Genomic DNA, 530,851 nt, shown 5'->3' on the forward strand with positions numbered 1-530,851 from the left:
CACCCAATATTCAGCTCGATAGCCAGTCCATTGTGGTGGGACTGCCATGTACCCTGTTGGTTGTAGCCCCCTGACCACACAGGGATCGCTCTGCTGATGCCTGTGCTGTTAACTCCCCATGTATGGTAAGGGGTAGATGCCCATCCCCCTGGGGCATCGGGACCCCCGTCAATGGCCATTCTGCCAGGTGGCTTTTGCTACGGCTTGGTGGTGCCCACGGGGAGAGCCCCTGGCCCGAGTGGGTGGCATTGGGGCAGATGACACGCAATGAGGCATAGTCCATCTCTTGCTGGTGGTGAAACACCAGCAGTCTCTAAGCGATCACGAGCTCAATTCAACGCACAGAAATAAGACTCCAAGTCATTCCCCTCCCTGGCCACACCATGCGAGGAAAGTCAGGCTAAGCATGGCAGTGGATCTTATTCGCGCTAATGGGGAATCTTTCAGGACGAAGCCTCAGTTTTTTATTGAGCATTTAGAGGACACGTTCAGGGAGATGGAGGCCTTGTCCAAAATGAGATCTAGGTCAGTCTTGATCAAAACATCCTCTGCCCATTCACGGGAGTTACTCGGTTGTGACAAGCTGGGGGATGTTTCTGTAACCATCACTCCCCATAAGAGCTTAAATATGGTCCAGGGTATCATATTTTACAGAGACCTTCTTTCGCAGTCTGACGATGAGCTGTGCGCCAATTTAGAGCGGCGAGGTGTACATTTTGTCCGGCGTGTCCACCGGGGTCCGAAGGATAATCAGGTTGTCACTGGTGCCTTTATCTTGGCCTTTGAGGATGATACATTGCCCGAGAAAGTCAAGGTGATGGTCTACTAGTGTGATGTAAAGCCCTATATCCCTCCCCCAATGCGGTGCTTTAAGTGCTGGATGTTCGGCCATATGTCTTCCCGCTGTACTTCCAGCGTCACATGCCGAGATTGGGGACGCCCATCACATCCCAATACTCCATGTGCCCCACCTCCCATCTGTGTCAGAAAATTTGAACGCCTGGATCCTGTGTGTATGACATCTTTTGCCACTGCTACAACAGTTCTGGCACCATCAGCTCCGCCAACCCAGGTCACATCTCAGAGCTGGAAGACTACACCTGCCCTCTTGATGGTGGGGGCATTTCCCTCCCTGTAGTTCCTGCACCACCTACTTCAGGAGCAACACCCGGCCAACCATCAGGGACGTCCATCCCCACTTCTAAGCCGGAAAAGCATAACTCTTCTTTGGATTCTCTTGCTAGGGAGGGGTCCCTTGGATCACTCCCTTCCCAGGTTTCTTCTAGTGGGAAAGGTGACACCCGCCAGTGGCTGAAGAGCCCAAAAGCAGATGGTCATAGGGCATTACACTCGTCCTCAGTCCCGGAGACTGAGCCAGTGAAGTTCTCCCAGTCAGGGAAACACAAGGAGCAGCAAGAAAAATCCAAAAAGAAAACCCCTAAGACCAAGGAAAGTTTGGTGGTACCCACACCACCGCTACCTACAAGCTCTGCAGCTGAGGATGGGGTGGAGATTTTGGTGTCCACTGAGGGCTTAGATCTCGCCAGACTGTCAGAGACAACAGATATAGAATGCACAGGCAACAAATCAGTGGCAGCAGGTGACTTTGAGGTGTAAACTGCCTTATTGAATGTTCCATGCCTTCCCAGTCTCAAGATGTCATCGTCCAGTGGAATTGTGGCGGTTTTTTTTTTCTCTCCACCACCTGCACCACCTGGCTGAGCTGTGGCAGCTGTTACGCTTTACACCTGCTATCTGCATTGTCCTCGAGGAAACCTGGTTCCCAGCAATGCGTATCCCTGCCCTCCGCGGCTATAAGGGATATTACAGGAACCGTAGCGACTGTAATCGAGTGTCAGGTGGAGTTTGCGTTTATGTCCTAAACTCGGTCTGTAGTGAACTTGTGCCCCTTCAAACCCCTCTTGAAGCTGTGGCTGTCAGAATAAGGACGCCACAGGAAATAACTGTCTGCAGTGTATATCTTCCTCCAAGTACCCCTGAATGTATTAGTTGCACTGATTGATCACCTCCCTAAACCTTTCCTACTTTAATGCCCATAACCCCTTGGGGGTGCCCGAGGCGTAAGGCAGTCCCTTGGTGGTCACCGGAAGTCCCTGAAGCAATTAAGGTATGTCGGTGAGCTTTACAGTGGCATAAGTGGCAAACTTCCTTGGAGCACCTCATAGCCTTTAAACAGCTCCGTGCCCGTCTTTGCTACCTTATCAAACAATGGAAGGAGGAGTGTTGGGAGAGATACGTCTCCACCATTGGGTGCCACACGTCACCCTCCCAAATCTGGGCAAAGATCAAACGTCTTTTTGGTTACCAGGCTCCAACAGCTGTCCCCGGTGTTGCCGTAGTGGCAAGTTAAGTACCGATGCAAACGCGATTGCCGAGCACTTTTCAGAGCACTTTGCTCGAGACTCTGCGTCAGAAAATTACCCCCCCAGCCTTTCGCACACTCAAACGGCGGCTGGAAGGGAATGTCCTATCATTGACTACACGCTGCAGTGAATCCTATAACGCCATATTTACAGAGTGGGAGCTCCTCAGTGCCATTACACATTGCCCCGACCCATCTCCTGGACCTGATCGCATCCACAACGAGATGATTAAACATCTCTCATCCGACAACAAGCGACATCTTCTCATCATCTTCAACCGGATCTGGTGCGATGGCGTCTTTCCATCGCAATGGTGGGAGAGCACCATCATTCCGGTGCTCAAACCCGGTAAAAGCGTGCTTGATGTGGATAGCTATCGGCCCATCAGCCTCACCAACGTTCTTTGTAAGCTCCTGGAATGTATGTTATGCCGGAGGTTGGATTGGGTCCTGGAGTCACATGGCTTGCTGTCTCCATGTCAGGGTGGCTTCCGCCAGGGTCGATCTACCACTGATAATCTTGTGTCCGTTGAGTCTGCCATCCGAACAGCCTTTTGCAGATGGCAACACCTGATTGCCATCTTTTTTGACTTTACGTAAAGCATCATATCCTTTCCACATTGTATGAATGGGGTCTCCGGGGACCACTCCTGATTTTTATCCAAAACTTCCTGTCGCTCCGTACTTTCCGTGTCCAAGTTGGTGACTCCCATAGTTCCAGCCATATCCAGGAGAATGGAGTCCCGCAGGGCTCTGTATTGTGTCACTATTGTTAGTGGCCATTAACAGTCTAGCAGCAGCTGTGGGGCCCTCTGTCTCACCTTCTCTGTATGCAGTTGACTTCTGCATTTCTTACTGCTGCTCCAGTACTGTTGTTGCTGAGCGGCGCCTCAAGGGAGGCATCCACAAAGCGCAGTCATGGGCTCTAGCCCACATCTTCCAGTTTTCAGCTGCAAAGTCATGTGTCATGTATTTCTGCCAGTGCCGTACCATTCATCCGGAACCTGCACTTCACCTTAATGACGATCCACTCACTGTAGTGGAGACATATCAATTCCTAGGACTGGTTTTCGTTGCTCGATTGACTTGGCACCCTCATCTTCGTCAGCTTAAGCAGAAGTGCTGGGAGCACCTCAATGACCTCCATTGCCTGAGCAACACCAATTGGAGTACAGATCGCTGTATGCTGCTGCAGCTCTACAGAGCCCTTGTCCAATCCTGAATTGACTATGGGAATTTGGTTTATGGTTCGGCAGCACCTTCAGCATTGCATTTACTCGACCCTGCGCACCACTGTGGAGTTCGATTAGCGACAGGAGCTTTCAGGAAGAGTCCGGTGACCAGCGTACTGGTGGAGGCTGGTGTCCCTCCACTGCAGATCAGACGTGTGCAACTGCTCGCCAGTTATGCAGCACACATTCATAGTTCCCCTGAGCATCCGAATTACCATCTCCTTTTCCCGCTTGCAGTAGTCCCTCCTGCATCGGTGGCCCAGATTGGGGCTAACGATTGCAGTTTACATGTGGTCCCTTCTCTCCGAACTGGAGTCCTTCCCTTTACCACCTCTACTTGCGGTCCGTTCATGTATGCCTCCATGGTGTACACCTCAGCCGCAGCTTCGTCTGGAACTTTTGCATGGCCCTAAGGACTCCGTTAACCCCGCCGCTCTCCACTGCCGCTTCCTCTTGATTCTTGATGTGTTCCGGGGCTCTGAAGTGGTTTACGCCAACGGCTCAATGGCTGATGGTCAAGTAGGCTTCGCATATGTTCGTGGAGGATATATTGAGCAATACTCCTTGCCAGTTGGCTGCAGTGTTTTCACTGCAGAGCTAGCGGCCATATCTCGTGCTCTTGAGTACATCCGCTTATGCCCTGGCGAGTCATTTCTCCTGTGTACTGACTCATTGAGCAGCCTACTAGCTATCGACCAGTACTACCCTCGCCACACTCTGGTAGCATCCATTCAGGAGTCCATCTATGCCCTGGAACAGTCCCGCCGTTCCGTGGCGTTTGTGTGGACCCAAGGACATGTTGGAATTGGAATCCCTGGCAACAAACTTGCCGACAGGCTGGCCAGACAGGAGATGCGGAAACTGCTTCTGGAGATAGGCATCTCCGAAGCTGACCTGCGTTCTGTCTTACACCACAGGGTTTTCCGGCTTTGCGAGACGGAATGGCATAACAGCACGCACAACAAACTGCGTGTCATTAAGGAGACTATGAATGTGTGGAAGTCTTCCATGCAGGCCTCTCGCAGGGAATCAGTTGTCCTCTGCCAGCTCCGCATTGGCCATACATGGCTAACGCATGGTTACCTACTCTGTTGCGAGGATCCACCTCAGTGTCCTTGTGGCTCCCAAATGACAGTCGTCCACCTCTTGCTGGACTGCCCACTTTTAGCCGCTCTGCGGCAGACTTTTAACTTTCCCAGCACCCTGCCTTTGGTGTTGGGCGACAATGCCTCCACAGCAGCTTTAGTTTTACGTTTTATCCATGATAGTGGGTTTTATACTTCTATGTAGTTTTTAGCGCATGTTCTTTGTCCCTCTGTGTCCTCCACCCTAGTGCTTTTAGGGTGGAGGTTTTAATGTGTTGCAGGGTGGCTTGCTTTCCCTTTTTATTCTCGTGGTTGGCCAGCCACTGTAATCTGCTTTCATGTTTTACTCTCTTCTGTTTCTAGTGTCTCTGTTGTTTTCTTGTACTCTTTTGTTCCTTTTAGTGTTAGTTGCCTTCCCTTCGTTCTTGTGGCTTTTCCTTTCTTTCCGTTTTGTGTTATATGTTTCGTCCATTTTATTCTCACACTTGTGACATTATTTTATTAAGAACAAGAGACCAATGACCTCGTAGTTTGGTACCTTCTCCCACCTTTAAACCAACCAACCTTTACAGGAATGGTGATCAGCCTGCACAACACAGGATTTGCGTTGTTAGCAGTGTTAGTGCCATGACTTGTCATTAAGTGCCGGTACTCCTATGGTAACACAGGATTGAAACGAGCATCAGTGTGCATTACAGATGCAGTCAACATGGGTTTGAACAAGATGAGCTGGACTTTACTTGTAAAGCTGTTTCATCAAAACAAAAGCAATAGTGTTGTTGCTGTTCACAAATATCATTGCATTAAAGGAATACAGAGAGGTCAGAGGGAAGAACACGGTTCGGAAGTTCAAATTAACGGGTGATTTGGGACCTGCTCCTGGAGAAAGGCCTAAGACCATTTGCACCCCAAACAGTTGAAGTTACTGTTGCCATTCCTGAGAATACTGAACACACTATGCATTTTTCAAACAGTGCAGGAGCTGTGTAGCAACAGCGAAACATTCTTCGGTCAACCATTCGAAAAGTGCTGTGAACGATTGTGAAATGGTATCTGGTGCAGTTTTAGGCTTTGGTCAGTGCTGATGGTCGTCTCTTGGAGCAACATTTGTAACTTGAAACTTAAACATGGTAGGCAATTAACAAATATTACCCTTTCATTTGGAAATTAAAATGTATTTCTTCCCATAGTTTATTCGTTATGCTTATTATATGTGTCCTTACAAATGGTTTCCACAAAGTTTCATTGTTATATGATTACTTGTTTTTCATGGGGGCCATCTTGAGTAATGAAGGTTTAATTATAACCACTCTGTAGATTCAAAGAATTCATTACACAGAAACTTACTGTAAAATTAATATCTAGTGTCCATCTTGGGACATCATGCAGACAACTGTTAAAAATATGTGGCATACGAGCAATAGGCTCACAATGCATTTACTTTTGAGATGTTTGCTTTTACAGCTGGGAAAAAAATTTGAGAATAAATATAAATCTAGAAACAAAAAGTTTCCAATGTCTACATCTTGCACGTAAGAGATGTATGCAGCCAAAAATGTATCATCTGTATTGTGAAGTTGACTGCAATGAGGCCACTGACGGACATAGGAGTTAATGTCTGATGCTGTGTGCCTGTCGGCGGTCACACCTACCACTCTTTTTACTACAGTATGTCGGGCAAGACTGTGTATTAATATTTATTTCTTGACCCAGTGGACACATGTATGGCAGATCAGTACAATATTTTGTTGAATGTTTTGAATTTTGTTTTTCGTAACTTTAACTTCGACGGCAGATTTATTAATTCTCATGAAATTTCAGCATCGTTTTACATCCATTACAAAGCTTATTGCTAATTTATATTTCAGTATGATCTGTAGACTTTCATTAACATGTAACATGAGCATAAGGGGCTTCAGCTCAAATGGATGCACTACAGTCAACCAGTGGGGTGCCATGATAATGTAAACAACTGGATTCACTGAGGATCTTAGAAGACTTGGCTTTTGATTTTGTTGATTCACCATTATCAGTTTTGTGACTGAGATGACACATTTGTGGATACAACCAATAGAGATTGCAGTGACAGTGACTATGTTGGTAATGCTGATGGCAATGGACTGTGAGGAATCTACAGCAAGTAGAACTGTAAGAAACCGCAACTCTGATAGAATGTATTTGGTAACACAAGGGCTATCCACGTAGATTATGTTTCTTTGTTAAAAAAAAGTATAGGAGAAAAATGTTTCATTCATTTGGAAGCAACACACACATAATACTTTTTGCCAAAGCATCCACACAAATTTAGGCACTTCTCGTAGCGACGTAGAAGCTTTTAAATTCTATTCTCATAAAATTCTGCTGCCTGAGACTTCAACCAGTTAGTCATTCCCTCCCACAGTTCCGTATTGTCGGCTAACAGTTGTGTTGTGAGCCAAGTCTTGACTGTTGCAAACAGATGGTAGTTACTGGTGCAAGATCTGGACTGTGTAACTGATGCGGAAAAGCCTCTCACCTGAAAGCATAAAGTTCTTCTGTAGTGCAATTTGCTGTGTTTGTTCACAAACTCACTCGTCAATCATGAAATTGGATTTAAAAAAACAGGTCTCACAGTAAAAATAAAGTAAAAAATCCAAAAATTGTTAATTTGTAGTTATATCCTACAAATAAATATTTCTTTGCCATTTATCGTCAGTCTCTCTCTCTCTCTCTCTCTCTCTCTCTCTCTCTCTCTCTCTCTCTCTCTCTCTCTCTCTCTCTCTCTCTCTCTCTCTGTTTTTTTTTTTTTTTTTTTTTTTTTTTTTTTTTTTTTTTTTTTTTTTTTTTTTTTTTTAAAAAAAAAGATCCCTTTCTCTCAGGAAGGAGTATAGGTATCAACTTGAAATTTATCATGTACTGAGTCCTATGGTCCCCTTGTGGTGTAGAAATTTTGAGTTTCTAAGTCAATGTAATCAAAAGATATGGTCATATATGTTGCATATTTTGATACTTGCAAGCTCCCTCAAGACTTATAAATGAACTATATACATTCAGGGTGGACCCGGAGGTTTAGTGGCAAAGCTCATGCCTGGAAAATGAGAGGTCTCGGTATTGAATCTGTCGGACACGTAATTTTCAGTCTTCGTTTTAACCTAGCCTTCCCCTCTCAGTGATGTAAGGAGTCTCAAGAAACATGGTTCACATTTCTCATTAAACTATAGGTGTCATTTCCCTGATTGGATAGCTGGGGCAGGTTAGGGACATGCAAGTTGCTGAAGTGATATCCAACAGAAAGACTTGCACCAGGCTACTGACCCACATCAGATCATCATCATCGTCGTCGTTGTCGTCGTCATTATTATTATTATTATTTCTTTACTTTCTCAGACGTTAAGTCTGGTTAAAAATGGGACGTGACGCGGACCTTGATCAAGCGTCACTTCCTTTTAACTGTACGGTATATGTTATATTGCATTTACGAACTTTCGGGTAATTGAACATGTATCAATAATTACGGATTTCTGTAATTGTATATATAAGTTTGGATGTAGCTGTATTGTATTGATGTAATGGTGGATATTGTGTGGTATGACTCCTGTAGTTGATAGTATGATTGGTATGATGTCAACTTTATTCTGATGCCACATGTCCTTGATTTCCTCAGCCAGTTGGATGTATTTTTCAATTTTTTCTCCTGTTTTCTTTTGTATATTTGTTGTATTGGGTATGGATATTTCGATTAGTTGTGTTAATTTCTTCTTTTTATTGGTGAGTATGATGTCAGGTTTGTTATGTGGTGTTGTTTTATCTGTTATAATGGTTCTGTTCCAGTATAATTTGTATTCATCATTCTCCAGTACATTTTGTGGTGCATACTTGTACGTGGGAACATGTTGTTTTATTAGTTCATGTTGTATGGCAAGTTGTTGATGTATTATTTTTGCTACATTGTCATGTCTTCTGGGGTATTCTGTATTTGCTAGTATTGTACATCCGCTTGTTATGTGATCTACTGTTTCTATTTGTTGTTTGCAAAGTCTGCATTTATCTGTTGTGGTATTGGGATCTTTAATAATATGCTTGCTGTAATATCTGGTGTTTATTGTTTGATCCTGTATTGCAATCATGAATCCTTCCGTCTCACTGTATATATTGCCTTTTCTTAGCCATGTGTTGGATGCGTCTTGATCGATGTGTGGCTGTGTTAGATGATACGGGTGCTTGCCATGTAGTGTTTTCTTTTTCCAATTTACTTTCTTCGTATCTACTGATGTTACATGATCTAAAGGGTTGTAAAGGTGGTTATGAAATTGCAGTGGTGTAGCCGATGTATTTATATGAGTGATTGCTTTGTGTATTTTGCTAGTTTCTGCTCGTTCTAGAAAGAATTTTCTTAAATTGTCTACCTGTCCATAATGTAGGTTTTTTATGTCGATGAATCCCCGTCCTCCTTCCTTTCTGCTTAATGTGAATCTTTCTGTTGCTGAATGTATGTGATGTATTCTATATTTGTGGCATTGTGAACGTGTAAGTGTATTGAGTGCTTCTAGGTCTGTGTTACTCCATTTCACTACTCCAAATGAGTAGGTCAATATTGGTATAGCATAAGTATTTATAGCTTTTGTCTTGTTTCTTGCTGTCAATTCTGTTTTCAGTATTTTTGTTAGCCTTTGTCTATATTTTTCTTTTAGTTCTTCTTTAATGTTTGTATTATCTATTCCTATTTTTTGTCTGTATCCTAGATATTTATAGGCATCTGTTTTTTCCATCGCTTCTATGGAGTCACTGTGGTTATTCAATATGTAATCTTCTTGTTTAGTGTATTTTCCCTTGACTATGCAATTTTTCTTGCATTTGTCTGTTCCAAAAGCCATATTTATATCATTGCTGAATACTTCTGTTATCTTTAGTAATTGGTTGAGTTGTTGATTGGTTGCTGCCAGTAGTTTTAGATCATCCATATATAGCAAATGTGTGATTTTGTGTGGGTATGTTCCAGTAATATTATATCCATAATTTGTATTATTTAGCGTGTTGGATAGTGGGTTCAGAGCAAGACAGAACCAGAAAGGACTTAATGAGTCTCCTTGGTATATTCCACGCTTAATCTGTATTGGCTGCGATGTGATGTTATCTGAATTTGTTTGAATATTAAGTGTGGTTTTCCAGTTTTTCATTACTATGTTTAGAAACTGTATCAATTTAGGATCTACTTTGTATATTTCCAATATCTGTAGTAACCATGAGTGGGGTACACTATCTAAGGCTTTTTGGTAATCAATGTATGCGTAGTGTAGCGACCTTTGTTTAGTTTTAGCTTGATATGTCACCTCTGTATCTATTATCAGTTGCTCTTTACATCCTCGTGCTCCTTTGCAGCAGCCTTTTTGTTCTTCATTTATAATTTTGTTCTGTGTTGTATGTGTCATTAATTTCTGTGTAATGACTGAAGTTAATATTTTGTAGATTGTTGGTAGGCATGTTATGGGGCGATATTTAGCTGGGTTTGCTGTATCTGCTTGATCTTTAGGTTTCAGATAGGTTATTCCATGTGCAAGTGTATCAGGGAATGTGTATGGGTCTGCAATGTAACTGTTAAATAATTTAGTTAGATGTGAATGTGTTGAGGTGAACTTCTTTAGCCAGTAATTTGCTATTTTATCATTTCCAGGGGATTTCCAATTGTGTGTAGAATTAATTGCTCGGGTGACTTCATGTTGCAAAATTATCACTTCAGGCATTTGTGGTATCATCTTGTATGTGTCCGTTTCTGCTTGTATCCACCGTGCATGCCTGTTATGTTGTACCGGGTTTGACCATATGTTGCTGCAGAAGTGTTCCATGTCTGTTATGTTTGGTGGATTGTCTGTTTTAATGTGTGTGTTATCTATTGTTTGGTAAAATCTCTTTTGGTTTGTGTTGAATGTTTGGTTTTGTTTCCTTCTATTTTCACTTTTTTTGTATCTTCTAAGTCGTTTGGCCAATGCTTGTAATTTCTGCTTCTTTTCATCTAATTGCTCTATTGCTTCTTGTTGTGAGATTTTACCTAACCTTTTTCGTTTTTTGTCTGATATTTCATTTCTTATAAATTGTGTTAGCTGTCCGATGTCTCTTCTCAGTTTTTCTATTCTGATCTGTAGCCTGTGTTGCCATCCTGGTTTTGTGGGTTTCTTCTGTGTATTGGTTTGTTCTGATCTCTGCCTAGTGTGTATATTTAGTGTAGTGAGTGCTCCTATATAAACCAGTAGTTGTAACTCTTCCATAGTTGTATTTTCATTTATTTTGTTGTGTATGATTGTGTTGATAGTTTTTATTGTTGTTTCGACTTGTGGGTTATTTGGCGGTCTATGCAAGAATGGTCTGATGTCTGTATTTGTGTCTTTGTATTCTATATATGTCAGCTGAAATTTCTCTTCTATATCTAACACGTGTGTCTCTTCGTGTTCTATTTGTGCTTGTTCTGGTGGCTGCCTTAAGATTTCGTTTTCCTCTGATTGTTTAATTGATGCGTGTTGGTCTTTGTTTGTTTGCTCTGGGATGTTTGAGTCCATTACTGTATTTTCTTCTTCTTCTGATTGCACATTATTTTGTTCCAGTATTTGTTGTACTTGTTGTTTGATGTTTTCTAATTCTGACTGGGGTATCCTGTTATTTTTTATTATTACACGGATCTGATCAGCTAGTCGTTGTTCTGTTAAAAATTTTAATTCTGGGTATCTGGTAATAAATGTTGTGTATACTTGTGATCTGTATCCAGTTGTGTTGGTTCCTAGGTTTGTTGCTTGGTAATAACAGAACATGAGGTGTCAATTAACTACATCTGACCATCTCATCCTCTGTCTTTGTTTTCCTTCTAGGGTGGTTGCAGGAAGCATATCCTGCAAAAACACCTCTATTTGGATTTAAATCATTTTCCAGTTGGCTAGCAGTGTTGTTACTATTGTGGGTGGGCATAGGGTTCAAGCGTCGTCCCCGACCATGACGGCGCTTGTCCGAGGCTTCTTTAGTTCTGTCCTGAACCAAGTAATCACACTAAAAGGGGGGTTAGCCCTATTAGTGGTTTGTTCTTTTCGTCGCCTTTTACGACTGGCAGAACATACCGGAGGTCTATTCTTTTCCCGGGCCTCCACGGGGTTTATTATTATTATTATTATTATTATTTTATATTATTATTATTATTATTATTTTTTTTTTTTATCTACAATATAGTGTATAAAACTCTGAGTGTGAGTCCTACTCACACTTGTTCAGTCTTTTCTCTAGGATCCAATGCCGGGGATTTGAAAATTCATGAATTACTAAAAGTAGGTTTTTAAGGGTACAAAATTGTTTATTGTTAATTGACGTGGGTTAAGAATAAGTATTAAACGTATCATGTGTAAGTGTAATAGGACATGTTAAGGTATAAATATTGTTCTAACAGGCTGGAAAGTAGAAGTGTGCGGGAAGGCAGGTCACCAGAATGTGGTCAGGCACCTTCCTCCTTTGTGCTTCTCCAAACTGAAGAATGAGTTGGTCTCCATTCCTCTACCCCACTATACCACAAGAAGCAACTATATGGTGTTTCTTAAGATTGTACAGGTCCAGGGACACTTGCAATTATTTATTGTACAAAAACCAAACATTGTACAGGTATCATACATGTCATTTTGAAGAGAAACCCTGAAGTAGTTGTTGTTGTTTTTTGTTTCCCCGTGTGTACCACCACATGGTATGTTGGTAATTTGCCGATAGTCAGCACTAGTTGCAAACACTGCGAGTTCAGGTGCGGAGCGAGCTTTCTGTGTGTTGGAGTTCAACAAAAACAAGTGTGCTACCGCTGTTCAACGGATGTTTAGAACCAAGTACGGTAAGAAGCCACCAACAAGGAAGGCCATTTACCACTGGCACAACAAATTCGCTACGACGGGTTGCATGTGCGCGGCAGAGAGAAGCGGACGTCCCAGTGTGAGTGAAGTGAATGTGGAGCACGTACGAGAGACATTCATTACTGTATTGACGTCTGCCAGGTCACTCATGGCTCGTATATTGAATGTTTGTAAAATAAACTTTAAGAGTTTCTCTTCAAAATGCAATGTGTATGACATCTGTATAATGTTTAGTTCTTGTGCAATAAATAGTTGAAAGTGTTCACGAACTTTATGTACACCCTGTACTGACCCTTTCGCAGTGTACCTTATAAATTTGTGGCAGTGCTGTGCACAAACGCTAGGAGGATGTTTATTCTCTACAAATTGTATGAAACTAGAAGGAACACAGATATGAGTTACTAATAATACTAATAAGAGACGCATGTAGATAGAATTTACATAAAATTTCTGTACATTGCTGGAGAGGAAATTGATTCTTAGTCATCCTGTATGACAACTGTAGCATTCTTCAGAGTAAGGCCACTTTGTCCACCACCAATACTACTCGCTAAACAACAGTGTTCCCCATACAGTCTGTTATGTGAACAGAAATCACTTCACTGTGCTTGTGATGTTACAGAGTTTTCTTCTGTTTGTTTAGTGTGTACTTAATTTCAGCTATTAAATGAATTTTTGTTTAAAATATGTTCGTGTAAACAAAGACAGAACTGTTTACTCTGTGATACTGTCAGTGATCTATGTAATGTTGATGGGAAGGTGTCTAGACTGGTAAGTGCAAGTTATTTGGGAAAAAGAAAATGGTGAACATTTCAGAACAGAAAACATGGTGTCACTCATAGAGCTTACAGAAAAAAGTAAACCAGAGTTGACACTATCTACACGTTGACTGCCATGCACCTGATGCCATGTGGCCACCACCGACCACAGCAGAGCCTTTACACCTGGTGCCCTGGCCCGGCATGGCGATGAAACATCCATCACTCTGCGTGTGACGGCCAACATATTAAAAGATTTATGATAAGCTCTTTCAGACAAACTGGCTTAAACGTGACATGGAGTCCCACTTTTGTATTCAGCTGACATGAAGTTCTTGTTCTAACGTGAACTGTCTGCTTTGTGCAGAACCTGTTGACAATGAATTTCTTGTATAAAATCTTCTTGGTTTTAAAGTCATGTCAATTCAAATAGCTTTTGATGGCTAGCTCTGCCATTGTCGTCAGAGTAAAACTACTGGCTTATGGGACTGGCTCTGTTTCCCACTTATATACCTATGATTATGGTCGTTGGCACCAATTAGAGAGGATCGAAATTATGCGTGTGCGGATAGAGAGTTGGACAGCTCATAGCAGCTCTGGCCCACCATGAGACCGAATCATGTCAGGTGGCATGAGGAGCTGGCACCACGTTTGAAACTGCCCTCCCGCCTCCCTCTAAGTGTTAAGCTTCTGCTGTTGCTTCCTTTCGACAACTAAAACCCGAACTCAAGCCCTACTCAGTGTGTATTCCTGGTCTCTGTTGAAATTGTTGCTGTTCATTTTAATCTCAGCCACCTCCTTTATAACTGAGTCCCAGTATGTGGGTGCATGAGCCAAGACTCTTGTGTTCTCAAACTGTATTTTGTGTCCATTTTTGAGGCAATGCTCAGCTACGGCCGATTGTCGAGCTCCCTTTACTTAATGTCTCTTGTGCCCGGTACAATGCTCCACAACTGTGCAAATTGTCTGGCCTACGTAGGTGCTACTGCACTCGCAAGGGACACCAATACACACTGGGCACACAATGGGCTATTTCGCCTTTTAACAGACCACAACATAACTCATATCTTGGGGATGGGCCAGAACACTGGTCTCAATCCATGTGTCTGCGGTACACATCCTAACTTGCTGCTCATTGCCCCACAGTATGGTAGGAAAGCCATTGGCTTGGCATCTGCTGATTCACAAGGCATCCGTCTTCGGTGACACCTGAAAGCATTTGGCTACAGCAAAAGAAAAATTGCAAATGCTTTCAGGTATCACCGAAGTAAGACGCCATGTGAATTGACAGAAGAAGCCAAGCTGGCAACTTCCTTGCTATACTGTGGGGCAATGAGCAGCACGTTAGGATGTGTGCTGCAGAGACATGGATTGAGAACAGTATTTTGGCCCATCCTCAAGATACGAGATATTTTGTGCCCTGTTAGACGAGATAGCTCAGTGTGTGCCCGGTGTGTATGATCTCCCTTGCGAGCGTGGCAGCATCTATATAGGCCAGACAATTCGCACTGTGGTGGATCATAGAAGCACAAGAGACACATTAAACAAAGGGAGCTCGGCAAGTCGGCCGTAGCTGAGCATTGCCTCAAAAATGGACAACACGAAATACAGTTTCAGAACACAAGATTCTTGGCTCATGTGTCAACATCCTGCAGACTACACCGGAAAAGATTTGAAAGCTGAAAGTTTAAGATGGAATGTCGGGTGACAGCAGAGATTACTGACGAAACATCAAAAAGTTATTCCAGGTGTGTTGGGCAAAATGTCAGGCAATAGACCTCATTTTAGGGCATGATTTTAGGAAATTATAAGCCTAATGATTTAGAGTCCATGTGTAGGTCCAGTGTGTCTAGGCTGCAGACAGGTTGGTTGTGGGCACTGACCTGGCCACCTCCTAGTCCACAAACAGCCATCAATGCACCCAGGCAGAACCATCTTTCATCAGAAAACACAATAGATGTCCTCTCTGTGCTCCAATGAGCTCTCACTCGACATCACTCTAGTTGCAAAACGATGGTTTCAGTGGAATGCACAATACAGGGCGTCAGACTTGGAGCTATTCTTGAAGTAGCTGATTGTAAAGCGCATGCTGGATGCTGGAAAAGTCTCGCTGTCAGAGTGTTAATTAATATAGTTCGTATGCAAGTGTGTGTAGTGATATAACAACTGGACACCAAAATGGAGACAGATAGATGGACACTAACTGAAAAAAGCCGCCTGTACCGTCGCAAGTCAGCACCCAGCATTATGCTAGCACTAATGATCTTTCTGAAACCATCTGAAGATGAACCTGAAAAGGTTCGAAAACCAGTTCATGGAATAAAACATAATTATTCAAAATAGTGACTGGTTGCAGTTTTGTATAGCTTATCTACATTCAATATACTGTCACAGTTCTAAAATATCTGTAATGGATAAGCATAATTAGTAACTGATTTTTAACAGTTCGTTGTGTCTCTGGTGCCAACTGCTGCTCAAATTGCTGCTGCAGACACAATCCAGTGCACCACAGTCATACACCAAGCAAGATAGTATTCTCTCTCAGTAGTGCCACAGAGCCTCAATCCTCTCGTGAGTGTATTTTCTTGTGACCATCGCTGTCAGCAATCGTGTACAGTGGCTACATTCCTGCCAAGTCTTTCTACAATACCGTGGAAGGAAAATCCAGCGTCTCATAGTCCTATTACATGGCCTCATTCAAATTTACTGAGCTGTTGATAATGGTGTTTCTGTTGTCTAAAAGGCATCCTTGTCCTACATCAATTCATTGCATCCAGTCTCAAAGATAACAAACACTCACAATAGTTAAAGTACATATTTAAAGCAAACTTGATTGGCTTTCATCTGACAAACATTTGCCTCATATGCTAAGGCTCCTAGGTAGGGAATATTTGACATGGAAAAAATTGCAACTGCTAAAATGTAAGTATTGTCTGCACAGTACCTCAATTTAATTTCTTTCTGTCTGACAGGTAGGGGTATCTTCACTCTTGGTGTCTCTTTATCCCAGTTGTAAAATTTACCGCACGATACTCTTTATACAAAATTTCTTTTACCTACATGTTTATTGATGTACAAAAGCACATCTCTGCCAGCGTAAAACCTTGGGTACCGATATTCCCATGTTCAGTTCCTTTTCTCGGGATCATTTAGATCTGCTATGATGTACTTAAAATTATTCCAAGCTAACACACAAAGCTCATTTTATTATTAAAAATTCCACAAGGTATACAAAGCAAGGGCTGAAATTGTCCCTTCATCCTTTGAAGAATTGATGGATTTTATAATGACAAACCCGCTAGGGTATTTCAGATAATTGTTTTCTTTCCTCTGATGTCACTCATTTAATAAAACATTTATATTTTAATATATATCCAGGTGATTTAACTTTTGACATTAGTGGAACATTGTTCATAAATACAATCTAATTTTCATGTCTGTTACTCATGTTATTTGCCTAGCACCATTTATCTGTTTAGACCTGATGAAACAATATTGTTTTATTGATTATGTATCTGCACTAGAAATTAATCAATTTCTTACTAGATGGCAATGTTATCTCTGCTCGTTATGCTAGTGTTAGCACATAATACTTCAGACTGTTGCACTGCACATGAGCAGTATTTCCTGTTATCTTCCCCCAAAAAGCGTGACATGCCTGTCATGCTGAGCATGTGTATGGTGTGCGAAAATTACATCCCTCTGTCCAAGTTATATTGTGACACAAGTGTTGCTCTCCTTGGCTTGTGATTGAAACATATGGGAAAGAGAAGGATTTCACCAATAGAAACTTATGAATATGGACAGAGGGAACAATAGAACTGGTGCTCCTGGCAGAGAAGGAAGAAAGGAAAGTAAAAATAGATTGGTTAAGATGGAAGAAAGAAAGAAGATAGCCCCAAAAGACAGAATCCCTTACCTATAAATTTCTTATGTGTTATCTCTACTGGTGATAATCCAGTGGTCATATGGAGGGGGGATTCTGGTATCATTTGTGCCCATGCGGTATTGGTCAGAGCAACATGTTCTACATCATCAGCCAATCTCTTTCATAACTCTCACACAGATTGGATTATAGATATATTTTGATGTGGTTACATGTCATACCTCTTCCCATGCTAAAAACTCTAAAACTGTGACTGGTAAGCTGAGGCCCATTGTCAGTTAAGTCTCTCAGGTTTTCCTGTATCTTTAAAATAGTTGTTTAGACAATCAACTACTGTGGTTGTATTAGTTTACTTTACTTGGAAGGATAAAGCTTTACATATTTCAACCAACACTCCACAAGCACAAAAAATAAGTCACACTCCCTCTATTCTTACATAGTTGTCAAAGAAGAAGAAGAAGGTTGGCTGCCATAAGGTCATGTAACCCTTCGGATACTGCTTGTAATTTATACCACTATTGTTTTCTTTAACCTTCTGATGTATGGGACAACTCCATAATAGTTTAATTATTTTTTGACTAAGGTTCTTAAAATAATAAAATTTATTTGTATGTTTTATGCATTTGCGTATTCCAAAAGTCTGTAACAGTTGTGTATGAACCGTATTAATCCATCCTCAGCACAATGAGTTATGCATAATTTCCAAGATGGAGTGTGTACATGTGGTTCCTAAAACGAACCATCATTTATTATTCTCCATGAATGTTGTTCTGATGGCACCAGGTAACCTTGTTTACGCTGTTGATATTTATCACTGAAGCAGTCATCTTTTATTCCTTGCTTGAGCTTAAGAGTCAAATTGTGTACCTTGTTATTGGTTTAGCTAATACCTAAGGAATTAATTGTATCACCTCAGGGCCATTAGTACATTCCACATTGTTCATATCCAATGGTAGTCTGGATAATGCAACGGGAACATAGTTCTCCAACACTTTTATGTAGTTAATCTGTAGTGGAAATTGCTATAAAAATAAAACTTATCTCATCAAGTGATCATGCAGTAGTCTGCTCTCCATGAGAAAGGCTAATACTTGATGGTCAGTATATTTACTTATATAACTATGAGGGTCGTACAATAAGTAATGCCCTAATTTTTTTTTCTCAGAAAATATTTATTGTTAAGAGTCAGAATTAGGTGACAATATACGTCAACATGTCGTGTCCATATCTTGTTTTTCTTTGAAGTCTCCATCACGTTCTATGGCTGTATCCCAACGTTGTGGAAGAGCATGTATTCCCTGCTGGTAAAAGCTCTTGTTCTGTAGGTGTAGCCATGTTTTCACTGCATGACTGTCACTCTCGTCATCTTCAAAGTATGTTCCCCATAGAGAATCTTTAAGCGGCCCAAAGAGACGGAAGTCTGATGATGCCAGGTCTGGACTGTGTGGTGGATGAGGCAATGATGTCCAACCCAAATTAGTGATGTGTTCCCAGAGTCTCAATCATTGCAGACACACTTCCAATGCTGACTGACAACTGTAGAGCCAGTTGTTGAGTTGTGATGTACCGGCCGGCATGAATAATGTTATCCGCATGATCCAACATGTGTGGAACAGCAACTGTGACAGGTCGTCCTGAGCATGGCTGATCATGGGTCTCCGTTTCTGCATCTCCTGAGGCTGTAACTTTTTTCCCTTTAGCCCAACTGTACTCCTGTCAAGGATCGCCATGCACTGCCTACAAACATTTATGTTCACCATGGTTTCTTTTTCTGCACACAAGAATTCCATAACAGTACACTGCTTGTAATGTGAGTTGTATGTAGACGCCATTTTGATGCTTTACTAAGATTATGCCATCTGCCAGAACAGTTCAAAACTTCACTGGCACACAGAACAAACATCAAGTGTGAAGCATCAACAAGGACATTTGCCTATGTATAGTAATGGCTTCTTTTTTTTTTTAAAAAAAAAAAAAAAAAGAAATGAGGGGCTTTACTTATTGAATGGCCCTCATATAAAAACCTCAAATCAAAGTTTGAAATTTATTTGTACTTCAGAGTAGGTGGCAAGTAAAGCCTTCTCTGTGGGCCACTTGTAGGGGGCTTTCCTGGGATCCATAAGTCTTCAGCCCCTGGCTTGGTTTAGATACATTGATGACCTCTTCACCATATGAACTTGTGGTGAGGCTGACCTTTTAAAATTACTGGAATCTCTAAATACATTCTCCCAATTAAATTTCACACTGTCCTATTCCGAATCCCATGCCACTTACCTTGTTGACCTCGTCCTCACTTCAATGCTTTCGTGTAGAATAGACTGACATTTTTTATTGTGTACCAGTTTATGTAAGTAAAATGTACTCTTGCACCGTATTGTGTCATATATCTATTATACCATACCTATGCCATGCAGAACAACAGAGGTAGCTCCCAGGGACAAGCAGGTTTCAAGAAACATTGTAGAACCTTAGTTTAAACTGTTCAAAAGCAGGTTTTTGAAAGGACCAAAAATAATATTTGATGGGATTTATTGTGGCAAGAGAGAAGGATTTGAAGTGTTACAGATATTGGAAATGGCGAAAAAGATGCAAGGGGGGGGGAGGGGGAGGGGGAGGGGGAGTGGAGATAGGAAAAAAGGAACACAAACATGAAAAATCGAAAAAATAGAAAAATTTAACAAAAATCATGAGAACAAACAAGGGTTAACAAGAGGTAATGAGTGGGTGATAATTTCTCAAGAGAAAAGTGGACTATATTTTAGGAATCAATTACAATTGCAACTAGAAATGTCTGTGGAGAAGACGTGAAAGCACACAAAAGCTTAAAAACAGGGCAGAGACAGGAAGTCATTGAAGAAAATGGAATACACTGTGTTTGAGAAATAAAAAAAATTGTAGGAAATGGCACTAATGAGTCAATGAGTGAGGTTTGGCAAAAAACAAATGCACAAAAAGTGAAAGCACTGCATAGAAACAGTGTGTAAAGATGAAAAGAAAAGAAAGGTGGTATCAAATTTACAAAGAAATTGGTGAAAGACAATCAACAGAAGATGCTGCAGTGTATACCTATATGCGAATTAATAAATAAGAATGGATCCGCCTAAGTGCACAAAAATCAGTATTAGAAAAGTATAGGGGCAAGATGTTGGTTAAGAAAAGGTCATACAGATAAATAAATGAGCAAACTAGCATAAAGAGTTTAAAATAGACAACAACTTGGCCGAGATAGACAATGATGAAGACTGACAAGGGGGTTGTATAAGGAATGGAGGCCACAAGAGCTGATACATTAATGAAAATAATGGATTTTTTTAAAAATGTAATGCAATTAGACACTGACAGATAAAAAAAACCTTCTCACCAAGCAGTGGCAGGTGAAAACAGATCTAAAAGTTATGGAAATGTGCAAGCTTTCAGAGCTAGCAGTTCCTTCTTCTAGCTGAAGGGTTGAAGGCAAAGGAAGAAGGATGAAGGAAAAGGTCTTGCAAGGTTTAGGAAATACGAAGGGTTACTAGATGGGATGTGAAGGAAAGACTGACTGACTGAAGGCTGCACCAGACAAGATTTGAAAATCTAAATGTGGAACACAATGTAATAAGCAAGACAGAGATTACAGACAAAACATCATGCAGGATGTAATAAGAATTAAAAGCGTAGTGAATTCTATGTGGTAGAAGGTGGGGAGAAATGGACAGGTTAGAGATAAAAAAAATTTCTAGTATGAGGATTTCACTCTGCAGCGGAATGTGTGCTGATATGAAACTTCCTGGCAGATTAAAACTGTGTGCTGGACTGAGACTCGAACTTGGGACCTTTGCCTTTCACGGACAAGTGCTATACCAGCTGAGCTATCCAAGCATGACTCACATCCCATTCCTCCCAGCTTTACTTCTGCCAGTACCTCATCTCCTACCTTCCAAACTTTACAGAAGCTCTTCTGCGAACCTTGCAGAACTAGTACTCCTGAAAGAAAGGATATTGCAGAGACATGGTTTAGCCACAGCCTGAGGGATGTTTCCAGAATGAAGATTTCACTCTGCAGCAGAGTGTGTGCTGATATGAAACTTCCTGGCAGATTAAAACTGTGTGCTGGACTGAGACCCAAACTCAGGACCTTTGCCTTTTGCAGGCAAGTGCTCTACCAACTGAGCTACCCAAGCACGACTCATGCCCCGTCCTCACAGCTTTACTTCTGCCAGGAGAGCTTCTGTAAAGTTCGGAAGGTAGGAGACAAGGTACTGGCAGAAGTAAAGCTGTGAGTACAGGTCGTTAGTCGTGCTTGGGTAGCTCAGTTGGTAGAGCACTTGCCCGCGAAAGGCAAAGGTCCCGAGTTCGAGTCTTGGTCTGGCACACAGTTTTAATCTGCCAGGAAGTTTCAAAAAAATTTCTATTTTCTTTCTAATTTTTTATATCACATAGTACAATTTTCTCATGAGAAATTCTCAAGCTCTCATTACCACTTGTTCACCCTTGTCTTTTCTCGTGATATGAATTTGCATTTTTCTACAGTTTTTGAATTTTATGATCTTTTTCCTTGTTTGTCTTCCTGGTTTGTCTCCCTTCTTCGTCTCACTTTTTCCCCTCCTCTGCTTCTTTTTTGCCACTCCCACCATCTCTAAAATTCCAAAGCCTTCTCTCTTGCCATAATGAAACCCATCACATATTACTTCATCCTGTTCAAAAACATCGTTTAGCACTCTCTGAACTAAGGTCACACAATCTCTTTCTTGAAACCTGCTTATCGCTGAGTGTTACCTCCAAAGGGTGAACAATGAAAGTCCCCTTTTCTGAATGTAATCCCACTCTTCACCAACCCCTTTCTATAGTTTCATATACGGCAATCTCTTGCACTTACACAGCTAATCTGTTGTGTAAATACCTTATTAGTCAATTTCCACTCCACCAGACTTCTCTGCTTCTACAAAATCCTGCTGTTTCCACCCCCTCATGTTTCCTTGGATGGTATCATCCGCAGAGTCAACTTCAAACCACAACAATATACCACACTACACCTCAAAAAGCTATGCCACCTTCTCCTATACTACAACAGTGTTGTTTCCATTTCTAGACCTCTCCAGCTCCCTAAACAGCCATACTATTTACCATCACAATCTGCTACAAACCGAGCTCGGCCAATATTCTTACATCCTACAGTCTTCACCACTGCCTCCCAGAGCAATGGTAATTCATGATCACGATAAGCAGCACAACAGTATAGTGTTCTCAACTTCTCATCTAAAGCTCTCTCCATCCTGAATTATATGTGTTATCCAAGGATCTCACCTGCAGTCCTAAACCTGGATTAATCATGGTGCTTTGGTTAAGGAACTACTTTCCTTCACACGTAATGCCAGCTGGAACTGTCATTTTGCAACCCATTACAAAACCCTTTCCAACAGCAAACTTGACATTGAACCCTGCCTTGAACAGTTCCAACTGTGGTCCCAACTTGATCTACCACCAATACCTTAAAATAATCCCTTGCAAGCCTTCCAAGAATTCCTATCATCCAACATTGCTTCACAATCCTTACTCAGGTCCCTACATGACCTCAACCTGTCATCTGCAGAACTCCAGGCTCTTCATTCCATAAAAGCTGATGGGTACATTACCATCCTCCCTGCAGACAAGGATGTACCATGGGAGTTTCTAACCCTTTTACCAACACATCTTTCTTCAACTCCAATTTAATTATTTTTTCTATTTTTTATGTGTTTGTTTATCTGACAATATTTGGTGGTCAATGAATTCATCACTACAATAAATGAATACATATGAAAACTAAACAATAATTAAATAATATTTGTATAATACTTGGAGCAATCCATTTAGGGTCATGAAATAGCTTAAGATTATTCCTAGTTTGGTAAACTCACATTGACAAACTGGCTCCTATAGTAGAAAGATTTGTCCAATAAAAAAATAGTGTGGTTTAATTTCAGAAAGAGACTTATTAAGCTCTGTGAGAACTGAGCTGTGAATTATAATATCAGCAAACTTAGCACATGTCTACATTCATAACAGATTTTCAATTCATAGTGTAAGCTAATCCTGTGACTGGTGTTATGTCTGTGGAATTTCAGAGGGAACAGGTATTTTGTGACAAAGTGTATGAGAAAAAATGTGTTGGAAGCCGAGGTATATGTTCCCAAACCCAATGAGAGAGTGGAGCCCAGACTGCTGCAAGGGACCTGGACGTCATACAAGGGACCTATATTACACATTTAGTAAACATAATGCCAAATGGAAGAATGGCAAGATAAATTTACAGAAGTTGTAGTGTCTCAATTAAACAATATTTAAAAAACTGCACTACAGGAGAAAATAAATTATGTCTCTGGTCTAGCAGTGTATGTTGCAGTACCAGAGACACAGTGCAGGTAATTTCAGAATCTCTCTCATCACATATACTTTCTCTTGCTGACTGCAGTCTCATACAGGGACATGAAAAGTATCACAATATTGTGCAACTTTCACCTAAAAGACATGATCAATTGTTACATGTGATAGGCCATCCTTCTCTGTACGGAGATTAGAAACAATAAAAACTCTTATATCCTGGTGAGCTTTAAAAAAAAGGACTGATCTTATTACCCAAAGAACTGAGCTTATTACCCAAAGAACTGACCTTACTATTTTATTATCCTTGACATTTATTACAAATTATTTATTGAGATTTATGTCATAGAGAAGTATTCGTTTATCAGTTTCAGTGAAGCCAATAAAAGAGTGAATGAATAAAGAAAGACACTCACTCTGTCTTCAGGCCACGAGTGGCCTACCGGGACCATCCAACCACCGTGTCATCCTCAGTGAAGGATGCGGATAGGAGGGGCGAGGGGTCAGCACACCGCTCTCCCCGTCATTATGATGGTATTCTTGACCGAAGCTGCTACTATTCGGTCGAGTAGCTCCTCAATTGGCATCACGAGGCTGAGTGCACCCCGAAACAAGAAAGAACCCAATTCTAATATGTGACCTCCTTTTAAGCATATTGTAAGCATAACTAACAGACTTTCAGTAACTTTTCTTTCAATGACAGTTGTGATTTATATTGTTTTTCAATTTGTAAAAGAGAAAATGTCACAATTTCAGAGCATTATGTATTCAGGCCATAGTTTATATAGAAAGTGTTGTCAATATTAGAAAGTTTCAGTTTATGACAAGAACAATACAATCGTCTCTGTTGGACAGCAGTGCTCCTTCATTTTCTATTAATTTTCCTTCCATATCACTGAGCTTGTTGTTGTACCCTGGAACAAACAAAAGAACAAAAGAGCCTCTCTTTTGTGCTGTGTGAATTTCTTTATTGCTTTCTATGAGATACTGTTGTCCAGTTGGCTATGAGGTAAATCACGCATCGGAAAGAATAGTCTGTGATTCATGATGACGCAAAATAGATTAGCAGATTATGATACTTGCTGTTGAGATTCTCTTCAGTCCTGACACATCAACCAACAAAAAAGCTGTTTTATGAGCATAACAATTTAAATCTCTGTTACATTAATATATGGCAGTGTGTAGTGATTTTTTTATGTCTACTGTGATAAACTCACTCTTTGTCACATTAAATGTCATAATCTACAATCCAACCACCTCAACCTGTTCATGTAACAGTTGCTGAACTTCATCTTTCCTATTACCCCCAGATTATTAAATCATCACAAAGGCCATCCTCTTGGAAGAAAGCACCTTAACAGGGCAATGTCTGTGCAGGTGAGGAGTTTCCATGCTCTCGTGATGCAGAACACAATGCCAGTGTTAGCCTAGCTAGTGCAGGGCCACCCATGCCAGTAGGACCTCAGTGAAGGAGTCAGATGAGATGTGATTCACAATGCCCTTTTCTGCTTTGCTATATCCTGAATTTTCCCCTTGTTTGGGAGGTACAGACTTTGCCATTACTGATATACAATCTGTATTTGGAAAGGACACCTCCAAACCAAATTGACAAATTGGCGTTTATGTTACACACGTGTATGATGCAATGGAAATGGGTGGCAACTGCCTGCAGCTGATATTAGTTCACACATCATGCATTGTCACTCTTGTGGAACCTGTGATCAAGGGCAAGAGCATAGCATGAGCAGTGGGCTAGTTCATTGGCAACTGAAACTTGCCTCTGGCACAGTATCATCCACAGAGTGGACATTCTGTCCTCTTGCAACCATGAGGAATTAACATGGATATTTGCAGTTTACCAGAAGTCCACAAAAATGGACATAAGTACAGATGCCACAGGTCACTACTGACAGTGGATGAGACCAACATAGATCCACTGGTCAGTCAATGCTTACTTCAAGTTAGGTAACACCCGGCAATTAGGTACTGGCTGTTCCTGACACCAAGTTCTGCTTGGGTGCATGGATCACTAGCTTTGCTAGAAGTCAATGCTTACCTGTCAACACTCACAAAAATAAAAAAGAAGTACAAAAATATGTCACAATAAAATTTCCTGGCAGATTAATACTGTGTGCCAGACCGAGACTGAAGCTCGGGACCTTTGCCTTTCGCGGGCAAGTGCTCTACCAACTGAGCTACCCAAGAACAACTCACGACCTGTCCTCACAGCTTTATTTCCGCCAGTACCTCGTCTCCTACCTTCCAAACTTCACAGTAGCTCTCCCGCGAACCTTGCAAGACGAGCACTTCTGGAAGAAAGCATATTGCGTAGACATGGTTTAGCCACAGCCTGGGGGATGTTTCCAGAATGAAATTTTTACTCTGCAGCAGAGTGTGCGCTGATATGAAACTTCCTGGCAGATTAAAACTGTGTGACATACCGAGACTCGAACTTGGTGCCTTTGCCTTTGCCTATCGCAGTGCAAGCCTCCGCAATATCCTTTATCCAGAAGTGCTGGTCCTGCAAGGTTCACAGGAGAGCTTCTGTGAAGTTTGGAAGGCAGGAGACCAGGTTCTGGTGGAAATAAAGCTGTGAGAAAGGGTCGTGAGTCGTGCTTGGGTAGCTCAGTTGGTAGAGCACTTGGCCACGAAAGGCAAAGGTCCCAAATTCGAGTCTCAGTGCGGCTTACAGTTTTAATGTACTAGGAAGTTTCATATCAGCACACACTCTGCTGTAGAATGAAAATTTCGTTCTATGTCACTATACTTTGCAACACTGAACACCTACTCTATGATTAATGCTTCATGGGTAACTGTGGGCACTCCCAAGATCTACACCAACCAGCCAGCATTGACAAGGAATTAATCTAGCTTAATATTGCTATAATAATCCTTCAGGAAGCCAGGCTTCCAGAGAAGGAAAATTACACATTTTTCTGCAAGGAAAAGTACGTAGCTGTTCGCAGTGACCTACTACACACAACTGATGGCACCACTGGGATCTTGGAATGGTTTATGGTTTTGTGTTTGTCAACTAGCAGCAAACCTATGACACTGATAGCTGTTGGTATATGTGCCAATGATGACCTGGGCTACTGACTTAAAGGATCACTTTCAAGAACATCTCAGTGAAGTGGTGCACCCTGGTGATCATCTGTGCATGCTAGGCGATTCCAGTGCTTGTGCTGGATGTATTCTGCCATCTGGTCAGACTGCCTAAGCATACATGAAGTGGTCAAGACGAATGACAATAGTTTATAGCTGGTTTAATTTTGTACCAGGAACCAGCTGTGCATTACTAACACATACTTCAATGGCAAAACAAAACACAAGATTTTCAGGATGCACTGAGGCCCCAAACAATGGCGTCAACTGGATCTTATTTTAACTAAGAGAAAAGGTCTCCTCCATTTTTCTTCGTAAATGTAGCTTCCATAGTGCTGGTTCTGACACTGATCAAATGCTAATAGCAACAATAATGCCTCCTGTCCAAAACGATTAACTTTGCTGAAACACCTTGTAGAACCAAGATTAATCTTTGCAAAACTAAGGACCCTGTAACAGTAAAAATATTTTGAGACAGCATGTGGAAAGAAACTGGTACCTGGGATGTAAATGCATCCATTACAGAAGGTGGGCACGAGGTCAAGTCACTTCTTATCATTAGATGGCACTAAATTTGGTAACATGAAAGGTAAATACAAGAATTCTTCCCTTGAGAATGCAGATGTCTTGAAACCCCTTCTTGATCTCGGCATAAGGCAACTGTCAATTGGCACTCGAACCCTTGCAACACTGTCCACAGGGACCTAAGCAAAGCAAAGGCTGTCATTCAGTGCACCATCTGTAACTAAATTGACACAAACTTTGCACAGGTATAAAAAAGGCCATTGGGCCCATCCTTAAGAAGAATGCCTCACTCAAGGAGATCAGAGGAACAGCTATCATAAATTGTAACTGACAATTACACTGCGGGTGGAACACTATCCTAGCCTCTACTGATGTCCAGCCAACTTGCATCTGATAGCAATAAGGAGCACCATCACAGAGCTGTTGCACAGCTCTAGTGTGAGAAATGCCCTGGTAAGGATGGCATCCACAAAGAAACTCTTAAATTATCTCAGCTCCTGGTACTCTACAAACTTTTATTGCAATGTTGCGGTGAGGATACTGTGTTGCAGACTGGGTGAGATGGTGTAGTGGCTAGCACACTGGACCCACATTTGAGGGATGACTGTTCAAGCCCGTGTCAGGTCATCTTGATTTAGGTCTTCCGTGAGTTCCCTACCTGCTTCGGGCAAATGCTGGAATGGTTCCTTTGGAAGGCCACAGCCTGCTTCCTTCCCCCATCCTTCCCTAATCCGATGGGACTGCTGACCTCCAGGTTATCAAAAGTATTTCGGTGTAAAATTTTGGTGTCTATGGAATTATTTTCTTTAACAGCTTAATAGCTTATATAGTCAATTTGTACTATTTTCTTTTCTATACATTGGTTATTCATTATTTTAGTTTTGATCTTCAGGCCTGCATCAAACTGGCTGTATTAAGTTTTAGCATACGAGGGGGTACCCAAAAAATACTGGAATTATTTTTTAGAAGCTGTAGGGTATATTTTCCAAATGTTTACAAAACAATCATATCCCCTTCAAAATGCTCTCGATTACAATTAAAACATATGTGCCTACGTTGCTTCCACTGTTTGAAACATTTTTTGTAGTCACCTTTGGAAATGGCTGGCAGCTCCTATCTCTTTTTTTTTTGTTTCTTTTTTTCTCTTATTCTTATTCTTCATCAACATCAAAACAAGATCTGAATGAACTGCGCCCTTGGCATAAAAAAAGCAAAGCAGCATTGTTCTGATGATTGATTTGACATGACGACATTTTTTGAATGAGGTGACGGTGACGCCTTCCATTGGCTTGACTATTGCTTTGTTTTTGGGCTGTAACTGTAGCACCACGACTCATCACTAGTAATGACCATTGGCAGATAATCTGGATCAGTTTCAAGTTGTTGTTTCAAAACACGACATGTGTCAACTCGACGTTCCTTTTGTCAGTCAGAACCCGAGGAGCAAACTTGGCAGCAACCCCTTTCATACCTAAATCTTCCGTTAAACTTCGCTGAACCGAACTCCAAGGCAACCCACTAATCTCTGACAGTTGGTCAAATGTCTGTGGACGACTGTGAGTGCAAGCCCTAGAATTCATTTTCAATATTTTCGTCGATTCGGGCAGTTGATAGACGTCCAGAACGAGGTTTGTCATCAATCGACATGTCGACGCCATTTTTAAATCGAGGAAACCACATGTACACTTGAGGAGTTTTTTCCCCTAAAGCCACCTTGATAAGTTGTTTTCAACATTAAAACAGTTTCAGCAGCATGTTTACAGAGTAAAAATCAAAATTCCACAGCTGCACGTTGTTCAGTTAAAATTGCCACCATAAAAAGCGAAACAAGAACACAACAGCGGAAGCAAAAACAATCACTGCAGATGAACGGAGCAAGCCAGATCGCAAAGCAGGCGGCATTGGACGAGCAAGGAGTTGCGTTATACACGCCTAGCGGCAGAAATTCGTACACACTATTTCATTGAATTCTGTACCTGCCTTCTTCCAAGGCTCTTTCCAATGCCACAGGAAAAAGTGTATAGTGCCAATGAAAATAGTATGCTATCATAATTCGGCAGCAATAAACGTGAGGTGTGAATAGAGAAATTACTGTTATTATCAATCAAAATTGTGGCAGAAGTAACGTTTAACAGAAAGTTTGAAAGAATAATAACCTTAAAAACAATTTAAATATGTCTCCCAGCATACACACGAAAATAAAATTGCAGTTAAACTGCACAAAAGCTATCGAAAGCAGAAAAAAATCAGTAGTGCAAAATCATTTCCTACAACCTGAAATTACTGATACAGGTAGCTGATTCATAATACCAGACATTAAGGAAGCCCAGTTTATACTGTTGACAAAGATGACTTTCGTCAACGGAACATTTTGTCTTTGTGAAAATTTCCAAGCTGCGCAATAGTTTAGATAACACGATATATTGTGGATCTCCCAAATGATAAACACTGCAACTTGATTCACAGGTCTGAGGAAAGCGAGGACATACTAGATCCAGCAGAGTAATGCAAACTAGAGAAGCAGAACTAAGTGTCCTGGGAACTATCCTGGAAGAGAGGATCTTGTAATGACAAAGTTTTTACTTTAAGACAACTATTGACAAAGGGATTGGAAAGGAATCAGAATTGTCAGTGTTCATAGATCTCGAGGAGGCATATGACGCAGTGCTGCCAGAGAAACTGGAGTCCTGAGGGGGAGTGAGATTGAAAAGACATGTGTTAGAAGTATCTGCAACCTACGAATACACAAGTTTGCAAGCTTGTAATCAAAAGTAGGGAATAAAATTTTGTCACAGGCTTTCAAAATTACGAAAGGATTGAAGCAGGAATGTTGCTTGTCTCCTACTTTGTTTGATATAGGCTTATACACCTAGAAAGCCTCAGACTTGTCGAGCAGGAAATGTGTAGGAATCCAGATAACAAACTATCAGAGTTTGTACACCTTGTTCTTCGTAGATGATCAAGTAGTGGTGGCCAGTGAAGAGGATGATACCTGCGTTATGCTACGAAAATTGTTAGAATAATATGGTAGATGGGGATTGAAAGTAAATTTTCAAAAGAATGAATATCTATGCAGTGGAGAAAAAGTGGGAAACATAACAGTAAAGAACCACCACGTCCAGACACGTAAAAAATTTAAATACTTGGGTATCATCTTATTGGAAGATGAAGCAAGTAATTGGGAAACATACCCTATGGTAAAGCAGCAATCCAGAAGCTAAACATTTTATTGTCTTCTAAGATAACCTGGAAAGTAAAGAAAATGCTCTGTAGAAGTATTGTAGATCCTATATCGGTAAAGACCTATGGATGCGAACGCTGGGACGTTATTGGAAAAAATAACAACAGATTCAGAGTTGTAGAAATGAACTATATCAGGAGGCCGTGTAAACTATCTAGACGAGACCGCTTATGAAATACAATGAGTAGGGAAATGACCCAGACTCAAGAAAGTACCACAGGTAGGCTAGAAGACTGACAGCTTGTCTGGACATACAATGCTAATGACAGACAGCAGATGGCCAAAAAAGATCTTGATGTAACGTCCTCCGGGAAGAAGGGAGAAGAGGAACACCGAAGGTTACCTGGTTAGATGGGATAAGGGAGGCAAAGATAAAAAGAGAAATAGAAGGATTTGGATTGTTTGGGGGAAGAGACCAAACAGCGAGGTCATTGGCCTCATCGGATTAGGGAAGAAAGGGGAAGGAAATCGGCCGTGCCCTTTCAAACGAACCATCCCAGCATTTGCCTGGAGCGATTTAGGGAAAGCACGGATAATCCAAATCAGGCTGCTGGACGCGGGATTGAACCGTCGTCCTCCCGAATGCGAGTCCAGTGTGGAGAAATAGAAGACGAGGAAGCGCGGGAAGATAGAAACAGTTGGTGTTAGATATGTGGGATACTGCGACAGCTGTAGGAATCCCACACGAGAGAGAGAGAGAGAGAGAGAGAGAGAGAGAGAGAGAGAGAGAGGAAACTATCATCGAGACAAGGATGGATTACTTATTTAAAATTGGTATAACTGATTTATAACACAATTTCTTATTAACACTGTGCAAAGATTTCCTGCCTGCGTCGTACATTCAAGGAGATCGTGCACTGAAGATGTCTTTGAAAGATCGGAAAAGAAGACGGTGCATTATGAACAAGTGCTCGATCGTGTTGAAAGATGCAATCGCCATTCCCGAATTGCTCTTCAACAGTGGGAAGCAAGAAGGTGCTTAAAACATCAATGAAGGCATGTGCTGCGATAGTGCCACGAAAAAAACAAGCGGTGCAAGCCCCCTCCATGAAAAACACGACCACACCATAACATCACCGCCTTCGAATTTTACTGTTGGCACTACACACGCTGGCAGATGACGTTCCCCGAGAATTCGCCATACCCGCACCCTGCCATCGGATCGCCACATTGTGTACCGTGATTCGTCACTACACACAACGTTTTTCCACTGTTCAATCGTCCAATGTTTATGCTCCTTACACCAAGCGAGGCGTCTTTTGGCATTTACCGGCGTGGTGTGTGGCTTTTGAGCATCCGCTCGAGCATGAAATCCAAGTTTTCTCACCTCCCGCCTAACTGTCATAGTACTTGCAGTGGATCCTTATTTGTAATTCCTGTGTGATGGTCTGGGTAGATGTCTGGCTATTACACATTACGACCCTCTTCAACTGTCGGTGGTCTCTGACAGTCAACGGACAAGGTGTGCGCTTTTGTGCTGTACGTGTCCCTTCACGTTTCCACTTCACTATCACATCGGAAACAGTGGACCTAGGGATGTTTAGAAGTGTGGAAATCTCGCGTACAGACGTATGACATAAGCGACACCCAATTACTTGACCACGTTGAAGTCCTTGAGTTCCGCAGAGTGACCCATTCTGCTCTCTCACGATGTCTAATGACTACTGAGGTCGCTGATATGGAGTACCTGGCAGCAGGTGGCAGCACAATGCACCTAATATGAAAAACGTATGTTTTTGGGGGTGTCCGAATACTTTTGATCACATAGGGTATGTATCACTTGACGAGCTTCAAAGTTCCAAGTTGTTGCGTTGTGGTCTTCTTTTCATGCACCACTCCACGATATCATCTGCTGTGCTCGTTTCTCTCTACATGACTATCCCAACCTACATCCACTTGAGTCCTTTTTACAATATTCAAGCTTTGATCTCCCCAAACATTTCTCTCCAATTGCTCTGGAATTGCTCCAGAGTGGCTCCAGGAACACTCTTCTGAGTTTAAACACTTCCGTTGGCCATGAAAATCCCCAGACATGAACATTATTGAGCTTATCTGGGATGCCTTGCAACGTGCTGTTCAGAAGAAATCTCCACCCTCTCGTACCGTTACGGATTTATGGACAGACATGCAGTATTCATGGTGTCAGTTCCATCCAGCACTACTTCAGACATTAGGAGAGTCCATGCCACGTCGTGTTGTGGCACATCTGCATGCTCGCGGGGGTCCTACACGATACTAGGCAGTTGTACCAGATTCTTTGGCCCTTCAGAGTATAAAAATTGTTGATCTCGTGGAATTACATTTTCCAGGAGATGTATTGAGTTTCAACTTTAACTATTCGTTGATGCATCAAGATGAGCCCTATCAACCTATCCCTTCTTTTAGTGAGGTTCAGCCACAATTTTTTTTTTTCTCACAAACTCGATTCAGAATCTCTTAATTACCTGAGCTACACATCTCATTTTGAGTATACTTCTGTAGCACCATATTTCCAAAACGTCTTTTCTTCTCTTGTCCATACTGTTTATTGTCTCCGCTTCATTTCCTTATAAGGCTACACTGAAGATAAATGTCGTTCGGAAATATTTCCCAGCATTCAAACTTATATTATTTTCCTGTTTTTCAGGAAAGCTTTTCTTGCTTTGTGAGTTTGCATTTTATAGCCTCTTGACTTCGGCCAATATCAGTTATTTTTTGCTTTCCAAATAGCAAAGCTCGTCTGCTATTTTTAAGATCTTATTTCCTAATCTAAATCCTCGGCATTGCCTAAGTTAATTGGTCTACATTCCACCACCCTTGTTTTACTTTAATTGATGCTCATCGTATAGCTTCTTTTCAAGACATAATCCATTCTGTTCAACTGTTCTCCCAATTCCTGAGCCGTCTCTGACAAAATTACAAGGTAGGCGGCAAGCCTAAAAGTTTTTACTCCTTCTCCTTAACCTTTAATTCTTTTTACAAATCTGTCCTTGGCTTCCAGAAAAGATGTTAGCAGCAGCAGCAGCAGCAATAATTCAGAACCGACTCTCGCGTGTACATTGCTACGACTTTAAGAGCGCGAAGCAAGGCTGCTAATAACGAGTCTTGTATAACGCCGACCACCGAAGAAATTCGTAATTTCCCTTTTCTGCCTTCACAGACAGGGAATTCTCACGCTAGGGAAGTCGCAGCTGTGAAACGAAGCATTTAGCCTGACAGTGAAAAACATGTTCCGATCCATACTGGAATAATTAGCGTCTGCATATTTTACACTTTCTGTCGTTGCAGAGTGACTTTCATTTGAAGTAAGATAGCGAAACGAGTCTCTTCAATTGCTCATCTTAGAGCAGAAGGCGTTAATAATTCATGTCTTGTGTCTTTTCAGCCGAGTTTGAATCCAGGTTGAGAGCTGTGCCAGAAGAATTGAAACTACGTGAGTGGTGTAGTACATAACATTGCTCCCAAAGGCATACGGTCCCCATTTATCGTCAGACGTCAGGCCGCCACAATGAGAAAAGCTTCGGCGCTGTACTCCCAGGTAGTAATCATGAAATTTGCATTCGGATATACCCTCGTTTATTACTTACGAACTGATGCCAGAATTTTTAAGTTACATCGCTAAATGTCATCTGCCTAGTTGTACCGGATGAAATAACACTCACCGGTGCAATGGCGAGTTCTTAGCTTCGCTCCGGTAGGGGCCGAGGTGATAGTGCAACGTACACTGGAGCGCCAAAGAAACTGGTATAGGCATGCATATTCAAATACAGAGATATGTAAACAGGCAGAAGGCGGCACTGCGGTCGGCAACGCCTATGTAAGACAACAAGTGTCTGGCGCAGTTGTTAGATCGGTTACTATTACAATGGTAGATTGTCAAGATTTAAGTGAGTTTGAACGTGGTGTTACAGTCGGTGCACGAGAGATGGGACACAGCATCTCCGAGATAGCAATGAGGTGGGGATTTTCCCGTACAACCATTTCACGAGTGTACTGCGAATATCAGAAATCCGGTAAAACATCAAATCTCCGACATCGCTGCGGCCGGAAAAAGATGCTGTTAGAACGGGACCAACGACGACTGAAGAGAATCGTTCGACTTAACAGAAGTGCAGCTTTTCCGCAAATTGCCATAGATTTCAATGCCGAGCCATCAACAAGTGTCAGCGTGCGAACCATTCAACGAAACATCGATATGGGCTTTCGAGCCGAAGGCCCACTCGTGTACCCTTGATGACTGGACGACACATAGCTTTACGCCTCGCCTGGACCTGTCAACACCGTCATTGGATAGTTGATGATTGGAAACATGTTGCCTGGTTGCACGAGTCTTGTTTCAAATTGTATCAACTGGATGGACGTGTACGGGTACGTAGAAAACTTCATGAATCAATGGTTCCTGCATGTCAGCAGGGGACTGTTCAAGCTGGTGGAGGCTCTATGGTGTGGTGCGTATGCAGTAGGAGTGATATGGGACCCCTGATATGTCTAGATACAACTCCGACAGGTGACACATACGTAAGTACCCTGTGAGATCACCTGCATCCATTCACCTACATCTACATCTACATCTACATCTACATGATTACTCTGCAATTGTGTATTCTGACGGACTTGGGATATTCCAATGGACAATGGCTCACACATCTGGAATTGCTCCAGAGTGGCTCCAGGAACACTCTTCTGGGTTTAAACACTTCCGCTGGCCATCAAAATCCCCAGACATGAACATTATTGAGCTTATCTGGGATGTCTTCCAACATCCAGTTCAGAAGAAATCTCCACCCTCTCGTACTGTTACGGATTTATGGACAGACATGCAGTATTCATGGTGTCAATTCCATCCAGCATTACTTCAGACATTAGGAGAGTCCATGCCACATCGCGTTGTGGCACTTCTGCATGCTCGCGGGGTCCTACATGATACTAGGCAGTTGTACCAGTTTCTTTGGCTCTTCAGTGTAATCTCATAGAATTACATTTTCCAGGAGATATATTGAGTTTCAACTTTATCTTCGATAAGGATAGAAGCCGTAGCAATGGGTTAAAAGAACTGGATGGGGAAAATCAAGGTGCGCTGAGGTGTGAACTGAAGTTTGTGTTACGGAGGGCATTGGACTAGGGCAGTCCGCGAGCTGTGTAAGCCACAATGGCGGTGTAGTGGATAACACACCTGCCTAGTAAGCAGGAGGCCCATATTCAAGTCCCGGCATGAATTTTAATTCATTACTTCAGCTTTATCCTCACCGAACATAAAAATCAGATCACTTTATTACGATTTGAACAAGATGAAATACTTAACATTGTAGCAATCCATGCCCACGTGGATGCCATGAGTATTCATTACTGTCAGTCATCATTACATCGCTTGACACAGAACAAGATACAAGTCTCTTCTCACAGAGTAGAACTGACTATAAACCTTTACGCAGCATTCTGTCTAACACAATTATCGCGCTGCTGTCTTGGTGGAGAGACGAAGCTGTCGTCTTCAGTGATGATTGCTGACTGGGGTTGAGCAGCATTTCGCGCGGATGTAAGTAGGCGAGTGAGCTGATGCGGTGGTGAGTGGAAACTCTTCTGGGCTTGTCTACGCTGCCGTCTCTCATCCGTCATTACTTCTGGCGGCGACTACGTTTACTTATGGTTTAGTTGAGAGGTACCAACCTTGTCTTGGCACCTCGTTCTGTGGACAACACTATAGGTCTTACGAGGTGCGACAATAAAGTAATGAGACTGATTTTCTTTGCAAGATGTGGCAACCCTGCAGGCTTTCATAGGCACAATATCTTTGACCTTGGTCTATAAGCTGCTTCTAGTCCAAGCAGCACATCGATTCAAATGCTCAGTTGTGAATTGTGCTGCAATAAGTTAACCCATATTTGTGTCTCTTGTCATGGAAATGGAACCGCATAATATTGTGCAATGGTGTGCCATTTCTTTTTGCATTAAATTGGGTGAAAACGCGATGTCAACTTACGGCAAGCTTCAGAAGGCTTTTGGAGAGGAGGTTATGTCAAGAGCTCAAGTTTTTCGTTGGCATAAAATGTTTAGTGAAGGCAGAACGAATGTTCAAGTCAAAAGTGAAATGTATGCTTGTGTGCTTCTTTGATTCCAAGGGAATTGTTCATAAAGAGTGGGTACCTGCTGGACAAACAGTTAACCAATATTAGTACAAAGAAATGTTAGAAAGACTTCATAAAAGAGTTCTTCGCGTCCGTGCCAACATTGCTGATAATTGGATTCTGCATCACGATAATGCGCCATCCCATACTGCTCCGTCAGTACAGCAATTTTTAACCTCAAAACAAATTTCAGTTCTATCACAGCCACCTTATTCACCAGATATCGCTCCGAGCGACGATTTTTTGTTTCCAAGAGCCAAAATGGCGGCCAAGGGACACCATTTTCAAACAATACAAGATGTCCAAAAAGCTGAGACGAGGGTCTTGGAAGATATTACAGAAGATGAGTTCCAGAAATGTTACCATCAATGGCAGAAGCGCTGGAAAAAGTGTGTGCAATCAGAAGACAACTACTTTGAAGGAGACAACACTAAACTTGACTAAAACGGTTAGCAAGATTTTTTTTCATATCAGTCTCATTACTTTATTGTCGCACCTCGTATATCAAGTCGTACGTCCAATAGTATACTGGTCATACATGAGAAAACACCCACAACTCATGATATACTGAGCAGGACAGTTAGCTGGTCATTATTCCTCGGGGAGTTTCTGTACAGAAGTACATAGTTTTCCCCCTACGCAGTGTCGAAATTAGAGAGTGGTGGAGTCAGAGTTTCTTGGGATTGTGTTCGTATTAATTATACAATCCAATTTGAAGAATGAGTATTTTCTGAGTTACGATGGATGGATAGAGGAAACAGAGGACAATCTCTTGCAAAATAATACTATGTTTACTAATTATGACATATATTTTATACTATGTACCTTCTAACTACGATGTGGGTAAATGCGAGATTACAAGGTTAGTGGTCAACAGGCCACGGCGTGCCAAACCACACGCGAGTACGACGTGTGGGTGGAATACGGACCAAGGCTCGACCTATCTCGGTTTTGGTCGATCCTTGTCGGAAGTACTTGGTACAGAGTGTCATTTCATTTACCACTGCGGCGCGGAATTTTTTTGTCGGAACGACTTTCTTCAGTTCAGCAGAATTGTGGTGTCAGCACTGTTTACCCTCCGTTATACGTTCATGGCAAGAAAGAAGTTCACAGGTCCTGTGACTGTTTGCACAAGAAGAGGCAGTCCAGCAATCTCTCATCACAAGCCTTTAGAAGGATAAGTTTTCTCAATACCGCATAACAGATATATAGTCACATAAACGACGGGCACTCAAGAGTTGCTATGGATCGACGTTACAACACAACGCAGAAAGAATTTAAAAATTTTGTTGACGATGAAAAAGCAAAAAATTAGTTCGATCGACAGGTGGTATTCATTATTCCGTACATCAATAAATACTTTGTGCCAAATTTGCAGGGTTGGAGACATGATGAATTTGGAGTTATGAATAGTAGATTTTCTAAAGTGAACTGCATTATTCGACTGTCGATTGCAACAGTTTCCGATGGAACTGTACGACGAATATGGACATTGATAGAACCGACAAACTGCAGGGACGGATTCCTGACTGGAAACGGAGGAGAAAAATTCCTATGATTACGTGTCCCCAAATGCATCGTTGCCTCGGTAGATGGCGTTGACGAATGAAACTTCCTCTGATCACGTGCCTTGTGTTCTGGTGTTTTTAGGCTGTTGTACTGATGCAAAGTACCAAAAAGACTGAATGGTCCGGTATTCATGTCGGGAACAAAAATACACTACTGGCCATTAAAATTGCTACACCACGAAGATGACGCGCTACAGACGCGAAATTTAACCGACAGGAAGAAGATGCTGTGATATGTAAATGATTAGCTTTTCAGAGCATTCACACAAGGTTGGCGCCGGTGGCGACACCTACAGCGTGCTGACATGAGGAAAGTTTCCAACCGATTTCTTATACAGAAACAGCAGTTGACCGGCTTTGCCTGGTGAAACGTTGTTGTGATGCCTCGTATAAGGAGGAGAAATGCGTACCATTACGTTTCCGACTTTGATAAAGGTCGGATTGTAGACTATCGCGATTGCGGTTTATCGTATCGTGACATTGCTGCTCGCGTCGGTCGAGATCCAATGACTGTTAGCAGAATATGGAATCGGTCGGTTCAGGAGGGTAATACGGAACGCCGTACTGGATCCCAAGGGCCTCGTATCACTAGCAGTCGAGATGACAGGCATCTTATCCGCATAGCTGTAATGGATCGTGCAGCCACGTGTCAATCCCTGAATCAACAGATGGGGACGTTTGCAAGACAACAACCATCTGCACGAACAGTTCGACGACGTTTGCAGCAGCATGGACTATCAGCTGGGAGACCATGGCTGCGGTTACCCTTGACGCTGCATCACAGACAGGAGCGTCTGCGATGGTGTACTCAACGACGAACCTGGGTGCACGAATGGCAAAATGTCATTTTTTCGGATGAATCCAGCTTCTGTTTAGAGCATCATGATGGTCGCATCCGTATTTGGCGACATCGCGGTGAACCCACATTGGAAGCGTGTATTCATGATCGCCATACTGGCATATCACCCAGCGTGATGGTATGGGGTGCCATTGGTTACACGTCTCGGTCACCTCTTGTTCGCATTGACGGCACTTTGAACAGTGAACGTTACATTTCACATGTTTTACGACCCGTGGCTCTACCCTTCATTCGATCCCTGCGAAGCCCTACATTTCAGCGGCATAATGCACTACCGCATGTTGCAGGTCCTGTACGGGCCTTTCTGGATACAGAAAATGTTCGACTGCTGCCCCGGCCAGCACATTCTCCAGGTCTCTCACCAACTGAAAACGTCTGGTCAATAGCGGCCGAGCAACTGGCTCGTCACAATACGCCAGTCACTACTCTTGATGAACTGTGATATTGTGCTGAAGCTGCATGGACAGCTGTCTGTACCTGTACACGCCATCCAAGCTCTGTTTGACTCAATGCCCAGGCGTATCAAGGCCATTATTACGGCCAGAGGTGGTTGTTCTTGGTACTGATTTCTCAGGATCTATGCACCCAAATTACCTGAAAATGTAATCACATATCAGTTCTAGTATAATATATTTGTCCAATGAATTCCCATTTATCATCTGCATTTCTTCTTGGCGTAGCAATTTTAATGGCCAGTAGTGTAGATGGTGTTTGCATACGGCCAAGCAGATGGAAATGGTCGAGAGGCAGCACGGCTGTACCGAAACAAGTAGCCTCACGGACAGCAAACACACCACACAACATTTCAAGCCCTCTTTGGGCTGCTGTGTCATCAATGAATCTTTCAGTCAGACGAAAGTGCAGGGAGGCGCCACAGTGTCCGTACATCAGTTTGGAGGATCGGTTCTACAATATCCTGTGATAGCAGAATGTGTTACAGCAACAACAAATTTCGTTGCCCGCTGCCGTAGTGCCAGTGCGTGAAAGTAGCAACAATTTCCGTTGCATGTTGATGTGCCTACTGTTGTCTATGAAATGTTAGAACTTTTGCCATTTTAGATACCGACTAGCACAGTACGTAGTAGGTTAAAGGATTCTATTCTATTTATACATCTATAAAGACAGTCGCCAAACAATTTCGTTGTTGTTAAACGAGAACGTGATAATATGTAACTTTATTTCTTAGTCACTAAGAACCCCTCTTACATAGTTTGCTCTTAAACTAATGATCACAGATATTTTTTTATTCAGCCTGAAAATTAGAGGTGGTAGTTACTGGTGGTGCTCATAATTCGTCAATGAGTTCTACCGGGACCCATACTAGGACGACTACCATTGTACAAGTATATTGCAACATACTGAATATGTCTTATAAGCATTTTTTATTTTTTATTTTTTTTTTTGATCGGTTTGATGCTGCCCGCCACGATTTCCTCTCCTGTGCCAACCTTTTCATCTCAGAGCAGCACTTGCAACCTACGTCCTCAGTTATTTGCTGGATGTACTCCAATCTCTGTCTTCCTCTACAGTTTTTGTCCTCTGCGGCTCCCTCGAGTACCGTGGAAGTTATTCCCTGTCATCTCAACACATGGCCTATTATCCCGTTCCTTCTTCTAGCTAGTGCCCTCCACCTGTTTCTTTCCTCGTCGATTCTGCGGAGAACCTCCTCATTTCTTAGCCCATCAGTTTCATAATTTTCAACATTCTTCTGTAGCACCACATCTTCAACGCTTCGGTTCTCTTCTGTTCCGGTGTCCCCACAGTCCATTATGCACTTCCACACAATTCTGTGCTCCAAACGCACATTCTCAGAAATTTCTTTTTCACATTAAGGCAGATATTTGATACTAATAGACTGTTCTTGGCCAGGCCCTCTTTGCCTGTGCTAGCCTGCTTTTTTTATGTCTCCCTGCATCGTCCGTCACGTGTTACTTTGCTTCCAACGTGGCAGAATTCCTTAACTCACTGCCTTCCTTGTCACCGATTCTGATGCTACATTTATCGCTAATCTCTACCGCTGCTCATTACTTTCGTCTTTCATCGGCTTACGCTCAGTCCATAGCATGTGTTCATTAGACTGTTAGCGATAGCTGTTTGTGAGACACTGCAATCCTCGTGCATACATCTGCTTGACAGATGTGCTGTTTACGGAGGTAGTGGTGCAATGACGTGTAATTCCACATGGCGGACACCGCTGCTATGTTTTTATCTGTTTCCCTGTAAGAGGTGCTAACCGTTACTAACTACCATTTTAAATAGGACTGATATGGGCGTAGATAATTTCTGAGTCGTGATTTGATGTGAACAGTGGACGCTATGGTGGTGGTTGTGGTGGTGGTTAGTGTTTAACGTCCCGTCGACAACGAGGTCATTAGAGACGGAGCGCAATCTCGGGTTAGGGAAGGATTGGGAAGGAAATCGGCCGTGCCCTTTCAAAGGAACCATCCCGGCATTTGCCTGAAACGATTTAGGGAAATCACGGAAAACCTAAATCAGGATGGCCGGAGACGGGATTGAACCGTCGTCCTCCCGAATGCGAGTCCTGTGTGCTAACCACTGCGCCACCTCGCTCGGTGTGTGGACGCCATGCGTCTCTGGAAAAGTACTTTGCACACGATTCACACAGAATCGATATTTTATGGAAGTAGTTTTTTCGTTTTACAGTTTGTTACCATAATTTATCGTAGAGAAACCTGCAAGAAGGATGTATGTCATGCACTGGAAATATATTTCTTACATTGGAATATTAACAGCGCTGAATTCCATACTACTAATAGGTCGGAAACTGCAGCGATCTAACATCACAGCCTGTTTTAAGGGCAGAATCGTGTAACCTTACGAGTGCGTGTGTTTATGTTGTCTCTTGCCAGTACCCTCCTGGTACTGATCCCAGACACTAGAACAATACTTGAAAATTGATAGCGTAGTTGATCTACATAAAATGCCTCGAACTCCATCTGTCTCTAGCTCCATCATGCATAAAAACCACCTGTTTCTTGTTCTTCTTAACCGTCTGCTATTACATCACAACGTTTCAAATCTACTACTATACAGGGTGTTATCCTCCTCGACATGGGCGCATCTGGAGAAATCTTGACCACTTGGATAGGCGAAGACTTGGCAAGTTCCATTCATTCACGAGATGTGGAATGTAGCGGTCTACTTCTGGTCAGCTGAAGATTAAATCGGCAATGGTGCTGTACGGCAGGTTGGTCAAAGACTGTGTGAAGGGGTCCTTCTGTCTCTAACTTTATCCTAAGACTGTGAGAATGTCCTGTTACTTCTATCTCCACAGAGATAGATCATAAATTATGCACTATGCTTAAAGTGCTGGAAATATGTAGATTGCTGTCTGGTCTACTTTGATGATGTATATGTTCGAGAATTAACAATGAATGGATGTACTGTACAGTCATCTATCTACATTCGCAATTATACTCGCAAAGTAGAGAAAGGGAGTTTTAGCGATGATACTGAAATCAGGAAATATTCTGCCGTGTCATTGGTTGGCGTTGAAATTACTGTAAAATTGCTAAAATTGTTCACCCTATCAAATGTGATGCTTATTATTACAGTACATCAACAGCGTCTCTTCCATCCCATCCATCCACTGGTACACTGTTGGCTACCACATAATGATTGACTGACATCGCTTGTTTGAGATATAGAAAGAGTTTTGGTGGAGGGGCAATACATTATGGGGATGGCTAGAACCAAAACAGTGATCACGTACAAGACTGCAAGATAAGGAATCAGTCGAAATGGAACGCAGAGCCATCAGCCATTCCGTCACTGTGACAGATGAATTTAAGTGTAGAGGTCGTCAATCACATTCGAACAGCAGATTGGAAACGCTCCACAACACCCTCAAACTCTTCCAGTTTTCTTATGTTGCAACTGTCTTTTATTTAAAATCATCCTGTGTGTGTGGTGTGTTATGGTAGCAGCAGTAACAACATCATTTATACCATGCGACATCTAGTTTCCTGTGAGAAGCAATGGATCAGAACGTGTTAATGTCAACTTAGAACCTGACACAGACCTCGAAGTAGTGGTGGAAAAAACAAAATGTATGGCAATGCACAAAGCGTGTTACAGCAGGAAAAAAAACATGTTTCAAACAACGACACAGGGTCACAGGGAGAGTGTCTTGCGACTTCCAGTATGGTTTGTGGGATACGGATATCCTCCTACTGTAACGGCGGTGCAACTTTACACTGGTCTGTACAATGGATCGTCACATGTGCTCAATGCCGGCATGCAGACTGTATTTGTTTTCGATATATGGGAGGAGAGAGGTGGGTAAAAATCTTATCGAGTTCTCTGTCAGATGAAGTTAGTGGAGCTTTTATAGTTCGTAATTTTTTTCTGTTGGATGGTACAGAATAATGCTGATGGCATGTTGGACTGATAGGCGTGAATCGGTCCAGAGAAACGCGGATCTGCTTCGGATTGCAGTACCTGTATGTAGTTTGGGGACGCACCACAATGCAGTAGCAAAATCCTCGTCCTTCTCCCAGTTCCTGTGCTGTCTTTTATACTACCTCATGTTGCAGGAGCAGGCTTCATTTGGCGCTGTCTTTACACATCGTACACTGTTGGCAGACTATGACAACATGTTCTATTTCTACCCATTGGTCAAAACACGATCCTGTCGCACCAACTCTGGTCACTCTGTTTCTACACGGGTTGCAGAAGGTGGTAGATATAGCTCTCTCCGACTTAAATTGGAACGATACATGAGCAAAGCTGCAGAAACAGCAGCAGTTGCAAGAGGCATAGTGACTAACTAAAATTTTACTGTAGCAGATAGCTTCGAAAAAGGAGACTCGTTTCGAGATATGAGAGTGCCAGAAATATGATTCACTAGTGGCTGTAATCATTAAAAGACTCCTCCACAGGTTACGACGCAGGAATGTGGGTGAATGGAAAGACTTGATTCCAAATCATAGACATCATTTCTACCGGAAAGTGTAGCACTAGAGATCTGAAAAGCTAGTGTACATTTCTTACGACCTCAATCAGCACACCATCTACTGTTTGTTATGCTTCTCAATCAACCATCGCCTATAACCCGGTAGATATATCACCGACCTCTGATGTGGCAATGAAACACAATGCATTACAAATACTGGAGAAATATTATCGGCAGCATGAGGGAGTTGCAAATACCGGTTTCATACCACGTTCCTTAGCCGAATCACTTTCTAAATTCGGTAATTTTATTGCGAGGTTGCACCGTCAGCGACGTTGAACCACATTGTTGGTCTGATAATATACACTCTGGCGATCACTGTCTCTATTCAGTCGCGGTATTTGTCTGGAGAAACCACTTCATTTCGAGGTAATGCAATACCTCGATTTATAAAGCCAGTATAGCTTTTAACATGGATACTTGTGAGCACCTGTAGAACCAAGACCGCTTGTAACAGTAACATGCAGTAGTTGTTACGATTGTGTTTTTTAATATCTGGCGGTTTGTAAGACGATTACATTTCTCTTTCTAAGACACAGTGATGCTACTCCAAGAAAAACTTATGAGACATGCCCACCCATCGCTGATTTTCGGTTAGTATTATTTCTTATAGCCAGCAATCAGTTATTGGCGAAGTATTACACTTAGTAGTAGGAGATGCGTGATAGGTTCTCCTTGAGCATCAGACTTATAGAGTATGTGTGTATGTGTTCCGACATGTGCTAAGAAAATTTTTATGTCCGGTCGTAAGGAAGGTATTGATTTGACATGGTATATTGCCTCCCCCCATGAATCATGGACCTTGCCGTTGGTGGGGAGGCTTGCGTGCCTCAGCGATACAGACGGCCGTACCGTAGGTGCAACCACAACGGAGGGGTATCTGTTGAGAGGCCAGACAAACATGTGGTTCCTGAAGAGGGGCAGCAGCCTTTTCAATAGTTGCAGGGGCAACAGTCTGGATGATTGACTGATCTGGCCTTGTAACATTTGTAAGTAGGCTGTTTATGTTTTCTTATTGGTAACGCCACGTAGCGCTCTATATGAAAAATCACTGGCTGTGCTGTGTGCAGTCTGTGGCTAGTTTGCATTGTTGTCTGCCATTGTAGTGTTGGGCAGCGGCAGCTGGATGTGAACAGCGCGTAGCGTTGCGCAGTTGGAGGTGAGCCGCCAGCAGTGGTGGATGTGGGGAGAGAGATGGCGGAGTTTTGAAATTTGTCATGAACTGCTATATTTATATATGATGATATCAAGGTAAATACATTGTTTGTTCTCTATTAATATCTTTCATTTGCTAACTATCCCTATCAGTAGTGCGCTCGCTGTATTGCAGTAGCTTGAGCAGCGAAGATTTTTGTGAGGTAAGTGATTTGTGAAGGGTATAGTTTAATGTTAGTCAGGGCCATTCTTTTGTAGGGAATTTTGAAAGTCAGATTGCGTTGCGCTAACAAAATATTGTGTGTCAGTTTAAGCACAGTCGTGTATAATTGTTCAAAGGGGACGTTTCACATTAACCGAAACGGCCTTGCTGTGCTGGTACTGCGAACGGCTGAAAGCAAGGGGAAACTACAGCCGTAATTTTTCCCGAGGACATGCAGCTTTACTGTATGATTAAATGATGACGGCGTCCTCTTGGGTAAAATATTCCGGAGGTAAAATAGTCCCCCATTCGGATCTCCGGGCGGGGACTACTCAAGAGGACGTCGTTATCAGGAGAAAGAAAACTGGCATTCTACGGATCGGAGCGTGGAATGTCAGATCCCTTAATCGGGCAGGTAGGTTAGAAAATTTTAAAAGGGAAATGGATAGGTTAAAGTGAGATATAGTGGGAATTAGTGAAGTTCGGTGGCAGGAGGAACAAGACTTTTGGTCAGGTGATTACAGGGTTATAAATACAAAATCAAATAGGGGTAATGCAGGAGTAGGTTTAATATTGAATAAAAAAATAGGAATGTGGGTTAGCTACTACAAACAGTATAGTGAACGCATTGTTGTGGCCAAGATAGACACAAAGCCCATGCCTACTACAGTAGTACAAGTTTATATGCCAACTAGCTCTGCAGATGATGAAGAAATTGATGAAATGTATGACGAGATAAAAGAAATTATTCAGGTAGTGAAGGGAGACGAAAATTTAATAGTCATTGGTGACTGGAATTCGTCAGTAGGAAAAGGGAGAGAAGGAAACATAGTAGGTGAATATGGATTGGGGGGAAGAAATGAAAGAGGAAGCCGCCTTGTAGAATTTTGCACAGAGCATAACTTAATCATAGCTAACACTTGGTTCAAGAATCATAAAAGAAGGTTGTATACCTGGAAGAATCCTGGAGATACTAAAAGGTATCAGATAGATTACATAATGGTAAGACAGAGATTTAGGAACCAGGTTTTAAATTGTAGGACATTTCCAGGGCCAGATGTGGACTCTGACCTCAATCTATTGGTTATGAACTATAGATTAAAACTGAAGAAACTGGAAAAAGGTGGGAATTTAAGGAGATGGGACCTGGATAAACTGAAAGAACCAGAGGTTGTAGAGAGTTTCAGGGAGAGCATAAGGGAACAATTGACAGGACTGGGGGAAAGAAATACAGTAGAAGAAGAATGGGTAGCTTTGAGGGATGAAATAGTGAAGGCAGCAGAGGATCAAATGGGTAAAAAGACGAGGGCTAGTAGAAACCCTTGGGTAACAGAAGAAATATTGAATTTAATTGATGAAAGGAGAAAATATAAAACTGCAGTATATGAAGCAGGCAAAAAGGAATACAAACGTCTCAAAAATGAGATCGACAGGAAGTGCAAAATGGCTAAGCAGGGATGGCTAGAGGACAAATGTAAGGATGTAGAGGCTTGTCTCACTAGGGGTAAGATAGATACTGCCTACAGGAAAATTAAAGAGACCTTTGGAGAGAAGAGAACCACTTGTATGAATATCAAGAGCTCAGATGGCAACCCAGTTCTAAGCAAAGAAGGGAAGGCAGAAAGGTGGAAGGAGTATGTAGAGGGTTTATACAAGGGCGATGTACTTGAAGACAATATTATGGAAATGGAAGAGGATGTAGATGAAGATGAAGTGGGAGATAAAATACTGCGTGAAGAGTTTGACAGAGCATTGAAAGACCTGAGTCGAAACAAGGCCCCGGGAGTGGACAACATTCCATTAGAACTACTGATGGCCTTGGGAGAGCCAGTCATGACAAAACTCTACCATCTGGTGAGCAAGATGTATGAGACAGGCGAAATACCCTCAGACTTCAAGAAGAATATAATAATTCCAATCCCAAAGAAAGCAGGTGTTGACAGATGTGAAAATTACCGAACTATCAGTTTAATAAGTCACAGCTGCAAAATACTAACGCGAATTCTTTACAGACGAATGGAAAAACTGGTAGAAGCGGACCTCGGGGAAGATCAGTTTGGATTCCGTAGAAATGTTGGAACACGTGAGGCAATACTAACCTTACGACTTATCTTAGAAGAAAGATTAAGAAAAGGCAAACCTACGTTTCTAGCATTTCTAGACTTAGAGAAAGCTTTTGACAACGTTAACTGGAATACTCTCTTTCAAATTCTGAAGGTGGCAGGGGTAAAATACAGGGAGCGAAAGGCTATTTACAATTTGTACAGAAACCAGAAGTCAGTTATAAGAGTCGAGGGACACGAAAGGGAAGCAGTGGTTGGGAAGGGAGTGAGACAGGGTTGTAGTCTCTCCCCGATGTTATTCAATCTGTGTACTGAGCAAGCAGTAAAGGAAACAAAAGAAAAATTCGGAGTAGGTATTAAAATCCATGGAGAAGAAGTAAAAACTTTGAGGTTCGCTGATGACATTGCAATTCTGTCAGAGACAGCAAAGGACTTGGAAGAGCAGTTGAACGGAATGGACAGTGTCTTGAAAGGAGGATATAAGATGAACATCAACAAAAGCAAAACGAGGATAATGGAATGTAGTCAAATTAAATCGGGTGATGCTGAGGGGATTAGATTAGGAAATGAGACACTTAAAATAGTAAAGGAGTTTTGCTATTTAGGGAGTATAATAACTGATGATGGTCGAAGTAGAGAGGATATAAAATGTAGACTGGCAATGGCAAGGAAATCGTTTCTGAAGAAGAGAAATTTGTTAACATCGAGTATAGATTTAAGTGTCAGGAAGTCGTTTCTGAAAGTATTTGTATGGAGTGTAGCCATGTATGGAAGTGAAACATGGACGATAACCAGTTTGGACAAGAAGAGAATAGAAGCTTTCGAAATGTGGTGCTACAGTAGAATGCTGATGATTAGATGGGTAGATCACATAACTAATGAGGAGGTATTGAATAGAATTGGGGAGAAGAGACATTTGTGGCACAATTTGGCTAGAAGAAGGGATTGGTTGGTAGGACATGTTCTGAGGCATCAGGGGATCACAAATTTAGCATTGAAGGGCAGCGTGGAGGGTAAAAATCGTAGAAGGAGACCAAGAGATCAATACACTAAGCAGATTCAGAAGGATGTAGGTTGCAGTAGGTACTGGGAGATGAAGAAGCTTGCACAGGATAGAGTAGCATGGAGAGCTGCATCAAACCAGTCTCAGGACTGAAGACCAGAACAACAACAACATGGTATATTGCGATAGGGAAAAGTATGTCAGATCTTAAGAATGGTACAGATTTTTCTATTTCCAGAGTCACTGCCGTCAGCAGGGGGTAGTTCCGATATTTCACTCATTGTCGAATGTCGTTCAACTGAGACCGTGATCGTAATATTTAATTGTAAGTGCAGTAATCAAATATATATGTAGCCAGTTTCCTAGGACGTTGTGGCTAGGGGTGTGTGGCATGTGGCGGCAGTAGCCTGTTGTGAGAATGATTGATGTTTCATGCTAACGGCAGGAGCCGTCCGAATAGAAAGACCGGTTGTGGTACAGGAATGTAGCTGACCTAACCATGGGATCCACAATCCACAGACCCTCAGTTTGAGATCTCACTGCAGCCCGCTCTCTCTCTCCACACCCTACCCTCCCTGACCAACAAAGAGAAGAAGAAGAAACAAACGTCCCAGGTGCCAAGTGCCACTTTGCAAGCTGAGTCTGACCTCCCATTTACGAATGATATCTCTATTTCCAGAGCCACAGCCGTCAGCAGGGTGTATTAACTGTACTTCACTTGTTGTTGAATGTCATCCAATTGAGACTGTGATCATAATATTTAATTGTAAGTATAGCCATCAAAATTAGTGTGTGGCCGGTTTCTTAGGACGACTCTGTCTGGGGGTGTATGGCGCGCATCGGCGGTGGCCTGTGGCTGGAATGATTCACGTTTCCTGTCTGAATGGAGAGGCCTGTTGGCTTACAGGAATGTACCTGACCTAACTGTGTTGTCCTCTAGACGGCTGAATGGCGAACTAATACTCACTATGTGTTGGACAGCCTTCGTGATCGTGTGGAAATTTGAGAAGATTCAATATGGACGTGTGTTTGCGCTTTACCATTATTCCCTCTCATGTAAATTGTCCGGTTGAGTCCTTCTGCACATTTCCCATCTTTATTTGTTTGAGAGAACATCAACTGTGGTGTGTGCATCCAGCAGGTGAAAGACATGTGGAAGACACGTTTGCTGGTTCTCTAGACACGAGAAACACCTTAGTTGATGTTGTAAATTGTAAGTGATCGGGATCTGTTATGTCACCGAAATTGGAATTAGTGAGTGGAAATATCAGTTTCCTTTATTTTTTCGAGTTTTCATGTAAAGGTCTTTGCAGACGAGAAAGATTTCTAGTTACCCAGTGGTTTACAGCATGCTCTACCTCACTAAAGTTTCGGGTTTCTAGAGAAATAACTTGCAGTCTCTCCTCGGAATTATGTTATGCGAGCGATACTGCTATGCAAGCGATATTGCTATGTGCTTGATATCGAAAATATCTCTTAAACTGTATGATATTCCGGGGAACCGTGAGAAATTACATATGTCCTTGTAATCCCAGAGTCTGGAGATGGATGTTGAAAGCAAGCAAGCAGGTCAGGGCCAGAAACAGTAATGCTTTCGTGTCGAGAGGAACTGACCCTGACTTTGTACAACAGTTTCAAGCGTGACTTTGTTCCTCTGAGAGCTCTCTCATCACGCATTGAGGGGAGATGACTTATGACCATTGGCTGCGGTGGATAATTGCCCAACCTCGCAAGAAATATCTTGTGCTGTGAGGAGTATATACGGTGCAGGTGCTTATGCTGTCTGTCTTCACGGTATATGTACGAATGACTGTTGGTAGACAGCTATATGCAGGAAGCAAAAACTGTGATTTTGTATGGCGAAGGATACGAATTGTATGTTTACTACATCGACAAAGTACGCGGTGATATATTGCCGGGTTGGAGATTGGTTTCACGCTGTAATATTTAAGCTTCCATCCTCAGTGGCAGAGCAGTATAATTGGGCAAGTGTCTTTCTGTATTTGACGATCTGTAGACCACTTTTGCAGGGTTTAACTGTCACTACAATATGGCGATCCATACAAAATAGTTTTGCCTCTGAATGCCTTGTCTGCAGAAAGAAAAAGGCAGACAGTGCATCCACACCGGTAGCATCAGTGATTTGGCAGGTAAATTCAGTAAGAGCCGATCAGAATGCTCCATTCATTCGCAAGACATCCTTTGTACTGGGACATAGGAGCCTCTACATAGCGGTGAGAATGTCTGCATTTTGGAGATGTTTTCTGAAAGCAAGACTTAAAGTGCACCCTGTGCTATTCTGGGAAGCATTTCAACAGATTTCTATAGCGCGTTCAGAGAGAGAGAGACTTAGCTGTTATTTACATAGATCTGTGATGTCACCATAACGCTGACAATTTTTTATCTGCACCTATGATTGTGAGTCGCTCAGCAATTAGGTCTTCACTGGGCTGCAGGTAGAGAGGCATCGCGCCAGCAATGGTAAACATGTGTGCGCAGCCCAGAGACGTCTCGCGTATGGGACCGGTGTGAGCGCTATGCCTGGCTTGCGTACGTTTGAGCTCTGTAGGGAATAATTCGCTGATACGTCGCAGATGACGATAATTCGGAAGTGTTTTGTACGTGCATAGAATGTCTGTTTGGGCAGTGCATTATTTTCGGCTGTTTAAGCGTTGTGAGCACGCTGGAAAAGTGTTAAATATGCATTACGTTTTGACAATTTCACGAGTAGTGGGTGTATCTGTTGCACTATTTTGTGAACGAGTCTGTAGGCTGTGCAATACTTTATTTCCGCAGTGAGCGTGTTTGCAGAGCCTTTTACATGCAGCCGGCAGTGGTGGCCGAGCGGTTCTAGGCACTTCATGCCTTGGGCATGGATGTGTGTGATGTCCTTAGGTTAGTTAGGTTTAAGTAGTTCTAAGTTCTAGGGGACTGATGAACTCAGATGTTAAGTCCCATAGTGCTCAGAGCCATTCTTTTTACATGCATTATTTTGACAATTTACGAGTTGTTTGTGTGTCTGCACATCAGTATACTGCATTATTTTGGCGATTTATAAGTAGTTTGCAGGTCTGTAGACCATTTACTGTGACCCCAAGCACGTCAAAGCGAGTGTTTTGTATCACTATAATAAATAAAGTACATGAAATCCATCCCTAAATAAATTGTTCCAATAAAAATAAAGTACAGTCCTTCCTCTCTCCAGCAGCACAGCACAGCAGGCTGAGTCTTTACCCACCTTTTTCCCCCCAGACTGCCATGGGATGATAGTGCCCTCTGATTATAGTACTATGTGCTAGGCCAGTTGGACTGCGGACCTCATGGTGAACACACTGGATGGTCCTACTGCCTATGACAAATCAAATTGTTTAAATAAAGACTGGCTGCAAAATAAAGACTTACATCCATCCCATCCAGCAGCCTAGTACAGGCTGAGCCTTTTCCCCGCCAATTCTAAGGAAGAGGTGGCAGTAGGATGATTTAGGTTAGTGGAGGTAGCCCAAGTGACCTTTTTTCTCCACCAAAATTTGAACTTCCTGTCATTTTGTGGGGCACAGGAGGGTGAAGCGGAGGGGATTAGGTAAGTGGAGATAGCCCAATCGACCTATTTTCCCGCCAAAATTTGAATTTCCCGCCATGACGTCATTGGGACGTTGCCGTGTCTATCGCCACCATATTGGATCCTTCATCTTGATTAAATTTGGGAACAATGCAACGTGGGGTGATGCCGGCTTTGTCCTACTACCTCCATGATGAAACGCGCCACTCTTTGTTGGATATCATCTATCTCTTCTATCAATCCTACCTGGTAAGGAACCTAGATTGATGAACGACACTCAACAGCAAATTTCCCACTAGTCTTTTTCGCTGATCTTCATTAATTTTGGCTTCTATGGTTAACTTTCAATCTGTATTCTGTACTCATCAGACTGTTCATTCCATTCAGCATGACCTATAATACATCTTTACGTTCACTGAGTGTAGCAATGTCATCAGCGACTATTATCATGATATCCTTTTATCCTGAATTTAAACCCCATGTTGAACTTTTACCCTATTTCTGTCGTAGTTTCTTCGATATGCGGATTACATAGTAGGGAAGACACGCTGCATCCTTGTCTTACATCTTTTTTAATTGGAGCACTTCATTCTTGGTCTTACAGTCTGATTGTTCTCTCTTGGTTCTAGTATGTATTACATATTATCGGTCTCTCCCTATAGCTGACTCCTATTTTTTTCTCACAATTTCTAGCATATAGAGCCATTTTACATTGTAGAACAAATTCTATGAATGCATATTGATTTTTACTAAGTGTTGCTTCCATTATCAAGTGAAACATCAGAAGTGCTTTTCTAGTGTCTTTACGTTTCCGAAAGCCAAATTGATCGTCATGTAACAAATTCTCAATTTTCTTTACCATTCTTCTATATACTATTGTTGTGAGCAACTTGGATGCATGCTGTGCGTAATTTCTCAGACGCATCTGCCTTGCTATCTCCGACATTGTGTGGATGGTATTTTTTCAGAAGTCTGATGGTATGTCTTCAGTTTCATAGTTCTTACCACCAGCTTGAATAGTTGCTACTGCCCCTAATGATTTAGGAATTCCGAAGGAATGTTATCTACTCCTGCTGCCTTATTTGATCACAGGTCTTCCAAAGCCCTGTTAAACTGCCTAATGATGGATCCCCCATGTCTTTCATATAGACTCGCGTTTCTTCTATTACGTCGTCAGACAAGTTCTTTCCATCGTAGAGGCCTTTGATGTATCCTTTCCACTTATTCGCTCTCTCGTCTGCGTTTTGTAGTGGAATTCCCGTAACTCCATTGCTATCATTGTTTATGTTGAATCAGTCTTTCCGACGACCGTTTCTTTTTCGATTTCTTCACATTCTTCCTGCATCCATTTCGCCTTGACTTTCTTCCCCTCCCTTGTTTGTTTTGTTCCTAAGTGGTTTATGTTGCTATAATCCTGTCTTTTCCTGAATATTTTTGTACTTCCTTCTTTCGTTGATCAATTGAAGTATTTCTTCTCTTGTCCAAGGTTCCTCGCCGTTACGTTCCTCGTAGCAATGTTTCTGTATCCAACTTCTGTTATTTCCCCTTTTACACATGTCCACACCTCTTCGACTGAACTGTCTACAGTGGTATCCACTATTGCACTATGTACAGCCTCAGACGACTCAAACGCATCTCGTCACTTCTTAGTATTTCTGTATCCCACTTCTTTCCACACTGGTTCTTTCTAACTAGTCTCTTAAACTTCAACATACTCCTTATCAGTGTTAAATTGTGACCAGTGTCTACGTCTACTCCTGCGCATGCCTTACAATCCACTACCTTATTTAGAAACTTATGTCTGACTATGATGTAACCCAACAGGAATCCTACCGTGTCTCCGGACCTTTTCAAAGTATACCTCCTCCTCTTGTTATTTTTGAACAGTATTTTCGCTATAACTAGCTGAAACGTATCTCAGCTCTCAATCAGTCTTTCTCCTCTCTCATTCCTACTACGAAGCCTCTATTCTCCCGTAACTCTTAGAAAGAATCACGAAATTTTGAGTAAACCACAGCAAATAAATAAGTTATTTCTAGATTCGGTCGCCAGTCCTGTTGCACAAACCCAGTTCATTAACCAGTTGGTTATCAGAATAGAACATTATTACGTAACTTATCTGAACAAACGTGTAGAAACGAAAACGTTTGTACACGAAACCACCAAAAAACACTTCATAAAACAACAAAGAGAAATGTTAGTTATTGTATGAAATTACTGATTGAAATTAAATATAATAATTTCGGAAAAGGTGCAATTATTTGATAGGTAAATGAGCAGACGATGAGCTACCGTTATAAGAAACAAAATTGTATTACCTCTAACGTTTAATGACGAAATACCTTCCCAAATAAAAATTACAGCCTTCCTAACTTTCACTATTTTAAATCATTTGGATGTCTTTAGATGAAATGGAAGTAATCAAAATTCAACGCAGCTGCAAAGCCGAAATACGAACCACCAAGCAAGCAAGAGAAATCCCTTGTGCAAAACAAATCATGGTGTGAAGAGTTCAAGAAACTTAGTTTAAGTTTGCCAGTACTATCGCATTTAAATTATTTCACTATTACTTTCATTTAAATTATAATTATTTGTATTGCCTCTGATTGTTGTATTGAATATATTGGCTGACTTTTTGAGGCATTATTATTTAATAATTTAGATCATTTTCCAACAAAACAAAACTGGCAGAAATTTTGAAATGTATTCTTCATTTGAAAGAGTAACGACACTCGTTCTATTGCAACAGGAACGGTACAGCAAGAGATCCTGGATAGGTAACAAAGACGAAGGTTAATGACAAGATCAAGGAGCTAGAATTTTACGTATCTAGTGCTATTACTCCGTTCTCAATAAAATTCACTGGAAATACCTTACAAAACTTCTAAGCTAATCTGATGCGAACAGTCTTACGGGTGTCCATGATGCTGAGACGACAGCGACGGCGTCTATGACAGCGCTCCATTTGCTCCAGTTATTATTGGAACAGTGGTTAATTGCAGACGATTTTGGGGGCAGGATCTTGATCTTACCTGGAGCTTAATTCAGCCCCCATCCCCCCCCCCCCCCCAATTCGTTGCTCCCTCTGTTTCCCGTAAAATAACATTTGGCCTCACAGTGACCAGCTTCTCGTCTTGCTTGAGAAGCACACATCCAGTTTATGTAGTCGTTATAACACGGAAAGCGCTCACTCTGACGTCACAAAGCGACGCCAAGAGGCGGTGCTATAATCACAGTTTACTCTCTGAAAAATATAGACACTTAACTTCACCTAACATTTCCTTACTGACAGTGACTCAGTGTACTAATAATTTACATACAATTACAAAGATGGTTAAAAATTCGTTTTAAAAGATGCATATCAATTGCGAAAAACATGTTTGTTTCACTCAAAGGCGAAATTTCGAAACTTACAGAAAAATCATATTTTTGATAGTACAAAATTAGATAATATTTGCGGAAAATATTGAAAACAGTTACACTCATGTATAGTGCTTCTGATTCCATGCCCTAATTTCTTATTCTTAACGAATCCTACTCTCGTTATACCATTCTCTGTTGCTGTTGACATTACTCTACATTTATCTGACCAAAAATCCTTATCTTCCTTCTCTTTCACTTCATCGACCGCCACTATATCTAGATTGAGCCTTTACATTTCACTTGCCAGATTTTCTAGCTTCCCTGCCACGTTCAGACTTCTGATATTCCACGCCCCAACTCATAGAATGTTACCCTTTCGAAGGTTATGCAGTATTTTTCTTGTTGTTGCCTCCCTTTTGCAGGCTTGTCGCGGAGGACCAAATGCGGGACTAATCCGGAATCTTTTGCCAATGGAGAGATCATCATGACCACGAGCGTCCGCGAATATTTATCCGTGGGAAAGTGGCGGCAACACTCCAACAATTGTCAGTTTTAACATAAATGATCTGTTCAATTTTGAGACGTTTCATACCACAAGTAATAAAAATATTATAATTATCTGACGTTGACAGTGTTGTAAATGGTGACCTTTAAGTATAGTGCTGTAATCTTCTTTTGGAAAACTTTATTTGCCAAGATTATCGTTGTACCCCTCCTTGCTATCTTGACAAATAAAAGGTTTTACAAAGGAAGATTACTACAATATAAAAAAATTGTTACATTCCGAGGAAGAAATATTAACCCAGTCGCTTTTAGAAACGTATGAAAGTTTTTAACTGAATAATGACTCACGCCTTGCTGCGAATTCCAGAGGGAGAGGTGGGGGTAGGCACTCCACTTGCCCTTTCTCTCCCCTCCTGATGCCTATGATCATGGACTTTTTTGGAGACTAGAAATCTACTCTGTAGGAATCAGCATGGTCTTCGAAAAAGACGATCGTGTGAAACCCAGCTCGCGCTATCCGTCCACGAGACTCAGAGGGCCATAGACATGGGTTCCCAGGTAGATGCCGTTTTTCTTGACTTCCGCAAGGCGTTCGATGCAGTTCCCCAGAGTCGTTTAATGAACAAAGTAAGAGCATATGGATTATCAGACCAATTGTGTGATTGGATTGAAGAGTTCCTAGATAACAGAACGCAGCATGTCATTCTCAATGGAGAGAAGTCTTACGAAGTAAGAGTGATTTCAGGTGTGCCGCAGGGGAGTGTCGTAGGACCGTTGCTATTCACAATATACATAAATGAGCTTGTGGATAACATCGGAAGTTCACTGAGGCTCTTTGCGGATGGTGCTGTGGTATATCGAGAGGTTGTAACAATGGAAAATTGTACTGAAATGCAGGAGGATCTGCAACGAATTGACGCATGGTGCAGGGAATGGGAATTGAATCTCAATGCAGACAAGTGTAATGTGCTGTGAATACATAGAAAGAAAGATCCTTTATCATTTAGCTACAATATAGCAGGTCAGCAACTGAAAGCAGTTAATTCCATAAATTATCTGGGAGTAGGCATTAGGAGTGATTTAAAATGGAGTGATCATATAAAGTTGATCGTCGGTAAAGCGGATCCCGGACTGAGATTCATTGGAAGAATCCTTAGGAAATGCAATCCGAAAACAAAGGAAGTAGGTTACAGTACACTTGTTCGCCCACTGCTTGAATATTGCTTACCAGTGTGGGATCCGTACCAGATAGGGTTGATAGAAGAGATAGAGAAGATCCAACGGAGAGCAGCGCGCTTCGTTGCAGGATCATTTAGTAATCGCGAAAGCGTTACAGAGATGATAGATGAACTCCAGTGGAAGACTTTGCAGGAGAGACGCTGAGTAGCTCGGTACGGGCTTTTGTTGAAGTTTCGAGGACATACCTTCACCGAGGAGTCAAGCAACATATTGTTCCCTCCTACGTATCTCTCGCGAAGAGACCATGAGGATAAAATCAGAGAGATTAAAGCCCACAGAGAGGTATACCGACAATCTTTCTTTCCACGAACAATACGAGACTGGAATAGAAGGGAGAACCGATGGAGGTACTCAAAGTACCCTCCGCCACACACCGTCAGGTGGCTTGCGGAGTATGGATGTAGATGTAGATAGATGTAGATGACACATTTTCAGTTTTAGGCCACGTGTCTTGTGAATACACACTGTGAGGCTTTAATGCAGTGGTTTCCACTTCAACTGAGTTCTGCATCCTTACGCCATCGACCATTGTTGATTCTACTGCCTTTTAGAAGGATTTCCCACCACAACGGCAAGAGGAAATCCTCTTTAACGAGGCCACTAACAGTACGAAAAAGACCCATGCCTAAAGTCTTCGGCACATCATAGCCTATGATTTTCATTCAAAGTTTACGCAATGGCTGTAATTGAACCTAGGACTCAGGAAATTTTGATTACTAATCAAAGACAACTTTTTTTTTTTTTTTGCTGGAACTGTAGAAGCTATAGGCTTGGGAAATAGCGTGAATGTTTTTGAAACATCATGTCTAAGGCAGTATATTGATGATGTAGGATGTACCCGTTTTCGCAACTGCTTAAGTCAAGTTCTTGCTTGTACCTGACTGTCTTTCATCAGACTGTGTACATGATCCTTTCATAATGTGGCCCTTGACAGGGAGCGATTTTTGTGCAGGCGAGTGTACAGGTCCGTCGTGGCCTCGATCTGTCTACGTGCAAGCGCATCCTGTGCTGGTTCTCCTGCTGGCGGGACGGTTCTGTGTGGTACGGCCTCTATGTGGTGCTGGCGCGGATCAGCGTGGCAGGTGTGGTCGCCTCCCAGCTGGGACTCATGCTGCACGTCTGGGGAGACCTCTACAGCACCTCGCTCTGCGTCTATCTCACACTGGCTGTCCTCAGTGCGTGGTTCAAGGTAAGATGCCACATGATGGCAGCAAGTCTCAACATGGTCGACTCACATCTGAGGCTCGCGCTACAGGTCTTGGGATACCACTGCAGGAATTCTCTATGCGCTTAACTCTCGTTAGCTGTCCTCAACACATGGTTCAAGGTAAGCACCTACTTGGTGGCGGTATGTCTCAACTTGCTGGGTGTGGCCGCCTACAGCTGGGTCTCATGCTGCACGTCTGGAGAAACCTCTCGCTCTCCACTACTTCTCTCAGGATGTCTTCAGCACATTGTTCAAGGTAAGCTGCTGCATGATAGTTGCCTTTCCCAGCACGGAAAGACTGTTTGTTCGACGGCTGGTGCTTATGCAACACATCTGGGGAGACCTTGAGAACATCTATTTTTCTATCTTTTGCACGCTGTCCTCAGTGTATGTTTCATGGTTAGCAGCTATCTAGTGGAAGCTCGTTTCAATATGGCAAGGTTGGTTGTCTTGCAGCTGGGACTCATGTTGCACGTCTGGGGAGACATCTACATCACCCCACTCTGTGGCTACGTTCTGCTCATTGTCCTCAAGTGCATGGTCCTACGTGAGCAGCTACATAGTGGTAGTGCATTCCAGAATGGCAAGTGTGATGGCCGTCCAATTAGGACTCATAAAACACAAATGTGAATGCCCCTATAGCATCATGCCCTGTGTCTCTCTCAAATTCACTGTTCTCAACATATGTTTCGAGGTAAGTTGCTACATGGTGTAGCACGTCTCAGCATGACATGTGTGATGGTCTCCCAACTGGGGCTCACTTATCTCACATGGGAAGATCTGGAGAACACATTGCTTTGCGTCTTTCCACACTTATTGGCCTTAGCGCATGGTTCAAGATAAGGGGCTACATGCTAGCGGCTCACCCCATTATGACAGATGTGATAACCTCAATTGGGGCTCATGCCACTTGTGTGAGAAGACTCCTACAGAGAACACTGACATCGTAGCTATTGTAAGACACTGAGAAGTTTTGACTAACAATACGTGAAGATGAATTTTTTTAGGAAATCAACTGTATCATAAACGTATATGAAATGAAACACCATGAATTAAGGACTGTTAAATGCGTTGGTGTAAAATATTCAATCATTTTCAACTTCCTTGCATCGCAAGACATCCGCTGCACGTATTTGTAGATCGTTACTGCATTTGTGGTTGCTCTGCTTGGCACTAATGCTGCTGCAGAAAGTGTGTTCCCTTTCACAAATGCTCTATGGACTGCTGAAAAGATATAGTGTGGAAACTGTTAAAGAAGTCCACTAGGACTCATTTTCAGGATACTTCTATTTGAGAATATCAAACTCTTGAATGACGCACATTCTTCTACCAAATATAACAAAAAAGTTTTTTCAGAAACTACAAGATGGCGAAATTCCAATCTAGCTGAAAAGGAGAAATAAGTAACCTATGTAAATTACATTCTCTACCCTAGTTAAATACCTCGTTATTTAAATAATATACTGGGTTTGCATGTGACAACAGTAAAACAATAAATATTTACTAGATTGGTAATGCACGGGATTTTGATGCTTTTTAGTGCAAATTTTAACAAAAAGGTACGATGACCTACGTAGTTGTTGGGTAAACTGATTTAAAAACAAATCTACTATACAGATATTGCGTTAACGAAAGATTTCTTTCAATTAGGAAATCTAGCCACCCTACTATTGTAGATTTGCTTGGGAAAGCGGGTAAGTAAGATCATTTCTTGTAGCTAATTGGAAATTTATCTGTTTTATTTCATTCTGAGCACTGTAAAAGGAGTAATTCTCTACATAAATCATGTAAATAACAAGCTCTGTTTTTACTCTACTCTAAACACCGTTTCTCCCCAAGCTTTATTCTTTCTATTGGGCTTCCTCCATTTACCTCTTCCGTATTTTTTTCTAATGTAATGTCGAATATTTGACCTTGTTACTCAAAATGTGTTATTACGTTACAAGTCCTACTTATTGAAATAACGAATTGCGGTACTTCAAGCTGATAAAATTAAGATCAAAAAATCGAAATGCTGAAGGGCAAGTAGGAACATTAGTTACGATATGAATGTTTCCATAGGCGAAATTTTGGACACAAGGTCGCGAGCCTTATTAGGCATACAGTTCAAATGGTACAGTTGTCCACAAATTATGATACGTTAAGTTTCCTTTACAAATTATTATATCGTTGCATTCTAAGTTTAACGCACTTTCATATAGTATAAACAGGAAGAGACTGAGTCACATACACGTGGCGGTGTCCCCATCCAGAACTGAGGTAAGCGATGAACAAAGATGAAAGGAAACTTTCTACACGATTTCTGTCTTGTCTGTTACTGATAAGAAGAAAGCCTCGCTAGCCATCTGTATAATGGAACTCCAAAGCTCGAATCTCAATGCGATAAATCAAAGATTGCGTGCACATTCTCTTTCAGATATCTGTCAACGAAATTAGGCTCCAAGAGGGTAGCGGAAGTGATACACCAATATCACTGATATACCTCCCCCTCTCTTAGGACATGCTCTGAGCTCAAACTTAATGGAGTTTATCGATCAGGAGGACTTCCTCCATGCAACCATCATGGATTCCGGAAACATCTCCCACGTGAACCCCTGCTCATGATTTTCTCACTCGATATCCGAAAAGTCATCGATAATGCTAGTCTAGTTATGTATTATGAGGTACTTTGAAAACTGCTGCATAAATTTTCAGTCGAATATTGATAAAATTTAAAAGTGATACAAAGATTAACAAATTGCATTAAATACTCAGAAACGTCAAATTGTGTACTCCACAATACACTCAAAACATAGTATCCTACGATTACAAAATCAATGAGACATCATCAGTCAGGTCTTACAAAATGCAACAATTTGTGGGGATATGAAACCGAATCAGAATGAAATTTTCACTCTGCAGTGGAGTGTGTGGTGATATAGAATTTCCTGCCAGATTAAAACAGTGTGCCAGGCCGCGACTCGAACTCTGGATCTTTGCCTTTCGCAGGCAAATGCTCTACTAACAGAGCTACCCAAGCATGATTCACGACCCCTCCTCACAGCCTTACTTCTGTCAGTACCTCATCTCCTACCATCTAAACTTCACAGAAACTCTCCTGAGAAACTTGCTGGACTAGAGGTGCTGGAAGAAAGAACGTAGTGGAGACATGACTTACCTAAAAAGTGGAACAAGGGGGGGGGGGCGGCAGGTGCGGCCCCACTCTCCATTGTTGCCACATGTATCCAAGATGGCGGCCATGATGTCATCCAATATAATGGCATGTACACTTGGCAACAGCGCATGACATCATCCAAGACGGCAGTCATGACATCATTCAAGATGGCCGATTTTGGCAGGAAGATAGGGCAATTGGGCTACCTCCACTAACCTAACCACCTCCCCTCCCCCCTCCTCACCCCTACACCAGAATATGGCGGTAAGTTAAGATGCCACCAGGACAATGCAACACACCTCTACTAACGTAAGGAAATGGCGGGAAAATAGGTTAATTGCGCTACCTCCACCTATGTAAGTCATTCAACCAGCACCTCTTCCTAGGGATTGGCGGGAAGTTTGAATTTTGGAGGGAAGATAGGTCAATTGGGCTATATCTACTAACATAAGAAAATGGCAGGAAGGAAAGGGCAATTGGGCTACCTCCTCTAACCTAAGTCATCTGGTCACCTCCTCATCCTAGGAAATGGCGGGAAAAGGACTCAACCTGTGCTGGACGTAAGTCTTCATTTTGCATGCACTATTTATTTAAACAATTAGAGGCAGTACCACTATCAAGTGTAGTCACCATGGGGTCCGGAGTCCAACTGACCTAGTACACACTACTGCCAACAGAGGGAGCTGTCGTCCATTCTGTGACTAACCCAAGATGGCTATCTGGAGGAGAAAATGACTCAGCCTGCATTGGGCTGCTGGAGAGAGGAAGGAGTGTACTTTATTTATTTTGGAACAATTTATTTAGGGATGGATTTTAGATAGTATATTTATCACACTGATACAAAACACACACTCTGACAGGCTTGGGGTCACGCCACACAGTCTACAGACATTTAAACTACTTATAAATTACTGAAATAACACTCTGCAGACACACAAACTACTCCTAAATTACCGAAATAATTCCAGTACATAGTATACAGACGTGAAAATTCCTTCTAAATAATGTAGTACACTGACGTGCAGACACGAAATCAACTCATAAACTGTCCAAATAAAGCATAGCACAATCTACAGACCTGCTCGCAAAATAATGCAACATACACGCAAGCAACATGGGCGGGCACCGCCTGCCACCCCCTGTCCACTGGACCACACAGGCTACCAAACACGCTCCCGGAAGTCGGGATGCACCGGCAACTGCCAAGCCACGTACAGGTGCCTGTTCAGGTACTTGAAGCATGAGGTGGTGGCATCCCTCTCAAAATATGTGATCACCTAGGCACAGTTGTTGATGCGGCAAGACGGGAGTGAAGACCTGTTTGCACAGTGCAGACGCTCCAAGGGCTTGTGTATGTCAGTGTTGTCGCAAGCCACCGCCAGATGCAGGCCATCGCTATCACGCCACTGCTGCCTACAGCGAGCAGGTGAAAGTTGGGTCTATTTTCGGGTATACGGTTAGAGTTCTTCAAGTGTTATACTGACGTCACAGAACTCCAAGGCGCACTCATGCCAGTCCCATATGCAAGACGCCCTTTGGGCAGCTCGTGTGTTTACCGCTGCTGACACGATACCTGTGGATACTGACGTCACACAATAGCACAGGGTGCATTGTTCCTAGCGATCCTAACAGGAGATGTGAGCTGTGTCTAATCTTGTGCATATATCCAGCATGGCTGATGCATCGTGCAAAATATTCATCCTGCTATCATTATATGTATCATAAACATCAAACGTTCTCACAGCTAAAAGCCTGTGAACGTTCATGAAAAAGCGTTAATCATAAAAGCATTCTTGTTGTTTGGAACGAGAGCATTCTCAGTGCACAGACAGGGGGAAATCAGAACAATTATCCAAACAGAATTCGATGCACTGTCTTACAGAAAAAAAAATGGCCAGAATTTTCGGTATCCTACAGATACAGTTCTGGAGATGTCCTAATGCCACAGCCGGCCGGAGTGGCCGAGCGGTTAAAGGCGCTACAGTCCGGAACCGCACGACCGTTACGGTCACAGGTTTGAATCCTGCCTCGGGCATGGATGTGTGTGATGTCCTTAGGTTAGTTAGGTTTAAGTAGTTCTAAGTTCTAGGGGACTTATGACCACAGCAGTTGAGTCCCATAGTGCTCAGAGCCATTTGAACCATTTGAGCCTAATGCCACAGTGGCGGATGAATGACGGTGTCCATGCCAGAGATGGATGGTCTGCTTCAACTTGTCTTTGAACACCTGCTTTCTCAGAACTTTCTGTACATACCTTGCCTCCATCTTGTTCAAATCAGTTTGTATATGCTCCTATGTCCCGACACAAAGGATGTCTTTTGAATGAACAGAGCATTATAACTGTATTTTGTACAGATCACCATATTGCACCAACAATTAAATCATGGAAAGTGGCCTATAGATTGTCAAATACAGAAAGACTCTTATTGAACTACACTGCTCTTCCACTGAGGACAGAAGCTTGAATATTAGAGAGCGAAACAGATCTCCAACCCAACAATATATCACCGTGTACAGTGTAGATGTAGCAAACATGCATTTCGTATCCTGCGCCATACAAAATCAGTCCTTTTGCATCATTCATACATATACCACGAAGACAGACAGCACCATATACAGTCCTCGCAGCACTAGATATTTCCCTGTGAGGACAGCGGTCAGGTGACCAGAGCGCCCTCAGCAGACCGCAGTCACTCTCAGAACTGTACTACAAATTCGGGCTTGTTCCCCCTCGGCAGAAACACTTTACTGTTTCTGGTCCGGACTTGCTTGCTTGCTTTTTCTACACGCATCTCCAGACACTGGGATTACAAGAACACATGTATTTTTGCATGATTTGCCGTAATCTTATATGTTTTTCGCTGTACTTCTTGATATCAATCACACAGCAATATCCTACCGATCGCTCGCTCGCGCAACAGACTGAAAATTATTTCTCTACAAACCCGAATCTTTAGCTAGGTGGGGCGTCTGTGAAGACATTTTCGTGGAAACTCGAAAAAAATAGAGAAACTGATATTCCCACTTGCAAATACCGATGTCGGTAATGTATCAGATTCCAATGTCTAGAGAACTGTCAACCAGGTCTTCCACATGCTAGATCCACACACCACAATCGATCTTCTCTCGTCTAAATAAAGACGCGAAGTGTGCAGAAGTAGTCAACTAAACAATTTATATGGGAGGTAATAATGGTCCAGCACAAACACACCTCCATATTCAATCTTCTCAAATTTACACATGATCACGAGAGCTATCCAACACATACTTAATATTAGTTCGTTATTCGGTCGTCTAGAGGACAATGCGGTTATGTCATCTACATTCCAACATTCCAACAGGCCTCGCCATTCAGACAGCTCCTACTGTTAATGGGAAACGTGAATCATTCCCGCACAGGTCACCGGTGCTGCACGCCAAGCACGCACAGGTAGAATCATCATCCTAAGAAATCGGTCACATGTGTGTTTTATCCCTGTACTTACAACTAAATGTCACGATCGCAGTCTCAGTTGAATGACATTCGACGTATGGGAAATACACCCAGTTGATGACTGTGGCTCTGGTAATAGAAATATCAGTACCATTCTTATGACTTGACATACTCTTCCTTTTGCTATCACAGTACTTGATGTCAAATCCATACCTTCCTTATGAATGGACATAGTCATTTCCTTTGCACATGTCAGAACACAAACACATACTTTATAAGATTGATGCTCAAGGCGAACCTATCACGCACGCCCCACTACTAAGTATAATACTTCGTTAATAACTAATCACTGGCGATACGAAATGATACTGACCGAAAATCAACGATGGGTGAACATGTCTCATAAGTTTTTCTTGCAAGTGCTACCACTGTGTCTTAGAACAAGAGATTTAATCGTCTTTCAAACAGCCAGATGTTAAAAAAAAACCTGATCCCAACAACTATTGTATGTTACTGTCACAAGCAGTCTTGGTTCTACATGTTCACACATGTATCCACGTTAAAAGCTATATCGGCTTTATAAATCCACGTATGGCATTACCTATGAATCACATGGTGTTTCCAGACAAATACCGAAATGGTGATCGCCTGAGTATATATTATCAGACCAGCAGTCCGGTTAGACGTAGCCCACGATGCAACCTCGTCATAAAATCGCTGAATTTTGAAAGTGATTCGGCTAAGGAACATGGTATGAAACTGGTGTATGAAACCCCCTCACACCGCCGCCACTAGATATTTCCCCAGTATTTGTAACGTATTCTGTCTCGATACCATGTCAGAGGTTCTGCAATATATCCACTGAGTTATAGGCGATGACTAATTGAGAAGGATCACAAACAGTAGTAGATGGTGTGCTGTTTGAGGTCGTAAGAAATGTACACTAGCTTTTCAGATCTCTAGTGCTACGCTATCCGCAAGAAATGATGTCTATGATTTGGAATCAAGTCGTTCCATTCAACCACATACATGCATTGGATCCTATGGATAAGTCTTTTAATGATTACAGCCACAAGTGGTTCATAATTCTGGCACTCTCATATCTCGAAACAATTCACCTTTCTCGAACCTATCTGCTACAGTAAAATTCCCCCCTCGTTTTAGGTAGCCCCTGTGCATCCTGCAACTGCCTCTTCAGACTGTGCGCTACCATCCCTGCAGCTTTACGCACGTGATCGTTCGAATATAAGTCAGAACTGAGTAGGGGTCGGAGGAAAACTATATCTACCACCAGCTTTCAAAAAACTCGTGTTTCCCACTCTAGATTGTTGCTCAAATGTCTGAGACCCATAACTGATTGTATTAACAAGGGGTGTTGAACATATGAAAAGAAGGGTAGCATCAATGGTCACAGGTTGGTGTTACACTGAAGAGATTCGCAGAAATGCTTGAACTAGCAGGTACTTCAGGCCAGATGGCAACTATCCCATTACATCCTCTTACAAAGTTGCATGAGATGGTATTAAGTGACGAATCCTACAAACCACTATGCATCACTCCCATAGGGACTGCGAAGACAGTATTAGACTGATTATCACGTTCATAGAGACATTTAAGTCGTCAGTCTTCCTGTGCTCCATGGAAATGAAAGAAACCCTAATATATTGCACAAACTACGGATTTACACTCCTGGAAATTGAAATAAGAACACCGTGAATTCATTGTCCCAGGAAGGGGAAACTTTATTGACACATTCCTGGGGTCAGATACATCACATGATCACACTGACAGAACCACAGGCACATAGACACAGGCAACAGAGCATCCACAATGTCGGCACTAGTACAGTGTGTATCCACCTTTCGCAGCAATGCAGGCTGCTATTCTCCCATGGAGACGATCGTAGAGATGCTGGATGTAGTCCTGTGGAACGGCTTGCCATGCCATTTCCACCTGGCGCCTCAGTTGGACCAGCGTTCGTGCTGGACGTGCAGACCGCGTGAGACGACGCTTCATCCAGTCCCAAACATGCTCAATGGGGGACAGATCCGGAGATCTTGCTGGCCAGGGTAGTTGACTTACACCTTCTAGAGCACGTTGGATGGCACGGGATACATGCGGACGTGCATTGTCCTGTTGGAACAGCAAGTTCCCTTGCCGGTCTAGGAATGGTAGAACGATGGGTTCGATGACGGTTTGGATGTACCGTGCACTATTCAGTGTCCCCTCGACGATCACCAGTGGTGTACGGCCAGTGTAGGAGATCGCTCCCCACACCATGATGCCGGGTGTTGGCCCTGTGTGCCTCGGTCGTATGCAGTCCTGATTGTGGCGCTCACCTGCACGGCGCCAAACACGCATACGACCATCATTGGCACCAAGGCAGAAGCGACTCTCATCGCTGAAGACGACACGTCTCCATTCGTCCCTCCATTCACGCCTGTCGCGACACCACTGGAGGCGGGCTGCACGATGTTGGGGCGTGAGCGGAAGACGGCCTAACGGTGTGCGGGACCGTAGCCCAGCTTCATGGAGACGGTTGCGAATGGTCCTCGCCGATACCCCAGGAGCAACAGTGTCCCTAATTTGCTGGGAAGTGGCGGTGCGGTCCCCTACGGCACCGCGTAGGATCCTACGGTCTTGGCGTGCATCCGTGCGTCGCTGCGGTCCGGTCCCAGGTCGACGGGCACGTGCACCTTCCGCCGACCACTGGCGACAACATCGATGTACTGTGGAGACCTCACGCCCCACGTGTTGAGCAATTCGGCGGTACGTCCACCCGGCCTCCCGCATGCCCACTATACGCCCTCGCTCAAAGTCCGTCAACTGCACATACGGTTCACGTCCACGCTGTCGCGGCATGCTACCAGTGTTAAAGACTGCGATGGAGCTCCGTATGCCACGGCAAACTGGCTGACACTGACGGCGGCGGTGCACAAATGCTGCGCAGCTAGCGCCATTCGACGGCCAACACCGCGGTTCCTGGTGTGTCCGCTGTGCCGTGCGTGTGATCATTGCTTGTACAGCCCTCTCGCAGTGTCCGGAGCAAGTATGGTGGGTCTGACACACCGGTGTCAATGTGTTCTTTTTTCCATTTCCAGGAGTGTAGATGTAGAGGTGGTATTTGGGAGAGTCTGCATAATCGTCTCCTAATTATTCCCCTATTGTACGCAGTACACAACTGCGTAAAATGTGTTCATTTAGCGTCGTCTTATGCAGATTAAGGGGACCACACCCTCACCATGGAAGACACCCGCTTACCGTAACAGCTTCTCCTCCATATTTCGTTATTGGCGCATACATGATGGCAGGCAAACCTTCCCAGGCATCCATCAGATTGCCACAGACTATAATGTGATTCATCATTCCAGTTCAACCGTTTCCAATCATCCACTTCCAGTGGTGTCGCCCTTTGCACCGCCTCAAGCCTCACATGACACTGACAACGGAAATATATAAGGGGCGTACAAAATGAAACGAGCCGGTGGCATACTTACAGGAACCGGTACCTGTATGTGAAGATAGTATCTGTTTCTGAAAGAACAGATACCATTGATGACCGTGCAGCTACTATAGAATGAAATAATAACTGAAAATGTGTGCCCCAACCGGGACTCAAACCCAGGATCTCCTGCTTACATGGCAGACACTCTATCCATCTGAGCCACCGAGGGCACAGAGGATTGTGTGAATGCAGGGACTTAGCCCTTGTAGCCTTCCCGTGAGACCCACACTGGCAGACTAAGCTGCTGAGTCCATGCAGTCCTCAGTGGCTCAGATGGATAGAGCATCTGCCATGTAAGAAGGAGGTCCTGGCTTCGTGTCCCGGTGGGGTACACATTTTCAACTGTCCCCATTGATGTATATCAACACCTGTCGGCAGGTAAGGGTGTCGATATAATTATCATTTCATTCTAGAGAAGCTGTACAGTCATCAATGGTATCTCTTCTTTCGGGAACAGATACTATCTTTATATACTTAAAGGCTACTCAGCCATTGACCTTGTTCTGTGGGAATGCACACGCCTTGCCCGATTTCTTACGGAACTCAGCAGCTTAGTGTGCCACGTGTAATGAGTGAAGGGGCAAATATCTATTAGGAACACTATGAATGTACACCACTGGCCATTAAAATTGCAACGCCAAGAAGAAATGCAGATGATAAACGAGTATTCATTGGACAAATATATTATGCTAGATCTTACATGTGATTACATTTTCACGCAATTTGGGTGCATAGATCCTGAGAAATCAGTACCCAGAACAACCACCTCTAGCCGTAATAACGGCCGTGATACGCCTAGGCATTGAGTCAAACAGAGCTTGGATGGCGTGTACAGGTACAGCTGCCCATGCAGCTTCAACACGATACCACAGTTCATCAAGAGTAGTGACTGGCGCATTGTGACGCGCCAGTTGCTCGGCCCCCATTGACCAGACGTTTTCAGTTGGTGAGAGATCTGGAGAATGTGCTGGCCAGGGCAGCAGTCGAACATTTTCTATATCCAGAAAGGCCCATACAGGACCTGCAACATGCGGTCGTGCGTTATCCTGCTGAAATGTAGGGTTTAGCAGGGATCGAATGATGGGTAGAGCCACGGGTCGTAACACATCTAAAATGTAACGTCCACTGTTCAAAGTGCCATCAATGCGAACAAGAGGTGACCAAGACGTCTAACCAATGGCACCCCATACCATCACACCTGGTGATGCGCCAGTATGGTGATGACGAATACACGCTTCCAATGTGCGTTCACTGCGATAACGCCAAACACGGATGAGACCATCATGGTGCTGTAAACAGAACCTGGATTCATCCGAAGAAATGGCATTTTGCCATTCGTGCTCCCAGGTTTGTCATTGAGTACACCATCGCAGGCAATCCTGTCTGTGATGCAGCGTCAAGGGTAACGGCAGCCATGGTCTCCGAGCTGATACTCCATACTGCTGCAAACGTCGTCGAACTGTTCGCGCAGATGGTTGTTGTCTTACAAACGTCCCCATCTGTTGACTCAGGGATCGAGACGTGGGTGCACGATCCATTACAGTCATGCGGATAAGATGCCTGTCATCTCGACTGCTAGTGATACGAGGCCGTTGGGATCCAGCACAGCGTTCCGTATTACCCTCTTGAACCCACAGATTCCATATTCTGCTAACAGTCATTGGATCTCGAACAACGCGAGCAGCAATATCTCGATACGATAAATCGCAATCGCGGTAGGCTACAATCCGACCTTTATGAAAGTCGGAAACGTGATGGTACGCATTTCTCCTCCTTACACGAGGCATCACAACAACGTTTCACCAGGCAACGCTGGTCAACTGCTGTTTGTGTATGAGAAGAAATCGGTTGGAAACTTTCCTCATGTCAGCACGTTGTAGGTGTCGCCACCGGCGCCAACCTTGTGTGAATGCTCTGAAAAGCTAATCATTTGCATATCACAGTATCTTCTTTCTGTCGGTTAAATTTTGCGTATGTAGCACGTCATCTTCGTGGTGTAGCAATTTTAATGGCTAATAGTGTAGGTTGTGGACAGTTGGGAATATGGGTCTCACGGAAAGCGTGCAAGGGATAAATCCCTGCAGTCGCTCTGTCCTCTGTGTGCTATGTAGCACAGATGTATAGAGCATCTGCCATGTAAGCAGGAGATCCTGGGTTCGAGTCCCAGTTGGGGCATACTTTTTTAACTGTCCCCACTTATGTATATCAACACCTGTCGGCAGCTTAAGGGTTTCGACTTAATTATCATTTCACTTTAGTTCCTGTATGTTAGAAGTCTTGATCCTGGCTGTTGAGACGCTTGTCACACAGTGACAATGGCTGTCTCATAAAATTCACGGGGCTGCGATGTTAACCAGTTCCGCACGTACAGCTGGACGTCGTCGTCCGCACGAGTGCAGGGATGGTTATGCTGACGTTCTTCTTTGACCAAGATTCACTTCGTGCAGCACGGGACAACAGTGAATTCCCAGCGTTACTCGCAAACCTTGACCACTCTTCGCCAAGCGATCAAATCAAAACGACCAGGCTATTTCACCCGTCGGGTCGTTCTGCTCCATGACAATGGAAAGCCTCATACGGCCACAACAGTCACGGAATTCCTGCAGAAATTCAAATGTGAGGTTCTCGGTCACCCACTATACAGTCCAGACCTCTCTCCCTGTGATTACACCATTTTTGGTCCCCTTAAAAAGGCTCTGAGGGGCAAACGATTCACGTCGGAGGACGACGTCCAGCTGTACGTGCGGAACTGGTTAACATCGCAGCCACGGGAATTTTATGAGACAGCCATTCACCACCTCGTGTCACAGTGGGACAAGTGTCTCAACAGCTAGCGTCAAGATTTCTAACATACAGGTACTGGTTTCTGTAATTATGCCTCCAGCTCGTTTCTTGTTGAAGGCCCCTTATATGTCTTATGAGGAGCTGCTCGATAATTTTAGCCCATTATTTTTAACTACCTAAGTACAGTGATTGTGACAGCTGAACCGATGGAAGCACCCTGGAACTCACGAGTGATTCCTTCCACTGGTTTCATGCTATTTTTTGGAACCACCCTTCACAGTGCTCGACGGTCCGTGTCCGTCAGTACACGAGGTCTGCCTAGTCTTTGTTCAGCTGGTGCTTCGCGATTCCGCTTCACGATCACATCAGCAACAGTCGACTTTGGTAGCTTCAGAGGGCTTGAAATGTCCCTGATGGATTTGTCACTCAGGTGACATCCACATTCGGAGTCACTGAGTTCTCCTGGCCGACCCATTCTGTTGTTACTGCTTCTCTACTGACCGTACCTCCCCACATTCTTCTGTACCAGCACGTCCGCCAGGCGTGACATCTAGTGGTAAATTTGGTATCAGATAGGGACGTCCAGATATGGTTGATCAAATAGTATATCTATGAGGAGCTTTCAGTGAGTAATGCAACACTTTCTTCCTGAAAGTGGGGTGGTTTTATTCAGTATTGCAATACAGCACATTATTCCTAAGTCTTTTGTCTACAAAATCCTGTTTTTCAACATAAGCTCCGTTAAACGCCACCTTACTGGGGGGAGCCTGTGTGCCCACATGGTCCCATCGTATTGGTCGACGTGGGAGCCAAAGTCTTGCTTCTTCAGTTCTCTCACTGTACCTTCTTGTTGACTCCCAGTTGATTGTTGGTGTTGTTGATGCTATGGCCAAGTTTCGTGGGGTCGACCCCTGCCAACTCGCCCCACCCCAACGTACTGCTTACTGCGGAGTGCATCCTTCATTGAGCCATAAACATGGAAGTCGGAAGGTGCGAGATCCAGACTGTAGGGTTGATGAGAAGAACAGTCCAATGAAATTTTGTGAGCTCCTCTCGTTGGCATGGAAAAGAGGAAATTCGTTTGCATTTTTGTGGCAACGAAGACGGCGAAGTCGTTTCTCCAGTTTCTTGAGGGCAGCACTATATGCTTGAAGAGTTGATCGCTGCACCATGGGATGACATCATACAGAATAATTCCTTCAGTTCCAGAAGACTGTGGCCATTTCTTTACAGCTGATGGTGCGGCTTTGAACTTTTTCTTCAGAGGAGAGATGGTGTGGCACCACCCCATGAGCTGCCGTTTTGTTTCCGGTTAGAAGTGACAAACACATGTTTACTCGCCTCTGTCCGCCCCAATAGCTTAACGGTCAGCGCATTGGAATGCCACACACGGGGGCCCAGGTTCGATTCTCGGCTGGGGATGGAGATTTTCTCCCCTCAGGGACTGTGTGTTGTGCTGTCATCATCATCATTTCATCCCCACTGTCGACGCGCAAGTCGCCCAATGAGGCGTCGCATTCAATAAGGCTTGCACTTGGCGGCCGAACTTCCCATCTGGGACCTCCCGGCCAACGTCGCCATATGCTCATTTCCATTTTACTCCCCTCTGACGATGATCGACAAAAAATTGTCACAACCAGCGTCATAACGCGCCAGAAACTCCGCACGGTTGATCCTTCGTTGCTTTTAATGGTCTTCTGTTAGGCAGCGAGGAAACCATCGGATACACACATTTGGGTACTCTAACTGGTGGAAGACTGTTTCAGTAATACCAACAGAAACATCTAGGAGTACAGCGAGGTTTCTGATTATGTTTCACCAGTCAGCTCGAATGAGAGTGTCCGCAATTTTCAATGTTCATAGCTCTGTGAGGCAGGCCACCACGCGGGAGATCGGACAAGAGTGCGGGACCTCGTTGTGATGATGACAGACTACTCGACCAACGACTCACCGTGTTTTTGTTTACCTCCAGGTCTCTGTAGACATTCTGCAAGAGTCTATGAATATCTGCGATGCTATGGTTATCTGTCAAAAGAAACTCAATAACAGCTCTCTGGTCGGCCGGTGTGGCCGGGAGGTTCTAGGCACTTCAGTCCGGAACCGCGCTGCTGCTACGGTCGCAGGTTCGAATCCTGCCTCGGGCATGGATGTGTGTGATGTCCTTAGGTTAGTTAAGTTTAAGTAGTTCTAAGTTCTAGGGGACTGATGACCTTAGATGTTAAGTCCCATAGTGCTCAGAGGCCATTTGAACCATTTGAACAGCTCTCTGCTTGGAACTCACCTCCTTTACAGAAGCCACGATGTCCCAAAGGATTCCGCATTATTTCAACCGAAATTTTCCGAGAAAAAAAAGTGTTGCTGTACTTATTGAGCGCCTCTCGTAGTTAACAATGCATCGTCTATGATGACAGCGCTCCAAGCAGGTAGGATGCTGGAGACATTCTCTTTGCTAAATAGTAGGTGTGCGGATGTGTGTGTGTTGACAGATGGTGCAATTCTACTTGGCCAGACCCAAAGTGGACGCGCTACTGCGGGAGCTGAGCGGGGAGGTGCTGCTTCACGCGGAGGACCTCAGCGAGGGCACTGAGGATGTCTTCCGGTGAGTCTCGCTGTCCGGCGCTGCGCCTCACCTTTACCTGCCCAGGAGTTCCTCCAAAGGGATTTCTTCGCTTTTCTTCAAATTTATAACATTTGGATCTGTGTCGGTAATAAATCTCCTAAAACAGAACGACGCAATTCTCAAAAAACTCACACAAAATCGCCTTTGAAGATTAGAAGATATCCAAATGCTGATAAGTACGAAACAATTCGAACTAAATGACATAGTCGCTCATAGCTGTGTGACGGGGTCAAATCGCGGCTCGGTCTTTGGACCCTCCTACAGATTGCACATGTGGTGATTGAACGACGTCCACGCTAACGCTCCTATTTCTCGAATTACTTCCGTGAGGTGTGCCTGGCGCGGTTAGCCCGACTGCTGTCGAAGGTCACTTCTACCACTCTCTCCGTTACCTACTACTGCTGTGCTACATGATGGAATTTCACGATCGTAACTATCTCCTTCCATGACTGTCCGTTCTTGTCGGCTTCCGGTTGGAGACGCTATGGCCAGGTATCGTGTAGTCGACTCCTGCCAATTCCGGCCCCCTCCCTCCCCACCACACCCCTCGCCATGCCCTGTCACCAAGCCGTAGGCGCTGCCCCGCATGCGTTCATCTCCCATCATTCCTATCTTCCGTCCGCTTACAAGGAACGGTCAGTTTTCCCCATTTACATTTTCTGACGTTTTCTGCTGACTTGCTGTGTTTTTTGGAGATAAAGTTTATGCTTGTGTTTTTGTATCAGAAAAGGACTTTAGATGTGGGACGGAGGACCTGTGTTTGACTCGTAGTTGCATTCTGCAGCTTTTTTATTAATATATTTTTTCATAAGGACAGCGATCAGGAAAAAGAAGTATCGTAAACATTCAAGCAAAAGGTAGCAGGTTCACATCTATCTAACTCCAACTCTCTTTTTTCCATTCTTGTTTTCTAAGACATTCTGGGTCTTTGTTATTAATTTAATAAAAGTATTATCGGCAAGAGTCGATGTCATTTATTATAAGTAATATGTATGCTGCAATTCTTAATATGACTGCTAGTCTACGTCAGAAAGTAGACGAAGGCCACACACTGGGAAAAAGGTGGGTAGCGTACAAGTCTTGTAATTGTATGCCAATGATTCGAATCTCTCCTGCAACAAACTTTTCTCGCTTTTATTTCAGTTTCATATCTACTAACAAATGGAAATGGAAAATAATATATTGAATCTTAACATTTAATAAAAAATTACATCTTTTTATTTTTAGTTACTACATATATTCTCGAGTCAGAAACATACAAATATACAGTAGCCATACACACATATATACATACAAATTGTATTTATATTACATGTGCCCAGTACTTTGCAACCTCCAAGGCGCTTGGAGTGGCTTGCAGGCGGTGGTGGTGGTTTTTGGGGGAAGGAGACCAGACAGCGAGGTCATCGGTCTCATCGGATTAGGGAAGGACGGGGAAGGAAGTCGGCCGTGCCCTTTGAAAGGAACCATCCCGGCATTTGCCTGGAGCGATTTAGGGAAATCACGGAAAACCTAAATCAGGATGGCCGGACGCGGGATTGAACCGTCGTCCTCCCGAATGCGAGTCCAGTGTCTAACCACTGCGCCACCTCGCTCGGTAGGCTTGCAGGAGATCATTCTTCGTGCAGGACATAGGACACAAAGGGCACTGAAGCATGTGGCTTGTGGTTTGTCCTTGTCCACAATCACAGAACGTATCTTCTGTTATGAAGCCCCATCTCTTCAGGTTTTCTCTAGATCGTTCAACTCCTGATCGTAATCTGTTACCGAGCGAGGTGGCGCAGTGGTTAGACACTGGACTCGCATTCGGGAGGACGACGGTTCAATCTCGGGTCCGGCTATCCTGATTTAGGTTTTCTGTGATTTCCCTAAATCACTCCAGGCAAATGCCGGGATGGTTCCTCTGAAAGGGCACGGCCGACTTCCTTCCCCATTCTTCCCTAACCCGATGAGACCGATGAGCACGCTGTCTGGCCTCCTTCCCCAAACAACCACCCAACCAACCGTAATCTGTTTACAGATTTCCACACCATCCAGATTTCATTGTGTCGAGATGGTAGTTCTTCAGCTCCTGGCATCCATCCGCGCAGGTGAGGCATCAACTTCTTCCGTAACTCCAGCCTTGCCTTCTCTGGTGAAATGGTGAGCTTCTCGGATGTTCTCAGGAAGCTCTTTCGCGAGCTCAGCCGTTGCTGTGGTGGATTATGTCCGTGCAGTGGATGGGCACTGTTCTGTTCCACTTTCAGTCTCTGCTTGTTGGCAGCCACTGCAGCCACTGCTCAGGTCCTAAACAACCTGTGATCAACCTGAAGGTTTCGTTGAGAGCAGTGTCTACTTGTCTGGCGTGGGATGGCCTGTACCAGACTGGGGAAGCATATTCGGCAGTAGAAAAGCACAGTGCCGTTGCAGAAGAGCGAATAGTTTGTGGATATGAGCCCCACTCGTCTACATCTACATCCATACTCCGCAAGTCACCTGACGGTGTGTGACGGAGGGTACCTTGAGTACCTCTATCGGTTCTCCCTTCTATTCCAATCTTGTATTGTTCGTGGAAAGAAAGATTGTCGGTATGCCTCTGTGTGAGCTCTAATCTCTCTGATTTTACCCTCGTGGTCTCTTCGCGAGATATACTTAGGAGGAGCAATATACTGCTTGACTCCTCGGTGAAGGTATGTTCTCGAGCCCGCATCTCGTGGTCGTGCGGTAGCGTTCTCGCTTCCCACGCCCGGGTTCCCGGGTTCGATTCCCGGCGGGGTCAGGGATTTTCTCTGCCTCGTGATGGCTGGGTGTTGTGTGCTGTCCTTAGGTTAGTTAGGTTTAAGTAGTTCTAAGTTCTAGGGGACTGATGACCATAGATGTTAAGTCCCATAGTGCTCCGAGCCATATGTTCTCGAAACTTCAACAAAAGCCCATACCGAGCTACTGAGCGTCTCTCCTGCAGAGTTTTCCACTGGAGTTTATCTGTCATCTTCGTAACGCTTTCGCGATTACTAAATGATCCTGTAACGAAGCGCGCTGCTCTCTGTTGGATCTTCTCTATCTCTTCTATCAACCCTATCTGGTACGGATCCCACACTGGTGAGCAATATTCAAGCAGTGGGCGAACAAGTGTACTGTAACCTACTTCCTTTGTTTTCGGATTGCATTTCCTAAGGATTCTTCCAATGAATCTCAGTCCGGGATCCGCTTTACCGACGATCAACTTTATATGATCACTCCATTTTAAATCACTCCTAATGCCTACTCCCAGATAATTCAAGGAATTAACTGCTTCCAGTTGCTGACCTGCTATATTGTAGCTAAATGATAAAGGATCTTTCTTTCTATGTATTCACAGCACATTACACTTGTCTGCATTGAGATTCAATTCCCATTCCCTGCACCATGCGTCAATTCGTTGCAGGTCCTCCAGCATTTCAGTACAATTTTCCGTTCTTACAACTTCTCGATATATGTCACAGCATCATTCGCAAAAAGCCTCAGTGAACTTCCGATGTTGTCCATAAGGTCATTTATGTATACTGTGAATAGCAACGGTCCTACGACACTCCCCTGCGGCACACCTGAAATCACTCTTACTTTGAAAGACTTCTCTCCATTGAGAATGACATGCTGCGTTCTGTTATCTAGGAACTCTTCAATCCAATCACACAATTGGTCTGATGGTCCATATGCTCTTTTTTGTTTATTAAACGACTGTGGGGAACTGTATCGAACGCCTTACGGAAGTCAAGAAACACGGCATTTACCTGGGAACCCCGCTAGTTTGCGAATTAGGTTGTTTCGAGTGGAGATTTTCATTTTGGTGTTCTTGCAGTGAGTTTCGAATGTCAGAGTTCTGTCGTGAGTGACTCCCAAATATTTAGGGGCGTGATGATGCTGCAATTGGATGCCTGACCATCAACATGTAGCTCAAGATTAGCTTCCCTGTTCCTAGAATGAAAGGCACACACTTGTGTCTTCGAAGGGTTTGGTCTGAGTTGGTTCCGATTGTAGTGACTTGACAATGTTCTAAGTGCAGTTGTTAGGTTTCTTTCCACTGTTTCAAAGCATGAGGTCTGCGTAGCAAGGGCTAAGTCATCTGCATATAAGAATCTCCTTGTGCCCGGGGTCAATGGCTGGTCGTTGGTATAAATGTTGAAGAGAAGTAGAGCCAAGACGCTTCCCTGAGATACACCATTTTTCTGCTCTCTCCAGCGGCTGCGTTGTCCTGAGTTACTAATCACATTACAAGAAACTGAAATTGCTACAAAAATACGAAACACAAAGTAGAAAATGAAATACTTTTTGTTTGCAGGTATGGAAAGTATTATTGATTTAGGCTATATATTTTTTTCATTTAACAGTAAGACATATCGTATGTCTGTACCAAATTTTAATCTATTTTCATACGAATAATAACAAAAATTTTTAAAAAAATGTAAATTTTTTAAAAATTTTTGATAGAGTATTTGTCGCTTAATATTTTCATTTGATAATGAATACAGAATATAATTGACAAGGCAGAAAAACGAGGGAACTGGTGAGATTCGTACCGTTGATATCTTGGTTCCAAGATTTTCACACTACGCACTACCAATGAGATTGGAAGAAAGACTTTATGATTACTAGATGTTTACGTTAAGCTCTCAGCTTCCGGAAAATGCACTCAGTCACCGGCCAAAATATCAACTGTGTCGAAATGTTTTAAAATAAATTTTCTGATCTTGAAAGACAATTTATTTAAAGAATTGTGTCTTAGTGCTTTATGTAACTGATACCCAGGCGTCGAGCTTGAAATCCTATAAGTATGAAAAAAATTGAAGAAGGCAGAGCAGCTGTAAGGTTATCCGTTTAGTTTAGCTCCTTGGCTCACAATCTTAGTTTATTTTGGCTTAATTTAGTTCCAAGGTCTCTCACTGTAACACGGAACGAGTCAGTCTCAAAATTACAGTGCACCCCCTCTAAGTATAAGACATGATTACGTAATGACCATTCTCATGACAGTTTCTATACATTCATTTTCTGATTGCAATACGGACAGCAGATGTATATTTATGTGCAGTAATGGTAATACCTTAAGCTATGCGTTTTAGTTTTTCGCCGGCCGCTGTGGCCAAGCGGTTCTAGGCGCTTCAGTCCGGAGCTGCGCGCCTGCTACGGTCGCAGGTTCGAATCCTGCCTCGGGAATGGATGTGTGTGATGTCCTTAGGTTAGTTAAGTTTAAGTAGTTCTAAGTCTAGAGGACTGATGACCTCAGATGTTATGTCCCATAGTGCTTAGAGCCATTTGAACCTTTTTTTACTTTTTCCTTATTTGCGAGCGATTTCGATGATACCTTCACTATCTTCATGGTCCTTTACAATTCATATTGGTTACATATTCAGCGGGAAAACACCGTCATACATCTAGTAAAAGGTCACTGCCATCGATGTCCTCGAAACTTTCGTCTGCGGAGTACGGCTATACCATACAGTGGTTCATACTTTTAATAAGTTCAGTCTCTCTCTCTCTCTCTCTCTCTCTCTCTCTCTCTCTCTCTCTCTCTCACACACACACACACACACACACACACCAGTTCATCACACATTCAGGAATTCTATGAAGTAAAAGGAGTTGTCACGTAGACATGATTTCAGTTTGCGTTTTTTAATTAATTATTAATTAAAGTTAATTTTATTATTTGTTAACTTATTTATTCACTTCTTTCTATGCCAGACTAAGACTGAGTCGTGAATAATCACGTTCTTTCTTCTTCCGTTATCATATTTAAGAATGATACTGTTGTTTTTGAAAGTGTGATTATTCGTTGACAAACTTCCTAGTGGAGTAAATGTACTGGTGATGCTGTTAACAGTATGTTGAACTGTTTAAAGAGCAGTTTGGAAAGGATTTCACAGTGAACTCTAAATATTATCCTTGTTATTGTTTACTCGGTGACGACGTACCTCAGTACGGTACCCACATTAGTGAATGAAAAGTGGAAAAGCAAGTCAACGTACCGAGCGAGGTGGCGCAGTGGTTAGGACACTGGACTCGCATTCGGGAGGACGGCGGTTCAATCCCGCGTCTGGCCATCCTCATTTAGGTTTTCCGTGATTTCCCTAAATCGCTCCAGGCAAATGCCAGGATGGTTCCTTTGAAAGGGCACGGCCGACTTCCTTCCCCGTCCTTACTTAATCCAATGGGACCGATGACCTCGCTGTTTGGTCTCTTCCCCCAAACAATCCAATCCAATCCAATCCAAGTCAACGTTTTCACATTTTCATCCAAAATAATCTGATATTATTCGTGATGCAAGAGATGCAGAGTTTAGACATTTAAGAAAATATCTAACGCATGACTTCAAGTTCCTATCAATATGTACACCGAAGAATTTAGAGCCGCGCTGGGTAGTCGCGAGGTCCAAGGTGCCTTGTCACGGTTCGCGCGGCTCCTCCCGTCGGAGGTTCGAGTTGGCCCTCGGGCATGGGTTTGTGTGTTGTCCTTAGCGTAAGTTAGTTTAAGTTAGATTAAATAGTTTGGTCCCATATTACCGTACCACAAGAATTACGAATATTCTGTTTCATTTACTGATTTATCCTCAAATTTCTTTTGTAGTAGTATGGTTAGGCATCGTGCGCACACAGCTAATAACCGGCAAAATGTCCATACTTTTCTCTAGCACATACATACAGGGTGTTTATAAATGAATATCGGGGTTTTAACGCTTTATAATATTTATTACATTAAACTTACAGTTATAAATGTTATGTCAAATGAAAGAGCAACTCGAACAGTTTTACCAAGAACCTTATAAATGTTCAGTGTGAGCACGATTTGTCACACGGCACATATTCACTGTACCCAAGCGCTGGATAGGCCTCAAGGGGTCCAATGACAGGGCTTGCTTTGCATGGCCTCTACGTTCACCTGACCTAACGCCATGCGATTTTTTCCTTTGGGGCTTCATCATGGATCGTGTGTACGTGCCTCCGCTACCAGCAGACCTCCCCGAATTAAGAAACCGGATTGAAGCAGCTGTTGCTACAATCACTGAAGACACACTTATCAACGTTTGGGAAGAACTCGGCTATAGACTTGATGTGTGCCATGCGACAAATGGTGCTCACATTGAACATTTATAAGGTTCTTAGTAAAACTGTTTGAGTTACTCTTTCATTTTACATATCATTTATAACTGTAAGTTTAATACAATAAATATTATAAAGCATTAAAACCCCGATATTCATTTATAAACACCCTGTACAATGATATTTTGAATAGCAGTGACAAACTACAGAATGTGATCACTAAAAATGACCAAAACAAACGAAAGATCAGCTGTGGAAGAAGCGTTCAGTGAATTCAAGAGGATGATCTTATCTGCTGAGTTGGCAGAGGAGCTTCGGTGCAACGTACGAAGGCGTTCTGAAAAGTAGTGCCTCCGAATATGTTAAAACTCTTAAAGCTTTTTAAATAAAAGAAAACATTATTAATATTCTGCATCTTTATTATTCATGTTTACAAGTTTATTTCTCAATATAGTCGTCCTGGCGACGCATGTCCCCCAAGTAGTGGCCATTTTTTTTATATCGTCACTGTAGAATGCTTGATGGAGTCACAACATCATCTCTGCTTGCACCGCTTCATCACTATCAAAGTGAAGTCCTCGAAAGCGTTCTATAAGTTTTGGAAACTGATCGATGACAGTGAACTCAAGGCGTCGGATTGTTGGAGATGTCGCAGCGCTCGTGTGTGGTATGGCGTAATCCAAGCTGAAGGGGAGGGTACTCGATGTGTGGACGAATTCTTCGAATTCGAAACTCGATTACAGCACGCTGTTTCTCACGCACGTTACACACTGCCATGTTAGAGACTCTCTAGCGGCAGCGGGCTGCAGATGTGTAGGCATGAAGAATAAAGATGTAGAATGTTAATAACGTTTGTTTTGTGTTGCTTGAGGCTTTCCCGACGGACATGTTGTATATATGGTTCTCGGGCGAGACGTCGGATGTCATAGTGCAAACTCCACAATATTTCGTCAGCGCAACTGGCCGACATCTTCAGGTGCGACGAACACACTGCTAAGGCAGGACCAGTGCCCCCTATTTATGCCAGTTTTAGACAGGAAGTGCGCATGCGTGGAGGCGCCAAATTCGATGGCCAATAGCGACGATATCAGCTAGTAGTTGGAAGGACAGTAACGCCACCAACAGGATGAAGAACCAAATACTTCGGCGCACGCGCGGAGGCTGCCGCCGCTGCTCTGCGCTGCCATCGGCCGCCCCAGCGACCTCTGTCGGAGGCCGCAAGCGCGGAGGCTGCCGCTGTTACTCTGCGCTGCCATCGGCCGCCCCAGCGACCTCTGACGGAAGCCGCAAGCAAAACTGCGCGTCCACGTAGGCGCCTTGATTATTCTCCCGTTGTCAACAGAATATTTATGTTGCTGGCGAATCGTCGTCAGTCTCATGACCAATAGTATTCCTCTCTGCTCGAAGCGACTTCAATATGGCCAGTGCTGGATCCCAAGCTGTACTAAGCTGAAAGCCCGTGTCTCTGTTTACAAGATTCGTCGAGTTACGAGTTTACAGATATAAAAGCATGTCAGTGTGAACTAAAAAACAACTAGAATTACCTGACAGAGAAAAGGCCACACATACTCCAGGAATGCCCATTAGGTTTTTGTAAATTAAGTACGTATTTGGAGTAACTGGCCCCTTGTATGCTTCAGCATACCGAAGGTCGCTGAAAGAAGTCATGTGACTGGAAAATGGCGCGCAGAACTAAAGATATAGCTCATTGACGTGAATTGCTTGTAGAGTTGTGGAACATACATTGAGCTCGCATATGAACACTTACCTGGAAATTGAAGAACTCCCATGTAGGAATCAATGTGGTTTCCAATAAAACCTATCGTGTGAAACCCAGCTTGCTCACTTTCGCACTGTTGTCTAGTAAACCAAATTCGTGCTGAAAATACGAAAAGATAAGCGACTGGATTGAAGATTTCCTAACTAAAAGAACTTAGTATATCATTCTCAACAGAAAGAAGTCATGTGCAGCGAAGTAACATCCAGTGTACCTCAAGGAATTATTGTAAGTCCGCTGTTGTTACTCTCCACTCTTTTCTTATATAGTACCTCTAACTACCCTTAATACTAAAATTCATCAGCCAGTCATATTTTATTTTATTTTATTATTTATTTATTTATTTAACCTGATCATATTAGGGCCATCAGGCCCTCTCTTACATCGGACCAGTGTTCCACACATGCAGCATTTCACACATCAGAGTTACATCATGACAATAGTTTAAATAAGAAAATTAGATTACTCTAGTGACAATATGAATATAGAGTAGTGACTAAGACCTAATAAAGTAAATGCGGCAGTCTTTTTACAACAGGTGCTATGCATACAGATTATGATAAAAGCAATAATAATAACAGTAAACAAAAATCAAAAAATAATGATAAATATGACTAAGACCTAATAAAGTAAATTCTGGCAGTAGTTTTACAACAGGTGCTATACATACAGATTATGATAAAAGCAATAATAATAACAGTAAAAAATCAATTAATAACGATAAACATGAGAAAAATTGGCAATAGTAATGAAGATTTGTGCAGATGTACATTAATATCTTGGTGTGTAAAGTAGATGTTTATTAGTATAGCGAGTTTTGGGGAAGGGAGATTTAAGGAGGGGGAAAGAGGGAAGTAATGACTACCTTCTCAATTCTCCGCTGTTGTTCGTGAATGTATTGCTTTAAAAATGTTTTCGCCACACTCATGTCTTCCACAGTTCGTCCTTTCTGAATCGGAAGCCGTTTTTTCTAAGTAATCTTCCTCTACACTGTTGAAAGTAGCCGGCCGTTGTGACCGTGCGGTTCTAGGCGCTTCAGTCCGGAACCGCGTGACTGCAACGGTCGCAGGTTCGAATCCTGCCTCGGGCATGGATGTTTGTGATGTTCTTAGGTTAATTAGGTTTAATTAGTTCTAAGTTGAAAGTAGTTTTCATGATACGGGGTCTCCTTAGTCTGACTCCTCTATCAAATCTGAAATTTCTGGTAATCTGGCGAATTTTGTTCCAAGATATAGCAATGTTGTACATATTCTTCAGTATATTCACGTTGAATTAGTGCCTTGTTGTGTAAGAGCCTTTGGTACAGGATTTGTAGAAACTGAATCAAGAGCCTTCCCGAAATCTATTAATCTTAGGCAAAATAATAATTTGTGTTCAATACCCATTGCAAGTGGTCCATGTGCTCCATACACTTATAAAGGCAACTCGTCCCTTTGCCTGGTTGAATTTCAAAGCTTTTGCTCCTTATCTTACCCTACACTTACTGGATTAAGCCCTGAATATCTTGGCACTGTATCACATAGGATGCGGTACAGCTGATGGCGTCAATGGGGGACATTACGCTCGATGATCCCCTTGGTACCAGGAAGGAAGGATTTCATTTTTAATTTTAAGGGCTTCTCCACTGTTCAGCAGTTTTTCTGTATTCCCATTCGCCAGCCTTCACGATCATGGCAGTCTTTCTCTTTCAGATCTCTCTTCCTTATCAATGTAATTACTCCCGCTCTCCATATTAGTCTCGGCCGTCCACACATCCTCCTTCCTGGCGACGACCATTCCAGGATTACTTTTGGCCATCGTCCTTGCTCCATTTTCCGTAGCCAAGGCCATACCACTGAAGAGCTCTGTTCTCAATTTTTTTCGCTACTGGTTGTTCCATATTCGTTGTCAGCCTAATTTACTCATTTCTTCTCTATCCTGTTCTACGTATCCTGGCTCCATCCATCTCTGCTGCCTGTACTCTGCTTCTTTGCCGCTCCCCCAGGGTCCAGCCTTCTGCACCGTACGTAAGTATACTTTCCACTATTGTTTGCACAATCCTCTTCTTTGTTTCTTTTGATACTTCCTGGTTCCACAGAACTCATTTAGCATTTTAATTGCTCCTCTTGGCTGCTGTACCCCGCTTTCCACATTACTTCATAGCTTTCCGAGCTAAGTATTTAAACTGATTTACAGCTTTAATAGTTCCTTATGGCAGCACTATACCCCTTCCATCTCTTCCCACTAACAGATGTTACGGTTTTTATCATATTTATTCTAAGCCCGCCTAGTTCAAGTGCTTCCATTAACTTCTTTTTCATAAATTTGACATCCTCTCTACTTCATGATATCAGTACTTGATCATCGGCAAATAGTAATGAGTGGATAGTATCACGCTGGAAAGGAATTCCCATACCTTCGGAAAACTGATTCCACTGTTCCAATATATACTGCATATATATTTTAAACAGGGTCGGCGACATACTGCAGCCCAATCTAAGTCCTTTCGATGTTTGGAATGTCTCACTCAGCTTTCTCCCTACTTGCACTGCTGAATACGATTGGTGGTATATTCTATATATTCTACGAATCAGAGATATTTGTTGTGCTTCTACACCTATATACTCCATGGCTTCCCATGGTGTGGTGATGGGAGAGGAATCATGTGCTTTTCTAAACCTACAAATATAAACTGTACTCGCTGACCCTTAGAATAAGAGCACTCCGTCTTCAGGCCAGAAGTGGCCCATCGGGACCATCCGACCGCCGTGTCATCCTCATCTGAGGATGAGGATAGGAATGGCATGTGGTCAGCACACCTCTCTCCTGGTCGTTATGATAGTTTTCTGTGATCGCAGCAGCTACTATTCGGTCGAGTTGCTCCTCAATTGGCATCACGAGGCTGAGTGCACACCGAAGAATGGCAACAGCGCATGGCGGCCCAGACGGTCACCCATCCAACTGCTGGCCATCCCCTACAGCATTTAACTTCGGTGATCTGACGGGAACCGGTGTATCCACTGCGGCAAGGCTGTTGGACCCTTGGAATAAGCCTTCCCACTTATTTGTCTAAGGCTAGACTTATCATCCCTACAAGATCATTCAACTGTGAAACCTGCTTCTCCGTCTTGTATCTTTCCCCTTGATCTCACTGTTTTGTGTCAGCCACTGTGGTAGTCAGCGCCGACACAAACAAGGAAGGAGAGAAGTTGCAATAGCCGGTGGCAGGAATCTAAAATGATCTGTTCATAACACTTTCAAATTATTAGAATTTCTTATTTCTAAGAAGGAAAAAAAACGTAACTTAACTTCTCGTTATGATGTGGCTTGAGATGCTTCTTGTGTCTCCTAGCAGCAGTTAATATACACACTGTTACTCGCTGGTTGCGTTGACAGGGGGCGCCGATCTCTGTCTTCCTAGTGTGGAGCTACCCGCTCCATCCATTGGCGCGCGAGTCAGCGCCTTCTTGATGCCATTTCGCGGCGCTGCGCTGGTCGCCGTGCAGTCGATCCTTTAGGACTGCACACATTCTCCAACCCGTTTTTCAGTTTAGCGCCGTAAAGGCTGCTATAAACGCCATAACACTAATCCCCCTATAATTATTTGGGTGCTTCCTGCTTACTTTTTTAGATAGCAGTTATGTGTGATACACACCACTGTCTTGGTATTTCCTCTCTCTCACAATCTGATTGAACAATTTACATAGAAGTCTCACCATCTGGAGGAAGGATCCCCATCCCTTCCTCTGTCCTATCCCCAGGCTCCCTCTCACCCCCCTTCCAACCTGTTTTTTTCCCACCTACCCTCTCTCTGCCCCCCCCTCTCCCCCCAGAGTCCTTTTGCTCTCCCCTCCCCTGCCTTTTCCGACTCATTGTCGTGTCCGCCCAGCCCCCCTTTTCTATGTCCCCTCCCTCCATCGGCTCCCCCTTTTTTCTTTTCTCTCTTCCCCCTGCTTTCCCCCCTCATAGGTGCGGTCCCCCCCCCCTCCCATCTGCCGCCGTGTCACCTGTATAGTGCTGTTACAAATGAATGTTCAGTCTTGTGCGTCGGCTGTCAGTGTTGCGACCAGCCACCATACTGTCGCTAGTTATGTTTCTTATCTCGTGTGAACAGAAACCAGACTGTCGCCGTGTTTTTTAATTATGCCTGTCTCCTTATGTATCTTCATCCGCATCGTCACCACAGTGTTTTTATATTTTAAATTCCACAACTTTCCGTCATTTTACAGTTTTTTACAATGTCACGATTTTATTGCTTGTTTTTCTTGTTTGTTTATATTATCATTATGTTTTTTAACTTTTCTTTAGGCTGTAGAGCGGCATATTACGCTGCTGCCAGCCCCCCCCCCCCCCTCTGGGGGGGGGGGGGGATTGAAATCCAATAAAGAAAAAAAATGAAGGAAGGATGGAAGGTGAAATCGACGATGAGTTCATTAGAGCCGCAGCACAAGCCCAGAGGACCACATGATGCCGTTTTCTGTTCAACGTTTCTCATGTGCCTGACAGTTTGAGCACCACAAGGAAGGCTTGTTTGGGGGGAGACGAAGAAAAGAACTAGCCCAGAAAATATGTCATCCACCATAAGATAGAAAAACCAACTCATATCATCCATGCCTGCAGCAGATTATGTAATTTGGGTTGCCTAACTTCAGGTGCATGAGATATTTTCCAGGCCAGTTTTATTTTGATCTGTAGTTCACGCAGGCTTGCTTTTTTTTACGAAAATGTATGACAGTGTTCAAATCTGCAGCTTCCCGTCTCTGGTGGTAATTACATGCACAGTTTAACCGATTAGAGCTCAGCTCCAGCAGTCTGTTTACGAAGTGGACTTGTATTTCGTAGTGTATAGTGGTGTATTTCTGTCTGCATTGTCTATCGGCTGTAAAGTAATCACGCTATGGTTACAGGTCTCAGATGGATGAAGTCTTACTCTGGGAGTCAAGTTCATGAGATTATATAAGAGGGGACATCTTATTAGTCTACAAACTAAGACATCTGAAGTCACTCAAAGTGAGAAAGGTGCATGAACAAGAACTTTCTGTGTAAAATCTTTAACACAATTTCGTTGTGTGTTTCCGTGGAGAAAGCCGTCTACGAAATTCCAGAACATTTTGCATACACCAAACACATACGTGATGACAGTGAGTGTATTCCAGGGTGCCCTCCTCCAACTACAATGCATGGGAAAGGAGGCGTCTTTCTGCTGGGTACCAGGGGACATCGGCATTGCGGGGAACGAAAGGGAACATATCTAGCAGCCAGGGAGGCGTATGGTGATCCTCTGTTTTTTCAGTGTGCCATCCCACTCAAGCTATCACCTCGCTGTTGAGGTACACAGTCATGCTTCGATGGGAAGACGAGCGTCTGGAAATGACCGACAATAAGCTCCGGGTAGTAAAGTCCACAACTGGACCGTGGCGTACCTCCATCCAGCCACGTCGACGGGACAGGGCCCTTCTTAATCGTCTTCGCATCGGCCACAGTCCTATGAAGCATGGCTTCTTACTCCGCCGTCACAAACATCCAGTGTGTGGTGCTTGTGCCGCGCAGATCACTGTGCACCACATTTCATTGTACTGTGCCTTTCCTCGACCAGCGGGCTGCGGCAGACGTGATTCGAGTTTTAAAGTTGTGTGAATTGTCCAATATTTTCCAAAAATTTTAAGGGAATGGTTTCAATGTGTTCACAGGGCGACTGACTCACCCATGTTTTTTGTATGTGGTCAGTCAGTCACATTCCCTGTCCTTTCTTTAGCTCTTCTGTCGTTTTACTTGTGTTTTAATCTTCTGCATAGCACATTTCAGTATTTCTTCGTTATCTCAGCGCGTATGTTAACATTTCACTATTTTATCCAGATTCGTTTCTTTTATTGTGTGTAAGGGCGCTGATAACCTCGCCGTTGGACTCTCGTAAACGCCCCTCCCACCCTCACACAAACACAACATTGAGTAGCTTTTTACAATTATAATTTCGCTTGAAGGTGGAACATGTATAGGCCTAAACCTGAAAGAGAGTGACAGTAATAAAAACACTGTTGTGCATCAAGTTACTTACAAAAAGAGTTTAAGAAACCGCAGTTAAACTTTTAATTAGCTCTTAATTTCGATAAACAGAATAAATTTACGCAATCTACGCGAAACTAGCAATAAATTGTTGGACATGAGAACGGCCTCAAATTCAGAAATCCTTTAATCACAATTACTAAGAATTTTCCTAGTGTCTTTTGAGGTTCGAAGAGCAATCACACAGATGTTTTATTTTCAACAATGAAACTAACAACTCAGTCCTGGATATATTAACTTACATTTCACTTAATGATGTATTTAGAATGTTCCATTTTAGCTGGAGCTAAGGTTGTGGATTGTAAAATACTACGAGGGGTGTTCAATAAGTAATGCAACATATTTTCTTGGTAAGTTTTTAATTGAAAAAATGCGGAATTTGTTGTGGGAATCGTGGAACATTCCCGCATCAGTTCCTGTAGTAATATACACTAGTGGCCATTAAAATTGCTACACCACGAAGATGACCTGCTACAGACGCGAAATTTAACCGATAGGAAGAAGATGCTGTGATACGCAAATTATTAGCTTTTCGGAGCATTCACACAAGGTTGGCGCCTGTGGCGACACCTACAACGTGCTGACATGAGGGAAGTTTCCTACCGATTTCTCGTACACAAACAGCAGTTGACCAGCGTTGCCTGGTGAAACGTTGTTGTGATGCCTCATATATGGAGGAGAAATGCGTACCGTCACGTTTCCGACTTTGATAAAGATCGGATTGTAGCCTATCCCGATTGCGATTTATCGTATCGCGACATTGCTACTCGTTTTGGTCGAGATCCAAAGTCTGTTAGCAGAATATGGAATGGTGGGTTCAGGAGGGTAATAACGCAAGCCGTGCTGGATCCCAAGGGCCTCGTATCACTAGCAGTCGAGATGACAGGCATCTTATCCGTATGGCTGTAACGGATCGTGCAGCCACGTCTCGATCCCTGAGTCAACAGATGGGGACGTTGACAGGACAACAACCATCTGCACGAACAGTTCGACGACGTTTGCAGAAGCATGGACTATCAGCTGGGAGACCATGGCTGCGGTTACCCTTGACGCTGCATCACAGACAGGAGCGCCTGCGATGATGTACTCAACGACGAACCTAGGTGCACGAATGGCAAAGCGTCTTTTTTGCGGATGAGTCCAAGTTCTATTTACAGCATCATGATGGTCGCATCCGTGTTTGGCGACATCGGTGAACGCATATTGGAAGCGTGTATTCGTCATCGCCATACTGGCGTATCACCCAGCGTGATGGTATGGGGTGCCATTGGTTATAAGTCTCGGTCACCTCTTGTTCGCACTGACATCACTTTGAACAGTGGACATTACATTTCACATGTGTGACGACCCGTAGCTCTACCCTTCATTCGATCCATGCAAAACCCTACATTTCAGCAGGATAATGCACGACCGCATGTTGCAGGTCCTGTACGGACCTTTCTGGATACAGAAAATGTTCGACAGATGCCCTGGTCAGCACATTCTCCAGATCTCTCACCAATTGAAAACGTCTGGTCAATGGTAGCCGAGCAACTGGCTCATCACAATACGCCAGTCACTACTCTTGATGAACTGTGGTATTGTGTTAAAGCTGCATGGGCAGCTGTACCTGTACACACCATTCAAGCTCTGTTTGACTTAATGCCGAGGCGTATCAAGGCCGTTATTACGGCCAGAGGTGGTTGTTCTGGATACTGATTTCTCAGGATCTATGCACGCAAATTGCGTGAAAATGTAATCACATGTCATTTCTAGTGTAATATATTTGTCCAATGAAGACCCGTTTATCATCTGCATTTCTTCTTGGTGTAGCAATTTTAATGGCCAGTAGTGTAGATTTCAGACAGGTGGTCTCGCTATACGTAGCCTTCAAATTGACGTCTGTAACGTAGGTGAGCTTCAAGTGGAGAGCTTAGTTTCTTTTGGTGGAAAACCAGAGCATCTCGGATATTCGTAGGCGCTCACAGACTGTCTAGGGAGACATGGCAGTGAACAAAACCACGGTCAGTCGGGCGAGGTTTTATCATCATACCAACGAGGTCGCACAAACCTGTCTGACCTCTGACGTACTGGCCGGCCGCACACAGCTGTGGCTCCTGCAGTGTTGGGATGTGCAGGCACTCTCATTTGAGGTGATCGACAGATCACAGTCAAACTCCTCGTTACTCAGCTGGATGTCTCTATTGGTAGTGCTGAGACTCTTCCACCAGCTGGGGTACTTAAAGGTATGCGCTCGCTGGGTTCCTCGCCACCTAACAAAACACCATAACGAGCAACGATGGACCAGCTGTACCGAACTGTTTTCGGGTTATGAGACTGAGCGTGATAATTTTGTGTTAGACATAGTCACAGGTAATGAAAAATAATTTCATCACTTCGAACCGGAAACAAAACAGCAGTCCATGGAGTGGCGCGACACCACCTCTCCTCCGAAGAAAAAGTTCAAAGCTGCACTCTGAGTTGGTCAAGACATGGCGACGGTTCAAAAATGGTTCAAATGGCTGTAAGCACTATGGGACTTAACACTGAGGTCGTCAGTCCCCTAGACTTCGAACTACCTAAACCTAACTAACCTAAGGACATCACACACATCCATGCCCGAGGCAGGATTCGAAGCTGCGACCGTCGCAGCAGCGCGGATTCGGACTGAAACGCATAGAACCTCTCGGCCACAGCGGCCGGCCATGGCGACGGTCTTTTGGTATTCTGTTTGATGTCCTCTATGACGCAACGACGAACTCTAAAGCTACGCTCAAGAAATTGAAAAAAAAAACAACTTCAGCGTGTTCATCGCCACAAAAATGCGAACGAACTTCTCCTTCCCCATGACAACGTAACGGCTCACACAAGTATGCACACTCAAGACGGGTTACAAAACTTCATTGGACTGTTCTTCCTCATCCACATTACAGTGTGGATCTCGCGCCTTATGACTTCCATCTGTTTGGCCCAATGAAGGATGCACTCCTCGGGAAGCTGTACGTGGATGATGGTGCAGCAAGAGGTCGGTTCCAACGTCGATCAGTAGGCTTGTATCATGCGGGCATACAGAGCCTGCTAGTAAGATCGTTGAAGACCGTCGCGCTGAACGGAGTTTATGTTGAACCGTAGGGTTTTGTAGCTAGAAGACTGGGGAATAATATGTTCTTGGAATCAAGAATAAAATCAACCTGCTTTTAGAAAAAAAAGTAAAATATCAGTCACTCACATAAAATTGTGATAAGGTCACAGGTTGTATGATGAGTTTCGAAAGCATTTTCTCATCTTCAGGCAAAATGCACAAGAATCTTTAAAATAATGTAATTCTTTAACACTGTGAACAAACACTAAAACTCTCAGAGTAAATAGCCTCTGTCTTTCTTTACAAAATGGCTCTGAGCACTATGGGACTTAACATCTGAGGTCATCAGTCCCCCAGAACTTAGAACAACTTAAACCTAACTAACCTAAGGACATCACATATATCCATCCCCGAGGCAGGATTCGAACCTGCGAGCGTAGTGGTCGCGCGGTTCCAGACTGAAGCGCCTAGAACCGCTCGGCTACATCGGCCGGCCTTACTTCACATTCAGCGCTCTAATATGTTATGCTGGCTCCACTGATTCTTCTCATCTTGTTTCTTTCTGCTTGTTATATTCTCCCCTAAGCTAACACAAGTCTTGTATCGCATGTCATGCTATCAACTTAAATAACAGGTACCTTGCGACATTACGAGGGTGGTTCAGAAAGTAACCTCCGATTGGTCACAGTGCGGGTTGTGGGGGGAGTAGCGACGCCATCTGTGCGTTCACACACTCAACAGGTCAGTCGGCATCAAGCCGTGGTCGAGTGAACGTCGTACCTGCGCTAGTTTAGTTTTTGTGGCAGTTTGAAATGTGTGCTGCAATAGAAAACCCCGCCAAATGTGAAGTGCATGCTGTCATAAGGTTTTTTACAGCCAAAGGATATTCTGCAGCAGCTATTCATCGTGAGCTTTGTGCCGTGTATGGACCAAGAGTTATGAGTGAAGGAGTTGTCCGTGAATGGGTACGTTTATTTAAAAGTGGACGAGAAAACGTTCATGATGAAGAGATGAGTGGTAGACCATTATTGGTGACTGACGAACTCGTTCAGACAGTTGATGCAAAAGTTCGTGAAAATCGACGTTTCTCAATGTCGGAGTTGTCTACTGGTTTTCCACAGATTTCTAAGACTCTCTTGTACGAGATAGTGACAGCAAGATTGGGTTACCGTAAGTTCTGTGCACGATGGGTGCCCAAAATTCTTACCGACCACCACAAAACTCAAAGAATGGCCTCTGCATTAGACTTTCTGTCACGTTATGAGGACGAAGGAGAACCATTCTTAAACAGAATCGTGACCGGTGACGAAACCTGGATTAAGTACGTGAACCCTGAGACAAAAGAACAATCAAAGATGTGGGCACATTCAAATTCGCCTACCAAACCAAGAAAAGCCTCGCAAGATTTTTCTGCCAGAAAACTGATGGCAACGGTGTTTTGGGATGCCAAAGGGGTGTTGTTGGTTGAATTCATGGAACGTGGTACGACCATTAATCAAGATGTGTACTGTAAAACAATAAAAAAGTTACGACGGGCTATACAGAACAAACGCCGTGGTATGCTGACTTCCAGTATCGTTTTTTTGCACGATAACGTCCGTCCTCACTCTGCTCGCAGAACAACGGCCCTTCTTGAGTCCTTCAAGTGGGACGTTATCAACCATCCACCTTACAGCCCAGACCTGGCGCCAAGTGATTATCACCTCTTCGTGCATTTGAAGAAATGGCTCGGGTCACAGCGGTTTGATGACGACGAAGAGCTCAAAGATGCGGTCACAGGCTGGCTCCAGGCATAAGCGGGTGATTTTTATGCAGAAGGAATTTCAAAGCTTGTGAAGAGATACGATAAGTGCCTCAATCGCTATGGAGACTATGTAGAAAAATAGTGCAAAGATGTAGTTGTAAGATGTATATACTAAAATATTTTTATTTAACTTGGTGTATTTTTTTTAAATCAACCGGAGGTTACTTTCTGAACGGCCCTCGTACTATTGTATATTTTCTGCCTCTATTTAGTGGTTACTTTACAGAGAGTACAGTATGTGAGAGCTTGAGAGGAACGATTGCGCTTTTTTTCTTGGAAAGTACACTCCCAGTGTTGTTTCAGGGCCCTGTTGTCAGTAGAAAGCAGTCCATGAATTTCATTAGGAGAGACGAGCCTCCCCAGGGAGACATACAGTTTCCGAGGATGCTTCATTCTTTTGTGGGCAGAGCTGGTGCCGGACCTAGCTGAGGGCAGGGGGGACAGTTCCACCACTATCGCCCTCAGGGAATAATTGAGTACGATATTTTGCAATTTCTGCATGAACATCAAAGGCTAAGACGTTGTGGGACCACCTGGTTCTTTCGCTCCAAAATTTTGGTCATACAAACGAATTGAGTAGCCCTATCACTGTGACTGGCATAAATAAGCCGAACAATCGAGGGGACACTACAGTGTTTCTTAAGGTGCGCTCTGTACAGCAAGAGTGATAAATTCTTGCGTTTTCCCCATGCAGTCTTCCAAATAATTCGGTACCTTCCCACAATGTTAGCGTCGTTCTGCGTAAATTCAATCAAGATTTTTAGAAAACATCGTTTTGTGTTAACTACTTGTTTATTCTGTACACTAATTAGAGGAAATTAAAGCCTGGCGTCCTCACACTTAATTTAAATTACAAAATGCTGTAACGTCCCCTTAGAAAAACCTCTATGTTATTTGATTTTCAAGCAGCTGAGCAAAACTGAACATACTCAGACATTTCTCTCTTTCTTTATTCTGATCAACACTAGACTGACACACAATATTTTTTTTTTTAGCGCGATGCAATCTGACTTTCAATAATCCCTACAAAAGAATAGCCCTGACTAACAATAACCTATACCTTTCATGAATCACTTACCTTACAAAAACCTCCGTTACTCAAACTACTGCAATACAGCGAGCGCCAATACTGCCAGCTAAATAAAAGATTCTAACTACTGATGGCACTAACTACTGATAGGCATAGTTAGCAAATCAAAGATTTTGGTAGAGAACAAACAATGTAGTTACCTTAATAATGTTCACACACACCACTGCTGGCGGCTCACCTCCAACTGCACAACGCTACACGCTGTTCACATCCAACTGCCAAACACAACAATAGCAAAATATTCCAACAATGCAAACCAGCCACAGACTCACACAGCACAGTCAGTGATTTTCATACAGAGTGCTACGTGGCGTTACCAACATAAAAACCTAAACAGCTTTCTTAATGCTTTAAACTGTCTTACAACTTTACCATGGTCAGGCGATCCTTGCGTGCCTAAGCTTGTTGTTCTCAGTGTGCTGGTGTTACGGTGCACAGTAGCCAAACTCTATCATCATTCTTTTATTATTCAGTGAAGGTAACGAGCACTGCACTTGCTCGTCTTGTCTGATTATAAGTCTGTTTACTGCCTAGCGAAAGTTGTGTCGATTTGGCCGAGGATTATCAGTTTTCTGTGCACTGTTTCATGACTATTTGGCTAACAAGCTTGCAATATTCAGACGTAATAAAAAACAACATGTTGTAAGAACGTCGTAGCATAATGCAAGTCTGAGTCACTACACACGCAAACAGCTTACAAACTTTCACATTTATCAAAAAATGGCTCTGAGCACTATGGGACTTAACATCTATGGTCATCAGTCCCCTAGAACTTAGAACTACTTTAACCTAACTAACCTAAGGACATCACACACATCCACGCCCGAGGCAGGATTCGAACCTACGACCGTAGCAGTCGCGAGGCTCCGTACTGAGCGCCTAGAACCGCTAGTCCACCGCGGCCGGCTCACATTTATCTCTACGTGGACTGTGCTTATGCTTGTTATATCCTCCCGAGTCGAGAGGGAGTTTATTGCAGCATTCTCGCATAGCTTCTGCAGGAAATATTCGAGCCAGTTATGACTTGGTCATTTTAAATATTTTCTCCCTTACTATAATGCAGAAATATTTCCAGTTCATAAAATAACTCCAGTTTCTTCTGTTTCTGCAGTGTAACGTCAAGATTTTGATCTATTTCGCTTAGTGAATGGCTAGTGTCATGAAGATGGTTGGCCATCGATGACACATCGCAGTTGTTCAGTCTGAAGATACGTTTATACTCACTAAGTTTCATTTTGAAATTCTACGTCGTACTTTTTTTGAGAGGAGGAAATAATAAACTATTTCACGGCCTGGGACAGTATACAAGCAGAAATGCAATTCAGGAACAAATAAAGGTGACTGTCGTATAAACCTGTAGTACAGTCGCCAGATGGTAATCGATATACCATAACCCATCGATCGAGTTAAGCGAACATGAATATGGGTTTCATATTTTTATTCCGCTGCCACAATAACAGCAATCCGTCCAGTGAATAGGTGACTGGTGCCAACGTAAACATTTCCCAGGAATCACGCCGTACACACTCATTGTGCCAGCCGATGAAAGAAGAAAATACGCCGAAGCAAACTAGTGCGTGGGTTCAGCGTTGCCAGCAGGAGATGAGGAGGACTGAATGAAAGGTAAGACAGAGACTGTTTACGCCGACTGTTTTCCTGTTCTTTTAGGTCGTTTAAGTATTAATCCCTTTTAAACTTTCTTTTATATTTTTTCTGAAGATGAGTCTGTTCCGGAATTGCGTCATGTGACATGTGAACTTATCGTGAATTTCATTTAGCTAAGGCAAATTTGAAGGGAGGATATAAGATGAACATCAACAAAAGCAAAAAGAGGGTAATGGAATGTAGTCGAATTAAGTCGGGTGATGCTGAGGGAATTAGATTAGGAAATGAGACACTTAAAGTAGTAAAGGAGTTTTGCTATTTGGGGAGCAAAATAAATGATGATGGTCGAAGTAGAGAGGATATAAAATGTAGACTGGCAATGGCAAGGAAAGCATTTCTGAAGAAGAGAAATTTGTTAACATCGAGTATAGATTTAAATGTCAGGAAGTCGTTCTGAAAGTATTTGTATGGAGTGTAGCCATGTATGGAAGTGAAACATGGACGATAAATAGTTTGGACAAGAAGAGAATAGAAGCCTTTGAAATGTGGTGCTACAGAAGAATGCTGAAGATTAGATGGGTAGATCATGTAACTAATGAGGAAGTATTGAGTAGGATTGGGGAGAAGAGGAGTTTGTGGCACAACTTGACAAGACGATGGGATCGGTTGGTAGGACATGTTCTGAGGCATCAAGGGATCACCAATTTAGTATTGGAGGGCAGCGTGGAGGGTAAAAATCGTAGAGGGAGACCAAGAGATGAATACACTAAACAGATTCAGAAGGATGTAGGCTGCAGTACGTATTGGTAGATGAAGAAGATTGCACAGGATAGAGTAGCATGGAGAGCTGCATCAAACCAGTCTCAGGACTGAAGACCACAACAACAACAACAACAACAACAAGGCAAATTTTACTATTTTACTAATCATATCTTGCCTAGAGATGCTACTCAATTGGAACCAGTTGACTCGCGGAGAAAATTAATCCGAAAACGAATATAAGGGTTTCAGTAGCTCCTCATCGATAGCGTATTTGAGCATCGCTACTACAGTTAGTAAACCTGCACTGAAGACTCTCAGACAATAGCGTAGACATGCTGAAATGGTACGCAGCACAGATAGCAGTGCGCTCCACAGATGACTTTGTTAGCATCCAGCCATGGGACCCGCAGCACGATGTCGCGTTCCAGGCGGTTCCAGAAGCGGTCGGGCATGTTCCGGCGGACGTTCCTGGTGCTGGGTCACCTCACCATCCTGTCGTGGGCCGCAAAGCCGTTCCTGGATCGCCTGCTGGGATCGGGTGGGCCACTGTCTCTACCGCAGGACGCCTGGTATCCGTTTGACACGACGCGCAGCCCGTACTACGAAATCGCCTACCTGCACCAGGCGAGTATTTTCATTTTCTTTCCGAGTGTCTACGATGTTCTTGTTGTCGAAGACTCGACATTTTGCATGCAGTCACCAATCAGCTACACCCCATATTTGGAAGGTGGGGCATTTTATGTAGCGTGCAATTTTGTTGCTAGACACAAGTTGAACAGCTAGTTATGTAGTAACGCTTTTGTTACGTCCGGTCTGGAAATTAACTTCTGTGGAGATGGATACATTATAACATTCAGCTTGAGAAGATACGAAGGTGGGTCAAATGAAAACCTTAAATTTCGGCCGGCCGGAGTGACCGAGCGGTTCTAGGCGCTTCAGTCTGGAACCGCGCGACCGCTACGGTCGCAGGTTCGAATCCTGCCTCGGGCATGGATGTGTGTGATGTCCTTAGGTTAGTAAGGTTTAAGTAGTTCTAAGTTCTAGGGGACTGATGACCTCAGCTGTTAAGTCCCATAGTACTCAGAGCCATTTGAACCATTTGAACCTTAAATTTGCAATAACAAATCGAAATTTCTCGCCGTTATCCTGTAAGTTGGTAAGCGCGCTACAAACAGCGTGCAGAATGGCCTGTAGGTGGTAGCATAATGCAGATGCACACATACCATACCGTCGCAGTATCAGTATAAACATGGCCGCCGCACTCGCGACTTGCACCAGGGAAGAGCAGCGTTCTGTTATTCGGTTTTAGTGTAGTGAAGGTGTGAAACATCTTGAAATACATCGACGAATGAATGTTCAGTACGGTAATGCATGTTTGTCACAGCAGCAAGCCTACGAATGGAGTAGGAAGTTCGCGAATGGTGTGACTTCGGTGGAAGATGCTCCTCGTCCAGGTCAGGCACAACGAGTTGTGTCTCCACAGAACATTGCAACAATTGAAGCCATAGTGAAGGAAAAACGCCGAGTGACACTGAATGACATTGCAGCATGTTTACAGATAAGTCATGGGTCAGCATACCACATTGTGCATGATGTGCTCCAGTTTCACAAAATGTCTGCAAGATGGGTGCCACGGCAGCTGACTCCTGAAATGAGAGAACGACGTGTTGATGCTTATGAAGGACTTCTTTGTCACTTTGAATGAGAAGGTGATGGCTTCCTTGCAAGAATCGTTACTGGGGACGAAACCTGCGTTCACTTCCACCAACCACTTCCTCATCCACCATACCCACCAGACCTTGTCCCAATTGATTTCCATATGTTTGGACCACTCAAAGACGCAATGGGAGGAAAGAAGTTCCGCTCTGATGAAGAGGTACGCCACGCGGTGCATGAGTGGTTGCGCGGACTACCAAAAGAATTTTTTTCTAAAGGAATTTATGCACTTTGTAAGCGCTGGAGGACTTGCATTGAGCCTGGGGGAGATAATGTTGAAAAGTGATACAGCTTTGTACCACTTCTGCACAATAAATAATATTTAAAAAAATATTTAAGGTTTTCATTTGACTCACCCTCGTAATTTATGTTACTCACGTTTCTTCTTCTTGCGCTCAGACCTACAATTTTTAACTCTTTATTGTTACTTCCTTTTCTTCCAGTATTCCCTCATTGTTTCTCTATGCTTCTTTTTCCTGCCTTCAGACGACTTCGTGTCAGTTTTCATTTCTCTCCTGCTTTGGAATCCTCCCAGTTGTAAAATATTTTCCATAAAGATCTCTCTCCTCAATACTTCCTCCTAGCGTACATTATTCCATTTCATGTCTTTCCTAACCTTTTAAACTCCGGTGGCTGTTAATTTCCTTTCTCTAATATGCCTGAAGATCTGCTTGGTGAGTCTGTTGCCACCCATTCTGTAAATATGTCCAAAAATAGTAATATCCTCTTCCTTATTTTTTCTGATATGTCTTCTATGTTATGATAAATTTAACTGCTACTTCTTAGTTTCCAAAATTATTCTGTGGACGTAAGATTTGCTGTATAGTTCTTCCTATTTCTAATTTTCCAAGACAATACTAAGCATTCTCTAACATGCAGGTATTCTGGTTTCTCTTCTGTATTATAGTGCTATATTTTAAGCTGTTTAGATAAGTCCTTTTTTTACATGTTCTATTTGTCCAGTGTGTATTATTAAATATTCTGGAGCACTTTTTATATTTGTAATAAATTTTGTTTTCTCCGTAGAGATTTTTATCACTGTCATGTTGTCTGTCTCTTCAAGACGACTCACTCACACTGCTACACTTGTCAAGCGTTAAGAAAGTATGGCAAAATCATCCACAACTGTAAGAAAATTTTTTGCAATACCTTTACTCTTTCCCCTTAGCACGGGTGATGGTGTTTTCATTCTTTCAGTTTCTCAGTCTCCACGATGCACATGAAAAGGAGTGTACATAAACCACTGTTTTGCCGAATATATGGATTTATTCTGTTAGGTCGAAATTTCTCACCCATAGATTTTGCTTTTGAGTTTGTGTCTGACAGAGTTTCACGGGTTAGGTTTACCAACTTGGTTCTGACTCAAAATTCACAGATTGCTTTATCTAACAACAGAGTTCAAACTTTTTTAAAACCGACAAACGTTACAACTTGTCTTTCAAGTTTATTAATCTGTAACGAATTACAGATTTCAGATTGAAAATCTATTTTCAGCAGCATCTTCTCTTTATAAACGCATCTTGATATTCACCCAATTGACAAACAAGCGTAGGTTGTATTCTGTGAAGATGTTTAGAATATCTTACAAGCAGTTGGTGAAAGTGATGTATCTCTATAACTCTGAACATATTACTTGTTAATCCTTTGGTGCCATCGGTGTATTAGGACAGCTTTTTTTTCCTTTGGGATTTTTTTCTGTTTTCCAAACTTCTTCGAAGATTATTTGTAGGGCTTCTACGGCCTTTGATGCAGACGATTTCATAAGCTTAATTTCCCTACTACCTTCTTTATTTCCTAGAGTTTTTATTATTCCTTGTCCGGTTACGTAGCTGAGTGGTCAATGGGGCTGATTGCCATATGGGGGACCCAGGTTCGATTCCGGTACTGCCAAAGATTTTTCTTTGGTGGGAGGAATGGTACTGGCTGCATTATTATTTTCTTAATTTCTTCAACGCTAGGTGGTGAACTAACTTCTAGGATTTCGTAAATCCACGGAAATTCTAATTTATGGTTCGGCTCTGGGCGTTTCAAAACGTGTTTATGCTTATTAATTATAAAATTTTGTATCTGAGCGCACCATTTGGGTAATTAACAAATAAAATGATTAGCTGCAACAATTTTTATCTTCATAATGTTTATCTGTTTTGGACCATGTGTAAATGAATTAGAGCTACCCTATAAAATTTACTAGCTGACAGTTAACATATTTCCATCAGAATTACGATTAAAAGTGGAGACAGTATTATAGTCATTATGTTAATGAAAATTTCTGAGTTGGTTACCTGGTATTAGATACCACTTTGAGACAAATGAAACATTAGTGTACAGACTTTTACTGGAGTGGCTACCAGAGGCGAATGCAGGGTGGGGAGGGAGGGGTTATGAGGTTGAACCCCCCCCCCCCCCCCTCCCACCAGAATTACACCTGATTATTCTAAACCTTTAAAAAATTCTCGCTAATGAAGATAATCTGATATGCAATACACTTCCGAAAGAAAATTAGTACATCTGGAAAGACGGCATCGCTTTTGTTCCAGCCACGGCATGTTCCAACTGGGGGATAGTTGCTGTACTGGTAATGGTTCCAACGTCGTCCACCAACAGGTAGAATATTGGCATAGCTATCAGAGCGTCATCTGTGTCTACCCTTCAATAGGGAATGCTCATAGCCAGAAGGCTGAGTGCGGTGCAAACGTGTGGAGCAAGTAAGCAGCCATGCCACGGAGACACATTCGTGCTTCGTACAGCCAAATGAGTGAGTTTGATAGGGGGTCAAATTGTGGCCTTCTCGGTGGCGGGATGGTCCTTTCGGAGAACTACCCCACAAGCTGGACGCGCTGCGTCAATTGTGCACCAATGCTGGTATCAGTGACCACCCTTAGATGAGGTTCTGGATGTCCACAGACCACAGTCACCCGCAAGGATCGTCCTATTGAAAGGGTAGCACTGGCAGATCGAACAGCTACCACAGCACAAATAAGTGTCAACATGAACTGTTGTGAAGCAGAATGAAACTTTCACTGTGTAGTGGAGTGTATGCTGATAAAAAAAACTTCCTGGTGGATTAAAACTGTATGCTGGACAGAGACTCGAACTCGGGATCTTTTGCCTGCCTTTTGCAGGCAAGTGCTCTGCCGACTGGGCTACCGAAGCACGACTCATGACTCTCAACCCCCCACAGCTTAATTCCGCCAGTACCTCGTCCCTACCTTCCAAACTTCTGAGAAGCTCTCCTGCGAAACATGCAAGATTAGCACTCCTGGAAGAAAGGATATAGCGGAGACATGTCTTAGCCACGCCTAAGGGATGTTTCCAGAATGAAATTTTCACTATGCAGCGGAATGTGCGCCGATATGGAAGATGAGAGACGAGGCACTGGCGGGAGTTAACTGCGAGGTGGGTCGCGAGTCATGTTTGGGTAGCTCAGTAGGTAAAGCACTTTCCCACAAGCCCGCATCTCGTGGTCGTGCGGTAGCGTTCTCGCTTCCCACGCCCGGGTTCCCGGGTTCGATTCCCGGCGGGGGCAGGGATTTTCTCTGCCTCGTGATGGCTGGGTGTTGTGTGATGTCCTTAGGTTACTTAGGTTTAAGTAGTTCTAAGTTCTAGGGGACTGATGACCATAGATGTTAAGTCCCATAGTGCTCAGAGCCACTTTCCCACAAAAGGCAAAAGGTCACGAGTTCGATTCTCGGTCCGGCACACAGTTTTAATCTGCCAGGAATGTTGTGAACCAGTTATTAAGAGTGGGAATACAGGCACGCACACTTTAGCCTGTCTTCATCTCACGCAACAGCATCGATGTGCACGGCACGGCTGGTGCCGTCAGAGGATCAACTGTAAGAGGGAATGGCGGACCGTCGTCTTCAGCGATGAAAGCAGATTCTGCCTGCACGCAAGTGATGGTCGTTGGTGTGTCTGACGTAGAGCTGGTGAGCGCTCTCGTAAAGTGCATTCGTCCAAGTCACTGTCCGCACCCCACGCCTTATGTTTAGGGGTGCAATAAATTACAATTGTCGTTCACCTTTAATGTTTCTGGAGGGAACACTAACCAGCGCTCGGTATGTGCAGACTGTTGTTAGACCCGTTCTTTTGTCGTACTTGCAACAGGAAGCTGATGTGTTGTGCCAACAGGATAACGCTCGCCCACACACTGCCCGTGAAACTCAACGTGCTCTGCAAAACGTGCAGCAATTTCCCTGTCCAGCAAGATCTTCGGACTTATCTCCAATCGAGTACATGTGGGGTATGATGGGATGTGCGTCTCGTCAGTCAACAACTTGTGCTGAACTACGTGTACATGTCGGTCAGGCGTGGCATGGCGTATCGCGGGACAATATTCGCCATATGTACGATTGACCGGATAGACTGGATATCACTCAGCGCCTGCATTGTGGCCCTTGGAGGCTACACCACATACTAAAATGGTATTTCAGCATGGGTACCTCAGAAACACTTGTACTATTGATCTATAAATGAAATGAAATTCATGTACTGCATGCGCACCGTTTCAACAATAAATCTTGAGTGAAATGGTAACATGTAAAAGGATGTACTAATTTCTCCAGTCAGTGTAGATTAACAAAACATCTCTTTCTATAGAGAATTTGGAGATACAAAATTTCTGTGTGGTCACCCTGCCCCCCAACACAAAACTCCTAGATTCGTCTCTTGTAGCAATCAGCCTGTAGAATGTGTCAGCTATTGTGTGATGTGTGTGCTGCGTCCCAGAGACGAGCAGTCTCTGCAACCTCTAGTGGGCGAGAAAGCGTGCATGCGTGCGTTCTGTGTCTATTAGCATATGACTTTAACTGACGAACATTACTTACACCCATGACAAAGGTATCTAGTAGCCTTCCAGCATATGTTTAAGTGCCTCGCAACACTCCAACCAGCGAAGTCTTTTACGATAGGATGATCTCTCTCCTAGTACTCTGCACAAAACTCATATTCTTTGCTTCTTCACGCGAATTATTTGTTAGGAACCTTCTTGACTGTTTTTAATACTGTCCTTCTCTATGCTAAAATATATATTTGCCAAAAATATTTATTTCTAATTTCTGTAACATTCAATATCTTATTTCCTATGTAGTTAACACACATGAAACAAAATTAAATCTTTAACTTCAGAGTCCGCAGCTCGTGGTCGTGCGGTAGCGTTCTCGCTTCCCGCGCCCGGGTTCTCGGGTTCGATTCCCGGTGGGGTCAGGGATTTTCTCTGCCTCGTGATGACTGTGTGTTGTGAGATGTCCTTAGGTTAGTTAGGTTTAAGTAGTTCTATTTTCTAGGGGACTGATGACCATAGATGTTAAGTCCCATAGTGCTCAGAGCCATTTGAACCATTTTTTAACTTCACAAACAGTATCAGAAATTCACAAAGGAGTATATAACAATTAAAAAAACAAAACATATGTAAAGTGTCATGATTATACGCATGTGACACAAATATCTACAAGAAATGTGAAGACAGTTCCATGCAAATACGATGATCAAGATAGGACTACGACAAGCAGGTCCAAATGGTTGTAGGTAACTATGATAGATCTTCCACAGGACGGACTAGTGTGGACAGCTTCATCAAAACAGTCTTCGGATTGAAGATCATAACAACAACATGATCACACTTTCCTATGGGCCAAAATCTATGTACAATAAAATCAAAATAACTTCTTTCGGTACGGTTTCTCCCCAGATATTTTATAAATCGAACGAAAAGGTACCACTGCGCTAAAAAAACGGAAAGAAAGGACAAAGACGCGTAATAAAACCAATAAACAATATCACTAGTCTTTATTGTAGAATTATAAGAATACGTTTCTGATACCGTTCTTTCGCTGCTACCAGCGCATACAAATGCCTTTCGGCACTCAAAAGGGCTTTTTGCACTATTTACTCAAATTGTTTATCAGAACAAAGGGGCAACGATAACTACGATAGATGATGAATGGGTAGCTTTGAGAGACGAAATAGTGAAAGGCGAAGAGGTTGAATTGAGAAAAAGAAACAAGACCCAAAAGAAACAATCCTGGGCTTACATTTCAGCAAGATAACGCCAGTCTGCAGACGGCGAGAATTCCGCTGCCTGTCTTCGTGCTTGCCAAACATTATCTTGTCCAGCAAGATCGCCGGATCTCTCCCCAATTAAGAACATGTGCATTATGGGCAGGGCCCTACAACCGTCTCGGGATTTTGACGATCTACTCGGCAGTTGGACAGAATTCGGCACGATATCTCGCTGGAGGACGTACAAGTCTGTCAATCAATGCCAAGCCGAATAACTGGTCGCGTAAGGCAGGACGTGAAACAACGAGTTGTGGACTTGCTCAATTTGTGAAGCTCTTTCTCTTGAATAAATCATCCAATTTTTCTGAGACTGAATCATTAATTAGACTATACATCTATCGATTCCCGTCCCATTCGGATAATTCTGTCGTCGTGCGTCGCTTTTTTTTTTTTTTTTTTTTGTCTTAGAGTGCATTTTTTTATGTTTGCAACCTCAGTATGGAAATGTGCAAACTCTTCCTGAGGAAAATAACGTAGACCTCTTGGACAGTTTTAAAGTAAACGAACTTGTCTTTTAAACGGGAATTACACTGCAGAGCCGCGCGGAGTGACCACGCGGTTTGAGGCGCCATGTTGCGGATTACGCGGCCCCTCCCGCCGGAGGTTCGAGTCCACCCTCGGGCATGGGTGTGTGTTTATTGTTCTTAGCATAAGTTAGTTTAAGTAGTGTGTAAGTCTAGGGACCGATGACTTCACCAGTTTGGCCCCCCAGTGATTCACACACATTTGAACATTTTGAACGCTGTAGATCAATCCGTTCCATCCGCACATGCGCATGGGCGCTTCCAACTGAAACGGCGAACGTTCTCGAAAACAGGTCGAAATCTTACGTAAGATTGACTATGTCCTCAAAACGTTTAGAAAACTGCCCTTGTAATTTTTTAAGGCCACAATGTTTTCTTCAAAACTCGAGCCTCCTTTTGACGACAGTGAGCATTTTGTAATTTCCACAAGACGTTTTTCTTGTTAAATGCATCCCTATCAAATCAGAAATATGTTTTATGCCATCTGAGGCTTTCCCAGCGTATACGATGCTTCCAAGGTTCTCGTGTGTATTGCCAGATGAAATCATCGAAGGTCCACGATATTTTGGCGAACAACCGTTCCGCCATCATCAGGTGGAACTGATGGAAACCTGATGATGATGGAGCAGTTGTTCGCCGAAATGTTGAGGACCATCGGCAACTTCATCCGGCACCTAGAACTTTGGAATAGAAATATGTTGTTTCTCACCTTGCAGAGTCTTACTGTTTGCAGTATGCAATCAAGTCCACTTATAATGCAAAGTGCGCAATTAATTCTAGATGTCCCGATGTTCATTCCAGCTTCCCTTCTTACTTCATAAAGTCAACAATAGCGCGCTTTAACTGGAAAAGTCGTTCCATACGTGTCCCTTGACTTAACCAATGTAGTTCGCAGTAGTATATAATGTCTCCACACTCTTCGTTCAGGTCCATCGAAAATCCTTTAACTAACAGTGTAATAATACGTGCGACTTCAGAAAATTTACTATTCGTACTACCAGTTTTATCACGTGAAAATTTAGCACAAAGTACTTCTTGATGTACAGAACAATGAATCTCATCTGTCGATCTGTGTAATACTTTTCCTTTTAATCTCCAATTAAGTATTCAGATTCTTTCTGCATGACGTTTTTATGTCGTTCCATAGCAAATTTGCAGTATCCATCGATTATGCGACTACATAATATGTATTGAGAATTTCTCCTTTCTCCCTTCTTTCATTCCCTTTCTTTTTCAAAGGCTTGTGACAATATAGCGCTAGGCTACTTCTTTTTGTGCAAACAGCAACTGGACCTACGAATTTCCATTATATAACGAACGAACAGGGGAGGGTAACCAGCACTGACACTACCATCCATCCGAGCTGAAGAGTATCTTGCCGACCGCAGCATGCCACATCGCAATATTAAACGAAATGTCGCACCACTACTGAGTACTTGCGGGGAGTACCGAACAAAGCAGAGGTGGGCCGAGCCTCGGACCCCACGCTGAATGCATGTCGAGCTCGGCCGAAGTTTCGCACACCTTTTCCGACCCTGGTCTAAAGTGCTCTTTCGAAGTTTATAATTATGGTTTGGATAAGACAACGAACATTATAAAATGATTTCTATTATCACTCTTTGGGTAAACTGTTTGTCTGTTAGCTACTTAATATGTAACGTGAACAACAAGGTTCCGAATAGACTTTCCTCGGCCTCCATTGAAGTTCTTCCTCATTCAGGATGCATCTTCCTTACCAAGAAATCCGTAGTCAATTCAGAAATTTCGTTTGATACCCCATAGGGCCGTAATTCTGTTAGTAAGCTTCGGTCTGGTATTGAGTCAAACGTTGTTGGAAATTGTACCAAAAGTGCATTAAAATCATATTCTTGTCGCGTAAGGTGGGCGTTTTCCTTGTGTAACGCGTCGTTTTGGTGGTCAAGGTTTGATTATGCCAACGTAAGTGTCAAGATTTTATCCCTCACAACTAGCGACATGTTCAACTATTTTTTCAATCTTTAATTCTGCAGCTATTTCGCTTAAGATGTTCTCGAATGCGGTTATTTTTTTTCCGATTTCTGAGTAAGCGAAAGGAAAGTAACAAATGTATAAATTGTTTTCAAATTAGACCTGTAACTCATTAAATTCTTGCGAGTATGTATTTGTGCATAAATTAATAATGCTTGATTGTTCTATTGAGTTGACAATTCTAATATCACTACTTGGGAGTAGCGGGTAGCATTCATCGCACGCTAGGTGAGGAGAGCCCTACGTCATAGTGACGTAACGCTATGTCATCGTGACGGAAATAAACATAAATCGACTTCATGAGTACGTATGTCGATCTTTGCCGTTGTACCACAGAGGTTGCACGGTAAAGCGTAGTTGAAGTCACGGAGCAAAGGTATCGGATCCCTGTTCGGACGCAACCACTTTAGCCGCAGTGTAAATGAATTAGGTCCTGTGACTCTGCCATGCAGTTAATAAAACAGCTACATTGCGCGCCAAAACGCCCACCAGATAGCCGTTCTCCCATCAGCCGCAGCACATCTAGCGAGCATTTTGGACGCAGTATAGCAGTTTTACTAACGGTTTGGCAGAGTCGCAGGACCTAATTCATTTACATTGTGGCTAAACCTCCATTGCTCGCCGAGCAACCGTCGGCTTTTAAATGGTTTTCGCATTCAGACGCCTTGTCACTGCCGTAAGCCAAAACTGGTAGTACACACTGTCACATACGTTCCTTTCCACGTACGATGGACGCTTTAATTTTGACTATGCGTAGTTTACCATAAACAATCCAGGTAAATTTTATTTTTAATAAGACACTGCATTGCCTGTGTTGTTAAGAAGAATGGAAAACATGAAATGTATTTACAGTTGCGAGTACGAACAACCATCAGCTGTATAAGGGAATGATGACAGTGCCGATCTGTGTCGGACCAGGACTCGAACCCGGATATCCCGCTTTATGCCAGCAATACCTTAACCGCTCTGAATATCCGTTAACGACGCACGGCCAGACCCACAATTTCCATATGTCGTCGTTTCTGCGTCACAACCTGTACTCGCACATACAATATGTAATTTCTGTACTGGCGAGGACACTTTAATTGATCGTCGTTGCCTGGTATCTGCGGATAAATACAATATTGCAGTGTCTATGTTGTTAAGAAGAATGATGCAATTTTCCTTCCGAAATACAACCATGAATAACAACATGTGAAAGTTTGTGTTGGCCCGTGACTTGTGCACAGATAGCCAAAGCAGTGAAGGCGACCGCTCGCCTAAAGCGGGAAATACGGGTTCGAGGAGGAGGAGGAGGTTAGTGTTTAACGTCCCGTCGACAACGTGGTCATTAGAGACGGAGCGCAAGCTCGGGTTAGGGAAGGATGGGGAAGGAAATCGGCCGTGCCCTTTCAAAGGAACCATCCCGGCATTTGCCTGAAGCGATTTAGGGAAATCACGGAAAACCTAAATCAGGATGGCCGGAGACGGGATTGAACCGTCGTCCTCCCGAATGCGAGTCCAGTGTGCTAACCACTGCGCCACCTCGCCCGGTTACGGGTTCGAATTCCAATCCGCCACAAATTTTCACTGTCATCATTACCTTATACAGCTGATGCTTGTTCGTATACGCAACTGCGAATACATTACATGCATTTTACTCTTAAGTTAATTTCTTTTGCTGTCTATTCAGGTGTAGCACTCAGCAGTTGTTATAGGTGAGCAATTCTTTTAGCAACAAGTAAATCACTGCTCTCTCAGTAAATTTTCAGTCAGTGAAAGAATATTTTCAGTCAGTAAAATTCGAGCAAAGTAAAATTTATTGGAATGTGAGAAGACAACGCACTAGAAATAGATTTTCATAAGACAGGTGACATATAGGTAGAAGCTTTGTGGCGGACATTGGTTATTGTCGAAAAAAGCCTTGAGGATACATTCGCAACTCCACGCAGGTGGGAAAGTGGATTTCCGACTGTGGCAGCTATGGAAGTGAATGAACAGAACAGTATTGAACCGTGGCACTACTCAATTCTTTAGAAAATTAAAATTACAATCTCACCACAGTTATTCAAAGGAAATAGGAAGCCCGGGATCACTGGTGATGGACAAGCCTGTGATTGTTTCACAATTTTAATTTGACTCAAAACAGACTGTGTTATAAACTTCATTTCGGACATTTGCCCTCTTACTGAGGCAATACACAAATCTTCATTTTGATTGAATTACATAAACACGAATAAGACTCATATTATTTTGCGTCCGCAACCAAAATCATTGATAGTAGGCGCGGTGAATAATCAATCACAAATAATCGTTCTTGTTTAACCATATCTCAAGAAACTAATAACACTATACATTTCTAACCAAAGTTACACAGCCACATAATACCACAAGGAACAAAGACATCTTAAAGCTTAATAAAACTGAACTGCCCACATAAAGGAACACAGTGAAACATGCTTATACTAAAAATACAAAGTGGGCTAACCAAGGTCGCAAAACTTGCACACAGGAATAATAACAAGTTGCACGTTCATTAAAGATACACAAATTATTAACATAAGTGTTAAGTAAGAATAGCTAGTAATAACTCATCCAGTAAAATGACTTACAGGAACGCTAATATTAACAAAGTGGCCTCACTTAACTAATGGACATAATGACTCAGAATGATTCCCAAATTGCACTTAACTTTAGAGAACAGCGTTTAGAGAACAGCGTTAAGGCCCATAGCAGTGTTTGGAAGCAGTAACTCTACGACTGGCAGGATAGCAGGCGGTATATGTTTATATATAATCTGACCGGCCCCACAATGAGCGGTCCTGACAAGAATCCATAACTGCGCCGACGCCAGGGAACGAGTAGTCTTAACAAATGGCCTTGCAGCACAAATAGGTTGCAATGAAGACAAGGTCAAATCACAGCCACACTGGAATATATTATAAGCACGCTCCCAAATTATTATGGAGCAATACTCTAACATTACCCGTCTCCCAGTAAATTAGCAGGAAACGTAGAGATCACTCCCTGTTGCCTTAAGACACTTTCAACATTAAATAAACATACCAAATGCGGCCGTGGCAAATGATTAAACCATTAACTCTACAGCTGCCGGGCACGTACACAACCTCAGCCAGTCCCAAAGTGGACAATATGTCCTAAAACAAGTTAAAATTTGCATGAAAACCACTTAAAACACACTCTCCACGGATGATCAGAGACGGAATGAGGAACATCAGCCTCCTTAAGACAGCCACTGTGGAACCCAGCAGCTACCCATGCCACAATAAGTTTCAACAATCTTCTTAGTTAAACACAGAATAAAAGTCATACGTAACTTGGAGCTTGCAAATTACAAGCTGGGGCGGCGAAACCACCGCAATTTTGCACGTCAAGGTGCCCAATGATCGGCACGGCACATCTGGCGCGCGCCAAAAGACAAGGGCGGCGAGCACGGTGAAGCCCATGCACCACGGTTAGGGACGCGGGCTTGTTTTCAACACAAGTTGGCTCGTAGAACGCCGACCGGAGACTCACTCGTCACACGTTCACCCGCAAAACCGCTGGGGGAGCAGTCAAAGATAGCAGGTCAGCCGAATATCGATATCAGCGACGCAAGCGGAACTCCCTAGCGCCAGCCGCCACGGCTCAAGTATGAACATGGATACAACCGTGGATATCCACATCCACACAGGCCTCTGCTTATCTCCTTCAGGGTAACAATTTCAGATAGTTTAGTATCGACTAGTGTAGAGGAATGAACCAGTAAGTGAACTGTGGTGCCTCGGCAGGTTCTGTCGCTGTACGTGGCTGCGACGTGCGTGGTGACAGTGGACGTGTTCTTCACGACGCTCGTCATGTACCTCGCGGCGCAGCTGCAGGTCCTCAACCTGCACCTGCAGGCCATGAACTGCGGACCCCGTCTGCCAGCAGCCACCGACGACGTAAGTCGCTTCTGAACGCTAGGCCACTGCATGCGCTTGCCCCATCCGGATGAAGTTCGCTCGGTTGCTGCTTGCTGCAGTGTCAGAGAGAGAGAGAGAGAGAGAGAAAGAGAGAGAGAGAGAGAGAGAGAGAGAGAGAGAGAGAGAGAAGGAATAGGCCTCGTAGAACTCACTCGTTTGTGCGTACGAGGTGTGTGAGAAAAGTAATGAGACTGGCAACACTGCGAGAGATCTGGCAACGCTGTGTTGCTCTACTTGTGCAGACCGGTGTGTTCATTCCTTACAGATACTCAATCCGAGTTTCAGCTCCGTACAGCCACTACCTTATTTCTGAGAGCACCATTAGTGAGGCTGTGTTTTTGTGCCGCGCGGGATTAGCCAAGCGGTCTCAGGCGCTGCACTCACGGACTGTGCGGCTGGTCCCGGCGAAGGTTCGAGTCCTCCCTCAGGCATGGGTGTGTGTGTTTGTCCTTAGGATAATTTAGGTTAAGTAGCATGTAAGCTTAGGGACTGATGACCTTAGCAGTTAAGTCCCATAATATTTCACACATATTTACGAGGGTTATTCCAAAAGTAAGGTCCGATCGGTCGCGAAATGGAAACGACTATGAAAATCCGATAAAGCTTTGCACAGATGTGTTGGGTAGTGTCTCTAGTATAACCCCAGTTAGCATCACGTCGCTCTTCTCATTTCTGAGCTCGCAGTGAGTGCGTAAAGATGTCTAGAAAATAGTGTCTGCCGCCAAGTACGAGGGCCTGGTGAGAAATTTCGCCTGAAGCTATGCAGCCAACATTACATAACTGTCGTGCTGTTTCGTCTTCACGACAATTCTCAGCCGCATTCTGCAGGGGCAATGAAGATGCTCCTGCATCGTTTTCAAATGGAAATGTGAGATTACCCACAATACAGTCCGCAATTGTCTCCCCCTGAGTTTCATCTCTGGTCACATGAACCGCTGTCTTTGAAAACAACATTTTGACACAGACAACGAGGTGTAGGCCAGCGTGGAGAATTGGCGGAAAGCACTGGCGGCTGCCTTCTATGATGAGGCTATTGAAAAGTTGGTACAACGCTATGACAAAAGTCTAAGTCAGAACGGCGACTACGTAGAGAAGTAGCTGAAAGGTGTAGCTAATTGTTACAAGTAAAACATTTCTGATGTTCACTGTGGTTTCAATTTGGCAATCAATCGGACCTTACTTTTGGAATAACCCTCGTAGATATTTTGTGTTTTTGTTGTGTGTTACGAAAATAGAAAAGCGGAATTTATAGCAACGTTATGCAATCAAGTTTCGTGTTAGATTTGGAGAATCCGCGAGTGTGAACTTTGAAAACTTGAAACAGGTCCACGGGAAAAATTACTTACCAAGAACACAAGTTTTTCCCTTGCACAAATCATTTTTGGAAGTTCGAGAACACGTTGGAGATGAATCTCGCACAGAGACCTTCAACTTAAAAAGCCGACGAAAACGTCGAATGTGTGCTTGATCTTGTGAGGTCAGACTCATATTTACCAATAAGGATGATGGGTGACCTGTTAAACTTTAGCACTTTCACCGTACATCAAATTTTGACCGAAGTTTTGCACATGCAAAAAATTAGTGCTAAAATTGTGCCGTAAAATCTCACATCTGAGCCGAAGGACACACGAAGAAATGTGTGCGTTGATCTTCTTCAGAGGATTGTCAGTAACCACGAGTGGCTCAGTCATGTGTTCACAGGTGATGAAACTTGGAATTTTTAATAGGATCCTGAGACAAATCGGCAGAGTGAGGAGTGGCACACTGAGACATCTCTTCGACCGAAAGAAGGTCGAATGAACAAATCAAAGATCGAAACAATACTGATTTACTTTTTTGATAGTAGGGGTATCTCACATGCAGAATTTGTTCCTCCAGGACAAGCTCATAATCTAGTGTTTTAGAAAGATGTCATTGAAAGGCTCACGAAAAGGGTGAATTGGGTGAGTCCCGTCATTACAGACAGTAGAACCTGCGTCACGACAATGCACCATATCACACTGCCACTTCCATCACCGAATTTTTGACCTCAAAAGGCATTCCTGTGTTTCCACAGCGCCCTGTTCACGTGATCTGAGTACTTGTGACATTTTTCTCTTTCCCGAAATTGAAAGAGTCTTAAAAGGACTTTTTTTTGGGACACTGGAGAACATTACAAAGAATGTGACCGACATGTTAAAGGCCCTACCCGTTGAAGCATTTCAGCGATGCTAACAAGACTGGGAACGACGACTCTTTCAGTGTACAGCTACTGTAGGGAACTACTTTGTACTTTGGAGGGGACAATATTGTTGTAGAAAAAAGTAAAAAGGTGGTTAATAAAAAATCAGTCTCATTATTTTTCTCACACACCTCGTACGCCGTAAAAGCTGCAGTGTGCACGGGCTAGATGCTCTTCCTCAGCGCCTCGTGCTGCATTGTGACACAATGAACCACAACATCTCCTTTAAAAAAAAAAAAAAAAAAAAAAAGGAATTTGGCTTACGTTTATTGAACCATACTACCAACAGACAGAATACCAAATTTCATATGTACACGTGAACATTTCGTATGAAATAAAATAGGACCTTTTATACGAGGGTAATCCCAAAAGTAAGGTCTTCTATTTTTTTATAAGTACATAGACCTATTTATTTCTGCAGTGGTTTACATCAGTTTACAGCTTGAACATTTAGCTATTTTTCGACATAATCACCATTTCTGTCGATGCATTTTTGTAGACGCTGTGGCAGTTTTTGTATGCCCATGTCATACCAGCTCGCCGCCATGCTGTTCAGAAAGTTATGAACCTCTTCTTTCACCTTGCCGGATCGCGCCCAAGCCGAGAACGTTTGGAGAATTACGGGCGTTATGGGTAGTGCCTTCCAACCATTTCGGATTTTGACAATCCATCTCGCCAGTTGGGCAGAATTTGGCACAATATCCCAATAACTCCATCAATCAATGACAAGCCGAATAATTGCTTGCATGAGGGCCAGAAGTGGACCGACACGTTATGGACTTGTTCAATTTGTGAAGCTCTTTCTATTGAATAAATCATCCAACTCCAAATCCTACGTGATACGTCGTTTTTTTGTCTTAGGCTGCTTGCACATTACACGATTTCGCCCGTATGGGAAAAAACCGAAAGGGAAAATTTTCTTAGTCAACTGTTGAAGAGCATGAGACCTTTCACATTTTACGGCTACAACACGGGCACGATTTTTTGTCGCGTTGCAACCATCCAGTGCCACTGCCGCCACACGGCACCGTGCCGTACTCTCGGCTCAGTGGTCCATGTGACCAAGTGCATACTTTCACACTACATAATTTCAGTCGTACGGGAGCTGTCCCCAGTGTACGCCTCAGCCATTTGCAGTTATCCAACCGCAACCATTTTTAAACATTCAACAACCTCCATTCCCACCTCAACAATATGCAGGGCCTAATTTTTCCAGTCAGATTACATCTAGCGTAGAAGAACATTCCTTGTATCAGCATAGGCCTATATGTGGACTGCAAAATCATTCAAAGGAAGCATACCATTCAACACCTCTTCAAAAAAGTACACAATCCAAACCAGAAACACAGACAACATCACATGACGTGCACGAAATTGTTCACAGTGACTCTTCACAAAGTGAAAATTTTGCAAGTCCGTCTTTTTCTCCTTCAGGTAATTCCATATTCTGGTTTCTTCAATTGATATCATCAATTTGTTTTTGGAACGTCACAAATAATCTACCAAAACAAGAAACACAATGAAATCCATAATTTGATCAAAAACCTACAATGTTTGTATTTTCCGAATTTCATATTTGTTCATAATTGTATTTTTATCGATAACATAATCTCACTTCCAGCGTAATAAATAAAATCGATAATTTTACATGTGTTTTATTGTTTTGCCTACTACTACAATATCACCTTACTGCACAACCATCCTTCCTGTTCGTATGGTAAATAGAAATATAATAAAAGAATTTTACACATAGAATTTGAAAAAACACAGCAATAATAGTTTATACATGTATTATTTAGCTTCATATTTGTTCAAACAACAGTAATAACAAAGTTGTATTTACAAACTTACCTTAAAGTCATAGCCAGCATTTCAATAGGCTGTATACATGGACATGTCCGAAAGAACAGATACCATCTTCATATATATATATATCGTTAAGGCTCACCGGCCATTTGACCATCTTCTTCCGTGCGGATGCACAAACAGTGCCCGAACTCTTACGGGAATCGGCAGTAAAGCCGCAAGTAATGAGTATGATGGGCAGGGGCGCTATGAATATAGTGCGGGACAGTAAGTTGGAAATATGGGTCTCACGGGAGGCGTGCCAGTGATAAGTACCTGGAGTCGCACTATCCTCTGTGTCCTCGGTGGCTCAGATGGGTAGAGCGTCTGCCATGTAAGCAGGAGATCCCGGGTTCGAGTCCCGGTCGGGACACACATTTCCAACAGTCCCCGTTGACTTAATATCAACGCCTGTACGCAGCTAAGGGTATTCATTTCATTGTTAAGTGTATAATTGTGTTGGAACATCAGCCCTAAAGAGTTTATTTTTTATTTATTTATTGCTATGCAGTTTTCAAACTGCATAAGGTGCTGTCCATAGTTTTAGTCGTATAATGTGTTGTAACTGTTTAAATACAGGTTGTGTTCGTTAACACATAATTGCATAGTTACGTACTGACATAGGTAAAGACATTTTTGAATTAAAAAGCAAAAATCCGTGTCAGAAACTGTTTACTTTGCGTATGTAGCAATTCAGTGTTAACATTTTCTCCAAAATGAGATACTGATGTCACCGACTACCCTATTTACCCTCTGTTGAGCATGTCCCGCGGTTGCGGGCCAGTGGATCCTGTAATGCAGCGGATATGAAACGAGTGATTGATGATGTAAATTTTATATTCTACAAAAAATAATCGATAGTAAAGCTTTTTATCTCTAAAATTTAATTCACTATGAGAGAAATAGCATCATACTGCAGACTGTATATTGGTACAACTTGTTTCACGTCGAACTAAATGCTAGCTACTCTTATTGTGTTCATACGTTGTGGAAACATAACCACATCAAATTATTAATGGTATAAACACCGCCGAACCTTGTGCACTGAGCGCACTTTTCGTTTTTGATACCAGACGATGGACGCCTGCAACAACCCAGTCGTCGCCAAGAAGTCAGAGGAAGCAGACGGACTTCCGTCAGCTAACCCTCGCGACGCCCACGCGCAATTGGTTCGCAATGTGCTGCACCACCAGGTCATCATAAGGTACGTCAGCACAGCGGCACACTCAGATATACTCTTTGGTTTGTCAGCGGTTGTCACTGAACATCTTACTTTACTGTTGACTGATTATAAGACGTACACTGCCTTACAAAAAAGTGAAGCACCCAGATGATGTGGTCAGATGTCACAGTAACTTCGTACAAGTACACACCATCAGCGGGTATGTAAATGATTAGGGTTGCAATCCTGTGTGATAGGTACAACGGCCACCAGAGTGCGTTAGTGTTGTTCGTGTTTACTGTTGTTACCAAGCTAGGTAGGATATGTAAGAGGCGTGAACAGCGCCGGATGTTGAGTGAACACTGTGATGGACAGGGGACCAAACAGCGAGGTCATCGATCCCATCGGAATAGGGGAGCGGGGCGAAGGAAGTCGGCCGTGCCCTTTCACAGGAACAATCCCGGATTTACCTGAAGTGATTTATGAAAAATCACGGAAAACCTAAATTAGGATGGCTGGACATGGGTTTGAACCTTCGTCCTCCCGAATGCGAGTCCAGTTTGCCAACCACTGCGTCGTCTCATTTTGTCCACTTACTCGTCTGAGACAGCGGGAAGGGTCCTGTTGTGGTCCTTCATTTGGATGGTTGATTGAATAGTTCAGTATCATGAATTGTTGAGCAGTCGGACGTGAAGCTGGACCGATGTTGAACAGCATGAGAACGTAAGGGCAAGCACATTCATCGTCAAAATCCGGTCGACTATGTCTGACCACACCAAGCGAGGTGGTGTTGTGGGTAGCACACTGGAATTGCGGTCGGGGGAACGACGGTTCACAATCGCAGTCGGGGGGACGACGGTTCACATCCACGTCCAACCATCCAGATTTAGGTTTTCTGTGATTTTCCCGAATCACTCCAGGCAAATGCCAGGTTGGTTCCTTTGAAAGGATACGACTGATTTCCCTGTTCTTGAAACAGGCCCAGCTTGTGCTCCGTCCATAATGACCTCGATGTCGACGGGATGTAAACGCCAACCTTTCTTTCTTCATTATGTCCAAGCACTATAAGGGAGAACTGCCGTATCCTGCACCGAGCACACTGTAACCCCTCCACATCTGCGCCTGCCATTCGAGAACAAAAACATTCTGTGTAATCAGCACTATCAGTCGGAGACCAGGAGCAGCTGGACTGTGGATAACACTCGTTTTCAGAAAAGAAAATACCCTGAACGAGTGGAGATAGGATGTTCATATTCACAGGACATGTACACTCGACAGCAAAAAAAGTGGATCACTGCGGAATACAACCAACATAACGTAGCTGTGTTGCAGGTCCTGTAAACACCAAAACCCTGTGGGGTACAGTCGTTTGACTACACACAATGGGTACCGCAAGAGACTACTAGAGACCAAAGGTCTTTATGGCAGTCACTCTAAGAGTCAACTAATATCGTCATATCGGATTATTTTACATATATCGTACAGCAATCCTTAGTCAAAATTAAATACTTGAGAAAATATATGGAGTTACACTGCTGTATGGCAATTGGAAAAAAGATTTTCGCTCTCAAAAAGGTTTTCCATACATGTGCTGAACGTCGCTCAACGGCGAGTAGCTCTGGAAACTGGATATTGGACGAACCAGTAAAAAAACGCGATTAATGGCAACAAGCACTCTATGAAAATCTCAACATTAACAGCGAATCACCAGTAATATCATTGTTCTCGTAACACATCAACAGCTACGTGTACACAAATTTGAACTTTAAATGACATGACCAACGTCGTCGGTCTGAACCTGGATTCAAACCCAGCACCTATAGCCATTGCTAACCAAGCTAAGCTTTGTTTGTGCCTTATTGAGACCCGATCACTAGGCATAAAGAGACGTGAAGTATAGACGTTTGCACCAGTATCAGTTATCAATTCAGATACTGAAAATAAATGACGAAAATGTTTGTACTGAACTGGGAATCCTGTCATAACAGTTACCTTCCTGGGAACTACCCCCAACGACGTTTAGTATGGTGTCATTCACAAGGAACAAAGTATGCTCATCTTTAAAATTGAAATGCTATCATGTAAAGCTTGTGACAGGGATGTGAACCCAGCGCCTAATCGGATTGTTAACGAAGTGTGTAAAATCAGAAGTTAAATATCAAATGTTTTCACCAATAGCGAGATGTTGGAACCTTAAATGACGATAGAATTGTTTTTGCCTGACTGGGATTCGAACCCAGCATCTAGCGCCGTCGTTTTCTAGCCAGGAACAGATGATAAATAGCTATTGTTCGTTCACGAGTAGCGAGATGTGTGCACGTTTGCCGGCTGGCGTGGCCGTGCGGTTCTAGGCGCTTCAGTCTGGAACCGCGCGACCGCTACGGTCGCAGGTTCGAATCCTGTCTCGGGCATGGATGTGTGTGATTTCCTTAGGTTAGTTAGGTTTAAGTAGTTCTAAGTTCTAGGGGACTGATGACCTCAAATGTTAAGTCCCATAGTGCTCAGAGCCATTTGAACCATTTTTTGCGCATGTTTAGCTATACATCGGTCGACGAAAATTTCTGTGCTGAATGGAATTAAAACTCCGCACACGTGGTCATGAAGACACTTTAACAATCAAATTCTTTTCCAATAATAGCTAGGAGTGGCATGTTTGTACTTTCAATGATGTGATGGAAGATACTCTGCTGGCTAGAAGTTGAATCCACAACATGTCGTTGGTGATCACAACGAACACAACGTCAAACCCAAATCCGTTTTCGCCAATAGGATGGAGACGAATGTTTGAACTTGAAAAGATGTAAGGAAACGTTTGATCTTGTAATGCTGTGATAAAAAGCTCATCATGTGGCTGTGAGTTGAAACGAACACGTTACAGCTGACAACGCACGAAGAGACGTTGAAACTGCAAACTATTTTTCACTAGTAGTTCGGAGTGCACATGCTAGGGCTTGAAATGAAATAATGAATATTTTGTGCTCATCAGGATTCGAAACCAGATAGGTGCCTTTCGAGGAGGCCTAGAAGAGTTTACAATCTTGGGGAACACGGTGAAATCGAATTCGAATCCCAGTCCAGCACCACAATTTTCAACGTCTCAGTTTCAAATAAAGTAAGAGCCTTGTGAATTTATATGGCCATTAGGTCATTAAATGAAATACGTTTTCTAGTTTACGACGGCTTGATGGTGACAGAGTCTCTGCCTTCCGGGGTTTCTCCATGTCACAGCTCAAACGAATGCCATTCTGCCCCAGTCGGCAGCGAAGGGATGTTATCTTTACTGCGGATATTGAACTACGGAGCTTACTGGCGTTCTGCACTTGGCGTTACTACGGGTGAAGGGGAGTTACTTGTGTGTGTTAAAAATATACGCCTGACGTGAGATGTGAACCTACACGTTTTACACATCAATACCAGATTAATCCACCAGATCACAGAACCCCCTGCCAAGCACATAATTATGAATTGCAGAGTATTAATTTAGATGTAGATGCAGATGTCAAGGTCCGGGTAACAGGAAGGAGTGCAGAAGTGCAAAATATAAGGGTGAAATGCTTGAAAAGTATTGCTTACTTAGGTGTGCCACAGTTCGTTTTATGTTAGGACCGAGAGATAAGGAAGGACTGTTTTCAGAAAGAAGAATGGGTTATAGGGAAGGGGAGATCAAAGAATACGGTTTCATAGGTGTTGAGAGGAATGATAGAGAGTAATGACAGCAGTAATTAAAAGAGAGAATGTTGCGTCAATGGAAACCGCTAGATTTGTTCATAAAGTTTTGGGGGAATGGAATAGAAGGGCACTTGCGACGATAGTGTCACTGAGAGAGTGTGTGAGAGAGAATAGAGGAGATATTAACAACGAGTAAGCCGGCTGAAGTGGCCGTGCGGTTCTAGGCGCTGCAGTCTGGAACCGCGAGATCGCTACGGTCGCAGGTTCGAATCCTGCCTCGGTCATGGATGTGTGTTTATGTCCTTGGTTAGTTAGGTTTAACTAGTTCTAAGTTCTAGGGGACTAATGACCTCAGAAGTGGAGTCCCATAGTGCTCAGAGCCATTTTTTGAACAACGAGTAAACATAATATGAAATCGGTCGCGTATTGTGTGGAGGACGGAGGGTGTATTCATGGATGGAGGGGAAGAGAGAGATATATTTGAAATAGCAAAAACTACTGTGACAGAGTCCATCTACGCTGATTAGTTTCTAAGTATCTAGACAGGCTATAAATGAAATCAAAATAGAATATTTAACAAACTGTATATTCAAAAGAAACCCACTTGAATTAAAAAGGCAACTTAAAGGAAAACTAATCCATATTGTATATTTTCTGTTGCCACGCGATCTTCCACTAGCTCCCAATGAGGAAGAATGACGAAAAAGAAGACATAACAAAACATTTTAAAGACTCTAATATTTTATCCAGAACCCTTCATTATTTTGTACTTCTACCATGCGTCTTGGCATAGAATGTATAAGCCGTCGGACGTAACAACCTGAAGAAGCAACTTCCTCCCAGGCTTCCAGGACGAAGTCCCAAAGAACGTACGCAGTAGTTGGTTGGTTTCGTGGCCAGTTCTCTGTTAATGTTCTGGCGACCTCAGCCCACACGTTTTCCATGGGGTTCATACCAGCCGCCCGTGACGGTCAGTCCATGACGTTGACGCAAATCGTGGAGAGCCGCTGCTGAACAAATGCAGACTTTTGAATGGGAGAATTGTCCTCTTGCAATGTGACGTCCCCTTCTACGTACAGCATTCGCACTGACGGAAGCATCTCATTTTCCAATATGTGGGCATACTGCACTCTGCCCAGAGTTCCTTCTATCCTGTGAAGAATTCCCGCCCATCTCGCAGAAATCCAACCCCAGCAGGTAACAGATAGCGGGCCACTTCTTCTCGTAGTGGTTACATATTCGCGTCGATGGCGAGTCCCTTGCGGCCTGTAAACGATGCGTGGACCGTCGTTACTAGTGGAAAAGACCTTCTTATCAGTGAAAATGACGTTGTCCCACGACGCCCTCAGATGGAGCTCCGCAAATGCTAGCCGGTATAAAACGTTGTCTTCGCTGAGCTCTTGTTTCACGGCAGATCGTCGTGCATGCAGTCCAGCGTCCCTCAGCCTTCGGCGAATCGTGTCACTGGAGCCGGGGAAGTCGGTCTCCCGCCGCAACTGCTTCATATTCAGAAAGGGATTATCTCTGCTCCGACACTAGGCCCCTGTCTTCCTGCTGGAGCTCACTCTCTTCCTGCCTGAGCCAGGAGCCCTGTTGGTGGTGCCACTTTCAAGGGAGATCCTCCACCATCTCGTTGCAGTGGGATGTGGTACGCCATACCGTCTGTCAGCTTCTCTGATGGAACATCCTCCTTCTTCAATGAGAGCGACGACTCTATCTCGAATAGACCTCCCCAGTGAGCCATTACGGCAGACAGCTTGATGTGTATTTCTGCTTGCCGCTCTTATACTGATGCCAGGAGATCAGGTAAACATATTTACGTCAAACGGAGCGGCAGAGGCATGCGGCGCAGCCGTGCTGGCTCGTCCCGGGCTGTTGGCCCACCAACGCCACCGCCAGCTCGCTCACTTCCGTCTCGCCTCGGCCAGCCTGGCTGGCCCGTAGCTCGCGAGCCGCGGCTAGTACAGACCCGGGCCGCAGGGCCACGATCACCCCTTGAAGGATCAAAAGTTACGTCTAACCTACCCAAGCCTGTAGTATAAACTAACGCAGATACAGCTATTATGCTATAACATGTGCAGGCACACCTACAGTTGACGATTCATTCAAATATTTGACGAACAATACGTTCAAAAATACATTCATTTTGAACATAGCTACCACAAAATATTTCACCTAGCAAGCAATAGCATGACGCAGGAAACTATTCTTTCTTGTAAGCGCTCTGCATTAGATGTAGCCTTAAGAAAACGTGTACAACCACGACAACTAAGCGGAATATAAAGGTAAACAGGTTTGGAGGCAGCTTCTCCAAATAATGGTATATACGTAGTATATAATACACGTTTTGTGCACTTATAACATGTACTCAGTGTCTCTGAAACAATACGTGCTGCACGACGGAAATTACTTTCTGCTGAGACACTTCATTTACATCTCAATGATACACCACTACTAGAGAACATTGCTCTTTACGGCAGTCAGTCCACTTGTAAATTAACACCATGATATCGCAGATATTAGGCAACACGTTACTAGGGATGAGAAAGGCCGTAAGGTTTGCAACTAAACATGCTACTCCTAGCTACTGCTGTATAAGAATTTGATTATTAACGTGTCTTCATAAGCATGTGTGCGGCGTTCGACTCTCAGTCAGCATAGACGTTTTCGTCACCTTATTTCTAGTTAAACGTGCGCACATCTCGCTAATGGTGGACCAACAATGGACATTTCTCGTCTGTTCTTGGTTAGACTACGACGGCGGTAGGCGCCGAATTCGAATCCCGGTCATGCAATACAACTCCAGTCGTCATTTAAGGTTCCAACCTCACTACTGGTGATAAACTGTGATATCTACATTCTCATTTTACATACTTATTCAACAATCTGATTAGTGCCGTGTTCGCATCCTTGTCACCAGCATTACATGATGGCATTTCAATTTAAACATGTGCATCCCTTGTTCCTTGACAATGCAACAATATACAACATCTTTCGAGGTTAATTACCAAGAAGGTAATTGTCATGTTAGGGTTCCTGGTTTCGTACAGACATTATGGTCATTTACGTTCAAGTTGAGAATTGATAACTGGTACTAGTGCAAACGTCAATATTTGACGTTTCTTTCTGCCTAGTGATGGAGTCTCGATAAGGCCCAAAGCTTTGCTTGGTTAACAATGGCTTTTCGTTCTGGGTTTGCATCCGGATCCAGAACGAAGACGTTGGTCATGTCATTTGAAGTACAACTTCGTGTACAAGTAACTGTTGATGAGTAATGTGAACAATGATATTACTTGTGATTTGCTGTTAATGTTGGGATTCCCGTAGAGTGGTTGCCGCCGTTAATCACGTTTTCTTTTAACTGCTTAGTATTACATAAAGTTGATGCGAAACCACTCCCCGTTGAACGTTGAACGACGTTCAGCATGTGTTGGGTAAACCTTTTACACAGCAAAGAACTTGTTTCCAACTCCCACACAACTTTATAAATTCATATACTGTCTCAAATATTTAATTGTGCCTGAGGATTACTGAACGATTTATGTGACAAAATTAGTTGTCCCATAACGTTTGAAATGTCACTTATTGTAATTAAGTTTAGTTTACAAACGTTAAGGACTGGCTGATCTCTTCTGTACTATCGTGATGTTACTTTACATCTGAACGGACTGTCATAAAGATCGGTGTTCTCTAGTAGTCTGTAGCGGTACCCATTGTGTATCTTACAACGACTGTACTGTGCAGGGTTGCGACGATGTGCAACACAGATATGCTGTGTTGGTTGCACACATTCAGGTGCAGCCTACACGTTGGAATTCAGGCGTGACCTACTTTTTTTGCTGTCGAGTGTACGTTAGTATTTTCTGCAGAAATGTTAGCATTTCAGTCATCTCGGTTCAGCATGTGCCCTGTTGCATAGCAGGCACAGGATATAAGGCGCAAATGGCGTCCTGTAGTATAGTCATCCATGTCGCATTCACCTGGTTCCAAAGTTCACCTGTGGTGGTTGGCATTAGTTCACAGTGCTGCACCCATTGTTTCACCATATCCCACAGATTTTCGATTGGCGACAAGTCTGGTGATCTGCCTGGCCAGGGGAAAAGGCTGACGTCCTGTGACACCAAGAAGACACGTGTTCGTGCAGCAACATGTGGTCGTGCAGTGTCTTGCTGGAAAATGGCGCCTGGGGTGTCGTGCGGAAAGGATATAGCTACGAGTCGCAGGATGTGATTCACGTAGGTCCCAGTGTTCACAGTGCCCTGGATATGCACCAGCTGTGATTTGTGGTTGCACCCAATAGCACCCCACACCATAACACCTTGGGTTTCATCTCCCCCCTGTATGTGGCGAAACAAAAGGCACCCATCATTTTCAAACAAACAGAATCTGGATTCGTCGGAAAATACTGTCTGACCTCATTCCTGTCCCCAGTGACGTCATTCCCTGCACAATTGCCGTCTAGCATGTTCCTGCACATTCTTCAAAGGTAGGTGGAGAAAAGGACGAAGCGCACGTAACTCATGCCATAATAAACGCCGATGGCCTGTCACCTCTGATAGTGTACGATGTGTTACACTGCTCCACTGTTGCGCCAGAGCTGAGGAGGACGCAGATCTATCCTGCAATGCCATTCGGATGAGGTGTCAGTCTTCTTGGGGGGTGGTCTGGGTGGTGTGAACTCATCCATCTTGTCGCGTTCCACGGCCTTCCATGAACCATTTTGCACGCACCCATTCCACTACTGAAACACTTTACCCCACAGCAATTTTCCGGATGGATGCATCACTCTCCCTCATGCCAAAAATGTGTCCTGTTTCAAATTCACTGATTTGACGGTACGGGAGGTGCATACGTCTACGAGACATCGTGCACGTCTGCTCAGATCCATTACCTTTGGTTTACAGCGATAACAAGAGCCACACGCACATTTTACCGGTAGGTGGTGTCACGCCGCTATATCGTTGTTGACCCTGAAACCATGGGCCGACATGCTTCAAATGCTAATCATTTCTGCAGAACATATTAATGTGCATGGCCTGTGAATATAAGCATCCTGTCTCTGGTCGTTCAAGGTGTTCTGCTTTTTTACCATGCGGGCATATACGCCCTCCCAGTAAGTTAGCATAAGGCCATCGCACTGAACGGAGATTATGTTGAAAAATAGGGTTTTCTAGCCAAAAGGGTGCTGAATAATAATGTATAATAGAATCCTGAATAAAACCAACCTGATTTCAGAAAAAAGTGTAGCATTACTTACTGAACACCTCTCATACATACACTACTGGCCATTACAATTGCTACACCACGAAGATGACGTGCTACAGACGCGAAATTTAACCGACAGGAAGAAGATGCTGTGATATGCAAATGATTAGCTTTTCCGAGCATTCACACAAGGCTGGCGCGGGTGGCGACACCTACAACGTGCTGACATGAGGAAAGTTTCCAACCGATTTCTCATACACAAACAGCAGTTGACCGGCGTTGCCTGGTGAAACGTTGTTGTGATGCCTCGTATAAGGAGGAGAAATGCGTACCATTACGTTTCCAACTTTAATAAAGGTCGGATTGTAGTCTATCGCGATTGCGGTTTATCGTATCGCGACATTGCTGCTCGCGTTGGTCGAGATCCAATGAGTATTAGCAGAATATGGAATCGGTGGGTTCAGGAGGGTAATACGGAACGCCGTGCTGGATCCCAACGGCCTCGTATCACTAGCAGTCGAGATGACAGACATCTTATCCGCATGGTTGTAACGCATCGTGCAGCCACGTCTCGATCCCTGAGACAACAACCATCAGCACGAACCGTTCGACGACGTTTGCAGCAGCACGGAGACCATGGCTGCGGTTACCCTTGACGCTGCATCACAGACAGGAAAGCCTGCGATGGTGTACTCAACGACGAACCTGGGTGCACGAATGGCAAAATGTCATTTTTTCGGATGAATCCAGCTTCTGTTTAGAGCATCATGATGGTCGCATCCGTATTTGGCGACATCGCGGTGAACCCACATTGGAAGCGTGTATTCATGATCGCCATACTGGCATATCACCCAGCGTGATGGTATGGGGTGCCATTGGTTACACGTCTCGGTCACCTCTTGTTCGCATTGACGGCACTTTGAACAGTGAACGTTACATTTCACATGTTTTACGACCCGTGGCTCTACCCTTCATTCGATCCCTGCGAAGCCCTACATTTCAGCAGCATAATGCACTACCGCTTCTTGCAGGTCCTGTACGGGCCTTTCTGGATACAGAAAATGTTCGACTACTGCCCTGGCCAGCACGTTCTCCAGATGTCTCACCAATTGTAAACGTCTGGTCAATAGTGGCCGAGCAACTGGCTCGTCACAATACGCCAGTCACTACTCTTGATGAACTGTGGTATCGTGTTGAAGCTGCATGGGCAGCTGTACCTGTACACACCATCCAAGCTCTGTTTGACTCAATGCCCAGGCGTATCAAGGCCATTATTACGGCCAGAGGTGGTTGTTCTGGGTAGTGATTTCTCAGGATCTATGCACCCAAATTGCGTGAAAATGTAATCACATGTGAGTTCTAGTATAATATATTTGTCCAGTGAATACCAGTTTATAATCTGTATTTCTTCTTGGTGTAGCAATTTTAATGGCCAGTAGTGTACTTGGATTCGCAGTTAGTAATCATTTCAGCGTAACTGTACAAAATTGTATATTATGCACATATGGAAAGATTAAGCAGCTGGTTTCTCATTAAGAAATAGCATTCGAGTGTCGGTTATTTGTGAGCAGATTGTGTTAGGCCTAAAAGGAGAAACGTGTCGGACTTCTACAGTGGCAGGTCCGTGGTCTATCGATTATCTTTGCGTCGTACTACTGCTCGCGTTGGACGGAATCCCATGGCTGTCATGCGAATATTGAATTGATGGGGTCAGTAAGCCATACTCAACGCATTTCAGCATCTCATCGGCCATACATGACTCATGCCCGAGAGGATCGATATATTGTGGAGTCGCCAGCAGCGGTAGCAGAAGCAGCAGGTGTCTGATACACACTGCTTTTGTTTCAATTTTTTATTCACGTGCTTCTGCAAAGAAGTGAAGTATACTTGTATCTTTGACTGTGCAAACTAGTGATTAGCAAATTACTCTAAGTTTTTGTTTTTGCGTAAATCTTGGTGCATGTCCTTGTGTAAGGGGCTTCCTAGTGTAATTTTCCCGTCACCAGAAGCTCCACGTCATGCCACTAAGTTATAGTTTAGACCAGTGCGTTCTAGTGTGCTCACTTATATCGTGCAGTGGCGTTTGGGTAAGCCGAATTTTTAGTCACAGGTGATGTAGTTACATCCACTTCAGTAGAGAAATTTATTTCTGTTTAAGAGCTGGCCGTCTCAGGGTATAGTGACAAATCCCAAGGGCAGTTTTTAGTGTTTCTTTACTCTCCTCATTACATTTCACGTACATTTCAAACTCAGTAGCACCATTTGAGATGTCATACCTGTTTTTTACAGTCTGCGATATGGCTAGGGACAGTGCTTATTGTGAGTGGACACAAGCAGAATTGGCTGCCGTCCGTAAACAGCTGGAAACTATCGTCGACATGCTTGGCTATTGGTCTAAGTTGCGGCGACATTGGGGCGCTAGCGACGAGACCTGCGATATGTTTCGTACCGTTGAAATCCCCTTGTGACCCGGGTGCCACTGCATCTTCTGACGCGCAACATCTGACTGGTCCATCCTCATTCGAGAGTGGGTGGCAGACAGTGGTAGTCTCGCGTGTCACTGGGCGGAATGTGGAAGAGGGAGCAGGTCGCGCGGCTGGTTCCCTGCGCCTTAGGAACAGGTACGATGTGCTACCCAGTGTTGCTCATAACTCTGAGACAGCACGGGATGCCTCTCCTGTTGGGCCAGCGGCAGATTTTCTTAGCCAATGTGGAGAAATTCAGAGGAAATGTGTGTGAAATCTTATGGGACTTAACTGCTAAGCTCATCAGTCCCTAAGCTTACACACTACTTAACATAAATTATCCTAAGGACAAACACACACACCCATGCCCGAGGGAGGACTCGAACCTCCGCCAGGACCAGCCGCACAGTCCATGACTGCAGCGCCCTAGACTGCTTGGCTAATCCCGCGCGGAAATTCAGAGGGTGGGTACGCTTGTCATTGAGATCTCCAATGTTAGGCGGGTGATGGAGCCCCTCAGGGAAATAGCATGCAACGCGGGAAAGAATTCTAGTGTGCACCCGGGATCTCGTCCGTGATGTGGAGGAGGCCCTGCCGGCGGCTATCGAGCGCACTGGGTGCAACATTCTTCGTATAGTGGCACATGTGGTATGAATGATGCCTGTCGCTTGGGTTCTGAGGGCATCCTCGGTGTCTTTCGTCGGACGGCTGATTTGGTGAAGGCAACTAGCATCGCACAAGACGTACAGGCTAAGTTATCTGTTGCATCGTAATTAACCTAAGGACATCACAAACATCCATGCCCGAGGCAGGATTCGAACCTGCGACCGTAGCGGTCTTGCGGTTCCAGACTGCAGCGCCTTTAACCGCACGGCCACTTCGGCCGGCAAACGCCTACAGTGTTTGACCAAATTTCCGGGTTCTCATGCAGTATGTATGGCTCCATAAACGATTTCGCCGATTTTCAAGTAAAGGCAATACACAAAGACGAACATGTTGTCCTCCAAAAATATTGTTTGACTGAACCCCGTACAACATTTTATTTGACTATGAAAGGCGGTAACGATTTACCGAGTACTTTGCAAATGAGCAGTTCAATACCTATTCACATATTAGAACTTTACCAGATTTTAAGCAGTTTGAAAACAAGACGCCAACATTCAAATGAAACAAATAACTAACCAAGAATTAAATTCAGAACATTGACACTTCACTTCAACCAGATTAATTCAGAATCGGAATCCGTGATAACCTCGCTAGATTTTATCGAATTCTTTACTGCTATACACACGCCGCCGGCATTGTAGACTACCCTATCCTGACAATAAATACTCCATCTGAACTTAGGATTTCGTTGTTATTAACTTCCGGTTTCAACCAAGTTTTTGTTCCTAATACTATCTGTGCATTATAGCCTTCATTAAGCGATTCTAATTCCCTAACCTTTTCTTGTATGCTAACTAAAATCATATTAACCTTTTCTATCACTGATCTGCAAACTATGAAAATTCTCTGAGAAAATTGTGGCTAATTGATCAGGCAAATCATCTTTGATCCCAAGGAAAAGTTCCTCTAACCTAAAAAATCCCCATGTGCACGCCACACGTACACCGCTACCCTAGTAGCCGTTTTCTGCGTGTGATGCGCGCATGGCCTATTAAGGGAAACCCTATAATTCTGCACCCTATAGCGGAGATCGAGAAATTCTCATCCGATACCATCGCAGAGTCGTCTGGGGCTCCGGTTTGGGCCTTCCACTCTGCTCCAAACCAGAGGACCGCGATCAACCCTGGGTAGGGCTGTGTTTGAACACGGATGGAACTGTTCGAACAGTTCACGCCACAGTTCGGGAAATCTCGGGTTCTGTTCGATCTTTTGATCGGCCTGCGATGTGGCGACTTTTGTTTGTACTCTCACAACGACCCGTCTTGACGTTGTTAATCCACTGTCGATTTTAACAATAAAAATAACTGTGAAACACGGACTGAAATATGTTCTAGGGTGCGGGTCAGGCATAACAACGGCTCTCGCTCGTCCCGCGGTCTAGTGAGGTCTGGTGCCATGACTTTATACAATATGAGGTCATGGTTTATATATTTTAACAGTGTTGTTTTCCTTCTACAGATGATTTTTATGCTGTTGACAGAACCTACATTTTTAGAAAGTAACATTTGATCTAACCATATGAGCATTCTATTTTATTACCATTATTGGCTTGTAGCGTATTACCACGTTACTGTAAACCTTCACAAGGTAGGCTCCGCCTGTTTCTCTTCTATTGCGAATAATTTTACATATGACCTAATGTTGTTCTTGTTTTAGGTACAGATGTAGACAATCGGCATTGTTCCGTATTCATGCACATGGCCCATTCTTTTCTGGGTGTAATTTTTGTGCGTTTGACTCCTCATTTCATGACATGATTATTTACCCATACTTCAGTAAGTGTTAAATTTTATATTTCATACTATGGGAGCTAGTACACTCTTTAGTTACCATCCCCTCCTTGCTAAACAATTTAGGACCTATAACCTTTATGTTGTACGGTTAAAAATAGTTACGTGCTTTTGTTGTTTTAGAATTTTTGTATATGACCACTATATTTGTACTGGGATTTTTAATTCTCCTAGATTATCTGAAAAGGCCTTTCAATACAGGCGAAACGCGTCGCAAATGAAGAACTAATAAATCTATCTTTATTGCAACCACGACTGAATTCTCTCTATAACATTACCACGGTTGCTGTACCAGTGCCACAGAGTTTGGGAAAGGAATGGAATGACATAAGTATTTCTGGATGATTTTAGTTTCAGTGTAACCTCTTTTAGTTTACTTTTCAATTTATAGCCACTAACTTTCACGTCGATGGCGGTGGCCATTATGTAAATGTAAATATCGTATGGCACTGTTGGCTCGAATGTCACCAAGGGGGCCGCAGGTTTTAACGTCCCCATATGACGGACGGATCACCATCAACAGTGTCACGTGGATTCACTGCGAAGTGGTTTGGATTTTAATCCAGAACATTGCTGCAAAGACTAGTGATTAGGAACATTGCGTCATCACCTCTCTCCCATTGCCGGTGAAATATTGGGAGCGAAAATGTCATCCGTCACCAAGATTCGAAACCACTTATCCCCGAGTTGAGCGTCACCGCACAGGCGTGCGTTAGCGGGCTCGGTTACGGAAGCGGGTGAGCATGAGGCTATCGTTAGGAAAGAGGACCCCACGATTGCAGGGATACCTCTTGCTGGGAGATGGTTGATGGCCAGGATCAGACAGGTCTGTAGGGTTCCCTCAGCCTACTTATTTTAGGAACATGCGTTTAGTATGGCAATAGGAAATAATGCCAACTGCGAAAGTTCGAGTTTTCCATGTTGGAACAGAGCCGTAAGGTAAGACGCAGCTGAATCACTTGGCCTCTGCAGCAGCTAACAAGTCTGGCAGTTAGTGTCCACCACAAAGGACCTCGTACCTGGCGCCATGTTGGTCAGAGTCTTCTGCCGAGAGATCGTGCCATCAAATATAGATCGTGACATTTACCGTTCGCGGGACGCAAATTATGTTCATAAGTTATGCAGTCGGCCACTCTAGGTAACAAGCCGTCATGTTCCTCTGTCTTTATTCATTGCTCTCTCTCTCATTCTCTCTCTCTCTCCTTCCCTCCCCCTCCCCCCCCCCCCCCCTCTCTCTCTCTTTGTCGACCCAATAGTGCTTTTCTGTCAGAAGATATTCATTTCGTAATTTTTGTAGACTGCTTTCTTTGCTAACCTTTGAAAACTGATGATAAACAGAAGTTTTTTTGGCTTAAGTTGTTATTTGGTTCACAATGTATTTCAGTTATCAAGACACATTTCTGTTCTTCTCGTTAAATAGTAACGAGAAGAACAGAAATGTGTCTTGATAACTATGGTAGTTCCCTTTCAATTCACCCACATCCCTATGATTAATACTGATCAATAAATGTAACGTCCGCAGCTCGTGGTCGTGCGGTAGCGTTCCCGCGCCCGGGTTCCCGGGTTCGATTCCCGGCGGGGTCAGGGTTTTTTTCTGTCTCGTGATGGCTGGGTGTTGTGTGATGTCCTTAGGTTAGTTAGGTTTAAGTAGTTCTAAGTTCTAGGGGATTGATGACCGTAGATGTTAAGTCCCATAGTGCTCAGAGCCAATAAATGTAACAGTTCACTGCCTGATACACGAGTTAGATTGGGTACATTATGACGCTTTCGAGATTAACGCGAATGACGTTTGCTTGGGTCTTTAACAAATAAAAATAAAATAAAATAATAATAATAATAATTCGTAATAATAATTATTATTGTTGTTTGGGTAAGTAATTGAGATATTAAAGTTTGTTTCGCCTTTAAGATTGGAATTGAATTTATTAATGTTTCATAAAATCTTACGTAGCATTCATAACATGTAAGCTTTCACGGGCCGACTCACCTCAGAAGATGTTGCCTGCAGTAGGCAACGAAACGTCAGGAAGGAGAAGAAGTTTTATATATGGACCACGGCAATTCAGCCCGGAAGTATTAATTAATGATCTTACGTAGGATTGTTCATTGAGGTCACACAATAAAGTAAATGCAATTTACGCCGTGAATTTATCGAGCTTCGCACGTCCGAAGATGTACGGAACGTAGCCAGGGCTCATTATATTTTTTGTTGACAAAGTCTGATATCTGACCTCAGCTTCAATCATGACAATGGGGGTGACTAAAACTACTAAAACAGAGAAAAGCATACGATTAAAAACATGCATTCATTTCAACATATACATTACGATAAGAATGACACTTACGTAAAATTCTAGGTAAATAATTGCGGATTATTCACAAATGAGTACGACTTATTAATTCTGCGCCTCTTTTCTGAAAATAAGTATCAATATGGGTAACTGTGGAGCCACACAAAATATTACTTCCTTCTAGGACAACGAATGACATAAGAGCGTGCTGATGCCCACTGGCTGTGACAAGAGAGCGGTATTAATTCCTTTGTTTTGCTTTCTCTTGTCTTAAAAAATCGATACATATAATCTAAGTTCAGTAAATTAAATATCGTCTGTGCTCGAGTGCAAATGGTTCCTTAAAGGTCCCACTTGTTAGATGAATGGCGGGCAGGTTAGACGTGCTGAAGGAGGATGAGATTAGTGTTTAGCGTCCCGTCGTTAGAGACGGAGCACATACTCGGATTAGGGAAGGATGGGGAGGGAAATCGGCCGTACCCTTTCAAAGGAACCATCCCGGCATTTGCCTGAAGCGATTTAGGGAGATCACAGAAAATCTAAATCAGGATGGCAAGGCGCCGTTTTGGACCGTCATCCTGCCAAATGCGAGTCCTGAATGCTAACCACTGCGCCACCTCGCTCGGTGTTGAGAAGTACTGTCAAAGCTTAATAACCAGTTCGTTGCTTTTCGTCAAAGAGAAGGCATCGTACTTCGCTTTCTCCTTTGCCCCAACTCTACCTCTAGAACACTATACTCTAACAGTGCTTAAATCTTCTGCTCCAATCAGCAACTCCCAAGTCTGATGACACGGTGCACCTCTGTTTCGGCAGGTGAACAGCAGCAACTGACTCCATATATCCATGCCAATACCAGCCGACCTCTTGTAACATTCTACTACCCTTGCAAGGGTGCCTCCTCTTTCACCATAATAAATGCATTTAGACTGATTACCGAGACTACGTTCAGCGTGGCGTTGGAGACAACTACACAAACAAACAATCCAGTCATCATAAATGTATTTCTTAGAACACTCAAACTGAACACAGAACTCTGCTATAAATGAACACAAATAGTTTCATACAACAGGTGATTTCCAATAGTTAATTAAGTCCGTAATTTGACACTACAAGCCTTGTCTGATTGTTCCTCTTACAAGTCCGTATATACGTCGCTGTATTCCGAGATGGCTTCCTGGAGGTCCACTGCACTGCCGGTGGTACCGCTAATTAATGACTGCTACAGCATGCACCTCGATGGCTTCTTGGTGAGGACTCCAATGGTGAACTTCTGTGAACTCACTGTAATCACTGTGGGCTGAGCGTATACTAACACTAGAGTCCAGGCGGCGCTGGTTATACACTACTGGCCATTACAAATGCTACACCACGAAGATGACGTGCTACAGACGCGAAATTTAACCGACAGGAAGAAGATGCTGTGATATGCAAATGATTAGCTTTTCAGAGCACTCACACAAGGTTGGCGCCGGTGGTGACACCTACAACGTGCTGACATGAGGAAAGTTTACAACCGATTTCTCATATACAAACAGCAGTTCACCGGCTTTGCCTGGTGAAACGTTGTTGTGATGCCTCGTGTAAGGAGGAGAATTGCGTACCATCACGTTTCCGACTTTGATAAAGGTCGGATTGTAGCCCATCGCGATTGCGGTTTATCGTATCGCGACATTGCTGCTCGCGTTGGTCGAGATCCAATGACTGTTAGCAGAATATGGAATCGGTGGGTTCAGGAGGGTAATACGGAACACCGTGCTGGATCCCAACGGCCTCGTATCACTAGCAGTCGAGATGACAGACATCTTATCTGCATGGCTGTAACGGATCGTGCAGCCACGTCTCGATCCCTGAGTCAATAGATGGAGACGTTTGCAAGACAACAACCATCTACACGAACAGTTCGACGACGTTTGCAGCAGCACGGAATATCAGCTCGGAGAGCATGGCTGCGGTTACCCTTGACGCTGCATCGCAGACAGGAACGCCTGCAATGGTGTACTCAACGACGAACCTGGGCGCATGAATGGCAAAATGTCATTTTTTCGTATGAATCCAGGTTCTGTTTACAGCATCATGACGGTCGCATCCGTGTTTGGCGACATCGCGGTGAACGCACATTGGAAGCGTGTATTCGTCATCGCCATATTGGCGTACCACCCGGTGTAATGGTATGGGGTGCCATTGGTTACACGTCTCGGTCACCTCTTGTTCGCATTGATTGCACTTTGAACAGTGGACGTTACATTTCAGATGTGTTACGACCCGTGGCTCTACCCTTCATCCGATCCCTGTGAAAACCTACATTTCAGCAGGATAATGCACGACCGCTTCTTGCAGGTCCTGTACGGACCTTTCTGGATACAGAAAATGTTCGATTGCTGCCCTGGCCAGCACGTTCTCCAGATATCTCACCAATTGTAAACGTCTGGTCAATAGTGGCCGAGCAACTGGCTCGTCACAATACGCCAGTCACTACTCTTGATGAACTGTGGCATGGTGTTGAAGCTGCATGGGCAGCTGTACCTGTACACGCCATCCAAGCTCTGTTTGACTCAATGCCCAGGCGTATCAAGGCCGTTATTACGGCCGGAGGTGGTTGTTCTGGGCAGTGATTTCTCAGGATGTATGCACCCAAATTGCGTTAAAATGTAATCACATGTGAGTTCTAGTATAATATATTTGTCCAATGAATATCCGTTTATCATCTGTATTTCTTCTTGGTGCAGCAATTTTAATGGACAGTAGTGTAGCTGCCACCCATGATGACAGTCTGCCTGCTCATTGGCTCTTTGCCCAACGAGACGTCATCCGGCAGATGATTCGCATCTATGGAAAGCATGGCAATGTACAGGCTGGTTACAAATAGCTTTCGCTACTTGAGCCAGTGTAAAGGCAAAACTATTTACCCTATGGGTACCCGACTATATAGGTACGGCAACGTATGGTTGAAACACAAACATCAGTGTGCATTACAGTTGCAGACAGTCAACGTTGGTCTGGACATGGTGAGCAGGGCTTTAATCATAAAGCTGTTTCATCAAAACAACAGCTCTAGGGCTGCTGCTCTTAGCGAGTATCGTCGCATTAAAAGCGTCCGAAGAGGTCCTCTCTTCACGCTGGGGTTGAGGAACATGATTAGGAAGTTTCAGTCAACTGGCCAGTTGGGAATTCCTCCTGGCGACGGCCAATTGCGCAATGAATTGTTGAAGAAGTTGCTGTTGCCATGGCTAAGAATGCTGGAAGCAATGTGCGATATCCAAGCAGTGTATGGGCTGTGTCGCGGCAACTGAACATTCCATGGTGCACAGTTCGAAAATTGCTGCAAACAATTGTGAAATGGTATCTGTACATACTTCACACTCCTGGCTGTGGGGTTACCTGAAGGACAGGTTTTATCACAACCAGCACGCAATGGAGGCTGAAAATGAGCATAGTGAGTCAGGTAACCAACATCTCACCTGGGCTGTTTCAGGCAGCCGTAGAGCAGTCCATTGTGCGGTTCCAGGCTGTTGTGGATGCAGATGGTCGTCACACTGAGCAGTGTTTGTAACCTGGAATGTAAACATGAAACGCAATTTACAAATTTTAGTCTCTATATGGAAATTAAAAAGTGTTTCTATCGACGATTATTTGTTATTCTCTTCCGCATGTCCTTACAAAGGTTTCTGCGAAGTTTAGTTGTCCTACGATCACTCGGTTTTCACGGGGGTCCTCTCAAAATAGCGGAAGTTTAATTATAACCGTCCTGTAGGTCCATCGGCTGCGGTGCCTTCTTGAGGCGGCGGTCGCTTTCAGTCTTGTAGAATGGTCACGCCTGCAGATTATGCAACCGGTGACACTGCGCCATTCAAAGGAATGTCGTTAGGTGGTCGCCAGAGGATGCAACAGATTTTTATGGTGAAAGGTATGCATTTTTTATCTCTTTGACGTAATCATAAATCGCACCTCTTGGTTTTTATACTTTTCTGTAGTATGTAGTATTACCATGCACTTGTGTAACTATACTTCTCGACGTATCTGCTAGACTCTTCTGGAGAGGTAGGCCATCCCTTTGACTTTTGGAAAGACTCAAAATTAATTCGCTGAATGTGAATTCTTTGATATCAGCTATATTAGGAATAGATCTACTGCCCAATAGTGACATATGAAAATCTTTGCCAGACAGGGACTTGAACCCCGTGTGGTGGTGCCGAGCGGAGACAACTCTGCGTTGTCAGGTATGTGATTTGGAACCTGTACGGCGTTTTCATGCGCTAAAAACTTTTTTTTTTGGTCATCAGTCTTCCGATTGGTTTGATGCAGTCCGCTACGAATTCCTCTCCTATGCCAGCCTCTTCATCTCAGAGTAACTCCTGCAACATACGTCCTCAATTATTTGCTGGATGCATACCAATCTCTGTCTTCCTCTACAGTTTTTGCCCTCTACAGCTCACTCTAGTACCACGGAAGTCATTCCCTCATGTCTTAGCAGATGTCCTGTCATCTTGTCCCTTCTCCGTATTAGTGTTTTCTACATATTCCTTTCCTCTCAGATTCTGTGCAGAACCTCCTCATTCCTTATCTTATCAGTCCACCTAATTTTCGACATTCGTCGGTAGCACCACATCTCAAATGGTTCGATTCTCTACTGTTCCGATTTTCCCACAGTCCATGTTTCACTATCATACAATGCTGTACTCCAGACGTATATTCTCAGAAATTTCTTCCTCAAATTAAGGCCTATGTTTGATACTAGTGGACTCCTCTTTGCCAGCAGGAATGCCCTTCTTACCATTGCTAATCTGCTTTTGATGTCCTCCTTGCTCCGTCCGCCATTGGTTATTTTACTGCCTAGGTAGCAGAATTCCGTCACTTCATCTACTTCGTGACCATAATCTTGATGTGAAATTTCTGGCTGTTCTCTTTTCTGCTACTTCTCATTACTTTCGTCTTTCTTCAATTTACTCCTATTCCATATTCTGTACTCATTAAATTGTTCATACCATTCAGCAGATCATGTCATTCTTCTTCACTTTAACTGAGGATAGCGATTTCATCAGCGAATCGTATCATTTATATCCTTTCACCTTGTATTTTAATTGATCTCCTGAAACATTTTTTTATTTCCATCATTGCTTCTTCGATGTACAGCTTGAACAGTAGGGGCTAAAGACTACATCCGTGCCTTACACCCTTTTTAATCCGAGCACTTCATTCTTCGTCCTACACTCTTATTATTCCTTCTTGGTTCTTGTACATATTGTATATTACCCGTCTCTCCCTATAACTTACCCCTATATTTCTCAGAATTTCCTACATCTTGCACCATTTTACATTGTCGAACGCTTTGTACAGGTCAACAGATCCTATAATCGTGTCTTCATATTTCTTTGGTCTTGTTTCCATTATCAACCGCAGACGTCACAGTTGCCTCTGTTGTACCTTTACCTTTTCTAAAGCAAAACTGATCGTCATCTACCATATCCTCAATTTTCTTTTCCATTCTTCTGTGTATTATTCTTGTCAGCAACTTGGATGCATGAGCTCTTAAGCTGATTGTGCGATAATTCTCGCACTTGTCAGCTCTTGCTGTCTTCGGAATAGTGTGGATGGTATTTTTCCGAAAGTCAGTTGATATGTCGCCAGATTCACATTATACAAACCAACGTGCATAGTCGTTTCGTTGCCACTTCTCCCAATGATTTTAGAAATTCTGATGGAATGTTATCTATCCCTTCTGCCTTATTTGATCTTAAGTCCTCCAAAGCTCTTTTAAATTCTGATTCTAATACTGGATCCGCTGTCTCTTGTAAATCGGCTCCTGTTTCTTCTTCTATCACATCAGACTAATCTTCCCCTTCATAGAGGCTCTCTGAATTTAACAGTGCAATTCGCGTTGCGCTCTTAATGTTACTATCCTTGCTTTTAATGTCAACGAACTTTGTTTTTGACTTTCCTAAATGCTGAGTCTGTGCTTCCGGCAATTATTTCTTTTTCGATTTCTTCACATTTTTCATGCAGCTATCTCGTCTTAGCGTACCTGCACATCCCATTTATTTCATTCCTCTGAGTCCTGTATTTCTGTATTCCTGAGTTTCCCGGAACATTTTTGTACTTCCTCCTTTCATCGACCAGCTGAAGTATTTCTTCTGTTACCCATGGTTTCTTCGCGGTTATCTTCTTTGTACCTAGGTTTTTCTTTCCAACTTCTGTGATGGCCCTTTTTAGAGATACCCATTCCTCTTCAATTGTACTGCCTACTGAGCTATTCCGTATTGCTGTACCTATAGCCTTAGAGAACTTCAAGCGTATCTCGTCATTCCTTCGTACTTCCATATCCCACCTCATTGCGTATTGATTATTCCTGACTAATCTCTTGAACTTCATCATTACTACATTGTTATCTGTGTCTATATCTGCTCCTGGGTACGCCTTACAATCCAGTATCTGATTTTGGAATCTCTGTCTGACCAATGTGTAATCTAACTGAAATCTTCCCGCATCACCCGGCCTCCTCCTGTGATTCTTGAACAGAGTATTTGTTATTACTAGCTGAAACTGAGAACTCAATTAGTCTTTCTCCTCTCTCATTCCTTGTCCAAAGCCCATATTCTCCTATAACCTTTTCTTCTACTCCTTCCCCTACAACTGCATTCCAGTCCGCCATGACGATTTTCATCTCCCTTTACGTACTATATTACCCCTTCAGTACCCTCATATTCTTTCTCTGTCTCTTCATCTTCAGCTTGCGACGTCGGCATGTACACCTGGACTATCGTTGGCGGTTTTGGTTTGCTGTCGATTCTGATCAGAACATCCCTGTCACTGAAATCTTCGCAGTACCACACTCTTTGCCCTACCTTACTATTCATAACGATTCCTACTTCCGTTCTACCATTTTCTGCTGCTGTTGATATTACCCTGTACTCATCTGATCAGAAATTCTTGTCTTCTTTCCATTTCACTTCACTGACCCCTACTATATCTAGATTGAGCCTTTGCATTTCCCTTTTCAGATTTCTAGTTTCCGTAGCACGTTCAAGCTTATGACAAGCCACGCACCGGCTCTTAGAACGTTATCCTTTCGTTGGTTATTCAATCTTTTTCTCATGGTCACCTCCCCTTGGCAGTCCCCTCCTGGAGATCCGAATGGGGGACTATTCCGAAATCTTTTGCCAATGGAGAAATCATAATGACACTTTCTCAGACACAGGCCACATGTCCTGTGGATACACGTTATGTGTCTTTAATGCAGTGGTTTCCATTGTGTACTGCATCCTCATGCCGTTGATCATTGTTGACTCTTCAGCCTTTAGGGGCAGTTTCCCACCCCTAGGACAAGAGAGTGCCTTGAACGTCAGTCCACTCCTCCGCCCTCTGTGACAAGACCGATGGCAGACTGCCGAAAGTCTAGACCATGGATCCCTCAACATTTGGTCAGCAAGTTAATACTTATTCATTCATATTTACAGTACTGTGTCTTCTCGCCAGCCTCGAATGCTGCCGTGTGCCAGTGACACACTGAAATTCTGCTGACTCCTGTTGTTGACTTGGCTGGTGAGACTGCTACTCCAGCCGAAGTCTAGGAGGCTGACGTCTGCAGTCTGCTGGCGAAGCCGTAGTGTGAGACGGACTGCAGGCACTTTCAGGTCCCAGTGATGATGACGTTAGTGCGATAAGCACCGTGAGATGTACTGGTGTTGGAGCACCCTCAGTCACCCCATGAGCAAATGGTAGGTGGCCTATGTGGAGTCCAATGTGTGGCACGTCACGGTTACTTGGACGTTGTCATCTCGGGAACGGCAAGCAACACGTTCACGAGAGATGCTGGAACAATAAAACACGGATACAACTATACCACAATAATCACTGAATTCAGTGCTTTGGCACAGACGCTATTGATGGTAATGACCAACGGAATTCACAGCTGGATAACCACAGTATTTATGGAGATGATCGGGAGGCAATGACGTGACGTTCTGTTCATTACGACCAAATGTGGCCTGCTTCTTTACCATCGGTCAGCGCTCCTCCTTTCATTGTGTTTGTTTGACAATTTGTTACAAACTCTTAACTGCACTGTTAAGTCTTGTATAGGTATTATTTCTTCCTAGGTACAGCTTGTTGCTCCATGTAACAATACATCTATGTCTCTCTCTTTCTCAGTCTGTCTCTCAGTGGACGTGTCGCTGTCCATGTAACTTGTGCCTGGCAACTGGCGCCAATGTAGCAACGTGTGCTCGTGTCAACGATCGAGTTATAGTGTTGATTTTTTTTCTGCTGCACAGCTATGCCACCAACTCTGCCTGGTACTACCTGTGGCAGTGAGTGCTAGGAAGGACTTCAGAAAAAATTTTATGTCTTCCCATTTCTACTCTATGGTGTTATACCACATTTCCTGGGAAATTTTGTAGACATGCATGTAAGTACTTCCAAGATGTTTACAGCTATTTGAGAATGCAGGACACACACTTCAGTTTGAAGTGTTGTCAGAGCATAATGCAAAATAACTGTAATAACTTTGACTACAAGCACCACCTGATATTAGTGATAGCTACCATACTCTTAATTTTTGATCTTCTTTTTATTTTTGATAGAATCACGTTTATGATACATTCGTAATCGGATTTGGCCTATGCTGGTCATCTTCACACACTACAATAGGAAAAAAGAGAAATGTCTGTATTAATATATCTTAACATCTTTAAATATTTTATCAATTCTGCTTGGGAGTTAAGCAAAGGAAAACTGAAATTTATGTGGTTCAAGTTGGTCATAGACGGTATTTGATGAATAAAATTTTCGTTACATGTGTTGTCAAAATAAACTTAGCAACAAAAATTCTGGGAGTTGTATAGTGCCTATTCCTTATACTTAGATGTGCACATCCTCTAGACAGCAAATTCTGAAATGTAAAACTGTAAATTGTATCCAAGTCGCAATAAAACTTCTGATAGTGATTCGTTAGACATAAATATTTAGTGTCGATAAGGTGTTAAATCCATATAAAATCAGGATAAAAGGTTTATAATAAAAGGAAAGTAGGAGCAACCCGGCTACAACACATATTTCCGACGGCTGATGGCGCTGAACTTTGGGTTGATAAGTGATTACTTCATTGGCAATAAAGCCCATTTTACACGATCGACTTGCTGGTCAAAAACGACTAATCGTTGTGAGTGTGTGTCACAGGCTTGCGTGTAAATATGCCGCCAAAGGCTTCACGAGTGGGACAGTGATGTCAATGATGAACTGACTGTGCCGAGTGAGGAGTTGTAAAATCTCGAGTGTGCTACAGGCTACGCATGCGTGGGATCAGGGGCCTGCGGCATCACATGCTGACATCGGAAGTAAAGCTGTTCTCGCCGAGCTCACTCAATTTATAGCAATGGATTTAGTGCTTTTGTGTCTTATTAATCTTTATTTTTTTTTGTTTTGTTTATTTTGTTCTCCTGACAAACTGCAAACCCCAAGCAATACCCAACCAAACATTTGCAGAGGAGAGTTCTGGAAAATGTGTCTGCACAAGGGCAAGTGGTTTTTCATTGTACCACCGACGTGAGATACGAGTAATATTGGAACTGTCGCGACTGGAAGTGGCTTGGTCAGTAAACAGTATTAATGGGATTAGTCGGTAGTTTTCAGTTAGACAACGACAAAAGTCCCATCCTTTGCCGTTGTATCCTCCTCGAGTGTGTTCACTCTATTGTAAATAATAAAGATGGAGGCCATGCATTCGCAATGTCGCCATGTTCTTGTATGAGGAACACATATTCTTGTATGAGGAACACAGATACGTGTACAAATTTTACGTTTGCTTGTGGAAGGACTGCGTTCTACAAACACAGTAATACGAGCGGCATTCAATAAGTAATGCAAAACATTTTTTTTCTCAGCCAGTTTCGGTTGAAAAATTGCGGAATTTGTTGGGGAACGTCGTGGAATATTCTCGCTTCAGCCGCTATAGTTTCATGAAGTACAGATAGGTGGCAGCGCTATATGTAGCCTTCAAAATGGCGTCTGTAACAGAGGTGCGTTCCAAGCCGAGAGCAGTCACTGAGTTTCTTTTGGCAGAAGACCAGAGCATTTCAGATATTCATAGGCCCTTGCAGAATCTCTACAGAGATATGGCAGTGAACAAAAGTATGGTCGGCCTGTCAGCATCGCAACAAGGTCGTGAAAACCTGTCTGATCTCCCACGTGCCGGCCGGCGCACACAGCTGTGACACCTGCGACGTTGGAACATGTCGACATTCTCATTCGAGGTGATCAACATATTGCAATTAAACACCTCGCTGCACACTGTAGCTGCTGGTACTGCTGACACACTCCTCCAACAGTTTGGGTACTCAATGGAGTGCCCCCACAGGGTTCCCTGCTGCCTGAAAGAAGATCGTAAGGAGCAACAGAGGACCCTCCTTGCATGCTACGAGGCTGATCGTGATAAGTTTTTATCGAGCATCGTCACAGTCAAAGAAACATGGGTTTATCACTTCGAACCACAAAGAAAACGCCAATTCATGATGTGGCGCCTCACCATCTCTCCCCTGAAGAAAAAGTTCCAAACCCCGGCATCAGCCGGTAAAGTCATAGCGACAGTCTTCTGATACTCTGGTTGATGTTCTCCATAATGGTGTAATGATCAACTCTATAGCGTATTGTGCTACCCTCAGGAAACTGAAGAAACAGCTTCATTGTGTTCGTCGCCATAGAATCGCAAATTAACTTTTCCTCCTCCACGACAACGCAAGGCCTCACGCGAGTCTGCGCACCAGAGAGGAGCCCACAAAACCTGATTGGACTTTCTCATCCACTCTACAGCCCGGATCCCACACTTTTCGACTCTCATCTGTTTGATCTGGCCGGCCGCTGTGGCCGAGCGGTTCTAGGAGCTCCAGTCCAGAACCGCGCTGCTGCTACGGTCGCAGGTTCGAATCCTGCCTCGGGCATGGACGTCCTTAGGTTAGTTAGGTTTAAGTAGTTCTAAGTCTAGGGGACTGATGACCTCAGATGTTAAGTCCCGTAGTGCTTGGAGCCATTTGAACCATTTGTTTGATGCGACGAAGGATGCACTCCACTGGAAGCAGTAAGTGGGTGATGGGAAAGTTATTGATGCCACAAGACGTCGGGTCCAACGTCGACCCATAGAGTGGTACCATGCCGACATACGGGCTCTCCCAGTAAGATGCACTGAACGGAGATTATGTTGGAAAATAGAGTTTTGTAGCCGAAAGAGTTTGGAATAATATGGTGCACTGGAAAACCGAATAAAGCCAGTCCGCTCTCTGAAACAAATATGTTGCATTACGTATTGAATGCCTGTCATATCTTTACTTCATACACACACAGATCATTTGCACGTTCAGATAAAATATGACATGAGGGCACTGCACCCCTCTCACCCAGTTCAGCGAAAACACGAAAAACGTTCTTGAATGTGTTACTCTGCGGTTAGGAAATCGTCTGCCCATATTCTCTACAAGCAGCACCGAGTCCATTAAAAATCCCGACACGTATATCATATCGCCACACTCAGCATCTGTTAATACGTGTGGCATGCTTAAACGGGACGTTAGTATTGGCCAACAAATCACGATCAAAATCACGGTTGAAATATCAAATTATGTAAACTCAAGCACAACTTCAGAAGTCGAAATTCTAAACAATAAGAACAGTCGATGAATAAGGCCATAAATAAAAGTCGTGTGACTAGGGCCACCTGTCGGGTAGACCGCTCGCCGGGTGCTCAAATGGTTCAAACGGCTCTAAGCACTATGGGACTTAACATCTGAGGTCATCAGTCCCCATAGACTTAGAACTACTTAAACCTAACTAACCTAAGGACATCACACACATCCATGTCCGAGGCAGCATTCAAACCTGCGACAGTAGCAGCAGCGCGGTTCCGGACTGAAGCGCCCAGAACCGCTAGGTCACAGCGGCCGTTTTCGCCGGGTGCAAGTCTTTCTATTTGTCATAATCATCATCATGAAATGATGGTGATATGACCACGCAACACCCAGTCCCTGAGCAGAGAAAATCTCCGACCTAGCCGGGAATCGAACACAGGCCCTTATCTAGGCTACTCAGCTACCGCCGGCCGACAGTGAGGCCATAGTAACTGGACTATCAGCGTGTGGAATGAAAACTTATATCTATCACCAGCTGTTCCTCTGTAATCAGTGAAAACTGGCGGATGTTATACGGAATGTTTTATTAGTATTAGTGCATACTACCACCTCATAAAATTTTTGCTGTTTCTCCTGAAGCACCCTACATGTTTTCCGCTATGATCAATCATTCCGTCTAGGAAAAAAAAATCGTCACACTCTGAAAGCTGATTAACTGGCACCCAGGGGAAACTGACTTTTACTATTTGTACCAGTATACTTGTATAATCAATATTTCCCTCCACTGCTATGTGATGATGTTATTCATAAGTTTGATATAATCTAATATTTATCGTGTAACATCATAGTGCGCCTTATTGTTTTTCCAGGTCCGTGAGAATTATGGAAGAAGCAATGGGACCATGTGTTTTCGTGCAGTTTCTCTTCAACGTGATAGTAATGTGCATCTACGCCTTCGTATTGGCCGGGGTAAGTCGAGAAAAGCACCATTGTACAATAGATTATAGGAAATTGAAACTTTTGTACATGCTTAGGGTTCCTTGCCTGTGATAAATGTAAGTGATTTGAAAGTGTTAAAACGATGTGAATTTATTCGTCATTCCTGTTTAAGGTTCGCAATATGAATGTAGGAAGCCTCGCGATATGTTTAACAAACCTAATTTCCACTTGCGTCGAGAACTTCGGCTACTGCTGGTTTGGGAACGAAATAATATCACAGGTGGGTTCTGTTTTATTTATTTATCAATCTGCAGACAATAAATATTATATAGATGTTATCCAAATGTAAAAGCAAATTCATCACAAGGAAAATAGAATATCCGAAAAATTATATATGTACGAAATACCACTCAAAAGTTCCCAAAATTTGTATGACTTACGCATATAAACAATAGCACAACGAAACACTTCTAGGAGCAGCGTAATACATTTTTCGTGCGTCAGTATGCCTAGCGGCTTCGACCTAAGGCACTATTCCATTGTAACGTTTGCTAGTGTTTGCGATTTTGCAATGACTGACTTGGGAGAATAGCGTTGCTGCATCCAGTTCTCATTTGAACTTGGTAAAACAGCCGCTGGAACCCACAAAATGTTAGTGCAAGTATTCGTTAATGACGTTTTTGGACATACGCAAACGTATGACTGGTTTAAACGTTTTGAAAATGGCCGGACATTCGTTGATGATATTGATGAATGTTCAGAACGACTTTCTACCGGAATTACAGCAGAAAATATCAATGCTGTTCGGAAAGCGATTGTGAAAGATCGTAGACATACCATCTATGAAATCTGGTGATGTCATACGGCGACTAAGGAGGAATGTCAGCAGGAGACATCCGGAGAAGTGGCGCAGGAATCACTGGGTCCTTAACCACGACAGTCTGGAGCCAGGGGCAAAGTTGATTAATGTGTTTGCGGATCCTACATTGGACTTGGAGAAGAATTTCCACTATGGACCAGCCAGGACACGGACGACTCAAGCCGGGACCAACTGACGCTTTACTCTCGTAAATAGTGTTCCCTAAAACGTCCTCGTGCAGCCTATAACGATGGGGATGAGCCGCAGACGGTGGATCGTTGTGGCAACTGGTTTCACTATCGATAGTTTTGTTCTCTCAGTGTGAGCATGTAGTTTTTCCGCTGGACTCTCCCCTTCTTGAGAAGTGGTCCGGTATGGCGCGAGGAACAGTGTGAGCACATTGTCTATGTTATATTCTTGCAGCAGCTTTGCAATTTGTGCTTTAAATGTGCGTACAAAATGTTCAGTCCTGGCGTTAGAAGCAGAATGAAAAGGAGCCGTCCACACATTTTGAACGCCCTTGGTCTCACAAAACTGTTGGAAAGCCCTAGAGGCAACCCGACTACCATTGACCATGACGACCATAGTTGGGAGACCCTCAGTGGATGAAATTCGGGCCAGAGATTGCATAGTCTCGGTTGTAGTTATTGACTGACACAAAAGACACAAGGAAACATGTTATAGGCAGCCTCAAAAATGAGCTACTTTCTGTCCCCAGGAATGACTCTGAAAATTCCAAATTAATTCTGGACCATGACTTTGTTGGCTGAGACCACAAGAAGTACTTCCGCACAGGAGCTATTTGGTTTTGTTGGCACAGTCACCAGTGGGCGTGAGTGCACTCAATATCTTTGTCGCAACCTCGCCAGTTTATGTGTTCTCAGGCCAATAGTTTCGTCAAGTCTACAATCCAGTGGATTAATTCCAGGACTTTTGGAGTGATCACAGTTGTTTTTCCGTTGTCCCTCTGTAGGAGGATCTTCTTAAATGGTGGGTGCGGGGGCGAGCGGCTCGCGGTGGTGGGGAGCTCGCGGTGGTGGGAACAGTAGGTCACATCTGGATTGCTGATTATTTACCTGGGTCACCCGAAATCGACTTGGCAATAGATTTGAATCGGAAACTATGTGAACAATTCTGTAAATCCGAAATCCGTATGGAAACATACCTATGGCGCCATGTCAAACCTTGCGTCCTGATCTGCGGAAGGGTGGGAGAGCACATCCGCGTTTGTGTGTTGTGTCGTGACTGGTACTGAATGTTATAGATATATGTGGACTAAAACATGGCTCAGTGTTGGTGGCGTGGTGCCGTTTTCTAAGGGATTTAAAATGGGCAGCAACAGTTTGTGATCAGTCAAGAGTGCATACTGTTGGCCGTAGATATAATCATGAAATTTCTTGATAGCAGAAATTACTGTCAGGGCCTCTTCCTCAATCTGGCTGTAATTGCATTGCACCTGCAAAATATTTTTGACACCAAGGCGAAGGAGCATTCTACCCCGTTTATGTTGCGGGATAGAACTGCTCTAATTGTAAGCCCATAATGCAGCGTATCTGTAGCTAGTATGAGCAATATTTTTGGGTTATAAGCTATCAGACAAGTAGACTGGAGGAGGTCTGGAAGGGTTTTTGGCATATAGGTGACGAATGCCACTTAACATCTTTCTTCGGAAGCTGGAATGGCTCCACAATGGCTGCAGCATGTGGCATAAATTTCTGGTAATGGTTGAGTTGTCCTTGGTCTTACTTCAATAAAGTAATTGAAGTAAGTGGGTGCTGGCAACTTTTTTGTAATGGCTTCCCCATGTCGAGGTGTTGGTTAGATCCCCGAAGTGCTAAATTTATGTCCCACGTATTCGACCTGTTAAACAAAGAGAAGCATTTTTCTTTGTTGCGTTAGGGGCTACTTTGTCTCCAAATTTTTCGAAAAGTCTCTTAGATCTAGCCCAATGACTATAACGTTATGTAAGTAATTTGCTGTTCCTGCGACCTCCTGGGTCAGTTGCTTCAGGTAGTATTGGAATATGGTGGGTGCATTTCAAGTCCCAAATGGCAAGCGATTCATTAAGTCGCAATCGCAGGTAAGTCCCACAGAAGTTCATTTTCGCAAAAAATCGAATCGTTTGCCTGTTTAGACGCAACGTCTTCCACCATTGAGATAGGTTATGTATCCATGACTGCCTGGGCATTCGCAGTTGACTTAAAATCAGCAAAAATCCGTAGGGATCTGTCCACTTTTCTGTCCAAGATGTTGGGAGTGGCCCACTAACTATTACCTACTGGCAAGAGGATCTCTTCATCATGTAGCTGTTGGAGTTATAAACATAACAACGTCCATTAAGGTGAATGCAACGTCCTTTGCTTTGAAAACTTGGGAATCATAGATGGTAGCATGTGATGTGGGCCTCAGAGTTTCAAATACAAGTCGTCTGGACATTAAAAATGGAGGCATATTGTGTACTGAGCTCGGGGAGGTACATGCTAAACAAGAAGATCCTTATGTGCTTTGTGAAGTCTTGCACCTCATGGCCCCATTTGTCAAACAGGTCCAGCCCCAAAACGCTGGTGGTTCTGTGCGTCTGGACAACCAATAATTTAGCCGCTAAAGTTGACCCCTTATAGCGGACGGTAGGACTAAAGTGGCCCATCATTGCAATGTCATTATTGCTGTAACTCTTCATTTGCTTCGGAAAAGGCCAACGTGTTTGTGATCAAAGCCACAGGTATGTGAGCATGTTGATGATCATTGTGAAGGAGCCTGTATCTATCTGGAACATGTCTGGTGCATCAGTTATGAACACATTCAATGTTAACATGTGGGTCGAAGGGGGCAATACTGCATGAACTTGGAGCACGTCCGGCCCTACCTCTGAAATGTCGTTCACACTATCTGAGTTCTTGTCCAGATTGTGCATGCTGTCTACATTAATTTTGTTTGCAGAGACTCAGCATTGTGGCCTGACTTTCGAATTAACGTACATATCACGTTTCTGAAGTGACACTGTGTCTCTGATGAGTAATTAGCACATCGTGGAGGAACGTCTACCTAAAGCCTCCTAAGGGTGAGTGACTGATTCGTTAGGAGCTACGTCCACAGAATGGCAGGAACAAACTTGGTCCCTGCGATGTGATCAAGAGGGGTCTTGTAGAGGAGCTGATGACCACATCATTTGATCGAATGCTCGAATGAGCGGGAAACATGCCGCCATTGAGGGGTCATTATGCTTCAGTGAGTCACTTCTAAGAGCATCGTTTGGTACTCAAGGTACCCTCCGCCACACACCGTCAGGTGGCTTGTGGAGTATAGATGTAGATGTAGAAGGATCATGTCGTGCACCAAGGAATCTGAAACGATTGATTAGACTTAGAATTTACATGTTGGAACCTATAGTCTTAGTAAGACCTCGTAATGTGCTATCCAGTCGCGATAGCTTTGACCATTCATTTTGTGACAGCTAAAGAACATGTGACAAGCAACGGCCGCATGGATGTTAAGTCGAAATAGTCTGCCGATTTAGTCTTGAGTTGCTAATAAGTCAAGACATGGAATTTCATCTCAGGATTTAACTGCTGGAGCAGTCTGCAAACATCAGCAATGGAGTAAGTTAGTAAAAATGGCCGTTTATGGGTAACTTCTGTGATGTACTGGATGATACAATGCTGCTCCAGGCATGCCATGTAGTTCTCCTAACGTCCATCTTTCTGGCCGAAAGAGGGAAGGGCAGCCGCATTGGCCGCATACATTTAACAATAGCGTCGATCCGTGAGAGACAATAGAAGACTTCTGGCGTTGTGGTGATGCTGACCATCTTCCGCCAACAGCAGGTCCTGTGCCTGCTGCAGATTAGATTAGATTGGATTAGGTTAATACTTGTTCCATACATCATGAATACGACACTTCGTAATGATGTGGAATGTATCAGTTTAACAAAAGGTTTCTTTGCATTCCCTAATTCAAGTTTTTAATTTTTTTTTTACTTGTAAGATTACTAATTTAGATCTAAAAATTCATGTGTTGAGTAGAAGGAGCTGTTATTCAGAAATTCTTTTAATTTGTTTTTAAATGTTGATTGGCTATTTGTCAGACGTTTGATACTATTTGGTAAGCGACGAAATATTTTTAGGGCAGCATAATTTACCCCTTTCTGAGCCAAAGTTAAAGTTAACCCAAAAGTAGTGAAGATCAGGCTTTCTCCTTGTGTTTTAGCTATGTACATTGGTATTGCTTTTGAGTGGGATGCATATTTTGCAGCCATAAAAGAACTATGGTTGACATGTCTGCATTGGTTGTGGCTATACTGAAATGAGAACGACGTATTAGTAGAATGGCCAATGGGCACGAAAATGCTAAAGAATGTCTTGGTAAGTATTAACTACACTGGGAATGTCAGTAAATTCTGAATTTTTATAACTTCATCGCCATTTACTTTTGCAAGTTTGTGGTAAGTTCCCAAGGGACCAAATTGCTGAGGTCATCGGTCCCTAGACTTACACACTACTTAATCGAACTTAAACTAACTTACGCTAAGGACAACACACACATCAGTGCCCGAGAGAGGACTCGAACTTCCGACGGGGGAGCCGCGCGAACCGTGGCAAGGCGCGAAAGACCGCGCGGCTACCCCGCGCGACGCCATTAACTGTGAGCGAGTCTGCACATGCTGCAACAAGATTCCCAGTCCATACATATTATAAAAATTGATGTATGTATGTGTGTGGGTATGTATGTTTGAGATCCTCCTAAAATAGTGGACCGATTTCAACTAAGCTTACTGTCAGGCAGCAATCACTGTGGGAGTAAGAACTACCTACCTATGAAAGGAAGGGGGTTGAAAAAGAAGCCTAGCCTGCGACGTGTGAATTCTCAGACTTTATACACAAATTATCTGAAAATTAGAGCACTTACCGACTTGCAACAAGCTTTAAATATAATTTCAAAGCTTTAAAAAAATTTTTAAATAGAATTTCAAAGCTTTAAGAAATTTTTATTGCTGACAGACCCTACAAACTGATGAAAGGAAAAAAAAGTTTATCGCTTACTACTTTTCCATTGGTCATGCAGTAAAAGTACCACGTGAGACATTATTACTTCTTTAAGATTAACTGTATTATCGTCATATTTTGCAGACAGAATGCAGATATACCGCCGAATGTACCTAAAAAATCATATCATTGTCGACAGATAGTTCAGGAGATATGATGCACTAAAAATTAAGCGCAAGGCCAGGCACTGCATGGCACGGGTATGGATGCATAACTATAAATAAATACCTGGACAACGCCAAGTTTCTCTTCTAGTTAGTGATGCAATAAAACGTTTTCTTCCGACAACACATAAAATTAAAAGATTCACAAAACAGTGGCCTCTGTGGTGCTCCGTAATTAAATTTGATATCATATAAATAATAGTCTTCCTGATTTGAATGTAGATGAGGAATAATGGTTCTAAGATGATTAATTCGTTGGCAGGGAACACCAACACTATGAGTTTTTTTTTTTTTTTTAAATAAGTCCAGTCGGATGTTAATCACTGCTGTTAGTTAACTGAAACAATTGTAAGTAAGGTCGGACGCCTGTCAATGACTATAGTTAATCGGCAAGCTCACAGTATTCAAGTCAGCCAGTGTATATGGTACCAATCCTGGAGCACAGAGCTCTCGTGGAGGGCTGCTTTGATGAACATCCGTAGTTGGTGCTGCAACTGGAACTCTGGGTGGGTGGGGTGGGGGTAGGAATGGTGGGAGAGGAACCGTATGTTGTGGTCGGCCATAATGTTTACACACAATCCTGCCTATGTAGAATCGCCGATGGGGGCCGGATCTTCGGCTACCCGCCGGTCACGTCTGTGTTGCTGGTACATGGATTTGTCCAGTACAGCACACAATTCTGAACATTTAAAGCAAGATACTAATCTTTCCACCGTTTTTTAATCTTATCAAACACTGAATGTGTACGAGGTATGTGAGAAAAGTAATGAGACTGACAGCACTGTGAGTGATCTGGGAACGCTGTGTTGTTCTACTTGTGTAGAGTGATGTGTTCATCCCTTCCAGATGCTAAGTCCGAGTTTCAGCTACGTACAACCATCATGTGATTTTTGAGAGCGCCATCAGTGAAGTAGCGTTTTCGTTGTGTGTTACGAATATGGAACAGCGGAATGTAGAGCAACATTATGCCATCAGGTTTTGTGTTAAACTTGGAGAATCTGCAAGTGTGACGTTTGAAAAGTTGAAACAGGTTATTGGGAACATTTGTTACCAAGAGCACAAGTTTTGCCCTGGCATAAATCATTTTTGGAAGGTCGATAACACGTTGAAGACGAACTTAGCTTGAAGGTTCAACTTCAAAAATCGACGAAAACGTCGAAGGGGTGCGTGCTCTTGTGAGATCAGACCAACGTTTGACAACAAGGATGATCGGTGACCGGTTAAACGCTATCACCGTCCATTAAGTTTTAACTGAAGTTTTGCACATGTGAAAGGTTTTCACCAAAAGGGTGCCGAAAAACCTCACAACAGAGCAGAAGGACAATCTGGAGAGGACTACCAATGACCTCAAATGGTTCAGTCGTGTGTTCACAGGTGACGAATCCTGGATTTTTTAGTAAAGAGAGGAGTGACACACTGAGACGAAAAAAGTTCGAATGAGCGAATCAAAGATCAAAACAATGCTGATTCGCTTTTTTCACAGTAGGGGTAGCGTGCATTCAGAATTTGTTCTTTCAGGAGAAACTGTCAACCAAGTGTTTTACAAAGATGTCCTTGAAAGGCTCAAGAGAAGGGTGAATCGAGTGAAACTGGACACAGTAGACAAGTGGATACTGCATCATGACAATATCCAATGTCACACGACCACATCCATCACGGAATTTTTTTACCTCAAAAGGCATACCTGTTGTTCACAGCTCCCCTATTCACCTGATCTCATTCTCTGTTAGCTTTTTCTTTCCCGAAATTAAAAAAAAATCTTAAAAGGACGTAATTTTGCGACTCTGGAAAACATTGAAAAGAATATGATCAACATGTTGAAGGCCCTACATTTGAAGCATTTCAGCGCTGCTACCTAAACAGTGAACGACGACTCCGGCGGTGCATAGCTGCCGAAGGGAACTGCATTGAAGCGGACAATATCGTGGTTTGGAAAAAAAAAAAATCTGGTAGGTACTTTTCTCACAACCCTCGTATTTCTACAAACATTTCCAGATAGTACTTAATTATAGTTTATTGCATAATTTTTAAAATGTTTGAAATTATTATTAATGTTGTCTGCTGGGTCATTAATACAGAACATGAACAGCTAGGGTCCCAGTGCACTTCTCCTGGACTGCTATTTGTGTCAGTTACTTTGCATCTAAGAAAACGTACTATGTCGCCTCTAACTGGCAATACTAAATGTAATCATAAATTTTGTTTGATAGTCCTTTTGATCATACGAAGGTAATCCCAAAAGTAAGGTCTCCTATTTTTTTATAAGTACAGAACTCTGTTTTGTTTGTGTGGCAGTTGGTCACACTGTTATGAAGAGTGCTTCACGCGCTGTGTGTAGACATGCGCAGGCCGCGCTGAGGCGCTCAGTTTTGGCTAGGCAGCCGTTGAGAATGGAGTTCACGTTGGATGTTAAACGCGAAGTGGGCATTGCTCGCAGTTATCCGGATTTTGAACGCAAAGGGCAGTGCGCCGATCGAAATCCATCGCTAATTGACGGGAGTGTATGGTGAGTCGTGCATGGATGTCAAGAATGTTCGTAAGTGGTGTAAAGAGTTTGCAGCTGGTCGGAACGAAATTCACGACGAACAAAGGAGCGGGAGACCGCCAATTTCTGAGGAGACAGTGTTGAAGATTGAGCCACTGGGACCACAGTTAACGCTGACAGGTACTGTGAGACTCTGAAAAACTCAAACGGGCAATTCAGAACCGGAGAAGAGGAATGTTGAGCAAGGGCGTACACGTTCTCCATGACAACGCTCGGCAAACCGTTGCTCTCCTGCCACAGTTTCAGTGGAACATAAGCACCCACCTACCCTATAGTCCTGACTTAGCGCCCAGTGACTATCAACTGTTCCCTCGGTTAAAAGAACATGTGGCCGGAAAGCGATTCAGCTCCGATGGTGAGGTGAAAGAAGAGGTTCATAACTTTCTGAACAGCGTGGCGGCGAGCTGGTATGACATGGACATACAAAAACTGTCCCAGCGTCTACAAAAATGCATCGACAGAAACGTTGATTATGTCGAAAAATAGCTAAACATTCAAGCTGCAAACTGATGTAAACCATTGTAGAAATAAACAGGTCTATGTACTTATAAAAAATAGGAGACCTTATTTTTGGGATTACCCTCGTGCTTTAGATTAAAAGTATTGCTGTTATCTTGAGTCAAATGCTTTTGGGAGGTCAAGAAACACTGTATCCTCCTGACTGCATTGATCCTTGTATTGTGAGGAAGTCATATGAGTGAAGCTCATTAATTTCCTCATGAGCTATGTTTTTTGAAACCACAGTATTTGGTATGGAGGAGGTCATCCTTTTCGACATACCTCATTACGTTTGAGATTAGTGTATTTTGTACGATTCTAAAACAGCTGGACGTCCAGCTAAACTTGGGAGATCCCATCACGTTTCACGAAACCGAAGATTGTTACTTTCATCACAAATAAAAACAGTGGTTGCCTGGTAGCGCCACACTAAATGAAGTGTGAGGCTAAAGCGTTTACATGTGGTGGTGTGCTATAGAGCGAGCAGCTGGCCTTCTCGGCGTACAGCAGCGGTTGGGTGGGCAGCGGCAGCCGCTACCAGAAATCCCTGATGGTACTGACGATGCGAGCCCAGCGCCCGCTGTGCCTCACCGTGGGCAGCCTCTACACACTCTCCAGGGAGACCTTCCTCACGGTAAGCCTAAAGCTGCCCGCACCTGACAGAGCATTAGCCACCCTCAGGGTGCACCACACTAATACTGTGTCACACCACCTCATGTCTTGATAATGGTCTCACTTCCACGAGAAGTCAGTCTACAATTTTGTTCAGGTATGCCATGTCCATCTGAAGCCACTCATTGACTATTAGGTCCTCCTAGAACTGCCAAATTGAGGGGATGCTGAAGGCTAAGTTTCACATGCTGATCCAGAAATAGCTAGACACTGTCTATCTGGTGAAGGTCGTGTGATTTCACCATCCAGTCGTGTTGCGAAATGGTGCTTGAGGGGTCGTCAAGCCAGGATATACGTGGGCAGCACTGTGAACACAACTACCGTCATTCTGGAAGATGGGAGAGTTTGTAGCATACCAGCATAGCATACATATGGCCAACACTTGGTTAGCGATATCTCTATATATAAAAGGCAATGTCCCAACTGACTCACACGTTCACTGACTCATCATCGCCCAACCCAAACCGCTGAGGATATGAACTTGATATTTGCATATGGTGTTGATCTTATACTGTAGGCATAGTTTAAGAAAGGATGTTTCGATATTCCACCCATAAGAGAGAGAAATAGGTGATTAAAGGGTTTTTGAAAATATGTCGCTATTAAGGAAATTTTGAAGATAAACCAGCGAAAATTGGTACTTGGTTTCTCGGTCAGAAATAAAGAAACACATGTTTCACCACTTTTGTGAATTTAACAACCCCCATGGGGGTGGAAAGAGGGTGAAAGTTCTTTTGAAAATAAATCGTTATTAAAGGACCATAAAGCATTTTTAAAGCTGCATTATGAAAATTAGTATTTGATTTATCACTTACAAATAAAAAATACATGTTTCAATGATTTTGGAAATTCAATCCCTAAGGAGTGAAATAAGGACTGAAATACTTTATGAAAATATTTCATTACAAAAGTAGTTTTAAAGCTACTGAATGTAGCCTGTTGGCTGTAAATAAAAATACGTGTTTCAGTGTTTTGGAAATTCGCCCCCTATGGGATTGAAATAGGGGATGAAAGTTTTTATGGAAATATTTCATTATGCGAGCCTTTTAGAAGCTAAATACATAAACATTTGTATTTGGCTTCTCTGTTAGAAATAAAAAAAATCGCATTACACTGTTTTTGGAAATTCAACCCCTTAGGAGGTGAAATAGTGGTGATATATTTTCTGAATATATTTCATTGTGAAAGTATTTCTAAAGCCAAATTTTTTAAAACTGGTATTTGGTGTTCCAGTTAGAAATGAAAACAGTACACATTTCGCTGTTTAGAAAGAGCATGCGGTGGTGTACCTCTCACACCCTCTCGCGAACTGTGTCACTGCCCAGGGCAGCAGATTTTTGGGGGCGCCGAAATATTAAATATTAAATTATAATGTGGTCCAAACGGATGTATTAAACAAGTCAATGAAAGTTTTGCATAAATGAAGAAGTGTTGAGAAGCACACATCATTCGTAAAATCTAGCATCCTGGGATTTATCACGAAACAAGTGACAAATGAAGCACTGAAGTTGGTCACCTTGGGTGCTTAAAAATTTCCGTGCCCCATTTCACCTCCTTATGGGTCGATTTTCTGTCAAGTTCCCACGTCGTCCTGGCATTGACTTTAGCAGTGTGTTTAAGGAAAAAGAACAAGAAAACAAGACTCTGGTCCAGGGAATGGCTGAAAATGAGAGATTTGCCCTTGAATGTCTGCTAAAGGGAATATTACCCACAGAACCCAATGATTACACCAAATTTCTTCGAATGTATAATAATTTTTTTAAAAAACTTGTTAAGGCCCTCCTAAAGGAGCAAATTTGTCTGTCGAGTTCGCTCTTATCCAGCCACGGATGTGTCAAACAAACTTGTACACGTACCAAATTGGTGCAAATGGCTCTAAGCACTATGGGACTTAACATCTGAGGTCATCAGTCCCCTAGACTTTGAACTACTTAAACCTAACTAACCTAAGGACATCACACAAATCCATGTCCGAGGCAAGATTCGAACCTGCGACCGTAGTAGCAGCGCGGTTCCGTACAGAAGCGCCTAGAACCGCTCGGCCACAGCGGCCGGCGTGCACGTACCGAGAAAGCTTATCAGTTTAACCTTACTTTTGAAGGAGAGTCAGTTTCGCATGTGCTATATTTTCGCACTAGTGGGGACGGCTACAAATGTAGATAAAGCATTTTTAGAAGTATGGAAAGCTGTGTGAAACCACTCTTTGGACTAAAGACCACAAAAACAACAACACTGACTGGCACTGCGTTTAAAGAAGACGAAAACAAGACGCTGGTCCGGTTTCAAATGAGAGATAAATATACAACTGAAAACCTGTTAATGGAAATGTTACATTCAGAAACTGATGACTACATCAACTTTTAGTGGATGGACAGTGAAACGTTCAATAACTTGTTTAGCGCTACTTCGCCTTCGCATTGAACAAGAAGACACAAGTATGCGAAAATTTATTCTCTTCTAGTTACTCCTTGACTGACAGTTCATTAAAATACCACGACGTAGGAACATATAGCCCACATCATCCTTGGAAGAAACGGAGAACTCCGATTTCTTTTATTTCATTCCACTTCCGCTTTTAAGTGACTGTAGGTGTAAAATATTGATTTTGTTCATAACCTTTTCATGCGTAATATCTTATATATACCTCTACCACTTTGGCAATTGTCAGTGCTATTTTGTTTTTATACTTGACCGTAGTTTCCATGGTTATGGAAACTCACAATATAATGAGATAAATTGTAAGAAAACAATTTTTCACCAAACGTATGTGGCGAAACATAGTCACAAATAACGTCCGGCATCTTCTCTAGCTTTCCGTCAATTAAAATTTCTGGCAAACACGTCAAACACGAGCCATGCTTGACAAACATGTCAAACAGACCGCACATTGTCAAATATTTGGTAAGCAGAGTTGAGTTTGACAAAATGTTTGATCATTTATGGGGGCTGTTAAGGGTCCCATGACCGCCTGGTACAGTTCTTGACTATCTACAGCCCCCAATGCGACCAGTGAGCTCTTTTAAGGGGATCGACTAATATTTTTACCAGTGAGCGTACTATCTGCACCGCTTCCATTTAATGGCAACCTGCAAGACTATGCTTGGTAGACTCAATTTCCGTACCATATTGTTGTTAGTGTGTTAGAAGGAGCCATTCCACCTTTCCCTGTCAACGCAAGCATCCAGCAGGTACGTATGCTATTGTTTATTCACATCATGCCTGCTCTGCAATAGTTGCAATGATAAAAAAAACATTACTTTGGACGATGATATTTGTAAATAAAACACAGAAGTGTATATGATTTGATGTACAGTAATGGAGAGTCCTTTTGAATGAAAACGGCATGCAGCTTGGCACAAAGAAGACAGAGATGACGACCAATGGGGTCCTGCTATGAAAAGAAATGGCACCCCAGACCATCAGTCATGGCTGTCAGGTCGTATGGCAGCCAACAGTCAGGCTGGTATCGCTCCATTGTGTGGGACGTCTCCAGACACATCTTCGGCCTGGGAGCTCATTGACTGGAAAAGAATTATCTTCAGCGATGAGTTCTGCATTGAAATGAGGCCCCATGACCAGCACAAAAGTGTCTGGAGATGCCCTAAACGATGGTGAATACCAAACTGACTATCACCTGCCATGCCGCGCGCTATGGGTGAGCGGTTCTAGGCACTTCATTCCAGAACTGCACTGCTGCTACAGTCGCAGGTTCGAATCCTGCCTCAGGCATGGATGTGTGTGATATCCTAAGGTTAGTTAGGTTTAAGTAGTTCTAAGTCTAGCGGACTGATGACCTCAGATGATAAGTCCCATTGTGCTCAGAGTCATTTGAACCATTTGAACCCCACCAACAGAAAAGCAGTACTACACTATAGTCATACAAACATTCTTTTGGCAAAGTCAGATTATGACAAAAGTGAAGCAGAACAGTTTGCAAACAATCAAACGTATTAGTCAGACACTATATTGTGGCAGTCACCTGCCAGTGTAAACAAAGGAGGGCATGGCAGTGGAGGGGAGAAGAGAAGTGAGAGGGCACATGCCCCGCCTCCCTCTCGCAGGGCAGGCAGCCTACATCCGTGTTTCGCCCTTCAGTGAAAGCAAATGTGAAGCTTCGTGACAGTGAATGCAGAAACCAATGAAGATATCTGTCGCTACAAAGTGCATTAAAGTTATCAGAAATGATATACAGTATCTCACAAAAGTATTCAGCCATCAGTGTTATGTTTTATTTTTACTTCATTATATACAGCCATCACAATTACAGGAGTAGTCTCGGCACAAAATGGTATAGGATTGTATAATAAATAACAGAACAGCATTTTCTTATTTGCAGACTTAACGTAAACAACATAAACAATAATACATAAAGAATGCCCACTATCACAGCCACAAAAGTTTTCGGGCGGCAAGTATAACAACCACAACCTTGTACCTTTCAGTACCCTGTATACAGTTCTTTTTGCTTAATCAATTGTTCTAAGCGTTTAGGCATGCTGTGAACGAGCTTTCGTGTATAATCAGGACTTATTTGTTGCCATTTTTCCAGTATTCGTTCCTTTAAGTTTTGTTTTGATGTCACTGGCGTTTGTCGTACTTTTTGCTTCAATTCACTCCAAAGTTTTTCTATTGGGTTCAAGTCTGGACTCTGAGGAGGAGTATCCAAAACCTTAGGGCAATTATACAGCGTCCATAGTCTCACAATATCCGCTTTATGCTTCGGATCATTGTCTTGATACAGAATGAACATCTTTGAAAGCACAAAACTTGTAGCACTTTGTGGTACATTCTCTTTTAGGATGTTCAGATACAAACACTTGCCCACAGTACCTTCACTGAATGCTAATTCACCTGCCCCAGATGACGACATGGAAGCCCAAATCATGACACCTCCACCATCGTGTTTAGCTGTGGGTTGCAGGTGCTTCAGTTGAAATCGTGGTTTTCTCCAAGTCATAGGTCTTCCGTTTGAGGAGAACATCTGCACTTGACAGAAAAATTACTTCGTCCCACCAACTGACACTTTTATTTACATGCTGCTTCGCGAAGTCCATTCGTTTCTTTTTATTCTTCCCATTTATCGTAGGATTCTTCCTGCTTACTCGACCATTATAGCCCTCTCGTCTAATAATTCGTCAGAATCTTTCAGGGTGCACACCCTTCCCATATTCCAGCTGCACTGCGGCAGCAATTTTCGTTGCCGACAGCCTTGGATTTGTTTTAATTTTTCTCATTACTCTGGTTTCCTCTCTTCTGGTCAGCTTCTTTGGTCGCCCTGTTTTTGGTTTATCTTCAATTCTATCTTCTCTGATGAAGCTTCGTATAATTTCACCTACAGTACTCTTACTGATTTGTAACAATGCGGCAATCTGTCTTTTGGAATTTCCTTTAGCGTGATGGAAAATAACAAGTTATCTCTTTTCAAATGACGTATTGTTCCCTTTCTGCCCCATCGTACTGTGCACCATGCATGTTAACAACACGGAAACGCAGCACAGAATGAGCCTGCTCAGTCTACAGCTAGCACCACCACCGCCTATATGACATGTCCCCTAATAACAAAGTGACTGCATGTTGTGGTGTCTTGAAATGCAAATATACATTGCACGTAGTTAATTATATCATACAGCTACCTGCTTGTGGTAGATCATCAAACAATATTCACACTACAGAATGGACATGCAATTGCTTCTCGTGGGCCTGAAAAGTTCGAAGAGAACTTCACATTTCAAGTACAATGAGGGTGGTCGAATATTTTTGTGATGCACTGTAAATTACAGACACACACAATTTCTGATAGAAAACAAATATAATTCAATGTATACAACATTTACATACTGCATGAAACAGTTTAACAAATTGTTTTAGTCACTTTCACGGTCACTCTCGGTATGTGAAGACATTATCTGCTGTGTCCGTGTGGGATGAGCTCTCATGTTACGCTGTGTCTGTACTAGATGAATCCTCACTAGAATCATTAGCATGTATAATGATGTCGTCAAACGCTGTTTCTATATTGCCATCGCGCCTCCTGCAGTCATGCTCCACCTCTTGCACTTTTCTGCAGTAACCCTGAATGACTTCATCGTCAAAGCAGGTCTGTGTTGACGATTCACACGAATCTGGCACTGATACATGGAGAGCTGAACTGGCTGCTTCTGTCATAGGACTGTTTTACTGCTTTAGATGGATTGTCGAATCTTTGTGGCAGTTTCCTCTTCATCGTCAGTTGAGGTGGCTTATTTGGGATGTCAAACAGTGTGGGTACTGCATTCCACACGAGTTTATTATTGTCTGCGTTCATGAACTGGTTTTGTTCGAAATGTAGTGAACAAAACCTAATATTATTATACAGTTAAACTGGGTCTTCTTTCAAAGGTCTTCTCGTCTGCTATTAATCATTAATACACATGTAGTTTGCAAGTGAATCCTGACGATACAGTTTGGTAACATGATGGTATATACCTCTAAGGATCCTTAGAAAACCTAAAAAAAGACAGCTGTGGTGTCTTCTTCCTGTTGTTGCTGCAATTAATTGCGCTACAAACGCTCCCGCTTGTAAAAACCATTGTAGAAATAAAAATAAACAACCGCTATTCGCTTTCACGATCGCGTCGAGCTCACAGTTTACGTTACTGGCCGCATGGAGCGCTGCTGGCGCGGTAGGCATCAAAATCGAGGCGAAGTGTCGCGACTGTTATGTTAGACTGTGGCACAACTCAAAGCAAAACAAAGCGGTGAATGCACGAGGCATACGGTAATGGTTGGCAGTGCTGTAAAAACGGTGGGACAGGCCCGACCTCTAACTCTAACTTCAGCAACCATAGACCAAAACAATCCCCACCTAAAACTGCCGCTGACGGGGTAGCCGAGAGGTTCTAGGCGCTAAAGTCTGGAAACGCGCGGCGCTACGGTCGCAGGTTCGAATCCTGCCTCGGGCATGGATGTGTGTGATGTCCTTAGGTTAGTCAGGTTTAAGTAGTTCTAGCGGACTGATGACCTCAGAAGTTAAGTCCCATAGTGCTCAGAGCCATTTTGAACCTAAAACTGCCACAGTACAGTGTCCGAGCAATATGTTACAGTGCTGTCATATGCAACATTGCTGCCGCTGAAAAGACGTAGGACGGCGCCACAATCTCATGACATAATGTATGGCCTATCGTCAGTCATAATAGACGACGGTCTAATATAATATAGACAGTTCCCAGTCTTCTCACAATAACCCAAGACAACACACTTAGTTGTCTTTGTGAGAGCTTTTAGATTAGGTTAGTACTTATTCCATAGATCATGAATGCAACACTTCATAATGATGTGGAATGTGTCAGGTTAATAAATGGTGTCAATACAAGATATTACATTACACAAAATATTACATGACACTTTATACAAATATATGGGTGGGGGGAGGAGGGGGGGGGGGGGGGATTACCCACTTACTATAACCAAAAATTCATCTAATGAGTAGAAGGAGTTTCCATTCAGAAATACTTTTAATTTCCTTTTAAATGCTGTATGGCTATCTGTCAGACTTTTGATGCTATTAGGTAGGTGTCCAAAGACTTTTATGGCAGCATAATTTACCCCCTTCTAAGCCAAAGTTAAATTTAATCTTGAGTAGTGAAGATCTCCTTTCTCCTAGTGTTGTAGAAATATTTCACCTTGGCATTGGCCCGAACTGCAAAAGATTCAGTTTGTTGTCGGTTTCATACAAGGTGATGCGCAGTTGTGGGCAGCCGAAGAGGCAAATCATTGTCGAAAGTATGAAGAATTTAAACAGGCCTTCCTAGAGAAATGCTGGTCGCAGGGAACTCATGAAAGACTAAAATTGGAAGTTTTTGAGCAACAGCCATTTAACGTAAAAGAAGGCGGCCAACACCGGTATTTCGAAAGAAACTTGAACAAGACGAGATACTGGAGAAATGCAATACCACATGTCAATGTTTTGAGAATATTAAAGAGTCGTTTGCCGCATAAGATTCATGAGAAACTGGTAACTGTGCCCAACCTATGACCTGCAATGCTTTCTCATGGTTGTGGATTCGACTGACCTCATTTATGAGTGTAGTCAAAATTAAAATGACTGTAATTGAAGCCAGTTGGTTCCCCTGGAGAATGAAGGATTTAATAAACGTGGTAATGACAACAATAGCAAAAATCAGTACAGCAACAGCAGTGCCGTTGGCATCCACACACACTGTCACAGTGATGTAACGGTAATGGAGGGTTCAGAAGTTGTCAAAGTGTCGTTTTCCAAGAGAGAAATAATAGAAATTACAATTCTGCGAACCGTGGTTCACCATCAACAAATAACCGTAATGGTTGGAATAGCTGACGCAGTCCCGAAAATAGTAGACAACAAGGATATGCAAACAAATAACAATTATGGTTCAAATGGCTCTGAGCACTATGCGACTTATCTTCTGAGGTCATCAGTCGCCTAGAACTTAGAACTAATTATACCTAACTAACCTAAGGACATCACACACATCCATGCCCGTGGCAGGATTCGAACCTGCGACCGCAGCGGTAACAGTTATGGAAACAACAGCAATGGGAGCAGCAGAAACGAAAATCAGCTAAACATCGCCGCTATTAATGCATGGAATAGAACATGGCAAAATACCAGTCACGTTGTAAACACTGCAGAAGTGACAGCAACCCGTGTTCGCAGAGAGTAAAGGACAATCGGTCGGCATAGACCCCCGCAGCCAACCGAAAACTGATGTGGGACATGACGCTGTTATGCAATTATTTCTTAGGTATGACAAAGGAACTGATACATGAGATGACCTAGACACAGATAAGACAAATGATATAAAAGGAATAAACGTTGAAGTAGAATCGATGGTTAATGTCAAGATAGAAAGAATAGATGTAAATGTGATACTAGACGGAGGGGCAGCTACAAATCTTGTTTTGTACAGCTTGTTCAATGAAAGGGAAACTAAACCTACCTATTTTACCAGTGCAGAATTGCCATATTTTAACAACTATATAGCAAATAGGGCAAAAGGCTTCAAATTACAAACCAGTATCCCAATAACTTCTGGTGGAACCACAATTACTTGTACATTCCTAATGGTAGAAAAACTAATAGTTAACTGTCTGCAAGGAATGGATTTTTCGAGAAACACCAAGTAAAAGTTGACCTAGGCAATGGAAATTGTTATCTTTACTCAGGCAATAATGTAATTTCAGTTGACTTAATGAAAATGAAGTCTTGTGTGAATAATCAGTTAGCAGATAAAGTGAGTACCCATCTTATGTATTTAGATCTGTTATGTAAATGAGCAATGTAATGAACAGGTCACAGTGGAAACGACAGTTTTACAACCTGTTCAGAGTAAGGTAGAAGAACTGGATAGTTTATCAGCTGTACAGAAACAAGAACTAGGCACATTGTTGTTGCAATATTTGCATCTCTTTGAAAAGAAACCAGGAGTAATTCAAGTATATGTCTATCATATGGAAGTATACACCCATGAAACTTTCTGTCATACATCATATGCAATTCCTTGGACAAAGCAAAGAGATCAAATGTATGATTAACCAGAATGTTACTGAACCATCTCACTCACCATATTACAGCCCCACCTTAGTGGTGGCCAAACCTGATGTAACTGTACAACTCATTTTGGATGCAATGAAAATTAACAAAATCAAAGTACCTGTAAGAACCAAACCAGAAAACCTAGAGGAGTAACTAGTAAAATTGCATGGAGTAAAATTTCTTATGACAGTAGATCGAAAAGAATCATACTGTCAAATCTTGTTGCACCCAGATAGTCGACAAGATACAGCATTTGTCTGAATTGGTAGAAGTTATTAATTTTGCGTTTTACCATTCACACTTACTGTAAGTGCTGGAGTGTTTATTGCAGCTTGATGGTAAGGTGCTAGACCCTGAATTATTGAGTCAAGTTACAATCTATGAGCATTGAATGAAATGAGTATTGAAATATGTAATAGCCTTATATGATATGTTTTCTAAGTATGTGCACATGTATACCACTAAAACTCCAACAGTGTGACTACAATCAAGTGAATCATGGGAGACTATTTTGTGAGAGTGGGTAAACCAAAAGCTATTCTGACTGATCATGCATTAATTTCACAAGTGTGAAATGGAAAGAATTTGTCAAGTCATATAACATAAAACATATTCATGTATCTAAATCTTGTTGCACCCAGATAGTCGACAAGATACAGCATTTGTCTGTAATGGTAGAAGTTATTAATTTTGCGTTTTACCATTCACACTTACTGTAAGTGCTGGAGTGTTTATTGCAGCTTGATGGTAAGGTGCTAGACCCTGAATTATCAAGTCAAGTTACAATCTATGAGCATTGAATGAAATGAGTATTGAAATATGTAATAGCCTTATACACTCCTGGAAATTGAAATAAGAACACCGTGAATTCATTGTCCCAGGAAGGGGAAACTGTATTGACACATTCCTGGGGTCAGATACATCACATGATCACACTGACAGAACCACAGGCACATAGACACAGGCAACAGAGCATGCACAATGTCGGCACTAGTACAGTGTATATCCACCTTTCGCAGCAATGCAGGCTGCTATTCTCCCATGGAGACGAACGTAGAGATGCTGGATGTAGTCCTGTGGAACGGCTTGCCATGCCATTTCCACCTGGCGCCTCAGTTGGACCAACGTTCGTGCTGGACGTGCAGACCGCGTGAGACGACGCTTCATCCAGTCCCAAACATGCTCAATGGGGGACAGATTCGGAGATCTTGCTGGCCAGGGTAGTTGACTTACACCTTCTAGAGCACGTTGGGTGGCATGGGATACATGCGGACGTGCATTGTCCTGTTGGAACAGCAAGTTCCCTTGCCGGTCTAGGAATGGTAGAACGATGGGTTCGATGACGGTTTGGATGTACCGTGAACTATTCAGTGTCCCCTCGACGATCACCAGTGGTGTACGGCCAGTGTAGGAGATCGCTCCCCACACCATGATGCCGGGTGTTGGCCCTGTGTGCCTCGGTCGTATGCAGTCCTGATTGTGGCGCTCACCTGCACGGCGCCAAACACGCATACGACCATCATTGGCACCAAGGCAGAAGCGACTCTCATCGCTGAAGACGACACGTCTCCATTCGTCCCTCCATTCACGCCTGTCGTGACACCACTGGAGGTGGGCTGCACGATGTTGGGGCGTGAGCGGAAGACGGCCTAACGGTGTGCGGGACCGTAGCCCAGCTTCATGGAGACGGTTGCGAATGGTCCTCGCCGATACCCCAGGAGCAACAGTGTCCCTAATTTGCTGGGAAGTGGCGGTGCGGTCCCCTACGGCACTGCGTAGGATCCTACGGTCTTGGCGTGCATCCGTGCGTCGCTGCTGTCCGGTCCCAGGTCGACGGGCACGTGCACCTTCCGCCGACCACTGGCGACAACATCGATGTACTGTGGAGACCTCACGCCCCACGTGTTGAGCAATTCGGCGGTACGTCCACCCGGCCTCCCGCATGCCCACTATACGCCCTCGCTCAAAGTCCGTCAACTGCACATACGGTTCACGTCCATGCTGTCGCGGCATGCTACCAGTGTTAAAGACTGCGATGGAGCTCCGTATGCCACGGCAAACTGGCTGACACTGACGGCGGCGGTGCACAAATGCTGCGCATCTAGCGCCATTCGACGGCCAACACCGCGGTTCCTGGTGTGTCCGCTGTGCCGTGCATGTGATCATTGCTTGTACAGCCCTCTCGCAGTGTCCGGAGCAAGTATGGTGGGTCTGACACACCGGTGTCAATGTGTTCTTTTTTCCATTTCCAGGAGTGTATGATATGTTTTCTAAGTATGTGCACATGTATACCACTAAAACTCCAACAGTGTGACTACTATCAAGTGAATCATGGGAGACTATTTTGTGAGAGTGGGTAAACCAAAAGCTATTCTGACTGATAATGCATTAATTTCACAAGTGTGAAATGGAAAGAATTTGTCAAGTCATATAACATAAAACATATTCACGTATCTAAATTTCATCCCAAAGCCAGCCCAATAGAACAGGCATTTCAGGAGTTTAACATGTTTATCAGAATGTAAACACTACACAGAATGTATAGACCATACAGGCACACTAAGTGGATTTAATAGTAAATAATTTGTCACACTCATCAACAGGTTTTACACCATTCGAATTAACGTATGATGACTTGGCTAAGCTCTTACCTAAATTTTCTAAGAAAGAGATACTGTTAGAAGGAAAGGTTAGGCAAGCATTAATAATGCTTGCAGCAAAGGCACAACCTAGGAAAAACAATATGATAAAAGAATAAGTTCCACAGCTGCTTTTATGTTGGAAAGGCAGTGCTACTGCACATGCATCCTCAATCTACCAAACACAAAAAGCTTAACAAACGTGGTAGTAGTTTACACAGGACCATACATTGTACACAGAATACCACACTCAGGATGCTATTTGTTGATCAACCCAAAAACAGGGGAAATACATGGATTATATCCACATAAAGATATCAAAGAATTTATACAATAAACAAAAGAGGTCAGTGCAGCTCAGCCATTTCCAAACCTACTACCCAACAGAAAATACAGAACTCTATTATATGCAAAACCAAAACAAAAGAAGTCAATGCACCTCAACCACTTTAGCGCCTACAGTCCTTATGGAAAGTACAACAATCTATAATTCTTACAGAAATCTGGATCTGATGATACAGAATGCAATCACTTCTAGGACGTGACACATTACACATTTTTCACCTAACTACATGCAAAATATCCATGTTACCTTTGACACAAATTGGAGACTCTCATAATGAATGTCACATTAGGTCTAATCCAAGACAAGTACAAAGAATCTTTGAAATCTATTATGAAAATTTTGTTACTGTATTTTGAGTGAAATGTCAATATAAAAACTGTATGCTAAATACATTTTTGGAAACAGTGAATATGAACTATAACAATAAAGTCTGGCAGCCTGCACTTGGCACAGCATTGAAGGGAGGAGTTGACTGAGTTGCGGGTGGTAAACATTCCCTACCTCTCCTCTTCTCACTTTTGACATAGTCTGCAGTGACCAGATCCGCACATGAGCACTGCACCCAACACACTAGTGGGCTGCTTAATAAACAATGATTTACTGTAAGAGATGTAGCATGTTCTTCAAACATTAAATAGTGAAAGTGACAAAATGAGACTTAATTATTCAAAGGTGATACTATGAATAAGCCACATTAAGTAAATGCTGACACATACGTAAGGCCAAATGATAGGAAATTCAAACAAGTGAAGTAGCGATTTTTCTATGTTACGTATACAACTAGTTACAGGAACAAAGAATACACATTTCCAGTATGAAGTATTTTATCTAATGATGTGTCTATCTTGCCATGTCATTACATGATAAACTTCAAAACCAACTTCACACATATGACCAGTTGTAGATGTAGGACTATGTACAAGAAGGAGGGTATATCAGGGTAGGAAGCTATACAGAAAAGATATTATTTGCACAGAAAAGTAATAAATAAAACAGATGTTAATAAGTAATCTACAAAGAGGAGCAGGCTAATGAATATAGTGATAGTACTAAAATTAAGTGTGATTTATTACACTACGTACAGTTACAGCAAGAAAGAACTATGCTATGTATATAAAACCAATTGGCTATGATGATTGTACAGTACTTTAGTATATTGAAAGCTACCTCCACATTACAGTGAGTACAAAAAACTAATATACTGTACAGGAAAGTATAAAAAAGGAAAAGAAAATTAAGAAGAAAATGAAATTAGGTACACATGATTAAAATGGCAAAAACTTTGTATAGCTAGTAACTACAAGCCTCAAGGTTAGCTAAGGCTCATTACAGCAAATAAGTGTTATTTACATAAACACCGTGCAGCCAGTAAACCATTGCCAAAGAGGAAGTATGAAATATTGATAAAAATATAATCTAGGATGTATGAAGACAAAACATTATTAGCAAAAATATTAAACATACCAAGTTATACTACATGTGTGCATTTGTGTGAATGAACATCATTTCTAAAATAATAGAAGTACTAGTCAAAAAGAGACTGCTAAATTACCTGAATAAATACAATCTTCTTTCCAATGACCAATTTGGTTTTAGGCCCGGAAAAGGCACACAATCTGCTATAGCATAGTTCACTAAAGTAATTTTAGAAGCACTGGACAAAGGTGAAAATGTAAGTGGTATCTTTTTAGACTTGTCCAAGGCCTTTGATACAGTTGACCACAAAATCTTACTTCATAAATTAGGGCAAATAGGAATAAGAGGTGTGACAAAGAAGTGGTTCAAATCATACTTGGAAAACAGAGTTCAACGAGTTGAGATATCACAAGTTTCAAACAATTCCATTATAAAACAAAAAACACAATGCCACTAGAATAAAAATTAATAATAATGAATTAGAATGTGTAACAAGTACCAAATCCTTAGGGATGAATGTAGACAGCCAACTGAAATGGACAAACCATGTCAAAATTTTGGCAAAGAAATTATCCACAGCAAGCTATGCTCTTAGAATCCTTGCACCAGTATGCAATAATACCTGTCTTAAAATAACATATTACGGATATCTACACTCAGTCCTCAGCTATGGGATCATGTTTTGGGGAACAAGTGCCAGTAACATACAAACTGTGTTCAAAGTACAAAAAAGAGCCATAAGGATAATAACAAACAGCAACAACAGGGCCCACTGTCTATAATTATTTAGAAAGCTAGGAATTCTAACTGTTTCTTGTGAGTAAATCTTTCAGAACATATTGTTCATTAAGAAAAATCTCAACATGTACAACACAAACAGCCTAATACATGACCATGAAACAAGAGCTTGTCACCACCTCCATCTAGATAGAAAGAACAAGGCAAAGACGCAAAAAAGTATATTTTATAATGGGATAAAACTGTATAACAAATAACCACAAGAAATTAAAGAAATAAATGAGCCCCTCACTTTCAGACAAAAGCTTAAAACCTTTTTAGTAAGTAAAAGTTGTTATACTGTAAAAGAATATTTAACATAGATGTAGATTATTAGCAACATATGACATTATCACCAAAATATTATGTAATTATAAATGTGTGTATGACTAATTATAAAAACTACACAAAATATGAGAAACCTGTTTCATTGTAAATGTAAATGTGTGCTCATGTGTTGTAAACTGACGATATCCATACAGTATTTATTGTTCCCCGGATGAATAAATGAATAAATAAATAAACACACTGGCTGACCTACAGGCTGTTATGAATTATTAAGAAGTTATATAGTAATAAGAATTTTGTAGGGAATGATGCAAAATAGCATGTCCCACTTGGCAGATAGATTGAACTGGAGGTGGAAGATACCAAATAAAAGCCCCTCCCCCATTAGTTTATAAGTTATGACTGCATGTGAATTTATGGGAAGGGGGATAAGTATAACTATATTCAATACTTTGAAACATCTAAACATGAGTGTAGCTCTACCAGCTGAAGAGTAATAACGAGTGCAGTAGATCTCACAGTAACTTAACCTGTGTGTTAAGTGATTACATAAACCTTTGAGAGCTATGTCTGATGACATACATACGGGATTATGCAAGCTACAGCTGAGGGTAAATTCACACTTATGTTCATATTGTTCAAACAGTAACACAAAATTAGCATTGTAGAAACACTTGAACACTATATTCAAACACAGACTTACCAGTAAACCTGAACATAAAATGCAATGAAAACATGTGTAAATATATATCAGTTTGTAGTAAGTATACGATGATGGTTTCAACAGCGATTAGCTGAGTGAAAAATATAAATATCAAACAGAAGATTTTGAGACATAGATAGGATTATAAGCAACACTCTGCTGTTGGAAGAACATGGATTTACAACTAGTAGTTCACCTGTTCTCATGGTTTGTGAAAACAAATACTAGTAAAAGAAGATGCCTGATGTTTATCTTAAACAGAAGATGCTTTCTGAAATTCCCACAATTTCCCTTTCCTCGTGTAGTGGTGAAATTGATCTAGTTGCATTGATGATATCAGTTTTCAGGTTGTTACAAGGGATATAAAGATCCCGAGAAGTAAGTTCTTCACTCACTGAAATAAAAAGGAGAAAATTTTCTTAGAGCTAAAAATTCCTTTCTTTATAAATATGTTCATGTATATTTTGTACACATGAGAAAACAAATCTTACATGACAACAGACATATTAGAAAGTGCAAATACACGTGAAAGAGCGCTACACAAGTTGTGCAATGTACCTCAGTTGCCACATAGTGGTTAAAAAATAGTGCTGTGTTACGATTCAAGTTCGCAGTTGCCAAGTGATTCATCATCTGTAATGCAGAAAGTTTAAAAAATCCACAGTGCTGAGCTAAATAATTGGAACAGTGGCATCTGTGTGCTAATGGAAAGGTCAACACTCACCATAATGTTGATGAAGATTTCACCCAGACATAGCTAGTCCATCATGGTTCTTTGGCCTCAGGATGCAGTGTAGACCATCATAGCTTACGTAATCCGTAGGCAGGTGTAATTAGTTACCCTAAGTGGGCACTATCAACAGTTCACACTTCACCAAGCATGCAAATAATGCTCTGCATGGTCGGAAAACCATAGTGTGAGGAACTTCAAACAATGGAGTCAGCTCACACCGATGACTTAACAACAACAGAAAAACAAGGGAAAGAGAAGGTTTAAATTTTTGTTGCATACTAAAGGAGAAGCATGCAGTTGTCATAAATATAAATAAAGAAAGATACAACACGAGAGAAGGAAAATTGCTACTCACCATGTAGCAGAGATACTGAGTCGCGATAGGCACAATAAAAAGTTTCACACAATCATAGCTTTTGGCCATTAAGGCCTTTGTCAGCAGTAGACACACATACACACATGCACACACACACTCATGCAAGCGCAACTTGCACATACGTCCGCTTTCTCAGAGAGCTGAATGTATACTGCGAGCAGCAGCACCAGTGCATCATGGGAGTGGCGACTGGATGGGGGTAAGGAGGAGGCTGGGGTGGGGAGGGGGAGGGATAGTATGGTGGGAGTGGCGGGCAGTGAAGTGTTGCAGTTTGGATGGAGTGTAGGAGAGAAGGTGCGGAGGGGGGAGGGGGTAAGTAGCGGAAACAAGAGAAATAAAAAGAAATTAAAAGACTGGGTGTGGCGGTGAAATGACGGCTGTGTAGTGCTGGAATGGGAACAGGGAGAGGGCTGGATGGGTGAGGACAGTGACTAACGAAGGTTGAGGCCAGGAGGGTTATGGGAATGTAGGATGTATTGCAGGGAAAGTTCCCACCTGCGCATTTCAGAAAAGCTGGTGTTGGTGGGAAGGATCCATATGGCACAGGCTGTGAAGCAGTCATTGAGATGAAGGGTATCATATTTGGCAGCGTGTTCAGCTACTGGATGGTCCACTTGTTTTTTGGCCACAGTTTGTCAGTGGCCATTCATGTGGACTGACAGCTTGTTGGTTGTCATGCCTACATAGAATGCAGCACAGTGGTTCCAGCTTAGTTTGTAAATCACATGAATGGTTTCACAGGTAGCTCTGCCTTTGATGGGATAGGTGATGTTAGTGACTGGACTGAAGTAGTTGGTGGTAGGAGGATGTATAGGACAGGTCTTGCATCTAGGTCTATTACAGGGGTATGAGCCATGGGGTAAGGGATTGGGAGCAGGGGTTGTGTAAGGATGGATGAGTATATTGTGTAGGTTCGGTGGACAGCAGAATACCACAGTAGGAGGGGTGGGAAGGTTAGTGGGTAGGACATTTGTCATTTCAGGGCAGGATGAGAGGTAATTGAAACCCTGGTGGAGAATGTAATTCAATTGCTCCAGTCCTGGATGGTACTGAGTTACGAGGGGAATGCTCCTCTGTGGCCGGACTGTGGGACTTTGGGAGGTGGTGGGAGACTGGAAAGATAAAGCATGGGAGATTTGTTTTTGCACAAGGATGGGAGGATAATTACAGTCAGTGAAGGCTTCAGTGAGACCCTCGGTATATTTAGAGAGGGACTGCTCGTCACTGCAGATGCGATGTGCCACCCATGGACCATCCGGTAGCTGAACACTCTGCCAAACGTGATACCTCTCATCTCAATGACTGCTTCACAGCCTGTGCCATATGGATCCTTCCCATGAACACCAGTTTTTCTGAATTGCGCAGGTGGGAACTTTCCCTGCAGTACATCCTACATTCCCATATTCCCATAACCCTCCTGGCCTCAACCTTCATTAGTCACTGTCCTCACCGATCCAGCCCTCTCCCTGTTCCCATTCCAGCACTACACAGCCATCATTTCACTGCCACACCCAGTCTTTTAATATATTTTTATTTATCTCCTTTCTGCTACTTACCCCCTCCCCCCTCCACACTTTCTCTCCTACCCTCCGTCCAAACTGCAACACTTCACTGTCCACCACTCCCACCATACTATCCCTCCCCGTCCATGCTCCAGCCTCCTCCTTACCCCCACCCAGTCGCCACTCCCATCATGCACTGGTGCTGCTGCTCGCAGTGTAGTTTCAGCTCTCCGAGACTGCAGACGTGTGTGCAAGTTGTACTTGCGTGAGTGTGTGTGTGCGTTTGTGTATGTGTGTCTACTGCTGACAAAGGCCTTAATGGCCAAAAGCTATGATTGTGTGAATCTTTTTATTATGCCTATCGCGACTCAGTATCTCCGCTATATGGTGAGTAGCAACTTTCCTTCTCTCGTATTGTTACATTCCATCCTGGATTTTCCATTGTTTGATTTACTAAAGAAAGATAAATATTTAATTGAATGTGAAAAAGGACTACATGATATGAAGCAAAATTTTTAATACTTTTGTTATATATGTAAAGTACTTGATTTATTTGTAATTTTAATATACTGTAACAAAATTTTTGCTAAACTATATGATACATAAAGAATCTGATAAATCAGGGTTCCCACTTATCTGACACTTATTAGTCAAATGCTATATTAAAGAAAAATAGAGATGTGGCATCTGTGGTGCAGAGCACCCTATCTTTGTGACTTTTGTTTCTTTGGACTGTTTTGTTCTAGACTTCGCTTTTGTACTACTGCCATTTTTTTATGTATCATTGATTAATAAATGCATATTCGATACTTAATGTATGTTATCTCCAACCAATCCTACGTGATAACCACAGTGGTGACCCCAACACCATCGTCATCTCACCACGAGTTATTTTGTGCTTGTTTTCATCACTTATGAACTTCGTGTGCCAGCCCCCATTGTTTCTGCCACACTGGATCTACCAGGGTCTTTCAGTGTTACTATGCTTGCGACCACAAGTGGACAAGTGTACCTACTTCGAATTTGGTTAAAAGTGAACAATTATTTACAACCACCTAACCTTAACCGACACAACACAGGCACTGCCTAGCGTGTCAGCACAACAACAGCCACAATATGGACAGTGCACACCACCGAACGACAACATGGACGACCTTCCAGTTATAGACAATGTGATTTATCCTTCATCTATGTTGTTACCTTTGGGATGGTTTGACATGTCAACGAAGTTCCAGAACTGTGAATCAAACATTTCTATGCACAGGGTAGCACATTCTAATATGCACAGTGTCACAACACCCCCTCCACTACCCCCCGTCATGGCAACATTGGTCGCCTCAACTGTGCTGGCTTCCGCGACTGTCGCACCGTGGTTGCATCATGACCGCCTTCCGCTCACTTTTGTAACGGCGTCGGCCGTTCCGCCCGCGCTGGTTGTTGGGTCAGCCCACCCACCATGGCTTCACCATGACCATCTCCCAACCGCTGTTGCAACGGCACCGGCCATTACATCCACGACATGTTCTTCGTCGGGCTTGCATGTTGGACACACCATGCCGACTTATACGCCTGCTCCCTCCGCACTCTGTGCTGCATGCGGCTACTGCCCCATGCAGATCTTGAGCGACGCACCATTCACTGCTACCGCACTTCGAAAGCACTGCTTATCAAGTGCCTTTCTTGCCCTCCGGCAGAGGCTATCTACCACATTATTCATGATGAGCACCTCAACGACTGCACCCCTTCGCAGCTTTGGCAGCACCTACGAGCATTAATCGATGATCAAGCATTACCTGATGATGCGCTTTGGACATTGTGGATGGTCAAGATGCCTTCGGATCTGCAACTTCATTTGCTGTTTCACGTCGTCCGACCCACTAGAGGTTCATTTATGCATGGCGGATCAAGCTTACGCTATCATTCGTCACTGACACTGCCTGTCACGAATGACATCTCCATCACCCTCAGTTGGCACGCTTGCACCTCCAGTTCCATGCACTGCCGGCACAGGGCAGCACGCTTGCCATGGCACCTCACCTACCAGTCAGGAGCTGCCACCTAGCAGCATACAGGAGGTACTGCCAGCAGGCTCCCGACAGCAGTCGACCTCGCCCGAGCAGCAACCCGATCAGCTACCGGCCCCGACACACTCAGCTGTGACCCCCTCCCGCACCACACCACCTTGCTGTGCTGATTCCATGCTACTTAAGGGGATGCCACCTGTAGCTGCCGCGTGTTTGTGGCTACCCAAACGAGACCAGTAAACACATTTAGGCGCCACATCCCACCACGTTCCTTCACTGTGTCTATCGTCGGATGCTGCACCACTCGCTTCAGCGACGCGATAACTCTATGCCACAGACATGTCAACAGGCATCCACTTTCTCGTCGACCAACATTAGTATAATCCTGGCCAAGTACACTGCCAACACATTATCACCTAATATCTTCACCTTGAACGCTGCCAATCATTCTCCTATTGTGGCCATGGCTTCATCAAGATGTTGCTTCCCCTATCAACAGTTCACACCTATCCTTGGACCTTCCACGTTGCCGACGTGGATGAACACGTGATTGGGTCGGATTTTCTACACCATTATGAATTTTCACTGGACCTGCAGACTGCCGCACTCCACCACGCATCTGGCTCTACAATTCCATGTTCACACGAGTTCAGTACGACTTCCCTCTCTGACTACTTGGCTACGCTTTCCACATGTGGATCCCTGGTCGAGTGCATTACTACACGGCTCTCTGACCTGTCGGACATGCGCTCACAAATCGACGAACTCTGCACCGAGAACGATGCCATATGCACCGGCAATGCCTCTACCTCCGCTGAATTGTCACATGCACAGTGTACCATACATTGCCTGTCTGCAGACCCTCACCGAGGTGATCCATCAGACGCCTCTACAGAATCTTCTCATCAATCTGCTCCTTTGTTGAGCAGTCCACCACCCGCTGTTGTTTTCTCCCTACCACGGACGAGTCTACAAGACGCGTCTGCATGTTCTGCTTCTGCACTGCATCTTCCATCGCTGACTTCAGCTGACTTCCCGCCTATGCCGGCCCAGTACACCAATGTCAGGGAACCGATGTTGCCTGCAGATAACTTCTTGATCCCTATTGGTGACCCTCCTACACAAGTATCAACCATCAGTAATGGCACTTGCATAGGATTCCCACTACTGATGACCCACCTGTTCGTAATAAGGTCAGGTGCCTTAACGCTTCGAAACATCTGTGTGCTAAGGAGATCGATCACGATCTGTTAGCTCGGGCATCCTCCGCCCCTCCAATAGCAACTGGTCTTCACCTCTTCCCCTTGTTCCCAAAAAGAATGGCACCTTACACATGTGCGGGGACTACAGGTCCCTTAATGCTCGCACCATTATCGGTAACTACCCCATCTCACATATCCAGGATTTCACGCAATTACTCCATGGTTCTAACTTTTTCTTCATTTTAGATTTTTCCAAGGCTTATCATCAGATCCGTATGCATTCACTGGACATTCTGATATTCTGAAGATGGCCATCATCACACCCTTCGGCCTATTTCAATACTGTTACATGCCTTATGGATTGAAAAACGCCGTGCAGACGTGGCAGCGGCACATTGGTTCCATTTTGATCCCCCTGCCATTTGCTTTTGCTTTCTTAGTTGATATACTGATCTTTTCCTCCTCCGCTGAGGAGCATCGAGTTCACCTTGATGCAGTCCGTTCGGCCCTCGCTGCCAACAGTGTTGTGATCAACCATGATAAATCTCAACTGCGTTCCACATCAGTTACCTTCCAGGGCCATACTGTCTCTGCTGATGGCCTCTGACCAACGAATTCTCATGTCAAAACCATACTTGATCTTCCTCTCCCTGAGGACAGCTCCATCGTTTCCTGGGTATGACAGACTTTTACCAAAGCCATATTCCTCAAGCTGCCTATGTTGAAATGGCTCTCACCGATGCTCTCTCCGGTTAAAACACCACTGGGAAACGGAAGCTGGAGTGGACCAAACCCATGCTTGACGCTTTTAGTAACCTTAAAACTGCCCTCTCAGAGCCATCTCACATGCCTACCCTGACCCTGAGGCCTGTGTCTCGATCACGACCGCCACCAGTGACTCAGCTGTGGGTGATGTTTTACAACAGCACACCGCTGACTCCACCCAACCCCTCCGCTTCTTCTCCAAGAAACTGACTAAGAGCCAGTGCAAGTGGTCAGCTTTCAACCATGAGCTCCTCAATGTGTACGAGGCGATTAAACACCTCTGTAGTGACCTCGAGGGGCGACCTTTGACAATCTAAACAGATCACAAGCCACTCGTGGACGCTATTCGTAATCCGACTAAGGACCTTCCACCGAGGCGTTTCCGCCATGTGGACTCCATCTGTCAGCGCTCTTCTGACGTGTGCTATATCTGCAGCACGGAGAACGTTGTGGCGGACTACCTTTCTCGCATCTGCATGCTAACCGCACTGCTGAATATGGAGGAGCTCGCCCGACTACAAGCCGATGATGATGATATACAGCAGATAATATCAGACAGCGAATCATCACTCTCTGTCCAGCCCCATATACTACCTGGGTTGACGATGCCTGTCCTTTGTGACACCTCTATGGGCACACTCCACCCCCTGGTCCCTACCGCCCTTCGTCATAGGATCTTTACTGCCTTACATGGCTTAGCCCACCCTGAGACGTGAGCTACAACATGGCTGGTTACGAAGCACTTCATCTGGCCTGGCATGAAGAATGATTGTCACCCTTGGAGCCGTTTGTGCGTCGTGTGCCAGCATAGCAAAGTTGGCACACACGCTCATTCACCATTGGGAAGTTTGACATTCCAAAGGGGCGTTTTCGGCACGTCCATATTGACGTCGTTGGTCCCCTCCCCCTCCCAAGCGTTACAGATATATCTTATCGATCATCGACTGTGTGACCTGCGGGGTTGAGGCGGTCCAACTTATTGACATCATGGCCGAGATGGCGGCCCGTTCTTTCATCTCGGCACGGGTTGCTCACTTCTTCTGTCCCCTGACTCTCGCGACTGGCCAGGGACACCAGTTTGAGTCTGCCCTGTTTGCATGTCTCTGTGAATTCTGCGGCATAGCCACATTTCACATCACGGCCTACCACCCACAGGCGAGCAGCCTGGTCGAGCAGTGGCACTGCACACTCAAGGCCACGCTAATATGCCACGGGAGCCTATGGTCAGAGGACCTCCTGTGGGTCCCGTCGGGTGTTTACTTGGCCCATACAGAAGGTCTAAACGCCTTGCTCAATGACATTCTATACGGCAAACCCCTCCTTCTTTCCACTGAGTTCGTCGAGGATTCACCATTAGCCGCAATCGAGGATCTTCCCGCCCTGATCGAGTGGGTTCATATGCACGTCGCACACCTCTGCACCCCTCCTTCCCCGCCCCCACACCACCCTGCCTGTGTTCATCCACAAGGAACTTGCTTTGTGCGACTTTGTGATGCTGCGGCAGCCCTGTAGCTGCTTTATTAGGGGCCTCACTGCGTTCTGCATCGCGGTATGAACACATTTGCCACCCACTTACATGGATGGCCACAGACAGTGTCTGTTAGTCGACTGAAACAGGCGTGGTCACTCACCGATCTGCCTCCCGACACTGCCGATCTTCCTTCAGCTGATGCGTCTCTGCCTGTGCAGCCCTTGGAACCACGGGACTCCTGCACCGCTGACACTGACACCCCCCACTTCCCACACTGGCTCACACCTACAACCACCGTGCAGGCACCAAGATTATGAATTTGTGTAATGAAGCTTCCGTCCGCTGTGCTCTGCACTACTGGGGGGAGGGGCTCCGTGGCATCTCTGGTGCAGAGCACCCTACCTTTGTGACTTTTGCTTCTTTGGACTATTTTGTTCTAGACTTATCTTTTGGCGCATTATTTGTACTACTGCAATGTTTGTTATGTATCAGTAATCAATAAATGTGTATTCGATACTTAGTGTGTGCTACCTCCAACTGATCCTACATGATAACCACAGATATATCTATATGCTGACATCTGAATGGTCAAAATAAATGTATCTGTCTCTTTGGCCATGAAAGCAGGTGATGCACCTTACCTTTTAGGGGAAAAAACATAAAATCTATAAATTTGTACAAATTAATAAGAAAAGGAAATTTTGTATGTGTGCTATGCATATGAACCACAATCCACAGTAGGGGGCAGATGTAATGGCGCTTGGTAGATGTTTCCAAAGAGGTATACATAAGATAAAAAAGAAAGTGATGCACTGTAGAAGAGATTCTATTTGGTGAGAGAGATGTGACTGTCACTTTTTTTTTAAGTCAGCCGAAATAGAGAAGATTGTGGTGGGTCTTGATGACGAGAGGCACGAACATTTTGTTGTTACTCCTATTGTAATAGTTTTGTTAATAATATTGGATTTTGGGTTAATATAAATTGCATCAAGTAAAATACAGTGCCTGTCTATTTCTTTGACAAACATCTCACTTCATCAAAAGATGAGTTTCTTTCATTAGGTGACATGTTCAACAGTTAGCAACTGCAAGGGTAGCTTTATTCAAGATGACCTTCCCAGTAGAAAGAAGAGGTAAAGTTTCCCACTGAGAAGAAAATATAATTAACAACATTCACTATTAAATTTCCTGGAAAGTTTATTTCAGGTATATTTGATAGTGTCTGTTTGGCATTCGGCCATAAAAGCATTTTGTTAACTTCCATTTATGACTTCACAATTAAAAATCAGAAAACACTTCCAGTCCAAAAACTCTTAATTCATCATGCAGCCAGGAGTAAAAATAGAAAATAATACAAGCAAAAGTTGCAGCAAGGATCAGGTGAAGTTAGTATTGGGTGCACTCCTTCCTCATCCGAGTCCATTGGAAGCTAGCTTAATAAAGTCTTTCTGTGGCGAAACAACTCAAGATGTAACCATGTTCATTAATGATGTTATGCCTACCATCACAATGAGTGGTTGGTGAGACAAGAATTGTCTTCATGTGGCTAAATTACGATTGACAGACAAAGCTGAAGCATATGTTTTACATGCATTGCTAAGTTCTTAGCACGGCACAAACTCTTCAACAGTAGGCTGACAGTTGATGTCAGTACTGTCATAAGTAGAACAGCACAAGATTCTTCAGAGAAAGTTGTGAACCTTAATTCAAAAACACAATAAATCAGTAAAAACCTTTTGAGATGGAATTCGTTAGATGAATCCACAGATGTATGAACACCTGCAAAACACAGAAGCTGATAAGTCTTGCAGTGAAATGTCAAATATAGAGCTTTAGGTATTTTTCTGTGTCATATCCCTGCCGATATATCAGTGGACTTTGGATGGTGACTTAGCCGAGGTTCTTCAAGTCACTATGCAACTGGAGGAAATTGCCTTTGCCACAAAAATACATACGAATCACTGTGTTTACATTTCAGAGTTAAAGTTCTATAAATGTGGGCATAAAGGTTATGTACAAAAGCAATGTGGGCAGCCTCAACGATTTAGTTGTGGATAAGTTGGACACCAAGCACAGGAATGTAGAAATTGAAAGCAGGGAAAACAATTGTAGCAGAGGCAGCCATCAAACACAAATAGTATTGCTTCATCTGCCAAAAGTGTTCCTAGTAGTGCGTAACTCTGCGGAAATAAATGCACAGTTGCTGCTTGGCAGACTTGATGGAGGTTAACAAGCATAAATTTATGGCAGACATGAATGCACATACACTATATGATCAAAAGAATCTGGACACCTGCCTGAAAATCACTTACAAATTCGTGGCGTCCTTCATCGGTAATGCTGGAATTGAAAATGGTGTTGACCCATCCTTAGCCTCGATGACAGCATCCGCTCTCACAGGCAGACGTTCAATCAGGTGCTCGAAGGTTTCCTGCGGAATGGCAGTCCATTCTTCACAGAGTGATGCACTGAGGACAGGTATCGATGTCAGTCAGTGAGGGCTGGTACGAGGTCGACATTCCAAAACATTCCAAAGGTGTTCTGTAGGATTCAGGTCAGGACTCTGTGCAGGCCAGTCCATTACAGGGATGTTATTGTCATGTAACCATTCTGCTACAGGCCGCGCATTATGAACAGGTGCTTGATCGCGTTGAAAGATGTAATCGGCATCCTCGAATTGTTCTTCAGCAGTGGGAAGCAAGAAGTGCCTGTGCTGTGATAGTGCCACACAAAACAACAAGGGTGCAAGCCTTCTCTACGAAAAAAATGACCACACCATAACACCACCCTCTTCGAATTTTACTGTCGGCTCTATACATGTTGGCAGGTGATGTTCACCAGGCATTCAACATACCCACACCCTGCCATCGGATCGCCACATTGTGTGCCGTGATTCATCACTCGACACAACGTTTTTCCAGTGTTCAACCATCCAATGTTTATGCTCCTTACACCAAGCGAGGCATCATTTAGAATTTACCAGTGTGATGTGTAGCTTATGAGCAGCTACTCGTCCACGAAATCCAAGTTTTCTGACCTCCTGCCTAACTGTCATAGTACCTGCAGTGGATCCTGATGCAGTTTGGAATTCATGTTTGATGTTCTGGATAGATGTCTGCCTATTACACATTATGATCCTCTTCAACTGTCGGCGGCTCTGTCAGTCAACAGACGAGGTTGACCTGTACGCTTTTGTGTTGTACGTGTCCCTTCACATTTCCACTTCACTATCATATTGGAAACAGCGGGCCTAGATATGTTTAGGAGTGTCGAAATCCCATGTACAGACGTATGACACAAATGACACCCAATCCCCTGCCACGTTCAAAGTCCGCGAGTTCTGTGGAGTGCTGCATTCTGCTCTCTCATGATGTCTAATGACTACTGAGGCTGCTAATATGGTGTACCTGGCAGTAGGGGGCAGCATAATGCACCTAATATGAAAAACATGTGTTTTTGAGGGTGTCTGGATACTTTGTATCACATAGCGTATGTCAGTCATCACTGTGGACCTTGTAGGCAGAAAGACACTTAAGTCTCTGCATAACAAATTACATAGGTTTAGTGAGCATGATGTAGAGTTGTTAGGAATGATACTGCTCAGTTTTAGTACTGCAACTAAAAATTTTCATTTCATAGCAAAGTGTTACTGTATATAGGTGATGGATATTCAGAGATTCTTGGGCTGGACTTTCCCAACAAACACCACACAAAGCTCAATCTTTTGTGGTATACAATATAACTCAGTGGGGATTTGTTTCCATTGTAGGATATAGCCACAAGGGAGTTAATGTCGCAAGCACACCCACCACGGAGGTAGAAACCATACTGCACACTGAAGCCTCTCCAGCCCATAATGAAGGAGTTCACGGATCAGCAATTGGCAGAAGGTGTAATAGAGCATAGCTATAGACCATGTAGTGCAGAAGTGGTCACTGTACCAAAGAGAGACTGGGTGGTACAAGGAAATAGAGATTTTATTGTGACTATTGATTTCTCAACAGATGTCCAATTCCAAGCATTGTGGAAACATTGGACAGCTTAGGACAGTGCCAGTATTTTACAATGTGGCTCTAAGAAGTGGATTTCACCAGTTAGAGATAGTCCCAGAAGATAGACCAAAGACAGCTTTCACTGTACCATGGCATCGTTACCAGTACCGTAGAAGCTGTTTGGGCTTAAAAATGCACGTTAGAGAGGTTATTAGCTGGAGTGCTACTTGGACTGAAGCCCGAAACACGCATTGTATATTTGGATGATATCATTATATTCTCAAAAGGAGTGCCAGATCACATGAAATGCTTGGAAGACATGTTCAGCAGACCATCAGTACATCTGCCTCTTGACATAGATAAATGGCATTCTGCGCAGGCCAAGTTGAAGTATCTAAGACATATGATTAGCAGGCAATGTGTTCAAACCGATCCTTGCATATAGAGGCAAGCTAGAACTTTGCAATAGCACAGGCCATGAAACAATTACAGTCATTGGTTCAAATGATTCTGAGCACTATGGGACTTAACATCTGAGGTCATCAGTCCCCTAAAACTTAGAACTACTTAAACCTAACGAACGTAAGGACATCACACACATCCATGCCTGAGGCAGGATTCGAACCTGTGACCGTAGTGGTCGCGCGGTTCCAGACTGAAGCACCTAGAACCGCTCAGCCACACCGGCTGGCTACAGTCATTTCTGAACTTATGTAAATGTTGTCTAAAATTTTTAAAAAGTTTTGCACAGATAACAGAACTATTAAATTAGTTATTAAGGAAATGTAGCAAATTCAAGTGGTCAGTGGAATGTCAAATGAAATTTGAAACAATGAAGACAGCATTAGTTTCTGATGTACTGATCTTTCCAATTTTGAGAAGGAGTTTACCTTCTCATGGAATGTCAGGAGTGGGGCAGTTGGTTGTATTTTGATCCAGATTCTTGATGGAAAGAAACATCCAGTAGCATATGCTTCAAGATAGCTGAATATAACAACTCCACTATGGAAAAGGAAATGCTAGCCATTATATTTGTGATCACAGATGTGTGCTGTTATTTAAATGGCCAGAAATTTAACATAATAACAGATCACACATAGCTGGTAGGGCTGAAAGTTCCTTCAGTTAAATTAACAAGGTGCGCACTCAAACTCTATGAGTTCGATTATGAGGTTATTCATAAACCAGACAGAAAGCACATGAAAGTGCACACATTGAGTAGAAAGTTGCAGTATTGAATGCACTAGGTGAAAGTGTAATGGAGTGGCAGAGAGTGCAGGCACCTACAAACACTCTCAGACATCCAGGTCACAACCAAAGTTTGTGATGCATGATGGCTTACTTTGCAGAATAACTAAATGCGGACCGTACATAGTGGCTACAACAGCACTCCAGGACATGATGTCACAACGGGCACATGGCCATATTTTGTTAGGTCATGGAGGATTCAGAATGATGGACAGATGATGCATGGAAAGATTATGGTAGAATACAAGAAAGCATCATGTTGAGAAGTATCGGAAGGACTGTGTACCTTGTGCAACAGAGCAGAGTTTAGTCATCAAAAAACCCCTTTTCGAAGATTAACAGAGGCTTCTAAGCCTTTTCAAATTACTGAGTTTGATATTCTGGAACTGTTTAACAGAACATGTGCAGGAAATAAATATGTAATGACAATTATAGATCAATTTTCAAGGTTTATAACAATAAAAGTGATTCTAGACAGCAGGATAGTACAGTAGCTCACACTGTAGTTAACAGCTAGATACTTAAATTTGGTGTGCGATACCTTAATTATGGATCAGGATACAAATTTTATATCAGACTTGAAGAAGGAGTTATGTCATGTGCTTCAAATTGAGAAATTACATACAAGCTCGTTCCATTCATAGACTAATCGCAGAACAGAGAGAGTGCACAGGAACATTCCTAAAATGTTATTATGTTAATAGTCAGCACAATGATTGGGATACGCACCTCCAACACACAGATTCTGTACATAATTTTGAAGTATGTACTAGCACAGATATGTCACTATTTAAGATAGTGTATGTTAGGAAAATACTGTCCCCTCGGACATGACTCCTAAACTAGGATCTAACTGTGAATCAGTCAAAACGTTTCTAAAAAGGATAAGTGAGGTGTGGCCGAAAATGAAGCAAGCCAACACCAAAGCCTGGGAACAACAAGAACAGTTGGGACAGCATATAGGAATGCCACCTCAGTATTGAGTGGCTCAGAGGCTTTTAGGTACTAATCCTCACAAAGGAAAGTCGAAGCAGTTCTTTACTAACTATCAGGATCCTTAGTAAGTCACAGAGAAGACTTCATCAGTGAACATTAAGGCGTGATTTCCAAGTAAAATATATCAACGGAAGCTCTGATAGCAGCTGTTTTTACTTGGCATCCTTTATGGGACCACTGAAACAACTGTCATCACAACTGATTCATTTTGGACAAGTTATGTGATGGTGTGGTGGCAGAATTACAGACTGTAAGTACACAATGCACTTCATTAATCTCTTATCTCTCTCATTGTCTTAACATGAGAGGCAATAATAAACCTGAAGTAGCATAGCTGAAAAACAAAGTTTTCAAAGCTATCTCATTTGGGCAGCTTCATTAATTCATCCTGTCTGAGAAGTGCCTTGCATAGAATGCTTGTGTCTACTGTATGTTGTCCAACACTCAGGGGTCCTTGTAGGTCAATAGTAGTGCTGTGAAGAACATGCACATTTCGCAATATCATCAGCAAATTGTGGTGAAACTTCGATTGGCTTCCAAAATATGCTCCACTTCAAACCCACTACTCCAAAAGCAAAGGTCTGGGAAAGCGTTTGTTGAAATATTCATTCCACAGATCTAAAACACATTGACTATAATATTTGATAAAATGCCTCAGTAATGGATGTCTAATCTCCAATGACTGCGAAAGGCAATTCAACTGATGTATGAGGTCTGTTCAAAAAATTCTGGAACATTTGTAATTTCACACCACTGGTGTGTTGGATCAAAATACCGTTGACATTCTTGTACATGGCTGTGTTTAATCTGTAACTGCCGGAAGTTTTTGTTGTATCTCTGCTAGTTCTTGTTCAGTGCTGTATTGAGTAGAACATTGTGTTCCACTGTTTGCGAATTTTGAAATGGCAGGGTTACAGCAGCAACACATCTCCATTAAATTTTGTGTGAAACTCAAGAAAACCTTTACAGAGATATACCAAATGACACAGGAAGCCTATGGTGATGAGTGCTTAAGTCGTACTTGGTGTTACAGATGGTTCGTAGTTTAAAAATAGCTGGACCGAAGTTAAAGATAACACTCATTCAGTGTGCCCTTCGCCATCCAGCAACGACACTCTTGTCAGGAACGTCAATGGAATTGTGCATGTCAATTGAAATCAGACTGCTCGAGACAATGCAGAAGACTGTAACATTTCAGTTGGATCATGTCACAAAATCCTAACACAACATCTTGGAACAGATCGTGTTGCCATCAAGTTCATCCCAAGACTCATGAGTCAAGACTAGAAAGGCCGTCACCTCAAAATCTGTGAAGAGCTATTTGATCGTGAAAATGAGAACGAGATGTTCCTTAAGAGAATCACAACTGGTGATGAGACGTGGGTCTACGGCTATAATGTTGAGACCAATGTTCAGTCTTCACAATGAGTGGAAAAGATGAAGATTTGCAATGGTAGATGAGATAAAAGAAAATTCACAGACGGCGCTTCGTGTGATCCAGCAAGAGGCATACCAATACTGCTTCCAGAAATGGAAACAGCATTGGGAGTGGTGTATCAATTGTGGGGGAGAGTATTTCGAAGGAGACCATGCACAATAAGTAAAGGGCAAACATAGAAAAATTTTGTGTACAAAAATTCCAGAATTATTTGAACAGACCTCGTATTTAGTTGTGGAGAGTCTGGCAGTATACACTCCTGGAAATTGAAATAAGAACACCGTGAATTCATTGTCCCAGGAAGGGGAAACTTTATTGACACATTCCTGGGGTCAGATACATCACATGATCACACTGACAGAACCACAGGTACATAGACACAGGCAACAGAGCATGCACAATGTCGGCACTAGTACAGTGTATATCCACCTTTTGCAGCAATGCAGGCTGCTATTCTCCCATGGAGACGATCGTAGAGATGCTGGATGTAGTCCTGTGGAACGGCTTGCCATGCCATTTCCACCTGGCGCCTCAGTTGGACCAGCGTTCGTGCTGGACGTGCAGACCGCGTGAGACGACGTTTCATCCAGTCCCAAACATGCTCAATGGGGGACAGATCCGGAGATCTTGCTGGCCAGGGTAGTTGACTTACACCTTCTACAGCACGTTGGGTGGCACGGGATACATGCGGACGTGCATTGTCCTGTTGGAACAGCAAGTTCCCTTGCCGGTCTAGGAATGGTAGAACGATGGGTTCGATGACGGTTTGTATGTACCGTGCACTATTCAGTGTCCCCTCGACGATCACCAGTGGTGTACGGCCAGTGTAGGAGATCGCTCCCCACACCATGATGCCGGGTGTTGGCCCTGTGTGTCTCGGTCGTATGCAGTCCTGATTGTGGCGCTCACCTGCACGGCGCCAAACACGCATACGACCATCATTGGCACCAAGGCAGAAGCGACTCTCATCGCTGAAGACGACACGTCTCCATTCGTCCCTCCATTCACGCCTGTCGCGACACCACTGGAGGCGGGCTGCACGATGTTGGGGCGTGAGCGGAAGACGGCCTAACGGTGTGCGGGACCGTAGCCCAGCTTCATGGAGACGGTTGCGAATGGTCCTCGCCGATACCCCAGGAGCAACAGTGTCCCTAATTTGCTGGGAAGTGGCGGTGCGGTCCCCTACGGCACTGCGTAGGATCCTACGGTCTTGGCGTGCATCCGTGCGTCGCTGCGGTCCGGTCCCAGGTTGACGGGCACGTGCACCTTCCGCCGACCACTGGCGACAACATCGATGTACTGTGGAGACCTCACGCCCCACGTGTTGGGCAATTCGGCGGTACGTCCACCCGGCCTCCCGCATGCCCACTATACGCCCTCGCTCAAAGTCCGTCAACTGCACATACGGTTCACGTCCACGCTGTCGCGGCATGCTACCAGTGTTAAAGACTGCGATGGAGCTCCGTATGCCACGGCAAACTGGCTGACACTGACGGCGGCGGTGCACAAATGCTGCGCAGCTAGCGCCATTCGATGGCCAACACCGCGGTTCCTGGTGTGTCCGCTGTGCCGTGCGTGTGATCATTGCTTGTACAGCCCTCTCGCAGTGTCCGGAGCAAGTATGGTGGGTCTGACACACCAGTGTCAATGTGTTCTTTTTTCCATTTCCAGGAGTGTATTATCCTTCTCACGTTGCATAAAGCGAAACACACTAGAAGAATAAAATATACCACCTTCCGCTTCCTTTCTATTTCCCCCAACATCGATTATAACGAATTTCCCCTGGCGATCTGCAACTGCTTATAGTTAGATTGAAAGAACAATTTTATGGCTGTAAAACTTTGTACCAGAATTTTCTGGGCATTCTAGACGAATGTGTTTTTTGCCAACGTCACCGACTGCAGGTGTAAATTTCAGTATGTTATATAAATCATTTACAGTATTTACAAAAACACTTTTGCATGTGGTGTGGCTCGAGGAAATCCCAAAACATTTTGGTAGTTGACTCCACAATACTTATGACGGTTGTGAATCCTATTGTGGATGTCAGAGCCATGTCTCAAAAACTACTTCTGGTTTCTAGGGACCTGTAACAATTCTTGTTTCGTCAGCAAATGATGTTATTTCATTGGAAAACACTATAGTAGCTTGAATATCTGTTAGATGTGGAAGTTTTACCTATTAATCATATGGCAAAACATTCTCCTCTTTGCGTAATATCATTTGCCAAAATATTGTATCGATATCTGAAACTTTTTATGAGATATGAGGAATGTTACAAATATTTCATTCTAGCTTTTTCGCTCTCACACGAGTTGAGACGAAGTGCTTTACAAAGCGATGGAAATTCTTGAGACTGGTAACAGTTAGCGATATCCTTCTAAGTTTAAAGAATAATTCAGTATTTTAGCTATGGAGAAACACATGACCTAACACACACCAAACGCAAATTCATAGTGACCCCTAGTTTTCTAAGAAAACTTTTCGAAATTATTGCTATAGGTTGCTTAATTTTGAAATATTATGTCCATTAAAGAAATGATCGGCAGTTCATCATGAAGCTGACAAGTAAAGCTATGAGATGCACGAGAATCAAATTTTTTACCAAGTGGTTTCTTTAAAACTGGTTGAGAAAGATAGCACATCGGCCGGCTTGTGCGTTTGCCGTCCACGCAGTGAGTGAAGCGAGCCTCCCGGCCACGGCGCCGCTCCTTGCCCTGGTATTCCCAGACACAAAGCAGCAGTGTGGCAGCTGCCTGACATACACCTCCGCTCTGTGCTGTAGCTCCGCTCCACTATAATCTGGGACTAAGACAGTTGGGAAGCTACCAGAAAATAAGCATGATACGCACAGTGTGCGTTAGGCACTGTGGTCATGCGACAAGTAGTAATATTTGGGTTTTGTTATGTTATATCCAGTGCTATTCAACACATTTAATATTTTATTCTTGTTCAAGTGTTAATGTGATTTTATATTAGTTGCCATGGATCGTTACAGGTTGTGTTTTGAATATGGGTTATTTCGTAGCTGATTTGTTTTGTATACGTGATTTGAAAGAGGGAGGGAATGATGGAAGTTCCTGTACTCAGGTGGCAGATCAGCAGGGACAACCAGATGAGTAGTTCTAGTCCTTACAATATGTGATCAAAAGTATCTGGACGCCCCCTAAAAATAACTTTTTCATATTAGGCGCACTGTGCTGCCACCTACTGCCAGGTACTCCATATCACCGACCTCAGTAGTCATTAGACATTGTGAGAGAGCACAATGCGGCGCTCCGCGGAACTCACGGACTTCGAATGTGGTCAGGTGATTGGGTGTCACTTGTGTCACATGTCTGTACGCTAGATTTCCATACTCCTAAACGGCCCTAGGTCCACTGTGAAGGGACACATACAGCACAAAAGCATACAGGCCAACCTCATCTGTTGACTGACAGAGACCGCTGACAATTGAAGAGGGTCGTAATATGTAATAGGCAGACATCTATCCAGAACATCACCCAGAAATTCCAAACTGCATCAGAATCCACTGCAAGTACTATGACAGTTAGACAGGAGGTCAGAAAACTTGGATTTCATGAGCGAGTGGCTGCTCATAAGCCACACATCACGCCGGTAAACGCCAAACGACGCCTCGCTTGGTGTAATGAGCATAAACATTAGATGATTGAACAGTGGAAAAACTTTGTGTGGAGTGACGAATCACAGTACACAATGTGGTGATCTGATGGCAGGGTGTGGGGATGGCGGATGCCTGGTGAACGTCATCTGCTAGCGGGTGTAGTGCCACCAGTAAAATTCGGAGGCAGTGGTGTTATGGTGTGGCCATGTTTTTCATGGAGGGGGCTTGCACCCTTGTTGTGTTGCGTGGTACTATCACAGCACAGGCCTACATTGGCATTTTAAGCACCTTCTTGCTTCCCACTGTTGAAGAGCAATTTGGGATGCCGATTGCTTCTTTCAACATGATCGAGCACCTGTTCATAATGGACAGCCTGTGGCGGAGTGGTTACACGACAATAACATCCCTGTAATGGACTGGCCTGCACAGAGTCCCTACCTGAATCCCACAGAACACCTTTGGGATGTTTAGGAAAGCCAAAAAAGGAGAGGAGCTGTAGAAGATGGGTGGGTGTGTTGGTAGAGGGCTGCACACAAAGAGGGTGGGAGACAAGAATTTGGAGGAGATGTTACATAAAAACACGGGAGAACTGCCGGATATCAGTAATGTTATGCCACAATATTTCGGCGCAGAGTCTTCTGGCCATCTTCAGGTGAATGCCACTGTAGTAGTACTGGCGAGTACGCACTAAGCTCCGCTATTTAAAGCCTTCTGAGGTGACATTGCGCATGCGCTGCTCAGCGTGCGCGTTCATAACGGCTCCGTGCGCTGCGCCTCGCGCCCTCCACTGTGAAAGCCTGGCGTATCGGTATCAGGTTGATTTCCATCTTTATGCAGATAACTACGTCGACTACGAAGTTTCTCTATAACAGGATTCCAAGCAGAGTTTAGCTGATAACCACTATCTCGATTGATGAGAGTCTCGTTGTCAGACAATCTTATTTCCACAGAGTCATTGATAATCAAGCTCCAAAAGTTTGATGTATGGGCCAAAATTTTTGTGTCGTCGTAATTCATGGAATGGTCTGTGGAAATACAATGTTCGGCGATTGCAGACTTGGTGGGTTAGAGAAGGCGAGTATGCCGCTGGTGTTCCACAATGCGTTCCTGCACAGTTCGTGTCGTTTGCCCTATATATGATTTGCCGCATTCACCCGGAATTTTGTAAACACCTGGTTTACGCAGGCCCAGGTCATCTTTAACGGATCCCACCAGTGATGAAATTTTGGAAGGAGGACGAAAGATGACTCTCACTTGACCCTTTCTCAATATTCTGCCTATCTGTGAAGAAATATTCCCAATAAATGGTAGATAAACAGTCGACCTGAAAGCCTCTTCCTCTTCCTCTTCCTTGCTCTGTCGTTTGTAGGTCTTCATCACTCTGTTCACTTGCCTAGGTGAAAAGCCATTCTTCAAAAATACTTTTTGCAGGTGTTCCAGTTCCGCTTGAAGACTGTTGGCGTCAGAGATAGTATGGGCACGGTGGACCAAGGTTTTGAGAACGCCCATTGTTTGTGCTGGATGGTGGCAACTAGTAGCTTGTAGATATGAGTGGGCTTTCTGTACACCGAGTGACCAAGTGTGCCATCACTCTTCCGTCGCACCAATACGTCTAAAAATGGCAGACAACCATCTTTCTCTATCTCCATAGTAAACTTTATGTTTTCATGCATGGAGTTCATGTGACGCAAAAATTCTTGGAGACGGTCCAGACCATGAGGCCACACTATAAAAGTGTCGTCAACGTACCGCCAAAATACTGTCGGTTTAAAAGTGGCAAAGTCGAGTGCTCTCTCCTCAAAATCCTCCATAAAAAGATTGGCCACCAGGGGAGACAAAGGACTCCCCATGGCGACACCATCAGATTGTTCGTAAAATTCGTTGTTAAATATAAAACATGTAGGGGAGAGAGTGTGCTCAAACAACGCTGTAATGTCTGCACCAAATATATTGCCAATGAGGTGTAGTGAGTCCACCAGAGGCACCTTTGTGAACAGTGAAACCACATCATGACTGACCAATAAGTCACTACTTTGCAGTTGTAGTGACTGAAGTCGACTGATAAAATCACCAGAATTCTTTATGTGATGTGCACACTTGCCTATCATTGGTTTGAGCAAAGATGCCAAGAATTTTGCTAGGTCGCAGGTGGCTGCTCCAATGTTACTCACAATTGGACGTAATGGCACATTTTCCTTGTGGATCTTAGGCAGTCCATGTAGCCTAGGTGGAACTGAAAGAGATGCAGCAGGAAGTTCCAACTCGACGATCTGTTGTTAATTTGACAGAGAAAACTTTAGATGACGCGATTGTGTCTGTGCTAGCAAAAGGACTGAATTTTGCTCCCACACCTGTTTCACCGCCACTTGTGGATTTCATCAGTGCCATCGAAGAAGCTGTACGCCGTCTTGATACAGATGAAGCGGAGGAAGTTCGTCGAGAGTCTTGCCGTGTATTGATCAGGGGTGCACCAATGAAGAATAACATCTCGCCCATGGAGAAGATAGCCCTCCGTAACTTACGAGCAGATGTGGATACAGTAGTCTTAAAATCTGACAAAGGAAACGCTACTGTCCTCGTGCCAAGGGATGACTATATTAATAAGATCAATGTTTTATTGTGTGATTCAATGTATCGCAACATCGATAAGGATCCCACGAGCCGAGTAGTGCGAAAAACAGCAGAACTTTTATCAAATAGTTCTCTACCGAAGGAGGTTATCAAGAGACTGAAACCAAACAGTTCAGTTCCACCTAGGCTATATGGACTGCCTAAGATCCACAAGGAAAATGTGCCATTACGTCCAATTGTGAGTAACATTGGAGCAGCCACCTACGACCTAGCAAAATTCTTGGCATCTTTGCTCAAACCAATGATAGGCAAGTGTGCACTTCACATAAAGAATTCTGGTGATTTTATCAGTCGACTTCAGTCACTACAACTGCAAAGTAGTGACTTATTGGTCAGTCTTGATGTGGTTTCACTGTTCACAAAGGTGCCTCTGGTGGACTCACTACACCTCATAGGCAATATATTTGGTGCAGACATTACAGCGTTGTTTGAGCACACTCTCTCCTCTACATATTTTATATTTAACAACGAATTTTACGAACAATCTGATGGTGTCGCCATGGGGAGTCCTTTGACTTCCCTGGTGGCCAATCTTTTTATGGAGGATTTTGATGAGAGAGCACTCGACTTTGTCACTTTTAAACCGACAGTATTTTGGCGGTACGTTGACGACACTTTTATAGTGTGGCCTCATGGTCTGGACCGTCTCCAAGAATTTTTGCGTCACATGAACTCCATGCATGAAAACATAAAGTTTACCATGGAGATAGAGAAAGATGGTTGTCTGCCATTTTTAGATGTATTGGTGCGATGGAAGAGTGATGGCACACTTGGTCACTCGGTGTACAGAAAGCCCACTCATACAGACCTATATCTACAAGCTACTAGTTGCCACCATCCAGCACAAACAATGGGCGTTCTCAAAACCTTGGTCTACCGTGCCCATACTATCTCTGACGCCAACAGTCTTCAAGCGGAACTGGAACACCTGCAAAAAGTATTTTTGAAGAATGGCTTTTCACCTAGGCAAGTGAACAGAGTGATGAAGACCTACAAACGACAGAGCAAGGAAGAGGAAGAGGAAGAGGCTTTCAGGTCGACTGTTTATCTACCATTTATTGGGAATATTTCTTCACAGATAGGCAGAATATTGAGAAAGTATCAAGTGAGAGTCATCTTTCGTCCTCCTTCCAAAATTTCATCACTGGTGGGATCCATTAAAGACGACCTGGGCCTGCGTAAACCAGGTGTTTACAAAATTCTGTGTGAATGCAGCAAATCATATATAGGGCAAACGACACAAACTGTGCAGGAACGCATTGTGGAACACCAACGGCATACTCGCCTTCTCCAACCCACCAAGTCTGCAATCGCCGAACATTGTATTTCCACAGACCATTCCATGAATTACGACGACACAAAAATTTTGGCCCATACATCAAACTTTTGGAGCTCGATTATCAATGAATCTGTGGAAATAAGATTGTCTGACAACGAGACTCTCATCAATCGAGATAGCGGTTATCAGCTAAACTCTGCTTGGAATCCTGTTATAGAGAAACTTCGTAGTCGACGTAGTTATCTGCATAAAGATGGAAATCAACCTGATACCGATACGCCAGGCTTTCACAGTGGAGAGCGCGAGGTGCAGCACACGGAGCCGTTATGAACGCGCACGCTGAGCAGCGCATGCGGGACAGTGGTGGTAGAAACTATTGTATGGAGAGTGTGGGTACAGTAGGTTAATGTAGGTTCAGGAGCAGTGAATGTGTTGTAAGGATTATCCCTTCTGTGTAGCTTAGAAAAGATGGTGGTGGAGGGGAGGGTCCAGATGGCTTGAGTAGTGAAGCAGCAATTGGAATCAAGCATGTAATGTTCAGTTGTATCTTGTGCCACAGGGTGGTCTACTTTATTCTTGGCTGCAGTTTGGCAGTGGCCATTCATCCTGGTTGACAGCTAGTTGATGGTCATACCAATATAAAATGCTGTAAAATGATTGCAGCAGATCTGGTATATGACATGGCTGCTTTTCAAGGTGGCCCAACCTTTGTTATGGTATGATAAGCCTGCAATAGGACAGGAAGTGCTGAATGAGTGGCTTGAGCAGGTCTTTCAACTGGGTCTTCCACAGGGATATCATCGATGTGGCAGGATGCTGGGACTGTGAGTGGCATAGGAAAGAACTAGGATGTTGTGGAGGTTGGATGGGCGACAGAACGCCACTTTAGGAGAGATGGGAAGGATCTTGGATATGATGTCCCTCATTTCAGGGCACGATGATAAGTAATCAAAGCCCTGACGAAGGATGTAGTTCAGTTGTTCCCATCCGGGAAGGTGGAAGGTTTGGGGGTGTCTGGGGAAATGGCAAAAATACTGTTTTTCCTTTCATTTCATTATATAGGCCTCATTCAATTATAACTGACTGTTTTTGAACGAGATAACTTTTGTTTGTGTAGTGACAATGTTATAGCGCAATAAAATACTTTTCTGCCATTACTCATGCCAAATAAATCCACTACCAACTGAAAGATTGTTGGGTCGTCACACTGCTTATCTAAGTATGGTGCTATACGACAGGGTCCTGTGTCCTTGTCTTCCTGCAACCTGTGAAAGATCCATCCAGGTAATGAAATGGAGACTAATAGTTTATTGTGAAGTCCAAATCACAGCACAATTTGACTTTTGCAAATACACAAAGAATTAACACAGGCATAAGGCACATTAAATGACAGAAAATATTGTACAGCCGACTGGAAATTGAGTCTCTAACTTATGGGTTTGGAGTGTGATACTTTAAGATTTATCAGGTTAAATATAAAAAGAATTACAGCATGTTTTTCTTTTTGTTTTCAGCTTCTAAATGGGTCGTACAGCTTCCTTGCTGTTCTGCTTCAGATGAACAACTCCAACTGAGAACTGGACTCGACTAAGATTGGGTTCTGCAGATATTCCTCAAATGGCACTGCCGTTACATTAAAGAGGAACAAACCATGCAACCTTAATGCAGAATCTTTTAGCTCAGGCTTGTAGGTTTTACGTTTGTTTCATGCAGACAGTCCACTACCACTACCGGCCGTGATACCAGTCCCTACACTTGCACTTGTGGTGGACTTGCAAAGGCTAATATTCGCACCAAAATTAAAGTTATTCATTGATCTATATTTGTTTTAAAACAAAACCATGGAATTGTTCACAGTACCTTCCTAATATCTACATGAGGGAAAATATTGTGTGTCTTCTGGAATGCAGTTAGAAATCACTTCTCAAAAGCAGTCAATTAATCTCTTATGTATCTGTATACATACAAAGTAAAATACCTGCTCCTGTTTCCTGAATGTCATATTTGGTAGTATTCCCCCTTACAGTTAATTAGGGAACCTATAGGCGTAAAAAGTTAACAAAATAGAAGAAAAAAAAATTCATGTTTCAGTATTGTGTCTTTTATGATGTAACGAATTTCAGTCACTGAAAGCTATACAGCTTGCACTATTGAATGTTGGTACATAAGTTTAAGTGCGATTATTATTCTTTAAAATTTTTTACTCATTGAAATAAATACATTTTATCTTAACTCAGCTGAACACTAAAACTGACAAGTAACAAATTGTACTATCTTATGGAAATTCACTGAAACTTAATTACATTTTCCTTAGTAAAAGAGTGTACAGGAGAAAGGGAATTTTGTTCTACACTCATGCTCATAAATTAAGGATAATGCTGATACATGGTGAAACAACACTCTGGTGGGCGGTTTGAGGGTTTAAATCACCTCAGGGTATGACCATGCGGTGCATTTGACTTGCGGTCATCGCACAGTGGTGCTGGCAGCAGTCCACATATGCAGAGGTGTGTTGGTGTATGTCAGAGTACGGTGCAGCAAGTAAGTGTGCAGATGTTTTCGGACGTGCTAATGGTGACAATGGCTCAATGAACACACATTGATGACATTATGAGGGGTAGAATACTAGGGCGACTGGAGGCTGGTCAAACACAGCAGGTCATAGCATCGGCTCTCCGTGTACCACAAAGTGTGATCTCAAGATTATGGCAACAATTCCAGTAGACTGGAAAGGTGTACAGGCACTACAGTACAGGGCGTCCACAGTGTACAACACCACAAGAAGACTGATATCTCACCATCAGTGCCCGCAGACGGCCATAGAGTACTGCAGGTAGCCTTGCTCGGGACCTTACTGCAGGCACTGGAACGGTTGTCTCCAGACACAGTCTACAGATGACTGAACAGACATGGTTTATTTGCCCAGAGACCTGCAAGGTGTATTCCATTGATCCCAGGTCACAGAAGAGCCCATAAAGCCTGGTGTCAAGAAAACAGTACATGGTCACTGAAACAGTGGCCCAGGTTATGTTCATGGATGAGTCCAGGTATAGTCTGAACAGTGATTCCCACTGGGTTTTCATCTGACATGAACCAGGAATCAGATGCCAACCCCTTAATGTCCTTGAAAGGGACCTGTACGGAGGTCGTGGTTTGATGGTGTGGGGTGGGATTATGATTGGTGCATGTACATCCCTGCGTGTCTTTGACAGAGGAACTGTAACAGGTCAGGTGTATCGGGATGTCATTTTGCACCAGTATGTCCGCATTTTCAGGGGTGCAGTGGGTCCCACCTTCCTCCTGATGGACGATAATGCATTGCCCCACATAGCTGCCATCGTGCAGAAGTACCTTGAAACAGAAGATACCAGGTGAATGGAGTGGCCTGCCTGTTCTCCAGACCTAAACCCCATCAAGCACATCTGGGATGCTCTCGGTCGCCGTATCACTGCACGTCTTCAAACCCCTATGACACTTCAGGAGCTCCGGCAGGCACTGGTGCAAGAATGGAAGGCTATACCCCAGCAGCTGCTCGACCACCTGATCCAGAATATGCCAGCCCGTTGTGCGGCCTGTGTACTTGTGCATGGTGATCATGTCCCATACTGATGTCGGGGTACGTGGCAGGAAACAGTGGTGTTTTGTAGCACGTGTTTCGGGACGGTTTTTTCAACTTATTACCAATACCATGGATTTACAGATCTGTGTCGTGTGTGTTCCCTATGTGACTATGCTATTAGTGCCAGTTTTGTGTAGTGCAGTGTTGTATGGCACCACATTCTGCAATTATCCTTAATTTATGAGCATGAGTGTAGGTAATGCTTGATGCTAATGTGAATTCTTGACAGTAATGTGAAAGACTGGTTTCATTCACGGATGAGAAAAGCAGTGTTTTCAGTGGTTTGGGGAAATAACCAAGCACTAGATACTGATAATTATTATGGATCTGTAGTTTTTCTCCTAGCAAAAATAGTTTTCTTTAATTTCTTAAAACACTTACTATCCATACAGAAAATCTTAAGAGTGTAAGAACTGGGGAAAATCAAACAAAACTTTTGTTGTTTAATGCCTATTACCCATCTTCCACTTGACTAAATTCATTCTTGTTTGTGTGAACCTAGTGCACAATTTGGTTCCCCTGGGAAACATGTAATTTGTAACATAAATCTTTTACCTCACCCTTTCTGACAGTTCTTTCCATACAATGTCATTGGATTTAACAAATTGGTAAAATCTCTTTCGCCATACACAGTATCCATTGAAAATTCTTAGTTAATCCAGTGATATAGCTTAGTCTGTCAGAAAGACATTGAGTCTTAAAGAATGGCACTTTATTTTACCAAAGCTTAGATATTGATGTTTTCTGCATTTATAACTTTTAGAAAGTTCTTTTTCTTAAAGAAGTCCAAGCTGAATTTCCACAGAATGTTTCGTTCTTCAAACAACCCACTGACAGCCACCATGCCACATTCTGTTATTTTGAATAGTGTGCTAGTCGAGCCTCCACAGTATTTGCAGTAACTCATATCCTTAAGTTTCTCAAAATAATTTACTATTTTCTACTACATCTTCTGCAATTCCCAAGTCCAAACTCCTTTTGCTGTGCTTAACAGCATCTTTAAAGAAAATCTTATTAGTGAAACTAAGGCATTATAGCATCCTCATGTCATGGATGGAGTCATATATAACCAATAAGAAAAAAAGATCATACTAACGAATGATATCATGAGAATTAAATAATATTTACATTTGGGAAACATTAAATATGGTAACCTGCAAAGATCGGCATTTGGCCACTGCTGTCCTTGACCTATATAAATGGTTTACCAAATACTTTGTTTTTGATGACTCAAGTACACTGGTAAAGAGCACCATACCACACATTCAGTCGAATAGTAGAAAGTTTTTCTTTTAATCTTACAAAACTCATATTAAAATATCTAAAAAGAAAGATGATGAAACTTACCAAACAAAAGCGCTGGCAGGTCGATAGACACACAAACAAACACAAACATACACACAAAATTCTAGCTTTCGCAACCAATGGTTGCCTCGTCAGGAAAGAGGGAAGGAGAAGGAAAGACAAAAGGATATGGGTTTTAAGGGAGAGGGTCAGGAGTCATTCCAATCCCGGGAGCGGAAAGACTTACCTTAGGGGGAAAAAAGGACAGGTATACACTCGCACACACACACATATCCATCCACACATACACAGACACAAGCAGACATGCTTTATTTTACCAAAGCTTAGATATTGATGTTTTCTGCATTTATAACTTTTAGAAAGTTCTTTTTCTTAAAGAAGTTAAATCCAATGACATTGTATGGAAAGAACTGTCAGAAAGGGTGAGGTAAAAGATTTATGTTACAAATTACATGTTTCCCAGGGGAACCAAATTGTGCACTAGGTTCACACAAGCTGAAATGTCTGCTTGTGTCTGTGTATGTGTGGATGGATATGTGTGTGTGTGCGAGTGTATACCTGTCCTTTTTTCCCCCTAAGGTAAGTCTTTCCGCTCCTGGGATTGGAATGACTCCTTACCCTCTCCCTTAAAACCCATATCCTTTTGTCTTTCCTTCTCCTTCCCTCTTTCCTGACGAGGCAACCATTGGTTGCGAAAGCTAGAATTTTGTGTGTATGTTTGTGTTTGTTTGTGTGTCTATCGACCTGCCAGCGCTTTTGTTTGGTAAGTTTCATCATCTTTCTTTTTAGATATATTTTTCCCACGTGGAATGTTTCCCTCTATTATATTCATATCAAAACTCATATTAAGCAATTCGAGGAAAAAACATAACATTTAGAAATTTCCTGGCAGATTAAAACAATGTGCCAGACCAGAACTCAAACCCAGAACCTTGGCTTTTGCAGGAAGTGCACTTACTCCCCGGGCATCCAAGCATGATTCATGACCCGTCCTCACACCTTCACTTCTGCCAGTATCTCTTTTCCTACCTTCCAAATTTCATGTAATTTCTCCTGCATACTTTGTGGAACTAGCACTCCAGGAAAAAAAGATATTGTGGGGAAATGGCTTAGCGGCAGCCTAAGCTGCATCAGGAAGTTTAAAAGCAGTGTGCACTCCGCTTCAAAGTGAAAGATACATTCTAGAAACAATCACCCTGGGTGTGGCTAGGCCATTTCTGTCCAATATCCTTTTGCCAAGAGTGTTAGTGCCCACAAGATATGCAGGAGAACTTCAATGAAGTTTGGAAGGCGAGAGAGAGGTACTGGCAGAAGTGAAGCTCTCAGGGAGATCATGAATTGGACTTGGATAAACCAGTCAGTACAGTACTTGGCTGCAGATCACGATTCTGGGTTCAAGTCCATTCTAGCACACAGTTTTAATCTTTCACTCTGCTACAGAGCGAAACATTCAGTCTGAATATATGTATGGTGTATACATTCTTACTGGCACCAGATCTAGAGATAAATGGACATACTCTAAATGAAATGTCCTTTATAATATTACGAGGATTCAGGTATCACATAAACTTAGGTGGCAATAGCACATAGAAATTGCTCTCACTGTGTTAATTCCATGCAAACTAGGTATGCTAATGCCTGAAGCAGAGGTGTTCGTCAATCACAACATACTGTTATCCAGTGAAAAAGTACACTTCTGGAAGGGAATATTAGAGCAAGATGTTATTTGTTCTTGACATGAATTTACATGAACTTCATTTGATAAATACTTAAAGAATTTGGATCTGGTCAGGAGATGTACTTCAACAGCCTAATGGTAAGGTGACTGCTTAAGTAAAACAGGATACCCTGACACAAATTTTCAATTATCGCTTCAGATTCCTGCCCTATCTTCAGCTTATCCTGTCCTATTTTGATAATTTTTTTATCCCTATATTATTTCTGCAATGATCCGACATTTTTGATACTATTGTACTAATGGTCTATGGACAAATAAATAAATATTCATTCTCCAAAATAAAAATTCACTCTAAAAATAAAAACATTTGTTCTTCTAATTGCAAGCCATTTTTCTTAGCCAATTTATATAGAACACCAGTCTTCTGGTCATGTTCTGTGTATCCCCTTCTCAGCATGAACCTCTGACTTCAGTTTTGGTCATTGTTCTTACAACTGAGAAGTTTTCATCCTCAAAAAAGCATTACAATTTGTTAACCATTCAGAAAGGAAAAAAATCCAGGTCTACACACACATAATTTACAAAAATAAAATACATTTATTCATATTAACCGCACATTAAAATCACAATCAGTGCAGCTGCACATACACAGACAAAACACTACTATCAAAGATATCACAGATAATTAAAAGTTACAATAAACCTATCAGTTTCAACTTTACTTAAAAGTTTTCTGGTTTCAAAAATCACACAAATGTTATTCAATACAGCACAATAGTATCTCTGGATTAGTGTTTCACAGCTACAACAAAGATTTTTTACATTCCTGATTATAATAAAGGACAATAAAACTTAATTAGAAGCACCATCCACAACTGCAGAAAAAAAATAATGATATCAGGAACATTGTGTTTCCGTAAGCAGCGTCTAACAAATCCTTCATACAAAAATGTGTTTGTTTACTTGAACAGTTAAGTAGAGTTGGGTTGAAACTTCAGCAGCTCGTACAGATGTTAACACACCATGAACTTTAAAAAGCTACAGACTTTTATATGATAAGGGAACAGAAAAAAATGTCTAGCTGCTTGAAGAGCTTTGTCCAACATGGTCCCTCATAAAGAAGTCATCTTCAGTTCTATGTGATTCTCAAATAATGGTACATACATTTTTGTACTTTTCTGTGCATCAACGATGCTATTAAAATAAACTTCTAACACTATACATAAAACAATAATATATCAATCTGCCATACTCATCTTCTTGGATACCAAGAAATATGGAAATATACATAATTTTATGGTAGCACTATTTCAGCAGCATGAAAAAGAATTTACTTGCTTGTTATATGACTGTGATAAAAGATTACATTTTGTTTCTTTAAAACAGTATCTTATCTTCTACTATAACAAAAATTATGTTCTTTTCAACATGAGGTCCCTGAAAAATAAATGAACTTTTGCAATGGCACTGAACACTGCCTTATACAAAAAAACACACTATCACATAATTCTTTTAATCAAAGACTACTTAAGTATCATCGGAGTCAAGGCTCATTGGAGGACTATCATCACAAGATAACTCTGCTGTCTGATCAGTCTTCAGAGGCACATGGAAATTCTTTTTGAGCACACGACTTCGTGGGGTCAGAGCCAATGGTGAGAGACTGGGAGGTTCGCCATACTGTTCCAGCTTGAACAGCTTACGCTGAACTTTTTCACTCAGTTCTGGTGTAACAGCTGGTTTACTAAGCCGTGATAATTCTGCTGTTGAAGGATTTGTTTGTCTCACGTTAAGAGATGCATTTCTCACTGGAGTCACAAAATTCTCATTTAGGAATGACAAAACAATTCCTTCACAAGTATATGAAAAATTGTCAATATCCTGAAAAAGATGGTGCACTGTCAATTAATTGATTTAACAACAACACTGCTACAAAATAAAAGCTAAAATAACACAAAAAGTGTCACAAGACATCTTAATGAGTCTTCCTCTGCTTTGCACATTACCATCCTTAAATGAAATATTTTGTTACCATGAGAGATTTTTAAAAAGAAGTATTAAGTATGTGTAAATAATATATTACACATTTTTTGGCCAAAGACAGTATACTATAGAGAAGCTTCTTTTCAACACAAAATAGAACTGATTACAATGTAATCCATGTAAAGTAATTAAAGTTTAATCCATTAAGCAGACAGCTTACTGGAAATTAAGTAAAATGAACAATAATGTAGAGAATATTCAAGCTTCACTGAAATGTCCTTTTATTGACAACGAAGCAGTTGTTACAAATACGTCTTCAGCTTGATGAAACTACTCTCAAACTTCTAGTAGCTGAATGAGCAGAACAACAATTTCAAAGTTGTAATAGCATGTCACATTTCAACTTTCTGCCAGTTGTCTCTTGAATGGCTAATTAAACTTTGTCCCTTATGTCTGTGATTAAATGACTAGTAAGTATGAATGGAAAAATGTGTTTACACTGGCATCCAAAAGTGAGTAGTAGTTTGGCTTGTTACAGCTGTAACTTAGGAAACATTTCAATTACCTGAAGGCAAAAACTTTTAGAATAATTTTCCTTATTTCCATGTTATTTACCAAGAAAGTTTTATAAGGAGGATAAAAATTGGTTTGAATTATTACCTCCACCTTTACATTGTCTAACACTGTGCTACTTATACACAATGAAACATGAAAATAGAGATATTACAGGTGGCTTACGTAATGAAATTATTTCATAAATAACACAGCTGGTGTATAAAACATCAGGGCATTATGAAGGTACTACCAGAAAACATAAAACACATGTTAAGTATGACCAATTGCGATACAAATATATGATTAAAATTTCAGATTAATGGCATTTTACTGCTTCTAAAAGGGATATGGTTTGTGATAACATGTCAATTTGCAGTATGACATTTTCTTTGTGCAGCATCAATCAGAAACATTATGAATTAATCTGTTCTGATCTTTTAATTGAAGACTACAGTCCATTTATATTAAAAGCACAAAGATATTTTGAAGTCAGAAAGTCAGCTTCTAAATGACTCTCCACTCCCCCCCACATTTCTTGTCAGTCATACCTATTTCTCTAGTTTCTTTGAAGCAACTGTTCAACATGATCAGACGGAGACTGCTGGCAAGAACAACTTATTACAATTACTAATTGCCTTCAGTAAACAGCAGCCACTACCTGAACATGTCGCAGTTGTCTTGAAGAAATGTTGTGCAATTTACAAAACACGTCCAGTGACTAACTGAGAGCAATATACTGAACAGATCTGTCAGAGAAAGCCTGAAGAACCACTCCTCTCTTCTCTGCAGAGACAATTCCAAACTCCTGAGCATGTGAGTAAGGTCTTGTAATGCTTAAAAGGCTGGAAAACTAGCACCACAACTAAATGAGCAGCCAGTTTATTGAGCTCTTCATGCAGCCTACTCCTCTCCATTTCAGATACAGCACATATCCATCCAAACTTTGGGCCAACAGGAAAGTAGACAGTGGTGAATGCTGACATATTCTAACTGTCCCCATGATTGCAGTATGATTAACTTATCATCTCTGTCCCAACTATTTGGATGTCACAGATGTTTACTGTGTGGTCTACTTTAGTTAATCTGTTGAGTAAATCTTAATACCGGCTGTCTGAATTTCAATTATTTTCGTGAAACATTCTACAATTTCCCAGTCAGCAAAATCATTTTCCAGCAATGTACATTCAGCAGTGAATATATCTCTATAACTGTAAAGCCCACGTTCAAAACTACAAGTGACAGATTAAAGAAACACTCCATTCCTCAATCCCCTTAAATACTAATAAACAAGTGTGATGATAATTTGAACAAATTTTTTAATATATACAGTCCTTAGAATATCATACGATTAAAAATGGGCATACCTTTGGTGAACAACAGAGCTTGTGCCACTAACAGTAAAGGGTCATTTTGGAAAGAATGAAATTTCAGTTGTACTGGAGATGCTGGTGACTGCTCAAATACTTCTTATTCGGACAATACTTAAAAAAAATTTTGGCATAGTCGCACTCCGTTTCAATGGGAAATTACAATGTTTCTTCAATGGCTGGAAATGACTACAACATCTGTCGTATGATCTAACCACAGCTGGTGATAGCCATATGTGACAAATTGTCGTAGTATTGAAATGTCATTTTCAAGTGTTTCCCTAGTTATTATTTCCTGTCCTTTACTTTTCTTGGTACATATATAACAATATTTGCTACAGAAATAATTGAGCTAATGACTCAGATAAACCAAAACAATATCAAACATGATGATTTGAGTTAGCAGGTTTCTTTTACATTAACAGAAATGTTTAGTTTGCACATCACACTAATGTAAGTAAATACCAACTAAGAAAAATAGGTAAATTTTAAAAGTATCCTGATACTGAAAATATTTATACTTAATATAACACTGGAAAATTCTATGTGGACAACAAATAATGGAATAAGTAAAGAGAACTGTTTATTCAACAGTGGAGGCAAACTCCAGTTGTTGTATATGTCCTTATCTGCGGCACACCTCCCTGTACACTGAGTGATTATTTTTACACATTAGAACACTAATGCTCCAAGCAGACGAAGACACAAAATTCAGTGAAGCCGCAGGGTAAACCAAAGACACATGATGGAATGGCACCTTACAGGTATAATGTGTGTGAAGGTCTATGAACATGGAACACTTCAGAGATATTAAGCTAATAGCTGAGTGTATGCTTTTTGATCTGAATATGCCAAATAATGTTACAAGTAGTACAATAGTTGCTTTAAGGATGGCCAGTGTATGTTTTAAAATGTGCCTTAGAGTGCAAAAAGTGCAAATGATCTATCACACTAATTACACCATTATAGGTGTTTGACTGTATTTATTTGTGTTCAGATATGATGGGCAGAGGTAATGCCCCTTTACTAACTGGTCTCTGTGCCCCAAGTCCTTACAATAGCCACAATCAGACAAACTTCTTCTTTTTCTTCTTCTTCTTCTTCTTTTAAGAAAAGCTTGTGGGTATCAATGGTTTCCTTTCTTTCCACTTCACTCAATGGAGTTCTTCTTGCACCCAATGCAAATGGTGGTGGAGTGTCAAGTCATGACCAGATGAAAGAGATCTGCTTGCAGTGATTGTTTTCATATCACCTAAGTTTCAGAACAAATGTTCGAGCAGGTATCAAGTATCTCATTTTTATCCTTATACGTGCAGCCTGACAGAGGTGTATTTGTCTGCCAGAGCTTAGTATTGTGAACTTAATAATTTCAACAAGAACTTTGAAGTCAAATGCAAGTGACAACTTATAATGGATTTTTTCTGCGGAGTCAATGGATTTTTTTTATGTACACTACAATATGAGTATCATCTCTAAATTCAAAATGGCTGCACAACTAAATTAGGTACATTTGTCCACCTGTTTGCTGTTCCCTTAGGCTATCATATATCAGAACAGGAACCATTCCTCATTCCGCTCCCACTTCTATATGTAGCTAGATGCAGCTACAGATATAATCTGCTGGAAGTAATTTTTCTGAATTTTGAAATTTATGTCATACGCAAATGTGTCATGCAATGACAAGGCAGTTATCAAGTGTGCCAACTGCAGTGTACTAGAAGGCACCATTTCCCAATGCAACACATGATATCAAACACTATTGTTAGAGGTGTCATCCTAAAATTTACTCCATTTTCTGTAAATAATCTCATGTTCAGTATTAACTGAATTCTCTGTTGGTGCTTGGCACTACATGACAATAATATTCAAAAGGAAACACTTTCCTAATGTTCTGCAAATACTATAGAATATTGGGAAAGTGTTTACCTTTTAATATTAATCTCATGTTTATTCATCAGAATCTTTCAAACGCCATTTCAAGTTAGGACTAGACTCATTAAAATAATAATGACAAGTGTTCATACTGAAGAAGAATCCATACGTCCATAAAAATGGATGTACGTATGTTCCACATCTCCTAAACCCCTGGATGGATTTCAACCAAACTTAGTACACATACCACTTTCTGTCTGGAAAGAATTGCTGTGGTATAAGAACCACCTATCTCTCAGAGGGGGGTGAAAAAGCACTTTAGCCCATGACATGTCAATACCCATCATTAGTCATCCAGTATTTGATAATGAGAGCACGTAGACTTGCTACAAACTTTACACATAATTTCACCTTTTCTGATTAACAACCCCAGCAAAATGATGAAAGGAAAAAAAAGTTGCTTGCTTATTACAGAATCACTGTTCACACCGTGAAACTTATACATGAGTAATGATGTTTTAATTTATTACTTCTTTACTACTAATCATATGACTACTGTTTCTGGCAAGCAACTGCACATGATGGGAGAAGCTATCCGTATGGTGGGAGTAAGGCGGAGGCTGTGGTGGCAAGCGGAAGGGATACCAGGGTATGGGTGGGGGCAACGGTAAAGTGCTGCTTTTGGGAACATACAGGGATGAGATGGAGAGAGGGTAGGATAGCTAGGTGGAGTCATGTGGTTAGATGGAGGGTCCGGGGGGGGGGGGGGGGGGGGGGGGTAGGAATGGAAACAGAGGGAAGTAAAAAGACTGTGGGAGCCTTTGTGGAATAGAAGGCTTTGTAGTGCCAGAATGGGAACAGGGAAGGGGATCGGTGGGTGAAGGACAATGACTAACAAAGGATGAGGCCAGGAGGTTTATGGGAATGTAGGATATATTGCAGGGTGAGTTCCCACTTGCGAAATTCAGAAAAGCTGGTGCTGGTGGCACAGACCGTGAAGCAATCACTGCAATGAAGAACATCGTGTTGGACATTGTGCTCTGCAACTGGATGGTCCAGCTGTTTCTTGGCTGCAATTTGTCAGTGGCTATTCATATGGACAGCCAGCTTGTTGGTTGTCATGCTCACATAGAATGCAGTATAACGGTTGCAGGTTAGCTTGTAGATCACATGACTGGTTTCAAAGGTAGCCCTGTCTTTGATGGATTAGGTGATGTTTGTGACCAAATTGGAGTAGGTGTTGGTGAGAGGATGTATGGACAGGTCTTGCATCTAGGTCTATTATGACAATACGAGCCATGAGGCAATGGGCTGGTGGCAGGGGTTGTGTAGGGATGGACCAGGATATTGGGTAGGTATGGTGGGTGGTGGAACGACACTGTGGGAGGGACGGGAAAGATAGTGGATAGGATATTCCTCATTTCAGGGCACAATGAGAGGTCATCAAAATCTTGGCAGAGAATGTGATTCAGTTGGTCCAGTCCTGGGTGGCACTGAGTCACGAGAGGAATACTCCTCTGTGGCCGAACAGTAATATTTTGGGTGGTGGCGGGTGGCTGGAGAGATAAGACACTAAAGATCTGTTTCTGTACAAGGCTGGGAGGGTAATAACAGTCTGTGATAGTGTTGCCAGATTTTTTTTACCCTGTAAGGGACAAATGTTCAGTTAGGCAAGAAAAACCAGGATTTCATTTTTTTACATGAGACAAACGAAAAACAAAATTATTTTTTGTGATTTATTAGTCTTTATTATATTTTAATGAAGAATGTGTAAATTTTAACATGCTTTTGTTTGATTTTAAATATCTAAAAAAATCAATGCAGTCGTTTTTATAGTTGAAAGTGGCTATTAATTCACTTTCTATGAAAGTTGAGGTACATTTCGTTTGTACATCAGCCCATTTCTATGAAGCATTTGTAACTGGGGATACTAAAGATGAATGTTAAGGTGTGAAAGATGTTAGGGATTACATTCTTGGAAAATCCTTCCACGATTTTCTTGCATTTCTCAATCAATCTCTTATTTTTGTCATCAAAAGACTGTGCCATGTCCAGGCTTCTTTGAATTATTTGAAATTCTTCGTATAAGGGGTCCATGTTCAGTTGATTGATCCTTAAAAGTTCTGCAGTTTTTTGAGAATGGTTGTAAATAATTGGTGATTTTAAGTTTAAAAACAGCATCTTGAAAAGGATGTTGTTTTCTGAGAAATCATATTGTGGTGACAAATATCCTACAAAATTGGTGCAGAAATGTAGAAAATCATTCCAAATAGTTTCTTGTGCGTTAGTGCTTAATTCATTCATTATCTCTGTTGTCTTACCTTCAAAAAAGTTGTCTTGTATTCTTTGCCCAATCTCCTTGTGAATCCCATGTATTTCAGCATGCATCTCAACAACTGACAAAGACTCTGATTAATCTTCTTCAGTGTTGTTTTTATAGAAAACATTATGCAAAAACAACAAATACACTAAAGGTTTTTCTCTTCTTCTTCACATATGTTATTATTATTCACGTTTGGGCCCTACTGGACCACGCGAAGTACAATCACGGGGCATTCAGTTATTTTCTTTTAGACTTTCTCTCTGCCCAAATTGTTTTCATTCTCTCGGAATGAGCTCTTTTCCTTTCATCAGACCATGTGGTTCCAGTTTTCTTTGGTTTTTCAGCTTGACCAACTACCCAGTCATGAATTTTTTGCCCAAATAATTTTCTGTCTTGAATTTCATCTTGTTTTATATCTGCCTCTTTCATGTCCTCTTTTATAGCAGCAATCCATTTTATTGTCTCAAATTTAGCTTTACTTCGATTTTCGTAGAATTCCACTACTTGTTTAGTTAGTCTGGTAGCATCCATTCTTTTAATATGCCCATAAAATTTTAATCTGCATTTTTTCATATCCGAATATATGCTGGTGTATTGTTGAATTTCACTATTTGCTCTTAGCCTGTATGTTCCTTCTTCAGTATATTTTGGACCTAGAATTTTTCTGATTACTTTTCTTTCTCTTTTTTGGATTTCTTGAATGTCCTTTTTTCTGTTTAAAATTAGCGTTTCAGCCCCATAAAGGCACTCTGGTTTTATGACCGTGTTGTAATGTCTCAATTTAGAGTACCTCAAGAGACATTTTTTGTTGTAGATGTCTTTTGTAAGTCTAAAAGCTGTCTCCATCTTTTGACAACGAATTTCATTTCCAATTTTTTCTAGACCAGTCTCTGAGATTGTTTCACCTAAACATTTGAATTGCGAAACTCTTTTGATTTTTCCATACTTAGTTTCCAAAAGTTTGGGTGCCAGTTTGTTGCTAGTCATATACTGTGTTTTTTCAAATGAGATTTGGAGACCTACTCTTTCTGCTGTTTCTTTAAGAATTTCTATTTGTTTCTGAGCAATTTGGATGTCCTGTGTTAGAATAACCAAGTCGTCTGCAAAGGCCAAACAGTCTATTCGAATATTTGTTCGTCCTAATTTCACTGGTTGGTCAATTTTGAACTCCAATTTTCGTTCGCGCCACTCTTGTATTACTTTTTCTAGAACGCAGTTAAATAGCAACGGAGAGAGTCCATCACCTTGCCTCACGCCTGTTTTTATTTCAAAGGATTCTGAAATTTCTCCTCTGAACTTTACTTTTGATTTTGTACCAGTTAGCGTGTCTCTGATAATTGCCGTGGTTTTAGGATCCAGGCCTTGTTCTTTCACAATTTGGAAAAGAGATTCACGATCCACTGAGTCATAAGCCTTTCTAAAATATACAAAGGTACAAACTAGTTTTTTATTGCAAATTTTTTGATGTCTGAGAATTAGTTTGAGGACTAAAATCTGTTCTGGGCAAGATCTATTTGGCCTGAAACCTGCTTGATATTCGCCAATTTTCCATTCAAGTTGTTGTTGTGCTCGGTTCAGAAGACATTGAGAGAGGATTTTGTATGTGACTGGAAGAAGAGAAATTCCTCTGTAATTATTAACATCAGTTTTGTCTCCCTTCTTATGAAGTGGGTGAATCAAGGCGGTTTTCCATTCATCAGGAATTTTTTCAGTTTGCCAAATGTTTTGCATGATTGAAGTAATTTCTTTAACGGTTTTTGGACCAGCTGCCTTTAAAAGTTCTGCAACAATTCCATCTTCACCAGATGCCTTGTTGTTTTTCAACCTATGAATTTCTTTAATGATTTCCTCTTCATTTGGTGCAAGTGAAACTGGATTGCATTGTTGGGGAATTTTTGGTGGAAATCTTTCTGTGGGCTCGGGGCAATTTAGAAGATTCTTAAAGTATTTAGAAAGTTCTTTGCAATTTTCTTGGTTGTTAAGAGCCAACTGTCCATTTTCCTTCTTGAAGCAAAGATTCTGGGGTTGGTACCCCTTTATTTTGGTTTTAAACGTTTTATAAAAATTTCTGGTATTGTATTTCTGAAAATCTTCTTCAATTTCTAAGAGTTGACTATTCTCATATTGTCTTTTTGTTTGTCTAATTAGTTTTGAAGTGTCTTTTCTAGTTGTCAGGAATGTATCATATGTGTCTTCTGTCTTGTTGCTATTCCATGCTTTAAATGTCTCTTGTCTGGCTTTGATTGCATGATCACAGTTTTCATTCCACCAAGCATGTTTCTTGTGTTTTCGTAAAGGAATTTGATCTTGAGCTGTTTTGATAATCTTGTGTTTGAGTTGTTCCCAATTTTGTGCACTTGTTTTGTCAAATTCGTCTGCTAATAATGATGGTTGGATTTTACTGGTGTCAAATTTGGGGATTAATGGTGTCCTTTTGTTGAAATTTTGGGGTTTTAGCTTTAGTTTCACACGGGTTAAGTAATGGTCTGAGTCAATATTGGCGCCTTTACGAACTTGAACATTTAAAATTTCTTTGTGACATGGATACGAGATTGCAATATGGTCAATTTGGAATTCACCTATGTCCTTGTTAGGTGATCGCCATGTCTTTTGTTTTGAAGGTTTTTTCTTAAAATGACTTGACATAATTTTGAGATTGAAATTTCTGCAAAATTCTACCAGCCTCTTTCCATTTTTATTGGTCCATTTATGTGCAGGGAATTCACCGACCGTTTTTCTAAATTTTCTCTCTTTCCCTAACTGTGCATTAAAATCACCCATTAAAATCTTTACATAATTTTGAGGAATTTTGGAGACTGTATTCTCTAACACTTCCCATGACTTATTTACTTTTTCTGGATTTGTTTTATTCTCCTGGTTGATAGGCATGTGTGCGTTAATTAAACAGTACATTTTATTTGCACATTTCATGGAAATTGTCATTAGTCTGTTGTTTACTGGATTTACTTCGATTACGGAGCCAAGAATGTCTTGCGAAATTGCGAATGCAACACCCAGATGCGGAGTGTTTTTAAGAATTCTTTTGTCTGTTTTACTTTTAAACAATCGGTAGTTTCCAAAATCCATGGTATTCTCATCAGGCAACCTTGTTTCTTGCAGGGCTAAAATTTTGATATTTTGTTCTTTTAGTGTGTCCCCTAATTTATAGAGTTTTCCTGGTGTCAAGAGAGAGTTAATATTGATAGTTCCAAAAAATGTTTCGACCTTGGGCATGAGTCGGTCAAAAGACTTCGATTTCCTCTGGTTTGGGATATAGCGTTTCAGCCTAGTCTCCCCAGAATCCGATAGACTAGTTGCGCCACTGATGGCGGAGGATTTGTTACCACCTGGGGTAATTTTGTAATTACTAAAACGCTCCATAATAGTACTTAAAATCAAAGGGTTGAGCTCAGAAAAGCTCAGTGGTTAAGACTGGAGTGGTTAGTTCCAGAATTTGTATTACGGCCGCACCTCTGGTGAACAGACGCCGACCACAGTGCCGCTTGTTACAAGTCAGACACAAGGTGGATTTATTGTATTATGTGCCTCTTCCGCTAGTTCCACCGTACCGAGATTCGTTCTCTCCGCCTTCACTACCGTTGAGGTCTTCACATATGATTATATTTTCTAACAGATGAGGACATTCACTGTGGAATTCCAGAAAATGAGATTTTAGTGCAGATCATATTTTTAATACTCTTTCGGCAGAAGGACCAAGAGATAAAAATCTCATGGCAACATGTTTCACTGTTTCTTCCCATTGCACCACATTCATTTTAAATTTGAGTTGCAAGTTCGCTCTTTGTTTCACAGATCTACTGAAGTGACTGCATATTTTCAGTATCAAACTTTCTACATCCACTTCCAGTTTATCAGTACTGTATTTTCCAGCAGTGTGGAGAAAATGGGTGGGGCACCAGCTTTGAAAATTTTATCACTTATCAGCTGAAAGAAGTGTATAAATGGAATGGTTTCTGCCAAAGTTTACATTAGTAAATCCTAGGATCTGACAAGAAACTGGACACCCTGCAGTATTTCTGGGATAGGGTCACTGTGACAGGGTTTGTAGGTGGGTGAATCTGACAGCTGACAGAGTCCTTCTGCCAGATGATTCTTGCTGTAGGACTACCTTTGTAGTAGACCTAAATGCAAGACCTGTCCATACATCTTCTCACCACCACCTATTCCAATCTAGTAACAAACAACAGCTATCCCATCGAAGACTATGTATGAAACCAGTCATGTGGTCTACAAACTAAGCTACAACAACTGTGCTGCATTCTATGTAGGCATGACAACCAACTGCCTCACGAATGGCCATCGACAAACTGAGAGCAAGAAACAGCTGGACCACTCAGCTGCTGAGGACGCTGCCCAGTACAACATTCTTCATTTCAGTGATTACTTCACAGCCTGTGTCATCAGGATCCTTCCTACCAACACCAGTTTTTATGAATTGTGCAGGTTGGAACTCTCCCTGCAATGTATGCTACATCCCTGTAATCTTCTTGGTCTCAACCTTTGTTAATCACTGTCCTTTACCCAATTTTTCCCTTTCCTGTTCCCATTCCAACACTACATAGCCTTCTAATCCACCAATGCACCCACAGTCTTTTTTCTCCTTTTCCACTCCCGTCCCCCATCCCCCACCAACACCCCTGCACCCTCTATCTAATCTCCTGACTACACCTAGCTGCCCATCTTCTCCCCCCCCCCCCCCCCCCCCCCCCCAGCCTCCTCCTTACTCCCATCACCCAGACTACTTCACCCATCACGTGCAGTTGCCATGTAAGAGAGAGCTGCATTTGTGTGAATGTGTGTGTGTGTGTTTGTTTTGCCTATTCCAGAAGAAGGCTTTCTGGCTGAAACCTTACTTGTTGAGCAGTCTTTTTGTTGTGCCTGTCTGCAACTCAATGTTTCCACTATATGGTGAGTAGCAATAAATCCTTTTCATAAAGTAAAATATGTGAAACATATTTGTCGTGTGTGTGCGCGTGGGCGATTCCATCTGTAAAAAAATTCATTCTAAGCCCCTGGAATGATTTGAAACAAATATGGTACACATATTAGTTATGATCCAGAAAGAAATACTGTGGAAGTCAGAAGCACCAGCCTCCTGTTGGAATGAGCGTTATAAAGAGGAGAGAAAAAGGGGAAGGAGGAGATGGACAACAGCGAGGGGCAAGGAGGACATGGACACCGATAGTGGGAAGGAGAGGATGGACAGAGAGAGGGGAGGGGGAATTGGACAGAGGGAGTGGAGAGTAGGAGGTGGACAGAGAAAGGAAAGAGAAGAAGATAGACAGAGAGTGGGAGGAGGAAGAGATGGGCAAAGAGACAGGGGGAAGAGGAGATGGAGAGAGGGAGGGGGAGGAGAAGATGGACATAGAGACAGTGTGGAGGAGATGGACAGAAGGGGAGGGGGGGGGGGGGAGGTGGGCAGAGAGAGGTGAAGGAAGAGAGAGACTAATAGAAGATTGGCATAAATATACGAGGTGTGATCACAAAGTAATGATAATTTATGTTTTTCACACATGATCTTTGCTTATTCATCAACAACAACTTTGTCCCCTTCAAAGTAATCCAACCCAGATGCAATACACTTGTGCCAGCACTTTTTCTAATCTTGAAAGCACTTCTCGAACTTAATTTCCATTACAGTGGTCAGCTCCTTCAGTGATTCTGTTTTTATTTCATCAATGGTGGCAATACAACGTCCTTTCATGGTTCCCTTCAGCCTCGGGAATAGATAGAAGTTGCAGGGGACCACATCAGGCAAATATGGTGGCTGAGGCAACATAACGGTTTTGTTTTTGCCAAAAAATCATTGAGGTGCGAGTGGGAGCATTATCATGATGCAATTGCCACGAGTGGTTTTTTCCACAGTTCTGGTTGTTTTCTTCAGGTTGCTTCACACAAATGGCACATAACTTCCAGGTAGTGTTCCTTATTGACCTTACAACCACAAGGCAGAAAATCTTGATGTACTATCTCACTGTAATCGAAGAAAACAGAGAGAAGAACCTTCAGATGTGATCAAACTTGTCGAAATATTTTTTTTGTCTTGTTTCTTCATGCAGTTTCCATTGGGACGATTGGGTTTTGGTTTTGACGTCATACGTGTATGTCCCTGTTTCGTCACCTATTACAACTTTCTTTAGAAGTTCTGGATCGACGAAGATTTCATTCAGAAATCCCTGACCTAACAACATTGCTTGGCATGACCCAAAGAATATGCCACGCAGTCAACATTTCGAATTTGGTGCTGTGCTTTAATCCATTTTTCAAGCAAAATTTAATGCAAATCCATTGTTTCCAAAAGTACGATTGGCCAAGCACTCAAAAACATGTATAATCTTTTCGACTGCCAACAATAAACTAAATATTCAAAACATCTGAAAATGAAGAAATATGTCGGGAACACGTGTACCAACCAAATAAAAAAAAGTTTTTGAGAATTGGATGTATAAGGTCCACAAAATTAAAAATTTCTCATTACTTTTTGGTCACACCTCCTATACCTGGGCAATGCTGGGTAATCTGCTAGTATCAGAAAAATTTGTGTATGTAGGTATGTATGTACATTTTACATCTCCACCTAAATGGCTGGACTGATTTCAACCAATTTTGGTACATACATCACTTACTGTATGGAAAGAATCACTGGGTGTAAGAACCACATACCTATCAAAGGGGCAGGGGTGGAGGTGAAAAAGAAGCGTGGCTCATGATGTTTCATCCAATATTTGAGTGTCAGAGTACTTAGACACGCCCAAGAAACATTACACATAATTTCAAACCATTATGAAATTTTTCTCGCTGAAAGGAAAATAAGTTAATCATGTACTATATTTTCACTGTCCATGCAGTACAACTAACACATCAGGCATAGCATTTTAATTTATTATTCCTTACTAATAACTGTATTCACAACACATTTTGCAGACACTATTCACGTATATCACTGAATGTATCAGCAAAATCCGTATGACACACAGTTTGGGAGATATGATGTCATAAATACTAAGATGTGTGAAAAACTGCCACATCACGCATGGTGCTTTAATTTACTATGTCTTTGCTGCTAACTTTATTTGCAACACATTTCCCAAACAGTAACCAAATATACTAGTGGATGTCCCTCCAAAATTAAAGTATTGCATGATACACTCTTCAAGAGATATTATGTCATAAAAATAGAGATATGTGAAAACAAAATTACAAGGGTGAAAATCACTTGAGATACAGATGAAATGTGTACAAAAATGTGTGAAATATGTTAATATATGGGGAATATCTTGCATGCATGTGAAATGTAAATGACATTTGTGCACCCTGGCAAAGTCAGATGTAAAAAGCTCCTTGTAAACCTCTGGATTGATTTCAACCAAACTTGTTACACATATTACTCACTATCTGAAAAGAAATACTGTGGAAGTAAGAACTATCAGCCTGCTATTGAAGTGAGGGTGATAACTCTATGACAGTGAAAAAAGGTGGGGAGGAGGAGGTTGACAGAGAGAGGGAGGAGGAGGTTGACAGAGAAATGAAGAGGATGAGATGGGCAGAGAGAGATTGTCAGATAGAGGAGTAGGATGAGATGGACGGAAAGGGGGGGAGTGTAGGAAACAAGATTCCAGAGGGTGATATGAACTTAATACATTTTTGCAATTAAATAAGAACTATTCATACCATATTAAGATTCCTTCTCAGTGAGTCAAGAGCTTCAACGAGGTGCTTTTGGCGAGGATGTTGCGAGAAAATTGAAAATTCTGTGGCATATGTTGTGGGTATCCAGTGAACAGCAGCACCCACACGACTTTGTAAATTACTACAAGCCACTAAAGCCTTCTGCTGAAGTATATCCTCCCAACCTGAACCCTGCAAGAATAAAACCACACATCACTGCAAAGAAAATGTCCCTGCAGAAGCATTGACAATAGCTACACAATAATTTTATTCTCTGATGAAATTTGCAGCCAGTGATCCATTTGAAAACGAGAATTATGGCACACTGAAAATAATAAATAAATTAAAAAAAACTTTAGAAAAAGACAATCATTATCACTTAAAGAAATTCATGTTGCCACATAAAGTTTTAGATAACAGTGGAGGAAAGAGTCTTTTATAATTTACTGAGGGAAATTAATGAGCTGTATATCTGTAAGTGGCCAAAATTTAGCCATACATGAATTCCAACAAAATTGGGTGTGGTTGTTACTGTAGTGATGATTTGCTCTAAATCTCAACATTTGAATAGGAGTTATGCAAAAAGAGTTTGTTCTCTAAGAATCTTCAAATTGTAGGCAAGTTACAGTTGGCATTTTATTCTAGTATTTGAGAGCAGACGCTGACTATCCTTCAGGTGGACGAATGGATATTCGATCAAGTTTATAACATTCTGAATTGCTTTAAACGGTGCACGAAAGTTAAGTATGACACAGGAAAACATTGACTGAAATAAAAACAATGGAATGAGTAAATCAATCACTGTGTGGTGAAAGCATTAAGTAACAGACAGGCACAGAAACAAGAAATAGTAGCTCAATCTATATTTTTCTTCAGAGCACATGCAAAACACATCTATACGTACAATTATTAGTTACATTTATGTGCCAGATCGTAGTTAGGTGCCAACTGCATGACACCGCGACAATACAGTAACTGGTTACCATTACTCATTTCTCAATTTACATCAAACATAAATATGGATCTGTCACACACAACTTGTAATACAGAGGTAACCAAACAAAACAGTATAGGTTATAAATATAACAGCAAAACAGTAACTTAGAAACAAGAGAATATATTTCACTGATAACTGCCATTTCTAACACATGACTAATAATTACCAGTAATAAATACCTTAAGACCATTCCAGAAAGAAATGCCCACAATATCCATGTCTGCATCAGCTAGGTAGACTGTCTGGTAATTTCCAGAGAGAGGAGCGACATGTACAACAACTCCAACACAGTCCATTTCCCCAAAGGGCGCATGAAGGTTGCCACTTGACACCTGAGACAATGGTGTTGCATATCTGGCTGGGAAATCTTCTGGAAGGTGACTAGGTTGAGGCTGATAACGAGACTGGCGGCACGCAGAAAGTTGCAAGTCTCCATTCCTGCAACAGCAAGACTTGCTACATTTGATTGGTAAACTGACTCATATATATATATATATATATATATATATATATATATATATATATATATATATATATATATTTCTCAATTTACATCAAACATAAATATGGATCTGTCACACACAACTTGTAATACAGAGGTAACCAAACAAAACAGTATAGGTTATAAATATAACAGCAAAACAGTAACTTAGAAACAAGAGAATATATTTCACTGATAACTGCCATTTCTAACACATGACTAATAATTACAAGTAATAAATACCTTAAGACCATTCCAGAAAGAAATGCCAACAATATCCATGTCTGCATCAGCTAGGTAGACTGTCTGGTAATATATATATATATATATATGTGTGTGTGTGTGTGTGTGTGTATACCCGTCCTTTTGAATTTTGTGTGTTTGTTTGTGTTTGTCTGTGTGTCTATCGACCTGCCAGCACTTTCGTTCGGTAAGTCACATCATCTGTGTTTTTAGATATATTTTTCCCACGTGGAATGTTTCCCTCTATTATATATATATATATATATATATATATATATATATATATATATATATATCAACCTGCCAGCGCTTTTGTTCGGTAAGTCACCTCATCTTTGTTTTATATATATATATATATATATATATATATATATATATATATATATATATATATATATATATATTGTTTTGTTTTTTTACGATGGCAAGTTTAATTGAAAAACATGCAGCTGTGAAATTTTGTTTTCTACTCAATAAAAATACTGTTGAAACTATTTTAATGTTGGAAACAGCTTTCCAAGATGACGTTATAGGAAAAAACTCAAGTGTTGGCTGAATTTAAAAATGGCGACATGTCGATTGATCACAGACCTCTTTCTGGATGTCCATCAATTGCCTGAATCGACAAGAAGATTGGAAAAACTGGTCTCCTCAGGTCATATCATCAATCAAACCTTTTATTTGGAAGTTTTAAGAAGACTGTGCAACAGTGTTTGTAAAAAAAGACCCCATTTGTGGCAGACAAAGACTGACTCTTCCACCAAGACAATGGATCTGCACACACAGCCATCTCTGTTAGACAGTTTCTGGATAAAAATGGCATGGTTCCCTTGGCCCATGCACCTTACTTGCCTGACCTGGCTCCATGTGACTTTTTCTTATTTCCAAAGAATGCTGATTTGACACCGCTGAAGAAGTCAAGGAAAAAACAAGGGAGGAGCTGTCAGTCATTTCTGAAGATGACTACAAAAAATATTTCAAACAGTGGAAGCACTGGTGCAACAAACATATGGAACATGCATTATTTGATTTATTCAATAATACTATATACATTTTATAAAATTTGAGGGTCACTTCATTTCTATTAAAGCTGTTATCAGTTCTTTGGATTTTGATGAACCTTGTACTGATGCCTCGTTTAGGCAAACTGATCAGTTCACTGAAGCAAGTGAATGTTCTGCTACTCTTCATTTATCATTCTTACAAAATACAAATTATTCTTGCTTTTATTTAGATGCTCAGTAAACATTTCTGTATATGCATGCAAAGTAAATACCATGCAAGCGATTGAAGAGGAAGGCAAAATTCAATACCCTACATTTTCAAGAACATTATACAGAAACCTGGGAACTTATAACCCAAGTGAATTCCTAGCTTAAGAAATAAAGTTTCAAACTCTGAAGATGGCAATTCCACCTCTGCTGTGTATCTGACCCTTCCATTCACCTCTTTTCAGTACAACCAATTTCACCTTAATTTACTTTTCACTGCCCTTTTTTTTCTCCTTATATCTAAAATTCATCATTTTTTATCACTGTTTTTGTGTACCAATTGTTTGTGAATAATGCGATTCATTTCCAATCTCGGCTTTCACTTCGACCAGTGAACTGCATTATAAATATTTATTCTGAAATTTAAATATCAGATAATGTAGTTTTGGGAGGGGTTATAGTGGAGGTGGTATAGAAAGAGGGCATGAAGAACCTCTCTGTGTGCCTTTCTCTCTCTCTCAATGAAGAGCCTCCTTAACGAGCCCTAAAATAACGACTGAATGTCTGTTTTCTTCTTTTTCATTTTTTGTGCATATTTCAGCAATACTTTGCCTAATATGAAGCCATATGACCCTAGATCACTTAAATATGCTAGTACATAAATTGCACTTAGAATTACTACTTCTTACCCACCCATTTCAAGTACCTTTCTTCCAAGATGTCATAGACGAAGCTCTACAAGACAATTACAGCAAGATTAAAGCAACACATTTGAAGAAACTATGTTAACTCAGACCATCAAATGATAGCCTTATCCACGGCACAAAGAACCATAGCACTCACAAATTTTTCACAAGAGTAGTCAATTCCACAAACATTCACTTCAATAACAATGCACTTTCTAGATTACACAAAGGCTTAACCATAACTTAATACCAGAACTTAATCAGCATAACATTAAAGATATCATCTGCTCACTTAAAATGGAAGCTGATACACCCAAACTAACTAAAAATGAACAAACAGTAATACGTCACAAAACTAATAAATTAATAGAAAAATACCTAAACAAAAATCCAATAAAAGAAGCTGAAGAAGGGTACCAGTTACACATACGCATCAACATGAAACTCAATGAGGGCAATGCACTGGCAGTGAAATCTGATAAAGACTCTACAGTAGTTATCACGGACAGATGTGAATATGTAAATAAAGCGCTCGAGTTCTTTCACAATAATCATATGCGAGAAATCTCACATGACACCACATAGAAGTTCAACAGTAAAATAAAGATGCAGTTTGATAAAACATGTTTCTTATTCACAGGCGCTGACTTCATGGGGCCTGACCGCCTCAAAAATTTGTATGTGGGGGGGATCTCCGCCCCCCCAATAATTTAAGAAAATTTTTAGTTATATTATGCTTTGTAAAATCACAAAATTATGTTGAAATTTTTTATTTTCCCTGTTTGACGGTAGTTACCTTTTAAAATACATTCAGTAATGAGTTAAAACAAATAATTATTACGGTATTAAGCAGGTTAACTGAAAACGAGTGGTGTGAATTATGATAGTGTTACGGTGCTGCGAGCACACTTAGAATTTGTCCCGGTGCACGAACTTTCGGGTAAAATCTGACGCTGGCAGGCCAGTGCTGCGGCCATGGCGACATCAAAAGGACTGAAGCAGAACTGCCTGGAACCCTCTGCCTCGCGTCGCCTTGATGCTTTGAGACATTACGATGCCGCAGCTATATAAACCCCACTCTTCTGTCTCAGTCATTCAGTGTGGATAGTTTCATTCAGTGCATGCTACAGACATGTTTAGTGTTCCGACTTTAGTGGACTACTTTATATGATTATATTTTATTCGTTTACTTTAGTCTCTTAGTGTATTGTGAATTAAGTTTGCAATGGATAAATTTGTTACAAAAAAGGCGCACTTGGAAGTTGATGATACTGCACGTCAATCTCCAACAGTTATTGTGTCGTCAACTGCTTCGTCGTCTTCAGGTGAGAACCGTTCACAGCTGAAACCTGGACAATCCGGTAAGGGAAGATCATTTCAGAAGTCTTGGTTGATCAAATATACATGGCTAGAATATGAAGCATCTACCAAAAAAGTTGTTTGCAAAACTTGTAAATAGACAGATGCTAAAAATCCATTAAAATTTTCTTCAAAAAAATAAGATGCATTTACTTCCGTAGGGTTTCCTAACTGGAAAAAGGCTTTGGAAAAATTGCGTCTTCATGAAAGTACGTTTATGCATAAAGGTGTTCTGAAACTAAATTCTATCACTAACTGAAGTGTGGCCTCCCAATTGAATGAACAGTTAGATAGTGATATGAAGAAGGCCATTTCGCTCTTGAGACAATTTTTACTACTGTGCAATTTCTACGCCAACAAGGACTAACAATTAGAGGGCACAAAGACGTAAACTCAAATTTTTTCAGTTGTTGGAACTCCGAAAGAATGACACACCTGAGTTTAAAGATTGGTTAGGGCGTTCGGAGTATAAGTGGATGTCTGACGATATTCAAAACGAGATAATTGATCTACTAGTAAAGTCTGTGTTGAGAAAGGTATTGGCTTCAATCAAGAAGACTGAACATTTTTCTATTATGGTTGACAAAACAAGTGATTCTTCGATTCATGAACAAGTGTCATTTTGTATTCGTACCGTCGATGATTCCTTAATCATCAACGAAGTCTTTATTGGCTTATATGAGACCCCCAACACTGAATCACAACCTCTGTTTAGTATTTTAAAAGATGTTTTTGCTCGTCTTGATTTGTCAATGGATAACTTAAGAGGACAGGTTATAATGGTGCCTCAAATATGTGAGGTCAGTTCAAAGGACTAAAAAATTTTTGGATATACGACCAAAAGCACATTATGTGCACTGTACTGCACACAGTTCAGACTTCGCAGATGTAGACAGTCTTGACCATCTTATGTCTATGAAGGATATTATGGCTTTAGCCAAGGACTTAATAAACCCCATAAGGGAATCCAACAAAAGGATGAGACTTTTCAGAAGCATATGCTGTGAGAGTGCTAACGACCAAGCTAGTCTACGACCCCTTTCCCCGACTCAATGGACTATGCGAGCTTCTGGTATCTTCAGAATATTGAAAAACTTTGAAGAACTTCTGGAGTTTTTTTTAAACATTTTCTGCAGAGGACAAAACAGAGGAAGGTTACAAACGTGCAGGCTACCTTGAGTCAACGTTACAATTCAAGACTTATTTCCTTTTACGTCTTTATGACCATGCAATGAACCCAGTAGAGGATGTCAATGAAAAAATTCAACGCCCTCATCTAAGTGTTGCTGATCTGGAAAAAAAAAAATATGAGGGCTTGATTTGTTTATTGAATGGAAGGCATGATAGTTTTGAACACTTTTGGGAATTGTGTTAAAAAGAAAAATCTTCACAAGCTGTTGATCCTTCACTTCCTCGGAATCGAAGTATACCAAAGAAGTACGAAAACAACGAAGCCAGCTCACCGCACACTTTCAAAACCCGAAAGGAATACTACAAAGCTATTTACATTGAAGTTTGTCAAATGGTGCAATCTTGCCTTACTGAGTGGTTTGCTTCAATTCGGACTCACACAGGTCATTGCAGTTGAACAAGAGTGCTTGCTTTTAGTAAACAGAGGTGAAACAAATTTGGAAAAATTAATGAGTTTTTCAAAAATGACCTAGACATTGAGAGACTGAACTTACACTTGAATATGTTAGCTGACATCACTAATAAAAAAACAACTGGTCTTAAAAAACATGTGTGATGTAAGAAAGTACATTACACAAGAGGCTGGAGATGGAGAAATGTTGTGTGAAGTAGTGAAGTGCAATAAGCTTCTCCAAGTAGTTATCAATCACGACAGCAACAGCAGAATGGTCATTTAGCACCCTTAGACGTCTGAAGTCATATCTCCGATCAACAATGGGACAGAAGCAATTGAACAACTTGGCTGTTCTTCATGCCCACCAAGACATTTTGGATGAATTGGATATCCGACCAGTCATCAACGACTTCATATTCAGTAATCCAGTCAGGTGGTCGACATTTGCACCTTTTTAAAGACACTCTAGCCCTAACAACGACATTTAGAGCAATATTAAAAATCTTTATGAAATAGAGAATTAAATACATAATAATGTTAAATTTTCAGTTTCAAAATATTAGTACTAGAATAGTAATATATTACTATAGTACTGTATTAGTTATTTTCAAATACTTGAATATTTTTAGGGTGTAACACCCAATTGAAACCCACCATTTACATACTTTTTGACTGAAGGTATTAGGCATACTGTATTAACTTTATTAACTGTATTAAAGCATTAACTTTGAGATATTGTTTTTATTTAATGAACCCTGAGCCTTATTCAAAGTAAGCTTAAATTAGCTAAATCTCTTATTAATCAAAGTGCTATTACTGAGCGACAGCAATATTTTATGTTTTATTCTTGTAAAGATAGTTTAAGATTTATTTAAATATAATTTCAGTCTTTCAGGGCTATACATTCACTGCTATGTAATAGTCTATAAGAATGATTATTACTGTACATTAAATTAGCTTTTTAAGAAAATGCTGTGCGTGTTTATGTTTTGTTTCTTTTTTTAAAGCCAAAGAATGTGTCAGGCTTGTTGAGTTTTGTGGAGTGTCATATTATCGAGAGTCCACTTTTCGGGGTACTAATGTTGATCATTTGACTAAAAAAAAAACTTTAAAACTAACTATTTTTCATTTAAAATTTAGAAAATTTTCTGGGACAAGACCCCAGTATGAGGCCCCCCCCCCCCCCCCCCAATATCTTTTATAAGTCGGCACCTCTGTTCTTATTAACAAAGGAGGAAACCTAGAGACTAACAATCATGAACCAAATGGGTCCAAAGCTACAGGCCCAACCAAAGATCCATAAAGATAATCTTCCTGTCAGACCTATTGTTAATGCTATGAGTCAGCTATGCTACAAAGTTACGAAAAAGCTGCATTCAATTTTGCAAAGCCAATAAAGATTTCAAAACTATTTTTCAGTGAAAAGTAGCTACCAAGCAATTCAAGGTTTCAAATATCTTCAGATTCCATTCAATGAGAAGCTCATTTCCCCTGACATTGTAAACTTATACAGCAGTATACCCATCAAAGAATCCATAGATAAAATCAAGCAAAATTTATTAAAATATCAAACTATGTTCACAGGGGAAGTAGTCGAACTAAAGAATTGCTCGAGCTTGTCTTCTTACACAATTATTTTACATTCAATGGCAAATGTACAAATTTGATGTGAGCCTAGCAATGGGAAATCCTCTCAGTGAGATCACTGCAGACATCTTCATTAATCACGTCAAAAATAAACTTCAGAAGAACAAGGACACAATTACCCAGAAAACTACGCACTGCTGCAGATATGTGGATGACACATTCATTGTATATAATTGAACTAATGAAGAAACAGAAACTCTGTAAAACAGGTTCAATAACTTATGCAATAACATCCATTTCACCACACAACACCAGAAATATAACAAAATAATTTTTTTAGACATGACCATAACCAACACAAAACAGACCCTGAACATCGAAGTTCACAGAAAAACCAACAAACATAGACACTGTCATTAATAAATCTTCCACACACCCAAACTCGCATAAACAAGCTGCATTCAGATCGTTCTTAAACAGAGCACAGGAATTCCTACTTAATTCTGCTGATTATGAGACAGAAATAAAAACTAACAAAAACATTGCACCCAGCAATGGCTATCATGAATGTGAAATAGGTGCATAACTAAAAACAAAAGCAAGCAAACTAACATGGCTTCCCCGCACAGTATCCAAATATCTAAGTATATAACTATGCTATATTTAATAATATTATGAAAGTAAAATTAAAAATCCACCCTGGATTTCCTGTTGTTTGATGATGCCATATTTAGGAGTCATCTCAGACAAAACAGCCAAGATGTTGAAAAACACAGACATCAGGATCACTTTTGCCACCGACGACAGTTTAAGAGAGAAACTGGTTCATGCCATCGTACAATCTACAGACAAACTGAACAAACCAGGAATTTATAAAATTACAACTAGTCATTGCAGCAAATACTGTATTGGCCAATCAGGAAGAAACTTTAAAACCCACTTTAAAGAACACATTGACTGTTTCATACTGGATAAAGCTAATAAGTCAGCTATATCAAAACATATAAACAAAGCTGTACACAGTGTTGCAATAGATACCGACCTAAAAGTACTACATACTTTGGAAAAGAGCTGCAGAATGGACATCTTGGAAGAAATGGAAATACTTATCTCAGCTCAGTACAGCCGACAGATAACACAAAACAGAACAGAAAATTTACATTCCTAGCTTTGGGAACTTTGTTCCTTCATCAGGGAGGGGAGAGAGGAAAAAAGGGAAGAAGGGAAAGTGGCTTCAGTTACTCACAATCCAGGTTATGAAGCAACAGGGAAAGGTAAACAGGGAGGGTAGCAAGGATGGAGGCATCCTTGCTACCCTCCCTGTTTACCTTTCCCTGTTGCTTTATCTTTCCATGTGATCTCTGATTTCCCCTATTTTATTATGATGATAGTTTCTTCCTATGTAGGTCAGCATCAACAAAATATTTTCACATTTGGAGGAGAAAGTTGGTGATCGAAATTTCGTGAGAATATCCTGCCACAATGAGAAATGCCTTTGGTTTAATGATGTCCACCCCGAATCCTGTATCATGTCTGTGACACGCTCTCACCTATTTCGCGATAATACAAAACATGCTGCCCTTCTCTGAACTTTCTTGATGTACTCAGTTAACCCTATTGGGCAAGGATCCCACACCATGCAGCAGTACTTAAAAAGAGGACAGACAAGTGTAGTGTAGGCAGTCTCTTCAGTAGATATGTTGCATCTTCTAAGTGTTCTGCCAGTAATTTTCAGTCTTCGGTTTGCCTTCCCCACTACATTTTCTATGTATTATTTCCAATTTAAGTTGTTTGTAATTGTAATTCCGGGATATTTAATTGAATTTATGGCCTTTAGATTTGACTGATTTAGAGCGTAGTTGAAATTTAACGGATTCCTTTTAGTGCTCATGTGGGTCATCCCACACTTTTCATTATTTATGGTAAACTGCCAATTTTCGCAGCATACAGATATCCTTTCTAAGTCATTTTACATTTGTTTTGATCTTCTGATGCCTTTACAATGCGGTAAATGTCAGCGTCATCTGCAGACAACCTCAGGCTGCTGTTCAGATTGTCTCCTAAATCATTTAAATAGATAAAGAACAGAAGAGGGTCTATAACACTACCTTGGGGAATGCCAGAAATCACTTCTGTTTTACTCGATGAGTTCCTGTCAATTACTGCAAACAATGAAGTCTCTGACAGGAAATCATGAATCCAGTTGCATAACTGAGACGATACTCCATAAGCATGCAATTTGATTATAAATCTAGAAATACGGAATCAATTTGAAATCCCTTGCCGAAAGCATTCAACACTTTGTGTGAGTAAAGAGCTAGTTATGTTTGAAAAGAACAATGTTCTCTAAATCCATGTTAACTTTGTGTCAATAGACCGTTCTCTTTGTGTTAATTCATAATATTTGAACACAATATATGTTCCAAAATGGTACTGCATTATCAACGTTAATAATATGTGCCTATATGTGTTCCCTACTCTAGTGTCACTGTTAGAGTGATATTACTAGCGGAGATAAAAGCCTGCCTTTTTCATCATCTGCAATGCAAAAATTTCACTTCAAAAAGTGCTTCAGCGATGATTTTAATAAATGTATTTGGAATAAAAATCCATTCAAAAATGCTCCTGGTCCATCATGTCTAAATACAGTATAAAAGAGCAAGAACAAATTTATTGATGTCCCTTGTTATACTTCAATGAAGAGTACATTTAATGAAGAGTTTTTGTTGGAGTCGCGGATATATATTAGCAAGGAATTCCTGTCACTGAGCCAAACTGCAATGAAGAGCCTGAATCCCTTTGCAGCAACATACTTCTGCAACACTGGCTTTTCAGCTCTGATAACAACAAAGTTGAACTACCATTCACAGCTAAATTTAAGCAAAGAACTTGGAGTGGCTGTTTCTGCTATTACACCACATCCTGAGAAACTTGCTTCCCAAAGCAAGCTCATCCATCACACTGAACTTTGTGCTATAAATTTTTAATGCTCTTGGAATACTTGTTTACTGAATTGTAAATATTGTTCATCTCATGGTTTCTGAATATCTGAAAATGTGATTAAGGTAAACAATTTGTTCTACATTTTACTTACAATAATTCATGTAGTTTTGGTTTCTGTTGTGTAAAATCCTTCTAAACTGAATTTGGTAAAACAGAGAATATGGTAATGGGAATAAAATAGTAACACTGAGAAATGAACACTTGCAAATATCACCAAAAATGTTGAAACATTACATTTATTGTAGCAATATGTATACTACCAAATCTACTCTTACAATATCTTGATCAGCTATTGTTTCATGTCCAGAATTTCCTTTTAACAAAGGTATCCTTCTTAGAAAATTTTGGCTGCGGGTATTGGCAGCTGCTACGCTTCCCATGCACATGATTAACAACTTCACTGACAGTCATATACTGCTCATTAGAATTGTCACATACACTATTTTGTTGTGTGATAAATTTCCTGAGTTTTTCAATTATCATAATTTGAATTTCTCATTCCATCTGTACACACTTCATCACGGTAGAATGGTATCACAATATGGTGATTTTGGTAGTACAGCCACCAGCAAGAATGATCAACTATCGTCACCATAAAATTGAGAGAAAAATGAAACTGGATAATAGAGATACAGACCTATTTTATGGACTAAATGTCATTTCTAGCAGTTACCTTAATCCATTGGCAGTGATGCTAAATATCTTCAATGCACTTCCCTCCTGGAACAGTGTTAAGAGATCTTCTGAAGGGCGCCAAATGGAAAGAACTGCTGACCTAGCAGAAAAGTCTTTAGCATCCAGACAGCGAACCTGAGCACACAAAATGAGGGCTGTATATACACTGCATTTTCCAATTATATAAAATATAAATAGTGAAGATCATTACATCTAGCAACATTATATAATGAATACAATGTTCATTGCAGGATTAAACTGTGCAAGAGCTACAACATTTCCTTGAGATACCTGTCTGTTGTCTTCAAATAGAGAACAATGGTAGACAATTACCATCTAACAGTGTCCTCTTACAGATTGTGATTGGCACCTGTTCCAATGCTAAAATGAATCACACAGTGCTACAATGATGGCACTGGACAAAAATAGCAACAAATGAGTTAATATTTGGGAAAGTTGAAAGGGACAAAGCATTTGAGCTCATCAGTTCATTTGTCCTTTAATGATCAAAGCCTAAAGGTTACTAGGAGATGGAAAAGGACTGGTCATCAGGGCAAAACTCGAAGTGGGGTTCCTCACTGAAGACAAATCTACTCCAGTCAATGAGGTTCCAGATGTGTCAGGAGACATCCTGGACAGTAGTGGGATACTAACCTGACTGTCAACCACCAACAGCCTGACAACCAGGAGGTTTAGTCTGGGTGCCATTTCTTTTCATAGCAGGATGCCTTTGGTTGTCATCTGTGGCACCCTTACAGCGTAGCCATATATTGACAATATTCTATGTCCGATTTTATTGCCCTTCGTGGCAACCAATCCTGGGCTTACATTTCAGCAAAATAATGCCTGCCTGCACACTGCGAGAGGTTTTACTGCTTGTCTTCATGCTGGCCAAATCCTACCTTGGCCAGCAAGATCGCCAGATTTCTATCCAACTGAGAATGTTTGGAGCATTATTGGCAGGTGCTCCAACTGGCTCAGGATTTTGACACATCTAATGGACCAAGTGGACAGAATTTGGCATGATATCCCTCAGAAGGGAGCCCAACAACCTTATCAATCAATTCCAAGATGAATAACTGCTTGCATAAGTGCCAGGGGTAGACCAACGTGTTATTAACTTGCTCAATTTGTGAAGCTCATTAACTTGAATAAATCATCCAATTTATCTGAAATTGTAATCATTTGTTTGTCTGTACATGTACATCACATCTACTGATTTTCATCCCATTCGGAAATTCCTTCTTGGTGCTTTTTTGTGTGTTCTGAAATATGATAAATGTGGTCAGTCATGAGTTCTGCTCAATTATACTGAAAATATGCACATAAGCATGTTCAGAGAGCTGATCTCATAACTGTTCAACATGCACCTTTCTGAACTTTCTTAGAAGGTAATACATTTGTTGGTCACCAAATCATCAATCATCTACACACAAATGAAATACTTGGCAAACACATTTGAATTTCTCAATACTGATGCAAATGATGTTACTATTTACACACTTAGCATCAAGAGCACACTGTGCTCTTCTCAAAACATCTGAATTTGTGAATCTCATTGGTTCCAAGGTTGGTTCATTATCTGTTTCAGTACATAGATTTAGAATGTTATATTAACACTTTTAACAGTGTACAGACAGAAAAATCCTTTTATTTGTAGAGAGATCAGTAGCAGAATCTAACAAGGCTGAATGCAGGGGGCCTGATTTGAAATGGCCACTAGTAAAAAGTAAGTGAAACAGGAATCCTACTTTTTAGATGTAACTACAAATGACAATTTAAAACTGTAAATATACATGTTCTTGAAATTTTATTTTAGTTTCAATAGTTATCAAGAAAAAAGTACACTGTCCAGGCACGATAAAATACACTGTCCAGTCAGATTAATGTGCCCACCTGTCAAACGCCTGAATAACCACCTTTTACAGCACAGACCACTGCAAAATGTGCAGGAAGAGAGCCAATGAAGTTCTGAAAGGTACCAACAGAGATGAGGAGTCATGCCAATTCCAGTGCCGTGGCCAGCTGTGCTAGGTTTCCTGGTTGAAATGCATAGCATTATCAGCCCAATCAGGGAGGTCCCGCAGATTCTTGACTGGGTTCAAATTCTGGGGAGTTTGGTGGCCAGGGGATACAGTACTTACCCTGGTGTTCTTCAAACCACAGATATATACTGCAAGCTGTGACACAATGCATTATCATGCTGGTAGATGCCATCGTCCTGAGGAACAAAAAAAAAGCTACCTGAACCCTTGCAACAATTGTTGCAGGGGGTTTGCTTTCAGACGTTTCATACTGTAAAAGCCAACAGCCACCTGTTCGATGGGGCATAAAATGTGATTCATCTGAAAATGCCACCTGTCGCTACTCAGTGGACGTCCAGTTGTGGCACTGGCACGAAAATTCCAGCCTTCATAAAGAATATACAGCCATCAGCACGAGTTCTGGAACCAGGCACATGCTGCGGAGGCCGATAAGCAGCAACATTCGCTGAATTGTCACTGAGGAGATGCTGTGTTTAGCCACTTGGTCCAAGGGAGGTCAGTTGCGCATGTCTATTTGCATGTACACATCTCCCCAACCATTGTTCATCATTGTCATCTATGGCCCATGGTGCACCACAGTTGCCTCAGCACTGGTTTTGGATAGCATACTTCAACCATGGTGGTGTGCAAACAGTTTGCAAACTTAGTCATTTGCTTCTACCACTGGGCCAAAAGCCAACAATAACACCCTTTTGGATGTCACATAGATCACATCGTTTCCACCTTACGATAGCAATTGTGCTGTTTTCTGCATATCGCACAATAGGTTTTATATACCGTCCACTGCTAGTGCTGCCACCTGCTGTCTGTGAGAGGTTATTGGATGTTTAGCATAAACATAGATAGTGGTCACATTAATATTACTGGACCGTGTAACTACCCTTTCTAGAAATGGAAGACAGGATTTTTTTGTTACATTGTGTTTGCATTATTCATTAATGTCTTACAACACAATATTCGACAGTGGCCTACAAGTTCACTTTTATTTGTACAGTCTTCAGTAGAAGATAGAAGTTGCTTATTTTGTTCATTCAGAGATTGCACCAGGGTTCAAATCAGGCAGTGAGGCAGAAAATATGAGTTTTGGCAAGTCAAGGTCACTTAGCCTCTCCTACTCAATTCTGTCAGTCATCTCCAAGTTAGTGAACTCCAGGAACCTGAGAAACCCTCTGGAAGATTGGATATGCAACCCCAGTGAGAAACAGGATCAGGACAGAAGAGAGTGGGAGAAATCGTCCTCCAAAGAATGTGGAGTGGACTATGGGTTAATAACACTTATCTAGAAAAAAAAGGCCTTAATACAAAAGATCAAAGAAATATCGCCAGGTGGACCTTAAGATGCAGACATGGCAAACTAACAAGGAATATGAGAATTGGATCATGAAATGTATAGACATTATACAGAATTGAGGCCCTTGGAAGCCTGATTGGAATACTGAAATCATGCAAGGTGGATATCATGGCCTTGCAACAGATAAAATGGATTGGACAGGGTACCTTCCACAAACGACAGCATACTATGTACTACAGAAGCTACAACGGTGAACACAGATTTGGTGTGGGATTTATAGTGAACCAAAGCACTGAACAACTAGTGATAGGATTCAAAACAATATGTCCACGGATATGTTGTATACAAATAATGGGGAAATCCTGAAACTACAGTCTCTTAAATGCACATATCCAACCGAGGAGAAGGCAGCAGAGGAGAAAGATACTTTCTGCGAAGAACTGGAGCATACAAATAATGGGGAAATCCTGAAACTACAGTCTCTTAAATGCACATATCCAACCGAGGAGAAGGCAGCAGAGGAGAAAGATACTTCCTGCGAAGAACTGGAGCAAGATTACCAGCAGCATCACTTAACATGACAGTATCTAGGACATGGTTCCAGTATAAAAATATAAGCTCAATGGACAACGGATTACTCACCACTAGATAAACCATTAGAAGCATCATTTAACACTGTATTTCCACCCCTGTACTTGATGAACTTCTGGATTCAGTTAAGAAGTGAGTCCACAACATTGTGCAGATATGTCGCATCCAGATTAAGCCAGTCACTAAGGCTTTGATCAAGCAGTTTCTAATGTTACTCCAAATGCAGTTCTGGCTAAAACACTTCTCATTATGAGAGATTCATCATAGTATGAGTGTGACGTAGATTTTGCAGTGGAGTACGAATCTCCTCCACCAATACAGCCCATTAGGGGATGTATTTTGCAGATTTGCTTGGATTTTGGACATCATGAAAACTTGGATGTTAAAATAATATGTTCCAACACACTGATGAATCCTTTTCACAGCAGATGTATTTTTTGTCTGGATTTACAATAGATGCTACGACATAAACTGTTTTCTACCAACATGACTAAAGGAAAAAAAAAAAAAAAAAAAAAAGCAAGTTACATTCATTATGTTGGCTAAACTGCAACTGACTAAGTGCTTTTCACCACTCAATATATACCCTATCTTAACAATGTATGTTGTTTGGCCTGTTGCCAAAAACAATTACATTTACTAATATGTAATGAAAAGTTAATGGTTTACAACAAAATGTTAATACAGCTTTCAAGATAAACAATGATGATTCATTCTGAATACATTTATAAATATTGTTCTTTTGACTTCTGCAAATTATGCAAATTTGGTTATGAAGTTACAATAACAATATCTATCATAAAATCATTAATTACATCTTGATTTCATGTTGGATTTTATTCCTAACATTAACTGAGGTACAGTACAAAATGCCAAAACAGAAGTTCATGTTAAAGTTCTGTATGATAATTTGATAGTATCAAAATGACTGAAAATCAATAGTGTTCACATCAGAATGTTCAAGAATCAAAAATGAAAAAGTTAATTACAACCAGTGTAACTGACTTTTCATTACTGACATGACAAAGTGCACAAGTTACATTAAATACATCAGATGACTAATAAATGTTTCAAAATTCTGTTTTTAGGTAAGTTGAAATTTACAAATTTTGCTAATTAATTATTGGTTTCATTACAACATAGATATTTCTTCTAACAATTCTATGGGATTGTGGTAGTGCACATACAAGAGTCAAATTATAAATTTTGCTGAAATTTACCACAGTAGGTTAATTCACATCAGGTTTTCTAACTAATTATAACTTTTTGTTAATTACAGTTAAATGATCAAAAATAATGTTAATGATGTTGATTCAATATAAAAGGGAACCATACAGTTTAATTTGCTGATAGAAATTAAGAAAAACCATTCTTTCTAACTTTTGTCCATTACATATTGTGGATTGGGTAACATATAATCTGCTAAATTTTTAGTGGTATCGAGGCATTCATTAACTACCCTATAACTAGTCCTATTTGACTCGCAAGTAACCCAAGGCGTGTCATCTAAAAAGCACTTGCAATATGGCAGCTGAACTCCCCCCACATGGGGCCTCCCAGCCAACAATGCCACACAATCATTTCATTTCAACTGGTCCTATTACAAATTCCACCAAATTGTGGGGATGCTGATGTCATGTTTTACCCGCTGTTCCAACATATCCCACAAATTTTCTATGGGGTTCAAGTCAGAGGATTTTGTAGGCTAATCAAGATGTAACGGTGTGGGGGAGTGTTCAGAAAATCAGGCACATATTTTTCCATTCCAATGAACTACTCTTTAGTGGTCTTTATGTGCTTGTGTGAGCAATGGCCTCTGGGGAGATGACTGACTCCAAATGTTCATTGCTTGCAGTTCACCTCACAATGTTCTCTTGCTTACAAGATGGGATGGACCTTCATTCACTGCCTGCATTAATCCCTGTCAGGTTTGGTACAGATTGTGATTCACAAGCCGTGAAACGAGTCTTCCGTCTCTCTGACAGGATCTTTTCCTGACTGCCATTCTGATATTGTGTTTTACAGCCATGTTTACTACAGCACTGTTTGCAGGCACACTGAACAGTCTGCTGTGAAACACCAACAAATCCAGGAACTTCACACACCATATAGCCATGGACATCGCAAAAACTATTGCCCTTCATGGCCTCTCTGTCATGTTCTTGCATTTACCCATGTTTATGTACAATGTAAGCTTGAAACATAAATGTCTCACTGAAAGCTACTACCCTGAGGCAGTGTGTGCATGGCTGAGCGTGACTTGATCGCTGCATCATTTGCAAAGGCTTAATGATTCCTCTGTGTGAGCACTCAGGTGACTAACGTTTTGTCCAGTGAGCTTACTTGTACATAAAGTGTCTTGGGTATTACCAGACAACAACACTAGGAAACAAATTGATCATACATTAATAGATATCAAGCATGGCTCTGTTGTACTAGATTGCCAAAGTTTCAGAGGTTCTAATATGGACTCTGATAATTAACTCCTCTGAGACAGACTAAATATAACTCCTCAGAACTTAAGGAGTCAAGGACATTAATCTGGAAAACATATTGACAGGAATCTTCCAGAACTATACTCACAACACAAATGAGTAACGGAATAAACTCAGAAATGAAATACAGACTGCTGAAGAGTAAGTGATTGTTATGGAACAACAGACTAGATCAAATGAAAGGTATGATGAGGAGTGTGAGGAGGCAACAAAAACAAAGAATGAATCATACTAAAAGATGTGTGCCATAAGAACAAGAATGCTAGTGGATGACTATAGAGAAAAAAAGTGTGCAGAAAACTGAATTCTTAAAACAAAGAAAAGGAGCTTTTTCAAAAGGCTGTTGCAGGATGTTGAATTACTGAATAACACTAATGAAAGCAGGAAATTCTATAGAAAGGTCAATAACTTTATAAGGGGCTTTCAACCAAAAACAGTACAATGTAAAGGGGAAAATGGTGAATTTATATCATCACAGGAGAGAGTGTTACTTCGTTAGGCAAGGTACTTTAAGGAACTACCATACTCAGAGAATGCTGAAGCATGGGAACTAACTGAAAAGCAACAGGTGGAAGAAGAGGAAAATGTAAGAGATCTGGCAAGCAATAAAGAAACTATCCAAAAATAAACTATGTAGCTATGAGAACCTGCCAGCACAGCTTATTATGTGTGCTGGAGATCATCTAGTTAGATGCCTGCATGTAATGGTCTCAAGTATATGGACACAAAAAGTCTAGCCAGATGATTGGTAAATGGGAGTAAAATATGGTACATATGAGGGGCTATACTGGACCCGCCAGGTTAGCCGAAAGCACTAATATGCTGCTTCCTGGACTCAGGTAGGTGCACCGACCACGGATCGAATCCACCTGGCAGATAAATGACGTAGGCCGGTGTGCCTGCCAGCCTGGATGTGGTTTTTAGGCGGTTTTCCACATCCAACTCGGTGAATACTGGGCTGGTCCCCAAATCCTGCCTCAGGTACACAACTTGCAGACATTTGAAACATGTTCGCACTATTTCATGATTTACACTAGACGCAGACAGCTGGGGTACACGGATTCCATCCCAGGGGGTATGGGGTGGTGGCAGGAAGGGCATCTGGCCACCCCTTTAAATTAACCGTGCCAAATCCGATTGTAACAATGCCGACCCTGCAAAATCTGTGGGTCGAAAGCACAAGCAAAAGAAGAAAAGAATGAGGGGTATACTGGAATGTACAAACTGTAGAGTAATTACATTATTGAGCAGCACAAACAAAATACCCTCCTCCTCACTTTCTAGTGATGTAAAACCTTTTGCAATAAAATAAATCTGGAGCTATCAGGCAGGCTTTAGATCTGACAAAACAAATACTGACCAAATATCCAACCTGTCATAAATATTGGAAAAACAAGAGTATACAATATTGAAACACATCATATATTTGTAGTTTTTAAAGACGCATATGACACCATAAACAGAAATAAGCTTATTGAAGCCTTGATGAACTTGGCACACCACAATACTTAATACGCCTTGTAAGTCTGACAATGGAAAAAATATTATGTAATGTACAGATACAAGGAAATTTAACACCAACCTTTGACACTAGTTGTTGGCTGAGGCAAGGGGATGCTTTCTCATGTAAGCTTTTTAATATAGCACTAGAGAAAGCAATAAGTTCAGCTCAAATTGACATAACGGGCACAATATTCAATACAATGATGCAGGTTCTGGCCTATGCAGATGATGTGGATATTATTGCAAGAAAAGAACTGGATGCTAAAGAAACATATAGGGCACTTGTGGCCATAGCAATAGAAATGGCACTGCAAGTGAAACCATCAAGAAAACCAAATGCACACAGAAATAGGTATGATGCTAGAAATTGACAAAGCATGAGTATAATATGTTACTGTCTGCTCAAACCAAGTTCGCATTTGACTAAAGGGACTTCTTTTTTGATAGGTTGTGGTACAGCATCACCGGTGTATAGTGGTGTAACTGTCTTGTAGGAGGAGTAAACTTTTCCTATCTAATGATGATGTCATTGTACTGCGCGTTGATGGTGTGGCAGTGGGACTAGAAGTTCCGTACAACCCTCTGACAGTGTGTGTGTGTGCGTGTGGGGGGGGGGGGAGGGGGGTGTCACCAGGTTTCTGGTAGTGAATAGTGAAACAATTACATAGGCAGTAGTAGTGGTGGTCATATCATGGATTTCACGTAATAAGTGGATGTATCAAAACTAACACATTATTAGTGGCCATACCAGGGCTATCATTAGCCGTGATCCAAATCTGAGCCCTTGAGGATGGTAAGAGGAAGAGGGTGGCAGTGCCACTGCTGGGGAGTCATGGTGCCTAATGTGTTGCAATCTGCTGACCGTGTCATGCAGGATGGCCACTTTGTAGTAGAGGAACCCCTTGCCCTCTCTCGAATGGACATCTTTCTTTTTTTGAGTCATCAGCCTTCCGACTGGTTTTATGCGGCCCATCACAAATTCGTCTCCTGTTCCAAACTTTATCTCAGAGCTGCAGTTGCATCCTACATCTCAATTATTTGCTGGATGTATTCCAACTTCTGCCTTCCTCTGAATTTTTTACTCTCTACAGCTTCCTCTAGTAACATGGAAGTCATTCTCTCATATCTCAACAGATGTTATCATGCTGTCTCTTCTCCTTGTCAGTGTTTTCCATATATTCCTTTCCTCGCCGATTCTCTGTTGAACCTCCTCATTCCTGACCTTATCAGTCCACCTAATTTTTAACATTCTTCTGCAGCACCACATCTCAAATGCTTCAATTCTCTTCTGTTCTGGATATGTTTCACTACCATACAATGCTGTGCTGCAAATGTACATTCTCAGAAATTTCTTCCTTGAATAAAGGCCTATGTTTGATACTAGTAGACTTCTCTTGGCCAGAAATGCCCTTTTTGCCAAAGGTAGTCTGCTTTTGATGTCCTTGCTCCATCCATCATTGGTTATTTTGCTGCCTAAGTAGCAGAATTCCTTAACTTCATGACCATCAATCCTGATGTTTCGATTTACTCTCAATCCATATTCTGTACACATTACTGTTCATTCCATTCAGCAGATCATGTAATTCTTCTTCACTTTCACTCAAGATAGCAATGTCATCAGCAAATCTTATGGTTTATATCCTTTCACACTGAATTTTAACCCGACTATTGAACTTTTCTTTTATTTTCCTCATTGCTTCTTTGATGTACAGATTGAATAGTAGGAGCGAAAGACTACATCCCTGTCTTACACACTTTTTAATTCGAGCACTTCGCTACTGCTCCTCCAGTCTTATTGTTCCCTCTTGGTTTTGTACATATTGTACAATACCTGCCTTTCCCTATAGCTTACTCCCATTTTTTCAGAATTTTGAACACCATTTCACATTGTCGAACAGCCCTGCGCCTGCTATACAGACGTCTGAGTCACAGCTCTCGTACAAGATAAGTAATTTAAGTAGTAATATACTGTTTTTAACACTTTAAACTAATTTATTACTTTAATTATAGCGCTCTTCAAGCGTACCATTAAAGGTTTTTGTCTTACTCGCGTATTTTCACAGTAATCACGTAAAGTTCGTTTTGTTTACATATCGCGGCCAGGTCGAACTTTTGAGCTTTCGGATTAAACTTCATACCGCAATTTTAAGTGCATTTACTGACAGTTTAGTGTGCTAAACACCTTTGCTGCCCCTTTATATTTGTAGAGTATCGTCATCTCTTAAGTAATTTCCAGTAAAAAACCTCTGAACCACTGTTTACATAGTCGCGAGTAGGCCTAATTTTTCGTACACGTATTTTCATTGTTTTCCGGAAACTTAATTGTCTTTCTGTCACTAAAATCAATTTGTACCATGAGTGTAAAGTACCTGATGTGCCGTAGAATCGTTATCTCCGGGGTCTGGTGTGATGGATGTAGTAACTTTTTTCATTGGGGCGATTATAGTGGCGTGGGAATTGGGAAAATGAGCGAGACTCATCAGTGGTTCTGTAGGCTACGCAGTAGAGATAGAAAGATTGTGGAACAGGAGGGGAAAATTGCTGCCCTTCAGGCTGAGTTAGATGAGGCTAGGTGAAAACTGGGCAGGTTAAGGGGGGAGAAGGGTAAACAGGGGTGAGAAGTGGCAACAGGCATAAGGAACAGGCCAAGAAATTCTTCTGACAGCTTTGTTATTAATGTACAAAATAGGTTTGACCTGTTGCCTCAGTCAAAATAGGTTTGACCTGTTGCCTCAGTCAGAAACTGATGAGCCTCTCACAGAAGTAGATGTAGACAGGGCTCAACAAGCTTTCAGCAGCAAATTGAATAAGAATGTAGGGAAGTCTGCAAAGAGAAAGAAAGTCTTGTTGCTAGGTAGTTCGCATGCTAGGGGTGTGGGCCAACTTCTGCAAGATGAATTAGGGTCAGAATACCAGGTCACAAGTTTTTTCAAACCTAGTGCTGGACTGGGGCAGGTTACAGAGGATTTAGGTTCACTATGTAGAGGCTTTACTAAGGAAGATACCGTGGTTATTGTGGGTGGGCCGGGCAACAGTATTGACAGAGATCTGGGGTACAGCAGAGAGTGTGACCTGGCAAAGATTGCATCAACATCGAGTCATACCAGTGTTGGGTTTGTGTTGGTTCTGGTGCGCCACGACCGACCTCATTTGAGCTCTTCTGTCAGGAGAGTTAATTTGGAGTTGGAACGGCTACTTGGATCTGGTGCAGGGTCACACATTGGTGTGGTTTCTGTTGATTCACTCTGTAGGTGGGACTATACTAGACATGGCCTACACCTCAACAAGAAAGGGAAGAGTAAACTGGCTGGGCTGATAGCAGGAAATTTAAAGGGGGGAGGAACTACACCTCATGGTGTAAACTCTTTTTTAGCGTAAGATCAGTGTCCAGTGGGAAACTCAGCCAGGCAACTACTAAAGATGTTAAAAAAGTTCAAGATACTCACAAAAGTAAAGTGAAAAATAATGTTAGTATATTTCATCAAAATATTGGGGGATTGAAGAATAAAATTGATGAGCTTCTGCTTTGTTTAGAAGATATAGAAACTGAGAATTTAATAGATGTGCTATGCCTGTCTGAGCATCACATTGTCACTGATATACAAAAGGTTTGCATCAATGGGTACAAATTAGCTGCACATGTAAGTAGAGATAATATGATGAGAGGAGGAGTTGCCATATATGTCTAAAGCTTACACAGTGTAAAAAATTTAGAAACTAAAAATTTTTGTGTAGAGCAACATATGGAAGCATGTGCCACTGAACTTAAACTAAATGATGGCACTTTCATAACTGTAACAGTGTATAGGTCTGCCTCAGAGAATTTCCAGCTATTTCTAGAAAACTTGGATGCTTTGTTGTGCTATCTGTCGGACAGGGGGAAGCAAATTATCATTTGTGGGGATTTCAATGTTGATTCCCTGAAAGAGTATAATAGGAAAAATGACCTTCTAGTATTACTCAGTTCTTTCAATTTGAGCCCCCGTCATTGATTTTCCTACTTGGATAACAAAGAACAGCAGTACATTGATAGATAACTTTTTTATAGACGAAGATAAGTTTAAGGACATAAATGCTTATCCTGTCGAGAATGGTCTTTCAGATCATGGTGCATGGCTAGTTACAGTACATGACATAGCTCCATGCAGTATATCAAATCAGACTTTCAAAGCAGTGCGTTCAATTAACAATATAAATATTGCAAACTTTAGGGAAAGCCTACATCAGCTAGACTGGGATGAAGTGAATAAGGAACCCGATGCAAACTTGAAATATAACTTATTTCACGATACATTTTTAAGGGTATTTGAAAATTGTTTTCCCAAGAAAATAGCTAAACATAATTCCAAGAAAACATATAAAAAATCTTGGCTAACTAAAGGAATAAGAACTGTATCTAACAGCAAGAGGGAGTACTGACCTCGAAATTGTTCAATATTATAAAAACTATTGTGCGGTACTAAGAAAAGTTATTAAAAAGTCCAAAAGCATTTGTATCATGTCTGAGATCAGTAACTCTGATAATAAAATTAAAGCAATTTGGAATATTATTGAAAAGGAAACAGGGCAACCAAGAGCACAGGAAGACTTTAGTGCCATAAAACTGAATGACAAGTGTACTGACAAACAATCAGAAATTGAAAATATTGTCAATAATCATTTTTTAAATGTTGTGGAGAAAATAGGATCCAGATCTTCACTAGAAGAGGCAAGGCTACTAATAGAAGAGGCCATACCTGTGCAGTTTGAAACAACTGTAATTCCACCAACCTCTCCCACTGAAATCAGTAAAATAATAAACTTACTGAAAAGTAAAAGCTCTTACGGAATTGATAGCATTTCCAGCAAGGTACTTAAAGCTTGTTCCCCACAGATAAGTAGGATTCTCAGCCACGTATGTAATAGCTCTTTGGAGCAGGGTGTTTTCCCCGATAGACTGAAATATGCCATTGTAAAACCATTGCATAAGAAGGGGGATACATCGGATGTCAACAGCTACCGCCCAATCTCTCTTCTGACAGCTCTATCAAAATTTTTTGAGAAAGTAATGTATTCAAGAGTAGCCTCCCATATTTGTAAAAATAAAGTACTAACAAAATGTCAGTTTGGTTTTCGGAAAGGCTTTTCAACAGAAAATGCTATATTCGCTTTCACTGACCAAATATTAAATGCTCTGAATAACCAGACATCACCCATTGGTATTTTTTTGTGATCTCTCAAAGGCCTTTGATTGTGTAAATCATGGAATTCTTTTAGATAAGCTAAATCATTATGGTTTGAGGGGGGCTGTGCACAAATGGTTTAATTCATACTTAACTGGAAGAATGCAGAAAGTTGAAAAAAGTGGTTCATGTAATGTTAAAACAACAGCTGATTCCTCAAACTGGGGGGCTATCAAGTACGGGACCCCACAGGGTTCGGTCTTAGGTCCTTTACTGTTCTTGATATACATTAATGACTTACCATTCCACATTGATGAAGATGCAAAGTTAGTTCTTTTTGCTGATGATACAAGTATAGTAATAACATCCAAAAACCAAGAACTAAGTGATGTAATTGTAAATGATGTTTTTCACAAAATTATTAAGTAGTTCTCAGCAAACGGACTCTCTTTAAATTTTGATAAAACACAGTATATTCAGTTCCGTACAGTGAATGGCACAACTCCAGTAATAAAATAGACTTTGAACAGAAGTCTGTAGCTAAGGTAGAATTTTCAAAATTTTTAGGTGTGTCCATTGATGAGAGGCTAAACTGGAAGCAACATGCCTACTTTCATTCACTGCTTTCGTATGGCATCATATTCTGGGGTAATTCATCGTTGAGTAGAAAAGTATTCATTGCTCAAAAACATGTAATCAGAATAATTGCTGGAGCCCACCCACAGTCATCCTGCAGGCATCTATTTAAGGATCTAGGGACCCTCACAGTAACCTCACAGTATATATATTCACTTATGAAATTTGTTGTTAATAATCCAACCCAGTTCAAAAGTAATAGCAGTGTGCATAGCTATAGCACCCGGAGAAAGGATGATCTTCACTATGCAGGGTTAAATCTGACTTTGGCACAGGAAGGGGTAAATTATGCTGCCACAAAAGTCTTTGGTCACCTACCAAACAGCATCAAAAGCCTGGCAGATAGCCAATTAACATTTAAAAATAAATTAAAAGAATTTCTAGATGACAACTCCTTCTACTCATTGGCTGAATTTTTAGATATAAATTGGGGGGGGGGGGGGGGGGGGGGGAGAACAATAACTTAAACATTAGTGTCATGCAATATTTTGTGTAATGCAATATCTTGTACAGACATCTCTTATTAACCTGACACGTTCCACATCATTACGAAGTGTCGTATTCATGATCTATGGAACAAGTATTAATCTAATCTAATCTAACAGTTTTTCCAAGTTGACATATCTTACGAATGTGTTTCCATTTTTCTTCAGTCTTGTCTCCATTATCAACTGCAATGTCAGAGCTGCTTCTTTGGTGCCTTACCTTTCCTAACGTCAAACTGATTGTCATGTAACAGATCCTTAATTTTCTTTTTCATTCTTCTGTATGTTGTTCTTGTCAGCAACCTGGATGCATGGGCTGTGAAGCTGATTGTGTGGCAATTCTTGCACTTGTCGGCTCTTGATAGCTTTGGAATTGCGTGGATGACATTTTTCCAAAAGTCTGATGTATATCGCCACTCACATACATTCTACACACGAAAGTGAAGAGTAATTTTGTTGTCACTTCCCCCAATAGTTTTAGAAATTTTGATGGAATGTTATCTATCCCTTCTGCCTTATTAGATCTTAAGTCTTCCAAAGCTTTTTAAAATTGTGATTCTAATATTGGATCCCCTATTTCTTCCCTGTCAACTCATGTTTCTTCCTCTACTATCATGGGATCATACAAGTCTTCCCCCTCATAAAGGCATTCAAAGTACTCTTTCCAGCTATCTGCTCTCTCCTCTGAATTTAACAGTGGAGTTCCCTTTGAACTCTTAATGTTGCTTGTCTTTAATTTCACCATGGGATGTTTTGGCCTGCTGCTGTGGCCGAGCGGTTCTAGGTGCTTCAGTCCAGAACCGCGCTGCTGCTGCTGCTGCTACGGTCACAGGTTCGAATCCTGCTCGGGCATGGATGTGTGTGATGTCTTTAGGTTGGTTAGGTTTAAGTAGTTCTAAGTGTAGGGGACTGATGACCTCAGATGTTAAGTCCTATAGTGCTTAGAGCCATTTGAACCATTTTGAGGTTGTTTTGACTTTCTTATATGCTGAATTCGTCCTTCCGACAAACATTTATTTTTCAATTTCTTCACATATTTCATGCAGCCCTTTTGCCTTAGCTTTCCTGAGCTTCCAACTTACTTTGTTCCTAAGTGACTTGTATTTCTGTATTCCTGAACATCTTTGTACTTCCTTTTTTCATTGATTAACTGAAGTATTTAATCTATTATCCATGGTTTCTTCACAGTTGTCTTCCTTGTAACTGTGGTTTTCTTTCCAACTTCTGTGATTGCCCTCTTTATAGATGTCCATTCCTCTTCATCTGTGCTGCCTACTGAGCTATCCATTAATCCATTATCACTGTGCATATAGCCTCAGAGAACTTCAAACACATCTCTTCATTTTGTAGGACTTCCGTATCCCATTTCTTTGTATACTTATCTTTCCTAACTAGTCTCAAACTTCAGCCTACTCTTCATCATTACTAAATCGTGATCTGAGTCTATATCTGCTGCTGGGTATGCCTTACAATCCAGTATCTGATTTTGGAATTTCTGCCTGCCCATGACGTAATCTAACCGAAATCTTCGCGTATCTCCCGGTCTTTTCCAATTATATCTCCATCTCTTGTGATTCTTGAACCAGGGTGAATAAACGGACAAGAAAAGAATCCTGGATTTAAATACACTTCTTCCAAGGTGAATACACTTTTCCATGATAAGTGACAGTACACTTTCCCTTGGAACTGTAAAAATATCAATCCTTTGAATGGTAAAAGATTTATACATCAGTGTGGAACTTCAGAGAAGAAGAAGAAGAAGAAGAAGAAAAAACGAATTGGAAAGATCTGTGGTGTACAGCAAAATTTATGCTGTGATTTTCATATTACGAAAGTATAATTCAAAACAACACATTATTTTCCAAAGCACTGAAATCAAGATTAAAATGCGCTTCTGTAAGCCAGTCATAGCTCATGTTACGTGAACTCGCCAGCCTATGACAGCAGGTGCTCAGGGCATAGGACACATGTTGTAGTCAGCCAATAGCAACATAGCTGTTAAGTAGTGTGAACACACAAATAGGAAAAGTTAATGGTTTAAATTAATGTACATAGTGTAGCTACAAGAAAAGCTAAGCTTTCACATATAATATTGGTCTTGAAGCGAAATTCTTCTAAGAGACTAGCCCTCAATATGTTAAGTTTTAAATGGGAGTCAAACGCTCTGTGATTTAAGAAATTCACCGCACATTTGCACATGTAACATAATTCATCTTACATAAAAGGAAATTTATTTTGAAACTAATGCTTTTAAAAACACCATTCACAATATCTGCTCACAATCTGTTAGAATAGCTTCATTTCAGCAGTTGCCAGAGAGCGCCAGAAAACAGATGTTTATGCACATGGGCAGCTATGATGAAGTACGAAGCCCGTATGTTCGTACATATATTAACAGATCTTACATGATGAAATAAAAGAAATAGCATACTCCAAGAGTGGTGGAATTTTGTACACCATATGCATAATGCATAATTCAGCTTAACGTGCCCCAATCTGATATTAAGATTTGAGTGCAGTTTTCTGGACGCACATTTTCTTGGAGTACCAGCACTATATTATCTCGTGTTTGGTTCTTTATTATGCCATAATGCCATATATGCCAGAAGATGAAAATGTGTCCCTGAAATTCAGTGAACAGTTGAAACTAACCAATAGTGCGGAACAAAACACTTCATTTCTAATAAATTGACTGCCTCTGGGAAAAAGATTAATAAAAGCCATATTTTTTGGCAAACTGACAAAAATAACTTCATTATTCTGCAAGACAACTGACTGCAAAAACGTGGAAATAAAATCAGAAAACTCAAACCAAAAACAAATGTTAGCCTTCCTTAATTATGTGAATGCATTTTAATTCACTTGATAGCTCCCAACCACAGAAATCCGTTTTGTTTTCATTTTATGTGAGATATGTAAATGAAAACAGCAAAATCACTAAATGTAAACACGGCTTACATGGAGACTAACCCACTCTCCACTACAACCCAGACTGCTATGCGCATGTGGTAATCTGCAGGTTGGGCATGCCAGAAACATTTTTCTGGGTAGCATCTGGCTGCTTGTTGCTACTGTTGCTGCAGCTAACAGTCACACTTCAAGTAGCAGGAAGCAGGAGAAGGTACTGCCCATACAGAACTCAACTGCGCAAGCCCGTGTGCCAGCAGGCAACTGCTCAAATGAACTTAATGTAAACAGTTGTGACGTCATGCTCGTCAGCAGCAGTTTATTGTTATGAAGTATTCCATAGTCTTCGTCCTAAAGCCTTTGACAAATTTTGCTATATATCAGTTCTTGCCAGTCAAAATTACAAAAAATTAACTGAAGTCAATGAAAAATTCCTGAAATTCTAAAAAGTTCCTGGGTTTTTCCCAGTTTTCTTCCGGATGAAAAAATTCCCTCATTTTTCCTGAATTTCTCAGAGTGTGCACACCCTGTGAATAGAGTATTTGCTATTACTAACTGATATTTACTGCAGAACTCGTTTAGTTTTTCTCCTCTCTCATTTCTGCTAACAAGTCCATATTCTCCCATAACCCTTTCTTCTCCTCTACAACTGCATTCCAATCCCCCATTATTATTAGATTTTCATCTCTCTTTACATACTGAATTACATGTTCAATATCCTCATATAATTTATCTATCTGTTCACCTATGGCATGCAAAGTTGGCATGCATACCTGGACTATTGTTGTCATTGGCTTGCTGTCAATTCTGACGAGAATAACCCTATCATTGAAATGTTCACAGTAATTTACTCTCTGCCTTACCTTCCTATCCCTAATGAATCCCACTCCTGTTATACCATTTTCTGCAGCTGCTGATATTACCTTATTCTCGTCTGACCAGAAATCCTTGTCTTCCTTCCATTTCACTTCACTAACCCCCACTACATGTAGATTGAGCCTTAGAATTTGCTTTTCAGATTTTCTAACTCCCCTACCAAGTTCAAACTACTGACATAACATGTTCTGTGGATACACAGTGCATCTTCAATGCAGTGGTTTCCATTGCCTTCTGCATCTTCATGCTGTTGATCATTGCTGATTCTCCCATCTTTCAGGGCAATTTCCCACCCATCCCAAGGGCAAAAGAGTGCCCTGAACCTCTATATGCTCCTCCACTCTCTTTGATAAGGGCATTGGCTGAATGAGGGTGACTTCTTATGGTGGAAGTCTTCGGCCGCCATTGCTGATGATTCTTTTTTTTTTTTTCTTTCAAAATTTAAGCGGCGGTGCGTTTCGAATCCAGAACTGAGGATGTTTTGGTTACCAATCAAAGACGCTACCCCTAAACTAAGAGTTCTTAGAGGGAGCATATTTGTCACCTCATGTAGGGTAACAATCATGAGTGGAGGGGCCTGCAGGCTCCACTGAAGCACCTTACTCAAAGTGCTGGAGGGTCTACATCCAGGAGGCACTTATCATGCGCCACAAGTGGAGCTATAGGTGAGGGAAGGGTGGATAACGATAAGGTACAGTCGGAGCTTGATGTTAAGTGCAGTTTTCCACTGTTGAAGAGTGAGTACAATGTTTTTATCAGTTTCTACTCCTTTTGGGCGATGTACTCCGCATGTCAGGGGAAGAGCAATTTGTTATCCATCCGGACACCTAGATATTTGGTATCCGGGATCATGGGATCCGGAGGCTGCAATAGTGATGTTGTGGCAAAGGAAAGGATGCTGTTTGGTGAAGGACTGCCACAGTCATTCACCTGGCTGTGGAGCTGTTCGATGGATGTTGCGACCAGTTGTTTAGAGTGCCGTATTATCGGTGTACTGTGCCAGTTGGCAGTGTGGGATGACTGACATATCATTAAAATAAATTTTAAAGAAGGTGGGAGACAATACAGAGCTTTGAGGGGTACACAACAACATACGATAACACTCGACTGTTTTCCTTGCTGAGTAGCCAAAATGGTTCTATCACAGGACTAATCATCCACAATCTCGATACAGATGTCCACGATAGTTGTCCATGTCAGCATTTTGTATACAAGATTGTCCTGCCAAGTCCTGTCATAAGCATTTTGCAGGCCCAGAAAATTTCCTGGGATTCACACTGTGTAGTTAAGGCCCTTGCTGACATGTTCTGCGACCCTAAGGACTTATAGTACAGATGACAGGTGGGAAGTGAAACTGAACTGTTCTGGGTGGGTTGTCCCAGCTACTGTCAGAGGCTGGCAAATGCAGTGGAAGATCAAAGGTTCCACAACCTTCACCATGGTATTCAGAAGCTAATGGTCCTGTTGCTTGTAGGGATGTAGGATCCTTTGAGGCTTGAGAATGCCAACCATTTTGGACTGCTTCCACTGTGGGGGAAAAGGCCAGCTATGAGTCAGTGGTTCAGGATGCTGGCGAATAAGACCGGTTGCTTGCATGGGAGCAGACTGAGTTGTTCATTTAAGATGCCATCCAATCTGGGGTCCGACTGCTCATTCTTCCGCCAGAGGATCCACTGAATTTCTGCCAGGGACATAAAGTGTGAGGGGCAGTAAGAAGTAGTCCATTTTTGAAAGTGGTAATGGCTGCCAGAATGCGTGTTCATCCTGGAGTTCATCACATGTAAGGTCCTGGATGAGCAGTTGATGCTGTGCCTCAAATGCAATGCCAGAGTCTCCACCAAACTGACAGCATCACAAGTTAAAGCCATCTGTTGTGCAGCTGGGATGGTTGGTCATCATTATGGAACACCTCAGGGCTCGGACAACAGCTTATTCTGACATGATGGAGGAGAAAGGTGGACATCTTGTTCTTGGCTAATGGGAGCAAAACATTTTCCATTCATGGCCACTCCCTTCAGCCACCTCACCTAATGTCAACCATGTTTGGGGCAGACGGCAGTGAATTTATTTGTCTGGAAACACTGGTAATATCACAGAATGATATTAATGTGGAAATAAAGCAAAGCACTTAGATAAGAAATGCTAATATGAGCTGGCCACACACCACAGAGTACAACTTTATAAAACTTTAATATATCCAGTATTAACATGTGGCGCAGAAACATAATAGAATGTTTTGAATGGAAGGTGCGACACAAAATCTATGAAGGTGGAGTATGGCATAGTTGATACAACTTTGAACTCTTTAGAATATGTAAAGATCTCAAAATCATAAAGTTGATTAAAATAAACTGCCTGAATTGGGTCAGTCATGTCTCTTGTATGGAACATGAGAACCCAACAAAAACAGCACTGCTGCAAAACCCAGTGGGATGAAGAAGTGGGGGAAAACCAAGAGTTTGATACTTGGGTGATGTAAAAGAAGACCTAGGAATTATTGGTGTCATAGGATGGAGACACAAGATGCTGGACAGGTACGAAAAGAGCGATGTCCTATAGCAGGCTAAGCCACATTAAGGACTGTGGAACCAGGAATAAGAAGAAGAAGAAGAAGAAGAAAAAGAAGAAGAGGCTGCATCTTCAGTTAATGATTTACCCACTTATTTTAATTCTACATAAACCAATGGACACACTGAGCAAGTCTACTTAAGCTGTAATTCACATCCTCTGAATTTATTGATAAAATGTGGTTAATATCTTAGGTATGTTCACTGTATGTAGTAGCTTATAAATTGTGTTCTTAAATTTGATGTTACAGTAATAACAAAATACAGATTGAAACAGACAAATCAGTTCATGTGTTTTCCTGCCATTATAATGTAATTATAGATTTTCTGTAAATAAATATTTGTACAACTGTCACAACAAACTCATGCAACAAATTTATGTCTGTATGGAATTTACTCCATAAATAAAGATGTAAACAGCTGAATGTTTGATGTGATCCAATCCAGAAATCTTACAAAATGGAAGCTTTTGGCACAATTCCTTAAAAATGGTTTTGCAATGTCATTCTTGTACATTTGTTGCAGTACTTCATTAGAAACAAACTACTGACTTGGAATGTGTTCATGAGTGGAATAGGTAAAAATTAAATGCAATTCGTAGTGCCTGTGTTGCTCAGAGGAACAGGCACTGTGGCAACTACAGCCATCATGAAATACATGAAAGGCATTCGCAGTGACAAATCTGTACAACCGTCAGCCATACAATGGAATGAAGACAATTAAAATTTGTGCCAGATTGGGACTCCAGCTTGGATTTCACACTTATCGCAAGTCGTTGCTTTACCATTAGGCTATGGGAGCATGACTCACAGCCAGACCCAAACTCTCATATGTCATCAGCCATGTGTCTACAACCTGCACTCGTACATTCATTACGTGTATTCCCATACAGAGGAGACATTTTAATTGTAAGTCACTTCCTGGTGTCGGCAGATAAATACAATATGCATGCATGTCCAAAGGAATTTTGCCTCATACTTCTGAACAACACACGCACAGCAATATTGTATTTAGCCACTGACACCAATCAAGTGACTTTCAATTAAAATGTCTCCTCTGTACAGGAATATACATAATGAATGTACATGTGCAGGTTGTAGACACATGGTTAACAACATACAGAAGTTTTGCTCTGGACGTGATTCGTGCTTGGATAGACTAATGGTAAGGCAACTGGTCGTGATAAGCAGGAAATCTGGGTTTGAGTCCCAATGTGGCACAAAATTTTGGTTGGCGATCTTCCATTATACAGCTGATGGTTGTCTATATTCAGAGCTGTGAGTGCATTTCATACAAATTATGTGTGTTACAACTTTTCAACTCTAATTTTTAGTCATCGCAATTGTTGACTGAATATCAATGTGCTTTAAGCAAACACATTTCCTATAGCAGCTAGTTTAGTTTTTCAGGAACATCAGTTTAATTAGAAAAACTTAATGAGTCATTCAACTCACCTTCAGTAGCGCTAATGATGAAGTCACACTTCTTTCTTCTTCTATTCTCTTGCGAACTCTTGACTCCAGTTCTTGTAACAACTGCTGTTGGCGCATCTGCTGATAGTTAGCAACAGCATTTTGCTGCTCCTCAGTCAGCAAAGACTGTATGTAAAACATTAGTCGAAAATCACACTAACACAAAATTGGAAGCGTTCTAAGTCTAACATGCTATCCACACATTAAATAATATTGTTTCTCATCTGATGCATCTACTATGTTAACTAATTCACTTATATCAGGATTACTATCAGAAAACTATATGTCTGTTTCTTCTTCATACTATCTTACTTTTCAGAATCTATGGGTATCACTCTAACAAATTTTATGATAAATTGGGTAATGAGAGAGATGAGTATATATTTGAATAAACTTTCCATCTACAAGACAACAAAGAAATGTGGAACAAAAATGGATTTAAGACAAGAGTGGGAAATAGTGTGATAACAACAATTGTTAGGAAAATATTTTTGTATCACAATACACATAGCAAATAATCATAGCAAAGTAGTCAGAGTGTATACGCGGACAAGGAAAAAAAATTCCCGGATTTCACGGTTAAAAATACACTATCTCCCGGGTGGAGACATAGTTTTTCCCTGTTAACTTACAGTATATTTTCTCTCGGAACTGTATAACTTATCAATCCTTTGAATGGTTATGGTTCTATACACGGGCGTAGAATTTCCCGGTGCTTTAGAAAACGAAACTCAGGGGAAAAAAAACATCTTTTGGAAAGATGTTTGATGTGCAGCAACAAGTACACTGCATATTTGCGTATTACGAAAGTATAAATTCGAATTCCACCAAACACCGCATGTTACTTTCCGAAGCACTGAAATCTAGATTGCGATACATATTTGTAAGCCAGTCATAGCTCATGTAACATGATCTTGCCAGCCGATGACAGCGATATTCAGAGCTTCGGACACGTGGTGTAGTCAGCCAATAGCAACATCACTGTTAAGTAGTGCGAACACACGAACAGGAAAAGTTAATGGTTTAAATTTATATATCTAATGTTGCTACAAGAAAAGCAAAGTTTCCACATTTAATATTGGTCTTTTACGCACGTATCACATTTTTATATATATCACACAAATGTGGCAGTAAATTTTCTAATAACGACATAAATGTGTGATCTTCTGGGCTCTAAATTCTTCTAAATGGCTCGTCATCAAAGAGCTGATTTTTAAATGAGTCACAGATTCCCAGCGAAGTAGGCCTCAACCTGATATTAAGCTTTTCAATGTGGTTTTTGGGATGTAAATTTCCTTGAGTACCAGTACTTTGTTATCTCATGTTTGGTTCTTTGTTACGGTATAATGACATACGTGCTAGAAGATGATGGCTTCAAATGGCTCTGAGCACTATGGGACTTAACATCTTAGGTCATCAGTCCCCTAGAACTTAGAACTAATTAAACCTAACTAACCTAAGGACATCACACACATCCATGCCCGAGGCAGGATTTGAACCTGCGACCGTAGCAGTCGCACGGTTCCGGACTGCGCGCCTAGAACCGCGAGACCACCGTGGCCGGCGCTAGAAGATGAAAACGTACACTTGAAATGCACAGAACCCTTGAAACTAGCCAATAGTGTGGAATTAAACACTTTGTTTCAAATATATTGACTGCCTCAGCAGAAAATATTAATAAAAGAAAATTTATTCAGCAAACCGATAAAAATAACTTCATTGTTCTGCATGGCAATTATTGCTCGACTGTCAGAAAGGTGGAAATAAAATAAAATCTGAAACTAATAACATATTTTAGCCTTCTGTAATTATGTGACTGTATTTTAATTCACATGATAGCTCCCGGCCACAGAAATCACTTTTTTTTTTTTTTTTTTTTTTAAGTGAGTGCAGTGGACAAAGAGGAAACAGCAAAATCACTACTAAATGTAAACACGGATCACATGGAGACTACCCGCTTCCCTATTATAATTCAGACTGCTCTGCGCATCAGCCCCGTATCTACGATATTTCCGAACCAGGGCAATAGTAGATAGTGGCGTCCCTCGAGCGTTTGAGGTAGGACGTCAAAAATTAAGGGGGGGAAAAAAAAAAAAAAAAACGAACTTTCAAAAATATGTTCATTTTGTAGTGCACATCTTTCTGAAGAGTCTGATACATAAAACATATGTGTCCAAGGAATTGTAAGTGTGCCAAAGTGTAGTGCCACACCTCTTCACACAGCATTCTTCTATAGCACGTCACTGTATTTCGGTCTGTGGAATTGAAACATATTTTGTAATGGATACCATCAAACTATGTTCAGGACAGTGGAAATTAAAATGCTCTATAGTGCCTCTCCTGCTTCCAGTTGGCCGGTTTGACATCCTGCCCCTCTTTTATTTTTATATAAAAAGAGAGAAACTCTTCAGAAAAATTGCGCTCTTTATTCCCTATTAGCTAACAACTTGCTGCTTTGTGTGACATAAAATTAAGTATAGGACACATAAAACCAGTAAAGACAAGAGACAAGCAAGACAGTACACATTTCTTCAATCCTTAGCTCCTAGAATTTTTTTCTCTCTAATCTTGCTATAGCTTTACATGGCGTGCTTTCCTTTCTGCAAAAGAACCTGTTACCTCATCAAAGTTCGTCAAACATTTTGCTACATGAAAAAGCGAAATGTCGTTGTTTAATACTGAAAAAGCTGTTAATACAAATAGGACCCAAGACTGGTGTGGTTTCTTGACCTGATTACGTGTATTTTGCCACTGCTAGATAAAACAAAATAGGCCTTTCTAGTACTGCAGCAATTGTAACACAGGCCTAATAAATGAGATTGTTTTGGCACAAATGGTCATTTTTATAACACGGCAGAATATAATTAACAAAGTACCAATAGCAAATGCCTATTAGGCCTACTACAAGCAGAAAGCTTTACGTTAGGAAATAGCTTTACACTTCATTCATATGTTCCAGTTTCTCAAGCATGAGATCGAAAAGTAGTAGAGCAAAATTTTTATATAAATTTGGAATCATCATATTCTTCCATAATTTAAGTGATGTCCCCATTTCTTCTCCTTCCTCGTTCTAACAAACAGTCTTGTCATCACTAATTCTGTATCTATTCCAGCCAATGTCAAAGCTTAATCGCCGGTTAACTTCACAAACTCTGCCGGAATTACCAGTTTAGTTATCGTGCGATTATTCTCCGGTTAGGCATTGTTACATGTTCGTACAACGCATTTTCCGCACTACTTCCAGAATACACCTTAAGGCAGCTGCTAGCTGGAGACTGTACAACTGGCCCTTACTACTATAGCGATCTGGCCAAAAATGGACTTGGCGCCAAAAAAAATTTTCCCGTTAGCACCTAGCTGGTTTTTTTTTTGCATGAGCCCACTTGTAACTGCTAAAACAAATATAATGTTAACAGTTGTGATGTCATGCTCATCGGAGGCAATTTGTTGTTACGACCTAAAGCCTTAGACACATTCTGCTGTTGGCAGACACTTGTATGAGCACTGTGTTTTGTTGTCGTATATTGCACATTTCCTTTGCAATTTAAGTTTTATTTTCATTTTTTCTCTCGTTCATGTTTTATTGCTGCAGTATTATTCTGCAGTAGCAGGATACAGTAATATCCTTTGTTAGAGTATTGGTTCTTAGCAGTCAAAATTACAAAAATTTAACTGAGAACAAAAACAATGAAAAATTCTTGGAATTCAAAAAAATTTCCAGGTTTTTCCCGGCTCTTGCGGTTGTCCCGGGTCGTAGACACCCTGGTAATGTTTGACAAGTACTTGTCTCAGAAACAGGAACACACAGTTAATGTGCTGAACAGATCAGTAACCTGTAATTCTGTACGGCACCTTCAACAGGCAATATTTCAAAAATGCCATCCATAAAATTTAATTTAAATGTGCATACACCACTATCAGTCAGTTAAAAATACCTCCTCCATAGACACTTCATTTACAGCACATGCACTTCAATTTGAAGACTCAAAATTCTCAGGTTTATTAAAATTTATGTATTGAATGACTCAATGCATGCATTATCCCAGTCTGCCAATGAGTTTTTTTTACTTGAAACATATAGCTACAAGAGTATCATTATATAACAGAATTACATAGCAACTGCAAAATATCATTTTCATTTAATAGAAAATATTAACGATATCTGACCCAAATGATGCAAGGGGATTGATAGAATGTATCAGTGTACTTTTTCTTAACTGGGGTTTAACATGATTACCTTCGAAGCCCCGCAAGGGACAGCTAGCACAGTGCCGACTTAAATGAATCGGCCAAGCTTGCCAAGTCAGTATTGTGTTGAAATGAGTTGCAACATTATCGCTGGTGATGGGACAGGGTAGTATATTGGTATAGTACTCTATGTTGTGGCCGGCTGAGGTAGTTCTACTTGGCACCTTTCTACTTCCAACGCAGTTACTGCAGTCCGGATCTGGCTGTTAACTTGGTGAAGTGCCTTGAGAAGGAAGTTAACCTGACTGGACTAAATCTGGCACACAACATCAAAGGCTATGAATCCATTACTCTAGGAGAGTCACAGAGGAAAATTATTTGGCAAGAACTTCACGTCAAATTTGTGACTGTCATTGCTTCCGGTCCCACCCAAAAATGGACACTGGAAGTTTACATTTTCTGCTTGCCACAATTAATATATTACATGTGTGATTATGAATATTGTATAAACGTTACTGAGAGTGGTGACATTTTACTGTTATTTGCTGCATATGGCTTATCTTACTCAGGGTCAGTTGTTACTTGCTGAGTACCATGTTTAACATTTATAACTTACTACCTCATCTGGGGGCCTTTAATAACCCTGGTGTTTTACTCCTGGCACTTAATCACAACTCCCTTTTATTCACGTTCTGCTGTAACCTTATAAACATATTCAGTTATTTCTGATATATTAAGTCTTGTAATAATGTAAGGAAAAGATGGATTGCTACTTACCGTAAAAATGACACATCAAGTTGCAGACAGGCATAACAAAAAGACACTTACACATTAGCTTTCAGCCACAGCCTTCGTCAGAAAAACAAACACACTTACACATTCATTCACACAAGCAAGCACAGCCCACAAACATGACCCCCACGTTCAGCAGCTCCAAGCTACTAGAGGTGGCAGTTGTGTGAATGAGATGTGCTTGTTTGTGCAAATGAACGTGTGTGTGTTTCTTTTTCTGACAAAGGCTGTAGCTGAAAGCTAATATGTAGGTGTCTTTTAGTTGTGCCTGTCTGCCACCTTTATGGTAACTAGCAATCCATCTTTCCCTTATATTGTTGATATTCCAACCTGGAGTTTCCATTGTTATTTATTAGGTCTTGTGTTGTCTAGCCAAGAATAATTGGTATCTTCCTTGTTTTTGTAGTCAGATATTATTTGTTGTCTAAACTGGCCTCTCCATGATTTAAATGCTCTTTTTACTCGTGTTTCTGTTCTGTTATAGCTCTGCATCATTTATTATCCTGACTAATGTAAAGCTTGTCAATAATATTCCAAGGATCCAGTTGGCTTGTTAAGAAGCAACGTATTATCATGTTCCATGGTTTAAGGCTTATGTCAACATCTGTGAACCTTATTATTTCAGAGATCTGTCTGTTTTAGTCAAGTCCCTTCAATGTGCCTGTCCAGGGCGTGTCATCTTTACGGTAAGTAGCAATCTATCTTTTTCCTTATATTGTTGATATTCCAACCGGAGTTTAAAAAGTTTAAATGCAATGTTTGCTAGTATTCACAAAGATAAGACTGTGGCACTTAATTTTGTTGCTTGCATAAACTTCCGAAAATACTTCTGTCAGTGAGATAAACCAACTAACAGCACCATCTATCAGTTGTTTGGTGTACAACACTGTCACTAAGGTAAATATCCAAACTACTAAGCTGAGGAGATTCCTAAAACTTTAAGTTATTATATCTTTTTCCCCCTCGATATGACTTTGATGGAATATAGATGTTGCCCCAAGCTATGCTCAAGTTACCTAGGAACACACCGCGGAAATTCATTTACTGGTTTTGGAGATTAGCATGTTCGAACAGACAGACAACATGACGATTTTATAGTTTTATTAATATTGTAGAAAATACCTCTAACCAAAAGAAAAAGTCTGGCTGTTACAGTTTCAACCTTAAACCATACGCCTGATTCACAGTAGTTGTCTGGTTGCTGGTATCTTGAATGTGTGGGAGACATTCTAGAACGGCCTCTTTATTCTCATCAACTGTAAAGATTGTTCTTGATTTAAAGTTCCATCTTGTGAATGATACATGAGGGACTCTGTTTAACAATTGCATCTAGAACAGCCACTCTCTGAGCTGAATGACAGAAGAGTTTTGGTATCTCTGCAATAATACAGAAAAACAGTTTTACTTGTTTATTTTTAACCTGGACAGTTAAGTTCAGTTGGTGTGCATAAGTACACACATAATATGTGAAACAATATTTTTCTCTTACAATTGTTCAGACCACTACATGTTTGTCAAGAATGACGTAAGCACCATCACAGCTTTGAGTTCTTACTTTTTCTTTCTGTTCTTGGACAACAGCAGTGGGGACATTTTTAATGCAAGCTGCTAAAGAGGCAGCATTGTTACTAGATGTATTTAAAAATGCCCAAAATCTTTCAGACTCTTCATTAGCAGTAAATAACAAAATACTTCAATCAACTGAATTTAAAAGATACATCAGAAGTTTTGATCTACTATCACAGACACAAAAACTGTCTTTGCTATTTCTGCATTAGTTTTCACATGACACACATGTAACATTCATTCTAGTAAAGAATTTTATAATCTGTGGCTGTACGCTTATAGACTGTAGCATCATTTACGTGCTCTTTTACAAATGAATGAAAGCTGAAATGAAATTTAATAGCCCTCTGAATATTCCAGGATTGCCAGATTTTGCTGTTTCATCAAGTCCATGTGAGGAAACTTTAGTAAATACACATAGTTATTTTGGGAAGAATGCTGATTTTTCCTTTCATTGTCACTGTTTCTTTCTATATTCTGTCTCAAAGCTGAACTAAGCTCTTGCCTAATGTCTGTTATTCCAAAAACTAATAAATTTAAATAAACATTCATTTGTGCAATAGATTCCTTATGCTTCTTAACCTTCTGTGTTAGATAGCTTAGATCTGACATGCCAGTGCATGTCCAGTTTGTCTCTTTACCCTTAGCATATGGAAAGCATGGAAAAGAAAATAATTTATTTGTAGAAACGCAGATGCAATTCCAACTATTTCTTTTATATAGATTTACAGTAGAAATGCCTGCAAAATGTCTTACCTCCGCTTGGTTTAAATTGAGCTGAGGCATCAGCCTACCAAGGCGTCTTTATTTCACACTTCTGTTCCAAGCTTAGAAATTTGTTTCTAAAAAGATACTAAACTCATACCCAGAGTTTCCACTGTTTGATAAACACGGTTCATTCATCTTTGAAAGCAAACTCTGAGAACAGATGAATATGTATATGAATACTACAGCACAATAAATAACTGAATACACTGTCACGCGATTGTAAGAAAATCACTTCATTACAATGAAGACACACTTGTCTGCTTCGGTTGTGGGCTGCAGCCTTTCAGTTCGGGTCAATTTGTTTGTTTCCATCTAGGTCTGACTCACATCTGAACTGGTTATTCCACTGGTACAAATGCACATATTATTAGTGATGTTTGCTCTTGCCCCTCCCAGCCAAAGGAATACCTACAAGCTCACTCATTGGAGTTCAGAAGAGAAATTGAGTGCTGGTAGTGCCTGGGAAAAGTTGTGGCAAGTATGTGAGCCATCTGAATGACTTAAAAGTTTTTCACACAATAAAAATACCTTGAAAATGCAGATAAAATAACCTAATAAGAGAAAGATATGAAGAACAGATGTTTAAATATGTACATTCATAATTTGCAAAATCAACTTTTTTCCCTGGGATTCACTGAATCACCAAACACATAGGGTATGCCACCACTGGGTGGAAGTTAAGATGTGAGGATGGGTCATTAGTCATTCTTGAGCAGCTCAGTTGGTACAGCATTTGCTGTGAAAGGCAAAGGTCCCAGGTTCGAGTCCTATTCCAGCACATAGTTTTAATCTGCCAGCAAGTTTCATGTATAAATGTTGAGATTCATTTTCGAGGATAACACTGTTTTAACAATTCTATGTTGAGAAATTTTGTTGTTTTGGAAAAGACTAAGCTAATTTCAGTTAATCAGATGTTTATGCAAATATCTCACTTCAAAACTGAGCTTGTTCATGGCCTGACACCCTACCCCTCCAGGCTACCTGCCTGCTCCATCACAGTAGTTACAAAGCATGGTTTAAATCCATGGATCTCTGGGTTATTAGCCGAGCATGCTTTCACAACAAAATTGTTTGTGCAAATATCTTGGTTAAGAATTGTGCTTATTCATGGCCTTGCACCTTTCCAGTCCAAGCCACCTGCCTGCTTTCTGTCAGAATTATCTGCGTGTGTCTCAAATGTATGTGTAACAGGCAGGTAGTCCTTAGTATTTCTGCAGAAAGAAATTAAAGTGCTATGAAATACTGATGCATCATTATTTTCAAATGGGACAAATAAAATAGAATGATAAATGCAAAAATAAGATGCTACAAAATATGGGTAACTTTATTACTTGCTGTATTAATCCCCCCTCCCAAATCCCAATGAATCATGGATCTTGCTGTTGGTGGGGTGGCTTGCGTGCCTCAGGGATACAGATAGTCATACCATAAGTGCAACCACAATGGAGGATTATCTGTTGAGAGGCCAGACAAACATGTGGATCTGAAGAGGGGCAGCAGTCTTTTCAGTAGGTGCAGGGGCAACAGTCTGGATGACTGACTAATCTGGCCTTTTATAATCAATCATAATGGCCTTGCCGTGCTGGTATTATGAATGGCTGAAAACAAGCGGAAACTACAGCTGTAATTTTTCCAAAGGGCAGGCAGCTCTACTGTGTGGTTAAATGATGATGACATCCTCTTGGGTAAAATATTCCGGAGTGAAAATAGTCGGCTATTTGGACCTTCGAGTGGAAACTATTTAGAAGGACATTGTCACTGGGAGGAGCAAAGCTGGCACTCTGCAGGTCGGACTGTGGAATGTTAGATCCCTTAATTGGGCCGGTAGTTTAGAAAATTTACAAAGGGAAATGGATAGGGTGAAATTAGATATAGTGGGAATTACTGAAGTTCAGTGGCATGAGTAACAGGACTTATAATCAGCTGAATGCAGGGTTATGAAGGGGTAATGCAGGAAGAGGGTTAATAATTAATAAAAGAAATCAGGATGAGGGTAAGCTATTACAAACAGCATACTGAACACATTATCGAAGCTAAGATAGAACTAAGCCCACACTCACCACAGTAGTACAAATTTATATGTCAACTGGCTCCACAGTTGATTATGACAGTAAAGAAATGTATGATGAGATAATTTATTCAGGTAGTTAAGGGAGTCAAAAATTTAATTGTGATGGGGGACTTGAATTTGATAGTAGGATAATATGTATTGGGGGAAAGGAATGAAAGAGGAAGCTACTTGGTACAATTTTGCACAGACCATAATTTAATCATTGCTAACACTTGATTTAAGAATTATGAAAGAAGGTTGTATAAGTGGAAGATACCTGGAGGCACTGAAATGTTTAAAATTCATTACGTAGAGAGATTTCGGAACCAGATTTTAAATTGTAAGATATTTCCAGGGGCAGATGTGGAGTTCTTGGTTATGGACTGTAGATTAAAACTGAAGAAATTGCAAAAAGGTAGAAAATTAAATAAGTTGAAAGAAGGTAGGTTATCTGGAGAGACCACAAGGGAATGACAGACTAGAACAGGGAAAAGAAATACAGTAGAAGATGAATGGGTAGCTCTGAGAGATGAAATAGTGAAGGCAGCAAAGGATGAAATAGGTAAAAAGACAAATCCTAGCACAAATCTCTAAATATCACATGAGATACTGAATTTAATTGACGAGAGGGGAAAATATACAAATGCAGCAAATGAAGCAGGTGAAAGGGAATACAAATGTTTAAAAAATGAGATTGAGGAAGTACAAAATAGCTACAGAACAAATGCAAGGATTTAGAAGCATATTTCACTAGAGGAAAATTAAAGAGGCCTTTGGAGAAAAGAGAAGCAGCTCTATGAATATCAATAGTCGATACAGAAAACTAGTACTATGCAAAGAAAGGAGAGCTGAAAGGTAGAAGGCTTAAATAGAGGGTCTACACAAGGGTCATAAACTTTGCGGCAGTATCATAGAAAGGAGAGTGGACATAGAAGAAGATGAGATGGGAGATATGATACTGCGAGAAGAAACTGAAAGAGCACTGAAAGAACAAAGTCGAAACATGGCCCTGAGTAGACGACATTTCGTAAGAACTACCGATAGCATTGGGAGAGCCGTCCACTACAAAACTATTCCATCTGGTTCACAAGATGTATGAGATGTGAAATCCCCTCAGACTTCAAAACGAATGTAATAATTCCAGATCCAAAGAAAGCAGGTGCTGACAAGTGTGAATATTACAAAACTATCAGTTTGATAAGTCATGGTTGTAAAATACAAACAGGAATTCTTTGACAGAAGAATGGAGAAACTGGTAGAACCCAACCTCGGGGAAGATCAGTTTGGATTCCAGAAAAACATGCATGGCAATACTAACCCTATGACTTCCCTTAGAAGATATGCTAAGGAATAGCAAACCTACATTTATAGCATTTGTAGACTTAAAGAAAGCTTTTGGCAATGTTGACTGGAATATGCTCTTTGAAATTCAGTATGTAGTGTAGGTAAAATACAGGAAGTGAAAGGTTATTTACAACTTGTACAGAAACAAAATGGCAGTAGTAAGACGAGGGGCATAAAAGGGACGCTGTAGTTGAGAAGGGAATGAGACAGGATTGTACTCTATCACCGACATTATTCAATCTGCCCACTGAGCTACAGGAACTCTAAGAAAAATCTGGAGTAGCAATTGAAGGTCAGGGAGAAGAAATAAAAACTTTGAGGTTTGCTCATGCCATCATAATTCTGTCAAAACAGCAAAGTACTTGAAAGAGCAATTAAAACACAAATGGAAGTGAAATATGGACAATAAACAGCTTAGACAAGAAGAGATTGTAGACTTTTGATATGTTGTGTCACAAATGTTGACAATTAGATTGGTAGATCATGTGAGTAATGAGGAGGTACTAAACAGAACTGGGAAGACAACAAATTTGTGGCACAACATGACTAAAAGAAGGGTTTGGTTGAGAGGACACATTCTGAGACATCGAGGGGTTGGGTTGTTTTGGGGAAGGAGACCAGACAGCGAGGTCATCGGTCTCATCGGATTAGGGAAGGACAGGGAAGGAAGTTGGCCGTGCCCTTTGAAAGGAACCATCCCGGCATTTGCCTGGAGCGATTTAGGGAAATCACGGAAAACCTAAATCAGGATGGCCGGACGCGGGATTCAACCGTCGTCCTCCCGAATGCGAGCCCAGTGTCTAACCACTGCGCAACCTCGCTCGGTGAGACATCAAGGGATCACCAATTTAGTAATGGTGGGAAGTGTAGGGAGGGGGGAGTAAACATCGTAGAGGGAGACCAAGAAGTGAATACAGTAAGCAGATACAGAAGAATATATGTTGCAGTAGGTATTCGGAAATGGAGAGGCTTGCACAGGATAGAGCAGAATGGAGAGCTGCACCATACCAATCTCTGGACTGAAGACCACAACAGCAGCAGTTAATGTAGTTTTCTGATTTTACAGATAAATTAGATTGTTAAGTGGGACATCTCACTTTCACATCTGAGGTTCAGAATGACTGCTTGATGTATGTTCTGTATGGTATTGTATCATGCTTTTCGTAAGACTTTGGTAGATTTCGTCTAATGTTATCCATCAAGGTTCACTCTTCTCGCTAATGTCATATTCCGGATATCAATCTAATTTTGGTGGAAGACTGTAATTTGATTGTAGGAAAAGGAATAGAAATAAAAATAGTAAAAGAGCATAGAATGAGAGGGAATGGGATGAAAAGCCTAGCCATTTGGTAGACTTTTGCCCGGAGCACAAACTAATCGCCCTAACACTTGGTCTGAGAATCATCAAACAAGGCAGTATGAATGAGACATGCAGACACCAGAAGATTTCATATTAAATATATAATGGCAAGACAAAGATTTAAAAACTAGATTTCAAACTGCAAAACATTTCTATGAGTAGATTTGGACTCTGATCATAATTTACTATGAAATACACATTAAAGCTGAAGAAACTGCAGAAAGGTTAGGAACTGAGGAGGAGGGACTTGGATAAATTGGAATAACCACAGGTTATAACAGTTTCAGTGAGAGCATTAGGCAATGACTAACTTAAATACATGAAAAAAATGTGATAGAAAATGAATGGGTAACTGTGACAGGTGAAATGGTGAAGGCAGCAGAGGAACAACTAGACAAAATTACAAGGCCTAAAAGGAATCCATGGATAACACATGAGACAAAAAATTTATAAGAAAGGAAAAAAAATATAAAAATGCAGTAAATTCTTTTCTTTGAATTTTATGCACCCACAGAAAAAGTATTTGTGTTGATTACATAATTATGAAACATTTAGAAATGCGCTTCAAATTTTCTTTGATAGTAATTCGCAATTACAAATATCTGAAAGTAATAAGATACATTTAACTACAACAGTGGAGTGAAGCACAAGATCAGAGCTAACAATATGATCTTTATAGGCACAGATTCAATTTCAGTTTTTTGGGGACACATATGTCGTTTCTGACCTCCTATTGCCACTTTTCCAGCTGGTCTTCAGCGTGAAACAATATAGGTATCTAAAGTTTTGATAGGTAACTAATTCTTCTCATATGATTGCATATAAATCCATATTTGGGTGTGAAATTTGGACAGTGAGTCAATATTTCTATAACAATGGTACAGCAGTCTCACTAAACATTAGGAACCCAAAAAATGTGAACATAGATGTCAATTATGTTTCAAAAGGCAAAAATGCAAAATTATCTAATAGACACTAATTCATAGTCAACTATCAGGATGAACTATTTAGCAGAGATAGTTTAAAACAGTTTTATTTTCTGGATACAAGAATTGAAAATTTATTCAATTTTCAGTTAATGGTGTTGCACATCATCCGATGAAACCCAATTTCGAAAGATAATGTGTGTAAGAATGTGTTTGCAAAATAAAAGGTGCACACACACACTATAACATGCCAGTGCACTCAATGCTCTGGTGCAACACCAACTGGTGGCAGTTGAATGGTCTGTATAAAATAAACGTCCAATTATGAATACAGTACTCAACAGTGGGATCCCGTTTATTAGAACAAAGAAATGAGTGTGTGTGTTTGCTAGCTTTAAGTTCAAATTTGATAAAATGTGGACAATTTAATGTGGCAGTTTTGAGGAGGCAGGTGTCTTGAACTGTGGTTGTGTCAAATAGTGGTAGAGGTCGACCAGAACTATGCTGTTTACGACACTGCCAACCTAAGCAAGTAATTGCGCGGTAGCCATTACCAAATGCTTTTTGTTGTGCAGTGCTGCTTGTTTTCTAGTTTGTTTACACTAGTGACCAATTGCCAGTTTATTGTGTCCGCACTCTGTACTATAGTGAATGGAAATCAAAATCTTTCAATGTATTTTAACAGTGCCGAGATTCTGCCCCTAATGTGTAATTAGAGTTCTTTTTGGTTCTACCCTTACACTGAATCTCTCTGTAGTGTTGTCTAAAGTGGGTCATGTGGCTATGGGTGACCACAAAAGGTAGAAATTAATATTCTGCAGATTTTGTAATTAACAAATTGGGAGGAAAAATGTCAAGAACGTCTTACATTAGAGAAGCACTCAGTTTACTAGCATGAAAATGCTCCTAATTCTCAACAGAAACAATTATTAGTTGAAAGTTTAAGTTCAGGGAAAAGAAGAAAACAAGTAAAGGCCAATCTGTAAAAAATTATTGACATTTTTGAAAAAAGCACATATTCCAGTCGAAAAGCTCACCAAACACCAGAAAGTTATTTCAAAGCATTAAGGTTTCATCTTCCGGCATGTAGCATGACCACCTTTTAAATTTGTAGCTCTAATCATTTACATGGGAGAGAAGGAGAGAGAGAGAGAGAGAGAGAGAGAGAGAGGGAGGGAGGGAGGGAGGGAGGGAGAGGAGGGGGGGGGGGAGAGAGAGAGAGAGAGAGAGAGAGAGAGAGAGAGAGAGAGAGAGAGAGAGAGAGAGAGAGATTACTTTTCACCAAAAATAAATGTGAATTTAACCAAAAATAAGATGAAAATTTGGCCTAAAATAGATGCCAAATTTTCAGGTCCCTATTAAACATGATTGCTGGTAACTACGTATGGCAAGAATAAAATAGCCCAATTTCGAAAGATAATGTAGGTACGAACGTGTTTGCAAAATAAAAGGTGCACAAACTCTGTAACTTATCAGTGTGCTCAATGCTCTGGTGCCACGCCAACTGAGTCTATATGCCTCCATATAAGCCCTAATTTCTTGTATCTTATATTTGTTGTCCTTATGCGCTGTATATGATGGTGGCAGTAGAAACGTTTGGTAGTCAGCTTCAAATGCTGGTTCTCTAAATTTTCTAAATAGTGTTTCTTGAAAACTCCTGGCATTCCTATTTGAGTTACCAAAGCATCTCTGTAACATTTACTTGTTGTTCAAACCTACTGGTAAGAAAGCTACCAGCCGGCTATGAATTGCTTTGATGTCTTCCTAGCAAATACTGTATCTGAATATTGCAGGTTTGTTCTGACTATTGACTATTTCTGTTGGTGAATGAAGACATAGGATTTTGACATACGCATAGATGCTTTGCACTTGATTATGCTAAAGCCAACTGCAACAGTTCCATCATTTACAACAATTTTCTGTTGTCCTGTATTCATGGTATCATGCTGCCTTCATGTCATAAATAAACATTGTCATTTGTATATATCAACACAAAACTACTGCTTGGTTTTCATATTTTTACTTTTTCAGACCAGCATCGAGCTAGAAACTCACTGCTACTGTCAGGAATTACACAACATTAAAATAAATGTCGTGTGACTAGTGCCTCCCGTCTGGTAGACTGTTCGCCGGGTGCAAGTCCTTCAATTTGACGCCACTTCGGCGGCTTGTGCATCGATGGGGATGAAATGATGATGATTAGGACAACACAACACCCAGTCCCTGAGCGGAGAAAATCTCCGACCCAGCCGGGAATCGAACCTGGGCCCTTAGGATTGACATTCTGTCGTGCTGACCACTCAGCTACTGGAGAAGGACTACATTACATTATATGCTACAGACTGTAAGGAATGTTATTTGGGAGATGTTTATAATTTTGTGTTAGATTGTCTAGTACCTACGTACATTATATTTTAGTGCCCTCATAGAATTTTTCACAGGTGTTTATGGAGATGATGCATTAATTTTTTCTGATTTCCAGCACGACCTCACATTTTTATGAGTGACACTAAGTGTGCCACATATCACCAGTGACATTTTCTGTTGTCAAAGATATCTATTTGCGTGTATTGTTTTCTGTATTTTAGATTATGTGTGCGAAACAGTCTCAGAGGAAAGCTATTGTTATTTAATTATGTGAATTATATACATCAGGAACAGTAATAGTTCCTTCATGAGGACCATTCTCTCCTGTGATATCATCTCAGCACTGAGGACATTGTGTTTGATAGAGTCTGTTAGTAGGTCATCGGCTCAGTTTAATATTCATTGCAATGATGCACATGCCTGTATTTTATTTACTGAAGCAATATAAAATTGTACATGTGCAAGTGTGTGTTGTCTGGTCACATGATTCTGTATCGCGAATTGTTGTCTAACACATGACATTCCATACATACATCTAGGAGTTTCTGTTGTGTTAATTTATCTATTTTAATCAAATTACTTGCTTATAACAAAGGTATACACATGAGATTTACGTCTTAAATTTCAAGCTAAATTCGTATACCTGAAGTGACGCTGGATCAGGTGCATTGAAAAGTAACTGGCAAAGGTCTTCAGCACTTGTAGCAGCAGCTAACTGTTGTCGCGTAGGAGTTGTTACATGTTGTTTATTCTTCCCTTTGCTTTTACTCTGTTGGCTGCAGGCACTGAACCATTCTATCTGACTCAATTGTGCACGTTCCTGGCTGTATAGTTTTTCTATATGCTCTTGCCACTGTCGCTCTCGTTTTGAAGCACGAAGTGCCTCTTGTTTTGCTGAATAAAATTCTGAAACAACATTGGAAGACTTGTTAGTAATTTATCAGCTAGTGGCCTCATACTAATTAGTTACTGAACCACTAACTAGTAGAAAAGGGATGGTATCAGAATTTGTTTCGAAATAGTCACTTCTACAAATTATTTGTAAAACTGCATAGAATCTCACAACGTGTATGCTTACATTACAAATGAAGTGAGCCTGCACACATTATTGGTAACCTGCAGAAAGATTGAGGAGCAGTTATCTGCATCTGCAAACAAATTTTGAAGCAGTTGGATTCCAATTCTACAAATATTGCATACTCAAAACAATGTTACACTAAACACTGTGAGCAGTTCTTTGCAAATTAATTTTAAATGTTTATGTTAATTGTGTGAAATATAAATAATAAACTGAATAGTACAACTAAGGGTGGCTTGGGTGGTGGTCAATAAGTAAACAGATGAATTTTCTAGGCCGTACACCAAACTGCCCTCCTTAACAACACCCCACCAGTATATCTAACAAGGTTGTTGAAATTTGCACATGTTTTGCATTGTTAGGTGGCCGAGTTTGTCCACATCAATCAATGAAACTCACCAAACCCACTTCATCTAATCAACTTCATCTAATAATGGTGACTGAACTCTCTAGTGGTCATTCAGCTTAAACAAAGTGGTACAAAAAGGGTGAAAATTACTTTTTTTATTAGTGACAACACACAAATCCTATTTGAGGAATGAAATAACTGATAGACTGTAGCCATTCCTGGTTCCTTTTTCATCAGTCTTCACCAGTCTTTCTTCCCCTGCCATCTATTATTAATTAGCCTGCAAAATAAATATTAACATTAACCTTACATTAGAAGATGTGGGGGGGGGGGGGGGGGGGGCTCCAAAGTTGTAAAGAAGAAATACTAATTCCCGCTTTTCCAGAAACTTAGATTTGCATCTTCTCAAATAACTCTCAAAGTTTGTATACATGCCTGCCATTTAATATAGAAAGTGAGGTCTCCATAAATAAAAGCCCACATATTTGCTTCTTGCGACTAAAACTAAGAAAATGGAATCCTGTTGCACTAGAACTAAGCTGTAAAGTAAACACAAAAGTATCTGGGTTCTGAAAGCCTAAGTAATGCTAGTATTTTGGCTACTCTAAGAAGAGAAAGTGTCATGATGGAGTAAGAGGCCACAAAGTAAATGTTTTTTAATTATTTTTTAATGTTGAGTCTTACAAAAAGTTTGTGAAGCTGTACTGCAGTTACAATTCTACCTCCTCTGACTTTGGTTGCAATGTGTGCTCTAGAAGCGAAGAAAAAGAAATAACAAGCCATTACATTGTCCATGACTCTTGCTTTCTTCACTTGCAGGGGAGGGGGGGGATCTCCACCATCATGTCCAAAGGACCACATGATGTCAACCGGCCACCATGTTATTCTCTGCCATACATCATCAACTTTATTTTCAAGCAGTATGGAGTGGCAAAGGGTCAGCACACTAGACTCCTGACTGTCGTCTGCTTTCCATACCTTGGAGCTACTTTTCTTCTTTCAAATAGCTCCTGAATTGGCTTCACAAGAATGGGTGCATTAAGTGTTCTAGTCATCCCACTAAGGAAAAATCCTCGGCAGTATGGGAAACTGAACCCGGATCCTCTGCAAAGTAGTCACACACAGTGACTGCTCAGATACGGAGGTCACTTTTATAGGACAAGCATAACTGTGGTTCATACTGAAACAAACATGCTATGTTATTTCCGGGCCTTGTGTGTGTGGTGTTGAAATAATGAGTTATGATACTGAATATTTATTATGACACCACCAACTATTAAATCAATCAAGTATGTGTCAGCAAGAACTCTAATGCTGAGACTGTGTAGTAAACTTTACACTCAACTAATTCGATGTCTGCTGTCATACCTCCTTGATAAGGACTCCAAATTCTAGAGCAGTAGTAGTGCTTCTAGGCATTTTGGTTTACAGAAGCGCTGCACTGACCCAGAATCTCAAACAAATCTATGTCTTTCATTTGCCCTCCCTACTATAGATTTTACATACTCATCTGATTTCATATCACTTCTTTACTATTACATCTCAACACTCGAAAAAGGAAGGAAGGAAGATTAGAGTTTAACGTCCTATCGACATTGTGGTCATTTGAGATCGAGCACAAGCCCAGATTACAAAAGGACGGGGAAATTGGCCATAACCCGTTTCAAAGGAACCACCGTGGCATTTACCTGGAGCAATTTAGGGAAATCACGGAAACCCTAAATCTGAATGGCTGGATGTTGATTTGAAGCACTGTGCTCCTGAAAGCATGTTAATCACTGCACCACCTCATTCCGTAAACACTTCAATGATGAGATAAACACAGATACCATGGGATTCTTACAGGCATTATCCATTTATCTGTATTTAAAGAGAGCTGATATCATGACACCAAGCAGGAACTTCATTCAATTAGTTCTGCATTTCTTTATAATAGTCTAACAACAATACTTTCTTGTCAACAGCAGCATCATCAACAAACAATCTGCAGGTCTGTTGATCCTGGCTGATAAATCACACTCATATGTATATTGGTTCTATTGCAATTTCTTGGGACATACCCAATTTTACCTTCATTCCTGGTGATAATTTGCCTTACAATATAACATACTGTGTTCTATTAATAAAAACATTATTGAGCCGATCGCATATCTGTGAAGTTATTCCATATCATCATATCCTGATTACTAGTCAACATTGTGGCTACAGTGTTGAATGCCTTTTGGAAGTCTGAACTTACTTTTTGCTGCCAGATATTGTGTGTTAATAAAGTAAGCTGTGTTTCACCCAAGTGTATCTGTGCTGAATCTTTCAAAGAAGCTTCTTTTTCTTCAGGAAATCTTCAAGGTCCAAACATCCTCCAGCATCCTGCAATAGGCTGATGTTTGTGATATCAGTCTGTAATTTTTTTTATCATCCTTGTTTCCCCTCCTCCTCACAAGTGCGTATCTCTTATCCTATCCTTATATCCTCCATGGAAAAGGAACTAGTAGTTTCAAATGCTGGGATTAGGTTTTCCACTTTTATAGGAGTCTACCAACATAAAGAAATCTTTTTAAAATGAGTGCAGTGTACTCCCGATTATTCAAGTGTGAATTATCTGATTTGTGGCTTATTTGGGCAGGTTTTAGAGGGGGGGAGGGAGAGAGGGGGGAGGGAGGGGGGGGGGGGCACAGGTGTCGCAGGCCAGGGACTGGCAGTGTGAGTTGCCAGTCACTAGGGGCAGTGGCAGACACTAAGCCAGATCAACAGTGTTGAGCCGCATCCGAGTTTGCGCAGGTGTTGGCTGCAGACGCTACTACCTGTCCAGCAGATGTTATCCCAAATACATTGTTTGAAAATATCTCGAACATTCCTGTTTCTCGATTATTTGTGTATCTTCTGCCCCACATTCACTCCAAATAATGGGGAGTGTACTAAATTTGGGTTTAGCCTCCTCAAGATAAGTACTTCTATATCTATACTCTGGAAGTGATACAATGGTGTGAGGTGGAGTGTACATTCTAGTAGCACTAATTGAGCTCCCCTTCCCTCTTCCATTCGCCAAGGGTGCTTGGGAGGAATGGTTGTCTGTAAACTTCTGTATTGGTTCTAATTTCTCGAATGTTCTCATTGTGGTGTTTTCGCAGGGCTTATGTGGGAGAAAGTAATAAGTTGTCTAACTGCTCATTGAACAAACTCTCTCGGAATGTCAATATTATACCTCTCCTTCACGCACAATACCTCTTGTAGCATCTGCCACTTGAGTTTGTTGACCATCTCCATAACATTCTCACACCGATTAAATTATCACATGACAAAATGAACCACTATTTGTTGGACATTATCCATCTCATCTATTGATCCAACCTTGTAAGCATCTCAGACACATGAGCAATACTCAAGAATTGGGCGAACAAAGGTTTTGTAAGCCGCTTCTTTCGTGGACAAGTTACATTTCTTTAAGATTCTTCCTATGAATCTCAGTCTGGTATCTGCTTCTCCTATTATTTATTTTATATGGTCATCCCACTTAACATTGCCCCATATATTTACTCCAAGACATTTTACAGAAGTAGTTGTTCTAGCAGTTTGTCATTAATAGTGTAGTTGTACAGCAGTGGATTTCTTCTTCCTTGTATGCACAATATGCTACTTCTATTCACATTCAGAATCAACCGCCAGTCCCTACAAACATGCATCAATTCTCTGCAGGACTTCTTTTGATGTTACTACACTATCTTATAGATAAATGTATCACCAGAGAATCGGCATATGGAGCTTCTGATGTTATCTACTACATCATTTTTCTATAATATAAAAGAGTACAATTATATTTCGTTGGGGTACTCCTGAAATAACCTTTACATTTGTTGGTATTGTTTCATTAAAAGCAGCATGCTCAGTTCTATCTTCAAGGAAGTCCTGCATCCAATCACAAATCTGGTCCGATAGCCAGTAAGCCTGTATGACCCCCCCCCCCCCCCCCCAACTAAATGGCAGTGTGGGACTGTATCAAATACCTGAAACTTCCTGGCAGATTAAAACTGTGTGCCGGACCGAGACTCGAACTCGGGACCTTTGCCTTTTGCGGGCAAGTGCTCTACCGGCCAGGAAGTTTCATATCAGCGCACACTCCACTGCAGAGTGAAAATCTCATTCTGTATCAAATACCTCCCTGAAGTCAAGGAACACTGAATCAATCTGAACACTGATGCCTATAGTACGGGAATCTCATGGAGGAACAGAGTGAGCTGAGTTTCACATGATCTCTGTTTGCAGAATTCATGTTCATCTTTATGCAGGAGATATTTGTTCTCCAAAAATGTCATAATATGTGAGCATAAAACATGTCCCTCAATTCTACAGCAGACTGATGTCAGTGATATAGGCCTATAATTGTGTGCGTCTGTCTTACAACCATTCTTGAAAACAAGAAGGACCTGACATTTTTTCCCTCTGTTGCTCCAGCAACTTACAATAAACTGTTGCTGGAAGGGGAACAAGTTATCTGTAGAATCTGTAGAATCTTAAGGGTATCTTATCTGGTCCTGATAGCTTTCTGCTACTAAGAAATTGTAGTTGCCTTTTTATTCCATGATAATTTATCTCTAAATTTGCCATTTCAGCATATGTGCAATGATTGAAAGGAGGGGCCATGTAGTGAAACGATTTCGGAAGACAGAAATCAGCCTTCTCTTCATCATCTTCATCTATTTCAGTACCAGTATGGTCACCAAGTGACTGAATAGACAATTTTGAACTGCTTACTGATTTTATGGAAGACCAAAACTTCTAGAGTTTCTAATGAGATTGGTTGGCAAAAAATTTGCTTTCAAAGTCATTGCAAGCTTTTCTCATTGCTCTCCTTACATACACATACATTTTAGTTTTGTTCAACTTCTGTTTGTCAGTTAGGCCAGCCTAGTACTGACCAGGAACTCTGTCTCTTTGTAAATTGATACGTGGGAGTAGTTATTTTATAAATGCCACTATTGGTGTACCTGTGTCTGCTGGTTATTATGTTGTGTAAAACTTTTTGTTGCTCTTCCTTTAATTGTAAATGAATACTTCTCAAATAGATACAAGATAAATCTGCTCCTAGCACGCTTTTTTTGTGCAACCTTCTTGTTCACTCTGAATAATAACAAGCTAATATGTGAATAAAAACACAGAAAAAATGATCAAGGTAAGCCAGTTTCGCTAATTTCCTTCACACCAATGAAACTCCTTTATCTTACCTGCCTTTCCATCAGGGCCCTTTTCCATATATACAACAGGATAGACTCGAGCAATTACAGCAGTAACACAACTGATGACACCACCAGCAGGTTTCAGTGAACTGAGAGAGACAGGCAAAGGACCAGGCTGTCTACAGAACCCAAGTCTGCAATCCCAACGTGCTCTTCTTGTTGAATTTGTATGGATTTTTAATCTAACATTGGGTCCTGCCTACAAAACAATTACATTAGAAGTGAAGAAATGTCACAATCAACACCAGTTATTAGACCATTACAATTATGTACCTGATGATACATCTGAATTAAATGAAAATCACGAAACGGTAAAAACCTTAATGTATCATTAACACATCTGATAGCTTGGAAACATGATTGCAGCTTAACAGATTAACTCAGAACATCTCATGAGCCAGGTTAGTAAAGTTGTGGGAGTATTATTCAAAATAGCATAAATTAAAATAATTCACAAAAATAAAGATGTAGCAAAAGTAGATTCTCTAAAGAAGGTAGTGAGACTGCCATTGACAATTATCGATCAGTCTCACTACTTACCTCCTTTTTGAAGGTAAAGGAGAGAACTGTGTGTACAAGAATCATAGCATACTTCTCCAAAATAAGATGTTTAGTCAGTCTCAATTTGGATTTCCGAAGCACCGATAGCAATTTCTGTGACTTATCAATACATTTCATAGAAATCACTTACAGGCAAATCTGTCACCAACCTAAAGATAGATCTGTAGCTAAAGACAGGGAAGCTGAAAATGTCAGACATAATTGTGTGTCTATGGAGTATTGTCTTAGATGTGCAACTGCTTTAATTTTTTCCCGCCAGAAAGCCACTGTTTGTAGTAAATGATAAACACTCAAGTAATGAAACCAAAGATATATATGAGGCTAACCAAGGAAGGCCCTATGCTGCTTTTAATCAATGTAAATGATTTAAGACACAATCTGAACAGCTTTTCTAGATTGTTTGCAGATTATACTGTCATTCATCACCTTGTATGTCATTAGAAGATTGTAAACCAATTAAAAAATAGTTTAGACAAGTTATCTGCATGGTTCAAAAGGTGGCAGTTGACTCTGGACAATACAAAGAGTGAGATCCTCCCCATGAGACTAAAGAGATTCTGTTACATTTCAATTACATTATATATCACACAGAGTGAAAGACTGTTGATACAGTTAAATACCTATGGATTACAATCATGAACAACATAAATTGGAACTATTGCACAGAATAAGTTGTGGAGAAAGTTAACTAAAGACTCTATTTTATTGGTGCAACATTTAAAAGATGCAACAAATATACCAAACAGACTGCCTACACTACGCTTGTTAGTCCTCTTTAAGGATTATTGCTGTGTGCAGATTGGATTGACAGAGGACATAAAAAAAAGTTCAGAGAAGGGCAGCTCATTTTGTATTATTATGTAATAAAGGACAGCGTGTCAGGGATATGAAAGCATGGCGCGGAGGCAATCACTGAAGCAAAGGCACTTTTCATTGTGGCAATATCGTTCACAAAATTATAATGGCCAACTTTTTTCTCTGAATGCACCAAGACATTTTATTGAATTGGATCTAGCTAGGGAGAAATGACCATTGTGATAAATCAAGAGAAATCATAGCTTGCATGGAAAGATTTAGGTGCTTATGTTTTCTATGTGTTCAGACTAGTTTACAAGAAAACACTGTGTTGTGCCACTTGTTACATGACATGAGTTGCTCACAAGTGGTTTTGTACATGGCAGTAGTCACAGCATCACCACTGTACATCTCAGTTTTGTCCTTTTGTGAATGCCACAGTCATGTCTAAAATGAAAGTTTTGGCAGCTGCACAAGTTGCTGCAGAGTTAATGCATGTTTGTGTGAAACTGCTGCATAAGAAAAGAAATAGGAAACATGTTTGGGTTCACGACTGTGTAAAGAAAAGACATCAGCTCAGATGCTCAGCAACCCGGCTGAAGGAAATGGTAGTGGAAGACTCTAGAATTTATTTTAATCAACTCAGAATGACACCAGAACAATTTATATTTCTTCTAAACGGAGTTAATAATATATTGCGGAAGTAAGACACTGTAATTGGATTTCATGCGGTACAGTCCAGAATTCTCGGCCTACTAGAAGATTTAGTTTTACTTGGTAATGACTCTCATTTCGATTAACACCATATTTAATTAAATCTTTGTCATGGCATGGTCCACCGAGTTGACAAAGTTGTCAGGGCTACAAGTGCGACTCACAATACAGTGCCCCAATAATATGCACAAGTACAGCTAATAGACCAGTAGCGTGTTGATAATGGAGTTTATCAGCCAGCAACATGGAGAAGCAAAAATGCTGGGGGAGGAGAGGAGGTTGGGGGAGGGGGGGGGGGGGGGGGGGGGGGGGGGGGGGACCGCATTTAGTAGAGAATGGTGTGCAAATTACCTTCTTGCAGATGGATATGTACAGTGGTAAGATTTTGAAGTTCAAAATGTACTACAATGTACTAAATTTGTGAATGGGAAGCACTGCTCTGACATTTTAAATAAATGAATACTGAATAAAGAGCACAGCTTTTCAGATTTGGGTAGCCTTTCCCCTATCAACAATTTTCCTTTTCTTTAAGAAGTAATTGGCCAACTCAAACCATGAGACTTCAGTTGGCCAGCGCAAACTGTGTGACTTTAGTTTTGTAGTCATAAGGTGTTCCATAGCCAGATATTTTGCTTGCCTGTATTTTTCTTAATTAGTCTGCATGTGTATTCTTAACTGAATGAATTTTGTTCTGAAGCTCAGATATTGCCAACCTATCCTTGTTCAGATTACATACGACCAGCTCCAGTGCAACAACATGTTGCTAATTGTTTTTGTGGTCAACATCATTAAAATCCCAGAAACATCTATTCATAGCATAGATATCCAAAAAGCAAACAATTTTCTCCATTCTCCACTTCATATTCCAATTTGTTTACTCTCTACCGACACACCTAACCACACTACTCATGCAGTTAGTATCACTGAATTTGGAACAGTCCAAAATCATTTAGTTTCACCAACAAATCACTCAATCACCTGCCGCACTTGGCATGTAGCACAGTTCCATGGAACGTAGTGTCGTCGTGTAAACTAGGCTTTATTAGAGAGTGGAACAGTTGAACGATAATCTGAACGTGGTTCTATGAACACTATGTCAAATGCTTCAGTGTGAAATGTGGAGTAATCTTGTATATGTAAGTAAGAACCTGAAAAGAAAGCCATATGTTACATACACCGATGAGCCCAAACTTTATGACCACTGCCTATCACGAGAAAGAATGCCATCTGGTGGCATTATAGGCTCACGACTTGGTAAGGTAAGTATTTCAGTGAATTAGGGATGAATGAGGAATCATTCTAGTGACAGTATGAGCCGCAAAGGGGTGAAATCCACTGACATAAGTGACTTTGACAAAGGGTGGCTCGTTAGGGACAAACACCTGGAAAACGAGCATCTTGGAAAGGCAGATTTGGTCAGCATTCATTTGCTACTGCCATGAGCATCTATGGAAAAAGGTTGAAGCATGGTGAACCCATGAGTAGGCGACTAGGTGTTGGGTGTCCATGCCTCATCACAGAACACGAATGTGGAGGCCTGCTCTGTAAAGCAGGATACACGGTGATCTGTAGCAGGTGTGATTACAGAATACAATGCTAGAGCATGCCCAAGTGCTTCTGAGCACACTACTCAATGCACATTGCAGAATATGGCGTTATGCACCATATGAACCTAATTGATCTCAATGTTGACCAATGATGTTACCAATTACTATTACAGTTGGCCATAGGATCATCAAGATTAGACCGTGGATCAATGGAAACTAGCTGCCTGGTCAAATGAATCACGTTACTTGTGACAAGAGACCAATGGATATCCCATCATCTAGGTGAATGGCTGCTCGAAACACGCACTGTGCCAGAAACAAGCTGGTGGGGCCAAGACTATTCTATGGGAGGCATTAACCTGTGCTCTGGTGGGACCTCAAGTCATAATTGAAGGCACTATGACAGCTGTGAGCTATGTGAATATTGTCTGTCCATGTCATAAGGCTACATTCATGCTACAGTGGTTTAAGGAGCATGATAGCGAACTTCTGTTGATGTCTTGGCCACCAAAATCACCTGATCTGACCCTGATGGTACACATGTGGGATGCTATTGCGACCTGTGCACCGACATCTACTGCCACATGCCTCCAGAGCTACCATGGACTTGTTGAATTCATGCAATGCAGAAACACTGCTGTATTATGCTCCATAGGTGAAGCAACACACAATTAAGCAGCTGGTTACAATAATTTTCCTCATCAGTGTCTAAGCTGTGTAACTTTTGCAGTCTGTGTAGTATCAAATTTTTGAGATGAAAATGTCAAACAGTATATTTACTTTTCCCCGTTATGTTCACTAATATCTTTTAGTATAATATTCTGGGTTTACTTGTCATTGGAGGAAAAAGTGTTGTTGTACGACGACATGTAATAATGATAATTTCCGGTGTTGACTCTACAGTGCCCTATAAAGAAAGCAGAGTTACTAAACATAGTTTTCTGAAATTCCTTCACAAAAGAAGATGAAGTAAATATTCCACAATTTGAATTGAGAACAACTGCCAACTTGTGTAACTTAGAAGTACATATTCTCAGTGTAGCGACGCAGCTTAAAAGACTTACAAAGGTCAAGGCTTCTAGTCCAGACTGTATGCCAATCAGATTCCTTTCAGAGTATGCCAATAAAATAGCTCCATACTTAGCAATTGTATGCAACTGCTTGCTTCATGAAAGATCCATACCCAAAGACTGGAAAGTTTCACAAGTCACACCGATACCAAAGAAAGCAAAGAGCAGTAATATGCTGAATTACAGGCCCATATCACTACTAATAATTTGCAGCAGAATTTTTGAACATATACTGTGCTCAAACATTATGAATCACCTCAAAGAAAACTATTTATTGACAAATAGCCAACACGGATTCAGAAAATATCATTCTAGTGAAACACAACTAGCTCTTTATTCTCACAAAGTAAAAAGTGCCATGGACAGGGAATCTCAAATTGATTCCATGTTTTTAGATTTCCAGAATGCTTCTGATACTATTCTTCACAAACGATTTCTAATTAAATTGAGTGCCTAAGGAATATTGTCTCAGCTGTGTGACCGGAGTCAAGATTTCCTGTCCGAGAGGTCACAGTTCATAATAACTGATGGAAAGTCATTGAGAGAAACAGAAGTAATATTTGGCGTTCCCCCAGGAAGTGTCATAGGCCCTGTGATGTTCCTGATCTAAGTAAACAATTTAGGAGACAATCTGAGCAGTCCTCTTACATTGTTTGCAGAGGATGATGTCATTTACCATCATGTAAAGTAATCAGATAATCAAAACAAATTGCAAAATGATTTAGGCAAGATATCTGTATGGGGCAAAAGGTGGCAACTGGCTCTAAATCATGAAAAGTGTGCACTAAAAAAATAATCTGCTAAATTTCAGTTAGGGAAAGCAAACCATAGACTATGATTTACTGGCACAACACATAGAAAATATGCTTATCTGTATGGTATAGAATACGCATCAGATAGGATTGATGGAGGATATCGAAAAAGTTCACAGAAGGGCAGCTCATTTTGTATTATCACAAAGTAAGGGAGAGAGCGCCACAGGTATGATACACAATCTGGGGTGGCAGTCATTAAAACAGTGGCATGTTTTGCTGCAGCAGGACTTCCTCACAAAATTTCAATAACCAACTTGCTCCTCAGAGTATGAGAATACTTTGCTGGCACCCACCTACATAGGGAGAAATGATCATCATAATAATGTAAGAGAAAACAGTGTGCACCGAAAAACGTGTGTGTTAATTTCTCCTGCACACTTTTTCAGAATGGAAGACCAGAGAAATAACTTTAAGGTGGTTCGAAGAACCCTCTGCCAGGCACATAATTGTGAATTGCAGAATAACCATGTAGATGTAGATGTAAATACAACGTCTAGTAGACAGGTCTTTATACATCCGGGCATACTGACAATATCCTCACAGTATATTTACTCCCTTACAAAGTTTGTTGTCAATGAACAATTGCAGTTTGGAAATGACACTAATATTCACGAATATAACCATAAGGGGAGACATGACATACGTTATCTGTCATCCTGCCTTAGCATGGCAGAATGGCAGAGAGAGGATTGAGGTATTCAGCAGTAAAAATCATTAACAATCTGCCCAGTGACACAAATGATTTAACAGAAAGTAAAATTAACTTCAAACAAACCCTTGTACACTGTAGAAAAACTCTGGATATGTAATAGCGTGGTGTGTGTGTGTGTGTGTGTGTGTGTGTGTGTGTGTGTGTGCGCGCGCGCGGTTGGGGGGGGGGGGGGGGACGGAGGAGAATTATGTAAAATGGTCAAGATTTTGACATATCTTTTACCGAGAAATTGTGTTATAATAATAACTTCTTACACATTATAATGAGGGATCAAAATTGTGATCAATGGAACACACAGATAGCTAAATTAAACTAATAAAACACATTTTTGTGTGTTAACCATACCCTAATCAAATGGTTAGTAAATTAACATCGTGAGATGAATAAATCACATTTTCTGGAATATTATATATATTTCATATTATTGCATCCCAAAAGAAGGCTGGCAAGTGAGGACATTCTGGTTCCCATACCACTTATTCTAACTGTGTATTTGTTATAAAAGTCAAGATAGTTGCAGGTAGTACAAAAATTACTCTCTCATTGAAAACCGGACTATGAGTTTCTATTTATGTGGTAAATGGTAGACAAAGTCTTTGGCATCATACAGATCTTGTAAAGATAAATATGTCACCTAGATTGAGTGATCTTAAAGGAACATCTGTGTTATACAAGACTGAAAAGCTTGTATGGGTGTTTCAGGGTAGGTTGTATTGGGAAACAATTGATAAGAATAAATTTGATACGCTGCACTGTTTCCAATATAATTAGCATGGAAGTTGGCCAATCAGGTCTTTGCATGCACAAATTCAAATAGCGTGCCAACATCTTCTTCATTTGGTTTCCTCAAATCGAACAGTAGAATGATACAAACATTGGACACTGACCGGTAGCAAGGGTACAGCCTGAGAAAACAGTTCAGTAGTCTTGGGACCACCTTCTTCTTATGGGAACAACTGGTGTTAATGGTGTCAGCTTGTGTAGCAGAACTCCTTATTTGTGCAGCTGATTGTGTCGAAAGTGTTTGTTTAACCGTAAATTTACAAGGAAAGAGGTGCGAAAAGATAATGATGGAAGTAGGCATAACACATATTTCTCACAGATGTGATGAAGTGATAATTGTATTGTTCTCTTGTTCCTTTTGAGGAAACGAAATGAAGAACATGTCTGCCAACACCGTTGCTGACAAGCTGCTTGAATTTGAGTGCACAATGACTTGATTGGCTAATTTTAATACTAATTAAATAAAAAATGGTGCACATATCTTTTTTTTTTCCTTAACAGTTATTTCTCAGAATAATCTACCCTGCAACACCCTTATAAGATTTTTAAACTGTTTCTGACTACCTTTTATAAGCCACAATTCACTTCTTACACGATTTGCCCCATTTCTGGTACTTTATAGGGGACGTCAGTGGATATGTTCATGCAAGTTCTATTTGATGAATTTAAGAAATTTCAATTTTTTATCAAATTTAATGTCTTAGATTCCTGTTCTGCCTATGCATCAATGAGCACAACTCTTCTGCTCTTTATATATCTCACATTCTGCACCCAAGTCACATACATCTCTACATGTCCCTCCAACATTCTGAATATTGTACTAACTTTTAGTTTTGGGTCAGTAACCGTGTAACTAGATACTAGTGCACTATAACATTTGATGTGTTTATAATTTGTTCATCATTCTTTCTTAGAACAGAACCGCATTACAAAAATTACTCTAACATTCTGTGTACAAAACTGAATGTGTTCTGTTAATTCTGTTTACCTCCTTCAACAAGAAGTAATGGCAGTACTGAAATATGCACAACTATTGAACTAAAAATATTTTCATTGTCGATACAAAAGACACATTCAACAACTGATGCAAAACTTTTGAAAGCAACAACAACACTGGGCTATATTTTAAATTGCTTCAGTATTTACCTCTAATGGTGAACAAGGCTGTTCACAGTTGACCAGCTCTGCACTGTGGGTTACTAGCTTAGTACCAACTGCAACACGGCCTGCTTCTATTAAGTGACACATTTCCATATCAACAGTGCACCCAATGCTGTACCAACCATCAGTCAGTTCCAATTCATAGTTGCACATTTTCAAGCACTGTCTATTTCCTTCTTTTCCATTTTCTTCCTGTGCTTCTTCATGCTGCAAAGATGAATGCTGGTGAATTATATTCTACTATTATGTATGTTAAATAAAACAACTCCAAGCAATGGAAATCCTAGTAGGAATACCATAAAGAAGACACATTAGTTTCAGTCAGGCACCATTAAAAGACACATACAAAAAGCTTTAGGCTGCAGCCTACATCAATAAAACACACACACACCTGCCAACTACAGCAACTCGGGCCGGAATGGTATTTTAGTCTGAATTGCTGGAGGTGGCGGTCATGTGTGCATGAGGTGTGCGCCTCTGTTTTACTGATAAATAAAACAACTAGTTAGTTTGGATAGAGAAAGATATACAGTTGCTGGGCTGAAGTAGCATGCTAGAAAACCTGAGGAAATTTGCTCAATAACAGATGCCAGGAAATAAACTACATCTTTCATTTCTCTGAACCAATGGTAGAAAACTAAAACTTTTCCTTACAAATAGCATTCCCATGGAGGAAACTCAAATTATATATATCCAACATATATTATTATATAATTCTCTAATACACAAAATTCATAATTTAATAATCACAAATACGAACTTCAGCTTCAAAGAACTCATTTTCAAATATCATTAAATGGAATGACAATATCATGCTCACTGTATCAAAACATTAAAAATGGTAGCAGGGACCCAGGCAGCCAAACATTCCTATAATAACTCAAATTTCTACAGCATCAAAACAGAAAACACAAACACAGTAGGCTTAATTAATATGTTTTGACTAAGGTATTAAAGGCAAGAGTAGCAATAATCCCCAAGATCCTTGAAAAGATGAATGAAATAATTATTAGCATCAGCAGTGTTGAGAAACAGCTGAAATCGTTAAAATTGAACAAAGCTCCAGGGCTTGATGGAATCCCTGTCAGAGTCTATATGAATTTGTGCCTGAGTTAGCCCCTCTTCTAATTTCAATCTATCGTAGGCCCCTCAAACAAAGAACCATGCCCAGTTCTTGGAAAAAGGCACAGGTCACACCCATCTACAAAAAGGATAGTAGAAGTGATCCACAAAACCACTGTGCAATACCCTTGACATCGATTGGTTGTAGAATCTTAGAACATATTCTGAGCTAAAACCTAATGAAGTATCCTGAATAGAATGACCTCCTCGACACCAACCAGTATGGGCTTCGAAAACATCGATCATGTGAAACCTAACTTGCACTTTTCTCATATGACATACTGAAAGCTTTGAATCAAGCAATCAGGTAGATGCAGTACTTCTTGATTTCCAAAAAAGCATTTATATCAGTCTCATATCCACACTTATTGTCAAAAGTATGATCATATGATGAATCAAGTGAAATTCATGACTGGATTGAGGATTTTTTGGTAGGGAGGACACAGCATGTTATCTTGGATGGAGAGTCATCGTCAGACGTAGAAGTAATTTCGGGTGTGCCCCAGGGAAGTGTGTTGGGACCCTGGCTGTTCATGGTGAATGTCAACAAGCTTGCAGACAATATTAATAGCAAAATCCAGCTTTTTGCAGATGATGCAGTTGTCTTTAATGAAGTACTACCTGAAAGAAGCTCCATAAATATACAGTCAGATCTTGATAAGATTTGAACATGGTGCAAAGATTAGCAACTTGATCTACATGTTCAGAAATGTAAAAGGTTGCAGTTCACTGCAGGTTAAATGATAAATGTTTACTACATACCACTGTGTTGTAAGGGTGTTTATGAACAATTTGATACAAGACGCTTGTGGTCTATCAAACCTGGAAGCAACCTCAGGTTGGTCTCTAATGTTTTTGATGCCAATTTAAAGTGTGAAGTAGATGTACAAACTTCCCACTTCTTTTATACGAGGTGATTTACTTGAGATTCGCAGCCAATCTTCTTTGCTGGCTAGCTGGCTGCTGGAAAACTCTCTTGACTTCTTCTCCATTGAATGATGCTAGGTACAGAAATAGTTAAGCCTCTCTCTCTACTCGTGAAATAAATAGATACGTGAACTTTACTTTTCGTCAACCAACGGTATATTTGAACTCCATACAGAATAAAATTCTCACTTTCCTCATACATATACGACTTCACTTGCTCCATCCAATGTCAGAAACAAATTTAATTACATTTATAAAAGAGTTGGCTTAATAACCATGACTCTATTTCACATGAATCATAAAATAGGTCTTCCCTCTAACAAGGCTGGATTAAGAGTCTACAAAATTACTTTTTGAACTGTTCTTCTTTCATATAACAATAGTCAGTGATACAATAGGCACAGAGCTGCCTAAAAACTCCACGATTCATCCTCTAAAAGTCTATGGATTGACCAACAAGTACTTGTCAGTGTCATTCGACCATCACGTCTACTTTCTTCTCATGATTGACTTTAAGCCTGCACACACAAACATGTGATGCAGTGGGTAGGATTCTAACATCCCACACTTGTAGATAAGAAAGTTCTTAACTACATTCTTCAGAAAGTCCTATTTTGCAACTTTGTTACAAGAACTCACATTAAAGGATACATGAATTCAGAGCACACACATTTTAGAAATGAAAAATACACTGCTATTGGCCATACTTTCAGTCTAGAATATTGTGTGTGCAAGATGGTAGAAGGCCGAGTGGTTTTAGAATTTACACAGAAATACTCGAATCACTACAGGCCTACAAAAGTCACTTAAGCTTTAATGCACCTGCAGCATGCAAGATTTTTAACATGCTCTCACCCACTTATGACACTGGCTTCTTTGTGTGCTTACAAGCTGTATAATTAATATTTGTGTAAATGTTATCCCACAATTATGTGAATTTTGACAGCACAGAATTAACAATTACATCACTTTCTCTGGTTTTCTTACTACGAGGCAACTGTGATTGTAAGGGTTAAGTTTAGATCAAAGTGGAAAAACAATCTGAAGGCTTTTCCTTTCACTTCCCTCTCAGGAACAGTTAACTTACTAATGTTAACGAATGATGGTTGTGTAAGAGAGCGAGAGTATATTAAAAATCTTATGTAGCGCTGCTACGCTGTAACTTAAATGGCTTTTGTAGATCAATGTGGCTTAATAGACCACAAGTGTTTTATATCGAATTGTTCATCTCAGATGTCCTTACACCACTCTGGTACATAGTAAACAATTATCATTTACAATATGAATACCTATACTATCCCTTAATATTCAGTTTTGAAACTTTGTAAATAGGCTTTAAGGGATAATAGGTATCTATTTTCAAGTGCCTGACAATTCAACTTTTTCATCATTTCTGTGACACTGCCCTGTGAGACAAACAAACCTGTGATCTTTCACGCTGCAGTTGTTTGTATACATTAAATATCCTCTGTTAGTTTATTTGGTATGGATTCCACACACTTGAGCAATGTTAAAGGACAGTTTGCTTGAGCGTTTTGTAAGCAGTCTCCTCTGTAGGCTGATTATCTCAGCATCCTACCAATGAACTGAAGTCTGTTACTTTTTCCATCTGTAACTGAACTTATGTGACCATTCTATTCCATATCTCAACAAATTATTACTCCTAGGTATTCGGGTATTCGTGTGTGTGTTGTTTGGGGGCGGGCACGTATGTGACTGACTTCATTGTGGCTCATTGATATGGTAGGATATTATGTTTTTATGTTGTGTGAATTGCACACTTTTACATTTCTGACCGAGTTGCTAGTCTTTGAACTACTCTGAAATCTTATCAAGATTGAACTGAATATTCGTATAGATACCTGCATCATCTGCAAAAGTCTGCATAACTATTAATACTGTCTGCCAGTTTATTAATAAAGAATATAAACAACAACAGTCCCAACATACTTCCTTGGAGCACTCCTGATGTTACTTTTACTTCTGTCAATGATTATCCATTGAAGATAACACGCTGTGTCCTGCCTAACAAGCAATTATCAAGTCACTCATAATTTTTATCTTTTGCTACCCTATATAACTGTACTTTTGTTAATAAATGTTGGTGTGGTACCAAGTAAAATATTTTTCAGAAGTTAAGAAATATTGCATCACCCCGAGTTCCTTGACCTATGGCATCCAGGATGTCATGCAAGAAAAGCACGTGTTGGGTTTCACATGACAAGATGTTTTTGGAATCCATTCTGGTTGGCTGGCATGAAGGAGGTCATTCTATCTGAGATACTCCCTTACCTTTGAGATCAGAATATGTTCTTTGATTCTAAAACACATGCATGTCAATGATATAGAATGGCAGTTTTGTCAATCACTTATGTTCTCCTTCTTATAGACAAGGTGTGATCTGTCCTTTTTAAAGGCCCTGCAGTATATTATAAGAGTAAAATCAAACTCATGCATATAAAACAACTTTAAATGTCTAATTGCTTTGCAAATGTATTAATGTGTTAAATATTTGACTTCATGCATGTAAGCGACAAAAAGTTTAGGGAAGGTTCAAAATTTTGCTTAAAGTTTAATGGAAGTTGCTAAGTGTTCTCATTATAAAACACTGCATGAATATAGTCTAGGTAATTTGCACTCAATTTTAAGCAAAACCTAGTTTTTCATGTATCTCAATGTTTACAATATCGTATCTCCTGGACTGTGTGTCATATAATGATACAATTTTACAGATATGTTCAGTGATACACAGGGTGAGCACAAATTAAGTCCCTATTGAAAATTGCTTAATTTTTTTTAATACTTCAATAATTTTCATAAAACAAAAACATTTTGTGCCTTATTATTTACTACATTATACATCACTTATATCACTGCAGATATCAGTGACACGCCATGGCGCAATGTCTAACCCTGGGTGAGTAGGTTTAGCTGGCATCCCAGTACAAAATACGGTGATCTGTGGTTCAAGCACAGAAATGTTGGCGAAGTGCAGACAGACCTTGCGCCTCAGTAGATGCAAAGACCATAAGAAAATACCACTCGAAGCTAATGGACACAGATTTTATATCAGATGTTAAGAGAAGTGGTCGATCCCCAACATCCAGGATGGAGGAAACTGTGCAAGTGGTTCAGGGAATGTTCACTTGAAGTTCTTAGAGATCACAAAGACAGACAGTTGTGGAAGCAGTCTAAACTGACACACAATCCAAACTGTTCTGAAGAAACAGTTGAATTTTTGTCCATGGAAACCACATTACTGCCACGAATTACCAGTGGAAGACTGTGATCATAGGTTGATATGGGGTGATGATGCTTACTTGGTATGAAGACTGGGCTGTTATTCTTGGTAATGTTCTGTGGTCAGATGAAGTGGTGTTCCATAACAGGTGTTTCTTAACTGGCACTATTGTTGTTATTGGGTAACAGAGGATCTGAGAGTGGTTACTAAACATAGAGCCAATATCATCCAAAGGTCACAGAGTGATGCGGCATGGCATCCATGAAAGTTGTGGGTCCATATCTCATTCAGGACACAGTGAATGCAGAACGGAACATTTACAGGCTTGAAAATTATGTTCATGGTATTGTACCTAAATAGTACAATTACAATGACATAATCTTTATGCAAGATGGGGTCCTGCCTCTTTTCACATATTCTGACCGCTCATGGTTTGACATCCATGTTTAGGATGGTGGTTTGGACATGGCCCCCTTGAATGGCCAGCAAGGAATTCTCTAGGGATGGGTGAAAGAGGAAGTTCATCCAACAAAACCAAAAACTCCTGATGAGTTGGAGGAGCAAATTCGCCAAGTTCTTGGAAACATATCGCTCGCAGGATTATGTGCAGAAATATGATGCAAACATTCACATCCATTTACTGAGACTGGTGGATAATGGAGGAGCTTATGTCAAATTAAAGCAATGCATAACAATTCTACCACTGCAAGGAACAAAATGTTTTTTGTTTCATGAAAATTGGTTACATGTTATAAACATTATTAGTTTGGTACATAAGTTTGCATCTTTTGTGTTTTGCATGTTGGTACAGTGGTTGCTATGGGTTTATTTATTGACTGCAATTATTTATTTATAGTTCACTATTGATACTTGAGTTTGCATACTGTCATTTTGTAATACGAAAATAGTGAGTGAGGCGGTGGACATGAGAAGATGTAGTGTCCAGTGAAGAAACTGGAACATGTCCAACATATTCTTCTGTTTCAGTTAAACAGAGGGGTGGCAGCAGGTGAGGTAGACAGAAACACTAGTGCCATGTGTGAGATAATGCCGCTGGAGACGGCACAGCAAGAAAAGGGTTTTCTCATTTTAAGGAGGATCGTTTTGACATAAGTTACTCTTCACATTCACGAAGACCTTCGGGGTTTGATGAATATTGTTTAAACACATTAATTCACAATGATCCAAGTCAGTGTACTCAATAACTGGCGAATGTGATGAACTGTGATCATTCCACTGTCGTGCGACATTTGCATGCAGTGAGGAAGATTCAAAAATTGGGTGTAAGGGTATCGCATGCTCTAACTCAAAAACAGAAAATCAGAAGGTGCCCATGAGTGCATCTCTGCTTGCTCGTCACCAACTGGCTTGCGAACAACACTAACCAATCCTACCCTGTATCATTACTGGTGATGAGAAATGGTGTCTTTTTGCTAATGTAAGGAAAAGAAAGAGTGGCTGAGCCCAAACAAAGCAGCAACTCCCCATGCAAAGGCCTGTACACATCCACAAAAAATATTGTTATGCATTTGGTGGAACAGTGACAGTGTGGTCTACTAAAAATTGCTTCCCTGAGGTGTAACCATCACTACTGACATTATTTTCAATAACTGAGATGTCTTGCAGATGCAACCCAAGAACAATGACCAGGAAGGCTCCATGAAGTGATGTTACTCCGTGATAATGCCCGCCCACATTCTGTTAGACTAACAGAAAACATTATACACGAGTTTGGCTGGGAAATCATTCCACACCCACCTTATTCACCAGATCTTGTGCCTTCAGATTTTCACCTTTTCCACACTCTGTTGAACAATCTTCAAGGAACTTACTTTCTGGATGAAAATTTGCTCTGTATATGGCTCAATGAGTTCTTTGCCTCCAAACCACAAGATTTCTACAGCAGTGGAATTGAAAAGTTATCCGAGTGTTGGCAGACTGTTGTAAATAGTGAAGGAGAATATATTATAGATGAGTAAAGGTGCTGTTATGTGTATCTGTTGTGTTTATTAAACTTATGGGAAAATGCTATGAATTTAAGCACCGAGCCAATATAAACAATTTTTAATACAGAGTTATTTCTTGCCCACCCTTTATTTGTATACAGTCTGCAAACTGTGTTGCAAATAAAGTCGACAAAAAAGAAGTAATAAATTAAAACACCATACCTGAAGCTGAATGCATGATAAGCAAAAAATGTACAAAGTGATAAACTATTTCTTTTCATCATTTTGTGGGGAGAGTTAGCAAGAAAAAGTTTTGCAAAGGATTGAAATTATGTATATAGTTTGTTGGAACTTGATAAGGGCTCTCAGTCTCAAAAACTGGATAAATATACTATAGGTATTTGTACACCATCAGTTAGGCAGCCTCAAGATGAACATATGGTTATAACTGTAATACACACCCTGATGTGTCGTGCAGGTGTATTGCTATTTCGACTGTTCTTGTACTAATCCGAAGGTCACCCCTGATCTTAGTAAACACACACACAGTTAATCACGAGGGCTAACTACAGGCAGAATGCTGCACCTGAATGCACTGTAGTATTTCAGTCGAAAGTAAAGCACCAGCAGGGAGACATCTGTGAAGCATTAGACTGAACATTGATCATACTATGAAGGACAATCATGACCAATGATTGGATCCACATCATCGCTTTTTGCACAGAAGGCTTGTCAAACAGGAAAGTTGCTTAATGTGTGCACTGGAGTCAAAGTGATGTGGTGTGAACATGGGTTCAGTTCCAGTTACAAGGTAGTGTTGAGGACCTACATGGCCCAGGCCATTCACACTTGGCAGGTGCACAGCATGAGCGATATTTATACCTATCAAGTCAAAGGAACTGTTGGCTGAGTGCTCCAGAACTGAATTCGGCATTTAAATAGGCTACAGAATGTCATTTATCGCATTAAACTGTTAGGAGACGGTTGCATGCTGAGAATCTTCATTCCTGAGGTCCATGGCAAACATCATGTTGTACACTACAATAAGAAGGACTCTGTTATAGATGGGCAAGAAATCATGAAGAATTTTTATTTTCTGAGCCGTGGATTTCGAAATAATGAGGGAGATGCAAAACTTTTGTTGGTCTGTGTACTTGTCTTATTGTGTGAAACTTTTAACATTAGATTACACCTCTTAATGAGTATATTATGACAGCATTTTAAATTTGGGCAATAATTGCATGAAATATTGAAAAACAGATATCTTTAGTCCCTGGAAACCATTAGATGGGTAACTTGCAACTGGTATTGGATTTCGGAATAGCTGTTCAGTAATAAAGGTTGTTTAAAAGACAGGTTAACTAAGCAGCAAGTCTGTATTACTAAGTGACAATCCCAGAGCCCAATATCTGTTTCAGGTTGCCTGTCTAATGGCATCCAATGGCAACAACAATTTCATTTTCAATACTTTGTGCAATTACTGAGAGAATTTAATAATTTAAAATGCTACCATAATTTACTCATTGCAAGGTCTAATCTTATGTTAAAAGTTTAACACAATAAGACATGTACTAAAGTTAGAAACTGTGCACTTGTCTTGAGGCAGCATGACAGACAGCGTGCAAATATCCAGACTTTATTCACCTGTATTTTAGAATGAGAGCACTTAGCGGAACTTTTTCTCGCTAACATTCCCCTCAAAGTAATGAAAGGAAAAAAGTTAATACTTGCTAACTTTCTGAAACTTTTTCTTCCTTAGATGCTCAGTGTTGAATATTTAACACATTAAATCATTTGTAAAGTAATCAGATGGCTGAAGCGTTTTTTTTTTTTTTTTTTTTTTTTTTTTTTTTTCATGGGAGTTTGATTCTTTAAAGAATCAGGGGTTTACTGGTTGTGAATCTGACAGGGAGTCCACTTGGCTCTGAAGTTTCACTCAGTTTTAATGATTTCAATTGTTTCTCGATGCTGCAGACATTAATATCTACATCACTCATCTTTGGAATGGTTCTAAAATCAAACTGAGGCAATACTACTGGATCTTCCTTTATAGAGGCACACTTGAAAAGGAAGTTCTGCATTTACACTTTTGCTTTGCTGCTCTAAGTTTGGATTCTGTGTCATCCATGACTATCTGGGTACTTAAGTTGATGCCAGTGATACGCATTACATATGACCAGAATTTCTTTGAATTTTACATGAGGCCTTTCCATAAAATCCTGCTATAGTAGCCATTGGAAGCTTCACACATTGCACTTTTGACAGCCAGACACATTTCATTTAGCATCTCTTTCTGCCTGTAGCCTTATGACTTGTTTTCCACCTGTTGCTTAGTAATTGCTCTTCGTATACAAAGATTGTATACTGTGGAGAATTACACCTTATGGGAACTATTCACTCAAAACACAGGTTAAAAGATGCCTATCTTGTATCTTGCATGTTTTTATTGGCTGTATTGAGAGTTGCATCTCTTGAAGTACTGGCCAGCCAAAGTCTCCTTATGAATTTAAAAAAATCCTGAATATAAATTTTCCTATTTATAAAAATTAAATAATTCAGTGTTGATGTACAACAGTAATATACATGCTTGACATTATCAAGTTAGGGGAAATCTAGATTAATGTAGCAACATAAGTATAACTTCAAACAGCCAAGATCGCTATCTGTACAACAATGATCTTGGCTGTTTGAAGTTCTACTTCTGTTTCTACATGTACAACAATAAATGATGGATATCTTTCGATGTCTGCACTACTGCAGTTATGACAGGGTGGTGCAACGTATATTAAAATATTAGCTGTAGATATTTTTTCTGTATCCGTTCTCATTTTGTTTTTATTACCAAAAGGAACTTACTTTCTCAATACACTGTATATATGACTTTTGAACTGTTGCTTCCAACATACACTGGTGTCCAAAATTAAAGCACAAACGAAAATTTTGCTAGGTTCTATTTAATTGCCCACAAAACAGTATACACACACATGATAGTAAAGTAGAAACCATGTAAAGAATACATAATGTAAACAACTACAACATGCATAATGGTATACAAAAATGTTCTTTGTTTTTTCCAACTAAACAGAATTGCACAAATAATCCCACTACTGGTTATGTGCTCAGTATGGGGTGTGAAAATATCTGGCAGCAATGCAGGCATGATAATGACAGGGCATGCTGTGAATGAAGCCGCTTGCAAGTCTTGGAGAGTTGTTAGTGAAGTTGATGTGATGCAACCCCGTCTCCCCATGCATCCCAGACATTTTCTATGGGAGTCAGATCGGGAGAATGAGCAGGACCCGTCATGGGTCCAATATCTTCCATTTTCAAGAAAACAACAACCACCCTTGCTCTATGAAGTCGAGCATTATCGTCCATCAATGCAAAGTCTGGGACCACAGCACCTTGCAAAAACTGCACACAATGTCCCAAGATCTTGTCATGATATCTGACAACAGTTAGACCTTGCCTATTCATCTGTAAAGATTCGTGAAGAGGTGTTTGTGTGGTTAACATAATCCCTGCCGACACCAGTAGGGATCCTCCTCGATATTGGTCTCTATCCACAGTGTTTGGGTCATGAGATTGAGTTCCATATTCCCTTCAAATGCGAATTTATTGAGAATCACTCTCCAAACAATATTGGGGCTCATCTGTGAAAAGAACATTGGCCCCCTGTTCAACTGTCCAGGTGGCATGCTGACAACTTCACTCTAGACGTTCCCTTCCATGAAGACACATCAGAGGTACACATACAGCAGGCCTCCGACAAGAAAGGCCACTCTGCCGAAGCCTTCTGTACACTGTTTGCCTCCATAGAACACGTCCAGTCAATGCTGCAGGGTCAGATGCCAGTTGCCATGCAGTACTAAAGCGGTACCGTTGTGTACTTACAGCCAAATAATGGTCCTCTCTTCCTGAGTTCACAAATGGTCGGCTCTTTCCTGGTCTTTGGGATACAGTTTCAGTGTCTATAAACTGTTGCCACATCAAAGAAACAACAGAACTATTCATGTTAAGCCACTGGGCCACATCAATTTGTGATTGTCCTGCTTCTGTTCTTCCTATGGCCTTCCACCGCAGACAGCCTGGTAGGAGTCTTCTCCATGCCATACTGCACTGTCTGTGACTGTGTACACAGCAATTTTGGATGAAGGACTACCCGGTAAACACTATCATGTTTGATAGATGCCTGACGTCATCGTTGGTGTGGTTGTCTGCTGACCGGAATGCCACCTTCTGTGCAGAACACAATTGTACAGACATATGTTCACAGTTTGTATGATTATATCATGAATTACACAGAACAGGGAAATAGCAGTTTGTTGCTTTAATTTTGGACACTAGTGTAGACGGACAGCTCTCCTTAATTGTGGTAAAACACAATTATTATAGCAATAGGAACAGGTTATAAATCTCAGCAAATACAGGCTGGTCCTGAACCACATTTAAAATGCTATGAAGTGCACATACCTGTGCAAAGTGGCATAGAAAATAATTGACAAATTACACTGGTGTCCAAAATTAAAGCAACAAACCACTGTTTCTCTGTCCTGTGTCCGATTCACGATGTAATCTTACAAACTGTCAACAAATGTCTGTACTATTGTGTTCTGCACGGAAGATGGCATCCAATCAATGGATAACAACGCCAACGATGACGTCGGGTCACCTATCAAAGATGGTAGTGTTTGCCAGGTAGTCCTACATCCTCAATCGCTGTGTACACAGTCACAGACGATGCAGTATGGCACAGAGAAGATGCCTACCAGACTCCCTGCGGTGGTGGGCAATAGAAAGAATGGAAGCAGGATAGTGGCAAACTTAAGTGGCCTCATGGCTTAATGTGAATCATTCTGCTGTTTCTCAGATGGGGCGACAGTTTGTAGAGACCAAAACTGTATCCCAAAGACAAGAGCAGGCCAAAAACATGTGACATCAGAAAGAAAGAACCATTATTTAGCTGTAAGGGCATGACGGTACCACCTTAATGTTGCACAGCAGCTGTCATATAACCTGGCAGCATCTACTGGAAGTGTTGCATCAAGACAAACAGTGTACAGAAGGCTTCGGCAGAGTGACCTTTCTTGTTGGAGACCTGCTGTATGTGTACCTCCGATGAGTCTTCATAGAAGGGAATGTCTAGAGTGGAGTCGTCAACATATCATCTGGATGGTCGAACAGTGGACCAATGTTCATTTTGCAGATGAGTCCCGAATTGGCTTGGAGTGTGATTCTCAATGGAATCGCATTTGGAGGGAATGTGGAATACTATTTTGCGACCCAAACATTGCCGAAAGAGACTGATATCAAATAGGTCCCTGATATTGCGGGCAGGAATTATGGCGAGCACTCGAACATCTCTTCATGAAATTGTACGGGTGACTCAGCATGGTTTAACTGCTGTCAGGTATTGTGATAAGATCTTGAGACCTCATGAGTGGTTGTTGCAAGGGACTGAGGGACCGGACGTTTTATTGATGAACGATAATGCTTGACCTCATAGAGCCCACACATTTCTACAACTGGTTAATGTGCTCAGTACAGAGTCTGACTACCTCTGGCAGCAATACAGGTCTGACGAGGATGGAGCATACTGTGAATGATGTCATCAATCTCATGTTGAAGCAATAACGCTCATTCTTCCTGCAGATCTGCTCACAAATCTTGGAGAGTGGTTGACGGATGCTGACATGTTGCAGTCCGTCTCCCTAGTGCATCCCACACATGTTCTGAGGGATTCAAATTGGGAGAGCAAACAGGTCATGCCATGTGTGCACTGCTTGCTCTCCCGATTTGAATCCCTCAGAACATGTCTGGGATGCACTAGGGAGATGGGCTGCAAGATGTCAACACCCATCAACCACTCTCCAAGACTTGTGAGCAGATCTGCAGGAAGAATAAACGTTATTGTCTCAACATGAGATCAATGACGTCATTCACAGCATGCCCCTTTGTCATCATACCTCTACTCCTGCCAGATGTGGTCAGACTCTGTACCGAGCACATTAATCAGTTGTGGAAATATGTTGGCAAATCCGTTAAGTTGGAGAAAACGAATAACATTTTTGTCTACCATTATGTATGTTGCAGTTATTTACATTCTGCATTCTTCACATTGTTTCTACTTTACTATCAACTGGGTATACTGTTTTATGGAAAAATAAACACAATCTTACAAAATTTCCATTTGTTTCTTTAAGTTTGGACACTAGTGTATATCATATTGTAACTCAGGACATCAACCACTCTTGACCACAAACTCCTCAAATGTTTATACTGACAGCTTCATGATGTGGAAGAAGAATTATGTATATAATATTTGCTTTAACATGACCTAGTATAATGCAAACAGTTGTGGATATCACCCACACATTAAGAAAGGTAGGTCACACTAAGTGAAGAGAGTGTTGCATGCAAATTTTTGTATGCACTTCTATGTGCGTCTGCAGAACAATTAAAATTACTTATTAGTTGACATCTGTCGCTTGTCACTACAATGTTGCCACATCAGCTACTGCTCCAATATGCAAACACAGCGGGGTCACTTCACAAATGCTGAAACGCTATTATGTGTGGAGCAGTGCAGTGCTGAGAGAGGGAGCCGTCAGATATGACAGGAACATGAGATTCTCTGTTGATAGGTGATTTTAGTGACCAATGACTGAAATGTGACAGAAAATGTGTTTTGTAGCCCTGAATTTACACTCGTTTCCTAACCTAACCACAACCTTGTGATGTGCAATGTATCCGAGGAAATGAGGGTCAACAACCTGCAGCTGAACTGTTAACCACACTTGTTTACTTAACGGCTGTTAAAGCTGACCTCTGAAAGCAAACTCAAGACAAAAAAATTTCAGCTTCAGTACTAAACGGAAACTGTAATTTCTTGCATTCAGTGGTTACCTGAAACTATCCTCACAATGGCTACATGACCTGATGTGATACCAGCTGATCAACTGATGAACATTCCTGAAGGGCACTCGATTACATCTGACAGGCAACATGCGGAGGTGGGGGAAGAGGTGGAAACAAAAGTAAGAGCAAATAAAAAGTCAATAGAATGTTGAAATTGATGCTAAAACGGATTAAAAATTACAAAAAAACACATTTAGACCAATTAATTGAATAAAAATAATAAAAGTACTTTTGATAATGATTTAAGAGCTAAAAAGAAAAAAAAAAAAGAAAAAAAAAACCTTTTACGATTTGAATCAAAGATATTCTGAGTCACGATTGTTGTACGAGGGTAATCCCAAAAGTAAGGTCTCCTATTTTTTTATAAGTACAGAACTCTGTTTGTGTGGCAGTTGGTCACACTGTTATGAAGAGTGCTTCATGCACTGTGTGTAAACATGCGCACACCGCACTTAGGTGCTCAGTCTTGGCTTGGCAGCCGTTGAGAATGGAGCACCCATTGGATGTCACCGCCAAGTGAGAATTGTGTGAAGTTATTCAGTTTTTGAATGCAAAGGGCACTGCGCCAATTGAAATCCATCGCCCATTGACAGAAGTGTATGGTGAGTCGTGCATGGATGTCAAAAATGTTCATAAGTGGTGTAGAGAGTTTGCAGCTGGTCGGACCGAAATTCACCAAGAACAAAGGAGTGGGAGACCGTCAATTTCTGAGGAGACAGTGTTGAAGGTTGAGCAAAGCATGTGTGAAGATCGGCGGATCACCCTGGATGATCTCTGCACGTTGGTTCCTGAGGTTTCCCGAAGCACCGCTCACAGAATTTTAACGGAAACATTGAACTACCGGAAGGTGTGTGCAAGATAGGTGCCTCGCATGCTGACTGAGAACCACATGCGGCAATGTGTTGATGCTTCCCGCACATTTCTTCACCACCTTGCAGCCGAACAGGACAACTTTCTGGACTCAACTGTCATGTGCGACGAAACCTGGGCATACCACTTTACACCTGAGACCCAGCAACAATCACGCCAGTGGCGGCATCCTTCTTTGCCAAAGCTGCGGAAATTCAAACATAGTCTGCCGGTAAATTCATGACAACAGTTTTTTGGGATCAGAAAGGGGTATTGTGGGTTGACGTTACGCCCACTGGGACCACAATTAATGCTGACAGGTACTGTGAGACCCTGAAAAAACTCAAACGGACAATTCAGAACCGGAGAAGAACAATGTTGAGCAAGGGCGTACACATTCTCCATGACAACTCTCGCCCACACATCGCTCGGCAAACCACTGCTCTCTGCAACAGTTTCAGTGGAACATACTCACCCACCCACCCTATAGTTCTGACTTGGTGCCCAGTGACTATCACCTGTTCCCTAGGTTAAAAGAACATTTGGCCAGAAAGCGATTCAGCTCTGATGATGAGGTGAAAGAAGAGGTTCATAACTTTCTGAACAGCATAGCAGCGAGCTGGTATGACATGGGCATACAAAAACTGCCACAGCGACTAAAAAATGCATCCACAGAAATGGTGATTATGTCAAAAAATAGCTAAATGTTCAAGGTGTAAACTGATGTAAACCATTGTAGAAATAAACAGGTTTATGTACATATAAAAAAATAGGTGACTTTATTTTTGGAATTATCCTCATAACTTACCCATTACGCTAACCACCACCTGTCATGACAGCATTTTATTTATTCCCCTATGGAACCAGTTGAGACAACGATTTATTGCCTTCAATAAGTTCATTTTCACGCAATGTCAAAATGCAAAATAAAAATCAAGATCCAAACAACAACAACAACAAAGAAAGCTGGCAAGGAACTGGAAGTGAACTGATCATTTGTTGTGGTAGTTTGGCAACAGTGAACAGTTCAGGCGTAACACTGAGCCTTCTCATTGGAGGAAACCAGCTCCAATGCATGAAGTGTTAACAAGCTAGTAATCTTAATCAGACTATAGTGTGTGTGATAGATTGTTCGTAGCATAGTGTTACATTATAGTTACGTTTTATGAGTGGTAACATGTATGACTTCTTTAAAGGTAATAAAGTACAGAAGAAACATTATTCATAAAGTTGCTCTTTCAACGCAAGTGGCTGTCAGTACAAACCATAAAAATCTCAATTGTCAAGGTATTGCTACTAGTCCTACAAGTTATGGGACAACATATTTAAAATAATGTATTCTATCTCTTTTTACATAGGGAACCACTACATAAGATTAGTACCTACAATTCATGATCCCTGTTCTGTTCTGATGTTCTGTACTGTGTAATGGGTTGGTTTGGGTAAATGCCAATCACACCTTAATTCTTTCATGTTAACCAGCACACTCACACTGAGATAGCAAAAAACGCCTTGTAATACTGTGCAAAAAGCGTATGATGACTCAAATAAGCATTCTCCTCTATCCCTAAATGACAGATCTTCTTCGTTACAGATAAAAGTCTTGTCAACACCAAGGTCGTCAGACATGGGTCACTATCCTGATGGACGCAAATGTGGAAAGATGTTGTGCTTGTCTTTTTAGAACAAGCATTCTAGCACCCGCATAGAGCTACTTCAGGAAGCCGCAGAAAACCTAAGGATGGCTGTACCAGAGCTTAAGATCAATTCCAATCAAATACAAGTCCAACATCTTAATTACAGTTCCACCTTATTTGGCTGTTTCAGATCTGTGTTGCATGGACAACAAAGTCTAACAGTGAAAGCTAATAACAGTTTGTGAGAAGCAACACAACACAGGTAGAATGTCTGACTGGTAAATAAGTCAACATTCATGTAAAACCACAACGGATATCCAGCACAAAATCAAAGAAAGAACATTTGCAAAGCAATGTTGAAGAATGGACATAAAAGTAACAAATGTCTTACACTAAAACAATAAGTAAATACATAAAAAAACAGACAGACAATAATTAGATTAAATTACATAACTTGCTCGTGATTTTTGAGATACAGCAGATTGTAAAACATAGTCATCAAAATGGGGAATGAAGACAACACACAGAGAACACTATGAATCACCTTGATTACATCTGCAACACAAAGTACCATACGCTTGCCTGGCGCATCATCGTGCTCCATGATTCTCCTTAAAGCAGATCGCTGACACCTATCGATTTCACGGTCATAACGATACTTCAGTTGCAGAAGCAGCACACGAGGAGTCAGATATCTAAAACATTTTTGTACACTACATAAATAAAAAATAGTTGACTAAATATTGTTAGTAAAGATTTAAATGAGAAACATTCAAGTCCTAGTAAGTATATGGTGATCAAAACAGTTAGAAAAAAAATCATTTACCAAGCAGAATCATAGACATATAACACATCTGACAGCAGAGAGGTAAGGGTTGAAGGAAAGGTGATTAATGTGGCAACAGCAACAAACACTGTGCAAACTACCAGCAACAAACACACAGCTGGCACAGGCACAGAGCATTTTATTGTTGATTTCCACTGGACTTGTCCTGCTGTGTTACTCCTGACCTGTGGCCCAGAGTGACTTTCCTTATTAATTTCTAATTAATCTCATTTCTTCACAGCCTATCCACTAGTTCGCCAGGTAAAGATATTTCACTTTACAAAAGCACGTAGTTTTACGAGTGCTGCTACTTGAAAAGTAGATTATTGTAGAGTCCATATTTTATTCAAGCTCCACTTTTCTGAAAATTAACTATTTTCCTTCTTAAGCATCACATTATCTATTGGTTGCTTTTCAGTAACACATATTCATATCATACATTTTGTATGTACTATTAGTAAACTTTAGAATATAGATAACATCTCGTAATTAAAAAAGCAGAACTAATCACGTCAAAACATTTCATAGTACTGTAGCATGCAGTAGAAAATTGTATCCAAAAATAGTAACTAAATTTCACATTTTATTAATATAAGATCACCTTTATGTATTCTGTTTTTGGTTCGAACCAAAAAAGCAAAGACAAGTTACAAATTTCATATGACGTAACCAATGAGTCATAGTGTCTCAAACAATTTTCAGTGCTCTAAAAAGGTTCGCTCCTACAAATGACAGAACTTAAGTGATTTAATAACAATAATTGCAAACAAAGATTGTCTTACAGGAACCATTACGCTTATTTAACACACCTTCTACAGGTGTTGTGGTGATTAATGTGTCCATGACTAATGTCAATATGTATTACACAGCAACAACGTTTGTAAAATCAATTATAATGAAATTGCTGTTATTTCATGATACATCTTTGTATTTTCAATGATTTCATAACCATTATTGGTTAACCCAAAAGTGTGTGGCTGTGGCTGCAGCAGTTATAAAGCTATGTACATCAAAATTGTTTATGCACTGTATTTGAATATTTAATTTAGTTATTTTCAATCGTTCACCCACATATTAGCAGTGTGTTTACATTTGGCGGCGTGTAGTTGCAGCTGCAGTGGTTTTCAAGTTAAGTTCTGACGAAGTTGTTTGTGCACTGTTATACAGTTATTAAAATTAGTAGTTTTCAATGGTGCCTCATGCTGTTTGTGGTGAAATAACGGTTTAATAAACTATTGGAAACTTCTGCTCACTGTGTTTTTTAGAGTTTTCAGTGCATTGAAGTCATTTAATAAATTTCGTGTTGTAGTTTTCAGCTGACACATCATTGTTTCTAGCGAAATATTTCAGTAAAAGTTTCATGCACTGTTTTAACTTCACTGAGTGTTCCAGTGCTGCTTGAATTTTTGGTTTTAGCTAATAAATTGTGTGAAGTTTTGTTGGTATTGGTATTAGTTGTTGTTTAGTAGTAGTAATAAAAGTTGTTGCTTTCTTAGTAGAGAGAGAATTTCAAGACCACTATTGTTAGTTTTATAAATAGTTCTACTGGTGTAACTGTACTTAGGTAATGTAGACATTTAGTTCTTTTCAATAACTGTAAAATTTTACTGTAAGTGGGAAGTGTGGGCTCTGTTGTAGGTTTGTGGGTAGTGGGTTACGGTGTGGGATTTGTTCAAAGTATTTTCATTGGGGGGAATGCAGTACGGAAGCCAGCGAGCATTCAAGTGAGATCCTCTCCTGGGAATGCAGAATCTGCAGTAGAAATAAGTTGACAGAGGAGCAGGAGCATAAGATCTGTGCCCTTCAGGTGCAGTTACAATACAAAAAGGAGAAACTAGATAGGTTGAGGAGGGTGAAGAATGCTGGGGAATGGGAACTGGCAGTTGGCAAGATGGCACCTAGGAGGTGGTATTCAGACAGTTTTATTTTGTGTATATGCATTAGATTTGACTAACTATCAGAGTTGAGTGGAGAGGAGCCTCTTGCAGCTGTAGGTGTAGGAAACATGCAGCAGTCCTCGTTAGGAGGCCGAAGTCAGTTGCAAAGTCTAAAAGAAAGAAAGAGGTTCTGTTGCTAGGTAGTTTGCACGGCAGAGGTGTGGGCCAGTAGTTGCAGGAAGTGTTGTGGAGGGAGTAACAGATCGCCAGTATTGTGAAGCCTAGTGCATGGTTTGCAGAGGTGATTGACAGCATAGGGGAGTTACGCAGGAATTTTATGAGAGGATCAGGTAGTGACTGTGAGTGGAGCACGGAATATTATGTAAGTTGTGACCTGGAACAGATAGCTACTCAAACTGGTGGCACTATTGTGCATTTCGTGCAACTGTTCCAGCATCATGATCAGCCTGATCTTAATGCGGCTATTAGGCATGGAGAAGGTGCTGATGACAGAGGGCATGGGTCACAATCCAGTGGTGCCAGTTGAGTTTATCAATAGATCGGGTTTCACTAGGCATGGCCTGCACCTCAATATGTATGGGAAGGGGAGGCTGGCAAAGCTTACAGGCGACAGTGCAGTGGGTGGTGGTTGTGGTGATGGTGGTGGTGAGGTCACTCATGGAAAAATTCCTGTGGTATTTGGTGTTAGAGCTGCACCATTTTTTAGATTGAAGTCAGCTGATAGTATACCTACTTAAAGGAAGCCCCTCTAAGGAATCACCTTCAGAGGTCAGGTATCCACATAGAGAAGGAATCAGCATATTTCATCAAAATATAAGAGGTTTTAGATATAATGTTAGTGAACTGCTTATAGATATTGACTCTGACATTACTGGTATACCAGAGCACCACTTAAATAATTTGACAATTCAGAGGCTTCCTATACCAGGATATGGATTAGCTGGCTGTTTTTCAAGGAGTTCCTTAAAGGGTGGGGGAGTGGCTATGTACGTTAAAAAAAAAAAAAAAACAGTATTCCATTTGAGTCCATAGACACATCACAGCACTGCAATGAACAGATATTTCAATGTTGTGCAGGGGCAGCTGAATTTAGTGAAACTAAACTTCTCTTTTTTTTTTGTTTTGTTTATAGGTCCCCTTACTCTGACTTCAGAGCATTTCTGCTCAAGCTAGAGAGGCTTCTTGGTTCGCTTTATAGGAAGTACCAGAAATTAGTTATATGTGGTGACTTCAATATTAATTTTGTATATGATTGAGAAACAAAAAGGATATTGTTAGATCTCCTAAACTCATATGATCTGATGCAGACTGTGTTTTTTCCAACTAGGGTAATAGACAATATTCTGATAGCAAAAGGGTGAATGGCCTTTCAGACCACGATGCACAAATTTTAACACTAAAAGGCTGTTGTACTCAAACAAATGTCAAATATAATTACAAACTACATAGTAAAGCTAATCCAATGGCAGTAAAGAGTTTTCTAAACCTTGTTAAGGAACAAGAGTGGCAGGATGTTTATACTGCCAACAACATAGATGGCAAATATAATGCTTCCCTTAACTCATTTCTCATGCTCTTTTGGGAGTTGCTTTTCAGTATAACGTTCTAAATGGGGTATCCTAGCAGTAAAAGGCAGCCTGGGTGGCTGACTAATGGGATAAGGAAATCATGTAGAACAAAGTGGGAATTATATCAAAATGTCAGAAGTAGTCACAATCAAGCTACAGCAGCCTATTAAAAACAGTTTTGTAAGGTTCTTAAACATGTTATTAGGAAGGGAAAGAGTATGTGGTATGCAAATAGAATAGTAGCCAGTTCACAGGATAAAATTAAAACAACACGGTCAGTTGTGAAGAAAGTGTCTAGTCAGCAGCACAAGGTCAAAGATATAAAGTCAGTTTGTAGTAAAAATATTTGTTGTTGTTGTTGTTGTGGTCTTCAGTCCAGAGACTGGTTTGATGCAGCTCTCCATGCTACTCTATCCTGTGCAAGCTTCTTCATCTCCCAGTACCTACTGCAACCTACATCCTTCTGAATCTGTTTAGTGTATTCATCTCTTGGTCTCCCTCTACAATTTTTACCCTCTGCACTGCCCTTCAATACTAAATTGGTGATCTCTTGATGCCTCAGAATATGTCCTACCAACCAATCCCTTCTTCTAGCCAAATTGTGCCACAAATGTCTCTTCTCCCCAATTCTATTCAATACCTCCTCATTAGCTATGTGATCTACCCATCTAATCATCAGCATTCTACTGTAGCACCACATTTCGAAAGCTTCTATTCTCTTCTTGTCCAAACTAGTTATCCTCCATGTTTCACTTACATACATGGCTACACTCCATACAAATACTTTCAGAAATGACTTCCTGACACGTAAATCTATACTCGACGTTAACAAATTTCTGTTCTTCAGAAATGCTTTCCTTGCCATTGCCAGTCTACATTTTATATCCTCTCTACTTCGACCATCATCAGTTATTTTGCTCCCCAAATAGCAAAACTCCTTTACTACTTTAAAAAAGTGTCTCATTTCCTAATCTAATACCCTCAGCATCACCCACCTTAAATCAACTACATTCCATTATCCTCATTTTGCTTTTGTTGATGTTCATCTTATATCCTCCTTTCAAGACACTGTCCATTCCGTTCAGCTGCTCTTCCAGGTCCTTTGCTGTCTCTGACAGAATTACAATGTCATCGGCGAACCTCAGTTTTTATTTCTTCTCCATGGATTTTAATTCCTGCTCCAAATGTTTCTTTTGTTTCCGTTACTGCTTGCTCAGTATACAGATTGAATAACATTGGGGGAAGGCTACAATTCTGTCTCACTCCCTTCCCAACCACTGCTTCCTTTTCATGTCTCTCGACTCTTATAACTGCCATCTGGTTTCTGTACAAATTATAAATAGCCTTTCGCTCCCTGTATTTTACCCCTGCCACCTTCAGAATTTGAAAGAGAGTATTCCAATCAACATTGTCAAAAGCTTTCTCCAAGTCTACGAATGCTAGAAACGTAAGTTTGCCTTTCCTTAATCTATTTTCTAAGATAAGTCGTAGGGTCAGTATTGCCTCACATGTTCCAACATTTCTATGGATCCAAACTGATCTTCCCCGAGGTCGGCTTCTACCAGTTTTTCCATTCGTCTGTAAAGAATTCGTGTTAGTATTTTGCAGCAGTGGCTTATTAAACTGATAGTTTGAAAATTTTCACATCTGTCAACACCTGCTTTCTTTGGGATTTATGTTACTGATAAGTCAGATATATGTACAGTATTTAACAATCATTTTTTGAGCATTGCTGGTGAGTTAAATAAAAACATAGTTTCTACAGGGAATCATATAACTCTCTTAGCAAATGTCTTTCTGAGACTGATGTCAGAAATACTCCTCTGTGATACTGACAAGGGTGAGATTGAGTCAATAATTAAATCACTGAAGGATAAGGACTCTTATGAATATGATGGAGTACCTAGCAGAATATTAAAGTACTGTGCTGCACATGTTAGCCCTGTACTTAGCCATATTTGTAACTTTTCCTTTAGGAATGCTCAGTTTCCTGAATGTTTAAAGTACTCAGTAGTAAAGCCACTTTATAAAAAAAGGAGAAAGAGATAATGTAGACAATTTTGACCTACTTCTATGCCATCAGTGTTTGCTAAAGTTATTGAAAAGGCTGTGTATGTAAGGATAATTGATCATTTTATATCGCATAATTTGCTATCAAATGTACAATTCGGCTTTAAAAGTCATTTAACAACTGAAAATGATATATTCTCTTTTCTCTGTGAGGTACTGGATGGGTTAAACAAAAGGATTAGAATGCTAGGCACATTTTTTGATTTAACTAAGATGTTTGATTGTGTTGATCACAAAATACTGCTCCATAAGTTGGACCATTATGGAACACTGGGAGTAGCTCACAATTGGTTCACCTCTTACTTTAACAGACAGACAGCAAAAAGGTCATTATTCACATTGTTGAGAATGGCTGTGATGCGAGGTCTGAGTGGAGTACGGTTAAATGGGGGCTGCCCCAGGGATCAGTGTTGGGGCCACTCTCATTCCTTATTTATGTAAATGATATGCCCTCTAGTATTATGGGTAACTCTAAAATATTTCTGTTTGCTGATGACACTAGCTTAGTCATAAAGGATGTTGTTTGCAATTCTGGCCCGGTTTCAAATAGTGCAGTTCACGACATAAGTTCATGGCTTTTAGAAAATAAACTAACACTAAATCACAGTAAGACTCAGTTTTTACAGTTTCTAACACACAATTCAACTAAACCAGATGTTCTAATTACACATAATGGACATATGATTAGTGAAACGGAACAGTTCAAATTTCTGCGTGTCCAGATAGATATTAAACTGTCATGGAAAGCCCATGTTTCGGGTCTTGTTCAAAGACTTAATGTTGCCATTTTTACTATTCAAACAGTATCTGAAGTCAGTGATTGTTCGACACAAAAATTAGGCTACTTTGCTTATTTTCATTCGCTTATGTCATATGGTATTATGTTTTGGAGTAACTGTTCCCATTCTAAAAGGATATTGTTGGCTCAGAAATAGGCGGTTCGGGCAATAAGTGGTGTAAGTTCGCGAACCTCTTGTCGACCCCTGTTCACTAGTCTGGGTATTTTGACATTGACCTATCAGTATATATATTTTCTTTATGGTCTTTTCTTGTTAACAACATCAGTTTATTCTCAAGAATTAGCAGCTTTCATTCAGTTAATACTCGGCAGAAATACAATCTGCATTTGCATCACTCTTCCTTAACTCTTGTGCATAATGGTGTTCAGTATACTGTTGCATCCACTTTCAATAAGCTACCGCAAGAATTCAAAAATCTTTGAAGTAATCCATACACTTTCAAATCGAAACTGAAGAGTTTCCTCATGGGTCAATCCTTCTATTCTGTTGAGGAGTTCCTTGAAAAAAATTAAGCTAATTCTTATGTTACGGTGTTGATTTTTATTTAAACATATGGCTTGACTTTTCTGGGAACATAAACATTTTATTTAATCTGTTATTACTTTTACCCTGTAATTTCATGTACTGACACATTCCACGACCTTTGAGATTTGCTCCTCAATTTGGACGTATGGAACAAGACATGGAAATAAATAAATGTAAAGGTTGTGGAGCTGATGTTCACAGGAGCCACGTATGGAGCAGTTCACAAAATTTGTTCGTAAATACTGATCCGAGGTCAATAAGCTACATGTTTGTTTACTGGAAGCAAGTCAAAGCAAAGCTCCACCTTTCTGGCCTCAGAAAGGCCAGTTGGGACTGACTGACCACTGTCTCATCCTCAGTCAATGGTGACCTTTGGATGTACTATGGAGGGGTGTGGGGTCAGGGCACTGCTCTCAGAGTTATTATTGGCTTTACATACTTCAGAGCTGGTACTTCTCACTCAAGTAGCTCTACAACTGGCATTACGAGGGTGAGTGGATCCCATTCCAGTCCTTCCACCAAGGAAAAATCTCAGAAATTTAACCTGGGTCCTCCACTTGGCAGTCAGCTGTGCTGACCACTTAGCTGTGGCAGCAGATGTTTATTGGAAGACTAAGCACTAAAAAGTATGAAGGTCCATCAGAAATTTTGATGGAATTCATTTGCAGGGGGAAAACAAATGGTTCACAGTAAAATAAATCTGTCAGTTTCACTGCAGCATCTTCAGACATCAACAATGATGCAGCTTTCAATTTTCATTTCATATTTTCAGACACAATTTCTTAAGAAACAAGCATTTTATTCAGTTTCAGTCAAACTATGAATTTCTGTATGAACATTATTGATTTCAACTGGAATTTGTCATCCTCACCAATCAATATCACAGGGAAGGGGAGTTAGATATGAAGCTCCCACTGAAGGACTCTCGAATGATGAAAATACAAATACTTGCACTATTAGAATATGTCATGTAGAATAAGGTGTAATTAGGTGAATGACGAACACTAACTTCACTGAACAAAGGTTTATTTAGCACTTGCACATACAAGAGCACGGATTGAACTGCCTCTGGCCAGAACACGTACGGTATATATACAGTTACAAAACATTCCAGTACAATGATTCTTGACATTTGTGGATACTTCTAGAATGTACTCAAACCGAATATATAAATTAAAATTTTACAGTTCAGGTGAGTATTGAACTCACGACCCTCCACACTACAGTCTAGTATCACAACCACTACAACACAGCTTCTTCTGCGACAATACTGACAACAGTCAACACATTCTTCAGTTTACATACTTGCATTTCTTGATGTTGCATGAGATAATGTTTTTGGGTAACTTACGTAAGTCCGAATGAATATTTTCACTTCAGTACTGAGCTATCAGTACTGTTTGTGAAATTACTTTACAAATATCAAGTAGCTTATTACACATCATAGTGTACTTCTTACAATCCCATCACAGTTTGTCTACTCATCTATGAGATTTATGACAGTACGGTGGACTTATTTAAACTGAAAACAGTAGAAATTCAATACAAGGTAAGATTAACTTCTTTATGATGTGAGTACATCTTTAAGTTCTGCTCAAGAAGTTATTTGTCAGTCTGGAACATAAATCTGTAGTAGGCCACTGAAATTGGAGACTATTAGTAAAAGGGGCATCCCTTTTCCATACTGCAAACTCATACTCATTCCCGGAGTACATAATGACACACAATTATGTTACAGAAATATACTTCACAGAAATAAACAGAACCACAGACAATATTGTTCACACAAGACTAGTTTAGATCTGCTTCATTGTGTTATAGTAATTGAAACTAACAAAAAATAGGACAGAGGACGGCAAACTTTAATTGAAGTGGATGTCAGGATGATCTCTGCTATATTGGCCAACAGCTTCCCTCTCCTTTGCTCATTATTATCATGCAGTGTTAATGAGACACTTACTGTATAGATGAAGTCTTTCCCAGAAATAAGAGGGGCCCATTGACAGATGATGTTGTAGGAATGAAACTAACCTCAGAGCAGGGCAGTAAACATGTGGGGGTCTCACAAGTATTGGTACCATATCCACTCTCGTTCTTATACTAATTAAATCATCTTCCTCCAACTTTAAAGCAGAGTTTAAGAACTGTAATGTTTGCTGATGAAACATGCATACCAATTAAGGGTCCAAACTCTCCCTTAGTATATACAAATGGTAGCTGAATAGGCCTACAACTGGTTCACAGCAAACAGTTTTAAGTCTTCTCACACAGACTCATATTGTGCATCTTCAGTGAAGGAAAATGACTTCCTAGCACCAGAAGTAGATACTAATGTTCACATACTAAATAAAAAACAGTGTGTAAAATTTCTTGGGCTCCAGCTACATAATATGTTAAAATGGAGTCAATGTTCTAAGCAAAAAGCTCAGCTCAGCATGTTTTGCTTCCAGAAGTTTGATTACCTGAAGACAGGACTGTTGGCTTATTTTGCCGCTTTCCATTCCTTGTGGTCTTCTGAAATTGTTTTCTGGGGCTATGCTACTGAAGTAAATGAAGTATTTATTTGGCAGAATAGTAAGAGTATTGTGTAAAGTAGATAACTGAGCTTCTTGGAATTCTTACACTCAGTTTCCTGTAAATTTTCTCATTGACAGTATTTATATCTAAAAATAAAAATTGGTTTCAGCTGAACTGTAAATTACACATTCCCAACACCAGAAACAAAAGTAATTTTCATGTAGACATTGCCTCAATGTCTAAGGTGCTGGCAGGAGCTATTCAACTAGGATCCAATCCCGCAATTGGATTTTAAACTGGGACGACTGTGATAAGTTCCCCGGTGAGACACCTGGATCAATAAACTCACCTGGTAACCGCAGGGATTCCCCATAGACCAACTCATGCGTCACGGTCTGGCTTAGTGATGCTGCAGAGGCCGAGTAGCACTAAAGGAAGAGCCGTGGTCCACTTCGATTCGTAACACATTAGGGCAGCTTTGAGGGACCGGTGCCACCGTTCAACCATGCCATTGCTGGCTGGATGATTAATCGTTGTTACGTGATGTGAAGCGCTACCAAACTTGCTCAGCTGAGTAAACAATTCAGACTCGAACTGGCATTCTCTGTTACTTGTTATATGTAATGGACTGCCGAAACGAGCAACCCAATTGGACATAAATGCAGCAGCCAGCGTTTCGGCAGAAATGTTGCCAATCGGAATAGCTTCCGTCCAGCAAGTGAATCTATCAATTATGGTTATCAAATAGCATTGACCCTCTGAGGGCGGTAAAGGTCCTACGACGTCCAAGTGGAAGTGAGCAAACCTTTTAGTCATGTCTGGGAATTTGCCTACTGGCGCGCAGACATGACATGAAATTTTGCTGCGTTGACAATTGAAACACGTGTGAGCCACTGACAGCAATTTTTTTGTATCCCTGGCCACACCTAACAATCAGATATGAGTTTCGTCATTGCCTTTACCCCTGATGACATAAATCATGGAGGTTATTAAATATAATATAATATAATATAATATAATATAATATAATATAATATAATATAATATATATATAATATATTAAATATGTCTGCTTGTGTCTGTATGTGTGGATGGATATGTGCGTGTGTGCGAGTGTATACCTGTATACCTGTCCTTTTTTCCCCCTAAGGTAAGTCTTTCCGCTCCCGGGATTGGAATGACTCCTTACCCTCTCCTTTAAAACCCACTTCCTTTCGTCTTCCCCTCTCCTTCCCTCTTTCCTGATGAGGCAACAGTTTGTTGCGAAAGCTTGAATTTTGTGTGTATGTTTGTGTTTGTTTGTGTGTCTGTCGACCTGCCAGCACTTTCATTTGGTAAGTCACATCATCTTTGTTTTTAGATATTTATTAAATATTTGCTTACACAGGTCTGCCAGGACGAATGGACGTGCTTTGTTATTGGAGGTGTCGCAATATATCTTAGTATCTGATCCTGGTACATCAATGAGCTTGAGCTGCAGGCCTGCTGTGTCATCGTTTAGGCAATTTTTCAAGTTCTTGAACTGACTGTTGTGCTTGGGCCAGGCGTGCGAGGTCGGTAGCCTGTGATTGCATTGACGCGCGACAAACAGTCTGCCACTACATTGTTCAACACAGAGATGTGTTTAACATTGGTGGAAAATTGAGCAATAAATTCCAACTGATTAAACTGCCTCAGTGAGCATTTGTTGTTATTCTGGCGAAAGGCAAATATCAGAGGTTTATGGTCTGTATAAATTGTAAATACTCTTGCCTCCAGCTGCATTCGGAAACATTTCACAGAAGCATAGATTGCCAACAATTCCCGGTCGTAAGCACTCCATTGTTGCTGAGCGGGCGATAATTTCCAAGAGAAAAAAAGCAAGGGGCTGCCAGGCTTCGTTCACATATTGCTGCAATGCTGCACCGATGGCTACCTGGCTAGCATCGACCACGAGCGAAAGAGGCACGTCTAAAGCAGGGTGAGCAAGAAGCGTTGCCTCAGCTATGCTTTTACTGGTGGTTTGGAAAGCGTCTGTCATTGTCTGTGACTACTGCACAGGCGCTTTTCCTTTTGTTTTCGGACCAGCCAGCGCTGCTGTAAGTTCTGCTACATATGGCAGATGGCAGCAATAGAAATTGAGAATTCCAAGGAATCTACGTAATTCTTTGGCTGTCTCTGGGTGAGGAATATTTAAAACAGCTTTAACTTTCTCTGGCGAAGGGCACGATCCTGCAGACAAAATTAAGTGACCCAAAAATGTTATCTCCAGTTGTCCGAACACACACTTAGTGACGTTCAAAACAATGCCGTACTTGTCAAGGTGCTCAAAAACTTCAATGAGATGAGATGCTGTTCATGTTCCTCTTGTGTCACTGAGAAGACGAGTATTTCGTCTAGGTAGGCAAAACAACATGGTAACCCTCGTAATACAGAATCACTGAATCGTTGCCATGTATGTGCGGCGTTTCTCAGGCCAAACTTCATAAATAAGCTTTCGAACAAGCCAAAAGGCATTGTAATGGCTGTCTTCAGGCTATCTTTCTCAGCAACCGGAATTTGTGTGTATGCTTTGGAACAATCCAACACACTAAACATCTGTTTACCACACAATGCATGATTGTCGTCTTTTAGGAGAGGCACTGGATAGCAGTCTGGAATTGTTCTCACATTTAAGGCTTGGCAGTCGCCTCACGGCCACCACATACCATTCTTTTTAGGCACCAAATGCAAGGGTGACAACCATGCCCCACTAGACTAGTGGATAATGCCCTCGGCCAGCATAGCATCAAACTCTGCCTTAGCGATTGCATACCGGTCGGGAACTAATCGTCTGGGTCTGCTTGAAATTGGGGGGCCAGCTGTCATATTAATGTAGTGTACTGTATCGTGACAAACCTTTTGTGAGGTTCCTGGAGGACTCTTGAGAGCAGGGAACCACGCTAGCAGCTTAGAGTACCTGTCGCCCACGGCCTGGATCGCCTTGGCATCATAAGTTGCAGTGTGGCGCTGGACCAACGGTGGACAGCCCTGCGACTGTGTCCAGCAGCTGAGGGTTGGCGATGTCAGGCATTAGGCGGTAATGCGCCAAGAGGTCTGCGCCAATGATAGGCTCCATCACCTGTGCGACTATGAAGTTCCACACCAAAGAACGACTCAGTCCGAGGTCTAGTTCCAAATGCTGTAGTCCGTAAGTCGTGATTGCAGAATTATTAGCAGCCGACAGTTGAAATGCGGCAGCCGGACGGTATTTATGTAGCTTATCGCGTGGTAGAATGCTGAGGTTGGATCCAATGTCGATAAAAAACTTTCAGCCTCTCTTGCGGGCCGTTACGAAAAGACGTAAAGAAGATCTGCCTGGTGCGTTTACTTCCGTGTGATGTTTGTTGCTGGTATATGCACATGGCAGATTACATTTGTGTGCCTGCTCTCCATATAGCTGGTGATACTGACATACGTTCATAGGCAGTGCCTCACCAGAGGCATGCGAGCGTGATGTAGAGCAGCTTCAGGATATTCGTCAGAACTATCCTTTAATGTTCTGGTCGGCAAGCAATTCATTCATTTGCCTACTGAGAGCGTCGACCTTGCTTAATAAGTCCTCATTCAGCTGTTTGTTAAGTGTTTCCACTGTATTCACGAGAGTATTGTAGTCAGGTTTGGTTCCCATCGAGGCACTGGAACATGTCATCGACAGATCAGAATAGGAAGCGGGCACGAATGCGTCTTGGATACGGTCAGCGAGATCAGCTACGGTGTCAAGTGGCATATCAGTTTGTGACGCGACGATGGCTTTTACTTGGGCCAGCAATCTACTGCTCCATATTGTACAAAGTATTGAATCTGGGACCATGCCTGCATCGACTTTGCTCCTCAGTTGACGGAGGTATTGGGACGGCTTTTTGTCTCCAATGTCCTCATGTGTTAGAACCTGCTGTACCCTCTCCTCTTGCGAGGCGGATGCTTGTCGAATTACCTCGGTCTTGAGTTTCGTGTAGCCTCTGTGTTGGGCGGCAAAGTTGTAATATCCAGCACTTCGGCAGCATATCAATGGTCTAATTGACTCACTACCAATGCAAATTTGGTGGAATCCGATGTCACACCTGCACAAAGAAAACTCACCTCGACTTGTGTGAACCATAATGTGGGGTTGTGAGGCCAGAATAGTGGTAGTCATACTGCCAGTCTTGAAATCGTGGGAGTTTCTGGTGTATCTGTCATGTTTCCACTAACGAATGTTACTTTCTTGGTCCTGATGAATAGTCTTCTTAGCCACCATCACATTGGGGTCACCAGATGTCGCGTTCCCACTGTGCGTTAGGTCCGCAACTAGCTATTGCGTTCTTATTGTGGAAGAAGTATGTCTTCTATGTTTAACATGTTTTTGTTGAAGATCACTCAGAAAAGAACACATAACATAGGCAGTGATTACACAATAATAACCAATGGAACGTTACAGAAAACTTGGGTAAAACTCCCCACAAACATTCTGTGAAATCAACAATGGAACAATTATAACGTAGCACATCATTTAAAAGTCATGGAACGCTTATATGGCGAGGAGTAAGTACATGCCAATGCTCCTCGTGGCTGGCATGGGAACCTCGTTGACACTTGCGTTCCGTCAGCTGGTCACGGCTGCCAGCCGCGCGACCACCTTTAGTCGCCACAGTGTTTCACATAGTGAAACACCTTAGATTGGTAGCAGAAAATACCAACTGGCACTATTTTGTTATTACTACAGAAAACATCCAAATAAAAATTATAGAAGTCAGGTAGCTAATATATTAAACAATCACTTCCTTGAAGCAGCTTGAATTAGCAGACAGTTCACGTTTTAAAGCAATGTCGCACAGATACAGGTGAATCACATTTTCTACAGGCTCTTTGCGAAAGAAATTAAAATTATAATTAATTTCCTTGAAACCAAAAAGTTTCACAGAGTTGATAAGATCTCAAATAAAGAACTAAATTATGTTCATCATACCTTTGTAATGTATTTAATCACATATGCAGTACATCATTATCACAGAAAATATTACCAGAGAGATGGAATTATGTCACTGTCAGATCCCTTTACATGAAAGGTAGCACGACAGATATTAATCATTACCAACCGGGCTCACTGCTTACATCTTTCTGGAAGATACTGGAAAGTATTATGCAAGCAAAAATCGTAATGCATGTCTCTCAAAATATGATACTTAGTCCCAATTTGGATTTTAAAAGAGTCTCTTCACAGCACATGTTATCTTTCAACTCATCAGTCCGATTATACAGAATGTAAATGACAAAAATATTGCAAACTGGTATTTATGTGACTTGTCAAAAGCATCTGAATGTGCAGTTCACAGTACTCTCCTAGTTAAGTTTAAATGATATAAGGTATATTTCAGGTACCTGATCATTATATTGTTGAACTAAAAAAATAAAAAGTGTCCCATTAACAACCCAAGAAGTGTATAAAAACAAAACAGTACCTTCAGAATTGAATCACTACAGGTGTAACATAGGGATTAGTATTGGGTCTGCTCAGCTACTCATCATTTAAAATGATTTATGGTCATATATCCCAGAAGCAGAAATAGCTCTCTTTGCTGATGAATTAAGTATTATAATCAAGCCTAATGAAGAAATTTTAACACTCAAAAATGTAAATAAAATTTTCTTGGACATTAATAACTGGTTCTCTGGAAGTGGCCTGTCAGTGGACTTTGATAAAAAACAATACATGCAATTCAGTACTGCACAAGGCCTGACCATAAATCAGAAATCAGGGCAAATAAATAAATGAAACAGAATAGTCTAAATTCTTAGATGTTTATATTATAAAAACCTGATCTGGAAGTCACGTCACAGATCATCTTAGACACCTAAGCTCTACAATATTTGTGTTACGGATAGTATCAGATTTTGATGATGAAAATGTTAAAACAGTTGAATTACACTTCCAATTTTTATTTGGCATGGCATTCTGGATAGCTAACTCATCACTGTGGGAAAAAAGTGTTCACTGCACACATGTATACTACAAATAATATGTAGTGACCATTCTAGAGTCTCGTGAAAAAAATCTCTGTAGACAGCTGGGCACACTGACAACATTTTGTGGCATGAAAGTACTATGAACTTTTGGCACCTGCCATGGATATTCCTTTCAGATAATGACTACAGCCCGAATTTTCACAAACTATCAACTTGTAAAACATGCAATGTCATATCATTAAACATGCACAATGAGGCAGCAAAAGAATAAAAATGTGTGGTATCAAGATTCAATTACATTTATTTCAATTTTCTTCTAAAACAGTATATACAACAACCAATTTCTCCAAACTTTCTACCAAATGAGGATGTGAAGTGGTTAGCACACTGGACTTGCATTCGGGAGGATTACGGTTCAAACCCGTGTCCGGCTGTCCTGATTTAAGTTTTTCGTGATTTCCTTAAATCACTTCAGGCAAATGGTGGGATGATTCCTTTGAAAGGGCACGGCCGACTTCCTTCCCCAACCTTCCCTAATCCAATGGGACCAATGACCTCACTGTTTGGTCCCCTCCCCAAAAAGAACCAACCAATCAAACAACCGAATTTTCTTCGCTTAGGCTGACAAGTTTATCACGTAGAACATTTCTGTACAGAGAAAATGATCTTTCTACCTCAAAGAAGAAATTTTAGACAAAGTCAGATTAAATTTAACATCTTTTTACTTTTTTATGACAAAATATTTTTTGACAACTCCACCAACTCAAAATCAGGAGTTGATCAGATAACTTTGTTGATATTATTTTTTGCTCAAACATCCACCTCTCCAGGGGAAAAAAAAATTACAACCTCTACAATTATTTTCAGAGATTTCACCAGTTAACTGTGGCTTCCAATGTTTTCTTGAGTGCCACTACTGTGTCTCTAATGCATGCCATGTTAGTGGCTGGGCTGCTCTTAGCTGATTTTTTAATGATTCCAGAAGTAACACACACACACACACACACACACACACACACACACACACACACACACACACGATTTCAAAATATTGAAATATTCATTGTTGTAACAAATTAACTGAACATTCAACAATTGCAATGTAAAATAACATTCAATTATTCAATGGAATATAACTACCCAAACATTTCTGTGCATTCTCATGGTCACACGCTGGTACTCAGTATTAATATTTTTACAGGGGTGCACAACAGGTGGCAGTATTTGCACAACACGAAAAGACTGAACATTCACAAACATGTACATGAGGTTTTCAGCAAGAAAAAATATTTTTGTTGTAGCTAAGACACAGTAAAAATTAATGTCAACAGTTGCAGCCAAAGGTTCTGAAGGGGTTATGGCTTTTCAATAATATTAATCAAACAGGCATTAACTTCAATAATAACTTCAGTGCAGTGGCAGATGCTGAGGTGGGAAGACAGGCCTGCAACGATAGCAGCAGTAGCAGTTGTCTGATACACAGTACTTTAGTTTAGTTTGTGTTTTTCATATGTTTCTGCGAAGAAGTGAACTGTACCTGTTAACTTTACTGTGTAGATTAGTGTTTAGCAAATTACTTTGTTCTGTTTTTGTGTTAATCTTAGTGCATATTCTTGTGTAAGGTGCCTTCCTCACATAATTTTCCACTGCCTGAAGCGCCACTCATGTCACTACATTTAAATCTTGGGTTAGTACACAGTATATACAGCATGGTCCATTGATAGTGACCGGGCCAAATATCTCATGAAATAAGCATCAAACGAAAAAACTACAAAGAATGAAACTCGTCTAGCTTGAAGGGGGAAACCAGATGGCGCTATGGTTGGCCCGGTAGATGGCACTGCCATAGGTCAAACGGATATCAACTGCGGTTTTTAAATAGGAACCTCCATTTTTTACATATTCGTGTACTACGTAAATAAATATGAATGTTTTAGTTGGACCACTTTCTTCGCTTTGTGATAGATGGCACTGTAATGGTTACAAACGTATAATTACGTGGTATCATGTAACATTCCGCCAGTGTGGACGGTACTTGCTTCATGATACATTACCCATGTCAAAATGGACTGTTTACCAATTGCGGAAAAGGTCGATATCGTGTTGATGTACGGCCATTGTGATCAAAATGCCAAATGGGCATGTGCTATGTATGCTGCTCGGTATCCTGGACGACATAATCCAAGTGTCCAGACCGTTCGCCGGATAGTTACGTTATTTAAGGAAACAGGAACTGTTCAGACATTTATGAAACGTCAACCACAACCTGCAACAAATGATGATGCCCAAGTATTACCTGCTGTCGCAGCTAATCTGCATATCAGTAGCAGACAAATTGCGCGAGAATCGGGAATCTCAAAAACGTAGGTGTTGAGAATGCTACATCAACATCGATTGCACCCGTACTATATTTCTATGCACCAGGAATTGCATGGCGACGACTTTGAACATAGTGTACAGTTTTGCCACTATGCGCAAGAGAAATTACGGGACGATGACAGATTTTCTGCACATGTTCTATTTAGTGACGAAGCGTCATTCACCAACAGCGGTAATGTAAACCGGAAAATCCACGATGGCTGCGACAAGTGGAACATCAGCGACCTTGGCGGATTAATGTATGGTACGGCATTATGGGAGGAAGGATAATTGGCCCCCATTTTATCGATCGCAATCTAACTGGTGCAATGTATGCTGATTTCCTACGTAATGTTCTACCGATGTTACTACAAGATGTTTCACTGCATCACAGAATGGCAATGTACTTCCAACATGATGGATGTCCAGCACACAGCTCGCATGCGGTTGAAGCGATATTGAATAGCATATTTCATGACAGGTGGATTGGTTGTTGAAGCACCATACCATGGCCCGCACGTTCACCGGATCTGACATCCCCGGATTTCTTTTTGTGAGGAGAGTTGAAAGATATTTGCTATTGTGATCCACCGACAATGCCTGACAATATGTGTCAGCGCACTGTCAATGCATGTGCGAACATTACAGAAGGCGAACTACTCGCTGTTGAGAGGAATGTCGTTACACGTATTGCCAAATACATTGAGGTTGACGGACATCATTTTGAGCATTTATTGCATTAATGTGGTATTTACAGGTAATCATACTGTAACAGCATGCGTTCTCAGAAATCATAAGTTCACAAAGGTACATGTATCACATTGGAACAACCGAAATAAAATGTTCAAACGTACCTATGTTCTGTATTTTAATTTAAAAAACCTACCTGTTACCAACTGTTCATCTAAAATTGTGAGCCATATGTTTGTGACTATTACAGTGCCATCTATCATAAAGCGAAAAAAGTGGTCCAACTAAAACATTCCTATTTCTTCACGTACTACATGAATATGTAATAAAAACTGGGGGCTCCTATTTAAAAAAAACGCAGTTGATATCCGTTTGGCCTATGGTAGCGCCATCTAGCGGACTAACCATAGCGCCATCTGGTTTCCCCCTTCAAGCTAGACAAGTTTCGTTCTTTGTAGTTTTTTCGTTTGATGCTTGTTTCGTGAGATATTTGGCCCGGTCATGATCAATGGACCACCCTGAAGTTCAGATCAGTGCAATGGAGTTTGCATATTTATTTCCTGCAGTGGCTTTTGGATAAGCAGATTTTTTAGTAAAAAGTAACTATTGATACATCCATTTTCAGCAGACAAATTTATATCCGTTTTAAGAGCTCTCAGATCTTGTGGTCTCAGGCTACAGTGAGGACACTGTAGAGCAGATTTTAGTGTTTCTTTATTCACCTCATTTTATTCTGTCACACATTCCAACCTCAGTAGTGCCACATTTGGGTAATTTTCTCTTCTGCAGGGGTTTGCTAGTACTTTCTAAGTTAATCTTGTATTTTTTGAGATCTTATATCACATTTTTTTACACATTATGATAGGATAGGGACTTTGCTTGATGTGATAGGTCACAAGTAGAATCGGCTGCAGTCTGCAAACAGCTGGAAGCTAAGGTGATCACAGTCGAAGGGCTCTTGGCCAACACTCAAAGCTACAGTGACACAGAGGCACCAGTGACACGATCTGCGACATCTTTGGTGCCTTCGGTATCCCCTGGTGATTTGGTTGTTGATGCTTCTACCAATAAACATCTGAATGATTCGTTCTCACTTGAGTGAGTGTGATCACTATGGACGGTTCACGTGTCGCTTGGCGAAAGAGGGAACGGGCCGCATGGCTGGGTCCTTAAGACTTAGCAACAGGTATGAGGTGATAACAGCATTTGTAACACTTGTAAGCCAGCACGGGTACCTCTCCTTTTGGGCCAGAGGCCGAATTTACTGTCCAGTCTGGACAAGGGTAGAGTGTGGGTATGCTAGTCACTGGGAGCTCCAACACTGGGCTGGCAGTGGAACTCCTCAGGGACACAGAATGCACAGAGGAAAGAATGCCAGTATGCACTCGGTATGTTTGCTGGGGGAGAGGGTGCTTTCATCTGTGATGTGGAGGAGGGTCTGCCAGTGGCTATCAAGTATACTGGGTGAAACAAGCTGCAAATACTGGCACATGTTGGCACAAATGATGCCTGCCCTCTGGTTTCCGATATCATCCTTGGTTGCTTTTGGCAGATGGCTGATTCAGTGTCGGCAACTAGCATCACATGCTGGGAGTAGGCTAAGATGACTATTTGTAACATCATGCCCAGGGTTGACTTTGCAGCTGAGTGGACGGTGTAAACCAGAGGCTCTGATGTCTCTGCGACAGTATCGGATGAGAATTTCTCGACCTCTGCTATCGGATGCAGAACAGTAGGGTTCCCCTTTATAGGTCAGGCATGCATTGCATGCAGGAAGCTGCTACGAGGGTAGCGGAGTAAGTGTGGAATGCACACAGGGATTCTTAGGTTAGAGAAACCTCATTTGGGACCAGAGACGAATTGCCAGACAAAATCGAAGTTACATCAACCACAATGTTCTAACAGAATGCTTGTCCTTTCAGATCATATGTCGAAAATGTTAATATGATTTTAGTAAACTGCAGGAGCATCCAAGAAAAGGTCCCAGAATGAGTATCGCTTATTGAAAGTTATAATGCCCAGACAGTAGGAACAGAAAGTTGGTTAAAACTGGAAGTGGATACTAATGAAATCCTAAATTCAGATTGGAATATTTATCATAAGGATTGGGTAACCGCCAATGGTGGTGGCATATTTAATGGAGTAAAGAACTCGATAATATCTAGTGAGGTTATCACAGATCACAAATAAGAATTAATCTGGGTGAAGTTAAATATTAAAGGTTGGACAAAAATGACAATCAGAAGCTTTTATAGACTTTCTGGGTCAGAAGCTGAAGTGGAAGACTGCATCAGAGACGCCGGCCGGAGTGGCCGAGCGGTTCTGGGCGCTACAGTCTGGAACCGCACGACCACTACGGTCGCAGGTTCGAATCCTGCCTCGGGCATGGATGTGTGTGATGTCCTTAGGTTAGTTAGGTTTAAGTAGTTCTAAGTTCTAGGGGACTGATGACCACAGCAGTTAAGTCCCATAGTGCTCAGAGCCATTTGAACCTTTTTTCTTTTTTTTTTTTTTTTTTTTTGCATCAGAGAGAGCTCAGAGAATATCGTTAATAATTTTCCTGATCACACTGTTGTAATAGTGGTGACTTCAACTTGTCAGATATAGATTGGGAGCGTCATGCTATCAAAACTGGTGCCAGAGACAGGAATTTGTGTGACATTATTCTCAATGTCATGTCTGAAAATTACTTTCAAGAGATGGCTGGAGAACCAGTTTGTGAAGGTTAACGTCTTAGACCTTGTAGCAATAAACAAACCTGAACTTATCGAATCAGTTAAGACAGAGGAAAGTATAAGTGATCATAAGGTTGTGATAGCTACTATTGACTAAATCTTTTACAAGAAATGATCTAGTACGAAGTGTCATATGCTCCTTAAGACCATTCAGAGATTATGCAGTTGCCTGTAACAAAGTAGGAATGCCGGAAGATTTGCAGAATAACCTGCAGAGAACTGATAAATGGTGCAGTCTGTGGCAGTTGACCCAAAACATAAATAAATGCAACACACTGTGCATACATAGGAAAAGAAATCCACTACTGTACAATGGCACCATCGATGACAAAATGCTAAAAACAGTATCTACTATAAAATATCTAGGAGTAACAATCCAGAGCAACCATAAATGGAATGTCTATATAAACCAAATAATAGGAAAAGCAGTTGCAAGACTGCCATTCATAGGAAGTATCTTTAGGACTGATAAAAAGAGACAGAGAAGATCCAATGAAGAATGGTGTGTTTTGCCACAAGATTGTTTAGTTGACTTGAGAGGGTTACTGGGACTCAACAAAATCCACTGGCAAACATTACAAGAGAGGTGTTGCGCATCTTGGAAGAGTTTACTACTGACATTTTTGAGAGAGCACTTTCTGGCAATAGTCGGACAGCATATTAGTTCCTCCTATAGAGATCTTGCCTATTGATCACAGTGAACTAGCAACTTCTGTCACCAAACGTAACAAAAACACCAAACGTAGCGGGAAGAGGTAGAAGGCATCATATTAAGACTTGTCCAAGTTTCTAAAGTGATTTATTATTTCCAGCTACAGTGCCCCCGTTCCTCTCGGTCTGTGTCACTGGGTTCCACAATGCTGAGGGCACCACTCCACTGTCTGCAAAACAGCTTGGCGTGGAATGGCTGCCTCAGCGACCCACTACTACTTTCTGGATCGCAAAGCATACAGCACTTCAAACTGTATTCTATCTTCCTGGTTTTCTCTGTGCTTAGCACCTCTCTTCACTCTCTTTCTTTCTCATATGGAATCACATCCGGACAACCCTTAAATGGCTGCAACCACCCAATGTGTACTATTGTTGTTCTAGTTGGCAGCTGAAGCTTAACATTAACGGGGGATGTGGTTTCAACAACTTGGTATGGCCCTATATACCTCGTGAAGAACTTCTTCATTTTCCGTTTTTGCTTATAGGGGCTAGACAGCATTACCCATTGCCCCACTTTATACTGTGGTAAACTTCCTTTCTGCTTCACTGCGTCTTCCTGCCTTTCCAAAGCCTTTGTATTTGCCTTTTGTACTCTTTTCCAAACATCCCGAATTGTTCTCGCAAACTGACGTACAGATTCACCAGTCCTTCCTTTCTGCAGCTTCACTAAATCAAATGGTGGCAGCATTTTTTGCCCATACACTACCTCATATGGAGGCAAACCGGTATTTGTATGGATTTTTGCATTGCATGCGCATACAATATGCTTCAAATACTCGTCCCACTGATGGTGATAAGAATCCACATAAAAACTCAGCATGTTCCCAATTGTTGTGTGTACCCGTTCTGTCCTTCCGTTGGCCTGTAGATGCAACGTGCTCACCCTCAACTTCTTTACGTTCAACAATTTACACAGTTCCTTCATTAAATCCGACATGAAGTTGGAACCTTGGTCATTAATTATTGTCTCCGGTACACCAAACTTCAAAATCCAGTTGTTTACTAATGCTTGTGCGACCATTGCTGCCTGTTGATTTGGCATAGCCACCATCTCCACATACCTTGAAAAATGGTTTATTATTCTCAGAATGAATCTGGTTCCCTGATGGTGTTCGCCTGAAAGGTCCTAAGACATCAATCCTCAACACAGAGAATGGACATATTGCTTCCGGCAATTGTTGTAGCTGTATCTGTTTCCGATCTACTTTCCTATCTCTCCACCAACACCTTTGGACCACTCTCCTATTCATTGCTCTACACCCTCCATGACCAGATAACATGTGATCTTGTGCTTCCTATAAAACCCCATCCCTCAGCTTCGCTGCAACTACTACGCTTGGTCCTAACTTCGTTTCCCTGCACAGAAGACCGTCATACATATTTTGGCTGTGTCCAATACAATATACAATCGTTGTTCGCGTCCTGTAATTCTTGCCATATCGCTAAGTCATAACCTATGACTTCGACTTTTGCCACCTTTCTCCTCAGTGCATCCGCATTACCGTGCTTCTTCCCAGGCTTGTGGACCACCTCGTAGTCAAATTCACTAAGCCTCACAGCCCATCTAGCGAGTCTAGTGGACGGATTCTTCAACCCCAACAACCACTTCAACACAGCATGATCTGTCACTACCCAAAATCTTCTCCCATATAAATAACATTTAAAATATGTGATTTCATAGATTATGCTAAGCATCTCCTTCTCTGTGTCCAGTAATTCCTCTCTGTTGCATTCAACTGTCTAGACGCATAGGTTACAGGATGTTCTTTCCCATCAATTTCCTGTCTAAGAACACACCCTAATGCTTGATTCGATGCATCGCATGCTAGAATAAATGCCTTTACAAAATCTGGAAAAACGAGAACTGGACTTGATGTTAACATTTCTTTCATTTTGTCAAATGCTTTCTGGCACTCTTCTGTCCACTCAAATTTCACACCCTTCCATAACAATTGCGTCAACGGCTGTGGGGATGGGACCTGCATAAACTGACTAAACCAGAGGTTGTACGGAGTTTCAGGGGGAGCATAAGGGAACAATTGACTGGGATGGGGAAAGAAATACAGTAGAAGGAGAATGGGTAGCTTTGAGAGATGAAATAGTGAAGGCAGCAGAGGATCAAGTAGGTAAAAAGACGAGGGCTAGTAGAAACCCTTGGGTAACTGAAGAAATATTGAATTTAATTGATGAAAGGAGAAAATATAAAAATGTAGTAAATGAAGCAGGCAAAAAGGAATACAAATGTCTCAAAAATGAGATCGACAGTGAGCGCAAAATGGCTAAGCAGGGATGGCTAGCGGATAAATGTAAGGATGTAGAGGCTTATCTCATTAGGGGTAAGATAGACACTGCCTACAGGAAAACTAAAGAGACCTTTGGAGAAAGGAGAACCACTTGCATGAATATCAAGAGCTCAGATGGAAACCCAGTTCTAAGCAAAGAAGGGAAAGCAGAAAGGTGGAAGGAGTATATAGAGGGTCTATACAAGGGCGATGTACTTGAGGACAATATTATGGAAACGGAAGAGGATGTAGATGAAGATGAAATGGGAGATATGATAGTGCTTGAAGAGTTTGACAGAGCACTGAAAGACCTGAGTCGAAGCAAGGCCCCGGGAGTAGACAACATTCCATTACAACTACTGACAGCCTTGGGAGAGCCAGTCCTGACAAAACTCTACCATATGGTGAGCAAGATGTATGAGACGGGCAAAATACCCTCAGCCCTCAAGAAGAATATAATAATTCCAATCCCAAAGAAAGCAGGTGTTGACAGATGTGAAAATTACAGAACTATCAGTTTAATAAGTCACAGCTGCAAAATACTAACACAAATTCTTTACAGACGAATGGAAAAACTGGTAGAAGCCGACCTCGGGGAAGATCAGTTTGGATTCTGTAGAAATATTGGAACACGTGAGGCAATACTGACCCTACGACTTATCTTAGAAGAAAGATTAAGGAAAGGCAAACCTACGTTTCTAGCATTTGTAGACTTAGAGAAAGCTTTTGACAATGTTGACTGGAATACTCTCTTTCAAATTCTAAAGGTGGCAGGGGTAAAATACAGGGAGCGAAAGGCTATTTACAATTTGTACAGAAACCAGATGGCAGTTATAAGAGTCAAGGGGCATGATAGGGAAGCAGTGGTTGGAAGGGAGTGAGACAGGTTTGTAGTCTCTCCCTGGTTTTATTCAATCTGTATATTGAGCAAGCAGTAAAGGAAACAAAAGAAAAATTTGGAGTAGGTTTTAAAATCCATTGAGAAGAAATAAAAACTTTGAAGTTCGCCGATGACACTGTAATTCTGTTAGACACAGCAAAGGACTTGGAAGAGCAGTTGAACGGAATGGACAGTGTCTTGAAAGGAGGATATAAGATGAACATCAACAAAAACAAAACGAGGATAATGGAATGTAGTCGAATTAAGTCAGGTGATGCTGTGGGAATTAGATTAGGAAATGAGACACTTAAAGTAGTAAAGGAGTTTTGCTATTTGGGGAGCAAAATAACTGATGATGGTCGAAGTAGAGACGATATAAAATGTAGACTGGTAATGGAAAGGAAAGCATTTCTGAAGAACAGAAATTTGTTAACATCGAGTAGAGATTTAAGAGTCACGAAGTCGTTTCTGAAAGTATTTGTATGGAGTGTAGCCATATATGGAAGTGAAACATAGACGATAAATAGTTTGGACAAGAAGAGAATAGAAGCTTTCGAAATGTGGTGCTACAGAAGGATGCTAAAGATTAGATGGGTAGATCAAATAATTAATGAGGAGGTATTGAATAGAATTGGAGAGAAGAGGAGTTTGTGGAACAACTTGACTAGATGAAGGGATCGGTTGTTAGGACATGTTCTGAGGCATCAAGGGATCACCAATTTAGTATTGGAGGGCAGCGTGGGGGGTAAAAATCGTAGAGGGAGACCAAGAGATGATACACTAAACAGATTCAGAAGAATGTAGGTTGCAGTAGGTACTGGGAGTTGAAGAAGCTTGCACAGGATAGAGTAGCATGAAGAGCTGCATCAAACCGGTCTCAGGACTGAAGACCACAACAACAACAATGCAAAATGACACTTCTCCAGGCTCAACGTCAAATGAGCTGTAAAGACTTCCCTTAACTGCTGTCTGTGTTGCTCCATACTACTTGAAAACACTATAATGTCATCCAAATAGACAAGACACTGCCATGGTTTCAAACCCCTCAAGGCACTGCCTGGTAACCTCTGAAATGTTGCCGGAGCATTTCTCAAACCGAATGGCATTCTGATGTACTGGTAATTGCCTCCAGGAGTAGAGAGCGCAGGTTTGGATGATCCTCTGGAGCCACCTCTAACTGATGATAACCACTTGTCAAATCCATTGTAGAAAAGTACTGGCACTGTTCTAAGTGATCCAAAGTCTCTGATGTGTTTGGAATGGCGTATGCATCCATTATTGTCTTATTATTGACGTATAGGTAGTCACAACACAACCTGTATTTCTTAGTTCCATCCATACATTTTTTAAGCATAATGACAATGCCCGCTCCCCAGCAACTATTACTATGCTCTATAATACCGTCCCCAAGCTGTTGATCAATGAAATCCTCCACAACCAGCTGCAAATACCTCAGTATTCTGTATGGTTTACGGTAAACAGGTGCTTCATTCCCTGTTGGTATTCTATGTTGAACTAATGGAGTTGCTGGCAATGGCCCCTGCGGAAAAAACAAATCCTTAAATTCCCACAATAATTCTTCCATATGCTCTCTTTCTACTCTTTTAAAATGCTTAATTTTGTCATGCAATGCAGTTCTATCGGCAGTTAGTTGTTGATCGCTTTGCCTACCTCGTGAACACCAGTCTTCATCATCTGGCACATCCAAATTTGCTACTAAAACTCCTATTCTCAAATTTGCGTCTACTGCACTAAAATTATCCACGTTCTCACGGGAAATACTCACCCGTCGTTCACCTCTTGTACGCGTACAATACTACGTTTCACAAAATAACCCAATGGACCCAAAACTTCATCATCCTCCAATGGTTCAATAACAAATACTGTACCCACAGGTAGATCTGACTCCACACTTACCCAAAGCGACTTCCCGGTGCCACCAGACACACACACATGCGAATTAAGCTTTAATGCTAATGTAAGCAGTTCAATTGGTTTGCTCATTACGTTGAATGCCCCTTGCGACAGCTCTGCATCGGCAACAGTTTCCCCTAGCTGGAATAACATTCCACCAAGTTCCACAGTTTGTTGTCCTAGGTCAATTTTGGCATGATGTTGATGCAAGAAATCAACTCCTAGGATCATGTCGTAGCCCTCGCTTACCCATGGTACTACCTCCCTGCATGCATCAAATCAGACTTTCCCTATGCTAAAGTCAACTGTCACTGAGCCCAAAGCTGTGACATCCTTATCTCCCACTCCATGCAACCTATAACATGTCCCGTACGACCACACTTATAACATTTTATACCCGCTGTTAACACTGTTTGTCTATCACGTACCCCTGTTGCCGCATCTATTTCCTCAGATTGGATTACCAGCTGAATGGCCGAATAAAAATCTTTCAAAGTCCCTTCACACACTTTCGGCAATATATGCACCAGTAACTCCCTCAAAAATACATCAAGTGCCCTTTGCTCGGCTTCCTGCAACAGAACACCGTTCGCTTCATCACTCTGCCCCAACTCATAAGTGTACTCGTTAATTTCTCTTATTCTGTCTGCAAATTTCTCTACCATCTCCTCCTGTCTCTTCATCATTGTACTCAACCTCTCCCTAAAGTACCAAGAGCTATTCTGTTTCTTGTATCTTTGTAAAATCCCCTCCTTCAACTGCTTAAACTGTCCTGCCTTCCTTAAGGCCTCAGAACACCTTACATATGTCTTCGCTTCACCCGTCAATGTAATCTTGGCTACATGTAACAACTGTTCATCAGACCAACCATTCATCACAGCTGAAGTGTCCAAGTCCTCCACAAATGAACCCACATCCTCAGATGCCTTGCCAGAAAACAGAATAACCAAACTCGCAGCAGCTGGATCAATCTCCTGCTGTGGCACCCTAGGCAAAAACAACTGATCCGATGCGGTTTCCCACTCACTTCTAGATGTTAATTCACTTCTCAACTGCATATTGCCAGCTGTCAATTGTGCTACCTTTTACAACAAAATCCGTACCACTTCCGGTTCTGACACACCTTGCGTCCCTGACTCTGCCATTGTGTTGCTTTCGTTCCCAGTTTTTCCCGAAACAAAACATTGAAGTACAAGAATAACCTGACTTTCTACAGCTCCATATCGTCATACTCAGTATCATCATACACCCATAATAAAGTAATCAAATGCCATGAAAAACAACATCTTACTGCCCCAAACCTACTAACACTTATTCTGACAATAAAAGAAAATAATATGGCTATGCAAAACATCTAAAATGGCCTGCCAGGAGGGGGGCAAAAAAGAGAGAGAGCGAAAGAGAGAGAGAGAGAGAGAGAGAGAGAGAGAGAGAGATCCAACACTCAAAAAGAAAGACTGGCAGTGGGCTCGAATGTCGTACTGTACAGACGACGCACACTATTCTAACACCAAATGTAGTAGCAACTTCTGACACCGAATGTAACACCACCACCAAATGTAGCAGGAAGAGGTAGAAGGCATCGTATTAAGACTCGTCTGAGTTTCCCAAGTGATTTATTATTTCCAGCTAAAGTGCCCCCCAGTCCTCTCAGTCTGCGTCACTGGGTCCTGCAATGCTGAGAGCACCACTCCGCTGTCTGTGAAATGGCTGCCTCAGCGACCAATGCAGCACACTGCTATGTGTCAGCCTTGTATGGCCGCGGAGTTGTGGCAACGTCAGGATGCGTCTGCAGTCGACTCAACGGTCTCCATCCCTGTTGTCTCAGCGCCACTCGCAGGAAGCCGTAGGGCGGCCCGCTGCATGCTTCTTTGCCATCACGGTAACCATATTTACTCGATTCTAAGCCGCACTTTTTTCCGGTTTTTGTAACCCAAAAAACCGCCTGCGGCTAAGAATCGAGTGCAAAATAAGTGGAAGTTCTGAAAAATGTTGGTAGGTGCCACCACAACTAACTTCTGCCATCGAATATATGTAGCACTACACAGGCATGCTTTGCAGGCACAAAGATAAATATTGGCACCAAAACCTCTGCATCACTAAATAAATTAAAAAAAAAAAAAGGTGGAAGACAAGCTTTTTTTCTCCGCCCTGAGTTTCGACCACTGCATTCTCATACATTATCCAACGAAGTAAATACAAATTCCGTAATGTTCATCTTCGAATGTAGCAGCCTTTCAATGTACTACGAAAATCTGACTGGCAAGACTGTTTGGGATGTTTGTGAATATGGCCAACTCTACATTCTGTATGTTTTCCTACCTGTGACGAGATGGTTGCTAATAGGAACTTTTATGAACTGTGAATCACATGCAGTATTCTCTTCACCATAAGAATAATACGATTGTAAACATTTTGCCATGTATTCCTTCGTGTTACCTGCTATCTCATTTAAATCCTGTCTGCCTAATAAACTACGAAACTAGAGTGAGACAACAGCAAATGCGGAAGAATATGCATATCATGTCATGTTTATATTTGTATTATTCTTATGCTGAATAGTGAAACAGTCAGAAATGAAGCACGGCAACTGACTAGATTTTTAAAAGATTTTCAAACGGAGAAAAATTTTCGCTAAACTTTCATTCAGAACATCTATCACATGCAGACTATTATTTGGTTTCTTGTTGATCATTATCGAAGAAAGCAGCAGTGCAACTAACAACAAACAGCAGTCTCTAGCCATTATTTCGCTAATGAGACGATTCCTCTTCTTCTTCTTCAAGCGGCGGTAGCGTGCACAAAAGCAAGCCATGCCGCGAGCGGCGACAGGTCGTAAACACTCATTATCAGGATGCATGGCACAGTACAATAACGCATTTTGAGCTCAGAGTGACGGAAACACCTATAAGAAAGAGAACGGCACTTATCAGATCAAAGAAAAATAAGCAATCAATTCAAACCAGACGAAGCACTTGAAAAAGGAAGCGTACCCGTATAAATACGGATGGAGCGCCTGATGCATAGCGATGACTACCTGGTAAAGCTTAACTGTTCAGCTTACCACACGAACCAAACTACTGTAGCTATATCATCATTCATTTGACCTAAATTGTGTCTCATATTACAATGGACCAACTTTGTTTTGGTTTGGAGGTGCGGTCTAAAACGTTTCCCCTTGAATTTCAAGTCTCAAATTTCAGGTGCGACTTAGATTTGGGAAAAATTTCTTTCCTTAATTTCGAGTCTCATTTTTCAGGTGCGGCTTAGATTCGAGTGTGGTTTAGATTCGAGTAAATACGGTAGGTTCATGGTGACAAGTGCCTGCGATCTGACAGCCAAATCTGCAGCCCTCGCCTCGGGATGCCTCCGGTGTTTGTTGGGAGCCAACAAGACTGCTCGCGGTACTGAGCCGTGGCGTGACCCACCACTGGCTGGCTGTGGACCCTGCTTTGGTCTCAGAGGGTCAAACCAGCGACCTGCCGTGGACTGGAATGCTGGCACCCCATCTGCTGGTGCGTGTAGCTGGTGGTGTGACATGCCCTGCCGTCTAGGAGAGCTGTCACATTTGAATGCTTTGTTAGTGAACTAGCACGTATTTATATGCGGCTGTGCACCTGTTTTGCTAAACGCGCCACTCCGTGTCACATACTCATAACACTTAGGTTGGCCAGTGGGGCCCCTTCTCCTTGTGACTTGTGCCATGCAAACTGCTTGTTGTACCTTTCCCAGCAGTTCTACGCCCCTGTGGTCTCTATTTTACTTCCAACTGCTGGCTGTAACTTGCACGCTCAGAAATATTTCATCAAAACTGACTTTTCCTATCCCAAATGGTAGTGCCGCTACAACAGTAAGAAAATTCAAGAAATTAGAAACAATACTGAGGCTTACTGACTATCATTCTTCCCATGTGCCATTCTCATGTGGAACAGGGTAGGAGGTTCAGTTAGTGGTACCAGAAATGTGGTATCATAGTCAGTCGATACCACTTGGGGGCAATTGTTCAGGCTCAGAGGTTGGCATTGGAAGTTCTGTGGTTATCCGACAGTGGAAGAGACAGTGACCAGCTCAGTCCAACCACTAGCTGCACAAATGCCACACCCTCTGAGCCGAGGCATCACTGGAAGTGCTATGGGTCACTACGATAAAGAGAGCACCTGACTGCAGATTGTGCTCAGTTCTGGAGTGGCAGACGAGTTCTTGCTAAATTGTTGTGTAGCTCCATTCTAGATCACCCTAGGGTTGACGTAATGTAGTTGAAACAAGTACTTTCGGCAATGAGATCACTTGGTCACTTCAAGAAGTACCTTCCACCACACACCATTAGGTGGCTTAGGGAGTATGATGTACATGTAGGTGTAAAATAAATTTGTGGGAATTTACGGTCTCTTATCAACTTGATCACATAAAAGATAGCAGCATTTATCCCAGCACCCCTTTGGGTTAAAATAGGTTGCAGTGAGAAAGCTACATCTGGCAATATATCTCTAAGTGCCGCAATAGGTGCTTTCAAGGAGATTCAGCATATTCACATTGTAATATTTTCCACATCCTTTAGGTTAGAATAAAATATTTTAATTGCTTTCCCGCCCATCATCATGTACGGGAAAGCATTACTTAACAACAATAGGAGCCTTTTTTTATTCAAAATTTATTGGCATAAAGCAGACTTTTACCGACATCTACCAAGCTGAACTAGGGCACTTGAGTTCACTATGAAGTTTACAGATCGTAAAAAATTCACAAAATTACTTGTTCTCTGCACTTTTAGTATGATTCATACGAAAGGGGGGAGGGGAGAGGGAGGGGGAGAGAGAGAGAGAGAGAGGGGGGGGGGGGGGAGAGGGAGAGAAGAAACTGCAATAAAAGATATCATCCTGCACGATATTGCAATATATGCACCGAAGCCAGAAAATTGATATTATATACATTACTAATGTCTAAATTGTTGCAGTTATACTGATGAAAACTTCAACATATGCACTTACTCCCCTAATGACCACAACATACAAACATTCATGCAACATGCATTTGCACAGGAATCTGAGCTCAAATGATTATATTGTCCCCCTAACGTGGCAGACTTGCAGCAATATAACACAGGCGATGGTGTCAAGTCAGCATTATGTCGACTTCGCTATGTATAGCTGCCATTGCTAATGGCCAAATAAAGTTTTGCTGAGACGCTACTTATACACGTCCATCCAGCCACCAGGCTCATTGGAGCTGGCAGCTGTAGCCAGGCAGCCATCATGCTACTGAACCTTCCACGCATAGCCTGGACAGCCACTGCTCATCTTCACCCCAGCACTCAAACATCGAGGTATGAAGTTTGGGGTCAACCACGTTGCCCCACCAGCACATTGCTGCCTCGTACTGCAGCTGCTACTTGTAAGTACCAGCTGGGCAACAGAGCCAGCAATTGCCAGCTGCTGACTTAGTATCTGACTGTGTCAGCTATGCCATGCCACCATGCTACTGCTCAAACCAGGCACCACAGTACTGCCCTACTCTGCATAAACGGGAGTTTGACACCCGACTGTGCACACGGGAAGAGGACACACATACATTTATTCAGCTAAGCATTACGAAATTTGGTGTTAAATGAAGAGTACATCTCAGCTGCAAAATTCTTGCTGACTGGTTTTCGCCTCCAAGTCCACCGTTGAACCCACAATGCCTATATGGGAGAGAAGTAGCGCCATCCTGACACCCAGAAGAATGTCTTTCCACCTGTCTGGTAGTTGTTGAACAGTATGTAACTCTTACATTTGGTGGAGGAAGCGGTACTGGTGGAGGTACTTCTGACATTGTCAATGCCATTAGGAGTATGTAGCAGTTTGTGCGACCTCTGGATGCTCCTGGGTGCTGTATGTCCTATGCATTTCCATTCCCCTTGTCTGCATAGAAATACTTCATAAGCAATATGCTGGGAGTGAAGGCAGTTGTACATTATGGAAGAGGGCTGTGGGATGAACCCATAACACATGTGAGATGTATTCAGTGTAACCTGCTAGGTCATTCCACTCTGTGCCGAGTCCCACATTGGAGGAGTAGGCGAAGAGGGGCACTATACCAGACAGCAGGAAACGTGCTTGGCTGAAGAAGAGTAAGACTTGGTGCTGGAGCAGTATGTGTGAGTGTAAATAGTACTGTACACACTCGAATAATCTGCGCATCCCAATTTTGAGGGAGGGGGGGGGGGGGGGGGAAGTTCTTTTTGCTATAATTTGTTTTATTTACAAAAAAATTGTTCTAAAGTAATGATGTTTTCAAAATGACATATATAAATTGGTTTGAAGAAACGTGTAATCTTCACATACTGTTGTACAGGTTCATAAATCATTAAAACGTAACCTCTTCAGCTGTGTGCAGCTGGCCAGCTGGCTGCCCCATTAGCCAGGCAGTTGGCCTGGTAACATTACCTTCACCATCTGGGACTCTAGGCCTACTTACAATAGCAAAAAGAGAGAGAAAGAGAAAGAGAGAGAGAGAGAGAGAGAGAGAGAGAGAGAGAGAGAGAGAGAGAGAGATATTGCCATGTATAAGAACTTATTGTTAATATGTGCAATAAAATATTTTAGTCAATATCGACCAGCATGCTCCCTTACCTCTCTATTCATCATCATGTTCGTTGTCATCACTAGCGGGACAACAACTGCTGTCATCACCATCTTCCCTTAGAGTGTCGTCCTCTGTTCCATCCAGATACAACATTTTCTGAAGAATTTTTCCACCATTGGTTGTGGAATGGAGTCTCATGCACTTTTCACCCACTCACAAATCTGGGACAAATACGGCCGTTTGATTTTCCGCTCGGTATGAACTTGTGGTTTTCATAAGCCATCCATTGCGTATATAGCTGTTTAAGTGCAGCTTTGAATGACTGATTTGTACACGCATCTAGTGGTTGTAGGATGGATGTTAGGTCTCCAGAGGGATAATGACCAATTCTGATTCCCTTTTTGTAATTTGTCCTGCACTTCCTTAGTTGTATGTCCGCAGAAGCCGTCCAGAACCAGCATGTTACACAAATTCAGTAACGCACCAGGACGATGTTGCCAAACATGTGTCACCCAATCACAAAGTCATTGTCCATCCACTCTTTTGGATTGCCTCTCACTCATATTTTCGGAGTAGTTTTCATTTTAAATATCACATAAGGTGGTAGCTTTCATCCATTGCCAGTTATGCACAACATCACTGTACACCTTTGCTTCTCACTGCCGCCAGTTCCAATCATGATGCTGGATTCTCCTTTCCTGTTCACGGTGTTGTTGACCAGCATCTCAAAACACACTGGTGTTTGATCCGTGTTACCAATTTGCAATAATATATAGGACTGTTTGCGTCACAGATTTATCACGTAATGATGAAAATGCATTATTTTTTCCTCGCAATTGCCTGAAAGCAATTGAGCAATTATAGTTTTCCTCCAGAACCCTAATCCATTTTGGATGAAAAATATTGAAAGCCAGCCCCAGCTAGCTTTGAAACTGGTAATGCCTAGTTCTTTGGCTAAAGCGAATGCTTTAAGTTGGCACATTTCATTCATCAGCTCACATACATATTGTAGCGTATCACCTACAGAATTGCAGAGCCCTTTTTTCGAGGTTCGGATGCTTCGCTTTTTGGCCACGAAATGCCTGGCGATTACTGTTAGTTTCTTGAAGCTGCATTTTGTTTTTTCGCTAGTCATGAATACAGCTCTCACTCACATCGTACTTTCTTCCTGCTGTACAGTTTCCAATGTTCTTGGCTTCTTCAATAATGTTCAGTTTTTCTTTAGCAATGTATGAGTGATAACCAGAACTTGTAGCTATAATTAACAAGTTTGAAAATGTTGTTAAGGCTTCACTTTTGACATGCCACAGACTGAGACCATAACAATGCAATAGTATAATGAGATCTATTGCTGGAGGCAGAGTAGTACCAACATTCTTTTTAATAATTCACGCCCCCCAGTTTTTTGTTCTTAAATTCAGGAAAAAGCATGCATGGCTTATCCTGTAGATAAGTGTGTATATAGTAGACAAGCGTAGGTGCAATTTAGTAAAAGTGGAGTTGTCATGTGGGTTATAAATATAAGAGTCATCAAGGGATCTAAGCTAGTGGACATGTGGATTGGCATCAACAGAGTGCCACACTGAAACTAAAAAATGTTTTATTTGCAGCAGTTAGGTACACGTCCCAGTTATTTCTCTACTTAGCTAACGCTCCAACTTAGGAACTTTTCGTAGCACAGTACCAACTTTCCAGTATCTTCATCATAGATGGTAGCCCACTGTACCTTCTGCCAATTCCCTGCACTGATCTGCAGCTCCCTGTCCGTGCCAAAACACTGCTTTTATAGCCAGCACTTAAGGTGAGTGAAGAGATCAAGATCAGAGAGAGCTAATTTTGGGCTGTATAGTGGGTGATTGTCACAAAGAAGGAAATGCACAACAGCTGAATACGACGGAACCCTCAGCAGGCACTTCACACTTGGCGAGACGCTTTACTGGTCTAAGCATCTTTATGAACTCCATACACACTCAGATCTGAAAAGTGCAACACGATGCGATCAACTGACACACTAGAGACACTGTGCAACACAAATGCACACAGTTTCTTTGAATTTTCACTGTGGTTTCAACTTTGTGACTAAATGGTGTATGGTGGAAAAAAACTCATAGATTTAAGTATTAGGAAGTTTTTTCTGAAGGTTTTGTTGGGTGTGTAGTTTTGCACGGAAGCGAAACATGGACGATAAGCAGTTCAAACAAAAAGAGAATAAAAGCCTTTGGAGTATGTTGCTACATAAGACTGCTGACAATTGAATGGGTAACTCACATAAGTAATAAGGAAGTACTGAATAAAATTGAGGAGAAAAAAAAAGGCATTACTTAAGTAAAAGAGAGGATTGATCGATAGGATACATTCTGAGATACTAAGAAATCATCAGGTTAGTATTGGGGGATGTGTGAGGGGTAAAAATTGTAGAGGTAGACCATGAGACAAATACAGTTGTTGTTGTTGTGGTCTTCAGTCCTGAGACTGGTTTGATGCAGCTCTCCATGCTACTCTATCCTGTGCAAGCTTTTTCATCTCCCAGTAACTACTGCAGCCTACATCCTTCTGAATCTGCTTAGTGTATTCATCTCTTGGTCTCCCTCTACGATTTTTACCCTCCATGCTGCCCTCCAATACTAAATTGGTGATCCCTCGATGTCTCAGAACATGTCCTAACAACCGATCCCTTCTTCTAGTCAAGTTGTGCCACAAGCTCCTCTTCTCCCCAATTCTATTCAATACTTCCTCATTAGTTATGTGATCTACCCATCTAACCTTCAGCATTCTTCTGTAGCACCACATTCCAAAAGCTTCTATTCTCTTCTTGTCCGAACTATTTATCGTCCATGTTTCACTTCCATACATGGCTACACTCCATGCAAATACTTTCAGAAACGACTTCCTGACTCGATGTTAACAAATTTCTCTTCTTCAGAAATGCTTTCCTTGCCATTGCCAGTCTACATTTTATGTCGTCTCTACTTCGACCATCATCAGTTATTTTGCTCCCCAAATAGCAAAACTCCTTTACTACTTTAAGTGTCTCGTTTCCTAATCTAATTCCCTCAGCATCATCCGACTTAATTCAACTACATTCCATTATCCTCGTTTTGCTTTTGTTGATGTTCATCTTATACCCTCCTATCAAGACACTGTCCATTCCGTTCACCTGCTCTTCCAAGTCCTTTGCTGTCTCTGACAGAATTACAATGCCATCAGCGAACCTCAAGGTTTTTACTTCTTCTCCATGGATTTTAATACCTACTCCGAACTTCTCTCTTGTTTCCTTTATCGCTTACTCAATATAACATCGGGGATAGGCTAAAACCCTGTCTCACTCCCTTCCAACCACTGCTTCCTTTTCATGCCCCTTGACTCTTATAACTGCCATCTGCTTTCTGTACAAATTGTAAATAGCCTTTCGCTCCCTGTATTTTACCCCTGCCGCCTTCAGAATTTGAAAGAGAGTATTCCAATCAACATTGTCAAAAGCTTTCTCTAAGTCTACAAACGCTAGAAACGTAGGTTTGCCTTTCCTTAATCTTTCTTCTAATATAAGTCGTAGGGTTAGTATTGCCTCACGTGTTCCAACATTTCTACGGAATCCAAACTGATCTTCTCCGAGGTCGGCTTCTATCAGTTTTTCCATTCGTCTGTAAAGAATTCGCGTTAGCATTTTGCAGCTGTGGCGTATTAAACTGATAGTTCAGTAATTTTCACATCTGCCAACACCTGCTTTCTTTGGGATTGGAATTATTATATTCTTCTTGAAGGCTGAGGGTATTTCGCCCGTCTCATACATCTTGCTCACCATACGGTAGAGTTTTGTCAGGACTGGCTCTCCCAAGGCGGTCAATAGTTCTAATGGAATGTTGTCTACTCCGGGGGCCTTGTTTCGACTCAGGTCTTTCAGTGCTCTGTCAAACTCTTTACGCAGTATCATATCCCCCGTTTCATGTTTATCTACCTCCTCTTCCATTTCCATAATATTGTCCTCAAGTATGTCGCCCTAGTATAGACCCTCTATATGCTCCTTCCACCTTTCTGCTTTCCCTTCTTTGCTTAGAACTGGGTTTCCATAAAAGCTCTTGATATTCATGCAAGTGGTTCTCCTTTCTCCAAAGGTCTTTCTAATTTTCCTGTAAGCAGTATCTATCTTACCCCTAGTGAGATAAGCCTCTACACCCTTACATTTGTCCTCTAGCCATCCCTGCTTAGCCATTTTGCACTTACTGTCGATCTCATTTTTGAGACGTTTGTATTCCATTTTGCCTGCTTCATATACTGCAGTTTTATATTTTCTCCTTTCATCAATTAAATTCAATATTTCTTCTGTTACCCAAGGGTTTCTACTAGCCCTCGTCTTTTTACCTATTTGATCCTCTGCTGCCTTCACTATTTCATCCCTCAAAGCTACCCATTCTTCTTCTACTGTATTTCTTTCCCCCAGTCCTGTCAATTGTTCCCTTATGCTCTCCCTGAAACTCTCTACAACCTCTGGTTCTTTCAGTTTATCCAGGTCCCATCTCCTTAAATTCCCACCTTTTTCCAGTTTCTTCAGTTTTAATCTATAGTTCATAACCAATAGATTGAGGTCAGAGTCCACATCTGCCCCTGGAAATGACCTACAATTTAAAACCTGGTTCCTAAATCTCTGTCTTACCATTATATAATCTATCTGATACCTTTTAGTATCTCCAGGATTCTTCCATGTATACAACCTTCTTTCATGATTCTGGAACCAAGTGTTGGCTATGATTAAGTTATGCTCTGCGCAAAATTCTACCAGGCGGCTTCCTCTTTCATTTCTTAGCCCCAATCATATTCACCTACTATGTTTCCTTCTCTCCCTTTTCCTACAGACGAATTCCAGTCACCCACGACTATTAAATTTTCGTCTCCCTTCACTACCTGAATAATTTCTTTTATCTCATCATAGATTTCATCAATTTCTTCGTCATCTGCAGAGCTAGTTGGCATATAAACTTGTACTACTGTAGTAGGTGTGGGCTTTGTGTCTATCTTGGCCACAATAATGCGTTCACTATGCTGTTTGTAGTAGCTTGCCCGTACTCTTATTGTTTTATTCATTATTAAACCTACACCTGCGTTACCCCTATTTGATTTTGTATGTATAGCCCTGTATTCACCTGACCAAAAGTCTTGTTCCTCCTGCCACTGAACTTCACTAATTCCCACTATATCTAACTTTAACCTATCCAGTTCCCTTTTTAAATTTTCTAACCTACCTGCCTGATTAATGGATCTGACATTCCACGCTCCGATCCGTAGAACGCCAGTTTTCTTTCTCCTGATAATGACGTCCTCTTGAGTAGTCCCCGCCCGGAGATCCGAATGGGGGACTATTTTACCTCTGGAATATTTTACCCAAGAGGACGCCATCATCATTTAATCATACAGTAAAGCTGCATACCCTCGGGAAAAATTACGGCTGTAGTTTCCCCTTCCTTTCAACCGTTCGCAGTACCAGAACAGCAAGGCCATTTTGGTTAGTGTTACAAGGCCAGATCAGTCAATCATCCAGACTGTTGCCCCTGCAACTACTGAAAAGGCTGCTGCCCCTCTTCAGGAACCACACGTTTGTCTGGCCTCTCAACAGATACCCCTCCGTTGTGGTTGCATCTACGGTACAGCTATCTGTATTGTTGAGGCACACAAGCCTCCCCACCAACGGCAGGTCCTTGGTTCATGGGGAGGACAAATACAGTAAGCAGGATCAAATGGATGTAGGTTGCAGTAGTTACTCGGAAATGAAGAGGCTTGTTGATGATAGGGTAGTGCGGAAAGCTGCATCAAACCAGTCTTCAAACTGAAGACCACGACAACAATATCTAAATTGCAAAGTATAATGCTAATAAGATTTTTTTGCAGTGCTGAAGATGGGCAATTTTATGGACAAAGCTGGAAAGAAAGCGAAAGGTGGTGGTGGTGGAGAGTGAGGGGATGGGGAGGTTGGGGAAGGAGACTCAGAACGGGTGGGGGGGGGGGGGGGGAGGGGGGCGAGAGGGAGGGGGGGGGAGGAGGGGACATTTACATATCAATATAATGTTAGGAGAGGAGGAGGAGGAGGAGAAGCGTGACAAGTAGACTGAAGAAGTTCACTGAATACCTTGAAGCAAAAATATGGGGAAAGCTCCTCTCTGTTGCAGCCAATTTCCAGACAATCCAGCGATAATGGTTCTGAATCCATCCAGCAGGTATTAGAGATTTGTCCACATTAGGACTAGTTACAAAAGCTTGTTCCACTTCTTGCACACCAGCAAACCCATCCAAATCAAATTCCAAAGATGTATCATCCGCAGCTTGAAGAGCTTGACAGTCTTCTTCCCTAGAGAACAAAAAAGTTAAACCTTGCTAAAACTTTAAAGCAACAGTTGAAAACTACATATTTCACAAACAAAAGACATAATTAAGTACATAGTGAAGAAGATAAATCAAAACTGTGCTCCAGTGATTTTTAAAAAATTGTGTCTTTGGAAAAATAGAAGAAATTATGTATGTAAAAGTAGTAAAAAAATTAAGAGTTAATCTTAACTCAGAAGCAGCTGACATTAATAAAATGTATGCACTGGAACAGAATCCAAAGAAGTGGACACACCACAGCAATGACAGGTAAAGATAATTTTGTGCAATAGGGTAGGAAAAAAAAAGTAGAAAAGATCGCTGCCTGAAGAAACTTCAATATAATACACAAAACAAAGAATGTAACAGTATTATGAAGACAAAACTTGCTACTCACCATATAATGGAGACGCCGAGTTGCAGATAGGCACAAGAAAAAGACTCTCACAAACAAAGCTTTCAGCCATTACAGCCTTCATCAACAACAGATGACAGACACACGCACATGCACACGCACGCGAGCACACACACACACACACACACACACACACACACACACACACACACACACACACGACTGGTGTCTCTGGCAACTGAAACCATACTGCGAGCAGCAGCACCATTGCATGATGGGAGTGGCGACTGGGTGGGGGTAAGGAGGAGGCTGGGGCGGGGAGAGGGAGTGATAGTATGGTGGGGGTGGCGGACAGTGAAGTGCTGCAGGTTAGACGGAGGGCAGGGGCAGGGGAGAGGTGGAGAGGGCGGGGGGGGGGGGGGGGGGGGGGTAGTGAAAAAGGAGAGATGTAAAAGACTGGGTGTGATGGTGTAATGATGGCTGTGTAGTGCTGGAATGGGAGCAGGGAAGGGGCTGGGTGGGTGAGGACAGTGACTAGCAAAGGGTGAGGACAGGAGAGTTACGGGAATGTAAGACGTATTGCAGGGAAAGTTCCCATCTGCGCAATTCACAAAAGCTGGCGTTGGTGGGAAGGATCCATAGGGCACAGGCTGTGAAGCAGTCATTGAAATGAAGGATGTTATGTTTGGCAGCGTGTTCAGCAACAGGGTGGTCCACTTGCTTCTTGGCTACAGTTTGTCAGTGGCCATTCATGTGGACAGACAGCTTGTTGGTTGTCATGCCTACATAGAATGCAGCACAGTGGTTGCAGCTTAGCTTGTAGATCACGTGACTGGTTTCAATGTTAGCCCTGCCTTTGATGGGATATGTGATGTTAGTGACCGGGCTGGAGTAGGTAGTAGTGGTGGTGGTGGTGGTGGTAGGAGAATGTATGGAACAGGTCTGGAATCTAGGTCTATTACACGGGTATGGGCTATGAGGTAAGGGATTGAGAGCAGGGGTTTTGTAAAGATGGACAAGTATATTGTGTAGGTTTGGTGGACGGCAGAATACCACTGTGGGAGGGGTGGGAAGTACAGTGGGCAGGACATTTCTCATTTCAGAGCATGATGAGAGGTAGTTGAAACCCTGGGGGAGAATGTAATGCAGTTCCTCCAGTCCTGGGTGGCACTGAGTTATGAGGAGAATGCTCCTCTGTGGCCAGACAGTGGGACTTTAGGAAGTGGTTGTGACAAAGCAAGTTGGGATAATTTTACTTCCCCCATTGTTTTGCCATCTGCCTACTTAAGATTCATTTTTTCATTTTGGACTAATTTCCATTAAAATATGTGAGTATAATCTGCATTTTCATAAAAAAGAAAGGTTGGCCCTCACTTATAAAGAATTTAACACCAGGTCTAATTTTGTGCTTAGTTTTATGTATGTAATTGATTTTCTAATTTATTTAGACTATTCCTAGTTAGTATCTTTTGTTACAGGGTGAAATCAGTAATTGTTTTGTAACTTAAATTCTATTGTTGACTTATAAAGGAATATAAGTTTGGTACTAATTGTAAACAATTGGAGGAACAACTAATAGTATTCTTAAAGGATCTATTTGGCTCTATTCGAAAACATGTTAGCAAAGCCGGCCCTTAATTAATTCCAAAGTAATTAACAGGCTGTGTTTGTGGAACAGGAGGAGTGCGGAGGGGGGGGGGGAGGGGGGGGGGGGGTAAGGTTCTGAGAAGGGGACAGGACTATGCAGGTGAGTTGACAGAATCTAACACATGTATAGTACTGGAGTGGGAGCAGGAAAGGTCTAGGCAGGGGAGGACAAGGATTAGTGGAGGTTGAAGCCACAGAGGTTATAGAAATGAAGAATATATTGCAGGGAGAGTATCCACCTGTGCAGTTCAGAAACGCTAGCATTGGTTGGAAGAATCAAGATGACAAGCACACTGTGTTGGGTGGCATGCTTAGTAGCTGTGTCGTCCATTTGTCTCCTGACCAAAGTTTAACAGTGACCATTCATGTGAATAGACAGTTTGTTATTTGTGATGCTGTGTAGAAAGCAGCACAGTGGTTGCTAATAAGTTGGCAGACTTTCAAAAGTGACCCTGCCTTTGATGGGGTAGGAAATGCATGCAAAATGACTGGAGTTGGCAGTACAGGTAGGATGTGTGGGACAGGTCTCACATCTAGAGCTGTTGCAGGGATATGAGACATGCGGAAAGGGGTTGGGAGCAGGAGTGGACAAAGATATTCTGTAGGTTGTATGGGCAGCAGAACACCACTGTGGGAGGAGTAAAAAGGATATTTGTCATTTCAGGGCACAACGAGAGGCAGTTGCAAGCCTGGTAGGTCCTGCACACTTAGCAGCCCTGTAGTGTCCCCACCACCTCCCTGTACCTTTCCAAGGCAGCACTAGCATGTCCCCCATCCCTCCTACCCTGTTATCCCTCTCCCTCCCTGCCACTCCCCCCTCCCCCCCAAGTCTCTTTTGTACCTCAACTACTCACCCCAGCAGAGATTGCTGCTTATCTCAGATGCAATCAAAGTCAGGCTGCAGCACTCAGAGGTAACAGTAACCATTTATGAGTGAGTTAATCTTGTGAGAGTGTGTAGGAGTTTTTTTAAAGTCTGATGGAGGACTTAGTCTGATCGCCGAATTTAGCTAGCATTCTTTTTCACTGTGCAGTTATGATTCTGTTTGGGTAATATTTCCTGTGTTTATCCGAAGATATGGTTGTCTTCATATCTGCAGTTACTGGGCACTTTCTGGCTCAGTCTGAAAACTTCCTGATGATTTGAAGTACTACAGCACAATCGGTCAGCTGTGCTACAATGTCCAGATATTCACAGCTCTTCTATTTATTTGAACTCTTAAATTTTTCCCACTCTATCAGGTGGTATTCATATTTTCTTGCTATCTTTAATAATTCAGTATTATTTCATTCACAGTAACTGGAAGACAATGAAATTCTCTGTAGGTGGCATGCATCTGCATACCCACCTCAGAATGCATAATTCCAGGGAACACATTACTTCACTTATGATGGATTATGATGTTTCACCCAACAATGCACACTGTCACAATGTACAAAAATAGACAGTCGCTGTGTAGGGTCCTGAGTTTGGCTTCAGCTGCCAGAGACTGTGGTCATGTGTGTGTGTGTGTGTGTGTGTGTGTGTGTGTTTACTTTCGATGAAAGCCTTGTTGGCCAAACACTCACTTTTCGACAGTCTTTACGTTGTGCCTATCTGCGACTTAGCGTCTCCGCTATATGACGAGTAGCAACTATCCTTTTCATAATACTTTTACAGTCCATCCTGGATTTTCCATTGTTTAACAATGATAGTAATTAACTAACAACACATGGTAAATTATTTATATGATAATGAGATATTTCTATCACTATCTTGATCCTAGATGCGATAAATTAATTTTTTGAACATTTGTGTTCTCATTCCAGCTGTAGCACTGAATGAAAAACACAGTTTGGATAACAGGATGCTGCAGGCTACAACCCTTAGTCAAAGGTTGTAGCATGGAGTAGACAACACAATTAAATTTTGCATCAGTATTTGCCAACATACACACAACATTTACATTTAACATAAACAGCATTCCTTTCTGTTTAAATAAAGTTAATATTTTTAAAATATTGAAACTGGTAACATGTTAAAGTCATGAGCTGCCTAGCTGTTGCCTCCAGAGAAAAAAATGGGAAATTCAAATAAGATGATGTTGAATATAAGTACACTAAAAAGAAGGTATGGGGAGAAAGTGGACTGTGAAGAATAAGAAAACTAAATATCAGATGACTGGACAAAATCACGTACATAATTGTACCCTTTATTTTATGCCACTGATCTATTAAAGACACAAAATCAATAAATAAACCATGACAAGCATTAATAAATAAACATACCTGTAAAAATCACGAGCAGAAAATTTAAAAAATTCAGCAGTTTTGGATGTCACATTTATTACAGATTTCTTCACTCCAAACTGAAGAAGCTGTAAGGAAAAAAAAATGATCAAATTAGCAGCCTATATACACAAGACATCATAAAGAAATCAATTTAAATCTGCTACAATATACAGACAATACTTATTTCACATATGCTTGTTTCATTCTGACAATGCACTCTTTCCAGTTATCTCCAGTATTACCGTTGGAGATGGCTAGCCAGTTGCAGGCTAGGCGGAGCAAATGTAGAATACTTCTTTGTTCGTAATCCTTAAACATACTTAGACAGACACACACAATATGGCTCGATTGCACAGTGGGTAAGTGGCAGACTTCATACTCAAAGCTCTAGTGTTTGATCCCCAGTCAGTCAGTCTAAGGATTTTATTTTTTATTATTTTTTTCTGACACTTTTTCCTTCTTTCCCCTATGGCAATGATTTTTAATGTAAAAAATGCCAAACAGCATGATGGGAAAAAATTGCAATACCAAAAGATAATTAAAGTAATGAAATTGCAGACATACATCTGACTAGTCAACATATTTACGTGATTAGCATTGCAAGATCACAGGTTAATGCGAGCATGAGATAAGCCATTGCAAATGTGAAATACTAGTACATTAGTAACCTGTATAACCACCAGAATGTTGAATACAAACATGCAAATGTGCTTGCATTCTGTTGTACACGTGCCTGGTATCGGTTTGTGGGACGGACTTCCAGGCTTGTTGCATCTGGACGGTAAGTAGAAACTTCCTTCTCATCCCGTACAGTAAGTCACCCCTGATCCGAAGTTCTGGGTGACTTTCCCAAAATCTACCTCTTTTTCCACACCTCTCCAATCCTTTTCCTTCAGCCTTCTTCCTCCCCCTTCAACCCTTCTGCCTGAAGAAGGAGCCACTAGCTCAGAAAGGTTGCCAGTCACAACAGCCTTATGTGTGTGTTCTGCTTTCGCTTGGTGAGTAGATTTTTTATCTATCCAATTAAATAAAAACAGAGTCAGTTTTCATACCAAACTCACTATTATGAATAAGGAAATTTTATCCCCATGCATTTGACAGATCTGAGAGAATTTCTTTGTCTCTGTATTTCTAATTCCTCTGAAACACACGCAGAGGTAATAGTGTCAGAAGATTTTTATATTAAAATGTATCAATAGCTGATGACAAAAATAGAAGCTTCATCCACCTGTTTGAACATATTACACTTAATGTTAAACAAGAGCAAGTTAGAAATGCAAAGTGAAATGGTGCAGTCCCCCACCTCTGCCAAATCTATCACAGTAAATTATTACTGATCTTTCACTCAGCAGCTAATGTGTTGACCTAGTATCAAACAATACAAAAAATAAAACATCTAACTGTTGAAATCACAGCATCCTCCCTCTTGATGAGAGGGGATGATGAGGTCTGGAGAAACAGGACACAGAGAAGTACATGGGAGGTCAGTGGTTTGGTTATTTAGTATAAAGATGTACTGGAAAAAAATTAGTTTCTTACAGGAAGAAGGAAGGAAGATTAGGGCTTAACATCCCATCACCAATGAGATCATTAGACACTTAGCAAAGTCTCATATGGGGAAGGAAATTGGCTGTGGCCTTTCATAGGAACCGTCCTGGCATTCACCCTAAGTGATTTAGGGAAATCATGATGAACCTAAATCAGGATGACTGGACAGAGATATGAACCGTCACACTTGTTGTTATGAGTTCCACGTCTTAAACAGGAAGGCAGTGAGGACAGAGGAAATGACATAAAGGGTTTTGAAGCCATGCCAGGTCATAGATAATGGAAGATGGAATTTTAAAAATGTAAAATAAGATTTAAAGAAATAAAAATAACTAACAACCAGCCTGTGTCATGAAGTGAGAGAGCAGAGAAGACAGTGTATGAGTGTATGAAGTGTAAAGTACATCTACATCTACATGATTACTCTGCAATTCATATTTAAGTGCTTAGCAGAGGGTTCATCGAACCGCAATCATACTATCTCTCTACCATTCCACTCCCGAACAGCGCGCGGGAAAAACGAACACCTAAACCTTTCTGTTCGAGCTCTGATTTCTCTTATTTTATTTTGATGATCATTCCTACCTATGTAGGTTGGGCTCAACAAAATATTTTCGCATTCGGAAGAGAAAGTGGGTGACTGAAATGTTGTAAATAGATCTCGCCGCGACGAAAAAGTCTTTGCTTTAATGACTTCCACCCCAACTCGCATATCATATCTGCCACACTCTCTCCCCTATTACATGATAATACAAAACGAGCTGCCCTTTTTTGCACCCTTTTGATGTCCTCCGTCAGTCCCACCTGGTAAGGATCCCACACCGCGCAGCAATATTCCAACAGAGGACAACCGAGTGTAGTGAAAGCTGTCTCTTTAGAGGACTTGTTGCATCTTCTAAGTGTCCTGCCAATGAAACGCAACATTTGGCTCGCCTTCCCCACAATATTATCTATGTGGTCTTTCCAACTGAAGTTGTTCGTAATTTTAACACCCAGGTACAGGGTGGCGCAGGGAAATGGGAAATTTCGAAATAACGTCATTTCCATGAATAAATTCATAAAACTAGTAATTTATTAATGAAAGTGAATGTATTGAGTACGCCATTATTCAGTATGTCTTTACAATCAAAATGTCCAAAAGTGTCTCTTTACTTTTTAAAGATGACATCGGAAAGATGTTCTCCCATTCGGCATTCACACTCGAACAGCCTGTTATGAAAACTCTGGAATGCAGGGTGTAGCAAATCTTGGGGAATGGCAGTGATTCCGTTTTCAATGCTCTCCTTCAGTTCATGGATTCCGCGATTGTTGCAGGACGTGTATGGTACACCTTGCCTTTAAGATATCCTCACAGGAAGAAGTCGCACACACTAAGATCAGGGTATCTCACAGGCCATGCAATGTCACCGTTACATGAAATAATGCGTCTTCCAAACAATTGACGAACTGCTGCCATCGATTGTCGAGCAGTGTGTGACGTGGCTCCGTCCTGCTGAAACCACATGTTTTCGATGTTAAGATTAAGCTCGTACAGTCTCGGTGTAAAGAATGTTTGAAGCATTTCAACATATCGAGCTGATGTTACTGTCACTGCACTACCATCCACACGTTCAAAAAAATAAGGGCCGATAACACCATGACATGATACAGCACACCATATTGTGACCTTGGCACTATGTAGTGGTCACTGGTGAAACTCACAAGGATTGTCCTGTGCCCAATAACGAAAATTCTGTTTGTTCACGAATCCGTTCAGGTGGAAATGGGCTTCGTCTGATATCCATAAGTTACCAAGGAAATTCACGTCCTCGTTGATTTTAGCCAATATCTGGCTACTAAACTCCATACGTGATGCTGGGTCTCGTTCATGTAAGTGTTGCACAATCTGCAACTTATAGGGATGGAAGTCTAATTCGTGCAGTATTCTTTGTAAGCTTTGTCACTTAATCCCTAGCGAAGATGCATGCTGTCGAACGGAGCGGCGAGGGCTTCTCTCGATTGCAGCTCTAGCAGCTGCAATGTTATGTGGGGTACGTACCGTTGGAATGCCACCTGGAGGTTTCTTTTTCAAGGCAGATCCCGTTTCTTCAAAATTACGCACCCACGTTGTAATCTCATGCACAGATGGGACACGTCCATGATGTCCAAGCTGGTAATGCTGTCGAAATGTTCTCTGCGTGGCAGTCGCACTATCATTATTTTTGTAAAACGCTCTCACAGCTACTGCACGTTCCGCACCAGTCCAATTCTCCATGATTACTATATGGCAATGCGTTCACATCAATTGTACAAAGTTTCAAACATCTGCCGGCGCTATAGTACTGCCAACTGTAATGTTCAAAATTTCCCATTCCCCTGCGCCACCCTGTACTTAGTTGAATTGACAGCCTTGAGAATTGTACTATTTATCGAGTAATTGAATTCCAACAGATTTCTTTTGGAACTCGTGTGGATCATCTCACACTTTTCGTTATTTAGCGTCAACTGCCACCTGCCACACCACACAGCAATCTTTTCTAAATCGCTTTGCAACTGATACTGGTCTTTGGTTGACCTTACTAGATGGTAAATTACAGCATCATCTGCGAACAACCTAAGAGAACTGCTCGGATTGTCACCCAGGTCATTTATATAGATCACGAACAGCAGAGGTCCCAGGACGCTTCCCTGGGGAACACCTGATATCACTTCAGTTTTACTCGATGATTTGCCATCTATTACTACGAACTGCGACCTTCTGACAGGAAATCACGAATCCAGTCGCACAACTGAGATGATACCCCATAGGCCCGCAGCTTGATTAGAAGTCGCTTGTGAGGAACGGTGTCAAAAGCTTTCCGGAAATCTAAAAATATGAAATCAACTTGAGATCCCCTGTCGATAGCGGCCATTACTTCGTGCGAATAAAGAGCTAGCTGCGTTGCACAAGAATGATGTTTTCTGAAACCATGCTGATTACGTATCAATAGATCGTTCCCTTCGAGGTGATTCATAATGTTTGAATACAGTATATGCTCCAAAACCCTACTGCAAACCAACGTCAATGATATAGGTCTGTAGTTCAGTGGATTACTCCTACTACCCTTCTTAAACACTGGCGTGACCTGCGCAATTTTCCAATCTGTAGGTACAGATCTATCGGTGAGCGAGCGATTGTATATGATTGCTAAGTAGGGAGCTATTGTATCAGCGTAATCTGAAAGGAACCTAATCGGTATACAATCTAGACCTGAAGACTTGCCCGTATCAAGCAATTTGAGTTGCTTCGCAACCCCTAAGGTATCTACTTCTAAGAAACTCATGGTAGCAGCTGTTCGTTTTTCGAATTCTGGAATATTCCATTCGTCTTCCCTGGTGAAGGAATTTCGGAAAACTGCGTTCAATAACTCTGCTTTAGCGGCACAGTCGTCGGTAACAGTACCATCGGTACTGCGCAGCGAAGGTATTGACTGCATCTTGCCGCTTGTGTACTTTACATATGACCAGAATTTCTTCGAATTTTCTACCAAATTTCGAGACAATGTTTCGTTGTGGAACCTATTAAAGGTATCTCGCATTGAAGTCCGTGCCAAATTTTGTGCGTCTGTAAATTTTAGCTAATCTTCCGGATTTCGCGTCCTTCTGAACTTCGCATGCTTTTTCCGTTGCCTCTGCAACAGCTTTCGGACCTGTTTTGTGTACCATGGGGGATCAGTTCCATCTCTTACCAATTTATGAGGTATGAATCTCTCAATTGCTGTTGCTACTATATCTTTGAATTTGAGCCACATCTCATCTACATTTGCACAGTCAGTTCGGAAGGAATGGAGATTGTCTCTTAGGAAGGCTTCTAGTCACACTTTATCCATTTTTTTAAATAAAATTATTTTGCGTTTGTTTCTGGTGGATTTGGAAGAAACAGTATTGAGCCTAGCTACAACGACCTTGTGATCACTAATCCCTGTATCAGTCATGATGCTCTCTATTATCTCTGGATTGTTTGTAGCTTAGAGGTCAAGTGTGTTTTTGCAACCATTTACAATTCGCGTGGGTTCGTGGACCAACTGCTCGAAATAATTTTCAGAGAAAGCATTTAGGACAATCTCGGAAGATGTTTTCTGCCTACCACCGGTTTTGAACAAGTATTTTTGCCAACGTATCGAGGGAAGGTTGAAGTCCCCACCAACTATAACCGTATGCGTGGGGTATTTATTTGTTACGAGACTCAAATTTTCTCTGAACTGTTCAGCAACTATATCATCAGAGTCTGAGGGTCGGTAGAAGGAGCCAATTATTAACTTAATTCGGCTGTTAATTATAACCTCCACCCATACCAATTCGCACGGAATATCTACTTCGACTTCACTACAAGATAAACCACTACTGACAGACACAAACACTCCACCACCAATTCTGCCTCATCTATCTTCCCTGAACACCGTCTGAGACTTCGTAAAAATTTCTGTAGAACTTATTTCAGGCTTTAGCCAGCTTTCTGTACCTATAACGATTTCAGCTTCTGTGCTTTCTATTAGCGCTTGAAGCTCAGGGACTTTCCCCGCACAACTACAACAATTTACAACTACAATTCCGACTGTTCCTTGATCCAAGCACGTCCTGTATTTGCCTTGCACCCTTTGAGATTGCAGCCCACCCCGTACTTCCCCCAAGGCCTTCTAACCTAAAAAACCGCCCAGTCCACGCCGCACAGCCTCTGCTACCCATGTAGCCGCCAGCTGAGTGTAGTGAACTCCTGACCTATTCAGCGGAACCCGAAACCCCACCACCCTATGGCACAAGTCAAGGAGTCTGACACAATATTTGTAAGAAAGTAGTAGTCCAGTCAAAAAAAGTTTGGGACAAGTATGTTGGCATTAGATAAAAGGTGAGATGGGGCTATCTCCAATAGGAATGCCCAGCATCTAAATGCTGAGCATGTACTGAAGCATGACTGACTCACTTGTTACATCATACAGGTCATCTGAATTACCCCACTTACTGCCATTTTAACACAACTATGGGAATGGGAACTGCCCCAAAAAATCCTTTCATCTTACAATGCATTAGGGGATTAATTTCCTCTGCAGTCTTCTAGGACATGTAGATTCAAATAAAAACTCAGATACAGAGACAAACTATTCCTGGAACAAACATCTGTGGTAATAATAAATCTGTCGAACTATCTGTCTCTTTTTCTTTGAACAGGCTAGTCTCCAAAACTACTACATGAATTTTTATTGAGTTTGCGCGAGTAACCTGAAAATAATTTGGTTCACCATATAGGTTTTATTTCATCAAAATCAAATCACAGAAATTTCATCAAAATCAGATCACAGAAAAATGATATCTATACATATTATAGAAATGTATGTATGTATGTATGTATGTATGTATGTATGTTTCCACATCTCCTCCGAAACCACTGGACCGATTTAAAACTAACTTGATATTTGTATCACTTACTGTCTATAAAGAATTGGTGTGGGGGTAAGAACCACCTACATATCAAAGGGGTGGGCATGGGAGTGAAAAAGAAGAATAGGCCAGATTTTATTCATCCAATATATAAGAACAAGAGCACTTAGTGACTTGCAATAAACTTTACACATAATTACAAACCTTTACAATATTTTTTCTCATTGACGCCCCCCCCCTTTTCACACACACACACACACACACACACACACACACACACACACACACACACAAGATGATGAAAGGAAAAATTGTATCTCTTACTATATTTTTACTGTTAATGTTAATTTATTACTTTTTTACTAGTAACTGTATCTGTGACATTTTGCTGACATCGTTCACATATACCACTGAATGTACCTGCAAAGTTATATCACTGCACAACACACAATTCAGGACATGTGACATCATAGTCACTGAGATGCATGAAAAACTGCCACATCACGCATTAGATTTAAATTTATTATTACTAACCACTGAACCGATGGGTTAAAAATTTCCACCTGAACCTCTGGATTGATTTAGCCAAACTTGGTACACATATCCAGAATGAGATTTTCACTCTGCAGTCGAGTGTGCACTGATATGAAACTTCCTGGCAGATTAAAACTGTATGCCGAACCGAGTCTTGAACTCAGGACCTCTGCCTTTTGCGGGCAAGTGCTCTAGTGTCTGAGCTACCCAAGCACGACTCATGCCCAATCCAAACAGCTTCACATCTGCCAGTACCTTGTCTCCTACACATATTACTTATTATATGAAAATACATTTAAAAACAAAGATGATGTGACTTACCATATGAAAGCGCTAGCAGGTCGATAGAAACACAAACAGACACATACATACACACAAAATTCTAGCTTTCGCAACCAATGGTTGCTTCGTCAGGAAAGAGGGAAGGAGAGGGAAAGACGAAAGGATGTGGGTTTTAAGGGAGAGGGTAAGGAGTCATTCCAATCCCGGGAGCGGAAAGACTTACCTTAGGGGGAAAAAAGGACAGGTATACACTCGCACACACACACATATCCATCCGCACATACACAGACACAAGCAGACATTATATGAAAAGAAATACTGTGGGATTGAGGACCAGAAATTACAATTGGGGTGGGAGTGGTAATGTGGAGAGAGAATGGGAGGAAATGGACAGACAGAGAGAGGGCAAGGAAGAAATGGACAGAGAGAGTGGGAGGTGGAAAAGGATTGGGAAAGGAAAGAGGAGGAGATGAACATACACTCTCACTGGTGTCCACCTGCTGTAGAATCCTATAATATATTCTGAGCAAAAACATAAAGATAATCTCAAATAGAATGACCTCTTCTTTGTCACCAGCATGGATTTCTGAAACAGTGTTCATGTGAAACCCAACTAATGCTTTTCTCACATGACATCCTGAAAGCCATGGATCAAGGCAATGAGGTGGATGTAGAATTTCTTGCTTTCTAAAAAAATCTGACTTGGAACCACATCAACAATTAATAATTAAAGTACGATTATATAGTGTAACAAACAAAATTTGTGATTATATGAGGATTTGTTGGCATGAAGCATGCAGCATGTTATCTTGGATGCAGGATTATTGACAGAAGTAGAAGTCATTTTAGACATACTCCAGGAGGTATGTTGGGACCACTGTTGTTCGTATTGTATATTGTGAAGAATGGAGCACGTGGACAAGAGCTCCTTCATTTATTCTGTTTTTGTGACATTACTGGATAGTCTCTGATGGTGTTAAAAAAGAAGAATCAAGAAGCCTTTGTTCTATTAGACAAGAAGTTCAGGTTTCTCTGCTTTAATGATGTACACAATTTATTCTTTCAGTAACTATTAATGTGTGTGACGTGACTTTTATTCAACTCCAGTAATGGTTGAGGGCCTGGAGATGCAAATAAAGAAAACAGAAATTGTGTCAGTGTCAATTAGTCAATCTAAAACTTGTATGTGTGGCAAGGACGAAATATTTGCCTACAATGGCTGATTATTTTTGTGTGATATGTTTGGAAAAAGTTAATTACCACTGAGCTGAGTTCATGAATCTTAAAGGAAAGAAAAAATGTTCACAAACTTCCAGGGTGCTTTCGCTGTACTAAAGCAAACATCACCTTTTAGGAACAGTAAGATGCTGGGTGAAATATACAGTGATTGTGGACAAAAATTGAGACTGACGAGGCAGAACCTGGCAATGGTGCATCTGATGCTGATATGGAGGCATATATGGCATATAAATGTAAGGTACAAGCAGAAGCTGTAGTTTTTATACGCGACAAGCAGCAAATACATACACAAAGTGAAGCAAATCCCAAAACAGTATGGGAAAAATTTCAAAAATTATATGCGCCAAAGGATAGTAAATTATGCACTGTGCAACTGAGACAGAAACTACATTTGCTAAAAATAGAGAATTTCAAAACAATGGAAAGTTATCTAGGACTGACAGAAAATCAAAACTGTTGTAGATCTGACGAACACTGGTGACAAAATTGAAGATGAATACTTAGCAATCACTATTATATGTGGACTTTAAGATGAGAGGGATACCATAGTTACAGTTTTGTGCAATTTGCGAGGCAATGATTTTAAGTGTGTTACAGTTAAAAGGCATATGCTTGCTGAAGGTGCTAGACATCATGAATATAATGAAGATGAACAATGTGCAATGGCCTTTAAAGCTACAACCACAAATCAAAGGTACCGAAGAACAACACTTATGTAATAACATGACAAAGGAAAGGAACATAGAAGGTTGAAAGAAGGAAGCAGGGTTGTGAAAGAGGGTTGGAAGATTATACAAATACTATTTCTAACTTCCCTCTACAATACCTAGGAGTAGGTTGGCCATTCCTTTTCCCAAAAGTCCCCTCCCCACTGTACTTCCCTGAAGCCTCTTTCTTTTCTTATTCTATCATTATTTTTATAGCCCCTTAGTAGGTCTTCTATTGCCTACTTTACTTCCATTACCTGCTTTATAAGGGTTTAACACAATACAAATTTTAATCAAATATCGTCAGATGGCCTGCACAAAGCTAGCTAAAATTCTCTTCTGCCTGGCTAGTGCTGTGGGACATTGCTCATTAATTCAGGTATGATCTTGTAATGGAAACACTCTACATGTTTCACTTTCAGGTCACGTTATAAATCTGTTTTGTTTTAGGAGTTTTAGCAATGCTGGGTACTGATAACAGAAACACGTAATTAACTTCAAACTCTGCAAACAGGAAGAGCAACACTAAAAAGGAAAAAGAGATAGACAAAAACATGTCATGGCAAAAGCGAGTCATATTTTGTAGCAAATATGAAAAAATAAGCAATAGTTATACAACTGCAAATTTTTATTCTCAAAACCTTTCTTGAATAAAATTTCCAAAGCAGCCTTCCCATGCCCCTCACATTTTACCATTTTTTTTTCTTTCTACATAGGAGCCTTTCATACTAAAATCTGACAGACACACATAATTCTGCTGAGTATTGTTGGCTATTAAAGAGAAATCACTTTCAAAAACAGTAAAAAATAAAATAAGCAAATGAGTTCATAGTTAAGAAGTTCTTAAAAGCAGCATGTCTTACTTCTGATTCTGTAAATTGGGACGGAGCATTGCCACCAGAAAAGTCTCTCCACTTAACACACCGTTTCTGGCTTGTCATTCTTAGCTGCAACCAACTGCCTGGTGATGGGACGATAGACGCTTTGATCTTCGCAGCGGGTGATTCTCTGTCATTTTGAAGACCAGCACTTTCATTCAGATTTGTATTAGACTTGCAATGCTTTTTGTGCATCTTGTTTTCTTTAACAGAGCTGCATCTCTTCTGTCTCCCATTTATCTGTTCATGCAAGAAAGACGACACACTGAAGTACAACTGACAGGCAAGCATTTTTATTACATAAAGAGTATCATATATACTTAGAGTGTATAATCAAAACTAAGTATAAGATTTAAGCATCATTTAGTATATCCACTTTCCTTACAAAGAAGAAACCTGTCAATTGAAATTATTATTATATTAGTTTCAAGTGCAGACAAAATGCTATATATTCTGGTTTGCGTGCAAAAAAAGGCCTTTGTATTACTGTCGAACACCACAAAACTCTGTGACTAATGAAGCCACATAAATAATGGACAACAGAAATGTTGACTCCTCTAGCATATTCCTTGCCCACTTTCCAACTGTGTTTTGTGTGTATCAGATCATACAGCTACCTGTGTCTACTCAGTTCTGATTTCCGTTCGCACCTTAGACAATTGTTTTCTGGCTACTTGTGGTATATTGTTTCAAACAGAGGCTTGGTTAGTTTGCATTTTTGAAGCATTAGGCTTAATTTATATCAACCTGGGGCAATGTGTGTGTATATTATTGATTCTCAGGAACCACAAAGGTGTCTTTGAATGTATACAATACACAGTGTTGAGACCACAACTCAAAAACGGCAATAAGTACAGGATTTATGCATTCCACGCCCCATGTACTCAACTACAAGAAGATGGACTGCAATTCAATCTGATGAAAGCAATTTTTTTGAATGTCCATCAAGAATCTTCTGTTCACTAGATTGATGACCACATAAAGCCCACCCTGCAACATCTGCTGAAATCGACTGTCTGGCAAAACCTTAAAGAGTTGTGGTTGTTTGGGGAGGAGGTGCTTCATCTTCAGACAGAAGATTGAGTTTTCAGATCCTCTAATTACACTGCAGTAAAAGGAGCACAATTCAAATGGATTCCATAGTGCAATAGAGAGAAACACTAAACTATGGTCTTGGTATCACATCTCAACATAGCATTGGTGTGTCACTTTCATATCAAGATACTAATGGAACACTGCACCTTATCCCACTTGCATACAACATTCAGGACATTGCACCTATCAATTACTCAGAAATTGAAGAAAAGACCTTAGCTATTATTTATGTGATTCACACATATAAAATTTTATTCTACAGCTGCAAGCTCCAGACCTTTAAGTTTCTTTATCTCTTACAATAATCAAACTTGGTAATCATCCCAGGCTAATTAAAAGCAACAAAAAATTACTCATATAACGGAACTGTACATGCTGCAGTCATCACAGACGACTACTGCAGCAGCAACACCACAGACAGACCAGCAATGCGGGTTGCCAACTCTGCTGCGAAGTCTGGTTGACGCAAGAATGTTTACAAGCAAGTACCACAGTTGACAACAAACACACAGGTGTGGCCAACGTCCGTCAGAGGGCATCAACCAGCAGCAGACGAAGGGGGCATGATGATCAATGAACTATTTCCCGGCAATCACGTGTGCAAATAGTCCTGGAAATATCTTTCTGCCTGTGGCTAGATAAGCTGGTGCCCTGCCATTCAGCAGGCAGTTCTCGACTCGCCAAGTGCAGGAAAGATAGGAATTAGTTGTTATTTGCTTGATCTGCAGAAGGGATCCTTATTATTTTGGTTTTGAAGGGTGTGTTACTGTTGGTGGTTTATTTTAGTTTGCTTAATAATAATAATAATAATAATAATAATAATAAAAGAGTTGGTTCTTGCTCTGTAGATTTAGCAATATGCAACCAGCTGCAAGGGCAAGTTACATTTCCCATTTCCTAATGAGTCTTCTTATAAAGTTCACGACTCCAGTGACTAATTCAACAGTGTTGTTTAATAATGTTAAGTATCTTTGTCCATCTACATACATTGCATTACATTTATTAACTGTAGCTCATTGTTATCTCTTAATGGTCAATATGAGTGCACTTTTCCTCACTAATAAAAAAAAATTAAAAAAATGTTCTCTCTTTTTGGAGCAAGAGTGCCATTTGTTTGAGAAAAAAATTCAAGAGGTTTCAGTAGAGGCCACTGTTCTACCCCATCCCCTCCTCCCCGTCCCAACCTTCTTTCAGCTGACTTCGATCTTCATTTACAGAAAGCAATCTGCTTACAGACTAATGAGGAATGAGGAGGAATGTTGCATGCCCCTAAGTAGTCCTCATTCTGACAACTCATGACATACAGAGCACAGACATGGACCTGTGTTACTCTCTTACACTAGGTCATGAAGTTCATCAAACACAGTTGGCACTACTTTCTTGAGCACAATCAACCCACACCAGAGCAAACATTTTGCCCTCCAAAAGCAACTAACTTCAGTACACAGACTCCTCTTCCTAAGCATGAAGATCACTAAGAGGTTGTTGCTATGATCTGCTTACATGTATTCCAGCTGATATTCACAGCAGGCACAGTGATAACTAGCCTGAAAGTTCTGGCCAGGCACCATCCTCACTGGCCGAACATAGATGCCACACTGTATTAGTATTACTATTAATAATTTATTTTTTCAATTAGCATTCTGCAATGACGTTCAATTTGTCAGCCTAATACAAAGAAACAACGTAAGTGTTTAATAATGAGCGGAAGGGGCTGCAAATAGCTACATGACCAGAAGGCACAACACTACTGTCACAGAAGGAGGTCACATAGAGACAGATACTGCCAATTTTTATGTGCTCTTTCGACACTCATTCTCTTGCTGTGGATGGTACATGGTTCCAATGCTGACTTGTCGGGCACTGAACTATATCTCCGACATTGACCATCGTAGCACAGCAGGCGTACATGATGGGGCAGTCACTCTGTATCCACTATCACGTGAAATATCACATCCAAGTGACCATGCAAGATAGCTGTGCGCACGCCTCCCAGCACCACCTGTCATGCACTATCTACATATGCGATCGCCACCTGGTGATTGCAATAAGTCTATTCTGATTTATTGCTCCACTCATTACGCTATCTAAAACTGTACTGTACCCGTCTTACTACATGGCGTACCAACCTGTTGATAACTTGTTCTACGAGATCATTAAATATACTTGCTCCGGACATGTTTTCATGTGTTTTTTGCTTATGCATCATGCACAACAGACAACCGTGATGTGTGTGTTGATGGACATCATGCAAAAGCAATTTTTCCATTAGTAGTTAGAGGGACAGAAATATCAGAACACTTTGTTGTTCACAATGCTCTCCCAGCAGTTGGCTATGAATCTGCCACCATTCCTGCCTTACAATGAGATGGTAGAAAGTGGGAGGCATACGAGAAGGCCTCCAACAGCACTTTGCCACATTCCACATAATGCATCCAGCCATGGTCTTATCACTTTTTCTGTGTGGATATCACCCAGTACTTACCAACTTATGTGGAAACTGGTCCCTCTCACGAGACTGCCGCACCCGACCTTCAACGAAATGTGTGCTTTGTTAACCACTTACTTTCACCGATACTGCAACATCACTGCGTCGTGTGAGGAATTTTATCAGTCATACCACACGTGGGTAGCAGAACTCAAGGGATTTAGTAGGAAATGCTGTTTTGTGACACAAGTAAATAAGGAATTGTATCAAGAGGAGGTGATTAGGGATGCGATCATCTGAGCAGATCTGGACAAGGAGGCGTGTCAGAAAGCTCTACAATTTTAGGATCTTAATTTGGAGAACATTTTAAAATGGGCCCAATCCTTCAGTTTCCCCTCCCACAGGCTGTTGAGTGAGGTGGTATCTGTCGTGTCAGACACAGGAGAGGCATCCAGCTTTGTCAACACAGTGTATGCAGCAATAGTTGAGCATTTTAAAATGGGCCCAATCCTTCAATTTCCCCACCCACAGGCTGTTGAGTGAGGTGGTATCTGTCGTGTCAGACACAGGAGAGGCATCCAGCTTTGTCAACACAGTGTATGCAGCAATAGTTGAGCATGTGCGCGCCCACACACACACACACACACACACACACACACACACACACACACACAGAGAGAGAGTCGCACTTCAGCTTTGACTCATACACAAGGAAAGAAGTCTTGGCCCCACGCCCAGCACTTGTAACCACACACGTCGCACTTCAGCTTTGACTCATAAACAAGGAAAGAAGTCTTGGCCCCACGCCCAGCGCATGTTTCCGTCATGCCTGGACTGTTTCATAATACAAGTCACAGAAGAGTGCCCCAACAGGTGGGCAGAGTGCGAGGTATCCCAGAAGGGAGGACATCTCCTTTCGTCTGCCACTCTCTGGACAAAAAATATTCGCCTCAACAGGAGTTAATGGACATTAAGATGTTTTCATCAGAATCTCCCACCACTGTCCTGTCACCTAAGAAACTGTTCATCACTCCCAACTTGCACAATAAACAAGTTCAGCTACACGTTGATACTGGTGCCTCTGTGTCCCCATTAAACACTCAAATTTTTCTCCAACTGAGAGCACCGCCCCTTTAATCCACAACTCACAGCTTGGTGGGAAATAACAAACAAAACATTGTTCTCAAAGGACAAATCACAATCATGCCGACGTACAAAAATGCCGTACAACAAACATTTCACCTTCCTTCTTGTTCACAGCATGAATACAGAGAATCTATTCAGCCTTGCAGCTTTTTCAACTTTTGGATTTCGTCATCAATGAATTGGTCTACATGGTTCAGAGCAAATACAGTTTTAGGAATTGGAAACCTAAGTAAGAAGTTGTCTGCCATTTTCTCTGGATCTGGATAAAGCAACGAACTTTACAGTGCACATTACATTAAAGAAGTTGGTGCGTTTTTGCTTCCTCCATGCACAGCTCATGCCCCTCTCACTGTAGGATGCCACCCAGGAAGAACTAAATAGATTGACAACCTTGACCACTGCTGAAACTGTCTCAGCAATTGAATGGATGGTACCGTTGGTTATAGAAATAAAAAACTGTCAGGAAAACTGTGCTTGTGTGGATACTTTAAGCTTACTGTCAATTCCCAGACACTGATACATATCCTATTCCAAAACCAGACATGCTTTTCTCTGCAGTCAGCTGGAGGCTAGCATTTTTCAAAGGCTGATCTTTCTGAAGCTTGTTTACAACTGCTCCTGGACGAGGAATTGCAGAAGGTTCTGGTGACCAACATGCTGCACGAATTCGGGTTGGTCACTGCCCCAGCCATCTTCCAAAGGTTACCCAAGCAACTGCTGCAGCATGTAAGGGCTGCATAAATTACATAGGTGGCAATGTGGTGACAGGGCCACAATGAGAGAACACTTAGAGAACTTGTGGCAGCTGTTCACACCCTCCAGTCTGCAGGCCACAAATGTAATTTCAGAAAATATCTTCTTCTTCTTTTCAACAGTTGATGGAATAGCTGGGACACATCATCACTTGTGATGATATTAAGCCCTCACATAAGGTATTTGAAGCCATCATCGCACTCCTCCCCCCACCCCCCCACCCCCCACACACACCACGAATTTAACGGAGCTCCAGTCCTCCTTGGGGAAGGTGACATATTGCGGGAATTTTATCCCGGGTGTGGCATTGCTTGTGCACCTGCTCAACTACCTGTGGAAGAAGGGCGTGCCCTTTGTATGGTCACAGGTATGTGAACAGGTGTCAAGGGTATGATGCAGGTCCTCTTATTGACACCGTGTCTTGCCACATTTCAATTGAGTAAACAGCTAATGGTGGCAGTGGACACATCTGAACAGAGCATGGGGGCCATCCTGCGACGGAGAGAATCAGAGGGCTCTGATTATCAAATTGCATTTGTGTCAAAGACACTAAATGCCACAAAGAAGCAGCATTCAAAATTTTAAAAAGAGGTCCTTGTGATCATCTTCGGGCTGAAGATTCCACATATTTCTATATGGAACAAATTTTAACCTTATTACAGATCATAAACTGTTCATCTCCGTCATCAGTCCCACAACAAAGCAACCTGAGATGACTACCCCCTGACTCCACAGCTGGGCACTCTTTCTCAGTAGGTACAATTATGAAATTCACTTCCACAATATCACTCAACACACCAATGTGGACACTTTGTCCTGTCCCCTCAACTGACCCCGCTACAAGTTCGATCAAGATGAGATCTCTCGTACTCCCAGTTGGATGAAGAGGCTCAGCAGGCAGTGCATGCTTTTTCCAATAACAGGGGACCAATGGCTGTGGCCATGCCCCTTTTTCAATAACAGGGACCCTTGGGGCTGTGGCCATGACCAAGGACACCACCTTATAACACGTATGACAGTATGTAGAACAGGGCTGGTTGGACCACAATCCTGACTCCAACCCATTGCAGCATTACTTCCACCTCCACCACCGGTTAATCCTGGTGGATGGAGTTATCCTACTAACTGCAGATCAAATGTTTCTCTGGATAGTCCCACTGGAGCCCCTGTGTCTGACAATCTTAGGGCTCTTGCACCAAGGTCACTGGGGAATCGCACGAACTACATCGCTCACCCCACACCATGTGTACTGACCAGGCAAAGACCAGCAGCTTGAACATTTTGTCCACAAGTGTCACGAGTGTGAACAACAGCAAGTGGCTCCCTCTGGTTTTCTCATCCTGCTCGACACCCTCGAGCCCATGGAAACAGGTTTATATCGATTTCATGGCCATCTATCTGGATACTGGCTGATTGTCCTGAATGTGTACTACAAACTTCCACACATTGTCAACTGTTGATCCACGACTGCAGAGGCTATGGTTGCAGCACTCTGCAGAATTTTCATTATTGAAGGTCTTCCTCTCACACTGGTGTCAGACAACGGACCACAGTTTTGCTCTAAGGTTTTCGGCGAGTTCTGCTACAGAAACGGGGTTCACCACATGCTGCCCCCCCCCCTCCCCCCCCCCCCCCCCTCTGCCCTCTCTCCAACCAAAGGGTGAGACCGAAAGGCTCTTGCAAACATTTAAAGCTCGAATGAAGAAATATGTGGTCAGTATTCTTAAGAATGAAGTGATAACCCTTTTTTGAGTTCATACAGGTCAATGCCCATAGGGGAGAAGTGTCCACTGGATCTCCACCATGGCACTCAGCCCCATATACTCTTTCATCTGATGCTGGCAACAATCTGGGGCATTCTGTCACACTATCTCCATGGTTGCAGCAGGACATCTATGTGTGGCTTTGGATGACAGTACAAGTGGATTCTGGCAGTCAACTGGCAGCAGTGGGGATGCTGCATGTTCATGATGGCCTCGGGGAGTGACACGCCTTCAAAATCAGCCCTACCTGCAGCAGAGGATGCAACTGCTGCCACCTCTAGGCTCTGCAGCAGTCACACATCATGACAATGCCTTCTTTTGTTTCTCTTCCATTGACACCTCATCTATATCCCCTCTTCCTCCTCCCACACTGTTGTTGCCCTCTGGCTTGCAGCACTATTTACAAAACTTTCCTCCGCCCCAATCTCTCTCTGTTTTTAGGCAGCCCAAGATGGATCGGATGTTGGAAGGAGATTAGGCTGCAGTGTCAGAGCCACCAGTGTGCCTCATCCAATGCTGCTGCTTTCCATGCCACAACCTGACATGGATAGGGCATAGCCTCCACTACCAGTGCTGGAGCCTCCACTACTCCAACTGCACTGCCAAGCGGGGGGCTTCTAGCCATATGCTCCCATCCCCACTGGCCAGGAACCTGTGATGCTGGAGGGGCTATCTGACACCCTTCTGAAGATATTGGTCCAGTTGAGAGTGCTGCCTGGGCACCTGGCTGGGCAGTGGTCACCTTGCTGAAATGCAGATCACCGCTTCCCATGAAAGAAGGGATGTTACCACCCACTCGGCTACCACCTAGTCATCAGGCATCAGCCGACACTTCCTACATCAGCCATCATCGCACTGCAGACATATATGATGTGACAGTCATGCTGCATCCACTATCGCCTCACGTGGCTGCCAGGAGTTGACACCACAGCCGAGCAACCACAAATGACAGCTGCACAAGTGAATCCTAGTGCCATCTGCCACATTCTGCCTATGTATGTGATTGCTACCCAGCAGTAGCACTCACAAGGGATGTCCCTTGACTTCAACAGGAATTTGTGTTTAAACATTTGTACACAGACTCATCACCTCACATTTCTAACCACCCCTGCAATTGCGTGTGATTTTGTTGGTCTCGGTTTGACCACCTCTACATCTACATCTCCATCAATACTCCGCAAGCCATCTGACATTGTGCCATGGTGAATACTTCTGGCTCTACTAACAACCTCCCCTCCCCCTCTTTTCCCTGCTCAACACACACAAGACAGTGCTTGCAGCCTTGGATGTGGAGAGGGTGTTAATACACCAGTCAGTCAGTTACATCAGCAAGTAGCTGACATATTTAGTATATATGTGGCTGTAATGTCATACATATACAGAAAAAATGAACGAAGTCATTAATACCTGTAATGTTTTAAACAGTGTGGAATCCAAATTAAGAAGGCACTGTCCAATAGAAAATGGTGTAGGAGCAGATGATGACACTTTTGCTACATTTCTGGTGGATTTGATGATTCAGAAACATGAATATTCATTTGACTGCTCAAATAAAGTTACACTGGTTAGTATAGTGGATGCCAATTAATAGTGTTCAAGATTGTAGTGGCAGTGGTGGAAACAGTACTCTTCAAAGAGAAGCTAGCAGTTCTGTTGACTACAAACCTTCACCAGAAAAAAATTTCAGTACTGTTAGTACTTCAACAAAATTCTGGAAGAACATCTTTAATGTTTTTATGATGATTATCATACATGTCCATGTAAAGTTGTGATCTATAGCTTGTTATGGATGAGACTCCATATACAACAAGCACATTGAACATCATCAAAGTAATATTTGATTACACAGAGAGGAAAAAGAAGTAATGAATATCTACTTCAAGAAACAAGGCAATCAGAGAACTGGAGATTAAACAACACTTTATATCCCAATCTGACAGCAAGGAATGAAGGAAAAAGTATCCAATACTTGTATGTGAAATTTTGGGCAATGTAAGAAGCAAGAGAAACTGAAAACACAAAGTCTAAATGTCCTTCAGATTTCATAGCATGCTTCAAGAATGAATACAGACTTGGTATAGACACATCACTGCTTTCTTGACAGTCACAGATGTACTGGAACACCAAGCTATTCGCCATTTTGGAGGCCATTTTGCCGTAGAAGTAACCAGAAAACTTCAAGTTTTCAGATACAGGACAGTGTTTTGAACACTGATCAAAGTGGATTTAATTATGAACTAACTTATGGTGCAACACTATCTACAATACGAAAGGGGAAAAATCAACAGTTGTCTTGGACCAGTCTGAACACAATATAACTCAGTTATACAATAGATGTGACTCTCAGTGAGTGAACACCTAACAAAAAACCTGTATATTTGTCCCCCCCCCCCCCCAAAAAAAAAAAAAAAAAATAATAAAAATAAAAACAACTACTTTTGGCCTCAAATTTAAAATGGTTATTGAAGACAATTTTCCACCAAACATCAAACATTCATTTGGAGGCTAGCACAAGTGGGATAATGTCAAAGGACCATTTAACATCATGAATGTTGTTAATGGCAATGTCACAAATAACAAATAACCTTAAGTGTATACTACTTTGTGATTGATGGACTGCTCACAAGGACACAACAATACTAAATGATTTATTTGCAGGTTAAGGCACTGAACACGTGATCATTTCGTCAAAATCAACAAAATATACACAGCCTTTGGAAGTATATTTCTCTTGGCAATAAAAATATGTGCAAGAAGGATAACAGACTCTATAAGAACCCTCTGCAGAGACTTCAATACTAAACTTTCTTAATGGATGGATTGACATTAGTGTTTAACACCCTGTCGACGATGAGGCCATTAGAGATGGAGCACAATTGCAGATAAGGGAAGGATGGGGAGGGAAAATGGCAGTGCCCTTTCTCAAAGGAACAATCCTGGCATTTGTTAGAAGTGATTTACGGAAATTGCAGAAAACCTAAATCACAATGACCGGAAGCGGGTTTGAACCATCATCCTCCCAAATGCGTGTACAGCGTGCAGTATGCCACCTCGCTCCGTCATTCTATCATTCATGCACCAATGTATCAGCCCACGCTTCAATACCCCAGCACATGTTGCTGAATTCAAGAACTTGATTCAAGTGGCATTTGGTTTTGCACCTCAAGACTGTTATTCTGAGGATTGTCCAGATCTGAGGATTGTCCAGATATTCCTTTCATCAAATGTGCATATTGTTTCATGCATTTTGTTGAGGAACAAACATACATTTTAAAGTCTGATAGTGGGCAAACTAAGAGTAACACAATAGAATGCTTTCACCATCCTAATCACAGTGGTATGTAAAGCTTCCACGTACAGCTGGAACCCTAAATTCCTGTTCCACAACAGATTTCCTTACGTGAAGTACTTGGGAAAGCATAGAACAACATAATGTGGCTTCAGATATTGTGTAATTGTTTTGTGGAAGCTGTAAAGATGCATCTTATTTGTTTGCAATGACTGACGCTGTACATTTCATTGTGACCACCAGGAAACATAATTTTGGAAGAACTAATGAAGTCATACCATTTCCTTTGGAGATTAAGAATTGTTTTAATCTTTTTTTTGTTCCTCTGTACTTAAATTTGTAGGCTATTTACTGAGGCACTATTCAAGCTTAAGTCATCTGAAGCTGACAAGAAAAAGTGGGAATGAGGTGCTGTACTTTGGACTGAAAAACCTTCCTTATATAGTCGACCATTGTTCAAGTATCTCTCAATATTAGGATGTTCAGACTACTTTCAGTACGTGACAAACCTTTATTCAGCACTTGATTTTTGGCTGCTGTGCTGTTTAACTACCCACGTTGTCATATTGTCCAAGCAACAGGAGGGTCACCATGTAGCTTTAGCTTGGATTGAAGTAAGGCTAATCCGAAAACACTACATTTACCACTTGACACTGATAGCATTCACATGCCTCTGTCTGACTGTGGGATTCGTGGTTCCTCCATCACGTAAACAACCAGATGCATGCCACTATTCAAGACCCACACAAGATAGTATCAACTACTGATGCAGACAAACCATGTCTCCTGCAGTGCTTCAGCATTTGCAGATGAAAGCAAGCAGTACATTATAGCCAAGCAGTGAAGATGGTATCATCCCTCATGTGATTGCAATGTGAGATTCGGTACCCATTCGTCACTGCGTACAGCTCTCTTCTGTGCACTTCTTCCATAGATACCTCCCTATTGTAAAAGTACTGACTTCCATGTGTCTACTTCATTTTATGAAGACCAACTCAACCTGAAATGACATTATCACTTAAAGTCACACAAGAGAAGACAGTGCTGGGACTAGATATATACTGTCTCCCTTTTATTCTTAGTCAATTATTGGTGAGGCACTGTTCTATAAAACTAGAGATTTTGTCTTTGTTTTCAACTGTCTTTCTACATGTTGAGATTTTCATTTGTGCATCAATGACTGCAAAACAAAGACCAATCTGTGTCACTCATTCACGAACTTTTTTTTCCCCGAGGTAAACGAGTGTGTTTTCTTCAAATGTAGTAAATCTTGCCACCACAAATTAAAACCTTACGACTGACAGAAACACAGTAGGAATTCACTTATGCAGCACTGCTGTTTCTTTCACAAATCACAGTAATCAAACAAAGATGAAAGTTGTCAAAACAAGTAAAACAAAAAGGATACTGGTAGAGCAATAATTACTGCTCTCAATAAGAAGAATTTGGCATATTACAATAACACGACAGTAGATGCAAAAATATGGAAATAACATATACTAACCATTTCCATATACAGGTGTGAAATAAAATCAAAGCAATAACCAAAACTAAACAGACAATTATTAAAAATTCTATGTTATAAAATATGTAACGAAGATTACGAGGGCTGATAAAAAGGGTAAAACAGAGATTGGGAGAAGAGACAGAGGGAACAGGCACAAGGTGTCACTGCAAAAACTTAATGTGTTTAATGAACCTTAGAAGTTCATACTGCAAAAGGGTAAAAACTATTAATGTATTTGCAGAAATCTTACCTCCGGTATGAATGGTGGTATATTATTCTTCTTATCTTCAGATTGTGATTGGTCACATACCTTCTTCACTGATGCTGTGACACTTTCAGCTCTCTTTGCTGAAGTGTTCTTGCGTACAAGCACTTTATTTGATCGGTTGCATTTGTTCCTTGAGCCAATAACTGGACTTCCTGGTTCTCTGTCCGTACTGGTGGTACTTCCCATAGTAACAGACAAATCTGGAGAGCAGCTGCTTTCTGTTAACACAGAGAAACATGAGGAATCTGATTCTTCTAATTCTTTCTTAAAGTCATCATCTAAAAGAAGGGCTGCTGTACTTTCTGAAACTTCCTGTGTCAAAGTGGTTTCATGCTTTTGGATTCTCAGTTTAGTAGCTACATTAATCCTCACATTGTGCTGCAACGTATTTTCTGCAAGAGCATTACCATGTGGCTTGTTTGAAGTGCCAGAAACATAGTTTTTTCTATCTAAAACTGACATTACTGTTTCTTTGGAGCTAGTAGCAATAGGCTTCCGATATGCTGTCTGAAGATGAGTTTCCATACCTACAAATTCATTCTGGAGACAATCAGAGTTTGTAATACAGGCTTTTTTCATACATGATGGGGAACTGTCTACATCCCTTGAAACCAAAGATGAATTTTCCTCATTATCTGTTACGTCGGCAAAAAGAGTTCTTACTTTCATCAAACTCTCTTCAGAGATCTCCACTTTTTTACCACAACCTGTGACAAAACCACCATACATTTTCATCCTTTCATTACCTATAACATTTTGTTTCTTATCGACCAGCCTTACTTCATTTTCAGATTCTGAATCAGATATTTTCTTGCTTCCAGTAGTTCTGTCTGATAGTCGTTTTTTCACTATCTCATGTGATAATACATCTTTTTTCTTAAGAGACTGATTTCCAGTTGTTTCTTTTCCTTTCACATGCTCTACAGTCAGTGTATTCTCTAAGGCATTATCTGTTAACTCAGAAAACAGATTTCTGACTCTTACCAGACTTTCTTCCGAAATCTCCACCTTTTTACCACCAGCTGTAACAAAACCACTACATGTATTTAGTCTTTTGCAGTTGACAGAATTCTCTTCCTTGTTAAGTAGATTCACTTCATTTTCAAATTCTGTTTCAGATTTTTTCCTAGTTCCAGTACACCTGTCTGGTGATGAGTTTTTCACTTTCTCAAGGCATACTGCATCTTTCTTCTCGACACTGTATTTCTCAGTTGCTTCTTTTCCCTTCATATTCATTAATGTCAATGCAGTTTCTTGAACATTCTCTGTTATATCAGAAAACAGATTCTTGACTCTCACCAAACTTTCTTCTGAAACACTCACCTTTTTACCACCAGCTGTAACAAAACCACCACATATATTTAGTCTTTTGCAATTGGTAGAACTCTCTTCTGTGTCAAGCAGATTCACTTCATTTTCAAATTCTGCATCAGATATTTTCCTAGGTCCTGTATTCTTCTCCAATGATGAGTTTCTCACTTTCTCAGGGGATATTACATGTTTCTTCTTGACACACCATATCTCAGTAGCTTCTTTTTCCTTCACGTTCATTAAAGTCAACGTAGTTTCTTCAATATTGTCCGTTATATCAGAAAACAGATTCTTGACTCTCAGCAAACTTTCTTCTGAAACACCCACCTTTTTACCACCAGCTGTAAGAAAACCACCAAACATATTCAGTCTTTCACAATTTACAGAACTTTCTTTTCTGTCAAGCACCTTCACTTCATTTTCAAATTCTCTGTCAGATATTTTCCTGGTAGTTATATTCTTGTTCAGTGACAACTTTTCCCCTTTCTCAACAGACATCATATCTTTCTTCTTGGAAGAATACGCTTCATGTGCTTCTCTCACCTTCATATTCCTTACTGTAAAAGTATTATTTTCATTTTCTGTTATATCGGAAAAAACATTCGTGACTCTTGCCAAACTTTCTTCTGAAACATTAATTTTTTTTCCACTGGCAGTACACAAACCACCAAACATACTAAGTTTTTTGAAATTTACAGGATTTTTTTCCTTGTCAAGAATTTGAACTTCATTTTCAGATTCTGTGTCAGATATTTTCGTGATTTTCATTGCCCTCTCTTGTGATGATTTTGTCACTTTCCCAGAGGATACACGATCCCTTCCTTTATAAGTGTACATCTCAATTGCTTCTTTTGCCTTCAAATTCTCCACAGTCAATGTAGTTTCTTCAACATCTTCTGTTATATCAGAAAAAAGAGTTCTGACTCTTTTGAGACTTTCTTCTGTAACATCCACCTTTTTACCACCAGCTGTTAGAAAACCACCACATATATACAGACTTTTGCAATCCACAGAGCTTTCTTTTTTGTCAAGAATTTGAACTTCATTTTTAGATTTAATCTCATATATTTTCTCTATTTCCATATCCTTGTCTTGTGATAAATTTTGCACTTTTCCATGGAAGATTACATCTTGTCCCTTAAAAGCGGACTCACCAACTGTTTCTTTTTCCTCCATATTCCCTACAGTAAAAGTAGTTTCTTCGACATTTTCTGTTATATCAGAAAACAGATTTCGGACTTTCATTAGACTTTCATCAGAAACATCCACCTTTTTACCACCAGCTGTAAAAAAACCACTACACATTTTCAGTCTTTTGCACTGGACAAAATTTTCTTTATTGTCAAAAGTTTTAATTTCCTTTTCAGATTCTATGTTGGATGTTTGCTTGATTAATATTGTCTCATTTAACAATGCCTTTTCCACTTTATCTGACAATGTTACACAAATTTTCTTTGAAGAACACCTATCATCTGTTGTGATTCTATTTGCTTCCTTAGGAACAAAATTACTTGGTGCCTTCAATGTGTTCTTTACTTTTTGTGATGAAAGTTGTGAAATTTCAACATCTCTGCCACTAGCAGCAGCAAAATTGAATGTATCAGTTTTTTCAGGTGACGCATTTGTTCCCAGTTTTCTTTCTGTCACATACATAGTGTCCAATGTTTTCACAGATTCATCATGCACACTAATATTCCTCTCAACCAATGGTAGAATAGTTTCTGCATTTCGCTGAGATTTCTTGAACAGTTCAATCTCCTTTTTTCTCTGTGCCACAGCAGTGTGATTATGTCCCTCAGCAACAGTATCCATTACGTCATCAAACATTTCCTCTGCTTCGTTAAGGGATGCAAGAGATATTTCAAACGGTTTACTGGCAGCAGTCTGAAACCCACAACTGAAATAACTCTTGACTGCCTGCACTTGCACTGCAGAAATATCTTCTGAGCATTTCTCTGCTCCGAGATCAGTCTGTCCCACAGTTTCCGGTACAGTCAATTTATTCAAAGACTCAGACAAATTACGAACCATTAGTGACACTTTTCTTCCTCTCTTCCCTTCTTCCTTATGCTCTGCCAGAGCTTTCTTAATATGTTGCTTGTTTAACACAGTGCATTTGTTCTTTTCCTCATATATGGCAGAATCTTTCAAATCTCTTCTCCTCGCTTGCACAATGATGTTCTTGCAATCATCCTCATTCATCACAGAAATGTCTGACAGCATACTCTTTGCTCTGTCCAGAGAAGTAGCTGATACAGTAATATCTTTTCCAGCAGCTGTCATAAATCCTCTATTTAAATTACGCTCACTACCTAGACCTTTATAAAATTCAGCACTTGCATCTTCTGTCTGTATTCCGTGGCAATTATCTGGATACTTAGTACTAGCTTCCACCTTTAAGGACTTCCGTGACAAAGTGGCATCACTTTCAGCACAAGTCACGTAGGTAGATTCAAATTTAGTTTTAGTATTCTCTAACATACTTCCAGCTACATTACAAATGGTATCACATTCACTATTTAGCAAATTATTGTTGCCTTGAGTACCCAACAGAGCCTTCATAGTTTTATGTGAAGACCTCTTTTGTAGAGGGCTCTTAACATCAGTGGACATTATGTACTTGTGCTCATTATCCTCTTCATAAGCACTCTCTGTTGATCTTGACTCAATTACCTGTGCCAAAATATTTCCATCTTCTTGTTTATCATCAGTCACATTATTTGTAGAACTATTTATTTTAAATTTTACAGAATGTTTCTTTGTTCCATCCAGCTGCATTTGCAACATGCTGAGGTGTGAATCTGCTATATCACAAACATCCCTGGGGAATTCTGATGATACGGTATTATTTACTCTAACAAACTCTCGCTTTTTTAAGTGCTGCAATGTTTCACCACTGGAAGAAGAATCTGCAGCATTCTTCACTTTACTTTGAAACTGTCTTGTTATGTGCATAGCCTTTTCAGGCACTACACTACATCTTTGAAAGTTAGTCCGATTTCTGTTGGATGAGGAAACTGTATTTGTATTTGCTACACTGAACACATCACCGTCTTTAAGTAGAGTATCATCTCCTGTGGCTTCTAGCTCCATCATATTCTGAAACATATGCCTAGCTTTCTGCAAGGATTTTTCAGGGATTGTGAACTTTTTTCCACTTGCAGTGGAAAACCCAACCTGTAACGGTACTGAAACTGTATCACTGCTATTTACAAGATTTACTGATGTAATTCTGAAAGCTTCCAATTCTGAATTGTCACTTTTTACCCCATTTCCTTTGCAATTTTTTGTGTCATTATTCACTGACACTTTATGTTTTGTTTTATTTCCTTCTCTTATGGTAATTGTCTCTATCAAACTCTTTTGCGGTGTTGTACACATCACCTGCCCATCAGTTTGTTCAATATTCGGTTCAATAATATCTCTAAACAAATTGCAAGCTACATCCAGACTCTCTTTTGACATTTCAATTTTCTTTCCTTTGGCAGTTGTAAAAGACACTCCATAATCAGATGTGTCTAAAACCTTAATATTTAAAGTATCATTCTGAGCACACAACCCTTTTTCACCATTGTCCACTGAAGATAATGTAACAGTAGCTTGAGTCTGTAAAAATTCACCACTACTAGGAATTTTCTCATAATGCTTCCCATAGTTAAATGCTGATATTTTACACATTTCCTTCGAATTATCATTCAAAGAATTGCTGTCCACATGAGTTTTTGAGCTGTGAGATCCTGCATTGCAAATTGTAGGGGAGATCACCATATCATATTTCTTCTGGAATACTTGGGTCACGTTCCCCATATGAGATTCTTGGTGGCTAGACTCATTTTCACTAATACTGTTACTTTCTGATTTAATACTGAAGTGAATTGGTTCCCTTTTATTATATTCTGTGTAACATGCATGTTCAACACTATCTTCAGTCATATTTTTGAAGAGATACTGGGCAGAACCTATCAGACTACTCTCCTTTTCTGTTTCATCAGTGATCTTACATTCAACAGAATTTTTCTGCTCGCACCTGAGCAAAGCTTCTCCATTCGTTTGTTCCTTCTTACCGACAAGCTCTGTTGTCTTTTGAGTTGCAGCTGTAAAACTGCTATCAAAGATATGTTGATGTGACTCGAGGAAACTTGTTTCATTATATTCTTCAGCAGCAGGCCCCTCTGAACCAATTTCTTCAATTTCATGATAATTGAATTGACAGATTTTAGGAATTTTCTGTTTTACTTCAGGCTGTTTTATAATACAATTAGTTTTAGTATATCCTCTGTCCAAAGAAATATTTTCAGAAGCATCGAGCTCTTTTTTTGATTTCTTAGCCAGATTCCTTGAGCTTTCAATGCCTGTATCAGAATCAGGTCGGTTACGTTTCAGACTGCAATGACTTTGAGTCTTTAATTCTATAGGATTCTGTAGCAAATTTATTTCATTTTTATCCATATTACATAATTCTATTCTATTTTTGCCATCATTTAAATCATTTTCCTCTGTTCTAATATTTTCTTCATCAACACAATTTTCACCAGGAAGGGCATTTATATTTTCCAGCAAACTGGACGGGCATTTGTTTCCTGTATGCAAACTGTTCAAGTTCTGTGTATTACAAGGTCTGTCAGCTGTTCCAAGTATATCACACTTATTGTTGAATTCAGCAACTATTGTTTCAACATTATCAAAGACTACATTCAGCTGTGTGTCCGAGACGAATGGTTGCAGGTTATTAGAAACAGGCTTCTTGAACACATTTGGTACTTGCATACTTTTAACTTCCTCAATACATGTTCTCTTTGCAATACTCTGGTCTCCCAGAGTTCCATGACTACCGCTTTTCCTTTTTCTTCCATTAGCAATAGTATTATTTCCCAAAGTTTTAAGAAAAGCATTATCTGAATTACCTTTTGATTTTTCTTCTGAAGTGTTACATTTTTTCAGTGAGTTATAAGTGTTCGCAAAATTCCCGACAGCCGACTGTTGGCCTGCAGGAGTCAAATTCCACTCACTAAATGGTAGAAAATCGGTCTCTTTCCTAGAGATTTGCTCCAAATCTTTCTTTAAGGAAGTGCTGATATTTTCATTCTGAAAGCAGTTGATTGCTTCTAAAGCTTCAGCTGACTGTAGCATATTACTGAGAACAGTATCAACAGAAGGAAATTTTGTAATGTTTACAGTGTTACATGTTCCCAGTTCTGAAATATAAGCAAACTTCTTATTTCGCTTCAGACTGGACTTAACTGAAACTACACGATAACTCAGTGACTCTGTTTTATCTGGTATGACATTGTCACGTTCAACACAGTTATTTATTAAAGTACTATTGCACTGTGGAAGGTCTTTTTCATATTTTGAAAACTGTTCAGCTCTATTGGATGTCTGAGAAGGTACCTGAGGTTTACAAAGAAAGTCTAATTTTTCTTGAAATCCTGAGACAGAAGGATCATACTTCTGTCCCTTGTGAACATTAAGAAACTTAATTTTCTTTTTGTTTGCACAAACTTTTTTATTTCTTTCAGAGTGGATAGGAGTTGATGTTTTATTCACAACCATTCTACTGCTATTAGATGTAATGTTTTCAAATTCAATTGGTGATACACTCTGGGATCTATATGGCTCTTTTTTTTGTGATACAAAGTTATCAGAAATTTCACAGTTTTCAACTGGAGAGCAACAACCTGAAGCTAAGACTTCAGATGCCTGGCACACTTCTTCAAGAGTACTAAATGAAAAGTCATGTAAAAACTCCTGAGTTTTGTGTAACACTGGAGAAAAAAACGTGACACCATCTTTCTGTTGCTTCTTGTCTGCTTTTGCTTTAATAACAGGTGAAACAGGGCTTTCAAAAATAAAAGTGCCACTCAAATTTGGGCTTTTTGATAGCTCTTTAGACATATTTGCTGTGGGACCATCATCAGTTTCACTTTTATTCTGATCTTCATTAGCTGTAGTGTCACTCTCCCGGTCAGGGTAAATTTTGTTCCCTTTGCGAAAAAGTCTTTTAGCTTTCGGTCTAAACTTGGATAACTTCCCCAATTCATGGAAATGTTTATGGTCACCATTGGGCAATGGTGTTTCCGATAATGGGTCTGACTTCAAGCAAGTCTTCTGCCTAGAAACAGTTACTGGAGATACCAACAAATCAAGCACTTCCCTCACCAGATATGGCTCGTTTGCAGATGTGCTACAAGCAAGAGATATGTCTGAATACTTTTCTATACCAGTTAATACTGTTGTGTTTTGCAAAGTGTCATCTGAGGACAAAATCTCACTGGTACAAAATTCTTCATACGCTTTGCATAATTTTTTAGGTTTCACACTGTGAAGTACTTCACTGCATTCCATCAAAGACTCACTCAGGTTGTTTTGTGATTGTTCCTCCTTCACCTCTGGTGTGAAAAGTGTGCGAGGCTGAAAGAGAAAAAAGTATTATGAGCCATAATATCAAAGTTGGACAAATCAAATGGCATTAGATATAATAAAGCTTACAGTTTACAATAAAAAAGACAACAAAGTGTGATCAAGTAATAACTTTCAGCTGCTGAATCAATAAGGTGGCCTGAATTAATGAAATTTATACAACACATTTATGGATATCGTTTTGTGAACTTCACAGTGTTCCACCATTACTTCCCATTCTCCTGGAAAAAACTAATGTTGCTTATAACGTACAGACAACAAAAATGAGTTGAAAGAATCAATGTCGTGGAACCTCCAAAAGTTCCAGTAATATTTATTTATTCACAAAGAACCAGCTCTGGTCAAGTGACAGACTAACACTACATAAAGTTAAAGCTAGGTTCCTTGCTGTCAAATGGATAACCATTTTTAGTTGCAGTACCTGTCAGTGACATATGCTGCAGCTAAACTCAGTTATTCATATGATGCCAAAGAATCTTCCTTTAGTTTGATGTTGTGTTAATCTGCAACTTGAAGATGGTTGTTTGATCAAAACTGACTGTCTGTGAATAAATAAATGTTACAGGAGCTTTTGGTGGGTCCATGATGCCATTCTTTAAATTCATTGAAGCTGTGCAGCACTGTTCACGGAAAATACAAATGAGTTGCATGGCACATTCCTGACATCCCTGTCAACAACATGAACCCCAAGTCAAACGTGCACATGTCAGGGAAAATTCTGTTTTAAATGTTCACTCAGTATTACAATGCCACTTCATTTGTTTTTTCTTTTTTTTTTCTGGCTTGTATCTGATGAACATAATTACATTAAAACTGTGAGCAACAAAAACGTATTGACTTTACTCCTCACTGTTATGTGTGAATCTCGCATGAAAGAAAAGGGTAAGGTTTAACATATAACATCCATAGGTAGCAGCACTTTTGTACAATTTGACTGACAGGAATGCTGTGTATGGTAGGTCCTACTTGTACTTGCCTGCCATAAAAAAAAGAGAGAAAGAATAATACAGCCATATTGTGCTATAGCACTTACTTCCTGTCATTTGCGTGTTTCATGGACTTTAAAGAATGATTTTTTGTGGGTTATGCAAATTTCTTCTGTCATCTAAGTAAGCATCTACATACACTGTGTGATAAAAAGTATCTGGACACCAAAAACACACGTTTTTCGTGTTATGTGCATTGTGCTGCCTCCTACTGCCAAGTACTCAATATCAACGACCTCAGTAGTCATTAGGTGTCATGAGAGAGCAGAATGGGACACTCTGCGGAACTCAAGAACTTAGAACATGGTCCGGCAATTGGGTGTCACTTGTGTCGTACATCTGTATGCAAGATTTCCACACTCCTAAACATCTCTAGGTCCACTGTTTCCGATGTGATAGTGAAGTGGAAATGTGAAGGGACACATACAACACAAAAGCGTACAGGCTGAGCTCGTTAGTTGACTGACAGAGACCGCCAATAGTTGAGGGTCATAACGTGTAATAGGCAGACACAGGAAGGATTGTGTACACAATGTGATCAAAAGTATCCGGACACCCCCCAAAACATATGTTTATTATTTTTTCTGATGGATAATGAAATGGAAAAGTCAAAGAGGGTCGTAATGTGTAATAGGTAGACACCTATCGAGACCATCACACAGGAATTCCAAACTGCATCAGGATCCAGTGCAAGTATTGTGACAGTTAGGCAGGAGGTGAGAAAACATCTACATCTATACTCCGCAAGCCACCCAACGGTGTGTGGCGGAGGGCACAAACTTGGATTTCACGATCGAGAGGCTGCTCATAAGCCACACATCACGCCAGTAAATGCCACACGATGCCTCGCTTGGTGTAAGGAGCGTAAACATTGGACGATTGAACAGTGGAAACAACGGTTGTGTGGAGTGACATATCACGGTACACAATGTGGCGATCCGATGACAGGGTGTGGGGATGGCGGATGCCTGGTGAACGTCATCTGCCAGTGTGTGTAGTGCCAACAGTAAAATTCAGAGGCAGTGGTGTTACGGTGTGGTCGTGTTTTTCATGGAGGGGGCTTGCACCCCTTGTTGTTTTGTGTGGCACTATCACAGCACAGACCTACATTAATGTTTTAAGCACTATCTTGCTTCCCACTGTTGAAGAGCAATTCAGGGATGGCAATTGCATCTTTCAACACCTGTTCATAATGCACGGCCTGTGGCGGAGTTGTTACATGACAATAACATCCCTGTAATGGACTGGCCTGCACATAGTCCTGACCTGAATCCTAAAGAATACCTTTGGGATGTTTTGCAATGCCAACTTCACACCAGGCCTCACCGACCGACATCGATACCCCTCCTCAGTGCAGCACTCCATGAAGAATGGGCTGCCATTCCCCAAGAAACCTTTCAGCACCTGACTGAACGTATGCCTGCGAGAGTGGAAGCTGTCATCAAGGCTAAGGGTGGGCCAACACCATATTGAATACCAGCATTACTGATGGACGGCGCCACGAACTTGTCAGTCAGTTTCAGCCAGGTGTCCAGATACTTTTGATCACATAGTGTAACTACTGTGAAGGTCCTTTGTATTTGGAGGGAGGGAGGCATGTAAAACCAGTAAGGAATTGTGAATTACATATAGCAGTTTTTTGCAATTATGTTTTATCTTCTTTATAAGACCACTATTTGAAAGAAAGGGCATAAGGAATATTAGAGTTTAACATCCCATTGACACCGAGGTCAGAAATGAAACAGTAACTCAAAAAAGTAGAGGAGGAAATTGGCCATCGGCTTGGTGAAGGAATAATATTAGCATTAACCTGCCATGATTTAGAGACACAATGGAAAACCTAAGGGCAGATATTTGACTTCTCAAATGCAAATTAGTGCCTTCTATTCTATCACTTCATACAGTTTGGTCCACGAGGTCATTTGCTGTTGGTGATAGAATATGTTTTTATATGTCTGTAGCAGTAGCAGTGATTTATGGCTGCATTATGTCAAGTACATAGGTAAATGAGTGACCAGAATAAGCTACTTGTCAAATTCTCTACCACCAAAAGAGGCTGTAGCAGTTCATCCGCAAAGAAGGGGGTGGTTATCACACTTTCTAACTGTTTCAACAATATGTAGTTCCCACTCATACAGTGAATAATGGAATGTAATACATGCACATGATGGAGACAATCAACAAATTATCTGTACATAAATGGTGACAGTGTCATCACAATGATGCTTTACCTCACGTCACAAACTGTTGTTTGGACTACTTGGTAGCAAGCAACATAAACTGTGTACCCACACAGTCTAGAATTCTGCTCATGCTTCATCCGTCTTCTTTCTGATGCTATAGTCGCTTTCATGAACTCAGGTGGCTCAAAGTCATGCATGTCAGACCCGTAAGTCTCCCCCTGCTTCACCCCTGGACCTGTAATGTTACCTTGTATGGTTCCTGCTTGTGAGTAATCACAATTCAATTCTTCTGTGTGTTTGTTTTCAGTTGATGTCATGGACTTATTCTGGTCTACAGATAGTTGAGGATGATACTGAAGAGCAATTTTCAGTGCATAGCAAAGTTTCTAGCCCCCTGAACATGTAATATATGATGTCCAGATATTTCTGAGAAATTTGCTCAGGACAATGAAGCTAGACAGCACATTAATTTTACCTAAGCATAAAAATTGATGGCAGAAGCACGGGGAGCCTCAAAAAGCAGAGGACAGCATGTTAGCAGTAGTATAATTCAAAGGCTATAGGTGTGAGTGTTACAGACGTGAGTGCCATTTTCCATTTGTCATGAAACGGATATAAACAGGAAAGTACATTTACTCAAATGGATGGTTTTAATAAAGAAATGGTCGACAGGACTGTGTTAGAATACAACAATAGAGGAGAGTATCCTATGACCAATAAAGTCAATGCCCAACAACAACACAAAACTGAGTATGACCGCCTGGAAACGTCCAGTCTTCATCTTGTCCTTCTAAAATAATTGGCTTTAAGTCCAGAAAATGTAACAATACATTCAAATTTCTTATGGACAAAGGTATATTGCTACCATAAGGGTTACAGTATGCAGGCTGCACACATACTGCACATGGAGGAGAGTAGGGCACTGGTTTATCTGGACGAAACGTGGGTTCTGCAAAACCATACATTGAATATGTTTGGCACGACTCGAAGGGAAAAGTGGGCTGAAATACCCACAGGTACTTTTCTATACTCACAATAAAACTGTAAAAACATCATGCCCATCTGTTTGCTGTTTGAACAATATAACCTCCAAAATTGCTTTACGAGTTTTCATTGTGTTTTCCACTTTATTGTAGCCTGGGGCAAAATATAGGCTTTATTTCATCAAAATTGGAAAAAGGGGGGAAATATATCTTAATTTAAATTTTGATCTAAAATTGTCTACTCAGTTTAGTAGTCCTGATGTTTAATCACTACAGTGAGGAATGCCAAAAAAGCCAATAGATGGCCCTATTAGGTTGCTTTGTCCTTTGTTTTTTTTTCCTCCCTTCTTTGACAGATGTATTCTTAGGAGTTACACTAGTGATGGAATTAAGTACTGGAATCGTATCTTTACAAACACAAACAAACAGCAAAGTTACTTGGTTGGGATATATGCATATACTGATATTACTTCGTGTATTAAAAACTTAGCAACATTGCTTTCCTTCTTTTGGTAGGTTTTATTTATATTTTTTGGGTACCTACTCATTCAATTTTGATTTCATTTTGTTTATGAGTGAAAGTGCCTAGAAAATGGTTGAGTCTTCTCAAAACACCAGAACTGCTGAAGGACTGAGGACTATGTGGTCTCAAGAGTCCAATGAAGATTTTGACGCAAACTTGCTCTTTAGAAATGCCTTCTGAAAGTGAGGCATGACATAACTCTGATTGAGAGTGGCATGCATTATCACACTTCTCAGGACGCTTCACTCACAGAAGCTTAAAGTTTCTTCTCTTCGATGTAACATCACTGAAGTGGAAATTCTGGCAGGACATTGCACAGGCAAGAATGTTTTTATATCGAAAATCCTGCTTATTCCTAACAATTTATGATTTCAATTTAAACTTGTACAATTCCCAATGAGCTTGTGTTAAGCCATGAGCATAAACAAACTGTAAGTCCAGAGGCTGTGTATTCCAGGTGTGGACCTTAGTGTCAGTTGCTTTTGGCATGGCCACCACTATAAGGCTCTCTCCCATTTTACAGAAGCAAAGGAGCTCTTCATTCATGTCCCCAACCAATTGAAACATTGTACAGAACAAAGCTTTTTAAGTTAAAAATAAATTCCACGCATATGAAGTCTTGGGCACAGTTATAACTAAACACCCAGGCTATGGCGGGGTTGTTTTCCCCAAAAAGAGCTTCAAATGATCAACGTCATCTTACTGACACTAATAAACTCAAGGATGCGATTGGCTGAGCACATGTCATCTGCTAAAATGGAAGATATATCAGGTGACAGCTGTAGATGGGCGCGTAGTGGAGTAAAATAGGGGCACTCAAGTAAAAAGTGTCTCACCGTCCACAGTTGAGAGCAATGGGGACAAAGTGGGGGAGGATCGCCACTTAAAAGATGTCGATGGCTAAAAAGACAGTGCCCTATCCGGAGTCTAGTTAAAATTACCTCCCCCCAACGAAGAGTTCAGAAGGAAGAGGTCCAAGCACAGGGAAGAGCTTTCATGTCCCGCAATTTTATTGGGAAGCGTAGACCAATGTACATGCCATAAAAGGGCAACACGATGACACACAACACTCTGTAGATCGGTGAAGGGAACCTTGCGAACAATAGGCTGAAGAAGAGACTGCAGCGTTTGCCGCTATATCGGCCGCCTCGTTTCCACAGATACCAACGTGTCCTGGGATCCAGAGGAACACCACAGAGACGCCCCGTAAGTGGAGCAAGTGGAAGCAGTCCTGAATCCGGTGACCAGAGGGTGGACAGGGTAGAGAGCATGGAGACTGAGGAGAGAGCTGAGCGAATCTGAGCATACAATATACTGTACCTGCTGATGGTGACAGATGTATTGGACAGCCTGGAGAACAGCGTAAAGCTCCGCAGTAAAAACCGAACACTGGTCGGGAAGCCGAAATCGATTAGGGGTGTCGCCAACAATATAGGCACTTCCAGCACCAAATGATGTTTTTGAGCCGTCAGTGTAAATAAATGTGGCATCCTTCATTTGTGCAAATGTCCAACGATAAACGAGAAAAGGGGTACCATCCTTGGGAAGCTGACAAAGGTCAGGGAGCAGGCAGGTCCAGGGACGGAGCCAAGGCAGTGCTGTACCCCCAGTTGTCAAAAAAGTTTTAGAAAAGTGGAAGGAAAGAGAACATAGCAGCTGACGGAAGCAGACTCCCGGTGGTAGTAGAGAGGAAGGGCGGCCTGCATACCCCAAATCCAAGGAGGCGTAGAAAAAAAGGTCATGGGCCGGATTAGCAGGCATGGAAGACTAGATGGCTAGCACAATGACTCTCGGCATAGTCCACAGGGCTGGTGTAAAAAGCTCCAGACACTAAACACAATCCATGGTGGTGGACAGAGTTGAAACGCCGAAGAACAGACAGCCGAGCAGAGGAGTAAACTATGCTTCCATAGTACAATTTTGAGCGCACTAAGGCGCGATAGAGGCGGAGAAGGACCACTCGGTCTGCTCCCCAGGAGGTACCATTCAGAACACGGAGGGTGTAGAGGGATCGCAGACAGTAAGCCAAAAGATAGGAAACTTGAGAGAACCAGCACAGTTTCCTGTCAAACCTAAGTCCCAAGAATTTAGCGACATCCGCAAACGGAAGGTTGACAGGGCCTAGATGTAGGAAAGGTGGAAGAAACTCCATATGACACCAAAAATTGACACACACGGTATTACTGGGAGAAAAGCAGAAGCCAGTTTCGATGCTCCAAGAGAAGGGGCGATCGAGACATCCTTGAAGACGACGTTCAAGAAGGCTGGTCCGTTGAGAGCTGTAGTAGATCGCAAAATCGTCCACAAAGAGGGAGCCCGAGACATCAGGAAGGAGACAATGCATAATTGGATTTATGGCGATGGCAAACAGTACAACACTTAGCAAGGAGCCCAGGGGTACCTTGTTTTCTTGGGAGAAAGTACAGGAGATAGTAGTCTTCACCCGTACTTTAAATGTGCACTCTGCCATAAATTCACCAACAAAAAGGGGTAGCCGAAAGCCCTATGAGAACAGTATGCGGAGGATGTCTGTCCTCCAACAGGTATTGTATGCTCTCTCCAGATCATAAAATATTGCTGCCGTTTGGTGTTTCCTTAGAAAATTGTTCATGATATAAGTGGAGAGAGCAACAAGGTGGTCAACTGCAGAACGATGCTTTCGGAAACTGCCTTGGGCAGGTGTTAAAAGGCTTCGGGACTCCAGCCACCAGTCTAAACGGCAATTCGCCATATGCTCCAAAACCTTACATACACTACTCGTGAGAGAAATGGGACGATAACTAGAGGGGAGATGTTTGTCCTTTCCAGGTTTCAGAACAGGAATGACGATAGCTTTCCGCCATCTTCTGCGAAAAGTACTGTCAATTCAAATTCGATTATAAAGGCGAGGCAGGTAACGCAGACAATGGTATGATAAATGCAGCAACATTTGGACATGGACACCATTCAGTCCTGGGGCGGAAAAGCGAGAAGAAGAGAGTGCGTGTTGGAGTTCCCGCATGGAGATAACAGTTTTATAGCTTTTGCTATTGTGAGAGGAGAAAGTAAGAGGTCGCACTTCCGCTGCACGTTTCTTTGGGAGAAAGACTGGCGGGTAATTTGAAGAGCTCGAAATCTCAGCAAAGTGTTGACCCAATTAGTTACAATTGCAATGGAGTCCATTGAGGTATCATGCACACAGTGAGCCCAGAGATCGTGGAGAAACTAGGCGCACCAGATAACCGTCGAATGCGACTCAAAACTTCTGAGGAGGGAGTGAAGGTGTTAAAAGAGCTAGTAAAGAAGTTTGTCTTCTTGCTATCACGGATGACACGATGGCATCGCGCACATAACTGTTTATAGTGGATACAGTTGGCCAAAGTAGGATGGTGGCTGAAAACACTAAGAGCACGTCGCCGCTCATGTATTGTACCACGCAATGCCTCGTTCCACCAAGGAACTGGGGGGGGGGGGGGGGGAGGGGGGGGGGGCGCCAGGGCAAATCAGAGGTGCGAGGTACTGAACATTCTGCAGCTGTAAGAATAACTTCCGTAACATGAGTGACCTGATCGTCGACGCTAGGAAAGTGACAGTCATGGAATGACGCTAGGGACGAAAAAAGTGTCCAATCGGCTTCAGCAAATTTCCAGTGTCTTGGGCACATAGTTTGCAGTTGTGGCTGCAATCAAAGGACACATGGAAAGTGGTCACTCGAGTGTGTATCAGCAAGAGTGAACCATTCCAAGTGCCGAGCTGGCTGAACAGTACCAACTAAAAGGTCCAAATGGGAGAAATTCGTCGTAGAGGCAGACAAAAATGTAGGTTCCCCAGTGTTGAGGCAAACAAGATCCACTTGGTGGAAGACGTCAGTCAATAGGGAGCCTCGCGGACAAGGATGCGGAGATCCCCAAAGCAGGTGGTGGGCATTGAAGTCCCCAACCAGCAAATAGGGGGGCCGGGAGCTGACCAAGGAGATGAAGGACATCAGCTCCTGCCATCGGTGCGGACAATGGAATGTTTACAGTACAAAGCGAGAAGGAGTATCCAGAAAGGGAAAGACAGACAGCAACAGCTTGGAAGGAACTGTTTATGGGGATTGGGTGATAATGGACAGTATCATGGAGACGAATCATAAGTCCCCCATGTGCTGGAGTGCCATCAACACAGGGGAGATCAAACCGGACTGACTGAAAGTGAGGGAAAACAAAGTGATCGTGGGGATGCAGCTTTGTTTCCTGAAGACAGAAGATGACCAGTGAGTAGGATCGTAAGAGGATCGACAATTCATCCCGATTGGCTCTAATGCCGCGGATATTCCAATTGATAATTGACATAGGGTGGACAGGGAAGGGAAGAGTCTCACCACGGCTGCTCTCAACTCAACGACTGCTGAGAGCCGGCAGCCGACAGCATGGAAAGGCTTTCAGTCAAAGGCAGAAGATCCTGATCCATAGGTTGTTCGGGAGCAGCTCCTGCCACCAGCAATCGACCGGTAGATCGGCTGCCAGCAGTGCGCCTTGGCATCACGGAAGACAGCCGAGGGTGGCTACCACCAGGTGGCGCTGTAGACGAGATACGCCATGGAGAAGAAGGAGAGGAACTTGGTTTCTTATGAGCCTTCTTGGAAACAGGACGTTGAGATGAGGGAGGAATCGATGGTTGTGCTGTCGGGGAACGTAAAAAATCTTCGTGAGTAGGCTCTTTCTTTGGAAGTCCAGGTGTCTGGTTTTGGGGCTCGTGGTTTAGCAGAAAACAATGAGGGGTGAGCCATAGAGTGAGCAGGTGATAGTGGGGAGGTTCAACGGGCGATCTTTGTGCTCGCTGATCTGACGACCCTGGCACTAAAGGTGAGATCACAAGTCTGCGTGGCTGCCTCCTTAGTAGGCCGAGGAGAGGCAAGGACAGTGCTAGATTTACCTGCCAGAGGCACAGTGGGCTTTCGACTGGTGAATAACTTATGAGCAGCAAATGTAGACACCTTTTCCTTCATTCTGATTTCCTGATTAAGCCATTCATCTTTGAAAATGGGGCAATCTCTAGAGGAAGCAGCATGGTCACCCACACAGTTGATGCGACGAGGGGATGGATGTGGACAAGCACCCTCATGGGCATCCTTGCCACACGTAATGCATTTGGCCGGATTGGAACATGAGTGGCTGCTATGATTGAACCACTGACACCGATAGCAATGCGTAGGGTTGGGGATGTAAGGGTGAACTGAAATTATCTCATAGTCCTCAATCTTTCCTCTCCCACATCCACACCGGCTGTTCAGAGCATCCTCCTACAGGCCAATCGCAAAGTAGAACAGCATGCCACCCTCCACCTTAAAAAACTATCCAATCTCCTGGTTTCCCACCTCCGGAAAGGCAACTCACTCACCCTTCACAACCTTTCCAGCAAACCTCAACCTCCTCTCATTGCACACAAACCCAGTCTCTCCCATCTACTCAATCTCCCACTTCCAGCTCCACTCCCTCCAAAACCTCAAAATTAACTAAAAATATTCTTCGAGTACCAAATTATTTCAAAAGTAGAGTGAGTCCGATAAATTCCCTTAACCAGCATTATTCTTCAAAGAAGTAGTTTTTGGAGATCGACGTGGCCGGCTATCCAGAGAAGATTGGCTGTGCATACAAGTAAGTCAACCTATGGGCGAGATGTGGGAAGTTTGCAAATCAGCTCCGCATCGCTTCTTGTTGTCTAAAGCATTAGACTACATGAAAATAGAGATACTTAATACTTTTTCCACAATTTTTACTAACGTTTGAAATTGTCACTAACTGGCAACACTGTTAAGTAGGTGAGATGGATGACCTTGGCCTACGTAATTTTGTGATCACCACTATATTATCCTCCATTAGATTGGATGTACTGTTTGTTCCATAGATGATAGTGAGGAGAGCCAATAGCATGTAGAAGACGTCAGGAAAAAAAGAATACACAATACATACTTACAAAGACTTCAAGTAAAACAGTCCTCAAGGATGCAGAATAGTCAAAAACATCTTTAAACATAGTTTCAATATGATAGAAGGAAACATTCCACGTGGGAAAAATTATATATAAAAACAAAGATGAGGTGACTTACCGAACGAAAGCGCTGGCAGGTCGATAGACACACAAACAAACACAAACATACACACAAAATTCAAGCTTTCGCAACACACTGTTGCCTCATCAGGAAAGAGGGAAGGAGAGGGGAAGACGAAAGGAAGTGGGTTTTAAGGGAGAGGGTAAGGAGTCATTCCAATCCCGGGAGTGGAAAGACTTACCTTGGGGGAAAAAAGGACGGGTATACACTCGCGTGCGCGCGCGCACACACACACACACACACACACACACACACACACACACACACACACACACACACACATATCCATCCACACATATACAGACACTACTTGTGTGTGTGTGTGTGTGTGTGTGTGTGTGTGTGTGTGTGTGTGCGCGCGCGCGCGCGCAAATGTATACCCGTCCTTTTTTCCCCCAAGGTAAGTCTTTCCACTCCCGAGATTGGAATGACTCCTTACCCTCTCCCTTAAAACCCACATCCTTTCGTCCTTCCCTCTCCTTCCCTCTTTCCTGATGAGGCAACAGTTTGTTGCGAAAGCTTGAATTTTGTGTGTACGTTTGTGTTTGTTTGTGTGTCTTTCGACCTGCCAGCGCTTTCGTTTGGAGAAAAGTCAGGGTAGCAAACACTCTGATGAAGTGACGAGTCATAAAGTAGAGGGACTTGATCATTATGTGTAGACATAGTTTGTACTAAAAGTTGATTGATACAGGTAGGCATAGTATCTATCACGAGTTGAATAATGTGTCTAGACATAGTATCTACTAAGATTATGGAATTTGAGAAGTGGAAGAGAACTCTAGAGTGTTAGAGGAGGTACTAAGAAATGAGAGTGAAGTGTAAAATAGATTTTATTTTTACCAGGAAATATTTAATTATAGTGTACATAAAGATGTATACTAGGGCAATGAACCATGAGGCCTCTGCATAAAGGATAAGGGGGATGTACTCGGCATTTGCTAAGGATATAGGGCAGGTGTACCTACACAGAGATATGATGACCTGTGACCTGATTAATAGGGACGCTTTATAAAGGGCGTACCTACCAGAACAGAAGGAGGAAGTGCACTGATAGCGTCAACCCACATGGAATGTATAGGTACTGATCCTAGGGGAAAAGGACAGTATTGTGACAGAAGTCACACATTTAATAGGAAGTATTCTGGTAAGTTTGAATCCTACTATAAATAATGGTATTTAAATGTACTAAGGAAAAAATAGTACAAGGAATTAGAATAAAGTATTCAAATGTCCTGAACACCTGGAATTTACCATTGGATAAAGAGCAGAAAAAGGAAAAAAAATGGTCCTCACGATTTGTAGATACTGAAAGAGCTAACTCCACTATTGAGTGAAATATTCACATTTTATAATTAAAGCAAAATGAAAAAAATAAGGAATAGCTAAATAATAAAAAAAAGGATTTTCACAGTTATTAAAAGGACCAGATATACTGTTGAAAGATGAACTGTTATTCTATGTGATATAAATGTACATAATGATGATGGTATATAAAATATCGCGTGTTCGATCTGAGGGGGAATACGTAGTGCTTCAAGAATTTTCGTGTAAATTCTAGAATCACTTGGCCTTCCTCCGTCTCGAACCCATGATATTTTAAATAGAAGTGTAAGAGAGACAAATCCGACCTACTGCGTACTGCATCTTTGTGTGTGCAGGTCTAAAAACAGTCATAAGCAAAATACGGACGCGGCAACCGAACGACAGCTGACAAGTACCTGCTGTATGATCCATAGAGTTTAAGTGTACGTGTAGAGAACAGCCTGTGTTATGCTTTGCTGGTTTCGTGACTGTGATGATTGTTTAGAAAATGAAGAAATTAGATTAGACTTTTAAGTAACTCATGTGTTGGACTTGCTAGAAGCAAGACACGTTCATATTTCCTGGTGGTTATTAAACCAACCCTGGTGTAAATGTATCTTAATAGAGTCTAATGTTTGATGACATGGTTGACTCACATGAGTTTGAATATTTATATGAGAAATGGTGAATTTGTTTTTTGTGGAAGTTGAAATATACCATGACTGAACTAAAAATATTCTTCGAGTACCAAATTATTTCAAAAGTAGAGTGAGTCCGATAAATTCCCTTAACCAGCATTATTCTTCAAAGAAGTAGTTTTTGGAGATCGACGTGGCCGGCTATCCAGAGAAGATTGGCTGTGCATACAAGTAAGTCAACCTATGGGCGAGATGTGGGAAGTTTGCAAATCAGCTCCGCATCGCTTCTTGTCGTCTAAAGCATTAGACTACATGAAAATAGAGATACTTAATACTTTTTCCACAATTTTTACTAACGTTTGAAATTGTCACTAACTGGCAACACTGTTAAGTAGGTGAGATGACCTTGGCCTACATAATTTTGTGATCACCACTATATTATCCTCCATTAGATTGGATGTACTGTTTGTTCCATAGATGATAGTGAGGAGAGCCAATAGCATGTAGAAGACGTCAGGAAAAAAAGAATACACAATACATACTTACAAAGACTTCAAGTAAAACAGACCTCAAGGATGCAGAATAGTCAAAAACATCTTTAAACATAGTTTCAATATGATAGAAGGAAACATTCCACATGGGAAAAATTATATATAAAAACAAAGATGAGGTGACTTACCGAACGAAAGCACTGGCAGGTCGATAGACACACAAACAAACACAAACATACACACAAAATTCAAGCTTTCGCAACAAACTGTTGCCTCATCAGGAAAGAGGGAAGGAGAGGGGCAGACGAAAGGAAGTGGGTTTTAAGGGAGAGGGTAAGGAGTCATTCCAATCCCGGGAGCGGAAAGACTTACCTTAGGGGGAAAAAAGGACAGGTATACACTCGCACACACGCACATATCCATCCACACATACAGACACAAGCAGACATATTTAAAGACAAAGAGTTTGGGTAGAGATGTCAGTCGAGGCAGAAGTGTAGAGGCAAAGAAGTTGTTGAAAGACAGGTGAGGTATGAGTGGCGGCAACTTGAAATTAGCGGAGATTGAGGCCTGGCGGATGACGAGAAGAGAGGATATACTGAAGGGCAAGTTCCCATCTCCGGAGTTCGGATAGGTTGGTGTTGGTGGGAAGTATCCAGATAACCCGGACGGTGTAACACTGTGCCAAGATGTGCTGGCTGTGCACCAAGGCATGTTTAGCCACAGGGTGATCCTCATTACCAACAAACACTGTCTGCCTGTGTCCATTCATGCGAATGGACAGTTTGTTGCTGGTCATTCCCACATAGAATGCATCACAGTGTAGGCAGGTCAGTTGGTAAATCACGTGGGTGCTTTCACACGTGGCTCTGCCTTTGATCGTGTACACCTTCCAGGTTACAGGACTGGAGTAGGTGGTGGTGGGAGGGTGCATGGGACAGGTTTTGCATCGGGGGCGGTTACAAGGATAGGAGCCAGAGGGTAGGGAAGGTGGTTTGGGGATTTCACAGGGATGAACTAACAGGTTACGAAGGTTAGGTGGACGGCGGAAAGACACTCTTGGCGGAGTGGGGAGGATTTCATGAAGGATGGATCTCATTTCAGGGCAGGATTTGAGGAAGTCGTATCCCTGCTGGAGAGCCACATTCAGAGTCTGGTCCAGTCCCAGAAAGTATCCTGTCACAAGTGGGGCACTTTTGTGGTTCTTCTGTGGGGGATTCTGGGTTTGAGGGGACGAGGAAGTGGCTCTGGTTATTTGCTTCTGTACCAGGTCGGGAGGGTAGTTGCGGGATGCGAAAGCTGTTTTCAGGTTGTTGGTGTAATGATTCAGGGATTCCGGACTGGAGCAGATTCGTTTGCCACGAAGACCTAGGCTGTAGGGAAGGGACCGTTTGATGTGGAATGGGTGGCAGCTGTCATAATGGAGGTACTGTTGCTTGTTGGTGGGTTTGATGTGGACGGATGTGTGAAGTTGGCCATTGGACAGGTGGAGGTCAACGGCAAGGAAAGTGGCATGGGATTTGGAGTAGGACCAGGTGAATCTGATGGAACCAAAGGAGTTGAGGTTGGAGAGGAAATTCTGGAGTTCTTCTTCACTGTGAGTCCAGATCATGAAGATGTCATCAATAAATCAGTCCCAAACTTTGGGTTGGCAGACTTGGGTAACCAAGAAGGCTTCCTCTAAGTGACCCATGAATAGGTTGGCGTACGAGGGGGCCATCCTGGTACCCATGGCTGTTCCCTTTAATTGTTGGTATGTCTGGCCTTCAAAAGTGAAGAAGTTGTGGGTCAGGATGAAGCTGGCTAAGGTAATGAGGAAAGAGGTTTTAGGTAGGGTGGCAGGTGATCGGCGTGAAAGGAAATGCTCCATCGCAGCGAGGCCCTGGACGTGCGGAATATTTGTGTATAAGGACGTGGCATCAATGGTTACAAGGATGGTTTCCAGGGGTAACAGATTGGGTAAGGATTCCAGGCGTTCAAGGAAGTGGTTGGTGTCTTTGATGAAGGATGGGAGACTGCATGTAATGGGTTGAAGGTGTTGATCTACGTAGGCAGAGATACGTTCTGTGGGGGCTTGGTAACCAGCTACAATGGAGAGGCCGGGATGATTGGGTTTGTGGATTTTAGGAAGAAGGTAGAAGGTAGGGGTGCGGGGTGTCGGTGGGGTCAGGAGGTTGATGGAGTCAGGTGAAAGGTTTTGCAGGGGGCCTAAGGTTCTGAGGATTCCTTGAAGCTCCGCCTGGACATCGGGAATGGGGTTACCTTGGCAAACATTGTATGTGGTGTTGTCTGAAAGCTGACGCAGTCCCTCAGCCACATACTCCCGACGATCAAGTACCACAGTCGTGGAACCCTTGTCCGCCGGAAGAATGACGATGGATCGGTCAGCCTTCAGATCACGGATAGCCTGGGCTTCAGCAGTAGTGATGTTGGGTGTAGGATTAAGGTTTTTTAAGAAGGATTGAGATGCAAGGCTGGAAGTCAGAATTTCCTGGAAGGTTTGGAGAGGGTGATTTTGAGGAAGAGGAGGTGGGTCCCGCTGTGACGGAGGACGGAACTGTTCCAATCACCACAATCTGGAACCACAACACCCTAATTCAGTAGTTAACCTTTCCTCCAAACCTCTCTCCCAATCCGAAACCTCTGTCCTATCCAAAGGCCTCACCTTCAGCCCAACTCCCAGATTCAACCAAACAGACCTCGTCAAAGATTTACACTCGTACTCTCTGCTGGAAGTATCACTTTGCCACGAAGAAAAATGATCCTAATCCTACTCCTAAGGATCCGACTCCTCAAGACACCATCCAAATTGAACCCTGCCTGGAACAGTTCAGTCCTCCGTCACAGCGGGACCCACCTCCTCTTCCTCAAAATCACCCTCTCCAAACCTTCCAGGAAATTCTGACTTCCAGCCTTGCATCTCAATCCTTCTTAAAAAACCTTAATCCTACACCCAACATCACCACTGCTGAAGCCCTGGCTATCCGTTATCTGAAGGCTGATCGATCCATCGTCATTCTTCCGGCGGACAAGGGTTCCACGAACGTGGTACTTGATCGTCGGGAGTATGTGGCTGAGGGACTGCGTCAGCTTTCAGACAACACCACATACAATGTTTGCCAAGGTAACCCCATTCCCGATGTCCAGGCGGAGCTTCAAGGAATCCTCAGAACCTTAGGCCCCCTGCAAAACCTTTCACCTGATTCCATCAACCTCCTGACCCCACCGACACCCCGCACCCCTACCTTCTACCTTCTTCCTAAAATCCACAAACCCAATCATCCCGGCCGCCCCATTGTAGCTGGTTACCAAGCCCCCACAGAACGTATCTCTGCCTACGTAGACCAACACCTTCAACCCATTACATGCAGTCTCCCATCCTTCATCAAAGACACCAACCACTTCCTTGAACGCCTGGAATCCTTACCCAATCTGTTACCCCCGGAAACCATCCTTGTAACCATTGATGCCACGTCCTTATACACAAATATTCCGCACGTCCAGGGCCTCGCTGCGATGGAGCATTTCCTTTCACGCCGATCACCTGCCACCCTACCTAAAACCTCTTTCCTCGTTACCTTAGCCAGCTTCATCCTGACCCACAACTTCTTCACTTTTGAAGGCCAGACATACCAACAATTAAAGGGAACAGCCATGGGTACCAGGATGGCCCCCTCGTATGCCAACCTATTCATGGGTCACTTAGAGGAAGCCTTCTTGGTTACCCAAGTCTGCCAACCCAAAGTTTGGGACTGATTTATTGATGACATCTTCATGATCTGGACTCACAGTGAAGAAGAACTCCAGAATTTCCTCTCCAACCTCAACTCCTTTGGTTCCATCAGATTCACATGGTCCTACTCCAAATCCCATGCCACTTTCCTTGACGTTGACCTCCACCTGTCCAATGGCCAACTTCACACGTCCGTCCACATCAAACCCACCAACAAGCAACAGTACCTCCATTATGACAGCTGCCACCCATTCCACATCAAACGGTCCCTTCCCTACAGCCTAGGTCTTCGTGGCAAACGAATCTGCTCCAGTCCGGAATCCCTGAATCATTACACCAACAACCTGAAAACAGCTTTCGCATCCCGCAACTACCCTCCCGACCTGGTACAGAAGCAAATAACCAGAGCCACTTCCTCGTCCCCTCAAACCCAGAATCCCCCACAGAAGAACCACAAAAGTGCCCCACTTGTGACAGGATACTTTCCGGGACTGGACCAGACTCTGAATGTGGCTCTCCAGCAGGGATACGACTTCCTCAAATCCTGCCCTGAAATGAGATCCATCCTTCACGAAATCCTCCCCACTCCGCCAAGAGTGTCTTTCCGCCGTCCACCTAACCTTCGTAACCTGTTAGTTCATCCCTATGAAATCCCCAAACCACCTTCCCTACCCTCTGGCTCCTATCCTTGTAACCGCCTCCGATGCAAAACCTGTCCCATGCACCCTCCCACCACCACCTACTCCAGTCCTGTAACCCGGAAGGTGTACACGATCAAAGGCAGAGCCACGTGTGAAAGCACCCACGTGATTTACCAACTGACCTGCCTACACTGTGATGCATTCTATGTGGGAATGACCAGCAACAAACTGTCCATTCGCATGAATGGACACAGGCAGACAGTGTTTGTTGGTAATGAGGATCACCCTGTGGCTAAACATGCCTTGGTGCACAGCTAGCACATCTTAGCACAGTGTTACACCGTCCGGGTTATCTGGATACTTCCCACCAACACCAACCTATCCGAACTCCGGAGATGGGAACTTGCCCTTCAGTATATCCTCTCTTCTCGTCATCCGCCAGGCCTCAATCTCCGCTAATTTCAAGTTGCCGCCACTCATACCTCACCTGTCTTTCAACAACTTCTTTGCCTCTACACTTCTGCCTCGACTGACATCTCTACCCAAACTCTTTGTCTTTAAATATGTCTGCTTGTGTCTGTATGTGTGGATGGATATGTGCGTGTGTGCGAGTGTATACCTGTCCTTTTTTCCCCCTAAGGTAAGTCCTTCCGCTCCTGGGATTGGAGTGACTCCTTACCCTCTCCCTTAAAATCCACTTCCTTTCGTCTTCCCCTCTCCTTCCCTCTTTCCTGATGAGGCAACAGTTTGTTGCGAAAGCTTGAATTTTGTGTGTATGTTTGTGTTTGTTTGTGTGTCTACCGACCTGCCAGCGCTTTCGTTCGGTAAGTCACCTCATCTTTGTTTTTATATATAATTTAAACATAGTTTTATTTAAAAGCTAATAGCTAACTTGCACAAAACATGTAAATGTACAGAATGGTGAGGTGCATTCATAGGCTATTGTAACCAGACATCTCTAAGCAGAAAGATCCGTTTATAACATCACTAATCACGTTACTGCACTGAAGATGTACAGAAATCAGAATTTATGTGATACTAACATCTCAAAATATACAAATAGAAGTCGCCTCCTAGTGTCCATCTGTACGTGTACGCTAATAGATTGTTGTAGAGACTTTGATCCACTGATCCACGAGCAAGATTTTTGTGTATTATTTATAGACATTTTGTACAAATTGTCTAAATGATGATTCATCTACATCTACATCTACATACATACTACGCAATCCACCATACAGTGCGTGGCGGAGGGTACCTCGTACCACAACTAGCATCTTCTCTCCCTGTTCCACTCCCAAACAGAACGAGGGAAAAATGACAGCCTATATGCCTCTGTACAAGCCCTAATGTCTCTTATCTTATCTTTGTGGTCTTTCCGTGAAATGTAAGTTGGCGGCAGTAAAATTGTACTGCAGTCAGCCTCAAATGCTGATGCTCAAACCTACCAGTAACAAATCTAGCAGCCCACCTCTGAATCGCTTCTATGTCCTCCCTCAATCCGACCTGATAGGGATCCCAAACGCTTGAGCAGTACTCAAGAATAGGTCGTATTAGTGTTTTATAAGCGGTCTCCTTTAAGTTAAGTGGCGAAAATGATGCCACTGACACCTAATGAGCTACGCCCATAACTCAAGAGAGCAGCAGTGCCTTTAGTTATCAAAAAGCGTGACCAAATTTGGATCTGGTTTGACTGTCTATAGCGTTTGGCTAGGAAATGGAAGTTTGCAGGATTGAATCCTGAACGGGTCAATTTTTTTTTACTGTGCCTTTTAATCTAGCATTCACATATCAATGATGTAGAGATTCACCACAAAGTAAACGTGATTCCATTTCCAGTTTAGACTGCAGGTCCTCTTTTCCCGGTTTGATTGGTCAGTGACATGCAAGTCAACTATGTGACATCCAACTGACTGCAATCATTTCAGGAGAACTGCATAGTGAAAAATCATGCAGTTGAAAACCTGTGCTTTTCAATTATTTACGCATAGAGAAAAAAATAGTATGGGATGCAACTTTACTTCATTTATATAAAGAAAGTTTTGCAGCAGCACAGCATCACTCAGCATTAGGCTTATTACTTTCCTTGAGTCAGGCATAGATGCGAACTCAATTCTCTGCATAATGGGGTGAAAGTTATTTATCTGGACCTTTTCAAATTATAAACAAATCTCCACTGGCAAGAAAGGGATTTGGGCTTTTCAAAGCTCTTAAAGACATGGGCATGAGCTTCTTGATTGGAATTCAGAAATTTCTTGAAGATGAATATGCAAGATTTTGAAATACTTATACAGATGGGTCAGGGATGCATTTTGAAATATGACTACAATTTCAGACTGCCAATTTCTGCTTCTGTCAGCTTACCAGTCACAAGCACTCTTAATTCACTCCCGATTCTTCGAACATTGGACAGTGAGTTACTCAACTCTGAAGTATCATAATAAATATAAGCAATAACGAAAAGATAACCACCTCATCATTAGGCTGTGATGTGAGACTTACAATCTGAAACCATCAAATATTTTTAACCAATAGTTTCCCTATAATTGTTTGAGAAGACACGGACATGATTGTTTGTGTGGCATGGTGAAGAAGTCTGCCACAAAGAGTCCAAGACAAAGAATTGTGGCAACGAGTCTCAACAATGCATTACAGTGCTCCACAAGAGGAGTGCTGTATACGAGCTAAACGTGTAGATCATGCATGTTTTTTTTCTTATTTTTTCTTTTACTTGTGCCACATCAACCAGCCTTCGATATATATTGAATTAATCACACACACATACCCCGTGATTCACATATAATATTTACAGTGATTATAAATGTATTACTCAGTCACAATGTGCTCCCATCATTGCCATGAAATGTCACTTCAAATGCCAAATAAATATGGAATACACAACAATCATGCCTCCACACAGCCTTCCTAGCTTGCACTGTTTACATCACTTGGGTTATATGAAAGTGACAATATTTACTAAAGTTGTTCTCTGAAAATTATTTGTTGCCCAAAACAAAACACACTACACCAATCAAGACATCTGGCTGTAGTTACATGCTACCCTTGCTAGGCTGGACTTGATTGCTAGTTGTTCGATATTGTTAATAGTACACACACATCACTTAGATCTAAGAAATTCTTCTATGGAGTAGAAGGGGTTGGCACCAATAAATCCTTCAGGCTCTTCTTAAACAGAACTTTCGTTACTAGTGAAACTTTTTACTACTACTGGCAAGTTATTAAAAATGTTCCTGATTAATGGAAACATTTCTAGACTATAAATTTTTTTGAAGATTGTTTTTTATTTCTGTACCTCGATCAGAGTAACAACGGGCCTGATAGCTAATTATTTATAGTGTAGCTATCATAGCAACAGCCAATCAGAGCACATGTTTGCTCAGGTCTTCTGTCCTACACACAGTTGTCATAATGCTACCTCAATTGCTGATTACCAATCAGCTGCTGACAACAGCTGGTGTCTGGAGCATAAGAGCTGTGATTTCTTCTCATATGCTTCATTCGTTTTATGCAATGTATAAAGCTAGCAGCGAAATTGCTTAGAAAAGTGATAAGGTCATAAAGATCTCATAAAGTGATCCCAATACTGCATGTTTATAGGAAAGTGTGAACAGAACCAACCAGTTGCAACTAACAGAGGCATTTTGACTTGAGTGAAATGCAAACTGTCAACATTCCTCCCTTCCATGTTCAACTATCAATCATGATATTTTTCTGGTCTGGATACAGTATTCCATTAACTGAGCTGTTAGTTTGAAAAAGAGATATGTTATTTATGACACATTTTGTTAAGGAATAATACACAGTCCAATCACATTAATGTGACCAGTTCCTATGTTCGAAATCAATGCGCAATAAGTATTTGCAGATGGCAGGTAGCAGCACTACCAGTGGACGGTAATAACGTGTATCAGGGGAAAGCGGTAAAAAGCGCAGTAGTTGTAATGTGGAAATGGAGCGACTTATGTGTCATCCAATGATCACTCGCTTTCAAGCCAAGGGTGGAAGCATATGTGAAACAGCTAAGGTTGTAAACTATTTGCATGACACTGGTCAAAGTGTACCAGGCATGGCAAAATGGTGCTGCTGAAGACTGGCATTTAGGCAACTGTGGTGCACCGTGGGCCGTAGATGACAGCAGTGAACGATGGCAGTGGAGATGTGTAGGGGCGAACACAGATGCTACTGTTGAGCAACTGACTACCCAGATGAACCAAGGGGCTACCAACAGTGTCTCCTCAATGATAGTTCAGTGAATGTTGTTGTGTATGTGCCTCCGCAGCATGCGCCTGGTGCATGCATCCATGCTAATTGCTGTTCATCAGCAACAAAGGCTGGAATCTGCATGCCAATACCAAAACTGGATGCCCACTGAGTGTATCACTTTTCATGCTCCTTCGGACAGATGGCCATTGGCGTGTATGGCGCTGCAACAATCGCTGTAAGGGCCCAGGACAGAACAGGGAGTGCTATGGTCTGGGTAATGTTTTCGTGGCATTCCATGGGATATCTCACCTTTCCAGAAGGCACAATGAATCAACACAAGTATACATCTATCCTTGGAGACTATGTCCACCCGTACATGCAGTTTGTTTTTTCCTTGGTACGATGGTATCTTCCAGCAGGACAATGCAGCGTGTCACAGTTTGCAGTGTACATGTGTGGTTTGAAGGTCACCAAGATAAGATTGTCATACTCCCCTGGTCACCAAACTCCCCAGATTTAAACGCAATTGAGAATCTGTGGGGCCACCTCGATCGGGCTGTTGCTGCCAAGAATCCTCAACTGAGAAACCTCGCAAAGCTGGACACAGCACTAGAGTTGCATGGCTATACATTCCTGTCAATACCTTCCAGAACCTTACTGACTTCCTTCTGACATGTTTGCACTGAAAAAGGTGGTTGTTCGGGCTTCAGACAGGTGGTTGCACTAATGCGACTAGACTGTGTATATTGCGAAGTAGGAGTCAGTACCTTCAGTTCCTCGAAGAGACCTCCGCAGGACATTCTTGACTTCATACTACAAATAGTTCATATTACATGCTTTTGGATTAATAAATCTTTAGCCTGGATTGATAAGTTACCCCAAAACATGATCCTGTATGGCATTATGGATGAAAGTACGCAAAATATGCTACCTTTTTTATTTTTATGTAACAAATGTTTCACAACATCCACACTGCAAATACAGATTTGTTTAGACACTTCATGAATTCTGTGGTATGGTCCTCTCAGCTAATTTCATTATCAAGCTATAATCCAAAGAATGTAACACTGTCAACCTCTCCTATTTGCTCGTTGTAATATTTTAGGCATACACCAATGCAGAAGTTCTCAAACTTTTTCTGTCACACCCCTGTCTGAAACAGAAATTATTTTGCCACCCTCCCCATTTTCCTTTCATCCCTCGCACTTCTCATACTTGCCACAAAAATGACCCACAATATCTATTGACTCCTGTCTAATTATTGCAACTACCAGTTACAACAATAACAACAACAATAATAATTAATAATTAAAATTATAATAATACTGATAACTAGAGTGTGTCCTGCGAGCCTACAAGAATTAAACATCCTTAAAAATTATCATACATTGTATTATTCAAAGGCCATGAAAGTTAACAATGCACTTGAAGTTACTGGAACTGAGCAAATATGTGTATTTACAAATTAGTTAGTTGTTTGAAATTAAACTGTTTCCATCTACACTCCTGGAAATTGAAATAAGAACACCGTGAATTCATTGTCCCAGGAAGTGGAAACTTTATTGACACATTCCTGGGGTCAGATACATCACATGATCACACTGACAGAACCACTGGCACATAGACACAGGCAACAGAGCATGCACAATGTCGGCACTAGTACAGTGTATATCCACCTTTCGCAGCAATGCAGGCTGCTATTCTCCCATGGAGACGATAGTAGAGATGCTGGATGTAGTCCTGTGGAACGGCTTGCCATCCCATTTCCACCTGGTGCCTCAGTTGGACCAGCGTTCGTGCTGGACGTGCAGACCGCGTGAGACGACGCTTCATCCAGTCCCAAACATGCTCAATGGGGGACAGATCCGGAGATCTTGCTGGCCAGGGTAGTTGACTTACACCATCTAGAGCACGTTGAGTGGCACGGGATACATGCGGACGTGCATTGTCCTGTTGGAACAGCAAGTTCCCTTGCCGGTCTAGGAATGGTAGAACGATGGGTTCGATGACGGTTTGGATGTACCGTGCACTATTCAGTGTCCCCTCGACGATCACCAGTGGTGTACGGTCAGTGTAGGAGATCGCTCCCCACACCATGATGCCGGGTGTTGGCCCTGTGTGCCTCGGTCATATGCAGTCCTGATTGTGGCGCTCACCTGCACGGCGCCAAACACGCATACGACCATCATTGGCACCAAGGCAGAAGCGACTCTCATCGCTGAAGACGACACGTCTCCATTCGTCCCTCCATTCACGCCTGTCGCGACACCACTGGAGGCGGGCTGCACGATGTTGGGGCGTGAGCGGAAGACGGCCTAACGGTGTGCGGGACCGTAGCCCAGCTTCATGGAGACGGTTGCGAATGGTCCTCGCCGATACCCCAGGAGCAACAGTGTCCCTAATTTGATGGGAAGTGGTGGTGCGGTCCCCTACGGCACTGCGTAGGATCCTACGGTCTTGGCGTGCATCCGTGCGTCGCTGCGGTCCGGTCCCAGGTCGACGGGCACGTGCACCTTCCGCCGACCACTGGGACAACATCGATGTACTGTGGAGACCTCACGCCCCACGTGTTGAGCAATTCGGCGGTACGTCCACCCGGCCTCCCGCATGCCCACTATATGCCCTCGCTCAAAGTCCGTCAACTGCACATACGGTTCACGTCCACGCTGTCGCGGCATGCTACCAGTGTTAAAGACTGCGATGGAGCTCCGTATGCCACGGCAAACTGGCTGACACTGACGGCGGCGGTGCACAAATGCTGCGCAGCTAGCGCCATTCGACGGCCAACACCGCGGTTCCTGGTGTGTCCGCTGTGCCGTGCGTGTGATCATTGCTTGTACAGCCCTCTTGCAGTGTCCGGAGCAAGTATGGTGGGTCTGACACACCGGTGTCAATGTGTTCTTTTTTCCATTTCCAGGAGTGTATATTGCTTTTAATTCATTTGGAATGTTTTAATATTTGAAAGATCATGAAGTACAAATGTTGATAGAACGATAGTCAACATTTAAATGCCTGTTTAGAAACTATTTTATTTTTGGATCATCACTTTGAATATAACAAACAAGAGTAAAAATGAACATGATTCAAAATTCAGAAATTTTCTGACACTTCCAAATTTTGAGTGATGTTTGCACTCAGATTTTTGAAGAAAGCATATCCAGTTTTGGTTGGGTCTTTAAAACAGCAACTCACAGAGCCCTTTCCAGATGCAATCAAGATCAGTGTTTCCTCTTGATTAATTCCATTGCAGAAAATGCTGGCTCACAGAAGTAAGTTGTTGCAAAGGGTAATAACACATCCACTGCCCTTTTTAATACGGAGGTAATCCCAAAAGTAAGGTCTCCTATTTTTTTATAAGTACATAGACTTGTTTATTTCTACAATGGTTTACATCAGTCAGCTTGAACATTTATCTATTTTTCCACATAATCACCAATTCTGTTGAGGTGTTTTTGTAGACGCTGTGGCAGTTTTTGTATGCCCATGTCATACCAGCTCGCCACCATGCTGTTCAGAAAGTTATGAACCTCTTCTTTCACATCGACGTTGGAGCTGATTCGCTGGGGGCCACAATTAACGCTGACAGGTACTGTGAGACTCTGAAAAAACTCAAACGGGCAATTCAGAACCAGAGAAGAGGAATGTTGAGCAAGGGCGTACACATTCTCCATGACAACGCTCGCTCACACATCACTCGGCAAACTGTTGCTCTCCTGCAACAGTTTCAGTGGAACATAATCACCCACCCACCCACCCTATAGTCCTGACTTGGCGCCCAGTGACTATCACCTGTTCCATAGGTTAAAAGAGCATTTGGCCGGAAAGCGATTCAGCCCCGACGACGAGGTGGAAGAAGAGCTTCATAACTTTCGAACAGCACGGAGGCGAGCTGGTATGACATGAGCGTGCAAAAACTGCCACGGCGTCTACAAAAACGCATCGACAAAAATGGTGATTATGTCGAAAAATAGCTAAATGTTCAAGCGATAAACTGATGTAAACCATTGTAGAAAGAAATAGGTCTATGTATTTATAAAAAAATAGGAGATCTTACTTTTGGGGTTACCCTCATAAATTGAAATATTCATTCAGAGTGTGTACCCAAAAAATTTCAACAGATATAAATTTAATTCATTCTGAAGTGTTCCAACACCTGAGAGTTCTATTAGCCCCTCCTGTTCTAATGTTGACAAGTGGTCTGTTATGATCACATCAAATAGACTGTGGAGCCATTCACACTCAGATGAAGGTTCTGGAAATTTATCTTTGAATTGCTGACTAAGGGCTTTGAGATGTTCTGCACCAATTCTACTAATTTTAGCAACATCCAACTCATTTTTCTTCACAAAACCACTGAGAGAAGAAAACATCTTGCAGTCACCTTTCTACAGCTGTGTTTTTCAAAGTCCAATTTTTCTCTTAAATGCAAGGACTTCCTTGCTTAGAAAGATGATATTATTCTCTTGGCTTTGAAGTGATACATTAAGACCATTAATTACTCAAAAATGTTGGCCAAGTAACACAATATTAGAAGAAATTTTTCATCCAGAAAGAACTGCCACTTAAGTGTAGGATTGCTGCTCAGTAGGCAAAGATGTTCACCCTTCAGCTCCACAATATGACGAAGCACTTTACCATGAGACAACCAATGTACCTTCATGTGCAACAGAAATGAATCATGTGCAAGCCCGTCTTCTCACAAAGAATGGAAAATAGTCTACTGTCTAAAGCTCGTGTTTCCACTAAATTTACAACAATGTCTGCACTGTTCAACTCTACACTGATTTCCAGTTGCATTACTTTAGAACCCAATGCCTCCCTGTGTCTCATTCAAGGTACGAATTTTACAGAAGAAGAAACAGCACACTCTTGCATTGAACCTCCTTTTTGTTCCCTCTAATGCTACCATCCCAGAGGTACATATACCAATACAATTTGTCCATGCAAAATTGTTGTCGCAAAAAAGGAATTAGCAAGAAATAAAATATCTTCATCTGTAATCCTCCCTACCAAAGCTTTACAAAATAGAATGTACTTGTGCATTTCATTTTCAAAACAATAGCATACAAAAACAAGAAGCTGATATCAGTATTGTCATCAAGCTGGAGGGTGAATTCTGGACAATCATGATGATGGGACAGCAATGGATTTTTCATTTCAGTGGCTACTGCATCAACAACATGGCCCACGGTGTCATGGAGAGTGGTATTGGCTTCAGTCTCTTGCTAAATTTTCTCCTTGCATTATTTCGCAAATTTTGATGGCTGCAGAAAGAAGTAATTTCTCATGAATAATATGTCATGATTTGGATTTTGCACTTAAGTAGGATACCTCTAGGGAAGATCTTGGAGCTTTCTTAGGAAATGAGGAATCTGACATTTCCGTTTATAGTTGTTGCTCATGACACTTCAAAAATTCGATGGGTTTACTTACATAATCTATACATTTTGTCTGCAGGTGTGTCTTTAATTTTATAGGCTTCAAACTATCATTGGCTAAAATCTCCAAACAAAGAACACATTGTGATCATATCCCATTATTCAACAGAATGTTAATAAAGCATAATGTTAGGTAATCAACTTGATGTTTACACCCTTTGGTTTTGCATTTAGAGCTAAAGTTGCTAATAGAAAGACAGGAAGATGCAAATGAAGAATGTATTTTGATTCAATTCGAATCTTTTTCCTTACTTGAACTGCATACATTCGAAGGAGAAGAGACGACACTCATGAATCACTTCTATAAGCTCTTTTGTTACCACTGCAAACAAGCGACTTATCCTTGGGAATTGCAGACCTTGTACCACTTTATTTTAAATCCAATTAACTACTTCCTCTGAACTCGCACTAGAATTCAGCTTCTAGTTAACTTTGAACTGACTCTGGAAATCTGGGTGACATCGAGTGGACAGTAACAATGGTTGTGACTAACAACCCATTCTTGTAGTCAATATTGCAAGGACGTGGCAATCACATTGTCATATGGCTTTTATCATTAAATGGACATATAAAAAAATCTACTCATCAAGTGGTGTCAGGGGAAAACACACACACACACACACACACACACACACACACACACACACACACACACACACAAAGGATTTAATGTTCACAAGCTTTCGGAGCCAGTGGCTCCTTCTTCTAGCAGAAGAGTTAAAAGGGAAGGAAGAGGGGTGAAGGTGAAGGGCTGCAGATGTTTAGGGAAAGGGGTACAGTCCAGAAAAGTCACCCAGAACCCCGGGCCATGGCAGACTTATCAGACGGGATGAGAAGGAAAGACTGATTGTTGGCAACTGCACCAGACAAGCTTTGAAAACCTGAGAGTTTACAGGTGGAAGACAGGATAATATGCAAGACAGAGATTACTACTAAAACATCGTGCACAAGTATTAATAAGAGTGAAAAGCTAAGTGCATTGTATGTAACAGAGGTGGGAGCGGGGTCAGCGAAAAACAGACAAGTCAGAAAATGAGAGATGTAAAAAACTATAATGTAGTGAAGAAAGGAGTAGTTTCTGTGAATAAATGCTAAGACAGAAGGAATTAACATAAATTAAGGCCAGGTGGGTGGCAAGAACCAAGGACATGTTGTAGTGCTAGTTCCCACCTGGGGAGTTCTGAGAAACTGGTGTCTCGGGGAAGAATCCAGATGGCATGCGTGGTGAAACAGGCATCGAGGTCATGATTGTCATGTTGTACAGCATGCTCCGCAACAGGATATTGTGTGTTGATTTTTAAATGTTCGGTAAGTAGCTAACCCTGGGGTGATTGGTGATGGATTATGTGATGAAATATTACTCACGACTTTTCTAAACATTACTGCTGACAAGATTTACCGGTCAGTTCCAGTGAAATAAGGCAGCAACTTAACGATGGGAGAGATCCTGAAGTTGGTTCACCGAAATGAGAATCTGGGACTAGCAATATTTGTTTATCAGAAGTCTTTTTTTTACATTACACAAAAATAAATATTTCAATGATAGCTGGTGCCCCCTTCTACTACTCTCTGCCCCCCCCCCCCCCCCCCCCCGCCCCAACCAGGGAGCTGCACCTCCTCCTCCCCCTTTTAGGACAGCTGTATTAAAGGGAAACCTCTTGAAAGTTCTGAAATGCATATAGTGGTTCCCCCCAAGAGAAGTTAAGCGGCAAAGAATTGGCTAAGAGGGTGGACACAAAGCCAACACCCACCACAATAGTACAAGTTTACATGCCCACTAGCTCTACAGATGATGAATGACACTGAAAAGTTTTATGACGTTATTCAGACAGTAAAGCAAGATGAAAATTTGCTTGTGGTGAATGACTGAAATTTGATAGCAGGAAAAGGAAGGTAATGAGGAATAGTAAGAGAACAAGGATTGAAGAAAAGGAATGAAAGGGGAAGGCATCGGGTAGAACTTTGTGCAGAGCATAATTTAACCATTGTGGATTAAGAATCGTGAAGAAAGGTAGTATACAAAGAGGAGATGGGACTTGTATTAACTGAAATAGTCTGGTAGATGCCTCCTAGGAAAATTAAAGAGACCTTTGGAGAAAAGTGAAGTAGTAGTATATCAAGGACTCAGATGGCAAGCCAGTACTAACTGTAGCATACCGAACATATTCAGTGAAAAAGTATGCCAGAGTGGAAGTGAGATGCGAGAGAGCCAGCCGCAGGCAGGCAAGAGTGTTATGGATTGTGAAGCAAAACACGGCAGACAGGCATTGCGAAGCAGAGCCAACGGGGTGTAGTATAGCAACAGCCAACACTGCAATATGCTAGCAGAAGGACGGAAGCCTTTCCTCACTTGCCGCCAAGGAGGTGTTTAGAGCATGTGCCTTAATCTCTAAATGAACATAGTCTGGAGCATATAAGTACTCAGCCATTCATGCACTAAAACATTGTCATCTCAGTATCACAACCTACACCACGCACCTGTGACACCCAGAGTGACATCATGGAACACAGTACAGGGTATGCTGTTCGAGCACGGGATGGGGCAACCTGTCCCGAGACACAAAAGGCCACCGGAGCAGAACCGCCCGCTCGCTGAAGGGAGGTCATGGCCACCTCCATGGTATCATCAGCTGCATTACTGCACTGTCATCAAGGTCACAGCCAGAGACATCGCTGACAGTGGCATTCAAATGATGCCACACTCGGCCCCACTTTTTGCGCTCTCAGTAATGCTAGTCGTCTATTGTTTCGCATGAGAGGCAACTGGACGCCTCCACCAAGCTGTTCCTGATGTACTACAGCTGAGGGCCAGAATAAAGTAGTTAATTTAAAAAAAATCCGTTGTTGTCCTAATGCCTCATTTTACTCTCCACGGGTGACAATCCACTGATCATCTAATACTGGTGTCAGGTCACTGATGTCACCTTCTTAGAGCAACACCTGTACCTACAGCTTATGGTACGGTTAAGACCAAAAATTTTTATTGCATTTTGGTTACAGAGAAAAGATCAACGGTTATGCATTTTTGTAAAGTAGATTTTATTGTGAGAAGAGAACTATTGAATTTGTATAGTCTTATAGGTAATGGAAGTCACGATTGGTTAGTGCCTGTTAGATGTGCACAGTGTAACCTTAAGGACCACTCAGCACCATGTACAGAATCAGAGCCAATAAAATGTTATACATGTAATCATTAGGGGTATAGGTCTAGACAGTGTCGGGAGTTAAGATGGTTCATGGTTAGATGTAAGAATTAAATTAATTTATTTTGTTTTCTGGTCTTGTGAATGTCAATCCTCAAAATGAGTGCCATCACGGACAAAGCATCGACAGAACCAGAGGTGCAAGGTGTATCAGCACCAGAAGCAGTACACATATTGTTAGAAAAAGTAGTCCAATTAACAGCAGATTATACAGAACTACATGGGTTGGTAGAATCACTATCATCACAACAGGTTGTGGATTTGTCAGTTGTAAGTTTAATTGCTCGTTTTTCTGGTAAGGCAACGGAGGACCTTTGTGGGAGACCTTGGAAATCTGGCAGAGGTGGACAGTTGGTCTGATAACGAATTATTGAGTGTTTCAAAACTGAGACTAAAAGGAGAAGCTAAAACTTATGCAGGGTACACAGAAGCTCTTATGGGAGCCACAACACATGACAAATTTAAAGAAAGAAAAGACAGACTGCTACTTATCATGAAGAAGATATGTTATGTTGCAGACAGACACAATTAAAGACTGTAAGTTTTTGGCCACAGCCTTCCTCGGTAAAACAGAGACACACGTCATTCATACATGCAAGCAAGTCATGCACACATGACCGCCAACTCCACCATCTCAAGTAGGAATGCAACTATCTCATGGGATGCAAGCAGCAATCTGGAGGGGGGTGGGGCAGTGGAAGGGATAGTACTGTATGGGTGAGGAGAGAGACGAATGCTGTCTGGTGGACTCTGCATGGACTAGAATGCAAACAGGTACAGCGTCACGACGTTGTGGGGCAGGGAGATGGGGAAAAAAGGAAAGCAGAAGGAAAGATGGCCAGATGTGTTGGCAGAGGGTGGTAAATAAACAGAGTGAGAATGAGAATGGGGAGGAGATGATAGAACAGAGGGGGTGGAAACTGTTGCATGGAGAGTGTTGGGACAATAGTTACCATAGATTGAGGCCGGGATAGTTATGGGATCACAGAATGTGTTGTAAGGATAACCCCGTCTGTGCAGCTCAGAAAAGCTAGTGGTGGAGGAAAGGCTCCAGATGGCTCGGGCAGTGAAGCAGCCATTGAAATCAAGTGTGGTATGTTCAGCTGCATGTTGTGTCACAGGGTGGCCTTTCATCCTGGTGGACAGCTGGTTGGCAGTCACACTGATATAAAAAGCTGTGCAATGATTGCAGCACAGCAGGTAAATGACATAGCTGCTTTCATAGGTGGCCCGGTCCCTGAAGGGGTAGGATAAACCAGTCACAGGACTGGAATAGGAAGTGCTGAGTGGGTGAATTGGGCAGGTTCAGTGTTATCTCGATGATATGACCATCTATGGGACAACATATGAGCGATTAAGGGAAGTATTCCCAAAGTTGAAAACAGCGAAGTTATCACTGGGTTCATAAAAGTGTAGTTTTGTGATGGAAGAGGTAGCATATCTAGGTCATATCATAAGTAAAAATGGGATTAAGGCAGAGCCAATACTAATTAGAGCTGTACGTGAATTTCCTGTACCAGAGTCTGTTATGGAGTTGCAATTGTTCTGAGAGTTGCGAACCATTACCGCCGGTTCGTAGGAGGAGTTGCAGATATTGCCAAACTGTTGACATGTTAAAGCAGGGTACCAAATTTTTGTGATCAGAAAGGTGCCACGACGCTTTTGGAGAGCTAGAAGAAGCTTTAACATCGAGTCCAATACTGGTATTTCCAGATTTTAATAAAGAACTTGTTTTTCATGTGCTGCAGGAAATTATGCATTTGGCTATGTGCTGTCACAAGAGGTAGAATACATAGAACATCCGGTAGCTTACACATTGTCTGCAGCTCGTGGTCTAGTGGCTAGCGTTGCTGCCTCAGAATCATGGGGTCCTGGGTTCAATTCCCGACCAGGTTGGGGATTTTCTCTGTCTGGGGTCTGGGCGTTTGTGTTGTCCACATCATCATCATCATCATCCGTGACAGTGACTAAATTGGACTGTGTAAAAATTGGAACTTTGCATGGGTGCTGATGACCATGCAGTTGAGCTCCCCACAAACCAAACGTCATCAGCTTACACATCAAGATAACTAAATTCTGCAGAAAGAAATTATCCCACAATGGAGAAAGTTACGTTAAGCGTTATTTATGGACTCATATATTTCAAATGTTATCTGTACAGCAAAAAGTTTATAGTAATAACAGATCATGGGGCATTAAAATGGTTGTTAGGGTTAAAGAATCCTTCTAGTAGGTTGACATGATGGGCAGTGAGAGAGTAATAAGATGTGGCGTTAAAATGGTTGTTAGGGTTCAAGGATCCTTCTAGTAGGTTGACATGATGGGCAGTGAGAGAGTAATAACATGTGGTGTTAAAATGGTTGTTAGGGTTAAAGGATCCCTCTCGTAGGTTGACATGATGGGCAGTGAGACTAAATGAATTTAATTTTGAAGTCACACATAAATCTGGGAAGAAACACGGAAATGCAGATGGCCCGAGAAGAAAAGTAGTGTACTACATATTGGGGGTAATGAGCATAAGGAATGGCAAACTGCACAGAGAGAGGATGATGAATGTAAGCAATATTTCAAGCAGTGTGATATTTTGTATGCAGGCTGAGTTGCTATGCAGAGAAACCAAGCTGGGAGCGTTGGTATTGGTACCAGCGAAGCTAAGGAATAGAGTGCTACAAGGAGCTTATGATCACATATTAGCAGATCATGGAGGTTGCCAATCTACCAACAGAAGCACTGCAGAAAAGTATTGGTGGAGGTGTAGGCAGACAGATAAAAGCCAGTATGTGAGGAATTGCATACAGTGCGCACAGAGAGCAGATTTGTGTCCAACAAGAGTACCACTGCAGAGGTTACCTGAAGCATTAGCACCACTGGAATTTCTGGGGATTGATGTTTTAGGTCCATTCAATAAAACACCTGCAGGAAATAAGGATGTAATCACAATCGTATATCATTTTTCAAGATACGTAGAAATGGTCACGATGCCAAATTAACAGGCAGCAACAGTGGCACAAGCACTTGTGATACTGAAGATTGGAGCGCCTGAAACAATAGTAACTGAGCATGGAGTGAGCTTTAAGTCAGATCTATTCAGGGAACTGTGTAAGTTATTAAATGTGATGAAGTAGGAAGAGTCTTCTCCATCCACAAGCAAATGGAAGAACTGAAAGAGTGCAGAGGACAACAAGGAAGATGCTTAGATACTACGTTGACTTATACCACACCAGCTGGGATGCCTATATGAAGTACGTAGTCTCCACCTACAACTCAAGACAGCGTAGAGATACAGGATTGTCACCATATGGAGTAGTTTAGGGTCGTAAACAGGCTATCACTGTTCGACATACTGAAAACGAGGAAAGGGAAAACAGGAGAGTCTGTTAAGGAATTAGTCAGAGTGATTAGGGAAGTCTGGAATAGAGAACAGAGGTCAAATACATGAGCACTGCAGAAAAAGTAAGAAGCAGTGGGCTGTACATCGAGATTGCCACAGTATAAGGTTGGTCAGTGGGTGATGCTATCAACTTCGTATATGCCAAAGGGAAAGACGAAGTTTTTGCAAAGTATCAGGGGCCACACCAAGTGGTAGAGACTACATCCCCAATAAATGTCAAGATTCAACTGCCAACGAGAATGACAATTGTGCATGTATGGCAGCTGATACCTTTTCAAGAGAGTCCGGAAGTTATTGCAGGGATAGTAGATGCAGACCAGAAAGAGAGAGTGAGGAGACAGGTATCAGAAGGTAAACAAGAGGATTTGAATGAAACGGTAACAAGGAGCCTGTATGGATTAAGGCCTAGGAAGCAGACATTAGGTTAGGTATAGATTTAGTGTAATTAGTATAAGCAGCTGCAGAGTAGCAATGAATTTAAGGGGAAGGAAAGTGATAGATATTCCTGCTCTTAGATGAGATGCAGAGAAGGCAAGATGATGATGTTCATAGTGGGATTACGAATCTTTGCATTATGAAATCAGCACCTGAAATGGGAAGTGCTGTTTGCCAAGCAGGAAGCTGTAGTGATCACCAGTCATCACTTTGTGATACAGGTGGTATTCAACACATGGGAGAAGTGTAACAAAGTGAGAAGATTGGAAGAAGCATTCAATAAATTTCATCAGGGAACTGAAAGGCATGAGTTATTCCAAGGAAGTGCCTGGGTATGTGAGAGAGTACATGGAACATAAGGGAAATTAAGGAGTGAGATGACCCAGGTACTGGAGGTTATTCCACATATGTGCAAGAAGAGGGGTTGGATCAATGCTGGAGGTTGGCCTATGAAAACAATATTTGGCATTGCTGATGAGAAAGACATTCGGAGAGTAAACGACACTGTAGAAGAAGTTAAGCAGTGGGAAAAAGGGAACAAAGCCATGAGTGATTGGCACACTGTGCAGATTGCAATTGCAAGGAAGGACGTATTAAATAACACATGACTACTACGACATCTGACTGGAGAAGTAATGCGGTATGCCAGAGCCACGGAAGAGGCATCTAATCAGAATACCAGGACACTGCAAACCAAAGTAGAAGTCTTAGATAGGGAAGTAGTAATGACAAAATGGTTGCAGTCCATGGAACATAGTATTTGGGAAGCATAAGGGAACGTAACAGAACTACAGAAGGCTATGCAGCAGGCTGGAAGAAGAGGCCACATAGGGGTAAACTACTTCTCATCAGAGCAATATGTAGAGGTCTAAGGAGAGCAAAGAAAGAACTAATGCCATAGCTGTGGTTGGTTTTAGAACCCGAGCATAAAACTGATGGAGTGAAAGTTTACATTTCTGTTTCTATACCAGTAGCAGGGAAACAAGCACATTAAAAGTGCTACACAGTTCATGCATATCCTGTCAAGTGGATGATATTGAAGAAAGCTGTAACAGTAAAAATTCAGTTAATATTATTAATTTGAAAAGACAAGGGAAGATACATAGATAAGGAGGAAGCAGAGTTACAAGAATTCTATCGAGTCGATATCACAGACTGTCCGAATATGGTGATAAGAGAGGGGCAGGATTCCTGTGCATTGAAATTGCTAATGAGACGGAAGGAGGGGAGAAAACGGAATAAAGAAGTGATCAAGCCGAAACTGTACTTTCAGCAGGTCGAGATGCATTGGTTGTATTCTACCTTCGACAAGACGGTAGTAGTGGCTAGATGTTTTGAGCAGGAGAAGCTTATGTCAGCAAAGAACTAGAATTAAACAGGAGTGGATTATTATCAAATGGGAGAGTGTGCGAGATAATGGGGCCTACTTTCCATTCACCTGCTGCGATTTTAAGGATAACCCACCTGAATATTTTGCAGCCTTCTTTGTATCTGCCAGAGGAGCCCGTGGAAATGCTACCTACAACAAATCTAACCACCTTAAATCAAACTTCAGGGCTGGAATTAAGGCCGTCTGTAAACATGCTTCTGAACAAGCAGGACGGATGAGTCTTTCTTGAAACCATGGTGCTGAATGTAAATTTATATTGGCAAAATCAGTATTGGAAAGAGACTACTGTCATACAAACCACCGCAGTGACACTTGTTCTGCTGAGTGTAGTTTTGGTACACAGAAGATATAAAGCACAAGACTGAGTTCAGACCCAGCTGTTGTTCAGATTCCACTGGATTGGATACCCCAAGCATTAAAACAGCAAAAGGAAGATGAATACAGAAGGGAGTAGCATTAAGGATAATTGATTCATTTTTGCTAGAAAGTTTCGAGCAGAGAGTTAGAAGTTATTGTGCAAGAAGCCTAGTAATGAAATAAGTTCCACGATGTTTGAGTTAGGGAGCAGCACGAGAGGTTCTGTAGAAATGTGTAAGATTAAGTGATAGTGCTAAGGGAATCAACTGTTAGAATAATTCTTAACAGGTGAAACAGGGCTAGAAGGGATGGTCGCCAGGACCTCTAGTGTAAAGGATAATCTAGTTTGGCCAATCTGATGGACTGGGTCTTGATAAAAAGGAGGGCAATGTAGCATATTGACTGTATCTGGTCAAAAAGTATTCCAGAGCAGAGGTCAGTTGCAACAGAGTCAGCCACAAGCAGGCAAGAGTGTTACGCATTGCGAAGGCAAAACACGACCGACAGGCACTGCAAAGCGGAGCCAGCAGGGCATGGTATAGCAACAGCTGATGCTGCAATACACTTGCGGAAGGATGGAAGCCTTTCCTAACTTGCCATCGTGGAAGTGTTTAAAGTATCTGCCTTAAGCCCTAAACGAACGTAGTCCAGAGTGTGTACATACTCAGCCATTCGTGTACTAAAATACTCTCGTCTTAATATCATAGCCTGTGACAACCCAAGCGACATTCCAGAACGCAGTATGGGGCCTGCTGTTCAACCACGGGGTGGGGCAGCCTGCCCCGAGTCACAAGAGCAGCTGCCACCAGAGCACCAGCCACTCGCTGGAGGGAGGTCAAGGCCACTTCCACGGTATCGTCAGCTGTGCCTCCACACTGTCATCACGATCACAGCCAGAGACGCCACTGACAGTGGCATTCGAGTGACATCATGTTCAGCCCTGCTCTTTGCATTATCAGCAATGCTGGATGTCTATTGTTTCGCATGAGATGCAACTGGAGGCCTCCACTGAACTGTTCCTAATGTACTACAGCTGAGGGTTGGAATAAAGAATTTAATTAAACAAATCCACTGGCGTCCTGATATCTCATTTCACTCTCTATGGATGAGTCATCTAACATACCCAAAGAAGGGACAGCTGAAAAAGGGAAGGAATATATAGACCTATAAAAGGGAAAAGAACTCTCAGAAATATTATAGAAACTAAGGCTGAAGTAAATGGAGATGAGATGAGAGATATGATATTGTGAGAAGAATGTGACACAGCACTGCAAGACCAAAGTCGAAACGGCCCCTGGAGTAGACAACTTTCTCTGAGAACTATTGAGATCCTTGGGAGAGTTAGTCATGGCAAAAGTTTTTGACTTAATATGCAAAATGTATCAGACAATACCCCCAGACTTCTACAAGAGTGTAAAAAGTTTCAGCTGTAAAAAGGCAGGTGCAAGCAGGTGTGAATATTACCAAACTATCTGTCTAATAAGCCATGGTTGCAAAATACTGACACAAATTATTTACAGCAAAATGGAAAAAACTGGTAGTGGCCTACCTTGGGGAAGATCAGTTTGGGTCCCAGGAACATGCAAGGCACTACTGATACTATGAATTATCTTTTAAGAGTGTTAAAGAAAGGAAAACTTATGTTTACAGCATTTCTAAATTTAGAAAAAGCTTTTGAAAATGTTGATTGGAATACACTCTTTAAAATTCTGACAGTGTCAGGGATAAAATACAGGGAGCAAGAAGTTATCAACAAATTGTTGAGAAGTCAAACTGCATTTTGAGTTCAAGGATGTGGAAGAGAAGCAGTAATTGAGAAGAGAGTGAGATAGGGTTGTAACCTATTCCCCATGTCATTCAATATGGACATTGAGCAAACAGCGAAGGAAACCAAGGGGTAGTTTGGAAAGGGAATAAAAATTAAATCCAGGGAGAAAACTTTGAGGTTTGCTGATGACATTGTAATTCTGTCCAAAATGGTAAAGGAATTGGAAGAGCAGTTGGATGGAATCCATTATGTCTTGAAAAGTAAAACAAGGTTAATAGAATGTATTTAAATTAAATTAGGTACTTCTGAGAGAAACGGATTAGGAAACAGAACACTGAAAAAAATAGATGAGTTCTGTTATTTGGTAGCAAATTAACCAGTTGCTGAAGCACCAAGGGTATGAAATAAAGACTGGAAATTGTAAGTCTGAAGAAGATAAATTTATTAAACTGAATGTAAATTTAAATATAAGGAAGTTCTTTCTGAAGGTATTTGTCTCAACTGTAGCCTTGTATGGGAGTGAAACAAGGACAATAAGCAGTTCAGAAATGAATAGAGTGGAAGCTTTTGCAATGTGGTGCAGCAGAAGAATGTTGTAGATGAGTAGATCTGATTACTAAAAGGAGGTATCGAACCAAATAGTGGAAAAAGAAACTTGTGGCATAGTTCAAATAAAAGAAGAGATCAATAGATACAACACATCCTGTGGTATCAAGGAATCATCAGTTTGATAACGGAGGGAAGTAGGGGGATAAAAATTATAGAGAGAGGCCAGGGCTCAAACACAGTACGCAGGTTCAAATGGTTGCTATTGTTATGAAGAGTGTTCCACAGCACAGATTAACAATGAGAACTGTAACAAACTCGTCTTCAGACTGAAGACAACAACAACAATTTAGGGCCATTCTACAACACACAGTGGCTACTAATAACTTGTTTGTACATCTCATGCCAACAAACTGACATATTTGTTACGCTGAACACAGTGGGCTCTTATATCTCACTTGTATGGCTGATGTCAGTGACCTGCCCTTCTATGCTAGAGTTATATTACAACGTCAGGGATTCCCAAACACTTCCTCTGACAGAACACTCTGAGAACCTTGGTACTTTGATGGGACACCTTGTTAATTTTGAACGTTAATAAAATTTTTAAAAATGAGAAACGCTTGTTTTACTAAGAGATCACTTCAATTTTAAATCATAACTAATGACTCAGAAAACATAATAAAACGTTAAAAATTTAATTAGTACCATCGGAATATTGAGAGGAAAAGGAATAAATAAATAAATAAAATAAAAAATACAAAAAAACTGACATCTCATTAATAGTTTTTCGCAAAACACTTATTCACCTCCCGTGAAGCATGTGTTCCATGGAAAATAGTTTGGGAAACCCTGCATTGCATGAATATTTACAATCTTAGAGTCATATCTATTACAAGTGTTTGAAGCAGACGAAATGAATTAAAATTTGTGTTGCGGCTGGGACTTGAACCCGGGTCTTCTTGTTTGCTAGGCAGAAATGCTAACCATTACACCACCGCAGTAGGATGGTCACCATTGCTGCACAAACTACCTAAGGTGAGTGCCCTCCCTGACACAAACTTCAATTCATTTTTCCCTTATATATTGTGACCATCCTACTGTGGTGGTGTAATGGTTAGCATTTCTGCCTAGCAAGCAAAAAGATCCGAGTTCGAGTCCCGGCTGCAGCACAAATTTTAATTCATTTTGTCTGCTTCAATCATTATCCTAGACGATAAAAAGAGACCTGGATGATAGAAAGAGACTTAAATGTCTCAGGGAAACATTTAATTATTATAAGTGTATTCACATTCTTTTATTATTAAGATTGCACGTACGTGTCATATGCTTTCATACTTTTCATTGTGAAAGGAATTAGGTGAGAACCAAACAATTAAATTGGTATAGCAGCTTTTGACAGTTTGAAGATATCATTGTGGAACAAAAATTGGTCAATGAATTTTGTTAACATTTCCTGCAAACAATTAGGATGTTGGACTATGAAACCATCATTTAACAAGTGCATTAACGAGCAGTAGGGGAAAACCTGTTAAGCATGTGAGAAGAGCAGAAAATACTTTCCTTTTATAACAAAGTTCCCAATTAAGTCAATGTATTCTAGATGAAACTGAGATTCATTGCTAATGTGTATGACATTCTGTCAGAAACACACTGATGTGACAAAAGTCATGAGATACCTCCTAATATCATGTTGGACCTCCTTTTACTCAACATGGCGTGGACTCAACAGATCACTGGAAGTCTCCTGCAGAAATATTGAGCCATAGTCTACAGCCGTCCATAACTGCAAAAGTGTTGCTGGTGCAGGATATCGTGTGACGAGATTGATGTCGGACAATCTGGGTAGCCAAATCAATCACTCGAAATGTCCAGAATGTTCTTCAAAGCAAACATGAACAGCTGTGGCCTGGTCATATGGTAAAATTCCATTGTTGTTTGGAACATGAAGTCCATGAATGGCTGAAAATGGTCTCCAAGTAGCCAAACATAACTATTCACAGTCAATGATCAGTTCAGTTGGGCCACACGACCCAGTTCATTCCATGTAAACACAGTCTCCACCACCAGCTTGCACAACTTGTGTCCCTGGATTTGTTGGGCGTACACCACATTCAAATCCTACCATCAGCTCTTATCAACCAAACCTAGGACTCAGCCGACCAGAACACAGTTTTCCAGTTATCTAGGGTCCAACCAATTACAAGTCCAGAAGAGGCACTGCAGGTGATGACGTGCTGTTAGCAAATGCACTCGCGTCAGTCGTCTGCTGTTGTAGCCCATTACAGCCAAATTTCACTGCACTGTCCTAACGGACACATTCATCTTACATTCCACATTGATTTATGTGGTTATTTCACACAGTGCTGCATGTCTGTTAGTGCTGAAAACTCTATGTAAACGCCACTACTCTCAGTCGTTTAATGAAGGCTGTCTGCCACTGTGTTGTCCGGGGTGAGAAGTAAGGCCTGAAATTTTGTATCCTCAGCACACTCTTGACATTGTGGATCTTTGAATACTGAATTTCCTAATGATTTCCGAAATGGAATATTGCGTGTGTCTCGCTCCAACGACCATTCTGCGTTCAACGTCTGTTCACTTCCCATCATGTGGCTTTAATGACGTCGGAAACATTTTCATATGAATTGCCTGAATGGAAAGGACAGCTCCGCCATTGCACTGGCGTTTTATACATTGTGTACATGACACGACTTCCATCTGTATATGTGCATATCACTGTCCATGACTTTAGTCACCCCAGTGTACATAACTCACTAATTATGCAAAACGGTGTCAATCTTTTCGACTAACCAAGTACTGACATGTTAACAGTATTTTTCGCATCACAGCACAGTTGATTCTGTTTCTCATATACACAAATAAAAAATGGGAACTTAAAAACATGTAAGCATAAAATTTCCAGTAGAAAACATTTTATGATGATAAAAATTACGTACGACAGGTTTGCTGGAGACCAATACTTTCTTCTCTTCTGTGTTGAGGTTAGAATAAGTTACATTTTGTCCATGCGGAGTAGCCAAAGAACTCGTCCATGATGTATTCTCAAAATTGAGCAAGTCACATAAAGATTCTGGGATCTTCGCTGTAGACGGCATGAGATTCCTGTCACAGAATGATGTTAAACATCAAGGGATATGTACAGAACACATACAGAATTTATATACACAAACATAATGCACACAATTCATCAATAATACAGTGTTGCGTAGTAATAGAACTGGTGGCTCATAGTCTAGAACCAACTGCAAGTAACAATAAGTATTAGCTGTCTGGCTTTACAGTAAGAGCTCAGAAAGACGCAAAACAGTTATTTGCATTTTTGTGGAAGTATCAGTTAGACCAAACAAATACATGTTATACATGGCACTATTTTGCATTGTGTAACATCTACTATGGTTTGCCGCCATATCTGATCCAGTTTCCAAAATATAACTATACTCTATTAGTTTGGAGCAACACGTATATGTTGCTGTCATCCAATATGATCATAGTTACGCACAAGTGGGTAAATACTTTGCCTTGTGTTACTTTTTGTGGTACACTTTAATAATTTTTTGCTAGTTTAGGAACACACATCTGCAATTTATTCTTACATTTCGTTACCCCTTACACAGTCACTTCCACATGTGTTCAGAAAAAGGAAATGTCTTTGACAATATTGGTAGAGTTTGCCATACAAGACTAGAGAAAACTTTACACTGACAGATGAATTATTAAGTCACATTATTTTATGGTCACTCCCCTAATTTCAGAAGAAAAATGAAAGAAAGAAAGGAAAAACTTAAGATTCACTTCTGCAACCAATGAGTATACAGTTAACAGTAAAATACCAGCAGTAATTAAAAAAAGAAAACTCACCCAAACTTTTTGACTATACATACTGATGAAAACCTAATGTGAAAGGTGAAAAACCAATTTGTTGGGTCTTTTGAACAAATGAACTAATCAATGTTTGTGCTTAATGTCATTACACATTATTGAGACGTAAGCAAGCTAACATGTTAAATGATTTATTTTTCCTGTGCATTACAAATTATTATTCTGTAACAGCATATGAAAATAGATATCAATAATAACAAATACAAGAGGTACTGAGGAATGGTAGGCTCGTTTGAAGAAAGCTATTTTAGAAGCAAGTCAGGAACTTTAACCTTTCCTGGGCCAAGTGCCTTTTCATACACAGCAGAAAATGGATTGTAGGCAACATACAATGTATGGGCATGTCACAGAGTGGCTGCAACCTCTCAGAGGCATAACTGATACAAAAGGACGTCTAGTGTCACTGGGAAACACTAGCGAACATTTTATCTCCAACACAAATTCTCCCCAGACATTTGATGCGAATACTTTGAAACATTGTATATATTCTTTCAGCAGATTTATTGAAGATTATGCACCACAGTTTGGAAGGGTAATCACAATACTATAACAAAAAGAAAAATTATCTTTGTTGTTCTTCACTAAAATTGACTGACGCAGAAAGAGGTGAGCTATGTTGGTATAAAAAGCCTTTTTCAGTTACCCAAGGGTATGAAAGCACCCAATACATTGCAAATTTAACACATTGGAAACACTTCTTCTTGACTGCTACTATTCTATGAACAAACATTTATTCCAAAACTTGCAGCACATATAAAATATGAAGAAAAAAAAAAACACTTATTTGCCACTTATGCGTTTCTCCATGTAATAATGTTCTACCGAGTACCACAAAAAAAATCCAGCGGAAATAAAACAAATCATCATATTATTTAAGTACACACTCATCCATAAATGCACAGCATATATTAACAAAATTAATTAATAATGTGAAACTCTTCACAAAAGCGCTCATGCAATAAGCCTTTTTACATAATACATGGAACATGGAACTAGCTATGCAACTGAGTTGGCCTCCCCCTAAATACAGATTAATAACTGTGTGACAACATTACCTACAGTAATTATGTTCTTTACATCCAGCACTTATTTCTACCATACACAACCTGCAGCAAATGAAAAAGCTTGTAATTAGCTATACTATATACAAGGTAATTCTTATTAATGTTTAAAAACTCTCAAAGTGACACACGACACTGAGACATGTAATTTAATATAAGACACATGGGGCCACAAATTTCGTGAAATATCCCAAAACTGGATGACAATTGCTGAACAAGCCCTGTGAGAAACACAGGCCCTGGTGCATTGTCATGACATCAGCATGTTGGGCCACAGTGTAGATTGCTTGTGTGCCTCGTGTTAAGCGGTTTAGTTAGTTTGAGTTTTATGTGAACAAGTTATTCTCACCCAAGTTTGTTCTGATGTATATAGTGAAAACATTCAGTGCATCTACAATTTTTTTAATAATGAAATAGGTGTAAGTGAAAATATAATAATCAGAAGTGTATAGAACCTCAACCACAAGGATTTACTTAACCGTCTAATTTCTTTCAGTGAGATTTTTGAAATAAGTATGTCATATTGTGCAAGCCACTACTACAGTGACTGTCCAAGTGTGCACATGGCTCACCACCTTTCTGTGATTTTATACCAAACTGTTTGGAAATAAATACTTATATCAAGAAGCTGTGTAACATCGAAGTTTAGTACAGAGTGCTCCAGTTATAACAAACATTATAATTAATAAAATATAGTATTACAAATTAACTGACAGGTACTTGAAAAATTGTACATTATATTTATTTCATTTTGTTTATAGATTTTTTGAAATACTGAAATGCCACGCAAATGCGGTGTACTTGGATGTAGATCAAATTACAAATCAGAAACTGAAAAGACAACAATATTTTCACTGTCATTCAATGAAAATTGCCATAATATGTGGCCCATCACATCACAATGAATTTCTCTAAACTAAAACAACCAATGGTATGTGTGAAACATTTCGACAAATCACACATAATTCGAGTGGACAGAATTATGGGCAAAGGTGAACTAAAAGTGTTTCCACGAAAAATCCCGAAACAGAAGATGCCATGCAATGCAAACCATATTTCCAAACATGCCATCCTATTGTTCTAAAACCGTCACGAAAGCAAAATGCCTTGCTGATGTAAAAATAGGCAACTTGTGAAAAGCCATTCAGGATAGTATTGAATCCAATAAGAACCACCAAGCACAGAATGCACTATGAAACTTAAATGGCATAAGTTCACTTTTAGAGACCAGAAAAATTAATAGTAATAAGTGGTCAGTGATTAATGATAACAATAAACTGCATCTTTGTCTGTCGGGAGTTGATAGGGGAGTGCCTTGTGTCACTTCCTTCATCACAATAAACTGTGATTTAGGTTACAATTTAAACATTAATACTGCCAGTAATCTCTTTATTCATGGTTCTTCAAGTAACTGAAAGAGACTCAATTCTGTTAACACTTTAGACAGCATTATGTTACAAATGGAAGAAATTAAGATAGTGCCAGATGTCAGAAGTGAGTTAGACTGTGCTATCCAGTGTGTGCAAACCATACCTAACAATGATGAAAATGAATACATAAACTTCTTTGTTGAACAGCTTGAACTGTCACAAATATCAAAAAACAATAGGCAGTACAGTAACAAAATGATGATATTAGCATGTTGTTTATTGTGTATTCAGTCTCTGTAACAATTCTCTGAGAAAACGTGATTTTATGTTTCTTCTGCATCCTTGTACCTTACAGAAGCTTATTCGTAGTTACCAGCTAGTTAGTTCTTCACCCGAAAGTACCCAATATTTGAAAAATAGGATTCAGCGTTTAGAACAACATGAACTTTTAGAGTTCCTTTTAATGGATGAGATTTATGTGCAGCCACAGCTTTCATTTAATTGTGGTGAAATGTATGGAAATAATACTCTTCATGCTGCGACATGTGCTAAGACGACCCAGGTTTTAATGGTTTCTTGTCTTCTATCCAAATATTTTAATGTTGCAGGTATGACAGCTGAACTGTTAAGGTCTTTAACAAGTAATGTTCTGCACATGGTAGAAGAGATAGGAATCAAAGTTGTCAGCATCATTGCTCATAATAACAGTGTGAACAGAAAGACTTTTGAACTCTTCAATCCAAACAAAATCCTACAGCCTAGTATTGTACAATCCTTGAATCCTTCTAGAATTTTTGATACAGTCCATGTGTTAAAATCTGTTAGGAATACCTGGGAGTCAAAGAGAAATATGACACTGACAATGTATTTTCCTGACATGAATAACCATTCAGTCATTTTGTCAGCACAATTTAGTCACCTAGAACTACTTTTTGAAAAAGAAAAAAAAAAAACTCATTAGTTAAGTATGGTAATACACTTTCATCCAAGGTTTGGTACACATCTTCCATACAAAAGCAGAATGTAAAATTAGCTTTAAGACGTTTCAATGAAAATAATGTAGTTGCACTGAAACATGCAACAAAAGACATGCGTGACACATCTAGAGAGATAAATCAGACTGCAGCTTTTCTCCAGACTACAGCCCACTGGTGGAAAATTGTTATGTTAAAAGTGTGTCTGAAGGCCAAATGTTCAATGATCCATATAGAGAAGCCGTTAGAACTACCTCTGATAATCAGAATAGTTTTTAAGTGACAAGCTTCACTGGCTAAAAATTTGGAGACTGTCCCATCAAATGTTGCTCTTTCATGACAGACATTTCAATCTTTGATTTTAACCACACAATCCCTTCTTGAAGTAATTCAATATTTATGTAATAAATGTTAACTGGATTACATTCTGCTATGAAAATTTCAATCTGATAATTAGCAGAATCAATTTGGATCATACTGTCAACTGAGTGTTTTCAATTATTAATAAGTTACATTCAGGTATTAGAAAATGAAAGAAAGCTTAGATTTAAGAATGATGTACTCTTTGCTGATCACAATGACACTGTACGGCTGAAGATTTTGATTCCTGTGTAGCAGAGCAAAGATTGAAAAATACATATACACAGGGTAATTATAATTAAAGTTAAACTTTAAAACTTCTGTAGAAATAACACCACTGATCAGAATGACATCAATTTGCAACGGAATATTTTCGAAAAAGGGGTAAAAGGTATGACAGAAGAAAAAAAAATTGTGTGAAAATTGATCAACAGATGGCACTGTATGTGTCAGAATGCATAAACAGGGTGTATACATGGACAAGGAAAAAAAATTCCCGGATTTATCCCAGATTTCCAGGTTAAAAATACACTTTCTCCCGGGTGGAAACATAGTTTTTCCCTGTTAATAGTTTTTCCCTGTTAATTGACAGTATATTTTCTCTCGGAACTGTATAACTTATCAATCCTTTGAATGGTTATGGTTTTATACATGCGCATAGAATTTCCCGGCACTTTAGAAAACGAAACACCTTTTGGAAAGATGTTTGATGTGCAGTAACATGTACGCTGCATATTTTCGTATTACGAAAGTATAAATTCGAATTCCACCAAGCACCGCATGTTACTTTCCGAAGCATTGAAATCGAAATTGCGATGCGAATTTTTAAGCCAGTCATAGTTCATGTCACGTGATCTCGCCAGCCGATGACAGCGTATATTCAGAACTTCAGACACGTGGTGTAGTCAGCCAATAGCAACATCACTGTAGCGCGAACACACGAACAGGAAAAGTTAATGGTTTAAATTAATATATATAAAATTGCTACAAGAAAAACAAAGCTTTCACATATAATATTGATCTCTAAGGCCCATACGCTGCAAGAGAAGCTAAGCTTTCACATATAATATTGGGCTTTTATGCATGTATTACATTTTAAGATATATCACACAAATGTATCAGCAAATTTTTTAATAACGACATAAAAGTGTGATCTTTTGGGCTATAAATTCTTCTAATGCTTGACTGTCAGAAAGGTGGAGATAAAATAAAATCTGAAACTAATAATGTATTTTAGCCATCCGTAATTATGTGAATGTATTTTAATTCACATGACAGCTCCCGGCCAAAGAAATCAATTTTGTTTTCATTTGACGTGAGTGCAGTAGACGAAGAGGAAACAGCAAAATCACTAAATGTAAACACGGGTCACATGGAGACTACCCGCTTCCCTATTATAACTCAGACTGCTCTGCGCATCAGACCCGTATCTACAATATATCCGAACCACGGCAATAGAAGATAGTGGCGTCCCTCGAGCGTTTGAGATAGGACATCGAAAATTTAAAAAAATAGAATTTTGAAAAATACATTCATTTTGTAGCACACATCTTTCTGAAGACTCTGATACATAAAACATACGTGTCCGAGGAATTGTAAGACATGTTATCTGACCTTAAATGTGCCAAAGTGCAGCGCCACTCCTCTTCACACAGCATTCTTCTATCGCACGTCACTGTATTTCGGTCTGTGGAATTGAAACGTGTATATTTTGTACTGGATTCCATCAAACTATATTCAGGACAGTGGAAATTAAAATGCCCTATGGTGCCTCTCCTGCTTCCAGTCTGCCAGTTTGACATCCTGCCCTTCTTTCTTTTCTTTTTTTTTTTGAGAATAAAAACTCCTCAGAAAATTTGCACTCTATATTCCCTATTAGCTAACAACTTGCTGCTTTGTGCGACATAAAATTAAGTATAGGATACATAAAGCCAGTAAAGAGAAGAGACAAGCAAGACAGTACACATTTCTTCAATCCTTAGCTCCTAGATTTTTTTTCTGCCTAATCTTGTTACAGCTTTACATGGCATGCTTTCCTTTCTGCGAAAGGATCTGTTACCTCATCAAAGTACGTCAAACGTTTTGCTACATGAAAAATCAAAATGTCGTTGTCTAATACTGAAAAAGCTGTAATTACAAATAGGCCCAAGACTAGTGTGGTTTCTCGACCTGATTACTTATATTTTGTCACTGTCTGCGAGATAAAACAAAATAGGGCTTTATAATACTGCAGCAATTGTAAAACACGCCAAATAAACGAGACCGTTTTGGCATAAATTGTCGTTTTTACAACACGGCAGATTATAACTCACGAAGTACCAATATCAAAAGCCTATTAGGCCTACTACAAGTAAAAATCTTTACGTTAGGAAATAGTTTTACACTTCATTCATACGCTCCAGTTTCTCAAGCTTGAGATCGATAAGTAGTAGTGTGAAATTTTTATAGAAATTTGAAATCGTCTTATTCTTCCATAATTTGTGTGATGTCCTCGTTTCTTCTCCTTCCTTGTTCTAACAAACAATGTTGTCATCACTAATTCCGTATCTATTCCCGCCAATGTCAAATCTTATTCGCCGGTTAACTTCACTAACTCTGCCAGAATCACCAGTTTAGTTAGCCCGCGATTATTCTCTGGTTAGGCATTGTTACGTGTTCGTACAACGCGTTTTCCGCGCCACTTCCAGAATAGACCTTAAAGCGGCTGCTAGCCGGAGACTGTAGAACTGGCCCTTGCTAGTATTGCGATCTGGCCAAAAATTTTCTGTCAAAATTTCATTTTCTTGGATACATTGAGAAGATAATATGTAATCTTTCTTACCTGTTATTTCTGTTACTCGTTTATTCGCAATCTGGTAGTCTGAATCTATGGATTTCGCTGGTAATCATAACAACGCTCATCATTCGCAAACCCTATCAACTACATAGTCAGACAGTGGTTGGCTTTCTTTCGTTCGGCTATACTCTGCTCAGCTTGTATAGCCCCCTTTGTCTGCAGGAAAGTTTATTTCTAGATGTGACGAGGATTCCACTGGCAGAGACATCACGTACACTATGCACGCATTCACAAATCAACTTATGATTCATTCAGAAATCAACTCAGAATGTGTTCAACAATGTTCACAAACCGACAGGGACACGTTTCAAAGTCATAAGAATAATCGATAGACCAACGTGCGGTGGATGCTAGGCACTTTGTGAAACAAATTTTATATGAATTTGCCCCCCCCCCCCCTCCCCTACACTCCTAGATCCAGGGCTGCTGCGCAGTCTGGCAGCTTGGATGTACCAGTAAACTTTTTCCCGGTAGCACCTAGCTGCTTCTTTTTTTTTCTGTAGCCAGAAGCAGAAGAAGGTACTACTCAACTGCGCATGCGCATTATCCCACTCGTAACTGCTAAAACAAATCTAATGTTAACAGTTGTGACATCATGCTCATCGGAGGCAATTTGTTGTTACGAAGCATTGCAAAGTCTTACTAAAGCCTTTGACACATTTTGCTGTTGGCAGACACTTGTATGAGCACTGTGTTCTGTTGCTGTATATGGCGCATTTCCTTTGCAATTTAAGTTTTATTTTAGTTTTTTCTCTCGTTCATGTTTTATGGCTGCAGTATTATTCTGCAGTAGCAGGATACAGTAATATCCTTTGTTAGAGTATTGGTTCTTACCAGTCAAAGTAACAAAAATTTAACTGAGAACAAACACAATGAAAAAATTCCCAGATTTCAAAAAAATTCCCGGGTTTTTCCCAGTTTTCTCCCGGATGAAAAAATTCCTGGGTTTTTCCAGGATCTCCCGGTTGTCCCGGGTCGTAGACACCCTGATAAATGAAAACACCTGTCATGTGCACGACCCAATGAAGTTGGTATAAACACGTTGGGTACATGGCTTTTCCTCCTTGCGCATCTGCGATGTTCGCCATAACTGCCTCAATGGAGGATCGTGCTGGGCTTGTGAAGCTGTCTTACAAGAATGATGACTGTGTACACATCACTCTGCAGAAGTTCTGGACACTGAAAAAAGGTACTGGTCCGACCACTGCTAGGGGTCTAGAGAAAATGATTTGGAAATTCGAAAAGATGGGTTCTTTTGGTGTGCAACCTGGAAGGGGAAAAATTGAATTGATTTGACGTCAGTGGAAGCAGTGTCCAAAGCAATGCAGGAAGAGACAAATGGTGGTGGTGTGCAAACATGTAGTGCACGGAGAATTGCCCAAACATTGAACATACCCATGAGCATGGTGCATAAAACCCTACGAAATATCCGTCTTTGCTATCTATTCAAAATTACCCATGTGCGGAAGTTGTTCCCTGTTGGCCTGCCAGCAAGAGAGACCTTTGCTTGAGAATTTCTTGTTCGCATGGAAGTGGACAAAGATTGGCCGTGGAAGATTTTGTGGACAGACGAAACCCACTTCCATCTGACAGGATATGTCAATACACAGAATTGTTGAATATGGGCAGCGGAAAAACCACATGCAAATCAACCAGTACCATTTCATCCCGAAAAGGTCACTGTGAGGTGCAGATTTACAGCATCATTTATCATAGGGCCAAATTTTTTCGAAGAGGCAGTTGCTTCTGGTCCTGTTGCCTGTACTGTCATTGGTAAGCACTACAAGTGTCTTTTGTGCAATCACATCATTCCAGCTCTCTAACAGCGTGGATTTGATCATTTTTATGAAAGATGGTGCACCTCTGCACATTGCAAATCCAAACAAGCAGCTGCTGAAGTGCCATTTTCGAAATGCTGAGTTATCAGCCGCTATTTCTCTACAGCCTGGCCACCTCGATCACCTGAACTTAATTCGTGTAACTTCTGGCTGTGGGGCTATCTGAAAGATGTTGTGTCCAGTGTTCCGATTGAAAACTTAGCTGCGTTGAAGGCATGCATTGCGCAGCACGTTTCGAACGTGACCCCAGCAACACTTTGATCAGTTGTGGAACATGCTGTCTTTCGATTACGACTTATTGTAGAAAATGGTGGACAGCATATCGAACTTGTTTTGCGCCAGTCACAAGGAAATTAATAATCCAATTTGATTTCGATTGATGCTTTTTATGTGGTTTATGGCCTCAGGACAATTAAAAACCAATGTGAGTTATGCTTTTTATGCAGTCTTTTGCCTCAGGACAAGTAAAAGCAGATTTTTCCTATCCAATGTCATATGATCTTTCCGTGGTTTATGGGCTTCCATAACTAACAGTATCACACCTGTACACCCATGCACACGAGTAGTACAGTTTGTTTAATGTCAAAGGTACACTTTAGGCATTGCTGTATGATTCATTAAGTTTTTAGTCGACAATTATTAAATTATGATGCTTACAGTGCCATCTATTGCTACATTTTGTAACTATTTATTTTTCTTCTGCCATATGTTTTCCCCCTCCGATAATATTCCATTGCAATTTGACGTCATTCTGACCACCAGTGTTATTTCTGCAGTGGATTGAAAGTTCAACTTTAATTATAATCAAAAAAAAAAAAAATCACCTGCAGCAGTTCATGACATGTGGGAAACAGATTTCAGTTGCTCATAACATAAGTTACAGAAAATTAGTGGACTCTAAGGTCATTGATGCTAGACACAAATGTGTGTTGCATAACACTGTGTTAAACAAATTAGAGAATATTTCTCTGTGTAAAAAACAAGATTCTTCTTAATAATTTTGAGAAGCTTTATAATGATAAAAGAACAGATTTCAGTGAGAGTTCCACAAAAATTTAAAAACATTAAGTATATTCTACACACATATATACAAAATTGTGTAACACATAAATGTACATCACTGCATCTTAAATAAATGTAATTTGAATACTTCTGCCCCTATGTGTTATAGAGAATGTAGAACATCTCCTAAAACCCTCTGAACTCCTACAGTGATAAGTAAATTCATTAGAAGTATAGTACTCTGGAATAATCTCTGATACAGCTTATTACTTTAAGAAAGTTCACTTATGTAGACAGTTGGTTAATGTTCCTGCCGTAGATTTTGAAAGTTTGTTCATTAATTACATTTTCACCTTCATTCAGGTGTATATGTCATATGGTTACACATCATGGGTCTTTGAGTTGTTCTTTACCAAGGTGAATGGACAGCTGATATCCTGAAGTGATAGTATGTTTTTTGCAATTCTCTTCTCTAATTTGTGAACAAGCAGTAACTTTGTCAGAGATTTCCCCCAGTGAATTACAGTAAAAGGATTTAACTATCAACCTCAGTCACAATTTGATCTTTTATATACACGACTGAAGTGCTAAAAATGCAGCATAGCACAGAATTTTAGTTGCTTGTTATTTAGTTTTGTAAATCAGGCCGGCCGCGGTGGTCTAGCGGTTCTGGCGCTGCAGTCCGGAACCGCGGGACTGCTACGGTCGCAGGTTCGAATCCTGCCTCGGGCATGGGTGTGTGTGATGTCCTTAGGTTAGTTAGGTTTAAGTAGTTCTAAGTTCTAGGGGACTTATGACCTAAGATGTTGAGTCCCATAGTGCTCAGAGCCATTTGAACCATTTTGTAAATGAGGAAAGTACACTGAAGCTCTATATTTACATAAGAAACTATAAAATTTCTGTACGCCAGTTTCTTTTCAATTAATCAGCTCTGAATGACAAATGTGGCCTCAGAAGCATGATACCTTGTTTCATCCCAGTATCTTCTGTTCATGTTCTTGAAGCTGCGAATGAAAAATGCATCTCTAATTTCCTGGCAGATTAAAACTGTGTGCCAGACCGAGACTCTAACTCGGGACCTTTGCCTTTCGCAGGCAAGTGCTCTACCAACTGAGCTACCCAAGCACGACTCACTGTCTGTCCCCACAGCCTTACTTCCGCCAGTACCTCATCTCCTCCTCTTCAAGAATGTATTTATTGCAGTACTGATCCATTCTTTGATGCTTTGTATAATATTGTCTTTATCATAATTGGTGACTCCTCCCTGGTTGGTTTATAAATTCTGACTTATAGTGACCAATCTTTGCTGTATTTGTTGTATTTATAGTAAAATGACGAATATAGTTCATTCATCTGATGAGAGATGTAATTTGGTTCATATTCACATCAGGCAGCTAATCTTTAATGTAAAACAGACGATGGACGTGTAATATCTCTTTATATTCGATGAATTATTCTGATACAATTCTACCCTTGAATGACGTTTACAAATTTTCTATCTTCATACTCGCAGAAGCCATGCGCAAAATAGTTTCATACAATAGCTATGCCATGAGCGTATAATTATTCTTTGTAGTACTCTCTCTGGTGGTTGTTAGAAGAAAAAAGCTTCTGAGATTGTCTTCGTGCCGATTAGCCTGAGCTTGCTTTGAAGAACTGTAATCTGATTATTGAGATTTATGACAGAAGATAACTGATACAAACTGTAAAATTAAGAGGGATATATCTCCTTCATACAAAAGGTGTGTATTTGACATTTGAGAATTAATGATATTCATCGATATATTGCGTAGTTGTTAATCAGAAGGGAACTTCCGAAAGACTGGATACGAACCTGCATTTAATAATCCAAGAGCTCCATTACTTCTTCGGAAGGTTAAATTTCATCAAAGCCAAATATCCGCTTGATCTGAGGTTTCCCGACTGATTATACAACGCTCCCAAAAATTACGAGGCATTTTATTTCTACAGATTAGCAGACTGCCGCAAAGCATGAGCCTCCAGAGAAGAAGAATCATCGCCTGATTTTATTCTAACAAGTAAAATTTCTGAATCATTTTGAGTGAATGAGCTATGACTGTGTTTCATATTATGAATGACTGATTGCTCGAACGAATTGAGAACTACATAGATAGGAGGAAAAATTACAGTGGCGCCAGTGTGACAGGACTCTCTTGGATTGTTATATAATATATGAATTTTTTGTTTCTTGGAAATCAACGAGAACGAGAGGTAACTAATCTGAAGAAAGATATGGTGCCCATAGTAAAAGATTGCTGATACCAAGAAACGATTTCAACTATTGGACAACACCGAGACCACAGAACAAGGCCAGAGAAATCTAATTTTTTTTTTATCCTGTAGTTAAAATAGTTTGAAAACAATTTAGAAAGAACTTCTTTCCAGATAGTAGTTAGATTGTAGAACTTGTATATTGTGTGATTTTCGTATCCAGACATTGAACTTCATACCATCTGTAAAGTAATTTGAAAGTTAAGTGTGTCTACGACAGTAAATTTGAAACTGTATTTAGTGACTAGAACCTGATATTGACAGTTATTTAATGGTACTGAATAGAGCGGCATTTAAAATGTCATTAAATCAGCAACGAGAAGTGCAACAGCCTTCAGCCGTTTGTGCAGAAGCAGAGGCCACGGACAGCAATTCTGAGACTGTTGTGGCTAGCGGTAGCAATATAAATAATCCTGCTGGTTCAGAAAACATTCATACAACAGCTGATCAGAGGGTTGTTGACACATTAGTTGTTATTATGCAACAGTTGTCTCTATTAGCCGAAGGCCAAGCGGAGGTAAAACGAGACTAATCCGTTATACAAAATGAACTCCAAAATCAATTAGCCGAAAATCAAACAGAATTACAAAATCAATTAAGAGCCACCTTTACCGAATTAGATCAGAGATTAAATACCCAGACACAGGAAATAAAAAAACAGGCAGAAAGGACCGAACAGAATCTTATTGCTCAAATTGAGCAGGTCCGCCAACAATGCCAAGAAAACAATAGTAAATTAAAAGCGGAACTAACCAAATATGTATCCGTCAAAATTGACACGATACAAAAACAAGTAGAACTGTTTCCTCAAGTAATACAATCTCAAGAGGACATACAGTGTTCCGTAGCTATGATACCAGAAATTATAGAATCCCAAGATAATCTAAAGAAGCAATTTGATGAAGTGAAGGAAAAACAGGAGACAGTGGAACATAGAATGAATGTAGTTGCGGGAAAGTTTTCAGAAATGACATTAGAGCAGCAAAATTGTCCTTCGGAAACCATAGAAGAAACTGTCAAAGTAGCTTTACAGTCAATTTCAGAGAGTTCCGAAGAGAATTTTTTCAACAAAGGGTTAAAGGAAGTTTGTGAACAACCTGGCGAGGAAGTCTCGCGTTGGAAAGAAAATATCGAAAGATCACTAAATCTCTCGCAGGAGGATTTAGAAACAGCGAGAAGTAGGAAACAAAATTCTCAATCTGCACGTGAAATTCCATCCACGTCAAGATCCAATGTAGACCGAACTGGAACATCACAAGTTAGATTCGATATAACGGATATCCACAGGGAAAAGTACGAACAGGATGATTTTTGGAATCGTAGTACCATTGAGGAGAAGATGATTAAACAGAGAGAATTTCAAATCTTTAACCCTGACAAAAAGAATGTTCATCCTGTAGTCTTTATTCGAAGTTTCAGAGGTCTATTTCCACGATCTTGGACAGAATGGCAAAAGATTAGTTTTGTATCTGGATATATACAAGGATCAGGAGCATTGTGGGCATTCGAACAAACATCTTCTTGTAGATGTTATAAAGAATTTGAGCAGGCTTTTCTAGCAAAATATTGGTCTACTGGAATACAAGAAAGACTTAGGCAGGAAGTATTATATCCTGAGGCTTTCTCATTTTCTAGAGGATCTCTAAAGAGATATTTTGAGAAATACATTAATAAATCTTTGTACTGGGATGTACCGATTCCTTTGCCGGATATACTTAGGATACTCGAGACCAGACTACCCACCAGTATAAGGAATCAGCTGTTATATATAAATGATAAGGATATAGACTCATTTATGACTACGCTTGATCATATTGACATAATTGAGGAGGACAATAAAAGGGCAAGAGAAATGTCATATCAAAGAACAGCAATAGAAGCGAATCCGAGCTGCAACTCGAATGGGAATGGCAGTAATGGTAGCAGTAACAATAATCATAACCAACTACACTCTCCGAGGAGACTTAGAAATGGACAAAATGCAAACAATAATTATTACCATAATGGGAACTTTAGTAATGGTGCAGCGAGGGGCTATTTTAGGAACAATAGGAATTTTAATCGATATAATCCAATGTATGGCAACACAGGACAGTTCTACCACACCAGCAGAACAACAACAATAATTACACGAATCAAGCAAGACAATATAAACCGAATTCACCACAACAACTGATAATCACTGAAGTAGCTGAAGAGACAAATACCAATCGGAACAACAATCAGTCAAACTAAACATGACCGCATCGTGCCCGGAGGAGCGGTCAGGGGATCTGTTAGGGGCGAAACAGTAAAATTACAATTGTTAAGATATAATGATGGTGAGCTGTTGACTGAAGAGTTAACAAAGGATTTAATAACATGTCATAACGACATATCGAGTGTTCCGGTATCGGAAGTATTTGTTGAAATAGAGGAAGTTCCAACGAATGTGATATTAGACACTGCCGCTTCCGCCAATGTCACCTCAGGCGCTCTTTTTAGGAGAATTATTAGGAAGAAGAAGGTACCAATTTTGCCAGTACAGAACTGCAAAATCATCGGAGCTGTTGGAGCACGCTCTCCCAATGTCAAAATACAAACACAATTAGAGATGAAAATGGGAAATGTAGCGATAAAATGCACGTTCCTTGTAGTGGAGAAGTTATTAGTGGACTGTATTCTTGGTATTGGGAGTATGCAGGAGTACGATTGTCAGATTGATTTTTTGGAAGGAATAGTTAAATTTAGATTAAATGGAGAAGAGATAGCACTGGATTTAAATAGAAAGGAAACGGTGCATGAGAAATATTATCGCGGTGCCATAATTCAATTAATTGACACTACAAATGGTCATTGAAAGGAGCTTTCAAAGGATTTGATACAACAGGAGGACTTTAACCAAACAACAATGAAAAAAGCTAGTGAATCAAATCAGCTTACCGGAGAACAAAGGCAGCAGCTCCATTATTTGTTAAAGGCATATGAAGAGATTTTTGATGAGGAACCAGGAATTATTAAAGGGTATATTTGTCACCTACAAGTGAAGCCACATCCGACTTACTGTTACACGCACTATCCGATCCCCTGGCGTTTAAAACAATCTGTTCAAAGGGAGATAAATAGAATGTTAGAATGGAACTTGATTGAGCCATCAACTAGTCCATATTATTCTCCGCTCTTAGTCGTTCCAAAACCTGGAGGCAACGGAAGAAAAGTATGAAGACCAGAATTTAAAATGTGAGGAAAAGATTCGACTCGCACTTGTCAATTTAACTAAAAAGGCAATACAACGGAAATTGACATATGATAAACGGATTCACCGGATTTAGACGTTTCATCTTGGAGAAAAGGTTTTATTGAGGCGACACATCCATTCCTCGAAACTGATGAAGAACATAAAGAAATAGAATCTTATTTATACCGGACCATATGTTATTGTAAATATACCAAATCCTGGATCATACTTGTTGGCATATCCCGAATCGAAAAGAATAAAGGGATTATTCCCGCATAATGATATTAAGAAATTTTTTGAAGGATCATAGATCTGTGATACCAAATATGGAGAAGAATTTAGAGTGGAATTTGACTATGAGTCGAATGTGTATATAAATATCAAGATGTTTATGTTGTCTAGAGGGTAAGAGACAGTGAGATTGCTCCTGTGATAGGTTAAGAGACAGTGAGATTACTCCTGTGATAGTTTAGCACAAAATTTTAAGATAGGTAGAAGAATTTGTTAAATACTAGTGTTTTTAAGTGTGGACTATGAGCAGAAGCCTTAGTGATATACAATGAAAGTGCATCTACATTTCCTCAAGACACGGCACTTATGTGAGAATTGCGTGTGAAACTTGAACAATGTGGGATATGTAGGTAAATACGCTGTGTGTATGATGTGCGCTGTTCGCGCGAGAAAACAAATGAACTGTGAAATGAAGCAACAGTCGATAATGTCACTGCTGCAAACAATTGAAGAAACTCTCTGGTTGCGCGAGAGAAAATTATTATAAGTTTTAGATTTTTCATTATGCCTTCTCTACCAGGAGAATTAATTTAAGAATATTAATTAACATTTTAAGAATAGCAGTTTGTGTGTTTCATATTATGGACATAAGTGTTGAAATATATTTCCATAAATGTTCATGAGAGAATGAAGAAGATTCTGCGAATGGCCGATTTGTTAAATGAACATACGTCATCATTAATGATATTTATTTGCAGGTGGATCAATAAATCAATTAATTATAAGAAAAATGAAAAATTTTCAGAAAATTTTTTCTAGAAATTATTCCTTTTGTGGAGTCAGTGTCATATGCCTATGTTTAAAATTTTTCATCAGGTGTAAACTTAAATTTTATCCATAATTTCGTAATTGAAAGCAAACCTCGGACAGATTCAATGCTCTACTTCCACCTGCACTATAACAAAACGAAGATTAGATCAAAAAAAATTTTTGAGAGGAATACATTCGATATGAGCTACAACAAAATTTAAATGCCCACAGTCTATTTGGCAATGTTTTGGACAATCAGCAGTTGTAATGCAAAACAACTTTGGTATTGAGGACTACAAAAAAATTTGCGATTGTCAGGACTGATGGATGTTCCAGTCTAGTACAGATGGAAGAATATAAGAATCCACTCCGATTTTGAGTTCAACGATGAAATATGGACTCTGTTGCCTTAATCCACTCTCTTCCAGGGATTTATTCAGTCAGAACCTTTTCTTATTCCACTTTAAACCTGTTCCATGTTCACGTCCCAGACTATCTGTTCCTGAGATCATCTTGCTGTTTCTACGGCACATTACCAGCTTCTGTCCTGTACCGTAAGCCATCGCCTGTCCTCCGTACCGCCTCCATCTAACGCTGTGCGTCGCCTACCCGCTGTCCGTACCCAGTGTTCCTGTTCCATCGACTTCACAACGAGATCGCAGGCTACATCGTTGAAAGAAGAATTTTGAAAAATTTTTTGGAGCACTATTGTAAAATTTTTTTTTGGCTATGAGGCACTTTCCCTTCGATCTAATCTATGGAGCTTCTATATATTTCAAAATTACTGGGTTTAGGCTTTCCTATCTTCTTTAATACCTGAGCTGGGGTCTATTCTTCCGGGTTTTCCAGGGTTTCCCGGTGAAGGCCAGTTCCCAAATGGGTAGACCTTTTTCGTAATTACACCAATCTACATATTCCCTGGTTATGTGCTCGGGATGTGGGTATACCCCGGTACGTGTAAAAGCTACAGCTTAGGTATTCTCGTAACTTACTGTCTTAACATGTTACCCATACTCTCTATAGTAAAATTCTATTAATTCAAAATATTCCTCTTTTGAATAAACAACCCAACAATTTTTTTCTGTTAGCTCGCAAAGTGCATTATCATTAACTTTGCTCGCTGCGAGGGGCAATTGTAATATCTCTTTATATTCGATGAGTTATTCTGATACAATTCTACCCTTGAATGACGTTTACAAATTTTCTATCTTCATACTCGCAGAATCCATGCGCAAAATAGCTTCATACAATAGCTATGCCATGAGTGCATAATTATTCTTTGTAGTACTCTCTCTGGTGGTTGTTAGAAGAAAAAAGCTTCCGAGATTGTCTTCGTGCCGATTAGCCTGAGCTTGCTTTCTCAGAAGGGAACTTCCGAAAGACTGGATACGAACCTGCATTTAATAATCCAAGAGCTCCAGTACTTCTTTGGATGGTTAAACTTCATCAAAGCCAAATATCCGCTTGATCTGAGGTTTCCCGACTGATTATACAATGCTCCCAAAAATCACGAGGCATTTTATTTGTACAGATTAGCAGACTGCCGCAAAGCACGAGCCTCCAGAGAAGAAGAATCATCGCCTGATTTTATTCTAACAAGTAAAATTTCTGAATCATTTTGAGTGAATGAGCTATGACTGTGTTTCATATAATGAATGACTGATTGCTCGAACGAATTGAGAACTATATAGATAGGAGGAAAAATTACAGACGTTCTCTGTGAGAATCCTTTCAATGATATGCATAAGTTTTAATTTATCTTGTGTTTTTAAGAGGCACATTAGTAATTCATTGTGTGTGCTAAAAAAAAAAAAAAAACCAGAAAAAAACGGAAAAACATTGCAAAATGATTATCAATTGCACGAGGCACTGCATGTAGTATGAAATAAGGACTTTTCAACAGAAGAGACTGAAAACTAAGAGCATGTGGTTATATCATTTGTGTTGAGTGTATACCTTAAGTTCACTACTCTGCAACCTTATGTTCTGTTGCAGTGCCAGTAATCAGCAGGAGCCCAAAATCGCGAAATCTGGTAGAAGAAGCATTTCTCATTTGTATGTAAACAGTTAATTTTGAGGCAAAAGATTTAGAAACATCATTCATATGCTGAGCTCAGCCCATGGACTCAGGTCTACTCTGGTCATGTGACAGTCACCTTGTGACGTATGCGCCGGGGCCTGTCTTTTTCATCAGCCACGTTGCTGAACAAGTGATGTTGCCAGATGACGTATCTCACTGCAAGTGCTGTGGTTTGATTTGTCGATCCTTATCTCACTGGTAGGCTACCCTATTTTCATTGCCACATTACTTAATGTGATGCTGTAGTGCTCATGGTAGTGAAAATAAAAGACTATGATGAATCAATTCACATTTAACAACCTGCAGACATGCATATGTGCTATGGTGCTACTAATTCCAATGCGTTTGCAGCAAGATATATTTAGGAAAACTCTCACAGTGTGATTTACCTTTCCATGTATCGTCTGCTACAGTGGATTTTCAAATGCATGGAGCAGGGACACTGAAGGCACAAAATGTATTGAGGGAAGGTAAGACAGTGGTCAGATATGTTGTGTTATGAATTCAAGGTTAGTTATCAGACAAGATCTAACATATGAAACGATTTCTACATTGTTGCTACTTGCAAGCACTACCATCACTACCCTATCACGTCACATAATGTAAGAATGAAAACAGAGCACCTACCAGAGCAATGTGTAGCACTACCCCATACCAGCGAGGGTTGGATCGACAAGCCCAGCTGCTGTACTTGGGGTGAGGTACTTCATCTGGTGACATCAAGCGTGCAGCATTTGTTATGCATATTTGGGATATTTCCCAACACTTGCGGCCCTGTGTGTCTCACATTAAATCATTTGCCTGAGCATCATTTATGTCACTTTTGGAGTTATTAAACATCAATAAGAATCACCCTAATATTACAAACTTATACTAATGTGCTTAATCCTGCCCAAACCAAATAACAAAAGTTATGAATGAGATTCAGATCTACGGGCTAAACAATCCTTTTAAGTTTCTGTGATTGCAACAAGTGTGTTCTATTACATGAACATAACATCTATCAAAAAATTTGTTTTAAACAAAATAATGTAGTACACTCTAGTATAGCTCAAATAAAATAACTTTTTAATTGACACACTGCAGTGGTGAGGGGTAGTTTTTCCCATCTGCAGCAGCCCACATTTGACAAGTCTAAGTATAGGGAACAAAGTGAACAGGGGGCACTTGAGCAAGTTGAGTGGTAGGGACCAGTTCTCAGCCTTGTATTTCTTTCTCAACTTACTGAAACATCAAAGTTACTTTAATCAAAATATGTTGTGCTACTGTATGTTAAATACTGTACTAAATGGATGATGAATAAATAAATAAATATTTCCATGAAAGTTAGTTTATTAAACACTACATGTTCTCCATGACTGTGCATGTGCTTGCTTATATGAATTTTGTGAGGAAAATAGTTCAAATGGCTCTAAGCACTATGGGATTTAACATCTGAGGTCATCAGTCCCCTAGACTTAGAACTATATAAACCTAAATAACCTAAGGACATCACACACATTCATGTCCGAGGCAGGATTCGAACCTGCGACCATAGCAGCCGCGAGGAGCAGCAAAAATTGTCGCATAGCATGGAACACTAAATATAAGTAACACACCAAACATTTTTTTAAAATGTTAATTTTTGTTAATCAAAACTCATGAGATGTATGTATGTATACATGACAAATATGCACACAATACATAGTTGCCAATAGTATAACATAGAAATGAGATCTTCCTATCACTAATTAGCATATAATGTAATAAAACAATGCTCACGTGTCTACGGAAAATGATGGATTAACTGCAGGTTGCCCAATAGGAACAGTTGCCGCTGGATCATGTCCTGCAATATGAATAATACTTCCTTCAGAAATAATAATCTGGAACTGTGGACAATATTTGTAACACACATAAAATCAGATATTTGTGTGTAAATCCTACAAGCATAAAAAGGAAGTACATCACAACATACTGCTGTTGTAAAAATCTTCCAAATTATTCAAAAATTTGTGGTCACGCATGCTATTCATCAATCATCTTTGTTTGTTTACTTCCTCAGTACATTCACTCCCCCTTAATTACTGATTCAATGAAGGTTACTTCAGTGATCTTTGGGTTTGCTTTGATACAAAATGTGTTTCTTCTAAAATCATATTGTAGCATCATAAGCTGCTATGAAAAACCTTTCTTTTTGCTATCAGTTACAATCATCACCAAGTTGTTTGCTACACATGAACCAGTTTCGGCAAAAATTTTATCATCATCAGTGAGCCTTTAGTGTGAAGAATACATTAAAATTCCCATGAAATTAGCATCATTTCAATATTGCTGCTCCAAGCTACAAGTTGCATCATTCAAATACCTTCTTAACTTTTTCATATTTCACCTTACTTCAAATGCCTTTCTTACCTCAAAAATTATCAAACTGTAAAATATTGTGTTTTCTCACATTATATGCTGTTTGCAACATGAGCAACTTATTGCAGGTACAATTTTCCAAGCAACTAGTTACCAGTATCAATGTACATATCTCTATCTCTCTCTCTCTCTCTCTCTTTCCCTCTCTCTAGTGAAATTCTAATTGAAACCAGTTTGGGTAAAAGAAATAAGTGTTTTGCATAAGATTGAGCCAAAAAAATCTCATCCTGGTTTTCTGCAGAAACAGACTAATCAAGAGAAGAGTTTAAGTGTGCACTTCATACCACAAAAAACTAAATCATTATATGAAACTAGAATCAAGATGAAAAGTTCTTATTTGTTAGGTGGTAAACAAGCACATCATAATGGAAAGCACAGCTTACGGAGCAGGAGGTGGGTTTATCCATGAATATGAAAAAATGATTGAAGGATTAAATTATGCACAATGGAAAAGAAACATGTTGAATGAAGTAACTGTGCAAGTTGAAGAGCTGTATTTCATTATAGGCAGGTAGGTTAGACAGGTCAGGGTGTACATAAACGAAGGGAAGCAAATATTATATACTTTCCTCTATACATTTAATGTTAATATTCAAACCACTATAAAAGGTTTCTTCTTCAATTAAACCTTCAAGGCTGAGAGGATGTTGTCAGGATGTTGTTGACGGTGATTGTGTTAACTACTGTCATATGAGATGTATAAAATGGAGTGGTGCTGTGCATAAACTATATCCATTGCCTTTCAGCAAGAGTAACATTCTCCAATAGTGTGAATAATATGTCATGCAGAAATTAATGATGAAGAGCATCTATTAATTTCTCTGGTGAACTATATGCTTCTATGAATATGTCACCTCAAATTCCTGCTCATGCATAAATACTAAAGTGAATCTTATATCTTGGTCACACGATTGCTCAAGGATTTGCATCTACTCATACATGGTCATCATGGTAATTTATTATCTCATGTCATGTAAATGCCACCTCATCTACAAATAAAATGCAAACTATGAACCATGGATCTTTATCTTTCCGTCTTACAATCCATTGGCAGATCTGTAATCAAACATGATGGTCTAACGGTCTGTGGCCTTACACTTACTGTCACCAATATGAATAAAGTTATCGAATAGAACTAAACATGAAAAAGTGTAGTTTAAGCCATCAGCAGCTCAAATTCTTCACACTCATTTCAAGATAATCTTTTACTTGACTCAACACTCACCTCCACACATCCAGCATGAAAACTGTGAGAGGTCTACAGTCAACTGTTGTTTTTGTTGTAAATGATCCCATATCTGCAAGTCGCCAGAACAACCTCCTTAAAAGTTTCTCAGATCGAATGTGATATTGAGGATGTTCTCAGTACACATAAAATGTGACTGTCCAGTAATGCCAGTGGCTAAACCACAGAAAAATACCACACGTGCCATTTTTCACATGGTTTAATAGCACTCAGTTTGACTGTTTACATTGTTTACACTCCATGGAATCACAAATATTGTTCTGGTGCCATTACAATGTCATGATGGTACATACAGAATGGAGGATGATGTAGACAGTTATATGTGCTATGTCTGACAACAACTTCACAATCAGAAAACTAAATACAGAGACATACATAACCAATCAGAAATGAGCAATGAACATCAACTTAAAGACAGCATACACCACTGGATACTGACCATTTTCAACACTGGTAAAGTGGCCCATATCTCAATAAGTATTTGTTTCAGGAACAATGTTTATAAGCAATTTCTGTAATTTTGACCAGTACTATCTTCTGTAAGAATATAGAGCACATTATTTATTTATTTTTCAAACCTGTATACCATTTGTGAGAGTTTGAAAAATAAATGAATAAATAAGAAATGTGCCCCATATCCTTACAGAAGATGGTTAAATGATGAAGGCATCCTCTTGAGTAAAATACACCAGAGGTCAAATAGTTCTCCATTCAGATCTCTGGGTGGGGACTACTCAGGAGGATGTTGTTATCAGGAGAAACAAAACTGACATTCTATGGACTGGAGTGTGGAAAGTCAGATCCCTTAATCAGGCAAGTAGATTAGAAAACTTAAAAAGGCAAATGGATACGTTAATGTTCGATATAGTGGGAATTAAGTGAAGTTCGGTGGCATGAGGGTCAGGACTTCTGGTCAGGTGATTACAAGGTTATAAATACAAAATCAAATAGGGAGATGCAGGTGTAGGTTTAATAATGAAAAAGAAAACAGGAATGCGGATAAAGATAGACATGAAGCCCACATCCACCACCTTAGTCCAAGTTTATGTGCCAACTAGCTCCGAAGACGATAAAGAGATTGAAGAAGTATATATGATGAAACAAATTATTCAGATAGTTAAGGATGACAAAAATTTAATAGTGATGGGGACTGGAATCCAACACTACAAAAGGAATAGATGGAAAAATAGTAGGTGAATATTGACTGGGTAAAAGGAATGAAAGAGGAATTTTGCATAGAGCATAATTTAACCATAACTAACACTTGGATTTACGAATCACAAAAGAAGACAGTATACGTGGAAGAGACCTGGAGACATAGGAAGATTTCAGATTGATTATATAATAGTAATACACAGACTTAACAACCAGATTTTAAATTGTAAGACATTTCCACGGGTGGATGCGGACCCCAACCACAATTTATTGGTTATGAACTTTAGATCAATAAGGACAAAATTGCAAAAAGGTATGAAATTAAGGAGATGGGATCTGGATAAACTGAAAGAGCCAGAGATTGTTGAGAGTTTCAGAGGGAGCATAAGGGAATGATTGACTAGAACAAGGGAAAGAAATATAGCAGAAGAAAGATGGGCAGCTTTGAGAGATAAAATAGTGAAGGCAGCAAAGGATCTAATAGGTAAAAAGATGGGGCCTAATAGAAATCCTTGGATAACCAAACAAATACTGAATTTAATTGATGAAAGGAGAAAATATAAAAATGTAGTAAATGAAGCAGGAGAAAGGGGATACAAGTGTCTAAAAAAATAAGATTGACAGAAGTGGCTAGAGGACAAATGTAAGGATCTGGGAGGTTATATAACTAGGGGAAAGACAGAGACATCCTACAGGAAAATCAAAGAGGCCTTTGGAGAAAAGAGAAGGAGATGTACAAATATTGAGAGCTCGGATAGTATACCAGTACTAACTTAAGAAGAGAAAGCTCAAACATGGAAGGCATATATAGAGGGTCTATAAAATGGAGATGTACTTGAGGGCACTATTACAGAAATGGAAGAGGACGTAAATGAACACTTGATAGGGGATATGATACTGCGAGAAGAATTTGACAGAGAACTGAAAGACCTAAGTCGAAACAAGATCCCGGCAGTAGCCGACATTTCGTTAGAACTACTGATAGCCTTGGGAGAGCCAGCCATGACAAAACTCTTCCATCTTATGAGCAAGATGGATGAAACACGAGAAATATACTCAGATTCAAAAAATTATATAATAATTCCAAACTCAAAAAAGCATGTGCTGACAGGTGTGAATATTACCAAACTACTAGTTCAATAAGTCATTGCTACAAAATACTAACAAGAATTCATTACAGAAGAATGGAAAAACTGGTAGAAGCCGAACTCAGAGAAGATCAGTTTGGATTCCGGAGAAATGTAGGAACACACAAGGTTATACTGACCCTAGGACTTCTGATAGAAGGTAGGTCAAGGTAAGACAAACCTACGCTTATAGCATTTGTCGACTTAGATAAAGCTTTTGACAATGTCGACTGGATTATTCTTTCGGAAATTCTGAAGGTAGCGGGGATAAAATACAGGGACTGAAAGGCTATTTACAACTTGTACAGAATCCAGACAGCAGTTATAAGAGTTAAGGGGCATGAAAGGGATGCAATGGTTGAGAAGGAAGTGAGAATGTCATTCAATCCCTACATTGAGCAAGCAGTAAGGGAAACAAAAGAAAAATCTGGAGTAGGAATTAAAGTCCAGGGAGAAGAAATAACAACTCCCCTCTCCCTCCAGAGCTTTGTTGATGACACTGCAATTCTCTCAGAGACAGCAGAGGATTTGAAACAGCAGGTGAATGGAATGGACAGAGTCTCAAAAGGAGGATACAAGACAAACATTAACAAAAGCAAAACAATGCTAATGGAATGTAGTTGAGCTAAATCGAGTGATGCTGAAGGAACTGATTAGGAAATGAGACCCTTAAAGTAGTAGGTGTGTTTTGCTATTTGAGCAGCAAAATAACTGATGATGGCCAAAGTAGAGAGGATCTAAAATGTAGTCTGGCAATGGCAAGAAAAGTGTTTCTGAAGAAGAAAAATTTATTAGCATAAAGTATAGTTTTAAGTCTTAGGAAGTCTTTTCTGCAAGTATTTGTATGGTATGTAGCCATGTATGGCAGTGAAACATGAACAATAAACAGTTTAAACAAGAAGAGAACAGAAGCTTCTGAAATGGGGTGCTACAGAAGAATGCTGAAGATTAGATGGGTAGCTTATGTAACTAATGAGGAAGTACTGAATAGAATAGAGGAGTTAAGACATTTGTGGCACAACCTGGCTAGAGGAAGGGATTGGCTGGTACGATATATTTTGAGACATCAAGGGATCACCCCTTTATTACTGGGTGGAATTGGGGGGGGGGGGGGGGTGTAAAAAAAGAACATTTTTATTTTATTTTGTTTTGCTTTAGTGTGCAAAAACAACTAAAGTCACACGCACCTATGTCAGAACGCTAATTTGAAAAAGAAGTTAAAAATAACTACATGCTAAGCCTGATCAATGGGAGGAGAGAGCGAAGGACAATGATATCCTCTTGGAGAAAGATCCACAAAATACACCGTAGAGACAATGGAGGTTCCGAACTAAAGATTAAAGTCCTTCACCATATTGTTACAACCGAGAAAAAGTAAAATGTGTGCGACAGCCCGCACTTCATTTGCTAAAGTGGCTGATAACTCAGACAGCAAACATACATTAGAAAGTAAGTGGGTAAAAACAAAGAGCATTTGATTAGGAAATGGTGAACTGTCAAAGGTTGGTGACAATGAGCACAATGTGGTAGGAGATCACCAATTAATAAATGGTGATGGCTAAAACGACAGTGTCCAATACACAACCTAGCTAAAATGATCTTGCAGTGATAGGGCCGAGAGGAGGTCAGCCAAGCTGCCAGGAGAAGTTTAATTCCCTAGTGCTTGTTTCCATGAAGGGAAGACCTGTGGTGTGATGCCAAAGTGACACCACCTGCTGACAGACAGAAGCATGGAGATCGTCAGAAAGAACATAAGAACTAGAGGGCCAAGGTAGGGCGAGTGCAGCCTTGGCAGCACTGTCAGCAGCCTTGTTTCCCATCAGACTGACCTAACATCACAGTGGCTCCCTTAAGAGTGAGCAAGTGGAAGCTTTCTTGGACCCACTGCACTAAGGGATGGATTGTGTACAGCACACAGAGGCTTTGAAGGGCACTGAGGGAGATGGAGCAGATAACACAATTGAAAAGCCTTTATCACTGACTGTACTGTGTGGCCTGATACAGGTCAAAGAGTTCTGCTGTAAATACTAAGCAGTGTTCCAGAAGCTGAAACCAAAGTTCATCGGTGCCAATGACGATAACACACCCAATACCAAGGTCAGTCCGAGAGCCATCAGTGTACACAACGGTACTATTGGTAAATTCCATGCGAAGATTGAAAAACTTACACCGATAGATCAAATCTGGAGTAGTTTCCTTAGGAAGCGAATTAAGTCCAAGGTGACCACGGGCCACCACACCAATCCAAGTCGGTGACAGGTTCACACCATTAGGGAAAGTGGCAAGTAGCATGAAGTTAAACTGCCAAAGCAGTAACCAAAAGCGAACTCCAGGAGGTAACAGAGAAGAGGGATGCACCCCATGCTGGCAATCAAATGAGTCATCAAAGAAGGAGGCATGGAATGGGTGGCCAGGCATGGCAGACAGATGGCATGTGTATCTGCTGAGTAGAACATCACGACGATGTAACAGTGGTAATTCGGCAGGTTCTGCAGAGAGACTCTCAACCAGGCTAGTGTAAAAGACACCAGTGGCCAAACAGATTCCATAATGGTGGATTGTATTTCGATGCCATAAGAGAGTTGGCTGGTTGATTGGTTAGTTTGGAGGAGGGGACCAAACAGCGAGTTCATAGGTCCCATCAGATACATGAAGGATGGGGAAGGAAATAGGCTATGCCCTTTCAAAGGAACCATCCCAGCATTTGCCTGAAGCAATTTAGGGAAATCACGAAAAACCTAAATCAGGACGGCCAGACACTATTCCAGTGTGCTAATCACTGCAGCACCTCATTTGGTGGCGTAAGATGGACGGATGTGCAGAGACATAAACAAAACACCCACAGTGTAGTTTAGAACAGATAAGGGATCAGTACAAATGGAGGAGGGTGGTCCAATCCACTCCCCAGGAAGTACCACTTAGGAAACGTAAGACACTGGAGGACCTAATACAGCGGGCAGTCAGGTAAGACATGTGGGAGCACCAAGAAAGTTTCCTATCAAGCACATGTCCGAGGAATTTTGTAGCTTCAACAAATGGAAGAGCAAGATGTAGAGACAGTGGGAGAAACCAACTGCAGCACCAGAAATTCATACTAATGGTTTTGTCAGTGGAAAAATGAAAGCCATCGTTGAAGATGCCACTCAAGTAGACAAGTCTGTGGAGAACTGCAATAGACAGCAAAATCATCGACAAAAGGGAATGAGAGACGCCCGATAGGAGACAGAGCATAATAGTACCAATGGTTGTAGCAAAGAGGTTGATGTTTAGGACAGAGCCCTGAGGCACCCCATTTTCCTGGATAGAAGTGTCCGACAAGGCAGAACCTACAACTACCTTGAAAACTGTCTTTTAAAAATTCCTGAAGGAAACTGGGCAGGCAGCCTCGGAAGCCCCACGTATAGAGAGAACAGAGGATAGCAGTCCTCCAGCAGGTGTCATAGGCTTTCTCCAAATCAAAAAATACAGCCACAGTCTGGTATTTCCGCAGGAAACCATTCATGACACGTGTTACAAAGTGACAAGATGGTCAAATGCAGAACAGCATGCTCACAATCCACATTGTGCAGCAGTTAGTAAATCACGGGACTCGAGCCACCATACCAGCTGGGCATGAATCATACGTTTCATCACCTTGCAAACAAAGGTGCTGAAACATCTGAATGTGAACATCATCTGGCCCTGGTGCAGAAGAGTGGGATGAAATGAGAGTATGAGCTAGCTCCCTCATAGTAAAGGTGGCACTGTAGCATTCACAATCCTGAGAGGAAAAGGATATCACCCGAAACTCCTTCACTCATTTCCGATGGAGAAAGGCAGGATGATAGTGGGTAGAGCTTGAAATCTCCACAAAATAGCGGCCTAATGTGTTGGAGATAGCAATGGGATCCACAATGACATCAACTGCTATGGTCAGGCTAGAAATTGGGGAATGGATCTTGGTCCCAGCGAGCTACCGTAGGTTGGGCCACACGACGGGAGGAGGAGTGAACTATTAAAAGAACTAGGAAATTAAATCCGGCTAGCTTTTTTGGTGTCCCGTAGAATTTGATGACACTGCACACGCAACTGTTTATAACGACTACAGTTTGCTATCAATATATGATGGTTAAAAATGTGGAGAGCAGGTCTCTGCACTTGAAATGCATCACGGCACATCTCAGTCCACCAAGGGACCAGGACGCCATGCAGTAAAGATAAGGTATGAGGAATGTAACATTCTCCACTGATAAGGATAACATTTGTAAGGTAGTCTACCTGGTCAGCACAACTGGGGAAATGTTGTTTGGCGGAGACCACCAGGGAGGAGTAAAGCCTCCAGTCAGCCTTAGAAAGCTGCCAGTTGAGTTTACACATAGGTGGCATAGGAGTCAGCAAATGGATAGCAAACAGGAAATGGTCTCTTGAGTACATGTCAGAGAGAACGGACTACTAAAGACGATGGGCAAGCTGGGCAGTTCTGAACGAGAGGTCCAAATGGGAATAGGTGTGCATGTGTGTGTGGAGCCTGAAAGGAACATCAGTGCCCCAGTGTTAAGGCAGATTAGATCGAGTTGATTGAGGTCAGCCCAGAGGGCACGTTTCGGATAGGTTCTGGAAGAGCCCCAGTGAGGATGGTGTGCATTAAAGTCACTGAGCAGCAAAAGTGGGTGACGGAGTTGACCAATAAGCTGGAGGAAGACTTCCCTTGTGACAATGAATGACAAGAGGAATCTAGATGTTAAGAACAGAAAACGTGAAACGAGGAAGGAAAATGCAGGCTGCAACAGCTTGCAGCTAGGTCTTCAGTGAGACGGTTTGACTATGAACATCATCCCAGATGAGCAGCAAGACTCCCCCATGAGATGGAATGCCATCCTCGGGGGGAAGGTCAAAGTGGACCGGTAAAAAATGACAGAGGTCAAAGTGGTCACAAGGATGCAATCTTGTATTCTGGAGGCAGAGAAGAAGTGGACACTGCGATTCCAAGAGCAGCCGTAATTCCTCATTGTTGGATCTAATGCCACATATATTCCATTGGAAGAGAGTCATGACAGGGGAAAGGCAGGAGGGAAAAAAAGAAAGGGTTGTCACCTCGGTGGCTGCGAGTGCTAGCCTTCAAAGACTCACTGCTACAGGGCACAGGGGTTGCGGAATTCTGTTCCACGAGATCTACAGACATCAGAATTCTAACTGGGCCAGCCTGCGGATTCCAGGGCAAAAAAATATTTGTCGGTGCACACCAGCAAAAAGGAGGTCAGCAGGGTGACAAATCAAGCATGAGATGACACCGCTGAAGAGGGTCTCCGAGTCAGCAAAGGAGAAGACCATTTGCCTTTGATTTCTTGGAGCCTTTGTAGTTGGCAGGTGAAGACTCAGATGTTTGGTGGCTGGAGGGAGGTAAAAAGTCTTCGCATGAGTATCCCTTCCATCCTTTCCAGCCTGTCGGTTGAGTAGCAGGTGATAAGATGTAGTAGCTTGTTGTACAGCTGGAAGAGAAGAAGATGGAGATGATACTGTACCACTGGGCGATTTTAAAACTGTGGTGCTGAATTTGAGATTGCAAGTCTGCGCGGCTGTGTTCTTTGTGGAACGAGGTGTAGCAATAACAGTACTATAAGTGCCAGATGGTAAAATACAGGGCTTTCAACTACCCAACAACTTGTCAGCAACAGTGTAAGGCACTTTTCCCTTCATCCGGATCTCCTTGTCCGCCCGTTCATCAAGATACACAGGACATTCTCTGGACGAGGCTGCATGGTCGCCAATGCAATTGATACAGGAGGGAGAAGGAGCCGGGCAATCGTCCTCATGAGCATCCTTACAAGTAACACATTTGGCCATGTTCCAACAGGACATTTGAGTAAGGTTGTAATGTTGACACTGGTAGTAGCGCATCACGTTTGGAATGTAGGGTCAGACCATGATGACTTCGGAGCCTGCTTTGATCTTTGATGGAAGCATTACTGTATCAAATGTGAGAAAAAGAGTACATGTAGGCACTAAGGTTGCATCAACCTTTTTCATTTCCCGATGGACTGCAGAGATGCCCTGATCAGAGAGGCAAGTTTGGATTTCTCCCTCAGCCAGACCATTGAGTAGCATAGTGTAAATAATACCACACGAAGAATTCAGCATTTGATCAGCCTAAACACAAACAGAATAGCCGTGGAGGAGCAAAGCTGTAAGCAGTTTTTGGGTTGGAGAATCACAATTTGTCTCCAAGAGCAAAGTGCCACTACGTAAATCAGAGCAGAATTTCACAGGGCTTGCAACTGCATCAATTATAAACACATCGATCATAGCAAATGACTAGCCTTTTTCAGTACGTGATACCACAAGGAACCGAGGTGCAACTGGGAGAGTCTTGGAATCTTTAGCCTCAATCCGTTTATGTTTAGTAGACATAGACTGAGATGGTGATTGGCTCATTGAGAGAAAATACCTCATGATTGTCAGCATCTCTGATGGTGCACTCCTTCCAACTGGGGGCCTCCCTCAGATGGGGGCTCACTTGCCTTATGTGATTGTTCACACCTCAGGTCACACCTTCTGAAATCCTGACAGAGGGACCAATTGGCAATTTGGGAAGGTAACAGCTCAGGCCATCACCCTTCCTGGGCCTGGCCCGTACCAGGGGGTATGTGTGAACCCCCACATGTTGACCTGTGGTGTTACCTAGTCATCTGTTATGTGACAGGCGCATGGGCCGGCCTTCAGGAGCACACTGGGAAGAAGAAGAAAGAAAGAGGAACCTCAAACGCCAAAGCATAGGAAGGATAGGAGATGAAAAATGAAGAAAGAAAGAAAAAAAAAAAAAAACAGTGTAGGGAGTGTTCTGATGTCAGGCTACTGAAAATTCAGAACTCATTTCCAAAAATATACCAGACATGTTCCCCAAAGGAGGGGGGAAAAGAATAGCTGGAGGATAGACATGCAGCATGGAAGAGAAAAGATGCTGCAAAGGCTGGGACCATGTGGCACCCAAGCATGAACTCACCAAAGAGTGGTGAGCCCCATGGCGAGGAGAGGAGGGGGGGAGTAGAATCGTAGAGGGACACCACGAGATGAATACAGCAAGCAGATTCAGAAGGATGTAAGTTGTAATAGTTACTCAGAGATGAAGAGGCTTGCATAGGATAGAATAACATGGTGAGCTGCATCAAACCAGTCTTTGGACTGACCACCACCACCACCACCACCACCACCACTAACAACAACAACAACAACATACCATTTATGCTCTAACAGACTACAATGAACATAACGAATTAGCAGCAATCTTATACTAGATATCTGCAGTTCATCTACTGTAAGAGTCTCAATTAAAGGCAGTGCCATCCCATATTACATTATTTTATCCATAATGATTTGAGAGAACCAAGACTGTTGTTTTAAATGTCACTGAAGTAAACTAGTTACAGTATGTAGGACAATAATTCAAAAATTGGGGCTGGTTGTAATTTTCTTCAGTGAATGTCACATATCTGTTTTGCAAAATGATATTGGTCACACTTGCCAAAAGGTGCTGGTTGCTTATTTGGACGTTTATGGATCATAACTGCAATTTCTTGCTATTAGGTGAAACACATCAATGATAACAAAATTTCTCACTGAAAAATGCAGCAACATGTTAACCACTTACTAATTTTGTTTTACAATAATCATAGCCCATGTTTTTATGTATACTGGTTTATAATTAACTATGTAATTTATACGTGGAGCATATTTGACGTCAAAGTGCAAAATCACTCACCGATGGCAGGTGGCAGCATCAGCACCAGAGGGTACACGAAGTATGTCAGGAGCATGCAGGAAACAGTGCACTTGTTACCGTAATGAGGAAATGGGAGCAATTTATCTGACATCCAAAAGCCTGTTCAGCATCATATGGACTGTGTCTGGAGTTGATGAGTTTGGACTTGTAAATAGTGTGCTTATGTTCATCCCCAAACATTACAGTTATGGAACAGTTATTGGAATCCTTTGCACGTTTATTTATGTACAACAGGAGTGGGCACAGCACAAAACCTGGTACAATTTCATATTTTATGTTTCTCTCAGTTTGAGGTTTGTATCACCCCCATGATGCAGGTTGTTAACATGACTCCTCGCTTAAATAAGTAAGACTCTATCCAAGCAAGAGGACTATTATTAACATTATAGGTCCACTCTTTCAGTTTCCCAAACAGAACTTTATGGTCTACACTATCAAAGGCCTTGGCAAGGCTGCAAGATATAACAATTTTTTTTCTATTCTAACTCTACCAAGGTTTCAATTGGGAGACCACACATGGCTCTTTTTGCTGACAGTCCTTTACACAAAAATGTAAGAGAGAGCAGCATTTAATAAATCTGGTTGAAAAAGTGAATCATCATTTTAGTTCGCGATGGTCTCTCACACATTTTTAATAAAACTGGAAGGAATGAAATGGGTCTCAAAATGGATGAGATTTGCTTACCTTTCAACATCTGCATGAAAATTTCATTCATACTCAAGTAAGTCCAGAAATATGACTTAAATCACTGACTAATTACAAAGCCGATTCAAACAGGTTAGCATAAGATTTTAATTACTTACCACCTTGGCTAGAAAAATTAGCAGTTTGGTGAGCTAATAATTTTCATAATCAGTGTATGTGTGTTTTTTCAAACAAGTATATGTCAGTGATATAGGCAGTGTTTACAATAGCAGATTTAACGAATCTGCAATTGACTATTTATTAGTTAAGTGCAGTTGTTGCTGCCACTGTTGCAAAATAAATCACTAAATTTGGTGGCAATAATTTCTATAACATTTACTATAATTATGGGTTATATTACATTTCATTCGCATCTGACCACTGCATTTATTTGTTCCTTTGGTAAGAATGCATAGTTTTCCCACTTTATCCTTTTTAGTACTTGGTCACTGAATTTCACATTTTTAACAACAGAATAGAATATTACAACAAATGTGGTATAGGAGTTTCAATGGTTCCTTACAATCTGTCCTGTAAATTGGATACAGGAGTCCTTTCTGTTGAAAGATACTTCAATCAAGGGTGTTATTCATCCTCTCCCACTGCTTCTGTATAATTTTCCTACTATTTGTGTTATATCTTGCGTAGCAAGATGACAGTGTCCACAAAACGCTCAGGATGAGGATAGATTGGCACCAAGGGTCGCCCTAACCAGCAAGTGGTGTGTCTGAAAGCAATCATGGACCAAACAAGGAAATGCAGGTATGTGACAGCATGAAGAATTAACACACATAAGCAAGCGAACACAGTCCAAGATAAACAAGGACTCTCAGTGGCATAAGACTGGACTAAGAGCCTGCAAGGTCGCACAAGGGAAGTTATGCCTCCAAAGGCTTTGTCCAATGTACGTGACATGCCTGCTGCATACAGTAGAGTTACAGATCACTTCCACTCTCACACATGAAACATTACTTATATCACATGCAGAAGTCTGTTGGGGATACTAAATTTCTCCCTCCATTAACGCCCCCCCCCCCCCCCCTGAACCATGGACCTTGCCGTTGGTGGGGAGGCTTGCATGCCTCAGCGATACAAATAGCCGTACTGTAGGTACAACCACAATGGAGGGGTATCTGTTGAGAGGCCAGACAAACGTGTGGTTCCTGAAGAGGGGCAGCAGCCTTTTCAGTAGTTGCAAGGGCAACAGTCTGGATGATTGACTGATCTAGCCTTGTAACAATAACCAAAACGGCCTTGCTGTGCTGGTACTGCGAACGGCTGAAAGCAAGGGGAAACTACGGGCGTAATTTTTCCCCGAGGGCATGCAGCTTTACTGTATGATTAAATGATGATGGCGTCCTCTTGGGTAAAATATTCCGGAGGTAAAATAGTCCCCCATTCGGATCTCCGGGCAGGGACTACTCAAGAGGATGTCATTATCAGGAGAAAGAAAACTGGTGTTCTACGGATTGGAGTGTGGAATGTCAGATCCCTTAATCGGGCAGGTAGGTTAGAAAATTTAAAAATGGAAATGGATAAGTTAAAGTTAGATATAGTGGGAATTAGTGAAGTTCGGCGGCAGGAGAAACAAGACTTCTGGTCAGGTGACTACAGGGTTAAAAACACAAAATCAAATAGGGGTAATGCAGGAGTAGGTTTAATAATGAATAGGAAAATAGGAATGCGGGTAAGCTACTACAAACAGCATAGTGAACGCATTATTGTGACCAAGATAGATACGAAGCCCACACCTACTACAGTAGTACAAGTTTATATGCCAACTAGCTCTGCAGATGACGAAGAAATTGAAGAAATGTATGATGAAATAAAAGAAATTATTCAGATAGTGAAGGGTGACGAAAATTTAATAGTCATGGGGGACTGGAATTCGAGTGTAGGAAAAGGGAGAGAAGGAAACATAGTAGGTGAATATGGATTGGGGGACAGAAATGAAAGAGGAAGCCGCCTGGTAGAATTTTGCACAGAGCACAACTTAATCATAGCTAACACTTGGTTTAAGAATCATGAAAGAAGGTTGTATACATGGAAGAACCCTGGAGATACTAAAAGGTATCAGATAGATTATATAATGGTAAGACAGAGATTTAGGAACCAGGTTTTAAATTGTAAGACGTTTCCAGGGGCAGATGTGGACTCTGACCACAATCTATTGGTTATGACCTGTAGATTAAAACTGAAGAAACTGAAAAAAGGTGGGAATTTAAGGAGATGGGACCTGGATAAACTGAAAGAACCAGAGGTTGTACAGAGTTTCAGGGAGAGCATAAGGGAACAATTGACAGGAATGGGGGAAAGAAATACAGTAGAAGAAGAATGGGTAGCTTTGAGGGATGAAGTAGTGAAGGCAGCAGAGGATCAAATAGGTAAAAAGATGAGGGCTAGTAGAAATCCTTGGGTAACAGAAGAAATATTGAATTTAACTGATGAAAGGAGAAAATATAAAAATGCAGTAAATGAAGCAGGCAAAAAGGAATACAACGTCTCAAAAATGAGATCAACACAAAGTGCAAAATGGCTAAGCAGGGATGGCTAGAGGACAAATGTAAGGATGTAGAGGCTTGTCTCACTAGGGGTAAGATAGATACTGCCTACAGGAAAATTAAAGAGACCTTTGGAGATAAGAGAACCACTTGTATGAACATCAAGAGCTCAGATGGAAACCCAGTTCTAAGCAAAGAAGGGAAAGCAGAAAGGTGGAAGGAGTATATAGAGGGTCTATACAAGGGCGATGTACTTGAGGACAATATTATGGAAATGGAAGAGGATGTAGATGAAGATGAAATGGGAGATACGATACAGCGTGAAGAGTTTGACAGAGCACTGAAAGACCTGAGTCGAAACAAGGCCCCCGGAGTAGACAACATTCCATTGGAACTACTGACGGCCTTGGGAGAGCCAGTCCTGACAAAACTCTACCATCCGGTGAGCAAGATGTATGAAACAGGCGAAATACCCTCAGACTTCAAGAAGAATATAATAATTCCAATCCCAAAGAAAGCAGGTGTTGACAGATGTGAAAATTACCGAACAATCAGTTTAATAAGCCACAGCTGTAAAATACTAACACGAATTCTTTACAGACGAATGGAAAAACTAGTAGAAGCCGACCTCGGGGAAGATCAGTTTGGATTCCATAGAAATACTGGAACACGTGAGGCAATACTGACCTTACGACTTATCTTAGAAGAAAGATTAAGGAAAGGCAAACCTACATTTCTAGCATTTGTAGAGTTAGAGAAAGCTTTTAACAATGTTGACTGGAATACACTCTTTCAAATTCTAAATGTGGCAGGGGTAAAATACAGGGAGCGAAAGGCTATTTACAATTTGTACAGAAACCAGATGGCAGTTATAAGAGTCGAGGGGCATGAAAGGGAAGCAGTGGTTGGGAAGGGAGTGAGACAGGATTGTAGCCTCTCCCCGATGTTATTCAATCTGTATATTCAGCAAGCAGTAAAGGAAACAAAAGAAAAGTTCGGAGTAGGCATCAAAATCCCTGGAGAAGAAATAAAAACTTTGAGGTTCGCTGATGACATTGTAATTCTGTCAGAGACAGCAAAGGACTTGGAAGAGCAGTTGAACGGAATGGACAGTGTCTTGAAAGGAGGATATAAGATGTACATCAACAAAAGCAAAACGAGGATAATGGAATGTAGTCGAATTAAGTCGGGTGACGCTGAGGGAATTAGATTAGGAAATGAGACACTTAAAGTAGTAAAGGAGTTTTGCTATTTGGGGAGCAAAATAACTGATGATGGTCGAAGTAGAGAGGATATAAAATGTAGACTGGCAATGGCAAGGAAAGCGTTTCTGAAGAAGAGAAATTTGTTAACATCGAGTATAGATTTAAGTGTCAGGAAGTCATTTATGAAAGTATTTGTATGGAGTGTAGCCATGTATGGAAGTGAAACATGGACGATAAATAGTTTGGACAAGAAGAGAATAGAAGCTTTCGAAATGTGGTGCTACAGAAGAATGCTGAAGATTAGATGGGTAGATCACATAACTAATGAGGAAGTATTGAATAGGATTGGGGAGAAGAGAAGTTTGTGGCACAACTTGACCAGAAGAAGGGATCGGTTAGTAGGACATGTTCTGAGGCATCAAGGGATCACCAATTTAGTATTGGAGGGTAGCGTGGAGGGTAAAAATCGTAGAGGGAGACCAAGAGATGAATACACTAAGCAGATTCAGAAGGATGTAAGTTGCAGTAGGTACTGGGAGATGATGAAGCTTGCACAGGATAGAGTAGCATGGAGAGCTGCATCAAACCAGTCTCAGGACTGAAGACCACAACAACAACATGGCAGAAAATGCCCCAGCTGTGTTGCAGTCTCCAAGGCAAGGGCAAAAGGTGATGGGGAACTTCACCAAGAGTTTCAATTGTGCGAGATGTTGATGGTGATGCTGGGGGTGGTAACAAGCAGGGTAACAGGTTGATGGTTCACCGGAGGCTGGTGGTCAAAATCTGGAGAGTGCTTGGGGAGGGGGGGGGGGGGGGGGGGGGGGGGGGACCTGTAGTGACCGCCCCCCCTCCCCGAAACAGTTCTACATGGTGGGTTGCATTGGGTAAGGATGCAAATTACATGAAACAGTATACAGTTGGTGGGTACAGCTGTGGATGCCACTTGATGCTTCCAGCAAGGTACATACGATCCAAATTACCGTGTTATTATTCCACCATCATTGGGATAGAGCACTCTGCAAATATTAAATACATCTCAATTTGTCATTTGCTACATGCTTTGCCATTGGAACTATACTGTCCTTACTTATCACATGCTTGAAATCCTGCAATCTAGGAGCAAAAAAATTACATTTCTCAGGCTTACAATGCAGCCTGTTGTCTAACAGTCAACAAGAAAGCGTCTGCAGGTTTTCCAAATTCTGTTGCTTTGTAGGGCCAGTAACCCAAATTTCACCAAAATAACTGACACGGCATGGAATGCCTTTAATAAATTGCTCAAGAAAATGTTGTTATATTCCTGGAGCCAAAGCCATCCCAAACGGTGACCAATTAAATTAGGACATCATGAAAGGCGTATTTCCTACTAAAATCTGCTGAGACTCAGCATCAAATGGCAACTGCAGGAATGTATCACTGAGGTCAATTTTTGAAAACTACTGTCCATCTGCCAAGTTAGCCCGTAACTCCTTGGGATGAGGTACGATATGAACATTTTCATACTGTTTCACTCTGTGCATTGATCGTATGCTTAAATTCACACAAGAATATCCCCATTGGGTTTCTGGATCATTATCATGGGGTGGTCCTCTGCTTAGAGTAAACTGGTGACATCGACCCAAGTGTCTGCCATCCGTCAAGTTCTGTCTTCACTTTATCACTCACTGCATCAGTCTTTATCTAACCTGTAACACCCCATCTGGAGCCAGCCACACCACTGCATTGCAAAGTGGAGTCCTAGATAGGACATGACACACTGTTTACACTCAAAATTACAACTATGTGCTAACCCCTGGAAGTAGGCTATTCATGTTTCTCACGATTGTCTGGGACACTTGTAATTTGACTGAACTGCAATTGGACAGCTACCACATGGCTGATGACCACAATAGTACATTAGTAACTGACATAAATCAGCAAATTCTACTTTTTCAGGGTCCAGAAGTGGCTGCAATTTCTGTAATACCTCATACAAATTACTATTTGGACAGCAACAGAGTACTTTGATCTATAGACTTGGTGATGCACCTTACCTGGCACTACAGCTTAAAATGATGTAGATGATTTTCCCACATGCTTGTGGTGCCACCGGAGCTCGAGTTACCACCTGCATGAGTGACAGCCGGATGGCCTCCTGCATTTGATCCTCTTGCTGTTGCAACTGCTGTCATTGCAACTGGTGTCATTGTTTCAGATGCTCCTTCCGCAGTTTCATTAGGTGTCACCAACATTCCAAACATGTTGGGTCCATGATGGGCACAATATATAATACTAATACTAAAATTAACACATACGAGAGAGCAAATACTCATTGCCAATTATAATATCTTGTGTAGTGATATGGTAGTGTAGCTGTGAAATTCTCGGGACGAGTGCTGAGAAGCATGGTGGGTCACCTTAACTGGCAAACATTGTCTGAAAGCACAGTCAGAGACAAACATGGAACTGCAGTCGTGCAACAGTGCGAAGAGTTAGCACCCATAAGCAAGCAAACATGGACTGGGCTAAACAACAAATCTGGGCTAGTGCTAGCATATGATTGAGCTCTGAGTCTGCAAGGTTGCACGAGGAAAGCTTTGGCTCCAAGGCTCTGTCCAATGCATGCGGCACGCAAGCCACTAACACTGGAGTTGCAGATCACTTTTATCCGACCACAAAACATTTCTTGTCTGACATACAGGTGTACAGCATGGATACCAAAGTAGGTTTTACAGGCAATAAGACCCAAAATTCAGTGCAAATAAAATTAAGAAAAAGTTAATTTTTTCATCTCAAGTGGTTTCTTTGCCAATTTCTTTCTAACATTATTCTTGCGAGTTCTCTCTAAATAGTACTACTGAGTCATGTTACTATTCTGTACCCATATTTTTCTTTCATTTTTCAAACCCCAATGAACATTATATTCCTAGTCAACACTTTAGCACAATAAAAATCCAATTATTATTAGTTTTTGAAAATATAGGTAACTGAATAGACAAAAATCTACTCACCAAGCAGACGCAAAACACACATTTAAAAGGTATTACAGTTTGCTAGCTTCCAGAGCCTGTGGCTCCTTCTTCTGACAGAAGGGTTGAAGGGGAAGGAAGAGGGGCAAAGGAAAAGGACTGGTGAGTTTTAGGAAAAACGGCAGACTTTGGAAAAGTCACACAGAGACCCAGGTCAGGGGAGACTTACGGGATGGGATGAGAAGAAGAGAGTGATTGTTGAGGATTGCACTGGATGATTTTTGAAAACCTGAGAACATAAAGATGGAAGATGGGTCTATGCAAGTCACATATTACTTTTAAAACATCATGCAAGAGTTAATAAGAGTGAAAACCTAAGTGTACTATATGTGATAGAGGTGAGAGGGAGATGGTGAACAATAGACAGGCCAGAAAAAGAAAGATGTAGAAAACTAAACATGAGTGAAGAAAGGAATAGAAGCTGTGAAGAAATGCTGAGACCGATACATGGCAAGAAACAAGAGCATGTTGTAGCATCAGTTCCCACCTGTGGAGTTCTGAGAAACTGGTGTCTGGGGGATGAATCCAGATGGCACATATGATGAAACAGGCACTGAGGTCACAACTGTCATGTTGTAGAGCATGCGCTATAACGGGATATTGTGTGCTGCCAGTATACACACTCTGTCAATCCTTGTTCATCCTAAATGATAACTCGGTGGTAGACATGACAATGTAAAAGGTTGAACAGTGTTTACGTAACAGCTGGTTTAGCTGGTATATGATGTGTTGTTCCACAAGTGGCTCTCCCTTGTTTTGCCAGTTACAGGGCGGGCATAGGTGGTGGCAGTATGGTGTGTAGGGCAAGTATTGGAGCAGGGATGGTCACAAAGGTAGGAGCCATAGGGTAGACAGGTGGGTGGAGAAGGAGCACAGGGTCTGACAAGGATATTGACAAAAAGCTATTCTAGGTATGGTGGGTAAAATTTCAAACAGAATGAACCTCATTTCAGGACATCATTTTAGGATGTCATAGCCTTGTTGAAGTAGCTGATTAATACATTCCAGGCAAGGATAATACTGAGTGACAAGTGGTGTGGTCACAAGTTGTTTTTCTGGAGGGATCAGCAGTACCAGGATTAGATTTGATGGCTGGGAAATCTGCTGTTGAATTAAGCCGGTGGGGCAATTACACCCAGTGAAGGTTGAGGAGAGAATGGTGATGTATTGCTGTTGACTCTGCATCTGAACAAATGTGTTTGCCTAATGCCAAGGCTGTACAAGAGGGAACGTTTGACATGGAAAGGATGGAAACTGTCAAAATGTAAGTACAGTTGTTCGTTAGTAGGTTTAATGTGAACAGAAGTGTGCGGCTGACCTTCAGAGAGGACAAGATCAATGTCAAGGAAAGTTGCGTGGGATTCAGAATAGAACAATGTGAAATTTAATTAGGAAAAAGTATTTAGAGATTCCAGGAATTTTAACAGGTTAGCCTCACCACTTACCTAATAACAATGACTTCCTGTCATGGAAAACAGTTACGAGCAATTGGCAACAGGCAACACAATGTTTCAAGGCAACCTTACAGAAACCTAACTAGAAGAATGTGTATAATGTGACTTGTGTCAGTTCCGAATTTAAGATGTTTATAGATAGGTTTCAATCAATCTTTAATAGTTGCTTTCCCATGTAGGACTGAGTTACAGAGGTCAGCAGTACATTAATTTTTGTAAGTGAATACCTTATCAAGGATGTAAATTTTGATCCACTAGTGAATGGCCTCTCTGACCACAATGCATAACAAGCCGCACTAAACATCTTAACTTACCTAATAACAATGAATTCCTGTCATGGAAAACAGTTACGAGCAATTGGCAACAGGCAACACAATGTTTCAAGGCAACACTTGGCAAAGATGTCATCAATGTATCTATACCCTGATCAGTTTGTATGTCTGCCCCTCAAAGGTGAAGTAGTAGTTGGTAAGTATGAAGTTGATTAAGGTGAGCAGAAAGGACATCATAGGTTTGGAATCAGGTGGGCATTGACTGAGATGTTCAGCAGTGGACAGACCATGAACATGGGGGATGTTGGTATAGAGGGAGGTGGCATCAAGTGGTGACAAGCAAGATATGTGGTGGGAGTGGGATGGGCACAGATTTCAGGCGATGAAGGAAATGGTTGGTATCTTTAATATAGGAGGGAAGTCTTTGTACTATGGGTTGCAGGTTTTGATGAACTAAGGCAATTATAAGTTCGGTGGGTGCCTTGAAGCCAGCAACTATATAATGGCGAGAGTGACTGGGTTTGTAGATCTTAGGAAGAAAGAAAAAGGTGGAAGTGCTTGTTTTGGGTGGGGTAAGAAGTTCTGTGGATTGAGATGATAATCCTTGTGTGGGGCCTGAGGTTTTAAGGATGACTGCAGGTCAGTCTGAATCACAGTGATGGGATCTTGATGTCAGGACTGTTCGTTGAGTTGTCAGACAGCTAGTATAGACTTTCTACATACTCCCATCAGCAAGTACTACAGTGGTAGATACCTTGTCTGCTGAGAGGATAATCTTGGAGTCGTCAGCTTTCAGTGAATGAAGAGCCTCGAGTTTAGCAGAGGCAGGTTAGGATCATGTTGTAGAAACTTGAGGAAGGGTTGTGAAGCAATGCTGGATGTGAGGAGCTCTTGGAAGGCTTGGAAGGGATGATTTTGAGGTAGTGGTGCGGGATCACGTTGAGATCGTTGTCAGAAGTGTTGAAGGCAGGGTTCAATGTCAGGTTTGCTGTTGGAATGAATTTGGGATTAGGTTGCCAAGTGACATTTCCAGTTGACATTGTGTGTGAAGGAAACTATGTCCTTCACCAAAGCAGAATGATTAAATGCAGGTTTAGGGCTGAAAGTGAGGGCCTTCGATAATACAGATAATTCAGGAGGGGAGAGTGCTTTAGACAAGAGGTTGAGAACACTGTACTGTTGTGACTGGTTCTTGTCATTATGAGTTAGCATTGGTCTGGGAGGTAGTGATGAAAGCTGGAGGAGATTAAAGAGGTTGACCAAGCTTGATTTGTAGGAAAGGAGTGGTGGTTGATGGTGTGGCTGTATTACATGCTCATCATCAAAGGCTGTCTGATTCAAAACAAGTCATGACTGGTTGTTGCACTATATTTTTCAATCCTTTTCAGTTTTAGTAGACATGGGAAATAATCCAAAGCAGGACAGCAGTTCTATCTGAGCTGGTAACAGTTACTATAGCATTTGATGTTTATGCACTTTTGGCCAGTACTATTAAAGAAGATCAAGATCATAAATTGTCAGAATTATTTTCATGTGTGTTTCCAGTTACATTATTGTTACTCAGTATTCAAAGGCTTTTCAACAATATATACCGCCCTGTAGGGCTTGGGTTTTAACCTTCCTTTCTGTTTGTCACCTTGATCCATCTAAGGGTTTGTGTTTTATTTTTTCTTATTCCAAGTTATGATGTGTTGAATGTAACACTTCTGTTGACATTCTATTTCTATACTCTCCAAAGTGTCTGGCAAATAGTTATTTTTTTAAAACTATCATATAACAAAGTTCCTTCTCAGTCTACTCACAGACGATGTAGTAGCATGGGAATAATGACTACTTATAAGTGTTGGTTGGTTGATGATTTTTTTTTTTTTTTGGGGGGGGGGGGGGGGGGGAGACGACAAACAGCATTTGCCTGAAGTGATTTAGGGAAATGACGGAAAACCTAAATCAGGATGGTCGGACATAGGTTTGAACCGCCATCCTCCCAAATGCGAGTCCACTGTGCTAATCACAGCTTCATCCAAAACTGGTATTTCTGAATCAAAATAATTACTGTACAACATTATAAGTGAGTGGGACAACAATCCATAATTTTGTTCAAAAGCATTTTATAACAAAACTGAGATACAGAATATTTATACTCATTTTTCTTTTTACAATATTATTCACATATTATTATTGTCTTCTGTCATGACTTCTTCGTAACTTAACTTTCTATGAATTAAAACTTTCTACAATGTAACAATCAACACTGCACAGTTGAGAAGAGTTCATTTGTTTGTTTTTGCATCTGCTTCTCATTGAATTTGTATAGCCAAGCTGAATTTGCACACAGACAAGGGTGATCCAACAAGAGCAGTACTTGGGAAATGGGAACTGCACATTGATCTTTTGATGATGGCCATTTGAAAGCATTAGTAGGGCCATGAGGTGTCATAAAAGAGGCAGTTATATCTTGCCGCTCATGAGAAACACTTATTACCTATCTCACCCACCACCGATTGTTATACACACAAGAAATGAAGTGGCTCACTACAAAGACTACAACTGTACAGGTATACTGTGGTCTCTGCATTTCGCACACAGTAACAGGCTGCATTTCATGGAGAACCGTTCTTGCAATGAATGCACCACACTGGGATGCAACCCAGTAGTGATTTGATTGAATTCCTACCACAGGCTTTATACCAGACCTCTCTTCTCTCTTTTTTAAATGGAATTCCCTTAGTGTACTTTCATTTAAAATTAAGAGTTTCATGTTTGTTACTAATGTTGATTGGTGTGGCACAAATCCAGTAGCATCTCTTACAGCATTAACAGCTTCATGCTGGAGATTAAATCTTGTTGAAAGATGTTTACAGAGACCTCCTACCCCATCAAGTGCACTTTTTCCATGACCTATTACTGACAGTATCCATTTTTTGTCTTAATTCTTGTACTACAGTGTTGACCAAGCTCATAAAGCTGAAAGCAGTTTTTAAAATAAGATGCTGCACCATCAACCATATACACATGTTTAAGAAGCACATGGCTTCTAGATGCTACGTCAACAATTATCATGCTGACAGCATAGCATGCATGTGCACTGTCATGAGTGAGATCATCAGTGATAATAGCAAAACAGTGTGACGTTCCAAGGAAATGAGCAACACATGTGGATATTGATACATGTGATGTGCGCCAGTGGTAACTTTGAATTTCATTCTGCAAAGCAACAGACCAGTTCTCAGCAAAATCAAAATGAAGAACCAATGTGTCAGTGTTCTGGGATGTGGCTGATTTTACTTCTGCTATGGCCTATCTCTGAATCCTCCAGATATGACAGTGAGCTATTCCTTTCATGAACCAATGCCTAACCTCTGTAACAAACTTCTCTGGCTCCACTGTCTTCTGCACCAACTCCCCTCCCTCCCACAATGCATAGATTACGTCATAGTCAGTATCCCGAAGATGTAGTGCTTCAAGTCATCACTTCAGCACAAGGGCATATTGCACCCTCCTGCACCCAACATTTATCTTGCAGCTCTTGACATGCACACAAAAGCATCATGTCCATTTTGGTGTATTTCTTTCCTGTGGCACTGCTTATGGCGAAACAAACAACTTTCAAATTAGTGCAGTAAATACGTGTGTATACTTCCTTCACTGGCTGACATTTCACCCATTTTGATCATAAGGAGTAGAACTTTGCGAGACCAATTTTTAAATTTGGGTTCTCCTTTTTCATTAGGAGATATGATTCCCTTATTGATCTTGTCATATATTTTAACTCTTCCACCATTTTCACTAACAGAGATAACATCAGCCTGGTTAGAACTTTGCCTGTTGCAACCTTTGTCATCACTTAGGTAACATTCCAGAGCAACAGTAAGCATATCATCTTGCAATGGATGCCCACAGGAAGAATCTGGACATGCCCAAATACCTTTCTCATTCTTTAGTTTACGAGCTTTTGAAATTAAGTAATGTGAGGAAGTGGATATGTATTTCTGAATCTGCTGCTTAGAGTAGCAATTTGGTATCAGCATCAGTACCTGTACCTTCTCAGTATAGATGGCTGCTGAGATAGCAGCATTTAGATTTTGAAACCACACAGGTTCTGCACCAAGTGCATCTACATTACACGCTTGACAAAGTTTTGAAGATGTTACTTGTGTACAATTTGTTTCAATTTGTTCTATTTTTCTTTTTACCTACTGTTTTCTTCTTGTGCTTCTTACCTTTCCTGGGCATTTAAGGCTCAAATGGTTCAAATGGCTCTGAGCACTATAGGACTTAACGGCATTTAAGGGGGACATAGTAGAGACTACAGTGGAAATGCTAACATTCAACACAACATCTTCACACCCAGGAGTATAAACATCTACACCGTCTTCTTCAGTTTCAAATGCAGGTGATGGTGATCGTTTAGGTGGATTGTCACTAAATTTCTTCTTGTATTGAGTGTAGGAAATCTGACACAATGTATGTGATGCTAATGCAATTGGTCGAGGACCAAGATATTTCTGCAATATCTCTGACAGATTTGCAACAAGTGTGAAGTGTTTTTCACTTTTCTTAAACACCACCTTCTTGTGTCTGTTTTCAAAGTCCACACACCTCACTCTTTCACTACAGTATTTCCTCACTGACACTGAATCTAACAAAAAGTTCAAACCAAACACAAAATTCGATGCAGAATGGTTTACGTGCAAGTTCTCACCCATTTTTTATAAACAGAAGAGTGCTGGAAATAGTGTTGCTAACATGCATATTTTACACTAGGAATTCAGTGATGTGAAATATGCAGCATGTTGAAAAATTTTTAACACTTTACACAGAAGAATACTGCCCACTCTGTTTGCACTGACAACTAATGTATTAACCAAACAGTATTCTGTGTAATTCTCAAACTTTTTTGGATGGGGGTTTTTGAGTAAATAATTCATAAAAAAATCATAAAAATGCATTTTTTTTTATAGTAACAAATATTTACTTAATACAGATAGCTGGCACAGAGAAGATACTATTTATAATTACATTAGTAGTAACTGGTATTATGACAGAAAAGATAGCATTCTGTGACTTTCCAAATTAGAAAAAAAAAGGAAAAATTAACTTGAATGTCACATTTTCGTGTTAAATTTGTAAGTTAAAGGAAGTGTGAGAGTGTCAACTAAATTTAAGGCAAAACATCTGCCAGGTCTTTAGTTCTTTCGGTTTATTAGTTATATTATTTTTGTTCTCTAATATTATAAGAGTTATTTACAAAATATACATTTTTCAAAGGGCTATACCATTTACAAAAATTAAGATAAAACGAAAATACTTTTTTTCTTAACACTTATGATACAGAGGTCTAATACATATTTTTTCCAGAGAAATTCATGACCATGTGTTGACATGACCTGTCTAATTTGAGATGAAATCACCAATAATTTGAATGGCCAAACATTGCCAACTGGTATCTTCTGTGACTTGTAAAAGGCATCTGATTATGCAGTTCACAGTATTTTGCTAGAGAAGCTCAAACAGATTGGTCTGCGATATATTTAATTCTTTTAGCTTAAATAATTAAGGAAATATAAAGAACTAAAATTGGTATAGGTATAAATTAAAATTCTAAGGGATTACTTGAGTGCATAATACAAAGTCCACATGGAAGGGAATATAGGTGAAATGTTTAAACGGATCACGGAACAAATGAAGGGATAAAAACAGTCACAAAAGGATACAAAACAGGAAAAAATGTGAATTGTCTCTATTAAAAGAGAAGGTACAGAGCTTGCTTTCAATCAAGACAGAGATCAAAGCACTGTGTGATGAATACAAAATGAGCAAGGCACTCTTTCGAGAGGATGTTGAGAACTAGATAGGAATAGCAACTAGTGAGATACTCAACAACAAACACAAACAGAATTTTTCTTAATTGGAAGTGAAACAGGGCAGATGTGCCACAGAAGTACCTGAAGTAAAATAGCCGAGAGATCAGAATTCTGCCTGGATTAAACTGACAGCAAAAGAATTAAGACAGCTTTAATGAAAGAAAACAACAAGTCATAACACATGCTGAACAGTTTGAAGATAGTGTGGACCACAAAACTGCCAAGACTCAGAGGTGTGTCTTAGATAAGTTACAATCGAAAAGTGATAGCTTGAGACGAGTGAGACTAAGTGCGATGAACCCATGAGTACAAACTCATGGGTTCATGTAGAAATTTTAAGGAGACACCTCCTGCTGAAGGTGGGAAGCTGGTGAAATCACTGTCTCATATTAATTTTCCAGTGGTGATCAGCAGTTTAGAGGGAAAGGATGCTAGTTCAAATAAATCAGATATTTCAGACGAGATTAAGTACGAAATAAAGAAAGAATGGATACACAATTTTCCCATGTTTAAACAAAATGGTGATGTCCACCCCACTGTATTCTTACGATCTTTTCAAAATGCAGTACCAAAATAATAGGGCATTCAGACACGTTTTCAATTCATGGCGAGTTACTTCAAGGGAGATGCTGCAGGGCAGGCTTAAAATTTTGTTATAGTTCTAACAGGTGAGCTTGAAACAGAGTAAAAAAGTGCTGGGCTGGTGTGCCAATTGTTACATCAACACAGTGTACTGCATATGCAACAGACCTTAGAACAGGCCAGTCGGAAATGCAAGCACCCCAATGCTACTTAATAATATAATAGGATAATAGAACAAATTCATTGACCAAACACAACTAGAAAGCCAAATGTAGACAGAAAGAACTGACGTCAGTCGCCCAGCATCATTATTGAAATTATCACAGCAAGGCAAGAAGTGCTGATGGGACTGACAAAAGGGGAGAAATGTACTCATACAACTAAAGCCACTATGTTATAGATGCAGGCTCACTCTGTTAAACAGAGAGGCCTTTGGAGCTTAAGAACACATTCTGTCATGCTGCCATCAAGCCATGTTGCTAGAACCAGAGAGAATGATAGTCTGTTGCGGAAGCGTCCGATCCCGCCCGTCTGCTTTGACCCATGACGTCACAAATATGGCGGAAACACCATAAACCACGATTCCAATATGGCGCATATGAAGTCGGTACGTACACATTATGAGATCGAAAATACATCGAAAAACAAACGCACACACTCTCCACAAAAAGCATAATGACACTAACGGGACAAGTGGGGGAAATGGGGTGTTTTTGGGTGGGGGCAAACTAAATATAAACAAATTTAGACACCCACCCCCATACAAAACCATACAAAACGACGAAAAAAACGGACATCACAAAACTCCCCAAATACCACTAAACACAGTATCATCTGGAATCGGACAGTTCCCTTGACCTATATAGCTCAACAGCAGCTCCCGATCCCATAAATTAGGATCAAACACTTCCCTTGGCCTATATAGCTCAAAAACATCTCCCGATACCAATATCAACATACACAGCCACACATTGGGATCGAACACTTCCCTTGACTTACGCACTGTTAATTTTATCCGTCATATCCAGTCCTGAACAAAAACAACAACCTATTAATTTTACTAAAATTACCACGCGATGTACAGCGAACAACACTAAATTAACCTTCACACAAAATCGTTAACTCACTGAAACGAATTCCACTACAAACACAGCCGACAATAACAATTCTGGATAATGAGCAGAAGCAAACTGAGCCCATTACACCACACAAACGAAGACCCTGAACATACCACCAGAGAGCACAACAAACCACAACACGACGACATCTACAAACACGCCACACTCACAAACCAAATTGCGCGCCGTCATGGCGTCACACGCGACAACACCCTTACGTCGCTGGTCAAAGCCGACGCGTGGGATCGGACGCTTCTGTCGACCCGTGAAACCATTACACGCCGATTGATGTTGACTAGCTTGTGACTTGCTTATTGACTTACACATCAAAAGGCATCCAAACTGATGCATACCACACCCGCGGTCAGCCAATGCTGCCTTCTAGGTCATCGCTGATAAGGTGACTGGAGAGTAGACAGCCCCACTCCATTACTGGGGTCATCATGGATGAAATGCAAGCTACCATTTTCACACCAACCCGCTGAAGAGGAACAGACATCTCTAAAAAGAGCAGTCACAGTACTTGAGGCGGAAAAAAAAAGAAATAGGTATGAAGAAGTCAACTGTGCCGAAACCATGAGTAACAGACGAAATACTTCAGTTGATCAATTAAAGGAGGATGTACAATATGTTCAGGGAAATTCAGGAACAGACACATACAAGTTGCTTTGGAATGAAATAAACAGGAAATGAAGGGAAGCTAGAAGGAGTAACTCAGCATACAGAAAAGTCAACACAACATTCAGCAAAATTAAAAACAATGGTGTTAACATTAAGAGTGCAATGGGAATTCCACTGTTAAGAGAGCACGGATAGGTGGAAAGAATATTTTGAAGACTTCTATGAGGGGAAGATTTGTCTGATGTGAAAGAAGAAGAAACAAGAGTCGACAGGGAAGAGATGGTGATCCAGTATTAGAATAAGAATTTGAAAGAACTTTGGAAGACTTAAGATCAAGTAATGAAGAAGGAATATATAACATTTCACTGGAAATTCTGAAGTCATTGGGAGAAGTGGCAACAAGATCACTATTCACACTGGTGTGTGGACTATATGAATCTGGTGATATACCATCTGACTTTCAGAAGAATACCATCCATGCAATTCCGAAGACTGCAAGGGCTGACAAGTGCAAGAATTATCGCACAATCAACTTAACAGCTCATGCATCCTAGTTACTGACAAAAAAAGTATACAGAATAATGGAAAAAAAAACTGAGGGTCTGTTAGATGACGATCAGTTTGGCTTTAGGAAAGGTAAAGGCACCAGAAAGGAAGTTGTGATGTTGCAGTTGGTAACGGAAGGAAAACTAAAGAAAAATCAAGACACACTGAGAGGTTTTGTCAACCTGGAAAAAGTGTCTGACAACGTCAAATGGAGCGAGATGCTTGAAATTCTGAGGAAAATAGAAGTAAGCTATAAAAAGAGACAGGTAACATACAACATGTATAAGACCCAAGAGGGAATAATAAGAGATGAAGATCAGGAACAAAGTACTCAGATTAAAAAGGGTGTAAGACAGGGACACAGTCTTTCACCCCTACTTTTCAATCTATACATCAAAGAAGCAATGACAGAAATAAAGGAAAGGATCAAGAATGGAATTAAAATGCAAGGTGAAAGGATTTCAATGATAAGATTCGCTGATGACATTTATAACCTCCGCAAAACTGAAGAAGAATAACAGGATCTGCTGAATGGAACGAACAGTCTACTGAGTACAGAAAATGAATTGAGAGTAAACCAAAGAAAGATGAAAGTAATAAGAAGTAACAGAAATGAGAACAGCAAGAAACTTAACAGTGGGATTGGTGATCACGAACTAGATAAGTCGAGGTTTTATACTATCTACACAGCAAAATAGCCCGTGACAGATAGAGCAAGAATGATACAAAAAGCTGACTAGCACTGACAAAGAGGTCTATCCTGGCAAAGAGAAGTCTACTACTATCAAATATAGGTCTTAATTTGAGGAAGAAAATTCTGAGAATGTATGTTTGGAGGAGGAGGAGGAGATTAGTGTTTAACGTCCCGTCGACAACGAGGTCATTAGAGACGGAGCGCAAGCTCGGGTGAGGGAAGGATGGGGAAGGAAATCGGCCGTGCCCTTTCAAAGGAACCATCCCGGCATTTGCCTGAAGCGATTTAGGGAAATCACGGAAAACCTAAATCAGGATGGCCGGAGACGGGATTGAACCGTCGTCCTCCCGAATGCGAGTCCAGTGTGCTAACCACTGCGCCACCTCGCTCGGTCTGTATGTTTGGAGCACAGCATTATATGGTAGTGAAACATGGACTGTGGGAAAACAGGAATGGAAGAGAATCGAAGCTTTTGAAATCTAGTGATAAAGGTAAGGAATGAGGAGGTTCTCTGCAGAATCAAGAGAGGAAAGGAAGACAGGGAAAACACTGACAAGAAGAAGGACCAGCATGATAGGACATCTGTTAAGGCATCAGGGAATAACTTTCATGGCACCAGAGGGAGCTGCAGAGGTTAAAAACTGTAGAGGAAGACAGAGATTGGAATACATCCAGCAACTAATTGAGGACATAGGTTGCAAGTGTTACTCTGAGATAAAGAAATTGGCGCGGAAGAGGAATTCATAGTGGGCCACATTAAACCTGTCAAAAGACTGAGGAAAAACAAAACCTCTCTGCTAGACCAATAAATGTAATTACAGATAACGCTATATCCAGGTGTGCACTGGATCACTCATCCTCACTCTTCACTCAGCACCTTGAACCTTGGGTTGGTAAAGAGTTTTACCACAATCAAAAAATTGTCATAAAGATTTATGTCAGAGTATCAGTTGGAAAAAGCACAAAGAAATTTCGCTTTGAACTTTTTATCCTGAAACCATACTGAGAAGGAATATGTAGGCTATGTGTTTATTGACATTTTGGAGAAAATCATGTGAATGTAGCGAAATATTTAGATAAACCAGTTAATGAATCCCATTTAACAGAAATATTCACCAATCTTTCAGCTAATAGAGTGAGGGAGAGACTGGCTGGGAAAGAATGGAACAGTAGATACCCAACAGCTACTAGAATTTCTGTATGAGTTAATTTATTAAGTTCTGGAGAAAGAGTTGAAACCAAAGGGAAAATTTTGTAGCTGTCAGTACTGAAGCAACAGGAGTATTAAAATAATTTTAACAGAAGTAGTGACAATTGATATATGCACAGGTGAAATCATTGTTACCAAAACAATAGAGAGTTGGACATCACAAATAGTAGAAATTAAGGAAGAGGAAATATCACAAAATCAGTTAGATCAGCCAAATACTTCAAATGTCAACCAGTCATTCAAAAGAGATTTATAATTTGCCAAGTATATCAGTTTTTACAAGATGATTTGTTGGAAGAGGTGGTGAGGGAAAGCCCTATAATGTGCGTGTGACAGGAGCAGTCAGAATGGGGGAAAAGAATAGATAAGGTGGTGGATATTGGAGGTGAAACTAGTATAATATCTCTAATATTTTGAGATGAAATTCATGAAAAATCGAAATATTTTTCATTCTCAGTGACCAACATTCACCTTACAGAAGTCGCAGGTTCTAAAAGAAAGAAGGTTGAGGAGGGCATTTGACTTAATTCTGATATTGTTGGAAGGTGCTTCTAGCAATCCATGTTAGTGGTAACAGATTTGAATCAGAATTTTATTGAATCTTGATGTGGTTGATCTCGAATGGAATAGTACTTGACCTTAAGAGAGAAATAATAGACAATGCTGCTAGTGGTAAAGTTAAGAAAATCAAATTAAATAATGCTAAGTGCAAAAGTTAGTGTGTCAATTTGTAACAGTACACAGGCAGTAGCTAATAAAGATAGAGATGAAGACAATAAGCAAACTAGTCAGCTGGTTGCTAATATTCAAGGAAATAAAAGGAGAAAATTCTCTCCACTGCTTAATGGGCTTTACATAATAAATTTTATTTATTCTGGAAAGTGCTTTCTATGTAATAGTCAGAACCCCTGGCCTAAAGTGGTAGTTTTAGCATATCCAAACTCAGGAAGAATGGAAGGCAGTCCCAGGAAACAAGTAAGGCTAACAATTGAGAACATAAAATTAGTCATTAAGAAAAGAATGGAGCATATGGTAAGTTAGGGTTTAATGATAAACAATGAGAAGCATTTTCATTGGATTATGAGAAACCAGTTAGGGTAGCTGGTTCAAATGGCTCTGAGTACTATGGGACTCAACTTCTGAGGTCATTAGTCCCCTAGAACTTAGAACTAGTTAAACCTAACCAACCTAAGGACATCACACACATCCATGCCCGAGGCAGGATTCGAACCTGCGACCGTAGTGGTCTCGCGGTTCCAGACTGCAGCGTCTAGAACCGCACGGCCACTTCGGCCGGCTAGGGTAGCTGGACTGGTAAACAAGTATATACAGAGGGTCATTTATTGTCAAGGAAAGTTGCTCAAATAGTAAAAGAATGTAAGTGACTATTTTTTAAATAACTACCTAACGATGATGCGATAATGTAACTACAGAGGCTAGGAAGCCAAGGTCATACAAAAGCAGGGCAAAACAAGAGGAGGAATGGCGTAGCAGACTTGATTGTTAGCCATATCTGTCAGGCCATACGAGCTATTTACAGAGGTCATCTCAAAACTTCATTTCTTTTCAGTTTTGTACATAATGTAGAGTTTTTTTTTTTTAAGTGTGAAGCTGTATATTGTTTATACAAAAATTGAAGGAGTATCGGGCTGGGAAAGGCAGTATCATATGGAGAATGATGATAAATCCAGGCAGACAGAAAATACTAATTCTGTTGTCTGTGGTAACTATAGGAACTGGAGAGACGACTGTCTAACGGATGAGACATACAAATGAAATCACTGAGAATACATTAGTGTGAGGTGATTTTAAGTATGGTTATGGCATGTCCTGGAAAATTGCAGAAGTGGTGGAATGGTTTATGATTAAGCAGGGATTGAAATTAAAATTTAAGACTTATTAGGTGAATGGTGACATCATTGTACAGTTGTTAATCTTGTCATTTCACTACATGAACATATAAAAAACATTCAATTTCTGTCTTAAAATTTCTTTTGTATCTAACTTCTTATTTTAAAGTTATTGCTTGACTCTAATATTGTTTCAATGTTATCACCATCTTCAAGTAATTATGCTGACTTAATGTTGTACATTTGACAAGAGCTATTACTTCTTCTAGCTACAAACAGGAAATAAATAATGCTGGGCCAACCCTACCAACAGTGTCTGCTCATACAAATGTGAGCACATTTGCACATAGGCTTCAATAATTTCTATAATAAGTTAGCTTTGGTTTATTTTTAAAATGAATTATGCTATTCTGTCAGAGATCCCTTTGCTATTCTCATCTGTAATAGGCTAGGCCTACTGCTTTACTTAGGCCCTACAATAAAGTCTACACCTGGATTTCCTCCCATCTTCGGTCATCTCTGACAAAACATATGCCCTGATATTAATTCCACTTGGTATTAATTTCTTTTTCTTCACACTTTTATTTTGATCAAAACTGCTCTTTAATTCTACCAACAAAGTTAAGCATCTAAGTTCCACATTATTGTTGATGAAGCCAAAATTTATGAAGCAAGGTGTGTGGACACAGAACTTGCTGGATGTGCTCTTTGACCTGAAGCCACATCAGAAATTCCCAATATTCTTTCAGCCAAGTCACAATACCAACATTTGAGAAATCTGTACGTGACAGTTGGGCTTCTGACAACTCCAGATATGGTATACTAGAATTCCTAGGGCCATGAAGCTTGGTGAGACACTCGACAGTGCTACATGTCTGCAAAGGGGTATCTGCCTACGGCAAAGTGCTACTAAGTCTAAGAATGTGGGATCAATAGGATCAGTTGAGGTACCAATCAGCGGTCATCATGGCACAATGCTTCAAGTGTGATTATGTCCCTCTTGGAAACCTTTGTCGTCATGGCAGACTGGTCTCTAGTGCAATATGGAAGATGGACTAATGCGAACATGACAGAAACATTGTGCAACAGATTTGTGTGTAGTGTAGAACAAGGTCTGGGCCTGCTTTAGCTCTAAACATAATACACTTTTTGTTACAAATACATAAACTGCAAGGTTCAGAACAGCTGAATTACATAACAAAAATCTCCAACTAGTGTATTGGTGTGCTCATACATCGGCTATTGGCCTGATTGCATGAGTGATCTGTACCATATTTAATCCCAATATTTTTTCTCTGTGAGGGAAGCCATCAAGATTGATTATGGGCATTAATAGATTCATGCTGTGGTTCTATAAAGCATTAGGGACTAGAATGTATGAAAGCTATTCCTGTAAACATAATAAAGGTTTGTTTGCATTGTCCCACCACTTTGGCTTAGATTTTCCACAATTTTACCCAAATCACTCCTGTCAAATGCAAAGACAGTTCCCATGAATACACCATTATCAACATTTACCATAATTTTTGCGTTAACTTAAGACTTTGTTATGTAAATTTAATTATTATTCAATGGAGTCAATATTAGTTGTATTATTAACATTCTAGCATCTTTTAGTTACACATTTTACGGTAACATCTAGATTCCTTTCACGAAGTTTTGTGTGTCATTACATATCCTATGACTCTTTGTCGCTGACACAGATGTCTGAATAAAAACTGAAGTTTCCATGGCATGCCATGCCATTTGCATTGATAACTGATTATCAGGTTGTGAGCTTATTTTTTTTATTCCATTCATTTGCATTAAACTGAAATAATAGGCTTTAATCAAGTTCGAATATCATTCAGGTGGGACCACTTTATATCACCTATACTTCGTTCTGGTATCCATGAAGAGGTACTAAATAAGAACCAACATTTAATATTACTGAACCTGTGAGTAGCTGTGGTGTCGCCGGCTGAGGTGTCAAAGCTTCGCGTGCTGATTCCAACAAGTCCGGGTCATCTGGCGTCATTTCCTTGGTTGAATGCTGCGATCGATGATAAACCTTACTTAACACTGGACTTTCACACCGACCGTAATTTTCTTCGTCTTCGCCGTCCTCACTAAGTTTCTGAATATCATTAAGCCCAAGAAAGGCATTCGTCATGTAAAATGGTTTTGCAGCACTTATTTCCGGAAAACCGATTCCTACTGAAGCTAATATTTACAAACTAAATAGGGCTTGCAAATGTCATACTAAATTAGAACAGGAAAGAAAAACAATGTTGCAAAACTTCGTTTATACTCTCAGTTTCATCACACACACACACTGACGCACACGATTACCAAGCGTACAGCAACATGAAACTTGAATCATTAAATCAAAATCGTACAATATTTACAAATTACACGCATCAAATGTTTTTTCTTACGCAACTTCATCTATACATAACATTTCAATTTATTCGCGCCATATACGCATAACATCTCTGTACGAAGATAAGCAACTTTTTTCGCCAACATAACAAAGACTATATCAAAATACACTACACATTACCAACTTTGAAGAATAGTAGACATTGATCATAGCCAACTTGCTTTGATACGCCATATACATGAGTTTCCATTGAAATAAAATCACATGTTATTCGCATTTATTGGTAATACATACGATACTTAATGAAAATCAGAAACAAATATTACCAATACATTTCCACAAAATGTAAAAACTATCCACGATTTTAGTCAAAAGCTTACATTAGTCTTATTTCATGGATCCCACGGAAAGTGATCCCTGGGATGTGAAAAGAAGTCATGGATGAACATTCAGTTTAATCTGATTTATTTATTCGCCCAAAAAAACTTTCCTTATCGTGGGACTTACACACACATTTACAAAAATTTCAAAAACTGTAATATTTAAGCAAATGCATGAATTTTTTTCCTGTGTCCATAAACGAACTTACGCTACTGCAGTATCTGCACTGTTTTGTTCCAGTCCCTTGCGGTTCAAATGTTCCAGAAATTCTGCTACTAAACAGAAGCAATGATCCAATAAGAATGCACTTAGAGTTTCACAAAAAGTGAGAACCATGTTATACCTATAACCTTATGTTGCAGACTATTGTGCATCTGTATGGCACTATTTATAGTCGAAATTCCATTAACTGATGTCGTGCACATTAACAAATTTCTATTACATACATGAGAGAAGTGAGGGGATTGACAGCTATTGAAAGAAAAGTTTGCAAGAATTTGTTTGTTGGTCATGAAGCAATGCTCTAGTTCTTTTCTGAGTCAAGGAAATGAATGAACTAGATAGCGTATTACAACAGAATATAATTCTGTATAGTAAGATGCTATGGAATTGGGCAACGTAGGCAATTTGGACAGTGTGGAAATTTGTTTAAATAGAGATTGTGGCGTCGATCGGTCATATCGACCATGAATAACATGATCTCAGATCTCTCATCAGAGCCGCCATGTTAATTCAGTCTGTTGTTGTACCTTGTACTGTGTGCACATGTATGATCATTGTCGAAATATATGTATATGCAGATATAAATGGGGACAGTTCATTCCGTATACCGCTACTCGTGTCCTGATCCCATACTGGTGACCCCGAAGTTTCTACATCTTCCGCACCAGATGTTGTAAATCAACTGGTTATGCACACGCCGCCATGGCCACCTCACCCAACGCTTGTTCGAAGATTTGGAAGCATAACAACAATCGCTGGGCCTCTTCATTCCTTCGCCAACTACTGGTTCTACACCGGTTTCTCCTCGGGCCACCATGCCGATTTGTTCAACCAACTCATCCCCATCGCCTTTCGTGTGTTTCTCAGACACATCAACTTCCACCCTGTGTGTGGGTTTCGCTGCTACCTCACTGACTACGGAGACACCCTCTCCCATTGTCACCCTGTTCTGCAATGTACCCCCAACCTGCGTGGACGACATCTCAATCGTCACTTTCGACGACCGAGTTCCCATTCTACTCACAGACACCGCAGCACCTCCACTCGACGACCAGTTAAACGCCAGTCTTGTGCATAGCCTCACCCACCCTTGTGAGTGTGACACAACGACAATTCACGCCTTCATCCCGCTGGACGGTTCGATTAGCATCCTGGTTCGCCACACCTACATCCCACCATCCGCCGTTCCACCCACCTGCTCTCGGCTAGCCACCGCATCGACCGTCCTTGCTGGCTCAACAACTTCAAGGTGGACCCACCTCCAGTCGCTCCACCTTCGTACTCTGCCCGGTCGAGGTGGAGGTCCCAGCCGTGTGTCTACCATCTTGCACGACCACCAACAGTGTCGATGCCCACATGATCTTCCCTCAAGACCCACATGCGGTGTTCCATACCGCGGGGGGGGGCGGGGGGGGGCTGTGTGGCATCGATAGGTCATATCAACCATGAATAACATAATCTTTGGGACTTAGATCGCTCGTCAGAGCCACCATATTAATTCAGTCTGTTCTTGTACCTTGTGTGCATGGGTAGGATTAATTGTCGGAATATATGTATATGCAGATATAAATGGGGACAGTTTATTCCATATACTGTTACTCGTATCCTGATCCCATAAGAGTAAATGTGGATTATATCGTATTTTATTTAGCTTTCCATTTATTTCGTTTACATGTGTATGCCATTTGTAGTCATTTTAAATTTATACGTAAAAATTGAAAATATTGCGCAAGAAAGATAGCTGCACATTTTGATGAAGCCTCTTAAAGGATCTTGGATGATTCAATGAAGGATTCTATATTTTGATGTGAAGGTCTTAAGCAAACTCCTTTGTGACATAATAAAAGAAACCGAGTACCAATATACAAACAAATTTTAAAGATCATCAAAAAATACTTTCTTAAATATTCAGTTACAAATTATGCAGTAATTTCAAACCAATCATTGAAACTTCAGTATGCTATAGCATAAAAATAGTTACTTAATGTACAAAAAACGAGATAGCGAAAAACTTAAATTATGTTCAAGCAGAGTCACTGCTATAATACAGATTACTCTTTGGGGCGACTAGTCTGTTAGCAGTTAGCAGGAGCTGCAACATAGTGCAACAGAGGAGTGTAAGGACAACTAAAACTGCAGCTCTCAGAAACTCTCACTGACCTCTATTTAAGACAATTCAGATACCGACATAGCCATACCTGTTTGTTCCTGAGGTAGCAACTTCATAAAGAAAATTTTAGAGACATGAAGCAGTTCATTTATATGACACAATGAAAACATTGAATCTTCAAAGTGAACATCCAGGAAACTCTCAGACAAAATGAACCACTGCAAACTGGGAAAAAACTTTACAATAAACCTCCCCACCATATCAAGACAATAAAAGAAATTAAAAAATTTTCAAAGAGGCTCTAAAAACACATTTGGGTGATAGATGCTATTATAATGTGACTATCTCTTAGCATATATTTAAATCGTTTTCCCTTCCTTTTTTGCATCTAAAATTGCTTTTGATATCAACTGTACAATAAACTAGACTGTTTTATTATTGTACTGTAGTATATTGCACTATTTTTGTATTGTATCACAAACTTAAAATTATTTTTTGTCATTCAATTATTTTTACAGTTATATACCACATACGATGGAGAGTCAAATGAAAACCATATAAACGTAATAAACATTCTATTTCCTGCGCCATTATTCAGTAACCAGTGATTTAAAGAACATCAGACATGTGGCAGCATATTGCAGACAAGCAAAATGCTGCCACAATACCAGTTTACAATGGTTTCTTCATTTGCAACATGCACCAACGAAAAACAGTGTTCTGTTTTACGTTTTCTGGGCAGTTTACCTTTCTTAGTTTATCACCAAGTTTGTATTGATCATCATCCATGGCTGGATAGACTCTGTCAAAAATTACAAAACTGATAGACAGGGTGAGTCACCTAACGTTTCCGCTGGATATATTTCGTAAACCACATCAAATACTGACGAACTGATTCCACAGACCAAACGTGAGGAGAGGGGCTAGTGTAATTGTTTAATACAAATCATACAAAAATGAACGGAAACATGTTTTTTAACACAAACCTACGTTTTTTAAGGGGAACCACGTTAGTTTTGTTAGCACATCTGAACATATAAACAAATACGTAATCAGTGCCGTTTGTTACATTATAAAATGTTAATTACATCCGGAGATATTGTAACCTAAAGTTGACGCTTGAAACCTCCGACGTTCAGTTGCGTGTTGTAACAAACACGGGCCACGGTCGGCGAGCAGCACCTGCAGGGACATGTTTAAGATGACGACCGTGTTTACGAGTGTGGCTGTAGTGCACTGTTGTGGTTTTGTCTAGCTGTCGCAGGGTCTGAATGTAGCACTTGCTGCTATTGTTATTCTGCATTCGTCTCCGCACGCAGACCAACCGTAGTACACCGTGTTACCAGACGTCTGTGATAGTATAGTGTTGTAGGAACTGTGACCATGGTGTATTCGAACTCTGAAAAGGTGGAGATGATACACATCTATGGCGAGTGTCGACGAAATGCAGCTGAAGCCTGCAGGGTGTATGCAGAACGGTACCCGGACAGAGAGCATCCAACGTGCCGCACATTGCAAAACATCTACCGCCAACTGTATGCAACAAGTATGGTCGTAGCACGCAAATGGGTCCGTAACAGGCCCGTCACAGGAGAAGCGGGTGCAGTTGGTGTGTTAGCTGCTGTTGCCACGAACCCACACATGAGTACACGGGACATTGCGAGAGCCGGTGGACTGAGTCAAAGTAGTGTCATGCGCATACTGCATCGTCACCGCTTTCACCCGTTTCATGTGTAGCTACATCAGTAGTTACATGGTGATGACTTTAATCATCGAGCGCAATTCTGTCAATGGGCATTAACAGAGAATGAGTTGCAGTTCTACCTGTTTACCGATGAAGCGGGTTTCACAAACCACGGGGCAGTGAATCTACGGGACATGCATTACTGGTCCGTGGACAATCCTCGCTGGCTCAGACAGCTAGAGCGACAGCGACCGTGGAGTGTAAATGTATGGTTCGGAATCATTGGCGACCACCTCATTGGTCCTCACTTCATTGCAGGGGCCTCAAACAGCTGCAACATACATCGCGTTTTTACAGAATGATCTGTCAACATTGCTCGAAAATGTCCCACTGGAAACGCGTCGACGTATGTGGTATCAGCATGATGGTGCACCTGCACATTCCCCAATTAACACTAGGCTGACCCTTGACAGGATGTTCGACGGGCGTTTCATAGGACGTGGAGGACGCATAAATTGGCCAGCCCGTTGTCCTGAACTTACACCACTGGACTTCTTTCTGTGGGGTACGTTAAAGGAGAATGTGTACCGTGATGTGCCTACAACCCCAGAGGATATGAAACAACGTGTTGTGGCAGCCTGCGGCGACATTACACCAGATGTACTGCGGCGTGTACGACATTCATTACGCCAGAGATTGCAATTGTGTGCAGCAAATGGTGGCCACCACATTGAACATCTATTGGCCTGACGTGTCGGGACACACTCTATTCCACTCCGTAATTGAAAACGGAAACCACGTGTGTACGTGTACCTCACCCCTCATGGTAATGTACATGTGCGTCAGTGAAGAAGTCCAATAAAAAGGTGTTAGTATGTGGACGTAATGTGCTGTTCCAGTCTCTTCTGTACCTAAGGTCCACCACCGTTCCCTTTGGATCCCTACGTCATTCGGTACTCTCCGATACACACGATCGAACAGCGGATGAGTGGTACTCAAGCGTCAACTTTAGGTTACAATATCTCCGGATGTAATTAACATTTTACAATGCAACAAACGGCACTGATTACGTATTTGTTTATATGTTCAGATGTGCTAACAAAACTAACGGGGTTCTATTTAAAAAACATAGGTTTGTGTTAAAAACATACTTCCGTGCATTTTTTTATGGTTTGTATTAACCAATTGCACTAGCCCCTTTCCTCACGTTCGGTCTGTGGAATCGATTCGTCAGTATTTGATGTGGTTTGCGAAATACACTCCTGGAAATGGAAAAAAGAACACATTGACACCGGTGTGTCAGAGCCACCATACTTGCTCCGGACACTGCGAGAGGGCTGTACAAGCAATGATCACACGCACGGCACAGCGGACACACCAGGAACCGCGGTGTTGGCCGTCGAATGGCGCTAGCTGCGCAGCATTTGTGCGCCGCCGCTGTCAGTGTCAGCCAGTTTGCCGTGGCATACGGAGCTCCATCGCAGTCTTTAACACTGGTAGCATGCCGCGACAGCGTGGACGTGAACCGTATGTGCAGTTGACGGACTTTGAGCGAGGGCGTATAGTGGGCATGCGGGAGGCCGGGTGGACGTACCGCCGAATTGCTCAACACGTGGGGCGTGAGGTCTCCACAGTACATCGATGTTGTCGCCAGTGGTCGGCGGAAGGTGCACGTGCCCGTCGACCTGGGACCGGACCGCAGCGACGCACGGATGCACGCCAAGACCGTAGGATCCTACGCAGTGCCGTAGGGGACCGCACCGCCATTTCCCAGCAAATTAGGGACACTGTTGCTCCTGGGGTATCGGCGAGGACCATTCGCAACCGTCTCCATGAAGCTGGGCTACGGTCCCGCACACCGTTAGGCCGTCTTCCGCTCACGCCCCAACATCGTGCAGCCCGCCTCCAGTGGTGTCGCGACAGGCGTGAATGGAGGGACGAATGGAGACGTGTCGTCTTCAGCGATGAGAGTCGCTTCTGCCTTGGTGCCAATGATGGTCGTATGCGTGTTTGGCGCCGTGCAGGTGAGCGCCACAATCAGGACTGCATACGACCGAGGCACACAGGGCCAACACCCGGCATCATGGTGTGGGGAGCGATCTCCTACACTGGCCGTACACCACTGGTGATCGTCGAGGGGACACTGAATAGTGCACGGTACATCCAAACCGTCATCGAACCCATCGTTCTACCATTCCTAGACCGGCAAGGGAACTTGCTGTTCCAACAGGACAATGCACGTCCGCATGTATCCCGTGCCACCCAACGTGCTCTAGAAGGTGTAAGTCAACTACCCTGGCCAGCAAGATCTCCGGATCTGTCCCCCATTGAGCATGTTTGGGACTGGATGAAGCGTCGTCTCACGCGGTCTGCACGTCCAGCACGAACGCTGGTCCAACTGAGGCGCCAGGTGGAAATGGCATGGCAAGCCGTTCCACAGGACTACATCCAGCATCTCTACGATCGTCTCCATGGGAGAATAGCAGCCTGCATTGCTGCGAAAGGTGTATATACACTGTACTAGTGCCGACATTGTGCATGCTCTGTTGCCTGTGTCTATGTGCCTGTGGTTCTGTCAGTGTGATCATGTGATGTATCTGACCCCAGGAATGTGTCAATAAAGTTTCCCCTTCCTGGGACAATGAATTCACGGTGTTCTTATTTCAATTTCCAGGAGTGTACATCTAGCGGTAATGTTAGGTGACGCACCCTGTATACAAATTATATGTAACATAAAAATTAAAAAAAAAACAGATTAAGCATTTTACTATATATACATTTAATCAGCTATTGACATTGGATTTGTTGTCAGATTCACTAGTTTCTGAGGAAGTTCAGTAAATCCATTACTTTCTTCGTAGTAAAAAAAATCGTGCATGGAGTAGAGAGGACACAGTTTTAAGTCTCTTGAAATCTTGTTCTTTAACATATCCAGTAGCAGGACCTGCAGGTCCATGTATAGTAACCCAAACGTTCTCAGGCAATGTTCGAAAAGCTATCTCTTGTTTTGGACAGTTGACAGGTTGGTTCATTTATGCTCCCTTTGTTGCTGATGTTGTAGTGCTGTGTGTCACACCTCTTGCTGAAGGAATCTAGATTTCCCTTAATGTGGAGGAGGCACAAACATACTTAATACCTATAAACAGTCAGTATCCCAATTTTCTGAATAATGGACTGCAGAACTTCTGCCTCGTATCAGTGAAGGTACAAAACCTAATCAAATTCTTCAGTAACGAATTTCCAACATGGTAAGGCACATTTATCACTACAGCAAATATACAATTGCAGTAGCAAGTTCAGAAACAGTGTGAATTCTGTGGCAGATGTTCCCCACCCATATGAGGCACACTGCCTCTGGAGATCAGAGTTTATTGCAACAGCTGAATCTACTTTGATGGACAATCACAGTTTATGGTGAATGAGTTGGCCACAGAATCAGAATCAGAATTTTATTATCTCATTATGCACACGTATAAATATTTGATTTAAATACAGGAGACTCATCAATGTGTCAAACAAAGATCAAAAACAATCTTAAATTACAATAATCATTATTAATTTGTTTCATTATGCTACAGACAGATATTCATCATCATTTAAAAATTGCGTGAGTGAATAATAACATTTTTCCTCTAGGATGGCATGTAATCTTATCTTTAGTAAACCTAGTTCTTTAAGGAGGGTAGGACATCAAACAGGCCGACTTGGAGCAGGAGAGGCACCACAGGACATTTTAATTTCTAGTGTCTATACTTTTACAAATAAATTGATAAAACTCTGTCAGCATGACCAGGAAGGATTCGGGATTCACACTCATAACAGTGGAAGTTCAAAAACATAACAAAATTAATTTTTTTACATGTAAAATTTCATCATTTTTTCGCTTACTATTGGCTGCATTTGTTGCTATAGGTACATTTTTCTTCAAAAGTAACATAGATTCTTTGATGAATTTTGTACAGCATACAAACCATACTTACAGGTGTATGAAACTCTAGAATTTTCCAAATATATTAAAAACTGTGGCAAAAATTGAGATAATTAACTACAAAATTTGATTTTTTTCTAAACATAAAGATTAAAACGTAACAGCTCATTCATTTTTCATAAATTAAATAGAATCTAGAGTTACAGACACCTGTAAGTATGGTCTGTATGCTGTGCAAAATTCATCGAACAGTCTCTCTTACTTATAAAGAAATGTGTACCTATAGCAACAAATGCAGCCAATAGTAAGAGAAAATATGATGAAATTTCACATGTAAAAAAATTATTTTGTTATGTTTTTGAACTCCCACTGCTACGAGTGTGAATCCTGAATCCTTCCTGGTCATGCTGACAAAGTTTTATGAACTTACTTGTAAAAGTATAGACAGTGGAAATTAAAATGTCCTGTAGTGCCTCTCCCACTCCAAGTCGGCCTATCCCCCTTAATATGAAAGTCTTTCATAATCATGTAATGAGGGAGGAGTCTGGGAGTAGAGTTTTACTTTATGAGATGGCAACATGAAGCTATCTTTGTTCCTTGTGTCACAGATATGTTTAAAATAGTTTTTTTATAAATAAGTCTGGTTTGGCATGGATAAAGGCAAACAGTGCAGTAAATACATACACCAGTAAATTTTTAGACCCCTGTATAAAGATCGACATCACTCTCTAGGATTAATATTACACATACTTCTAATAATAAAATCTGAACGTTAGTCATGTCTTAGCAGATGTACATCTACATATATATATACATATACCCTGCAACCCACTACATGATGCCTGATGGAGGGTATCTTGTACTACTACTAGTCGTTTCCTTTCCTGTTCCATTCACAAATAGAGTGAGGCAAACACAACTATCTATATGCTTCTGTAAGGACCCTAATTTCTCTTATGTTGTTTTGTTTTTGTAGTCCTTACACGAAATATACATTGTTGTCAGTAGAATCGTTCTGCAGTCAGCTTCAAATGACTGTTCTCTAATTTTTCTCAATAGCATTCCTTGAAAAGAATGTCACTTTCCTACCATAGATTCCCATTTGAGTTCCCAAAGCATCTCCTTAATACTTGCAAGCTGGTGGAGCCTAATGTTAACAAGTCTTGCAACCCGCTCTGAATTGCTTCAGTGTATTCCTTTAATCCGAATTGGTGTGGATCCCAAATATCTACATCTACTCATTAGTGTTTCTACTCGTTACATTCAAGTATGGAGAGTGGGAAGCACAATTATTTAAATGCCTTTGTGCATGCAGTAATTATTGTCGTCTTATTTTCATGATCCTTAAGTGAGTGATAGGTAAGGGGTTTTAGCATATTTCTCGAGTAATCATTTAAAGCAGGTTCTTGAAACTTTGTTAATAGACTTTCTTGGGATAGTTTATGTCTATCTTCAGGAGTCTTCCAGTTCAGTTGCTTCCATTTCGCTGTGACACTCTCCCATGGATTAAGCAAACCTGTGACCGTTCTTGCTGCCCTTCTCTGTATAAGCTCAATATCCCCTATCACAGCTATCTGGTATGGATCCTACACACTTTAGCAATATTCTTGAACTGGTCACATAAGTGACTTGTAAGCAGTCTCCTTTGTAGATTGATTGCATTTGTCCAGTATTCTATCCACAAATGAACCTATTTTATTATTCCATTTCATATCCCTAGAAAGTGATATACACAGGTATTTGTATGAGTTGGTCGATTCCAACAGCCACTCATTAATATTATAGTCATAGGATACTACATTTCTTTGCTTAAGAAGTGAAAAATTTATATTTCTGAACATTTGAAGTAAGTTTCCAATCTTTGCATCACTTTGAAATCTTATCAAGATCTGACTGAATATTTATACAGCTTTCAGATAGTACTTCATCATCAGCAAAAAGCCTGATTTTATTATTAATATTGTCTGCAAGGTCATTAAAATACAACATGAACAGCAATGGTCCTAACAGACTTCCATGGGGCACACCTGAAGTTACTTCTACATCTGACGATGACTCTCCATCCAAGATAACATGCTGTGTTCTCCCTACAAAATGTCCTCAGTCCAATCATAAATTTCACTTGGTATCCCATATGATCATAATTTTGACAATGAGCACAGGTGTGGTACTGAGTCAAATGCTTTTCGGAAATCAAGAAATGCAGCATCCAAAGCATTCAGTATGTCATATGAGAAAAGTGCAAGTTGGGTTTCACATGATCGATGTTTTCGCAATCCATACTGGTTGGCATTGAGGAAGTCATTCTGTTCGAGATACCTCATTGTGTTTGAGGTCAGAATATGTTTTTAAGACTCAAGAACAAGTCGATGTCAAGGATATTGGACGGTAGTTACATGTATCACTTCCACTACCCTTCTTGTAAACAGGTGTGATCTGTGCTTTTTTTCTGAGAACTGGGCACAGTCTTTTGTTCGAGGGATCTACGAGAGATTATAGTTAGAAGAGGGGCTAATTCAGCTGCAAATTCAGTATAGAATCTGACAGGGATTTCTTATGGCCCTAGAGCTTCGTTCAGTTTTAAATATTTCAGCTTCTTCTCAACACCATTGACAGTAATGCTTATGTCATTCATCTTTCCAGTTGTACGAAGATTTAATTATAACAATTCTCCTGGATTTTCCAATGTAACGAAACATTTGAAAATGGAGTCAAGAATTTCAGCTTTTGCTTTGCTATCCTCAGTTTCAATTCCTGTCTCATTATCTAGAGATTGGACACTAGCTTTGATGGCAATAACAGCCTTTACATATGATTAGAATTTCTTTGGGTTCTGTGAAAGATCACTTGACAATATTCTGCTATGGTTTTCTTTGAAGACGTCAAACATTGCTCTCTTGACACCAAAACACATTTCATTCAGCATCTCTCTATCTATTGCCCTATACCGTGTTTTACACCTATTATGCACTAGTATTTGTTTCTTTAGAAGTTGCTTTATGGTGACTGCATACCATGGAGGTTCCCTAACATTATGAAGTGTTCTAACTGGGAATATATCTATCCAGTGCATGGTCAACTGTTCTTTTAAACTTCAGCCAGAGTTCCTCTGCATGCTCCTGGCCTGTGCTGAAGGCTTTAAGTTCCTCATTGAGATATGAAGCTAGTAACTGATACTAGTTTCGATGTGGACATCCTCAAAGAGGTCCTATCTTTTTGTTACCATTAGATCTAATATATCATGGATGGGGTTCCTAACTGTCCGTTCTAGGTAGTCTTCAGAGAAGGCATTTAGTAAAGTTTCACAGGATGTCTTATCATGCCTACCACTAACAAAACTGTAATCTTCCCAAGTAATTGTAGGATGATTAAAGTCTCCACCAATGATTACACATGACTGAGGAACTTACATACAAGTGAACTGATGTTTTCACTAAAGTTTCTGGTTACATCAGAAGATGAGTCTGGTGGGCAGTAGAAAGATCCAATCACCATTTTATGCTCACACCTGATGCTGAGTCTTGCCTAAACAATCTCACATGCAGCTTCAATTTCTACCTTGGTGGATGTGAGTTTCTTGTCTACTGGGACAGCAGCCATTTTCCATTTGCCTGTCTTTCCGATAAACACTTAAAGTTTTCCGAAAAATCTACTGCTATCAGTTTCAGATTTCAACCAGTTTTCTGTACCTAGTATTACGTTAGTTCCACTGCTTTTCACGAGCACTTCAACTCTAGCACGTTGTTGCGAATGCTTTTTCTGGTTACCATTAGGATTCTAATACTCTCGCCTCTGGGAGACATTAATTTCGATCTTACAATGTTACTTCTGATTTTCCTACAGCTATCGTTATCTGGATTGGATGGAGGGTCACCTAATCTAAAAAAGTCCATACGAGTACCCCATACACAGTCAGCTATCTGAGTAGCAGCCTCTGATATGTGGTGCACACGTGACCCATTTAGGGGAACCCAACAGTTCTTAACCGTATGACGCAAGTCCAGGAAGTCGCAGCTTAGCTTGTCACAAATGTTTGAAGACTCTGGTTCAGTGCTTCCACTCGGTTTAGAACCAATGGGCTACTATCAGTTGTAGGGACAATGCTACATATTGTGAGCTTCATTCTAACGCCATGTGTAGGACTGATCTTCCCAACCTTCTCATCAGTTGCTGGAATGACCCAAGAATGACCTTGGAGCCCAGACAACGGGCATCATTTGTTCCATCATACGCTACAATCCGCAGTTGGTTGGAAACTGTTCCCTCAATGGTTGCTGGAATAGTCTCTTCAACATGTTGAATGAGGGCCCCAGGAATACACAGTGAGTGTGCCTGTCCTTTCCGGTCTCTTGCCACTGTTTCTCTAAGGGGTGCCATCATTCACCATATGTTTGAACTGCCAACGATTAATGGACCCCTACCCTTCTGAGTTGGGCTTGCTGACGATTAATGGACCCCTACCCTTTTGAGTTGGCCTCCTCCTGACACTGGCTAAATCAGGTTTCTCCAAAACAGGTGAAGTGAGTGCCACTGGCTCAGTTTCAGTTTCAGCAAAAGACAGCACCTCAAATCTATTGATTTGTGGGATTGGTACAACACCCTGAGTCTTCTATGGTCGCCTTCCATCCTGTATAGGACACCTAGTTCGGCCACTGACACACCACTCACAGTCAAGTAGATGAGTAATGACAGATCCTGTACTTTCTGCGGAGGTGACGTGGTTCACAGGAAAGGATACGATCTGATTTACATCTGGTATAGGTATAACAGGTACACGACTCCTGGAGGCACTTCAAACACACTAATTTGCCAGCTGCCAATCGTTTGACAGTAGTCATGGCGATTTCCAGCTGCTTACGAATGTCAACAACTCAATCTGTTTTCGAGAACAGCTTCACAGCATGGCTGCATTTTGGCTGGCGCAATCTATTACAAGGCAGTGTACATACAACTTTAAATTAAGACCAATGATTAACTTTTAATCTGTTGAGCTAAGAGGTTGCTAATTCCGTATGAGAACAGAATCATATACACAAAACGAGATTTCTATTAAGGCAACACAGAAACCTGTGGTCGTCGTATGACTAGGGACTCCCGAAGGGTGGACCGTTCTCCAGGTGCAGGTCTTTCGATTTGATGCCACTTCGGTGACTTGCGCGTAACCTGTGGTAAAAATGATTAGTTCCCTAAAATGTTTTGGGCAGCGGCCTTGCCGCTGTGGATACACCGGCTCCAGTCAGATCACCGAAGTTAAGCGCTGTCGGGCGTGGGCGGCACTTGGATGGGTGACCATCTGGGCCGCCATGTGCTGTTGCCATATTTCAGGGTGCACTCACCCTCGTGATGCCAATTGAGAAGCTACTCGGCCGAAGAGTAGCGGCTCCGGTCAAAGAAAACCATCGTAACGACCAGGAGAGCGGTGTGCTGACCACACGCCCCTCCTATCCGCATCCACATCTGAGGATGACACGGCGGTCGGATGATCCCGATGGGCCACTTGCAGACTGATGACGGAGTGTCTAAAACGTTTTCACGTTAATTATAGTTGTTAGCAAACTCGAAACCAGAGTTAATTTACGATAAATGCAGGTAATGTGTAACACAATATGTTAATTAGAAAATCTGCTACAGTAACTAAATCACAAACGCCGATTTGCCAAAAATTGTGCGCAGACTATGTGAAGGATAGTGGGAGCCTCGGAAGTATCTAAAAAAAAAGCACGTTTATTTGCATTGATATACAACGAATTTACGAAAATGTAGTTTTATAAGTGTTCGAAAATTCTGAAAATAATATATTTCTCGCGTAATTGTACAATGACATTAGGAACGATTAAAATGTAAACTTTCACGGCCGGAAATATCATGTCCATTATAATTATCCGGGCTGTTATGCCGTGGTCGGTTGATGAATTCTGTGGTGATTCCCGTCAGCCCTCCAGAACGTTTCGTCTCCGACTGCGGGAGACATCTTCAAGGGGGTCCGTAGCTTGATGGAAGGTCCAACACACACTGGCTCGCTACTGACTGCCGCTAAATTCCGTGACCGCGCGCCCCCGCGCCGCGGCGTGACGTCACGTGTTTTGAAAACGTCAGTGCAATTGGCCGCTGCCCGTCGCCGTCGATCGCCGTTGCCATCACCCAGTAGTGGACGAGTGGTACACATCTTCTTTAACACCGGCATCCACATACCGTTTAATTTGACGCCCTCCTCCTTTCGGTTGAAATTATTTGGGTGTTTAGCGATTTCGATTGCCTCCCTGTAGAGCCTTTCGTAGTATCCGCTCGTGGCCGCTAGTACTTCCGTCTCCTCGAAACGAATATTGTGGTTCCCTGGCTGGAAAGCATGCTCCGCAACAGCTGATCGTTCCGTTTCTCCTCTTCTACAATTTCCCTTGTGCTCTTCCAAACGTTTAGAAACAGTTCTTTTGGTGGTACCCACATAAACATCACCACCGTTGCATGGGATCCTATACACTCCAGATTTTTCCAATGGTTTGCGAGCGTCCTTGGCAGGCCTAAGGTATTCCTGTATCTTCCTGGTGGGCTTGTAAATTACGGTAATATTCCGCTTCGTCAAGATCCTCCCTATTCTTTCCGTTACATTTTTAACAAACGGCAGGAAACCTTTTTGATTTTGCAGTAGCCTGTACGTCAGTATGATTTCTGCGTGGCTGCCTCAACGCACGTTTTATTTCGGCGGACGAATATCCGTTCTTCGTTAGTGCATTGTGGAGATGTTCCATCTCAGCGTCGAGCAACTCAGGTTCACAAATATTTCTAGCTCTGTCCGCTAACGTCTTGATAACACCCCGCTTCTGTTGTGGATGGTGGTTCGAATCCCGGTGCAAATAACGGTCCGTGTGCGTGGGTTTGCGGTACACTGAGTGGCCCAAACTACCATTTTCGTTTCTAAACACAAGCACATCGAGGAAATGTAGTTTGCCGTCTACCTCCTCCTCCATTGTAAACTGAATTCTTGAGTTTATACTGTTCAGATGTTCGTGGAACCGGCTTAGTTCCTCCCTACCATGTCTCCACAACACAAACGTGTCATCCACGTATCGGAACCACACGTTTGGTTTCTTGCTGGCAGTACCTAAGGCCTGTTCTTCGAATTTCTCCATAAAGAAGTTTGCAATTACGGGACTTAGGGGGCTTCCCATAGCCACGCCATCCGTTTGCTCATAAAACTGTTCATTCCACTTGAAGTATGTGGTCGTCAAACAACACTTAAACAGCTCTAAAATATCGGCAGGAAAAATTCGATCCAGCTGTTCCAATACATCATTAAGTGGAACCATGGTAAACAGCGATACCACATCGAAGCTGACCAATATGTCTTCCGGCTGGACCACTATGCCATTCAATCTGCTGATGAAATGTGTCGAATTCTTTATATACGAGTCCGAACGGCCCACATGTGGTTTTAACAGCGTAGTCAAAAACTTGGCTAACGAGTAGGTGGGCGAACCAATGGCACTTGGTATCGGTCTTAACGGAACATTTTCTTTATGAATTTTGGGCAATCCATAAAGCCTCGGTGGTAGCGCAACCGAACTGCAGAGACCTTTCTGTACACTCTCTTCAATAGAGGACTTTTTTATTAACCGCGACACAGTTCTGAGAACGTTGTTAGTGGGGTCCTTATTCAGCTTCCTATATGCTTGCGGATCCAGTAGATCCGTAATTTTTCTCTGATAGTCGGCCACATCCATAACCACCGTTGCGCTTACTTTGTCAGCTGGGAGAATCAAAATACTATCGTCGTCATTCAGGAGATTTAAAGCTCTTCTCTCACCCACAGTTATATTACCTTTCGGCGGTTTTGCATTGGCTAATATTCTCACTGTTTCTATGCGGATTTCTTCAGCTGTTACAGAATCTACACTGCGAATTCCTGCTTCTACATTGGCTATAATTTCTTCCGTGGGCACAAAACGCGGACTAACAGCAAAATTTCCTCCCTTGGCAAGCACAGATGTCTCATCGTCAGATAACGAACGTTTGGACAAATTGATAACGGTCCGGGAAACGTCTAAATGCCGAACAGTCTGATTAGGTAGCAAATTATCAAACTTCTTCTTCTGTCTACTAGACGTCGTCAACATACGCTTCCCCATGGTATCATGCAGTAGTCTATCAATTTTATCCCAGTCACCGCTGCACAGTTTATTACTGATCGTAATATGGAGAGACATTAACTTACAGTTTGTGCTTGCCAAGTCCCGTCGGGTCTGCTGAATGCGCTCTCGTAGTAAGGCCTCCTCAGTCCGTTTGAAAATGCGTTGTGCCTTTCCCGAATAGAACAGTCGCTTTATCTTCAGAAACTTCGGTATAACGCCGACGGCTCTGCAACGAGACAGGAATGTGAGGGAACACAAAAGCTGCACTCTCTTCTTCTGGAGTCCTTCCAGGCGTCGCACTTCTCTTGACCTCTCCTCCCCGTAGAGGCGTCTGATACTAAAATGTAAACTTTCACGGCCGGAAATATCATGTCCATTATAATTATCCGGGCTGAGGAGGCCTCACTACGAGAGCGCATTCAGCAGACCCGACGGGACTTGGCAAGCACAAACTGTAAGTTAATGTCTCTCCATATTACGATCAGTAATAAACTGTGCAGCGGTGACTGGGATAAAATTGATAGACTACTGCATGATACCGTGGGGAAGCGTATGTTGACGACGTCTAGTAGACAGAAGAAGAAGTTTGATAATTTGCTACCTAATCAGACTGTTCGGCATTTAGACGTTTCCCGGACCGTTATCAATTTGTCCAAACGTTCGTTATCTGACGATGAGACATCTGTGCTTGCCAAGGGAGGAAACTTTGCTGTTAGTCCGCGTTTTGTGCCCACGGAAGAAATTATAGCCAATGTAGAAGCAGGAATTCGCAGTGTAGATTCTGTAACAGCTGAAGAAATCCGTATAGAAACTGTGAGAATATTAGCCAATGCTAAACCGCCGAAAAGTAATATAACTGTGGGTGAGAGAAGAGCTTTAAAACTCCTGAATGACGACGATAGTATTTTGGTTCTCCCAGCTGACAAAGGAAGCGCAACGGTGGTTATGGATATGGCCGCCTATCAGAGAAAAATTACGGATCTACTGGATCCGCAAGCGTATAGGAAGCTGTATAAGGAGCCCACTAACAACGTTCTCAGAACTGTGTCGCGGTTAATAAAAAAGTCCTCCATTGAAGAGAGTGTACAGAAAGGTCTCTGCAGTTCGGTTGCGCTACCACCGAGGCTTTATGGATTGCCCAAAATTCATAAAGAAAATGTTCCGTTAAGACCGATACTAAGTGCCATTGGTTCGCCCACCTACTCGTTAGCCAAGTTTTTGACTACGCTGTTAAAACCACATGTGGGCCGTTCGGACTCGTATATAAAGAATTCGACACATTTCATCAGCAGATTGAGTGGCATAGTGGTCTAGCCGGAGGACATATTGGTCAGCTTCGATGTGGTATCGCTGTTTACCATGGTTCCACTTAATGATGTATTGGAACAGCTGGATCGAATTTTTCCTGCCGATATTTTAGAGCTGTTTAAGTGTTGTTTGACGACCACATACTTCAAGTGGAATGAACAGTTTTATGAGCAAACGGATGGCGTGGCTATGGGAAGCCCCCTAAGTCCCGTAACTGCAAACTTCTTTATGGAGAAATTCGAAGAACAGGCCTTAGGTACTGCCAGCAAGAAACCAAACGTATAGTGCCCAGAGTCGATCGCGGTCCTCTGGTTTGGAGCCATGTGGAGGGTCTAAACCAGAGGCTCAGACGACTCTGCGACTATAATGGTTGCAAATTCATCGACCTCCGTTATTGGGTGGAGAACTGTAGGGCCCCCCTAGACAGGTCAGGCGTGCACTACACACCGGAAGCAGCTACTAGGGTAGCAGAGTACGTGTGGCGTGCACACGGGGGTTTTTTAGGTTATAGGGACCCCCCCCCCCCCTTGGGCGAAACGATAAAATACCTGACGGCTTACCAGAGAGGACATTATCATCGTTGATAAAGAACGTCCGTCCTCAGAGACCAAAAACAGGAAAAGTTAACGTAATATTGGTAAACTGCAGGAGTATCCAGGGCAAGGTTCCTGAATTAGTATCTCTTATTGAAGGAAATAGTGCGCATATAGTATTAGGAACGGAAAGTTGGTTAAAACCGGAAGTGAACAGTAACGAAATCCTAGACACAGAATGGAATATATACCGCAAGGATAGGATAAACGCCAATGGTGGAGGAGTATTTATAGCAGTAAAGAATTCAATAATATCCAGTGAAGTTATTAGCGAATGCGAATGTGAAATAATCTGGGTTAAGTATCAAAGGTGGGTCAGATATGATAGTCGGATGCTTCTATAGACCACCTGCATCAGCAACCGTAGTAGTTGAGCGCCTCAGAGAGAACCTGCAGAACGTCGTGAAGAAGTTTCGTGATCATACTATTGTAATAGGGGGAGACTTCAATCTACCAGGTATAGAATGGGATAGTCACACAATCAGAACTGGAGCCAGGGACAGAGACTCTTGTGACATTATCCTGACTGCCTTGTCCGAGAATTACTTCGAGCAGATAGTTAGAGAACCAACTCGCGAAGCTAACGTTTTAGACCTCATAGCAACAAATAGACTGGAACTTTTCGACTCCGTGAATGTAGAAGAGGGTATCAGTGATCATAAGTCAGTGGTTGCATCAATGACTACAAGTGTAATAAGAAATGCCAAGAAAGGAAGGAAAATATATTTGCTTAACAAGAGTGATAGGGCACAAATCGCAGAATATCTGAGTGACCACCATCAAACGTTCATTTCTGAGGAAGAGGATGTGGAACAAATATGGAAAAAATTCAGAAACATCGTCCAGTACGCCTTAGATAAGTTCGTACCGACTAAGGTCCAAAGCGAGGGGAAAGATCCACCGTGGTATAACAATCATGTACGAAAGGTACTACGGAAACAAAGAGAGCTTCATCATAGGTTTAAGAGTAGTCGAATCATAGCTGATAAGGAAAAGCTGAACGAAGCGAAAAAGAGCGTAAAGAGAGCAATGAGAGAAGCATTCAACGAATTCGAACATAAAACATTGGCAAACAATCTAAACAAGAACCCTAAAAAGTTTTGGTCATATGTAAAATCGGTAAGCGGATCTAAATCCCCTATTCAGTCACTCGTTGACCACGATGGCACCGAAACAGAGGACGACCGAAGAAAGGCAGAAATACTGAATTCAGTGTTCCGAAACTGTTTCACTGCGGAAAATCGTAACACGGTCCCTGACTTCAGCCGTCGCACGGACGCCAAAATGGAAAATATTGAAATAAACGATATCGGAATTGAAAAACAACTGCTATCACTTAGTAGCGGAAAAGCATCCGGACCAGACGAGATACCCTTAAGATTCTACAGTGATTATGCTAAAGAACTTGCCCCCTTTCTATCAGCAATTTATCGTAGATCGCTGGAAGAACGTAAAGTACCTAGCGACTGGAAGAAAGCGCAGGTCGTTCCCATTTTCAAGAAGGGTCATAAATCAGATGCGAATAATTATAGGCCTATTTCGCTTACGTCAATCTGTTGTAGAATAATGGAACATGTTTTGTGTTCTCGTATTATGACGTTCTTAGATAATACAAATCTCCTTCATCATAACCAACATGGATTCCGCAAACAGAGATCATGTGAAACTCAGCTCGCCCTATTTGCCCAAGAAATTCACAGTGCCGTAGACACTGGCGAGCAGATTGATGCCGTATTCCTGGACTTCAGGAAGGCATTTGATACGGTTCCGCACTTACGTTTAGTGAAAAAAATACGAGCTTACGGAATATCGGACCAGGTTTGTGATTGGATTCAGGATTTCCTAGAAGAAAGAACACAACATGTCATTCTTAACGGTTCAAAATCTGCAGATGTAGAGGTAATTTCGGGAGTACCGCAGGGAAGCGTGATAGGACCTTTATTGTTTACAATACACATAAATGACTTAGTTGACAACATCGGTAGCTCCGTGAGGCTATTTGCAGATGACACGGTTGTCTACAAGAAAGTAGCAACATCAGAAGACTCGTACGTACTCCAGGAGGACCTGCAGAGGATTAATGCATGGTGCGACAGCTGGCAGCTTTCCCTAAACGTAGATAAATGTAATATAATGCGCATACATAGGGGCAGAAATCCATTCCAGTACGATTATGCCATAGGTGGTAAATCATTGGAAGCGGTAACGACCGTAAAATACTTAGGAGTTACTATCCGGAGCGATCTGAAGTGGAATGATCACATAAAACAAATAGTGGGAAAAGCAGGCGCCAGGTTGAGATTCATAGGAAGAATTCTAAGAAAATGTGACTCATCGACGAAAGAAGTAGCTTACAAAACGCTTGTTCGTCCGATTCTTGAGTATTGCTCATCAGTATGGGACCCTTACCAGGTTGGATTAATAGAAGAGATAGACATGATCCAGCGAAAAGCAGCGCGATTCGTCATGGGGACATTTAGTCAGCGCGAGAGCGTTACGGAGATGCTGAACAAGCTCCAGTGGCGGACACTTCAAGAAAGGCGTTACGCAATACGGAGAGATTTATTATCGAAATTAAGAGAGAGCACATTCCGGGAAGAGATGGGCAACATATTACTACCGCCCACATATATCTCGCGTAATGATCACAACGAAAAGATCCGAGAAATTAGAGCAAATACGGAGACTTACAAGCAGTCGTTCTTCCCACGCACAATTCGTGAATGGAACAGGGAAGGGGGGATCAGATAGTGGTACAATAAGTACCCTCCGCCACACACCGCAAGGTGGCTCGCGGAGTATAGATGTAGATGTAGATGTAGATGGTTCCGATACGTGGATGACACGTTTGTGTTGTGGAGACATGGTAGGGAGGAACTAAGCCGGTTCCACGAACATCTGAACAGTATAAACTCAAGAATTCAGTTACAATGGAGGAGGAGGTAGACGGCAAACTACATTTCCTCGTTGTGCTTGTGTTTAGAAACGAAAATGGTAGTTTGGGCCACTCAGTGTACCGCAAACCCACGCACACGGACCGTTATTTGCACCGGGATTCGAACCACCACCCACAACAGAAGCGGGGTGTTATCAAGACGTTAGCGGACAGAGCTAGAAATATTTGTGAACCTGAGTTGCTCGACGCTGAGATGGAACATCTCCACAATGCACCAACGAAGAACGGATATTCGTCCGCCGAAATAAAACGTGCGTTGAGGCAGCCACGCAGAAATCATACTGACGTACAGGCTACTGCAAAATCAAAAAGGTTTCCTGCCGTTTGTTAAAAATGTAACGGAAAGAATAGGGAGGATCTTGACGAAGCGGAATATTACCGTAATTTACAAGCCCACCAGGAAGATACAGGAATACCTTAGGCCTGCCAAGGACGCTCGCAAACCATTGGAAAAATCTGGAGTGTATAGGATCCCATGCAGCGGTGGTGATGTTTATGTGGGTACCACCAAAAGAACTGTTTCTTAACGTTTGGAAGAGCACAAGGGCAATTGTAGAAGAGGAGAAACGGAACGATCAGCTGTTGCGGAGCATGCTTTCCAGCCAGGTAACCACAAGATTCGTTTCGAGGAGACGCAAGTACTAGCGGCCACGAGCGGATACTACGAAAGGCTCTACAGGGAGGCAATCGAAATCGCTAAACACCCAAATAATTTCAACCGAAAGGAGGAGGGCGTCAAATTAAACGGTATATGGATGCCGGTGTTAAAGAAGATGTGTACCACTCGTCCACTACTGGGTGATGGCAACGGCGATCGACGGCGACGGACAGCGGCCAATTGCACTGACGTTTTCAAAACACGTGACGTCACGCCGCGGCGCGGGGGCGCGCGGTCACGGAATTTAGCGGCAGTCAGTAGCGAGCTAGTGTGTGTGTTGGACCTTCCATCAAGCTACGGACCCCCTTGAAGATGTCTCCCGCAGTCGGAGACGAAACGTTCCGGAGGGCTGACGGAAATCACCACAGAATTCATCAACCGACCACGGCATAACAGCCCGGATAATTATAATGGACATTAGGAACGATTGTTTTGAGCGAGGATAGGGCTATCGTCGTCAAAAATTTTAAAAGACAACAATTAAGTTTAAGCCTACAATTACTGATAACAGTGCGAGTTTATCGCGGCACTCGCTAATGTTGGAAATTTCGAAGTTTATCGCAGTACAAACAGATATTGATACAATCAGAAAGGACACAAACAGTATAATACGCGAATCTAGAACTTTAAATCGGCACGCGATCTTGTACACATGAACTCACACAAAGGAAAATTTAAAAATCGGCTTTTGTAAATACATAAACGTACATAACGCATGGATTTTCCACCTATCTTATTGCGTGCACATTTCTACACTGACGTGACTAAGAAGAACACTGCAGCATGGGTTTATCTCTATCAAAATCAATAAAATGTTCAGCACTAACAAAGCACGTCTTCTGCCAGTTGCAACTAACAATCCAATGCAAAAGTCCACACCAGCAGCACTCAAGAATGGGTCGCACTATACTCTATTCATCATAAGAATAAACCTGATGTAAACAGACGCAAATGTGATGATTGGTTAACAGCCGTATCACACATATACTGGTGTTGTTACGTTCTTGGAAGATACACTTTGTATTGTATTGTATCTTTGTTGATCCACTCAATCATTCAATGTAGAGAAGTGTACAATATGATATGGGATAAATAAAACAAATGACATGAGAACATACGCAGATATAACGTTGTTTCTTATAATGTACATCATACTTTCGATGTATTACATATGTATTCATAATAATATAAAACAATAAGTTCAAATAATAATCAAACAGCAAAAGTTCATTAACAGACACTGTGTTATTTCTAATAAAACAGTTTAGTTTTGAAATGTAATCAACAGGCATAATATAATTATGATTAATCACATTCAAGAAAGCCTTGCAACCTATAGAAGCAATTCGTTGTTAGGGTTGCTCATAAAGTTTCTTTTTAATTCTGGTGGCTTTTCAATATTTTCTACTTGTTTTGGGACATGGTTGTACAGTTTGATTCCCATACATTTAGTACTCTTATTGTACAGTTTACCAGAATGGGGAACTTTGTCTTTGTCATCATGTTACAGTGTTGACTGTCCAGATTTTTGTGCAGTCTGTTGATATTTTGTTTAATGAAATAGAGCAGTTCAAATACATATTGACCAATGACAGGCAGTATGTTTAATTTTTTAAATCATGGTTTATAGGTTTCTCTTTGCTGTTTGTACTGAATTATTCTAATTGCTTTTTTTTACAGTACAAATAATTTCACCTATTCAGCAATATGATCCCAAAAAATAACTCCATAGCATAGTACTGTCTGAAGCAGGCATATCAATGCACTAGCATTTTGCTCATCCCTCACTGAGTGGACCACAAAACAGACTTTGTTTTGCCTGGAACTAATCATATTGTTTTGATTTCTCTTTGTGCATGTGTTGGTGATGTGAATCCATAAGAATTTAGTTCTGTTAATAAATTCAATACCACTGTCACTTAGTGTTACTGTTGGAACCAGGGAAGTTCTGTTCTGAATGGTGTGGAAGGTTAGGCATGCCATTTTTTGCATTGAGGAGTAGTCTGTTTGATGAAATTCATGAGTCTAGTTGGGCTATATTTCTATTAACTGCTGACTGGAAAGAGATAGCTGTATTTGTAATAAGGACATTACTGTCACGACTGAACAGAAATGCCTTACTAGTGAGTAGGGTGGAGGGAAGGGCATTTATATAAAGTAGAATAACAAGGGATCTAAAACTGAGCCCCTGGGCACACCATGTTTTTGACTTATGTAGATGAGTGCACCTCATTCAGTATTGTCAATTGATTTGTTTATATGAATGTACTCTGTTCAATCTTTGACATAATTGGTGAGCCAGACTTGGGCAGTAAAAATGTTTAAAAAAGCTGCAAATTTTTCATTTAGTGTTTGAGAGTGGTAAACAGACTCCCAGTTTTCTCCCTGCATATCTCACAAAAAATTAAGGATGTTGCTTTGACAAAAACTTATGTTTTGTATTGTCATTTTTTGGGTTGAGATTTATTTTCCAGAAATACAGGCTGTTTAATGGATGCATTATTGTGAGAAAATTCCAGATTTACAGGCCTAACAGAACAATCCATGTTGCTATTTGGTCAAGTGCACTTGTATTTTGGTTGGTTACTCTTGTTCGGGATATACCCTTCATCTCAACTTGTAACATCTTACAATTTTTTAATTAGGCTGATGATAGCATTCTTTAAGGAAATTGACATGGAAAGCATCGTAGATTATTACCTTTGAAGGTTTTATTTTCATAAGTTTTTGTAATACTGGTGTGAAATTTCTATAAAAGGAGCATGAGCTGCTTGAAGGAGATCTATAAACTGATGCTATATAAACACAGGTGTATTTGATTTCAACACCTACAATGCTATGTCTTTTTCAACAGAGTGACATTTGCATAAGTCCAATCATGAAGCTGCAACCCTGTCTTTTACAAATTTGCAGCTTCCTCCACCTCTGAAGTCTTTTCCTTGAAAAGACATGCACTAGTTAGAGCTGTGGTAACACAACTGATTCTGTTTCCAGAGACCTCATGAAGTGTTCAGTAATACACAGTATTTGGGCATCTGACGTTTCACTTATTACAGTTCCGTTCTACTGAAATGAAACTTTAAGATCGTCTATTGTATTAACATCCATCAGTTATTCTTATTCATAGTTTAGATATGAAGTTTTTATTTCAAAATTAACGTACAGTTGCAGTCTCTGTAGACCAAGTAGTTGAGCTTTGATTGCTGCAAATGGTCCCTAGTGAAATATGTGTTTAGATTAGATTATATTACATTAGTACTTGTTCCATAGATCATGAATACGACACTTCGTAATGATGTGGAACTTGTCAGGTCAATAAAAGGTGTCTATACAAGATATTACATGACACTTAATATTTCTTTTTTTGGGTGGGTGGGGGGATATTACCCATTTATTATATACAAAAATTCATCTAATGAGTAGAAGGAGTTGCCATTGAGAAATTCTTTTAATTTCCTTTTAAATGCTATATGGGTATTTGTCAGACTTTTGATGCTATTAGGCAAGTGAACAAAGACTTTTATGCCAGCATGATTTACCTCTCTCTGAGCCAAAGTAAGATTTAACCTTGAGTAGTGAAGATCATCCTTTCTCCTAGCGTTGTAGCCAAGTACATTGCTATAACTTTTGAATTCGTTCGGATTGTTAATAACAAATTTCGTAAGTGAATATATATTTTGTGAGGCTGCAGTGAAGATCCCTAGCTCTTTAAATAAGTGTCTACAGGATGATCTTGGATGAGTTCCAGCAGTTATTCTGATTACATGCTTTTGTGCACTGAACACTCTTTTACTCAATGATGCCATACAAAAACAGAAAATGAGAATAGGCATGGTAAGTTAATTTACCGAGATGTATGTTGCCAAAATTTGCAATGACCCTAATAGCATAAGTAGCTGAACTCAAACGTTTCAGCAGATCATCAGTGTGCTTTCTCCAGTTCAACTCCTTATCAATGCATACACCTAGAAATTTTGAATATTCTACCTTAGCTACCGATTTCTGATCGAAGTCTATATTTATTAATGGTGTCATTCCATTTGCTATGTGGAACTGTATATATTGTGTTTTGTCGACGTTTAATGAGAGCCCATTTGCAGAGAACCACTTAATAATTTTCTTAAAAATATCATTTACAATTTCATCAGTTAATTGTTGTCTGTCGGTTGTGATAGCTATACTTGTATCATCGGCAAAAAGTACCTGCTTTGCATCTTCATGAATACAGAATGGCAAGTCATTAATATACAGGGTGATTCAAAAAGAATACCACAACTTTAGGAATTTAAAACTCTGCAACGACAAAAAGCAGAGCTAAGCACTATCTGTCGGCGAATTAAGGGAGCTATAAAGTTTCATTTAGTTGTACATTTGTTCGCCTGAGGCGCTGTTGACTGGGCGTCAGCGTCAGTTGATGCTAAGATGGCGACCGCTCAACAGAAAGCTTTGTGTTATTGAGTACGGCAGAAGTGAATCGACGACAGTTGTTCAGCGTGCATTTCGAACGAAGTATGGTGTTAAACAGCAGCTATCCAAACTGTTACGCCTGATATGTTACAGAGAGTGTGGAACGAGTTGGAGTATCGGGTTGATATTGCTCGTGTGTCTGGAGGGGGCCATATTGAACATCTCTGAACTTGTTTTTGAGTGAAAAAAAACCTTTTTAAATACTCTTTGTAATGATGTATAACAGAAGGTTATATTATGTTTCTTTCATTAAATACACATTTTTAAAGTTGTGGTATTCTTTTTGAATCACCCTGTATATTAAGAACGGCACCCCATCCTTGATTGTTCCCCAGTTTGAGAAATCAGTTTTTAGCATATTATGTGAACTGTTTATTTCAACTTTCTGCACTCTTCCAGTTACGTATGATTTAAAATATTTGAGTGCTGTCCAATTCATATCACAGTACTTGAGCTTATCTAGAAGTATTCCATGATTTACACAATCAAAAGCCTTTGATAGTACACAAAAAATTCCAATGGGTGACTTCCGGTTACTCAGAGCATTTAATATTTCATTAGTGAAAGAATATATAGCATTTTCCGTTGAAAAACTTTTCTGGAAACCAGACTGACATTTTGTTAAAACTTAATTTTTACAAAGGTGTGAAGCTACCGTACAAAACATTATTTTTTCAAGAATTTTGGATAAGACAGTCAGAAGAGAGATTGGGCAGTAGTTGTTAACATCATATGTATCCCCTTTTGTATGCAGTGGTTTGATAATGGTATACTTCAGTCTATCTGGGAAAATAGCCTGCTTCAGAGAGCTATTACATATGTGGCTAAGAATCCCACTTAATGCCATCAATTCCATGTGAGCTTTTATTCTTGAGAGAGTTTATTATCTTCCTAATTTCAGAAGGAGAGGTGGGTGGAATTTCAGTTGTATCAAATTGCGTGGGTAAGGCCTCTTCCATTAACTGCCTTGCTTCTTCTAATGAACATTTAGATCCTATTTTCTCTACAACATTTAAAAAATGATTATTCAAAATGTTTTCGACTTCCGGCTTGTTGTTTGTCAAGTTTCCATTCGCTTTGATGGTAATGCTGTCATCCTGTACTCTTGGTTGTCTTGTCTCCCTTGTAATAATATTCCAAATTGTTTTGATTTTGTTATCATAGGTATTAATCTCAGACATGATGCACATGCTTCTGGACTTTTTAATAACCTTTCCTAATATAGCACAGTAGTTTTTATAATATTGGCTGTTTCTGGGTCATTACCCTTTCTTGTTGTTGGATACAGATCCCTTTTGTGGTTACAAGATATTTTTATTCCTTTAGTAAGCTAAGGTTTCTTATAATTAGATTTAACTACTTTCTTGGGGAAACAGTTTTCAAATTCTCTTACAAGTGTATCATGTAATAAGTTATATTTTAAATTAGCATCAGGTTCCTTGTACACCTCATCCCAGTCTAACTGCTGAAGATTTTCCCTGAAATTTCTAATTGTTGGGTCATTAATTGGATGAACAACTTTGGAGGGTAGTTTTGAATTACTGAATGGAGCTATGTTATATACTGTAAAACACTGTTAAAAATGAAGAGAAACAAGTTATTCTTAATGGTTTTTATAGGTTTACATAGAAAACCGGGATTGAAGTTTACTAAGCATCTGTGTTTGCTAAAGAAGAGTCAATTTTTCATTATTGTGACGAGTGGCGTAACCAGTAGCGCTCGAGAATCATAACTGGCTGTTCTGAGAAACTGGGGGTTCGAATTATTATTTTATTTTTTAGACTTGTTCATTCAGTTAGAATACCTACATGATTTAAATATAAAATTTGTCAAATGTATGCTAATTAATACACATATAATGATCATTTTTAACGAAAAAGCACATATTCTTGTATCTAATTACACACTACAGACAAAATTCCAGTTTCCCTTGCAGATATAAATTCTACCTGATATTTCATAAAAGATTGTTAATAAAGATGATTTAATTTAAGAAAACATTACAAATTAAATATTTGGGACAAAAATGAAACCCTCGTAATTTGCACTGTTGTTTTACATTACAAATGAGTGTGATAAGTCTCGTAGAAATATGGAAAACAAATTTCACGACATCGAGCACACGGTAAAAATTAGTTGCTACGCTACCACTGCAACCTGAACACAACAGAATTGAGGTGAAGTCTAGTTAAGAGATTTGTCGAGAGAAATAATACGACATTTAAGTGGTCAGGCGTATTAGAACTAATGCACAAAGCTTTGTCACGCGCCACTGCCGAAAGCTGGCTGGACGCAGAGCAGCATGTGATGAAAGAAGAAAAGAAATGTGGTGCTTCGCTGGCTTCGTGGATTCTCATCTACTTATCAACGTAGCAGTACTGAATTGTATTACTTCGACTCGGATGTGAAAGGAGTTTAGAGATTACCAGACGACTGACTGTAAGTAATTCCTTCAGTAGTTCAATATTTAAATATGCGATGAAATCACCGCAATATTTTTTTACGTCACACACAGCTCATGCAGAAAAATTACCCCATGTTTAATTTAGGAACATACATTACCCTTGTCTTTAAATAGAATGCTATATTAACTAAGAAAGAGAACATGCTATTTCTTCCGTCTGGTCACATAAGAAACGTATTGCCAAAATTTTGCCGTATACTATTTCGTTCTCTTTAAAAATTAAATGACATTCCAAGCTATATTGTTTCTCTTCTCGTCTCATTCTACATCTTAACTGCAATTGTTCGCGTCACTGCAGGTTAGTTAGCTGTCCAAATTAAATGGGCTGGTAAAGCTGTTATCCCGTATTATCGTTGAGTCGATATGCGCGGAACGCATAGCATGCAGCGTGGCATTATTGTACTTCACTGTACTCGAGACAGCTTGGCTTCCACGCCACGTGAAACGAAATCCAATGAGATTCCAGCAAACGCGGAAGAATATATGGTGTAATGTTTACATCAGATTTATTCTTATGAGGAACGCAGTGTAGTGGTCGATGTGTGGGTCCCCTCACAGATGCTCCACGCTTTCCTAAAATTCTCCCTATAAACCAAAGTTGAACATTCACCTTCCCTACTACAGTCCTTACGTTTTCACTCGACTTCATACTGGTTTGCAATATTATGCATGGATGTTTAATCAACGTGACTGTGTCAACAGCGCATTACTAATACCGAATTCGAAGGTAATGGGATTGTTTTTCTTACTCATCTTCATTAATTTGCGTTTGTCTACATTTAGAGCTAGCTCCCATTCATCACACCTACTAGAAATTGTGTCTCCATCATCTTCTAGCCTCCTAGAGTCACTCAACGACGACGCCCTCTTATATACTACAGCATCATCAGCAAATAGCCACAGACTGCGGTTCACACTGTCCGCCAGAACATTCATGTATATAGAGAGTAATGAGGTCCTATCGCACTTCCCTAGTACACTCCTGACAATATCCTTGTCTCCAAAGAACACTCGCTGTCGAGGACAGAGTACTGGGCTCTACTATTTAAGAAGTCATGAACCACTGACATATCTGGGAATCTTGTACATAAGCTTGTACCTTTATCAACAGTGTATAGTGGGGCACTGTGTCCAAAGCTTTTCGGAAATCTAGATTGTGGAATCTGCCTGTTGCCCTTCATCCATCGTTCACTGGCTATCATGCGAGAGAAGGCTGTTTTGTAAATGTGTGCTGATTTGTGGACAAAAGCTTTTCGGCCTGAAGGAAATTTAATATGTTCAAACTGAGAATATGTTCAACAATTCTGCAGCAAACCGATATCAAGGATATTGTTTAGAAAGGGTCCTTCCGGATGCCATGAAGGGTACAAGGTGCACCCATCTGCAGGTGGTCGCTCATGTCGGCACCAATGAGATGTGTCGCTATGGATCGGAGGAAATCCTCTCTGGCTTCCGGCGGCTATCTGATTTGGTGAAGACTGCCAGTCTCGCTAGCGGGATGAAAGCAGAGTTCACCATCTGCAGCATCGTCGACAGGACTGACTGCGGACCTTTGGTACAGAGCCGAGTGGAGGGTCTGAATCGGAGGCTGAGACGGTTCTGCGACCGTGTGGGCTGCAGATTCCTCGACTTGCGCCATAGGGTGGTGGGGTTTCGGGTTCCGCTGGATAGGTCAGGAGTCCACTACACGCAACAAGCGGCTACACGGGTAGCAGGGGTTGTGTGGCGTGGGCTGGGCGGTTTTTTAGGTTAGATGGCCTTGGGCAAGTACAGAAAGGGCAACAGCCTCAACGGGTGCGGGGCTAAGTCAGGACATGCGGGGACCAAGCAGCAATCGGTATTGTAATTGTCAACTGTCGAAGCTGCGTTGGTAAAGTACCGAAACTTCAAGCGCTGATAGAAAGCACCGAAGCCGAAATCGTTATAGGTACAGAAAGCTGGCTTAAGCCAGAGATAAATTCTGCCGAAATTTTTACAAAGGTACAGACGGTGTTCAGAAAGGATAGATTGCATGCAACCGGTGGTGGAGTGTTCGTCGCTGTTAGTAGTAGTTTATCCTGTAGTGAAGTAGAAGTGGATAGTTCCTGTGAATTATTATGGGTGGAGGTTACACTAAACAATCGAACTAGGTTAATAATTGGCTCCTTTTACCGACCTCCCGACTCAGCAGCATTAGTGGCAGAACAACTGAGAGAAAATTTGAAATACATTTCACATAAATTTTCTCAGCATGTTATAGTCTTAGGTGGAGATTTCAATTTACCAGATATAGACTGGGACACTCAGATGTTTAGGACGGGTGGTAGGGACAGAGCATCGAGTGACATTATACTGAGTGCACTATCCGAAAATTACCTCGAGCAATTAAACAGAGAACCGACTCGTGGAGATAACATCTTGGACCTACTGATAACAAACAGACCCGAACTTTTCGACTCTGTATGTACAGAACAGGGAATCAGTGATCATAAGGCCGTTGCAGCATCCCTGAATATGGAAGTTAGTAGGAATATAAAAAAAGGGAGGAAGGTTTATCTGTTTAGCAAGAGTAATAGAAGGCAGATTTCAGACTACCTAACAGATCAAAACGAAAATTTCTGTTCCGACACTTACAATGTTGAGTGTTTATGGAAAAAGTTCAAGGCAATCGTAAAATGCGTTTTAGACAGGTACGTGCCGAGTAAAACTTTGAGGGACGGGAAAAACCCACCGTGGTACAACAGCAAAGTTAGGAAACTACTGCGAAAGCAAAGAGAGCTTCACTGCAAGTTTAAACGCAGCCAAAACCCCTCAGACAAACAGAAGCTAAACGATGTCAAAGTTAGCGTAAGGAGGGCTATGCGTGAAGCGTTCAGTGAATTCGAAAGTAAAATTCTATGTACCGACTTGACAGAAAATCCTAGGAAGTTCTGGTCTTACGTTAAATCAGTAAGTGGCTCGAAACAGCATATCCAGACACTACGGGATGATGATGGCATTGAAACAGAGGATGACACGCGTAAAGCTGAAATACTAAACACCTTTTTCCAAAGCTGTTTCACAGAGGAAGACCGCACTGCAGTTCCTTCTCTAAATCCTCGCACAAACGAAAAAATGGCTGACATCGAAATAAGTGTCCAAGGAATAGAAAAGCAACTGGAATCACTCAATAGAGGAAAGTCCACTGGACCTGACGGGATACCAATTCGATTCTACACAGAGTACGCGAAAGAACTGGCCCCCCTTCTAACAGCCGTGTACCGCAAGTCTCTAGAGGAACGGAGGGTTCCAAATGATTGGAAAAGAGCACAGATAGTCCCAGTCTTCAAGAAGGGTCGTCGAGCAGATGCGCAAAACTATAGACCTATATCTCTGACGTCGATCTCTTGCAGAATTTTAGAACATGATTTTTGTTCGCGTATCATGTCATTTCTGGAAACCCAGAATCTACTATGTAGGAATCAACATGGATTCCGGAAACAGCGATCGTGTGAGACCCAACTCGCTTTATTTGTTCATGAGACCCAGAAAATATTAGATACAGGCTCCCAGGTAGATGCTATTTTTCTTGACTTCCGGAAGGCGCTCGATACAGTTCCGCACTGTCGCCTGATAAACAAAGTAAGAGCCTACGGAATATCAGACCAGCTGTGTGGCTGGATTGAAGAGTTTCTAGCAAACAGAACACAGCATGTTGTTATCAATGGAGAGACGTCTACAGACGTTAAAGTAACCTCTGGCGTGCCACAGGGGAGTGTTATGGGACCATTGCTTTTCACAATATATATAAATGACCTAGTAGATAGTGTCGGAAGTTCCATGCGGCTTTTCGCGGATGATGCTGTAGTATACAGAGAAGTTGCAGCATTAGAAAATTGTAGCGAAATGCAGGAAGATCTGCAGCGGATAGGCACTTGGTGCAGGGAGTGGCAACTGACCCTTAACATAGACAAATGTAATGTATTGCGAATACATAGAAAGAAGGATCCTTTATTGTATGATTATATGATAGCGGAACAAACACTGGTAGCAGTTACTTCTGTAAAATATCTGGGAGTATGCGTGCGGAACGATTTGAAGTGGAATGATCATATAAAATTAATTGTTGGTAAGGCGGGTACCAGGTTGAGATTCATTGGGAGAGTGCTTAGAAAATGTAGTCCATCAACAAAGGAGGTGGCTTACAAAACACTCGTTCGACCTATACTTGAGTATTGCTCATCAGTGTGGGATCCGTACCAGATCGGTCTGACGGAGGAGATAGAGAAGATCCAAAGAAGAGCGGCGCGTTTCATCACAGGGTTATTTGGTAACCGTGATAGCGTTACGGAGATGTTTAATAAACTCAAGTGGCAGACTCTGCAAGAGAGGCGCTCTGCATCGCGGTGTAGCTTGCTCGCCAGGTTTCGGGAGGGTGCGTTTCTGGATGAGGTATCGAATATATTGCTTCCCCCTACTTATACCTCCCGAGGAGATCACGAATGTAAAATTAGAGAGATTAGAGCGCGCACGGAGGCTTTCAGACAGTCGTTCTTCCCGCGAACCATACGCGACTGGAACAGGAAAGGGAGGTAATGACAGTGGCACGTAAAGTGCCCTCCGCCGCACACCGTTGGGTGGCTTGCGGAGTATCAATGTAGATGTAGATGTAGATTTTGCCGGTCCATTCTCTTACCCTTCTTATACACAGGAGTCACCTGCGATTTTTTCCACTCGTTTGAGGCTCTTCACTGGGCGAGATATTCGAGATAAAAGAAAGCAAGAGGCTACTGGCGTAGAGTACTCTTTGTAAAACTGAATTGGGATTCCACCCGGACCAGGCGACTTATTTGTTTTCAACTCTTTCAGTTGCTTCTTTACGCCAGGGATGTCTACTACTATTGCCTCCATACTGGAGTCTGTGCGATGATCGAACAATGGTATGTTTGTACGATCCTGCGTGAAAGATTTATCAAACGCGAAATTTAATACTTCTGTTTTCCTTCTATCTTCTATTGCTACATTGGACTAGTCAATGAGTGACTAGGTAGAAGCCTTCGCCCCAATTAGCTATTTTACATAGGATCAGAATTTCCTCGGGTTCTCAACAAGATCTTTTGCTAAGATATTACGATGATAGTTGTATGTTTCGCGCATCGATCTTTTTACAGACACCTATGGCCATTTGTGCATTCCCTTTTGAACCTAGAGTGCAACAGTCTTTGCTTCCTTAGCATTTTCCGAATTTTGCTATTAATCCACTTACTCGACACACAATTCTCCAGAGCGCGATTTACAATCCATTTACCTTTGCCCATAATTGTTCTACATCCATCATACTGAACAAAATAATACCCATTTATTGTCTGAGGAGGATATTAGCAACTGTTTATCTGCTCTTTCTAGCAAAAATATTCTCCTAGCCATTTTGATCGAGTTATTCGCTTTAGCAGTCATCGTCGCTGTTGAGCCATCACGATCACTCATCACAGTCACTATAATGACACAGTCGATAAGATCAGGCCTGTTTGTAGCTACATGCGAAAGACACCTTGGAAATCCAATTTTTGTGTGTAAAGTGTATTGCTTACCTAATTAATGTTAGTCTAACTTTTTGTTGTGACTAATATTTCACAACTGAGTTTCATTATGAGAAATTTGTTATTGTACTTTTAGTGTTTCATCTTTGACTTTCGTACCCCATGCCACAGGCTAGTAAGTGAAATTATTTCTCTGAATTTTTAAAATAATGTTTGCTTCTCTTAATCTAAATGTTTATACATTCGTCATCATATCTGCCCCTATTCATCATGTAACACTTACGCTAGGCGCAAATTGAGACGCGTATAGCGCGTGAGACACGGCGCAGAACGCGCGTTTTTGTAACTTCACAGATTCAAATGGGACCGTGCAAATTGGAACGCGACGCGACTGGGACGCGGCACACGTATAACACGTGTGACGTGACACGACACTACAGCGCGACACGCACGTGCGGGTGCAGCGCATATTGCGACACGTAAACCATACTTCGCACGACAGAACCAAAGCGCGCGCAACCTGTTATCTTCCTCAAACGATTTTACAGAAACTATTCACTGAAAATATTTTATTTTTGCCTTACTTGTAGCTTTATATGTCAGATTCGTGGCGAAGTGCCCATCATCTCGCTAATGGCCATTGTTGTTGTGATGTACACGTTTTAGTAAGACACTACGCAAAACTCAAAAAGTCTGCAACGAAAATTAGGGATCGCTATGATTTTCGTTTGGTAAGTATTACACCGTATGTTGCTGCGTATGAAATTTAGCTAACATGTTGAATTTTTCTTTAGACTTCGGAGGAGGTCTCTGTCTGCCTCCGATCTCGAGAAAATAGAACCTATGTAGCGCGCTCACTTCCGATCTCACGCCCGCGAGAATGAAATACTCGCGACATCTCTCATATCTCCTAAACCGCTCGAGACATCGAAACGAAAGTTTGGCGATTGATAGCACGCAAGGAGGAGAGTATTTTGCCAGTTCGTAAACACACGGAAATTTCTTATGTATGGCGTTGTAACAATACTTCCCGTTTAATTTTTTTCACTACAGTGACTAATTTTTTAAGAATTAACGACAGCTAGCGAAGCAAGAGTTTCCTAGTATGAAAATAAACATGAAATTTCTTCTTTTATGTTACTGCAAACCGACACTATGACGTTTCTCGTAAGCTATTGAGCTCTGTGATTGCCAATTACTTGTTCAATGAGGCACTCCGTTTCAGAATTCTGTCGCAATAGCTGCTGTGAGATGAGTTTGGCAAATTACATTGTGACAAAGAAAGCACAATTAAACCTGTCACCAAGAGAAATGTGGCCGTTCCTCATAAATGGAGATGCTTGTTCGATGAGAAAAGGAAACAACTAATGCAAAAATTGATTGCCAATTCTGTTGGAATTTAGGTGGAATCCCCGTAACCCATCGTATTTTTAACACTGAGAGACTGGATTGGAAATTTACCAAAGGATTTTATTCCTTCTCTTGATCTGAGCAGTATTAAAATAATTACGAGCGTTCCTTCAGGGGGAATGATAGGTGCATGCCAGATACTGGTTACTCACCTACGGCTTGCCAAACCGACAATGTGTGATTGCGAATAAAATAGTTGTTATTGAGAAAAATAATCAATTGATCTGTCGCACAACACAATGGTCAGTGTATTGTCAGCAGCGGAGGATAATGCGTGCGACAGGAATGCACAAAGCTAGCCATGTGTGCCTTGTGAGTTGGAGTTCGAAAAACATTGTCATGAAAGTAGATCTGCCTTTGTCAGCAGCACATTTCAACAAATTAAATGTATCTAATCATAATGCTCTTTTAGGATATTCCTACTTTTGTAATAATACCGACCATTTTCTTCACTTGTGTAGCCTGTTGTGTAATTAATTTATTAATGCTGATAATGTGCATCCAAAAATTGAAATGCCGTTTTTCATCACGGTGAACCAATTAAAACATTGTTATTTGTGACTGCTTTTCGCCTGTTTCTAGCTTGCAGTGGAAATGTGATGTTCACATGCATGTAGTACAGTGTGTCGTATTACATTATTACATCCATATCCAAGTAATCACAGTGAGGCTTCTACACTTCAGATCTTGGACGCTTTTTACCAGGAGCACAAAGAGATCACACCTGTGGAGATTATCCCTTTCTAAATTTTTGTAACAGATCGTACAGATACGCCAGCATACTAGGCAGCAAGAAGATAACCTTGTTTTACTTTCCTGCCTTGCTTCTTATTCACATGATTTTATAATAATCCTTGCTTCCTTATTCATTACCCTCTGTCCCTTCTTGCGATCTGAAAACATCGCGGAGGCATATCATACAATTCCAGTGGCCAATGGCTCATCAGTTACTGAAGTATGCATTTTTCTTCACAGAAGAAAAACAAAACAAAACTATACAGATATAAATAACAGAAAAGTATAATGTACTAACGAAGAAAGCTGGAGCGTTTAAATGACGAAAAACGAAACACTACCCAAAGGCAATAAAATTTAGTACACAGTAAGGCATAATTTATCGTATGGGCAATACTACCACTGCTCATATGCGCCGTTCCGATGTGAGCATATGGCAGGGCTACTTTTCCGCTCCCCGCCTCAAATTTCCCACGGTGCTAGCGAGGCACGCGCGACGCGCGGTGCGAAAAACTGTGCCACAATCACAACGCCGCGTGATCTGGCGCTGGCGCGTGTCTCGTCCCAGTTGCGTCGCGTCGCAATTTGCGCGGCCCCATTTGAATCTGTGATGTTACAAAAACGCGCGCTACGCTGCGTCGCGTCACACGCGCAATACGCGTCTCAGTTTGCGCCTAGCTTTAGTGTTTCATCTTTGACTTTTATACCCCATGCCACAGGCTAGTAAGTGAAATTATTTCTCTGAATTTTTAAAATAATGTTTTTCTATATTAATCTAAATGTTTATACATTCGTCATCTTATCTGCCCCTATTCATCGTTTAACACTTTCGCTAGGCGCAAATTGAGACGCGTATAGCACGTGTGACGTGACACGACACTACAGCGCGACATGCACTTGCCGCACGAGTCGCGAGGGTCCAGTGCATATTGCGACGCGTACACCATACTTCGCACGCGCCGTCTGGCGACGCTCTGTGCTGACAGAACCGAAGCACGTGCAACCTGTTATCTTTCTCAAATGATTTTACAGAATCTATTCACTGAAAATATATGATTTTTGCCTTATTTGTAGCGTTATATGTCAGCTTCGTGGCGAAGTGCCCATCACCTCGCTAATGACCATTCTTATTGTGATGTACACATTTCAGTAAGATACTACACAAAACTCAAAAAGTTTGCAACGAAAATTAGAGGTCGCTATGATTTTGCGTTTCTTGCGTATTACACCATATGTTACTGCGTATGAAATTTAGCTAACATGCTGAATTTTTGTTTAGACTTGGGAGAAGGTCTCTATCTGCCTCCGATCCCGAGAAAATGGATCCCATGTAGCGCGCTCACTTCCGATCTCACGCCTGCGAGAATGAATACTCGCAACATCTCTCATATCTCCTAAACCACTCGAGACATCGAAACGAAACTTTGGCGAATGATGGCACACAAGGAGGAGAGTGTTTTGCTAATTCTTAAACACACAGAGCTTTCTTATCTATGGCGATATATCGGTACTTACACTTCAAAACGTTCAAATGTGTGTGAAATCTTATGGGACTTAACTGCTAAGGTCATCAGTCCTTAAGCTTACACACTACTTAACCTAAATTATTCTAAGGACAAGCACACACACCCATGCCCGAGGGAGGACTCGAACCTCCGCCGCGACCAGCCGCAACTTACACTTCCCTTTTTATTTATTTCACTCCAGTGATTGTAATTTTTTAGGAGTTATCGACAGGTAGCGAAACAAGAGCTTCCTAGTATGAAAATAAACATGAAATTTCTTCTTTTATGTTACTGCAAACCGACACTATGAGGTTTTTCGTAAGCTATTGAGCTCTGTGATTGCCAATTACTTGTTTAATGTCCACAGCTCGTGGTCTTGCAGTAGCGTTCTCGCTTCCCGCGCACGGGGTGCCGGGTTCGATTCCCGGTGGGGTCAGGGATTTTTCTCTGGTTCGTGATGACTGGGTGTTGTGTGTTCTTAATCATCATTTCATCATCATTGACTCGCAAGTCGCCGAAGTGGTGTTAACTAAAAAGGACTTGCAATACGGAAGCCGAACTTCCCCGCATGGGGCCTCCTGGCCAACAATGCCATTCGCTCATTTCATTTCATTTCACTTGTTTAATGAGGCACTCCGTTTCGGAATCCTGTCTCAATAGCTGCTCTGAGATGAGTTTGAAAATTACACTGTGACAAAGGAAGTACAATTAAACCACTCACCAAGAGAAATGTGGTCGTTACTCAAAAACGGTGATGTTTCTTCGAATGACAAAAGGTTAACAACTCGCACAAAAATAGATTGCCAATTCTGTTGGAATTTTGGTGGAATCCCCGTAACCCGTGGTATTTTTAACACTGAGCGACTGGAACGGAAACTTACCAAATGATTTTATTCCTTCTCTTGATTTGAGCAGTATTAAAATAATGACGAGCGTTGCTTCAGGCGGAATGATAGACACATAGCAGATACTAGTTACTCACCTACGGCTTGCCAAACTGACAATGTGTGATCACGCATAAAATAGTTGTTATTGAGAAAAATAAACAATTGCTCTGTTGCACAACACAATTGACATTGTATTGTCAGCAGCGGAGGATAATGCGCGCGACAGGAATGTGCAAGCTAGCTATGTGTGCCTTGTGAGTTGGAGTTCGAAAATCCTTCTCATGAAAGTAGATCTGCCTTTGTCAGCAGTACATTTCAACAAATTAAATATATCTAATCATAACACTCTTTTAGGATATTCCTACTTTTGTAATAATACCGACCATTTTCTTCATTTGTGTAGCCTGTTGTATAATTAGTTTATTAATGCTGATAATGTGCATGCAACAATTGAAATGCTTCTTCTCATCACAGCGAACCAATTAAAACATTGTTATTTGTGACTGCTTTTCGACTGTTTCTAGCTTGCAGTAGAAATGTGATGTTCACATGCATGTAGGACAGTGTGTCGTATTACATTATTACATCCATATCAGATTATCACAGTGAGACTTCTGTATTTCAGATCTTGGACTCTTTTTACCAGGAGCACAAAGAGATCATACCTGTGATTATCCCTTTCTAAATTTTTGTAACAGGTTGTACAGATACGCCAGCGTACTACGCAGCGAGAAGATAACCTTGTTTTACTTTCTTGCCTTGATTCTTAATCACATGATTTTATAATATTCCTTGCTTCCTTATTCACTACCCTCTGTCAGTTCTTGCGATCTGAAAATATCGCAGAGGCATATGATGCAATTCCAGCGGCCAATGGCTCATCAGTTACTGAAGTATGCATTTTTCTTGACAGAAGAAAAACAAAACAAAACTATACAGATATTAATAACAGAAAAGTATAATGTACTAACGAAGGAAGCTGGAGCGTTTAAATGGTAATAACGAAACACTACCCAAAGGCAATAAAATTTAGTACACAGTAAGGCATAATTTATCGTATGGGCAATACTACCACTGCTCATATGCGCCGTTCCGATGTGAGCATATGGCCGGGCTACTTTTCCGCTCCCCGCCTCAAATTTCCCACGGTGCTAGCGAGGCACGCACGACGCGCGTCGCAAAAACTGTGCCACAATCACAACGCCGCGCGACCTGGCACTGGCGCGTGTCTCGTCCCAGTTGCGTCGCGTCGCAATTTGCGCGGCCCCATTTGAATCTGTGATGTTACAAAAACGTGCGCTGTGCTGCGTCGCGCCGCACGCGCAATACGCGTATCAATTTGTGCCTAGCCGGAGCGGCGTTGTGGTTGTGGCACAGTTTCTCGCGCCGCGAACCACACGAGTACCCCGGGAGTGGTGGGGGTGGGGGGGGGGGGGGGGGAGCGGGGAGGCAGTCCTGCCATATGCTCACTTCCGCATGGCGCATATGGGCAGTGGCAGTATTGCCCATCCGAAAAATATGGCCTTACTTTATATTGAATTTTATTGCCTTTGAGTAGTGTTTCGTTTTTCGCCTTTTAAGCACTCCATATCTTTTCGTTAGTACATAATGGTTTTCAGTTACATGTATCTGTACAGTTCTTTTGTTTTATTTATTCTTTTGTCAAGAACAATGCACAGTTAAATAACATTAACCAGTGGGATTATATCTTCCGCCTCCACAATGTTTTCAGATCATAAGAAGGGAGAGACGATTCATCGTGAGGGTAGTGAATAAGGAAGTAAGGAATATTATAAAATCACATGATCTAGAAGCAAGGTAGGAAAGTAAAACAAGGTATCTACTTACTGCCTGTTATGCTGACGCATCTCTACTATCTGTTGCAAAAAGTAGAAAAGGTATAATTTCCACAAATATGACTCCTTTGTGCTTATGGTAGAAAGCGTCCAAGATAGGAAGTACATAAGTTTCACTATCGTTACTTGGATATGGATGTAATAAGAGACATTATACTATGTGCATGTGGACATCACATTTCCACTGCAAGCTAGAGACAGTCGAAAAGCCCTCACAAATAACAAGGTTTTAATTGGCTCGCCGTGACGAGAAAAAGCGTTTCAATGGTTGCATACACATTATCAACATTAATAAACTAATTATACAACACGCTACACAATTGAAAAAAAATGGTCGGTATTATTGCGAAAGTATGAGTGTCCTGAAATAGTTGATTAGATATACAGGGTGTCCACAATGAGACTCCAACACCTGAACTCAAAAAATCTGGGAGGAAACACAATTTATTGACTAACAAATACAGGGAAATCATACATTAGCTCATCAAGTTTTCATACACAGGTGGACGGTTCAGTACACTTGAACATGGGCGCCACGGGTAGCGCGAAGAATATCAAGTCTGTAATCGATTTCGTGCCATGTGTTACGGAGCATCTGTTCTGTGACAGAGTTGATGACAATTCTTATGCGCTGTTTCAAGTCTTGCAGGTCCGTTACTGGTGTAGCGTATACCCGGTCTTTCACATAACCCCACAAGAAAAAATCGAGGGGGGATTATGTCGGGCAAACGTGGCGGCCAAGGAATTGAACCTCCACGGCCAATCCATCGTTGCGGGAAAGTGTCATTTAAAAATTTCGGACATCAAGGCTCCAATGGGGTGGTGCACCGTCCTGTTGAAACATCACATTTGGCTGCATGTCTGTTATCTGTGGCACGGCAAATTGTTCCAACATGTCCAGGTAGATGGCTCCATCCACAGTCGGCTCCTCAAAGAAAAATGGCCCAACAATGCGATTTATCATCAAACCATACCACAAATTAACTTTCGGACTGTCGCGCATGTGTTCTCTAGGTGCATGTGGATTTTAGGACCCTCAGATGTGCACATTGTGATGATTGACAGCCAGTGACACGTGAAAGGTTGCCTCGTCAGTAAACATCACGCGTGATAAAAATGTCTCGTCCGCGGCATTGCGACCTAACATGACCCATGCAAATTCTTCTCGCTTTGGTCGATCATCAACCTTGATTTCTTGCACAACCTGCACTTTATATGCGCACAAACGTAATCGCTGATGAAGCACTTTGTGCACTGTTGAACGTTTTATACGAAGTTCTCGTGCTGCCTGTCGCACTGACTTCTGTGGACTCTGTTCGAAAGGCCGCCTTGTTCCACATGATGTTCGCTGATCCCAGGCTTACCACCACCATGCCCTTTCGTAACACTCCCAGTAGCCAAAAACTGATCACACCACTTCTTTATAGTCTTTTTTTTTTTAACTCATGTTGTTCGCTTTTGTTCGTTGCATCTGTTCGGGGCGGACGTCATAAGACAACCGTTTAAGTTCGTTATTGATCGATTAACTCAGGTTTTTTTATTACAGATGGCACGTAACCCTCTGACCGAACACGTTGAGCTACCGTGCCGGCTAGTCTTGAACGACGGGGGCGCTTTGTTGTAAACTCGACGAAAGTTTCTTTGCACTTGGGTCGCCATTTTGTCTCTCTGCATACCACCGGACCACTTGTGCACCCTCCTTCATATCCTCCATTTTGCTAAAACAAATGATTGCAACTCCACTACAGCCACTTGGCGTATCAAATTTGCGCACCACAAACGTGTTGAGTTGCTCTGTCTGCCCCCTTTCAGGATTCACAGGTCCACCATCTGAAATGAGAAAGATATGGGATATTAAAATGTTGGAGTCTCATTGTGGACACCCTGTATTTAATTTGTTGAAATGTATTGCTTACAAAGGCAGTTCTTCTTTCAAGACAATGTTTTTCGAACGACGGGAACTCCCACTCAAAAGCCACACATTTCGTGTCGAGCGCATAATTCTCAGCTGCTGACAATACACTGGACATTGTGTTGTGCGAGAGATCAATTGCTTATTTTTCTCAATAACAACTATTTTATTCGCGAATGACACATTGTCAGTCAGGCAAGTCGCAGGTGAGTAACCAGAGTCTGCCACGTGCGTATCATTCCGCCTGAAGGGAACGCTCATAATTATTTTAGTACTGCTCAGATCAAGAGGAGGAATAAAATACTTCGGTTAAGTTTCCATACCAGTCGTTTAGCGGTAAAAATACGATGGGTTACGGGGATTCAACCAAAATTCCAACAGAATTGGTACTATAGTTTTGTGTGAATTGTTAACCTTTTCCCAATCGAAGAAGCATCACCATTTATGAGTAACGGCCACATTTCTGATGTGCGACGGCTCACCTGAAGATGACTGGCAGGTGCCCAGTTGAAATATCGTGCGAAGTATTGAACGACGACCGGCTGCAAGCCCGAAATTTGTTTGAACGGCCACATTTCTCTTGTTGACAGGTTTAATCGTACTTCATTTGCCAAAACACAGTGTAATTTGCACAAACTCAGGTATTGCGACATAATTCTGAAACAGAGTGCCTCATTGAACAAGTAAGTGGCAACCAGAGAGCTCAATAGCTTACGAAAACCCTCATAGGGTCGGTTTGCAGTAACATAAGAGAAGAAATTTCATGTTTATGTTCATACTAGGAAACTCTTGTTTCACTAGCTGTCGATAACTCTTAAAAAATTACAGTCACTGGAGTGAAAAAAAATAAAAAGGGAAGTATAACTACTGATATATCGCCATAGATAAGAAAGTTTCATGTGTTAACGAACTGGCAAAATACTCTCCTCCTTGTGTACTATCATTCGCCAAAATCTCGTTTCGACGTCTCGATCGGTTTAGCAGATATGAGGGATGTTGTGAATTTTCACTTTCGCAGGCGTGAGATCGGAAGTGAGCGCGCTACATAGGATCCATTTTCTCGATGCTGGACGCATATAAGAGACCTCCTCCCAAGTTTATAGAAAAATTCAACATGTTAGATAAATTTCAAACGCAGCAACATATGGTGTAATAAGCAGCAAACACAAAACCCATAACGACTCCTATTTTTCATTGTAAACTTTTCGAATTTTGCTTAGCGTCTTAATAAAATGTGTATACCACAATGAGTATGACCTTTAGCGAGGTGATGGGCACTTTGCCACGAAGCTGACATATAACGCTACAAGCAAGGTGGAAATGAAATATTTTTAATTAATAATTTCAGTAAAATCGTTTGAGAAAGATTACAGTGTGTGCGCACTTCGTTCCTGACAGCGCAGAGCGTCGCCAACCGGTACATGGCAAAGTCTGTGTACGCGTCTCAATGTGCGTTGGACCCGTGCGACACGTGCGAAACGTGTACGTCGTACTGTAGTGTCGTATCAGTCACACGTGCTATAGGCATCTCAATTTGCGCTTAGTCTTATGCGGGATAAGATGACGAAAATTACACTTTTTTTTTGAAAAAATAGAAGGGATAACGGCATTTAAATATTTTTATTGAACATAAAAGGTTAAAATAACTGTCCCTTTAAATCTCATGTTTTCAAACCACTTAATAAAGCGTGGGAAAAATTTTGAAGCTGAAGTTAGTCATCTCACACCACCTTTCCCTACTACACAAGACTGTCTGTCCGTACCCCCTGCAAAGAATCCATAGACATTCCAGTCTATACACAGTGGGTTAAACTCGCCTCCAACTAATATTGCATGAACTGAGGACAGACTTTCTTTAAAAGACTAAAACTCTCACTCTTGGGTCTGCTGGTCATTAAAAAGTCCAATAATTAGCTTGATGTTACCTAGACCTGTTATACGTATTCAGACAGTTTCAAAGTCACATTGAAATTCGACCTCAGTTGAGAGAAAATTTTTGTTGACTGCAGTGATCACTATGCCGTTTAAGCTGCCAATACACGTTCCACAACTCGCTAAATAAAATACTTTTAAGACAAATAATAAAAAAAAACGACGCGCTACGAAGGAATAATTGGAATGGGACGGAAATCGGTAGATGTGATGTACCTGATCGTGACCAGGCCAAATATCTCACGAAATAAGCGTCAAACGAAAAAACTACAAAGAACGAAACTCATCTAACTTAAAGGGGGAAACAAGATGGCGCTATGGTTGGCCCGCTAGATGACGCTGCCGTAGGTCAAACGGATATCAACTGCGTTTTTTAAATAGGAACCCCCATTTTTATTACATATTTGTGTAGTACGTAAAGAAATATGAATGCTTTAGTTGGACCACTTTTTTCGCTTTGTGATAGATGGCGCAATAATAGTCACAGACATATGGCTCACAATTTTAGACGAACAGTTGGTAACAGGTAGGTTTTCTAAATTAAAATGCAGAACGTAGGTACGTTTGAACATTTTATTTCGGCTGTTCCAATGTAATACATGTACCTTTGTGAACTTATCATTTCTAAGAACGCATGCTGTTACAGCGAGATTACCTGTAAATACCACATTAATGGAATAAATTCTCAAAATGATGTCCGTCAACCTCAATGCATTTGGCAATACGTGTAACGACATTCCTCTCAACAGCGAGTAGTTTGTCTTCCGTAATGTTCGCAAATGCATTGACAATGCGCTGACGCATGTTGTCAGGCGTTGTCGGTGGATCACGATAGCAAATATCCTTCAACTTTCCCCACAGAAAGAAATCCGGGGACGTCAGATCCAGTGAACGTGCGGGCCATGGTACGGTGCTTCGACGATCAATCCACCTGTCATCAAATATGCTATTCAATACCGCACGCGAGCTATGTGCCGGACATCCATCATGTTGGCAGTACATCGCCATTCTGTCATGCAGTGAAATATCTTGTAGTAACATCGGTAGAACATTACGTAGGAAATCAGCATACATTGCACCATTTAGATTGCCATCGATAAAATGGGGGCCAATTATCCTTCCTCCCATAATGCCGCACCATGCATTAACCCGCCAAGACCGCTGATGTTCCACTTGTCGCAGCCATCGTGGATTTTCCGTTGCCCAATAGTGCATATTATGCCGGTTTACGTTACCGCTGTTGGTGAATGACGCTTCGTCGCTAAATAGAACGCGTGCAAAAAATCTTTCATCCTCCCGTAATTTCTCTTACGCCGAGTGGCAGAACTGTACACGACGTTCAAAGTCGTCGCCATGCAATTCCTGGTGCATAGAAATATGGTACGGGTGCAATCGATGTGGATATAGCATTCTCAACAGCGACGTTTTTGAGATTCCCGATTCTCGCGCAATTTGTCTGCTACCGATGTGCGGTTTAGCCGCTACAGCAGCTAAAACACCTACTTGGGCATTATCATTTGTTGCAGGTCGTGGTTGACGTTTCACATGTGGCTGAACACTTCCTGTTTCCTGAAATAACGTAACTATCCGGCGAACGGTCCGGACACTTGGATGATGTCGCCCAGCATACCGAGCAACACACATAGCACCCGTCCGTTGGGCATTTTGATCACAATAGCCATACATCAACACGATATCGAACTTTTCCGCAATTAGTAAACGGTCGCATTTTAACACGGGTATCACGAAGCAAATACCGTCCGCACTGGCGGAATGTTACGTGATACGACGTACTTATACGCTTGTGACTATTACAGCGTCATCTATCACAAAGCGAAAAAAGTCGTCCAACTAAAACATTCATATTTCTTTACGTACTAAACGAACATGTAATAAAAATGGGGGTTCTTATTTTAAAAAAAAGACGCAGTTGATATCCGTTTGACCTATGGCAGCGCCATCTAGCGGGACAACCACAGCGCCATCTGGTTCCCCCCTTCAAGCTAGACAAGTTTCGTTCTTTGTAGTTTTCTCGTTTGGTGCTTATTTCGTGAGATATTTGGCTCAGTCACTATCAATGGACCACCCTGTATAGACAAACAAATGATTACATTTTCAGAAAAATTGGAGGATTTATTCAAGAGAAAGAACTTCACAAATTGAGCAAGTCAATGACATGCTGGTCCATCTCTAGCCTTTATGGCCCTTATGCTAGTAGATATTTGGCTTGGCATGACAGAGTTGCTGTATGTCCTCCTGAGGGATATCGTCCCAATTTCTGTCCAGTTGGAGCGTTAGATCGTCAGAATCCGGAGCTGGTTGGGGGGCTTTCCCATAACACTCTAAACGTTCTCAATTGGGGAGAAATCCGGCGACTTTGCTGGTCAAGGCCGGGTTTGGCAACCACGAACACAAGCAATAGAAATTCTCGTCCTAATGCTGATGTAAGACCAGGATGGCTTGCAATGAAGGGCAACAAAACGGGGCGTAGAATATCGTCAACGTACTGCTGTGCTGTAAGGGTGTCACGGATGAAAACTAATGGGGTCCTGGTACGAAAAAAGACACCCTAGACCATCACTGCTGGTTGTCGGCTGGTGTGGTGGCTGACAGTCAGGTTGATATCTCCAGGCACGTCCTTGTCTTTCATCAGGACTCAATTCGAAGCGAGACTCATCACTGAAGACAATTCTACTCCAGTCAATGAGATTCCAGGACGAAGATGAGTCTGGAGATTCCCCAGACAGCAGTAGGATACCAGCCACACTGTCGACCGCCATATAGCCTGACAGCCAAGAGTGATGTTCTAGGGTACCATTTCTTTTCATACCAGGACCCCTTCGGTCGTCATGCGCAGCACCCTTACACCACAGTGATTCCCTGACGATATTCTACGCTCCATTTTGTTGCTCTTCATGACAAGCCTTCCTGGGCTTGCATTCCGCAAGGTAATGTCGGCCTGCACACGGCGAGAGTTTTACAGCTTGTATTCGAGCTTGCCAAACCCTACATTGGGTACCTCTCCCCAACTGAGAATGTTTGGAGCATTATGGACAGGGCCCACCAACCATTTTGGGATTCTGACAATCTAACTGCCCAATTGAGCAGAATTTGGCACGATATACCTCAATAGGATATCCAGCATCTCTGTCAATCAGTGCTAAGCCGAATAACTGCTTGCGTAAGTGCCAGAGGTGGATTAATGTGTCATTGAATTGCTCAGTTTCTGAGGCTTTTTTTCTTGAATAAATCATCCAGTTTTTCTGAAATTGTAATCACTTGTTTGTCATATCTTCCGATTTACGTCTCTTTCGGATAATCGGATAGTTTCTTCGCGGTTCGTCTTTTTTTCCATGGAGTGCATTTCAAAGCTTTCTACTTGGAGTTTCAGCCATTCTCAGTAATCAGAATAATTTGAGCGTGACAAATTTCCTGGAAGGGAACTTTGTTACGAATACTTCGACAATTTACTGATAAAATTATGACAGTCGAAATGTCTCTACTCGGTCTGATTTCACTATCTGCACGTCGACGACTGGTGAGTCTTCACGACACGCTAAGGTTCTGCAAAGTGTTTTCAAGATGTGTACTGTAGTGCTGGACCAAAAAGAAAGCTTGAGACATTCGCGTTGGCACTGTAGTGGGTCCTAGCAAGACTTTATTTATTTCTGGAGGAGGTGGAGCAGATACTACAACACACACAAAATAGTAGATCATTTTTTTTAACTTTGAAAATTATAAGAAACTTAACATGTAAATAATCTATGACCACTGGAATGTTTATGTATTCGCTACTGTCGCTGAAAACTATAATTCATCACTTGATACAATACAGAATGGTAGTCTCACCTCAATGTACAGCTGACTATTATTGTATTGTCTGACGACCGGGGATCTAGAAACGATGGAGAGGCTCCATCCCCGCCGCAGCCGCAGTGGCCCACAACCCCATGACGACTACTGCAGTCCACTTCACCCCTCCGCCGCCCTACACCGAACCCAGGGTTATTGTGCGGTTTGAACCCCAGTGGACCCCCCGCCCCCCCCTCCTTCAGGGAACGTCTCACACCAGACGAGTGTAACCCCTATGTTTGTGCGGTAGAGTAATGGTGGTGTACGCGTATGTGGGGTACTTGTTTGTGCAGCAATCGTCGACGTAGTGTAGCTGAGGCGGAATAAGGGGAACCAGCCCGCATTCGCCGAGGCAGATGGAAAACCGCCTAAAACCCTTCCACAAACTGACTGGCTCATCGGACCTCGACACAAGTCCGGTGGACGGATTCGTCCCGGGGACCAGGCACTCCTTCCCACTCCGGAAAGCCATGCGTTAGATCGATCGGCTAACCGGGCGGGCACGGTTGACTATTAACTCCGATGTACAGTCCTGACCAATACTTCTGTGGGTCACAGCTGGATCTGACTAAGACGATGCTGTTGCATGATTGCAGAGTCGGCTGCGCAACACTGCCTCTGATGTAAGTACTCTTCTGGCAGTGGCGGCGTGTGGAGCCTCTTGAGGGCGTGTCTTTGCAACGTCGATCGTTCGTTGCAGCACCTGTCTTACTTGTGGTTCTGTTGTGAGATACAAATTTGACATGGGACCTCGTTCTTCGGACGACACCACATTCCTCCCCTCCAAACCTCCACACCTTCGTCGTGTAGTGCTGTATCGCGTGGCGACGGTACGGAGGAAGCATGAATGCTGGTGGAGATGAGGAGACAGGGAGAGTAACGACTGCTGATGGCAGCTCCCTGCCCGTAACCCAGCATCCACCTTGCAAGTGACCAGGAACATCGGTCCGAAAACCTTGAACAGGTTGCACGCCCGTATCTAGAGATGCAGATGCTGTAGTCCACTGCGAGTAGAGCTCCAGTGATATTGTGCTGGCTGTCCAGAGGCAGCGCCTCGGTGGACATCAGCTTGGTCTGTTGGTCAGTTGTGTCAGTGACGGGGATGGTGACGGTATAACGTTGATCTCCAATGGTAGCACTCTGGACGGTGCTAACCATCACAGGTGGAGGAGCAGAGATAACTGCTGTTGTGGACCCCAGCGGCGTTGTGGGCCTGTGGACAAAAATTCTGCAGCAGAAGCACTAACATTAGAGCGCCGCAGCTGGCTGTGATGACGCCGATGTCGCCCAGAGGCAATATGAATGACGTAAAATGAATGACCCAAGACTTGTGTGATAATACTGTGCTTCCAATGCTTTTCCTTGCCAAAACATTAAAGAAAACTTCACCCTGAGGCTGAAGCTCTGTCTGACCTGGCGGAGTGAACTGTTTCCACTGTGGCCACAGAAGATGCTACAGGGCACAACGATGACCATCATGTGACAGTTCTGCAGGCGAATTCCTGTCACGTGGTAAGTAGCAGTAGGAAGAAAGGAAAATCCTTAAGGCTTGCTCTCATGTGTGGTAGGAGCAGAGTTTCTCCATGTGATTTCTGTCCGCAGTGGTGGTCTAGTGGCTAATGTTGATACCTCTGGATCACAGGGTCCCGGGTTCCATTTCCGGCCAGGTTGGGGATTTTCTCTGCCCGGGACTGGGTGTTTGTGTTGTCCTCGTCATTTCATCATCATCATCATTCGTGACAGTGGCGAAATTGGACTGAGTAAAGAAATTGGACTGTGTGAAAAATTGGGACTGTCTGGGCGCTGGCGCAGTTGAGCGCTCAACAAAATCAGACATGTGATTTCTAAACGTTCGAACAAACCGTTTAGCTTGAAGGTTAGACTGAAGGTGAAAAGGAGCAGTAGTTACATGGTGAACGCTGTTGGCGGCACAATACGTGAAACGGCTCCGTGGAGTCTTTTCATAAGACTGTTTCTTCATTTTATTCAATTACAGCTAATGTAGTTCTCCGCGTAATTGCCGTTGTGCTTGTTAATCCTCCCAGGAGGAGTGAACAACGGAACTAAGTGAAATTCTAGGCCTACAGACGTAAAATGTATGGAACTTGTAGCATTTCATTAATACTTTGATATATTATGTTCTGTTTTATGTTTGCCGGCCGGAGTGGCCGAGCGGTTCTAGGCGCTACAGTCTGGAACCGCGCGACCGCTACGGCCGCAGGTTAGAATCCTGCCTCGGGCATGGATGTGTGTGATGTCCTTAGGTTAGTTAGGTTTAAGTAGTTCTAAGCTCTAGGGGACTGATGACCTCAGAAGTGAAGTCCCATACTGCTCAGAGCCATTTGAACCATTTCTGTTTTATGTTTACTGATCCACATGTATCATGATCCTCCTAACTTTACCTTGTGTGTGCATGAATGTGAGTGAATGAGTCTTTTCGTATCCTGGGTATGTTTTGTGGCGGGAGCAGAAGATATGTGCTTCTCGTTTCGAGGGGAGCACAAGATGCAAAGTACCTGGGCAGAGAGCTTTATCACTTTTGGTTTGAGGTTTGTTTATCTGTCAGGTTGGTGGAGGAAGGGAACCCCTCTGGCTGCTTCCGTTACACCAGTAGTTGCGAGAAGCTCTGGGGAGAAAGGACAGTCTTGGTCTTGTTCTTGGTAAATACGGTATGGTTCTTCGTAAGCTCCTAAGTTAGGGTGTGTGTTGTATGAATAAAAAAAATAATGAAATAAAAAAATAAAATATTATTAGTAAATGTTATTGGATATTCATATGAAGACACACTTTTGTAGGATATAATACGGCTGCGTTATTAGAAATGTTCTGTGCTTATCTGAATTTTTCTTGGCTATCGGATCGCTTACATTTCAATTGTAGTTGCAGGCAGCGGACTCCGAGTACACCGGCGCTTGTCATAATCACGAAAATCCTCCCCATATATTTTTCAATTCACTTCAATAAATAAAAAATACTTGATACTGTTGTTCAATATACTGTTATTCATACACACATATGATGCATAGGACACGTAATACATCATATTTAATATCACATATCTTCATCGTCCTTCTACATACGAGAGAGTGTGTGTAAAAACAAAATACAGTACAAATAAATGATGAATGTTTTTTCGTTTGTCTGCGCCTTACCATGCATTCATAATTAACGTTTTTCCAACTCTCCTGGTCTATCGGTGGAGTTTCATTTTTTGTTTTTTAATAAATGTTAACTTTACAATATCCTGGAAATCTTTCAAAAATTGTCCTCACACTGTATATTGACATGGTATAGACACGTACAGTGTTGTGTTTTTCTTTTTTTTTTTGTTAGCTTGTATTTACATTTGCCGATAGCGGTCGATATCCTTTATTGTCGTCTTATTTTTTATTTAATGGAATGGATATGTCAGTTTATCCTATGTATGTTAGAATTCCACAAGCAATAAAAAGATCATACACATAATATGATAGTCCATTACATTTTTGAATTTAGTGCGCTAACAATAATGTTCAGTTTGCTTCATTCTCGCTGCCGGGTTTCGCGCTGGCGCACTGGCCGATTTGCCGGCTGAGAGCTAGACGCTAACGGTCAACATGCTAGATGCTACCATCGCACGTGCGTGCACTTGGTTTCTTAGGGTTGATTTCACATTGAGTGTCACACTTTCACCTGAGTGTCACATATCGAAGAATTGCAATGTCGTTTGGCTTCATTCTGGGTGCAGTGGGTGTGCGCTCATTGTTCAAAATTCGATGCTGTGGCAGAAGATCTCCACTTTTACGATCAGGGCGTCATGATTACCCGTCGTACTCGCATTTTCAGCGGAGAGAACCCTGGCCAACAGCATCTGTCTACGAGGTAAGTACTGGCTCGAACAACTATAGTTCACTTATCAAGCACAGAAGTTGTCGCGTTGCACACGCATGTTCATGTCACCACACTTGACCGTCGACTTGTTGAAAGACACATATAGCCGTCCACAACATTCACAAATTGCTTGTCTTTAAAGTTCATTTCCCCATATAGAGTTTGGTTTCCAATGAAAATTCGTACAAGTATTGAGTTACAACAATATACATAACATGATGGCTTATACCTAAGTCTGACATTCAATCCATCGTTTATACTACGAACATAAATTTCTTAAGTTTTAAACGTCATAGATTTTTCAGTTACTGGGTTTCTTACTACAGTTTGTTTGTTAGCTTCAGTTTATCTTCGTTCACATCATATGCGAGAATTAATTACATATCACATTATTATGACACAATACAAGCATATGATACATTTATGCTTTATGTTAGAGATAGGTTTTTATCACTTACGGGAGCTCATTTCTTCCTTAGGTAGAAGAGGGAAAAATTGGAAACAGGACTAAAACATCGCGCATTGCTGGCTTAACTATGCTTGGCGCCGCCTTCTTGTTTGGGAGGGAAGAAAGAAAATACTCATCTACTGGTTAAAGGATTGATGAGGAAATGTTACTCGTACAGACTAGTTGCCAACGAACTTTTGTTTCATTGTAATAATGTGTACTGACTAATGACTCATGTAGTATAATGGTGTTTCTTCATGTGTTAGTGCTGTTTACTTTAATTTACTTTTAGCTTAGTTTGAAATCTGGTGTTTTAACCATCATAGACTTATCATTCTCAAATACCTGGAAATGTCATTATTCAAGCATTCATGTAACACAATAAAAATTAACTGGTTTTTGCAAAATCTCATGCTTAAATGTTTGTATGTACTCTGCAGCGAATAGGTACTGATAATTGTCGCGGAGAAACACGGCGACGATGCATATTTCATTTTTCATTTGCCTTATGACCTTTGTACGAATAGGCCTATCCTGATAACTAAATTGTTTACTCGAGATGCGGCCCATTTCTTCGTTTCGTACCTGCTACTCTCGATGTAATACTCTTCTTCTGCGCCGTGACGATGCACTGGTCGCTGAAAGAAAATATTTAAAACAAACTTAAAACTAATTGCATTGCGTAGCTCTGTGGCCACTGATGCATATGGTCATTGCGTACGTCCGCAGATATTTCCATACTTTGTTTAAATTCGTAGACATTCGCTTATTCTGTTACCAATTATAATCATTTTTTGTTTAAATTCATAGACATTCGCTTATTCTGTTACCAATTATGATCATTTACTCTGTAAAGAAAATTATTTGACGTTTCTGACGGTATTTTGTCGTTAGTCTTTTGCTTTCACGTCTCGTATAGTTTTTCATAATGCTTCCTTTTGACTGTAAATATGTTGTATACAGTTTAGTAGTTAATTAAATCTCTGTATACATACAGGGTGTTACAAAAAGGTACGGCCAAACTTTCAGGAAACATTCCTCACACACAAATAAAGACAAGATGTTATGTGGACATGTGTCCGGAAAAACTTACTTTCCATGTTAGAGCTCATTTTATTACTTCTCTTCAAATCACATTAATCATGGAATGAAAACACACAGCAACAGAACGTACCAGCGTGACCACAAACACTTTGTTACAGGAAATGTTCAAAATGTCCTCCGTTAGCGAGGATACATGCATCCACCCTCCGTTGCATGGAATCCCTGATGCGCTGATGCAGCCCTGAAGAATGGCGTATTGTATCACAGCCGTCCACAATACGAGCACGAAGAGTCTCTACATTTGGTACCGGGGTTGCGTAGACAAGAGCTTTCAAATGCCCCCATAAATGAAAGTCAAGAGGGTTGAGGTCAGGAGACCGTGGAGGCCATGGAATTGGTCCGCCTCTACCAATCCATCGGTCACCGAATCTGTTGTTGAGAAGCGTACGAACACTTCGACTGAAATGTGCAGGAGCTCCATCGCGCATGAACCACATGTTGTGTCGTACTTGTAAAGGCACATGTTCTAGCAGCACAGGTAGAGTATCCCGTATTGAAATCATGATAACGTGCTCCATTGAGCGTAGGTGGAAGAACATGGGGCCCAATCGAGACATCACCAACAATGCCTGCCCAAACGTTCACAGAAAATCTGTGTTGATGACGTGATTGCACAATTGCGTGCGGATTCGTCAGCCCACACATGTTGATTGTGAAAATATACAATTTGATCACGTTGGAATGAAGCCTCATCCTTAAAGAGAACATTTGCACTCAAATGAGGATTGACACATTGTTGGATGAACCATTCGCAGAAGTGTACCCGTGGAGGCCAATCAGCTGTTGATAGTGCCTGCACACGCTGTATATGGTACGGAAACAACTGGTTCTCCCGTAGCACTCTCCATACAGTGATGTGGTCAACGTTACCTTGTACAGTAGCAACTTCTCTGACGCTGACATTAGGGTTATCGTCAACTGCACGAAGAATTGCCTCGTCCATTGCAGGTGCCCTCGTCGTTCTAGGTCTTCCCCAGTCATGAGTCATAGGCTGGAATGTTCCGTGCTCCCTAAGACTCCGATCAATTGCTTCGAACGTCTTCCTGTCGGGACACCTTCGTTCTGGAAATCTGTCTCGATACAAACGTACCGCGCCACGGCTATTGCCCCGTGCTAATCCATACATCAAATGGGCATCTGCCAACTCCGCATTTGTAAACATTGCACTGACTGCAAAACCACGTTCGTGATGAACACTAACCTGATGATGCTACGTACTGATGTGCTTGTGCTAGTACTGTAGAGCAATGAGTCGCATGTCAACACAAGCACCGAAGTCAACATTACCTTCCTTCGATTGGGCCAACTGGCGGTGAATCGAGGAAGTACAGTACATACTGACGAAACTAAAATGAGCTCTAACATGGAAATTAAGCGTTTCCGGACACATGTCCACATAACATCTTTTCTTTATTTGTGTGTGAGGAATGTTTCCTGAAAGTTTGGGCGTACCTTTTTGTAACACCCTGTATATCAATAGGTTCCTTTGTCCTTAGATAGTAGATGTATTTGCGTAGTATTTCCGTTTACTTTTTATTTGAGTTAAGTACTTGTATATATCGCGTTATTATTTGGTTGCGCCTTCCGTCAGTCTGTAGCACATGTGCACAGATCAATGCCTCCTCTCGTAGTACTGACGTCAGCTCGTATTGTTGAGTGAGGACAGCTGGCCATAAGCTAATTACGTTTATACTTTCGCTTCTCATGAAGCGGTGTATAATTTATCATTACTGTTAATTTTTATGCCTAAGTGTACAAATCAAATGAATTACTTATGCCTATACACATTACTTTATCTTAAAACACACTACAGAAGAAAAATTACGCTTAAAATTATGCACATCATGTACAATTATCTTATGATAAAAAAATGTTACCACGCTTCGTCATTCTATAAAGGCTTTTATGTCTTTGTGAGGGTGGAGACGCTTGTCTTTCCCTGTTTTCTCATAGGCTAATCTGTACGTCCAGGGTGTGGTATTTTGGAAATTACATATGGTCCTAATTAGAGTAACTGCCACTTATTCAGTTTGCCAAGGAATCGTTGCCCTTCAAAAATTGTGTAACACGTTTCAGTTTCTTGTTATAAATTTTCCTTATGTACTCGTCCCTGTTTTCTAGTGTAACCATGGCTTGTCTGATTTTGTCTTCTAGTGTCATTTCTGTAGTGGATATCTTTGGTATGGGCGACTCCCCCTCATTCGTTTGATTAGATTAGATTAGATTTACTTTCATTCCAATTGATCCGTAGTGAGGAGGTCCTCCAGGATGTGGAACATGTCAGAAAAACAACAATACATGACAAATATTTAAACTAAAACAAAGAAGCTAATCTACCATTCCACAGGTCCCAAGTGGAATGATCGTCATTTTTTAATGAACACTAAGAGTCATTTTACAAATACTATTGCACTGAATTTAAAATAAAAAAGTTTTATATTTATTTATGAGGTAAGAAACATGTAATACAACTACTGTAATACTTATTTACAATGAACACATTACTGCACTGAAATGGTGCAGAAGTTAGATTATACTTACACACACACACACACACACACACACACACACACACACACACACACACACACACACACAAATTTTCAGTGAACACATTACTGCACTGAAATTGTGCAGAAGTTATGTTGTACTTATATACAAATCAGTTGGTTTTCCTCAGAAATTCATCAATGGAGTAGAAGGAGTTGGCCACCAATAAATCCTTTAGGCTTCTCTTAAACTGAATTTCATTGGTTGTTAAGCTTTTTATGGCTGCTGGCAAGTTATTGAAAATGTGTGTTCCTGAATAATGCACACCTTTTTGTACAAGACTAAGTGACTTTAAATCCTTGTGAAGATTATTCTTATTTCTAGTATTGATTCCATGAATTGAGCTGTTGGTTTGAAAAAGTGATATATTTTTAATGACAAATTTCATTAAGGAATAAATATATTGGGAAGCTGTAGTTAGTATCCCTAGTTCCCTAAACAGGCTTCTGCAGGATGTTCTTGAGTTCACACCACATATAATTCTTACTGCACGTTTTTGTGCCCGGAAAACTTTAGCTTGGCTTGATGAATTACCCCAGAAAATAATCCCATATGACGTTATGGAATGAAAGTAAGCATAGTATGCCAGCTTTTTCATTTTTATATCCCCTATGTCTGACAAAATTCGCATTGCAAACAGAGATTTGTTAAGATGCTTCAGCAGTTCTGTGGTGTGCTCCTCCCAGTTGAATTTATTATCAAGCTGTAATCCCAAGAATTTAACACCGTCCACTTCTTCTATCTTCTTGTCATCATATGTTAGACATATACTCTTGGGACACCCCTTACAAGTTCTGAACTGCATGTAGTGTGTTTTTTCAAAGTTTAGTGACAAAGAATTGGCTAGGAACCAGTGATTAATGTCTACAAATATTTTATTGGCTGATCTTTCTAAGACTACACTTGATTTGCTATTTATTGCAATGTTTGTATCATCAGCAAAAAAAACAAACTTGGCATCTGGTAATGTTACTGATGAAAGGTCATTGATATACACAAGAAAAAGTAAGGGCCCCAAAATGGAACCTTGTGGGACCCCACATGTAATTAGTTCCCAGTTGGATGATGCCTGATAGCTTGATACATGTCTCTTTCCTAATAACACCCTTTGTTTCCTGCCAGAGATATAAGATTTGAACCATTTTGCAGCATTTCCTGTTACACTATAATATTCTAGTTTACTTAAAAGGATATTGTGATTTACACGGTCAAATGCCTTTGACAGATCACAAAATATACCAGTTGCCTGCAATTTTTTGTCTAATGAATTAAGTACATTTTCACTGTAAGTGTAGATAGCCTTCTCAATATCAGAACCTTTTAGAAATCCAAACTGTGACTTTGACAGTATGTTATTTGAGATAAGATGGTTATAAAGACGACTGTACATTACTTTTTCGAAAATTTTTGAGAATGCTGGCAACAGTGAAATTGGACGGAAATTTGATGCTATTTCTTTATCTCCCTTCTTAAACAGTGGCTTAACTTCAGCATATTTCAGCCATTCGGGAAATATTCCACTGATAAACGACTGGTTACACAGATAGCTTAATATGTTACTTAGCTCAGAATCACATTCTTTAATTAACTTTGTTGATATTTCATCATACCCACTAGATGTTTTTGATTTTAAAGATTTTATGATGGACATTATTTCTGTTGGGGTAGTGAGGGTCAAATTCATATTATGGAAGTTACTTGAAATGTCTGGTCTAAGGTAATCCATAGCAGCATCTACCGAACCTGACAACCCCATCTTTTCAGTAACAGTTATAAAATGTTTGTTAAAAAGTTCTGCAACACTATACACATCTGTCACCAATGCATCATTTACTCTTAATGCTATTTGTTCCTCTTCATGTCTGGTTCTACCGGTCTCCTCCTTCACTATATCCCATATTGTCTTTATTTTGTTATCTGATATGACTATCTTTTCCTTGTAATATATTTGCTTTGACACCCGTATTACAGTCTTTAATATTTTGCAGTATTTCTTATAATGTGCTATAGCATCAACATTGGAAATGTTTCGGATTGACAGATACAGTTTTCTTTTTGTTTTACAAGATACCCCTATTCCTCGAGTAATCCATGGCTTCTTTGTAGACTTTGTTTTGTCCGGAACATCAGTTTGTTAGGCGTGAAACATGTTGAAAAATGTGGTAGGTTATTGGCAATTTGCATGAAAGGAGTTACGTATCCTACCCATTGGGTGCGTTTGTGAGGCGTGTGTGTCCTAATAAACCGGTTAAATTCTTTAAAGACTCGTTCTACTGGGCTTGCTTCTGGGTGAAAAACCTTAATAATGTGTGTTTTATGCCCAGTGAGGTCATCAATTGTTTCCACTTTTGCCCAGCGAAATATGAAGCATTATCAGTCAGTAGTACCTGAGGTTTACTTACTCTTCTCAAATAGTCTCCCTCAATTCTTTTTCTGATATTTGTGGCTGTTGCATTTTTAATGGCATACATTTAGATACGTTTCGAGAAAATACCGTATAGCGCTACCACATATATTACTCCTCCTTTACTTCTTGGATATGGACCAACTACGTCCAGGGGTTTTTGTGAGTTTTGGGTGTTGCTCAGTATATTTTGACACTTTGGGCTGTTTTGATTTTTGACATTTGCACACTTTCTTAATACCTGTAGGACACGCCTTCTCAAATTTGGAAAATGACAGTGTTGCAATTTTTTCAGCACATTTGCCTACTCTATAATATCCCTATACTTCATGTGTGTGTCTTATAAATTCGTGGACATAATCTTCAGGAATACATACACGCCAGTGTTAAGATTTTTCATGTTTCTTATGAAACAAAACGCACTTGTACTCCTGATATCATTTACTTACCTTTCCACCTTGATCTTGCTGAAGATTTTGCATGACTTTACTCCATCTGCGATCTTGCTTACAGAACTTTTGGTAATAAGACTGTTGTGTTGTACCTTGCATTAATAACGTTCTGAGTTCTGCATCCTGCTCTGTTGATTCACCAAATTCCTCTAAACCTTGTGGTAACCTGAACAAGGCATCTGCAATAACATTCTAACTTCCTTTAATATAAATGATCTCGAAATTGAATTCCTGTAAGTATAGATACCACCTAGCTAATATACAGTGTAATAGTTTACATGTTAAAAGAAATGACAGTGTCTGATGGTCACAGTAAACTTTAGAATTCTTGCCCCGCAAAAAATATTCAAACTTTTTTAATGCCCATATTACAGCTACACTTTCCAGTTCTGACAGAATAGGATCTTTCTGGTTCTGATAACGTGCGATTAGCAAAACTGATGGCTTTGGGTACTTCCTTACCTTTTCCCTCTCGCGTCTGGAACAAGCATGCTACCAGCCCTTGAGATGAGGCATCTGTGCATAGACAAAAAACCTTGGACATATGAGGGTGACTAAGAATGTTTGCATTGACTAATGCCTGCTTAATGTTATTAAAGTCCTCCTGACACTTATCATCCTATAACCAAAGCCTATTTTTTCGTAACAATTTGAGCAATGCATCACTGTTCATCAGTTGCTGTGGTACGAATTTACGAAAAAACGAAGTTAATCCTAAAAAGGCTTTTAGTTGTTTTTTATTCCTAGGAGCTGGACAATTGCGTATGGCATCAAGTTTTTTCGGATCAGGCAAAATACCTTGTTCTGACACAACATGTCCTAAAAATTTGACTTGTTCCTTACCAAAGGTAGACTTTTTAAATCTGGCTGTTACTCCGTAATCTGCAAATCGTTGAAGCATCTGTTCAGTGAGCCTGATATGTTCTAACCAATTGGATGTAGCTATTAGCATGTCCTCTACATAAAAAGTGACTTTGCCAAGCAATTCTGGTTCTAAAACCTTGTCCAATGTAGATATAAATACTCCTGCACTAATGTTCAGTCCCAAAGATAGAACACGGAATTCATAACTTCTGTCACCACAAATAAATGCTTTATATTTTCGACTTTCTTGTGGAGCTATATTAGCCAGTAGGACATCTTGAGATCGAGTATACTGAAATATTTTGTATTGTAAAACTTTAGAAGCTGTTCGTTGAAGTTGTCTGGTCTTATGCGTACTGGTACTATAATGTTATTGATACCCCTAGCATCGAGAACTAAT

At 41.3% G+C, this 530,851-nt stretch overlaps 2 protein-coding genes, 1 long non-coding RNA gene, 2 other non-coding genes and 1 pseudogene across 5 annotated transcripts; 4 read left to right on the top strand and 2 right to left on the bottom strand.

The window, feature by feature from the left end:
- Positions 1 to 22,947: 22,947 nt before the first annotated feature.
- LOC124613904 lies at positions 22,948 to 24,384 on the top strand. Its single transcript, XR_006979650.1, has 2 exons — positions 22,948 to 23,571; positions 23,899 to 24,384. It is a non-coding gene; the product is annotated as an uncharacterized LOC124613904 (long non-coding RNA).
- A 16,864-nt stretch (positions 24,385 to 41,248) lies between these two features.
- On the top strand, positions 41,249 to 195,362 carry LOC124613363 (odorant receptor Or2-like). Its single transcript, XM_047142062.1, has 10 exons — positions 41,249 to 41,269; positions 57,930 to 58,184; positions 73,565 to 73,677; positions 97,320 to 97,515; positions 110,969 to 111,121; positions 116,282 to 116,412; positions 144,935 to 145,034; positions 145,177 to 145,284; positions 154,591 to 154,746; positions 195,303 to 195,362. The coding sequence occupies exons 1-10, from the start codon at positions 41,249 to 41,251 to the stop codon at positions 195,360 to 195,362; spliced, it is 1,293 nt and encodes a 430-aa protein (XP_046998018.1).
- Positions 108,656 to 108,728, bottom strand: Trnaa-cgc. Its single transcript has one exon. It is a non-coding gene; the product is annotated as a tRNA-Ala (tRNA).
- On the top strand, positions 115,507 to 115,581 carry Trnat-ugu. The gene has a single exon. It is a non-coding gene; the product is annotated as a tRNA-Thr (tRNA).
- A 5,605-nt stretch (positions 195,363 to 200,967) lies between the features above and the next one.
- On the bottom strand, positions 200,968 to 368,203 carry LOC124613364 (breast cancer type 2 susceptibility protein-like). The gene is made up of 13 exons (XM_047142063.1): positions 364,592 to 368,203; positions 352,346 to 352,600; positions 341,776 to 341,864; positions 337,274 to 337,492; positions 297,398 to 297,548; positions 280,199 to 280,420; positions 272,044 to 272,254; positions 266,041 to 266,303; positions 250,019 to 250,162; positions 228,005 to 228,141; positions 217,356 to 217,614; positions 216,183 to 216,371; positions 200,968 to 202,271 (listed from the first exon to the last, which is right to left on the bottom strand). Exons 1-13 carry the CDS (start codon positions 368,201 to 368,203, stop codon positions 201,918 to 201,920), a joined length of 6,105 nt encoding a protein of 2,034 aa, XP_046998019.1. The 3' UTR covers positions 200,968 to 201,917.
- Positions 368,204 to 483,799: 115,596 nt separating this feature from the next.
- Positions 483,800 to 483,917, top strand: LOC124614394 (annotated as a pseudogene).
- Positions 483,918 to 530,851: the final 46,934 nt, after the last annotated feature.

Source organism: Schistocerca americana, chromosome 4, assembly GCF_021461395.2.
Source record: "Schistocerca americana isolate TAMUIC-IGC-003095 chromosome 4, iqSchAmer2.1, whole genome shotgun sequence".
NCBI classification, from domain to species: domain Eukaryota; kingdom Metazoa; phylum Arthropoda; class Insecta; order Orthoptera; family Acrididae; genus Schistocerca; species Schistocerca americana.

What these genes read in the sequence shown, in the direction of transcription:
- LOC124613363 (XM_047142062.1), top strand. Translation starts at nt 41,249, where the DNA reads ATGGTGGTGGTTGTGGTGGTG. An exon ending in GGCACTGAGGATGTCTTCCG is followed by an intron (nt 73,678 to 97,319) that starts GTGAGTCTCGCT and finishes GTCGCGTTCCAG; the next exon opens with GCGGTTCCAGAAGCGGTCGG. An exon ending in TGCCAGCAGCCACCGACGAC is followed by an intron (nt 111,122 to 116,281) that starts GTAAGTCGCTTC and finishes TTTTGATACCAG; the next exon opens with ACGATGGACGCCTGCAACAA.
- LOC124613364 (XM_047142063.1), bottom strand. Translation starts at nt 368,203, where the DNA reads ATGACAGCTGCTGGAAAAGATATTACTGTATCAGCTACTTCTCTGGAC. An exon ending in CCCCATATTTTTGCTTCAAG is followed by an intron (nt 297,549 to 337,273) that starts GTATTCAGTGAA and finishes AAAATGTTTTAG; the next exon opens with ATATCTGACTCCTCGTGTGC. An exon ending in GGGCCCTGATGGAAAGGCAG is followed by an intron (nt 266,304 to 272,043) that starts GTAAGATAAAGG and finishes ATGTTGTTTCAG; the next exon opens with AATTTTATTCAGCAAAACAA.